The following is a 563,852-nucleotide window of genomic DNA, read 5'->3' as shown; positions in this document are numbered from 1 at the left end:
TTTCACCAACACCTGCTAGTTGAGTTCTAGAGCGCAGTGTCGTGTATCTAACAGCTTCGTGTTATCTGTGGGCTAGAATGACATCTGATTGGACCCCACAGGGTCGTTGACGTCGAGGCAGACCACGATGACAATGGAGGGACGAGCTAGACGTCTTACAAAACACCTGGCAGAACGATGCCCAGGGTTGGAAAGAGAAGGGGAAGGCATATGCCCACTGGGACATCAATTAGGCTACAAAAAAAAACAATTTCAGTATAATATTGGTTCAAATCCATACTATCTAATACTTCTATACTAATATTATAAAGAGGTAACCTGGCCTCCTATTACATGGGACTTAAACATAGCTGACGCGGAATGGGCATAAATACCTACTATACATTTCTATCTACCCCATTCGGGAGTACAGGCGTGGTATAATGCTATGTATATTCATACTAAGTATCTATTTAATATCTTTAAAGAGTATATTAAAAAAAATACAATAAAATTAAAGACTAAGTACCTATTGGTAATGATTCCAGTACGCACCATATAATTTTATTTTAAGTTATACCTGTCATTTTCTTATCCGCCGAAAAGGAAAGGGACGGGTTATCGACAAGCATAAAAATGGAACACGTCAATTTTATGCAGATATTTAAACAACCTTCTCAAAATTTTACATTGTGCAATAGGCCGACAGAATAACGTTGATATCACACGTCACGGGATTCACATCAGCGAAATGCCTATTTGATTCACCTGGGTTATTCATTGATTCACTCATTCATTTCAGAATTACCTTCTGTCAATTACCTGTCACTTTTCTTTTCGGCGGATAAGAAAATGCCAGGTATAACTTATCATTAAAATAGGAGGTGTCTGCAGGAATCGGGGCCACTGTCTATGGCCTTACTTAATTGTCTCTACACGAGTGGAACTTGGGAAAATCGATAGCATTTATCTACTAATAGGTAATCAATATGGAATTGCTTTGGTATAATGAGTTTTGTGACATGCTACGAATATATTATTGTGTTATAATACGTATTATTAATGAGGATAGAACGCAGTAGGGTCCTTAATAGTATTTAGAACGCACTGTAATATTTTCTCCAGTATAACGTTACGTATGATCATAAATCAAGCTAAAATCTCCTCTATTAACGTTACAAAACAAATAAACCTTTTTATACTGTGCTAAATTTCCACCCCCGACTCTATCCACGGGTAATTCGATTATCAAATGCTCGCCTTCACATAAAAAGCACGTCATATTGGGGTAGTCAGAGAGGTACGGTCACGAACATTAATATGTATACACTTTGTTACCATGTCACATTAACTTTTTTGACAAATTGAACTGTAAGTCTCACTAAATGTCAAAATGTTAGTGCGACAGAGTCCTAAAGTGGGTACATTATATTGCTCATGACTGTACATCCATCGCAAGAACTAAGTGCCCACACCTCACCGAGCTTTCTGTTAGACCTGTGATAGGTTTACTACCAGGTATCGCGGTCTATAATGGTCGAGCAAACTATGTTAGTGAAAACTGTACAAACAAAACCTCGCAATATTACCTATGGATTAGTTTCAATCCAGAAAAAAAAACGAGATTTTTTAACAACAAACACATGCGAATGTGTTCTTTTGTTTTTTTTTTTATCAAAAAAAAAAACGCTTACGTAATGTCCACTATAAGGCAACGATATCAGAATTCATATGTTCGTTGAATTCGAATTTCGAATGTTCTAGATAATTAGAATAAACTAGATAGTGCAATAAAAGTGAAGATACGCTTATCATGCACGATCAATTCAAGTCAACAAACAAACAACAACACAGCCATTTAAATAGCACACGTCCGTAGTTATAGTGACGTAATCGGTGTCGATGAAGATTGTCGATAAAGGCATATCTGGACGTGTCGGAATTTGAGCAAACATGCAAGCATCCACCGCTAGACACAGTCCAGCGAGCTGAAGATCGTGAGATGCGCCGTCACGCGCCTAGCGACGCTAGTGATGGGCACATGTTAATATCGATAAAGACAAGAGACGGATGATAAAAAGCGGTTATTAAAAAAAGGTATCATGGCTACATTCGTGGGATTGGCGGGAACGCATTGAGCTTTCACCTTAGGGACTTATGAATAGTTAGTCAGTTAGGGGCTTATGCTGAGTGAGGTCCAATTATCCATGAGAACGTGTGCCACCGCCATATAACTATTTAGACCAACATCATATTTTTTTGTTCTTTTTATGTTTCTGTTACGTTATTTTGTGTTATTTTTTTTTATATTATTGTGTTTTAACTGAGGTGATAATAATTCTGTCCTGTAATAATAAATATTTTTCTTTCTTGTTTTTTCAAAAATCAAATCAAATCAAATCAAATATACTTTATTGCACAGAACTAGAATTTCAACAATCAGACATAACACATGAATACAGTACAATTTGGGCGGCCTTATTGCTCTAGAGCAATTTCTTCCAGGCAACCAACAAAAGGAAACAAACATTTACAACTTGGATGCCATATATTTTTTGTTGTCATTTTTTGTTGTCATATAGCGTGCAAGTAACATAGATTTATTGTAAATATTCTTGTTAAAAGGCCACATCAAAGCAAATCATCTAAACATTTTTATATGCGCAAATGTCAAATTACAATATTATTTCTTAGGTGAATTGTTTCTATGTAGCTTTTTTAACCCTCCTGTACAAGGACGAAAGTAAGATTCATATCTAACACCATAATACGTAGCGAGTAGCGACATGCGAAGCGATAGTCCCTATACTAAAATGGCACTTTCAAATATAATTACGTAAGGAATCTATGAAATTAAAGGTTTCACTTGTAATTATTGTGCTAATTGATTTCATCACAAACAGATGATCGTTATTTTCCCACGCTTCTAATGAATAGTCTTTGTTTATATAAACTCTATAGCCTCATATTTCAATCTATAATCTTTACAAAAAGAATGGTAATTTGTCATAAGGAAGTGATGTCTCTTTAGGAATTTTAAACATACTTAAACTTTTCAAACACAGTTGGAATGTAAACTGAAATCCTTTTGTAATTAGGTATATTTATTAATAATATCCTGTATTGTATTGAATTATCTCATTCATGTATTCTACGTTTCTGTCGTTATAATTTATTAAAATGGAATTTATTATTTCCTAGTCAATTGTTACGTTATTGAAATATGACGTAAAAGCGTTTTTTTATGGATAAATTTCGGACCATTACATATACTTATAACTACTAATAGTATTTAAGTGTTTGACAGCCAAGCAAAATTGAATCCAATAATCAAATAATTAGATTGAAATATGTTTCAGCAGTAAGGCGGTAAATCTTCTTCTAAATTCAAAATAGTGATCAGACACCCCAAAATAAGAAAATCACACCTATCTATTTTCCAGACAGATATTTCCATTAAAAAACAAAACAGTAACTATCGACACTGCCCGGGCGCAGCACTGCAAACTACCGTGCTAAGAGGTCAGCGACCCTAGGGCGCTAGTTTTTGCCGCCCTGCTTCCTGTCTTCTAATGAGATGCGACATCAGACGTCTTTATACGATGAGCCTTTGACGGTGTAACTGATATACGAATAGCTTCATGATGGTGATCAAGTTTGTTTTGATTCGAATTTCAAATACGTATCATGTGCTGTGACGTGCCGTTCCCGGAAAAGTTCCCGTTGTAAAAAGTTTTTAATGGTAAGGGCACTGGCTGCTTTTCTTTTTCATATTATTATTTTTTGTATTCTGGTTCTATAAATAGAATTTTGCGCCTTTTTAACTGCTTTTTACGACACTTCAGTGATGATGTGTTGTGCCGTAGCAGCGACGACTTCGTTACATCCCGTACAGTCATGAGCATTATAATGTACCCACTTTAGGACTCTGTCGCACTAACATATTTGACATTTAGTGAGACTTACAGTTCAATTTGTCAAAAAAGTTAATGTGACTTGGTACCAAAGTGTATACATATTAATGCCCGTGACCGTACATTCAACAACCTTAGTCTAAACCGGCATGCATGAAGTGTTTGATGAGAGTGGAAGAAGCGAAAGTGATGTGTCAGGATCGTAGTACGTGGAATACCGTGGTGTCTACCTAACCCAACGGGAAAAAGGCGTGATCTTATTACAGGTAGCCATACAAGTTGATAGGGTGTTAGTGACATCGTAACAAACACTAAGGAGGATGATTGAAGTGGAATTTTTCGTCGCAAAATTCATGACTTTTTTAGTTTTTTTTAGCGTGACGTCACAGCCTATAACCACCGGAAAATCAAGACGCTTCCGGTGACACCTCATTTGTTAAATTCTGACAGGTGGTTTAGAAGTTAGGTGGGAACAGACGTGCATACACACATACATACATAGCGGTTAAACACATAACCCTCCTTTTTGCTTCGCCGCAGTCGAATAAAAAGATCAGTGAGTTATAAAATCGTAGGAAAAACAGGAAATCGATTAGCAATATTTTCCAATCGGCTAAAAGCTTTAAAGGCCAATAAAAACGTGGGATAAATCGTTTTATGTGATTCCGTACCCTCTCGACGGACATTGGGAGAGGTCTCTGTCAGGGATAGAATTTTTATTTTCCGATATCAAGCGGTTTGTTTTTGCGAGAACCGATTGGAGTAGAAATGAAAAATCTTTCTGTCTACCTCCTCCTACCTGTAGCATTTTTATGAATAGAATACTGTGGAACGTTTAAAGGTTGTGGCTGAATAGAGTATTTGACTGGGTCAAAGTTAAAGTATAAAATCATCATCATCACTAATTTAAGAGCCACGCTCTTGTCGGTGTAGCATTCTCCATTCTTGTCTATCAAAGACCAATTCCTCTACCTCCTTATAAGACACAACTTTCGCCTTCTCTTTAATCTGTGTTCCATGTAAGCTCTTCTTGGTCTTCCCCTTCCTCTCTTTCCTTGTAGCTTCCCTTCTGTGATGTTTTTAATAAATTCGTCGTGTCTAATTAAGTGTCCAATCAGTGTCAGAGCAAACCCATCAAAGGTAAAAAAAAAACCTCTTGATATTACGAGTGCATCATCCCAAGGGCAACATAGCGTGATGTAGAGTCGTAACACCAATGACAATCAAATCTCGCAACATTGTCATTCCTTGCGTTATTATACAATTCCTTTGTAGTCTATTGCGAAAGTTAAGTTACCAACTCTCGTTTTGTTTTGTCTAAGATACGGCCAATTGTCTACTTTGATGCAGATGACACAAATGTATGGAGAATACACGTTTTGATTACGTTTGGTAATGTACCACGTAGGTCTATCTATCACGTTACTCTAACAGAAATCCCGGTGAGGTGTGGGTACTTACTCAGTTCATCTTCTGTAATACCTCTGACCACCCTAATGAGGGACATCTAGGCTACGTTGCTCAAAAATAATATAGATAGCGAATAAAAATAATCGAGATTTAACCTATTTACCTACTTTCTCATTACTCGGGTACATAATTATTTTTCAATAATTTAAAAAGCAGAGGAAGACCTAGACGGACGTATATTGACCAAATTGCAGATGTCCTTGGAAAAGGTTTTTTTTTTTACTAGTACCCCTGCCGCACAGGATAGGCAGGGACCTTATCAATCACATACATTATGTTAACAATCTATCTCTTATGTCTATTCTGCCCGCAATGGGCCCTACGCTACGCAAAGGTTTAGGTTTGGAAAAGGTTTAGTACGATCTCCTCTGAACCGGCGTGCGTGTGTGAAACGATTGATGAATGTGGAAGCAAGAGAAGTGTGTCAGGATCGAAGGAAATTTGAATTCATTTATGTATGATGTGTGTATGGAGAGCCGAGCAGTTGGTAGAACGCTTGACTCTCACTTTGAGGTCGCTCGTTCGAATCCCAGCATAGGCTTAACCCAACGATTTTCGAATTCATGTTTGGATCATAAACGATCATCACGTGCTCAGCGGTGAAGGAAAACATCGTGAGGAAACCCACATTCCCGAAAAATGCATTTTCGGAGGTAGGTAACCTACCTAACATAATACTGGGCTGGTTTATCCTTCGCGGGTTGAATGGTGAGACAGGCAGTCGCTTCTGTAAAAAACTGGACCTGTCAAATCTTCAGGATAGGTAAGCGGACCCAGAGTGGAGGGAGATGATGATTATGTATGTATGTAACAGTACCCATAAAGTATACCTCACACGTCGCCACATTCCTCCGCGTTTACTCCCGACGTTTATGACTCTATACCACAAACAATACTGCTCGGATGGGCCATTACTGTATTTTTGGACCCATGAAATTCTATTATACCAAACATTATGGTTTGGGCATTTTAGTTAATGTTTTGAAAGCAAAGTAAGGTAAATGAAATGAAAAAATAAATAGGAAAAATAATGATAAATAAATTTAAATAAACATCTCACCTAAAAGACCGAAGCTCACGACTATATCTTGGGATATAGTTTTTGTCAAAATGTAAATTCTAAAGAAATTCTCTAATATTTGTTTTCCCTTACTCATCAATATTTAGTTTCATATGTACATAGATAATAAACATGAGAGCTAGATATGCTAGTAATAAGTAATATAAAAAAATCATGGAACTCTATTTACGACATTAATAGACTATAGAGAACGCTTGACTATACATTGTTTTCATATCCCTGATTGATGATGATGATGTGATCCAGCCGATTTCGGGTACGGCGACTGCTTCAACTCTGACGTTCCCTTTTAACGCGGTCAGAACCCGATTTTATGTGTTATAATTACACTTGACTATATTACCAATTGGAATAGTCAGAGATACATCCATCATATGGCCTAAGTACCCACGTCTCACCGAGCTCTTTGATCTGAAAGACCCATATTCAAAGATAGAAAGATCCATACACATATTATATATATATATATATATATATATATATATATATATATGTGTAATATCATCATCAGCCGTATGACGCCCACTACTGGGCATAGGCCTCCCCCAAGGATCTCCACGACGATCGGTCCTGCGCTGCCCGCATCCAGCGGCTTCCCGCGACCTTCACCAGATCGTCGGTCCACCTTGTAGCGGGCCTACCCACTGAGCGTCGTCCGACGCGTGGTCGCCATACCAAAACCTTTCCGCCCCATCGGCCATCGGTTCTCCTCGCTATGTGTCCTGCCCACTGCCACTTCAGCTTTGCAATTCTTCGAGCTATGTCGGTGACTTTAGTTCTCCTGCGGATCTCCTCATTTCTGATTCGATCGAGCAGGGAAATACCGAGCATAGCTCTCTCCATTGCCCGCTGAGCGACACCGAGCCTCCTCACGAGACCCATAGTAAGCGGCCACGTCTCACTGCCGTAGGTCATCACTGGCAACACGCACTGGTCAAAGACTATGACTGATGTAATATAACTATTACGAAATACGTAAATGAATATGAGTATATGAAATTGAATATATGGGCGACGGTAATTGCTCACGCAGCAGTGGTAGTTATTTTTGACATGATTTATTGTAGATTTGCCGCAGATGGCATTAACTACTAGCGCTGAGGGCTCTCACACGGTACAAAATTTAAGACAACAGGTCTGAGGGTGCCCAGTTGAGCGCGAACCTCGGCTCAGGGCGTCGCCTGAGATGATTATATTTGAAAGAATTAATCGACCCTAGTGGGACGATAGCGATAAGCGCTGAATTAGGGAAAACGTCTCCCACGCCGGCGTGGACGGTATCAATGTCCTGAAGTGTATGTTGTCGCGAGCTGATTGGCCGCCTCTATGGCTGGAGTAATCGGGTCGTCAGGATCGTATATTACATCCTTATCCGTCTGCTCGTTTGTTCCCTGCATTTTAAAAAATCCGGTCAAGTCAGAGTCCGACTTGCGCTCCGAGAGTTCAAGCAATTAATAGTTTAATCACAACACATAAACTCACGCCTATTTCCCACCGGGGTAAGCAGAGACTATAGAATTCCATTTGCTTCGATCCTGACACACTTCTCTTGCTTCCTCCACATTCATCAATCGCTTCATACACGCACGCCGGTTCGGAGTAAACCGTACTATACATTTTCCAAGGACATCTCCATTTTGGTCAATGTAAGTCCTTCTAGGTCTTCCTCTGCCAGCCCTACTATCAACTTTCGCTTTATATACCGCTTTCGCAATTCGGTTATTATTAGTAATAGTTTAAAAAATATAGATATAAACAAAACATAAAACCTAAGCGTGTTAACCTCCATTGTTTGTGGTTTGCGGTTATCGATACACATATTGAGTGTAAAATTACAAATATTTCGTTTCATTCATATTTATGAATAGTTAGAATTTTATATTGGCTCGAATGTTTAATTTATAAAAGGTAATCAGCAGCCTAGCAGTAATACGTTCATCTCTTCAGCGTTATCTCGTGTACACAGGGTCCGCTTACCTTACCTGAAGATTTGACAGGTCCGGTTTTTTTTTACAGAATCGGCTACCTGACCTTCTAATGTTAAAATATAAATTCTTCTGTTAATTTTGAAATGAACGAACGAATCGAATAATAACCCGGATGAATCAAATCGCGCAGGCATGCAGTCCGTTTGACGCGTGTGTGCTATCAACTGAATTTCGTCGGGTTATTTGCCAATGTAAATTTTGAATCCAATGAGGATAGAAACTAGAAGCTCAAATGTACGCGGCAGCACTGTTGTTGATGTCCAGCTAAAATACGTGATAAATTGCTTCAAAATGTGGAGCAACGTGAAATGTATCCCGTCTGAAGGATGAGTTACGAAAAAGAAAAGCAGGCAGTTGAAAAAAGGCGTTTTCCATTGAATTTTTTTTTCTAAGTTTTCTTCTTTCTGATCTTCAGGGAATAAATATAACACTATGATTTTGCATTTAAACGCTGCGCAAAGGGTAATAGTGTATAAATATAACCAAATCAATATGTTCGTTTACTCAAATAGTATGGGGAACTGTCAAAATTTAAGAACGCTCAACAGTAGCGACACCTGATGTTAGAAATAGGTAGTTTTTATCCTAATTGCCAATGGAAATTATATTTTTTTCCCCCTACAATTCACCCCACTCCAGTTAAAGTCCACAATAGGGATACAATTTATCACGAGACGTCAACGGAATCGCGGGGTCATCGATTCATTCATCGCTTTCTCGACTATCGAATTACCAATCAAGGAAAGTAGGTTCGATTCCGGGCGAGGCGCTTTCTTTGGTTCTGAGGAAATTATGGTTTGTGTGTTTGTGCTTTGTGGTTTTCTTGCGATGTGTTGGGATATAGTAAACTTGACACCGAGATTGATCACGCCGGTTATTGATCTCACATCACAACCCTGAAGAGAAAACAAGATCGCCCATATATGGTTCCCATTGATTTTACAATAAGGTTCCCATTGACATTCAGAATTTGCCTTTCAACTGTTTTAAGACAGTAGTTAAACAGAAACTTTACAAAAAAGGTTATTATAAAGTTAGTTATTATTTAGAAGATATGAATGCATGGGATTAACTGTCTGAGAACTGATATTAGGCAGTTAAATTACTCAATTGTATAACCATATTTTTAAAGAACGTCTATGCGAAATTCTTTCTATTCGATCTATGTATCGTCATTAAGCCGACGCGAAAAAAAATCGCTCATTTAAACGTTCGAAAGGACAATTCGATTGTAAATTTTGCATTCCCGAGAATCAGGGTCTTAGGGACATCGAGGTATCGAGCATCGAGCCAACGTCATTCGAAGTTGAATACGATTCCCCTTGCAAGACCGACGGACGGACAACAAAGCGATCCATAAGATTCGTTTTTCAAATCACTCATACTATTGTACTCATTCTATTTCTCTTTTGTTTTGTATTTTGTTTTTTCCTGTTTGTGCAATAAAGTATTTGTTATGTTATGTTATCTTCAGGTGAGGTAAGCGGTCCCTGTGATGAAAAACGGGATGTTGCTAGGGAGATGATGACAAAGTAAAATATTAAGTTTTAATATTAAAAAAAAATATAAAGAAATAATAAGTTTAAATAACAATAAATATATAAGAATATTAAGAATATATAAAAACAAATATATATATATATATATTGTGAATATTAATTTTTGTACAGTGACATCTAGTGGCAAGTTACGGGACTAATAATATAACGAAATAAGGTAGCACATCCACTGTGTCACCCCTAAAGAAGCTAAGTACAGCAAGAAATTGAGATTAGTCTAGTTATGTTAGCTCATTTAGTAGACACCTGCGCATGCGTGGGAATATGGCGGCAATGGCATTGCTTTGATGTGTGACACCGAACATGTCTCCCGTGTCAACTGATTGTTGAATGGACTTTCCTATGTCCGTTGTAAATGAGGAGTATTTTACGACTTGAATGAGTATTTTAATAACAATAATCTTTACAATTGACTCGGTGCGGAGGAGCTCGGTGGCGCAGCGGTAAACGCGCTTGGTCTGCGATTGTTGAAGTTAAGCAACTTTCGCAAAGGCCGGTCATAGGATGGGTGACCACAAAAAAAAAGTTTTCATCTCGAGCTGCTCCGTGCTTCAGAAGGCACGTTAAGCCTCTCTCGTGGATACCCTTTTAACACTCTCGTTAACAACGGAAAGCCGATATTTCTTGGATTTTTTTAACTATTAGGTATTTAAGGAGCCTTAATGAGAGGTTAATCCGTAACCTTCTAAATTCCGTGTACACAATTTGATTCAATCTTATATTCAGACCTTTTTTTTTAATTCGGGCTAATATGCGCAACGTAATAATATTATCGATCGATTCAATAAATTTTGTCGAATTCGATAAGTTTGTTTTTTTCATAACACATGATTTTGTTCGTATTTTGACAGAACGACATGACTTCGGAAGGCACGTTAAGCCGCTGGTCCCGGCTACATTATCAGTCGTTAATAACCACCAATCCGCACTGGGCCCGCGTGGTAGTTTAAGGCCCGATTTCCCTATCCATCCAAAGGGAAGACCCGTGCCCCAGCAGTGGGGACGTTAATGGGCTTGTGATGATAATTGACTATTATTACCTATACGACGACCAAAAACAAGACGCCCATCTTGTCGTGGTCAAGAAGGACCTGTGCATGTGCAATGCCTCCGAGAGCGACACGTCCGATAGAGCGAAGTGGAAGAGAAGTACGAAGAAGGCAGACCCCACCATCAGAGGGGAATTACAAAAAGAGAGAGAGACTATTATTACCTACCTATACTTAATTTTGATAGTGAAAATATTTCGTTTATGCCATCCGTTGTTATATTGTACGTCCATGGACAAATTGTTGGAACAAAAAATATATACAGCGTGTTAGTGACATCGTAACGAATACTAGTAGTAGTAATAGGATTGTTCATTCATGTCTTATGCGATTGTTCATGAGGAATGGTGACCAACACCAGGCATATTTTCCTTATTTTTGTTTGTTTCCTACTTCGATCATAATATACATATATCGAAGGTTTTCTATGTATAATTGTAAACTAAGCAATACCTATACGTTTCATATGTAACCTGGGCTAATTTATAATTGGCTTTCTTTTTACTTAAAATATTATATCACTACTATGTATACTATATAAGCTTCACTTTTTTTTCTTATTCTTACGCTTCATTTTCACAGCCATAAGTATCTGCTGACGATATACTTAATTAATAAACTCACTTTAAAACGACCAGACTATCCCCAATAATGCACTCATTTGACGTACCTGAAACATAAAAAAAATATATAAATATTAAATAAAATACTTATATAATAGTAACACCTGTGGGCTCTGCACAGTACCCACGCCGCGCGCGCCTCGAATTATATCGAGGCCTTCGACCAATAGCCGTTTGACGTCCATCTACGTAGATAGCATTCGTATCGTTTATTGGCCGAAACGCTCAATATTATGACCCGGCTGTTTATGTGACTATATACTAAACTCACGCCTAGTTCCCACCGAAATAATCAGAGACTATGGAAATCCAAATCCTTCGATCCTAACACAATACTCTTGCTTCCTCCACATTCATCAATCGTTTCTTACACGCACGTCAGCAGAGTAGATCGTACTGAACCTTTCTTAAGGACATCCCGAATTTCGTCAATATACAATCTTCTTTCTTAGTTTGTGATAAATAACCCTATAATAATACAAGTAAATAACATAATCTTCCGAAAACGGTGTCATAAATCGCCTATTAAAATGATATAAGATAAAATAGTAATTATAAGCCTATTAAGTATATAAATTAACACTTTATAAAGGATTAGGGGCTACGAAAATGTGATTTGTAGGCAGTAATGTGTTTGTAATCTTGTTTGTTTTGATAAACGACACTTAAATTAGCTGAAGTTTGAACCGTTTCTCCGTAACGCAATAACAGAGGTTACTTTATAAGTGAGAGTATTAGAACAGCTTTAAATAAAATAATAAATAGTTGGTCTTAACAGTACACGTTAACGTTGGTCCCGGTTACTACTTACTGGGCCGCTCAATAATAACCCTGACACCAGGGTAGTACAGAGTGCTCCATTATGATCCCTGGTTGATTGAGAGGAATGTGCCCAGCAGTGGAACATATAGCCTACATATTTGTACAATAAAAGTATAAATACAATGCAAAAGAGTATTTCACTCATACAGTATAATAAAACCTTGCTAAAATTCCGAACTTACTTAAAAAGTAAAAACCACTTGTACCAAATGAATTATTTGCAATTTGTAAATATTTTATAGCTTCTGGGTAAAGTAAAACATTCACCTCTTACAGGGGCGCAAAACCTTCTTAATCTTGAGTCGTAACAGGATGAAATTGTGAGAATTTCAGGTAATTTCCCTTCGTTAGCTCCCGCTAACATTTACCAGAGGGACGGGTGTTTTATTTCAGGACAACTTTACGAAGTGACTACTTTCGTCAAGTTAAAAATATTACTGACAGGCTGATATAGCTCACGTCCATTATCCATATAGGGGTGGGCAGATCTGCGTAGTACTATACAATGTTAAGAGACACCGTACCGAATACAATACAAAACAAATACGCTTTATTGCACCAAAATAAAAATAAATAATTACAAAAAGTCTCTTAACTAAGTACATAGCAATTGGCGGCCTTATCGCTTAAAGCGATTTCTTCCAGACAACCATAAGGTGAGGAAAAATGTAAGAAAAATATTGAAAGATTGCGGGTACAAACTATAAGTACAACTTACCAATAAATACATGCAAATAAATATATAACATACTTACAAATATATATATACCTAACCTATATACATAACCTAACATATATACCTACTTTATAAATAGTACACACAAAATACCGAGGGAAAATAATACTGAGGGGTATGATTCAGCTCATGATTCCGAGTTAATAACATGAACAAATCAGGTTTTTTTTTCAGTTCCAAACTTTTGCGACGGAAAATTCCACTTGATATTGACTCAGAATTATGAGCTGAATCATCCCCCTCAGTATTCAGTTCGATGTCACTAACGCTCTGTATAAATTCCCCTTCATCAGAAGCGCAATACTTAGATATAAAAACTTTCATTACAGTAGTTAGATCAATCGTTAATGAAACGCTCGTCCAATAAACTCAACTCGATGACATAAAATGATTGAGTTGTTTATTGTTTGTTACTAACCTCTATGGATCATGACCGAAATAAACCCTTTTATTTATTTATAAAAACAACAAAATCAATCGGTTCTACGCCAATGCCAAATCATTCCCGCTTTTGATTTTATCTTTGCTGTCAATGAACTGGTTTAATCTAGTTACAAAGGCGCGATTAAGTTGTTTTTGGATATCCGATTTCACGGGTCTTTCGGACTTCTTGGGGCCTAAAAAGGCCACTTTTGATGAATCATAATAGGTTCCTATTATGAATTGAATTGAAAATCGTAAAATGGCCACTTATAGATTTTCATATTTCAATTCATATTACGATTCATAATATGAATTGCCCATTTTGACAGTTCTCTATGGAAAGTCGTAAAATGGCCAACTTTAAGATGAATTGCAAACGTCAAATAGCTGAATTCTTAGAAGTTAGTCAAGAGCATCTTTTTTCAATTCATCTTGTAAAACGCGGGAAAGTGTTTCTAAAAAATTCAATAAATAATTTAATTACGGCGGATTTAGGCTTGATATGGCATGTTAATGAGTGAATAAGAACCCTATCTGCCAGTGTCTCGGTGTGATATAAGCCCTATTTCAAAGGTAAGTGAAAAGATTCGATATTAAAATTGTACCTAAGTGCTTACTTATTTATAGGTACCTACCTATTAAGTACACTTGAGTTTTTATGCCTATGGCTTATACTAGAGATGTTTCCATGCATTAGGCCAGTGTGTTAAACTGCATAAGAGTGGCGACTCTGGCCTTAAACAACAAGCATACACTGATACATTGCTACTACTACACTGTTAGTACAAAGTGTTTTAATAGAAAATGGTAACATTCTATCAACGCTCCAAAAGTGAGCACATCACTTAATTGTTTTATATCTAAATAGCCATTTCATACAGAAATAAAACAATGTGTTTATATTAATAGTTTATTTAATTAGTTCCTTATTATATAGCTAAGTACTAAAACTATTTAATTTCAGGTGTGTGATGCGGAGTACAATCTTTTAAATGTTTTGGATGGCCATGGTCGGGGAGGTCATGACTCCTTTGTGTGGAACAACCACATACTTCTTCCACATACGTCTTGAAACCCACTTCAAGCTGCTACACGAAACTGAAACGGAAACGGTGTGGTTATTAAGTTATCTGTGACGTACTACAACCTACTGTTATAACTCCAATCATAGAAACTGAGCCCGACTGCCTCCTGTGGAGTTATATGAAGAGAAACGCAAAGGAGAAACCTTTTAACGACTGAATGACAATTAATAAAAAAGCAAGTCAAGAGATAATAGTTTATTTTTTTTCTATGACTGATTATCACCGGCTATTAGCCGTAAAAATACCTCCACCAACCCGCATTGGAGTAGCGTGGTGGAGTATGCCCCTTCCAGTTGATAGAGGGGAGGCCTGTGTCCAGCAGTGGGACGTATATATTTATTTATTATTATTAAGCCTTAAGTAACACTAGTAGCCTATACTATACTATTTATACTATTTATGTTTTATGTTATGTATGATTATTACCTATCTCAGCTATTTATATCGAATAATTTTCAATACTGAACCCAACTTTTTATTGGACGCGAGTTACGTATACTTTAACGAAAAAATACGTACAATATGCACTCACAACAAATGATTCTCCTATGAAGTATCATAGATATACTGATAAATATTGTTTTACATATTCGTATAGGAAACAGTATGTATAATTAATAGGATACTTACTTTTAAATACAAGTTGAATTCCATCAACTTGTACTATATGGTTTGAATATTGTTTATGTAAACAACATTTGAAATGCCGCCACTCCATGAAATTCTTCTGTGTTCATTTTACAACCGTTACATTTATTCTTGATTTGGTATTAAAACATAGCCGCTTAGAACGTAAAAACCTAAAAATTACGTACATGGAAAGTGAAACATTTTGTTGTTGACATTGACTTGCCGGTGCCGCCATATTTGACAACCATTTTTTAAAAATGTAATAAAATTATTGCCATTTAAAGAAAAAGAATAAAAATAATGTATTCAGTCTCTTTCGAGTATCCTGTTTTAATCCATAATTACGTTTGTTTTGATTAACATTAGTATCTTTTATTGTAAATTATGTTTTTTTAATGCTTTTTAACACATTTTTGATGTACACCTTGTTCAAATAATCTAAAAAAATAAAATAAAATTTACCGGTAAAATTCCGGTAAAGTTACGGTTTTATTTTATTCGTATGGCAATAAATGCGTGCAATCGAATTCAGCAGATGAATCAAAGATGAAATGAATTGTTGCAGATCCTCTAAAGAATGCGACCATTTTACCAAAAATAGCAGAATTGCTTCAATATTGCTCGCAATTCAGGAAATGATTTGGATTTAGATGAATTGTTAAAGTGGCCATTTTAGCCCCCCTTGTCTAGTGTGGATTGTGTCTGTAGCCGATCTCATCAACCCATCTAAGCCGCTAAAGGCTTGTCTTAGCTCATGTACCAACTACACACTTAAGCAAATAGTACCTAGTCAGTAAAAGCGGCCCTCAGTAGTATGGTACCCTGGTACACTGGCTTGCTTCTCAAACGGTACCGAACTTGCACAAATAAATTATTAATTTATCTTAAGTGTAGTTTTCATTAACTGGCTCGACCATTATAGAAGGCGATACGGCTCACCACCTATCACGTTGGTCTGAGCTCGGTGAGGTGTGGGTACTTAGTTCATCCATCAATCAATAAATAAATATTTATTGCACAAAACCTAATATACACAGGACACATACATGCGAATAAAAATAAACACAATAGGCGGCCTTATTGATAAACAGCAATTTCTGCCAGGCAACCTTAGGGTGAAAGAAGTTTATGCATATTCGATTCACTTGTTGATCTTGCGATGGCTATCCCAATTGGGTTATAGTCGTGATCTTATGTTTATGTAAAGAGGCAAAACTACACCAAGAAAGCTTATTTAAAGTCCGCATACACTTTACATAGACCGACATAACGTCAGCAGTTCAAATTTCAGCCAATTTATGAGTTAACAGTTAACAAGTTTAGTAAGCGGAGCGCGGGCCCGGAATAGAATTATGTTCCTACCTAGTTGTTTTGCCGGGTAATGGATTGCATGTCAAGGGTCTAAGGAATCTTTATGTATGTCATACATACATAACATGCCTATTTGCCATTGGGGTAGGCAGATACCAAGGAATTCTATTTGCACTAACTACGATTCTGACACGCCACTTTCGCTCCACTCTCATGAAACACACATACTTACATACATATTAAGTTACTGTAAAAGCAAGGGTACGGTAAATCTTAAGAATTACCAAGTGATGGTAAAAGTCTGAAATCTTCTTCTTATGGTAAAAGTCTGAAATGTTTGCTTCCGTTTGCTTTGATCTTGACATACTTCTCTTGCTTCCTTCACATTCATCAATCGTTTCATACACGCACGCCGGTTTAAGGATGTCTCCCATTTGGTCATTGTACGTCCTTGTAGGTCTTCCACTGCCAGCCCTACTATAAATTTTTCGCCATTAATTTCAATTCCTAACACAACATAAACACTGTATATACGTCCCATTGCTGAGCACAGGCCTCCCCTCAACGCACCGGAGGGGGCATGGTGATTTAGATTTGTAATAAAAAAAACTCAAAATGCCTAGAAAGTTACAAGGTTACAACACTAATAGCTTTTCTAGAACGTGAACATCCCGTAGCTATAAATACTTAGCAACTGCCACAAGCCTATTTCCAACGAACTAATGCTCCAGGCATTGTAGTGTGACCATGTTACTTGTAACCCTGGGATATTTGCACATTTCAGGGTTCCGAACCTCAAAAGGAAAAACGGAACTCTTACTTTGTATTTTTTGTAGTTTCTAATTATATTTTATTTTTATATTAAATAACGACATAATAATATTGAAATAAGATACTTAGTTTGCCTTAAAAAAACCAAATTTAGACAAAAAAAATACTCATAATAAGTAACGGGTCGGTCGAGGCCTCTCGGGAATGGCGTAGAATGCAACTAACGTCATAGAATAAATAAATAGCACTAAGTATAGAAAGGACACTACCATTAATTCGCAATTCGGTACTAAGCTAGATTTATCTCACCACGTGATGATGAAAGTAGACTTACAAAAAATATATATGATGCGGGTGTAAGTGGTACAGTCGGAGAAGGAAGGCCTAGGCGTACATACAGCGATCAGATCCAGGATGTTTTAAAGAAAAGACAGGTCAAGAGTACTTTAAACCGGTGAGCATGCATCAAGTTTTTGATGAGTCTGTCAGGCTAGTAGTATGTAAAATTCCGTCGTTTCTCCCCAAACGAAAATAGGCGTGTTATATAATAAAATTTATCTCAACCCCCGTCAGTAGTTTAGCCCATCCCCTTCATAATTCCAGCCAGCTAAATAAATTATGTACTAAAGGAATGTCCGAAAGAGCACCCCAACGCATAGTCAAGCTAGTCGTCTCTCCCGGCGCAACTAATGCAATAATAAAGCAATTTCAGTGGCGGTACTCGACAACCAGTTGCTAAATATACTATACACTGTATTCTACGGTCACATCTAGGAATATTGACCTACTAGACTCCCTAGAATAAGATAGTCGACTCTTTTCCTTTCGTAAATTTAATCGCGTGAAAATGGTAAAGATTAATCTAAAATCCGTTCTTCAATTCCATATTTAAAATTCAAATAATTAATTTCAGAAAATAGAATTCTATAATTGTTAGCAATGAGATTTATTCTATGTTAGTCACATTAAATGTGACGTCACGAGTTCCAAATGTCATTTTAACTCCTTGACTTCGTATAGCTGTAACTATTTCATTTTCTAACGAATTTATAATTCTGTTTTCTTTGGCTATAATTGGAACACATACGTATTCATAAACTCCCGTCTATTTCTATATTTATAAATGGAACTTTGATGAAAAACGTTCTTGATACTTGTCAAGTATGCATTTTTTTCAGTCAGGCATCCCTCTTTGAGTTTTTTTTCTTCTTTTTTTGCCTGTTTGGAAGTTTGATTAAGTAATCAGAGTACGTAAATAATCGCTGATGGAAAGGTCAGACAGACAGTGTGTGCGTCAAGCTAGCGGCCTCAAAAAAAAAATGGGCACGAAAAAATAATTTGACCATACCAAAAAATAGTACTCTTATTGAAAAAAATAGTACCTGTTGTAAAAAAATTAGTACCATCACGGTTCTGGATTTATAGCCATGTTTTATTGCACTTGCTAGCTTGACGGTGAGCGAAATTTGGCGAGAGTTAACGACAAGGTCTTTCGCTATGATTTAAACGCCAAAAAATAGTACCGAAATAGTACTCACCCCCTGCAAAATACCGAAATGAGTACTTCAACGGTTCCAAAGTTATAAAGGCAGTTCTTTGATCCCGCTAGCTTGACGTTTTGAAAATACCTATTATCTAGGGAACGCTTGCATACTTCAGTTTGTAACTAATGTCAATAAACTCGTATGAAATAGTACTCCCTACCATCATAATTTGGACCTGATTCTCTTTGTAGAAATGTGTCAAAAAGTCATTATAACCTATGTCATACATTTATCAAGACAGGTACAGTCTCGAACAAAATTATTACACATGCTCAAGAAGAATGTTGTCAGATTTTAGTATTTTTTCCCCATTTTTGGGTAAAAATTGGTGAAGTGCCAGGGTTGTCAGATGAAAGTAATATCATTGTTGAAACTCTTTGAGTTATTCTACAAATACTGCAAATTGTTTATTAACAAACACTTCGATCCGTAACAAATTGAACATGAAGGTATAAATTATAAAATAAAACAGCAGATTAAAAATGTATTATGATGTATTAAAATCACAGATTGTTTTCAATAAGAACTAGACCCATGCAGCCATTTTTTTTTTAAATTATTGCATATGGGTGTATGCAATAGCAATTTTTTGTAATAGCAACACTCTGAAGTGCAAAGAAATGGTAGGGTAGACCTCCAAAATGGCAATACTGGCGATGGCAATACTTACGAATAAATTGTGAGGTTATGTAATTGTCTACGTGACTGTATCAACAACAAATGTATGGCATAGGTTATGATGATTTTTTAACATATTTTTACAAAGAGAATCGGATCAAAATTATGATGGTAGGAAGTACTATTTCATACGAGTTTATTGACATTAGTTACATACTGAAGTATGCAAGCGTTCCCCAGATAATAGGTATTTTCAAAACGTCAAGCCAGCGGGATCAAAGAACTGCCTTTATAACTTTGGAACCGTTGAAGTACTCATTTCGGTATTTTGCAGGGGGTGAGTACTATTTCGGTACTATTTTTTGGCGTTTAAATCAAAGCGAAAGACCTTGTCGTTAACTCTCGCCAAATTTCGCTCACCGTCAAGCTAGCAAGTGCAATAAAACATGGCTATAAATCCAGAACCGTGATGGTACTAATTTTTTTACAACAGGTACTATTTTTTTCAATAAGAGTACTATTTTTTGGTATGGTCAAATTATTTTTTCGTGCCCATTTTTTTTTTGAGGCCGCTAGCTTGACGCACACCAGACAGTCGCTTCTGTAAAAAACCGGACCTGTCAAATCTTCAAGTTAGGTAAGCGGACCCTGTGAAAAACGGAATAATGCTAGGGAGATGATATCGGTTATGAAGTTTGTCCGAAATAGACGTTTTATTTTTTATTTATTTTACATCGAGCAATTAGCAGTTTTTATTAATTATGTTCCAATTGGTTCATCGGAGAACTAATTGCTCCAAAAGTATTTTAATTATGATTCGAGATACACAGTTGATTGGTTTCATTGTAATTCGAAGTTTCAGGTAAATTGGATGTTGAAGTGGGTTTTACCAAAAACCTGTCAAGTGCGAGTCGCAGCGAGGATTCCGTAGTATTTCAGTTCAGATTATAAGTATTCCGTATATTTCAGTTTGAACTAACGATATCAAGTTTATGTCACTGGTTGTACCTAGCCGTGGTAGTCCAGTTGGTGGAACGCTTGCCTCTCTCTTTCAGGTCGCAAGTTCGAATCCAACACAGGCCTAAGCCAATGATTGTCGCAAAGTTACTGTTAATATAGCGACGTTGACAGTCTTTACCTCAGTGCGCGATTAGGCACCGAACTGGCAACACGGGGAAGTACGTGGTAAAAACTTGCAAATATAGAAGCTCAAAGCGAAAAAAGAAGGATAGAACATCAAATTTCTAATAAGTAATGATTTTGTGCATGTTATTATAAATATTAACATTTTAATTTTCGGAAATGTACGGTCACGAGCAAAAACATATACACTTTGGTACCATGTCACATTAACTTTTTTGACAAATTGAACTGTAAGTCTCACTAAATGTCAAATATGTTAGTGCGACAGAGTCCTAAAGTGGGTACATTATATTGCTCATGACTGTACGGAACCCTTAAAATGGCAACATTTTAGCCGTACCTCAAATTGAGGTATTCTGCCTGTGACACGGGGTTGTGCCCTATTTTAAGGTCACGTGCCTGTCATCCATTATTTCGGACGTAGAGGCTTTTATTTGCATTACCATTGCCAGTCGCCACTTTTGTTTCCATTTCTGGAGCGTTTGTATGTGTTAATTGTTTCGCTATTTTGAGTAAACATGGAACTTTGAACTTCAAGGAAGATATTTTGTTGCTTGAATGTTAGTTGTAAATAGAACTTCAGACTTTATGATCATTTATTATGTTAAATTGTCTATTATAATCGATCTCACGTGGTTTCCAGGGTTTGTGCCCGGTTAATGACGATAGGTTTGCCCCCAAGGGACTTAAATATAGCCAGCGAGGAGTAGGTTCTTCTTCTATCGTGTGGGTTATGAGATGGATTATCAACCTCGTCAACCCTGGTGTCAGGGTTACTATTGAGCCGCCAAAGGCCCCTGACATGACTCATGTGACGACTACTTACTTACATCAGTAAGTAGTAACCGGAACCAACGGCTTTACGTGCCTTCCGAAGCACGGATCATTTTACTTTTTGGAATATCTAGTGATCAGTTTGTAATGTCCTAACCAAACTAGGAATCACAAAGTGATTTTTGTGATATATCCCCACCGGGATTGGAACCCGGGACCTCCGGATCGTGAGCCCAACGCTGGACCACGGAGGCGGTCGAGGTGTGGGTGTATTTACTATACACCTCTGCCTGACCCTTCAGAGATACAGGCGTGATGCTGGTATGTTAGGTCGATTGAGGGAGGCTTATTCCTAGCAGTAGGAGATGTACCTATCTAGAAATGTTTATGAAATAATTGTCAATTCTAGCCGTTTACTATTATTAATACGTTTTTTTTTCAGTATTTCGAAAATAGACGTCGAAACCTCAAATTATGAATATAACAAGGTAGTTTCCAACTAGTCAAATCAGTTACTTTTTTACTAAACGTCAAAACACGAAATTACCATAGAATTTGTATGAAAGAGCACACTGTGACGTCATAGAAAAGCGTGATAAAATTTCGTATTTTTTATTACGATTTTCTTAATTAAAATTCATAAATAAGTGAAATAGAGAAAAATAAAATGATTTTCGTTAGTTTTAGAACTGTCTTTATTGAGTAATCAGAATTTCATAATTTATTTTGAACCCAGTAATTGGCATAATTGATATGCTAAGCCTCTTAAATCCTTTGCAGATTAAAATCTCGTGGAAATACCCTTTTAACACTCTCATTAACAACGGAAAGCCGAGATTTCTTGGAATTTTTATAATTATTAGGTATTTAAGGAGCCTTAATGAGAGGTTAATACCATCTTATAAATTTCGTGTACAGAAAGGGGCTTTATCTTTGAATTTGATTTAATCTTAAATTCAGACCTTACACGAAGACACCTGGATAGTGATAACGCAATGAGGGACTTTCAAGACCACTTTCCCCAAAAAAATATAGATGGCGCTGTCTAGCTCGGGTACATAACATAACATTACATAAATAGCCTATATACCTCCCACAGGCACAGGCATAGGCCTCCCCTCGATCAAGCGGGGTATGGAGCATACTCCACCACGCTGCTCCACAAGACAAGGCGAATGTCGTGTCTTCATCATCATCAGCCGTACGACGCCCACTGCTGGGCATAGGCCTCCCCCAAGGCTCTCCACGACGATCGGTCCCGCGCTACCCGCATCCAACGGCTTCCCGCGACCTTTACCAGATCGTCGGTCCACCTTGTAGCGGGCCTACCCACTGAGCGTCGTCCGACACGTGGTCGCCATTCCAGAACCCTTCCGCCCCAGCGGCCATCGGTTCTCCTCGCTATGTGTCCTGCCCACTGCCACTTCAGCTTTGCAATTCTCCGAGCTATGTCGGTGACTTTAGTTCTCCTGCGGATCTCCTCATTTCTGATTTCTGATTTGCGGATCTCCTCATTTCTGATCATATAAGGAAGTGAAGGAATTGGCTTCTAACAAAGACAAGAATGAAGAATGCTACACCGAAAAAGCGTAGCTCTTAATTTAGTGTGTGTGGCCTGGGAAGTAACCTCGGTTATGTGGAGTTTCGATTGTAAAGTATTTTTTGCCTTTTTGTGAAAAATAAAGACATATTCTATATTGTTTGTTCATGTTAAGATCATAAAAGATAATACCGTGCTCAGCGAAGAAGGAAAACATTGTGAGGAAACTCACATTCCCGTGAAATGAGTTTCGGATATATGTGACAACCATCTAAATCTAAGCATACTTTTGTCAATCATCACTACATCTTCTTTCACACCTCGACACACTTACCGTAAATTCAAAATTGATCCAATCTCTGGAACTCTACAGGACGAATTTTTAGACGGATCAGTTTCCGAATCCCAGAATCACTTGCAAGTTTCTACCCAAAATCCAATTTGTGGCCAAACGCAATCACCGCAAAACCGCAAATTCGGTGTTGACAAATGAAAATCGAGCAACGGCCTCTGAAAATCGGGTTGCCATCAGACGCGTTGGGGCAATATGACAGCCTACTCTCGACCCATTTCCAGTGCAGCGACCTACAGGCGTAATATGTGGTATAACGTGACTCAACGGAACGAGCCTACATAAAAGTTTCCGTTGCTAGGCCGGATAAACTTTTAACGATGCATGCCTTCGGAGTCTGAGATGGAAGTGTAGGTATAAGGCACCTGATCCACTGCCGGCGGGATAGCTTTGTATGGTTATGTTTAACTTATACGTAACCATAGACTAAAGAATAATAAATACTACGTATAGAACAGTATCTCCCCCCTCCCCGCGCGTCAATTCGTATCGGACGGATTTAAATCAGGCCCGCTGGATCTTACTTAGTCGTAAGCCGCTAAGAACTTAAGGAGTAACGAGTAGAGCGCGAACTGTCTATCTCGCTCACACTAACGCCTTAGGCAGCATACTAGTGCTTATACCTAACATACAAGTCACGCCTGTTGTCGTGAACCATACATAATCATGTAAGGTCACGAATTATCTGAATTCTGAATCACATTCCAAAACTGAAGTGTGTCATAGTTATATGAAATACCTATGGGGCAAAATACCCACAAATGGGCAACGTGCCCATAGCTGTCTAAATATAGGGTAAAAAGCCAACGATGTTAGAATATGTGATTAGAATGTTTCATAGTTATATGAATACCTATGGGGCAAAATACCCACAAATGGACAACGTGCCCATAGCCGTCTGAATATAGGGTAAAAAGCCCACGATGTTTGAATATGGGGTGAAACCCCGCGAATGGCCTCCAACCGCCCCTTACAGCCATCCCTGTCCACCTGATTGCCTTGATAAATTCATCTGATTACCTGATAAATCACCACAACGATATTACCTACTGCAATGTTTTACTGTTTGTTTTACTAGTATTATATGATCTGTGGTTTTACTATCCGTTTTACTGTTTACTGTCTGTTGTTCTCTTTATCGATTTGTATCGGATAATACAAATATAGCATAACTGATATCTAAGTAATTAGGAAAATATATAAGTATTATAAGACTTAACTGAATATTCTTCCTGCACATCGACAGGAAGTCTAATAAAACTGTTGTTGATTGTTATACCTGAAAACACACTGTTTCTTCTCTAATCTGTTTCTGAATAATCTGAATATTCTTTGATTTCTGTTCTCTCCTCTTAATGCAATTTCATTTGTTCCTTTGTCGATTTATACCAAATAATACAAGTACCTATAGCATAACTGATATCTAAGTGATTAGGAAAATATATAAGTATTATTAGACTTAACTTGGGGGAGACCTATGCCCAGCAGTGGGCGTCGTACGGCTGATGATGATGATAAGACTTAACTGAATATTCTTCCTGCGCATCGACAGGAAGTCTGATAAAACTGTTGTTGATTGTTATATCTGAAAATACACTGTTATTTCTGCTCTGATCTGTTTCTGAATAATCTGAATGTTCACTGATTTCTGTTCTCTGTTCTAATGCACCTTCTTTTGTTCTCTGAAAATTATTTAGTTTTTTCGTAATGACAGCCCGCCAAAAAGCATCAACTTTTTTCTGGCCAGTGTTATTATGACATATATAACCTACAAATCGATTACTCACTCGAGTAAAAATAAAATCGATATGATGCATTTTAATATTATTATGAATTTGATTATTTAAATTCGAGAACTGATTACAGTTCGAGACACTGCCCCGACGCAAGAATTATGAAATACACATGTGTTATGATTAAGTTCAGCATTCTAAACCCTGCTGTAGATTTTGAGTAGACTGTTCAATTTGCTGCAGTATGTTCTGAACAGCTTGATAAGCAGTTTGTTGACTTAGACTCAAACTCTGTTTCATTGCTATGTCCTGTTAATTTAGCTGAAGCTGTTGTTGATTATGAAACAACGCACTGAATCAAAATTTTGCTGATGTTTTCAATAAACGTAAGCAGATACGTCTATTCTGGATAACTGAAAAGTATCAGTAATATAACAACTTAATATATCTAATATCACAACTTTCTCCAGATGATGTTAGCATGTTTGGTTTGTGCTGACAAATAACGACTGAAAAAGGACTAAAAATTTGAGCTATTCCAATTTGTTGCTACTGGAGGTACAGCTTAATAGAGGGCAATTAGGCTCTCACCTGAATATCCTGATCTGCGACTGAAGAGGTCGAGGCTGCTGATATCATCGACAGCTCCCTGATATGCGTCAGCGTATAGTTTACCTCTTTGAACTCTTGATTAATGTTCTCCAACTCCCGAAGCTCGTCAACAAGGAAGAACTCTTAATTGTACTGAATAATAACCTGGAAGGCATCCACTAGCTGTGGATAATGACGCCTGGATTGCTTCTGCGCCACTGATAGCACGATTGTTGATTTATGTTCTATAACTGTTGCATATGAATTGGTTAATATACGATATTTATTTGAAAACTTGGTCTTAACTTTTAGCAAATGGTTGGTATTCATTCTAATAACAATACTTACTGACTATTTCGAATATGTTTACACTGAATTTTTACAATATAAATTGAAGTAAAACATAATAAAATTTGTACCCCAAAAACATAAAATCAATGAATTAATACTTTTCGAAACTCTTAAATGAACTGACTTACAACAAACTTAACAACTCAATTCAACTGATCTGATTTCTGATTTGTTGATAACTGGTATAGTCAATCTGATTTAATGTTGATAACTGGTATACTCAATCTGATTTAATGTTGATAACTGGTATAGTCAATCTGATTTAATGTTGATAACTGGTATACTCAATCTGATTTAATGTTGATAACTGGTATAGTCGATCTGATTTAATGTTGATAACTAACATGGTCAATCCAATTTGATGTTCATAACTGTTATGGTCAACAGTTACATGGTCTATCCGATTTGATGTCGATAACATTAACAACTGGCTTCGTCCTTCTGATTTATCAACTGATTTGGTTGATCTGATTCGCAAATAATCTGGTCAATCTGCTTTGACAACTGATTTGGTCCATCTCATTTAACTACTTATTATTGGCCCATCTGATTTGAGTCAACTGATTTAACAACTGTTATTGGCCCATCTGATTTAAGTCAACATTATTGGCCCATCTGATTTGAGTCAATTGATTTAACAACTGAATTGGTCCATCTAATTAGGTCCATCTGATTTGATGTCAACTATTCTGTATCTACTGATTTCGTACTGAGTATCATAACACTAAATTACATGTTCAAGATATCCCAGCATCTCCACCATGTCGTGAACCATACATAATCATGTAAGGTCACGAATTATCTGAATTCTGAATCACATTCCAAAACTGAAGTGTGTCATAGTTATATGAAATACCTATGGGGCAAAATACCCACAAATGGGCAACGTGCCCATAGCTGTCTAAATATAGGGTAAAAAGCCAACGATGTTAGAATATGTGATTAGAATGTTTCATAGTTATATGAATACCTATGGGGCAAAATACCCACAAATGGACAACGTGCCCATAGCCGTCTGAATATAGGGTAAAAAGCCCACGATGTTTGAATATGGGGTGAAACCCCGCGAATGGCCTCCAACCGCCCCTTACAGCCATCCCTGTCCACCTGATTGCCTTGATAAATTCATCTGATTACCTGATAAATCACCACAACGATATTACCTACTGCAATGTTTTACTGTTTGTTTTACTAGTATTATATGATCTGTGGTTTTACTATCCGTTTTACTGTTTACTGTCTGTTGTTCTCTTTATCGATTTGTATCGGATAATACAAATATAGCATAACTGATATCTAAGTAATTAGGAAAATATATAAGTATTATAAGACTTAACTGAATATTCTTCCTGCACATCGACAGGAAGTCTAATAAAACTGTTGTTGATTGTTATACCTGAAAACACACTGTTTCTTCTCTAATCTGTTTCTGAATAATCTGAATATTCTTTGATTTCTGTTCTCTCCTCTTAATGCAATTTCATTTGTTCCTTTGTCGATTTATACCAAATAATACAAGTACCTATAGCATAACTGATATCTAAGTGATTAGGAAAATATATAAGTATTATTAGACTTAACTTGGGGGAGACCTATGCCCAGCAGTGGGCGTCGTACGGCTGATGATGATGATAAGACTTAACTGAATATTCTTCCTGCGCATCGACAGGAAGTCTGATAAAACTGTTGTTGATTGTTATATCTGAAAATACACTGTTATTTCTGCTCTGATCTGTTTCTGAATAATCTGAATGTTCACTGATTTCTGTTCTCTGTTCTAATGCACCTTCTTTTGTTCTCTGAAAATTATTTAGTTTTTTCGTAATGACAGCCCGCCAAAAAGCATCAACTTTTTTCTGGCCAGTGTTATTATGACATATATAACCTACAAATCGATTACTCACTCGAGTAAAAATAAAATCGATATGATGCATTTTAATATTATTATGAATTTGATTATTTAAATTCGAGAACTGATTACAGTTCGAGACACCTGTAATCCCTACAATAAGCACAGGCACAAATCATCAACATTGATGTTTGTTCTTCATTCGTTAGATAGTACATGGTTTAGCTGACGCCCATAAGAATGAAGACTTAAATAAGAGGGGGGGGGGGGGGGGGGGGTGTAAGAGAGGTAAACGTAGCTCAGCCGCTGGTGGGGAGCGGAGAATTGCCATCCTGTACAGTCATGAGCAATATAATGTACCCACTTTAGGACTCTGTCGCACTAACATATTTGACATTTAGTGAGACTTACAGTTCAAATTGTCAAAAAAGTTAATGTGACATGGTACCAAAGTGTATACATATTAATGCTCGTGACCGTACGTAGTATTACCCATTCTTTAGTCTTTGCTACGAGCGGATTACATTATGTCATTCTATTAGTATATGGAGTATCTATATAATATAAGGTACCAGTCAGTACATCAAAACTACAAAACCTTCTACAACAATAATATTGAAATAGACTTTTCCTTGTTATCGCGTCACATAGCTAGCTGGAGACAGTAGAACAAGACCCTATTTCACGTACTAGACAAGTGACACAAAATAGAAACGTAACAGTTCCTAGTACTATGATGTAGCAGCTTTCTTTGAAGCTGTTACATTTTACTTTGTAAACAATGTGGCGATTTGACACATCTGGCACGACTATAGATAAAAGGGGAAAGAACATAAGCCAATTTACTGTACAATTATACATCATTGTTGTAAATCGGTACATCGAATAGCTACTTTGCAACTTTTGCAAATTCATAGGATATTAGGTACAATGTCAAGGATACACACAAAAAAATATGTCAAGGAACAATAAATTAATGTCTACAGACATTTTTCTTCCTATTTTATTTTTGACGTGTCTATATGGCCGGACAAATAGGGAGCGCTGAGGGTTCTCATTTGGTACAGAATTAAGACAACAGGTCTGAGGGTGCCCAGTGGGCGATGCTCGGTTAAGGGAGGCTGAGAGAATTATATTTGAAAGAATGAATCGACCCTTATGGGCTAAACGATAAGCGTTGAATGAGGGAAATCGTTGACCACGCCGGCCGTTTATTGCCGCGAGCCGATTCGTTAGTCTTCTCTATGGCTACTTTTCTTCTTATAATAGGTATGTATACATTATTTTTAAAAAAATACGAGACTTTAAACACCCGTCGCGCCCGTATTTCTATCGGGATGGGTACAAAGCCTCAAATCGTCAATAAGATGACACGCGTCCAGTTCTCTTATGCATTCAAAGATCTTATAAAGAAAAATTATCAAAATATCAATCTTTTTGTATATATCTACTAAAGTAAACATGCATTAAAGTGATAAACAATCAAGTAGTACCGTTTAGACATTTCAGTTCCACCCAAGACTCGTTTAATACAATTTTTGCAATAAAATTTTATGCCCTGACTTTGAAGACATAATCAGTGATACGAGTAACCACCTGGTTATCGCCGTATCCGTTAGCTTCGCTTACATAGCGGTAATTAGATACGCTTCTATGCGCTTGCGTTAGTATATTTTGTGTTGGTGGTGTTTTAGCCTGTTGTGGGCGATAAGGCGACAGACGAATGTCTCTAAAATTGATTTTGTATAGTGAGAGGTTATTTTCTGAAGCTGGTATCATTACGCCTAAAAGCGTAATCGTTTGCTAACAAATACTGAAAGTCTTTATAGGTACCTAACACACTGTATACATCACAACTTACCACAGATCAATTCAAATCAAATTGTGATAAATGTTTTCTTGCCACTGGTTGCCTGGAAAAAAATGCTACTTAGCAATAAGGCCGCCAGATTGTCTGTGCTATTCGTCCACGTGTGTAAAACTTGTTTTGTATGTTGTGTGCAATAAAGTAATATGTGTATTTATATCAATTTTACTTATTAAAATATTGTAATTTGGTAATGAATACATATTTAGCTTGGTAATGAATAGATATTAAACAAAATTTTGCATATGACCATGATAGAACATATTATGGACGATGTTCTGATCACCTGCCACGGTACATCTGTCTTCTTCTATGTTGGATACAAATGTTTTAAGGTACTGCTGTAACAGCAAAGCTAGTATTATTTTTAAGTCTAAACACATACAAAAAAGTCTTAGTCTTTTATTTATTTTAAATGCTTCTGCCTGTACGAACGTCATTCAAGAGTTGATATCAAGTTGAATTTCCTGTCGGAAAATTCATAAAAGTTTTAGTGTTTTGTTCAGTTCTATTCTTTTGCGACGGAAAATTCCACTTAATATCAACTCAGAATCATGGTCTGAATCATCCCCCTCAGTATTCGTTACGATGTCACCGACACACTGTAAGTATTCTACGCAAGAAACAAGCAAAATATATTTTTTGCTCAAGAAACCAACGCTGCGGTAAAGTCCCCGTTATGCAAATTCTCCAACTTAGGCCTCATTTACCAGTTCACATGTCACGACACGACTAATCTTCTTTTAATACTTGTCTACAATTTTCCATGTTTAGCGGTAACCCGTGGGATATAAGGCGGTCCGTTATAATGCTAGTGTGAAATCGACTGTTTCTTGGTAAAGAAGCATAATTTCGCTATGTACAAGTTTAAGAGCGAGAGTAGTGATAACAATAAACTGAAAAAAGGTTATACTGAGAGGTTGAATATGTAATACCTATTATTTATCAATTCAAAAGAAAAATGCTGAAACTTATCCCACACCACTAATAATTTTATGTAATTTTATAATTTTATGTACTTACCTACCTATTTCTAAGTTTTTTTTGCAAGAGTTTTAGTTTTCTTTTTTTCATATCTTTTAAACGTTGTTAATAAAGCCGCCTATTCTCTTTCTATTTCTCTTTTGTTTTGTATTTCTTATCTTATCTTATCTAGCCTAAAGTGTCCCACTGCTGGGCAAAAGCCTCCCTCCATTTCTTCCAGGACTCTCTCTCCAGTGCTTCCTTCGGCCAGCCTTCCAGGAAAGCATCCAAGTCGTCGCGCCATCTCCGCCTCGGTCTGCCACGCCTGCGCCTGTCTCTATTCGGAGACCATTCTGTGGTGATCTTAGCCCACAGGTCGTTAGGCATCCGGCAGACGTGACCTGCCCAATCCCACTTCAACTTGGCGCCTGCGTGGACCACAATCGCGGGGCACGTGTTTTGTATTTATGCGTAATAATATGCTTTCAAATTTTTAACATTGTGTTACAGACTTTTTTCTTTCTCTATCAGGAAGCATCGACTTCGACTAATCTGTAGGTGATCGACCTCTTTTAACCCCAACACATTTTCCTTTCATCGCACAGAGCAGTTTTGTTCTACCACAACCATTGTCGGTTATTCGAGCACAATAGCATTATTATGTGCTATTATCTGAACTTAAGCCGTGATAGCGATGACTTTCTTCCATGTAACATTAGCTTTACACCGCTTTCTAGGCGCTAGTTCTAGAGTGTTAGTTTTCAAGTTGATCAATAGTTGTTGAGTTGGGTTGTTGTTGGTTGGTTGTTGTTGTTGGTTAGTTGTTGTTGGCTGTTGTTGTTGTTGAGTTGGTTGATTTTATCGTACTTTTATGAGTTTTGCAAGTACGTACGGAGTTTGATAATACTTATCTCAAGACGTCCATCACCACCTTAAGATCATTCTATTGAACATCCTTAATAGTTAATGTGTTGTTTTTGTGTGTGGCGTTCTTTTTATAATGAACAATTTCTATTCTATTCTATACGTATGATAGAAGTAGGGAAAGGAGTTCGTGGTTCAGTTGCACTTGTCGATTTGAATAGACAATCGACAAAATTAAACTCAAAAACAAAAATATCTTTATTGAGTTGGAAACAGAGTTACACTTTGAGTCGTATTTTTTTATACACATTTCTTGTCTAAAACTACCGCAGGTTCTCAACCTGTATAGGAAAAGAAAGAAAAACCTCGGCACAAAAACTGTTGACCGGGTATGCTCATCCGGTAGGCCTTAAAGTACCGAAAGATTGAGTTCATTTGAGGACAAAAGATGAAACGAGATGATTATAGTATTTTATGCAACAGTTGTATAAGGGTCAAAAAATGCGAGTGGCGTGAGTTGCGAAGTGAGCCTTGGCGAACATCGCAATAAGAGACGCCACGAGCATTTTTTGACCTAGTTATACAACGTTGCATACAATACTTTTTCTACGACGACGTAATTTTAAATGAAACAAAAATTTTCCAATTTATTTTCCAACGCGCGGGAAAATGGCGGCAAATGTATACTTTTTTTATAGTATATCTATGGCACCAAACAAAGTAAAGGTGCCAGTTTCCAGGTCAAAAAAAAAAAAAACAACAACAATGAAATCGAACATCTCGCTGAGCTGATGTCCCTTTTTAGAGATAAGGTTTTAATTCACTATTTTGTTCATTTTTCTATTGTGTGTACCACTTGTTTCTAAAATAAATGTTTTCTTTCTTTCTTTCTTTCTTTCAATGCTTTTTTGGCGACATTATAGTACAGTTACACTTTGTAAACAATGCTTTTATAGGCCATAGAGCGTACACTTTTTCAAAGAGTTTAATTATGTATGTACTTATATTAGACTTTTTGGTTATTTAAATGCCAGATTAAAGTAGAGGAGTAGAAAAAATCCATAACGCTCCTATACGTCCCACTGTCGAGTGGATATAGGCAGCTCGAGACTCTGTTACGTAATGAATAAAGATATTTTTATGAGTTTGAAAAAACAGTCAAAGTCAGTCAGTCAAGTTTGATTTTTTTCCCCCTTATTATATGTTACTTTTTGCGCGCTACACTGCAGCTGTACAAGTGTACTATATCCTCTGCCGAAGGTTGTCTGGAAGAGATCGCTCTTAGCAGGCCGCCTTTGCCCACCTTAGAATAAGTTTATCCTGTAATTTTTTTGTGAATTTGTGTGCAATAAAGTGTTTTTATTATTATGTTTGTCATTTCCATATCGCGGGACTATGGAGTCCCGGACTTTTGGAAGGCGTGCGTGGGGCCGAAGCCAACATTATTATTATTAACAGTCTCTAATGTGTGCTGACTCTAGAGTAGAACAGAAAAGGCCTAGAGTCGCTTTCATTTCACTTCTTACAGCACTTACGAAGTGTACCATACAGTGCATAATAAACGTCGCCCATAGAAAACTATACCCACTCTCACCGTTGTACCATACCCGGAATCGCATGGTAATTACAGGGCACGCGATCGATTCTCTGCTCGGTCATTATTGAAATTGGTGGATATGCTGAGTATGAAATAATTGATATTCAATGCGCGATCGCTCAATCTATGAGTGATTGGAGGCTTGGAACAAATTATATACATATGATTTTCTTTGTTCTTTATGAGTTTGAGTTCATATAAAATAACACGTAAAAGGCACTTTATGAACAAAACAAATATACAGGGTGTTAGTGACATCGTAACGAAGACTGAAATTATCAAATGAAATTGTCCGTCGCAAAAAAAATACTAATATGTTTACGTTATTTCCGACAAGAAATTCAACTTGATATCAACTCAGGATCATGGTCTGAATCATCCCCCTCTGTATTCGTTACGGTGTCACTAATACCCATACGTACTTCTATGGCTGCCTGTACGTACTTGTACGGGGTTTAAGTGACATCGTAAAGAATACTGAGGGGGATGATTCAGCTCATTATTCTGAGTTAATATCAAGTGTAATTTTACATCGCAAAAGTAAAGAATTAAAAATAATTCAAAAACTATAAAAAAGATGCATTTCGCGACGGAAAATTCCACTTGATATTAACTTAGAATATTGAGCTGAATCATCCCCCTCAGTATTCGTTACGGTGTCACTAATGCCCATACGTACTTGTATATTATCTTATATCTACCAGTTTATCTTATATATTATCTTATATCTACGGTATCCAGGATTTATGCCCAGTTAATGACAAGGAGTGGGTGAATTACTATACACCTCTGCCAACTGCTGGGTACAGTCATGAGCAATATAATGTACCCACTTTAGGACTCTGTCACATTTGACATTTAGTGAGACTTACAGTTCAATTTGTCAAAAAAGCTAATGTGACATGGTACCAAAGTGTATTATTAATGCTCGTGACCGTACAAGTGTGAAACTGTGTTGTAGACATGTTATTGTAGTACAGCAATCATCATCATCAGCCCATTAACGTCCCCACTGCTGGGGCACGGGCCTTCCCTATGGATGGATAGGGAGCAATATTTTTTGTTACTTTTTGTTTGTTTTTTTTTTTTCAATTTGCTATCTGCGAGGAACTATAATTGGCTTTCTGTTTTTACCATAAGTTGCTACTAAATTAATTATAGCTGTTGTTTCTCCGAACATTAAATAAATAAATAAATAAATAAATATACACAAAACAGACACAGTATATATACAGCACTATTGCATTGCATTGTCTATTCCATTTCATTCTCAGTCTATTCAGTCTTCACTTATCACATCCCCAACAAGACATTTCGAAAGACGAAACACATCTATCCACTTTTGTTTTCCGACTGTTTCTTCGCTTCGTGCGAGGCGAAATATGGGTCTCATGAATATAACATTGCGATTGCAATGAAAAATATTCACCCTTACTTGATGATAAGCGGTATCGCATATTCTTTGGGAGAACTGTGAATGGGATACTCGTATTCGTTGGTTTGCAAAATATTGTGATTCAGGTAAAACTCATCGAAGATGAAGACGGATATATTTTTGTTACTTCGTGGCTTTACTTTGGGGAATCGTCCGCTTGGATTTTTATTTTTATTACTGGATATATTGATGTATAATATGTAACTAATACCACCATCGTCATTAAGCCGACGCCGTTTTCAACTTATCATAAATATGACACTTTAGTTATTTTAAAATGTTTTTTCTTTTCTTTGTGAGTTTCCCTAAGCACAGGTAAGTGCTACAAATGTTCCTATCTGGATATATCAGAATTTCTTGTCGTTTTGTTTAACTTTATGAAAAAAACAACAATAAAGTACTTAATTCTAAATTCAAATTCTGACACAAGATAAATCAAATAATTGAACAACGAAATTAGCATTCGTTTGTATTATGAAATGCGATGATTGCAGAGGGACATAAAGTAAATAGAAGCACTGGGAACTAAAAAGGCACCAATGAATCAATTCATCTAAAAAAGGAATTTTGCTATTTGTCATTTGTTGACTTACTTTATATGCGGACATGTCAAATAGCAATATTGCTTTTTACAGGTGAATTTCTTCGATGTGGACTTTTTAACCCCCCTGTAATGTGTAATGATGACAGGTTACCAGCCTATCCCATAAAGATAGTGCATCATTGCAGATACATTTAATATACAATTTTAAGGAATGACATCCTTGCTATGCCTTATTAAGGCGAATATTACGCAACAAACCGTTAGTCAACCCTCCTGAAAATATTAACAATATCAGCATACGAGTCACGCACGAAACAAACGCACGGTAATAATACCGACATCTTATATTTGGAGCAACGAAACGTTTTCATTACCTTATTTTTGGCTGTAAGTACAATATTAGGCCTTATTTCTACAACAAATATTTTTTTATCTTTACATACATAGTTACATTACAGTGGTAAATGTGGTAAATAAAATAGCTTAAACTCACAAAACGACTTATTTACCACATTTACAGTGGTAAATGTGGTAAATAAAATAGCTTAAACTCACAAAACGACTTTAACATTAACATAAACAAAACGAGAATACAATAATTTATACGCGGATTTAATTCGTTTAGTAGACAGATAATAAATCTGAAACACAAGCGTAAAGCAAACAGAGTGGAAAAATACGGATTTAATATTCAACAGTACATTACTTATTTTATATAAACAAAATATATATACGTATATTTCTAGCTCGATTTTTCGTGTAGGTATAATAATTTATATCTTTACACTTCTTATAGGGGAGACAAAAATAATTAGGGACTAGGCTGCCTAGATTGTCGAGATTTAACGTGATAGTTACCCATTTTATAATTACTCGGGTTAAACATAATTCAATTATAAATGGCAGAGGCATATAAAATAAATGTTGCTTGATATTTCGATCACATCATATAAAGAATTATGTTGCTACCTATATTGCTTCTCTTTATTTTGATCAGAATAATAATGGGTGGAAGTTGTAATTGTGTCTGGGTTTAAGGATCATCATATATAACCAAAAACAAAGATAAAAGATGTATATGTCTGTTACCCATGAAATTAGAACGTTAAACGAAGGAAAATCTTACGAGTACATCGCCAGCTATATTGTTTTTGATGAACGGCTTGGAAAGTCAATTAATTAATATAATAAATAAATAAATAGTGTATTGCCCGTAACAACAACAAAAACAGTAACAGTCTTACATATTTGTGGAAACAATTACAAAAATCTAAGAAATTAAGGTTATATTTATATTAAATAAACAATGTGTGTGTGTGCGCGTGTGTTATATTATTATATTAGACTTATTCTTAAAGTTAAAGAATTCGTTGATGCTATAAAAACACATAATAATATAATAACCATTTAGTTAATTCACGCTTAAATTCTTTTATATTTATTTTCATTAAATTCTCTGGTGATCCTATAGTTTTCTCTAAGAACCCAAAGTGTTACTCAATATCTTTGGACGAAATCTACTTCACTTGAAAACAATTTCACTTCCACTGGTCTTTATAAAACAAAGTGTAATAATGAATAGATATTTATTACCATAGTCTTTACCGGCGCTACGCTTTCTGAATCTGCGCAACTATCTATCTACGGTAGCTAGCTTACTAGTTTAAAATTCAAATGGTTTCTTAACAATTTGTCCGTCGGAACGCAGATCCCGACCAGACTCAAGACGAACGGTAAGTACCCACAACTCACCGAGCCTTCTGTTAGACCAACGTGATGGCTGAACCGTATCGCCGTCTATTAGAACTATCATGCGCATCGTTATAAAATTTTGTCACGGTCATTTTATCGATTCTGACGATATAATTATGTCGTTTTGTCCATGGTTTGTCGATTACTGCTAATATATGTGGGATATAGAAATAACACGGGATATTTTAAATGTCTTTACTTCTTATATTTTACACAAATCATTGCACCATTGACTCGCCTCTCTTACATACATACACATACATAAACTCACGCCCGTAATCCCTAATGGGGTGGGCAGAGCCACAAGTAATCAAAGACAACTTGCAGCCACTGTTGATACGATGTCGTAAGCTGGATATGATGAACCTTATGGTGATAAGGGATCAGCCTATCGCCCATAACATTAGTCCATCATGTTAGAGGACACAATACCTCTGTCGGTTTTTACGACATGCACGGGAAGACAAGCAGCTGAACGTTTTCGCCTCTCTTAATTAAAAAAAAAAACTGCCTTACGTCCCATTCGTTAACCATCCTCCTTTCATACCATAAACAGTCAAATTCCCATTCATTATCCTTCCATAGTATTCTCAATTTCCTACATATATGAACCCAAATAAGCCATGTCGTTCTGTCAAAATACTGTGTTAAGGAAGAAAACAAGTTTATCGATGTCGACAAAATGTATTGAATCGATCGATAATTTTATCACGCTGCGCATGCTAGCCCTGTATAACTGCGTTAGTGGAAATTGCGCTTCAGATAAATTAATAACGCATTGGTCCGGGGTTCCAGAAAAGTGAATTGCCGTTCCCGGGAATGTTTTCACTTTGGAAACGTTCCCGTAAAAAGAGCTTTAGTACCTACACACATACATACGTAAACAGCCTATATACGTCCCACTGCTGGGCACAGGCCTCCCCTCAATCAACCGGAGGGGGTATGCAGCATACTTCACCACGCTGCTCCAATGCGGGTTGGTGGACGCGTTTTTACGGCTAATAGCCGGGACCAACGGCTTAACGTGCCTTTAGGGAGATAAAATTATAGAGCACAAAAAAGACCAATTTTGGAAAAGGACAGCCTATCACATGGGTCAACAGAAAGCTCGGTGAGGCGTGAGAACTTACTTCATCTTGTGATGGATGTAGCTCTGACTACCCCCATTGGGATATAGTCGTGAGCTTATGTTATACAATACAAAAACTCTTTATTGCATTTAAATCACATTAAAAATACATTAGTATTATAAATTGGTAGTACAACAGGCGCCCTTATTGCTAAGGTAGCAATCTCTTCCAGGCAACCTTTAGGTATAGGATATGAATTTAATGAAAAGTGTAGCGGGATAGACAGTGCAAAATAAAAAATAAAATGTTGAAAGATAATTCAAAATTCAAAAATATCTTTATTCAGTAGGTAACATAGTTACACTTTGAATCGTCAATTTTACATAACGAACGTCTCATCCGCCTAAAACTACTGCAGCTTCTCACAACCTGTATAGCCGGGGAAAAGAAGCTGCAAGAAAAACCTCGGCACAGGGCCCTAGACGTTCTTTAAAAAAATAAAAATAAACATAAAATATTGGTATACAATTGAGTAATTTAGCTGCCTAATATCAGTTCTCAGACAGTTAATCCCATGCATTCATATCTTCTAAATAATCATTAACTTTATAATAACCTTTTTTGTAAAGTTTTTGTTTAACTACTGTCTTAAAACAGTTGATAATATATGATTAACAAATCACACATATTAAACGAACATTTTAAATACAGTAAATTTTCTTCTATCGTGTGAGTTGTGAGGTGGATCACCAACATTAGCAACTCTGGTGTCAGGGTTATTATTGAACCGCCGAAGGCCCATTAAATGCAGTATAATTAAAATATTTATATTTCATATTAATCATATTTTATTGAATCAACATCCAATTAGTGAAGTCATTCCGATCTTATCGAGTCGAACTGAAGTCATCACTCGAATCGTCGATTTCTCAACTCGATTAATGCAAATAGTTGCATCACTAACCTGATCCGATTTTCAATTCGTCTTTCCATTCCAAGTACGGTTGATTTTCCTATAAAACATTTCGAGGGGTGGCCTATGGACAATACGGGGTGTAGTAACCCTAACCTTCACGGGAAAATCGATACACACCCCTACGCACCCTCAACATTAGTGATTTATTCAATAGAAACTATGTTCCGCTATCTGAGGGTAACTTGGGCCAGGTATGCATATTTCGGGTAAGAATATTTAAAAAATATATTTAACACCTATTTTTGTTTTTTATTTTGTGAATGTTCAGTTCTGTAAGTGGTAATCTTCTTCTATCGTGTGGGTTGTGAGGTGGATTGCCAACCCCATTAACCCTGGTGTCAGGGTTATTATTGAGCCGCCAAAGGCCCCCGACACAACTCGTGTAACGACTACGTACTTACATCAGTAAGTAGTAACCGGGACCAACGGCTTAACGTGCCTTCCTAAGCACGGATCATCTTACTTTTGATACAAACTGTTAATGCTGCTGACACTTCAAAATCGGTTTCCAGCGTCATTTTGCGTAAAAATAATTACATTTTCTTACATTTCACTCAACTTCGTAACTCCGACAAAAAAGTGTTCTAGAACAAAAAAGCGACTCTGACAAGTTTTAATTAAAAGTGATAATACCCTTTACGAGTTTGACTTGTTTTTTGGATCCGCAGATGAAAGGGATAAACCTTACCATAAAAATTGCGTTACACTTTGTATCGAAATGTTTTATATAATACTTGAATATTTACGTATATATTTTGTTGAACGTCTCATTGGCCTAAAACGACTGCAGTTTCTCAACCTGTTTTGCCGAGGAAAACTAGCTGCAAGAAAAGCCAGAGCGTTAATTATTCGCAACAAATGTATACAGTAGCTAGTTTAGCACAAAATGTACATGTTTGATTGTCAATATTTTTACAGAACCCTATTATTATTGTGTATGGCAGACAAGAATAAAATATCGTGCAAAAAGAAATCAAAATTCAAAACTATTTTTATTTATTATTTTGCGTGGATCATATATCCAGCTTAAGCTTTTTATTACTACTACAGAACCCTCTTCAACTAAGACAGTCTTAGCCCAGTTTTATTATGGAATTGACAAAAAGCGTTCGTAAACCGGTCGTGCAGTCCGGATGCGCAAAAACTAGTTGTGTTTGTATTCGGACAATTAACTGTTACATGACACACGCAATCGCCGATAACTGTACCTCGGCGAGAAACTGCGAATTGGGGAGTTTACTGAAGATTATAAAAGTTTAAAAAGTATGCCCTCGACTTGTTCTCTTGTGTGGGTTGTGACGTGGATCACCGGTTGGTGATCCCAACCAACCCCAGAGTTGGTTTGACACCAGTCTTCTTCTTATCGTGTGGTTTGTGAGGTGAAATACCAGCCTCATCAACCCTGGTGTCAGTCATTATTGAGCCGCCAAAGACACCGGAACCAACGGCTTAACGTGCCTTCCGAAGCACGGATTATCTTACTTTCGGCCTATCAGGTGATTGAGTGAACTATCAAACCACTGGGCCACGGAGGCCGTTGTTACGGGCATCAAAATGTATGTACAGGGTGTTAGTGACATCGTAACGAAAAAAAAAATGGAACGCCTATTTTATTGTACTAAAAATGATGGTGGGTGTTTTTCTTGTCGCAAATGTTTAATTAAGATTTTCAATTTTTACTGTGCCGCAATGTAAGTCAAACAACGCGCCACACAGACGCTAAACTTACGCGCGGCTACGTTACGCGTGCGTGATACGATGTTGATATCTAGGTAGGAGTTTTCATTCTCTTGTATTTAGATGCTTAGTGGTTCAACGTTTAAAAATGTTGTTTGTTGAAGTAGAACACCTACTGCCACGATTTTTCACGCACGGTACCTACCTACCAGTTATTAAAACGTTCCTAACTTATTAACAATAAAAACCCTACTCTTGCCTTACCTTAATTGTTATTCCTTCGGATGAAGTACCTAGGTAGGTACCCTAGAACATGTCACGTCACGTAGGTATGCAACATCGCGTTTCCTCCGCGGTAGGTAGGTATCACACGCACTCACAAACACAACACCTTGCTCTTTAATAAACATCAACAATCTTCCATACTTTTGCGCAGTAAATGGTCTATGATCTATCATCATAGTCGACACTACTCATTTACAGAATGAAACAAACACTCACAAACACGAAAAAAATATCCTCGAAAAACATCACGCGATTCGGGTCAAGCTTAGTATTCGACTGAGCGGAAGCGCGCGGCGGCGTTAGCGCAAAGCATCAAAGGCGCCGACTAAGGGCGCCGACGACGCACCGGCCGCGGCCGAGTCGAGCCGACGACTAGAGAGAGAGAGAGAAGTATGTTTATGGTGCAAGTGACAGAGAAAGAAATAGTATCTGTTCGTATGCCTACTTTATTGGCGAGCGTTGCCCTTGACCCGTGCGCCGGCTATTCACCTGCGCATAGCTGAAGTTGTAGATACGTTATTATTATTATTGATGACATTGATAAAATTTAATAATTAGTAATTTTTATTTGTTTATTTTAAATGTGCGTTCTATGCAGCTTAAAACACAATATGGGACTGAAAAAAATCTAATTTTTTTATGAATTTGGCGACAGGAAACTTCACTTGATACCTATCAACTCAAAGAAATACCAAGTATCTGTTCGTAATGCCTACTTTATTGGCGCGCGTTGCCCTTGATCCGTGAGGCTATTCACGTCCGAGTATCCATCAAGACAGATCAAACAAGCCCTAACTCGGAGGTCTTGCGTCCCAGGATCCTTTAATTATGTCTTAGAACCTTCTTGGCCTATGTGGTCCAGTGGTTGAGCGATGGGATGCGGAGGGTCCGGGTTCGTATTCCGGTGGGGACATATCACAAAAATCTGTTTATAAGGCCTTTGGTTGGGATGTTACAGGCTGATCACCTGATTGTCCGAAAGTAAAATGATCCGTGCTTCGGAAGGTACGTTAAGTCGTTGCTCCCGTCTACTAGGTACTTATGTAAGCACGTAGCCGTTACATGAATATTGTACACAGAACAGGATAGGTTTAATTAGTTCTTTACTGATGATTTAACAATGAGATTTAAAACACGAATAACTTAGTATGTACTGAGTACCTCGGTACCAACATGTAACAAGAAAAATAAGATCACTCCTCTCGGACAATTTTTTTCTTTGAACATGCCGACATTGCCTACGCGGCGGAGTTGCCGAACTATCGATAGGTAGATTATCAATTGTTGAACTTGAAAATTGTCTAAACTATCGAAAGTAGTGATAGTACATTTAGATCGATACTAGCGATAGTACCGATAGGTCTTGCTTTGTAATAATAATGGGTATTGATCTAAAAGATCTATCGATAGGTACCTACTATTGGTTTTTTTTAACTAGGTATCGATAGAATATCGATAGGCAACACTCTGGCGGAGTGTCCGCCCAATTCTAGACGCGATCTCGCTCGATTTTTGTGTAGCGAGGTTTTGCGTAGGTACTTACATACTAAGTTGGTGGATGGTTGACATAGTAGGTAACTAATTACCTAATCTGTGGTGGTTGTGTTAGTTGGTTGTTAGTTATTCTAATGACAACAAAGAATACAATTATTTACTGTTTCAACTGTTTTAGGTAGATAATGGCCCCGATTCCTATGAGTAAATGAATGAATAACCCGGTCGAATCAAAAAGGTATCTCGCTGGTATGCAAACCGTTTGACGTGTGCTGTCAACTTAATTCTGTCGGTTGTTTTAGATTTCTGCTTAAAATTGACGTGTATTCCATAAATTTTATGCCTGTTGATTATCCGTCCATTTAAGAATAAGAATAAAATAAATTTATAAATTTACGATAGACAGAGAAAGAAATAGGATCGGTTCGTAGTGCCTACTTTGTAGGCCGCGCCGCCGCCGCGCCGCCGCCGGCGTGCGGCGCGGGGCGCGCGGAGCGGGGCGTGCGGAGCGGGGCGCGCGGCTCGGTGCGTGTGGCCGTTGACCCGTTCGAGCAGCTGTTGTCTCCATTACATCGAAAATTTTCGATAATTTATCATTATTGTTTTTTTTATTGAAATTTGGGTTCTATGCAGCTAAAAACACAATATGGAATTGAAAATAATTAAAAACAAAACTCAAAATTTCATGAATTTTGCGACGGAAAATTCCACTAGATATTAACTCAGAATCATGGTCTGAATCATCCCTCTCAGTATTCGTTACAATGTCACTAACACCCGGTATATTCTGTGACGTGCGATGTATAAGAGAGGCAAATGCAATAGTGCATTGTGTGGCAGACAGACAGTGCGGCGGCCCAGTTGGAACCGGTAGCCAAGTAGGTCCGCAGGTTCTGAGTTCTCACTTGGTATACTATTGGGGACGAACTGTGTTACTGTGCCTATAGCATACAAAAAGGAATAATACTACGTATAGAATACAACTCCGCTCCGTTTATACCAGCGGCTGAACATAATACCGAACATCCCACACCAATAAAACGCATTTGGACACTATTCACTATTCTATTGTTTTTTATTCTAAAATTCAAATTCAAAAATATTTTTTCTTCTAAATTGGCTTACATAGTTAGCGAGTTTTGAACGTCAAAAATTAAATGACATTGGTGCTAATTCCTGTAAATACCATCTAATTTTATTAAAAAAAACCTTTCCTTTTCGGCGGATAAGAAAATGACAGGTATAACTTAAAGTAAAATTAGGAGGTGTGTGCAAGAATCGGGGCCATTATGTCACTAGCTGTAAAACTACTACCACATCGGAAGTTGTATCGCTGAGGGAAAGATCGGATGCTGCATCGGAAAACACGTGGCCAGAAAACCACCCAGCACAGGGCACTACTCCTACTGTTTCATGTTTTCCTTTCTTAAGTCCAGTTTCTATTTTTATTCACTATTAAAATACAATACAAATATACTTTATTGCATACGACATACAAAACAAGTTTTACGTAAAAAATACAGTACAATCTGGCGACCTTATTGCTAAGCAGCAATTTCTTCCAGGCAACCAGTGGTGAAAAAGAAACATTTATCATAATTTGGTGAGGGACGCTGCAACATCTAGTAGAAAATAAATACACTATTCTGTTTATTTTCATTCAAAGCACCCTACATGGGTCCTACAAAAGTCAATTGTTACGTGACCCAAATGTCAAGTGTGAGGTCATTGTTACCTTGACCTTAGCCTATTATGAACAGAAACCTTGGTGCAATAAAAAGAAAAAGCTTTTAGAAACCACGAACTCTTGGATTAATGATTATAAGCACCCATCAGATTTTTGAGTTTGATTCCCGTAGGAACAAACTTTTGTATCATGTTGGATTTTAGTGATAATTCAAATAAAATATATTATTAAGCGCAAAGAACAAATATTCTTATCGTCGCGCGCGTCGCCATATAGAAAACCACGTAATTGCGCCTCTTTGAAAAATCACATTCTGAACGTCGATTGAAACTAGCCTGCCTATTGCGAGGTTTTGTTAACAAAAATCCCATCTGTTTTCAAAAAGGCACCACCTGGTTTTGGATTGGTCTCAGAATGTCTAGATAGCAATATGATTTTCGCAATAAAATTATCTTATCTTATTCATCATCTCTCTAGCGCTATCCCGTTTTCACGGGGTCCGCTTACCTAACCTGAAGATTAGACAGGTCCGGTTTTTTACAGAAGCGACTACCTGTCTCACATACCTCCGAAAAATAATTTCTTGGGAATGAATTTCACGAGGTTTTCCTTCACCGCTGAGCACGTGATAATCATTTATGATCCAAACATGAATTCGAAAACAAATAGCAATATGATCATTAAAGGCTATATCGCAAAGCGACTAGATATCATTTTACCTGGTTGATGGTTGCGATGATTGCGAGTATGGAGTATCACCACAAACTATGGCTCACATTTTGTGCTGTCCTAAGTGCCCTGACATCTGCACTATTAAAGACCTTCACGAAGCCACTGACAATGCCGTAAGCGTGGCCAATTATTGGTCAGCAAAAATTTTGAATCGATCGCCATCGACTTGCAAAGAAGAAGACCTAGATCTTATATTGACCTCATCGTAAAATGACTACAGTTCGTCTAGTTTAAGTGACGTCATAGAAAATAGTTTTTCTTGTTTTTCGTCAGTTTTGGATCTGTCTTTATTTAGTAATCAGAATACCCTAGTATCCTAAGTCAAATACTAGGATACTATCAAATTTATTTCAAGTAAGTAACGGAAGCAGTAATAACTTGTATACCTTTCAATACTAATTATTAAGTCTCGGCAACTCTTTACCAACAGCAACATTCAAATTAACAGTTACTTTACATAACAGGTTTTTGAAAAATATTTAACTTTATCCAATCCTTATCAAAAATACCAAATTATAAAGTCCAAAATGTCACGCAATGATAACATGTAATATGACTTAATTTTACTCACGTTTCGTTAAGCGGATTGCAAACCAGATTGCAACGTGAAATAATTAGCACTTTAATAATTTGCATGTATTAAAAGGAATTACTGTAATTTAAAAATATATTTTTGTATCAATCCTCCCTGTCTTGAGCATCGTTCTGCCAAGTGTTCTGGAAGGCTAAGGAGCTAGACAGCTCGTCCTTCCTCCGTCGTCGCGGTCTGACTCGACGTCGACGATCTTGTGGGGTCCAACATAGAGGTGATATTTCTGAAGTTGAACAAGTTTACCTAGAATCGAGCACAGCTGAAGTAATCAGTCAACATCCATCTTAATACCATCGCCTTAAACTTTACCGAGAATCTTGGAAATTTTTACCCAAGTGCCTGACTTCGAATTTGAAACTTGTGTAATTTATGCACAAAAGTTCGAAGATTCGTCGATATATTTTTAATAACAACGTATACAGGGTGTTAGTAACGTCGTAATGAATACTGAAGGGGATGATTCAGACAATGATTCTGAGTTGATATCAAGTGAAATTTCCTGTTGGAAAATTCATGAAAGTTATAATGCTTTTTTAATTATTTACAGTTCCATACATTTGCGACGAAAAATTTCACATGATATCAACTCAGAATCATCCCTCAAAGTTTTCGTTACGGTATCACTAACACCCTGTATACGTTGTTATTAAAATACTACGTATAGAACGGCAACTCTCCGCTCCCCACCAGCGGCTGAGCTAGGTTCTCCTCAAGCATTTGACCACAATCGCACCTGATCGTAAATATGACGACGTGTCCGTGGAAGAAACATACTTACCTATAAAGTGCCTATTCACTGTTGAATAGAATAGAATAACTTTATTCCCAGAACAGTGAAGGTTACAAAAGTATTTACATAAAGTCATCACTAATTTAAGACCCACGCTCTTGTCGGTGTAGCATTCCTATCCATGCTACTTTTTAGGTAAAAATAAGGCAGTGGTTTCCCTCTTGCTTTCTGCCCATAAAGTAAGATTAACAAATTATGACTAGTAGCTAACACTGCAAAGGGAAATGGGAGTGACTCTGCATATTGTTGCTAAGATTATGGTACGAGTACCCACTCTCAGCAATACTGATATTCTGCCAGTACCCAAATTACGCTTATCAATTGGTTATAAATGTAGAATTGAAGCCCAGATTGTAGTTTTCGGAAAACAGACTTGGTAGAAGAAAAACTTTAACACAAATAAATAACAGTTTCAATAAGCCTCAACGTTTATTCCTGTCGGGTTGTGGAGTAATGTAGTTAAAACAAGTAATCCGTAAAATCGCACGAAATTGCAACGCAACCGAGCACTGATTAACCCTTGAAACTCGGACGCGGAACGGTACATTTTTTACTAAACCATCACTGACTTGTTGTGGTATAATGTAGTTCCCATACATTGTAGTCTGCTATAACATAACTTAGATGTTGACTGTTGGCAACATCCAACAAATATTTTTTTACTTCTTAATGCATAAAGTGGCAATACTTTTTTACTTCCTTCTTCTACGATCAACCAACTGTAAGAAACGTGTAATTGTGTGTGGCTAATTAATTAATAATATAACGTGGTCAACTCAAAGTCGCTGTATTCCTTACTAAGGCAGACTTTTAAGGTTCCGTAACAAGACGGGACGCCAATACAAAACATACGATGTAAAAAAAATTTTCAAAGGTATCTATCTACACAATAAATACATTAATTTTCAAAATAAAAAATCATTTAATTACAAATAAATTCCATTTCATTTCGATAGTTTGAAAGAAGAAACAAACATGATTTATTTCTATTAAGGACATATCTGGGCGAAGACTATGTGCAGAATAACGATAAACTGGCTACTACTGGCTGGTTAAAATATTATATTTCTTTACGTTAATAAAAAAAAATAAGACACTCCATATTTGAAAGCGTTCGTTCAACTAATTAAAACCGACGTGCAATTATATTCTTCAAAAAGCGAACAAAACGCATAGTAAGTGGAAGTGTGTAACCCGAGCGGAGTTGTACTTGAAATAGAGCGGAAAGTCTGCGCGTACGCCGGTCGGTTATATGTACTTCAACTTCAAACCGAGTATTGTTAAGGGCCATATGCTGGGAATATGAAAGTACAATAAAAAATATTTTAGTAGATTGGTATTCGTGTGTGTGTGTGTGTGTGTGTGTGTGTGTGCGACCTTACTTACTTACGACCATTTAAGACTAAAGTAAGGCCTGGGGGGGGGGGGGGGGGGGGGTCGATGAGGTTTATTGTTTTATAGCACTCACCCGTGCCGAAAATTAAATCGAAAAAAATTCTGTCTCGGACGGGACGACCGTGTTAACCATTGCACCACCTGTCCATGCAAAATTCTTTTGATTTAATTTTCTCTTTGTGAGCTTACGAAATACATTCATGCCTTCAAAAGTTTTGTTTTTTGGTTTTAAAAAGTTCTTTATTGATAAAAATAATTTAAATGTTAACTCGCAAAACATAGACAGGGAGAAATAAAACATCAATTAAAAATAAAACGTTTTCAGGCTGCGTAGCCTTTAAAAAAACTTATAAAAGAAAAAACATTATACATTGTTACATCTCTACACTATCTATACACTCCCTGTATAACTCATTATAGCACTTTATAATTTTCTTTTTTTTGGGTTGCTACTGTAACACTGCATTGATAACAATTTATCGCGTTAACGGTCTCTTGGATCTGTTTTGTATAGTGGTGTAAAATAGCTGTAAGAACTTGTAATAATAAATAAATACATAAATAATCAACTTGGACGAGGTAATTAAAAAAAAGCTTCAAAAGTAAGAAAACAAAGACCTAAGAAGAGGAAGACCAAGAAGGTCTTACATTGACCAAATTGGAGATGTCCTTAGAAAAGGTTTAGTACGATCTACTCTGGACCGGCGTACGTGTATGAAGCGATTGATGAATGTGGAGGAAGCAAGAGAAGTGTGTCAGGATCGAAGCAAATGGAATTCTATAGTCTCTGCTTACACCGGTGGGAAATAGGCGTGAGTTTACGTATGTTCAAAAGTAAGGCGAAAAGAATTGGATCAATTTTCTACTCAGACAGTGTAATTGGTGGTGGTGGATAATGGATGTTCGAAACAACTGAACGATCAAGAACAACAGGTTACCATTCAATATACTCGACAGCCGGCAATTGAGACTTACCAGTAGTTTCTGTAAGCCTATTACACGCTTTATTTATTGTTTTAATTGTCTTGCAAAACCTTGGTACAACATAGCACAATTACATAACCCACGAGACAGGTAGAGGAGTATACCCACCCCACCCACTCCTCATCAACTTTGTTAAAGTCCCGTTGTTGGCAACATCAACTAAATATTTAATTTTTAGGCTGCGTTTCAATTGACGCGGAGCTGTGCGGAGATGAACAGAGATATGCAGGAATCGACCAATCACCGCGAGGGAGAGAGTGACAGAGCGTCTTCGTTTTTCGCTCTCTCGAACGCTGTGATTGGTCAAAGCCGCACATCTCCGCTCTTCTCCGTCCATCTACGCGTCAGTGGAAACCTGGCCTTACTTAACGTGGCAACAATTTTTGTAATCTCTCTTCCTGTGCAACAAGAATAGTGTGCATCGTTTATATAGTTAAATAACCTTAGCAAGTGCCTCCCTCAAGACCTTACACTATTACGACTCGCTCTATGGTCATGGTCGCTCAACGCTCACCCATATAGTAGGGGGCAGGCTATTGACATTTACCGAGCACAAATCCTGAACACCACATTAGTGGATGAAGGATAATAGGATTACGAACGCGGTGGGACTCGCAGAGGAAGACCTAGAAGGACGTACATTAACCAAATTGAAGATGTCCTTAAAAAGGTTCAGCACGATCCACTCTGAACTGGCGTGCGTGTGTGAAACGATTGATGAATGTGGAGGAAGCAAGAGAAGTGTGTCAGGATCGAAGCAAATGGAATTCCATAGACTCTATTTACCCCTTGGAAATAGACGTGAGTATATGAATGTATTATAATAGTGACGATATTTATAATCAATATTCTGACCGAGTTCAACTTTGTATTTAATTAATTAATATACTTTGACTTTTTATGGCCGTATTATAACTTCATAGTGCTTTGAATGAATATTTCATTAAACTTGACTTCTAAATAACTTCATTCCTAGCTTTTTAATAATCTTACGACGACCACATACAAATAGGTATGATGAAGCAATAACATAAACAGCATTATATTCGTCCCACTGCTGGGCACAGGCGTCCCCTCAATCAACCGGAGGGGGTATGGAGCATACTCTGCCACGCAACTCCACTACGGGTTGGTGGAGGTGTTTTACGGCTAATAGACATGGCCACCGGCTTAACGTGCTCCCCGAAGCACGGAATCAGGTGATTCAAGCCCACAATGTCTTTTCCATACAAAGGACAGTGTCACAAAGTGCTTTCGACAATTATCCGATCGGGAATCAAACCCGGACATCCAGATCGTGAGCCTAACGCTCTAACCACTAGAACACGGAGGCCACGTAGGATGAAGTAATGAACAAAAATAACACTTTTCTGACATCATCAGGATATGTCTTACATATTTATATTTTTTAAATTAACATGTTGGCATGCTGAATAAAGAATTTAATTAAGAAAAAACGTAGAACATAATAAGATTTGATGAATACTGTTTTTAGCCAATTTATTGTACAAAAAATGTTTAAGATTGCATTTAGATTTTGAACATTCGATTTTTTTTTTTGGGGTTACGTTTTTAGAATAAAATACCAGATAATATTTTGTAATTTAAAACTCATGTGAAGCTTACTTTATAAAAAAAAAACTTATTATAACATTAATGATTTCCTAAATGATAAAAATGCATAGTATTAATTGTGTTCCTCTAGTTATTAAATAACTTTTAATGTACCTGCATTGATTTAAAAGATGTGTTGCTGTTGCAGTTTCTTGTCATTTCTTCTCCTCAGCCATAACACCTACTTGTGAAATGACAGATTAAAAAATGATAAATTGACCTTTAACAAGTTTATCCATGATAATTACATTGACTAAATGATTCTGATTTCTGATTGATTGTGCAAAAACTATACATTTTATTGGTTTGGTTGCTAATTTTAGTCCAATGTATTATGTAATATAAACTGATAATGAGCATGTGAAGATAATAACTTATGTTTTATGAGGTCAAAAAAGTTAAAATGTTTTTATGTGTGAATAATAATAACAATAAAAGTCGTGAGTTTGGGTAAGTACCCAAAAATATACTGTAAAATATATTTTTAAACATAATAAATTATATACAAGAATGAACTAATATACCAATAGTGGTAGTTATAGGCTGAAATAAACATCAACTTAGAAACAGACTGAAGAGAAGCCACATTGTATAAAGTGGGAGGCTGTGACACTGGTTTGTAGCTCCACTTATCCACACAACAAAACTGTTTATAGTCTATTGGACTGATTGTAGTTTAAACCAAGAAAAAAAAATCAGAAACAGACATATCCAGATTTCCAGAGACAAGTTTTAAGTTTTTATTTTAATAATAATAAAATTAATTCCCACAAACAGCCAGTTTAAAAATGGAATTTGGATTTCAAAAAGCCTTTAGAGCTTAAGTATGTCATTCTAATACTATGCAATTAACATATCAAACTGAATATGCATGCACACATGCGATGGCATGTGTGGCCTTTTTCATTAATGCAGATTCAACAAGAATAGCAAGTGGCGATGAGCAGATAACATGTCTTCTTGCATTGTAATAGCAACTTAAATGAGTGAATATTTATTGTGAACATGTTTCTAGATCTTATTGGTGAGTTAGGTATAGTTTTTTATTAATGCAATACCTGCTTGTGGTGATGGGTTATTAGTATTAAAGGATTTATCAGAAAGATGGTAGGTATGCAAATATTTAATGAGTGCAGTAGGTAATAGGATTCTTCATCAACTTTATAGCTGTGGCACCTACGTACTTCCAGTAGTTTATCGTAAAGGACTTTTTCCAGGGGTGGATCCAGGGGGGAGGGCCCACAGGTTAGGTCATGGGCCACTGCAATAGTATCTTTTTCTCTACAGAGATAGGTTGTTTGTAACCTGGTGACCCCTAAAAGCTGGATCCACTCCTGCTTTGTTCTTCTTTCAAATCAGGAGCACATCAAATCAGCCATTGGTGAAATTCATATTTAGATAATACGCTAAATTCCTTAATTTAATTTTGTAGTAGGTATTTTAGTAGAATACAGAATATATTTAGTTTACTTAACAAAACAGTATTTGTCTTAAATTGTACCTAGGTATGTAATGTAGGAACAAAGTTTTCCAATAGAGAAACAATTCACAATTCAATTAATATTCTATTAATTATTCAGAAAGATTAAAATTCTATCAATCTCGAGTTTGGTGTCAGTTGATCCGGATTGGTTTCATTGTTGCAGAAACATGGTGCCTTGTTCTATAAATTATTTGATATTTCGCGATTATTCCGAGGAGATATCGCACGAAACTTCCCATGCACTGATAAAGACGATAATTCGTTCAAAACGAGCGGTTTAGCGGGTCGATTTCATATAAAGTGGAACGACGTACATTGCAGGCACTCGCCACCATGCCAAGATGAAATCTGATGACCTACCTTCATATCCGATACGATCTGCTGGTACAGGCTCCACAGCGGCGAGCAATCCTTCTCAGTAGTCCCCTCCATTGTCAAAAACCAATAGAAACCACCAACAAACACGACAAACTCGAGCCACAATCACTTCACCGAACGCGCCATTTTTCACATCTGTTGCTTTTCTCAATTTCCAATATGACTATACACGTTTTATCTTTACCTACATTTCAATACACGTTTGAAGGCACAATAGGAAAGCCAGAAACATGATATGCAACCAATCAATATTATATTATAAACACGAATACCCTCCATCCATTAGTTCCCACAAGGGGGAGATTAGATGCCGTACTAACACTGAATTTTACTAGAAGAATTAGTATAAATCAGCTAGTATGATACACAGAGCCAATATCTGACACATTCATTCAAGAAAACTTAAATTTCATCACATTTTCATTCACAAACACACGATATAACATTTTTAAAGACGCGCTACACAGCGGAGCGACACGCTCATCACTTGAGCCGGAATCGGTTTGTTTGGCGTTTTGCTTTTGGTGCGTGCGATTCGTCAATTTTATGTCTGGGTTGCCAGTTTCTAAAGATATAAAACAAAATATGTTAATTCGTTACGATTCGTTACTTAAATAACTAACTTGAAGATGTTATCCCTTTTAAAATACAATTTGAAACACTCATCATTGTTTTCATTTCAAACACTCCTACCGTCTTGTTTTTTAATTAATCCCGTTATTACAATTGTTTAAAAACCAGTAAGCAAATTTGTTAGTTGATCACTGTGATCTTGTGCGTCACCGGCTCACTTTTCAAACAAGAAACGCTGGTTTAATCCGCAGTACCGAACTTGCACAAATAAGTTAACTATTTATCTTTAGGTAAATCGTGAAAGAGATCACTATGACGACATCACGTTCGTTTAAAATGTTTGGTGAAGCGAAAGATAACTTAAACTTATGTTAAATCGTTATGCAATGTTTTTATTGTTTAAGTATAGAATAATAACGTTATATTTTTTAAATGGAAACACTAACTAAATATTTTTTATTTAGTGTTGTTCGAAGAGTAGCCAACGTTATCGATATCGTTGTATTATAACGGTAGAAAATAATACTAGTTTTACTATCGTTAAATTGTGAGTTAAAATTTTCGATTATTAATTATGACCTCAGATTATGACAGTCGTATACGTATTTTATAATATATTTATTTCAAACATATAAAAGAATAACAAAACAACGTCACTAATTTAAATGCTGAAATAAGAGAGTACAATAAACATCTAATTATAATCAGTTAGTAAGTGAAATAAACTGCCAGAATCTATGTTTAGTGCTCCTTCAGTGAATAGTTTCATAAATAGACTTGATAAATATATAAACATGTTAATATATTTTTATCACTGTTACCTTAATAAATATATGACATTTTGTCGGTAGTTAATAAATGTAACGTGGTAGCATTATTACAAACATAGACACAAGTGAACTGATAGGCACGCATCAGCACTAATTGGGTTTATTGGTCAGCAAAAATTTAGTATTGATCGTCATCGACTCGCAAAGAAGAATTGGGCTTTCTAAATAATAAGTAAACTGTTCAATTATTAATAACTACTCATTTTAAACGAACGTAATATGAAGCAGCAGTAAGTATGCATGTTTTCCCGTTTTGTATGGTTAAATTATAGACGAAATTATTAGTGAATCCTAGATCTAATCCATATTGCTTATTTGCCTATATATTTTTGTATAAACAGTTCTACGTATTCGGGAAGAACAAATCAAAATAAAATTTTTAGAATCACCTACTTATATTCAAAACTGCCGAAAAACTTTTCCAGACAACTTGCTTAATGATGCGGTATTGTTCTATTATGATGCAATGCAACAAGTATGATGTTTAAATAACGACGTGACAAAAAGTTCATTTTTTATTACTATCCAACATTACAACGGGAAGGCATTCGAATTCTAACAATTTTAAAATACTTAATTTATATGCGTTCATAATCGGTCTGCTCCATCATGTTTGTAATAAAACATCGGCCTTACCAAAAATATACATTAGTTTCATTATTAACTTTAAAAAACAGACACTAGACTATAGACTTTGATTATAATAATATCAAACCCATCATAAGCAAAAAAAATATATATTATAATAAATACCTATGTAATAAATGACTGACAGACAATGTTTGATATTGACGATACATGAAAATAACGTTATAAATCTTAGCACAACCCTATCAACTCAACTGTCATTGTCATTTATTCTCGTTTTTTGCGCGAATGGTTGTGTTTTGCTTGCTGCCTGTATTTCGTTTTTGAACAATCGTGTAATTGTTGAATAATGATGGTTTATTTACTGTGAGATTTGTTTAAAAGTGAAATATGTCTAAAATAGTTAACGACAGGGGCATCAAGCCCGGCTGCATATACCGTATTGCTCTCCAAAACTTTATGTAAGTGCCGACTAATTTCATACGCGCGCCTTTTCTGCTTGGCAAATTTTGAATTGTTATTCTTATTTATTTTGTTGATAGAACATACAAGCAAGTGGAATTATACCCTGGGCCTTCCTTGAATATGATAATAGGCCCTAATGGAACGGGAAAATCTACCTTTGTGTGTGCAATCATATTGGGGCTCTGTGGCAAGACCAGCGTAATTGGTAGAGCGAAGAAGGTGAGTGATTATGGAACTATCTTTATGGTTAAATCTTAAAATTAATTCACTTCACACTATTTGTAGTAAAGGCTCAGAAAGATTGCATTATTTTTATTTATTTTTATTAGTTATATCTGTCTGTTACTGTTAAGTTTCTGTCCACTCAAATACCTGTATTTGATTGATCACATATAGTTTCATCATATCCATCTTAGGATTTAAATTGTCTCTGTTACTGTGGCTCATCATTTGTACCTTTTCTGTGTTGAATAAAGTGTTTGTTCATTCATTCATCTGCCTAAATATCTGCTTACCTAAGAATCAATAGTTTAAGGCAGAATGAATGAACAAACACTTCAATGCACAAAAAAAAAACAATGAAAAAGTACAAGGAATGACTAAAAGTGAGCAGGTAGCCTCATCAGAAATAGCAATCTCTTACATACAGATGAGACATTAGAGAAAAAAGGTAATTCAAAGTGTAATTTTATTACCAACTGAATAAAGAATGTTAGGGGTTGCAGTAACATGAATTAATGTAAGTATGTTTCATAAGTTTTATTTTTTAAATTCATGATTTTTATCTGGGAGGTTAAAAAGCCACATCAAAGCAATTTAAACTAATCCTTTTCCGTGTCCTTTCCATTAATTTTATATCCATGTTTCACTAACGTTGATCATTGGCTAAATGCGAAGGTGTAGCCATTCAAGAGAGAAAAATAATCAAAGTGATTCATCTAAAAAACCAATATTGCAATTACACATTTGTACATATAAAAGTAAGTGCTCAATGCAAACAAATGTCAAATAGCAATATTGCTTTTTTAGATGAATTGCTTTGCTTTGTCCTCTTTAACCCCCCTCTTCTTTAGAATATAATTAGCTTTTAAGTAGTGTATCCTTATAATATAATTTCATCATCATCATCAGCCCATTAACGTCTCCACTGCTGGGGCACGGGCCTTCCCTATGGATGGATAGGGAGATCGGGCCTTAAACCATCATGCGGTCCCAGTGTGGATTGATGGTTATTAACGACTGCTAATGCAGCCAGGACCAACGGCTTAACGTGCCTTCTGAAGCACAGAGGAGCTAGGGGTGAAAACTTTTTTGTGGTCACCCATCCTATGACCGGCCTCTGCGAAAGTTGCTTTACTTCAACAATCGCGGACCGAGCGCGTTAACCGCTGCGCCGCCGAGCTCCTCAATCATCACAGGAGTCATAAGGTTATAATATTTAAGTATAATTGCATTACATAGTTGAGGGATTGCCTGTAATGTCTATGTAAATTGTGAATAAATTCTGGTAAAGAAGGCGTATTATAGTGTGTCAGAGTTTTTAAATGATACCAGTTTATGAAAAGAAGACAAATCATAAAATATGCAATGAAGATTATATTTACTTGTTTATTGATTTTTTGATAAGGTATTATTGTTTTGTTTTTTTTTATATGTGTTTTTTTTTTATTGGTTTCTTTTAATTATTAATTGAAATTAATGATTGATATTATATTTTATTCTGCATGACATTTAGGAATTATTATTATTGAGTTTAAATTTCAATTATATTATTTAATTATTGTCAAATTCAATTTTAAATTCGTATGCCAATTCTTGGCTGAATGTGCTGAGACCGATGACAACACTGTAATATCTTGTAACACGTAACATTCACGAATAAATATTTTTGTATTTTGTATTTGTAAAATAAATTGCGGCCAGGGTGAACCAGTCTTGATTGATTTTAGCGACCCCCCCCCTTTTTTTTTTTCGGCGCTCGGTGCGGGGCACCCCTCGCACCTCCCTAGGGCCGCCACTGGGTTTGATCATTAAATACTGTCAATTACCAGGCAGGCATAACCACCAAGAGTGGTTCAAGCCTCAATAAAAATTAGACATAAAAAAAATTGCTATTGCAGATATCTGAATACGTCCGCAGCGGTTGCCAAGAAGCCACAATAGAGATTGAACTATACCAACAAGAAGGACAGAGGAACGTCATCATCACAAGGACGTTCAACCTGAAAGATGCCTCGTCCTGGCGGATAGACCACAAGACCGTCAGAGAGAAACAAGTTCAAGAACTGATTGCTTCTTTGAATATACAGGTATTCTTTTTTTACCTATGATGGGATTCCTCTTGGCCCCAGACTTGCCCGAAGGCATTAACGCCCAGAAGGTACCTGTGTACCCTAGCCTTGAAAGCACCCGGGTTATACACCAGTCGGAAATACAGAAGACGGCAGAGAATTCTGCTCCTGTGATCATGCCAGCCATAGGTGCTTTCATGTACCTATCCTTCAGGCAAAGGATTGGTCAACCAGAAACTAATAGTAGGGGCAAAAAACCTTACATGATAGTGGCTTTGCCAACCAGCAATTTTAACTTCTCTGCTGCCAAGGCGATTTACACCATGAGAGTGTAAAACACTTCTCAGATCTGAATTCCGGGCACACTCAAAAATATAGCTTCTATGCTGTTTTGACAGCGAATAAAAGAACAGGGTTTTGTGTAAGAGTAATTTGCGAAAAAATATGCAGTAATCGAGACACGATGCGCGACGAACCTTTTCTGTCTGTCTAGCGCTACTACTAGGTTCTGACTCGTACCAAGGGGCAGGTAAGAACTCTTATTTTAATAAGGGTTTTGGTCACAATAAATCTCGCAGTGGCCATTCAGGCTGCATCAGTTCGAGCCCCACACACGCGTCCAAAGGTCCGGGACTCCACAGTCCCGAGATATAGAATGAACATAACAATAATAATAACCTCTACTAATGTCTCCTATTAAAAGTTTTTCATGATGATATAACTGGCTAGAGTCCTGAGCATTTGAGCTTCCACGCCTGAACAATACGCTAGTTTCCAAATAGTCAAATCAGTTACTTTTTACTAAGCGACAAAACACGAAACCACTATGGAATTTATTTGAAAAGCGTGACGTCATAGAAAAACGTGATAAAATGTCGGACTAAAACCCTTTGCAGGTGGACAACCTCTGCCAATTGCTACCGCAAGACCGAGTGCAAGACTTCTCCAAGATGGACGCTCAGCAGTTGCTCCGTAGCACGCTGTCCGCAGTAGGAGGCCAGGAGAGTGTTGCACAGTTAGAAGAGCTCATACAATGTAGGAACGAACAGAAATCCTCATCGACAAGGCTGCAGAGTAACACGCAGAATTTGGAAGAACAAATTCGACTTAATGAGAGGTAACAAATTGACAAATCATTTACACATACACACATACATAAACTCTACGGGCGTGAGAGATTAAATGATTTGTGACAGTGGCTGCAAGTTGTCTTTGATTACTTGTGGCTCTGCCCACCCCATTTGGGATTACGGGCGTGAGTTTATGTATGTGTATGTATGTATTCATTCTAACAAAAAACAAACATTTTTTTTCTTTTTTTTGTTGTTTTTTAGCTTTAACTTAATATTTAGAAAAAAAACATAAACTCACGCCTATTTCCCACCGGGGTAAGCAGAGACTATAGAATTCCATTTGCTTCGATCCTGACACACTTAGAAAAAAAAATTAATTATAAAAATGTTATTTATCTTCTTCGTCCATTTGTCTTTTGACAAAGACCTCCAGCTCTTTCCATAAGGGTAAGGAGTATGGATAAAACATCTCCTAACATTAGTAGTGCGTTAGCTAGTTCTACGGCCACTTCGGATCCGTCATTAGTTACTCACAAAATCTTGTTATTACTGTGTATCGACTTACTCCGTGTGTGTGAGCGAGACAGCAGCTAGATTAGCTAGATTAAGGTCTGCGTATTATCCAAGTATTTGGAAAGTCTCGCAGATAACAATGATTCCAAAACCTGGAAAGCCGCCACATCTGACGTCCTCATATCGACCCATAAGTCTTCTTCCGGTTCTGTCGAAGGTGTTTGAGAGAATCTTGGCAACACGACTGAATGAATGTCTCATGGAAGGGTCGCTCATTCCAGAACATCAATTCGGGTTTCGGAGGCATCACTCAACTATTGAGCAGGTGCATAGAGTGTGTGAGCACGTTAGAAAATCCCTCGAACACAAGAAATACTGTTCAGGAGTGTTCCTCGACGTGCAACAGGCCTTTGACAAGGTCTGGCACGATGGCCTAAAGTACAAGCTCAAAAAAACGCTACCACATAATATGTACCTTCTCTTAGAATCCTACCTAGAGAGCCGCATTTTCTATGTTAAAATCAACGACGCAGTTTCAGACTTCTATGACATCAAGGCTGGAGTCCCCCAGGGATCAGTGCTCGGACCATTGTTATACCTCGTATTCACGGCTGACGTACCTGAGTCAGACAGTGTGATGACGGCTACATTCGCGGATGATACTGCTATCCTGTCATCGGACATTAACGCTGCGACTGCTTCAAGTAATCTGCAGATACATCTAGACAAGGTCCACACCTGGATGAAAGCCTGGCGTATCAAGGCTAGCGCAACAAAGTCCAACCACATAACTTTTACCTTGAGGAAAGAAGACTGCCCACCCGTGAAACTTGGCCAAGAGACCATGCCACACAATACAACAGTAAAATATCTCGGCTTTCATCTAGACCGGAAGCAAACTTGGAAAACACATATCCAAAAGAAACGTGATGAATGTAACCACCGATTTAGGACATTGAAGTGGCTCCTGGGCAGAAGATCACGGCTCTCCGTCGAAAATAAAATACTGGTGTACAAAGCGGTACTGAAACCAGTATGGACTTACGGCATTCAGTTGTGGGGTGCTGCAAAAACATCAAATATGGAAATACTACAACGCTTCCAAAACGGAGTGCTCAAATCAATAGCGCAAGCACCTTGGTTCACTCGCATGGACGAACTACACGAGTACCTTGGAATGAGGACAGTTAAGCAAGAAATTGCCACAACTACAAGGCTATACAGAGATCGAATTACTCATCACCAAAACAAACTGGCCCGGAGTTTAAGTGACAACCACTATATGAGACGCCTCAAAAGGACGCACATATGGGATAGCATACAGTAGCACCTTAATGAAGGCAGCCTTCTAATGAGGGGGCCTGTCCTGCATGTTAATAAAACCAAACCATCAAAACTGCTTATGGTCAGTCGACCGATCGCATGTTTGGGCACAAAAATGAAAAAAAGCTAGATTAGCTGCAGTAGTTTTAGGATGTGACGAAAGTGTAACTATGTTACCTACTGAATAAAGATATTTTTGAATTTGAATTGAATTAGCATTTTATAATTTATTGTTGGCTCATTTAAATATCCAAATAATAATAATAAAATAGTTTATTTAGGTAAAACCTACGACACACATACATTTACAACAAAAACACACACATACACACACATTATATACATTTATAATAATCCTCGAATTACTTTTCAGGATAAAAATCCAAATTGACGCGATGAAGGAGAGAAAAGAAATCGAAAAGAAAATAGAGATTTGCGAGAGGAAGAAACTGTGGTTGGACTACAAAGACTTGAGGGAGAAAGTGGTAGAATACGGCAACGACAAGAAGAAAGCAGAGAATGTTGTGAAGACACACAAGAGTAAGGTTGACCCACTTGAGAGGGAGATACAACAAGCGAAGAGTGGGATCAGTAGATTGGAACAACAGAAGTTGAATGCTGTGAGTGTTTTATATTGTATTACTTATTTTATATTGTTTTATATTGTATAACACACACACACACACACACACACACACACACACACACACACGCACGCTCGCACGCACGCACGCACGCACGTACGCACTCACCCACCCACGCACGCACGCACCCACGCACGCACGCACACGTACACACGCATACTGCAAACTGTAGGTATAAAACTCGCTTAGTACCTTAGCCTTATTGCGGCGTCTATGTGAAACTTTGTACCCCTTAAATTGAAACTAAAAGTTACACTTATGATACATCTTGATTTGTAAACACGACGTACTTAGTTTTACTTACTCTAGCCTAGTTAAATAATAACGTAAATCTAGTTATAGAAAAGTGGAGTTTCCTATCACAAGCAAATCTTTGCTTAAATGGAGTCTCCGTGCACCTGATAATGTAAAAGTAACAAAGATAAAGAAATAAACATTTTTATTTTTTATTTATTTATTTACTTAACAACCGCAGACCATTGGGCTCACGATCTGAAGGTCCGGGTTCGATTCACAATGGGGACTTTGCCGAAATCACTTTATGAGACTGTCCTATGTTTGGCTTGGACATTGCAGGCTGAATCACCCGATTGTCCAAACAGTATTCGTTATTTTTAAATTTCAGAATCGCCAAATCCACACTATAAAAGACAGAGTGAAAGAGACGATGGATTCGATCCGACAACAAGAATACAACATTAAAGATATCGAGAACTCTTTTCTGGAGAAACTAGAGAGACATAAGAACAGAGAGAGGGAGTTAGGAGAAGCCAAAGCGAAACTAGACAAACTTAACACTGATAAGGCTAGATTGGTGGAGAAAGTAGGAGATGGTAAGTAATGGGATAGTATCCACTGACATACATTTCTTAGGTTCAAAATTATTTACCTAATCGATATAGAAAATTGTACAATTACATCGATTACATGAGTCATGATTATCGTAGTCGTTACATGAGTCATGTCCCTTGGCGGCTCAATAGTAACCCTGCCACTAGGGTTGATGAGGCTGGTATTCCACCTCACAACCCACACGATAGAAGAAGATCGATTCATCGATTATAATATCAATCAAGTTTTAAATATAATCGACACCAGCAGCGCCACTACCGGTGGATAATGTTGCTAATTTTACGATATGAGTGCCAACGTTCGGCCATATCATGAAGTAATCATGCGTTTAGTTGCTCATATCGTTAAACGTTTTGTGTTTATTAATCTGCCCAAACTACATCATGATGTGGCCAACGAATGATATTCTATTTGAAATGTTCACATTTCATGAAATGATCGAGCACATCGTGAATTCAATTCTAAGATCTGGCCACGACATATACATTAAGTTATGTAGATAGTATAAGTTATTGCCTTCAAATGAAGATGTTATGGTTGTTCAAACAAAGTGTAATATCGGTTGTACAGTCATGAGCAATATAATGTACCCACTTTAGGACTCTGTCGCACTAATATATTTGTCATTTAGTGAGACTTACAGTTCAATTTTTCAAAAAAGTTAATGTGACATGGTACCAAAGTGTATACATATTAATGCTCGTGACCGTACAGTCATGAGTAATATCATATACCCTCTAATATCATATATTGGTGTCCGATTAATGGCAATAGAGTCGCCCCCTATTATATGGAACTTAAACATATCTGGCGAGGAATGGATATACACCCATTCCTATACTCTACTCTCTCTACTCCTCCGAGAATGCAGGTTTGATGCTACTTTATGTTATGTTTCATAAATTTCAGAGACAAAAGTAAAATTGGACCTGGCTGAACTACAGAAGCCGATAGCGAAGACCAACGCCGCCATTGACACTCTCAAGAAACAGAAGTTACAAGTGCAATACGACCTTCAGAACAACACGATGCCACAGATTAGACTTTATGAGAACAAGTAAGTAGAAATATCTGGCGAATATATCCTCCTAAGACCGAATGTTCTTTATAAATCCAAACCCCATTGTTTAACTATTGTGTCTGGAAATCTCGGTCTTAAGAGGATATCTATAGCTTAACCTCACGAACAGAGGTCCCGGGTTCGAATCCCGGTGGGATAATGTCGCATAAGTTTGTGAGGTCGCAAGGACCAAAGTGATTTATTTTGTTTACCGAATTCATGTTTGGATCTTAAATGTTTATTACGTGCGGCGAAGGAAAACATCGTGAGGAAACGCACATTCCTTAGAAAGGCGTTTCGGAGCTGTCACCTAACCTGTATTGCGCTGGTTTTCCCTTCGCGGGTTGGACAGGCAGTCGCTTCTGGAAAAGCCGGATCTGACAAAATCTTCAGGTTAGGTTAGCGGACCCTCTCAAAACGGGATAACGATGATGACATTGAAAATAAACCGTTATTATTTGTTGTTTTCACGCTTGCCTCTCACTTTGAGGTCGCAGGTTCGAATCCAGCACAGGCCTAAACCAATGATTGTCGAATTTGTTTTCGAATTCATGTTTGCATTTTAAATGTTTATCACGTGCGGCGAAAGAAAATGTCCTCAAGAAATCCACATTCCCGAGAAAGGCGTTTCGGTGGTATGTGACCTAACCTGTATTGCGCTGGTTTTGCCTTCGCGTATTGGAAGGCCAGACAGGAAAACGGGATAATAATAGGGAGATAATGATTTGTTGTTTTCACGAAATACTATTATAATATTCGCTAACAGAGTTGGCTTGGCCATTATAGACGATACTGGTCACCTATCACGTCATATCAATAAAATCTGTAAAGCGTGGGTAGGTACTCAGTTCATCATGCGTTTAGCAGTTGTACAGTTGTGAGCTTATGTTGTTTTTATACATATTTGTTCACAGGATCCGAAACCTTCAAGACGTAGACCAGAAACGTCTAGAGGTGCTGCGTGGTTACAGTGAGGACGCTTATAAAGCTGTTCTGTGGCTCAGAGAGAACCGGGATTTGTTCCAGCATGATGTATACGAACCCATGATGCTTGAGGTTAGTGTCAATCTTCTTCTATCGTGTGGGTTGTGAGGTGGATTACCAACCTCATCAACCACCAAGGTTCACTATTGAGCCGCCAAAGACCCCTGACATGACGCATATAACGACTACGTACTTACACCAGTAAATAGTAATCTTCTGTCATATGGGTAGTGAGATGGATTGGCTTCAGCAACCCTAGTGCGTTAATAGTGGGTTATTATTGAGCCGCCAATGGCTCATTTTACAACTAGTTCAGTACAATTAGTGATTATATTTCAATATAGATAAAGTTTTACAACAGCTTCAATGCGCGGTATGAGTTAGATCCTGTCAAAGTACAGAAGCCAGTGTTGTGACTTTCATAATCATAGTGATGTATCAGTCGAGATAAGAACGATCGATTCTGTTCTTTCTAATAGTACGTACATCAGTAAGTCTTCTTCTATGCAACCCTAGTAACCCTGGTGTCAGGGTTATTATTGAGACGCCATGGACCCTTGACGTGGCTCATGTATCAGTGAGCAGTAACCAGGACCAAAGGTTTAACATGCCTTCCGAAGCACGGATCTTTTTACTTTTTCGACAATCAGGTGATCATGCTGTAATTTCCTAACCAAACTAAGGATCACGAAGTGATTTTTCACATAATATCAGTTCCTTTGGTTTATCCCCACAGATAAACTTCACCGATCCGAAGTTCGCCCGCTACCTGGAGTCCACGGTGGCGGCGCGTGACCTGGTCGCTTTCACGTTCGCCAGCAGCCAGGACATGAGCCTGTTCCTGCGGCGCGTGCGTCAGGAGGAGGGCCTCAAGCGGGTCAACGCTGTACAGGCGCCGCAGGCGTTCCAGCTGCCGACGACTAATATACAGCCGCTGAGGTTAGTTCTTATATTTGTGTCTGTACTATACAGTCCCATGACCCCGCTAAACACCATCTTAGTGCCCCATCCTTGTAGCGATCCATTCCTCTAACGATCCATCCCTCTAGCGGCTCATCCGTCTAGTGATCCATTCCTCTAGCGGCCCATCCGTATAGCGATCCATTCCTCTAGCGGCCCATCCGTCTAGCGACCCATTCGTCTAGCGACCCATCCGTCTAGCGACCTATCCTTCTAGTGGCCCATCCGTCTAGCGATCCATTGCTCTAGCGATCCATCCCTCTAGCGGACCATCCCTCTAGCGGTCCATCCGTCTAGTGATCCATTGCTCTAGCGATTCATCCCTCTAGCGGACCATCCGTCTAGCGATCCATCCCTCTAGCGACCTATCCCTCTAAAGAAAAGTTTTATCTCATTGTTTAAGTCCCGTGTAATAGCAGGCCAGCCTCTTGCCATTAACCGGGCATAAATCTTGGAAACAAAAATAAAAATATTACTGTTAAAAAATATTATATTGTTTCAGCTACCTCGGTTTCTACACGTACCTAGTGGACACGATATCAGCGCCGGACGCCATTATAGGGTACCTTTGTAAACAGTATAATATACACAAGATTCCTATTGGCAATGATCACACTTACAACAACAGTGGGAAAGTGCCAGCCAATATCAATTATTTCTTCACTGGTGAGTCACATTTTATTAATTAACTTCTAAAAAGAAAAGCTTTTCGATTCACATGTGTATATTTAACATAACAAAACATGTCATTACCCCATATCTCTTCCTGGAATATTGTTCGGAAGTAATTGTCAACGAGTAGAGAACCTTAAATAGAAATTATAGCAGCTGAACTTCACAGTGCAGCAGTTTAATGGTTCGGTGTTTATGTGAGTAAACAGTCAAGTCGTATATGGTTCGGTGTTTATGTGAGTAAACAGTCAAGTCGTATACAGGGTGTTAGTGACATAGTAACGAATACTGAGGGGGATGATTACATTGGTTCTCTATTTTTACGCATATTTTTTTTATGTAATAATGTACCATGGCATAATGTTACTTGTCCTATTATTAGTTACGCATAGTATTAATTTGTCATAACTTTTTAAAACTCATAATTTTGAAACTCATAACTACCATAAGCATAATAATTAATGACAATAATGACATATAAGCATAAGTATTATAAGCATAAAAACTATACTCCGAATAAGAAAAGTTTTGGCACAACTTTGAACATTTCCGAAACTTACTTTTTCCTTGGCTGCATTTGGTTCATGATTGTGACTTTTTATATTTTTTGACTCTATTTCATGCTGTTGGTGATCATTAATAGTATACTTTTCGTGTTTAAGATAAACATGCTGGCGGCGCAGGGGTGGCCCCAGGGCCACCCCCGCCTCACCCTAACCTACTGATATGCTTTGTAAAAATTATGACAAAACAATATTATTCTAAAAAAGAATTATGGATACCTATTTATATGCGAATAAAATTTATACCAACAAATATTAGTTCAAAAATAAGTTATACCTAACAAACCAGTATTCTTAGATGTTATTATGGGAAAGTACTATTATGCTTAAAAACGTTATGCGAAAAGGATTATGATAATTAAAATTATGACAAAACCATTTATGCATTTTAAGAGAATCCCGATTACATTACACACACACACACACACACACATGGTCACATTTTTTTGGCTTTTGGTTACATTTTCTCGAAATCGATAAGTTTGTGTTTTTCCCTAAGGTGCGTGTCACCAAATCAAATCAATTTATTTGCGAGAACACATAACATACAAAAAGGTGGTAAAATTATTCAGATAACAATGTTGTGATGTGTTCGGTCTGCTTGCTGGCGTACAAATATATGTACATTAAAAACGCACGTCACGTGATTTTGTTCGTATTTTGACGGAACGACGTGACTTATTTGGATTCACATATTAACACCAATGGACAAAACGTCAGAAGCGATAAAAGGACAGTGACAAGTATTATTACGTTGCCCTACTGACCATACTACAGTTGACGACAGGTCGACATGGCAATCGGGGCATGAGGTGAGCCGCGGAGGCGGGGTCGCCCCGCACACCCGCACAGTCCCCGCGGCGTCTTAGTCTTAGTGTCGCACGAGTCCGTATCGACCGCGTTTCTCGATTATAATCTCGCTCACATAATTTATTACTATTGTGTTTTAAAAATGGCTACGGTTGCATCTTCGTCGCGTGTTCAAGCAAAAAAAAACCAATAATTCACTCTAAAGCTCGAGAACTAGCTAGAAAAGTGTTAGAAAATTGTGACATTGAACGGAAAAATAATTGTTGACGAAGATTCTTTAAGTTTTTGTAGCGATACGTTAGATGATTCAGATGAATAAATATTAACTTAAATGAAAATGTGGTATTATTTTATTCACATTTTGTTACATACATAATAAAAATATATCGATATTGAAAACGTCACGTCACTAGAGAATTGCCATGTCGACCTGTCGTCTACAGTAGATTCCACAAAGTTGTATACGCCCAACACTTTAACACAACCATCAAATGTGTTTCCCTGCAGAGAACCACAGGTTCATAGTCCGCGTATCTGCGTACAGCCGCGCCAAGTCGAGCTCCACAATAGAGATCAGACCAGCGAGACTGCTAGCCAACACCGTTGACGTCGACCAGCTCGACAACTACAATCAGCAGTGAGTATTGCGTTACTGCTAACTTGATATGACAAACCAGCCCAATACAGGTTAGGTCACATACCTCCTCGTATGTGGCTTCTCGGGTATGTGGGTTTCCTCACGATTTTTTCCTTGACCGCTGAGCACACAGGACCACAGTGACTTCTCTAATATAAAATTGTATTCTTCTTCTATCGTGTGGATTGTGAGGTGAATTACCAACCCCACCAACCCTGGTGTCAGGGTTATTACTGAGCCGCCATAGGCCCCTGACATGACTCATGTAACGACTACGTACTTACATCAGTAAGTAGTAACCGGGACCAACGGCTTAACGTGCCTTCCGAAGCACGGATCTTTTTACTTTTTCGACAATCAGGTGATTAGCCTGTAATGTCCTAACCAAACTAGGGATCACAAAGTGATTTTTGTGATTTGTCCCCACCGGGATTCGAACCCGGGACCTCCGGATCGTGAGCACAACGCTCAACCGTTGGACCACGGAGGCTGTTGTATTTAGTATCAACATCAAAGGAGGCTTATGGCTTATCCCATTTCTTTGTTTTGCTTATCAGGCTAAACAATTTCAACCAAACCGCTCAAAGCCATAGAGCAAAGATTCAAGATATAGACAGCAAACTGACAAGATTGGAAGCTGATTTGGACGGCCTGAATACTCGGAGGAAAAAGATTAACGAGGGGGTTGAAAGGGTATGTACATAAGCAGCCTATATACGTCCCACTGCTGGGCACAGGCCTCCCCTCAATCAACCGGAGGGGGATGGAGCATACTCCACCACGCTGCTCCACTGCGGGTTGTTAAAGGTATTTTTACGGCTATTAGCCGGGACCAATAGCTTAACGTGCCGTCCAAAGCACGGAATCATCTTACTTTTTCAGACAATCAGGTGAAACAAGCCTGAAATCGACCTCCAGATCGTGAGCCTGACGCTCTAACCACTAGACCACGGAGGATTAAATAATTTAAAAATAAAAACACGCTGTTCTTTTGGGGTGAGCAGAGCCGCATCGGTTCTTTGTATAACATAAGCTCACAACTATATACTAAGTACCCACACCTCACCCAGCTAGAACGGTAACTCCCCGCTCCGCACCTCACCCCCTCTGGGTCTTACTTTAGTCTAAGGTAAGCGTAAGGAGTAAGGAGAGCGCGCGGACTGTTGGTCTCTCTCTCTTTATTTAAGAGCTGCGCTCTTGTCGGTGGAGTAATCGCCTTCATTACTCCATAGATAGGGCGTGTAGAACGGTGGTTGCCCCAATCGCCTTCCGTTCCGCAGCACACCGACCAATTTCTCAATCGGTGATGTTCTAGCTAGAGCCCTACCAGAATCCAATTCCTCGGCCAACCAGTACTGATACTGCTGCAGCCCGGCATCAGGGGTGCGCTTTTGAAGAAGCGGCGTCTACTCGCTACGTCACAAGATCGTCATAGAACCTAAGTAACATTTTATAGGTTAGCCCGTCCCAGTGAGCTACCCACTACGTTCTGCTAATCCTGTCGCTGTTTGGTCGGGGACTGCTTATTTTTATATTCGCAGCTAACCATCATATCTGATGGCCGTTCCACTAACCGCCACCTGTGGACCCCGTAGATGGCCTACAGCTCAGCCTACTACACTGTATGTCTCGCTCGCATAAAAAAAATAATGTGGGAAGAAGAACATTCCAGCTAGCCACACATCGTTCTTACCGGTTTGTGATATAATTAATTAAAATTCCAGGTGAGAACAATAATAGTCCAAATCCGCATGCAGACAAAGAAAGTACAAGAAATAGAGAGTGAGAACTCCCTCGACATACAGCAAGAGAAGAGGAGATGTAGGAAGAAGCAGAAAGAGTGTGTCGTTAAACAGTGTAGACTTCATTCGGAGTTGCAAGAGCTGATGAGTACGCTGCAGAGCCAGATATTGAGCGGAGATACGTGGAAGGTAGGTATTGTTAATATTTGTAGTTATTTCATCGTTTCATCCTCTTAGGCCGGTCACATACATTCGGAATTCCGTTTCGGAATTTCGATTCGAAATATCGATTCGTAATATCGAACGCATTAAATCCATACAACATCTATGAATCAACCACATACTTACAGTTTTTTTCCGTTCGAAATTTAATCTGATTGGGAATTCCGTATGATGGCCTATGCATGGCCCAGTAACGGCGACGTATTTTTTTTTCCTTGATAGGTATAGCAACAGTGCTATCGCGATAAGAAAATCGTCGTCCATAATGCCAAATGTCTGAACTCAAGTTCTAGCGTCGCTCAACTGAGCCTTGTTATTCCGAACGGAAATAAACGTATGTGTGTGATATATTAACGGAATCCCGAAACAGTATTTCGAATCGAAATTCCGAAACGGAGTTCCGAATGTATGTGACCGGTTTTATACAACACACCATACATATTATACACATGCACACACACACACTAATATAGATCTTATAATAAGTTTATACACATACCCACTTGTTTTTAACGTTCCTCTTTTTTGTATTAATATTTTTATGTATTAATAGATAATTACCGATCTATCTTTATTATTTTTTTATGCTTTTTTTATTGACCAGGCCAAACTAGACTTCAGCAGAAACATGATAATGAGTCGAGAATCCGAGCTTCGAGAACTGAGGAACGATTTGCAAACAGTGCAGGTTGGTAACCTATTTTTTTTTAATATAAATATAAACAACCTATAAGTATGTCCCACTGTCGGTCGCAGACCTCCATTAAAAAAATATAATAGTAAATAAAAAAAAATAAAAGCGTTTATTCCAGACGATGCCCATAAAAGAAAAACAATAGCGAATTAACTACTACTAGACCTCGACTTTACTTATGAAACGATCAATGTCCACGATACAAATAAATAAATGAATCAATATAAAATGTTTCGGAGGTCCGTGTTGCTCTATGGTCGGTATTTACGAATGTCTATGGGTTATCATAGCAACGCCTGGCGTGGATTTGCTGATGTAGTGAATGCAGTTCTATCGGAATCTATACAAGCAAGAAACCCTAACGATTCGTCCGCTCGGAAAAAATAAATAACAAAATTATAGACCGCCGATTATAAACATTCTGTATCAGTGTGTTTTCTTATGTTTACAATTGTGGCTCTGCTATGGGCACCATCTTAGAGATCCCAACAAAAACATTTTCGAAACGAAATCATATTGCTCTCAACGTCAAAAGTTTACAGATCTCATGTAGAGCCAAGATTATAACTCTAGACGCCCTAACTATACAAACCCTAAGTTCCCAAACTCTACATGTTAGCCCTAACCCCCCCTTAAAAGCTGAATCCGCTCCTGCAATAATGACTGTGTTTTGTTCTACAGACAACCCTAGAAAACATAGAAGGCCTGCTCAGCCGCGCGAAGTCCAACGCTAAAGAGAAATTAATGGAAGCGAAGCGTTGTTCGCATAACAAGTTGCCTGACGACCCCGAGTTCCCTGATAAGAGGGAGTTCAACGCGCTTCCAGCGGACCTAGATCAGTTGCAGGCGCATTGCATCGAGCTACAGACGAGGATCGATTGTATGGACACCCACGATGAAAGGGTAAGGCCTTTTTGCCTGTTGAAAACATTATAAAAAAAATGTAAAACTTTTTTTTACTATGGATACATTTTAAATTTTAATACACATTCGTTCACAAATCGTAAGTCATACGTAATTCGCAAGTCACTGGGGTCATGGTTTAACAAAACCAGGGACGCTCAATCCTATGAGAAGCCGCCATTGCTAGCCCTTGATGACGTAAGTGTTAACATTAAATTGGTATCTCCAACATTCGAAGGACGTAAATTGTATTATTGGAAATTAAGTGAATTACTGACTAATGTATAATTACTTGTCACATTATATAAAAATCATAAAAACTGTAAGTAAATCTTTTACTAAAAGTTCAAATTCCTGCAAAGTAAATTAAAAATATTGGTCGTGGGTAATTTATTATTTGCGAAATGGCAACGCAGGGTGGGATGACGTCAGCTGGGCTAACCTTGAAATGTTAGCTGTCACTTTTGAGCTTATCTGCGGCTTTCTTATACCATGGCTGGGGTCATGTGGTACATCGGCTTGCTTCCACCGCGTTCCACCTATAACGTTGGTCTAACAGAAAACTCGGTGTGGTGTGGACTTAGTTTATGTTGTGATGGATGTGCCGCTGATGGCCCCGATTCCTGCTCTCCTAATTTTATTTTAAGTTATACCTGTCATTTACAACACATAATAACGGATTCTTACCACGTTTAAAATAGGGATATGAGACTCCCGATATTTCGACACTGTTGTATATCTCCTAATTTTATTTTAAGTTATACCTGTCATTTTCTTATCTGCCGAAAAGGAAAGGGACGGATGATTGACGAATGTTAATTTTAAAATGATCGAATAACCCGAGCGAATGAAATAGGCATCTCGCCCACATGTGATCCGTTTGACGTGTGCTGTCAACTTAATTCTGTCGGGTTATTGGTCAATATAAAACTGGAAGGGTTTTTTTATACTTCTGCCTAAAATTGACGTGTGTTCCATAAGTTTTATGCCTGTCGCTTACCCGTCCCTTTCCTTTTCGGCGGTTAAGAAAAGGACAGGTTTTAAAATAAAATTATATGGTGTGTACTGGAATTTTATTTCTGTTAACTTATTCTTTTCCATAAGAAAATTAATTTTTTTATTCTTTTTTTTGCGTGGTGGAGTATGTTTTTTATTTCTCTTTTGTTTTGTATTTTGTTTTTTTCCTGTTTGTGCAATAAAGTATTTGTTATGTTATGTTATGCTCCATCACCTCTCCGGTTGATTGAGGGGAGGCCTGTGCCCAGCAGCAGTGGGACGTATATAGGCTGTTTATGTTATGTTATGTATTCTTTTCCACAGATAATAAGAGAATACGAAGAGAGAGAGAAGGTGATAGCCACTCTGCGTTCCGAGGTGAACGACAGTAGTAACAAGAGTAAACAGCTCGAGAATAGGATGACACAACTAAGGTACTGTTACCGTTTAATTCCGTATTTTATTTATGTATAGAACTTGTGAGGTAACCTTTATTGGGCTGGTTTTCCCTTCGCCGTTTGGAAGGTCAGACAGGCAGTCGCTTTTGTAAAAAACCGGACCTGTCAAATCTTCAGGTTAGGTTAGCGGACCCTGTGAAAAACCGAAGCACCGATCATCTTACTTTTTGACAATCAGGTAATCATCCTGTAATGTCCTAAACTAAGGATCACAAAGTGATTTTTGTCATATGTCCTTTCCGGGATTCGAAACCGGGACCTCCGGATCGTGAGCACAGCGCTCAACCACTGGACCACGGAGGCCGTCATGTTATAAATACTTTAATATGACTTTATCTTTCTGCATAGCGTCATTCAGTCACGGTATAATGCAGTTTGCTCAGTGCGTTTTTAATCATAAAGAGACTTCCCTTATTAATTTTGTATTAATACGTGCGTACAATTATCAGATCACAATGGCTGCCGCCGCTAGAGCAGCTGCTCCGCGACATCGACCGCCAGTTCGGCGCCATGTTCGCCAAGCTCGACTGTGCGGGGGAGATCAAGCTCGAGAAGGGAGGGGGTGACGTGAGTAAACCTTTGATTGATAAATATTCCATAGTCTAACTTGTCATTGCATAGTATCCTAGGTGCACTCTAGATACTATATAAAAACCCTCATCTGGGTGTGTGACCGGAGAGTAGCGAGCGGAGAGTTGCCGTTCTATACGTAGTATTATTTCTTATTCTTTGGTTTTGTTGAAGCAAATCGATATGTATGTATGGTTAGGATGTGTATGTGTGTGTTTGTGCGTCTTGCGAATGGATGACAGCAGATTGCCAAAAGCAGTTTTCTATTCCAAGCTCTCTAGCGGGAACCGAAAATATTGTGGGCAATATCTGCGTTACAAAGACGTGCTTAAACGCAATCTTGCGGCATGTGAGATACCAGCTATTAGTTCGGAGGATCGTGCTCGTCTTAGATCGGAATGGCGGCGCACCTTTCACAAGAGCGTGGATTTATATTAAGAGAAGCGTTTACATGATCTCGACGCAAGGCGCCAAATACGGAAGACTCGACCGAAACTCTTCTACAACTACACACTTAATTCGTCAGGCCAGCTTTACTGTGTGCCATGTGACCGGACCTTCAAGTCGAAGTTCTGTTCGCCAGCCACGTCAGAGCCCACTACCAACATCCGGGATAAATATTTAGGAGTCGCCGTCGGCGGATACGGTTTGGACAATATGATAATGAGGATGTCTATGCTTCGACGTCATTCATAAATTCTGTTCGCATCACAGGACGACTACGACAAGTACGGCATAGCGATCCTGGTCCGCTTCCGGCAGTCGGAGCAGCTGCAGCAGCTGACGCGCCACACGCAGTCGGGCGGCGAGCGCGCGCTGTCCACCGCGCTCTACCTCATGGCGCTGCAGAGGCTCACCACCGTGCCCTTCAGGTGACACTCACTTCATACGACCATTACCATCATCCCCCTAGCGTTATCCCGTTTTTCACAGGGCCCGCTTACCTAACCTGAAGATTTGACAGGTCCGGTTTTTTACAAAAGCGACTGCCTGTATGACCTTCCAATCCGCGAAGGGAAAACCAGCCCAATACAGGTTAGGTCACATACCTCCAAAAATGCATTTCTCGGGAATGTGGGTTTCCTCACGATGTTTTCTTTCATCGCTGAGCACGTGATAATCATTTATGATCCAGACATGAATTCGAAAACAAATCATTGGTTTAGGTCAATGCTGTGGGTTATTACTTCGGTATATTCTAAAATTCCCCACACACGTAAGCAGCCTATATACGTCCCACTGCTGGACAAAGGCCTCCCGTCACTCAACCGGAAGGGGTATGGAGCATACTCTACCACGCTGCTCCACTGCGGGTTGGTGGAGGTGTTTTACGGCTAATAGCCGGGACCCTCCGAAGCATGGAATCATCTTACTTTTGCGGACAATCAGGTGATTCAAGCCTGCAATGTCTTTACCAAAGTCCAGTCTCACAAAGTGATATAGATAATGTCTCCATCGGGAATCGAACCTGGACGTCCATATCGTGAGTCTAACGCTCTAGCCACCAGACCATGGAGGCTGCTCCACAGAATATTAAAAAAATATATATTTCCCCCTTGGCAGATGTGTGGATGAGATCAACCAAGGCATGGATCCAATCAATGAACGCAAGATGTTCCAGCTACTGGTCAAAGTGACCACTGAGACTGATAACGCTCAATACTTCCTACTCACTCCTAAGGTACGTCATTTTATACCTCTAAACCGGCGAGCATGCATGAAGTCTCTGATGAGAGTGGAAGAAGCGAAAGTTTGTCAGGATCATAGTGGTATAGGCTAGTTTCCAACTAGTCAAATAAGTTACTTTATATCGTGCCAACCCAAACGTCAAAACACGAAATTATTGTGGAATATGTATGAAAAAGCACAATGACGTCATAGAGAAACGTGATAAAATGACGGACTTATTATTGTGTTTTTTTCTTGATTAAAATTCATAAGTTAAATAGAAAAAAGAAAATTATTTTTGTTAGTTTTAGATCTGTCTTTGTTTAGTAATCCTAATCAGAATTTCATAATTTATCTTGAACCTAGTACTCGAACCAATTACGTGGTCTACCTACCCCAACGGGAAATAGGCGTGGTCTTACGTGTATTACCAATAACTTATTTTAATTTTGTCCACAGCTCCTATCGAACTTGGAGTACAACCCTCAAATAATGGTTCACACGATAATGAATGGTAAGAACATCATGAACTATAGAAAGTGGAAGTACCATGAATTTGTGCAGAAAGCTAGAGTATACGGTAGTAACCACTGAGAGAATGGTGGAATTTGTGCAGAAAGCTAGAGTATACGGTAATAACCACTGAGAGAATAGTGGAATTTGTGCAGAATAGAGTATACGGTAATAACCACTGAGAGAATGGTGGAATTTGTGCAGAATAGAGTATACGGTAGTAACCACTGAGAAAATGGTGGCTATTCGGGCGGACGTAACAACCTAATGAGGGATTTTCCAGGTGAAGTTGTTTGAAAATTACATAGATGGCATTGTTTAGTTTAGAATGCTAACGGTACAGCTAGCTGACTAAAGTAAAAAAAAACTATGAAGTGTTGATATTCTCTTTGGCCATATAGTATTTGTTTTTTTTATGGACTTTGAAGTTTTAAACTGTATATTTATTTAAACTGTATATTATAACAAACAAAATGTATATTTATAAACGAATATGCGATTGAATTTATAAATATAGATTTTGTTTGTTTGTTTAAACCGCTCTAAATGAAGATGTGGCTGCTACAAACTCGTTTATTTTACTAAGATTCATTTCTAGGCTATACCTATGGTTAAGCTGTATGGGATATGATGCCTTTGCCTGTCGGACAGACACAAAAACAAAAAAATGGCTATGGTTTACAACAATACAACTTCCTGAACTGAACAACGCCATCTGTGTGATTTTTAAAGAAAGTCCCTCATTTTAACCTGACAGCTCTTATAGTAGTGCCGTCCTTCACTTACAATAAGTGTAAGAAAGTGACAGAGCTAGTTTTACTCCTGTCAAATTTAGTTATTAAGTGTGCCATTATTATTACTTAAAATGTTGAGGAACGTATAACGGTATAACCCGGGTGCTTTCAAGGCCAGAGTGAACAGGCACCTTCTGGGCGAGCTCGCTCCATCTTAGGCCTCGTCAATGCCTTCGGGCAAGTCTGGGGCCAAAAGCAAACACATAAAAGGTAAAAAAAAAACTCAATAAGACTTTTAAGGTCTATTGCGAGGTTTTGTTAACAAAAATCACATTCGAAGGTAATTTTTCAAAATATTTAAGGCAATGATATGTGGCTTTGACAACAATTTACAGTCATGACCAATATCATGTACCCACTTTAGAACCCTGTCACACTATCATATTTAACATTTAATGAGACTTAGTTTAATTTGTCAAAAAAGTTAATGTGACATGGTGTCAAAGTGCATACATATTAGTACTCGTGACCGTACACAATACTATTTTGCATAATTATACCGGGTCTTATAGACTTGGATTCGTTTTAATTTTCTATGTTATTTTTTTTGCAATTCCCAAGCAAAATTAAGAAATATTCCGTTTTTAACCTAATTTAATTAATGTGTGTACATTCTATTGTTATTCGGTATAATTTTAATTTCAGTTACCGATGCGGTAACTTGCATTTCAGATATGGTGTATTTATAGTTATAATTAATTTAGTTTTTACCAATGCCAAATATGTTTCCATTTTTTTATGCATATTTTAGTTTTAAAACTGTTATAAAAAGTAAAATAAGTCACAATAATTACAAAAATGTCGATTTGAAATAAATGATTTGATTAGTTTTTAATGTATGAATAATAATTGATAAACCAGTTGTTTTTAAATAATATTTTTATTATCAATAAATATTATTGAGACAATACAAGGCAGTTTTAATTGTTACATAATTATTTTAAGCACAAGTGAGGTTTTTGTGACGCAAGGGTGTCATAGCAAAATCTAAGATTTTTGTTTTGGACTTTGTAATCCTATATTAGTATGTCATGTGAGCTTCTTCTTTTATCGTGTGGTTTGTGAGGTGGATTACTAACCCAATCAACTCTGGTGTCAGGGTTACTATTGAGCCGCCAAAGGCCCCTGACATGGCTCATGTAACGACTACTTACATCGGTAAGTAGTAACCGGGACCAACAGCTTAACGTGCCTTCCGAAGTCATGTGAGCTTCCGAATAAGATGAGGGTTCCTAGTACATTTGAATGCACATGGTATAAGAAAACCAGGTATGCTCAATCCTATGACAAGCCGCCATTGATGATGTAAGTGTTACCACTAAATTGGTATCTCCAACACTTCAAGGACGTTAATTTTATTAAAGTTTTAGACGAGCGCGCGCGTCATGAATATTTTTCTTAGTTATTTTCATTATTTTATCTTTTTATTGTGTAACCCAGGGTTGACGAGTTTGGTACTCCACCTCACAACCCACGCGATAAGATTGTGTATATGTTTATAGTGTGGCGTGTATCATAGAAATTTGGATCTACCTACTCCACTCCAATCTCATCAGTCATCCTGCGATCATGGTGTTTTCAACAGTGTCGAAATATCGGGAGTCTCATATCGCTGATTTAAACGCGGCAAGAACCCGTTATTATGTGTTTTAATTATAGAAATTTGTTTTTTATTTCTCTGTATAAAGCGAGTTATTGTTGGATCTGCACGCCCTTCCCGGTCCACTGCTCGTCCAACTTGACGTCACAGTCCAGGTCCCTCAGCGCCGACTTGATGTCAAACCCGAAGTCCGCACTGAACTTATCGTACGCTGAGTTGAGCAACGCCTGTATTCCCAGCTCGTGGAACACCGCGTTGTGGGTGCGGCAGCGCGCCACCATGTTGCGGATGGCCCAACATGCGTTTTTCTAGGAGAAACAAGCACATAAGTTCCATAATATTATCATAATGACGCTGACACAGAAAGAGAGAGACTCGAGGCCTTTGAAATGTGGTGTTGGAGGAGGATGGAAAGAATAAGTTGGACTGAAAAAGTTACTAATGAGGAAGTGCTGGTAAGAGTAAGGGAAAAGATGTAAATATTGAGAGTTATTGAGGACAGAAGAGACAAGATGATTGGACACTTAATAAGACACGACGAATTTATTAAAAACATCATAGAAGAAAATCTAAAAGGAAAGAGAAGAAGGGGAAGATCAAGAAGAGCTTACTTGGAACAGATCAATGAGAAGGTGAACATCGTGTCTTATAAGGAAGTGAAGGAAATGGCCTTTGATAGACAAGAGTGGAGAATGCTACACCGACAAGAGAGTGGCTCTTAAATTAGTGATGATAAGAAGACCGAGATTTGAACCCGGGACCCAACGCTCCCACTGGACTACGGGCACCGCAAGTGTGTTGAAGAATATTTACCTGTACAGTAGCATTATCCGGGTGTTGCTTCATACACTCAACGATGGCCTCTGGGACTCCGTTCTCTAGGAACAGCTGACTATGCGCCGGCTCGCGGAGAGTCAACGCCGCTATGCACTTGAGGCAGTAGGCTGACGCTGATGCGTTGTTCTGAAAATCCATGATTTGTATGATGTAATCTCACTCAGCTCACGACTATGTTGAGAAAAGACTGATACAACCCAAAACAAATAATTATAATGGTGAAAGATTGTCGTCATATTTAGTGCCAAAAATATTTAATTAAATAAGCTTGTTAAGACAAAATAATAAGTTAAGTAAAAATCTGTTAAAATTAAAACTAAGAAGTGTATTTTCTTTCTTTCTTTCTTTCTTTCTTTCTTCTATTGCTCGATAGCTGTAAGTAATATTATTTGTATTAACAATTACTGTCGGTAGGTAAATTAAGATATAAGCATGTGAGCGCTACTCGCCATCAAACTTCATAAGTTTGGCGGGGATGATTTGTAAATCTACCGTTTAAGTTTTTCATTTAAAAGAAAGGTAGTAAGGGTGGGGGGCGGGAGAATGCAGCTTCTTTTCCCCGGCTATACAGGTTGTGAGAAGCTGCAGTAGTTTTAGGCGGATGAGACGTTCGTTATGTAAAAATTGACGATTCAAAGTGTAACTATGTTACCTACTGAATAAAGATATTTTTGAAATTTAATTTGAATGAACTAAGTACTACCCACGCCGAGCTTTCTGTTAGACTAACGTGATAGGTGGTGAGCCGTTTTGCTCAAATATATTTCAAGTGCAACCATTTTAGCCGGTGATACGGCCACAAAAGATCAAACACAGATATAGATGTGCTTATTTAGAGCCCGCAGAATACCAGCGTCGTGGCTCACGCCGCGACTTATGCTGAGCGAGGTCCTTTTATTCCGGACGCCACCGCAGATGATCGGGCCGTCACGTCAGTGCGTTGCATTTAGAATACTTAGTTTTATTATTATTTTTATGATTTTGGTTTGCTTTTCTTCTTTTTTTTTGTTAATGATTTTTGATCTTGGTTTTCTTTTTGTTTTGTTTTTTTTTTTATCTTGTTTTTCTGTGTATTGATTTCCGTGTGGTTTCTGTCCTGTGTTGAATGTAATGTACCTGTCTGTCTGTGTCTGTGGTGTCCGGAAGTAATAAATGTTTCTTTCTTCCTTTCTTTATTTTATTTATTTTTTGGCAATTAAAAATTTATTGTTTGAAATGAAATGAATGAATGAATGAAAAATGTTTTTATTACCAGAAAACAATACAAATCAGGCACATAAAATAGGATGAGTACTTATATTAAAAATATATCCAGATGAACAGAGGTTCCCAAACTAGGCGGAGCCTGTATCTTGGGAAACCGTAAAAAAATGGGTACATGTGATGTTGGCGCATAGTTTGCCAAAGGAAACTTGGTGTTTGATTGAATAATCGATATAGAAGGGCCGCAGCGCCGCTTCCCTTGAAAATAATGTAGAGAAATAGTGTTTCAGAACTAACTGCTGTTTTGCTCGGGCAGATAAAGTACCCTCGCTGTCTCACCACACACATCTACAGTCCACTAGGAGTACCCAACGACAGTCTAGTTTCCAACTAGTCAAATCAGTTACTTTTTACTAAACGTCAAAACACGAAATGACTACGGAAACACCACACTGTGACGTCATAGAAAAACGTGATAAAATGTCGGACTTATTATTACGTTTTTCCTGATTAAAATTCATAAATAAGTTAAATAGAAAAAAGGAAATGTTTTTCGTTAGTTTTAACTTAGTAAATTTTTCAAATCAAATATACTTTATTGCACACAACATACAAAACTTTACACAATTGGATGATAGATACAGTACATTCTGGCGGCCTTATTGCTAAGCAGCAATTTCTTCCAGGCAACCAGATCAAAAAAGAAAGGAAAAGATCTGTCTCTTACAGATCTTAAGATCTGTCTCTATTTAGTAAAATCAGAATTTCATAATTTATTTTGAACCTAGGACACGACCCAATTATTTTATTAGTTTATTGTATGTACGGTCACGAGCATTAATATGTATACACTTTGGTACCATGTCACATTAACTTTTTTGACAAATTGAACTGTAAGTCTCACTAGATGTCAAATATGTTAGTGCGACAGAGTCCTAAAGTGGGTACATTATATTGCTCATTTTTTATTTATTTATTATTTATTTATTTCAAAAATTAAGTACAGACAGTGATTAAACTAACTAGCATCGTTAAACCATGGTTTGTGTCATGACTGTACATAGTACGTAAATTACGTCGTGTGTCGTGCCTCCTTTGCCTCGCTCAGTTAGGTAAAAATACGCCCTCTGTTGTAAAAATAAAGATACTTACAGAATGTCTAGTGAGAATGGATATAATGACGGGAACTATTCCGCTTCTGACGAGATCCCTCTTCACGTCATCGTTGCCAGCCAGAGCAGTTATTCTGAAATGGAAAAAATGAAATTATTTACATCAAATTAAAAACCTGAAAAATAACAGTATTTCTCCACTATTTAATGGGTGTTATACATATAAACCTTCCTCTTGAATCACTCTATCTATTAAAAAAAAACCGCATCAAAATCCGTTGTGTAGTTTTAAAGATTTAAGCGTACATAGGGATATAGGGACAGAAAAAGCGACTTTGTGTATACTATGTAGTGATAATTTCTATGAGTCATAATCACTAATTTAAGACCCTCGCATTCTCAATTCTTGTCTATTAAAAGACAAGGTAATTTCTATGAGTAGAAAGTAAAACACCAACCTGCAGTGGAGCAGTGTGATGTTCTATAACCCCTCCGGTTGATTGAGGGAAGGCCTGTGCGTAGCAGTGGGACATGAGACGTCTAAAGGCTGTTTATGTAAGTAGACAGAACCTAAATATGGTTAAAATATAATGAACTATTTGTTTCAGTGATGGCATAGAATAAATAATACTATAGAACGTCAACTCCCCCCCCCCCACCCGCACCAATACGTAACAGGCGCCGAGCTAGATTTACCTCACCCCCTCTGGGTCTTACTTTGGTATAAAGTTTAGTTTTTTGTATGGATTGTCCTGGGTGTGGTTTGGTTACGTTTCCGGCCAAGTAGTTAATGCCATTTGCGGCAAATATACAATATGTCACGTCAAAAAAGAAAAAGGTTTGGTTACGGGCTGATACCTGTCACCGTAGGGTTTGTCATTATCTGTATCGGAATTAATATCAGAAGTTGTTCTTGGTTACCACCCCAATAGGGACAGGATACGGTGGGACTATTTGTACTTACGTAAAAATCGTTAGGTACAAAATGTAGGATTGTTTTTGCATAATTACATTTAAAAAATATCACTAAACAGGGGGTTAGGGTGTCGTAAAAGGGGTCCCAACACTTAGAAAAATTTCACTTCAATTTTGTATGAACCATCGACTTAGCCGAATTTTCGAATGAAATTACTATGGAAGCTGGACTTGTAAAATTTTCAAAAGTTGATTCTACGTAGTGTCGCAAAAAGGGTCCGAGACTTAGAATAATTTTGGTCGTTTTTGTATGAGCCACGGACATAGCCGATTTTCGAGGGAAATTACTATGAAAGCTGGACTTAAAAAATTTTTCATTTTTTTTTGAAAAAGTAAGTTTTTTTTATTTTAATATATGCGGAAGAGGTGGGTTAGGGGTCTCTAAAAGGGGGCAATTTTTTGTTATTTTTGCGCTACGACGCACCGTTTTCGAGATATTTAAAAAAATACGTTTTATGTAATTTTAAAATATATCTTTAATTTTTTTCTATGGAGCTCCGCGAAACACGTCCACGCTTGGTGTCCGCCACGCGTAATTTCTTTTTACAGGTATCCTTTTGTCACGGGTGCGAGCGAAGCGAGCACGGAAATTCGCGGCACCCCGACACTGTAGATATAGGTTACGAAGGCTGTATGGCAGGGGGCGAGCAAAGCGAGCCCCCTGCCATATAGCCGAGTGGGTTAGGTTACTTGTGACCATCGAGGCCCGAAGGGCCGAGAGGCGGCGGTGAAGATTTGTTTCGATATGACAGCAGTCACGGGTGCGAGCGAAGCGAGCACGGAAATTCGCGGCACCCCGACACTGTAGATATAGGTTACGAAGGCTGTATGGCAGGGGGCGAGCAAAGCGAGCCCCCTGCCATATAGCCGAGTGGGTTAGGTTACTTGTGACCATCGAGGCCCGAAGGGCCGAGAGGTGGCGGTGAAGACCTTTAAAGGTCACTGACTTTGAAGGTTTACTACACAAAGTTGATATAATGCGAATATTTTTGATTTTGGATAAGTGACCTTGACCTTTAAGGTCAATGATCTTGGTGACCTTGACCTTTGAGGTCACTGAAATCGAAAGTTTACTGTATAAAGTTGATATAATGGTAATATTTCTAATTTTGGATAAGTGACCTTGACCTTTAAGGTCAATGACCTTGACCTTTGATGTGTCTGACCTACACTATATTTGTGAAGAATAAGGGAATAAGGTCATGACCTTGACTTTAAGGTCAGTGACCTCCCAAGGTCATCTAAGGTCACCCGTGGTTTCCCCCCACCCTAATACTCCCACATCCCCCCGGATCCCGAATGTTACTTTTGGCGATTTTTGTGAAAAATTTTCTAAGTCTTAATTTTGTATGGGACCCTTTTTGCGACACCCCGACCCAGGGTCAAACAAACAGGGTCATTTCTATAGTAACACATTGTGTTAGTCCCATATGATAGTCCTGAAAGGATTATTGATCAAATGTAATACAAAAAATAGTCGCTATAGTAACAAGGACATCAAAAATACACAATTTGATCAATACTTAGACAAACTTCTTTCGATTACTGTACCGTTGCTCTCTTTATTTCAACTTACTTTATAAAAGTTGTCTGTTCAAAATGAACCAACGAACAACGGTTGCAAATGGAGATTATTTATCGTTTGGGACAAGAAACTACTCACTATCGGCAATGCCAGAATGGCACGATCACAACCAAAGGGTGCTTAAAGGAGACATCATCGGGATAACAGACAAAAACACTTCCATAACCAAAAACTGCATCGTCAAAGTCAACCAAACGTCCTGCAAAGATTTCGCCGACAGTACTGATCAGTTGCAACACAGGGCAAGACATATCAACTACTGGAAAGATGAACTAGAAAGAGCTATACGAGACATCGATGCGGAAATCCAGGTTTTGGAAGCACAAAGACAACAAGTAAAGAATGCAATGGACGTCTTGAAAATACCTGAGTACATAACAGAAGAATGTCTCGACATACGAAACCTGAGAATGCAGTCAGATTTAGTCTATGACGAGCCGCAAGAAGCATTGTTTTCTGAATCAGCTCTTATAGATAACGTCAAGAAAATTCACACAGAAATGTTAAGAGATATAGAATACCAAATGGATATAAATATAACGGCTAAAAACGCTCTAGAAAGCGATTGGAGTAATAAATACTTGGCATACAAGTATGAGACGCAAAATTCACAGTTGCGTTTTAAATCTGAAAATGTTAAAGACACGGCCGGTGCTACAAGGCTGTCTGAAGGGCAATCAGACGTGCAATCTTGGGAACATTACACTGTCAGCACTTTACAACAGTTCAAAACTGCTTTAGAACGGTCTAAGCAACTAAGAGCTAAGGTGGAAGCTACATTGATAAACACAGCGAGAGATCTGAGGTCCCAGGACATAAAGGTGAACAAAGCTTTGGCTGAACGTATAGCCAGAACTGACCAAGTAAAGATAGACTTGGAACATCAGCTGACAGTGATACTGACGAAGATTGCTGAGACTGAGAATATCTTGGAGACTCTACACGAGGAGAAATTGAAAGTGTCACAAAGACTGCAAGTGGCGCAAACGAGATTGAATACTAAAAACTGTCGTCCAAATATAGAGAACTGTAGAGAAGGTTCCTTAGTAGGATTGATAGAAGAAGTAAGGGATTTGAATGAAAGCATGAGTCTGCTAGAGAAGAGGTATATACAGACGGAGAAAGTAAGGGCAGAATTGATACATGAGAGAGCTAAGTTGGAGAACGAGATTATAGTGAAGAAGAAAACTATATATCTCGATGATCAAAGATGTTTGTTCTTGAGATCCCATTACCAGTCGGCTGAAAAGATGGGTGGGTATTAAACTGTAGATTTCAACAAAGGTTGAAATAAGATTTTGATGTCACTTTTACAACACATACATACATAACTTCACGCCCGTAATCCCTAATGGGGTGGGCAGATCAACAAGTAATCAAAGACAACTTGCAGCCACTGGTGATACCATGTCCCAAGATGGACGTTCTTTACAAACTTTTAAATATACGTATTTACACTTTTCAATTATTCGTAGTTGTAAATTTTATATGAAATATATACTCATTTGTGTGTGCTGTGCAGTAGTCAAAATAAAGAATTTAAAACATATTACAGTTTTGATTTAACCTGGTTCTTTACATTGGGTCAGTATTCAGAACGTAGTCAAAACAGTATTCAGAAATTAACAAATCATCACCCTAGCATAGTCCCGTTTTTCATAGGGTCCGCTTACCTAACCTGAAGATGTGGCAGGTCCGGATTTTTACAGATGCGACTGCCTGTCTGACCTTCCAACCCGCGAAGGGAAATTCAGCCCAATACAACCTGTATTGGGCTGTCGCGTACCTCCGAATATGCATAAAGCAGTAGTTGTAAAAAATACTTACAGCTTATTAGCCTGTGTAGCAACAGCGACATTGTCATAATTATCTGCTAGAACAGTGAAGAGTATATCCACTCCACAGTCCGCTACCATCTTACAGAGCTCATTTCGCACCAATAATGTGGCCATTGTCAGCATCAACTCTGATACTAGAGGAGGCTTTGTGTTCTCTGTTGAAAATCAAATTTATCGAGGTTAATATAGATGGCGCTGTACAGATTTTCCTTCGTTTAACCTTCTAATTTCATGGATAACAGACATATCTTTTATATTTGTTTTTGGGTATAAATGATGACCCTTTTTATTACACCAGGGCACAATTATAGCAATATAATGTACCCACTTTAGGACTCTGTCGCACTAACATATTTGACATTTAGTAAGATTTACAGTTCAATTTGTCAAAAAAGTTAATGTGACATGGTACCACAGTGTATACATATTAATGCTCGTGACCGTACAACGCTGCCTTCGTTTAATCTTCTAGTTTCATGGATAACAGACATAATGCATCTTTTATCTTTGTTTTGGGTAGAAATTATGACCCTTGTTATTACGCCCAGGCACAACACATCTTCCACCCATTATTATTCTGATCAAAATAAAGAGAAGCAATATAGGTAGCAACGTAATTCTATACATAGTGTAATCCAAATATATGCTTCTGCCATTGTAATTTGGAATAATTATGTACCCGATTAATGAGAAAATAGGTAATTATCACAATGCCATCCGTATTGTTTTTGATGAACTTAGCCTGGAAAGTACCTCATTTCAGTTTAATGAAACTATTTTGTCGCCTTATATTGAAAGTAAGCGCCATTTTGAAAAATCATATTCAGATGTTATTTTTATTAACAAAACCTCGCAATAGACAAACCAGTTCTAATTCAGATCTTATCGTGTGGGTTGTGAAGTGGAATACCAGCCTCATCAACGCTGGTGTCAGGGTTATGATTGAGCCGCCAAAGGCCCCTGACTTGGCTCATGTAACGACTACTCACTTACATCAGTAAATAGTAACCGGGACCAACGGCTTAACGTGTCTTCCGAAGCACGGATTATCTTACTAATTAAGATTAAAAATTTTAGTGTACATTTTTACTCGGATTGAAATTAATTGGGGCGGAAGGCAAGACCAAAACCACTGTATATTTCTCCCCAAAAAGTAGCATGGAGAATGCTACACTGATAACAGTGTGGCTCTTAAATTAGGATGATGATGTTAATTGAAAAAAATCGAGGTTTTATTTAAGAAAACCACATTAGAATGAAAATTTTCAAATAGGCGCTTACATAGTTTTCTATGCGAAGATTTACCCTTATCCCTTCAATGCTCTGCTAATCTGCTAATTATTTCCAATAGTCGCACTCATAAAAAAAAGAAAAAAAAAGTTTTATTTCTGTAAATCTATGACAAACAAGTTACAGGGGCTTTCCTAAACGTAGTCAGATGATATTTGTGATAGGAATGCCTCGCTCTTCTAACGCAATCAGTACAAAAGTAAAAGAAGACAAGAACCTTCTATATCAGACGATTCTATTTGTTCTTTGGACATCGCTTCTCCCGCCTCATCTCCAGGGAATACTGGCTCATAGCCGTCATAAGCCGTTGGTGGCATATCTACAGTATTTAGTAATTTAGTTGTTATCAACTAGATTTACATATTTAATACGAAAAAAAAAGCAAAGGCCTAACAAGATGATTCCGAGCCGCCAAGCTACCGTCGTTTTTTCTCAGGCGAGTCCCACTTAAGGAGTACAATCCCGACTCGAGATCGAAAAAAATGTAAAGTTAATACAGCTGAAAACGATGAAAACTGCTTGTTTGTAATAGTGAGGTTAATTAAAACAAAGTATATTTTTTTAATACGATATACAGTATTCATTCTACACATAAATGTTGTAGTCGTATTTTTACAGATATCCGACAGATCGAAAAAAATTTTTTTTTTTTTAATTTTCAATTGGGTTTTAGTGACACTGTACCCAATACTGAGGGGGATGATTCAGCTCATGAATCTGAGTGAATATCAAGTGGAATTTAGAATAATTTAAAAAGCCTAGAAAGGACTTTTTTAAATTTTACTCTGAGATGGAAAAAAAACGTAATGGTGTAGAGGTTTTTGCAATCATGATGGAAAGCTTTCAATCTACTTAAATAGTAAACAGAAAATAAATCAAAATGACTTCTAAAACTTACCTTTCAATAGATTTGTAAGGGGTTCCAATAACAATATACCAAAGTCTCTGGAATGTTCGTGTGTTTTACCAAATTCAACTCTAACGTCGTCATCTAAAGTAAACTTTCGTATGACTTGCAGACACTCACTTAGTACCTGAAAGATATGTTTTAAGACTATAACTTTAAGCAGGTTCTGCACGGAAACCGCATCGTGAACGTTGCGAGTTATTTCTAACTTCGAGCAATAAACGCAGCGAATGCTCTCTACATAGATAGACGTCGTACGGTTATTGGTCGAAGCCTTCGATATAATTGGGTCGTGTACTAGGATCAAGATAAATTATGAAATTGTGTTTACCAAATAAAGACAGATCTAAAACTAACGAAAAACGCTTTCTTTTTTCTGTTTAACTTATGTAAAAAAAAAGTCATACATTTCATCATATTTTTCATGCCGCAAGAGCCGATAGACTGTTTTATGTGAAAGATGCGGAACAACACCAACCCACAGTGGAGCAATGTATAAAGAATGCTCTGTACTACTTTGACCAATGACTATTTACTGTTTATCTTATACAGGGTACTTGTGACACCATATCATATACTGTGGGGAATGGTTCAGACAATGATTCTGAGTTAATATACGTGGATTTTTCCGTTGCAAAAGTATGGAACCGAAAACCTTTTAAAATGTACAGTACGGTGTCACATAACATAACATAACAAATACTTTACTGCACAAACAGGAAAAAACAAAATACAAAACAAAAGAGAAATAGAATGAGTACAATAGGCGGCCTTATTGCTAAGTAGCAATCTCTTCCAGGCAACCTTTGAGTATAGGAGATATTGAATGTCACTAACGAGACAGATAAAAATTAAAAATCTTTACTTATGGTTGGAAAATATAATCTCATGTAAAATATTGAAAATATTAATGTGCTTGGGAAAAGAAAATTAAGGGGATTTTGCAACATTCTAATTCTATAGTCTTTAGGGACAATCTTTATTAAGTGGTCATAAGAAATAACGATAATTTTTACCTTAGGGTTCTTTCTACTGAGAATAATACCTTTGAGACTTTCGCCTATATTCTTAGCAAAGAGTTTTTGTCTGTTCATCTCATGTTTGACACAGCAATTAGTTGTCCATTTTAGAGTTGCCGTTAAAATATCTTCATTTTCCATATTGTCCAGTATACTGTAAAAGAATACATATTATTCCAAATCCAAAAGTTAATATAAACTATTTTCTTCATTACGTGGTTCTGGCAGGATTTTGAGCACATAAAAGCCCATAATAACGGGTTCTTACCGCGTTTAAATGGGGATATGAGACTCCCGATATTTCGACACTGTTGCAAGTGCCATGATCAGGGGATGACAGGAGAGAGTCGGGAGTCTCATATCCCCATTTAAACGCGGTAAGAACCCGTTATTATGGGCTTTAATTATGGTAATGACCGCGTAAACTTAAAACAACACATAAAAGCCGTTAATAAAGAATTTAATTGAATTAATTCAAACCCAAAGTTGTTTTTAGTGGATTAACATATTTTAAATGCAAGACTAATTTCTATCAAAACCGTACCTCTTAATCAGATCAATGCCTCGGTCGTCCAGCAGGTCAGGCTGCATGTCCATTAGAGCCACTAAGCAGTTCAATACTTGTAACATCACTTTCTCATTGTCTTTATTAGCATCTTTTAATAATCTCTTGTGTCTAGTGTCTAGCAGATCTATTAACACTTTGTAAGCGCCATCTTTACCCGCTTTTACTCTATGGGCGATGTCTTTGCTACACTCTGACTGTTAAAAAAAATAAATTGGTAAGTTCATACTTTTTTACGTGTAATTTTTTTGTTGCTGTTTATAAGGAAAGTGATGAGTTTGACTGTGAATGGATATAGATGGACGAATCAAGAAATGTGGATGGATTGTGTGAATAGGAATATGTGTGTGAAAGGTGTGAGTATTGAGATGATGACTATTAGATGCACATTAGAGTAGTATAAGTGCAGAGAGAGTGAGTAAATGAGTGTGTGTGCGTGCGTGCGTGCGTGCGTGCGTGCGTGCGTGCGTGTGTGTGTGTGTGTGTGTGAGTGTAGTGTAAGTGTGTTGTAGTAGTAGTGCAGGAGGATGATGATAATTTTACTATGTTTATTTATGACATAGTTCATCATCAATACCATACAATTATACTCAATTATTTATTGCATTCCATGCAGTACAATGGGGTGGTAGATAGTCATAGGAATTAAAACATGGACAACAGGGCACAGCAACATTGAAGGGTAGAGAGGAAATTAAGTATTTTGTTTTGACATTTAGTAAGAAGTATCTCAATAGACTAGGTTGTTAGAATTATACCTAAAGAGGGGCTTTCCAGGCTCCAATCCCCAAAAGAAATATTGATGGCGCTGTATAGTGTTGCCTTCATTTAAACTTCTATTTTCAAAGATAACATATATCCAATTGACATTGAATTTCAGAGTAAATAATAACTATGAATATAAAAAAAATACCTTCATTATGTCTAATTCCTTCATGATAGCATCATCACTGTCATCAAGACATATTTGCTGTAGTTTCTCCACTGCAGTGGACACTAGATGATCACCTCCAGCCAGAGCCACGTCTTTTATAATATTTGACAGATCTACACCCTGAAATACCATACTCATATTATTATAATATGTGTGAAATATAGTATGTGAACCAAGTCATAGTAACTGCTCATGGTCAGTCAACCAATTGCATGTTTAGGCTCAAAAAAAGACAATAATAATAATATACTAGTATTATACAAGCAAATGTACTCACTCAAATGCTTCTTCACACATAAATCTTTGGACCGATTTTTACATAAGGTACTTTACAGGGACTTGGCTTAAAGGTTGTGCCACCAGGCCATTTAATTCCAAAAAAAAATCTCTTATCGAAGTCCAGCAAAGAAAATGTACTGAAGACTAGGCAGCATGGTCTTACGATCTTAGCCTCACCCTTAAATGGGCAAAAGGAAAAAAAGGAGCGATACGAGAAGTTCGAAAACTAATAAGAAATTTTAAAAATCTTACTGAGGCATTCGGTATGTCCTGGTCAAATGCAGTACTTTACAATGTCCCGAATCGATATATAAATAAATGCAATAATTACCTGTGCCTCAAATTGAGCTATAGCTTCTCTAATAGCTTCTTCTGGAGTCATATCAAATTCTTCCATATTCTCTTTGACTATCTCATCGTAGGTTTCTTGCGTCACAACACGAACCATCTTTAAGGCTTCTTGCTCTTGTTAAACAGAAATTAGAGTAAGTAATTAAAGAATATTCAGAGAAAATCAAATAAATAGCCGCATACGGTTTATGATTCACACACATGAAACAAAACACAGATGACTACAAGTCAAACGTCAAAAAGGCGTGTTCTAAAGCTGGAATGACGATGTGAAAGTGGTATTACATGTTGTTTTTACACGGTTCCAATAACTTGGTAATGAGTTAACTTATTGTGTTATTTTTAATATAAAAAGGTAGAAATTTGCAGATATTGAATGATATTTGTCATTCTTATATAATAAATATTGATTGTTGTTTAAAAAGAGAAATATGAAAAGTTTTTAACGTTTTGAATGAATCGTAAGTTTACCAAATTCCATAGGTCATGATCAGCTGAATCGAACTCATATAATTTATATCAAATATAATTATTACTCCGTAAAATAGCCGCCTTATATTTTGACAGGAAACAGCTTGAAGCGCATTCAAAAACGAATATTCTCCTTTTCTTTTCAACTATATCAATAAGAAATTAAATAAATATAAGATAATATTTACTTATGACATAGTACCAAACTTTTGTACTCTTTTATTATAGAAATTTAAACAAGATTATATCATATGAGACGCTTTTATTTTCATTTGTTGATAGGAAATTATTTATAACAAACTTAACCATCATTGTTTTGAACAGACATCAGATGACGCATCGTCCCGTAAAAAGACGTGAATAAATGTTGAATTTGTTCTTGATTTAGGCGTAATTAGTGTTTTTTCTTGTGATTGGTGTGGTTTTTATAGCATTTAGTAGATTTTAGGACACCACAATGAGTTTTCTAGGCAAGATTTTCGGTGGGAAAAAAGAAGAAAAGGGTCCATCGACTCATGATGCAATACAGAAATTACGTGAAACTGAGGAGTTATTGCTAAAGAAACAAGAGTTTTTGGAGAAGAAAATCGATTTAGAAATTCAGACTGCAAAGAAAAATGGCACTAAGAATAAGAGAGGTAATTTTTTACATAGGTTTTTATTCAATCTACTCTTATATGTCTTATAGACACAACAATTCTTTTGTTGGTATAATTGTGGCTATTTGTGACCTTGTGGTCAATGATTCGTGGTATATTTGTTTAGATCTTCCTGTGTACTGTCAGGACTATAAATATACCTGTTGTTTACAAAAGAAATGCAGGATTTAAGGTGATGCATTTCAGTCAGCTAGGTAACGCTGCGTCAGCAGATGGCGTTACTTCTGCAGTTTTCGTATTTTTTTCCATTTATTCGTTTAGTGTTGAGTTCTGACCCAGTGAAATGTTAGGTGGCGAAATCTTACATACATTATCTTTAAGTTAAGCTACAATTTTAAAGTATTTACTGCAGATATCATATTAAAACATTGCATCAAAAGTTGGTGTCATTTCAATTTGTGTACAAACACGAAGCTGTCACACACACATGCGAACTAGGTTAGCTATTAAAAGAGATGCATAATTTGAAGTCTACTTCTAACTTCTAAATGGCGCATTTGGTAAAGCAGTCGCCGCCATTCTTAAGTTTCACGGTTCAAACCCAAGTGCATGTTTTAATTGTTTTTACTTTTTGTATTTTTTTTTACAATTGAATTTGGCGAACCCGTCTATTTGTTACGGAATTTTCAAAAAGTATCACTTTTACCAATAATATTATAATTATACAATAATGTACTTTGCACTAAAGTACCTTCCGTAATTTCCGTATTTTTTATTTTGTAAATTTCTAACAGGCATTAATCGCATCAGTGAACATGCGGCTAACTAAAAAACTACTGAACCGATTTTCATACGGTTTTCACCAATGAGTAGAGTGATTCATGGGCGTGCTTTAGGGTATATAATTTATACAAGTATTTTTTTTTTGTATAAAATGGTTCAAAAATGATGATGAATGTCAAACATAATTATCGTTACAAATATAGCCGACTTGGAGCTTTCGGCGAAAACGCTGCCTGAGCCCATTGAGATATAACAAAACAATGTATGATTGAACCTTATCACCATAAGGTTCATCATATCCATCTTTGGAATTCGTATCAACAGTGGCTGCAAGTTGTCTTTGATTACTTGTGGCTCTGCCCACCCCATTAGGGATTACGGGCGTGAGTTTATGTATGTATGTATGTATGTATGATTGAATTGTTCCTTTTTTGTAGGTCTACCGAAAAGCCCACAATATGTCATAATAATTATATTGTGTATAAAGAATTGTGTATATGTATTGTATGATTTTACAAATAACGATCACAGTACAGTAATAATAAGGTAGATTTTTCCTAAATTGCGTCGGTTCAAACTTTGTCGCATCGCGTTTGAAAGATGTAATAGCGCTTCAGGACGTCCCGCAAGCACGGCGCTGATGTCGCAGTATCCGCATATAATTATTATGATTTGTCATTTAGTTCCAATAAAATCCGCGGGACTTCATACGTATGTCAGTGACAGCTGGTGATAGCATGCGGGACACTTAGCAGCTAATCGAATTCTATGTTGTTTTCGCGCCCAGTCCAGACGACTTGCAGCGCATTTCTGGACTTATATTTACGCATGGTGTTTATTGTTAGGTTCGTTAGTTCAAGTTAGGACGTCTTTTTTTAACGAGGACGTTAAAAAAAGACAAGGCTGGGACGTATTGAAGTAGTATTTCCATATATACGCGGCCTGAAATGGGCTGTTTCGGGGACCTGAACTGGTTGCTGTCGAACTTATTATCACGTTTTCTTGATTAAAACTCATAAATAAGTCAAATAGAAAAAAGAAAAGAGATTTTCGTTAGTTTTAGATCTGTCATGATGTCTGTGATGTTTGTTTATACATAAGAATTTCAAAATTTATCTTATTTTTTTTCCCAAAGGGCAAGGCAAAGGGAACTATGCCCATACAGCCATGTCTTGTGTTTTTTTTCTTGATGATGATTAATGAAATGATGAAACCTAAGCCCCCACCCTCGGAGCAGACTCCTACTCCGAACCCCAAACGAAGTAAGCGGCTTAGGTTAGGTACACTTTGTTTATTGAATATTCCGATTTAATAATACTATCGGGAATGTTTTCCGACTAACTTAATGTGATCATTAACCACAAAACACCACTTCGTATTGATTATTTAGATTATTCAACGAAGAAATCAACCTTCCCGTTCCCGTTTCCACCAAAAAGTCCGCGGCAAAGAGAATATAAATAAATCTGTATGTTGGATGGAAAAACAATTAATTAAAAATGACTAGGTACTATTTAGGCCGGCAAATGCAACAACTTTCTTTTTGATTTGGTTTTCCCCGAAGGGTAAGGCAAAGGGAACTATGCCCATACAGCCATTTCATTTTATGTATTGATTTTTTATTACAATATATGTCCTCTTTTAAAACACGGTACTTACCCATTATTTAAAAATGTTTAAGTAATATGCATTAAAACAAAAATATTTGTCCAATATTCCTTTTCTCAGATTTTAGTATTTTTAGTTTTTTATTTATTCTCTTCATACAAAATCTCTTTATAAATTGTCACTGACATTCTATTACACTTGTCAAGTAGTCAAAGCCTTTAGAGAAATAAAAAACTATCACGCACACAAACTAACATTGACACCTCTACACGCTCAGCAAATACACTGTCATCTGCACCACTACAAATGTAGAATTGATCAAAATTGAGGGTCTGAAATATGGTACTTCTCGTATTCGGACCCTAAATTTTTGTTAGTTTGCGAAAATAATACACCAAAATATTACTATTTATCGGTTTTATAACAATATTCCTCTATCTGTTTTCCTGTAGCACTGCATCAACTTTTGTATGGAAAACGAATCACCTTAAATGCAAATTTCGGCTGTATTGCAGGCTCTTTTCTCAATAACAGTATTGCCTGAGTCATAATGTTTGTATGTCATTGCCTTGATAGAAAGTTCAAGAAATAAAAATATAATTGTTTAATGCTATATTTCTTCTGTGCTTTCACACACACTTTACTGTTTTGACAAAATCTACATATTTCCAAATAGATACCTTATGTTTATTTACTTTACATTATGGTAAAAAATAACCTATGTTTACATGGTTAATTTAAATGAAATTAAATTGTCGCATGTTTAGAGTGTGACGTGTGAATGGTAAGTGATATATGTATTTGCCTAATTACATAATAACCATTGCAAGAATGATATAATGACTAATTTCTTTTTTTACCAAACCATCAAAACTGCTTATGGTCAGTCGACCGATCGCATGTTTGGGCACAAAAATGAAAAAAAAAAAAAACTAATTTCTTTAGTCTGCATGGGGTCTTTTGTATGTTTGTTTGAAAGTTTACAGGATAAAATTGAAACTCTGACTACAAACATAGAGCAGGAACTCGTAGAACGGGAATCATTCGAGAATGGCTTCTTTGTGTATTGTATTGTAATAATCATAAAAGTGTAATAGGTAACTTTTTAAAAAGAAATACATACTTAATGTGCAACTATTTACTGTCATGATTCATAGAAAAGATAATTCTACTTTAATGATATAAGTGTCCGTTTTGTAATGGCATCTTAATCTGATTGTATGTAATAGGCAGACAAGATTGAAAATATGATTGATGTCTTCTTCTATCATGTGGCTTATAAGGTGAATAGTAACCTGAGCAACCCTAGTGTCAGGTTATTATTGAGCAGCCAAAGCCCCTGACATGGATTGTAACTATGTATTTACATCAGTAGGTAGTAACCACACCCAACATGCCTTTCGAAGCACGGATCATCTTACTTTCGGACAATCGGGTGATCAGTCTTTAATGTCTTAACCAAATCAGGACTCTTGCTTGGTTCTTATACAACAGGTTGTTTATGAAGGATTAACTTCTCGAAGATTTCTTGTAATGTTGATGTGGCGGACTCAACTAATTGACCAGCTGGTTCCGCCCATAACCAACAGATGGCGTGCTCATCATTCAATGCAGGCCTAGAACGCACTAACGAAGTTTGCACAGTGCGATACACATATACAACTTCTAACATAAAACACCGTAGGAGCGTTGGTCCTTAGTCACACTATCGACTTGTGGCTAGCAGGGGATAGTACCCCTGAAAACATTCTTTGGCGGTAGAACACCCTCACCGCTAAACTGGTGACTCTGATCCCAAAGATTCTTATCTATATATTCAATTTGCACTATTCCAGCCGCTATCGCAGCCCTGAAACGCAAGAAGCGATATGAAAAGCAACTGACCCAAATTGACGGCACGCTCACGCAGATCGACGCACAGAGGGAAGCCCTGGAGGGAGCCAACACCAACGCTCAAGTACTCAATACCATGCGCGAAGCTGCCAAAGCGATGAAACTTGCGCACAAGGATATGTTAGTACACTTCATACTGGATTGCTTCTGTGTATTCCACAGTTTATGCACAGGACATTACATACAGACTTACATCATAGTCTCATGGGTGTGAATCCCAGCTTGTGCTCTATTCCATTGGATTCGACTTGTGAGTTTGAATTCACGTTAGGATCGTAGATAATTGATATCACATGGTTTCCAGGTCTTTAAGTAATGTCCTGTGTATAATGTACTTGTGCCTTCAGTGTGGCCAACATCACCACTTTCTCCTAACATATTCTCTCTCTTTATTTAAGAGCTGCGCTCTTGTCGGTGGAGTAATCGCCTTCAATACTCCATAGATAATGCGTGTAGAACGGTGGTTGCTCCAATCGCCTTCTGTTCCACAGTACACCGACCAATTTTTTAATCGGTGATGTTCTAGCTAGAGCCCTGCCAGAATCCATTTCTGCGGCCTCCAACCAGTACCGATACCGCTGCTCAACATATTATGTTATGTAAATTGTATTTCGCATCTTTGCAGCGACGTAGACAAGGTGCACGACATAATGGACGACATAGCGGAGCAGCACGACATATCCCGCGAGATCACGGACGCCATCTCCAACAACGTGGCCTTCCCCAACGACATCGACGAAGACGAGCTCGAGAAGGAGCTCGAGGAACTCGAACAGGTACGACCCTTCATTGGCCCCGATTCCTGCAGACACCTCCTAATTTTACTTTAAGTTATACCTGTCATTTTCTTATCCGCCGAAAAGGAAAGAGACGGATGATTGACAGCACTTCATTTTAGGAAGAATGAATGAATAACCCGGGCGAATCAAAAAAGTATCTCGCTGGTATGCAAACCGTTTGACGTGTGCTGTCAACATAATTCTGTCGGGTTATTGGCCAATGTAAAATTTTTAGACGGTTGTTTTAGATTTGTGCTTAAAATTGACGTGTGTTCCATAAATTTTATGCTTGTCGATTACCCGTCCCTTCCCTTTTCGGCGGATAAGAAATTGACAGGTATAACTTTAGCCGTGCTCCTGATCTCAAGCGCGATTAAGAATGAAAGATCAATGACCCGTGGTGATCCATGAAAGTGTTAAACCTCCAATGTCAGTTTCCAAGTCAATTGTCTTTTTGCTTCGCAGGAGGACCTGGACAAGGAGATGCTTGGCATCAACGTGCCGACAGACAAGCTGCCGGACGTGCCCTCCGGCGAGCTGGTGCACGACAAGCCCAAGCCCAGCAAGTCCAAAGCTAACGGTCAGTATTGGATTATATTTAAACTTGGAACAAGGCTGTATGCGAATCTGCTTCTTCATTAATGTTGTTTAAAAATGTAAGATTTTTTTTTTAATGTCACCGAGATACGACTGAAATTTATGTTTCTCTTTGAAGTTTTTATTAAAACTTAAATTGCTTCCGCAGAAATCATGTTTAGTATTTAAAATATGAGTAGCCATTAGTCAGGCTGTTTTAAATAATAAACATGATTTCTGCGGAAACTATATACGTTTTAATAGTAGCCATTATAGTTAGTAGCCCTTATCACCAATTTTATCTTAACATGAACGGCTCATCTCTGTCAGTCGTCTTCTCCGTACTTCTCCGTACACCATTCACAGAACCCCGATACCGAACCCGCCATCGTGGTCGACGATTTCCCTCATTCAACGCTTATCGCTATCGACCCAGTAGAGTCGATTATTTTTTTCAAATATTTTCCTCTCAGACCCGAGCCGAGGTTCACGCCCAACTGGGCTTCGTCAGGCCTGTTGTTTTAAATTTTGTACCGGGTGAGAGATCTCAGCGCCCCCATTTTTTCGGCCAGGTAGTTAATGCCAGTTGCGGCATACCTACAATAAGTCACGGCAAAAAAAAAAAACACCATTGACCCCCCCCACACCTAACTCTATATCCATCCACATACATACTCATCACTTTCCTCGTAAATGCTTCTTCTATCGTGTGGGTTGTGAGGTGAATTACCAACCTCATTGCCAACAGACGCCAAAGGCCCCTGACATGGCTCATGTAACGACTACTTACATCAGTGAGTAGTAACCGGGACCAACGGCTTAACGTGCCTTCCTAAGCACGTATCATCTTACTTTCGGACAATCACGCGATCAGCCTGTAATGTCGTAACCAAACTAGGGATCACAATGTGATTTTTGTGATATGTTCCCCGGATCGTGAGCCCAGCGCTTAACCAATGGACCACGGAGGCCGTTCTAATATGCTTAAATTGCGTGTTATTTTATATACTCGATTTATCTTTTTCTCTTTCAGATGACGATGAAGAGTTCGCCAAGTTGGAGTCGTGGGCCACATAGGCACCCACAGAATATAAGTTGTATGTTTGTGATATTTTACAAGTTAGATTGCCCCGTTCGTATTTTGCCCAAGGAACAGCAAAAAGAGGAGTTTGCGTATGATTTCAACCACACACAGAGTTTTAGTGACATCGTAACGAAAACTTTAAGGAGTGATTCGGACCATGATTCTGAGTTGATATCAAGTGGAATTTTTCGTCGCAGAGATATGGAACTGAAAATAATAAAAAAAAAAATCCACTTGATATGAACGTCATCAAAAATCATGAGAATCATGAGCTGAATCATCCCCCTCAGTATTCCGTACGGTGTCACTAACACCCTATATAGTCATATAAGAACAAATCCCCCAAAAAACGAAATTCCCTAGCGTTATCCCGTTTTTACAGGGTCCGCTTACCTAACCTGAAGATATAACAGGTCTGGTATTTTACAGAAACGACTGCCAGTGTGACCTTCCGACTCACAGGGAAAACCAGCCCAATATAGATTAGGTCACACACCTCCGAAACAAAAAAGCAAAAGCGAAAAAAAAAACGTAGCATGGAGAGTATTTTAGACTGGAATGGAAAATGCTACACCGACAAAAGCGTGGCTCTTAAATTGACGATAATGATCTCCGAAACGCATTTCTCGGGAATGTGAGTTTCGTCAGAATGTTTTTCGTCACCGCTGAGCAAAGTGATAATAATTTATATATGATCTAAACGCGAATTCGAAAACAATTTCGAAAATCGTTGGTTGGAAACGGGAACTCCTCTTTGATATTGCGCCGTGTTTATGATACACTAAACATACAGACAAAAATAGCACAAAATATGCAGACCGGCAAAAAAGAGTAAAAAGTGAATTTGTTTTTGGCTCTGGCAATATTTCTTGCAGCTTTTTCTTATTGGTCAGACTTTGGTTGTGAATTCAATAAACTGTGCGACATAAAACTAGTGTTGCTATAAAAACAATATAATTTAATTTCTACTCTTTTATGCTTAATTATTTTGAGGTAAATAGGTTATTTCGTATAGAAATATTATTGCAAAAATGCTCTGAATAAAAATAAATGCAGAAAAAATATCAGATCTAAATCGGACGGGGCATGTGTAAAGAATTGTTTTTTGTGTGAAGGTTTAAAAATATCTCACAGATCTGTCGTAGGAATTATACATTATAATTACGCAGGGTAACACCACCTTTTAATAACATTTTAGTAAGTATAGCTAACTATTCTATAACTACACAATTCTATAATTCGGCCAATGGCAGACGTTGAATATGACGTAACAATTTATGTGCAATCTTCCTGATTGGGCCGTTGGCATTATGTCGTGATAAATAAAGCTTCTGATTGGTCCGTTGTTGTACGACGTGATAAGGTATGTAAGTGATTGGTCCATTAAACTTTCACACAAAATGTTTGTATAAATATGTATGTAACGGTTTCAACGGTAGTTTTCGCTTGTACCTCGAGAAAATAATCTGCCTTAATAATGTTCATATTTATAGTCCAAATATTGATAGATATGAAGTTGGCGGCAAGACTTATGTATGTACATTTTCTGTTTTGTAAAATATATTTTTTTAATTATGCTAAAATGGGGATATGTATGTTACTATGAAAAATTGTACGATATTGAATCATTTGCCTTCGTTTTAAATAAAAACTACGTAGAAAATATAGTTCGGCTCACGAAAGAAGTCCACGGATTTTACTGGAACAAATTGACGAGTTATAATAATTCTATGTAGAATTCGCGACACTAGCGCCGCAGGCGACGGGACTTGTTTCGTGACGCGGACTATATTTTAAACCTGGTGTTATAATTTGTCTTTGTTTTGTAAAAAGACAGATAAGTACTTTTTATTTTTTTTAGGTTTAAAGTCATCTCTCAATTTGTACACTAAAAAAAATATCATCATGCTATCAGTAACTTACATTAAAGTGCTATAGAAATCTTTTATTTTTATTAAATTTTTATTTTTTGTTCTCATTTTTTCATAGGAAATGTTAAGGGTTGCACTTAATGATAATTAATTAGGGATTCGGATAATTTAGACAACATTCTAGATCAACTTTTTTGGTCTAAAATTTTGTCTAAATCGGCGATTCAGAAACAGTTATTTTAATAGCTACTGCGTTAGAAATTAATAAAAAACGTACATTTTTTAAGCTGTAACATTAAATTGTGCATATGTTTCAATAATTATATTTTATTCATAAGATATTTGGTGTTTTTATTAATTCCAATTCAAATTATATATTAAGTGTAGGTTTGAAGTTAAAACCAGTTTTAATAGGTTTAGGTTAGTAAGGATCCGTGGTAGCCCAGTTGGTAGAACGCTTGCGTCTCACTTTGAGGTCGCGGGTTCGAATCCAGCACAGGCCTAAACCAATAGTAATAAATGATTATCACGTTCTCAGCGGTGAAGGAAAACATCGCGAGGAAACCCATGTTCCCGAGAAATGCATTTTCGGAGAAATGTGACCTAACCAGTATTGGGCTGGTTTACCCTTCGCGGGTTGGAAGGTCAGATAGGCAGTCGCTTCTGTAAAAAACCGGATCTGTCAAATCTTCAGGTTAGGTGAGCGGACCCTGTGAAAAACGGGATAATGTTATCCCAGATGATTGGTTTAGGCATGTGCTGGATTCGAACCTGCGACTTCTTATACAGTTGTTTACTTGTCCTAATCACATTTTGAATTCTCCACACCCACCAGCATGTCCTTGAACGGTATGTTACCGTGTAGTTACATCACAATAGTACCGGGTACTAAATAAATCTTTGTAAATTGTGATGCTAACAGTGAAGCGACTTGTGTTCTGCATTTCGATAAATTTGGCCCGATTCGGTGACACCATACTTTCCCCTACGTGACTATTGTGGTTGGTCAGACGTGGTAAGGATAGGTCGTTGCGATATGTATACGATATTGTTAAAGAACTTCTAGAAACATACGTTCATGAATATATTCCTAATTGAACTAGTCAGATACAGAGAAACAGTGTGATAGGAGAGAGATGTGGTGTAAAAGACGATACACTATTGTGTGTGTGTCTATTGGCGAGTGACTATTGGCGATATACCAATCTCTAGGTCATCTGGAACTGGGTTAGAGTTTTGATCTATAGGTCAGTCAGTCAGTCAATGATAAAAATGAGGATTTTTGGACATTAATATTTAAATAACCGTTTGAGATAACCTTATGAAATTTAAAACACATATGTATCTCGCAAGTCTCAATATATGAGCCAAATTTGATACGTTTATGTGAAATAGTTTTTGATTTATGAGGGGGTCAAAAATGGCTCCAAATGGTTCGTGTAATATTACACACGGTGCGGCTCGCCAGTTCTGTTTCCTGAACTTGGCTTGACACGCGACCGCGTGTCTAGATAATAAAAACGGTTCTCGTGCAAACTGAAATATTGATGATTATTTTACAAGAAGCACAAAAGGCCAAAATTCATTAAAAAATCAAATCAATCAATCAAAAAAATAAAAAAAATATCAAAAGCAAAGACAATAAAATAATAAAAAAAACTATATAAAACAAGTAAAATTCTATAAAAAGATGTGGCTATCTTGCGAAAGTGACTGAGATTGAGAAGGGAATGTTAAGTTGGTTTGGACACGTAGAGCGGATGAAGGATTATAGCATTACGAAAGCAGTATCTAAGCGAAGGTTGTGGCAGGGCTGGCAGAGGAACACTCAGAAGGATGTACATTGATATGTCCTTAGAAAAGACAATCAGCTCTGAACCGGCGTGAGTGTAGATTGATGAATGTGGAGGAAGCAAGAGAAGAGTGTGTCAGGATCGAAGCAAATGGAATTCAATAGTCTCTGCTTACCCCGGTGGGAACTAGGCGTGAGTTTATGTATGAATGTGAAATAGTCATCAAGTCATATTCCGGTAGCAAAGTCCGTGTTAACAGGCTGGTTACTCACCCTGGACTATTCCACTACTGAAGACCTCGTAAAATAATTTTTCTACTTACCTCTTCCTCAATTTATTTATACCTATGCTACACTTTATTTTGTAATGCTTATCTTTGTTTTCTTTTGTTTTTTGTTATAATTTTAGGCTAGTTTCTAATAAAAAATAAAAAAATATCTGGTTCCCCAAGATTCAGGCATTGCCTAGTTTGGGGACCCCTGTACAACTCCTGAAAACTAATTAGATTATAAGCACACCTTTAGTTTTAAGTAAACATTTAATTTTGTAATTCTCCTATTTTGTGCAATAAAGTTCTTATATTATTATTAAGTTATCTGTTAGACCAACGTGATATTTGTATATGGACGCTGTCTGAAATACTTTTTTTAAACCACACCATAGAAGAAGATTGGCGACAGCATACAACTGGCCCGTAATAGTAAACATGCGGAATATGTATCCAGAATAGGCCGCCCGAATAGCAAAGCACTGCCCCATGCATCACTTTATATTAAGTGGACAACTCGTACGCACGTTCAGTCGTTAATCGTTACTGGTGACAATAACCGTGCAACATGAGACCTTTGACTCTGGTATGTAAGGTGATTTTACTTTTAATTAAGTACCGTAATTAACGACCTCCGTGGTCCAGTGGTTGAGCGTTGGGCTCACGATCCGGAGGTCCCTGATTCTTATCCCAGTGGGGACATATCACAAAAAATACTTTGTGGCCCCTAGTTTGGTCAGGCCATTACTGGCTGATCACCAGATTGTCCGAAAGTAAGATGATCCGTGCTTCGGAAGGCACGTTAAGCCGTTGGTCCCGGTTACTACTTACTGATGTAAGTAAGTATGCGTTACGTGAGCCATGTCAGGGGTCTTTGGAGGCTCAATAGTAACCCTGACTCCAGGGTTGATGAGGTTGGTTCTCCACCTCATAACCCACACGTAAAAGATTGTAATGCGGTCCCCATTTCGTTTTGAAAAAAGTTGTCGGTAAGTTTGTTAATGGCAACTCGGGCGTAATAGAAGCACCAAATGGTAAATGATTTCGATTCGTAGGTATTCTAAGAGATGCCTATATCTCGTTTGAATACAGCCACCTAAAAAGTTTGATGAATCTCGGTGTTAATTGGGGAAGTAATTACATTATAGACCTTCTTAGAATTTATATTAGCTCATCTATAAGCAATGGAGCTAATAAACAGGTTAGAATTATTGCCTGAACCTACCTAGTAGAATCGTTTCTCCAACAATCAAAATGCCAGTAGCTATTCCATATTGGAAGTAGCTAATTCGTTTCCAATTATAAATGTTAAACGCCTTATCCACTTCCAGATATTGCTCCTCTTCGCTCTCCATGCTGCTAAGGCCACGCTAGACTTGCAGGCTTTGAAGGAGAACGCTGCAGCCAACTTCAAGGAATTCGTCGACAGCATTGACTTCGACAAAGTCAAACAATTAGACGTCTTAGACATACTGCCCAAGGTTCAGAAGAAGGTCGAATTCGGAAAGAAGATTTACGAACAGAAAAAACAGCTCGGACAGACGATTTTGGACTACAAGAAACAGAAGTTCAACGATAAACTACAAGGTCTACAGAAACTTGCTCAAGTGAAGCAGCAAGCGTTGCAAGGCATTGTGGAGAAGAAGACAAAGATAGCCCAAGATCTCTTTGCACAAAAGCAAAAGATAGTCCACGCCTTGGTTGATGAAAAACAGAAGTTTGTTCACGACTTGCTTCATGAAAAGGAGAAACTAGTGCACAGTTTAGTCGACGAGAAGAAGAAGAAGATACATGTGTTCCTGGACGCGCCTCCGAAGAAAGTCATCTACTTAGATCATCCTCCACACCCTGAGGTATATTACGAGCATCCTCCTCACGAACCGCACAAATTAGTGAAAGTTATTGAACACAGACCATGGCCTATTAAAAGAGTGATCATTCACACCAAGATATATGACTGAGTAAAAAGATACAATGGTTTATATGCCTGAAACACTTTAAGTACAAAACCAAACAGCATTATGAAGGAATCTTTTCCAAAAGAATTGTCATAAAAGCCTGTGTCGTGCTTAAGACTGTTATAATGTAGTCAGTATAAGATTCAATTTTGTTAACACGTACCGTAACATATGAGTTTATAATGAATTTGTGGAACTCGCTATGCCAGGATCGAAGCTACCATTTTTAAAACCCTTGTGGATTTGCCATATTGGTGCTGAATCCAGTACACATCATCTAAGTTTATTTTAAAATATACCTGTCATTTTCTTATCCGCCGAAAAGGAAAGGGACGGGTAATCGCCAGGCATAAAATTTATGCAACTCACGCCAATTTTAGGCAGAAAAAAACCCTCCCAAAATTTTATATTGGCCAATAACCCGACAGAATTAAGTTCACAGCACACGTCGGTTGGATTGAATAGGAGCGAGATGCCTATGTTGTTTGCCTGGGCTATCTTTACATTTTAAAATTAACGGTTGTCAATCATCCGTCCCTTTTCTTTTCGTCGAATAAGAACACGACAGGTATAACTTAAAATAAAATTAGGAGGTGTCTGCAGGAATCGGGGCCATTGTATCGTACTTATCACACAATGCGCACTATTTATTTTGGCAATTACTTAGTAAGTATTAGTGTGTTAAATTGTTTATTTTGTAATTAACGCATGTAAGTTGTTACGTTTGTGAAAGTTTTGTTTGTGTGTGAAAAAAATGTGGACAACATCATCGTCAGATTTATCAAGTTAAAAAACACTTGTAATTATAATTATTAAGGGTCTGTTTCGCTACTTTCTTATAATTAAGTGTCTGATAGCTTACCCGGAACTTATCTGACAGATAATAGTACACATAAGCTCACGGCTAGTCATAATTCGCTATTGCCAACAGGGTGGTTAAAATGGCCACATCAAAGCAATTAAAGAAAGCAATATTGCACTTTGACATTTGCACATATAAAAGTGCGCAATGCAAACAACTGTCAAATAGCAATACTGCCTCCTTAGATGCTTCGATGTGGCTATTTTAACCCCCCTGGTTATTCATAGGTACATCTATCGCAAGATGAACTGAGTACCCAGACGCTTCTGCTTTCTGTTAGATCGGCGAGATAGGTGGTTAATTAGTAACTCCTTGGTGTAAGTCTGGCACCGGGTTCGAACCGGCATTCTCCGTTTGGGAAGCAAGCCGGTGACCCTTTACTACCCGTAGTCCATCTTCGGTGTTTCCACCTATTTCTACCAAAGTATTCCTCCCAAGGGAAATCTATTACCATTCATTTCTACTACTCTAATACAACATGCTTTATAATGTCAATGTAGTATAATCTCAAACAAAAGTATTTATATAAATAAATATTCATTTTTAAATAAACTAAAAATGAATTCCTTTCATAACTTAAAAACTACAAGAGAAACAGAGTAAATAGTTATTAATATAATTGTCGTGATGATGGTAAGTACATAACTAAATAGGATGTTCTGACAATGTAGTAGAAATGAATGTAAAATCTATTTCCCTTGGGAAAAATACTTTGGTAGAAATAGGTGGAAGCACCGTCCACCTCATAGGGTCGCCGTGACAATAAGAAGTCCCATATTTCTCTTTCATAAATTACTGTTTGAAACATGGGTATGCAGGTAGAACACGGGGAAAAAAATACCCGTGGTTCGCCTGGGTGGACTACCAGGTGACACACAGGATCACTGTGAATTATACACATATAAAAAGCACTACTATCAGACACTTATTCTATCTATAGAATACCAGACAGTTTATCAGCGAGTGGTGAAACATGATCTGTTAAAAAGTTATCAAAACAATTAATCTAAAAAGCAATATTGCTATTCGTCATTTTGTGTGCATTGCGCACTTACTTTTACACGAGCAAATATCACATTGCAATATTGCTTTTTAGATAAATTAATTCGATGTGGCCTTTTTAACCCTCTGATCACTATACAAAATGGGTACTTACCTAAGTTTATGTTTGATGTCAAAGTATGTTTTTCCGAATGTCTGTAAACATAGTGGTAAGAGAGCAATAAAACTTTTTATACAATAACAATACAACTTTATTTATACAAATAATTATAAAAGCCGTGGTAGCCCAGTTGGTAGAACGCTTGCCTCTCACGTTGTGGTCGCTGCATCGAACCCCAGCACAGGCCTAAACCAATGTATGTCGAATTTGCTTTTGAATTCATGTTTGGATCATAAATGATTACCACGTGGTCAGCGGTAAAGGAAAACATCGCGAGGAAATCCACATTTCCAAGAAGCATTTTCGGAGGTATGTGACCTAACGTGTATTGGGCTGGTTTTCCCTTCGCGGGTTGGAAGGTCAGACAGGCAGTCGCTTCTGTACACAGACCAAGTAGAGATGCTTCTGTAAAAAACCGGTCCTGTCAAATCTTTTTTTTTTTTTAAAGAACGTCTAGGGCCCTGTGCCGAGGTTTTTCTTGCAGCTTCTTTTCCCCAGCTATACAGGTTGTGAGAAGCTGCAGTAGTTTTAGGCGGATGAGACGTTCGTTATGTAAAATTGACGATTCAAAGTGTAACTATGTTACCTATTGAATAAAGATATTTTTGAATTTTGAATTTGAATTTGAATCTTCAGGTTAGGTAAGCGGACCCTGTGAAAAACGGGACAATGCTAGGGAGATGACGCGTTTTATTTATACAAATCACGTAATAATACACAAAACTTAATTCGCAATGTTTAAATCACTCAGTAACTTAGCAAACACGTCGTCTGCATCACTGTTATTTTTTAAATCACCGCCATTTTGGAATTCACCAAAATCGTCAACAGCGTTTGTGTCGGCTAAACCGAGTTCTGTCAAAAGTGACAGGTTATCTGTCAAGTTTTCGTCGTTTTTGACGTTGCTGTCAATGTTGCCGGCGGTGTCGAACCCTGGCAGCAATTGCTGTGACGAGTCGCTGTCGTCCTTGTCTTTGTTCTGACGTCGGTTTAAAGGTTTTGGTTCTTTGGTCTCCGAGTCACATATATCGTGGTATTCTTGTATTTCTTTCGCGTACTCTATATCTTCTTCGTCTTCTTGGTTATCCTGTGAAAATTAGGGGATGTAATTTCCGGTAATATGCTAGTTTCCGACTAGTCAAATCAGTTATTTATTACTAAACGTCAAAACACGAAATTACTATGGAATTCGTATGATGCACACTGTGACGTCATAGAACATCGTGATAAAATGTCGGACTTATTATAACGATTTTCTTGATCAAAATTCATAAATAAGTTAAATAGAAAAAAGAAAATGTTTTTCGTTAGTTTTAGATCTGTCTTTATTTAATAATCGGAATTTCATAATCTATCTTGAACACGACCCAAATTATGACCGGTTAACGGCAGTAGGCCGCATATTAGTGACTTAAACATAGGTGACGAGGAGTGGGTGTATTATATACTATACACCTCTGCCTACCCCTTCGGGGATAAAGGCGTGATGCTATATTATGTATTACAGCCTCCGTGGTCCAGTGGTTGAGCGTTGTGCTCACGATCCAGAGGTCCCGGGTTCAAATCCCGGTGGGAACAAATCACAAAAATTACTTTGTGATCCCTAGTTTAGTTAGTACGTTACAGGCTGATCACCTGATTGTTCAAAAAGTAAAATGATCCGTGCTTCGGAAGGCACGTGAAGCCGTTGGTTCCGGTTACTACTTACTGATGTGAGTACGTAGTCGTTTCATGAGTCATGTCAGGGGCCTATGGCAGCTCAATAATAACCCCGACACCAGGGTTGATGGGGTTGGTAATCCACCTCACAACCCACACGATAGAAGAAGATGTATTAAGGTCCCTAATTAAAAATTCATTGTACAACCTTGCCCTTGTTGGGACTAAAATAAGTACTTTCTAATGAAAGCACGAATTGTCTTGCATAACATAGACACTTTGTCGTCATAATTCGTGTTTAAGCATAATAATTAGTGAAAACAAACATATCGCATATGATAGGACGCGCGTTTTGCATTGAATGTTATTATAATTTGAAGGAATATTTTCAACATAAAAATAATTAAATTTTGTAATAAGTACTTAAATAATAATTTTCAATTACTAATCTTCTTTTCAATGTACTTTATTTGTTTTTTAAATATTTGTACGCCTGCATACAGGCCGAACACATCACATCATTCTAATGTAAATTATTTTACCACCTTTTTGTATTTTATGTGTTGGTTGATTTTTACCGACTTCAAAAAAGAAGGTTATCAATTTGACCCGTATGTACTTACCGATGCAAATGGACCGGTCGATTTGTATTGGAAGGCGTTCTGTGATAGGTCCACTTCGACGGGGAACAGAGAAGCGTTCTCTTTCAAATGTTCTATTGTTTCACTGAAAAGAAATATTCCAATAAACGTCTAGTCTAACGTTTAGAACCTAAGGTTGCCTGGAAGAAACTGCTGTTTAGCAATAAGGCCGTTGATTGTACCTCTTCCGTCTCTAATTTATTTGTCCTATTTGTTATGTTTATCTTTCTGCAATAAAGTGTTTAGTGTTAGTAGAACGTTCGGTTCTCGATCTGAAGGGCTTGGTTCGATGCTCTGTAAGGGACATTGTCAATGATCAGTCTGTGATACTACCCCTCAATTGAAGACTCAGTCACCTGACTACCCAAAGGTGACGTTTCAGGTTGGAAAATCAGATCTTGGAATATTGGCAAAGCAATAACTCTTCAGTTTTGGTAATCGGACCCTGGAATATAAAACCGGATTCGTCGGATATGACTTACTCATGATTAACAGTCAGTCCTTGTATGAATCTCCGCAGCTGATAGGCGACGTCCTAAGGCTTTTATTGTCCAGCAGTTCCAATCTGACCAGAACATCTGACCGTGTAAACGCTATGGAGATGACATAATATACTCATGATAAAGAACCAATCCTCGTATGAACCTTACCCGGTGGTAGCAACCACAACCAATTTCTGGAGACCTTCTGCGAACAACTACAACCGCGAAAGAGGGTCATAGTATTTGGCGACACTAATACAGATCTTCTGAAAGCTAACCGCGAAACACGGCTGTACAAAGAAACACTCAATGAAAACGGATACAAGATACTTAACAAAGTGGGTAAACATTTCTGCACAAGGAAAACCTCCAAAACGGAAACAATCATTGACCATGTCAGCACAAATCTTAAAGGAAACCACTTCCATATGGCTATAATAGATTCAAAAATTTCGGATCACCGACAAATTTTTCTGCAACTAAAAAAGTTTAAACCGCCTCCAAAAAAGCGAGTAACTTATGAAGCGGTCGACTATACAAAGCTCCATGCAACAGTTGAACAATCTCTACAGAGCGAAGACTCAGATTTCGACTTTGGAAGTACAGAAGCATTAATTAAATTTCACGTAAATAAAAGCAAACTGATCAAGACGAAAATCATGAACCCTCCCCAAAAAGATTGGATAAACAAAGAAATATTACAGTCAATCAAGCAGAGAAATGGTCTTTGGGCACTTTATCAAGAAGATCCAGCTAATAAGATGAACCAAGAAAATTACGAGGCTATTAAATACAAAACGGAAAAATTAATCAAGGAAACAAAGGACACATACTACTACAAAGAATTTAAAAAGCATTCTAAAAATCCGAAGAAAACATGGAACTTACTAAACACTTTTTCCAATAATAATAATAATGTAAAAGGTTGCGCTCCTCCAAAGCTAATAGTTGACCAAAATATTATAACCAACCCCAATGATGTCTGTGAATATTTCAATAAATATTTTTGTGCTATCGGAAAAACACTGGCGAATAAAATACCACTCATATTTCATAGTAACTCTTTAGACACAACGGCCGTCAATCCTATAAATGACAATATTTCCACATTTAGACCATGCACTGTAGACGAAATAATTAAAATTATAAATAATTTAGACCCGAATACAAGTACAGGGCTAGACGGAATAAGCAGCAAAAGTATGAAATGCATTGGGAAACTAGTTGCTCCCAGATTGGCAATGTGCTTTAATGACCTCATGAACCAAGGTGTCTTTCCTGATACTTTGAAAATGGCAAAAGTTACACCTATATTTAAATCAGGTTCCAAAACAGATCCCAATAATTATCGGCCCATTTCTGTTCTGCCTGTAGTATCCAAGATCTTCGAGAAAATTTTATACAATCGGCTATTGGAGTACCTCGATTCTAATAATTTTCTGTTTGAGAAACAGTACGGGTTTAGAGCCAAGTCTAACACACTTTCAGCTACTGTAGACCTAATTACAAAAATTAAACTAACTATCGACAAAAGGCAGATTGTATTGGGTATATTTATCGATTTGAAAAAAGCTTTCGATACGGTTAGCCACGAAATTTTATTAAAAAAGCTAGAAAACATAGGTATCTCCGGAAGCGTATTCAAAATTTTTCGTTCCTATCTATCAAATAGAATTCAAATTGTTAAGCTTAATGAGTATCATAGCGGACCCCAAGGAATTGATTGTGGAATACCACAAGGTTCAATACTTGGACCGTTACTTTTTCTCATTTACGTGAACGCTATCAAAGATATTGGGCTACAAGGTGAGATTACTCTGTACGCGGACGATACTTGCTTATTTTATTACGGATCTTCAATTACTGACCTTATTTCCCAAGCACAAATAGACCTGAATGTCCTAAATGAATGGTTCCAATATAATTTTTTGACAATTAACATTTCAAAAACTTCATATGTAATATTTCACGCTAAAAACAAAGTCATTCCGCCTCATGATCATCTAACTATCAACGGCGAAGTACTAAGCGAAAAAACCCATGGAAAATACCTCGGTCTTAAACTAGATAAATACTTAAATTGGAATATACATACACAACACGTAACATCAAAACTTTCATCCCTTCTGGGCATTCTCCGAAATATTGTTCGCTGCTTACCTCGACAAGTTCGCCTTAACATTTACAATTCATTGGTAAAATCACATTTACTTTATCTTATCGAGGTATGGGGTAATGCACCAAAAACGAATTTAAGATATTTACAAATAGCACAAAATAAAATAATTAAGATGTTATTTCACTTTCCGTACCGAGCATCAACAAAAAAAGTATACGAAAAAACAAATATTATGAACATTACACAATTATATACTTATACAACCTGCGTACTAGTACGGAAAATTATGAGCAAATCAATACATACAGAGATAACATTTACAAAACAGGAACAAATATTTAAATATGGTCATCGACGAAAAAGTCATCTTATATTACCTAAAATAAGAACCAACTACGGCAGGAAAACTGTACGTTTTGAGGGAGCTCATCTTTATAATAAGTTGCCATCCTACATAAAAAATACTACATCGCTAAATATCTTCAAATCCCAGCTGCGTAAACATATCATGTGTACCATAGAATAATCTTGTAAAACTTTAAGTAAGTAACTAAATGAACAACCTGTATCTGTGAACGCCAATCCCTTCCTTTAACTAGTTTTTCGATGAGCGATAGGTAGTCATACTTCACTCACACTTGTAAACAACGTATCAAAGCGATGTATTTCTTGTTTTTGGTAAATTTTATATGCATACCCTCTCTGCCTGCTCAACGGCACTTTATCTATCTTTTGTAAAAACATTTAGTTCTCATGTTAAGTGACTATGTATAGTTTTTTATGAGAATAAAGTTCTTTAAACTGAACCTTCTAAGCTGGTAGGCGACGTCTTGAGTCGTACGCGCCGTCCTGAGTCTTTTTATTGTCCAGCAGTTCCAGTTTGACCAGAACATCTGACGGGATAAACGCTATGGAGATGACATAACTCACTCGTGATAAACAGCCAGTCCTTGTATGAACCTTCTGAGCTGGTAGGCGACGTCTTGTGTCTTCTTATTGTCCAAGAGTTCCAGTTTGACCAAAACATCTGATCTGAGACGAGCGAAACGAGCTCTTGCTTCTTGTCGACAACGGAGAATCAGTCTGAAACCGTAATAAGTATTATAATGTAGTTATTAATCCCTGATACATACGCACGTAATCTTTAATGGCGTGGACAAAGCTACTTTTGATACAAGATCCTAAGTTGGAAAAATAGATAGGCGGTCGCAGATGATCTAAATGGTTCAAGATGCTAGAAAGGATACAAATCACAATTCCTCTGTAAAGTGTTTAAGAAATGATCGAAAATAAGCAGCCGAATGTGTTCTGTGTTTTTTATTCACTTCCGATCTAACATTGGAACTTACGTATCAATAAATTCATGCTAATACATAATTATACCTAATGTAACAATCCGATTTTTTCCCTCTTCACGCCTATGGCTCTGCACCGATTTGGACGAAAATTGCTAGTATTATGTAATTAATAGTATTGCTAGTATGGTACAATTAAAAAAAAAATTGGCAAGAGGTAAACCACTTGCCCCTTTTAAAAAAAGTAGCATGGTGAATGCTACACCGACAAGAGCGTGACTCTGAAATTACTGGTGGTGGTGGATACGATTTCAAAAAACTTGAAAAAATCTTACCTATATTCGTAGTTCCCAGTCTCAACTCTGTACAAGGGTTCCTGTAAAGCATTATATCCGTACTCCTCATCATCCATCTCTTTGACCTTTAGACAGTAGGACAGGTATTCAAACTTAGTATCGGCATACTTGCGAATAGTCAACTTTGTGTCCGGAATAGCTTTGTTTAAGTATGTGCCCATGTCTGCTAAGATCTGTAAAAAGAAATGTGAATGTAGAAACGGTGTTAAGTACCTTCCTATTTGCTGGGTTGTCTGCTTGGTCAAATTAAATAACTCCAAAAATAAGTCTTCGAAACGATTATAATTAACTCTTGACAATACAAAACAATGGTTACAGGGACACTGGATGGCAACTGGCCATGTAGGGAACTAGCTCAGATCTTCTATCGTTTGGGTTGTGAGCTGGATGACCTGAACAACCCCAGCAACCCTGGTTATTCATGATGAGTCAGGGTTATAAATTAGCCACCAAACGGACCTGACATGGCTCATGTAACGACTACGTACTTACATCAGTAAGTAAGTATTAACTGGTACCAACGGCTTTCAATCCACTTGGAATGGAAGTGTAGAATTTCTTGAATGTCTCGTTTCGATGCACATAAAGATTGCAGCTCTAGTCAAGCCTTTAAATGATCTTTTTGTTACTTGACTGGTAATTACACGACCACGATTCATCCTCTCCACGGGAATTTTTCGATTTCTAAACGACATTATGCCGATGTCATGGCACCATCTATCCGAAACATTGCTACGAACTGATGGAGTCGTGGCCGAGTTAGAGTATTACGGGTTTGGAGAGTTCGTGAAAATATTTTTCTTTATTCGTATTGATCACGCCTATTTCCCATTGGGGTAGACAGATACCACCAATAAGCCAACGATAGGTACCTAATTAATATTCTTCTGATGGACTTAATGTGAGTATGATGAAATCAGACTTCTACTGATGGGCTTGAAAATGAGAAGTATAAAAATACTTACAGGTTTCAAAGCCTTTAGCATCTTAATTCCGTCTCTCTCCAACAATCTGTGGTACTGTCCAAACTTGGTGAAAGCTTCCGACGCCCTGGCCTGAGGCTCCCTGACTCCTATAGATGCAAAGATGTCGCCCAAAGATTTATACGTTTGGAGTAGATCGAAGTAGGATTTTAGCATTCTGAAAGTGAAAGATATATTTTGAGGGTTTTGACATTTCTCTACGGGTTTTATATACATAATCACGTTCATATTATTAACAACTTGAGAAAATTGATAGGGTCACATGGGTTAAATTGTTTGCATTGCGCACTTACTTTTATATGCGCAAATGTCAAATTGCAATATTGTTTTTTTTAAATGAATTGCTTTCATTTGACCTTTCCCCCCAGTTTTTAACGAGAAGCTACAAAACGTTTCTGTATGTACAGTCATAAGCAATATCATGTACTTACCCACTTTAGAACCGAGTCGCGTTAATATATTTGGTATTTAGCAAGACTTACAGTTCAATGCTCCCGGTTACTACATACTGATTAAGTACGTATTCGTTACATGAGCCATGTCAGGGGCCTTTGGCGGCTCAATAGTAACCCTGACACCAGGGGTGATGAGGAATCCACCTCACAACTCACGCGATAGAAGAAGATTAATAACTCATTGGTCAGTCCGGTGAGTTCGGAGTTCAGCGTTTGAGAAGCAAGTCGGTGATCAGGACCACAATGACTATTAAAAATAAAGAACAAATACGATGCTGCCAGATCAAAAACCTCCACCTACCTTTTGGCATGCTCAACAAGTCTTTTATAAGTGGTTTCAGTATCCCTTAGCTCGTTCAGTTTAGCAACCAATGTGTCGTTACACAGTATAGCCCGAGACAGTCCTAGGGCGTCAGCGGCCCCTGAAGACATGTTCTCCACCAGTCTATGTTTGATCTTCTTCATGATAATGTCTAGAGATTTGCCCTGTTTAGGGTCTGCGTGGAGTTTGTTGTAGTTTATCGTTACTTCGTCCTGTAAGTGAAGGCAAGACACAAGAAGATAGGTCAGACGCAGCACGGGTAGTTTTTATGTTTTCAACAGTGTACGGTCACGAGCATTAATATGTATACACTTTGGTACCATGTCACATTAACTTTTTGACAAATTGAACTGTAAGTCTCACTAAATGTCAAATATGTTATTGCGACAGAGTCCTAAAGTGGGTAATTATATTGCTCATGACTGTACATAACGTTATTACAATAAAAATATATACATACACCCTCAATCAACCAGAGGAGATATGGAGCATACTCTACCCAGCTGCTCCAATGCGGGTTGGTGGATGTGTTTTTACGGCTAATAGCCAGGACCAACGGCTTAACGTGCCCTCCGAAGCACGGAATCATCTTACTTTTTCGGACAATCAGGTGAGTCAAACCTGGAAGTCCTAACCAAACAAAGGGCAGAATCACAAAGTGATTTCGACAATGTCCCCATCGGGAATCGAACCCGGACCTCCAGATCGAGAGCCTAACGCTCTAAACACTAGACCACGGATGCTGTTAAAAAAATATATATTTTGTGTAAAAAGTACATGACATAATATGGTTGGAAGGTCAGACAGGCAGTCGCTTCTGTATAAAATCGGACCTGTCAAATCTTCAGGTTAGGTAAGCGGATCCCGTGAAAAACTGGATAACGCTAGGGAGATGGTGATGATGATGAGTTTGAGCCAACGCGGACGCTTACCTTAGCTGACTGAATCATCTTAGCAACTTCCACTTTGGTCTTCCCCTTTACTGATTGACCATTTACTCCAACCAACTCGTCTCCGCTCTGCAATGTACCATCTTTGGACGCAGGCGTGTTGTCAAATATCTGAAACGAAAAGTTTTTGGTGACAATTGGGTACTTAACTACTTGGTCGGACAAATGGGGAGCGCTATAATATATTTGAATAAATACTTATTATTATTTTTAAGAAAATAAAATAATCAATATTTCGTTGAAGTCTTATAGGGACAATGTTCATAAATATACATACCTACAGGATGTTAGTGACACCGTAACGAATACAAAGGGGGATGGTTCAGACCATGATTCTGAGTTGATATCAAGTGGGTTTTTCAGTTGGAAAATTCATTATTTTTATTACCTGTACAATATAAAGGCATGGACAGAGTGGAGCGCCTCCACCGATACTGATTCCGATCAGGTTCTTCTCATCTTTGCTGAGAACCACACTCCCTGAAGTCACCGTCATACCCCTGAAATATTAATAACATTAACGTAAAAAATACAACTGTTTAAAAAATATATACAGTGTACCGAATAGAGACAATGTACCGAATTCTGGGGGGATAATTCATGATACTTTTGCGATGGAAAATTCCACTTGATATTAACTCCGAATCATGAGCTGAATCTTCTCCCTCAGTATTCGTTACTGTCACTAACAACCATACGTACTTGTAAGACTACCTGTACATACTTGTACGGGGTGAAAGTGACATCGTAACGTGTACTGAGGGGGATGATTCAGCTCATTACTCTGAGTTAATGACTATGTTAATGTCTATTGAAATTTTCCATCGCAAACGTACAGATATAAAAATAATTAAAAAAAAAACATGAATTTTGCGATGGAAAAGTGAGGTGGATGACCAACTCCGGTGTCAAAGTTATTATTGAGCCGCCAGAGCTCCTGACATGGCTCACGTAACGACTACGTACCACCAACGGCATAACGTGACTTTCAGATTGTCGGGTAAGTATTTAGGGCTCATTTAGGGTGTGGGTATTTGGACATAGGATAATAAATAAGTCACACAATTTACTTACGTGCTGATTAATTCCTAGAATGAATGTTAATGTCTGAATTTGATTATTTACTCTATGCTACGCTATGGCGATTTTTATGTTTTATAAACATAAAAAGTATCTAGCGATAGCCAATCTTACTCAAAAACGAATTCGTAAGCGACCTAAGTCAGAAACCAGCAATGGTTTACAAATTACGGAATACTTGTACAGTCATGAGCAATATAATGTCCCCACTTTAGGACTCTATCACACTAACATATTTGACATTTAGTGAGACTTACAGTTCAATTTGTCAAAAAAGTTAATGTGACATGGTACCAAAGTGTATACATATATTATATATTATTAATGCTCGTGACCGTACGTTGTAGATGTGGCTTTTTAACCCCCCTGTTCACAGGGCGCTTACAAAACCTCAAAACGGGGTAACGCATTATAAATAAAACAATATTTATAAATAAAATAGGTATTTATTTTTTTATACAGCTAATATTTTACAATGTGTTTTAGCATTTCTCTAGCTTTTCTCTGGTGCTAATTCCTGTAAATACCATCTAATTTTATTTTAAGTTATATCTGTCATTTTCTTATCCGCCGAGAAGGAAAGGGATGGGTAATCAACAAGCATAAAATTTATGGATACACGTCAATTTTAAGCACAAATCTAAACCAACCGTCTAAAAATTTTACATCCGTCAATAACCCGACACCGTTAAGTAGACAGCACGTCAAACGGATTGCATACCAGCGACGTACCTTTTGATTCGCCCGGGTTATTCATTCATTTACTCATTCTTCCTAAAATTAAGAGCTGTGAATCATCCGTCCCTTTCCTTTTCGACGGATATGAAAATGACGGATATAACTTAAAATAAAATTAGGCGATGTCTGCAGGAATCGGGGCCTCTATGTTACATGCTCTAGCGTCTTCTACCAAATGTTATCTGCAAAAAAGTCACACTTTATATAGATATTTATTCATGGTGTTAGTGGCACCGTATCGAATAATGAGGGGGATGATTGAGCTTAATGATTCTGAGTTAATATTAAGGCGAATTCATCGTCGGAAATTAAAAAAAAACTAAAAATTTCACTTGATATTCATTCAGAATCATGATCTGAATCATCCCTCAAAGTTTTCGTTACGATGTCACTAACACCCTGTATAAAAGTCAAACTAATAAACAACACAGAGGATATTATATGGTGCTGCTACTGACTCAATCTGAGAAGTAAACTAATACTTAAGTAGGTACGGTATGTGTTAATATTATACTTGCGCAAGAGCATAACACTTACATCAAATCCTGGTGTTGAATCATGAATCTCTCTTTCCTCAAGTCATTGAATATACAATCTGTTACTTCAGCTTCCAGGGTCGGCATGTCTTGCTTGTCTCTGAACAGAAATACCAAAATGAAAATGCGACTCTGAAGTGGTGTAAGTTGCAATCGTTTCGATCAGATGAATCCCCCGTTTCCGTCTACTCCTACTGGGCGCTTCTGGCTCCTACTATATCCTCATTCTCCTACTAAATAAGTCCTCGTTCTTCTACCATATTCTCAGATGAAACGTTTACAACGTGATTATCCCTCCCTCATCATCATCATCAGCCCATTAACGTCCCCACTGCTGGGGCACGGGCCTTCCCTATGGATGGATAGGGAGATCGGGCCTTAAAACCATCGCGCGGGCCCAGTGCGGTATCCCTCCCTATCTGTCTATAATATAATGTAATTTGTTATTTAATAATTCTTTTGCAAAAAAATAGGATTTTCAGACGTTCTGAACCGTCTATCTCTTTGTGTGTTATCTTTCCATATAAGTAGATAGACAGATACAATAAATTCTTAAATCAATCAACATATAAGTATCTACTTTAGCGGGAAGAAAACTGTCTTCAAATGTAAGCAAACTTATTTAATTACTCTCTCTCTCTCTCTCTCTTTATTTAAGAGCTGCGCTCTTGTCGGTGGAGTAATCGCCTCCATTTTCATTACTCCATAGATAGGGCGTGTAGACCGGTGGTGGTGGTGGTGGTGGTTTAATTACTACCCCTCCCAAATGTCCTAACGTATTTTTTATAATTAATAATAACAAAACAGATAAATAGTACTTACTCTTCAAATATTTTGATGTCACTATCATTAGCCACTGGTTGTGTGTTAGAAGCGCTAAAGAAAATAAATAATTTTGTATACTTAAAAAAAAAAAAACTAATTTTATTTAAATGAGAAATGTTAGACGTCTTTGTAAATACTTACCTTTCTGTATCAGTAATGTTAACCAACAATTTAGATTTACCGGATTTCTTATCCAAAAGCATGCTAAATAAAACATAAAAATAAATACGAAATAAATACAGATAAATAATGTACTTAAAGTATAAGAAGTCATTAATAAAGAAGAGCAACGGTAGTTATGTAAGTCTACTTAAATTTATTGTTTATATTTTTATTGTATTACTAGCTTTTGCCCGCGACTCCGTTATAAAAGAAGATCTTTGTGTGTGTGGGAGAAAGGTTAAAAAATGCTTAATTTTATTATTTTTAAATGAAGTTATAGTATAAGTAGCTCAGTTAAATAATGAATTGTTATTAATTTCTAGATTATTAGTTTATGATTTGGTTTGATATTTTATAAAAACAATTACTGATTGCATTTTTGGCATCAGTATCGATCACTAATCACCCCCTGATAGTTATTTTGAAAATATATTTAATGTACAGAATTGACCTCTCTACTGTATAGATTATTTTTTGTCTTTATATTAGTAAGTATAATGGTTCTTGTAATTTCATAAGATTTGTACGCGTATGTAGGTATGTCTATCTGTAGTATTATACACTGCATGTTTCCTTATCACGTACGTCAGCTGGAAGAAATCTCTTTTTTAGAGATAAGCTTACCTGTACTGTCTGATTTCTTTGTGTGTTTCTTTCTGTGTTCTATTGTGTACGAATAAATAACTAAACGGTAGGCAGCTATATTCAGAGCCACGCACTTGTCGGTGTAGCGTTCTCCATTCTTGTCTATCAAAGGCCTATTCTTTCACTTCCTTATAAGTCACGACGTTCACCATTTCCCTAATCTGTTCCATGTAAGCTCTTGTAAGGCAGGTAAGAACCCATTAATAAGGCCACGACCACGTGACGACTTTTTAATTAGGAAATTAGTCACACTCATTGATGTGCCGTTCCCGGGAAAATTACCGTTGTAAAAACTCTTTAGGACATTGCTTACTTTTCTTTTTCAAATTGTTCTTGTTTGTACTCTGGTCTTATCTGCCTAAGTGATAGGTAATAAAGCTCCGTTTACATAAGTTTTGCGCATTTTTACTGCCCCGGTAACCAGTACAGCCTACGAATAAATAATAAGTCTGACTTGACTGTATAAGTATGACTTATTATTTATTCGTAGAGTACAGCACATCACTGGGCACACTAAACCATAGAATAAGGAATAATGACAAACAAAAGAACACGTACAATATACATTCTATAATAATAATAAAAAAAACATTGCACTACGTACCTATTTTATGAGATTTTACGATTAAATACGCATTTATACGAGTAAATACTCCTTATAAATACTTGTACGAGTATTAATACTAATTAAATTAAGCCGGTCGACTAGACATCCTACTAATGACATACATTTACTTCTTATAGGTACGTTTATTTTCTACAAAAAGGACTAATAATGAAAGCAAGAAGTAATTAAACAAAAATAACTTTACATTTTATCTTCGAACATGCTTTGAGTCCACCACGGTCCCTGTAACTGGTACAAACGGGGATCGTTGAACGTATACTGATTGTATTGCCACATCCCTTGCAATAATGCACAAAAACCAACAAAAACACGTCAGAATTCACAAAACTATCGAATCCAAATAAAGATAACCATTCTGCAACATAGAGGAAGGAAGTTGAATGTCATTGATAACGCGAAAAGATAAAACTATTCTAGTTTTCGTACACAAATAACCAAGGTTTGGGCTACGTACATTTTGTCCTCCTCGAAAAAGAAATCATCGTCGTATTCTTGCATCATTTTTCCAAGTAAATCCTATAAAATAAGTGAAAAGAAGTATTGTTTTGAAAACGTCACTCACTTGTGGAAATTATTGATTTTTCCACGTTCGTATTTAGGTGGGAAGCCGGTCGGTAAAACAGTTCGCTCCGTACGGAGCTTGCGCCAATCGGGATAGAGGGTGGAAATGGCGGGAGAATGTTTTATTTTAATTAGTTGTGCAAAGGGGAGTGATTTTCAAGTGGTTTTATTTTTTCTATTTTGGGCGATGATTAAGAGGACGCTGTGTACCTATATACTCATATAGGCTTTTGTTTTAGCAATGAAATAAGCGCCAAAATTTTATTAAAATTTCGCATGTTTTCGCATGTTGATGTGAATTATAGCGAAGGTAAGGATCTAAATTAAATAAACATAAAAAATGTGAACAGCCAACTTAATATTTCTTAACGCATCAATATTCATAATTATTGTTACTTCTACAGAAATACGTTGGAACAATTGCGTAAACTGAAGGTCGAAATTAATTTTAAACTGACAAAATAAAAAAGAAGATGGCGTAATGTTCTTTGAATGCAGATTGTTTGTAGCCTGGCTCCAGGTGATGCAAGATATTACCATTACGGCTCGGTAATAGCCGGGGTGATTAAGTAAGCAAACCTGAACTGCTTTAGAATGCAAGTCGCAACAGTCGAGGAGGTAGTTCTCCATGTATAACTAGTATAGTAAAATCTACCACGCGCGTCGGTCTACCCTTTGTCTTAGCAATGAATAAGTTAATTGTGAGTCTTTTTATTTACTTTTCGTAAATTTTCAACGCGTGCTGTTGTGTACAATGAAGTTTTTACAACATATTTTACTTTTTAATTACCTAAATAAATAAAATACAATACACTTTGTATTGTTTTTAAGAAATACAAAATTAGTGATTGTTTGTGATTAATGTGTCGTAATTTGACAATGAAATAGACTTTATTATATACTTAACCATAGTTTTGTGTCAATTAAACTAATGACAAAGTTATGTGACTTGATTAGAAATTTCGGTGGATTTCGGCTTGATTGTCGGGATTGCAATTTCTAGAAATGTTAATTGTGCCAAAACATATCTCAACGGATTTATTTGTTATTATTGGGAACTTCCATATTTCTGTTAGCAATAGCGTAGTCACAGTAACAGGTTTCCTTTTGCCTTCACCCTAAAGGGCAAAGATAAAATATAAACACACACAGTTTCCCCCCAAAACGTGACATTGACATTATACTTTTTAAATTCCAGCTGTTTTCTGTGGTGCTGCTTTATCGACAAGTGATGTGCGCCGATCCGATTGGACCCATAGCTAGTTTCGTTCGGACAAATCTTATCGGATTCCCGGTAATACACGACCAACAAACGTGGATTTTCAACCCTGACCTGGCTTTGAAAAGACGAAGACAGTTTATAGAGCTTCATGGTGACAAAGGAGACAAACTGATAGAAAGACTTGGTCTTGGCATCGATGGAAATGATGAGGCGAGACTGAAAGAACAACGAGCAAGAGACGAAGGGCATTTAGGAGGGTTAAATGCCTTTTTACCTTAGCCTATGGTGTAATTTAAGTAGAGAATCTTTTTAAATATTTTTTTAGGTTTTGGAATACTGGTGTTAAAGTTGATACTTTATGTAAATAAAATATTATCCTAATGGATAAGGATTGTGAGGTAAAGAATGACATTTTTAGTTAAGTAGCAGTTGCAGTTTTAAAAATATTTTTGTTTAAAATAGGACCAACCTATCAAAGCATAGGTATCTATATTGTGCCCAATATTTACTACCAAAACATACTAGCAATAAGTTATTTATAATTTGACTGATACTGATCTATCTCTGTAAAATTAATTATTTTAATCAAAAAATTATTACCTTTATTCTTATGGTTAGCAACTTTCTCATGAACTTTAATCTCCCCTATATATCTATCGATCTATCTGTAAGGAAAGGTCACATTAAAGCGATTCATTTAAAAAAGAATAGTAAGTTGCTATTTCACATTTGGTTGTCATTGCGCACTTATTTTTATAGGCGCAAATGACAAATTGTTATATATTTTAGGTGATGCTTTTTTGATGAAATCTTCAATGTTTTTATATACAGGGTGTCCCAGAATGAGTAAATCAAATTGCTATGTCACTTGGGAGACAAAAAATGTACAAAAAAACAGGTTTTTTTTGGTTTTTAGAAAAAATGACATTGTGTAAAGGCTGTGTATTTAAAAAAAAAACATTTAGGATATTAGCACCGCTATCTCCCATCTATAGCAATTTGATTTACTCATTTTGGGACATCCTGTATATAAAAAAAATGTTAGTTCTGCCCACCTCATAAGGGTCTATGGGAGTGAACTTTGTCTGTTTGCACTACTTAAATATATATATATATATATATATAATATATTAGTAATATTAACCGTACAATAGCAACTTGAAGGCCACAGTGACCTTACAATTCGTTCAAATTCCTTTTTTCGCAATTTCCGATTGGTCATTCCGACCACATGTGGAATGGAAAGTTGCATTATTCATAACTGTTATCAAGGTAACTATAACTCGTTATGTTATACGGAGTTATAAAATACATTCAATCACAAGTTGCGAAAAATACCAAAAATATGTTTTTTTTTTTACATTACAAAAGCAAGCCTTTAGCATAATCTTTTCTTTCATCATCATCGTCTCCCTAGCATTGTCCCACTTTTCACAGGGTCCACTTGCCTAACCTGAAGATGTGACAGGTCCGGTTTTTTACAGAAGCGACTGCCTGTCTGACTTTCCAACCCGCGAAGAGAAAACCAGCCCAATACAGGTTAGGCCACATACCTCTGAAAATGCATTTCTCGGGAATGTGGGTTTCACGATGTTTTCCATCACCGCTGAGCACGCGATAATAATCACGCGATTAGCATATTCTTTTCTTTGTTTTATTATAATTCGTCAGAGCAACTGTGTCCTTTTTAAGATGATGGGCGTTATGAGCGGTAGGCTGATCCCTTATCGACTTCGTATCAACAGCGACTGCAACTGTCTTTGTTTACTCTTACATGTGGCTCTGCCCGTCCCATTAGGAAGTACGCGCGTGCGTAAAATTCTGTATTTACAACAAAGAACCTAATGGAAGTTGGCTATGGAAAACGTAAGTGAAGTAAAAAGAAGCTATATGTTTTCCAGAAAAGTAAACGTTTTTGCTCGACTTGGCGAGGGCACTTTCGTGCCCCCACATGTATATTAGTTGCTTTATTATATTGTGACTCTATCAATATAGAGGCTTGAAGACGAAGGGTGGGCCTTTGCAGTGATGTGTAGTGAGATACACCACGAACTACTCAACATACGTATTTGACTGAGTCAAAAATAAATTATAAAATGCTAATCTAGGACTAGAAGCCGGTCTAAGATGATCAAAAATCAATCTCATTTTACTTTTCTATATTTTTCGAATTTTATTTATGAATTTAGTAACGATGAGTTTTGACCGCTTTTATTGATGATGCCACAGGACTTATTCCATTCAGATATTTCCATATAAACTCCAAAGAAAACTTTCATTTTGGCGTTTCATAAAAAGTACCTCATTTGACTTGTCAATAGAACTGAAACTTGAAAACTTTTGAGAAGTTTTCATGATGTTTACAACGCCGTCTGGTTAAGTTTGTAAGAACTAAGAACTGTGGCGCCATCTAGTAATTTTTAGAAGAATCATTATGAATTGCTATGCAAGTTACGTGGTTTTATAAAGAATTAATAGATGGCGCTAGTTAAATAATATTGTTTTGTAGAGTTCGAATGTAGAGCCGTACTTTTATTAGACGTTTTCTTTTATTAGAGTCTGATACTCTGATAGCAGAGCTGTCATCATTGATGTATAATTAAGTTGCTAATTATTGGCTGTCCTAATGGACTTTTTACGTGTTTTTTCATTTATATTTTTACTCTTTGGCCCCGATTCCTGCAGACACCGCCTAATTTTATTTTAAGTTATATCCGTCATTTTCATATCCGTCGAAAAGGAAAGGGACGGATGATTCACAGCTCTTAATTTTAGGAAGAATGAGTAAATTAATGTGTCGGGTTATTGACTGACGTAAAATTTTTAGACGGTTGGTTTAGATTTGTGCTTAAAATTGACGTGTGTTCCATAAATTTTATGCTTGTCGATTACCCGTCCCTTTCCTTTTCGGCGGATAAGAAAATGACAGATATAACTTAAAATAAAATTAGATGGTATTTACAGGAATTAGCACCTTTATAGCTTATTAGCTGTAGAACTTCCTTTTTTAATCCTAATGTTCGCAGATTTTTCTTTATAGTACGTTAAACTATAGTGATTATGAATATTATGATTTATCCAGTCACCTTTACATTCATTATATTAGGTAGGTATTAAATTAGACAATAAGTACTCCCACTGCTGGGTATAGGCTTCATGTCAATCAATCGGAGGATTCTACCACGCTGCTCCACTGCGGGTTGGTGGACGTGTTTGGGCTTAGTAGTCGGGTTCAACGGCTTTCCGGCGCATATAATACAATTTTTTTAATTATTTAGTCACAGGGATTGTAACCTGGAACCTGACAGAGGGCAGCAGTAACTGTCAGTACTATTCAGAGGCGGAGGACAGGACTCCTATTATGGCTTTGTAAAAGACTACTCTGGGCGCCATCGCACTTGCATCAGGCAGAGTACTGCAAGGCGGAAGGCAAGAGGAAAACCACTGCCCTATTTTTCCCTAAAAAGTAGCATGGAAAATGCTACACCTACAAGAGTGTGGCTCTTAAATTGATGATGATGATGATGATGATGAGTATTATTTAACGTCAATGAATAACACAAATAAAGTTTTATTTCGTTTATTTATTTCGTAAGAATTACAATATCAATCGAGAGGCTTGACAATTGAAACGAACTTATTAACTAATGACAAATATTAATAAAAACTATATTCTAGGAATTACGGAAAATTAGGATACCTAGCTATGTCTTAATAACATTCAGAATTGTATTTGGAATACAAAATAGTATAAGAGTAAATCGGTAGTTCTTCGCACACCGGTAGTAAAACGGAAAAATATCCTAGAGTGTTTTGTCTTTTGCAAATATCCAGTTAGAACCGCCTACTTACGTTTTCTGACTAGATATTTGCGAACAGTAGGCCTAGCACACTACTACACCCCGGACACTTCATACAAACAACCTCGTTTTACACAGACACCACACATTGACGTTAACGTACACACGCATCTGAATGTGTCGTCTGACGCCATACGATTTAAGTCTAAACTATGTTAGAGGAGGGTAGGGGAGGGGGTGAGGTAATCCTAGCTCAGACGCTGGTGGGGAGCGGAGATTTGTCGTTCTATACGTAGTATTATTATTCCTTATTCTATAACAAGGAATAATAATACTGCGTATAGCAAGCGACTAGCGGAGTCACAATAAATTCTGAAAATGAATAAAAATATTTTGACATAGGTGTTTTAATTTATTATTGAATACATTTTTAAAACACATAATAACGGGTTCTTACCGCGTTTAAAATAGGGATATGAGACGGGATGACTGATGAGACATGCAACAGTGGCACTTGCAACAGTGTCGAAATATCGGGAGTCTCATATCCCTATTTTAAACGCGGTAAGAACCCGTTATTATGTGTGTTAATTATGGTAATAACCGCATAAACTTAAAACAATGAATATTTTTTTTTATTTCTTGGCTCTTCTGTAAGTATTCGCTTGTATGCAGGTCATTATTTTATTCCGCGTCGCGTTTAACGTAGTGTGCTAGGCCTGCTGTTTGCAAATATCCAGTCGGAACTTACATAAGTACAATAAGTAGGCAGTTATAACTGGATATTTCCAAAAGACTAAAGGCTATATTGCGTAAGTGCTAATGAGATTAACCACTGGTGTTCGTAGATCTATCAACATAATGTTTGCGATAAATTTGTTGAAGTATCAAAATACCAAAATTGTTTTCCGCTAAACTTTGAAACTCCAAGAAAGTTATCTTTCAAAAAGAATTGTAGGTTGGAATAATTAACTAAAATGAACTGCAGTTTTAAATGTAAAATTAAAATATTTTTAGTGACGTCAGTCCTTGCGGCACGGCATACGAGCTGCACGCGGCGTGATTTATAATCGAGCTTTGACCAATAGCCATACGACATTTATCCACGTAGACAGCTTACGCTGCGTCTATTGGTGCAAACCCTCGATATAATTCGCACCGCGCGCTACGCCTTTGCCGTGCATAGCCTGCTGAGTGTTGTAATTGAACACTACTCGTCAATGAGGAAATTTCCAATCGACGTTCCCCAAACACACGATAGATGGCGTTGTTCACTTTTAACGTGATAATTACCTATTTTCTCATTGCTGGGATACAAAATTGTTTAAAAATGTAATATAATGGTAGTAGCATTATAAAAAACAAATTGTTGTTTGATATTTGGATCACATTATGTGTGTGTGTATGTGATTCTATTTCTCTTTTGTTTTGTATTTTGTTTTTTCCTGTTTGTGCAATAAAGTATTTGTTATGTTATGTTATGTTAGAATGATGTCACTACCTATAATGCTGCTCATTATTTTGATCAGAATAATAATGGGTGGAAGTTGTAATTGTACCTTGGTGTAATAAAAAGGGTCATAATTTATACCCAAAAACAAAGATAAAAGATGCATAATATGTCTGTTATCCATGAAATTAGAAGTTTAAACCAAGAAAATACTTAACAACTCCATCTATCGTGTTTTTGGGGAACGCCGATTGGAAAGTCCTTCAATACAAAGATTGATCCCTCGTACGTGAGCTTTCTCACGACACAATCAATATTGCATGGACAATCCATCGGGGCCGATGCAAAGATATAAAAATAGCGAAATTGTTACCCCGCCAAAGATCGTGGCTTGGGTAGTGTAATAAGCTCTTTAGGGTTAGACGTTTATCGACATGATAAGACATAATTTTCATCTTTTTATAAAAGTTTAATATACATGTTTCGACAAAAGTATACATATATATATATTTTATACATTTAAAACTACAGATAACTTCTTTGATGTAGATTAAAACAAAGAAAAATTGTCTACGACTGTAAAGTAAAAAATATAAATGCATATGAAAAGGTCTTTATTCTATTATTCTAACTAAAATCATATCAAAGATATTTGTGACTATTCCCTTAATTAGATACTTTTCTATTATAATGTGAAATTAAAATGTATTTTTGAACAAAAGTCGTTTTTTTTTTTTAATACATAGTAAGGCACCTCACTTATTTGGTTCTAATTTCGGAAAATTTAAAGATATTTTTAATTAACTACAAGTGATTGAAATCTGACGATACTTAGCATAATTCTATGTTCTGTGTACCTGCTAATAACTGACAAGTATCGAAAATACGCGATTTTCAATGTTGGTCTAAATAGTCATAATTTAAATTCGTTCCAAAATCAAAACAGTTTAAACATCCGAAATCAGACAGTTTGAAAGAAATGCCGACTGCCGTCAACTGATTAACCGACTCGTTGTAATCTGGGAGTCTTCAAGGTTAGAGTGAATAGGCATTTGTTAGGTAAGCGTGATCCTAGACCACATCGTCACTTACCATCAGATTGAGGCCAAACGCGAGCTTATATTATTAAACAAAAAAAAAATTGTCACTGTGGTCCTGTGGTATACCGGCTTGCTTCTCATACGGGGAGCGCCAGTGCGAACCCCGGTCCGGACTTGCATCAATGGCCCCGATTCCTGCAGACACCTCCTAATTTTACTTTAAGTTATACCTGTCATTTTCTTATCCGCCGAAAAGGAAAGGGACGGATGATTGACAGCTCCTAATTTTAGGAAGAATAAGTAAATGAATGAATAACCCGGGCGAATCAAAAAGATATCTCGCTGGTATGTAATCCGTTTGACGTGCTGTCTACTTAACTCTGTCGGGTTATTGGCCGATGTAAAATGTTTAGACGGTTGTTTTAGATATCTGCTTATAATTGATGTGTATTCCATAAATTTTATGCCTGTCGATTACTCGTCCCTTTCTTTTTCAACGGATAAGAAAATGACAGGTATAACTTAAAATAAAATTAGATAGCGTCTGCAGGAATTAGTTCCAATGAGTTATTAATTTATCTCAAGTACAGTTTTCACTAACACAGTTGGCTCGACAATTGTAGACGGCGATACGGTTCTCGTTGTTCTAACAGAAAGCTGTGTCGTGGGTACTTGGTTCATCTTGCAATCGATGTACCTCTGACTACCCTATTTGAACATAGACGTGAGCTTTTTTGACGTTAACAGGTATCATCATCATCTCAGGCCTTTACATCTTTATCAGATGGTTCAAACTGCGTTTCTGTGGCAGCTTTTAAAATGGCTGTAATGTCCGATGCGAAAGCGACAGTAGCGGCCGCACGACTAACAGGTATCATCATCATCATCAGCCCATTAACGCCGCCCACTGCTGGGGCACGGGCCTTCCCTATGGATGGATAGGGAGAACGGGCCTTAAACCATCACGCGGGCCCAGTGCGGATTGAAAATGCAGCAGACTAACAGGTATACGAACAAAGAAATTGGGCTAAGATAAATCTTACTCTATAAATACAAACACTGAATAATAATTACAGCGTAATATGGCATTAAAATCATAAATAACGATTAATTATTCATAATAAGAGATCAAAAAGTTTCTTTTACTTAATTATTCGGACTTTTGGTAAAAAAAGTTTTTTTTTTTAATTTCTGGATTTTTTTAACACAATTTTGTTCAAAATAATCTCATTTCGTTTTTTCTTTTCCTTTCAAATGTGGAATGTTTTGATTACAATTCACGTCCATTTAATATGATTCGATTTCTAATATTAAAATGTTTTTTCTTCATTCTGAATTTCTCTGGTTCGTTTCGGTTTCTTCTAGTTTCTTCAGTTGCACTTTCTTCATGAGCTTCATTTTCTTCTTCGTTCTGTTGTTGAGTTCCTGAAAAGTGAAGAGAAAAGAAATGGTTAGTAATTACAAGAAATTTTACATTGAAATATTAACATAACATAATCTAAGGGCTATAATCCTAAACAGGGACTTTCCAGGCTACGTTTCTCAAAAATAATATAGATGGCGCTGTACAGATTTTCCTTCGTTTAATCTTCTAATTTCATGGATAACAGACATAAAACATAAACATAACATAAATAGCCTATATACGTCCCACTGCTGGGCACAGGCCTCCCCTCAATCAACCCGAGGGGGTATGGAGCATACTCCACCACGCTGCTCTAATGCGGGTTGCTGGAGGTGTTTTTACGGCTAATAGCCGGGACCAACGGCTTAACGTGCCCTCCGAAGCACGGAATCATCTTACTTTTTCGGACAATCAGGTGATTCAAGCCCGAAATGTCCTCACCAAACAAAGGACAGTCTCACAAAGTGATTTCGACAATGTCACCATCGGGAATCGAACCCGGACATACATAACAGACATATGCATCTTTTATCTTTTTTTTTTGGGTATAAATGATGATCCTTTTTATTACACCATCTTCGTATAATTATGATAGAACGAACACGTCCGAGTAAGTTCGTTTAATCACTAATTATTCTGATCAAAATAAAGAGAAGCAATATAGGTAGGAACATAATTATATTTAAAATGATCTCTTAACACCACATTGACCAAATTGGACATGTCCTTAGAAAAGGTTTAGTACGATCTACTCTGAACCGGCGTGCGTGTTTGCGGCGAGGAAGCAAGAGAAGTGTGTCAGAATCGAAGCGAAGTCTCTGCTTATCCCGGTGGGAAATAGGCGTGAGTCTATGTATGTATGTGTTATCTTTTAAAAAGATGATTACTTATAGATTAAAAGCCGACATTATGCAATGACTAGCCAGTTTTGATGAGGCCTTGCCGCCAAATGAGGAAGGAATACAAGATGAACGGATCTAAATGATGTAAAAAATATGTTAGTCATGGTTATTGAACTTGAAGACTTGGTATTTTCTGTAGCTTTGAATACCTAGGTGAGTTTGAATTCATGTTTAGATCATAGAGATTTTTTTTTACCTTTGATGGGTTTACTCTTGCCCCCAGACTCGCCCGAAGGCATTGACGAGGCCTAAGATGGAGCGAGCTCGCCCAGAAGGTGCCTGTTCACTTTGGCCTTGAAAGCACCCGGGTTATATGCATTTGGAATTAAAGAAGACGGAAGATAATTCAATTTCACAGCAGAAAGATGATTCATAATATATGGTTTCCAGGATTTCATCATCTCCCTAGCATTATCCGGTTTTTCACGGGGTCCGCTTACCTAACCTGAAGGTTCGCACCTGCATGTCTGACCTTCGAACCCACGAAGGGAAAACCAGCCCAATACAGGTTAGGTCACATACCTCTAAAAATGCATTTCTCGGGAATGTGGGTTTCCTCACGATGTTTTCCTTCATCGCTGAGCACGTGATAATCATTTATGATCCAAACATGAATTCGAAAACAAATGCGACAATCATTGGTTTAGGCCTATGTTGGACTCGAACCTGCGACCTCAAAGTAAGAGGCAAGCGTTCTACCAACTGGGCTACCATGGCTCCATGGTTTCCAGGATTTGTGGCCGGTTATTCAAATTGAGAAATATCTTTATTCTTTAGGTAACATAGTTACACTTTGAATCGTCAATTTTTACATAACGAACGTCTCATCCGCCTAAAACTACTACAGTTTCTCACAACCTGTATAGCCGGGGAAAAGAAGCTGCAAGAAAAACCTCGACACATTATTTTTTTTTTAAATAAAAGTAATATTGTTATAGAATTGATTAATTTAGCTGCTTAATATCAGTTCTCAGACAGTTAATCCCATGCATTCATATCTTCTAAATAATCACTAACTTTATAATAACGTTTTTTGGAAATAAGTATTAGATAACAATAAAGTAAAACGTCAAGTAATTTTCAATAATTAATATTAATAAAACCAATGTTATGTACCTATTTAAATTTGATTATCATGGATAACTTGTTGAAGGTTAATGTAACATTTTTGAATTTACGTAATTTCGGAAGGTGTTATGGCTGAGGAGAAGAAATGACAAGAAACTGCAATAGCAACACATCTTTTATATCAATGAGGGTATATTACAAGTTATTTAACTAACTAGAGGAACACATTCAATACCAGACATTTTTATCATTTAGGTAATCATTAATCTTATTTTTTACATAAAGTAAGCTTCACGTGAGCTTTAAATTTAATCTCTGACAAATTTAAGATATTATCTGGTATTTTATTGGAAAAACGTATACATAACCCCAAAAAAGATGAATTTAATTTACTTAATCTAGAATCACCAATCACCAACAGGAATATCCAGTTTATTAACATCACTTCACAAAGAAATTATAACGATGCATAGATATAAGATACAGTGAAGAATATATGTAGTATTATTCTATATTGTATGCTCTAATCTTAATCTCATCAAAACCCGATTGCGCTCGTAAAACCCATGGAGATGTTTACAAAAATCTATTTGTGTCTGTTAAAACATCATGAGAAAGCACTTTCTTACAAGCCTTAAAAGGAAATGAATAGAGCGAACCGTTAAGTTTACGAAATTGTAGGACTAAGATGTGTCCGCCTGTTACAATGTAGCGTTTTTTTTCTCTTCTCCAAACCGAAAACACGATCCGAAAACCTAAGACGGTCTGGCTGAACAAAAATAATAGGAGAACCTACCTTACCTAAAGTGAGAAGGGGAACAGAAAAAGAAGAAGACTTGTTGTCCTTCGTATGGCATTAACTACTTGGCCGGACAAATGGGGAGCGCCTCAGCGCTGTCATATGCGAATACAATAAGTTACTACAAAAAGTGGCTTAATTATCAGTATTTTCTAATCTAATCTATTATTCGAGCCCTATATCCCAACAGGAGATAAAAGTATTAGAAGAAGGGAAGAGAAGAATTGTCAGAATTTGTGAGTAATAAAATTGTTTATGTAATATATTTCTTGCGTGTTCAATAAAGAGTTATTGCATTGCATTAGTACCAAAGGTTGCCTGGATTGCAATTTAGAATTAAGGCCGCATATTACATACGTTTTGACTATGACTATTTGGTTATTCATTCACTCACTCATTCATTTTAAAATTACCAGCTGTTAATCATCCGTCCCTATCCTTTTAGGTGGATAAGAAAATGACAGGTATACTTTAAAATAAACTTTGAAGGTGTCTACGGGAATCCGGGCTATTAAGTAAAACTTTAGGAATAGAATAAGGAATAACACTTCGTTTAGAATGGCAACTCTCCGCTCCCCACCATCGGCTGAGCTAGGTTTACCTCACCCCCTCCAACATAATTTAGACTTGAATCGTATGGAGTTAGACGTTACACACAGATGCGCGTGTACGATGACGTGAATGTGTGGTGTCTGTGTAAAACGAGGTTGTTTGTATGAAGTATCCGGGGTGTGGGTTATGTTATGTTATGCTTAGGGCAGGGGACGACCCAAGAAAGTGTGGATGGATTGTGTGTGAAAAGTGTAAGTACAGAGATGATGACTGACAGAAATGAATGGAAGAGGAATACATGTTGTGTAATACATACATGAGATAAGGGCAGGAGGATGATGATTATGCTATGTTATGTATTATGGGACTAAATAAATATTATTATTATTGTATGTCTTTTTCATATCTCGGGCCTATGGAGGCCCGGACTTTTGGAAGACGTGCGTGGGGCCGAAGCCAACACGTAGAGGCCCCTTAAGACAGTTTAATCTAAATGTGGTGTGACACCAACCGGCGATTATCCCTGTATGCACTATGGGAGTGCACCCAAAGACAATCCCCAGTTCGTGTAGGACTATTGCAAAATATGGGAACAAAGGGAACTGGGCTATTGGGTTGGGGGTTATTATTATATGCGCGTGTACGATGACGTCAATGTGTGGTGTCTGTGTAAAACGAGGTTGTTTGTATGAAGTATCCGGGGTGTGGGTTATGTTATGTTATGCTTAGGGCAGGGGACGACCCAAGAAAGTGTGGATGGATTGTGTGTGAAAAGTGTAAGTACAGAGATGATGACTGACAGAAATGAATGGAAGAGGAATACATGTTGTGCTGTTCGCACCTAGAGTGAGATAAGGGCAGGAGGATGATGATTATGCTATGTTATGTATTATGGGAATAAATAAATATTATTATTATTATTCTTTTCTATATTTAAATTCATAAATAGGTAAAATAAATAATAAATTCACATAATTAAATCCACCACAGGCTTCGTCAAAAAGGAACTAAAAACAAGAATAAACCATAAATCCACAAAAGTTTCGTCAAAATACAAACCGAAATCAGCAACAAGCTTCGTCATCATTCGAAAAGCCCGCCCCGGATCATTCCTGGCTCAAACGTACCCATCAAACTGGCAGCATTCCCGCGCTGAATTGCCAGAGAGATACGCTGAACCAGAAATGAACCGGAGCGAGGGTCTTGCCCCCTTTCCCGCAGACGCTTCCCAAGTTCCCTAATAAAAGACAAAGCCTCATGTCCCCAAGGATCCGCAGTTATTATTCTTTATATTATTATTATTTTTATTATTCTTTTTTTTTGTTATGTTGGTATCATTATATGTTTATTGCACTAGCCCGTGCTCCAATGAAGAATCTCCTTTCACCCTAAGGTTGCCTGGCAGAAATTGCTGTTTAGCAATAAGGCCGCCTATTGTGCTTATGTTTTATTCGTATGTTTATGTCCTTTGTATTATGTTGTTGTGCAATAAAGTATTATTGATTGATTGATTGATAACTGCCAACAAAATAAGTTTCAATGTAAAATTAAGTGGCGTGTGCCTATATTTGAGTAAATAAACTAGTATGGAAATTGAATCACCTTAAAAATGTATCTTTCCTTCCGAGAAATTGTTAAAGTCATACTTACAATACAAGGAATAAAAATAAAATTGCTATTCAAAATTCTAAATTAAGAAAATTAAATTCATCTTTTTTGGGGTTATGTATACGTTTTTACAATAATATACCAGATAATAATTTTTAATTTGTCAGAAAATACATTTAAAGCTCATGTGAAGCTTACTTTATGTAAAAAAGCTTATTATAAGATTAATGATTACTTAAATGATAAAAATGGCTGGTATTAATGTCTCTAGTCATTAAATAACTTGTAATGTATACCTCATTGATTTAAAAGATGTGTTGCTGTTGCAGTTTCTTGCCTTTTCTTCTCCTCGGTCATAACACGTTGCGAAATGACGTAAATTCAAAAATGTTCCATTGACCTTTCATAAGTTTATCCATGATAATTACGTTGAATAAATGATTCTGATTGATTGCTTGTGGATACGCTGCGGTGTAATTACTGAAAAGTATCGGCGTCCGAAGGACGTAATATACGATCCCGACGACCCGATTACTCTAGCCATAGAGGCAGCCAATCAGCTCGCGACACCAAACACTTCAGGACCCCGATACCGACCCCGCCGGCGTGGTCGACGATTTCCCTCATTCAGCGCTTATCGCTATCGACCCACTAGGGTCGATTAATTCTTTCAAATATTTTTCCTCTCAGACGACGCCCTGAGCCGAGGTTCGCGCCCAACTGCGTTGTACCGGGTGAGAGCCTTCAGCGCTCCCCATTTGTCCGGCCAAGTAGTTAATGCCAGCTGCGGCAAATCTACAATAAGTCACGTCAAAAAAAAAAAAAAAAAAAAAAAAAAAAAAAAAAAAAAAAAAAAAAAAAAAAAAAAAAAAAAAAAAAAAAGCTGCGGTGTAACAGGCGGTCACCTAAATTGACTCTAGCCCAGTACATATATGGTATTGTAGGAAAAAACTTTACAACCTCATGTAGAGTTAAAGAATGTCGAAACTGTTAACTTGTGACTTAATCTAGTACAATAATGGTCCCTAATGGGGTAGGTAGAGCTAGAAGAATTCAAAGACAGCCACTGTTTGCAGCCACTGTTAATTCGAAGAACTAATTATAAAATTTGAATTTGAATTTTTATTTGAATTTGATATTATTATGATGAACCTTATGGTGACAAGAATTCAGCCTATCATCATCAATTTAAGAGCCACGCTCTTGTCGGTGTAGCATTTTCCATTCCAGTCTATCAAAGGCCAATTCCTTGACTTCCCTATAAGACACGACGTTAACCTTTTCTTTAATCTGTTCCATGTAGGCTCTTCTTGGTCTTCCCCTTCCTCTCTTTCCTTCTAGCTTTCCTTCTATGATGTTTTTAATAAATTCGTCGTGTCTTATTAGGTGTCTAATCATCTTGCCTCTTCTGTCCTCAATAATTCTCAGTATTTGAGAATATTATATCAGCTTATAGCCCATAAAATTGTGTAGTTGGGTTGGTTGGTTGGGGTTGGGTTGTTTTTTCCTGTTTGTGCAATAAAGTATTTGTTATGTTATGTTAGTTTCCTAGGTCAAAGATAATTAAGGAATTCTGATTAAGTACTAAATAAAGACAGAACTAAAGGTGACAAAAAACGTTTATTTTTCTATTTAATTTATTTATGATTATTAATAAAGAAAAATGTAATAATAAGCGCGAAACTTTGTCGCGTTTTTCTATGACGTCACAGGTAACTTTTTCATACAAATTCCGTAGTAATTTCGTGTTTTGACGTTTAGTAAAAAGTAACTGATTTGACTAGTTGGAAACTACCCTATTGTCTATCATTTTAGAAAGGACACAGTTCCTCTGTGTTAATCACACATAATCTCACGACTATATCCCAATTGGGGTAGTCAGAGGTACATCCAAGGTGTACTAAGAATCCACACGTCGCCGAGCTTTCTGTTAGACCAACGTTTTCTACAAACGTACCTACCTGTCTAGAAGTCCTCAGCCAGCAATACCATGTGCCTAACAAAAGTAGTTAACCATGCTTGCCCTCCGAGACGGAATGTTTCTTTTCACTTTTTTTTTCCTTGTTTTATTTTGTTGTTATTTAGTAATTAACCACTTTTTAGCATTTAACTGCAACTAACCTCACGTTACAAAATTTCCTAACCATGCCGTGTATACACGTTTTGGGTTTCAATCTAGTTATTACCCACATCTGTAACCTTTTATTTTCGCATGTCATGATTGTTACCTGTTGTGTGTACCTTTTAAATAAATAAAATAAAAATAAATAGATAGGTGGTGAGCCGTATCGCCGTATATAATGGTCGAGCCAATGGTGTGTTAAACACATCTTATTAAATATTAGTTTTATGAAGTTTATCAAAAATAGGCAGCTAACAGCTAACAGCCTCCGTGGTCTAGTGGTTAGAGCGTTAGGCTCAAGATCTGGAGGTTCGATTCCCGATGGGGACATTGTCGAAATCACTTTGTGAGACTGTCCTTTGTTTGGTAAGGACTTTTCAGGCTTGAATCACCTGATTGTCCGAAAAAGTAAGATGAGATGCTTCGGAGGGCACGTTAAGCCGTTGGTCCCGGCTATTAGCCGTAAAAAATCACCTCCACCAACCCGCAGTGGAGCAGCGTGGTGGAGTATGCTCCATACCCCCTCCGGTTGATTGAGGGGAGGCCTGTGCCCAGCAGTGGGACATATATAGGCAGTTTATGTTATGTATATGAAGTTTATCAAAAATAGGCAGCTAGCAGCAGCTGCCTTCAGTTACTTATAGCTCTGACCACCCTATTAGGGATTACATACTTGTATGTTTTGTTTGCATAATGTATTTAATAGTTTGACGAAGATAAAGCAACTTAGACTTTAAGCAATTTCCCTAAGGTATTAATTTGTATCAGCATCATTTATCTACACGCAAGCCTATCATCGTCCTATCTGGTAACTGTCTCTGTTTCTGCGAAATTGCATTTTAATAACACTATTAATTAAGGTGCAATTTAGTTTGATAAATGGTTGGTAGTAATGTTTTTAAATTATTTTTTTTTATAAGACAAAGGAAAACTTATAAAAAGGTCCTTTTTTAGACTGTCATTTGTTTGGCTAGGACATTGCAGGCTAAATAGGCTAGTTTCCAACTAGTCAAATCAGTTACTTTTTACCAAACGTCAAAACACGAAATTACTATGGAAGTATGAAAAAGCACACTGTGACGTCATAAATAAACTTAAAAAAATGTCGGACTTATTTTTACGTTTTTATTGATTAAAATTCATAAATAAGTTAAATAGAAAAAATAAAATGTTTTTCGTTAGTTTTAGATGTGTCTTTATCTAGTAATCGGAATTTCATAATTTATCTTTGACCTAGAAAACTACCCAATTGTTATAGGCTGATACCTTGTCACCATAAGGTTCTTCATATCCATTTTAGAATTAGAACTTCGAATCAATAGTAGCTGCAAGTTGTCAGAAAATTCATTGAATAAGTTAAATTGAAAAAAGTAAATGTTTTTCGTTAGTTTTTACCGACTTCAAAAAAGAAGGAGGTTCTCAATTCGACCATATAGATATTTTTGTTTTTTTTTACATCTGTCTTTGTTTAGTAATCAGAATTTCATAATTTATCTTGAACCTAGTACGGTCACGAACATTAATATGTATACACTTTGGTACCAAAGTCTCATTAAATGTCAAATATGTTAGTGCGACAGAGTCCTAAAGTGGGTACATTATATTGCTCATGACTGTACACTACCCAATTACCTGTTAGTCTGAAAAATTACGATGATTCCCTACTTCAGAGGGCACGTTGATATCTATACAAAAATCACGCCTATATCCCTTTGGGGTAGGCAGAGCCCACGAAAGTACATTTACTACGACCCTGACACACCATGTCTGGAACATGAACCTATATTTTTCTATAGAATTAAATAAAGATCAGTAATATACCACAAGTGGGAGCCCTCAGGGCTCCTCATTTGTCCGGCCAAGTAGAATGCCATCCAAGGCAAACCTTCAACACGTTACGTTAAAAAACAAAGAATAGTCCAGTTTGCACTATTATTTGAAGGTTCAATGAGTAGTATCTATTAAGTAATGTTTAAAAAAAACCTCATGCTTGAAACCTCTTTAAAGTTTAATTCGACTCATAAAAACAAAAGAAAAAAGAAAACATTTCACAAACGGAAACTTTGACGTATCCACAGAGTATAAAATTCAAACTTTTTTCAAGGCAACCTTTCTAGGCAGAGGCGTTTGCCCTATTCAGCCATTGAGCTTATACATTATTCAAAGTATATTTATAACCTAGCTTAGACTGGACTAGACCTGAACTAAGAACTAGATTGGCTATTTTTTTTGTATTCAACTTGTTGTTTCTTATCCTGAAGGTATTAATATTAAAAATGCATTATACGGCGTGTGTGTTTTTTACTCTATAATGAGATCCTGTGTAATATACAGGATGGTAGACATTAAATTATGTTAGTTGTTTAAACATACATAGGATCACGCCTGGCATAAGACCACGTTAGGCTCACGATCTGGAGGTCCGGGTTCGATTCCCGATGGGGACATTGTCGAAATCACTTTGTGAGACTATCCTTTGTTTGGTAAGGACTTTTCAGGCTTGAATCACCTGATTGTCCGAAAAAGTAAGTTGACTCCGTGCTTCGGAGGGCACGTTAAGCCGTTGGTCCTGGCTATTAGCCGTAAAAACACCTCCACCAACCCGCAGTGGAGCAGCGTGGTGGAGTATGCTCCATACCCTCTCCGGTTGATTGAGAGGAGGCCTGTGCCCAGCAGTGGGACGTATATAGGCTATTTATGTATGTATGTATGTATGTATGTAAGATCACGCCTATTTCCCGTTGGGGTAGGCAGGGACCACGGAATTACAATAACGACGATCCTGACACACAATATGAAGAGGATTGTATTGTTTCTTCACAATAAAAATACGGCGAATCCACTTGAATAAATTTAATTGCAAAAGAGCACACGTATGTATCAGTGTTGCAGAAAGAAGAGATTTTTTACGGCCGAGTTGCCATACATAAAAAATATAATTTCCAACATGCTGGGGGGCCTAGCTGTTAAAATGTGTGTGGATTGATTATTTCACCACTCGCAGACTGTGTTAAAGGAAACGCTGATTGTTTTGCCACTTCGTATATAATTCGGTTTTAGTAGAAATTATAAAGGTTACAAACACGTCCGACAATAAGAGAAAATCGATGAATACAAAATTAATTTAAAAATAGTAAAGAATTAATATATTTTTTTATAACCTTTTTTTTAAAAGGTACTTTTATGTTGCAATTGTCAACACTAGCAAAGAAACAATAATAAGTATACAGAACTTTTCGCACTCTCATCAAAGAATTCATGCAGGCTCGCCGGTTTAGAGAACTCTTGACCTCTCCTTTCTTAAAAACATCCTGGATCTGTAGGGTCTGCATGACAACAACGTCATGTCATTTGTATCTAGTCCTTCGACCAATAGCCGTTTGACGTCCATCTACGTAGATAGCATTCGTATCGTTTATTCTTCTTCTATCGTGTGGGTTGTGAGGTGGATTACCAACCCCATCAAACCTGGTGTCAGGTTTACGATTGAACCGCCAAAGGCCCCTGACATGGCTCATGTAACGACTACTAACTTGCATCAGTAAGTAGTAACCGGGACCAACGGCTTAACGTGCCTTCCGAAGCTCGGATCATCTTACTTTCGGACAATCAGACTGTAATGTCCAAAGCAAACTAGGGATCACAAAGTGATTTTCGTGATAACTTATGGATGCCATTCACCACTTGGCCGTACAAATGGGGTATTAATATTGCCTGTTTATAACATTTAAAATATAATTCTATTACCAAACTACGAAGTACATGAAAACTCATGATCATAATTCCTTGCGAATAAAAATAACGACGGGAGTGGTACACTGTCGTGCAAAAACAGGGCGCAGCGGCGCACCTACCCATTAGGGAGTTTGTGGGCACTTAATTTGCCAGCAAGCTTACTACGGTATAAAGCTTCTAATGAATATGTTGTGAAATCGCATGGCTTCAACCAATTTGTGTGGAATTAAGACAATCAAAATGGGAAATGGAATAAGGGAAAATTTTGTGTGTTATTGTATTTGTGTTCGTCAGAAAGGTATTAGCGAGTTTCCATTATAACGATGAAATAAAGTTATAATGTCACTTTATACGTTTACAGTGAAAACTAACGACCTCCGTGGTTCAGTGGTTGAGCGTTGGCCTCACGATCCGGAGGTCCCGGGTTCGATTCCCGGTGGGGATATATCACAAAAATGACTTTGTGGTCCCTAGTTTGGTTAGGACATTACTGGCTGGTCACCAGATTATCCGAAAGTAAGATGATCCGTGCTTCGGAAGGCACGTTAAGCCGTTGGTCCCGGTTACTACTTACTGATGTAAGTATGTAGTCGTTACATGAGCCATGTCAGGGGCCTTTGGCGGCTCAATAGTTACCCCGCCACCAGAGTGGATGAGATTGGTACTCCACCTCACAGCCCACACGATAGAAGAAGTGAAAATTACATAAGCGTCTTTTTAAAAAATTACACGTCTAGGTCAGATAATCTAAATCAACTTGTATAAACACTCGAAAGCATACGAGAGGTCCGTAAACAGCCGAGCGGCGTCTGCGCATAGGATCAAGGTGATATCGAATAATGTCATGGCGCTTCCTGTCAAATGTCTAAAATTATACACTATGCACTATAAGTCATATCACAGTATGATTGGTTAGTTTTAACTATGATAATAATGTGTTTAGAAGTTTAGACCAAGTTGTTATACTTATTCGAATATTCAAATATATATTTATTCAGTAGATAACATAGTAAAGTTACAGTTTGAATCCTCAGTAGCAATCAGGTGATCAGCCTGTAATGTCCTAACCAAACTAGGGATCACAAAGGGATTCGAACCCGGGACCTCCGGATCATAAGCCCAACGCTCAACCACTGGACCACGGAGGTCATTTCGTATATTTTTTCGGTCAAATCCAAATATTTATTCAAACTCGATTAAACCAACTGTCAGTTAAGTTTAAAACACTCCTCAATAAGAGGTTATTGCAAATGTTACAAGATGCAATGCACCAAAGAAAATAAAACGAAACAGACAGGACACGCGGAAATACCTACCAGGTCAATGGTATTTTTTTGTAAGTGGGATTAAATATCATTGAATCAAGATTTTTAACGATTTTATAGACAATAATAAACATATCACTACATAGTATAAAACAAAGTCGCTTTTTCTGTCCCTATATCCCTATGTACGCTTAAATCTTTAAAACTACGCAACGAATTTTGATGCGGTTTTTTTAATATATAGAGTGATTCAAGAGGAAGGTTTGTATGTATAATAACATCCATTAAATAGTGGAGAAATACTGTTATTTTTGAGGTTTTCAATGTGATGTCGTAAATGTAATCGTACCTATATGTAAATGTGTCAATTATTTTTGTATTTTATTTTACTCTTTTGCGCGCTTCACTGCAGCAGTACAAGTGTACTATATCCTCCGCCGAAGGTTATCTGGAAGAGATTGCACTTAGCGATAAGCCCACCTTAGAATAAGTTTATACTGTAAATGTCTTGTAAAGTGTGCACATAACGTGTTTTATTATTATTGTTGTAATATCTATTAGTTTTTCTACTCTATGGCCGGTAGTTTGCAAACATATTCCCTTCATAAATGTCAGACTTTCCTCTTGCCAATCGTTACTTGTTGTATTAGAGTTGTAAAATACCGATGTATCGTTAAGGTATTCATAGGTTAACGATATTAGCTTCAGGCATTATATAGGCACTATTCAGGCTTTATGTCTTCCACGGTAGTTAAGTAAAGGTATTACTACATACTGTTAGATGGAGCGAAATCGATCGACTAGGAAACACATCACTAATGCTAATATCTACAACTATAGAATAAAGTTTTAGTTTTAGTTATTAATTTAATTTTAAGTCTAGTTTAACTAAAACTGATTCAACCGTTTTTACTTTATTTTCACTTTTTTTCCTTTTTTCTCAATTTTCACCATAGTATATGTTTCTTTTTGTAACCTTAGAGTCATCATTAATATCCAAGGCGCGGGGCCTGGTTACTTGTAGCACAGGCGTAAAGCCTTTAACAAGAACCAGCTCCCACAAAATTTTATGTTCTAAGCCAAGACAGCACGAAGTTGTACATTTTTGTGGTGAGAGTAATAAACATTTTTATTTATTTATTAAAGAATAATACTACTTATAGAACGGTCACTCTCCGTCCCGCACCAACTCGTATCGGACGCCGAGCTAGATTTACCTCACCCCCTCTGGGTCTTACGTTAGTCTAAATGGCCTTAAACCGGTGAGGAGTAAGGGAGAGAGCATGTGTAGATACTGTGTCTCGCTCGCACTTACGATAAGGCGGTACCCGGTAAGATTTTTGTATGGAGTGTCTAAGGCGTGGTTACAAGTCATAAATCATAATTCTTAGCATCTTTGATAGTTCGAGCTTTATCGTTTGTCACGTTCGATATGTCACCGTAAAATTGTAAATAACGTTAGATTATAATCTATCTCGCGAACTGTCGAAAAATTGTGAAACGTAATATACTGCTTACAATTTAACGTATTATTATTCGTCAGATTATAATCTATCGAAGTGAAACCGTCAAATTGTGATACGAAACGCACCTCGCGTGCTATACCATAGAGTTACAAAACTATTAGAGTGAGCATAATGTTAATTTGGGATTCTCTTAAAATGCATAAATGATTCAAATCGATAGATTATAATCTAACGTTATTTACAATTTTACGGTGACAGATATAAGTTGAAAATGATTATTTATCAGAGCCAGATACTTATGACTAGATTTTTAAAACATAGATAGAAATGTTTTGTATTTTAAACAATAAAGACTTCTTTTCTTCTTATCGTGTAGGTTGTGAGATGGAACACCAACCTCAGCAACCCTGGTGTCAGCGTTATGATTGAGTCGCCAAAGGCCCCTGACATGGCTCATGTAACGATTACTCACTTACATCAGTAAATAGTAACAGAAACAGCTTAACGTGCCGCCCGAAGCACGGATCGTCTTACTTTCAGACAATCAGGTGATCAGCCTGTAATGTCCTAACCAAACTAGGGATCACAAAGTGATTTTTGTGATATCTCCCCATCGGGATTCGTACCCGGGGCCTCCGGATTGTGAGTCCAACGCTTAACCGCTGGACCACAGAGGCCGTTTCCATGTTTCAACCGGCTTAAATATACAATTTAATCTTAAAAAAAAAACTAATTCCCTATTCAAATCTGCGAATCTTTTTTACAACATTCAAATTAGTACTTAGGTAACAAACAGTGAGTTAAAGTAGCGTAAAATATTATCTAGATTGGAATGTTTTTTGCTAGCTACGTGTCAACGAACTTCGTACAGGATATGGTAATTTAGATATACAACTCAATTTATATAATTTACTACCGGGAAGGATGTAGTAAAATTATTTATATTATGTGTAATGTGTATATTGTTGCTTTATAGAGAAAACACGTAAGCGCGTTTAAAAAAAAACACAATTTCACATAGGATTTTTTTAACAAAAGCTCACAATATACAAGCTAGGTTCAATCTAAGTAAAAAGTCATCATCATCTGCCTGGCATTATCTCGTTTTCCACAGGGTCCGCCTAACCTAACTTGAAGACTTGACAGGTCCGGTTTTTTTACAGAAGCGACTGCCTGTCTGACACAGTTTAGGTCACATACCTCCGAAAATGCATTTCTCGGGAATGTGGGTTTCCTCATTTATGATCCAAATATTAATTTGAAAACAAATTCGACAATCATTGGTTTAGGCCTGTGCTGGATTGAAACTACGACCTCAAAGTGAGAAGCAAACGTTCTACGAACTGAGCTACCACGGAACCGAGGTAAAAAAATGTGGTTTCAATAAGGAACTTTTCAGGTTATATACCCCAAAAAAATATACACGGCGCTGTACAGTCATGAGCAATATAATGTACCCACTTTAGGACTCTGTCGCACTAACATATTTGATATTTAGTGAGATTTACAGTTCAATTTGTCAAAAAAGTTAATGTGACATGGAACCAAAGTGTATACATATTAATGCTCGTGACCGTACAACGGTGCCTTCGTTTAATCTTCTAATATCATGGATTACAGACAGAATGCATCTTTTATCTTTGTTTTGGGTAGAAATTATTGCCCTTGTTATTACGCCCAGGCACAACTCATCTTCCACTCATAATTATTTTGATCAAAATAAAGAGAACCAATATAGGTAGCGACATAATTCTATACATATCTTATCCAAATATCACACAATTATCTAAATATATAAAAGGAGAAACTGACTGACTCACTGACTGACATATCAACGCACATCCTAAACGGCTAAACGTAGGCACTTGAGGAAGGGACGTAGCTCAGGTATCGTAGAGGTGCACTAAGAAAGGAATTCCCGAAAATCTCACGGGAACGGGAATTAGCGGGAAAATCCTTTTGTATGAAAAATCTAGTGTGTCAGGATAGAAGCATATGGAATTCTATAGGCTCTGCTTACCCCGGTGGGAAATAGGCGTGAGTTTATGTATGTATGTATGTATGAAAAATCTAAACCACTAAAGTTAGATGCTTGAAATTTGGCATGCAGGTACCTTAGTAAACTTAAAGCTTAGTTGCAACAGGATATTGCAAAATTCCCACGGGAACGGAAGTTAGCGGGAAAAAAATGTTGTATGAAAAGATCTAAACAGCCTAAGTTAGATGCATGCAATTTGACACGCCACGCGGACGAAGTCGCGGGCAAAAGCCAGTTTATTATATTCTATTTTTGAATACTTATTACGCTAAAGGGATAAAGCGCCATCTATATTTCTTAGGTTTCTACTCGGATTGAAAATAATTGGAAGAAATAGAGCTTTGAGGCGTGAGTTTACGTTTGTAAATGCAAGCTAAAATGTATCCCAACGTCGACCCATCTTCTGATGTTTTGCAAGTCGCCAGTTACATTGCTTACTTCGTGATATGTCAAATTACATGTCCTGCATACCTATTTGTGTTTGTAGATGCATATTACTGCTAGTGGTTTAAATACCTACAGACTTAGTATGGTTATGGCATAGAATAAGGAATTATTTGCGTCAGTTATTTGCATTCCAACAAAAAGAAAGAAAGAAAGAAGAAAGAAAAATATCTATTCGGCAAAAAAACCTAATTACGTATACATTACATACATTAGTGCTAATTACTGTAAACACCACCTAATTTTATTTTAAGTTATATCTGTCATTTTCTTATCCGCCGAAAAGGAAAGGGACGGGTAATCGACAAGTATAAAATTTACGGAACACACGTCAATTTTAAGCACAAAAACAACCGTATAAAAATCTTACATTGGCCATAACCCGATAGAATTATGTTGACAGCACACGTCGAACGGTTTGCATACCAGCGAGATTCGGTGGATAATAAAATGACAGGTATAACTTAAAGTAAAATTAGGAGGTGTCTGCAGGAATCGGGGCCAATGTTTAGTAATTAACAATTGAATTATAAATAATGCCGAAGCGACTGCAGCTCAGCAAAAGCCATAGCTGTAGCTACAATATGGTCATAGAATAAGGAATAACACTACTTATGTATAGAACGGTAACTCTCCGCTCCGCACCAGCGGCTGAGCTAGGTTTACCTCACCCCCCGGTCTTGCTTTAGTCTTTAATCGTATGGGCGTTAGACGTCACACACACCGATGCGCGTGTACGATAACGTCAATGTGTAGTGTCTGTGTAAAACGAGGTGTTTTGTATGAAGTGTCCGGGGTGTAGCAATGGGCACAAGCCTAGGGCATGAACTAACTGTATACTAGAGGAATCTCAATCGTCATAGTACGCTATGATTCTCTGTGGTCGAGTGGTTAAGCGTCGGGCTCGTAATCAGAAGGTTCCGGGTTCGAATCCCGGTGGGACTATGGTCAATATGGTTATGGTTATCTATGGTTTGGTGGTATGGTGGGTTATGGTATGATAGTCAGAGTTGCAATACAACTATGACTATGCCAATTGGGATATAAAGGCGGCGATATCGAAAAAAATGCAATATACATAGATCACTCACCTGTAATTTAGAGGTACAATGTTGGTACCCGCTTCTGCGCTCCCAAAGACAGTTTGTTCCCAATCTTCTTGTAGCTTTCGTTTTTAGACCTAGATTTTGGTTTCTCAGTCGTCTCGACAGGACACCCTTTCAGCTCCCAAACCAGATTCGTCAAGGATTTAGGCCTGCTTAGTTTCCTAGACCGTTTCTCGGGTAACTTCGGCCCGTTCCCGGAATCGCCCGAAGTCCGACCCCCTGAATGACTCGAGTCCAACGTCCCATCCAGTTCCATTGCTTGGTGGATATTTGATAAGCTCTTATAGCGAATGTTGAAGATCGGGGAATCGCCTTTAGTTAAAGGCCTGACAGGACTAGCGATCGGACTAGGTGCCTCCTTGGTAGGAGAATGACTTTTTTGACGGAAAACCATCCGACTCTTATTGTTATTCACACTATTCTTAATGTACAATTTGGGAAGATTCGCTGCTGGAGCTATGGAGCACTTCTCTTTGTAAACAGTGACTGGCACTTCCTTCGCCGTCAAAGTTGATTTGCGTGTTCTTTTTTCGGCTTTTTGGATGTTGAGCGGCTTTTTTGTCGGTATGGTTTCTATAGGGGGTGGTTCTGGCTTGATTTCTGTTATTAAAGGCATGTGGATTGGGGTCGGGGCGGGGGATGATGGCGCTGATTCGTGTCTCGGAGCGGGTTCGTTAGAGTAAGACGCCTTCAAGTTCTTCGGAAGCGGTGCGAAGCCTCGAACGTAGTCGTAGATCTGATCGATCTCGTCGTATTCATCAGGGGCACTGTTCTCATCTCTATGGCTGCTGTAGATGTGACTGTGGCGGGATAAATGCTTGTGCTGGTTGGCTGTGTCGGTTGAAGCGCTTCGCCTCAAGAAGTAACCAGTTTTGACTAACTGAGGCGCATGTAACGGAGCACTCAACAGCCTCTTAGGGTCACCCAACTTGCCATCAAGTACGTGTATCCTGTCGACTACATCTACAAGCAAACGATTGCACTTTTCCACTAGTCTAGAGAATTCCATGAAGTTCTTAATTTGCTCCTCGTTTTTGCATCTTTGCATCTTTAACGGTGCAGCTAAAGGCAAAGCGATTAAGGCGTTCCCTTCTTTCTGTAATGGCAAAGCGAAAACATGTTCCTCTTCGAACATGGATAGCAGTCTTAGTTCTGGCACGAAGTGGCTTGCACTCTTCAGGCCTCTTGGAGTGGTGCCGTGGACCAATCTGACGGTAATAGGCAACCGCTTAGTAAGAAGAGTCTTTGCTGTATGTACACCACTGATGTTTTCCTCTTTGGCGACAGCAGAAAACTTACCTCTCTGGTCTAGACTTAGCAGTATCGTATCTCCTTTTGTGTCAGTGCATTTGAGATACTTATTTTTACCTAAAAATGTTTCTCCTTTTGGCATTATAACTTCTCCTGCTGGTAGATTTCTCGCACCATCAGCGGTTATATTGCCATCTTGATCTGTTTTAGCGCAGATGACCCTAACTGGTTCTCTTACTAAGCACCCATTGTCGAGCTTTCTTCTAGCCAGTTCTGATACGGACTCTATGCATCTGACTGCTCTGCCTTCTTCGCTTAATAGCTCGAAATAGCCACTATAAGTGTCAGGAATGGCGATTCTTGGTCCGATGCTGACCATGCGTCGTCCTTCTTTAAGTTTAATGGCTTGGGCGATGATTTTCTTTCTCTTGCCAGCTGATATAAGAAGGGCGGTGCTTTGAAGCCCTGGGCTTGGTAGGGTGGGGACGCCAAGGCCTCCATACTGGCCTTTGATGATCTTGGCGACGTTTGGTAGGCGGTTCTTGGCGGCGAACTCGCGGAGGTAGTGACCCTCGTCGGACCAGCGCGCTGCCGCGACCACGACTTGGCCGTCAGTGGCTGCCATAGCTTCACATCTGGAACAATAGAAATACAATTTAAGTTATTCAGTACTTTGATTTCAGGTCACTTGACTGTCACTGTGAGGTCGCAGGTTCCAAATACGGATCTAAACCAATGACTTTCGATATTTTTTATAGAATTCATGTTGGGATCTTAAATGTTTATCACGTGGTCAGTGGCATTCAGTGGTGTTCTTCCGACTGAGATACCACACTACACGGCATAGGTAAGTACCTACTTATATTGAACATATTTCTTTATTTGAGATAATTTATTCGGCTGCGGTAGAAGATAATGTTTGCCAGATATTGGCTACCGGAGCGAGATACGAACCGTTATACCACAAATGTGTAGTGCGGCCGCTAAACACTAAAAAGTTTATACGCACCGCGGGTTACGGTCGAAACACACCGAGTGCGATAAGGAATTGATCTTCTTTTTTTTACCTTTGATGGGTTTACTCTTGGCTCCAGACTCGCCTAAGATGAAGCGAGCTCGCCCAGAAGGTGCCTGTTCACTCTGGCCTTGAAAGCACCCGGGTTATATGCATTCGGAAATACAGAAGACGGCAGAGAATTCTACTCCTTAGCAGTACGCATATGAAGGACGATGCGAAGCGCTTTGTGCGAATAGTTGGGATATCCAACAAATAGGGATGGAACCCGGCCGTTCGTCTGGAAGTCCGAAGATAAAAGGGGGATGGTGGAATGGGCTCATCTAGATCTCTCTCGTGTTGGTTATAAGGTGGATTATCAACCACAACAACACTGGTATCAGGGTTATTATTGAGCCGCCGAAGGCCCCTGGCTCATGTAACGAGTACTTGCTGATGTAAGGAATTGATTTATGATACGAGTATTTATTGTTAAGGTGTAGTAGTTTTTCCCCATGCGTTTATATTATTTATTTTACTCTATTCTTTATTTAGTTTATATAATTTTAAATTGAAGGTGGATTACTAACCTCATTAACCCTGGTATCAGGGTTACTATTGAGCCGCCAAAGGCCCCTGACATGGGTCATGTAACGACTTACTTACATCAGTAAGTAGTAACCGGTAACAGCTTAGCTCTCATGCTTTCGGACAATATAATAGAAGAAGAAGCCTATGTTGCTGTGTTATTATGTTATGCTACTTTCTTATCGGCACTCCATCTCTCGGTGTACCACCAGCGCTTACCAGCCGTGACGTAGGTTATTCGGTATCACATCAGAACCATTGTTCGTGTACAATGACCTTAACTTTAAAACAAGCAACGAATGTTATGTAACTGTTTGATCTATGTTGGACTGGATGTAACAAAAAAAAAATGCATTCAGCTGCTTATCATTTATCAGTTTTCTTTCGAGGCTTATACTCTAAATGTGTGATGAAGATGATACATGCTCATGTACTGCTGCAAGTAAATAATCGTCTTCGGTTGACACCCTCGCATAATTGGAATCAAACATCACTTTACAGGTAAGTTCGTTTGAGTCCTAATCATACCCTCGAATCCGTGATACTTTCGGAGAACGTGTGACTTACATCGTTGTGTCTCGGGTTCGATTCTCGGCTTGGGCTCTAAATCGAAACCACTGAATTGAATAATCCCAATTGGGCTAGTCAGAGGTACATCCATCGCAAAATGAACTAAGCACCCACACCTTTCTATTAGACCAACGTGATAGGTGGTGAGCCGTATCGCCGTATATAAATGGTCGTGCCAACTAAGTTAGGTTGCCTGGAAGAGATCGCTACTTAGCAATAAGACCACCTATTGTACTCTTTCTATTTTTTTTTGTTTTGTATTTTCCTGTTTGTTCAATAAATGATTTGATTTTGATTATTTGTTATGTTAAGTTAAAATTGCAATTTTGAATCGGCCCAATCAAGAATTAAACCCTGAACCACAGACTTAACCCTCTACATTCCTATCCACTACACAAAACGACGTAACTATTAATAAATCCAATCCGTAACATTAAATAAGACTTTGGCCGTTACAAATCTTAGTACCGAACAATTATAAGACGGGACATAAATATGACAACACCAAATTAGGGTTCCTCAGGACAAATCAAGTTGTAATAAATCAGACGTTTCATGGGAACCCTGGATAGCGGTCCGTCAGACCGTTCGCGGGATAAGTGGCCACGAGAACGGAGGTTAGCGGGATTGCAAATGGCCGACTGTGAAATAGGCGCTCGCCACACCAGCCACGGCGCACTAGACCGTTGATCTGCGTTGCGGAACTTGATACATTTTGTATGACGATTTGTCGCAAGGCCATCACTTCCAATGCAGTTGGACACCATATATACTTTAATGTACGTACTATGCACTTAGTGTTCGTGAATAGTATTTTATGCAACAGTTGTATAAGAAGGGTCAAAAAATGCGAGTGGCGTGAGTTGCGATGTGAGCCTTGGCGAACATCGCAATAAGAGACGCCACGAGCATTTTTTGACCTAGTTATACAACGTTGCATACAATACTTTTTCTACGACGACGTAATTTTAAATGAAACAAAAATTATACAAAGAAAAATTTTATTTATAAAAATGAAGATGTAAATTTTGAATGGTATTGTGTGACATGGTAATATTGGGTACATTGGTCGTGTTGATATGTAGATCGGTATTTTGTCCAATTTATTTTCCAACGCGCGGGAAAATGGCGGCAAATGTATACTTTTTTTTATAGTATATCTATGGCACCAAACAAAGTAAAGGTGCCAGTTTCCAGGTCAAAAAAAAAAAAAAAAAACAACAACAATGCTTTTTTGGCGACATTATAGTACAGTTACACTTTGTAAACAATGCTTTTATAGGCCATAGAGCGTACACTTTTTCAAAGAGTTTAATTATGTGTGTACTTATATTAGACTTTTTGGTTATTTAAATGCCAGATTAAAGTAGAGGAGTAGAAAAAAGAATTTATATGTACGTGCTATAGTAAGAAAGAAAATAACGAATTAAAGTGACTCCGCTACAGAGCATACTATTGGAGCCACCCAGTACGGAGAATTCCCGGTACTCACCAGTGGGGCCACCTATTACGCACAATTCCCGGTATTCTCTGTTTCTAATTATACGTATTGATTGATGTACGTACTACGTACATAGTGTACTTAAAACATATTTATGTGTACGTGCTATAGTACAGTTTAGGTAATAGTTACACGAAGTTATAGAGTCGCATACTTTTTCAAATTCAAATTCATTTTTTTTTATTAGTATTAAATAGGGTTTTACAGATGTTATGTTATTAATAGTCGCTTTTAACCTATTTAGCTTAAAATCTATAGCATGCAAAATATAGTTGTAATACATTTTGATTAATATTATCAAATTCATTTCTATTTATTTCCTATTATAAATTATGTGACTTAAGTGTTATTTTTTGGATTCAATGAATTTTTCAATTGAATAAAACATATTTTCGAGCAGCCAATTTTGTAATTTCTTTTTAAATTGTAGGAAGGGTAGCTGTTTTATGTGCTCAGGTAGTGCATTAAATATTTTTATGCACATTACGTAACATTTTTTTGGAAACGTGTTTTCGATGTTTTCTGTCTCTAATTTCAACACAGATCGATGATAAGAGTACTAGTCTCTCTCTTTATTTAAGAGCTGCGCTCTTGTCGGTGGAGTAATCGCCATTCCTCTCTTCTTCCCGCCAAAAACTACTACTTGGGAAAATAATGTTTATTTTTTATTCGCTGTCAGAAAACGCGGATTCCATAGCCCGACCAAGTTTCCTTATTTGTCTACTAGCGATCGGGTACAGTTACCCGCAATATTATCTCCCTACAATAGGTTTAATCGTGCGATGAGGTCGTGATGTACACTCAGCCACGGATAGATGAGTTAAGACATTTTGTTCTTTCGCAACGTTAAGTTTTTTGGAAAGAATGTTACTCAATAACGGGGTATTGAGTCTCGGAGGAATATTTGGTATAATATTTATGTTATTTGGTTCTTGTCAATGAAGGTCTTTCCAGGCTACGTTCCTTAAAAACAATAGATGGCGCTGTAAAGATTTTCCTTCGTTTAACCTTCTAATCATCATGGATAACAGACATACTCATAAATTCAAAATTCAAAAATTCAAAATTATTTATTTGCTCATAAAACATATGCATCTTTTATCTTTGTTTTTGGGTATATAATGATGATTCTTTTTATTTTATTTTTTTAAAAAAAGGTACACCAACAGGTTATATAATAAAACATTAAATAAAATAAAAGTTACATCAGGAATTAGACTGTTACATAAGCCAATTATAGGTGCACACAACATTTGCAGTGTAAGACAACGTAATCGTTTAGTAGATAACTAAATTATACAAATATTTTTTAATTAACTAAATTATTCAAATAATTATAATTTGTATTAAAATTAAAAAAAAACAGATAATTAAAAAAATACATAAAAAAGTAAAATATGTATTATGCTGGAGGACATAAATATTTATAAATTTTATCGTTATACTGCCTAAGAGAATGGAAAAATAGGTAAAGATCAGACATTGCGGCACTTAGTTAAACACAACACTAAAAAAACAATTACAAAAGTGACAAGAGAAGAACAATCGGTATGCACTTTTTGTATGAACTTCTTCTATCGTGTTGGTTGTGAGGTGGAGTACCAACCTCATCAACCCTGGTGTCAGGGATATTATTGAGCCGCCAATGGCCCCTGACATGGCTCATGTAACGACTACTTACTTACATCAGTAAGTAGCAACAGAGACCCGTTGGTCTCGGTTGTCGTTAAGCCGTTGCTTAACGTGCCTTCCGAAGCACGGATCATCCTACTTTCGGACAATCAGGTGATCAGCCTGTAATGTCCTAACCAAACTAGAGACCACAAAGTAATTTTTGTGATATGTCCATATCGGGAATCGAACTTACGACCTCCGGATCGTGAGCCCAACGCTCAACTACTGAACCACGGAGGTCGTTATATGAACTGATTTACACCTTTTGGAAATGTCAATAAGACATTTTAGCAAAAAAATACACATACTTCGGTTAGAAAAGTCACGAAATATTGGACGCTGCTGAGGGCTCTCATCCGGTTGCCAGTTAGGTTTTGGATATGGTACTTTCTAGACAGCAGTAGCAGTAGGATTCCTGGTCGAGTTAATGCAGTTTAATACTCCATTAAATATGTCTTCTTTTTCGCATGAGTTGTAACGGCCTCCGTAGTCCAGTAGTTGATGTTGGGTTTGAATCCCAGTGAGGACGTACGGTCACGAGCATTAATATGTACACTTCGGTACCATGTCACATTAACTTTTTTGACAAATTGAACTGTAAGTCTCACTACATGTCAAATATGTTAGTGCAACAGAGTCCTAAAGTGGGTACATTATATTGCTCGTGACTGTATGTCAAAAATCACTTTCTGATGCATATTTTTTTTTGTCCGAAATTAAGATAAGTTATGCATTCGGTCCCGCAGTCATAAAAATATGGAAAATCCCGGTTACAGTAAAATACGGTTCTCTACAAATTCGTTATCAGTGACTAACAAATTGTATTTTTTAAACTAACTTCGTGATTTTCAAGTGAATGGTTCCCTTGTTAGTTTATCTTGATAGCAATATGAAATGCTTTGTAGTTTTTATACCGCTTTCATGACTCCGCTAATTTTGTTTCGACGACTAATATTTCTTTGTAAACAGTGATGGATCTGACGTTCTTAGGAATGGTCCTGTTGTAAAAAAAATTGTTTTTTCTTCTGGCATCCGCGACTAGCGATGTGCCAATGACAAATCTTGAGAGTGATCTTAGAAAAAAAAATATTAGTAAGGACACTGGTTTCTTTTTTTCAAATTTTTCTTTCTTGTTGTTGGCAGATCAGATCAGATCTGGCAAACCCCGTTGCCTAGGTATTGTTTATTATATGGCGCATAGCAACGGGGGTGTAAAGTTGTAAATTTCGGGGAAGGGCCTGATGTCCTATATTACAAGTTTAGTACTTAGTTTAGGCATCAGCCATCCACAAAAAAAATAGCTTGTAGCTATTAGATAAGTAAGTTAAGTTAGTTACATAGCGCTCAAACACATAACCCTTTTTTAAATAAATAAGTATACTTATTTAAATATATAAGAATTTTCCTTTACTTTACGAAATAACCTAACTAAAAGCTACGAAGCTGACGCACATATTTAGCTGAATAACATTACCAAACATATTACCGTAATCACGCCTTATGACCTAACGGTAATATCGGTATAACAATACGGTAATAATTAACATTTTTGGCGAGTTTTTGCGTGGATTACCGCAATAAACACTGCCCGGTGGCGTGTAGGATAATTTGTCTTCGGCTTTAATTAGTGGAATCTGCTTTTGCTATTTTAGGCTGTAGTTACACTAGGGCCTTAGCCAAGTTACAAACGATTTATTTATTTATTTAGATAGGTATACCAACAGTACATATATAACGATCTTCTTCTTCTTATCGTGTCGGTTGTGAGGTGGAATACCAACTTCGTCAACCCTACTGTCAGGGTTATGATTGAGCCGCCAAAGGCCCCTGACATGGCTCATGTAACGATTATTCACTTAAATCAGTAAATAGTAACCGGGATCAACTTAAGGGGGTAACCGGGCTTAATCCGACAATCAGGTGATCAGCCTGTAATGTCCTAACCAAACTAGGGATCACAAAGTGATTTTTTATGATATGTCCCCACCGGGATTCGAACCCGGGGCCTCCGGATCGTGAGTCCAACGCTCAACCACTGGACCATGGAGGCAGTTGCAAACGATTATGAGAATCGACATTGACAATGTATAGGACACGAAATAGAAGAAATAAGTTGGAAGGCGCGAATGGCTATTGCAAAAGCTGTTTTATTCTCTGGACGAATTTTTGAAGACAGCAATGTTTGATTCACGAGGATAGTATACTCAATGGCTTAACCGAATCACTCAATAACGGGATGACGCCAGGGTGATGGTTCACATAAGCAAGCAATGCTGGTTAGACAAATAAAAAGCAGTGGAAAATAACTGACTGTTATTTTTTCTTTTCTTTTTTTTGCAAGATTTCATTCTGTGTAGTGTGTACACAACTTTACAAAGACCATGTGTCCAATTATCCCAAGACAGCGGTACTACAGTTTAATTGAATATTTCTCCGCTTTCATTAACATTCATATTTAAAGGTCCGACATTTCTTTTATTTTTTACAAACTCAACAACTCAGCAGATGTGGATATCTCTCGATCTTCTCAGAATTGCCAATTTGGTTTTTAGGGTCTGCGGAGTTTGGTAGGTAAGTACATAATTTAATTCAGAATATTACAGTGTACATTGGTTTAAAGTTTTATTTAAATGTAATTAATACGGGCTCAATTATTTCGATGAATTTTATCCAGTTATACGAGTAAGTTATAAGTCCATATTAAAAGAGCTCAAGATCACGACGCGGCTCTCCTCAATATGCCGGAATCGTGCCCTAAGCTTCTTCGGACATATTATGCGGTCTCCGAAGCACAGTCTGGAGAAGCAGATCATCGTTGGGAAAATGGATGGCAAACGTGCGCGAAAAAGGGCACCTACGAGGTGGTCTGCCATCCTGTAGAAGACGGTAGGCGACAGCATATAGAGAGCGGTCCACGCAGCATATAGCCGTACCGAGTTGAAAACCATAACCTGTAATAGCGACCCTCAGCTGTGAGGGAACGACGAAGAAGAAGTAGTAAAGTTATGAATCAATAATTTTAATGTACAATACATTGTTTTAAGTTTCTCTCTCTCTATTTAAGAGCTGCGCTCTTGTCGGTGGAGTAATCGCCATTCCATCATTCATTTTTTTTTCATTTCATTTTAAGTTTACGCGGTTATTATCATAATTAAAACACACAATAACGGGTTCTTACCGCGTTTAAAGTAGGGATATGAGACTCCCGATATTTCGACACTGTTGCGAGTGCCATGATCACGGGATGACTTATGAGATTAGACCTACCTATCTACCTACTCTACCTATCCCGTGAACATGGCACTTGCAACAGTGTCGAAATATCGGGAGTCTCATATCCCTACTTTAAACGCGGTAAGAACCCGTTATTATGTGTTTTAATGTACAATGCTTAAAGGGGGCGGTACAAAGGGACCTGGCGACGCTCGATTGACCGAGAGGTGAAAACTCATGGGAACAAGCTACAGAGGCTGAAGAAGATCGCGAGGAGTGGAAATCAGGAAATCATTATTCGAGCCTTACATCCCAGCAGGAGATAAAAGGATTAGAAGAAGAGAGAGACAGTGCTTCTATTTTCTTTATGTCACTAATTGCTAATTTTGCGACAGAAATTCTATGATATTAACTCAGAGTTATGGTCTCAATCATCCCCTTCAGTATTCATTACGATATCACTAATACCCTATATAATATGAGTTCGCAACTATATCCCAAATAAGGTAGTCAGACGTACGTCGCAATGAACTAAGTACCCACACCTCACAGAGCTTTCTGTTAGACTAACGTGATAGGTGGTGAGCCGTATCGCCGTCTATAATCATCGAGCGAATTGCGTTACTGAAATTTGCACTTGTGAGATACTATTGTATCACTGACTAATAATTAAGTATGTTGTCCTCTCTACCAGTTGCAGTGCCCTTACCGGGTCCATGATGATTGCGGCTTCCGAGTACATTCCGCTTAGGGACGGTACTGAAAAGTATCGGCGTCCGAAGGACGTAATATACGATCCCGACGACCCGATCACTCTAGCCATAGAGGCAGCCAATCAGCTCGCGACACCGCAACACTTCAGGTCCCCGATACCGACCCCGCCGGCGTGGTCGACGATTTCCCTCATTCAGCGCTTATCGCTATCGACCCAGTAGGGTCGATTAATTCTTTCAAATATTTTTCCTCTCAGACGACGCCCTGAGCCGAGGTTCGCGCCCAACTGGGCACCCTCAGGCCTGTTGTCTTAAACGTTGTACCGGGTGAGAGCCTTCAGCGCTCCCCATTTGTCCGGCCAAGTAGTTAATGCCATCTGCGGCAAATCTACAATAAGTCAAAAAAAAAAAAAAAAAAAAAAAAAAAAAAAAAGGGTCCATGATGATACTATAATACTTACTTCTGTATTTTTATAACACCACAATTTGTACGAACACATGCTCGCAATAAAACATTTCTATTTCTAACGTGATAGGTGGTGAGGCGTATCGCCGTCTATAATCGTCGAGCGAATTGTGTTAGTAGTTTGCACTTAAGATATAATTTAATAACTCATTGGTGCAAGCCACGTGTCGGACGACGCTCAGTGGGTAGGCCCGCTACAAGGTGGACCGACGATCTGGTGAAGGTCGCGGGAAGCCGCTGGATGCGGGCAGCGCAGGACCGATCGTCGTGGAGATCCTTGGGGGAGGCCTATGCCCAGCAGTGGGCGTCATACGGCTGATGATGATGATGATGATTGGTGCAAGTCCGGTACTGGGGTTCAAGTTGGCGCTCCTCTTTTGAGAATCAAACCGGTGTACCACAGAAGCATGGTGACTTTTTTGTCCAATTTGATTAGGCATTTATTTAATCCTTACTTCCTAATCCTTCATAACTACAAGCTTCATTACACATACCCGCCCGTGACATTGTCTGAGAAACAGACCGCGTCTAATTCTACCATTCATCCATTTTACTTGTACCACTTTGTTTTTAAATTCTTTACAGTAATTTTCAACTCTAGTACTAGAGCTTAAGATTTTTGATATTTGTATGGAGCGGAAAAGTTAAGGCTGTGAAAAAACAATTGTGCTTTTTTTCGTTAAATTAAAAGAATAATTAAAGAAAGGCGAGAATAATCGACAAAGGTGTTCCAAATTTGAATGATTTAAATCACAATTGAGAATTTAACGGAATATTTCGTTTGATAGTGGTCAGGTGGGTCTGGGTCTGGCATGGAAAATTGGGGTCGGGGGTTTGACACCCGTTCTGAGGTAATGTAGGATTGGAACGCTTGGGTCTCAACGTGAGGTAACAGGATCTCGGCTCGGTCTCTAAATCGCTGAATATTCGGATTCATATTCGGATCATAGATGACTATTATAACATAGTTTCCAGGAACCGTGCTTGGTTTATGGAAACAGGCTCGTTTATGGAAATGTAGCTGTAAATTATCCAAAGGAGCTACTTTAAAAAACAAAAAAAAAAAAAATTTTGTATGGCGGCCATCTTGTTTTTCCGCCATTTTGTTTATTTTCATGGGCGATTGGATTTAACCAAGATTTAAATACGTTTTGTGAAAGAAAAATTGCTCCAAAACAAACATAAAAAAATATGCGGTCGAATTGACCTCCTCCTTTTTTGAAGTCGGTAAAAAATCGAGCCACTTTTAGCCTTATTTTCAAAACCTTATATCTTTTTGTTAAATTGTTCTGTTTAAATATGTAATAAATTGTATTAAGTACCTACTAGTTAAGGTTCGATGGAGCTGGCGGCATGTTTTATGAACAAAAGTTCCTAAAAAAATAAAGAGAGAAAAAATGTGTTTTTGCGATTACAAACCAATTTGCAGTTGGTAAACGAATTGCGACCTATGTCGATGTATGGAGAAAATAGTTTATCAACGGCAAAAACGGAACGTTCTTTAGATTATCTTTGCGATGTGATGAGCTGGAGGAGATTTTTAAATTATTATTATTATTTTTAAATTGTTTTTAACATTTTGTGTTGTTACAACTGTGGGAGCCGTGGTATCCCAGTTGCTAGAATGCTTGCCTCTCACTTTGAGGTCGCAGGTCACATCCAGCACAGGCCTAAACCAATGATTGTCGAATTTGTTTTCGAATTCATGTTTGGATCATAAATGATTATCACGTGCTCTGCGGTGAAGGAAAACATCGTGAGGAAACCCACATTCCCGAGAAATGCATTTTCGGAGGTATATGACCCTAACCTCGGGTTAAAAACTGAAGTCCGACAAACTGTTATCCGACAAGATTTTACTTCGGCAATATGAAAATCCGACACTTCTTTATTCCGACAATACATAATACATTTTTGTGATATGTCTCTACCGGGATTCGAACCCGGGATCTCGGGATCATGAGCCCAACGCTCAACCACTGGACCAGGGAGGCCGTTAGAAGAAGATTTGTGTCTAATAAACAATTATGAACAAGACAGACAACATCCGTAGTAATTGATATTTTAACAACAGCTTCGAGTTTCCGTGGGAAGGGAAGACGGTTTTTTTCTCGACAGGAAGGTAGCACCGGTTGGCCCGTTACACAGCTACGTAAACCAGGGACATCTGTACTTTAGCAGTGGAAACAGGAAATTTTAAAAGCCTTGCAGTTACACTTACATAAACTCACGCCCGTAAATTGGAATGGAGTGGGCAGATCCACAAACAAAAGACTTGCAAATGAATTGTAAGGTGACAAATCGGGTCTGACTTTGCTATCTGACGTATCTGACTTTGTATCTCGAATCTATATAAGTTAAGACTATTCGCGAAACCCACTGAACCAATTTGCATGTGCTCTTTACTCTTACAATCTGTATTGCTCCAAGTCTATACACAAGACTATAGGGTAAAAATGTACCCAGACGAAGCCGGTTTGCAGTCTATAATTATATTAATATATAGAACTTCAAAATAACCATGTGGTACGACCCGTTATACGGAGATGCGTCCATATTTTATGCGCGCACGCACACGGCCGCGCGGGCTCGCTACACCGATCTCAATAAAACTTTATTGTGGTTAAGTGCAAACATGCAGGGATGGCAATTTTGTTTTATTTATTTAACACAGTGGGTATTTATTTAACTGAATTGACGACTGATGTTTACTGTGGTATGGTTACCATAGTCGCGCCACCAACAAATTGTACGCAGTTGTATAAACGCTAGCACACTTCGAATGGTGAACTGCATAGACATAAACGTAATTTTATTAATAAAAATACCACATTTTAAAAATAAATACAGATATTTATTATTAGAGGATGCCACAGTATCATTCCAAAAACATTTTAAAAAAACTAGCACAAAATGACCTAACTGAAATATATAAAGAACAAAAAAGTGCTACGATATTCAATTCAATTCATTTATTCAATTTTATAACCTGACAACACATAAACCAAATCGTTATAAAACAAGTAAATATTATTATAAGTAATTCTAATATTAAAAAAATAATTTTGAAAGTGTCAGAATACATGTGTGACAAAATTAGAAATGATTAATATTACTGGAATTATGCGGGTTCATTTTACACATCTTCTTACATAAGCAGTCAATGAGTAGGTATACCTACGTAGCAAATTAATAGGTATTTTACATAATGGTAATGTTGTCATTGTTAATAAATAATATCTACATACGTTTTTTTGGTGGCATGACTGTGGTAGCGTTACCATGGAGTCCTAGTGAGATAGGATCTTTAGCGCAATCCGGACACTTCATACAAAACACCTCGCTTTACACAGACACTACACATTGACGTTATCGTATACGCGCATCTGTGTGTGAGACGTCTGACGCCCATATGAAGACTAAAGTAAGACCGAGGGGGGTGAGGTAAACCTAGCTCAGCCGGTGGGGAGCGGAGAGTTGCCGTTCTATGCGTAGTATTATTCCTTACTCTATGCCTAACCAAACTAGCTTGAGGAGCTCGGTGGCGCAGCGGTAAACGCGCTCGGTCTGCGATTGCTGAAGTTAAGCAACTTTCGCAAAGGCCATAGGATGGGTGACCACAAAAAAAAGTTTTCATCTCGAGCTCCCCCGTGCTAAGCCGTTGGTCCCGGCTGGATTAGCAGTCGTTAATAATCACCAATCCGCACTGGGCCCGCGTGGTGGTTTAAGGCCCGAGGCTAGAAAACAAAGCCCATATGAAGATTAAAGTAAGACCGAGGGGGTGAGGTAAACCTAGTTCAGCCGGTGGGGAGCGGAGAGTTGCCGTTCTATACGTAGTATTATTCGTTATTCTATGCCTTTAATTAAAATTGAGGCTGTATTGGAAGACAGAATACAACGACATAGTCTCAGAACCGTATAATGTCCGTTTTATTTGGTTTTCGATTACCTACATCTTAAGTATGGAAGATATTAGAGACATTAAAATGTAATCTTGTGTGAAACGATAGGCTATAAAACGCAAATGCAAATTTCTTGATTTTATCTTCTACGTCCTTTAAGTTAGTGACATACCCCACGATGTATTCTGCAATTCAACTGCAACGGAACCGATTTTGCTGTTGGATTGCAGTCAGGACAGTGGGGATAAAATGGCCACATCGAAGCAAGTCATCTAAGAAAGCAATATTGCTATTTGACATTTAATTTTGTTTGCATTGCGCACTTACTTTTATATGCGCAAATGTGGCCATTTTAACCTCCCTGATTTATATGGATAAAAGTAAGTGCGCAATGAAATCAACTGTCAAATAGCAATATTGCTTTCTTAGATGAATCGTTTCGATGTGGTCATTTTAACCCCCCATCATCATCATCAGCCGTATGACGCCCACTGCTGGGCATAGGCCTCCCCCAAGGATCTCCACGACGATCGGCCCTGCGCTGCCCGCATCCAGCGGCTTCCCGCGATCTTCACCAGATCGTCGGTCCACCTTGTAGCGGGCCTACCCACTGAGCGTCGTCCGACACGTGGTCGCCACTCCAGAACCTTTTAACCCCCCAGTTCACTGAATATAATATGATATATTATGATAGACTCGCCCTGTCTATCCTGGAAACCACGTGATATCAATTATCCAAACATAAGTTCAAAATCACAGACTAATCCAGTGGTTTAGCGCCCGGACGGGATTCAAACCCGTGACACTGACATGTAAATCACGCGTTCACCGAACTGGGCTATCGCAGATTGAAATGTATTCGCTATATTTAAGGCTTTTCGGCTCGGGTGAATGTCCTGAGCCGAGACCTAATTCTGGCTACTGATGCATTATGTATGAGGGTTTCGGCTTAATCGCAGATTTGTGTTCTGGGCTTGTAGGTCAGTGGTCCTTTGTATTCGCCGCCGTTACTCACTGACTGACAAAGAAGAAGAAATGGCTTTCCAGGCTACGTTTGTCAAAAACAATATACTTAGATGGCGCTGTAAAGATTTTCCTTTGGTTAATCTTTTAGTTTCACGGATACAGACATATGCATCTTTTATATATATTCAATATTTTATCTTTTGTATTTGGGTATAAATGTATGTTTAAGTAGTGATATTTATTTAAAAAAAATAAATAAAAAAAAAAATAGTTTATTTCTTAACCTGTTACACTTTAACAAATATTTTTTTGGTTACTCCTTTTAAGTAAAAAATATACCTGTAGTAGGAGTATCCGCTCTTCCAACAGACATTATTTAATACCAGATTTGACAAAATGAAAAATGAAAAATAAAAAAAAGAGAGAAATACCCACTTAGATTAACACAAGTCATTTTTGTGTGTCACTCTTGTGTGTCACTCTCTCTTCCTATTTTGTATGGATGTGTGTGTGTGTGTGTGTGTATGTGTATTTATTTATTATAACAATTATAATTATGTGTATTATTATTATGTAGTTTATGTAGTCGAAAGTGTATTTTTATATGTACACGTATTCCCATGCTGCGCTATCCCGCTATATCACATAATATTCAATATCTCCTATACTTAAAGGTTGCCTGGAAGAGATTGCTACTTAGCAATAAGGCCGCCTATTGTACTAATTCTATTTTTCTTTTGTTTTGTATTTTGTTTTTTCCTGTTTGTGCAATAAAGTATTTGTTATGTTATGTTACGTATGATTACCCTTTTTATTACACCCAGACACAATTACATCTTCTAGCTATTAGCAATAATAATTATAATATATTAAAACACTCATTGGTCTCAGGGTTTAACAATTCATTTGTGCAATCATGTGTTAACCCAAATTGTGCAAATCAATTTATAAATAAATAAATAATAATAATTATTATATTATCAATAATGTGATCCAAATATCAAGTAACAATTATTTTTATATCACGTTGGTCTAACATAAAGTTCGGTGAGGTGTGGTTTCTTTATCTTGCGATGGATGTACATCTGACTACCTCAATTGGGATAAAGTCATATTAAGGATTTAATTTTGCAAAATTCCATCTCAGTGAGCACCTACGACCTAAAAGGGACCCCACTGTAAATTTGAGACCCCTAGCACTTGCAGTTTCTGGGATTTTGAAATGAGTTAGTCAGTGTCGTTTCGCTTTTATATTCAGGGTGTTAATGACATCGTAACGAAAACTTTGAGGGATAATTCACGCTATGATCCTGAGTTGATATCAAGAGGAATTTTCCGTCGCAAAAGTATTGAACGGAAAATAATAAAAAAAAAACACTAAAATTTTAATGAATTTTGCGGCGGAAAATTACATTTGTCTTAGAATCATGAATCATTCCCCTCAGTATTCGTTACAATGTCGCTATCCAAATAACAGTTTGTAGGCCAAAACGCAAATAGTGACCACACGACGAACAATTAAAAGCTGGAGCGCTGCCTAGACCGTTACCACCCACAATTAACTCGAATTAGTCCCTCATCTCAATCAATTCCGGGTAATTCTAGCCAAGGTTCAAGTTATAAGCGTAGGGAGATATTTTACACAACTAATTTTCATGTGATTTTTATTTTTATAGCACAAACCCGTGCTTAGGGAAATTATCTCTCTTTGTTTAAAGAGCTTCGCTCTTGTCGGTTGAGTAATCGGAATTCCTCTATTCTTCCCTTCTTCTACTTTCTGACGTAGGTATGTCAAAGTTAGTATAGCGCGTTGGGCTCGCGATCCGGAGGTCCCAGGTTCGAATTCCGGTGGGGACATATCACAAAAATCACTTGGTGATCCCTAGTTTGGTTAGGACATTAAAGGCTGATCTCCTGATCGTCCCAAAAGTAAGATGATCCGTGCTTCGGTAGGCACTTTAAGCCGTTGGTCCCGGTTACTGCTTACTGATGTAAGCGAGTAGTCGTTACATGAGCCATGTCAGGGGCCTTTGGCGGCTCAATAATAACCCTGACACCAGGGTTGATGAGTTTGGTAATTCGAGGTGAAAACAAGCCACACGATAGAAGAAGTATAGCCACCAAAAGCGGAATCGTTACACAAGCAATCCCAGGATAATAGTATACTCGTAAGAAACAGTGAAGTGGATATTTAATTCAAATTCTTTTTAACACTTTTATGGATACTGGCCACTAGTCATTGAACTTTCATAGCTAATATTAGGATAATTGGGATCGTGATATTGCATGTAGACGTTCTGTCCGTGAACTTGTTAATGTTGTTATGACAACAGTAAAGAAGCGTATGCCTTACACCAAACACCTTCCAATCCAGGAAGAAATTAAGTCGTGGCAGGTTATGTCGAGATACATCAGGCAGGATGCGTGCTGCTGCCCAGTTAAGTGGTCCAACAAACTTTTTATGAGATCTCAATAAGAACCACTGGACACGCAACTACATGTTATACTATCTACCAAACGACAGTAGTAGTTAATAGGAGGCTGAGCTGTAGTAGTAGGTTGAGCTGTAGGCCATCTACGGGGTCCACAGGTGGCGGATAATGGAACGGCCGTCAGATATGATGGTTAGCTGCGAATATAAAAATAAGCAGTCCCCGACCAAACAGCGACAGTATTAGCAGAACGTAGTGGGTAGCTCACTGGGACGGGCTAACCTATAAAATGCTACTTAGGTTCTATGACGATCTTGTGACGTAGCGAGTAGGCGCCGCTACTTCAAAAGCGCACTCCTGATGCCGGGCAGCAGCGGTATCAGTGCTGGTTGGAGGCCGAGGAAATGGATTCTCGTAGGGCTCTAGCTAGAAAATCGCCGATTAAGAAATTGGTCGGTGTACTGCGGAACAAAAGGCGATTGGGGCAACCACCGTTCTACACGCCCTATTTATGGAGTAATGAAAATGGAGGCGATTACTCCACCGACAAGAGCGCAGCTCTTAAATAAAGAGAGAGAGACCACACGACAGCTGGATAGTTTGACATGAACATAATTTAATCGCTGATAGGCAGGTCCATCTCTTTTTATAATCCGCACTAAACGTTTTGCCTCTTCCTTTGCGCGAACAGTAAAGGACTGGAACTGTTATAATCTGGGAGTCTTCAAAGCTAGAGTGAATAGGTATTTGTTAAGTCCAGGTCGTGTTCTATCAGGAGGTGAAGAATTTGACGAAGAGAAGAGAGGAATGGCGATTACTCCACCTAACCTAACTAAGAGCACAGCTCTTAATTAATGCGAGATATTATTATTTTGTATACTTTTTACGCGTTATTTTATTAAGTCTCAACTCAGCAAAGAATGGTACCTTTACCTTTGTATTTCATTTCAATTAACACAAAAGGTGTCTGCACACAGCCTTAATGGCATGTTAAACACATTACAGTAATTATAGTAATGATAGTCGACCTCCAACCAAGGTAACGCAAAGAAAGTTACACAATAACTGTAAAACCAATGTGAATTAACACTTAAGGCGAACGCTCACCTAGACGAGTCGTAGGAGCCGCACGCACCTACCGAAGTCACCGCTATTTATTTATTTATTTAATTAATCACAATTTTCTTTTTTTATAATTTTCTCGTTTTTCACAGGGTTCACTGACCTAACCAAAAGATTTGATAATTCCGGTTTTTTACAAAAGCGACTGCCTGTCTGACCTTCTAACTCAACCGGTACGACGTTTCAGACAACAGGCCTGAGGGTGCCTAGTTGAGCGCGAACTTTGGCTTAGGGCGTTGTCTGAGAGGAAAAATATTTGAAAGAATTAATCGACCCTAGTGGGTCGATAGCGATAAGCGCTGATTGAGGGAAGTTGAGGGTCGGTATCGGGGTATGCATAACATCGCAATGTTATGTTTTGTTAGATTTGTATGCGTCGCGCGCCTGTCTACGTTGCATAGTGCGGTTCGTGCGGTAAGAATTGGTGCGCGTTCACCTTTAGGCGGTTATGACACTTGAGCTTTGAAGGTTATATATATTGGCGGGTTATGTTGTCAATAGTATGTATACGATAATACATAAACAGCTATCTTAAATACGGTCCACTGCTGGGCATAGGGCTCGCGTCATCCATTGGGAGTGGTAAGGAGCTTTGGCTTTTTTCATACATTTGGCAACGTCGTGACTTTCTGAAATCTAAATGTTTAGGCTTCAATTTAGAAACGTAGAAAGGAACGTGACAAAGAATACTGAAATAACCCAACTACAAAATATGTTCTTTGCGGTGACTATATTTATAAATGTGCAGTTTTAAGTTTTTGTTCCTTTCACTAATCTTTTCTTAATCCTTATCTTCTACCACAGACTAACTAAGAAGATTGTAGAGAAAGAGAATTCATGTGAAGATAGCATCTATGACTGTCTCGAGCTCCTCCGTGTTTCGGAAGGCAAGTTAAGCCGTTGGTCCCGGCTGCATTAGCAGTCATTAATAACCATCAATCCGCACTGGGCCCGCGTGATGGTTTAAGGCCCGATCTCCCTATCCATCCATAGGGAAGGCCCGTGCCCCAGCAGTGGGGACGTTAATGGGCTGGTGATGATGATGATGTCATATGGTTTAACGATTTTGTATTCGGTTAATGGCAATAGGCTCGCTCCCTATTACACGAAACTTTATTATGTAAAAAACAATGACCTTATTAATTATGAATCGACCCGTTAAAAAAACACCTTTAACTATGTGAATTTTACTGTTAAGTAAGAATATACATACATAAACATAAACAGCCTATATAAGTCCCACTGCTGGGCACAGGCCTCCCCTCAATCAACCGGAGGGGGTATGGAGCATACTCCACCACGCTGCTCCAATGCGGGTTGGTGGAGGTGTTTTTACGGCTAATACCCGGGACCAACGGCTTAACGTGCCCTCCGAAGCACGGAATCATCTTACTTTTTCGGACAACCAGGTGATTTAAGCCTGAAAAGTCCTTACCAAACAAAGGACAGTCTCACAAAGTGATTTCGACAATGTCCCCATCGGGAATCGAACCCGGACCTCCAGATCGTGAGCCTAACGCTCTAACCACTAGACCACAGAGCCTGTCTGATCTGTTAAGTAAGAATAATAATTAATATTCTTTTACCTTATAAGCCGATGCCCTATGAAAGCGTCCAGCTAGGATCTGAAACAAAACAATTTATAATAATTACTTAGTTTTAATATCGAAATAGTGGGCACCCATTCACTTCATTTATTACTTTGTAACATACAAATGCTGTATTATGACTGTCTGTTAGACAAAATAAAATAACTAATTAAAAATAATAAAGGAATGTGCCGCCATCATTGCCCTCTGGTTCGCCCGGGGTTCTTTTCTACAGCCTTGTTTGTCCTGGCTAAAAATGTGACAAAATACAGTGGGGGATTAAAATCGACTCAAGATTTGATGCTCAATAACTAAATCTACATAGTCAGGACAAACACGGGCGTAGAAAAAGAACCCCGGGACAGAATTTGATAGAACTTTCCCAGAATCACAGGGTAAGCATAAGCTTTCATTGCATATAAGTCTCATCAGTGGAGGTTCTTGGACCAGTTTCGTCCATTCTCCTTTTATTTTTCATTTCTAAACCAAATATCATCACGCCTGTATCCCCGAAGAGGTAGACAGAGGTGTGTAGTAAAACACCCATTCCTCGAAAGCCATGTTTAAGTCCTATGTAATAGGCAGAGCCTATTGCCATTAACCGGGCTCAAATCATTCAATAATTCAAACCTGAATTCAATGTTATGTTGTGAAGGAAATAAATATTTTTATTATTGTATGTCTTTTTCATATCTCGGGCCAATGGAGGCCCGGACTTTTGGAAGGCGTGCGTGGGGCCGAAGCCAACACGTAGAGGCCCCTTAAGACAGTTTAATCTAAATGTGGTGTGACACCAACCATTATTAATGAAAAATGTATGAATGCACTATTAAATTATCTGATGACTTTATTAATGTATCAAACTTCTGTAAATATTAAATAAATTATCTTTTCAATTTGAAAACTTAATAGTGGTTATTAACCAGTTCTAAATATTATATTATGTAGTTTTGTTTAGTAAAATAAAATATTTTTTTTAACATAAATAATATAACATAAGCTCGCGACTATACTCCAATGGGGGTAGTCAGAGGTACATCTATCGTAAGAAGAACTAAGTGCCCACACTTCACCGGGCTTTCTGTCAATATTTGTTTAAATGTTATTTATTGACAAGTGGACAAACATAAGTATGCACATATAAGTTGGTTACCATAACGTAACACCGTGAGGCATTACATAAACAAACACATTAACAAGGCCTTTGACCTAACTGTGTGGTCCAAGATGTTCTATAGGAGCGGGTAATCAAATCAAAATATACTTTATTACTTTAAGAGTCATCATTAATTTAATCACTTCGTGATCCCTAGTTTGGTTAGGTCTTAGGACATTACAGACTGATCACCTGATTGTCCAAAAGTAAGATGTTCCGTGCTTCGGAATGCACGTCAAGCCGTCGGGCCCGGTTACTCTTTTTTTTTTACTTTGAATAATACAATTGGGTCGTGTACTAGGTTCAAATTAATTTATGAAATTCTGATTACTAAATATAGACAGATATAAAACTAACGAAAAACATTTTCTTTTTTCTATTTGATTTATTTTTGAATTTCGATCTAGAAAATCGTAATAATAAGTTTGACATTTTGTCACATTTTTCTATGACGTCACGGTGTGCTTTTTCACATAAATTCCAAAGTAATTTCGTGTTTTGACGTTTAGTAAAAAGTAACTGATTTGACTAGTAGGAAACTATTACTCTTTCTTACACTCAAAAGAAACACATAACATAAACAATTACTTACAAATAATTGCTAAAAAAGGCGGCCTAATTGCTAAGATAGTAATTTCTTCCCGGCATCCTTTAGTAGTGGGATATAATTTCAGTAAATGCGTATCTGAAGACGAGGTCTATAGGCAATAATAGGACAGTGTAGCGTATAGGCTATAACTACTCCCCAGCAGCCTATAAAAGCCTATAAGCCTATAATTTGGCCCAGCAATGACTGACCCACCGTTAATGAGATACTGCCCGATATGTGGGCCAAAGGTCAGCTCTTGACTTTGCTTCGGGTGATAGTGCTGTGCCGTTATGGCTAACTGACTCGCGTAAGCCACTCAAGGCGTTTGAGTCGACTCGAGATTTATTTATATAACTTGTTCTTCTGTTTAGAACATCTATTTTTTTGACGTAACTTATTGTAGATTTGCCGCAGATGGCATTAACTACTTGGCCGGAACGTATTTACAATAGCACATAACATTGTCTCCCTAACATTATCCCGTTTCTCACAGAGTCCACTTACCTAACCTGAAAATTTGACAGGTCCGGTTTTTTTACAGGAGCGACTGCTACCTTGACCTTCTAACCAGCGAAGGGAAAGCCAGCCCAATACAGGTTAGGTATATTCAAGCTCATACTCAATATTCCTTATTTGCATACCATGATGGTGTACAAGTTTGTAAGTTACATATGAGTTTCACATCACAGACCCTTTCGGGCACAACAAAATAGAAGTTTAAAAGAGAGAAGGAAGCTTTTCAAATACTTAGTAACATCAGTATCGTTAAGGTATTTACTAGTGTTGTAGTAATATTGTCAATTCATAAAGTCGGATTTAGCGGTTTAGATTCCAAGCAGACATTGGCCCCGATTCCTGCAGACACCTCCTAATTTTATTTTAAGTTATACCCGTCACTTTCTTATCCGCCGAAAAGGAGAGGGACAGATGATTGGCAACAAGTTAATTTTAAAATGAATGAATAACCCGTGCGAATAAAATAGGCATTTCGCTGGTATGGAATCCGTTTGACGTGTTGTCTACTTAATTATGTCCGGTTATTGGCCGATGTAAAATTTATAGACGGTTGTTTTAGATTTCTGCTTAAAATTGACGTGTGTTCCATAAATTTTATGCCTGTCGATTACCCGTCCCTTTCGTTTTCAACGGATAAGAAAATAACAGGTATAACTTAAAATAAAATTAGATGGCGTCTGCAGGAATTAGCACCAATATTTAATTAAAAATTCTATTTAAAAGGTTTTCTAACCTAGTGACTACTGTTTACTAGTCTCATTTTACAACTTTTCTATATTTTTATTTTAGTCTTCATATGAACTGTCGCACAAATTGGAGATGTCCTTAGGAAAGGTTTAGTACGGTCTTCTCTGAGCCGGCGTGCGTGTATGAAACGATTGATGAATGTGGAGGAAGCAAGAGAAGTGTGTCAGGAACGAAGCAAATGGAATTCCATGGTCTCTGCTTGCCCCGGTGGGTTTAGGTATGTATGTTAACAGTCGAAACTATGAATTATAAAACTGAGTCAACTCGGCCTCACTCAATTGACACACAATTCCCCTCCCTACAGCAGGGTGATTCTAACAGTACGTACAGAACAGGGTGATTGCAATAATTCTAAGATAGTTTGGCCGTTGTCTGAGAATCAGTTCGTATGTTCGTTACTAGCGGAATTATCTTATTATGTTTAGTGGATTGAAGTCAACTATGGTATTGTAACCGGTCATTGTTTTAGTAGTTAGTGCCGTACCCGAGAATGTTCCCAAAGTCGGAATGTTCCTGTTGAAAACTCTTTAATAAATTCAAATTCAAAAATATCTTTATTCAGTAGGTAACATAGTTACACTTTGAATCGTCAATTTTACATAACGAACGTCTCATCCGCCTAAAACTACTGCAGCTTCTCACAACCTGTATAGCCGGGGAAAAGAAGCTGCAAGAAAAACCTCGGCACAGGGCCCTAGACGTTCTTTAAAAAAATAAAAATAAACATAAAACATAAAATATTGGTATACAATTGAGTAATTTAGCTGCCTAATATCAGTTCTCAGACAATTAATCCCATGCATTCATATCTTCTAAATAATCACTAACTTTATATTAACCTTTTTTGTAAAGTTTTTGTTTAACTACTGTCTTAAAACAGTTGAAAGTATAATAGTAACTGGCTGCTTTTTATTCAAATTGTTTTTTTCTTGAAAACTGATCCTGTCTGCGTAAAGGCTAGGTAATAAAGTTCTTTTTATATAGCTCATGCGCCATTTTACTGCTGGGAATGTTCCCAAATTAGGAATATTCTCGGAACGTTGGTTAAATACAGGTATTAGGTATTATTAACCTGTATTGGGCTGGTTTTCAGACCCCGATACCGACCCCGCCGGCGTGGTTGACGATTTCCTTCAACCAGCGCTTATCGCTATCGACCCACTAAGGTCGATTCATTCTTTCAAATATATTTCCTCTCAGACGACGCCCTAAGCCGAAGTTCGCACCCAACTGGGCACCCACAGGCCTGTTCTCTTAGCGCTCCCCATTTGTCCGGCCAAGTAGTTAATGCCATCTGCGGCAAATCTACAATAAGTTACGTCAAAAAAAAAGCTGGTTTTCAGTCGCTTCTGTAAATAACCGGACCTGTCAAATTACAGGTTCAGGTTAGGTTAGGCGGACTCTGTAAAAAAACCGGAGATGATAATAGCCGGTTCGCACCACGGTCCGAACCGCTTTCGGTCCAAAACGACTAAGGATCCGCAAAATGAGGACAACAGGTCTGAGGGTACCCAGATGAACAGGAAGATGTCTTTACAACCACCGATTAATCTTCCTAACGTTTATACTAGCAATTTGATTGATTCGGTGATAAAATGGCGTTGGTAAAACTTTATCTGCCATCTGTTGAGTGTAACATTGTCAAGTCCGCTGGAAGAACATACTATATTATATTATTAAATTTATTATTATTATTTTATTTTTATATTATTTGGAGAACTTACAGACTAATTATACATTAAATGAACTAAATATGCATGAGATGATGCCAATAACAAGTTCCCGCCAATAGAAGACTGTCATTACAATACAATACAAAAATAAATTCTAGATTAAGTAAATTAAATTCATCTTTTTTGGGGTTATGTATACGTTTTTACAATAAAATACCAGATAATATTTAAAATTTGTCAGAGAATAAATTTAAAGCTCACGTGAAGCTTACTTTATGTAAAAAAGCTTCATCATCATCATCATCAGCCGTACGACGCCCACTGCTGGGCATAGGCCTCCCCCAAGCATCTCCAAGACGAGATAAGATTAATGATTGATTGATTGTACAGAAATAAAAATATAAAACAATGATAAAAATATACATTAAGGAAAGACATAGATATAATACATACATAATTGGTATAATAAGTCACTAATTAAGTAAGTTAAGATAAGGAAGAGCCAAGCCTCCTAACACAGACTTTCCCAGTTTAAAGGGGGGCTTGGGTCAACTAGCATTTAAAAGAAAATATTGTCTAAAACGAATAAAGATTTTATTTTATTTTATTTATTTATTTATTTATGATTACTTAAATGATAAAAATGTCTGGTATTGAATGTGTTCCTCTAGTTATTAAATTACTTGTAATGTGTACCATTGGTTTTTAAAAGATGTGTTGCTGTTGCAGTTTCTTGCCATTTCTTCTCCTCAGCCATAACACCTTGCGAAATGACGTAATTTCAAAAATGTTACATTGACCTTCAACAAGTTTATCCATGATAATTACGTTGAACAAATGATTCTGATTTCTGATACAAAAACACTCTTTTGCATTTAAATCATATTAAAATACATTAGGAATTATAATTAGATAGGTAGTACAACAGGTGGCCTTATTGCAGAAGTAGCAATCTCTTCCAGACAACCTTTAGACAGTGCAAAATAAAAGCATACCTAGATAAACTATATAGAGGTAGAATTGATCATTTCACGACGTGCTCGGTCATTTCATGAAATGGTCATATTTCATGAAATTAGAGCACACGTTGGTCACATCATGATGTAGGTTGGCCAAATCAATGAACACAAAACATTTAACGATGTGTAATTAGGTTTTTCTGCCAAATACATATTCTTCTTTCTTCTTCCCTTCTCTCTTTTGGAAAATGCAAATAAATTACGCAAATAATTGACACCTCAGTGTTTTTTTTTCACGTGACTTGTTGTAGATTTTAAGAGATGGCGTGACGACTTGGACGCTTGCCGGAGGGACTGGCCGGAGTACGCACAGGACCGCGAAAAATGGAAGAGGAGGGGGAGGCCTTTGTCCAGCAGTGGGATCTTGTAGGCTAGATTAGATTAGATTAGATTATTGTAGATTTGCCGCAAATGGCATTGACTACATGGCTGGATACTCAATTGACAGCTTAATCGTCTCAATAATACCATATTATGATTATCTATCAATCCTTTCAAAGTATAACTTGACGCCTTCAGAGTCAGCTTTAAGAATTTTGCAAAGATACACAAAGTCACAAATGCTCATTGTCAGTTGTGACGAAACATCGAACAATCGGCGCTAAATGTGACGAAAGTGACAACTGGCGGCGATGGGGCAACGCTATTCATTTGTTGTATAAAACGACGACTTCATTCACGGCGCTCTGGTGCGAAAAATTAAAAAAAAATCTAGCAAGAAAAGTAAATTGACTGAAATATTGTCCCATTAATTAAATTATTTTATCAGGTTGTTTTCTGTGACTTGTACTTTACCTACCGCATTGTCTGTTTACAAAAAGTGAATTGGATAATGACATAACATAACCATGGCATCACGCGCCCAAGAGGTGTATAGTACATCTACTATTCGCCAGCTATGTTTAAGTTCCATGTAATGGGGGGTGAGCCGATTGAATAGACACAAAAAAAGACAAAACATCATATCAAATTTCCACTGAACAATTACAAAATAGCAAGACGGATGTTTGCCGAAATGATTATAAGGCGGTGGTGGACGTCCTGAGATAAAAGGGCCTCACTCAGCACAAGTCGCGGCGTGAACCACGACGCTGATATTATGTGGACTCTGTTGGATGATGCACGAACATCGTGCCATTAACCGAACACAAATTCGTTAAACCATATGATATGAAATGATAAAAAAATGTATAGATGGCATAGAATTCTTTTTCTCTACAAAAGTTTTTAGTTAGTCTGTGGTAAACGAAAATTAAGATTAACAAAAGATTAGTGAAAGGAAGAAAAACTTAAAACGGCAGATTTATAATAGTTACCGCATAGAATATATTTGTAATTGGGTTATTTCAGTATTCTTTGTCACGTTCCTTTCTACGTTTTTAAATTGAAGCCTAAACATTTGGATTTCAGGAAGTCACGACGTTGCCAAATTAGTTTATTTTGTGTAAAAATACATCGAGCCTTTCTATAATTTGAGCCAGTTTGAACTAGTCGAAGGCAGTTATTTGAATACATTATCGTTTGTAAAATTATTTCTTTTTAATGACTGATGAGAAATAACTACCTCATCATCTCCCTAGCCCTTTTTTCATTATCCCGGTTTTCACAGGGTCCACTTACTTAACATGAAGATTTGACAGGTTAGGTTTTTTACTACTGCCTGTCTAACCTTCCAACCCGCGAAAGGAAAACCAGCCCAATACAGGTTAGGTCACATACATCCGAATATGCATAACCACATATAGAAATAACTACCTATAAAGCTTCTTCTTCTTCTTTTCAACCACAAGATCGTGATTTTTCTGAAACGTACGCGCCAACTGAATGTTAATAGATTACTTTGAGGTTCTGAGTGCGTCAGGAGATCTTGTCAACATTCGTTGGTTTATGAGATATTGGCGTACAGTTATGAGCAATATAATGTACCCACTTTAGGACTCTGTCGCACTAACATATTTGACATTTAGTGAGACTTACAGTTCAATTTGTCAAAAAAGTTAATGTGACATGGTACCAAAGTGTATACATATTAATGCTCGTGACCGTACATAATCTTATCCAAATATCAAGCACACAATTATATAAAATTTTTAATAATTATGTACCCGAGCAATGAGAAAATAAGTAATTATCGGCCATCTTTTTTTTTGGGAAACGAAGCGTGGAAAGTCCCACCTTGCAATCGCTCACGTCGATATGTAAACAATCGTATCTTGTAGAGCTCGATTTGAAGTAGACAAGTAATACAAATAAAGAGTATAGACCTTAGTAATTTTCGGCTAGTTTGCTGAGGTCAAAAGTTGAATAGAATATTTTTAGTAAAAAATGAATGATTGTGAATAAGTTTTTCGTTACTATACGTGATGGTGTTGTTTGCAAAAGTTTTTTTTTAATGAAAGTTTGTTTTCGTAATAAGTATGTTTCTTAAAGAAATAAATTGCATTTTTTTTGTTTACGTTTGTCTAGAAAGTTTATACTGAAGTTTAAACTTGTTAAGGAACTATTAGGGACATTTTCACAATGCCATAAATATACCTCTATAGATATCTACTAATTAAATTTATTCATTTTTAAATATTACAGAAGCACGGCATTGTAGCAGATTATTGCATGAGACGGTGGAGACATATCACAAAAATCACTTTGTGATCCCTAGTTTGGTTAGGACATTACAGGCTGATCACCTGACTGTACGAAAGTAAGATCCGTGCAGGCACGTTAAGTTGTTGGTCCCGGTTACTACTTACTGATGTAAGTAGTCGTTACATGAGCCACGTCAGGGGGCTTTGGCGGGTCAATAGTAACGCTGACACCAGGGTTGATGAGGTTGGTAGTCCACCTCACAACCCACACGATAGAAGATTGCATGAGAATTAAAATATGACAACAGAACGTAGTTGTAACATGGTCCCGCGGTACAGTCGCAGACCGCGATGAGGTTATCTCCGAATAGCAAATGTTTTCTTAACTGTAGTCATGCCCTTAAGGCACTAGTGTGAACATAGTAACAGTCCTTTCAACATCCCGTTAAGCCCTGTCTTTGTAGATGACCTGAAGTTAGCTACGTCTGTGATTGCTAACGAATTTGGGTTCGTAAGGTCAAACGCGCCTTCAGGGATTGCTTAAGAATTTCGCGTTGTATGTTCGATGTATGTACTGTACATATAGGATCGACCGAACGGCCTCTGTGGTCTAGTGGTTGAGCGTTGGGCTCACGATTCGGAGGTCCCGGGTACGAATCCCGGTGGGGATGTACCACAAAAATTACTTTGTGATCCCTAGTTTGGTTAGGACATTACAGGCTGATCACCTGATTGTCCGAAAGTAAGATGATCCGTGCTTCGGAAGGCACGTTAAGCCGTTGGTCCCGGTTACTACTTACTGATGTAAGTACGTAGTCATACGAGCCATGTCAGGGGCCTTTGGCGGCTCAATAGTAACCCTGACACCAGGGTTGATGAGGTTGATAATCCACCTCACAACCCACACGAGAGAAGAAGCTGGTAATTGACATAATAGTAGGATGTAATTCTCGTGTGTTTTGTATAAAGTATGTTTGACTGATTGATTGTCTTATCAAAAGTGGCTGCACGTTGTTTACTAATTACTTATTAATACTTATGTCTTCCACTTTGGGAATTACATTCTTTTTGACGCGATTTATCATAGATTTGCATTAACTACTTGGCCGGACAAATGGGCTGATGACTCTCAGGCGAGGTGGGTTCATGTATTACCTTACCTCGAGTTGTTGATGACCTGACCTACAGTTAAGACACGTTTGTTGATTGCTAACATATTTGGGTTCCGCGGGTTAAACGTATCCCCGGGCGGTCGGCGTGCCTGGTCCTCTAATGGTAGGCCTTAGGAATACGTGAATGAATGTTTATGTTACTTGAGTAATCAGTTTTGTGTTTTTGAGTCTGATGTGTGTGTATTATTATTATGTTTGTCATTTCCATATCTCGGGACTATGGAGTCCCGGAATTTTGGAAGATTATTTATTATTATTAAGGCTTTAAATAACACTGGGATAAATGCAAATTGCATAAGCAATTTGACTGCAGGGTCAGTGTCTCACTAAAACATGGTTAAATTATAAAAAATAAGAAATAGGGGTTCTTTGCCCGTGGTCCTACTGCGTAGTCCTACTAGTAGTACCACAAACTAACACTGAATTTACTGTTTTCGAAACGGGCCCTGGGACCTCAGAACCAGTAACCACGGGCAAAGAATGCATTTCATAATATTGGTGACGATTAGTAGGACCATTGCCCATACAAAATAATAATATTTATATTACAGTCCTACTGATAGAACCACGGGCAAAAAAAAATCCCCATGGTACTACTAGTAGGACTACGCAGTAGGACCACGGGCAAAGAATGGAAATAGGTAAGTAACTGCTAAATTAAATCTATTAAATATTTTTTTAACATTAACTACAGCCACAGCCACAGCTGCCGTGGTCTAGTGGTTATAGCGTCGGGCTCACAATCTGGAGGTCCGGGGTCGAAATCACTTTGAAAGACTGTCCTTTGTTTGGTAAGGACATTGCAGGCTTGAATCACCTGAACGTCCGAAAAAGTAAGATAATTTAAGCCGTTGGTCCCGGGCTACTAGCCCAAACACCTCCACCATCCCGCAGTGGAGCAGCGTGGTGGAATATGCGCCATACCCTCTCCAGTTGATAAAGAGGAGGCCTGTGCCCAGCAGTGGGACGTATATATGAGTGACGTGCCGGGGATGATAATACGAATGCAAAATGAGTCTACGAAATGTACAGAACCTTTTCATTACCCGATTCACACTTACCTTGTTTATTTTTTTCAGTTTGACCACTATGTGTCATCGTTAGGCAGAATGCGGTTATAACATTGTTGCGTGAGGTCGTATTAAAAAGTTAGTCACGCGCGTTCGAAATTTGAATACAAGTAGCCATCTTGTCAGGAAATAGCGGTCAGTATTTGTTTTAGTACCTAACTGTAGCTTTGTGTCACTGGCTTTTGCCAAGTAGTTAATGCCATTTGCGGCAAATCTACAATGAGTTACATAAAAAAAAGTGTCACTTTTTTTTTCGTCGGTTCCATCCAGCGCTCTAAGGATCATCAGGTCCTGACGACCCGATTACTTTAGCCATAGAGGCGGCCAATCAGCTTGCGACAACAAACACTCCAGGCCCCCATACCGACCCCGCCGGCTATCAGGCAGGGCCCGCAGAATACCAGCGTCGTGGCTCACGCCGCGACTTATTCTGAGCGAGGTCCTTTTACTCCGGACGCCACCGCAGATGATCGGGCCGTCAGTTGCAGTTTTAAATACTTATTCTTACAACTTGAAACATGTTAAAAGTTTATAAAAATAATTTAGTTTTAAGTTATTGTTAAGATAATTATTGTTTGTATATCAAGATAACGCTCTCTCACATAATTACTACTTTTGCGGTGCCCTTACAGGGCATATGTTATTACATATGTTTGTACATATGTTATTTATTTTTAAAAACTGTAATACCATGTGACATGCAATAAATAAATAAATATATTTTTTTATGATTTTGCTTTGTTTTGTTTTAATTGTTTTCATATTTTTTATACTATTTTCCGTGTAGTTCCTGTCCTGTGTTAGATGTAATGTCTGTCTGTCTGTGGTGTCCGAGAATAATAAATATTTCTTTCTTTCTTTTAACAATTTTCCCACGTTTAGTGCGTATCAATCGGCCTACTAGGGTCATGCACCCATTCGCCAAAAATCGTTTTTGTATGCACATTGTATCACTCATCATTTTACCAGACCATATAAGTCATCCGATCACACATTTCAAGTGGTTACCTTTGTTAAAATGCCAATATCCCATGAACTGCTGACATTACCAATGTTTTTGCTAGTGTATAGCAAATATAACGGATCAGAAACATTTAGAGGACATTCCAAAGAAGCTGATATGACGTGGTTTCCAGGATTAGTGTCCGGTTAATGGCAATAGGCTCGCCCCCTGTCACATGGGACTTAAACATAGCCGGTGAGGAGCGTGTGTAAGTATTATTATTTTATTTTTAAATTATATATAGCGATATATAATATAAAAATAAAATTTATTAACATTTTACAATTCACAATTTAATTATAAAAAATATAATAAAATATATTTTTATTTCTTTTTATTTTATTTTAAAAATAAATAAATATTCTTTTTTGGTTGGAACGGAAGGCGATTGGGGCAACCCACGTTTTACACGCTCGGCGCTCTATCTATGGAGTCATGAAAATGGAAGAGCGTCGCTCTCCCGGAAGGAGCGTCGGAGGGTAAAAAGACCTTCCGGTAAGTATGGGAAACCTTCCAGATCTTGAACAACTGCTCCGCATCAAGGAGACACCCTAAGGTCTGGCGCAACTATTATATCTGGATCAATTTTTTTTCACACAATGTATTTATATCTTGGTCAATTCCAATCACAGAAAAAATACTATACCCTCTGCTTACCCTTTCGGGAATACAGGCATCATGCTACGTTATGCTATGTAATTTATTTCCAAGATTTTGTCTCGCCAGGAAACGAATCGAAGACCTTTCTAGTATCTAACAACTGCGCATTACGAACATCAATATCGGCATTCGATACTCAGAACAAAACAAGCACAAAACATAATCGTCTCGTTACACCGACATATCACGTTCGAATCGATACTAAATTTGGAATCGATTCTAATGAGCATCAGGAATCGAGCGGTACGATTCACCGTTAACACGGTAAACGTAATTATTGAGATTTGGGGTTCCTTGCTTGTTAATGAATTTATTCAATGATTATTTACTATTATATAATATAAAAAATAAAAAAAAAGTATTAAAAATTATAAAGTAATAAAAAAGAATAAAATATAAAAATAAATAATATAAATTTTATTTTATTTTTTATTTCATTTCATTTATAAGGATATTTTTATTTTATTTTAATTTTATTATCATTATGTGACAGTGTATATTTTTACTTTACATGCCTATTCTGGCGAAACATGCTGCACCTAGATGTAATATTGTGAACTTTACCACCATGTTTCCGTAAATAAGTTATTGTTTGTTTGGGACTCTTAATTTATTTTTAATTTAGTGTTTCATAGTTATTATCAAATCAAATCAAATATACTTTATTGCACAGAACTAAATTTCAAAAATCAGTCATAACACATGAATGCAGTACAATTTGGACGGCCTTATTGCTCTAGAGAAATTTCTTCCAGGCAACCACTAAAAGGAAACAAACATTTACAAACAACTTGGATGCGGGATGGTGCCACAAGAAATAAATACCTAAAAGCTTAAGGCATGTCGTAATTATGTATTGTCGGAATAAAGAAGTGTCGGATTTTCATATTGCCGAAGTAAAATCTTGTCGGTTAACAGTTTGTCCCAATAAATACTTTATCCCGTTTTCACAATTAAGTTAATGATAATTAATTACGATTTTATTACCCAATTTCGCGGCTCTTAATGCTTTTGATTTAATTTGCATAAAATCTACTGTTAGATAAGCGCTTCCTAGGGAAAATGATTGCTAATTAGTCATTAATATCATGGCGAGCTTCCTGAATAGCGGAGTCGGTGAGTTTATGATGGAATTAATGGACTGGCGCCGTTAAATTGGATGGATTTTGTTTTTATAAGTTTATAACACTCACCCATACTTAGGGAAACTGACAAAGAGAATATAAAATCGAACAAAACAAAAAATATAATAAAAAAGAGCTAAGGTGTCGAATTGATATCTTTACGATAAGTTGAAATCTCATCATCAGCCCATTAACGTCCCCACTGCTGGGGCACGGGCCTTCCCTATGGATGGATAGGGAGATCGGGCCTTAAACCATCACGCGGGCTCAGTGCGGATTGATGGTTATTAACGACTGCTAATGCAGCCCGGACCAACGGCTTAACGTATCTTCCGAAGCACGGAAGAGCTCGAGATGAAAACTTTTTTTTTGTGGTCACCCATCCTATGACCGGCCTTTGCGAAAGTTGCTTAACTTCAACAATCGCAGACCGATAGTTGAAATCTACATGTAACTAAACTTATCGGTCTAAGAAATATTAGTAAGTACTCAATATTTTAGATAGATGGCGCCGGAGTCGGCTTAATGACATAGATCGAAAGAATTTCGCATGGACAGGAGGAGGACCCGGTGGTGTATTGGGAAAAAAAAATAAATAAAAAAATAAATAAAAAAAGTGGTATAATGGTTAACACGCTCGTCCCGGCTTGACAAGAGCTTCAAGGCCCTTACGAGTAAGATTTTTTTTTTCGATTTAATTTTCATTAAATTGGAAGTTAATAAGATACCTAAGGATTTGTGAGGCGAGAGTGTATCTCTACCTACCCCTTCAGTGATACAGGCGTGATGCAATGTTATGTTTGTTGCTGTTAGTGCAAATTTGAGGTCCTGTCTACTAGGAACTGCTAACTTGAGTTACGAGTAAATATTAAAACCAATACAAATAAATTCTACATCAAATCGGATACAGAAACAGGTTTCTTGAGAAACATTTTTTTATAAATAAAAATTATCGTCGATACCGAAAAAGGATCGGTTTTGTAAGTTTTTTTTATGTATTTTTATATTCTGTACCGTTATTGAGTTTCATTTATGGTAGAGTACATAAAAATTCTGGATGTTTTTAACTTTTTCTACGGTCAAATGTTCTGGATTAATGTATTGTCATCATCATCACCAGCCCATTAACGTCCCCACTGCTGGGGCACGGGCCTTCCCTATGGATGGATAGGGAGATCGGGCCTTAAACTACCACGCGGGCCCAGTGCGGATTGATGGTTATTAACGACTGCTAATGCAGCCGGGACCAACGGCTTAACGTGCCTTCCGAAGCACGGAGGAGCTCGAGATGAAAACTTTTTTTTGTGGTCACCCATCCTATGACCGGCCTTTGTGAAAGTTGCTTAACTTCAACAATCGCAGACCGAGCGCGTTTACCGCTGCGCCACCGAGCACCTCAATGTATTGTCACTGGTATGTAATAATGTAACATTCTGTAAAAAAATTGGGTAAACACAAGTCACTCTTGCGCACAGATGGTTCCGTACAGGGTCCTACTACAACTGCGCATTATCCAAAGCATTGGATGGGTTACCGTTTAGTAGCTTTCTTCCGAGCCTTTGAAAATTTTCTCTCACCTACACGAAACCACACCCCGGACACTTCATACAAACAACCTCGTTTTACACAGACACTACACATTGACGTGACCGTACACGCACATCTGTGTATGTGACGACTGACGCCATATTATTCAAGTTTAGACTATGTTCGAAGGGGGTGAGGTAATCCTAGCTTAGCCGCTGGCGGGGAGCGGAGTGTTGCCGTTCTATATGTAGTAATATTGCTTATTCTATGCTAAGGAGAACGCGTATTAAAAAACAATTTTTCTTCTGATTTCTGATTGCTCTTTGCTCACTCCATAAGGGAGTACTATCACCTTGTTGCCTTATTAAAAAAGAAACCTTCACGCCACGTACTTAGCAGGTAAGACAGCTAACGGAGGGAGCGTTAATTATAGTGATTACTTCAAAACTGTGGCTAGTTAACATAATTATACTCTAGTGCGGTTATCTTAGTCCCATGTAAGTTAATACCATTAAATAAGTGGACACTTGCTTTTTCTCTTTGTTTTTAGGGTTCCGTAGGCATGAATACATAAACCCTCGTGTTTTGCAGCATTACGGTGAGTTGGCTAGAAATACATAAGTATATACATACATTCATAAACTTACCTATTTCCTACCGGGGAAAGTAGAGACTATGAATTCAATTAGCTTAGATCCTGACACACTTCTCTTGCTTCCTCCACATTCATCAATCGTTTTATACACGCACGCCGGTTCAGAGTAGATCGTACTGAACCTCACGCCAGTTTAGAAATGATCTTACTGAGAATTTCTAAGGACGTCTCCAATTTGGTCAGTGTACGTCCTTCTAGGTCTTCCTCTGCGAGTCCTACCACCAACCTTCGCTTTATATACCGCCTCTTGCCCCTTTTTGGCCAGAAATCTGATCACCCAAAAGCTTTTAAATGTATGTTTTTTTGCGTTCAATAAATGTCGCTGTCATCATCATCATCAGCCGTACGACGCCCACTGCTGGGCATAGGCCTCCCCCAAGGATCTCCACGACGATCGGTCCTGCGTTGCCCGCATCCAGCGGCTTCCCGCGACCTTCACCAGATCGTCGGTCCACCTTGTAGTGGGCCTACCCACTGAGCGTCGTCCGACACGTGGTCGCCACTCCAGAACCCTTCCGCCCCAGCGGCCATCGGTTCTCCTCGCTATGTGTCCAGCCCACTGCCACTTCAGCTTTGCAATTCTCCGAGCTGTGTTTTCATGATTTCCACAATATTGTATACCTACTGATGCAACTGGCACAACCCACACGACAGAAGAAGAATAAATATGTAAATGAATGTGCAGTATAAAAAGTTACACCACGTTTATTTGTAAGATTAGTGATCGATGAAAAGAGGTCTATTTATGGCGCTCTTCTTCCCGAAACATTTTGTATATCGAATAATTTACTTTCCTTAAAACCTACGGAATCTTGCGTCTCATTGCGAAAGTTACACTTAGAAAATAATTTTTTTAAAACACGTCGTGGGAAGCTTGTAACTCGATCAGACGAGTCCTGTGCGTCAAGTAAACCTGAAATGGCATGGATAAAAAAAAAACAGTAGCCACCGCTGCAACGTGTATGTATGATGTATTCTTAGACTTCGTGTTGGTATTTGTTTTGTGTTCACACTGACTTTTTTTTAATGTTTCTACTGTGAATGTCGTCAGTGTTATAAGTAGAATCTTTAGTAGTCTGTTTTATAGAAGCCTCTTTCTAGGGAGTTATAAAATCATTGTACATTAATAAGCATTAATTGTTTTGAAATTTTCGTGAGCCGTGGTAGCCTACTTGGAAGCGGCTTCTGTGGTCCAGTGGTTGAGCGTTGGGCTCACGATCCGGAGTTGCCGGGTTCGAATCCCGGTGCAGATTAATCACCCGATTGTCCAAATGCACGATGATCCGTGCTTCGGAAGGCACGTGAAGCCGTTTGAACGTCAAAAAATTAAATTACATATTATGTTACTAGCTGTAAAACTACTACCACATCGGAATCTGTAACGCTGAGGGAAAGACGTGGCCAGAAAACCTCCCAGCACAGGGCCCTAGTCCAATGTACGATGTCAATATTACCCTGCAAATTGTTTTTATACCTCAACTTCTATCTGTTGCACCTTTATAAGTCTTCGTAATCTGGCTATTCCATTGAAATGCACATTTCATAACATAATCGCTTTTTTATTTAAATTTTGGCTTCATAAATAGATATTTACCAGAAAAACAAACAAAATTAACATAATTATTTATTCAATGTCAAGTTCGAAGACATAATTTCTATTTTACGAATGAATTTAAACGCCGAACTGACCATTAGATGACTTAAAATTAAATATGTGCACAGCTGCTTTTTATCTGCGTCTTAAAAGCTTTTAAGGTATTGTGTCAATCTTGTCAAATAGGCCTTTGATAGAGAAGAATGGAGTGACTAAGATTCTTTATTATTAGTAGCAGAATCGGTCCTGCGCTGCCCACATCCAGCGGCTTCCCGCGACCTTCACCAGATCGTCGGTCCACCTTGTAGCGGGCCTACCCACTGTGCGTCGTCCGACACTTGGTCGCCATTCGAGAACCTTTCCGCCCTGATCATCGTGGAGATCCTTGGGGGAGGCCTATGGCCAGCAGTGGGCGTCGTACGGCTGATACCTAATGATGACGATGACTAAAAGAAACAGATACGGCTGATTCAGATGACTGAATGAGAAACTTGCCAGACCACGTTCCCTAAAAAATATGAGAAAATTACGTATAGATAACATGACATGAAGCTCACGAGTATGTCTCGATTGGGGTAGTCAGAGGTACATCCATCGCAACTAAATAGTACCCACACCTCTACCTACCAATAGATCTTCTTATCGTGTGGTGTTAGGGTTGTTATTGAGCCGCCAAAGGCCCCTGACATGGCTCATGTAACGACTACATACTTACATCAGTAAAAAGTAACCGGGACCAACGGCTTAACGTGCCTTCCGAAGTATGGATAGTCTTACTTTCGGACAAACAGGTGATCAGCCTATAATGTCCTAACCAAACTAGGGATCACAATGTGATTTTTGTGATTTATGTCCCCACTGGGATTCGAACCCGGGGCCTCCGGATCGTGAGCCCAACGCTCAACCACTGGACCACGAAGGCCGTTAGACCAATAGATATTATTGTGTAATAACAATTTCGGATGATACATTTAAAATAAATTGAAGATATGTCCACACATACTTTCGACGATCTGGTGAAGGTCGCGGGAAACCGCTGGATGCGGGCAACGCAGGACCGATCGTCGTGGAGATCCTTGGGGGAGGCCTATACCCAGCAGTGGGCGTCGTACGGCTGATGATGATGATGTCCACACAATTAAATAAAAAAAAACCCGACTGTGGGCCAAATCACATTGCCGGCTGATACGTCTTTCAAACCGAATAATGACTAAGAAAAGAATTACCATCAAATTACCCAGCGCATTTACATATGATCAACCCAACCCATATGTATTCCAAACGTGATGTTCTGACATCGATAAAATTATATCGATAAATAATATCACTAAGACCTCACGGCGTTTATAAAATATTTCCCCATTTTAATAGAAATGTCAGAAGTAAAGTGTTAAAGCTGGTTTTCTAGTTATTAAGTATCGATTTAAACGGTGGGGTTTGAAAATTTTATTAGTTTATTTAATGGGATGTTCGAAATCGAAGTTTCGATTATTGAAATTGTACATCCATCGCAAGATGAACTAAGTACCCACACCTCACCGATAATACTTTTACTAAATTATTATTATGTATGTTATTTCCATATCTCGGGCCTATGGAGTCCCAGACTTTTGGAAGGCGTGCGTGGGGCCGGAGCCAACTAGTAGAGGCCCCATTTAGATAATGTAATCTTTAATAATCAATAAAAAAATAATGAAATAAAAATAAATAAATTAATATTTATATTACATATTTTTTTATTTACTTAATCTAAATAATAAAACATAAAAAAAATATTATTAATTTATTATTTAATTTTTTAATATTATGTTATTAAGTAAGTTTTTTTATATAAGTACATTTGACATTGTTGTATTGTAGCTGTGGCGTTTTCTAATATTAAATATTTTCTTTATACTATCGACAAGCCCTATCGACTGCGGCCATCACTAGACATTAGCGCGACACATCGCTAACAACATGATTGCTCCTACGCGGATTCCTATCGCACTGTCATACTCTCGATAACCTTGCATTGGCCTGAATACACTAGACATGTAGACTAAACAGGCGCAGACGAGACACTCGATACGATTTTGCTAGACACAAAATTACATTTACAAAACTCTTTATTAGATTTTTTTATGTTTGTGAGAGTGGGTACTCGTACCATACTCTTAGCAACAATATGCAGAGTCAGTCCCATTTCCCTGGGCAGTGTTATTATACTTAAAACAAACATTACAATAAACAATTACGAAAAACGGAACCCATATATAATCAGCTATGATGTCTAACCGTCTGTGTCTCTTGTCAAGACCTTTTTCTCGGGAAAGTGTGGAGGTATCAAGTTGAAATTAACATCTAAAACTTATGTCGGACGTCCCTTGAAGTTGTAAAAAAATTAAGCTCTGGACGAATTTTTAGGAGACAGCAATGCCTAATTCTCTTCGCGTCAGACGCAGACGTAGGCATAATGTAATTCTTGGTTTTGTCGCTTCTGCAAAAAGTCTTAATTTAATCTAGGGTCAACGTTATGCATAGGTCGACAGTCGCAACCTTTAAGTTTTATAGTATGTTATTGAAAGATTTGTAGGAAATATGTGTTTGTATTGCAAAATTTATCGTTTAGGTTATACTGTGGTCTCTAAAGACGTAAAGACTATAAATATGTCTGGTAATAAATCAATTACCTACATTAAGGTTATTTATTGATAACTGTAAAGTTGTCAGGAAGCCGTGGTAGCCCAGATGCGAGAATGCTTGCCTCTCACTTTGAGGTCCCAGGTTCGAATCCAGCACAGGCCTAAACTAATTGTCGAATTTGTTTTCGAATTCATGTTTTAAGGAAACCCACATTCCCGAGAAATGCATTTTCGGAGGTATGTGACCTAACCTGTGGCTGGTTTTCCCTTCGCGGGTTGGAAGGTCAGACGTTTAGTAAAGTTTAGCTACAAAGTAAGGACCACCGCTGTTAGGGAACTTTCTATGGTCGTCTCTTTTCATAAGCAAGTACTTTTTGGACATGATTTGTTGTAGTTGTGAAGGAAAACATCGTGAGGAAACCTAGATTCCCGAGAAATGCATTTTCGGAGGTATGTGACCTAACCTGTATTGGGCTGGTTTTCCCTTCGCGGGTTGGAAAGGCAGACAGGCAGTTGCTTCTGTAAAAAACCGGACCTGTCAAATCTTTAGGTTAGGTAAGCGGACCTTGTAAAAAACGGGATAGGGCTAGGGAGATGATGATATTGATAACTGTAAAGACATACGTCAAAGGTACAAAAGGTAAAGGTGTCATACATACATACACATACATAAACTCACGCCCGTAATCCCTAATGGGGTGGGCAGAGCCACAAGTAATCAAAGACAACTTGCAGCCACTGTTGATACGATGTCGTAAGCTGGATATGATGAACCTTATGGTGATAAGGGATCAGCCTATCGCCCATAACATTAGTCCATCATGTTAGAGGACACAATCCCTCTGTCGGTTTTTACGACATGCCCGGGAAGACAAGCAGCTGAACGTTTTCTATGTTTTTTATCTGCTCCCAGAACAGCATAGAAGCAAACAGGTCATACAGTTATTTAACACCATACGATACCACCGCTTTATCACAGAGTCGTGGGAGTCTAGTAGAAAGAACTCTTGTCTCTCATTGTGAGGTTGCAAGTTCAAATCCACCCCACCTTTAAACCAATTAGTTTTTAATTTGTCGTATAACAGTTTGTCGAAATTCAATGAACGATTATGACAATCGACAGTGACTCCTAACTAGGGACCACAAAGTAATCTTTGTGGTATGTCCCCACCGGGATTCGAACCCGGGACCTTCGGATCGTGAGCCCAAGGCTTAACTACTGGACCGCGGAGGCCGTTAACGGCTAGGTAAGAGAAGGTAAATGTATTCGAAAACCATAAAAAGTAATGCAATTTTTATAGTCAGTTATTTTACATTTTAGTCTCTATAACTTAGGCCGTAGCGTTTTTAAACTTTTAAAAAAGATCAATTTGCAACTTTGTACTTTTTAATAAGAAAGATATTTCCAGAATAGTATATTTTTATAGCAATTTTATACTGAATATGGATCATTAGGTCTGCCTTATACTTGTATTTATTTTTGCGGTACTTTTTAAGGGCAACATTATTGAGTGGTATCAAATGGTTATTTTTAGAAAAAAAATAGTAAACGAGAAATCCATTTGGTATGTATATGTCGTGGTCAGATCTTAAAATTGTTCATTTCATGAAATAGTTATATTTCGAGAATCTGTGATAACATATCATAAAATATTAAACAATGGCCCCGATTCCTGCAGACACATCCTAATTTTACTTTAAGAAAAGGAAAGGGACGGACGATTGATAGCTGTTAATTTTAGGAAGAATGAGTAAACTAATGAATAACGCGGGCGAATCAAAAAGGTATCTCGCTGGTATGCTAACCGTTTGACGTGTGCTGTCAATTTAATCCTGTCGGGTTATTAGTCAATGCAAAGTTTTTATAGGGTTGTTTTTGATTTGTGCTTAAAATTGACGTGTGTTCCATAAATTTTATGCTTGTCGATTACCCGTCCCTTTCCTTTTCGACGGATAAGAAAATGACAGATAAAACTTAAAATAAAATGTGATGGTGTTTACAGGAATTAGCACCATTATTACCGACTTCAAAAAAAGGAGGAGGTTCTCAATTCGACCGTATATTTTTTTTTTATGTTTTGAATATATTTAGAGCGTGTTATGATCCAACATCTGAAGATTTTTTATAAGTACTTATTATGATTATTAATATAAAAAAGTGAATATTTGATAACTTCACTTACTTTCATAAGATATCATTATCTTACCAGTATTCATCCCGAACCCTCAATGCACAAATAGGACCCGCACTTGACTGTTATTTTTTTTTCTGCCACTAGACTAACCTGTCCATAAAGTGGAGGATTATATCTCCTGATGAGGCTGTCAGTCCAGTTGGACCTGTTGAGGCAAACACTGGAGGCTTAGCTAGTCATAGCGATACTGTTACTTGCATATCTTCACGGCGGTACGCTTGAGAGGGTGGGGAGAGCCATCCCACCCATCGAACTGACTACTACGGCCAGTCGTTTACTGTGCAAGCTATGCGTTTATGGAACTCCTTACCTGCTTCCATCAGAATCGCTAACTCTCTTCAGAGCTTCAAAGCGAGTTACGAGCTCATTTTGAATCCTTATACGAATATTCTTAGGAGATTTCTATTATGTATGTTGTATTTTATTTGTTTCCATATGTTTTTTTGTATATGTGTGAATGGTGTACCTATTATTAATTATTAAACTTTAGATTATGGTTAGGTATATCTTTAGTAAATATGTATTATATTATATAGAATATTAATATTAACTTTAGTTTACTTTTAGGTATTTATTTCTTATTGCACCATCCCGCATCCAAGTTTTTTGTAAATGTTTGTTTCCTGGTGGTGGTTGCCTGGAAGAAATTGCTCCAGAACAATAAGGCCGCCCAAATTGTTCTGTATTCATGTATTATCTGTATTGTCTGATTTTTGAAATTTAGTTCTGTGCAATAAAGTATATTTGATTTGATTTTGAGAGTTGATAAAAATAGAAGATATTAATCTAGGTTTAAAATTATAATTATAAAGTAGTTGTCGGATTTTAATTAAACCAATGAGCGACTTTCTAGGCTACGCTCCCTCAAAAAAAACGTGTTTAAATTATTTCAATTTTAAATATAATAATATTTATATAAAATATTTAATTCATTTTGTAAACAAACCATAAAAAAGGGTTCAGTACGATCTATTTTGAACCCGCATGCGTGCATGAAACGATTGATGAACGTGGAGGAAGCAAGAGAAGTGTGTAAGGATCGAAGTAAATGGAATTCCATAGTCTCTGCTTATCCCAGTGGGAAATAGACATATATGCATGTATGTATGTAAATAAATAAATTGGTTTAGGCTTTGAATGGCCTACTGAAAACTGTAGTTGTGACCGACGGACTATGGTAAAATACACCGCATTACCTTCAAATCAAACTGCTGCCAAATCTGTGAACAAAAAAAATAAAACATTAAAGTTTGGACTAATTTATATTAGGTAGTTATAGACAATCAATACAATACAAAAACGCTTTATTGCACATGTGTTTATACATGTGAGGTTGAGGTTGGGAACCCTAAAAATATTCATAAAATATTAATTTACGCTACATTCAGCGACGCATGCTTCGAAAATAAATTAAAACATTATTTGGTTCATAAAGCCTATTATGACTTAACAGTTTCTCAATAACATAAAATTAGGATGACGACAATATAGTGATGTAATTTGTATATTGTTATGATTTTATTGTGATGTAATATTGAAATATTGTAAAGTAATCTATATAATGTGTACCTGTACCTACTCATCGAAATATTTGTTGACGTGTAATATTTATTATGAATAAAGAATTGAATTGAATTCGCCGCAAAGTCGGTTAACATGCAATTTCGATCAAGTTCAGTGTCATTGCACTCAACATTATGACTTAAGTCATACGTTCGTTTTAACTATACTACGTTACGCTTTGATAACCACCCTATGCAAAAAAGTAATCATTCTATACTACTTCTTATTACTTTTAACTGAAGGCTTTATTTCTTTTGACAGTAAGACATTTTAAAAGACTGGTTATTTTAAAAAACCTGTTTTATTTTGCCGATTGTCGCTTATGACGTTATATTTTTTGTACCATTAAATATACATATTGTAGGTAATTGATATGTCGTAAGCGACAGTTAAGTGGAAAATCAGCGCATGGTAGCGTATCGGCCAAGTTCACGGAAATATAATCTGTATGGCTACAATGCAGTGCACAGAATTGTATTGCAAGTGAACTTTATGATAAACATAAAAAGTAGTTATTTAAGTTCATCCTGTAATTTTTTTGTAAATTTGTGTGCAATAAAGTGTTTTATTATTATTATTTACTCAAAAATAATTGGGGCTTAATATTATAACTAGTATGTTAGAATTGTATTAGACATATACATTAACTCAGTATTTTTGATAGAAAAAAAAAGCAAAACACACAATAAAATAAATAGGGAAATACACATAATACATCATAATAGTAAATACACTAAGAAACAAATAAGATAGGAGATAATTTATTTCAGTACAATACACATATAAAAAAAAACTATTCAGTAGATCAAAAGACTAGCGAGAGAACTTGGCTGTATGTATACACATTCCAGTGTTCAGTGGAAACTTCTCCCTATAGAACATAACAAAAGCGACAGGTTAAATTATAACCCTTCCTGGACAGGTAAAAAGGTCTCTAATACCAGTATTTTATGCCGTTTAGTGTCTTGAAATAAATTGATACTTTCATTGGTAGTGCTCACATAATTGCCTGCATAGTATTGCGGATATATATACTATAATAATTGCATTTTGCTTCTGCACTTAGGCAGGTAATAAAGTATTGAAAACACATACATACATACATACATAAACTCACGGCTATTTCCCACCGGGGTAAGCAGACTATGAAATTCCATTTGCTTCGATCCTGACATACTTCTCTCTTCTATTTCTTTCACTATGTAACAGTAATAGCTAGTATTTATGATATCTGCTACCTTAATACTAGTTCCATATTATATTTTGGACACTGGCAACACTGTGAGCATTAGTATGACGGTTAATCATGGCGCGAAGGGCATAAAAGGCGCTCATCCATCCCAGAACGGGCATTCTATCGTTATCGCTAGCTGGAGTATAGACCTAAGTCGAATCTATGCTGGTCGAGTGTACCACTAGTTGTAATACTATATTGTGAAAGTTACTAAGTGTATTTACAAATAAACGGTCGAGTTGTAAACTGATCTTGAGTCTTCGCACTGTCCCTACTGAAGGTTTCAACTACATACTTCTTATTCTTTTACTTATTGTAAAATATGTCATGATATTCTTTCGCAACCTTGATTCATTTAATATGTAACATTAGCTTTTGCCCGCGACTTCGTCCGAGTGGCGTGTTATAAAAGAGAGATCTATGTGTGTGTGTGTGAATGCATATAAAATTTCAAGCATCTAACTTAGGCAGTTTAGATTTTTTCATTTTTCAAAATACAGCCATAGCTAAACTTTATATTTACTAAGGTATGCATGCATGCTAGATTGAAAACATCTATCTTACGCGGTTTCGATTTTTTCATACAAATGTTTTTTCCCGCTAACTCCCGTTTCCGTGGGAATTTTGCAATATCCTGTTGCAACTAAGCTTTAAGTTAACTAAGGTATCTGCATGTCAAATTTCAAGCGTCTAACTTAAGCGGTTTAGATTTTTCATACAAAAGGATTTTCCCGCTAATTCCCGTTCCCGTGGGGATTCCGGAAATTCCTTTCTTAGTGCATCTCTACGGTACCTAAGCTACGTCCCTTTCAAATTTCAAGTGCCTACGTTTAGCCGTTTAGGCTGTGCGTTGATATGTCAGTCCGTCAGTTTCTCTTTTTATATATTTATAAGAAGATAACATAGCGCTTCGTCCAGTAGAAAAGGCGCAACGTGATTAAATTTTGTCACGCTAATTTTATCGATTACGACGATATTATAATTATGTCGTTTTGCCGATTGTTGCTAATATGTGAACCCAAATAAGCCATGTCGTTCTGTCTAAATACGAACGGATCATAAATGATTATCACGTTTTCAGCGGTGAAGGAAACATTGTGAGGAAACCCGCATTCCCGAGAAATGCATTTTCGGAGGTATGTGACCTAACCTGTATCGGGCTGGTTTTCCCTTCGCGGGTTGGAAGGTCGCTCGAAGACAGGCAGTCGCTTCTGTAAAAAACCGGACCTGTCAAAATCTTCAGGTTAGGTAAGCGGACCCTGTGAGAAACGGGATAATGCTAGGGAGATGATGATAATGTTTTGTAAAAAGTAACTGCTTCTATGCTGTTCTGGGAGCAAATAAAAAACATAGAACACGTTCAGCTGCTTGTCTTCCCGGGCATGTCGTAAAAACCGACAGAGGGATTGTGTCCTCTAACATGATGGACTAATGTTATGGGCGATAGGCTGATCCCTTATCACCATAAGGTTCATCATATCCATCTTAGGACTTCGTATCAACAGTGGCTGCAAGTTGTCTTTGATTACTTGTGGCTCTGCCCACCCCATTTGGGATTACGGGCGTGAGTTTATGTATGTATGTATGTATGTAAAAAGTAACTGATTTGACTAATGGGAACCTAGCCTATTTGATAACATTCATGTGATTTACCTTTCTATTGATTGCTTTTTTAAATTAGAAGTCTTTCCAGCTGTTGGCTGACATAACAGGAAGTGCTCTGAATATCTGGGCAGTGGACAGGTCATGGCTTGTCATTGTTACGACATCGGCAGACATCGGCTTTTGTCCGAATGGTACAATTTGTAGTAAGAAAGCCCTTTTGCGCTGTTTGCTACAGTAACGGTCTTCTTCTATCGTGTGTTCTTGTAAAAAAAACCGGACCTGTCAAATCTTCAGGTTAGGTAAGCGGATCATGTGAAAAACGGGATAATGCTATCATCATCTTGATTGATTTCATCTTTGGATCGCAGATATGGTTGCCAGAATTTGTGCCCGATTAATGGCAATAGGCATACCCTCTGTTACACATCACTAATTTAAGAGCCACGCTCTTGTCGGTGTAGCATTCTCCATTCGTCTCTATCAAAGACCAATTCCTTCACCTCCTTATAAGACACGACGTTCGCCTTCTCTTTAATCTGTTCCATGTAAGCTCTTCTTGGTCTTCCCCTTCCTCTCTTTCCTTGTAGCTTCCTTTCTATGATGTTTTTAATAAATTCGTGTACGAAGTATTCGTTTATGAGGAAGTGCTAGTAAGAGTAAGGGAAAAGTGGCAAATATTGAGAGTTATTGAGGATGATTGGACACTTAATAAGACCCCCTATTACACGGGTCTTAATTTCTAAAACATAGCTGGCGAGGAGTAGCTGTACTATTCATCTCTGCCTACCTCTTCGGGGACACAGGCGCGATGCTATAGTATATTGTGTTATTTTTTTCAAAATCGCTTGTCAGTTATCAATCGCACCAAACACAGGGTATTGTGCAAGTTTATGACTAAGCCGAATTCCTGTCTGTAGTTACGAACTGAGCACAGATTAAAAAGATAACTATCAGTAATAAGGGTTTCTACTATTACAACCATTGTCTACCTAGGTATTGTAATAAATAGGTTTAGGTTTAGATTATTCTCAGCCTAATCATACCATTATTAGGGTCAAAAATGTTTATGTCTTACAGGGTGCTAGTGACATCGAAACGAAAACTTTGAGGGATGATTCAGACCATGATTCTGAATTAATATCAAGTGGATTTTTCAATCGCAAAAGCGTGGAACGGATAATATTGAAAAAATAAACCACTAAACTTTTCATGAGTTTTCCAACAGGAAATTCCACTTGATATCAACTCAGAATCATAGCCTGAATCATCCGCATCAGTTTTACTGCCTATGTAGCTACCTTTGTCTGTGTAAGTGACATCGTAACGATTACTGAGGGGGATGATTTAGCTGATTATTCTGAGTTAATATCGAGTGAAATTTTCCATCGCAGAATTATAGAATTGCAAATGATTAAAAAAAAAACCAAAAAAAACCATGAATTTTGCGATTCGTTACGATGCCACTAACACCCTGTTTATGTGGTACACAGATTTCTAAGTATATTATTATAGAAATAAGTATATTGTTTACATATGTCGCAATAGCATGTACCTGTAATGACTATGTGTGTTGAATTCTTTAGATAATAAATAAATAAATCGAAATTAGGATTGAAACATTTACTTGGGTATAGTAATAGATGTGATAGATCATTCAATAAAACAGATAACTCAGAAAAATAACCATAATAGAATAGTTTCTAACTAGTTAAATCAGTTCTTTTTACTAAACGTCAAAACACGAAATTACTGTGTATGAAAAAGCACCTTGTGACGTCACAGAACAACGCGAAAAAAGTCGCACTTATTATTACATTTTTCTTTATTAAAATTCATTGAAAAAAAAAAAATAAGTTAAATAGGAAAAAGAAAACATTTTTTGGCACCTTTAGATCTGTTTTTATTTAGTAATTAGAATTTTATAATTTTTCCTTGACCTTCTACTAAAGCCTACAACATAGAAAGCAGTAATCGTTCATAATAGCTTACACAATTTCACTGGCTTTATGATAATGTAGGTCGTAGAAAACCACTTTCTATGTTATTGTTTTTTTTCCACAACACAGATGTTTAATGGAAGCGACACTGAGACAATTGAGCTCGGCATTTAGTTTCTATTCTGTTGAGAAAGAACTTTGTAAACAAGAAAATTAAATGTTGTGAACAGTCATGTACGGTTTCCGAGAATGCTCCCGTTGTAAAAACTCTTTAATAGTAAAGAACAGTGGCTTCTTCTCTTTTTGAAATAGTTATTTTGCCGAACTTCAATATGACGTCACGAATCGGGGATCAATCGCGAATCTAATAGGTATCTCGCTGGTATGCAAACCGTTTGACGTGTACTGTCAACTTAATTCTGTCAGGTTAAAATACACTTTACACTCATACACAACCAGTGATGTCCTGTTCCGGGAAATGTTTCCACTTTGGGAATGTTCTTGACAGTAAAAAGGTACAAAACTTATGTAAGAGTTTTATTATCTAACTTTTTGATATATAAGTACTCATATATATTATACGCTTCATCGAATAAGGTAACTAATAAAATCCGTTGGAGATGCATAATAATAGTTATGCCTAGATAAAACCGTGCAAAACATAGCACCAATCGTAAGCAGACCTTGAAAACGGCAAATTACGAGTTATGCGTGATTGTATCCATTAGTTTCAGTGCTTGATTCTTGATTTTATTGGAGTTTTATGATAATTTAATTGAGAACAGTTAATTACTCTAAGTAATTCAAATTTAAAATTACCTTTCAGTAAGTAGTTTGAATCGTCATTTTTTACTTAACGAACGTCTCATCTGCTTAAAACTATTGCAGCTTCTCACAATCTGTATTGTCGTGGAAAAGAAGCTGCAAGAAAAACCTCGGCACAGGGCCCTAGTTCTTTAAAAAAGGGACATAAAATACTGTTGTACAATTTAGTAATAAGGCTGTCTAATATCAGTTCCTAGACAGGTAATCCCAAGCATTCACATCTTCTAGATAACAAAGAAGATACTTATACGTATAGGGAAACATACTACATATATACTTATAAAGTGTTATATAGTTTATTTCTGTGCAATAAAGTATATTTGATTTGATTTTGATTTAATTTGAAACGCTCACGACTATGTCCCAAATGGGGTAGCCAGTGGTACAGTCACGAGCATTAATATGTATACACTTTGGTACCATGTCACATTAACCGTTTTGACAAATTGAACTGTAAGTCTCACTAAATGTCAAATATGTTAGTGCGACAGAGTCCTAAAGTGGGTATATTATATTGCTCATGACTGTACGTCTATCGCAAGATGAAGTAAGTACCAACACCTCATCTCTTTGTTTGACCAACGCGATAGGTGAGCCGTATCGCCGTCTATAATGGTCGAACCAACTGTGTATGGAGCATACTCCAGCACGCTGCTCCACTGCGAGTTGGTGGAGGTGTTTTTAAATCACAACCGGGACCATAGGCTTAATGTTCCCTCCGAGGCACGGAATCATCTTACTTTTTTGGATATTCAAATGATTCAAGCCTGCAATGTCCTTACCAAACATAGGACAGTCTCACAAAGTGATTTCGACTATGTCCCTATTGGGAATCGAACCTGGACCTCCAGATCGTGAGCCTATAGCTCTAACTTCAATAACGGAGGCTGTTATCAAAAAGGCGGTTACTACTTTTCACTATGTGTCGAATATTGATCTAGGCCCGACGATCCAACTTACCTACACTCACCCGCATACAAATACGCAGGTGTGTATTACGCATGCGGCGAAGTATAATGTTCATAATTTACATGACGAGCAGTACATGCAGTCGTGTTTGTAAAGGGTGCTGTTTTTAACGAGATCCTTACTATAGGGGCTTGTTGCCTTCTTCTCTCGTTTGTGAGGTCAATGGCCTACCTCATCAACCATGGTGTCAGGGTTACCATTGAGCTAAAGGCCCCCAATAAGGTTCTTGTAACGACATACTTACTTAAGTAAATAGTACTTAACGTAGGGCATGTTAAGGGATTCGAACCCGGGCCCTCCGGTCAGTTAGCCCAACGGAAATAGGCACGTTGACCAAGCAGTCGGTCCCGGATATTATTTACTTAAGTAAATATTTAGTCGTTACATGAGCCATGTCAGGGGTCATTAACTTTGGCAATTAATCTAAAAAGCGTTATTTTTATTTGCTTTTATATGCACAAATGTCAAATTGTATTATTGCTTTTTAGATGAATTGATCCAATGTCCCTCCCTGGTCACTTATCTCAAACTACACACGAGGGAAAAAGCAGTAAAAATAGGTAACTCAGCGTACACAAATTGGGTCGCGTCCTAGGTTCGAGATAAATTATAAAATTGTGATGACTAAATATTAGACAGATCTAAAACTAATGAAGAAAATTTTCTTTTTTTTTATTTATTTTATTTACTTATGAATTTCAATCAAGAAAAACGTAATAATAAGTCCGACATTTTATCACGATTTTCTATGATGTCACAGTGTGCTTTTTCATACAAATTCGTTGGTAATTTCGTGTTTCGACATTTAGGAAAAAGCAACTGATTTCACTAGTTAGAACCTATTTAATTTATTTATTTATTCACAATTTACATAGGCATCACTAAAAACTGCAAAGTGGACAGAATATTCGGATTGTGAATTATTCCCCTTCTTCTTATCGTGTGGGTTGTGAGGTGGAATACCAGCCTCATCAACCCTGGTGTCAGGGTTATGATTGAGCCGCCAAAGGCCCCTGACATAGCTCATGTAACAATTACTCACTTACATCAGTAAATAGTAACCGGGACCAACAGCTTAACGTGCCTTCCGAAGCACGGGTCATCTTACTTTCGGACAATCAGGTGATCAGCCTGTAATGTCCTAGCCAAACTAGAGATGACAAAGTGATTTTTGTGATATGTCCCCACCGGTATTCGAACCTGGGGTCTCCGGATCGTGAGTCCAACGCTTAACCACTGGACCACAGAGGCCGTATTCCTCTGAACGCTTTATACTAGCCTATTTTCTCTCCAATCGAATCGAAGGTTAATCGAAGGTTGTGAGAAGCTGCAGTAGTTTTAGGCGGATGCGACGTTCGTTATGTAAAAATTGACGATTCAAAGTGTTACTATATTACCTACTGAACAAAGATATTTTTGAATTTGAATTTGAATTATACCTATGAGTAGTTTTAGGCGGATGAGACGTTCGTTATGTAAAAATTGACGATTCAAAGTGTTACTATTACCTACTGAATAAAGATATTTTTGAATTTGAATTTGAATTATACCTATGAAACTTTTCCTACCTAACGTAAAAGTTATTTCTTCAGCTGCCTGTATACTAGGAAGTTGGACAATATTTTAGGCTAAGCCTTCCTGATCGTAAATAATTGGAGCCCGTTGACTGTGGGAGTCGACCATAAATAACCGTTTTAACCTCTCCACCATGGAGTTACTTTGTTATGTTTGTGTTAAGCCGTACAGTGGTGATAATTTGCATGCTTAGTTTTCTTTGAAAGTACATTTATCCTTTTGTTTTTGTTTGGACATAAGCGCTCATACAATATTTATTTATTTATTTTTAAAAAAAAAAAAAAAAAAAAAAAAAAAAAAAAAAAAAAAATATTTATTTCCTTCACAACATATCATGATACAAAGTGTACATAAACATCTTAGACAATAGGGTTAAACATAACGGGTGATCATGTGTAAAGGCTGGAACCTAGACTAGGATGCCCTGTATTATAGGATTCCAGGCCTCCACCTCCAGATCAGCAGTCTTAATGGGTAGCCATAATTACAACTTAGAAAGAAACAAACGACTACAAAAATAAAAGAAATAAGGATAAAAATTAAAAAACTAATCAATCAATCAATAGGGAATTAAGTAGAACAACTATTTGTGTCAAAATATGTGATGGTGTGATTTGGTGTGCATGGTGTGTAAATGAAAGTATTGTGTGTGTGTGTGTGTGTAAAAATGGGTGACCATAAAATGGGAGTTAAAAGTCCATTTTAAGATTCCGAGATTTAGGCAAATCAAAATCGAAACAAAATATAAGAAATAAAAATAGAAATGATGCACCTAAGAAATTACGCTGAGGAGGTCTTCAGTCTCATCATATGTTAGTGTAAGTAACCAGTTTGTTACAGATTTCTTACACTTATAAATATTTAGGTTGTAAATATTACACCGTCTGTTTATTTTATTATAAATATATGCACCGAGAAAGAAGAAGAACCTACGAGCAAATGAGGTCTTGCAAGGTTTGGAGGGGCAAACAATATCCGACCGTCTCTTCGAAGCCACAAGATTCGGATCATAGGTCAGACTCACATGCATTTTCATTATAATTGAGAGAATAAAGAGCTTACGGATCGACAGAACCTGCCAGTCTTGGTAAAGTGCAATTGTCGGGAAGAGGTACGGACGGAAGGCCGCAACCTTCAATACTGCTCTCTGGGCAACCTCAAGCTTCATCAAATTAGACTTTGATGCACCGCCCCAGGACGTAATGCAGTATGTAAGAATTGATTTACAAATAGCAAAGTACACTGTTTTAATCAAGTCAAAATTTACACAAATACACAAATGTATAAAAGAGTAATAATTATTTACTAAATAAAAATACATAAACAAGTACAAGTAAGTTAGCATAAGTATGTATTTTTAATTCAAAAATTCAAAATTCAACAATATCTTTATTCAGTAGGTAACATAGTTACACTTTGAATCGTCAATTTTCACAACGAACGTCTCATCCGCCTAAAACTACTGCAGCTTCTCACAACCTGTATAGCTGTATAGCCGGGTATATTGTGATTTAAGTGCAATAAAGAGTTTTTGTATTGTATAGTAAGTACATTCCATTCAACTGCAACTGTAACAACACATATTTATTAAAAACAAAATATAAAATAAGAATAAAAAGCTATAAATAAAAAATGTCCTCCAGCTCACCACATCGAGGCAAAGTCCCCAGAATACTGGCCACGAACGGTCACGAACATTAATATGTATACACTTTGGTACCATGTCTCATTAACTTTTTTGACAAATTGAACTGTAAGTCTCAGTAAATGTCAAATATGTTAGTGCGACAGAGTCCTAAAGTGGGTACATTATACCTATAGCTCATGACTGTACAAAATAATGTATTTGATGTCTGCATTTTGGTCTTCAAACCGTTGGTTATCAATCCAGTATATTGAATCTTGCGTCTTCCACACGAATCCTCTTGGACAGTCAGGTGTACTACTCTAACGGCCTTCGTGGTCCAGTGGTTGAGCGTTGGGCTCACGATCCGGAGGTCCCGGGTTTGAATCCCGGTGGGGACATATCACAAAAAATATTTTGTGATCCCTAGTTTGGTAAGGACATTACAGGCTGATCACCTGATTGACCAAAAAGAAAGATGATCCGTGCTTCGGAAGGCGCGTTAAGCCGTTGGTTCCGGTTACTACTTACTGATGTAAGTGAGTAGTTGTTACATAAGCCATGTCAGGGGCCTTTGGCGGCTTAATAGTAAAACTGATACCAGGGTTGATGGGGTCGGTAATCCACCTCAGAACCCACACGACAGAAAAAGACAAGAGTTTTGAAAATATCATAAAGGTGACAATGGTACACTCATCGTATGATGAATGTAGAATTAAATTCAAAATTCATACTGTCAGTCAGATTGACCGTGACGAAAAAAATTAATTCTTAAATTCACGCCTGTATCCTAATAATTGAGGAGCTCGGTGGCGCAGCGGTTAACGCGCTCGGTATACGATTGTTGCACAGCAGTTAAGCAACTTTCGCAAAGGCCGGTCTTAGGATGGATGACCACAAAAAAAAGTTTTCGTCTCGAGGTCCTCCGTGCTTCGGAAGGCACGTTAAGCCGCTGGTCCCGGCTGCATTAGCAGTCGTTAATAACTATCAATCCGCACTGGGCCCGCGTGATGGTTTAAGGCCCGATCTCCCTGTCCATCCATAGGGAAGGCCCGTGCCTCAGCAGTGGGGACGTTAATGGGCTGATGATGATGATGATGCTAATAATAGTACAACTTGCTGCTTTGTAAAGATAAAAGCCCTCATATGCGATCATTTTCACAGTCCACCGCCCAAGTCACGCAGCGTGAAGAAAGTTACTGTTGTTATAGGACATCATATATGAGTTGTCTGGACGACCACGTAATAGCATGGCGTTAAATGAGCTAATATTTTAAGCTTTGCCGGCCAATTCGCATAGCTGCTTTGTTATGGTACACTTTGTGTCTTGTCCATTGCTGAGTTTAGCTTACCGGGTAAGAACCCTTAATGCTCTTCTCAGTTGTCAGGCCAAATAGTGAATACCTTTTCAAGCAAGTTACGTCGACATAAAAACTGGGCTTTAGCGTCTGTATGCGTCTGAGTTGTAAGAGTAGTTTTAGCTATCAGCCAACGGAATTAAAGAGTATTTATAAGATATGACATTTTTTTTACTTCCGATGGTAATTAATACTTGGCCGGACAAATGGGGAGCGGTGAGGACACGCACCCGGTACATTAATTTAATACAACAAGTCTGAGAATACCTAGTTGGGCTCGAACCTCGGTTCAGGGCTTGGATTTGATGGTTCACTGGACAGAGTAAAAATATGTTTTTGGAGTACGTACGAATCTAATCGGCTGCTCCATGGATTCATGTTATCCATTCTACTTCTATCGTATGGATTGTGTGGTTTATTACCAGCCTCATCAATTCTTCTCTCGTTTGTGAGGTCAATGACTGACCTTATCAACCATGGTATCAGGGTTACTATTCAGCCACCAATGGTCCTTGACATGGCTCATGTAACTACGTACTTATATCAGTAAGTAGTAATCAAGCAAAGTAATAATGAACCATCTTACTTTCGGACAATCAGGTGATTAGGCTGTAATGTTGTATCCAAACTAGGGATTATAAACTGATTTGTGTGATAAGTCCTCACCTGAATTAGAACCCAGGGCCTCCGGATCATGAGCTCAACGATCAACAACTGGGGCGGTATGTTATCCATTAATAAGACTATTGTATTGAAACAAATTGTTTTGCTACGAATAATACAAAAAAAAGCTGTTAAGGTGGCTATCGATGGCTATCTATTTACTGTGTACAAAAACACTTTTTTATCTGTACGTAAGACACGTAGCTTACAAGAACACCATAACAAGGCCGATTCTAAATTGATTTTTTATAGCTCTGTGGTGTGATCATTTGGATGATAGAGGAGAGATCTTTACCAAGTAGCTGGATGAACCATAGACTGTTTATGTACATAAATTTGGGTAATTTGTCTGTAGGACTTCTTCTTTATGGTACGCGTTGTGAGGTCAATGACCCGCTTCATCAACCCTGCAGGGTCTGCACCGAAACTGCGCGAATTATATCGTTGGCTTTGACCGATAGCCGTACGTCTATCTAGATAAAATCCTCTGCGTTTATTAGTCGACGACCTTGATATAAATCGCGCCGCGTGAGGTTCGGTTGCCGTGTAGACCCTGATGGTGTCAGAGTTATTAGTCGCCATGCATTCCATTCTATGGTATCCCATTCCATTCTATGCTTCTCTATTCACTGAATTTCTATTTTGAATTCACTGATATTCGTGTAATAAACAAGCAATTTATGCAATACAAAATGCAGATGAGAATCGGCAGTCGGGACGGTAATTTAGCATTTAAATGCGACTTGTAATGAGTATGGGTTCACATCCCGGGACAGGCATAATTGTCTGCCTGGAAATCGCTAATTAATGACAGACATTTTATATTAAACTGGCGATTATTCTAGACTTGTCCAAGTAGACTACCTCTAAGTAAATGTACGCCTATCTGCCCTCCCTTACTTTTTAAGTTTATCTCTTTCCTGGTGTGCTTCTTCTTATCGTGTGGGTTGTGGCCTCATCAACCCTGGTGTCAAGGTTACTATTGAGTCGCCAAAGGCCCCTGAGATCTCGTAATGACTACTAACTTGCATCAGTAAGTAGTTACCAGCACCAAAACGGCTTAATGTACCTTCCGAAGCACGGATCATTTTACTTTCGGGCAATCGGATGATCAGCCTGCAATGTCCTAAACAAACCAAGGCTCACAAGTGATTTTTTGTGATATGTTACCACCGGGATTCGAACCTTTTCGTGGAAAAATTGTGCCACCAAAATTATAATTATAGGTAGACACTTTGAAAAATGTACCACTTATGTTTGGGTCCATTTTGAAACATAGTGATATTTTTTATAACATTCTGTCGGCAACACTGACATAAAATATTTTTATAGTATATATGGCAACTTTTGGTTAATCTCTCTGCAGGCTTAGCACCGTAAGCGCGCGACTCTTTCTCACCTCGACATACGTCACCCGTCACTCTCTCACAGTACATCACAGAAAGAGACAGATGATTTCGAGTCGCGTGCTTACGGTGCTAAGCTCGCTGTTAGGCCGGGTTTCAACTGACGCGGAGATGGGCGGAGAAGAGCGGAGATGTGCGGATTTGACCAATCACAGCGATCGAAAGAGCAAAAACGAAGACGTTCTGTCACTCTCTCCTTCACGGTGATTGGTCGATTCCTGCACATCTCAGAAGAAACGCTGGGACTTTTAGGTGGTGCTAATTAGACGACATGTTTACCAGTGGTAGGACAACAGAAAACGAGGAAAAAGAGAATGAGAGGAGAAAGAGTTTTAACAACGGGAACATTCTCACTCTGGGTACTTCGCCCCACACCCTACTCACTCTACTCTTCACACCTCAAAACTAGAATGAATAGGCATTTACAGGAAACCACCTTATATGCCACATCTTCACATATAATCAATGAGATTGTGGTCATAGGCAAATATTTTTCTGATTAGAGTATGTCGAAATAGTTTCATGTCAGTGAAGCATTACTGTCGAGGTAGAATGTCATCGTATTCGCATGGTTTCTTATTAAAGTCATGTCCAAAAAACGTTTTGTCGGAGTAGAGTAGTATCGAAGTTATCACATGTCGTAATTATGTATTAAAGAAGTGTCGGATTTTCATATTGCCGAAGTAAAATCTTGCCGGATAACAGTTTGTCGGACTTTAGTTTTTAACCCATACATAATAACTGTCGGGCAAAGAAATAAATAGTGTCTTCTCATATTGGGTTCGTATCAAAAGACAAAAGTTTGCACTAAAACAACATAGCGCATTTACTTGTGCGGTATACAAAGTTGTAAAATTTAAAATTACGCCAATAATTTCTATGGGGAAAACAAAAATAATATTAATACTAAAACTTATCTATTAATAATACGAACACTTTTACAACCTGTACTAGGAATAAGTTACAATATTTACAACATCAGTTAAGATTAAACCAGCTTTTGCATACATTTTAATGCGGCTATATTTTATTATGTTGTGTGTATGGTCGGGGAGAAGAAAAAAAGAAAAACTTACGCACTAACTCACACACAATCCCTTATCACGTTGGTCTAACATAAGCTCGGTGAGGTGTGGGTACTTAGTTCATCTTGCGATGGATATACCCCTGACTACCCCAATTGAAATATAGTCGTTAGCTTATGTAATCCTTTATAAGGTAGGCAGAATAGAAAGTTATGATTCAAAGTTAGAATAGAAAGATATGATAAACTTTATGGCGACATTTCCAGACCATAATTATTACGAGTCAAACAGTTTTGTGCGAGTTGAACAGCCTCCGTGGTCTAGTAGTTAGAGCGTTAGGCTCACGATCTGGAGGTCTGGGTTCGGTTCCCGCCGGGATTCGAACCTGGGACCTCTATGAACTGGGCTATGGAGGCCGTTAGCCTATTACAATGGCTCAACGTGTTGGAAAGGGATAATCAGTTTGTCGGTTTTAACGACATGACAGACAAGCAGCTGAACGTTATACAGACAATTTCCCAGAAATTATTTATCATTTGCCAGAAGACATTACGTAATGGAATTCCAGACGTTGCAAATTTTCCCGCGTTTCACCATTTCGCCGCCATATTGGAATTAAAACAAAATGGCGGGCGTATAAAGGTATTTAGTGACGTGATCGTGCATAGTAAGCGATGGTAGTATTGTCTGGGATACTACGATTGCATATTAATTAGGGGACAGTGCATTTCTTTGAACCTGCTCCTTGTTTAGGAAGGAAGGCAGGGGTTAGTAACCTTTTGGGTGTTTTTTACATTTTTGATTAGAGATAGAAAGACAAACAGAACACATAGGTACATATATAATCATCTCCCTAGCATCGTCCCTTTTTTGACAGGGTCCACTAACCTAACCGGTTTTTTACAGAAGCGACTGCCTGTCTGACTTTCCTGCGGAGGGAAAACCAGCCCAATACAGGTTAGGTCACATACCTCCGAAAATGCATTTCTCGGGAATGTGGATTTCCTCACAATGTCTTCCTTCACCGCTGGGCACGTGATAATCATTTACGATCCAAACATGAATTCGAAAACAAATTCGACAATCATTGGTTTAGGCTGGATTCGAACCTGCGACCTCAAAGTGAAAGGCAAGCGTTTCCTTGTAGCTTTCCTTCTATGATGTTTTTAATATATTCGTCGTGTCTTATTAAGTGTCCAATCACCTTGCTTCTTCTGTCCTCAATAACTCTCAATATTTGCCTCTTTTCCCTTACTCTTACTAGCACTTCCTCATTAGTAACTCGTTCAGTCCAACTTATTCTTTTCATCTTTTTTTGTTAAATTGTCTATAGGTACTCTATAATGCAAATATTTTTATCATGAGGTGACAATCTTTTCCCAATATATTTCCTTCTCAAGCTTAAACCTTAGAAATCGAAGGAAAGAAGTATTAGAAAACAGATCTCCGATAACCGCAGGTGCTATAAACTCACATCCGATTAAGGAGCGACTCACACCGAGATTTATAGCCGTTGATTTGACGCGTTTCCTTCGTTTACTGTGCGCATGAGTGGATCCTTTGAATACAAAGTTAAAGAGAAGAAAATAGTAACCCTAGAGTCTCATATAAAGACCAGGGGGGTTAAAATGGCCACATCGAAACAATTCATCTAAGAAAGCAATATTGCAATTTGACATTTGCGCATATAAAAGTAAGTGCGCAATGCAAACAAAATATCAAATAGCAATATTGCCTTCTTAGATGAATTGCTTCGATGTGGCCATTTTAACCCCCCAGTAAGTAGTGACTGGGACCAACGGCTTAACGTGATTCATCTTGCTTTCGGAAATCAGGTGATCAGCTTGCAATGTTTTAGTCAAGCAAAGGGCAGTCTCCATCGGGAATCGAACCCGGACCTCCAGATCGTGAGCCCGGTACAAAATGTCTGTTAATTTAACCATTAATATGTGCAGACTATTAGCATCCTTTAAAGGACAACACACATTCACCGGACATCCTGCTATCAGACTGAACATACGTAATATTAATTTATAGAAAAAAATGTTGAGTACCTACCGTGGGAAAAACTTGTTAATTAAAGTCAAGTTGAGTTTTTTATTACGAAATCTTTCATCCCTTTTTCTTTCTAACAAAAAGCTCGGTGAGGTGTGGGTACTTAGTTCATCTTGCGATGGATGTAGCTTTGACTAATCGGGACAGTCGTGAGCTTACTTTATGTTACGTTCATTCACCTTAATATTTAAAAAAAATATATTTTTGACAAAAAGCCTTTTTTCCAATTCCGTAACACATGCATTTTAAAATTGTCTGTTACTAAAATAGTTTTGTAAGTCTTTTGTACTAACAGTATATGGGCCTTAAGGTCTGAAATAAAGATTTTCTTTTTTTATAATATATTTTTATTTCCAATCAAAAATGGACTAAAGTTGTCTGAAAATAAACAATTTAATTTTTTTTTACGCCAACCTGGAATCGACGTATGACTTTGTGCCGTTTGCCGTCGAAACGGCGGGGACTTGGGGTTCTGAAGCGAAGCGCTTTATCATAGAGGTGGGTAAGCGGCTAAGGGAGCAGGGGGGCGACTCCCGGTCCGGGCATTACTTAGCGCAGCATATTTCTCTCGCCATCCAACGGGGCAACGCTGCGAGCGTGATGGGCACATTCGGTCGAGAGGTGATAAAAGGGAGCATTTTTAATTGAGCTTTTTAATTTAGTTTTAGTAGTATAGTTTTAATCCTTATTTTTGCGTTTATTACCTATTCTTATTTTTTGTAAACTTGTTTATTACTGTTTTTTATTATTGATTCTTAAATTGTTGTAATAACAAATTATTGACAAAATTTATTTGTACATACATAAGTAATAAAAAAAAAAAAAATTTTTTTTAAAGTAACCTACCTATATGCTTATAGCCAGACTTACACGCACGAAGTAATGAATTTATAAACTTAATCCTCTTTAGAATATAATTTGATCTATAATCGTTTTGATTGACATATCTATAAGCTGAACGTTCTAAGCTAATACTTTATAAGTACCAATTTATTGGATGGTGAGAGTAAAGTCGGATGCAAACATTGATAGATAGATAGATAAAATACTTCAGTGAACACAATGGAGACAAAATACAGATATAAAAGCAAAAGGTTTCCCGAAAAATAAATAAATACAGAAAAAAATAACAACATTGCGTCATCGTACATCATCACAAACTATACTTAAGTAGCTAAGTTTAAAATTGTTTTGTATCTATGCGTAATTACAAGTCATTGTGATTCTGTGGGTCACTGGCTTGCTTGATTGCTTCTCAAACGGGGAGCAGACTTGCTCCAATGAGTTATTAATTTACCTCTATCCCCAGTTGAACTACTAGGAATTTCCTTCCCAATAGACTCACTGGTAAGACCACTGGGAATATAAGTGCAGTTTTCACTAACACATTTGACTCGACCATTATAGATGGCGATACGGTTCACCACCTATCACATCGGTCTTAGACAGAAAGCTCGGTGAGTTGTGGGTACTCAGTTACTTAGACCACCCCAATTGGGCCATAGTCTCACGACTATGTTATGTGATTATAAAACAAAAAAATCCTAACCTAAAGGTGTTGATAGACTTGAGCATTCACTTGTAACAGAACATCGAGCATTCGCCGTTTTTATATTTGTCAAACTGAACAATGAGCCGAGCCAGGCATAGAGTCAAACATTGTTATGAATGAACGTTTTCATGAGCAAGAACGCTCGATAGAATGCTCGCTAAAATGTTCTTGTATTGTTTTCGTAGTGTAACATTCGCACAAATGCTCATAACAAGTGAATGCTCAAGTTTATAAGCACCTTAACGTGGGCTATGTGCAGTAATAAATACTTAGTTAATTGAGCAATCGTCACTTTACCGAATCGCAACCGAATTCCAGACTACCTAGGCATAAACCAGACTTGTCAAATATCTAGTCTTGCGACAAGTAGGCTTTTGTACAACTAAATATTTCAACACTAATAATGAATCACGGATATAAGTTGCTAAGATTACCGCCGATTTATGGTAAACTACGCCATACCATCAGTCAATTCGTTCAATCAGTCAATCAGTCAAGCAGCGCCATTTTGAAAAATCACATTCGGATGTGATTTTTCAAAATGGCGCTTTTTTATAAATTAATTATTTTTATTTTATGCAGAATCTGCGACACTAGCGCCACAGTCGCGTGATTTTTTTCGTGGCGCGGACTATATTTAAACCTCAAACCAATTCAAATGAATACACGCAACTAGGGTTAGAAATCTGCCATAAAATATGGAAGTAAAGTATCTAGGGTTAAATGTGTATTTTATGTGCAACCCCTCACATACGAATGAGTAGAACACAAATACTTTATTTTATTTGTTGCTGACACGCAAGGTACCTACTGTTTCGATAGAAAATAATCGATCGACCTAATCTCGACTACATCACTATGCTAATGAACGTCACAACACTAGTTCACGTACTTTGACAGATCTAATCCTTACCGCGCATCGAGATTATTGTAAAATGTTATCTTATTGAAATATAATCACATTATTTTACTGAATCATTCTGTTTAATATTACATAGAGTGGCTGGAAAACATTTAAAATTGACACATCCATTTTCCCATTAAATTTTTACATACATTTTTCGCAATATTTTTCTTATTATCACGATGTGTGTAATAGTCGTCTCGAAACGTGTTATGTATTATATTTTAGAAGAAACAAACAGTGATAAAAATATATGGGATTGACATAAGGTGACATGTCAATCTCATACATTTTTATCACTGTCACTGTCAATTGTCATACTCGCTTGCAATTTAGTTAACCCCTTGTAGTAGGGAGCTCGGTGGCGCAGCGGTTAACGCGCTCGGTCTGCGATTGTTGAAGTAAAGCAACTTTCGCAGAGGCCGGTCATAGGATGGGTGACCACAAAAAAAAGTTTTCATCGCTCCTCCGTGCTTCGGAAGGCACGTTAAGCCGTTGGTCCCGGCTGCATTAGCAGTCGTTAATAACCATCAATCCGCACTGGGCCCGCGTGATGGTTTAAGGCCCGATCTCCCTATCCATAAGGCCCGTGCCCCAGTAGTGGGGACGTTAATGGGCTGATGATGATGAGTAGGTAAGGTACTTTGATTTAAAACTATCTACTAAGTTTAAATGAATTTTATGAACACTTTATTTCCCATACATTTACAAGGAAAAAACTTCAACAAAGTGGGAAAAGTATAAAGTATTTTAAATGACTTTTTATGGCAAATGTCAAATGTCACTAAGTGATACGTCATTCAAAAACAGCCCCGTAAAGATTAACAGACATGATTGCATAAAGGCATGCAATGTCTTTCGAGGCTACAAGTTGGTATATTATTGTTTATTTACATCGATATTTTAGACGCTAAAGCCTGGGTTACTTGGATACTTACTGTAGATTTGCCGTAAATGGTATTAACTACTTGGTTAGGTTAACAAAAGCGGAACCCTGAGGGTTCTCACAGGGTAAAAATTTGGAGCCAATAATACAATGCGCGAATATCTACGGCTACTTTTTAAAGTCTGAGTGTTAGAGCAGTGTGTCTTGCCCGTGTCACATTATGTGAGTCAAGTGCTACAAATCCTTCAACAATTTGGCAGGGTCAGGGTTATTATCAGAGTTGATGAGGTTGGTAATCTACCTCACAGCCCAGAAGATAGAGAGACAACAACTTGATACCCCCATGAAGTTTGTATAACATAACAGTTTACTTAGGTACCTAAAATATTAAAGATAAAATACTACAGAAAGGTTATGTTACTCGGTAATACATAGTAGTTAGCCATTCTGTTTTTATCCGACTACGGCAAAGCAAAAGGAGGGTTATGTAAACTATAGCGACAAGACACAGAATAACATACTAGAAATAAAATAGAGTATTTATTTATCAAAACTTAAAACTATCATTACAGAACCATCCTAATCCGATAGAACAGCACTTATATCTACTTATGACAAATAACAATACATACAAGGTAGCTTTTTCAAATTCGCTCAGACTACAAACAAATAAGTCGATCCTGGTTGTAACCTCATTGAGTGTATGCAGTGCGCGGATAAAAGGCAATTTGTTAAGCAGTATGATGTAATAATATCAGAATCTCATAGTTTATGAATTTTGAAATATTGTATTAAAATTTTTATACGAGTAAATTACGTTGTAAGTGTATTTCTTATCTTACCAGTTACGAAACACCTTTCAGTTGACATACCTGAAAAATAAAAATAAAAGAATTACTATACAGTTTATAATTATTGTATTAATGTACTTTATTTAATAGTAGATAAGTTTTCAAAAAATATTAACGAAAAACAAGACAATAATATACATAATGAAGCTGATTCCGGCAGGCACCTCCTAATAGGTTACATGACAACCTAGTCAAATGACTACTTTTTACGGAACGTTAAAACGAAATTTTTCTTAGGAGTTTGTATGGAAATACTACCCTGTGACGACATTAATAAAAGCGGTTAAAAGACGTACTCGTTATCACTTTATTCACAAATAAACTTCGAAAATAAGTCGAAAAGTAAAATGATATTGATTTTTGATCATCTAGACTGACTTCTAATTCTAGATTAGGATTTTTATAATTTATCTTAGATATAGTCAAATGCTATTTTATTTTAAGTTACAACTGTCATTCACATATTCGGTGAAAAGGAAAGCAATGGATGATCGACAGATGTTAATTTTAAAATGACAGAATGAATAACCCGCATAAATCAAATAGGCATCTCGTTGGTACGGAATCCGTTTGACGAGTAGTGTCAAGCTAATTCGATCGGATTACATGCCACCGTTTCTAAATATAAAATTGTGGAAGAGTAGTTTAAGAATTCTGTTTATTTACTTAAATTTTTAGTGTATCGATTACCTGTCCTTTTCGTTTTCGGCGGATAAGAATATGCTAGGTATAACTTAAAATAAAATTAGGAGGTGTCTGCAGGAATCAGTATAAATGTATGTGTAAAATTAGAGCAAATGGCGGACTTATGTACGTAATAATCTATACAATTATATTTGTATTCAAAACAGACAAAGAAAGATCCCGCAACAGTACCTATTCGTAACGTTGAATGTGCCAAGTGTATCGTAATAAAAGTAAATAAACTCACTACAGAATTCAAAGAATACACTTATCTTTGCACAAGACTTGTACATGCTTCGTTTTAAAATCTCTCGTGGAAAAATTATATAATTGATCAACTGATCAATCTGGGCATTTTTTGCCGAGTAAAGGATTTGTGTCCATTCCATTACCATCATCTCTCTAGTATTATCCCGTTTTATTTCATTGGCGCCAAAAAGTCTACTTTTATGCGACGATTGATTTTTATTTGCTAATTACGTTTGAAAAATGGAAAAAAACTGAAGTTCGGGCCGTTATTAAGTTCTACGTTTTGAAGGGAAAAATAGCAAGTCAGATTAAAGCCAAGCTGGATGCCATATTAGGTGACTCTTCTACTGCGATGAGTACAGTTCACACCTGGGTTCTCGCAGGGTTTGCTTACCTGAGAAGAAGATTTGACAGTTCCGGTTTATTATAGAAACGACTGCCTGTCTGATCCGCTAAGTGAAAACCAGCCTAATATAAGTTAGGTCACATACACCACGTTATGCACCACGTGATAATAATTACGATCCAAATATGATTTCGGAAATCATAGGTTTAGACCCGTGTTGGGATTCAAGCCTGATGCCCACTTAGACAAAGTCACACGTGCTTAAAAGTTTAAAAATAATAATACTAAGGAGTCATTGACACTGGCCGTTGAAATATGTTATACATATTAATGATCAATATCATCCTACAGACATTTTTTGCGTCGTTTCTTGAGGACTATGATTCATTCTGCCGAAGGCCAGGTTTAGCTAGGTGGGCTTGTAAGATCAAACTTAAATATATGTAACATTTTTTCCAAGCCTCGGCCGTGAATCATGGAATTTTTTGAATTTAGAATGCTTTTAATTACATAAATGATATAAAACAGTAGCAATAAGTTGCAAATGATAGTGACAGTCTACAGTGACAGTCGTAAAGATGTATGAGATTGACATAAGGTGACATGTCAACTCCATACATTTTTATCACTGTCACTGTGGATTGTCATAATCGTTTGTAACTTAGATAAGACCTCTTGTATAGATAAGTTGTCTCGTATCTCCACTGCAACAGTACCGCGGTTATTATATCGAGGGCTTAGACGAACAGCGGTACGTCTATCTACGTAGACCTGCGATACAAGCTGAGCTTAGTGCAGGGACCGCCGCATATCTAGAGTAATTGGTCTTATTATAGTTGTCTATATTTTTATTAATGTAAAATTGTAAGCCTATGTTCAATAAAGATTATTATTATTATTATATTATTATTTAGATAGCTTCGCTGATGAACGTACATAAAACCTCTCATTATTAACACCAGAAAAGAAAAAAACTTTTATCGTCGACTAGATATCAGTAACTCAAGTATTTTATTTTATGACTAAAACTTTGATTGGAAGTAATAAATTTGGTGTTTTAGTGTTTTCTAACCTAACCGCTTATAAGAATGCAGTAAAAGTTGGTTCCGTGGGCGTATTTGAACGATAATAGTGTGAAAATAAATGTGTAAAGGAGACACTTTGATAATAATAAACTATCAATCCAGAATCTGTGATAGCCCTCGCTCGAAACCCGGTTTGGGCTCTAAAAAAATTCTGTCGTGTGGGTTGTGAGATGGATTACCAACCCCAACAACCCTGGTGTCAAGGATATTATTGAGTCACCAAAGACCCCTGACATGGCTCATCACTAGATTCAAAATTATGAGTACGAATTCATTGTTATTCTTCTTCTGTCGTGTGGGTAATGAGGTGGATTACCAACCCCACTCACCCTCATGTAACGACTACTAACTTACATCAGTAAGCAGTAACCGGGACCAACGGTTTAACGTGCCTTCCGAAGCACGGATCATCTTATTTTCGGACAATCAGGTGATCAGCCAGTAATGTCTTAACCAAACTAGAGATCACAAAATTATTTTTGTGATATGTCCCCACCGGGATCTGAACCCGGGACCTCCGGATCGTGAGCTCAACGCTTAAACCACTGGACCACGGAGGCCATGTTTGTGTTTGTTTAATTCATCATCAGGATTTGTGCCCGGTTAATGGAAATGCTCGCCCTCTATTACATGGGACTTAAACATAACGGCGAGGAGTCAAATCACATTCGAATGTAAATTATAAAAAGGTCGGTGTCATAGTCCACGTTTCACTTCTATTCCAAATGTAGGATTTAATAAACCGTTTCCTGATTTGTAATGAAACTAGCGACCCGCTCCGGCTTCGCTCGGGTGCAATCCTGAGGAAAAATGAAATTGATATCACATTAAAAACCTCAAAAATAACAGTATTTCTCCACTATTTAATGAATGTTATTATATATATAAACCTTCCTCTTGAATCACTCTATCTATTAAAAAAACACATCGAAATCCATTGCGTAGTTTTAAAGATTTAAGCGTACATAAGTATATAGGGACAGAAAAAGGGACTTTGTTTTATACTATGTAGTGATACACCGGAAAAAATACCTTGTTGGTCTCTGTTGAAAGTTAAAAGTATTTATGTTGCCATGGCAACTGTTTTAGAGGGGTTCCTCCATAAATAACGAGGTACTTACCATCATAAACTATGGACAGCAAACAATATATCTTTGCGAACAATAAAACTTAGTTGGAGTTAATTTTCCTATAGGGTTTTAAAATGGCGCTTTAAATCCTTATTGCGTTTTTATGAACGGTTTGTTTGTTCAATATTGTCATAGTTGTCGCTCTGCTCATCCCATTAGGAATTACGAGCGTGAGTTTATTTATGTAAGTGCAGCAGAGAAGGAAATTACTTGAAGAGTCGAGTGCTCTGTCGACTACCTATAATACAGATGACGGACATATTGTGTATTTAAGGCGTTAGTGACATCGTAAGGAAAACTTTGGGATGATTCAGACCATGATTCAAAGGTTGCCTGGAGGAGATTGCTATTTAGCAATAAGGCCCCCTATTATACTCTTTCTATTTCTCTTTTGTATTTTCCTGCTTGTACAATAAAGTATTTGTTATGTTATGATTCTGAGTTAATATCAAGTGGAATTTTCCGTCGCAAAAGTATGGAACTGAAAATACTTATTAAAAAAAAATCAAGAACTTTCCATCAGTTTTAAACTCAGAATCATGAGCTGAATCATCTCCCACGTTATTCGGTACGGTATCACTAACAAAATTGTGGGATATAGAAATAACACGGGATATTTTAAATATCTTTACTCCTTATATTTTAACAAAAACCTCTAACCCGACCGACATCGCACCATAGACTCCCCTTCTTACTTTTTAAAACTGCTTTACGTCCAAAATACAGAGATAAGGACAACATATACAGAAAAGCACAACAGGCGGCCTTATTGCTCATGCAGCAATTTCTTCCAGGCAACCTTTGGGTACAGGAAAATTTTGTACCAGTATAATAATAGCGGGTTAGTGCATTCTAACAAAATAAATAATAGTTACATCACCGTCATCATTATCAACCAACATTACAACACTTAACGTAAACCCCTTTCGAAGCTTAAAATCACCTCTTAAAGTACACCTAGGTAATCACCATTTATCTGTTCATCACTCAGGTTCAGTATTCAGTAATAAATCCATGTCTATATCTTGTAGGTTGCCATTTTGTTCTCTGCTCTGTGGAGAGCGTTTATTTTGAAATATATTTTTATTTATTTATTATGGTGCGTCAACAGCAGTACATACACAAACACACAAAATAAAATAAACATAAGAAAAGTAACTTTTAGGTACTTAATTTAAACCTTTTTTTATATGTATTTCATTTCAAAAAATATTTATTCAAATCTATATGTTTAGATAAATAGATGGATAAAATACTTTATTGAGCACAATAGACACAAAATACAGAGACAAGGACAACATTTACACAGAAAAGCACAACAGGCGGCCTTAAAAGATACTAGAAACTAGAGGCTTTTTAGAATAAAATTATATTTATTTATTTAAATTTATTTCTTTTATTTTATTTTTTATTTTTCATTTTGTATCACGGATAATTGATATTACGTGGTTTCCAGGATTTGTGCCCTATTGATGGTAACAGACTCGCCCCTTATTACATGGGATTTAACCTCGTAAGGCAGAGATTTCCCGGTATATTTGTTAAACAATATTAAATTAAAAAAAAAACACATTTGGTCTTTGCACTTTGATCATATCTGGCCAGGAGCGGGTGTGCATACCATATCTCTGCCTTTCCCTTCAGTGAAACAGGCGTGATGCTATGCAAGGAGCCTCTTCACATCTGCCTACCCCTTTGCGGTTAATATTTTTAGAATAATTATAAAAGTGGACAGTTTGTTCAAAAAATATTAGATCGAATTTTGTGTTACCAAAGTAGACTAATTCGGTCTATCCATGAGTAGAATACTAAAGTAGAGTAACATTTTACCTGCGTCCGCGCACGCTGCAGCGTCGCGTGATCTGTCATAACAGCGCATGCGCCGTGCCGCTGTATATTGTACCATTGGTTGGGTATAGCTTACTGGCGGCGATAAGCGGTAAGAAAGTAATCGAATTACTTCTCAGGATTTTATATCAAAATCGGCTGCAATTCCTCCCGTCTCTTTTAACCTCAATAGAAAATAGGTGTGTTATTTGCATATTATTTATTAATATATGTAAGTACGTATAGAGTACTTATTATATTAACTTTAGTTTACTTTTAGGAGTTAGTGACATCGTAACGAAAACTTTGAGAGATGATTCAGACCATGATTCTGAGTTGATATCAAGTGTAATTTTCCGTCGCAAAAGTATAGATCTGAAAATAATTAAAAATAACACAAAAAATTTCATGAATTTTCCGACAGGAAATTCCAATTGTTATCAACTCAGAGTCATGCTCTGAATCATCCCCCTCAGTATTAGTTACGGTGTCACTAAAACCCATACCTACTTGTATGGCTATTCTATTCTACATAATATATAAAATCATAAATACTACATAAACTCACGCACGTTATTCGTAATGCTGTGTGCAGAGCCACAAGTAATGAATAATAGAACATTTTTGTACGAATTCCTATAACGGATATGATGAACCGTATGGTGATTAGTGACTCCATTGCACATAAAGGTAAGAAGGGTCACAATCCTATCAAAAACTCTTACTTTCGTAATTTGCCTAATCGCTACTCGCCTACACTCGGCTGAGACTAAATACATATTTACCATCTTTTTCGTTTTGCTTAAGCTAAATGCGCCATTTTAGCGTTCCATTTTGTTATTTGTCGGAGTAATGCGAATAGTTCGAAATATAGTTATTAAAAGTATTTTCGCTGGAGAGGTTTTATTAAGTGCTGGTACTTTAGGTGTTCTTTTATTTTATTTTTGTCTTGCATTTCAGGAGTTGATCCGGGAACACAACTTTATAAAATAATACTTCCATACACACATACATTAGCGATGAGTGTACTTATTTATACAAGGTGTTAGTGACATCGTAACGAAAACTTTGAGGGATGATTCAGATAATGATTCTGAGTTAATATCAAGTGGAATTTTCCGTCGCAAAATTCACGATCTTTTTAATATCTTTTGAATAATTTTCAATACTGTACTTTTGCGATAGAAAATTCCACTTGATATTAACTCAGAATAATTAGCTGAATCATCTCTCTCAGTATTTGTTACGATGTCACTAACACCCTGTCTAAGTTTAAAAATAAAAATCTTTTTATGTACTATAATAATAATGAAATAAATTAACTTTATTTTATGGTTTAATTAGTTATTAAATTAGTTACGATAACCTTTATATTTATGATCTAAGTACAGCAAATTCTTTTTTTCTTGAATCCTGCATGAAACTTATTAAATATTTTATGACTCCTTTTATATTAATATAATTGTGGAGTCACTGGGGTCCTGTGGTTCACTGGTTTGCTTCTCAAACCCTGATACTGGACTTGCAGTAATGAGTTATTTATTATTTATATTCTTTTCTTCTTCTATCGTGTGGGTTTTACTTTATCGACCCTGGTGTCAGGGTTATTATTGAGCCGTCAAAGGCCCCTGATATGGCTCATGTAACGACTACTTACAACAGTGAGTAGTAACCGGGACCAGCGGCTTAACTGATCATCTTATTTCGGACTTATTAATTAATTTATTTATTAAGTACTACTACATCATATATATAAAACATTAAAATCTAAGACAATTACTGAAATTAAGACTTATATATATGGCAATTACAGTGTACATAGCATCTACAAATTAGTAATTAAATTAACAAACCAGTCTCAACAAGCAGACTTACTTTCAACTGATAATGTATATTAAGTGCTGTTTGTACTAACACAGTTGACTCGACGGCGATACCGCTCACCACCTATCACAAAACTGGTGGCGTCCGAAGCACGGAACCAAATTCCTATCCTAACCACAATAAAAAAGTCTCACACGGTCAATTTGTGACGTATCCTCGTCGGGAATTGAACATAAAACTTCCTGACTGCCACTTTATGAGAGTTTATATTATGTCTAAAACTGGTCTTGCTCTTTATGAAGTATAGATATTGTTTTTTATTGTTTGAATATATAGGTGAGTAGTAAAGTTGTGGTCGGTAACTGCGCCTCTGTTTGTTCAGTGGCTACTTCACTTGTTGTTTTTATGCCCTAGTGATGGGACACATTCGGTTCATAGTTATCGATATTATGTATTACTTTTGTTAAAAAAGAAAACGCATTCAAAAATGTTCAGCTGCTTGTCATCTATTCAAAGTCGTAAAAACTAATTATAAAGTCTTATTTAGCGTGACAGACTAACTAAATCAGCGATGCACCAATCTCCGCGGTCCAGTGGTTGAGCGTTGGCCTCACGATCCGGAGGCCCCGGCTTCGAATCCCGGTGGGGACATATCTCAAAAATCACTTTGTGAACGCTAGTTTGGTTGGGATATTATGGGCTGGTCACCTGAATGTCCGGAAGTAAGATGATCCGTGCCGCGGAAGGTAGGTTAAGCTGATGTGAGTTGTCGTTACATGAGCCACGTTAGGGGCCTTTGGCGGCTCAATAGTAACCCTAACACCAGGATGATGACGTTGGTAAACCACCTTAAAACCACAAGATAGAAGAACGGGAGCGCTTAAGGCTCTCACCCGGTACAACGTTTAAGTCAACAGGAAACCTCGGCTTAGGGCGTCGCCTGAGAGGAAAAATATTTGAAAGAATTATTCGACCCTAGCGGGTCGATAGCGATAAGCGGTGATTAAGGGAAATCGGTCGACGATTGCCTGCGGGGTCGGTATCGGGGTCCTGAAGTGTTTGGTGTCGCGAGCTGATTGGCTGTCTCTATAGCTAGAGCAATCGGGTCGTCGGGATCGTATATTACGAATCGGTTCTTCATTTAGCATGCATTCGGGAGCATTTTCAGTCAGTCAGTAAAATCGATACCTATCGACATTATATTCTCCCAACACTAGTAACTATTACTACCAGTACACTTCTTGTATTGTAAAATCGAGATGGATTTTTAATACATCGGAGGGATGGGAACAAAATTGACTATAGGGCATCAAGTCAACAATTTTTCAATTTCAGTCTAGTGAAAAAAGAAATTGCTTATCGATATTCTATGTTGCCTTTTTGGTCGCGAAAAAAGTGAACATGAAATGGGTTGCTATATTTTAAGTTGGCTTACTGCTGCTCGTGTCTTGGTATTTTTTTTAATTTAGTTTTTTGTATGGAGAGAAGGATAAATTTTAATGTATTTTTATGTGCATGGCATTATTATGGTCAGCGGCGAAAAGAAAAAAACCTACATTTTTACATGTCAGAAATTATCGTGTTTTTTAATGAAAGATAGGTATATATCTTATCAAAGGTGGTACCCGCTTAAATAGTAGTGTAGGTACTAGTTAGCCTAATCACTGTAATGAGGGTACGGTCACGAGCATTAATATGTATACACTTTGGTACCATGTCACATTAACTTTTTTGACAAATTGAACTTCTCATCTCTCTGTCGTCTCATTAAATGTCAAATATGTTAATGCGACAGAGTCCTAAAGTGGGTACATTATATTGTTCATGACTGTACGTTCCTCAAAAATAATATAAATGGATTTTCCTTCGTTTATCCTTCTAATTTTATGGATAACAGACATATATGTATCTTTTTTTTTGGGTATAAATGATGAATGACCCTTGTTATAACACCCAAGCACAACACATCTTCCACCCATTGTTTTTCTGATTAAAATAAAGAGAGAAACATATTTGTATACGGTCACGAGCACTAATATGTATACACTTTGATACCATGTCATATTAACTTTTTTGACAAATGAAACCGTAAGTCTCATTAAATGTCAAATATGATAGCGCGACAGGGTTCTAAAGTGGGTACATGTGATATTGCTCATGACTGTATCTGATCTAAATGTCAAGCAACAATTATTTTTCTATATGACTCTGCCGTTAGATTATATTTTTGAATAATTATATACCCTGAGGAATGAGACAATAGGTAATTATCACATTAAATTTGAATAGCGCCATCTACACCAAAAAGACATGAATTTTGCGACGGAAAATTCTACCTGATATTAACTCAGAATCATAGTTTGAATCATCCCCTCAGTACCTATTTGTTAAGATGTCTTTTTTTCTTTTCTTTTTTGACGTGACTTATTGTAGATTTGCCGCAGATGGCATTAACTACTTGGCCGGAAAAATGAGGAGCGCTGAAGGCTCTCACCCGGTACAACGTTTAAGACAACAGGCCTGAGGGCGTTAAGATGTCACTAGCATTCTGTATATTATCCCAGAATATGACAGATAGAAGTGTGTCAGGATCGAAGCAAATGGAATTCTATAGTCTCTGCTTACCCCGGTGGGAAATAGGCGTGAGTTTATGTATGTATGTATGTATGTATGACAGATAGATAATGGAGATGCCAAGCCACTAGATGACTAATATGACCTTTTGTATTACAATGTAAAATTAATTCTTATGTAATATTAAATGAGTACGCGTTTAATTTAAATACTTTGCGTAATTGCTTTTGAGATTGGACGAATAAAATGAATTCTAATCTGTATGTAATTAAATTCAATACATACTTATACGAAAATTCACACTCGAAGTCCCTAATAGGGTGGGCAGAGTTACGTTATTATACGATGTCCTAAAATGGAAAGGGAAGGTGAACGGTCACGACCATTAATATAACACTATACTATAAATACCTAACCTTTAGGCAGATAAGACCAGAGAACCTTTTTCTTCTATTCCGTGGGTAAAATAAATCCTCAGGTTCCGTATTCCATGGTCTAATAAAGGATGCTGGAGATTATCAGAGGCTAATGTAAATATGGGCAGTAATAATCTAGAAGCGAGTAGAAGGGTGCCTTTTATGCGATACCTTCTTATTAGTCGACTACTGTAAGTGCATTGGACGAGGAGGTGAGAGGGGTCTAGAGGAGCGAGTATTGTTGATAATTTAAGGATTTAAATGGACAAAAATGTACTAAATGTATATATAATGATAATTAGGATTGTTGACGTCCTTAAAGGTACAGTGGAGGGCACAGGCCTCCCCTCAATCAACCAGAGGGGGTATGGAGCATACTCCACCACGCTGCTCCAAAGCGGGTTGGTGGAGGTGTTTTTCGGCTAATAGCCGGAACCAACGGTTAACGTGCCCTCCGAAGCACGGAATCATCTTACTTTTTCGGACAATCAGGTGATTCAAGCCTGAAAAGTCCTTACCAAACAAAGGATAGTCTCACAAAGTGATTTTGACAATGTCCCCATCGGGAATCGACCCCGGGCCTCTAGATCGTGAGCCTGACGCTCTAACCACTAGACCACAGAGGCTGTTATATATATTCAAATGGCTGTTAAATAAATTCTCATGCACATAATCCTTATACGCAACATTGTACACTCACTCCTCTACATGTTATCAGCTCCAAGAAAACCAGTAGCCACGCTCTGCGAGTTGCATACTTAATGACTGGCTATCGAGAGATCGATTTTAAGAATTGCCCCTCGACAATAGAGCCTTATTAAAAGCTCCATCTCGAGGACACTGGATAGTTCCGATGGAAATCGTGAGAAGGCGGTCTTGGATGTTGTACCTAGTTCTTGTGAAAATAGTTTACATATCACGGTACTAATCCCCAATGGGGTCGGCAGAACCACAAATAAAGCATTTTTTGAATGAGTAGGTGATTTATTAGCCTGTCTTTTTCTTCTATCGTGTGGGTTGTGAGGTGGATTACCAACCTCATCAACCCTGGTGTCAGGATTACTATTGAGCCGCCAAAGGCCCCTGACATGACTCATATAACGACTACGTACTTACATCAGTAAGTAGAAACCGGGACCAACGGCTTAACGTGCCTTCCCAAGCACGGATCTTATTACTTTCGGACAATCAGGTGATCAGCCTGTAATGTCCTAACCAAACTAGGGATCACAATGTGATTTTTGTGATATGTCCCCACCGGGATTCGAAGCCGGGACCTCCGGCTCGTGAGCCTAACGCTCAACCACTGGACCACGGAGGCCATTATAACCTGTAATATAGGACTTTAAAGTCGTAAGACCGAATGTTCTTTTAAAATCTGAAACCCATTGTTTAACTATTGTGTCTGGAAATCTCGGTGTTAAGAGGATATATAATATATATCCTATATATAATATATATCCTCTTAACGCCATGATGTATATCTCAGATATTCAAAGGTTGCACGATCTCGCGAGATCTCATGTAATTTTTCGGGATGAATCCCGAAAAATTACACGAGATGCTTCTATGCTGTTCTGGGAGCATATAAAAAACATAGAACACGTTCAGCTGCTTCTCTTCCCGGGCATGTCGTAAAAACCGACAGAGGGATTGTGTCCTCTAACATGATGGACTAATGTTATGGGCGATAGGCTGATCCCTTATCACCATAAGGTTCATCATATCCATCTTTGGAATTCGTATCAACAGTGGCTGCAAGTTGTCTTTGATTACTTGTGGCTCTGCCCACCCCATTAGGGATTACGGGCGTGAGTTTATGTATGTATGTATGTATCAATCCCGAAGCATCCCATTCGAGATTGACGGGATTGGGCGCTCCTGGATTTGTACTTTTTGTTTTGATTGCTGATGACTAAAGAAAACTTAATTATTTAGTTAGTAATATTGAAGAATAAAGGTTTTTCAAATTAACTTTTGTTTCAATTAACCTCACTATCACAGACAAGCAGTTTTCATCGTTTTCAGCCATCCCAACTTTACATATTTTTATGAACTAGTCGTGGATTGTTATTTCCAATCCCGCGGGATCTCGAATTTACGATTTCGAGACGGGATTGCATTCCCTACTAGCTACCCACCAGTGGGTTGACTGACCCACAGTTTGGGAAACCCTGCTGTAGACCATGCATTGATTATGTTAAACGTATCGTGGAAGTAACAGGGAAACCAACCAGATAGAGTATTTGACAGGGTCAATAGATAAATGATAAAATTGTAATCTAGAAATAAAAGACAGTCTAAAACAATAAAAAAACAATCTCATTTTTCTTTTTGACTTATTTTCGATTTTTAATTTTGTATTAAGTAACATGTGTACGCCGTTTGACCGCTTTTAGTAATGACGTCACAGGACCGTATCATTCAAATTCCCTAAAATAAAGAAGAAATTAACAATATGACGTCAAAGAATACAGTTTAACACCTAAATTCTGAATTCGAAATTGAAATATTAACGGTTACAAAGTCTTTTGTTTTTCAAATTTCATTCTCTGCCCGTCAAAATTGACAGCCAGTAATGTGACAAGGAACAAAAAAAATTGTCGCTTAAAGTTGAGTGACCGGTGTGGCCAGAATAGTTAATTAAGTAAAGAAAAAAGACGTTGTTTGATTATTAATGGCCTGTTCAATAATAATTTGTTTAAGAAGGTTCTATACGTAATACAGGAGGTCTTAAGATCTTTGTCTTTTTTTTAAAGAATTAATTATTAATGATGGCAACGACTGAATAGATGAGAAGAAACAAGTGTGCTGTTTTTGTTAGGTGAGCATAACATTACTCCATGCGTTCTCTGTTCGACTGGAAGTAAAAAAAAAATAACGTGTTCCATAGGCTTATTTAGTCAGTCGGAGAACAACTGGGATCTGTTAAAAATCAAAATAAATTTTCTTTTCTTCTATAATTACAAACTGGTCGGTCAAGTTTAGAATAAAAAACAACAAAAAAAAATATTGTTATGTCATTTTGTGAAGTTAAAATATTTTTGTTTTATTAAATAAAATAATAGTTTATAAATGGAACGCAGTCACTAAAAAACGCTCGCTTCTGTAAAAAAACCGGACCTGTCAAATCTTCAGGTTAGGTAAGCGGACCCTGTGAAAAACGTGATGATGGGAATGAGCCACTAAAAATACACTCTTACCCCATTAACGGATTATTCAATCACTATCGGATTCAATGTGTCAACTTTTGTATAATCCATTTGATTCGCATCACTACTGACAGTATTTGCCTATTGACAACGAACAATGGTCTACGATTTCACACTTTACAACGACATAACATTTGAATCGCATTACGATTATCTTACAACGCCATTGTGTTTATGCAGGCGAAAGGGCGGGGAAAGTAGGAGCGTTTAATTATTTTTTTTGGCGCGATAGTAAAAGTGTTGACGTAATGAGGAAGTTTCCAGGCTTCGTTCACCGAAAACATTATTTATTTATTTCATCATCAACATCATCAGCCCATTAACGTCACCACTGCTGAGGCACGGGCCTTCCCTATGGATGGATAGGGAGATCGAGCCTTAAACCATCACGCGGACCCAGTGCGGATTGATGGTTATTAACGATTAATGCAGCCGGAACCAACGGCTTAACGTGCCTTCCGAAGCACGGAGGAGGTCGAGATGAAAACTTCCCATCCTATGACCGGCCTTTGCGAAAGTTGCTTAACTTCAACAATCGCAGACTGAGCGCGTTTATCGCTGCGCCGCCGAGCTCCTGCCCTCCTCGAGATTTATTTATTTATTCATAAAAATATATTTTAACATTACAGTACTTGATAAAATCACACCCCGGACAGTTCATACAAACAACCTCGTTTTACACAGACACCAGACATTGACATTATCGTGCACGCGCATCTGTGTGTGTGACGTCTGACGCCATACGATTCAAGTCTAAACTATGCCCGAGGGGGTGAGGTAAACCTAGTTCAGACTCTGGTGGGGAGCGGAGAGTTGCCGTTCATCATTATACATAGTAAAACATAACAATACATACATCACATAAACAAATTATATACGACCCACAGTTGGGCACAGACGTCCCCTCAATCAACCGGAGGGGGTATGGAGCATACTCCACTACGCTGCTCCACTGCGGTTTGGTGGAGGTATTTTAACGGCTAAAAGCCGTTGGGACTTAACGTGCCCACCGAAGCACGGAATCGGGTGATTCAAGCCTGTAAAGTCATTACCAAACAAAGGACAGTCTCACAAAGTGATTTCGAAAATGTCCACATCGGAAATCGAACTCGGACCTCCAGATCGTGAGCCTAACGCTCTAACCACTAGACCACGGAGGCTGTTATACGTAGTAACTATTATTATTCTTTATTATGTGGTATAACTTAAACTTGGTTTAACTAACATTGACATCTGAATCTGAACGTAAAGACATTGGCACCAATGGTATTTGTTTTTTTTTTTTCAATTCGTGACAGAGACGTCTGTCAAATTCGACAGCTAAGTTACGAAACAAGGTTCAGTGTCAAAGTTCTTTTGTAAGGAATGTGCTATTTGACAGCATTCTTTTTTATCCGTACTAAGATTATGATCAGTTGGATCGCGCTTGTCTTTTTTTTTCTGTGGTGTACACCACAATAATGAGTCTAGAAAATTAATGACAATCGAGACTTTCAGTTCGTGATTCATTGTAGTTTATCACGATCATATATTTTTTTAAATCTGATATACATACATACATAAACTCACGCCCGTAATCCCTAATAGGGTGGGCAGAGCCACAAGTAATCAAAGACAACTTGCAGCCACTGTTGATACGAAGTCCAAAGATGGATATGATGAACCTTATGGTGATAAGGGATCAGCCTATCGCCCATAACATTAGTCCATCATGTTAGAGGACACAATCCCTCTGTCGGTTTTTACGACATGCCCGGGAAGAGAAGCAGCTGAACGTTCAATCTGATATGTAAAGCCGTATTTAAGGTAAATTCCTATTACGAGAAATATGCGTTTTGGAGGTATATGACCTAATCTGTAGTGGACTGCTTTTTCCGTCACGTGTTGGAAGGTCAGACAGGCAGTCATCATCTCCCTAGCATTATCCCGTTTTTCACAGGGTCCGCTTACCTAACCTGAAGATTTGACAGGTCCGGTTTTTTACAAAAGCGACTTCCTGTCAGACCTTCCAACCTGCGAAGGGAAAACCAGCCCAATACAGATTAGGTCACATACCTCCGAAAGTGCATTTCTCGGGAATGTGGGTTTCCTCACGATGTTTTCCTTCACCGATGAGCAAACATGAATTTGAAAACAAATTCCATAATCCTTGGTTTATTGGTTTAGGTCAGACAAGCAGTCGCTTCTATAAAAAACTGGACCTGTCAAATCTTCAGGTTAGGTAAGCGGACCCTGTGTAAATTATTTTCGGTTTTTATTTTTATGACGGTTGACTATGTAAACTATGAATTTATTTGTGTAATGATCTAACTATGAACCTTTCTTGCAACGTTATGATAATCATCGCACGGAGCGTCGTGGCAGTTGCGTCTGCGCCGCCTTCATTCAACACCGCGCTGGCTGATACAGGTTGCATTGGTATTTTTGTTACATATTTCATTAGTTTCATTTCTTATTTTTGACGGAATATATTACAGATTTTCTTTTTCTGCGGATGTCATTTACCACTTAACCGAATAAATTGGGAGAAACGGGAGCTAGGCTCCCGCCCCGCGCAAAAAAATAATATAAATAAAATAAAAAATATTTATGATCAGAACGACTCCATAGCTTTGTTAGTATGATTGACTTACATGCTATGTTAATAACAAACTGAGTGAGTAGGCAACAAGAACATTAAAAGCAATTCATCTAAAAAAAAACAATATTGCAACACGCGCAAATAAAAGTAAGTGCGCAATGCAAACAAATGTCAAATAGCAATATTGCTTTCAGCAGGTCTGTAGCACAGCCCGGATATTCCATAGTTAAATTTTCTTCTTAATTAAGTACTTTACTGCAAAGCAGAGTCAACAACTCTTTATAATGACATTAATTTAATTTATTTATTTTTAGCTCTCTCCTACAAAACAAGGAAAACCACATCAGCAAGTACCTACTTTATTTACTAAAAAATAAAGCAATATTAATTTAAAGTGTCATATTTTTCTTTTTCCCTTAATTTTTCCTTGAATGTTGTAGTTTATTACTTCAGGACCCCGATACCGACCCCGCCGGCGTGGTCGACGATTTCCCTCATTCAGCTCTTATCGCTATCGACCCACTACGGTCGATTAATTCTTTCAAATATTTTTCCTCTCAGACGAAGCCCTGAGCCGAGGTTCGCCTGTTATCTTAAACGTTGTACCGGGTGAGAGCCTTCAGCGCTCTCCATTTGTCCGGCCAAGTAGTTAATGCCATCTTTGGAAAATCTACAATAAGTCACGTCAAAAATTACTTTTTTTTTACTTGGTCGACTGTACCTGAACATATTTGATACTTGTACAATCATAGTGTGAAGACAACGTTCTCTCGACACCATTGTAAGCAAATTTCGATCCGAGACCGAAAGGCTTGATTGACTTTGAATGTTGCAATTATTACAATAATACTTTATAGAAAGTATGCTCTATTCCCCTCCAGTTGAATGAGGGGAGGCTTGTGCCCAGCAGTGGGAAGTATATAGGCGTTGATGTGGTTTATAGAAGGCAATGTTACTTTCTGCGGCCTACTATTGTTTTTTTTGCCTTTGATGGGTTTGCTCTTGGCCCCAAAATTGCCCGAAGGCATTGACGAGGCCTAATATGGAGCGAGCTCGCCCAGAAGATGCCTGTTCACTCAGGCCTTGAAAGCACCCGGGTTATATGCATAAAATACAGAAGACGGCAGAGAATTCCAGTCCTTTGGTGTCATAGAATAAGGACGTATATGAGTAGAACGGCAACTCTCCGCTCCCCACCAACGGCTGAGCTTTACCTCCCCCTCGGTCTTACTTTAGTCTTCAATCGTATGGCGTCAGACGTCATACATATATGCGCGTGTACGATAACATCAATGCGTATTAGTGTTTGTGTAAAACGTGTTTTTTTGTCACGGAATATTTATATTCATTTATTCATTGCAAAGTCACAAGCAACGTAGATAGCAAACAAATATGATGATTAACTTACCTTAGTTGAGGACTTTTGAAATCTGTAACAATTAAGATAAAATTAGTGAATAAATATTATTGGTTAGTTTTAGCTATGTCAGGGGACTGTGGTGGCTCAATTATAACCCTGACACCTTGGTTGATGAGGCTGGTATTCCACCAAAACAACCCACATGATAAGAAGAAGTGAAAAAATAAAGAATATTCGTGAAACCTAGAAAACGTACATTGACCAAATTGGAGATGTTCTTAGAAAAGAACTCTGAACCGGCGTGCGTGTATGAAACTATTGATGAATGTGGAAGAAGCATGAGTGTAGAAGAAGAACGCTCCAGGTTCATGTAACGACTACAGACATGAGCAATATAATGTACCCACTTTAGGACTCTGTCGCACTAACGTATTTGACATTTAGTGAGACTTACGTACAGTTCAATTTGTCAAAAAGTTAATGTGACATGGTACCAAAGTGTATACATACATATTAATGGTCGTGACCGTACATACCTACATCAGTAAGTTGGTAATATTATTATCAAATGAATTATTCTCTCTCTCTATTTAAGAGCTGCGCTCTTGTCGGTGGAGTAACCGCCATTTCTCTCTTCTTCCCGCCAAAACCTTCACCTCCCGATACGACACGACCTGCACCTTCTCTTTTATTTGTTTCATAAATGTTATCCTAGGTCTACCCCTTCCTCTCTTCCCTTCAATTTTTCCTTCTATAATGTTTGTTATAAATGAATCGTGTCGTATCAGGTGGCCAATCATATTTCCTCTCCGGTTCTCTATAGTCTTCAATATGGTTCTCTTTCTCGAATTATTAGAATTATAAAATTATTATTATGCATTGTTTTTAAGTTTACGCGGTTATTATCATAATATTGGGAGTCTCATATCCCTATTTTAAACGCGGTAAGAACCCGTTATTATGTGTTTTAATTATTATTATGGTCTGAACCTTCCCCTTTAGTATTCGTTACGATGTCACTAACATCCTGTATAGGCGGTTCTGACGTTCTCAACTTTTCTAGTCCGCAACCTGTTTTAGCCCCCAACATCGTCTTACACAATGAAACACCTTACAAAACACGAAACAAAATTAAGTTATTAAAATAATTACGTTGTAACACTTCTACGTAATAGGTTTACGTAACAATACTACGTTAATAACCACAATTCCGGTTGTGTGTCATTTTGACACCTTATTAGATTTTCTCTTCATAGAGACCATGAAAGAAGTCCCGCGGATTTTAATAGAACTAATTGACAAGTCGTAATAATTCTATGCCGTCTTTCGTGCTTCGGAAGAAACGTTAAGCCGTTGGTCCCGGTTGCATTAGCAGTCGTTAATAACCATCAATCCGCACTGGGGACGCGTGATGGTTTAAGGCCCGATCTCCCTATCCATCCGTAGGGAAGGCCCGTGCCCCAGCAGTGGGGACGTTAATGGGCTGGTGATGAATGATTCTATGCGGCAGATACTGCGATACTAGCGCCGCCACGGGACTTCTTTCGTGCCGCGAACTCTACATTTTAGGTCATAACTAATTTTATGGACATTTTTAATTTTCAGACAGCAAGATCCATTTTCTTCTTCTTCTTCTTCTTCTAATCCTTTTATCTCCTATTGGGATGTAGGGCTGGATTATCAGATTTCCACTCCTCGCGATCTTTTGCAGTCTCTGTAGTTTGCTCCCATGCCGAGAGTTTTTAACTCTATACGTTTACATTACGTCTTTATCTCTTTTGTCTGTTTTTAGATCCATCATCATCATCACCAGCCCGTTAACGTCCCCACTGCTGGGGCACGGGCCTTCCCTACGGATGGATAGGGAGATCGGGCCTTAAACCATCACGCGGGCCCAGTGCGGATTGGTGGCTATTAACGACTGCTAATGCAGCCAGGACCAACGGCTTAACGTGCCTTCCGAAGCACGGACGAGCTCGAGATGAAAACTTTTTTTTTTGTGGTCACCCATCCTATGACCGGCCTTTGCAAAAGTTGCTTAACTTCAACAATCGCAGACCGAGCACGTTTACCGCTGCGCCACCGAGCTCCTTTTTAGATCCATTTTTAAGTAAAAAATAAATAAATTAAAATCTAGGTCTTTTATTAAAAAAAAGGTTAGTACTTACTTTAAAACTACAAGAACTTCGTATAACCATTGCGGTGATCGATAATCGGACAATCCTGTTACTGCGCACTCTGCCTAATAAGGAGTCCGCTGTCATGAAAATGTTATTTATTTTTTGCAGTTGGTATTATAAGGTTTTAAATTCTAAATATAAAATGTTCCAAATTCAAAATTTAAAATTAAATGTGTCTTGTGTTTTTTGAACGTTTTTTTATTAGAAGTAGGCATAGCTACTTACATACAGCCGCATAGAGCCTTCGCTCTTATACCTTAAGCTAAGCTTAGCCAATCTACGTGTAATTTAACAAAGTTACCCAAATTAACTATAAATAATTTAATAAAATAATAATAATAAATATAATTACTTAAACATAAATGTAATGCTATGTATGTTTAATCCAAACATATTTATATAAAGCAAGCTATGTTTGTATGGAACATATATGAACTGGTCTCTTGGGCACAATTCAGACTAGACGGACGAAACGGAACAGAGCAAGCAACACAACGGTTATAATTTTGTGATTCCATTCTTTGCAATTAATTCAAATAAAAGCTATGAATTTAAATATATCTGTGGGATATCTCAGCGAACTTCTGCCAAACCTACAATAAATCATGATAAAAAAAAAACTCAATAAGGATCACCTATCACGTAAGCCTAGGCGTATTAAAAATAAGGTACAAAAGGTGGACTTAAAAATATACATAGTATAAATAATCCTGTACTAAAATAATATACATAATACTATACATTAGGCAATGTGTGATAGATAATGCTCTTTTAATTTAGCTTTGAAAGAACCAACTGATGGACGTTCTCTAAAATCCGCTGGAAGTTTATTCTACAACTGACCAGCATGGACGGAGAAGGAATTAAAAAGGAAACGGGTATTAGTATTGGGAACATTTTTTATTTTATTTTTGATGTGACTTATTGTAGATTTGCCGCAGATGGCATTAACTACTTGGCCGGACAAATGGGGAGCGCTGAAGGCTCTCACCCGGTACAACGTTTAAGACAACAGGCCTGAGGGTGCCCAGTTGGGCGCGAACCTCGGCTCAGGGGCGTCGTCTGAGAGGAAAAATATTTGAAAGAAATAATCGACCCTAGTGGGTCGATAGCGATAAGCGCTGAATGAGGGAAATCGTCGACCACGCCGGCGGGGTCGGTATCGGGGTCCTGAAGTGTTTGGTGTTGCGAGCTGATTGGCTGCCTCTATGGCTAGAGTAATCGGGTCGTCGGGATCGTATATTACGTCCTTCGGGCGCCGATACTTTTCAGTACCGTCCCTAAGCGGAATGTACTCGGAAGCCGCAACTACCAGGGGATTTGGGTGGTGCGGAGCAGAATCGAAAAAAGTATTGGGAACAGAGAGGGCTTTTGTGATACACGCTCTCTTAAAGCGAGCACACGGGGGAAGGAGATGGATACGATTACGAAGGTGTTATGTTAATAAGGATCATAGGCGTTATTTCGTGTCAAAATTATATCCCTCATTTTATCGTTTGCGTTTCGTCCGTCTGGTTTGACACGTGCCTTAAAGTACACCTGCATGTAGAATGCTTTTTAATTAAAGTAATAAATTAGCTTCTTATAACTAGTTGTAAGTCGTTCTACTGACTTAACAACGTACTTATTAACATTCGGTACATACAGGTTTTAACTCACATTATGAGATACGCACTACATAGGTACAGTCATGAGCTATATCATGTATCCACTTTAGAACCCTGTCGCACTATCATATTTGACATTTTAATAAGACTTACCGTTGAATTTGTAAAAAAAGTTAATGTGACATGGTTTTAAAGTGTACGCATATTAGTACTCGTGACCGTACTAGATATAACCCGTGTAAGCCCAGTACGGAGAATGCATGACTTCCATCGTAGAGTCACGGGTTTGAATCCTGGATTGGGCTCTAAATCACTGAATTCGAGTTTCCATCCTCCTGCCTTTATCCCAGTCTAGGTGTGGGCACATTGGCCCCGATTCTTGCAGACACCTCCTAATTTTACTTTTAGTTATACCTGTCATTTTCTTCTCCGCCGAAAAGGAAAAGTACTGATGATTGACAACTCTTAATTTTAGGAAGAATGAGTACACACATACATACATTTACATTTATTTATTTTGCCCGGGTTATCCCGGGCGAATCAAATAGATGTGTCGCTATTATGCAAACCGTTAGACGTGTGCTGTCAACATAATTCTGGCGGGTTAGTAGCCAATGTTAAATTTTTAGACGGTTGTTTTAGATTTGTGCTTAAAATCGACGTGTGTTCCATAAATTTTATGCTTGTCGATTACCCCTCCCTTTCCTTTTCGGCGGATAAGAAAATGACAGATATAACTTAAAATAAAATTGGATGGTGTTTACAGGAATTAGCACCCATGAGTATTCCACTTCCATTCATTTCTGTCATCGTCATCTCAGTACTCACACCTTTCCCGACGACCCGATTACTCTAGCCATAGAGGCAGCCAATCAGCTCGCGACACCAAACACTTCAGAACCCCGATACCGACCCCGCCGGCGTGGTCGACGATTTCCCTCATTCAGCGCTTATCGCTATCGACCCATTAGGGTCGATTAATTCTATCAAATATTTTTCCTCTCAGACGACGCCCTGAGCCGAGGTTCGCGCCCAACTGGGCACCCTCAGGCCTGTTGTCTTAAACGTTGTACCGGGTGAGAGAGAGCCTTCAGCGCTCCCCATTTGTCCGGCCAAGTAGTTAATGCCATCTGCGGCAAATCTACAATAAGTCACGTCAAAAAAAAAAAACACCTTTCACATACATATCCTTCTTTACACAATCCGTCCACACTTTCTTCTTCCACTTACTCACTTCACTTTTTTTCTTCTTTTTTTTCTTAGGTCGTCTCCTACCTATAAAGGTAAACTCCAATTCAGTATATAGATACTGAATTGGAGTTTATGAGTTCGAATTCAAAGGATCATAGAGAATTCATATCACTCATTATTTATTACCACAATTTATAAGATGCAATACAATAGTTAAATACATATATATAAGTATAAGAAATATGTATAAGTTAAATAAATCTGTCATAGTGCAGAAGCCAGTGATGTGACGTTCATTAGTATATTTATTTATTTATGTAATACAAACATTTGATTATTGATTTATCAGTGAAGAATCGGTCGATCGATTCTGTTCTATCCGATAGTTTGTACCCTATTAAAATACAGGGTGTTAATGACATCGAAACGAAAACTTTGAGTGATGATTCAGACCACGATTCTTAGTTTATATCAAGTGGCACTTTCCGTCGCAAAAGTATGGACCAAAAAAATAAAACACTAAAATGTTCATGAAGTTTCCGACAGGAAATTCCACTTGATATCAACTTAGAATCATGGCCCGAATCATCCCCCTCAGTATTTGTTACGGTGTCACTAACGCCCATACCTACTTGTATGGCTACCGTATGTAATCATACTTGTACACTCGTAAGTGACATCGTAACGAATACTGAGGGGGATGATTTAGCTGATTATTCTGAGTTAATATCAAGTGGAATTTTCCATCGCAAAAGTTTAGAATTTAAAATAATTTAAAAAAACTAAAAAAGAATCATGAATTTTGCGACGGAAAATTCCACTTGATATTAACTCAGAATCATGGTCTGAATCATCCCCCTGAGTATTTGTTACAAAGCCCCTAACACCCGCTATATCAACAGCAATGCAGTAATTCATTTAATTACTTATTTTTATTTTCCTTTAGGGTCTATACTATTTTTATAACATTATAACATCACACATTCTCACATACAATTTCGACATTGGAAGACATATTATGTATGAGTTTATTGTTCTGTTCAAGTGCGATTGTGAACTCAATAGGTCATTCGGTCGCGTACGCCCACTGCTAATGTAAGGAGAACACACAAATGAGAACGAGATTAGACTGGTCGTAGTTGGGATATATATTATTACATACATACATTGATAAGATCACGCCTATGTCCCGTTGGGGTAGGCAGAGACCACGGAATTCCACTTATTATGACGCCGACACCACTTTCGCTTCCTCCACTCTCATCAAAGACTTCATACACGCTCGCCAATATACAAGGGTGTTAGTGAAATCGTAACGAAAACTTCGAGGAATGATTCAGACCATGTTTCTGAGTTGATATCAAGTGGAATTCTCCGTCGCAAACTGAAACTGCCGTGGAACTGAAAATAATTGTACAAAACACATAAATGTTCATGAATTTTCCGTAAGGAAATTCCACTTGGTATCAACTTAGAATCATCCCCCTCAGTATTTGTTACGATACTACTAACATTCTGTTGTAGGGGTAATATTACTAGTTAAGTATAGACGGGACATTTCGCCCCGTACCGCTACGAGCTTGATTACCTCACCCCCTCTGCGGGTCATTTAGCAAAGAATAAAGAATAATATTATATTTAGAACGGACACTCCCTATTACGCGTCGAACGGACGCTCCATCAATAAAATAGTATAAATAATAATAAATAAATATTTTCTTAATTATTCAATGCATTAATTCAAAATTGTTCATACTTTTTTTTAAAGGAGGAATTAACAATCATTATTTTAAATTGATATCGCAGTTTAGTTAGATAACTGAATGCTTTATAATTATTATGATTAAGTATAAATTGAGGCAAATAAGATTGTGGTTTGTGAATGAATCATCGTTAAACATTATCTTATCAAGGAAGTTTATATAGGCAGTTAGTTTATTTGTAAAAAATGATATAGTTTGATAGGGTAATGGGCCGTGGAATATTAATGATATTATTTATTATTTTTCTTATACACGTGTATTTAAATACATTATTACGGCCGTGAGCCCTTCAACGCACACACACACACACACACACACACACACACACACACACACACACACTTTTTGGGCTATATGCTGGCAGCATTCAAGGTGCTAAAAAAGAACTTGTTAGAGACTTCGTTTCCTCTATTGTTTAGATATTTCTATTTTTAAGGTTTTTTCCATATGGTCTTAGAAATGTATATGGCTTTTAGATGTTAAGTTAGTATGTAACTTTGTAAATTTAGCTGTAAGCTCCCCAAATAAAAAAAATAAATAAAAAAAATATATATATACATATGTGTCATACCTATCACGGCACACAGAGATCACGATCACACATCACATTTAATATCCATCTGATATCCATCTTACATAACATAAAATAAGCTCACGGTAATATGGGCCCGGTTCAAGTCCCGTCCGAGTCACATTTTTTTTCGGTTTTCAGAAATCAGAAACGTTTATTCAACGTAATTATCATGGATAAACTTGTTGAAGGTCAATGTAACATTTTTGAATTTACGCCATTTCGCAAGGTGTTATGGCTGAGGAGAAGAAATGACAAGAAACTGCAACAGCAACACATCTTATAAAAACCAATGAGGGTATACATTACAAGTTATTTAATAACTAGAGGAACACATTCAATACCAGACATTTTTATCATTTAGGTAGTCATTAATCTCATAATAAGTTTTATTTTCTCTTTGTGAGTTTCCCTAGAGGAGCTCGGTGAGGCGCAGTGGTAAACGCGCTCGGTCTGCGATAAGTTAAGCAACTTTCGCAAAGGCCGGTCATAGGATGGGTGACCACAAAAAGAGCTCGAGCTCCTCCGTGCTTCAGAAGGCACGTTAAGCCGTTGGTCCCGGCTGCATTAGTAGTCGTTAATAACCATCCATCCGCACTGGGCCCGCGTGATGGTTTAAGGCCCGTTCTCCCTACACGTATCCATCTATAGGGAAGGCCCGTGTCTCTGCAGTGGGGACGTTAATGGGCTGATGATGATGAGTTTTCCTAAAGGTAAGTAGTGCTATAAAACAAAAACCATTAAAGATGAGTAGATAGATGATATACTTGTCTATGAATATACATTGTTTTAAGTTTACGCGGTTATTATCATAATTAAAACACATACTAACGGGTTCTTACCGCGTTTAAATGGGGATATGAGACTCCCGATATTTCGACACTGTCATCCCGTGATCATGGCACTTGCAACAGTGTCGAAATATCGGGAGTCTCATATCCCCATTTAAACGCGGTAAGAACCCGTTACTATGTGTTTTAATCTTGTCTATGAATTACTTAAAAACAATAATACAAACAAACACGACATAAGAATGAATTCTTGATTTCTACGCACTTATAGCCTTACAAATCCCTATAAACAGTGTTATAAACTAGTCCACCCACATACAGCGATATAAGGACTGTTGATATAAATACTATAACACACATAGTACTAAAACCGGCCAAGTGCGAGTTGGGTTCGTGGACGAAGGGTTCCGTACCATTGGCTAGGTAAAAAAGGGCCAAGAATCGCGTTTGTTGTATAAGAGCTTGTGAGCGGCAACAAAAATATTTATAATGATTTATGAAAATTTCAACAGGAATACATTATTTATAATCATAATCATTTATTCGCAATAAAAATGGTATTACAATGGTAATCCATTGTATTACAATGGTAATCCATTGTAATACCATTTTTATTGCGAATAAATGATTATGATTTACCATTAGGTAATGGTATTATTTATGAAAATTTCAACTGTCCAGCTGTCGATTTTTTTAGTGTTTTTGGGGCACAGCTGAAAATCATCGTTGTGGCACTCCCTCAATGTCGGAGTGTCACAACACATTGCTGAGCTGACGTCCCTTTTTAGAAATAAGGTTTAATTACTATGTTCACTTACTGTGTACCAATACGGTCTAATTATATCTAAAATAAATGATTTCTATTCTATTATATTCTAAAATACAGCCTGGTGAGAGACATACGGACAGACACAGCGAAGTCACTAAACAGGGTCCCGGTTTTATCCTTTGGGTGCGGAACCCTGACAACAAGGGTCATGGCTATAGAATCGTACAGTTCCGCCTCGTGACAATGTGTTCAATTCTATGGTACAATAATTGTATTATATGGAAAGTCAGGGTTTTAACAAAATTAGGCCAAACACACGCGTGATAGTGCAAAGGGTAAATGCCACTCTTTAATTAAATGGTACTAGCTTATGCCCGCGACTTCGTCCACGTGGCGTGTTATAAAAGAGACATCTTTGAGTGTGTGGGAGTGCATATCATCAAGCGTCTAACTTAAACGGTTTAGATTTTTCATACAAAAGGATTTTCCCGCTAATTCCCGTTCCCGTGGGAATTCCGGGAACTCCTTTCTTAGTGCACCTCTACTGTACCTAAGCTACGTCCCTTCCAAATTTCAAGTGCCTACGTTTAGCCGTTTAGGCTGTGCGTTGATATGTCAGTCAGTCAGTTTCTCCTTTTATATATTTAGATGAAGGTTGAATATATCGGGAAAATGCGTGACTTGTATCTTAGAGATAGAGGTTCGAATCCTGGCACGAGATTTAAACCACTGAATTTGACTTTATGACTTTGAATTCATGCACGTGGTTTTCAGTTGAGCCCAGTTAATGACAATAGGCACGCCCCCTATTAAATGTTACTTCTTCTATCGTGTGGATTGTGAGGTGAATTACCAACCCCATCAATCCTGGTGTCAGGGTTATTACTGAGCCGCCATAGGCCCCTGACATGTCTCATGTAACGACTACGTACTTACATCAGTAAGTAATAACCGGGACCAACGGCTTAACGTGCCTTGCGAAGCACGGATCTTTCTACTTTTTGGACAATTAGGTGATCAGCTTGTGATGTCCTAACCAAACTAGGGATCACAAAGTGATTTTTGTGATTTATCCCCACCGGGATTCGAAACCGGGACCTCCGGATCGTGAGCACAACGCTCACCCACTGGACCACGGAGGCCGTGTTACATGTTACTTAAGTACAGTATAGAGTATGTTACAGACTTCTGGCTACCCTCAGGAGGTACAAGCATGATGCTTCATGTTATATAACAGTCAGATAAAGATTTATTCTTACCCGACATAGTAAACATTAAACTTACATTCCGATATGAAATATTTGTACAGCATTGCAACATATTACTGATAAAATCAAGATTTGGATTAGATTGATTGGTGGAGAAATTGTTTTCGATTCTTGATAGGCCGGATGGATGATATGCATTGTTGAGATTGAAATCTAATAATGATCAAAATTTGTTTATTTATTTTATTTTTACAGTTTTACATTCAGCTATTACAGTAAAAACCAATTCGATTGAAACAAACACATATTAGACAAAATTATTATTTTTTCAAATTAAAAGGTTAAAACAAGTTAAAGGGTAATGAAAAGCTTTAGTGCGATCTACTCTGAACCGGCGTGTGTGTATGAAGCGATTGATGAATGTGGAGGAAGCAAGAGAAGTGTGTCAGGATCGAAGCAAATGGAATTCTATAGTCTGCTTACCCCGGTGGGAATTAGGCGTAAGTTTATGCATGTATGTAGTTTTTAAATTGAATTATTCTTTATCTTAAGTGCCGTTTTCACTAACACAGTTGGCACGACTATTATAGACGACGATCCTTGGTCATACAGAAATATGGGTACTTATAGGTTCTTATAGAGCTGCAAAAGCCCAATCAGTTTCTTGCAAAGTAACAAATTAACTGGTAGCACTTAAGACCTCCTGGTTACATGACGTTTCTGTAATAGACCAAAAACACCTACAAAAACATAGATTTTATAATTATGACAACTAGGTTCTTAATTTCATCACTCTTTACATATAATTCGCTGGGCTCAGTGACTGAATTTTTGCTCTTTGATTGTACCTCTGATTAACCCAATAGCTTATGTTATGTTTCGAAAAAGGCAGAGCTTTTAGAACTACCAAACAAAAATAAAATCATGTTTTCAGTTGTGATATAAAACTGACCCAGAAACAGTTAGCAGCTATTGTCAACCGTAAAAAAATAACTATTACATAACATAAACAGTCTATATACGTCCCACTGCTGGGCACAGGCCTCCCCTCAATCAACCGGAGGGGGTGTGGAGCATACTTCACCACCAGTGCGGGTTGGTGGAGGTGTTTTTTACGGCTAATGGCCGGGACCAACGGCTTAACGTGCCCTCCGAAGCACGGAATCATCTTACTTTTTCGGACAATCAGATGATCCAAGCCTGAAAAGTCCTTACCAAACAAAGGACAGTCTCACAAAGTGATTTCGACAATGTCCCCATCGGGACCTCCAGATCGAGAGCCTAACGCTCTAACCACCAGACCACGGAGGCTGTTAAAAAAATAACTATTACGAAAGTTTAAAAAGTGACTCCCAAAATAAGGTAGACTTATCTTCATAAATACATCTTTTGAAACCTGGTTGACACTAGGCCGCGGACCAGTTGTTATTAATCCAGATAATAATCTTAGTTATTGAGTCTTGATAGTTAAATAAATCAATTGTTTTAAAATCTATTGTTTAAACCGGTCTATAGCGAGCGGAATCTAATCGAAAGTAGGGCTGTCTACTGAGTAGGTACAAAAAAATTAAAAACTATTCTTTATCCTTAAAGATAATCGTGCTGATTCCAATACATACCATCTAATTTTATTTTAAGTTATACCTGTCATTTTTTTTCCGCCGAAAAGGAAAGGGACGGGGAATCGACAGGCATAATCACACGTTAAATACACACGTCAAATTTATTCAGAAAAAATAACTCTCCCAAAATGTTATATTAGCCAATAACCCTATTTTATTCGCCCATGTTATTCATTCATTCATGTTAAAATCATTTAAAATCCTTTCCTTTTCGGCGGATAAGAAAATGACGGGTATAACTTAAAATAAAATTAAAAGGTGTCAACAAGAATCGGAGCCCATGATTCTGAGTTGATGTCAAGTGAAATTTTCCGTCGCAAAAGTATGGAACTGAAAATAATAAAAAATAAACACTAAAATTTTCATGATTTTTTTGATATCAACTCATAATCATGGTCTCAATCATACCCCTCAGTATTCGTCACTAGCACCCTGTATATTACTGTATATGTACAAATTATGTGACAACCCTAACCACTGTCACAGTCGGCGGTTGTCAAAGGTGACCAACTGGCCACCTCTCTAACGACGAAGCGTGATGATATCGCCCTTGAGCGAAGAAAAAGTTGGTTGACATTATTAAATACTTGTCTACTACTTTTCAATATAATAACCTAGTATTACACATGCTACACAAATGTATGAAGCATAGAATAAGGAATACTACGTATAGAACGGCAACTCTCCGCTCCCCACCAGCGGCTGAGCTAGGTTCACCTCACCCCCTCGGTCTTACTTTAGTCTTCAATCGTATGGGCGTCAGACGTCACGCACACAAATGTACGATGACGTCAATATGCTGTGTCTGTGTAAAACGAGGTGTTTTAGGTTATTCATTCATTCATATTATAATCGTTCCGTTTCGGCAGATAAGCCAATGCTGTTGGGCCACTGGATGCGTTTACAAACTTGTACACCATCATAGTATGCAAATAAATAATATTGAATATTGACTTGCAAATACCGTTGACCAGGCGGTGGGAACCTGCTTATTAGTAATATGTTGTGTTAATGTGTACTTTTTCTCGTTATTTGTAATTTTTGAGCCGCGTCGTGTGTAAATGTATTTTTTTTAATTGTTCTATTACTAACACTAGATTAAGTTGTCTTGCTTGTTACTAACATCTATGGAACAAATCCGAAAAAAACTCTTTTTTTAAATTTTATTTAAGTTAATGACGGGTATACTTAAAATAAAATTAGGAGGTGTTTGCAGGAATAGGGGCCAGTGCTATGCTAATATCCAATAAAGTTAAATTATTTACATAACATTCAACGTGTGTTCTAAAGCACAGGCTACTCACATCTAAACCATAATTATAACGGTGTATGATAAAACTTTAAAACACCGTTAACTGTATCACAACAAATCCATACTAATATTATAAATGGGAAAGTGTATGTGTGTGTCTGTCTGTTTGTGTGTCCGTCTTTTGTCTCTTTCTAAACCCCCACTTCCCTAAAGTAGGGAGTGGAAGTTAGTATGGAGCATTCCGCAATTTTCAAGGTATATATAAATAGCTAATAATATGGAATTAACAAAAAAAAACCGTGCATATTTTTTTTGAAATCTCCCCTTCAAAGAGCGGGTCAAATTTTATATGGGACTTTTTGTAGTTTTTAACGTAGGAAGCTAAAAATTGGTACATTAGGAAAAGGAGAAACGTGTTACCTCGAATGTGACGCGAGCGAAGCCGCGGGCCAAAGCTAGTATTTTACAATATAACTTAGGTAACTTCACTTACCCGGTCAGTAAGTAAACCATCGATCAGAAGTTATCGTTGCTGATTAATACCGCTTGAAACTGTCGCCTTTAAGATGTATTGGTTAATATAAGACAGCTTAAGCTGAATAAGCTTAGGTAACTATGAGGTAAGTGGTCTTATAACTTCTTCGTCATCTCCCTAGCATTATCCCGTTCCCGTTAACATCGACCTGGGATAGACATTTAGGAGTCGCCTCCGCCGGACACGGCTTGGATGATGATGATGGTGATGATTATCCCGTTCTTCACAAGGGTCCGCTTACCTAACCTGAAGATTTGACAGGATTGTTTTTTTACAGAACCGACTGCCTGTCTGACCTTATAAACCGCGAAGGGAAAACCAGCCCAATACAGGTTAGGTTACATACCTCCGAAAATGCATTTCTCGGGAATATGGGTTTCTTCACGATGTTTTCCTTCACCGCTGAGCACGTGATAATCATTTATGATTCAAACATAAATTTGAACAAGGCCAACCTTATAACTTACTAATAAAATACTCTAACCCTCTGAATTCGACTTTACGAGTTTGAATTTATGTTTGGATGATAGATAATTGATATCACGTGGTTTCGAGTTGTGTGCGGTTGATGGCAATAGTTTCGCCTTCTATTATAATGGGACTTGAATATACTTGGCTAGCAGTAACTTTAACACGTTCACTGTGTAAATGAAAATTAGATATCAACCCCTCACGTGCAATGTTATGTTTCGATAAACACATTGGAATTTATGTACATAGACACACTAAGGCAAGCAACACTGTAGACCACATATGTGCCATGTACGTATGTAATTCAAATTTATTGTCCCATATGTGGTTCATACACAGTAGACTTGAAAATTATAAGAAAATTGGTCTTCAACACATTATTTTTTTCTAAAAAAGAAAACCTCTCATTGACAATTCCAAGGACGATATTTTGGTGACAACCAACTTGCCAGAGGTACCGAACCTTTTCTGTGGTCACACCGCGAGTAACTAGTAAGGTACTAGTTACAAAATATTACGTAATCTAATCCCTTCATGACAACTTTTACCAAAAAACAAGTTTAAAATAAATAGACCATAATAATTGTAACACTTTCACAATAATTGGTAAAATGTGCATTGAAAAGATGTTGACCCTGATTTGACTTGAACTAAGTAAAAGTATGAATTAATTAGTTTAGTAAATGAAGTAAGTACTTACCTAATAAATAGTTTAGATAGTAATCCTGCAGTTATTTTTTTCCAAAGGTTGATGAAGATAAGTTTAATCGCTTTAATATCCAAATTAGGAAGACTTATGTCATAAAAATTGCATAATAATAAGCCGTAAAAAACCATCTACTACCGTAAACATATAGAAAAAAAACATATTTTTTATGTTTATGAAGTAATTTACTTGTATTTCCTACCAAATGATTATGAAATCGTGAGTTATAGAAGTCAAGTGACGTTTTACACGAAGCCAATTACGGTGCGGTGAGACCACTAAAACTATGGAAGAGGAAATCTTGCAAAGGAACAGTGGATGTTTTTGAATACATACACTGTGGGCATAGTCACAAGAAATCATAAAACTCAGTCAATTTTTTTAATACGAAGTCCCAAAACAATAAATTATTTTGAAGATGCTTACAATTATGTATGTTTACCCTTAGACTTATTAATACATAATAAATAATGTTGGTCCGTTGACGACCTCCGTGGTCCAGCGGTTGAGCGTTGGGCTCACGATCCGGAAGTCCTGGGTTCGATTCCCAGTGGGGACATATCACAAAAATTACTTTGTGGTCACTAGTTTGGTTAGGACATTACAGGCTGATCGCCTGAATCTCCGAAAGTAAAATGATCCGTGCTTCGGAAGGCACGTTAAGCCGTTGGTCCCGGTTACTACTTACTGATGTAAGTAAGTACTTAGTCGTTACTCAATAGTAACCCTGACACCAGGGTTGACGATGTTGGTACTCCACCTCAAAACCCACACGATAGAAGAAGAAGAATGTTGGTCTAACAGATAGCTCGGTGAAGTGTTGGTACTTAGATCATGTTGCGATGGCTGTACTTCTGCCTACCCTTAATGGGATATAGCCGTGAGTTTTTTGTTGTTAGAGTTGCCATTAGAACTAAACTTACATTTTTCTCATGCCTGTATCTATCGGATCATGTGATACTTAGAACATAAAACCTACCAACTTGACAAAACCATGAATCTGAATGAATCACTTTACGAATAGAATGAATTTATTTTTGTATGTATGTATTTATAAATGCATTTATTGAAACCACAACAAAAATGATGAATGACTTGATTTTGAAACAAAAGAATATAGCCGACGCAACTCCATAGCATTCGTAAGCCCAAATGATCCGTGACGCCCCTAACCTTAACCGTGGTTTAAAAAAAAAACAACGCATGACTAATGTTATTATCAGACATAGGAAGCATCGCCAGCGCATCATCTCATGACGTCATAATTGACTAGTTTAGCTCAGGGTAAACGGGCGTTTTTCACGCCATTTTTAAGTAAGCTAAGCATTGCGGCTAAATGATTAGCAATTTGGGTAATTTGAGTTTTTTTATGTTCAACATAAGTTCAAGACTAATTTCTAATTGACGTACTCTAGATTATGCAGTAGGTAGGTACTCTAGATTATGCGGTAGGTATCCTAGATTATGCAGACGTTTCGTATCCTGACTTGTCGGTCGAACTTCTAAACAAGCTCGATCGTCTGCAGAATCTTTGCATACGGTTTATTTATGGTCTGCGTAAATTTGACCATGTTTCTGTTTATCGCTCCCAGCTCAAATGGCTACCTATTCACCGTCGTAGGGACTGTCATATCTTGTCCCTCCTTTACTCAATCCTATTTAATCCCAATACTCCCCCCTACCTCAAAGACCGATTTGTGTTTCACTCCTGTACCCTCAACCGTAACCTTCGTTCCTCTTTCAACCTCTCCCTTAATATTCCCTCCCATTCCACTAATTTCTATGCAAAGTCGTTTACGGTGCAAGCTGTTCGGTTATGGAATTCTTTGCCTGAATCCATTCGAAGGGCACCGTCGTTGGATGCTTTCAAAGGGCAAGTCAAGCAGCACTTTCTCAGCTCTCTCTCCTCTTTCTAACGCTTTTTTTTTCTACTCCATTCGTCTTACATCTTCTTCTTTATAAGGTAGGTAGTACTGTCATGGTTTCCTTTCTTCCATAATAATGTATGTATGTATTTATGTATGTATGTATGTATTACGTATTTATATAATTATTATAATCATTATTTATTGTCTTCTATGTATTGTTTTTAATATAGTCTATCTAGTTATATAAGTACTTATATTTTTCAACATTTTTTTTTGTTCTTCTTATTTTGCACTGTCTATCCCGCTACACTTTTCATTAAATTCATATCCTATACCTAAAGGTTGCCTGGAAGAGATTGCTACCTTAGCAATAAGGCCGCCTGTTGTACTACAAAATTTAATTATAATACTATTTTAATTTTTTTTTATGTGATTTAAGTGCAATAAAGAGTTTTTGTATTGTATTGTATTGTATTGTACTCAGACTACCCGAGTTAGGATAGGCATACAGGGTGTTAGTAATATCGTAACGAAAACTTTGAGGGATGATTCAGACTTTCATTCTGAGTAGTTATCAAGTGGAATTTTCCGTCGCAAAAGTATAGTAACTGAAATTAATTAAAAAACACTACACAATACCATTTGGGCGGGACGGAGAGTTACCATTCTGTATTTTATGCTCTCAGTCCAGGGGTTCCCAATCTTTTTCAACCTGCGGCGCAGTTACAAGTTTAGTACTGCCCTAGATAAGTTGTTAGGTTAGGTTATTCATGAATTCTCTGACAGGAAATTCCACTTGATATCAACACAAATTCATGTTAAATCATCCCCCTCAGTATTCGTTACGGTGCCACTAACACCCATACCTACTTGTATGGCTACCTGCATGTACTTGTTCGGGGTGTAAGTGACATCGTAACGAATACAGAGAGGGATGATTCAGCTCATTATTCTGAGTTAATATCAAGTGGGATTTTCGATCGCAAAAGTAAAAGTAATAAAAAAAAAAACAAAAAAAACATGAATTTCACGACAGAAAATTCCACTTGATATTAACTCAGAATCGTGGTCGGAATCATCCCCTATCGTATTCATTACGATGTCACTAACACCTTGTATTCGTGAGTTATGTGTTATTTTGTTATAAAAGTGACATACCTCCAAAACGCATTTATGAAGCGTAATTATTATAAGTAAACAAACATAATAAAAGCATAATACAATACTCGTGCCAAACGTGTTTTTGCAAAAATCTATTGTACAATGAAAACAATTAGTGGTTTACAAAATCGACAATGGACGGAGGATTGGCAAAAAAAAACACAAAAAGTTTTTTGTATAAGTACAAAAACTAAAGGTTTCCTATGAATGTTTTGTAATAGGTGTAATCAGTCATATAAAATAATTTTTGTATTGACTACTATATTATCAAAAACACCCGGAACTGTCAAAATGGAAAAAAATAGGATAAAATTACAGTGATATTGACGTTTAAAACTTCAATTTTAATCTTCCCTTTTTAGGTTTTTTTTTTAATATACTGACCTCTATCATGTTTCTGACTAGACACCTTAATTAAGTGGTTCAAGTTCAATTTTCTGGCGGGCCAGTTTAGGAAAAAACCTTTTTATTTTTAAAATGGGCTCTGCCCATCCCATTAGGGATTACGGGCGTTAGTTTATGTATGTAATATGTATGGATTTAGAAAATTTTGTTTCTTAAATTGACGCAATTCGGAATCGAACCTGGATCTTCTGGTGATCGATGTCTATATAGGACTCTGAAGAGGTTGTCTGTATTTCATATTATTATTCTAAATTTCTGTCTTTATACTTTGCAAGATATCCAGTTAACACTAATACTCACCTCTTGGCCGCAGTCGGGTAAACACAAACGCCTTCACAGACAATTAATAACCTCAAGAGAACCCTAAGCTATAATTAGCTGAACAATGAATATCCACGCTTAAATAAACAATTTGAATTGAATAAAGGAATACCTTATCAATAGCCCTTTTGAATCATAAAAAAATTGCATAACCCTCAAATTATTCTTCTTAGAAGAAACTGTTCAATGCACAATGGCTGAGAATGGTAAAAAATGCAATCTTTTTGGGAAAATCGTGTTGTGTTTGAGAGTTAAAACGAGCACACATTTACAATAATAATTGTGAAATGACTTATTAATTGACAGACAGGTAGGCACAATTCACGCCTGCAATCCCTTTCGGGGTGGGCAGTATAACAAGAAACTGATGACAATTTACAGTCTTAGAGCGGACCGTGACAGATCCTACGTCATTGACTACCACGATGGGACCAGTTTATAGTTGTAACTGTTTGAATAGGCTTTCGAAAAAAATAGGGTTGCCTCACCCAATTCTGGAGTGTTTTGTGTGGGATGCAATTATATGTGACACGGACCGCCCTCGTACATAATATTTAAAGGTATCTATGGTATTTATATCCTATTATATCATCCTCGTTTTGTAGTAAAAACTACATAAGCTGGTTTGGGAAAAATCACCTTCAGATGTGACTTGTCATAGAATAAGGAATAATACTACGTATAGAACGGCAACTCTCCGCTCCCCACCAGCGGCTGAGCTAGGTTTACCTCACCCCCTCAGACATAGTTTAGTCTTCAATCGTATGGCAACAGACGTCAACCACACATACGCGTGTACGACAACGTCAATGTGTAGTGTCTGTGTAAAACGAGGTGTTTTGTATGAAGTGTCCGGGGTATGCTTTTGCTAACCAAACCGCACAACCGACACGCTAATTCCATTTCAGGCAAAATTGTGGTTTAAATTTTTGACCCGAATGAAATTCATTGTCAAAAATCCGTTCAGGAAATACCATTCCATTCCATTGAAGAGATTCAGGTTTTGATGGAGAGAGAAACCACAAAGATGCAGTTCATCCAAAAAAGCAATTTAACATTTGCGCATTTCTGTCTTTCAAATTTGGTAACAAGGAAAGAGACAGAAGACAATTTACTTCCAAAGAGATTTTGATATGCCATCGACAAAACAAAAAAATTACAAAACTTCTTTTTCATAAGTAATTAAATTTATTACTTCGTTGCTGTTGATATAATGGTAGCAATTTCAAAAGGGTACAAACTATCGGATAGAACAGAATCGAAAAGACAATTTACTTCCAAAGAGATTATAATATGCCATCGACAAAACGAAAACTAAAAAGCTACAAAACTTATTTTTCTTCAATATTAAATTCCATCCCGACTAAAATACTTCTGATTCGTTACACACAAAATTATCTTCCATCTTTCAACCTTTTAATACTGCTACATACCTACTTTTTCACGCACAATTTAACATAATACTCAACTTATACGAGTAAACTTATAAACACTAGTAAAACTGTTCTTAATTAAACGCAATAAAGCTTATAATAGAGATGAGAATTTCGAAACAGCAAAAATATTATTCAAATTTTGTAGTTACTGAAGTATAAAAAAACGTTTATCCAAGCCTTTAAAAAAACTGGATCGAACGTGCCGCCATTTTGATTGAACTTTTATAAAAAATACACCATTAATTGTGGGAAACTTCGTTTAGGAAATTAAATATTTAAATTAACATATTTTAATTCAATTGCGTGTTCGTGTTCATAAACTGCGTACCATCTTAAAATTACGATTTCAAAAACGTAGTTTAGTACAATGAAAAGGTGTTTTTTAGTTTGAACATATTTCATAAAGCTTAAAGCGCTTTTATGTTCTTTTGTTGTTATTATAATTTGCTCTTGACATTATTTCGCTTTCTTGGCAGAATTATTTTCCTGACGACAATTTACTTTATATTCGAGTTATTTATGATCAGTATATTATGTAGGTTGATCTTTTGTTTTAATAAGGCGGTTATTACATGAGGCGATCGCGGTAAAGTGGTCGGCAAGGTAGTATTGACTTGTATGTAAAACCGTCGATTCACACATGAGTAACGCTTTACCGCGCGGACGACCATGCTGATGGCACTAATGTCCATTCCACGGAATATTCATATAGTGGGAAAGTTCCTGTTTTAAAAACTTTTTTTAAATATTTTAGGCTCGCGTTTGACTACAATCTCACCTGATGGTAAGTAACGATGTGGTCTAGGGTGGATCACGCTTAGCAAATGCCTATTCACTCTAGCCTTGAAGACTCCCAGATTGTAACGAGTTGGAGAAACTGACTCTTTAGTAGTAATAACACTGGCTGCTGCTTTTTTATTTCAAATTGTTTTTTCTTGTACTCTGATCTTATCTGCCTAATGGTAGATGGGATATAGGAGGGTATTAAAAAGATCCCCAAGTTATGTAATTATTACATAAATGGAATGTTCCCAAAGTGGGAACAATTTCGGGAATATATATAATATACTGGTCGTGTGTTAACCGCCTTAGTGTCATTATTGCATTTTAAACGCATGCGTAATTAAGCTTATCGGAAGAAATTGTAATATAAAAGATAATTTTGTTTGCTGTGTGACTCACTTTATCCGCAAAAGAAAACAAAGGGTACTTGAGGGTTCAGGGCGGTTAAAAAGGCCATGCGTCGAAACAATTAATCTAAAAAGCAATATTGCTATTTGACTTTTGCGCATATAAAAATAAGTGCGCGATCTCAAACACAAATGTGAAACAGCAATATTGCTTATTTCGTATAATATAGGCTGTTTAAGTTGTGTTTTTTATGTACGTAGGTTTTGGCGGCTCAATAATAACCTTGACACCAAGGCTTAGCGTTGCAAATTATTAGGAATAACGACTGTGACACTTGACTTGATTGTCACCTTATGTCAATTCCATTAGTTATATTTGCAACTTGGCTAACCTCCATGACTGATGAGGTCGGTTTTTGACCCCACACGAGAGAAGAAGGAAAATACCGTAATCTTCCAGATGATCAATAGGGCGTGAATAGAATGATGGTCATACCTGTAACAAAATAGAGGGATAGTTATAGTAAATATGTCAGTTAATTTCTTGTTTGGGCGGAAGGCAAGATGGAAACCACTGCCCTATTTTTCCTTAAAAAGTAGCATTGAGAATGCTACACCGAAAGGAGTGTGGCTCTTAAATTAGTGATGATGAATTTCTTATTTGCTAACGCTAAAGGTGATAGTAAAGAACAGGCCTTCATAGAACGTGTCACGACCTTATTAATGAAAGAACATTACTGACCATGTCTTTGTGCAGCGATTGTGGTCATTAAAGTCGCAATTAAGACATAAGTAATTAAATTTATTACTTCGTTGCTGTTGATATATTTTAATAGCCATTTCAATAGGGTACAAACTATCGGGTTGAACAAAATCGATCGGCCGAATTTCCACTAATACATCACTATGCTAATCAACGTTACAGCACTAGCTTTTGCACTTTGACAGATCTAACTCGTACCGCGTATAGGAGCTATTGGTGCTAATTACAGTACACACCATTTAATTTTATTTTAAGTTATACCTGTCATTTTCTTACCCGGCCATAAGAAAAGGGACGGTTAATCGACAGGCATATTTTATGGAACAGACGTCAATTTTAGGCAGCAACCATCTAAAAGTTTTACATTGGCCAATAACCCTACATAATTAAGTTGACAGCACACGTCAAACGGAGTGTATATCCGCGTGATAACTATTTGATTTGCGCGGGTTATTCATTAATTTTAAAATTAACAGCTGTTAATCATCCGTCCCTTTCCTTTTTGGTGGATAAGAAAATGACAGGTATACTTTAAAATAAACTTAGAAGGTGTCTGCAGGAATCGGGGCCATTAAGTAAAACTTTAGTGTTGGAATAGAATAAGGAATAATACTACGGATAGAACGGCAACTCTCCGCTGCCCACCAGCGGCTGAGCTAGGTTTACCTCACCCCCCTCGGACATAGTTTAGACTTGAATCGTATGGCGTCAGACGTCACACACACAGGTGCGATTGTACGATAACGTCAAACTGTGGTGTCTGTGTAAAACGAGGTGTTTGTATGAAGTGTCCGAGGTGTGGTATAGGTAATAAAATCGTGTGTGTATGTATGAACGTGAAACCAAACAGACGAAATCGTCATCACAGATTACGTATAAACCCATTGACCCAATGAAAGAAATCATTAAATATACGTAAAATCGAAACGAAGAAAGTGGTAACCCCATTGTCTGTCCGTCTGTCATCGCAGTGAAGGTAAAAGTGAAACGGGGCTGGCACACTTTTGACGATGTTTTCCAATTTGGCTTAGCTTAGCTGTTTTGGTCAGAATATCTCCATAAATTTAACGGCCTCTGTAGCGTCCAGTGGGTCAGCTCAGGGTTACAAATATCATTTTGTGATCGCTAGTTTGGTTAGGACATTCTTCTTCTTCTTTTCGTGTCCATGGCAAATTCTTTTACTTCTTCTTCTATCGCGTGGGTTGTGAGGTGAATTTCCAACCTTATCAACCCCAATGTCAGGGTTATAATTGGGCCGCCAAAGGCCCCTGACATGGCTCATGTAACGACTACTTACTTACATCAGTAAGTAGTAACCGGGACCAACGGCTTGACGTGTCTTCCGAAGCATGGATCATCTTACTTTTTGGACAATCAGGTGATCAGCCTGTAATGTCCTAACCAAACTAGGAATCACAAAGTGATTTATGAAATGTCCCCACCGGGATTCGAACCCGGGACCTCCGGATCGTGAGCCCAACGCTCAACCACTGGACCACGGAGGCCGTTATCTTTTACTTAGATAGTTTTCTCCCAGTAGGCTACGGCAATGGCGTTGTCAGAGCCTGCATCAGGTAACCGGGACCAACGGCTTAACGTGCCTTCCGAAGCACGGATCATCTTACTTTCGGACAATCGGGTGATCAGCCTGTAATGTCCTAACCAAACTAGGGATCACAAAGTGATATTTGTGATTTGTCCCCACCGGGATTCGATTCATTTGATATCAATTGTCTGTGATCAAAACATGAATTTAAACTCATAAAGTCGAATTTAGTGAGACGTCATATGGTTCATCATAAGTCATAAGTAATAGGACTTCATACCAAAAGGGGCTGCAAGTTTTCTTCTGATTACTTGTGGCTCTGGCTACCCTATTTGGCATTAAGTGCGTGATATTTAGTTTAAGTTAGTGCGAAGACCACCACAGCGGATATATCGTGAAGTTATTTTTTAAACGTTAAACGCAGTTAACACCGTGACGTAAATTGTGTTTCTGACCTTAACCATACGTCGATTAACCGCATTAGTAACGGTTAACTGAACGATTAGTTAAACGATGTTTTTAACCTTAAGTTACGCTCTGTTGTGATGGCATTAAAGGTGTTAAGAGTTCAGTTTGTTTTATATATCAACAAGGCTTCACCAACTGGTAAACACTCTTCTCCTCAACTGGTAAACGGCCTCCGTGGTCCAGTGGTTGAGCGTTGGACTCACGATCCGGAGGTCCTGGGTTCGATTCCCAGTGGGGACATATCACAAAAATTACTTTGTAGTCCCTAGTTTGGTTAGGACATTACAGGCTGATCACCTGATTGTCCGAAAGTAAGACGATCCGTGCTTCGGAAGGCACGTTAAGCCGTTGGTCCCGGTTACTACTTACTGTGTAAGTACGTAGACGTTATAAATGAGTCATGTCAGGGGCCTTTGGCGGCTCAATAGTAACCCTGACACCAGGGTTGATGAGGTTAGTAATTCGCCTCAAAAACCCACACGATAGAAGAAGAACACTCTTCTATCCATATCCATACTCATCATCATCAGCCTATTAACGTCCCCACTGCAGGGGCACGGGCCTTCCCTATAGATGGATACGAGTAGGGAGAACGGGCCTTAAACCATCACGCGGGCCCAGTGCGGATTGATGGTTATTAACGACAGCTAATGCAGCCGGGACCAACGGCTTAACGTGCCTTTCGAAGCACGGAGGAGCTCGAGATGAAAACTTTTTTTTTGTGGTTACCCATCCTATGACCGGCCTTTGCGAAAGTTGCTTAACTTCAACAATCGCCGAGCTCCTCATACTCATCTCATATCCATACTCAACTATCTATATTCTTGAACCTACCAGGGGCCTGTTTAATAAAACTTACAATTGTAAATTACAACGACAATTTGATGTTCATTACGTAGCTAATATGAAACTGCAAAATTTTCGTGATCACACACTCCGCAATGTACATCAAATTGTCATTGTAATTTACAATTGTAAGTTTCATTAAACAGGCCCCAGTTGGTAGATAAATAAAAGGCAAAAGGCGATGGAGAAGGGGGGGGGAGGGGGTTGGAGGAAGGCAAGAGGGAAACCACTGCCTTATATTTCTTTAAAAGTAGCATGGAGAATGCTACAAGACCGTGGCTCTTATATTAGTGATGATCAGATAAAATAAACAGCCTTCGTGGTCTAGTGGTTAGAGCGTTAGGCTCACGATCTGGAGGTCCGGGTTCGATTCCCGATGGGGACATTGTCGAAATCACTTTGTGAGACTGTCCTTTGTTTGGTAAGGACTTTCTAGGCTTGAATCACCTGATTGTCCGAAAAAGTAAGATGATTCAGTGCTTCGGAGGGCACGTTAAGCCGTTGGTCCCGGCTATTAGCCGTAAAAACACCTCCACCAACCCGCATTGGAGCAGCGTGGTGGAGTATGCTCCATACCCCCCTCCGGTTGATTGAGGGGAGGCCTGTGCCCAGCAGTGGGACGTATATAGGCGCTTATTTCCCGTCTGCAAGTGCCATGATCACGGGATGTCACGGGATGATGATGCAGCGGTGTCGAAATATCGGGAGTCTCATATCCCCATTTTAAACGCGGTAAGAACCCGTTACTATGTGTTTTAATCCATGGTCTTTGCCTACCCCGACGGGAAATACGCGTGATCTTATGTATGCGTAAAGGCATCTCAAAAGTAAACCTTGATAGTTAACACAAGTTTAGATAAGCTTATAACGATGTTTACTTAACCCTTATTCAGAGGAATTGACACGCTAAGCACTCTCTTAATTCGAGATCAGCAAATATTTAAGTTAAGCCAACATTTCAAACGTTTGTACACTAATTTGAAGACCTAATGATAGAGGATTAAAAAGGTCGGAAGTGGTACGAAACGGGGCAAAGAAATATACACTTTTGATTGGACTTTGTCATTTTGAAATACTTTTAACTTAAAATAATGAGCTGAATCATACCACTCAATATTCGTTACGAAGTCACTAACACCCCTTACAGGTACGTACAGGTAGCTACATAAGTATAGGTACTGAGGCAGATGATTCAGGCCATGATTCTGAGTTGATATCAAGGGAAATTTTCTGTAAGAAAATTCATGATGATGTTTTTTTAAAATTATTTTCAGTTCTATACTTTTGCGACAGAAAATGCCACTTGATATCAACTCAGAATCATGGTCTGCAAATCCTTGAAAGTTTTCGTCACGATGTCACTAACACTCTGTACACATTTCTAGTTAATTGTTTTATGAAAGTACTTTTTGTTTTACAAACAGATGATGTTAACTTTACTACGAATCTCGCGTCATCTTCTTCTGTATTACTTGTTTGCTTTCATTCATAGTAAATAAGTACTAGTATAGAATTATGTAATGGATTACATAATCCATTTATCTACTATACTAAGAGTAATATGACCAATAAAACAATGAAGTGAGTAACGGTTCCATTTTTCCTTTTTTTACAGACTTGCCCGAAGGCATTGACGAGGCCTAAGATGAGCTCGCCCAGAAGGTGTCTGCTTACACTGGTTTTGAAAGCACCCGGGTTATATGCATTGGGAAATACAGAAGAAGGCAAAGAATTCCGCTCCTTTTGAGGAACGGAACCATAAATAATCACCATATCACTCTTCCACTTTGTGACCTTACCAAAAGTTACTCAACCCTTAACGAGACCTATCGGGAACCTCATCATTTATGTACTCTAACTTTTAAACAACAATTCAAAGGTAAGTAAGGGTTCCATTTATTCTAAATAATCTGGCTACATAATCACCATATCAATCATCCACTATCTGACCTTACCAAAATTTACTTAACCCTTAACAAGACCTATTGGAGACCTCACCACTAATGTACTCTAACCTTTAAACAAACGGCCTCCGTGGTCCAATGGTTGAGCGTTAGGCTCACGATCCGGAGGTCCCGTGTTCGAATCGCGGTGAGGAAATATCACAAAAATTACTTTATGATTCCTAGTTTGGTCAGGACATTACAGGCTGAGCACCTAATTATCCGAAAGTAGGATGATCCGCGCTTCGGTAGGCACGTTAAGCCGTTGGTCCCGGTTACTACTTACTGATGTAAGTAGCAGGGGCCTTTGGCGGCTCAATAGTAATCCTGACACCAGGGTTGATGAGGTTGGTAATCCATCTCACACCCCACACGAGAGAAGAAGAAGAAGACCTTTAAACAACAATTCAAAGGTAAGTAAGGGTTCCATTTATCCTAAGTAATCTAGCTAAATAATCATCATATATCACTCATCTATTTTCTGACCTTACCAAACGTTGCTTAACCCTTAACTGAACCTATCGAGGACCTCATCACTCACGTACTCTAACCTTTAAACAATAATTCAAAGGTAACATGCAACAAAACGATCCCATATCACTTATTGGCATCTGAACACGATCATAGACATGTGTAACTTTTTGTATTGACAAGGTGTTGTAATAACACTATTGTGTTGTGTGTCAGCATTTAAAAACCATACATACATAAAGTCACGCTATTAATCCCTAACGAGATGGGCAGGGCTACAAGTCGTGAATAAGGCAAGCCGATTCGTTGTCATCATCGTCAGCCCATTAACGTCCCCACTGCTGGGGCACGGGCCTTCCCTATGGATGGATAGGGAGATCGGGCCTTAAACCATCACGCGGGCCCAGTGCGGATTGATGGTTATTAACGACTGCTAATGCAGCCGGGACTGGCTTAACGTGCCTTCCGAAGCACGGAGGAGCTCGAGATGATAACTTTTTTGTGGTCACCCATCCTATGACCGGCCTTTGCGAAAGTTGCTTAACTTCAACAATCGCGGACCGAGCGCGTGAACCGCTGCGCCACCGAGCTCCTCCGATTCGTTGTCATCATCATCTTAATATCCCGTTTTTAACAGGGTTCGCTTACCTAGCCTGAAGACGTAGAATAAGGAATAATATACTACGTATAGAACGGCAACTCTCCGCTCCCCACCAGCGTCTAAGCTAGGTTCACCCCCCCTCGGACACAGTTTAGTCGTCAATCGTGTGGCGTCAAACGTCACACACACAGATGCGCATGTACGATAACGTCAATGTGTGGTGTCTGTGTAAAACGAGATATGATCGGAATTTTTTTCTCTACATTTATTACACTGTAACGAAAACGTTGCGGAATAATTCTTACTCTGATTCTGAGTTGATATCAAGTGGAATTTCCTTTCGGAGCATTAATGAAAACTTTAGTGCATTTTTAATAAAAAAAAATTGTTCTTAATTTCCACTTGATATAAACTCCGAGTTATAGTCGAAATCATCCCCCTCAGTATTCGGTACGGTGCCGCTAACAGCCTGTATAGTGGTGATTTATGTATATTATGTCATTCTTCTTCTCTATCATGGGTTGTGAGGTGAATTACCAATCTCATCAACCCTGGTGTCAGGGTTACTATTGAGCCGCCAAAGGCCCCTGACATGGCTCATGTAACGACTACTTACTTACATCAGTACGTAGTAACCGGGGCCAATGGCTTAACGTGCCTTACGAACCACGGATCGTCTTACTTTCGGACAATCAGGTGATCAGCCTGTAATGTCCTAACCAAACTAGGAACCACAAAGTAGTTTTACCATTTATATTTATTTATATTTTTTTTTATTTACTTTATTTATGTGATTGTTAAGCCTGTATACAGGTCTTAGCCAAATTCAACATTATCAAACCGATCAGTAATAAAAACTTTTCATCATTAATAAACGACTTGGAGGCCAAGTGAGATCATTTGAGAATCATCTATCATAATAAGTTTCTATACATCAATCAAATTTGTCTGTTCGTATGATTCTATGTATCCTTGATTTGGACCCTAACGCCCACAGAATGTTTGATATGTTTTTTATTTGTCTTAAATTAATTTGTGTGATTACACGCTTCGGTAACTTTAAAAAAAAACCCTCAGGTCTGTTGTCTTATTTTTTTACCGGGTGAGAGCCCTCAGCGCTCTCCATTAGTTAATGTCATCTGATGAGCCGCCAAAGGCCCCTGACATGGCTCAAGTAACGACTAACTAACTGAGTCTAAAGTAAGATCGAACGAAAAAAGACCAAAGATAAGTAAGTCTGAACGTGCCTTCCGAAGCAAGGATCATCTTACTTTTTGGACAATCAGGTGATCAACCTGTAATGTCCTAGCCAAACTAGGGTTCACGAAGTGATTTTTGTGATATATCCCCACCGGGATTCGAACCCGAGGCCTCCGGATCGTGAGCCCAACGCTCAACCACTGGACCACGGAAGCCGATATTCAGGAATGTAATATAATAATTATACTTATCAACTAGTCATACCTCTGCTAAATCCTGACCTTGTGCTAAATAAAGTATAAAACAAAAAGTTATTATATTATTAATTATATTATTAATTTGTGACATCACTCTATTAAATAAAATTAAATAAAAAATATTCGATGATGTCTAAACGCCTACGATGTAATGTTTTTATTAATGCAAACACTTTAAGTTGAAATGTCTTAGTTTGACCTTTAAGTCACAAACGCAATAGGTAAACACTGCCATTTAAGATTGGTTTATATTTTATCGAGAATTTATATGCTGTGCATAGTCTGATACTATGGACCTGTGGTGCACCGGCTGGCTTCTCAATCAGGGAGCGCAGTACTGCGGACTTGCACTAATGAATTATTTTTTCACTAACACAGTTGACTCGACCATTATAGACGGCGATATGGCTCACCACCTAACATTTTCGTCTATCAGAAAGTTCGGCGAAGTGTGGGTATTTACACGGTATAAGAAGACCAGGTACGGTCAATTCTATGACAAGCTGCCGGGTCTGCATGACAACCGCGCCGCGCGCGGCGCGAATTATACTGAAAGCTTCGACCAATAAACGATACGAATGCTATCTAAGTAGATGGACGTCAAACGGCTATTGGTCGAAGGCCTCGATATAATTAGCGCCGCGCGCGGCGCGGTTACCGTGCAGAGTCTACTGCCATTGCTAACCCTTGATGACTTAAGTGTTACCATTAAATTGGTATCTCCAACATTCGAAGGACGTAAATTTTATTATTGAAAATTAAATGAATTAATGACTAATGTACTCAATTATTATTACTTGTCACTTAATATATTAAAATCATTAAAACTGTAAGTACGTGAATCTTTTACTAAAAGTTCAAAATTTCCTTGCAAGGTATTTTAAAAATATTGGACGTCATTAATTTATTTTTACGAAATGGCAACGCAGGGTGGGATGATGTCAGCTGGGCTAACCTTGAAATGCTAGCTGTCACTTTTGAGCATACCTGGTTTTCTTATACTATGGGTATTTAGTTCATCTTGCGATGGATGTAGGTACTTCTGACTATTCCAATTGGGAAATAGTTCTGAGCTTATATTTTTTTTTGAGATTGCTACTTAGCAATAAGGCCGTCTATTGTACTCATTTTATTTCTCTTTTGTTTTGTATTTCGTTTTTTTCCTGTTTGTGCAATAAAGTATTTGTTATGTTATGTTATTTTACTTAAGTCTGTTGAAATGGAAATCTTAGATTAAATTAACTTTTTAAATATCGAATAATGCTTCTTTGCTGGCCTGGGCCAAAAAAAATATAGAACGCGTTCAGTGACTTACCTTCCCGGTCATGTCGTAAAATCCGACAGAAGATTGTGTTATTTCTAAGGTGGTGGACAATTGTTATGGGCGATAGGCTGATCCCTTATCACCATAAGGTTCATCCTATCCAGCTTACATTGTATTGCAACAGTGGCTGCAAATTGACGTTATTACGGGCGTTAGTTTATGTATGTATGTTGTATGATGATGATAGACAAACATAAACAAACAAAACATAGCTGGCGAGTCGTGGGTGTATATTCTATACACCTCTGCCTACCCCTTCAGGGATACAAGCGTGATGCTGTGTTATGTTGATGACTTCTAACTATCGCTATAACCTAGATAGGTGTTTATGCAGAGTTCTTCTATCATGTGGGTTGTGAGGTGGATTACCAACCCCATCAACCCGGTTATGTCATTTCTAACGTGGTGGACAATTGTTATGGGCGATAGGCTGATTATGTTCCCTTGGACTACAACGGCTTGATAATACTCCAACAATTTGACCTAAAATCACTGTGTTTTATGAATGCGGTCAAGTGTCCAAAATTAGGGCTTTCTCACATGCGAGGATACTGATAACCCAACACTTTTACTATCATTATTGATAGCTGATAAGTTGTGATAGGTGATAAGGATTCCAGGTTATCAGTTGACACAATTCTAAGTAATTGGGTATCATTAGAGATATTGATAATATAATGTTTTCATGGAATTGAGTATATTGAGTATTTGTTGAGTCAGTGGTTTTTTTTTTAAAGAATACGTTTAATTTTAAAGTATTCATTACTATTAACCAGATTCTGGTGAAGGTCGCGGGAAGCCGCTGGATGCGGGCAGCGCAGGACCGATCGTCGTGGAGATCCTTGGGGGAGGCCTATGCCCAGCAGTGGGCGTCGTACGGCTGATGATGAACCAGATTCTAGAGCCGTGGTACTCCAGTTAGTAGAACGTTTGCCTCTCACTTGGAGGTCGCAGGTTCGAATCCAGCACAGCAAACTTATGATTGTCGAATTTGTTTTCGAATTCATGTTTGGATCATAAATGATCACGTGTTCAGCGGTGAAGGAAAATATCGTGAGGAAACCCAAATTCCCGAGAAATGCATTTCGGTAGAGCGATGAGCAATGAAACTCGTAAAACAGCCGAGACGAGAGCGGCCAATGAGAGCTGGCTGAGCCTTGCCAAAGGTGACAGCGGTACAGTCATGAGCAATATAATGTACCCACTTTAGGACTCTGTCGCACTAACATATTTGACATTTAGTGAGATTTACAGTTCAATTTGTCAAAAAAGTTAATGTGACATGGTACCAAAGTGTATACATATTAATGCTCGTGACCGTACTCCATACAAGAACGAACCTGTAAAAATAACTTATAACTAGTATATGACTAAGACTTTGATAAAATCTCAAAACATCAACGTGTGTTTTCGAAACTCCTTTAAATGTACTTTTATGTACATTTACTGTTTGTTTCTTTAAATTTTTTGTACTTAAAATGTCATAACCATAACTCAAAGTCCTGCAACATAAATAAAAACGGCATAACCTAAACATCTGTTGTTTTTATTGCTTGTGATTATTTTCTAAGAATTTTTGAGTTAGCGGTTTTCATTTACGCCGTAAGTGTGTCAGTACGTGACGAAAGTCATCTTGTTAATTTCGATGACAGAATGTTTTTTAAGTTACTTTTTTTGGTCTAAAGCTAGTTTGAACGGTATAACTGTGTTATCGACGTGTTTGATTAATTTTAGTCTTGTTACCAAGGTAAGGTGCTCGGCGGTGAAGAAAAACATCGTGAAGAAACCCACATTCCCGAGAAATGCATTTTCGGAAGTATGTGACCTAACCTGTATTGGGCTGGTTTTCCCTTCGCGGGTTGGACGTCAGACAGGCAGTCGTTTCTGTAAAAAACCGGACCTGTCAAATCCAGGTTAGGTCATCATCATCATCATCAGCCCATTAACGTCCCCACTGCTGGGGCACGGGCCTTCCCTATGGATGGATAGAGAGATCGGGCCTTAAACCATCACGCGGGCCTAGTCCGGATTGATGGTTATTAACGACTGCTAATGCAGCCGGGACCAACGGCTTAACGTGCCTTCCGAAGCATGGAGGAGCTCGAGATGAAAACTTTTTTGTGGTCACCCATCCTATGACCGGCCTTTGCGAAAGTTGCTTAACTTCAACAATCGCAGACCGAGCGCGTTTACCGCTGCGCCACCGAGCTCCTCAATCTAAGAAAATATTTACATAGGGTCACTTACTACTAGAATTATGTGCTCATACAAACTAATAATATTAAAAATTGGACAGGGCTCCCCAAACTAGGCGGGTGCCTGTCTCTTGGGGAACCAGTTAACAATTAACTATATAGAATTATAATCAATATCGCAGAACAGATAAGGTCGACATTTGTTTTGTTTATTTATAATAATTCGGATGTCTACCCAGTGCGTTCGACAAGAGTCTCAAAATACTCCCCAATTGTCCGAACAATTAGTTAGACAAATCTGTCATCAGGTATCGGAGTTAAATATTTATGTCCTTCCATTACCACGTTTAAGAATAAAATGAAATCATTTGTCCTTAATATACAGCTTCAATATCCTGCCGAAAATATTCTCGTCTTCTAATTTAAATTGTTATCTTACCTCATACTTTTCATGCGCAATACCTATGTTACTTTAACAAATTTCATAATTTTATATAATCACAATTTTCCTACAGTAATTATCCTCATTAACATACGGACACATGTACATACACGACATACGTTTCACTCTCTATTCACTAATACGCACATGCACCCTTACACACTCTCACTTAATAAACACACACACTCACCCTCGAACTTAAATTAATTATAATCCGTCATATTTAGTGCCAAAAATATTTAATAAAATAAGCTTGTTAAGACAAAATAATAAGTTAAGTAAAAATCTGTTAAAATTAAAACTAAGAAGTGTATTGCTCGATAGCTGTAAGTAATATATTATTTGTATTAACAATTACTGTCGGTAGGTAAATTATGATATAAACATATGAGCGCTACTCGCCATCAAACTTCATAAGTTTGGCGGGGATGATTTTGTAAATCTACCGTTTAAGTTTTTCATTTAAATAAATTAATAAAAAAAAATGTATACATATTATTAACACAGTTAATTTGATTTGATTGTTTAGTTTTAAGCTTATTATTTTTAATATCTTTTGGGGTTCAGCTGAAAATCAGCGTTGTGGCACTCCCTCAATGTAGGAGTGTCACAACATCTTGCTGAGCTGACGTCCCTTTTTAGAGATAAGGTTTAAATTCATTATTTTGTTCATTTTTCTATTGTGTGTACCACCTACTTGTTTCTAAAATAAATGTTTTTCTTTCTTTCTTTCAATCCGGAGGGAAAACCACCGCAATACAGGTATACCTTCGAAACGCAATTCTCGCGAATGTGGGTTACCAATACAGGTTAAGTCATATACCTTCGAAACACATTTTTCGAGAATGTTCGTTTCCTCGTGTTCCCTCAGCGCTGAGCACGTGATAATCATTTATGATCCCAACAAGAATTCGGAAATAAATTCGAACACTATTGTTTGCGTTGGATCTTGTGACCTTAAAGTGAACGTCTAGCTTCCTTCCAAGTGAGATACTTGGGCTTTTAAAAACAAAATACCCACATAATAATTATTATTATTTATATTTTTTATTATTTATTTTTTATTTTGGTGCAATAAAGTGTATTTGTATTGTATTGTGTAATTTCGGATATTGACTCTATTGCACAGGCACATCCCTACGGCAGCAGATTAGTCGCAATTATCCTGTCTCTAAGAATTGATCAGTCTAGGTTCGAGCCGTTAGAAAATTACGAGAATACCCAAGTCTTCTATCATTTTGTCACGATCGTGAGGCATCTCGAACCATCGACGTTATGATCAGATAGACACCTACTCGCTTATTACAAACGAACATTGAATAATACCATACCTATTGTCGTATTTTTTCATGATGCATGTATAGACAATATCATCATCATCACCAGCCCAATAACGTCCCTACTGCTGGGGCACGGGCCTTCCCTATGGATGGATAGGGAGATCGGGCCTTAAACCACCACGCGGGCCCAGTGCGGATTGATGGTTATTAACGACTGCCAATGCAGCCGGGACCAACGGCTTAACGTGCCCTCCGAAGCACGGAAGAGCACGAGATGAAAACTTTTTTTTTTGTGGTCACTCATCCTATGCCTTTGCCTTTGCGAAAGTTGCTTAACTTCAACAATCGCAGGCCGAGCGCGTTAACCGCTGCGCCACCGAGCTCCTCAATATAGACAATATACTAGGTACTTAAATTTTGTGCGCCGCAAGGTGAAGAACCTATAATGTGAACACTGTCATCTGTATTTATATTACTCATGTTTAAGCAAATAAATTATCTTTATCTTCACCAGGGTTAAAATATATTCCGCGCCTCAAATGAAGTTCATAGATTTTCAAGTCACAAAAAATCTATGAAGAATCAATTGAGTACACTGGCGCCTGTGGATATCCGGTTGGGGCTATGAAAAAACAAATGATTCTAGGATATTTTTGCAACCACAAAAATGATAGTGACTTTCGGGAATTTCACCCTCACTCAACCAGTCAAACGTCGTGGCTAGCGACATCTTATACTTCGTTACTTATTTAAGAGCCACGCTCTTGTCGGTGTAGCATTCATTCTCCATGCTACTTTTTAGGGAAAAATAGGGCAGTGGTTTCCCTCTTGCCTTCTGCCCCCCAGTATTCTGTTTGATGCGAGTGGGCTGAGTGGCTTATCCAAACATGAATTCGAAAACAAATTCGACAATCATTGTTTTAGGCCTGCGCTGGAATCGAACCTGCGACATCAAAGTGACAAGCAAACGATCTACCAACTGGGTTACCATTTTTCCACAGTGGTGACAGTGGCTTATACTTATCTGACCTATATGTCAGATGTGTTGATAAAGCCCGTTCGTTAGTCTTCTTCTATCGTGTGGGTTGTGTGGTTAATTAACAACTTCATCAACCCTGGTGTCAGGGTTACTATTGAGCCGCCAAAGGCCCCTGATATAGCTCATGTAACGACTACTTACTTACATCAGTAAATAGTAACCGGGACAAACGGCAAAGGTGTTAGTCATAAGGAGTACAGACGTTCTATCGTCGATGTCTCGAGACTAAGTGCTCGGGAATGTGTTTCGGCCATAACTCTTTTTAAATGGCCACCAAAGAAGAACATACAAAGTTACGTTTAGTGAAGTTTAGCTACAAAGTAAGGACCACCGGCGTTAGGAAACTTTGTTTGGTCGTCTCTTTTCAGAAGCAAGTACTTTTTGGCCATGATTTGTTGCAATTTGTGAAGGAAAACATCGTGAAGAAATCCACATTTTCGTAAAATGCATTTTCGAAGGTATGTTACCTAACCTGTATTGGGCTGGTTTTCCCTTCGTGGGTTGGAAGGTCAGACAGGCAGTCGCGTCTGTAAAAAACTGGACCTGTCAAATCTTCAAGTTAGGTAAGCGGACCATGTGAAAAACGGGATAAAGCAACAGGATATGATGACTGACAGACTTGCCCGAAGGCATTGACGAGGCCTAACATGGAGCGAGCTCGCCCAGAAGGTGCCTGTTCACTTTGGCCTTGAAAGCACTAGGGTTATATGCATTCGGAAATACAGATTTGCTTATAAAGAAGATATCTTGTACTTTTCAGGATGGGAAACCGTAAAATGCGTCAGCTAGTTGTATTCGATTTCTGGATGGTAAATGTCAAATGTCACCTGATTTTCCTTAAAATAAGATGATTCTGTGCTTTGGAAGTTACATTCTGTTATTCTAATACAGGTATGTACGATAAAGTGCAAAAGTCCAATCAGTTTCTTGCAAAGTAATAAATTAACTGGTTGCTCTTAAGACCTCCTAGTTAGATGTCGTTTCTGTAAAACACCTACAAAAATATAAATTTTATAATTATGACAACTACCTAATGCTTCATAATTTCACCACTGTTTACAAATAATTCGCTGGGCTCAGTGACTGCACTTTTGCTCTTTGATTGTACTTTTATTATATACCTACTCAATAAAGAGACTATGGAACTTGATTTTAAATTTAAATGTGATGAGTGATGACGTCACGATGACACCGTGACGTCATCAAACGATCAGGAGGATTCTCTTGACCTCAAAATTCTCGACAAGAAATAAAATTGATCACGATTTGAACAATCATAGTTCTCATTAAAAACGTCATGCGTGACTGTTAGATGCAATCAGTGCCAATGACATCCATATAATAAACTGCCTATATACGTCCCACTGCTGGGCACAGGCCTCCCCTCAATCAACCGGAGGGGGTATGGAGCATACTCCACTACGCTGCTCCACTGCGGGTTGGTGGAGGTGTTTTTTACGGCTATTAGCCGGGACCAACGGATTAACGTGCCCTCCGAAGCACGGAATCATCTTACTTTTTCGGACAATCAGGTGATTCAAGCCTGAAAAGTCCTTACCAAACAAAGGACAGTCTCACAAAGTGATTTCGACAATGTCCCCATCGGGAATCGAACCCGGACCTCCAGATCGTGAGCCTAACGCTCTAACCACTAGACCACGGAGGCCAATGACATCCAGTCATTCATAAATATGTACATAATGGATTCATCATTTGAGAGTATCATCATCCTACCATTATCCCGTTCGAAAGTAAGATGATCCGTGCTTCGTATAGGGAGCGCTGGTAATTATAATAAAACCCCACACAAGTAATTGAATGAACTGTATTACTTTGGATATTATATTAAATTACAAGATCCAAACATTGAGACGCGTTGGTTCGCTCGCGCTAGAGATTTGACTGACCGTAAATGGTAGACTATTAAGGGGACATACCTAATAGTCTAGTTTGGTTAGGACATTACAGGCTGATCACCGGATCGTCCGAAAGAAAGATGATCCGTGATACGGAAGGCACGTTAAGCCGTTGGTCCCGGTTACTACTACTTACATCTACTTTAGACTACTTTCTTACATCAGTATGTAAGAAAGTAGTCGTTGCATGAGTCATGTCAGGGGCATTTGGCGGCTCAATAGTAACCCTGACCCCAGGGTTGATGAGGTTGGTGATCTACCTCACAACCCACACGAGAGAAGAGAAGAAGATTCCGTTTTTCACAGGGTCCACTTACCTAACCTGATTGAAGAGTGATGAAGTCTTTGATGAGAGTGAAAGAAGCGAAAGTGGTGTGTCAGGGAATTCAGTTGTCTCTGCCTACCCCAAACGGGCAACAGGCGTGATCTTATGTATGCACGTCTGTTTTTTATTTTATACACGACTGTGTTCAATAACACACGGATTTTATTGGAAATTCTTCTATGTTGAGTCATGAATGATTTCCTTTAAGACGCCATTTTGTTATCGAGGATGAAGTGCGATTTTTTTTCTTATCGAATCACGTTCCTTCGAAATTCAAATTAGTTTTTGTTTATCATGCAACATGAAATACAGGAGTATTCAGTTTTAATAAATTGGTATAGATAATAAAAATCGAAAGTTTGTGTGATAAACATAAACAAACACATACACAACAAACAAAACATAGATGGCGAGTATTGGGTGTATTATACTATACACCTCTGCCTACCCTTTCGGTGATAAAGGCGTGATGCTATGTTATTTTGATGACTTCTAACTTTCCCCATAAGAAAGGTGTTTATGCAGACTTCTTATTCTATCGTGAGGTGGAACCAACCTCATCAACCCTGGTATCAGGGTTATTATTGGCTCATGTAACGACTACTTACTTACATCGGTAAATAGTAACCGGGACCAACGGCTTAACGTGCCTTCCGTATCACGGATCATCTTACTTTCGAACAATCAGGTGATCAGCTTGTAATGTCCTAACCAAACTAGGGACCATAAAGTGATTTTTGTGATATGTCCTCACCTGGGTTTGAAACCGTTGGACTACGGAAGCTGTTATGCATTGGAATCAATAAACGTTTAACTTCTTATTTTGCTAGAGACAAGAAGGCTTTAGATAGTATAGGTAGCACCAATACCTAATTATATGCGAAATGATTTAAAACTTCAATAACAAATTTAAATTCTTCATTATTTACCATGACAGTCGAATTACTAGACAATTATTATAATCATAAATTGGACATAGAATTAGAAATTTAGATACGTTTCCGAAATTCCAATTATATACAAATAACCTTGCTCCATAAGTCTTTATGTCAATAGTTATCTAAAGAACTCGTTTTAACATTATCGCACCACTTGACCGGGCCAATGGCACAGCAGATTAGATAATTAGAAATTAACAAGTGCGTAATTTGCCGAATTTACGTTTAAATGAATCAGCGGCTTACCTACTATTAATGTTAATCGTTTTCTAAATATAATTTCAACTTGAACTAAATAAAATAAGCTTACGACTATATCCTAATTGGGGTGAACAGAGGTACATCCATCGCAAGATGAACTAAGTACCCACACATCACTGAAAGTATGGAAGGATACAATCCCTATGTCGGTTTTTACGAAACGCCCGGGAAGATAAGCAGCTGAACGCGTTCTGGGGTTAAAAAGGCCACATCGAAGCAGTTCATCTGAAAAGCAATATTGTTATTTGACATTTGCGGATATAAAAATAAGCGCGCAATGTCAACAAATGTCGAATAGCAATATTGCTTTTTGGAATATTTAACTCAACAGTTTTCACCCAGTCCAGTGAAGAAGCACTTAAAAAAAATGTCTTTTCATAGAAATAAAATAAGACATTAATGAAGTATCAACTAAAATAAAATAAAATTTTGTTTTTTAATATTCTTATGAATATATTTTTTTTTATAATCCTAACTAAGGAAACAAGTGTATATTAAAATAAATATATTTAATAACCCCCTAAAAAAATAAGTAAGTATAGTATTGTTTTGCCTTAAAAGGCAATAAGAATAAAATCATAAAGCAAACTTATCTACCGACAATAGAAAAATCCAGTCCAGTGCAAGACTCGCGTACTGAGGGTTCCGACGCTTTGCTTTTGCCGTTGAAAAACTATTGTCTCTATACATTGAAATAGGTCGCGATTAGTTTACTAACTGCAAATAAGTTTGTAATAGCAAAAATATATTACTTTTGTGATAGCAGTGCAGTGCAGAGGCGATGATGGGAGCCATCGGTATGGCAATGCAGGACGGAAGGGGCAAGTCACAGGGACTGTAACCTGGAACCTGACAGAGGGCAGCAGTAACTGTCAGTACTATTCAGAGGCGGAAGACAGGACTCCTAGTATGACTTCGAAATAGACTACTCTGGGTGCCATCCCACTCGCGACAGACAGAGTACTGCGGGGCAGAAGGTAAGAGGGAAACCACTGCCCTATTTCTCCCTAAAAAGTAGCATGGAGAGTTAGGAGAATGCTACACCGACAAGAGCGTGGCTCTTAAAAAATTAGTGATGATTCTATTCTGTATTTCCTATTGCCATTTCTTTCCAACACCCTGATTTCGGATGGCTGTAACTGTTATATTTTTTAATGTTATTTTGATTCTGTTTTTACATTCGACTATCAATTTATTTTAAATATGGATCCCAATGTGATGTTTGGGATATGTCCGTACCTGGATCGGAACCCGTAACTTCCAGACCATGAACCTAACTCTCAACTATTGGACTGCGGTGCCCGTTATTGTAATTATAATTTAATATCAATGATTTACAACTTGCAATTGAGAATAGATAAGAATCTCAATCATTGAACTAATTTCTTAGTGCGTTGTAATAATGTTGCTATATTGAAGAGTCCTTATGTAATATTACTATCGTACCATCGTCCATTTCGCTACGAGTGTGTTCGAAACAGTAATGAATGTAGTTTAATATGATAACGTCCTCCGTGGTCCAGTGGTTGAGCGTTGGACTCACGATCCGGAGGTCCTGGATTCGATTCCCGGTAGGGACATATAACAAATATTACTTTGTGGTCCCTAGTTTGGTTAGTATATTACAGGCTGATCACCTGATTGTCCGAAAGTAAGTTGATCCGTGCTTCGGAAGGCACGTTAAGCCGTTGGACCCGGTTACTACATACTGATATAAGTAGTCATTACATGAGCCATGTCAGGGGCCTTTGGCGGTTCAATAGTAACCCTGACACCAGGGTTGATGAGGTTGGACAGAAACCGGTGGAGGTAGATCATCCGCTCTAGGCGCAACCCTGATGCTGACCACGATCCTCAGATATGAGGGACCGACCCAAGAGAGAGAGAGAGAGACCATGCTCTATAGTCTTTGTTCTGTGATAGTAATTATACTTTAAACTGAAAATTCTGACAACGCGTTCAACCTTTACTTGGCTCTTATTTTCGTGCCTAATCACGAAAAAATAATACTCAATACTACTTCAAAACCCGTAAAGTACCATCAAAGAAGCCTATATACGATTTAAAACCCTCAGAAGCCTGCTTGAATCAAGGTTCGCCCCACTTGGGCACACTTGGGCCCACTTGGGCACACTTGGGCCATTGTTCTAATTTTATAACTACGGGAGAGCCCTTACAGCTCTTCACTTTGTCTGGGCCGAGTAGCCATAGCATAAGAGTGCTACAAATTATGCAAAAAAAGCAAGTCAAATAGTTGCCTCCAATCCCAGCACAGCTACATGTTATTAGAAGGTAAATTACAACCAGGCTTGGTATCGAATTACTAAGAAAAATATTCTGAATTGCACAAAGAATCAATCCGCACTGGGCCCGCGTGATGGTTTAAGGCCCGATCTCCCTATCCATCCATAGGGAAGGCCCGTGCCCCAGCAGTGGGGACGTTAATGGCAAGAGGGTTTGTGGGACAAAATTGTACTAAGATTTATGTGATGATGTTGTGAAAATCCATCATCAATCAAAAACCTAATTTTATCGTATTGTCGTTGTAAAAGGATTTGCTTATCTGGGTGGGGTGTTTTCGCAGATTGCCCAGTTACTTTTCGCAAGATACTGCTTAGAAAAATATTTTTTAAATAAATAGTTGATCATACTAATGTTTTAACTTTCTTATACCTAATAAGAATAAGATAAGGAGGGATATCTTTGCATGATAGTCGATATTTGAAGTTTTGCAGGTTATGATGCACAGGACGACCTTTTAATATACTATCGCAGAGCTGAATGAGTCGAGAAGTTGACGGACGAGTGGAGTGCAAAGTTGAAGTATGATCTATTTGTTCATACTTCATACTTGTATGGCGCGCGTTTTGAGTTGATTAGGTTGGTACTTGATCGCACAACCTACAAGAGGATATATTGCTCGGTTTAAATGGTTTCTTGGAAACAGCTGCCTTTTGACCTTCCAGCCCGAAAAGAAAATCCAACCAATTACATGCCAAATATAAAACTTATTCCCTTCATAAATAAGCGGGACGATTTCTAAGTAAATTGAAAAGTTGAGAACCTTGACTAAGCAGAAATAAGCATGTCAGTTTATTTAACAAATGCATTAAGCTATGCGCCTCCAAGGCTGTGTAATAAAGTTTAAAGTAAAATAATCTAAGTTTACATACATACATGTAGTGTAAGTGACATCGCACCGAATAGAAAGAAAGGAACATTTATTATTTAAGACACCACAGACACGGATTCAATAAACATATTAAGTATATAAAAAAAAAAAAAACATTTATTTCGGGTGTTTTTTCATAGCAATTGTTAGTAACAAAAGTCTTATATCAAAAAAATACAAATAATAATTATTAGTGTAATAATTATTAGTGTATTATTATTAATTATTAGTATCTATGTTAGTATTTGTTATTATTACATATATACAGTTTCTATTAAACATGGATTTAGATGATTTTATGTATGCTTACTCTGAGCTTTTAAAATAATTTGTTTACAATGCTGTTACTAACTTTAGCATTATTTACTAACTACATAATTTTAAAATAATTACTAATCCTTTAATATCTATTTTAAGTTTTTTTTTGTAATAAAATTACGTAATGTCTACCTACTGAATATGTATATTTATGTCATTGTTTTAAGACGAAATTTGTAGCTAACCCTATCACAGCCTTCGGTCTTTTTGGGTTGCTACTGTAACACTGCATTAAAAGCAATTTATCGCGTTAACACGCTCTTATGGGTCTGTTTTGGATAGTGGCGTAAATTAGCTATAAGAACTTGTAATAATAATAAATAAATCAATAAATATGTCGTGGCCAGATTGTAGAATTGGCCATTTCATGATGTGTTCGACCATTTCATGAAATGGTCATATTTCATGAAATAACCAACTTAAGTTGACCATATCGTTGAAACGTCAACGTTGAATGATATTTCAATCAACGTTTGGCCATATCGTTAATGTAGGCGGTATTATTAATAAAAATGCTGTACCTATTTGATATGGAACTATCCTTCAAGATCATGCTCAAATTCCTGTTTTTATATAAGAATTGTCGCATTGTTATGATCTTAAGAGCAGTCTCAAAGCTGAGATTAGTTTATTAATACCACCCTAAATACTATACTAAAAAAATCTAATGAAACTGTTTGCAACTTTAATTTCCTTACTCCTCCCAAACTACAAGCGATACGTTTATGTCTATTATCAGATCTTAATGGTAATTAATTTATCTTAAATTGGTACTTTGGATATTTAAAAATATAATGTAGTTTAAAAAAAACCGTTTTTCATATTGTGATGGATGTACCTCTGACTTTTTTTTGGTTTCTTTTTTTTTTTCTTTTTTTTCCTAGTATAGCTTTGTAATAGACTACTCTGGGCGCCATCCCACTTGCGTCAGACAGAGTACTGCGGGGCGGAAGGCAAGAGGGAAACCATTACCCTATTTTTCCCTAAAAAAGTAGCATGGAAAATGCTGCACCGACTAGAGCGTGGCTCTTAAATTGATGATGATGTACCTCTGACTACCCCAATTGGGATATAGTCGTGACCTTATGTTATGTTATCATAAGCAGTTTTCTCTATTCTCAGTCCAGCAAAGAAGTGTAACGACATAATCGAGTGCAAAATAAAACGAAAGTTAGCGTGTGTAGTGTTACATGTGAAATTATAGTGAAACTAATGGAAAATCTGCTATTATTTACATAATATTATAGAACTGTTAACAATTATGTCGTTGATATGAATCTACATTTGTTATAATAATGGAGTTTCATTAATTTTTGTACGCGTTGAGTCTAGCAGAAGAAACATGAAAGTTGGATTTGTGTATTTGAATTTGACATATCTGTCATATGTTACTCTATTTCAATCCCGTACATTTTTATGATTCATCTTCCTAGCATTATCCCGAAATTAACAAAATATAATTAAAATGGGTCCGATATGCGTGCGGGCTCTTTCTTGGTGCAAAGATTGTCCATCGCCACACAACGTGGTAATGCGACGAGTGTAATGGAGACCTTTGCGCCTGGAACAACTCGGGGAGGATTGTTTGACGATTAGACACGTAAGGTCTTGAATTGTTAATTTATAATTATATTAATTTTTAATTTGTAATTGTATTATAATAATTTTAATTTTATGTTATTTAAAAAATAATATATATTAAAATAAGTAACAAACGATATATCTCTGTAAATATTATACATCAATATTTTAAGAAATGTTTAGTAATTGTATAATTGTTAATAAAATAAATAAAATTAGGTAGATGCAAAAATTGTACTACCTAACTGATTATAATTGTTTATTTTAAATATTTATTTTAAGTGCAATAAAGAGTTTTGTATTGTATTGTATTGTACAATGCGTTTGATAGAAAAACACTAACAAACCTGAATCATCACTTTTACAGCAACGACGTGAGTTGTATAAAATAGATAGGTAGATATGTACCTAATTATATTTCTTATAATTGAATGATGTTGTGTGTTATTGTACGATTATTTATGTTTATAAAGAAAAATGCAGTCATAGGCAGTGATGTGCCCTACCTGGGAATGTTCCCAAAGTGAGAATGTTCCTGTTGTAAAAACTAATAAAAAAAAATCAAAAGAGTTTTATTGCAATTGTACAGTACAAAAATAAGATGTTATAGTTACATTATAAAAAGAAAAAATACAGTTAGTTAATGTGTAATAGTAAGGACACTGACCGCTTTTCTTTTTCAAATTGTTCTTTATTGTGCTCTTATTGTATCTGCCTAAATGTTAGGTAATACAGCTCTTTTTACAATAAGTCACGTTAAAAAAAAAAAACGTTCCTCAAACATCACTGGTCATAAGTCATAATAGCCTGTAAGCCCTATAGGCAGAGCCAAAGGTCTTTGGAAGACGTGTAGACATACGAGCTAAGGCATTGAAGTTCGAAGATGGAGGATGGAAACCTCCATCCTGGGTAACCCAGCTATGGCGCGAATCACCGAGCCTTATTATTAAAAATAATTTAATATAAAAAAGTAATATACCTACATACCTAGCGTACATACAAACCCCCACTGCGGTAAGCGCACACTATGAAATTCCATTAAAAAAACAAAAGAAAAAAGTAAAACAAAGAAATTAAAAAATAAATTGAAAATATATTTATAATTTTTATTATCATTATTTTTATAAAAATATTATTTATCGATTTTTATTATTATTATTTATTTATTTTTAATAATGTGTGTGTTGTTACAAGTGTAGTTGAATGGAATGTATTTGTTAATTTATACTGTGCTTTTTGTAATGCTTTTTCTATAAATTATAGGTATCAATATTACTTGAGTATAATGCAGGTATCTTGAAAGTAAGTAGGTAGGATCTGCACACCCCATTAAACATTACAAGAGTCGAATTATTTTATAAAACTCTCTAAATTCCAGTGGGTTTGGAGCATACTCCACAATGTTAGTCCAGTGTAGGTTGTTCTTGACTAACCTAGTTGTCTGAATTACCTAGCTGTCCGGGGTCTTTGACTTGCCAAAGCTATTATTATCCACGCAAACCTTACTAGAACCTTACCTAGACTATATTCCAACTAAAAAAAAAACAACAATTTAGCCCAAACAACTTATTCAAAACCGAAAACGTGTCTGAGGTAAAACGATATAAGTTCGTTTTTTCGCACTATCAAGTTTTTATGCAACGGTTCCGGTTTTTATCGCTTTTCAATTGAAACTATCTTTGCAGCTTGTAGATTTAAGTAATGTACTCTAGACTTACCTTAAAGTCAAAACTCCCAGCTCAAATCACAAGCACTGCACAGAACTAAAATTGTATTACACACACTGCATAGCTATTTGTCAATGCATAGAAACTTTCTACTGGAACTTTGAAGGAACACTAACTATTCTTTCGTTTTTGAACTCAAATAACCGAAATTAGGTAGCACATGAAGACATTTGTACGTGTTTTATTGAAAAACAAGTTTTTGTCCCGCTGGTTTTGGGTTACGGTAAAAGTTTTGTGGGGCGAGACGCGTGCGATAACGTTCGCGGTGTGAGAGCATCTGACAGCGTTCGAGTAGGAGCGAGCTAGTCTGACCTTCGTGTGAACGACGAGTGGTGAAGTTGGCACGACCGGTTTAGGCAAAAGTGGTCGCGTACTTTTTTTTTCACTTTTTCTCACTCACTCACTCACTCAACTTTGCGTCCGGCGATTTTTCTTTTGCAAAGAAAAAAATATCGGTAATGTTTTTGTGGTCTAAACATTTAGTTTTTTCGTGTAAGACTCATACGTAACGAAAAAAAAAACATTAATTTCAAATTCAATGGTAAAAAAAAAACAATAATTTGGCCTATTTTAATCTACTGATGGGCAAAGGGGTAATTTTTCGTGTCTAATTTTCTAATGTTACGTTATCTAAAATACTACTTATTGATATTTTTTTAGGTATAATATAAATTAGGTATGTGTAAATACCTGCATTGAAGGCGAAAATGGGTAAAGTTTTTTGTGCCCAAAAAAAATAAATAAATCAAAAACAAGCATGTTGAAAAAAATATATTAGTACTTTTTAATTTTATGCCAATTCTGTCATTAATATATTTATTGTTAAATTACTACATTTATATTACATTTCTTAAATCAAGTATTGAAAATTACATAACAATTTCTTACAAAACTTACGATAAATCAAACATTTATCCATTTATATAAATCGAAGATAAATCAACTTTGGGCGTAACTTAGCATCATGTTAAAACCAAGTAATTTATTTCTTCTGTCTGTGTTTAATTAAATTATGGCAGGCTGAATATCTTATTTCCTTTGCGTATCGATTTTTTCCGAGTAACTGAAATTTTAAAATACCTGGGTTATTTACTTTTCCTGGAAAAAGGTGTAAAATTAATAAAAATAAAATGTAAGCGTTCGATTTTTGATTCCGTTTATGTCTTTCTTTTTAGAACCTTAGGGTTCTAATGACTAGACAGATGCCACCAAGGTATAGAGCCAGTGCGGTAAATTCATTTTTTTTCTATTTTTTTTTCTTTTTTTTCACAGTATAACATCTTAGGAGAGTTAGTAGGTACTTATGCTTTATATCTGCCGTTACGACCTTGATCGATAAAGGAAAGCCTAAAAGTACACACAATATATAGACTATGTAACTATATTAATGTTTTTAAATAAAAAAGAAACTATATGAAAAAACAAGTTTTTTTGTTGTTGTTGTTTTAGTTTATTTTTATTTTATATATATTTTACATACAAGTATAACCCGATAAAAAATAGTAATGAACTCAAACATTCAACAGCAATTAAAAATAATGTTATCCCCCATCTGCCCGCATATTTGGCCAGAGGCGTCTTTTTAATTCGCGTTCACCCAAACCGTTTATCTGACTAATCGGAAAAGAAAAAAAAAACATTCGTTAGGTGCACAGCCTTAAATCAAGTTATCTGAAACACATACATTTAAACATTTAAAACTTTCATCTGACAGGCATTGGGATGCGAAAAAAAATACCAGAAAAAAGAAAAAAAAAAAGAGTTCTTAAAATTTTTGCTCACTGCTCTGTGTAATTAAATTTAAAAAAGAAACGGGTTTTAAATTGCTTTTTAAAAATGAAGTTTTAGGTAGACTGGTTATTAGCACCTAAATTCTTAAGTTTCATTAAGTATTTCTTTTTGACCTAACTTATTTTTCCTTGGTTGGTGATTACAATTTCTCAGGACTGCTCAAGTCTCTCAGTAGAGTATGTAAGAGTTGATATCGTATGGAAATTCAGTTTTATTTAGGCATTAAGAGGACTGGACGCCTTAAAAACGATCTTATCTCTTACATAATCTGGCCTAAAGTGTCTCACTGCTGAGCAAAGGCCTCCCTCCATTTCTTCCAGGACTTTCTCTCCAGTGCTCCAGCCAGATTTCCAGGAAAGCAACCAAGTCGTCGCGCTATCTCTGCCTCGGTCTGCCACTCCTGCGTCTGTCTCTATTCGGAGACCATTCTGTGGTGATCTTAGCCCACAGATCGTTAGGCGTCCGACAGAAGTAACCTGTCCAATCCCACTTCAACTTGGCGCCTGCGTGAACCACGTCCGATATTTGAGTCTTAGAACGCAGCACGGTATTTCTGACACGATCAATCAGTTTCTCACCCAACATGCTGCGCTCCATTACTCGCTGGCAGACCTGAAGATCAAATTAAAAAAAAAAAATATATATATATATTAAATTTTCAAAATTGGCTTACGAAGTTAGCGCTTTTTGAACGTCAAAAATTAAATTACATATAATGTAACTAGCTGTAAAACTACTACCACATCGGAATCTGTAACGCTGAGGGGAAGACAAAAGCAATCACATCAGGTTAATTAATAATCGTCTAATTAGAATTTCTTTTGTCTAGCTTATTTAAGCTTTAACAGGAGTCCAGGCCTTCAAAACTGGTCAGTAGTCGCGCTAATTAGAAAATTAATCGGATTGCTTAGCAACAGAAATCAGAATCATTTATTCAACGTAATTATCATGGATAAACTTGTTGAAGGTCAATGTAAAACTTTTGAATTTACATCATTTCGCAAGGTATTATGGCTGAGGAGAAGAAATGACAAGAAACTGCAACAGCAGCACATTTTTTAAATAGATGACTTAGATAACCCTAGTTCATTTACTAACTAATCCCGAGTAAGTAACTTGAATCTACGTTGGTAACTACACTTCCTGTATGCAAGCTGCCATCGAAGAGGCATGATTTCCTGTGGAACGTGTTCATAATAAAAATAGATGATACCATGGTGGCTTTATCCTATGCGGTGTTATTAGAAGCCTTTCCGCATAGTGATGGGTTGAGCACATATATCACAGTAAGCTAGTTGTCCGCCGTATAGTTATATCCCAATTGGAGGTGTCAGAGGTACATCCATCGCATGATGAACTAAGTACCCACACCTCACCGAGCTTTCTGTTAGACTAACGTGATGGTGAGCTGTATAGCCGTCTATAAGTGCTCATGCTCTGAAATAGGCTGCCGAGGGTAGTTCAGGAGAGTTCCTCTTACCTAATTTTTAAGAAGAGAGTCAAAGAGCACTTTTTATCCATAGAGTATTCGTAGTCTAAGTATATTGTTATATATATAATAGGTATGTATGTAGGTATAGTATATTTTATATGTGTATATGTATATTTATGGAGGCTTAGGCATATGTTTGTGTATATATATATATATATATATATTTAATCGGTTTTATATGTAGATATTATTATAATTATTATAATGTATTTAATATATTGCACCTCTTTTTATTCTTCCGCAGTTACTCTCATACTACCTCTGGGTTGGCTGGAAGAGATCTCTCTTAGAGATAAGTCCACCCTTGTAAACGTCCATTTCTTGTTTGTGATGTAACTAGTTGTTAAGTGCAATAAAGTATATAAGTATATGTAAATGGTCGAGACAACTATGATAGGATATTCTTTTTATTTTTTATTATGTACACTTTGTGCCTTCCCACTTTTATTGACCTCTCACACCATGCGAGGTTGTCTGGAAGAGATCTCTTTTAGAGATATCTTTTGGATCTCTTTTAGAAACTTTGCAAAAAAGGTTATTATAAGGTTAGTGATTATTTAGACGATATGAATGCATGGGATTGTCTGTCTGAGAACTGATATTAGGCAGCTAAATTACTCTAGGGCCCTGTGCCGAGGTTTTTCTTGCAGCTTCTTTTCCCCGGCTATACAGGTTGTGAGAAGCTGCAGTAGTTTTAGGCGGATGAGTCGTTCGAAATTGACGATTCAAAGTGTAACTATGTTACCTACTGATTACAGATATTTTTGAATTCTAATTTGAGGATAAGTCCACCGTTTGTACCTAAGTTTGATTTATTGTCATTAATTTAATTATTGTGTACAATAAAGAGTATTAATAATTATTAAATAATTATAAGTCCGGGACTCCATAATCCCGAGATATGGAAACGACATAGAATAATAATAACTCCATGGTACAAGTCCGGTACCAGGGTTCGAACTGGTGCTCCCCGTTTGAGAAGCAAGTCGGTGTACCACCACACCACAATTGGTGGGGGTGTTAATGTCACCATCTCCCTACCGTTATCCTTATTTCACAGGGTCCGCTTACCTAAGGATTTGACAGGTCCGATTTTTTACAGAAACGACTGCCTGCCGACCCTCCAAAGTGAGAGAAAACCAGCCCAATACAGGTTAGGTCGCATACCTCCGAAACGTATTTCTCGGGAATGTGGGTTTCCTCTCGACGTTTTCCTTCACCTCTGAGCATGTGGTAATCTTTTGTCCAAATATGAATTCGAAAAAAAAAAACGACTATCATTGATTTCCTATGCTGGGTTTCGAACCTGCGGCTTCACAGTGAGACTCAAGTGCTCTTCAAAATGGGCTATCATGGCATCCTTGAAAATAAAATAAAAAAACCGGAACGATCAACAAAACTATTGTGTTCTTATAATCACTTCCTTTACACATGAAGTAACCTTTAATCGACTTTAAACCGTATCATCACCGTATAATGGTGTTTAATTCTCCACATTAGAGCTTGTATACATTTTATGACCGTCGTAATATGACAAGGCAGAGTCGAGTTCAAAAACCTTTGCGTTTTAACTCTTTTAAAGTGTAAATTTATTCAAATTTCAAAAAACGACTCATGCGTCTGCTTCCTTTTTCTTGCACGCCAGTGGAGAGCGAGACAGACTTATCGAGAACGCTGTAGGAGAGAAAGAGATAACGATAGGTTTCTCGATTCGTCTTTGACACGCAGTCAACAATAGCTGAGGCGATGTGATGTGCATGTGCAACGGTTCTACGAAAAAAGCCTTTTTTTTTCTTTTTTTGTCGGAGATGTCGCGTGAGATTACAATATATTATGAAAGACTTCATAAAATGCTTAAAAATAATAAAACTAGATAACATAACATAGCATCACGCTTGGACCCTGGAGGGGTAGGCAGAGGTGCATACAGCCACTCCTTGGCAGCTACGATATGAGATGTGATAGGACCCTAACTGAAACAAATTCAACCTAAGGCGCGAAAGTTATGTAAAAGAGAGCGCTATTACCTAGCATTTAGGCGGATAGAATCAGAGTGTTTTTTTTTCGGTTGATTCTCCCTGAAGGGCAAGGCAAAGGGACCTATGCCCATACAGCCATGTCTGAAAAAATAATTTTTTTTCGAGCTTCTATACAGACTTAAAGGGTTGTAAGGTTTCTTCTTTTATGACTTAACTTTAAAATACATACATACATACACTCACGCCTATTTCCCACCGAGGCTATGGAATTCCATTTGCTTCCTCCAAATTCATCAACTGTTTCATACACGCACGCCGGTTCAGAGTAGATCCTAAAACCTACCACAAACTATAAACTTAGAAATGTCTATTAAGGTAAACCGACGTAAGTAGCTTTTTTATTTTTTCGTTTCTTTGCTACAGTGCGCATGTCTTGTACTTGAAAAAAAAAAAATTGCGCTTTACTAACTTTACTTTGTAATGCATAATAGGCTTCTTACGCCTTTAAACACTAAGGTAGTGGTGTACCGAGTTTAGGGAAAGCTAATGAGGCACTTTCCAGGCTATGTTTCTCAAAAACAATAATAGATGGCGCTGTACAGGCTTTCTTTCGTTAACCGTAAAACCCGCAAACCCGCAATCTTTCAATTTTTTTATTTTTTTTTACCTTTTTCCTCACCTTATGGTTGTCTGGAAGAAATCGCTTTAAGCGATAAGGCCGCCATTTGCCATGTACTTAGTTAAGAGACTTTTTGTAATTATTTCTTTTTATTTTGATGCAATAAAGTGTATTTGTATTGTATTGTATTGTACCGTCTAATTTCATGGATAACAGACATTTGCACCTTTTTTTTTTTGTTTTTGGATGGTGTAATCGTCCCAACAACTGAATCATAGTGGGCCCAGTTACCCACTATCAAATTAGAAAAGGGGAAACTCGTCCCTGGGCCCAGTTTAAGACTGGGACGAGATGTCCCCTAAGCCAAATTATGACCCTTTTTATTACTTCCAGACACAATTGCATCTTCCACCCATTTTGATTACATACATACATACATAAACTCACGCCCGTAATCCCAAATGGGGTGGGCAGAGCCACAAGTAATCAAAGACAACCATTTTGATCCCATTTTGATTCTGATTAGAATAAAGAGAAGCAATATAGGTAGCAACATAATTCAAAGTACCCATACATAATGTGATCTAAATATCAAACAACAATTATTTTTATATATATGCTTTTGCTATTATATTGTATTTTCGAATAATTATGTACCTACCCGAGTAGATAATGAAAATAATTGTGAAGTCTTAATATTTTTTTATACAAGGGGGGTTAAAATGGCCACATCGAAGCAATTCATCTAAGAAAGCGATATTGCAATTTGACATTTGCGCTAATAAAAGTAAGTGCGCAATGCAAACAAATGTCAAAAAGCAATATTTCATTCTCAGGGTGGTAGTAATAAACGAATCTCAGCCGAGACTGCCCTCAAAGTCATGCTCAAGTCTCTGTTTTTATATGGGTTGTACTTCAACTTCAACTTTATGGAGTAGAGACAAATTAATCTCAGCTTCGAGATTGCACTCAAGATCATGTCAATGTGACAGTTCTCATATAAAAACAGAGACTTGAGCATGACCCTAAGGGTGGTATTAATAAATGATTCTCAGCTGAGACTGCCCTCAAAGTCATGCTTAAGTCTCTGTTTTTGTATGGGTGGTATTAATAAACTAATCTCAGCTTCGAGTTTGCACTCAAGATCACGTCAATGTGACAGTTCTCGTATAAAAACAGAGACTTGAGCATGACCCGCTTTGCTCCGATGTGGCCATTTTAACCCCCCTGACCATTATTACTAGCGCCGCAGCCGCGAGACGTCTTTCGTGGCGCGAACTATATTTTTAACCTGGTATTATGTTTATTCTTCATTTATTATAAGGCGTTTAGAGTTTATTAGAGTCTATTGTATCCCTACCCTAAACAGCATTCTTAAAACATTTACAAAGTTCTTAGAAAACAAAAGTAAAACAAGGGTGGTGACTGTGACAGTATAAATCTCATAGAATTGTCGTCTTTGAAACTGCTTTGCTTTGGAAGCGAGAGAAGCGTGTCAGGACTGAAGCAAATGAAGATCCATATTCTCTGCTTACTTGTGAAAAATAGGCGCGACTTTATGTATGCGTGTATATTTGAAATTGCAAAAAATGCATAGCTGCTGTGTTATATAATGGAACAATTATATACATATATGTTTTCCTGATTCAGAATATAATACACACATGGTAATTTTTTTTAGCGTGTGGGTTGTGAGAATATCAACCCCGTCAACCCTGGTGTCAGGGTTATTATTGAACCACCATAGGCCCCGTATTGAGAAAGAAAAAATATTTATTCGGCATACTTAACACTAATTAACAAAACATACTAATTGGGTAGTTTCCTAGGTCAAAAATAAATTATGAAATTCTGATTAAGTACTAAATAAAGAAATACCTAAAGGTGACAAAAAACGTATTTTTTCTATTTAACTTATTTATGTAATAAAGAAAAATGAATAATAATTAGTGTGACCTTTTGTCACGTTTTTCTATGACGTCACAGGTTAATTTTTCGTACAAACTCCATAATAATACCGTGTAAAAATTAAATTAAAAATTAAAAAATACCCCGACCAAAAAAAAAGTACTTAATTATTATGACAAAAGGTTAAAAATGCAAAAAATAACTTATCCCACATATGCTTGCAAGCAAACTGAGCGTGTAACATTCCTGTCACACATAACAAACGACCTGATGACGTTGAAGACCTGAACAGATTTCCACCAAACATAGCTAAGAACACTCTCGACTGATATACCTTTCAAACAAAAAAAAGCGCATTAAAATCGGATCATCCGTTTGGGAGCTACGATGCCACAGACAGACACATACACATTTACACAGACACGTCAAACTTATAACACCCCGACGTTTTTGCGTCGGGGGTTAAAAATTAACTGATTTGACTAGTTGGAAACTATCCTATTGTTTGGAACTTAGCTACTTACCGTGGATAATAGAAAAAAAAAATCATTGCTATAATATTTTATTTATTCAATGTTAACAAAGATTTTTACATTTAATGTGATTTTTCCAATTAACCTGTAGCCTAATGAACACGTTAAAACGATGTAAGGCCAAAACTAGAAGTTTCCAAGGCTATGTAGTCATGTTAGACATTATCCCAGCCGCTAATTGAAGACACGACACGAAGGTGCTGTTGTCCACCACCATCGCCGATATAACCAAATAGATACCTGATGTTTGAAATTTAAAGAAAAGAAAAAAGAACAATTCAAAAACATCAGATTTAAGACTTTTATTACAAAGCGAAGACTAAAAATGAACTTAGTTTAAAATAATAATTCACGCCACGAAAGAAGTCGACGGATTTTCATGAAACTAATTGGCAAGTCATAATAATATTAGGCAGAAACTGCGACAGTAGCGCCGCGGCCGATGGACATTTTTCGTGGCGCGGACTTTATTTTGAACCTAGTTTAATTTTTAGTTTTGTAATGATGCTGATTCCAATACACACTATCTAATTTTATTTTAAGTTATATCTGTCATTTTCTTATCCGCCGAAAAGGAAAGGGACGGGTAATCGACAGACATAAAATTTATGGAACACACGTCAATTTTAGGCAGAAATTTTAAAACCCCCCCAAATTTTTATATTGGCGAATAACCCGACAGAATTAAGTTGACAGCACACGTCAAACGGGTTGCAACAATTCCTGCACACACGTCTTTATTTTATTTTAAGTTATACCTGTCATTTTCTTATTCGCTAAAAAAGAAAGGGACAAGTAATCACCAGGCCTAAAATTTATGTTACATACGTTAATTTTCGATATGAAATTGACATTATTAAAACCTCAAAACGAAAAATGAATTGTCATTTTATAATTTATCTTTCACCGAGTCATCTGCTGGAACTTGCTGATCTAATATTAGGAGTCTAGAGGTTGTATCGCCGATGGCGACACGACACGAAAGTGTTTCCACCACAAATGAGATGTCTACCCGTATTTTCGCTAAAACGTACTTACTCTGTTTTGCCATTAGACCGGAGATAACAAATGGAATGAGGAATTTTTAGTTATTTTTTTGTTTTATTCTGTTAGAGTGTTTGTTATGGCAGTATATTCGTATTGTTTTAGACGACCTCCGTATACTGGTTAGGCGTCCTGAGCAGTAGGTCGTGGGTTCGATTTCCAGTATGAGATTTTTGTTAAAAATACTTCGCAACAAACACGCTACTTTCAACCCAGATAAAAAATATAAACTGAACTTTTTTATATGGATTGATTTTGTGATTTTTAAAAAGATCTTTATACCGTCCTGACGACCCGATTACTCTACCCATAGAGGCGGCTAATCAGTTCACGACAACAAAACTTCAGGACCCCGATACCGACCACACCGCGCCGGCGTGGTAGACAATTTCCCTCATTCAGTGCTTATCGCTATCGACCCACTAGGGTCGATTAATTCTTTCAAATATAATCCTCTCTGACGACGCCCTGAGCCTCGCGCCTAACTGAGTACCCTCAGGCCTGATGTTTTAAATTTTGTACTAGGTGAAAGCCCTCAACGCTCCCCATTTGTTCGGCCAAGTAGTTAATACCATGTGGGACAAATGTACAATAAGTAAAAAAATCGACGAGCTTTATAGATATAACATTGCACATAGGTATACAGGGTGTTAGTGACGTAACGAATATGATAGGGATGATTCAGACCATGATTCTGAGTCGATATTCAAGTGGAATTACCTGTCGCAAAATTAATGAAAATATTGTTTTTTTGATAAGTATCTTATTCTTTATTTGCCATAAATGCAGTGTGACAGATGTTACAAAAAATAAAGTTTACCGTGCATTTAAATTACATAAATCATACAAAATTTAAAATATAAAAGTGTCAATTCATGCAAAGGTCCTAATAATGAAATTCATTGTTGTACAGATTTAAATAAATGTCATTAAATTTATTTAATAATTAAATTATTTTTAGTTACATAGGTACTTTTGCGACGGAAAATTTCACTTGATATCAACTCAGAATCATGGTCTGAATCATCCCTTAAAGTTATCGTTACGATGTCACTAATACACCATACTTTCATTTTACGACACAAACATCCAAATTGGCGAGGTGTTTTCGCGTGCTACAGTTTGCTATGACGTCAGGGCACACCTATAGTCACCACCACCCTTTACCATTTAATTGGATTTTGATTGTACAGTCCAGGGTTTGATGTCATGGTTGGGCAAACAATTTCCAACGTAGGGATAGGCGTGGTAGGAATGCTGAAGTCACTCGATAGATGATTTTTACTTACTCAACAACATAGCAGAGCATCACGCCCGTATCATAAAGGGGGAGAATGAGGCGACCACTTTTCGCCAGCTATGTTGGGGGGTGGGGGGGGGGGGTTAACAATAAAAAAAAATACAAAAAAAAAATACAAAAAAAAACGATGAAAAAATGTCTTTATCCAGTAGGTAACATAGTTATACACTTTGAATCGTCATTCTGTAAATAACTAACGTCTCATCCGCCTAAAACTGCTGCAGCTTCTTACAACCTGTACAGCTGGGTAAAAGAAGTTGCAAGAAAAACCTCGGCACAGGGCCCAAAACGTTCTCTTTTTAAAAAAAGAAACTGGTATACAATTTAGTAATTTGACTGCCTAATATCAGTTCCCAGACAGCTTATCCTATATGTATTCATATCTTAGATAATCATTAATCTTATTGCCACCAACTGGATACAAATCCTGGAAATTAGGTGATAGTCAGTATCTTTGATCTAAATATGAATTCAAAGTCATAATGTCAAATTCGGTGGTTAAAAACCCGAGCCGGGATTCGAAATAGGGATACTACGGTGTAAAGTCACGCGTTTTCTGAATGAAATCATGGATTCAATACCACCTTCATACCACCATAATAAGGTTCACCATGTCCACCTTACGACTTCGTATAAACAGGTGTAAGTTGTCTCCTGATTACTTGTGGCTCTGCCCACCCCGTAAGCGATTACGGGCGTGAGTTATTTACAAAATAAACTAATTTTCGTTAGCAGCTTTATCTACTCCATCCTTAGTTCGTACTCAGACAGGCAACATAATGTTGTGAAAAACATAAAAGCATGTCATCTACATGCGTCTGCGCCTCTTTGTTAGCGGTTTAGCAATTTTAAACGAGGGACTTTCCAGGCTACGTTCCCCAAAAAAACTGTAGATGGTGCTGTACAGTTTTGTCTTCGTCTAACCTTCTCATTTCATGGATAACAGACATCTTTGTTAATATCAAGATTTTTTAATTTTTTCCTTTTTTTTGCATCTTTTATCTTTGTTTTTGGGTATAATATAAATGATGACCCTTGTTATTACATCACGGCACAACACATCTTCCACCCATTATTATTCTGATCAAAATAAAGAGAAGAAATATAGGTAGCAACATAATTCTATACGTATCTGATCCAAATATCAGGAAATCAGAAATCAGAATCATTTATTCAACGTAATTATCATGGAAGTTGAAAGTTGAAGGTCAATGTAACATTTGTGTTATGGCTGAGGAGATGAAATGACAAGAAACTGCAACAGCAACACATATTTTAAAGCAATGAGGGTACATTACAAGTTATTTAATAACCAGAGGAACACATTCAATATCAGACATTTACGTCAAAAATTAAATTACATATTATGTAACTAGCTGTAAAACTACTACCACATCGGAATCTGTAACGCTGACAGACGTGGCCAGAAAACCTCCCAGCACAGGGCCCTAGTCCTACTTCATGTTTTCCTTTCTTTCTTTTTTAAAATCCAGTTTGTATTGCATAATTTATAAACTTAAATACAATGGTATGCCAATTGCAGTCGGTGGAAGGAAAGTGAAAAATAAAGAGTTTATGTGACTTTATCACAGAACCAGTGTTTTATGAGCTCCCTGACAGAAACAGGCCTGTCCACATACGCAGCACCCGAACACGAGTCGACGCGAAAGCCAGCCATCGCTCCCTTCGCACTCACAACCTACAGGAGAGAAGAAGCCCTATTTTATTGATACCTTATCCGCTTATAGCTTATAATAAGACCGAAACTCGAAACCCGCCAAAAACTGTGAATTCACGCCATTGCGTCATTCATTCATAGCCCTGCCTTTTATTTGAACATCTTCACCATTTTACACCGCATGCTCCACCAACCTTCTTCCAACACAATAAGGTTGAATTTTGTCTAGTTTGCGTGTAAATAATGAAGTTATGTCATGCCCTTGACAGTGTAAATCTGAAAATAGAAAGAAAAACAGTGAAAATATATGGAATGCCTATGAAACATGAAATTTTCTTCGTTAGATCGTCTCGGCACGCGATTTTGAGGTTCGCAACTTAAGCGCACTACTATAGTATAGCCAACTGGGGTAGTCAGAGTAACGGTCACGAGCATTCATATTGCACACTTTGGAACCATGTCACATTAACTTTTGTGATAAATTGAATTGTAAGTCTCAATAAATGTCAAATATGTCAGTGCGACAGGGTTCTAGGGTTATAGTATTGATCCCCTGTTCTCAGTGGTCCCCTAAAATTTATAAAATCTACTCGTGCCCTAACCTTTTATTTTGACCTTTTAAGTACACTCTACGAACTTGGAGTTTCCAATAAAAGTTAAACTTTTGTTCTGAAAGGTACCTAATTTGCCAACGCTTTTTATAAAAATATGGCTAATTGTCTATTAGGCAACCAATTTCCTGATAGGATACATAAGGCATTATCGCTATCGACCCGATAAATGTCGATTGATTCTATGAAAATATTATCCCTTCGCGACCAACTGGGCACCCTCAAGCCTGTTGTCTTGAATTTTGTACCAGGTGAGAATCTGAGACTCACCACTCCCCATTTAATTTTCTCTTGCCAATAAATTAATGCCATCTGCAGCATATAAGTCACGTCAAAAACAATGAACACCTGGGGAGGTGCAGAATCTATAACATAATCCAGGGGACGAGTGAGTACTTTAAAAATAAATAAATACTGATTGTCCTTCTAACGGGGGACCAATGAGTTTCTAAATAGGGGCCGCATCTACAACTAGGGGATGAAGTATAGGGGACAAGTGAGTACTGACTGACCTTATAAAATAAATAACGTAAATATACATACCTACATTTTCTAGACAGGTAACTTTATTTTTAAATTAGTGATTATTAGAAGACATGGCCCGGAATTAAAAAAAAAACACGTTCAAACTGTACTGTATTCATGTGTTATATTTCATTGTTGAAATTTATTTCTGTGCAATAAAGTATATTTGATATGATTTGATTTGATTAACTGTCTAGGAACTGAGGTTTTTCTTGCACCTTCGTTTCCCCGGCTATACAGGTTGTGAGAAGATGCAGTAGTTTTAGGCGGATGAGACGTTCGTTATGCAAAACGGACGATTCAAAGTGTAACTATGTTACCTATTGAATGAAGATATTTTTGAATTTGAATTATCATTAACACAAAGGCGTAACATTAAAAACTTTTTTCGACATAAACGATTCAATTTTTTACTCTAAAAGCATTTTTCATCCATTCAACAAAAGATAAAATTGCAAATAAGTATTACTCTTTTCTATTTAGAATCTAATTTTTTAACCTGTCATAATTTGGCTAAAACCTTAACACGGTCCATCCATCATTAAGATTAATGGTTTCTACTAAATGTCTGGATCTAGGTAAATTCTGTTCTGCATAGCATCATGCCAGTAATTCATATTGGGGTGGGCAGAGCTTCAGGTAATCAAATTGTAGGACATCACAGACCGACGCGTGACTTACATGTATTTATTACTTAGTTGTACTTATAGTTCTCCATCCTTACGGTTGTCTGGAAGAAATCGCTTTAAGGGATAAGGCCACTATTTGCCATGTATTTCGTTAAGGGTCTTTTGTAAATATCTACTTTTATTTTGGTGCAATAAAGTATATTTTGTAAGTACTTATTTGTGGTAGTGAATGTTGGGTATGGCAGAAGAAGCATGAAAGTAGGATTAATGCTGTAGGAATGAGGTCTTTGTGTAGCATCTGCGGTGTTAAGTTGAGTGATAGAGTGAGAAACAGTGTGATAAGACAGAGATGTGGTGTTAAAGACGATATAGATTGAGAAGGGAATGTTAAGTTGGTTTGGACACGTAGAGCGGATGAAGGATAATAATAGGTAATATAAAGGTTTTTTTCGTATTAGCGATTTGTACTTCTGCTCACTCCTCCTGTAGGGATTGCAAGCGAGAATTCTTCCTGTATTTAAAAGGGAAAAAAAAAAGAAATCGACCAAGGCCTTCTGGTTGCAATTCTTTGTGCGTTTTTATTATTTTTATGTTTCCTCGAAAACTGTAAAATAAAACGCAAACAAAAATTGGGTTCCAGAAAGAGATATTTTACGCGTGTTAATGATTTGGTTACATAGAGGAAGTTGATATTAATAATAAAAAAAATAATTGGTTAGTTAACAAGTACCTACATACAGACACATCCCAGTACCGGGTGAGAGCCCTCACCTCCCCATTTGTCCGGCCAAGTAGTTAATGCCATTTGCGGCAAATCTACAATAAGTCACGTCAATAAAAAGAAGTCACTCCTGTTAGTATCTAGAGGTGCAATTCATCTAAAAAGCAATTGCAATTTGACATTTTCACATATAAAAATAAATTTCACATATATACAGGGTGTTAGTGACATCGTAACGAAAACTTTGAGGGATGTTTCAGGCCATGATTGTGAGTTGATATCAAGTGGATTTTTCCGTCGCAAAAGTATAGAACGGAAAATAATTTAAAAAAACATAAAAAAAATCATAAATTTTCCGACAGGAAATTTCACTTAATATCTACTCAGAATCATGATCTGAATCATCCCCCTCTGTATTCGTTACGGTGTCACTAACACCCACACCTACTTGTATAGCTACCTGTAGTACTGGTAAGGGGTGTAAGTGACATCGTAACGAATACTGAGGGGCCTGATTTAGCTCAGTATTTTGAGTTAATATCAAGTTGAATTTTCGATCACAAAAGTATAGAATTAAAAATAATTAAAAAACTAAAAAAAAAACATGAATTTTGCGACGGAAAATTCCACTTGATATTAACTCAGAATCATGGTCTGAATCATCCCCCTCAGTATTCGTTACGATGTCACTAACAGCCTGTATTATGTCAACAAATGACAATTCTATACGTACCTAGTATGATTCCTTATTCTATACTTTAGTCTTAAATGGCCATAAATCGCTAAAGTGCTTGCTTTCCCTGCACGCGGGCTGTGTCTCGCTCGTACTTACAAGTTAGACGCTACTCTCTCTCACTCTCTCTCACTCTCTCTCTGTCTCTCTCTGTTTTAGTAAGGAGTGCCATATCAGGGTGACTAAGGGTGACAATTTATCTGAAAAGCAATATTGCAATTTGACATTTTCGCATGTAAAATTCAATTCTATACGTGGTGTTACCGCTGAACGCTATTATTCTATTCGTAGTAGTATTGTTATTAGTCGCTAAAGCGGGAGAGCACGCGGGCTGTGTCTCGCTCGTACTTACAAGTTAGACGGTACTCTCTCTCTCTCTCTCTTTCTCTCAAGTTAGACGGTACTCTCTCTCTTTTTGTATGGACTGCCCGCGATGTAAATAAATAAATAAATTAAAATATGTTTATTACTCTCACATCAACACAATAATTGGTAATTAACAATAAAACAAGATTAAGATACAGTTCTTGGTGAGAGAGACTGGGGTCTGTGAGAAGCGTTGGCTTGTAGTACAGTACCCCAGGCTCCCCCTTCGGGTGATTAGTGTCTATAGCTACTAGGGTCGACCCTCAACACCAATTATTTTATTAAACTGTGACATTACACCACCTGATTGACTAATTGTCCAAAAAAGTAAGATGATTCCGTGCTTCGGAGGGCACGTTAAGCCGTTGGTCCCGGCTATTAGCCGTAAAACACCTCCACCAACCCGCATTGGAGCAGCGTTGATATGCTCCATACGCCCTCTGGTTGATTGAGGAGAGGCTTGTGCCCAGCAGTGGGACGTATATAGGCTGTTTATGTATGTATGTATTACGCCACCATGTGACCCCAAGCTTATTTTTTATAGTCCCGTCTGTCTGTCAAAATTCGGTACGCACTAATATTTCGATCCGCCCCGTGCCAAATTTTCAAAATGTCTGCGTTTTTTTATTTTTAAAAAGATTAATGGTCTATAGTTTTTTGTTTGAAGTTCCGGCAGAGACTTCGTCTATTGTTGTGTTATTTTAGGACATAAAGGGATTCCTAGCATGCCTAAGTTATTGTCTCGACGTTAGCGTGTTTTGGGCTAAAGTTTTTGTAAAGAATAACATGGACTGCGAGTAGTAAAGAAAGTTTAGAATGTGTTCAACTACTTATCAACCAGGGAATTTCGTACAAACTGACAAACTGGAGGTGTTAGTGACATCGTAACGAAAACTTTTAGGGATGATTCAGACCTTCATTCTGAGTAGTTGTCAAGTGGAATTTTCTGTCGCAAAAGTATCGAGCTGAAAATATTTAAAAAAAACACTAAAATTTGTGGTGTCACTTACACTCATACGCACTTGTATGGCTAGAGTGGCTTCCCGTACAAACGGCTTAGGGGACATCTCGTCCCAGTCTTAAACTGAATCATAGTGGGCCCAGTTACCCATTATCAAATTAGAAAAGGGCAAACTCGTCGAACCCTAAGCCGTACAAACTTGTACGGAGTGGAAGTGACATCGTAACAAATACTGAGGGGGGGTGATTCAGCTCATTATTCTGAGATATCAAGTGGAATTTTCCATCGCAAAAGAATATAATTTGAAAAACACAAAGAATCATGAATAATTTGCGACCGAAAATTCCACTCAGGATTATGGTCTGAATCATCCCCCTCAGTGTTCGTTACGATGTCACTAACACCTTGTATACGCTGGTATCTTGTCACCGTGCTGTTCGTAATATGGCCCCAGGTCTTCAACGCCAAGTGTGACTGCAAGCTGTCTTGGTTACCTGACATAAAATGTTTCTTCCGATTATCACGGTCTTTTTCTCATAATCCGTTCATTAAATGTTTTATTCGTAAATTAAATACAATAAGTCACTTATAAATTAAAATTCATCATCATCATCACCAGCCCATTAACGTCCCCACTGCTGGGGCACGGGCCTTCCCTATGGATGAATAGGGAGATCGGGCCTTAAACCATCACGCGGGCCCAGTGCGGATTGATGGTTATTAACGACTGCTTATGCAGCCGGGACCAACGGCTTAACGTGCCTTCCGAAGCACGGAGGAGCTCGAGATGAAAACTTTTTTTTGTGGTCACCCATCCTATGACCGGCCTCTGCGAAAGTTGCTTTACTTCAACAATCGCAGACCGAGCGCGTTTACCGCTGCGCCACCGAGCTCCTCAAATTAAAATTACAATTAATTAAAACATTTTAAATTATAAATAATTACACACACAGACATTTTTCTTTCATAATTATCACTATTATTATTGATGGGCTTTTATCACTTTTGTTAATGGGCTTGTTGGCCTAAGACAATTTCGATCACCATCATCTTCCTAGCGTTAACCCTTTTCCACCTGGCCCGCTTACCTAATCTGAAGATTTGACAGCTCTGGATTAACTAAGTCTGACCAACCAGCCCAATACAGGTTAAGTCACATACTCCCGAAACGCATTTCTCGAAACCCACATAGGTTTTCACACTATGTTTTTCCTCACCGCTGAGCACGTGATAATCATTTTTATGATCAAACCATGATTTCGAAAAACGATTTCGAAAATCATAGATTTAGGCCCGTGCTGGATTCGAACCTGCGACTTTACAATGAGAGTCAAACGTTCTTTCAAATCGGCTACCACGGCTCAAAGACAATTTCGATCGTTTCATATATTAATGATATTAATATTATGTAAAATAACACGACCTGATTTGTATTGGCTTTTAAAACCCTTCCCTCCCCTGACGTATTCCTTATCACCCAAAATTTCAAGTTCATCTGCCAACCCCGCCTTAAAATACCATAAACGAACACGGAAGACTCAGTTAATGAATAATCCCACCAAAAACATAAAGATGTAAAAGAAGCCAAGTGCGTAGCAAATCAACATGCAAAGTAAGTAAGGTCGGATAATGATTTTATAAATATATTTTTTTATTGTAGATTATTTTGGATTTGCGGGACTGTTTGGTCCACAATATGGAAGTACTAACGGCTCTCATGGGGTATAAAATGTAAAACATTAGACTTGAGGGTGCCCAAGTGGGTACTAATAAAGAAGTGACATTTAGATCACTACTTAGTATATATATTTAATTAAGTTATATAAAATAAGTAAATAATAATAAATACCCAAATAAAATAAAATAAATAAATAAATAATAAAAGTTAAAAATAAGTTTCAAGATTTTTTGAAGTTTCTAATAGTACCTGTCAGGCATAACGAATTTCAGTTGTTTTGAAGAAGTTAATTTGTTCTTGCAACTCAATAGTGCGACTTGCCAAGTGTCCCTTAGTCATGTTTATCAATTTGCATGAAGGATTTTTTTATATTCTATTTAAGCTTTTATAAAGACTATCTATTTAACATATGAGTAGTTGAAAGTTAACGGAAATGAGTCGTAAATTAAAAGTCCCTTTTCGTTCCGCCTGTTTGCTTTACGAACTTGGCGGACATACTACCGTGCGCTCAGCTAAAAGTAATGATAGTGCTATAGCGTGACTAACGGATGCCTAAATACAGCATTTTGGCATTTGTAGACAATGTCACGGCAAAACCGTAGTCTTAATGGTAATGTTTGTAGTTTCGGGTAAATGAGGATCGAAGGTCTTTAGTATGTGGTGCGCCGAAGGTCGTAGATAAAAAGCTTCGTATTGATAACATTAAGTCACGACTATTTCGTTGGAAATAGCCTAAGTCCCTGTAGTCCTATGTACTACCACCGGCTTGTTCCGGCCAAGTAGTTAATGCCATCTGCGGCAAATCTTCTAAATATATAAAAGGAGAAACTGACTGACTGACATATCAACGCACAGCCTAAACGGCTAAACGTAAGCACTTGAAATTTGGAAGGGACGTAGCTTAGGTACCGTAGAGGTGCACTAAGGAAGGAATTCCCGGAATTCCCACGGGAACGGGAATTAGCGGGAAAATCCTTTTGTATGAAAAATCTAAACCACTTAAGATAGACGCTAAAAATCGAAACCGCGTAAGATAGATGTTTGCAATCTAGCATGCATGCATACCTTAGTAAATATAAAGTTTAGTTATGGGTGTATTTTGAAAAATGGGAGTTGTTTGAAAAAATCTATGAAAAAATCTAAACTGCATAAGTTAGATGCTTGAAATTTGATATGCACAAGGATAGGGTAAATGTGGGATAGACGCCTCAGTGGGATAGTTGCCTCAGTAAACACATAGCGACATGTATAAACATTAGACCCGTTGTGTTTTGTTTTAACGTAACCCTACCCCCGCCCGTCCTTAAGGCAGTGCCACGCACTTAGCTGGAATGGACGTGTCGCGAATTGTGAGACAATGAACATTTTTTGCGGTAATTAATTCGTGAATTTGGTTCGTCTGAAATATTGATAAGCTCGCAACTTTTGATTTTATGAGGTAAGTGTCTATATTTTTGTTTTATTTAAGTGTAGATGTCTTAAATAAAAGATTTTGTTTATTATTTACGTATGTTTTATCATTGAAGTAAACAATATTTTGCGCGGAGTCTATCCCCTCGAAAAAGGATAGATGCCTAGTTTTTTGTGAGTATAGATGCCCTTTGAGGCATGTATGAAACTTTAATCAATTTTTTATATTTTAGATATGCCTCGCAAGTACGTGCGCAAAGTAGGGGCAAGCCCTTGGGGCGAATGGACGGAAGATGCCCTAAGAGAAGCTTTTGAAGAAATGAGCCAGAATAAGCACGGCTTGAATGAAATATCTCGTCGATATGGAATTCCTGCCAGGACCCTGAAAAGACGTTTCGTGAAACAAGATACTAAGAAACTTATTTTAGGTACTTTGTCAATTAAATCATAATAAATAAATCTAAGACAATCTTTAATTATATGCATAGGGCATCTATCCCACAAGCCAAATCATTATTATGGCATCTAACCCACACTTTAGGCATCTATCCCCGATTATAATACTTTTTTATTACTTTTGTACAAAAAAAAATACAACTATTAATGTTAAAATACTTTAATTATTTATTTCATTAATAAGTACACAACACATCACAATCATTTAATTTTTATGAAAACTCATATTCTATCATTTATTTGCCTATTTCAAAAAGTGCGGCAACTATCCCACATTTACCCTATCTCTTTTATAACACGCCACGCGGACGAAGTCGCGGGCAAAAGCTAGTCTACAATAAGTCACGTCAAAAAAAAAAAAAACACCGGCTTGCTTCTCAAACGGAGATTGCCGGTTGGATTCCCGGTACCGGAGTTGTACCAAAATGCAATTTTCACTAACACAGTTGGCTCGACCATTATAGACGGCGATACGGCTCACCACCTATCACGTTAGTCTAACAGAAAGCTCGGTGAGCTGTGGGTGCATAGTTCATCTTACGATGGATGTACCTCTAACTAGTTCTATTTGGGAATATACTCGTATATTTTCAGCAAGTATAAGTTCAACTTATGTATATGATATTTCAATCAACGTTTGGCCATATCATTAATGTAGGCGGTGTCCAGTCATGAGCAATATAATGTACCCACTTTAGGACTCTGTCGCACTAACATATTTGACATTTAGTGAGACTTACAGTTCAATTTGTCAAAAAAGTTAATGTGACATGGTACCAAAGTGTATACATATTAATGCTCGTGATCGTCCATGCTGTGTGGTGTAATAAAAATGCGAATAGTTGATTAATTTCTTAGCTTAACATTTTTTACCTAATCAATTCTATCGATATCGAAAATTGTACAATTACATTGATTCATCGATTACAATATCGATCAAATTTTGAAAATAATCGACACCAGCGCCACTGCCGGTGGATAATGTTACTAGTTTTACGATATGATTGTCAACGTTTGGCCATATCATGAAGTAATCATGAATTTAATTGCTCATATCGTTAAACGTTTTGTGATCATTTGATCTGGCCGAACTACATCATGATGTGGCCAACCAGTGATATTCTATTTCATGAAATATGACCATTTCATGAAACAGTCGAACACATCACGAAATGATCAATTCTATGATCTGGCCACGACATATATGTATACTGTGTACTTAATACAATTCAATCCTTGCATTATACTTAAATTCGAGAGAATGTGTGAAATATGACCATTTATAATAAAAAATATTTCATGAAATGATCTAGCACATAATGCAATGATAGAGCACATAATGAAATGATCAATTGTAAGATTTAGCCACGACATTGTACATTATTTCTTGCACCCCAACATTAACTGAACTTAATTTGCAAATCAAACCACCCATGAACGTGACAACCACGAAGTGTCACGACCTACGGAACTCGTTAGAAGCTAAATATAATCTGAACGAACCTTAATAGTGTCTAAACACGGCATCAACTAATTAACTAAAACTAAAGGAAAATAATTCACAAAGTTTCTGTGCAATCAGAAAGTCAATTTTACAGCGTTCCAAGGAATGACGTCGTTTGAATTTATAATTTGTTTCGGTATGTCTTCGAGTCACCACAAAGGTATTCTTGTCGGTATATTGACGGTAGTACAGTATTTATAAATACACGCCAGTAATGGCTAATGGGATGGGCAGAGCCGCTAGTAATCAGAAAAACTGCAGCCACTTTTGGTACTAAGGCCGTAGGTGATTATGATTAATATTATGAACCGGTAGCAGGTGAGCAGCCTGCTATATAATAAACAGATAATAAAATTAATTAAACATAATACAATTTTGTAATAAGTATAATTTTCAACAACAATAAGTAGTTGTTGTTGAAAATTATACTTATTACAAAATTTAAGGGGGAGGCCTTTGCCCAGCAGTGGGACATTAATTAGGCTACAGAAAAAAAATTAGTAGTTATATTTTCAATGTACCATTTCTATATACGTCTCACTGCTGGGAATAGGCCTCTCCCCAATCAACCGGTGGGGGTATGGAGCATACTCCACCACGCTGCTCCACTGCGGATTGATGGAGGTATTTTTTATGTCTAATAGCCAGGATTAATGGAAACTATGTGATATTTATGATGGAATCAAACTAAGTCGTATTCAGTGTTTTTTGCACGAGCTTGGAATCGAACCAGCTAGTGGCGTTATGATGTAAATCACGCGTTCTTTGAACAAAGCTATTACGGATCGTTGTTTTCATTGTCCATTTTTTTCCCCCGAAAAATACTGAATGGACAAGACATTATAGGTAGGTAGTAGTTAGCCTACTGCCAACAAGTAGTTCTATCTATCTATAGTGTGGGTTGTGAGGTGGAGTACCAACCTCATCCACCCTGGTGTCAGGGTTATTATTGAGCCGCCAAAGGCCCTGACATGGCTCATGTAACGACTACATAATTACATCAGTAAATAGTAACCATCATCATCACCATCATCCACCATCAACCATCATCATCATCATAGTAGTCATCTTACTTTCGGATAATTTGGTGATCAGCCAGTAATGTCCTAGCCAAACTAGGGCCACAAAGTCATTTTTGTAATATGTCCCCACTGGGAATCGAACCCGGGACCTCCGGATCGTGAGCAACAACAAGCAGTTTACTTCAGTATTTAGACATTAAATCACGCCCATTTCCCTTTGGGGTAGGCATAAACCACGGAATTCCATTTACTACGACCCTCCCACTTTCGCTTCTTCCACTCTCATCAAAGACTTCATGCATGCTCGCCGGTTAAGAGTACTAATTGTGACCGTTATTTAAAACAGAATTTTAGATTTTTTTTCAGTCTTCTATCGTGTGAGTTGTGTGGTTGATTATCAACCTCATCAATTCTGGAGTTAGGGTTATTATTAAGCCGTCAAATGCCCCTGACATGGCTCATGTAACGACTACATACACCAGTAAGTAGGTAGTAACCGGGACCAACGACTTAACTAGTCTTCCGAAGCACGGATCATCTCTATTTCTTTTTCTTTTATGATTTTTATTATTGATTATTATTATCCGTTTTATTTCTTAGGGTTAACTGTGCATTCTTGTTATATTATTATAATATCTGTCTTATAACCGTGTATGCCTGCAAATTTTCATTTCATCTTACTTTCTGACAATCAGGTGATCAGCCTGTAATGTCATAACCAAACTAGGGATCCGAAAGTAATTTTTGTGGTATGTCCCCACCGAGAACCCTTTTCAGTATTTAGAGCCAAGTAAAATGTTTGCACATTTATTTAGCTAAGTTCACAACTTAACTACAGTGACACTAAAAATAATCGCACGCAACTGCAAGACTTTGAATGCACTTAGCACGTACCAGGAACGTAGAGTTACCTAGTTAAACATACCATTAAGTAAATGTTATATACGTATTCTTTATTTTTTTTTTAATTTTAAAAGTAACATAACATAACATAAGGTCACGACTACCTAAAAAAAAATATGAAAGGCTAGTGTTGTAAAACCGCTCGAGTCAGCGCTTAAACGCTGGAGTCGACGCTCGAGCAGATTGCTAATGCTCAAGTCGGGACTCGACTGAGGCGCTTGACGCTTGAGCAGTGGCTTGAGCGTTTAAGTGAAAAAGTCTATTCCGAGCGCCGGACTCAGCGCTCGGCTCAAGCTTGAGCGTGAGCGTCTAGATTGAATAGTAATTAATAAGAGGAATTGTTAAAAAAAGGTATTATATTATACGCGAAATAAAATGGTTTTAGATATATTTTTTATGATGAATGAATTAAATGAATGAAATATTAAAATATTAATACAAATCTCAGACGCTTGAGCGCGTGACTCGAGCGTAGAAGTCTGAGCCTTCAACCCCCGCAAGCCTTAAACACTCAAGCGGTTTACGCTCGAGTCTAAAACGCTCCAAAGCGTCGACTCAGCGCTAAACGCTCGACGCTCAGCGCTCATTTTTACTACACTATGAAAGACGCATGTCTGTTATCCACGAAGGTTAAACGTAGGAAAATCTTTACAGCGCCATCTATATTGTTTTTGAGAAACTTAGCCTGGAAAGTCCCTTATATTGCCGATCGAAACGAAGTCTATATTTAAAGACTGTAGGCAACGCGCATCAAACTGACATTTCGTGAGTAGAAACCAAAAAATAGTGTTGTACCCAGATGGATTCACTATAAAACATAGTTTCAATCTTTTGACTCAATCGATCGATTATGTCATTTAAAAAAAACACGTTTTTTATTATTGAATTGAGTTTCTATAATATATTACTTAAATTCCAAGTTTTGTGAGGTACCATAAGCTGTAAAACTCTTGCAAAGTAATACATGAACTGTTTGCACTTAAGACCTCCTGGTTACATGTCGTTTCTGTAAAAACACCTACAAAAACATCCATTTTATAATTATGACAACTAATGGTTCATAATTTTACCTTTTCTTTTTGACTTGACTTATTGTATATTTGCCGCAGGCGGCATAAACTAGTTGGCCGGACAAATGGGGAGCGCTGAAGGCTCTGACCCGGTAGAAAATTTAAGACAACAGGCCTGAGGGTGCCCAGTTTGGCGCGAACCTCGGCTCAGGGCGTCCGCGTCGTCTGAGAGGAAGAATTAATCGACCCTGGTGGGTCGATAGCGATAAGCGCATAATTTCACCAATGTTTACAAATAATTCGCTGGGCTCAGTGACTGAACTTTTGCTCTTTGATTGTACAGTACATCCATCAGAAGATGAACTGAGTACCCTGTATAACTGCGAAGTTTCAAATCAATCCAGGAATCATTCGCTTCCTCATTGCGTTCCCATCAATACGCTCCTAGTTTGCGGTTAACCAGGTAACAAGGATCATATTGGCTTAGAACTATAACTTGGAATGTGAGAAACAGTTCTGGATTGGTGGTCTTACTCCACGGTTTTGATTGGTTTATAAACTTGTCAAAGAATATCTGATCTACTTATCTACATACATAGGTAAGGTTCGAAAGTCGATACCGGACTTGCACCAATGAGTTATTTCCTCGACCATTATAGACGGCGATACGGCTCACCACCTATCACGTTGGTCTAACAGAAAGCTCGGTGATCCCACGTACTTAGTTAATCATGCGATTTTTTTAGATCCCGAGTTATTCAATCATTTATTTTATAGTGGACAGCTGTCAATAATCCGTCCCTTTCCTTTTCGGCGGATAAGAAATTGACAGGTACAACTCTATATCTATAAATTCTCAAATTCACAATCATAATGGCCCCGTTTCGTGCAGACATCTCCTAATTTTATTTTAAGTTATATCCGTCATTTTCTTATTCGCTGAAAAGGAAAGGGGCGGATGATTGACTACTGTTAACTTTAAAATGAAAGTACAAACCGGGCGAATGAAAAAGGCATCTCGCGCATATGCAATCCCTTTGACGTGTGCTGTCAACTTAATTCTGTCGGGTTATTGGCCAATATAAAATTTTGTAAGGGGTTTTTTAAATTTCTGCCTAAAATTGACGTGTGTTCTATAAATTGAAATATTACAAATGAAATCATTTATTGTATACATTTGGGTACATAATTTGGTCTTAATATTACTCTTATGGCTAAGTCCCACTAAACTCTATCGTTGCAGACATATTTTTTTATCCCTTTTGCGCGCAATCCATCACCTTTGGATAATAAGCACTTCTTGTGGTGTATAGGTATAATTTTAGGTAGGCGACCAGTGTCGCTTCCTATTTTGGGCCTAGTATACAAACACTATTTAAGTACATTCCTTTTCGGCGGATAAGAAAATGTCAGGTAAAACTTAAAATAAACTTAGATGTGTACAGGAATAGGCATCAATTGTACTTTAAAAAAAATAAAAAAATATACGGTCGAATTGAGAACCTCCTCCTTTTTTGAAGTCGGTAAAAACACATTTGCAGCTTTCTACTTCAAAGTTGAATAAAAACAATGACAAAACTTTACCAGGAACCGGCTGCGATTGTGCCTACTACAGTATTTTGCTGTGACCTACTGAAGTTTGTAACTAGTTAAGGAGGCTCGAGTTTTAATGGAGGGAATTTTGTGCACTACATTATGCATTTTTGGAGTTGTGATCTAACCTATAATGGACTGGTGAAAACATCGTGAGGAAACCCATTTTCCCGAGAAATGCATTTTGGGAGGTATATGACGTAACATGTATTGGGCTGGTTTTCTTTTCACAGGTTGGAAAGTCAGAGTCGCTTCAGTAAAAAACCGGACCTGTCAAATCTTCAGGTTCATAAGCGGACCTGCGGAATGTGGTTTCCGGGATTTGAAATGGGCTTGCCGCCTATTCTTCTTCTATCGTGTGGGTTGTGAGGTGGAGTATCAACCTCACCAACCCTGGTGTCAGGGTTACTATTGAGCCGCCAAAGGCCTCTAACATGGCTCATGTAACGACTACGTATTTACATCAGTAAGTAGTAACCGGGACCGACGGCTTAACGTGCCTTCCGAAGCACGGATCATCTTACTTTCGGACAATCAGGTGATCGGCCTATAATGTCCTAACCAAACTATGGATTACAAAGTGATATTTGTGATATGTCCCCACCGGGGTTCGAACCCGGGGCCTCTGGATCGTGAGCCCAACGCTCAACCACTGGACCACGGAAGCCGTTATGTTGTAAATTACCTTTTATCTTATTACTAGCGACCCGCCCCGGCTTCGCTCGTGTGCAATGCTGAGGAAAAAATGAAATTATTTACATCACATTAAAAACTTCAAAAATAACAGTACTTTTCCACTATTTCAAGGGTGTTAATATACACATAAACCTTCCTCTTAAATAACTCTATCTATTAAAAAAACCGCATCAAAATCCGTTGCGTAGTTTTAAAGATTTAAGCGTACATAGGGATATAGGGACAGAAAAAGCGACTTTATTTTATACTATGATAATTAGGACTTTATCCTATTATAGCACACTCCAATCAAATATTTATTCCACTGTTGGTCTAAGAGTACAGTTATTCGGAAGGATCGGTCGTAAAAACTAAATTAATTCCTATCACGTGCATTTGGACGTATTTGGACCTAAGGTTCTGTGCAACAACCGCACACGACGTCTGTGGGAACGATAGGAGAACTAACTACTAGACCAGAGTTACCAATTCTCATATCCGGTAAGAACCTGGTATTATGTGTTTTAATTTCGCACATACTTTTATATGCGCACATGTTAAATTACATGTAGTCTTTGGCGGCTCAATAGTAACCCTGACACCAGGGTTGATGAGGTTGATAATTTACCTCTTTTTTGCGTGACTTTTTGTAGATTTGCCGCAGATGGCATTAACTACTTGGTCGGACAAATGAGGAGCGCTGAAGGCTCTCACCCGGTAAAACGTTTAGATTAATTGTTTCCAATCTAACATTATTTATGTACATTGTTTTAAGTTTACGCGGTTATTATCATAATTAAAGCACATAATAACGGGTTCTTACCGCGTTTAAATGGGGATATGAGACTCCCGATATTTCGACACTGTTGCAAGTGCCATGATCACGGGATGACTGATGAGATTGGAGTGGAGTAGGTAGATCCATAATTTCAAAATCCATAATTTCGATTGTTTTTTTTTTGACGTGCCTTATTGTAGATTTGCCGCAGATGGCATTAACTACTTGGTCGGACAAATGAGGAGCGCTGAAGGCTCTCACCCGGTAAAACGTTTAGATTAATTGTTTCCAATGTAACATTATTTATGTAGTATGATTCTGGTGTCTAGTAGTGACCATGGTCGATGTTGGGAACGGCTATTGTCCTTGCAGTTTTTACCGTACGGCGGGGTTCACGATCGCATGTCGGGGATTCGATGCCGACTTCGAACTTTTAAAGTCTTCTTTGGCTCTGTATATGTACTATTATTTCTACATAACATAACATAAACATAAATAGCCTATATACGTCCCACTGCTGGGCACAGGCCTCCTCTCAATCAACCGGAGGGGGTATGGAGCATACTCCACCACGCTGCTCCACTGCGGGTTGGTGGAGGTGTTTTTACGGCTAATAGCCGGGACCAACGGCTTAACGTGCCCTCCGAAGCACAGAATCAACTTGCTTTTTCGGAAAATCAGGTGATCCAAGCCTGAAAAGTCCTTACCAAACAAAGGACAGTCTCACAAAGTGATTTCGACAATGTCCCCATCGGGAATCGAACCCGGACCTCCAGATCGTGAGCCTAACGCTCATACCACTAGACCACGGAGGCTGTTATTTCTACATACATAAAATAAACTCACGCTTCGTATTCCTAATGGAGTGGATAGAGTCATCAGAAGATACGCAGCCAGTAGGTAAAGTGTGTTGGACCTATTAATAGCCGGGACCCTATTATGTATTAAGTACAGGGGGGTTTAAAGGCCACATCAAAGTAATTCATCTATAAAAGCAATATTGATATTTGCGCATGTAAAAAATAAGTGCGCAATGCATACAAATGTCAAAGAGCAATATGGCTTCTATAGATGAATTGCTTTGATGTTGCCTTTTAAACCCCCCTGTACTAACCCCCCTAAACTTAACCCCCCAGACGTATAATAATTAATAATAATTTATTTATTTATTAACACTTTCAAGGACAGAACGTCTATGGACGTTCCGATTACAAGGTATCATACTAGCTATTATGAACCACCAATGACCCATGGTCTCTGTCCGTGAAAGGGTTAAAGACAACACAGATCCATTTATTTGTTAGTACAATTCACTTAACTTATGTTAGTACCTTAGAACTAGAGGGGATTTGACACGCTTTATGAGGTCCAATATCAGAGGACTGTCACACTTATTAGCAATTGCAGCCAGGATCACATTGCTACTGACCCGCATTCTGTTCAGCAGGGATGCGGTTTTTTTGCGCCAGACAGCGTCAAAACCATCCACACTCGCCTCCGCGAACATGGCCGACGCGCTGCAGTAGCGAGGCAGCAGCAATAGAGCCCTGAATGCATATGTTGGTATAGAAGTGAGGAGAGCACTAAAAGATTAATCATACAAAAGGTCACACTAAAAAAAAATAAAAAAAAAAACAATAAAATAAATAATAATTAATAAATTTCATTTCATTTCATTTCACTTATTTCGCGTTGGGGTTAGAGACCACGGAAGTCCAGTTACGATTCTAACACAAAACTTTCGCTTCTTTCACTAGAGCACCTTTATCGGTCTTCGTACATGCTCGCCGTCGCCGGTTTAGAATACTTACTTGCCTCTCCCCTTTCATTTCACCTCTGAGTCGGTCGCTCATATCTGAGGATCGTGGTCAGCATCAGGGTTGCACCTGGAGCGGATGATCTGCCTCCACCGGTTTCTGTCCAGCGCTTCCTTACTACTGTGTAGAACTTGGATGGCGACGAGACTTTCACTTGATCAGTCCATCTAGTTGGTGAACGACCACGCGATCTTTTGCCTTCAGTGTTCCCAACCACAATCAGTTTCTCTAAACTGTCAACACATCATCCAAATAAACGAAAAAAAAAAACCAGTATAACTTATAACAAACAGCCTATATTATGATGTTAGTGACATCGTAACGAATACTTAGAAGGATGGCTCAGACCACGATTCTGAGTTGATGTCAAGTGGAAATGCCTTTCGGAAAATTCATAACATTGTTTGTGTTTTTTTTTTATTATTTTCAGTACTTTTGCGACGGGAAAGTCCACATGATATCAACTCTTTTGAGTTAAACTTTGAGGGATGATTGAGCCCATGAAGAATCATGGGCACAAAGTTTTCGTTACGATGTCACTAACACTACATAATATCACATTTAAGATAATGAATAAGCTGATCGCATTTTATGTTTTTGTTTTTTATTTTTTAATCCAGCAGACAGAAATATCAAATTATTATTTTAACATTCCTCAACATCGGGATTTTTTAATGATTTGTTTTTATTTTCTTTTAAATATTGTGTATAGCACCATCTCTGTTGTACATCCCGAACTAATACAAATTCAAAAGACTTTAATGGCCTTGTACAACGTTAAAGCAGAAAGCTCACTGAGGGTCATAGCAGTACTGAGACTTTCTAATAGATGGCGCTGTATTCCTTTTATAATGTTTGAAAAGAAACATTTTTGCATGAAACGATTGATGAATGCGGAGAAAGCAAGAGAAGTATTTCAGGATCGAAGCAAATGGAACTCCATACCTGGTCTGCTGGGAAGTACCTATTTAGTTCATGTACCTATTTATTCAAATTAAAATTCCTAAATATCTTCATTCAGTTGGTAACATAGTTACATTATGAATAGTTAATTTTTACATAACGAACGTCTCATCCGCCTAAAACTATTGCAGCTTCTCACAACCTGTATAGCCGGAGAAAAGAAGCTGCAAGAAAAACCTCGGCACAGGGTCCTAGACGTTCTTTTTTTAAAATAAACATAAAATATTGTTATACAATGTTTGTTATACTTATAACAGTCCTTCGTAGAGGATTAAGTGAAGTGGTTTTACGAGAAAAAGTAATTCGAAAAATGTATGAAAACAAATAGAAACTCGATAAAGCTTAGGGTAAAGTAGGTAACTAACTTGTCGAAAATAAATGCGAATAAAATATGTTCATTTCATAACATCAAAACAAATGAAATACACTTTATTGAAGTACAACTTGGGCGGCCCTATTGATCTAGAGAAAATTCCAGGTATCCTCTACCTTGAAAATATAAATATTATTATAATAAATGTGAATAATATGTTTTCAGGGTCTTTCTGAGTACAACACAAGCGCGCTTACCTACACATACTCACATACACACAATTTACTGACCCTTACACACACACACACACACACACACACACACACACACACACACACACAATTAGATAGTTATATATATGATTGAGTAGCGCCTCCTACTACAAGAAAATTCTAGCTTTAAAAAGAAACCCCAGAACCCTTGTATTTTAAAAAGGAAATGAACATTTTTTGTCGAGAAATTTATTTACAAATATACCAATTCTTTATACAGGTACGTATACATCAACTAATATTTACACTGATTAATTAAACTGAGCTTTTTGCATAACAAATGCTACTACAAGAGTGCTACTTTTATGAACTCACTCAGAGCGCAGGTGAATAAATCCATGTTTTCCGCCGTGAGGTTAAGAGAGCAAATTAGCAAAACAATACTCTGGATTAAAAAGGTTTTTTTATAAGTGACGTTGTGGCCGAGGAAGGGAACTTAGCTAGAAATTGCATCGAAGCAATAAATTAATCTCATCATCATTAATTTCAGAGCCACGCTCTTGTCGGTGTAGCATTATCCATGCTACTTTTTAGGGAAAAATGGGGCAGTGGTTTCCCTCTTGCCTTCCGTCCCGCAGTACTCTGTCTGACGCGAGTGGGATGACGCCCAGAGTAGTCTATTTCAAAGCCGAACTAGGACTCCTGTCCTCCGCCTGTGAATAGTACTGACAGTTGCTGCTGCCCTCTGTCAGGTTCTAGGTTACAGTCCCTGTGAGGCACCCCTTCCGTCCTGGATTGCCATATCGATGGATCCCATCTCCGTCCAAATTAATCTAAAAATCAATATTTCCTTTTTAGCTAAAATTGCTTCCATGTGGACTTTTTAGACCACTTGCTGGTAAATATTCATCTAAAAACCATCCGAGAAATGTTTTATACTTACATTAAAATATTGTTTAAATGGTTTGCTTTTTTTGGTAATAAAATCATATTTCTCTTAGAAATATTACATTTATTCGAAATAAAATAATTATTTCCAGGTATAACATTTATGTACTTGATCAAAGGCCCAGTTAGTAGAACACTTGCCTCTCACTCTGAGGTCGCAGGTTCGAATCCATCACAGGCCTAAACCAATGATTATCGAATTTCTTTTCGAATTCATGTTTGCATCATAAATGATTATCACCTGCTCAGCCGTGGAGGAAAACATCGGGGAGGAACCCATATTCCCGAGAAATGCATTTTCGGAGGTATGTGACCTAACCTTTATTGGGCTGGTATTTGCGTGTTGGAAGGTCAGACTGGCAGTTGCTTCTGTATAAAACCGGACCTGTCAAATCTTCAGGTTAGGTAAGCGGACTCTGTGAAAAACGGGATAATGCTAGGGGGATGATGATTGGTGCAAGTCCGGTACTGGATATTGAACCGGCGCTCCCCGTTTGGAAAGCAAGCAGATATACCACAGGACCATAGTGACTGAGAAGAAAACATAAAAACATACAATAATTGAACAGCCTATATTCTATCTTCCACTGCAGGGCATAGGGCTCCTCTCAATCAACCGGAGGGTATGGAGCATACTCCACCAAGCTGTTCCACTGCGGATTGGTGGAGGTGTTTTACGGCTAATAGCCGGGACCAGCTTAACGGAGCACAGAATCATCTTCCTTTTTCGGACAATCAGATGATTCAATGCAATATCCTAGCCAAACAAAGGCTAATCACAAAGTCATTTTGAAAATGTCCCCATCGGGAATCGAGCCCGGACCTCCAGTTCGTGAGCTCAACGCTCTAACAGCCAAAAACAGGGCTGTTGATAGTGGAACGTAAAGTATTTCCTCAGCACGTTTGAAGGACTCGCGCTGAGAGTCACTTCTTACCAAATAAAAGGAACAGCGTTCATATAATATGGAGTTGGAAATCTGCGTTTTATTGCCGATGCGGGCCGCGTTGTGTTTTATGATCTCCTTGTGTCTTGTGGCCCTTTGTGGGCTAAGGCACAAGCGAGAAGACACAAATTGAAGAAAGTTACAATAAATTTTCATTTAATTTCGTTTCGTTTCGTTTCATTTCATTTCTTCAAATGAAAATCAAATACCTGTATTGGACACAAACAGAATATTTAAACTACCATAACATACGTTCATGACTAGATCCCAATTGGGGTAGTACGGTCACGAGCATTAATATGTACTTATATACTTTGGTACCATGTCACACTAACTTTTTGACAAATTGAACTGTAAGTCTCACTAAATGTCAAACATGTTAGTGCGACAGAGTCCTAAAGTGGGTAAATTGTATTGCTCGTGACTGTACATCCATCACAAGATGAATTAAGTACCCACACCTCGCGGAGCTTTCTGTTAGACCAACGTGATAGGTGGTGAGCCGTATCACCGTCTATAATGGTCGAATATACAAACATTCATAAATGAAATAAAAAAGTATAATTGAGCGGCCTTACTGCTCTAGGGGTCTTTCTCTTTAGTCTTAAAAGGACGTAAACTGCTAGGAGTAAGTGATGCGCCCGGTCACTTTTTTGCACAGATATTATTACTCTTTGACGTTATCGTACACGAGCATCTGTGTGTGTGACGTCTGACGCCATACGAATGAAGACTAAAGTAAGAGAGAGGGGATGAGGTAAACCTAGCTCAGCCGCTGGTGGGGAGCGGAGAGTTGCCGTTCTATACGTAGTATTCTTCATGCTATGGTCCGGGGTTTGCTAGTGGGCCACCGGGTGAGAGCCTTCAGCGCTCCCCATATGTCCGGCCAAGTAGTTAATGCCATCTGCGACAAATCTACTATAAGTCACGTCAAAAAAAAGCTAGTGGGGCGATAGCGATAAGCGCTGTACCTATTATACATACATACAGACAAAGCAGAAAAAAAGGAATTTCATTTGCTCGGATTCTGACACACTTCTCTTGCTTCCTCCACATTCATCAATCGTTTCATACACGCACACCGTTTCAGAGTGGATCATACTGAACCTTTTTTAAGGACATCTCCAATTTGGTCAACCACAACTCTGGTGGTGGTTCGCTGTACTACTAACCTAACACAGTTCGCTTATCCCTTGCACCACACATTGAAAGCACTCTCGTCTAGTCTCAATAAAAAGGGTTTATTCTCAAACTTGTAGCGCAGAATCCTCATCGTTGTGGTCATTTGCTAGGACCAGCCTCTCAGTTATGGGAACCTTGATTTGACGGAGTTGTACTTTTGATGTAAGTACTTACATAGATTCACATTTGTAATCCCAGTGGAGTTGGCAAAAAAAAAATCCGTTGCAAAATTCGTTTTCTTTTTAGTTTTTTTAATTATTTAAAATTTTACATGATTCTGAGTTGACATCAAGTGGAATTTCCTGTCGGAAAATTCTTGAAAATCTGTTTGTGTTTTTTTTATTATTTTACGTTCCATAGTTTTGCGACGCGGATGCGAATCTGTTTTCTTTTGTTATCTATATAAAGAAATTGTACCAAAATATTGAGTATTACAAAAATAACTGAGCGTCTGAACAAAAAATATATTTACTTACATAAACTGCCTATATACGTCCCACTGCTGGGCACAGGCCTCCCCTCAATCAACCGGAGGGGGTATGGAACATACTCCACCACGCTGCTCCACTGCGGGTTGGTGGAGATGTTTTTACGGCTAATAGCCGAGACCAACGGCTTAACGTGCCTTCGAAGCACGGAATCATCTTACTTTTTCGGACAATCAGGTGATTCAAGCCTGAAAAGTCCTTACCAAACAAAGGACAGTCTCACAAAGTGATTTCGACAATGTCCCCATCGGGAATCGAACCCGGACCTCCAGATCGTGAGCCTAACGCTCTAACCACTAGACCACGGAGGCACTCTATACATAATGTGATCCAAATATCAAGAAACAATTAGTTTTATTATATGCTTCTGTCATTACGTTACATTTTTTAATAATTATGTACCCCAGCAATGAGAAAATAGGTCATTATCACGTTAAAAGTGAACAACTCCGTTTTTTAATTGCTTATTTGTAAAACTTAAAGGTAACAAAACTTTCTTACCTATTTACTACCCTTTTGACGCACAATGACCAATGGTTTTTTTCGCAATATGACACATTCGCATATTGACCTATTAGCATTTCTACTAAAACGCAAAATGACGCGTACGTGAAAAGACGTATACGTATAATGACTAACGGAAAATTCGAATTTAGACATACACGCAAAACGTCCAAAACGCATAATGACGCATTAGCAAAACTAACAATACGCATAATGACCAATACCAAATCATTTATTGTCATTAAACACGAAACAACAAATACGCGGGGTCTCCTGGTACAGGCATTTGCTTAAAAGGAGGCTCCAGTAACTAGTTTAAGAAAAACATGTAAGAAAGGTAAATAAATAATTTTGATTTTTGAACGCCATCTATCGTGTGTTTGGGGAACGTCGATTGGAAAGTCACTCAATGGATAGAGTCGTGAGCTTATGTACTGTTGACGACAGGTCGACATGGCAATCGGGGCATGACGTGAGCCGCGGAGGCGGGGTCGCCCCGCACACCCGCACAGTCCCCGCGGCGTCTTAGTCTTAGTGTCGCACGAGTCCGTATCGACCGCGTTTATCGATTATAATCTCGCTCACATAATTTATTGAATTAGAAATTAACATTAACACAAAAGAAAAACAATAGATTTAAAAGAAATCTAATCTAAATATGTATGGTCAATCAAAATTATAAATATAGCAAGTATATTTTACATATAATTGAAAACTAAGAATAATATTTTAGAAATAAAATTAACGTTAGATGATTCAGCTGAATAAATATTAACTTAAATGAAAACGTGGTATTATTTTATTCACATTTTGTTACATACATAATAAAAATATATCGATATTGAAAACGTCACGTCACTAGAGAATTGCCATGTCGACCTGTCGTCTACTATACCTAGTAGTAGGGATATTCGTATATTTATAAAACAAAAAACGTGACAGGCGGTATTTCAAGAAGATTATTCCCGCAAAAATAACTTTATTTCCGCCAAATGCTAAAACAATCTTAATACCGGTTTGGTTCTATTTTTACTTTCAAATTCCGGCATGTTGTCCAAGTTATCGAAGTACCAAAAATAAATCACGTTAAATAAAAAATGTACTTCTAACTGCCGTTATTGAAATTTCTATTTAAAAAAACAAAATTTGTTTCTAAGCTCCTAAGTGCGAAATAAAATTTTAATATTTTTTTATCGACCAATTTTAAATTCCGAAAAGCTTTCCTTGATAATTTTTATGCTTCGGCCAATGAACAATTCCAAGTATTTTACTTATACATTAAAACCTCGACGATTTTATTAAGTGAAGGGTGGTAAAGTTTTAGGACGTACCATTTTAATTTCGAGCGGGCTTAGCAATTGTTTATGTTGCTAATAAAATGGTGAATTTTGCGAGAATTATATTGTTTTATTCGCCAACAAGCCTGCGATACCCGTGTCTGTCTGTGAGAGGAGAAAATTAAATTTTCTTGATGTAATTTCTTTCCTTACGTCTTTACCGATACCAGAGGTACCAACTGATTAGGGTTGCCAGATGATCGACTGCATCATCATAATTAAAGCACATAATAACGGGTTCTTACCGCGTTTCAATGGGGATTTGCGACTGCATCATTATCTCCCTAGCGTAATCCCGTTTTTCTTAGAATCTGCTTGACTTAACCTGAAGATTTGATCGCGGTCCCGTTTTTTTACAGAAGCGACTGCCTGTCTGACCTTCCAACCTGCAAAGGCCAACTTAAAAAATTGCCGAAATAAAAAATTTAATTGAATTAAAAATTGATTCGGGAAATTGCTGTTTAGCAATGGCTGCCTATTGTGCTTACGTTTTTATTCGTATGCTTATGTCCTTTGTATGTGTTGTTGTGCAATAAAGTATTATTGATTGATTGATTGATTGATTAACTGAAAACCAGCCCAATACAGGTTAGGTCACATACCTCCTAAAATGCATTTCTCGAGAATGTGTGAATGTGGATGAATAATCGATTATTTCTTAAGTCCCTAAATAAATGTCGAAAATGATGATTATATGAAATGTCGATTATCGATTCATCGATTATTTGGCAATACTGCCTCTGAGGTAGACCACGAAAAAGATGATGCTATGTTATGTTGTATAGACAAGCGGATAATATAAAATGTTATATAAATAAATTTTATAACCAAAAGACAATAATGTGATTGTTCTATTAATTTTTAACAACCCTTAAAGGGGGAAACGTCTAAATAGCTGTTAAGTTTACGATCTCGCTTTCCAATAAATGTTTATTGTATTGTATTGTTATTGTTTTATTTGTTTAAACAGATTTCCTGTTTTATTGCTTGTTGAAGGACTTTGTTATTCGATTTGTTTTTTAATTGGGAAAGGGTTTGTTGGGTTCTCAATTGTTATGTTATGTTCTTATACACGCGTTCTATGGTTATTGTGGTAGGTACCTTTCTCTATACAACGTAGGACTTCTCTCGAACCTTCTTCTATCGTGTGGGTTGTGAGGTGGAGTACCAACTTCATCAACCCTGGTGTCAGGGTTACTATTGAGCCGCCAAAGGCCCCTGACATGGCTCATGTAACGACCACTTACATCAGTAAGTACCAACCGGGACCAACGGCTTAACGTGCCTTCCGAAGCACGGATCATCTTATTATCGGACAATCTGAATGAATGAATGGTTTGTGAAGTCAACGACCAACCTCATCAACCTTGGCTTCAGGGGTACTACTGAGATGCCAAAGACCCTGACAACATGATTATTTTCTTTGTAACTGTACTGTGAATGTTTTGTTGAGGGTTATTTGTAGATTTGCGGAAAATGGCATTAATTACTTGGCCGCGAACAAATGGGGGGAGCTGAGAGCTCTCACCCGGTACAAAATTTAAGACAACAGGCCTAAGGTTGCGCATTTGGGCGCGAACCTCGGCTTACGGCGTCGTCTGAGAGGAATATATTAAAAGAATTAATAGACACAAGAGGGAAATCGTCGATCGCGCCGGCGGGGTTGGTATCGGGGTCCTGAAGTGTTTCTTGTCGCGAGCTGAAATGAAATGAAATAAAATTTATTCGCTCTACAGTGGTACAAAAGTCCTTAAATATATCATCACTAATTTACGAGCCACGCTCTTGTTGGTCTAGCATGATTGCTACATTATAAAAAAACAAAATGAAAAAATATATATATTATACATATACTTATATATACATACATACATATATATAAGGTCAGACAGGCAGTCGCTTCTGTAAAAAACCGGGCCTGTCAAATCTTCAGGTTAGGTAAGCGGACCCTGTGTTAATGCACCATAATAAATAAATACATAAATAAGCCGCGAATACCCTTCCCTTAGCGAACAATAAAGATAGGTACTAGGTATTTCCCAAATCTCAACCCCGATGTTCTAGGTGTACCATTTATCAAAAAAAAAAAATACAGAACGGAATGGTTTGATTAATGATTTGCAAAAGATATTACTCACGGGAAAAAATAATATTTTTCCCGTAAACTTCGGAATTAGCTGTCGACGCGAAAACAACTTCCTTCCGTTATTAGGGTACCTACTGCTTGTTTCTCAAATGGGACATCGGTTTGTCCTGGCATCGGACTTGCACCAATGAGTTATTGACACGTTCACTGCGTAGAACCACATATGAGGCAATGTATTTGAAACTCATACTTGCATGACCCATATATGGGGCAAAAAAATCCAATGTGAGTATCGAAAATTACCCCCTCCGGTTGATCGAGGGGAGGCCTGTGCCCAGTAGTGGGACGTATATAGGCTGTTTATGTTTTATGTGTATCGAAAACGTGCAATGTTATTTTTCAATAAACACATTGGAGTTTTTGACCCATATGTGGGCCATGCACGTATGAGTTTCAAATTCATTGTCTCATATGTGGTTCATACACAGTGAACGTGTTTATTTGTTTTTTTTTATCTTAAGTGCAGTTTTCCATTAGACACGGTGATACGGCTCACCACCTGAATAACATTTTTGAATGAAAAAAAAAAATTCTTTAATATTTTTTTATTTCTTTTCTCTTTCTTCATTATCATGGTCTCACAATAAATTCTTAATTTTACTTCCATAACAAAAGTGATTGCTATGTTACTTGTACATCTAATGTTATTTCATTGCTTGTGTGAAATGTGATATATGCCTAACTTTTAAGTGCCTTAATTTGTTTTTCATTGTACGGAACCTTACGCAAACATGAGAAGCTTGTTCTTACGAGATTTTTTTTTATTTAATTTTCTTTCCATTCGGCGGTGTAAAGTTAGTAATCAAATTATGGCGACTTCCATATTGGATAACGCCTGTTGATTAAATATTTACTTAGATACTCGTGTGTGCGTCGTTGCTATGTACAATATGGCAGGAACTTTTATAAAAAGTTTCCTTGTCTATAAAAACATAGTTAGAAATTAGATAAACTCACACGTGTTAACCCTAAAAGCGTGGGCACAGTAAGTAATTGAAAGACAACAAGTACCAACCTAAATAATTTCATCAAAGTCGCTCGAGTCTATTCAATAAGTTCGGAATTTGTCGTCAAAAGGTGTTAACTTTATTGTATCTCAAAGGTAACGTGACAGATGTCCACAATACATAATGTCTACGAAGTATGAATAAGGTATAGGAAATGTATTATCAACAGGCTGACTGAAGACATCAAACTCCGCAAGGGAACACAACAAGCATTTTCCTGCCTACATAAAAGACAAGCCAGATTAATCCGCTTTGAACAAAAGGTGTTTGTTTTGCCACGTGATTTATAGGGGTGGCAACGTCTAAAAAAATATTATGAATTAAAACTATTGTTGGGAGTGCATGAAATGAAAAGATCAACAGAACATGACAAGTTTTCATATTTAAAAACAAAACTTAGGACAACCAAGGAGACCGTCGTCACCGTCGTTAACAACTATATAAATATTAAATATTATGTCGCCATCATTTCCTTATTTGATTCAGATTAAAACAAAAATCTGATGGTTTGCATGTACGGTCACGAGCATTAAATATGTATACACTTTGGTGCCGTGTCACATTAACTTTTTTGACAAATTGAACTGTAAGTCTCACTAAATGTCAAATATGTTAGTGCGACAGAGTCCTAAAGTGGGTACATTATGTTGCTCATGACTGTAACTAAATAACGCATAGGACACCTTTTTTTTGACGTGACTTATTGTAGATTTGCCGCAGATGGCATTAACTACTTGGCCGGACAAATGGGGAGCGCTGAAGGCTCTCACCCGGTACAACGTTTAAGACAACAGGCCTGACGGTGCCCAGTTGGGCGCGAACCTCGGCTCAGGGCGTCGTCTGAGAGGAAAATATTTGAAAGAATTAATCGACCCTAGTGGGTCGATAGCGATAAGCGCTGAATGAGGGAAATCGTCGACCATACCGCCGGGGTCGGTATTGGGGACCTGAAGTGTTTGGTGTCGCGAGCTGATTGGCTGCCTCTATGGCTAGAGGCATAGGACACCGATACCGCTTTTTAACTATGTAATCGGTTCCGCTCCCAGGTCCAGTGGTTGAGCATTGGACTAACGATCAGGAGGTCCCAAGTTCGAATCCCGGTGGGAAATATCACAAAAATCAAATTGTGATCCTTAGTTTGCTTAGGGCATTACAAGCTGGTCACCTGATTGTCTGAAAGTTAGATTATCCGTGTTTTAAGGCAGTCGTTGACCAACCATGTCAGGGGCCTATGGCCACGGTTGATGAGGTTGGTTATCCACCTGACTGACACTATAGAACATAACATAACATAAACAGCCTATATACGTCCCACTGCTGGGCACAGGCCTCCCCTCAATCAACCGGAGGGGGTATGGAGCATACTCCCACCACGCTGCTCCACTGCGGGTTGGTGGAGGTGTTTTTACGGCTAATAGCCGGGACCAACAACGGCATAACGTGCCCTCCGAAGCACGGAATCATCTTACTTTTTCGGACAATCAGGTGATTCAAGCCTGAAAAGTCCTTACCAAACAAAGGACAGTCTCACAAAGTGATTTCGACAATGTCCCCATCGGGAATCGAACCCGGACCTCCAGATCGTGAGCCTAACGCTCTTACCACTAAACCACGGAGCGGAGGCTGTTGTGGAGACACTGTAGAAGAACTATGTAATTTTTGATTTAAGTACTTACCTTTTTCCGTGTATCTCCCAACCCTAATCTCGTCATAAAACGCATTATTCTTTCTTCGTCTTTTTGTTGCGACATCTCTTTTGATCTGACAAAGCGGGTCAGCGAATAAGATATGGGGCGTGCGTATGTACAGCCTATATTGACATTCTATCAATTTTAACACGCCTTACGTATATTTTAAGAAGCTTCGGCAAATGTGGTGTGTCGCTCTGTCGCGGGGCCACCATTTCTAATACAGTTGAAAACGATATAGTTTAATGTACGTACTACGTACATAGAGCCATAGAGGCAGCCAATCAGCTCGCGACATCAAACTCTTTAGGACCCCGATACCGACCCCGCCGGCGTGGTCGACGATTTCCCCTCAATCAGCGCTTATCGCTATCGACCCATTAGGGTTGATTAATTCCTTCAAAGATTTTTCCTCTCAGACGACGCTCTGAACCGAGGTTCGCGCCCAACTGGGCACCCTCAGGCGTGTTGTCTTAAGACTTAAACGTTGTACCGGGTGAGAGCCTTCAGCGCGTCCCATTTGTCCGGCCAAGTAGTTAATGCCATCTGCGGCATATCTCCAATAAGTCATGTCAAAAAATTAAAAAAAAAACTACGTACATAGTGTGTGTGTGTATTATTTCTTTTTATTTTGGTGCAATAAAGTGTATTTGTATTGTATTGTTTGTGCTTACATTTTGGAGTCATTATTTATAAGTACAAAATAGCCTCTTTTCGAGCGTTAGGCTCACGATCGGAAGGTCCGAGTTCGATTCCCGATGAGTCATCATCTCCCTAGCATTATTTTGTTTTCACAGGGTTCGCTTAACTAACCTAAAGATTTGACAGGTCTGGTTTTTTATAGAAGCGACTGAGGGTCGGACCTTTCAACCCGCGAAAGGAACACCAGACCAATACAGGTTAGATCACATACTGCTCTACTAACCAGCTCTGGAACAGCGTGGTAGAGTATGTGCCCAGAAATATGGTTTGAATGATCCCTCAAAGTATTCGTTACGACATCACTAACACCCTGTATGCTTATGTATAAAGTAAGTGAAAATCTTTAAAGAAAATTGTGTGATCAAAGATACCGTTGCATTGTACAGTTTATTCGCCATTACATTTCTAGTTTTCTCTGTAAAAGGAGGCTGCCCCCACTTTATATACCTAACCATGACTGTTACTGTAAATTGTACTGGGCGTTAAACAGATCCCATCTTTTTTCCCGGCAGGTCGGTTAAGCGGTCTATTCACTCGCTTAGCTTGGGTACTTTAAAAGACGGAACAGCACACTAGGGAAACGTGTGATTAACCACCTTAACGCCACATAGTTTAGAATCTATAAGCCACTGAATTCCGTTTCGGAGCTTTCGAAATTTCGAATGTGTTTCGGATTCAGGTTTGGACTAAATCCGAAAAACTTCGATCGAAACCTGACTTGAAATTGGGTAGGATTTCGCTTCAGGTTGGAAAGTCGGATTGGCAGTCGCTTCTGTAACCCAAACCTGTCACATCTTCAGGTAATGAAAATGGACTTTGTGAAAACGGCATAGCTTCAGGAGTATAAATGTTTACGAGCAGAATAAAACACCCCGGAAACTTCATACAAACACCTCGTTTAACACAGATACTACACATTGACGTTATCGTACACGCGCATCGGTGTGTGTGTCGTCTGACGCCCATACAATTGAAGACTAAAGTAAGACCGAGGGGGTGAGGTAAACCTAGCCCTGCCGCTGGTGGGGAGCGGAGAGTTGCCGTTCTATACGTAGTAGAATGTAGGTTTCCTCTTCTTTCACCGCTGAGCATGGGATAATCATTTATCCAAACATAAATTTGATCTAAACATGATTTCGAAAACAAATTCGGCTATCATTGGTTTAGGTTTGTGCTGGATTCGAACCTGCGACCTCAAAGTGAGAGGTAAGTTCTACCAACTGGACTACCACGGGTAGTAATTCTCTTGAAAAATTTGATATTTCAATTCATTTCCCAGTAATGATTGATAGGATGGATCCTTTTTTTGCTCTTCCGTACGGATTGATGTGGCCCTATCAAACCAATCTCCGGCGTTTAAAGATTACGCTTTTAATCAAAATTTTCATTCAACTTCCCGTTAAAAAAATGAATTTAAAGGAAAATGGGTTTATAGGGTGTTAGTGACATCGTAACGAAAACTTTGAGAGATAACTCAGTTTATGATTCTGAGTTGATTCTGAGTAACAGCCTCCGTGGTCTAGTGGTCCGGGTTCGATTTACGATGGGTATATTGTCGGAATCACTTTGTGAGACTGTCCTTTGTTTGGTAAGGACTTTTCAGGCTTGAATCACCTGATTGTCCGAAAAACTAAGATGATTCCGTGCTTCGGAGGGCACGTTAAGCCGTTGGTCCCGGCTATTAGTCGTAAAAACACCTCCACCAACCCGCAGTGGAGCAGTGTGATGGAGTATGCTCCATACCCCCTCCGGTTGATTGAGGGGCGGCCTGTGCCCAGCAGTGGGACGTATATAGGCAGTTTATGTAATATGATTCTGAGTTGATATCTAGTGTAATTTTCATTACAGAAGTATAGAATTCAAAATAATTAAAAAAAAACATAAATAATAATAATAGCTTGCCTGTACTATCTGTTTTCTTTGTATGTTTCTTGTGTCTGTTTTATTTTGTGTACAAATAAATAAATAGGTAAATAAATTTTGCGACGGAAATTTCCACTTGATATTAACTCAGAATCATGGTCTGAATCATCCCCCTCAGTATTCGTTACGATGTCACTAACACCCTTACGAACTTGTACGGCTACCTGTATATACTTGTACGGGGTGTAAGTGACATCGTAACAAATGCCGAGGGAATGATTCAGCTCATTATTCTGAGTTAATATCAAGTGGAATTTTCTGTCAAAGCAAAAGTGTAGAATTGAAAATAATTTACAAATAAAAACATTAATTTTGCGAGTTTCCCTCCTAAATATTCGTTACGATGTCACTAACACCCTGTATTTAACCTTCCCGGTCCAGTATAGAAAGAAAATAAAACGCTATTTCTTTATTCAAATGTGAAAGAACTTTACTATAACAATGTCTAAGTTTATCCCACTAGGTATTGCGTTTTATTGTAGGTCATAAATTGGCCTAGGTCTTATGCATTTGTATCTAGATTCTAGGTTCAACTGGAATAGATTGTAACGTTATCTTAGTTTGTTGAAAGTTCTTTTAGTACTGCATAAAATGAAACAATAAATTTAAAAATTATACGCCATTTGCGTTGAACGTCTGCCAATCACTTTGAGGTCTGCCACAAACTATTATCACGTGCTCAGCAGTGAAGAAAAACATTGTGAGGAAACCCACATTCCCGAGAAATGCATTTTCGGAGGTATGTGACCTAACATGTATTGGACTTGTTTTCACTTCGCGGGTTGGAAGGTCAGACAGGCAGTGGCTTCTGTACAAAACTGGATTTGTCAAATCTTCAGGTAAGGTAAGCGGACCCTATAAAAAACGGGATAATGGTACGCCATTTGGTTTATACTTTTGAAGAATTTAGGCTTAACCCGGTGACTACTTACTTACATCAGTAAGTAGTAACCGGGACCAACGGCTTAACTTGCTTTCCGAAGTACGGATCATCTTACTTTTTGGACAATCAGGTAATCAGCCTGTAATGTCCTAATCAAACTAGGTGATTTTTTTGATATGTCCCCACCGGGATTCGAACCCGGGACCTCCGGATCGTGAGCCATTGCATGACAATAAATAGTTTTTCAACTGCAATCAAAAGCCTGGGAATACTCTGTGCCCGTGTCACACTTGCACTTGACCGCTTTCTTTTAAATAGAATACAGATTGTATTATACAGCCTTCAGAACCCCGATACCGACCCCGCCGGCGTGGTCGACGATTTCCCTCATTCAGCGCTTATCGCTATCGACCCGCTAGGGTAGATTAATTTTTTCAATATTCTTCCTCTCAGACGACGCCCAGAGCCGAGGTTCGCGCCCAACTGGGCACCCTCAGGCGTGTTGTCTTAAACGTTGTACCGGGAGCCTTAGCGCTCCCTATTTGTCCGGCCAAGTAGTTAATGTCATCTGCGGCAAATCTACAATAAGTCACGTCAAAAAAAATGTAAATAAAATAAAATAAATAAATGTATTATACAGTGCAATAAACAAACTGTATTGTATCAGGTATCTTTAACGCGTAGCTTTGCATGCTAAGCCGTATTAACCGAGACAATAAAGGTGGTAATTAGGTAATCTCGAGTTAAAATCGCATCGGAACATAGTCGACAGCTTATAGCCGGACATCCCCTGCCGCCCCCAACCCCCTCTATTGGGGATTACTTGCGTGACTTTAAGTTACCCACTTTATTACACATATATATAAACAAAGTCTCCTTATGCAAACTTCTACAAAACACATATACAAATAAACACAATTTTCTACGTTTTTCCTTAACTCGGTTATCTCGAAGTTTCTCAATGTCTCAAGTGAAATATTTAAATTGGATCGTGGCGATAGACGATCGTTACCCACATTGCTTTAAACGACAAACGCTGTTATACAGGGTGTTAGTAACACCGTACCGAATACTGCGGGGAATGATTCAGCTCATAATTCTGAGTTGATATCAAGTGGAATTTTCCGTCTTCAAATTTATGTTCTTTTATTATATTGAATTCTATACCTTTGCGATGGAAAATTCTACGTGATATTATCTCAGAGTCATGAGCTGAATAATTCCCCTGAGTAATCGTTACGATGTCACTTACACCCCGTACAAGTACGTACAGCAAGTGAGATGAGAGATACGAGTATATGTAGGTGTTAGTGACACCGTGACGACTGATTCAAACCATGATTCTGAGTTGATATCAAGTCGAAATTCCTGTCAGAAAATTTAAATATTTTAAAATTAAATGGTGTATTTTTAATTATTTTCAGTTCCATACTTTTGCGACGGAAAATTCCACTTGATATCGATTCGGAGTCTTGGTCTGAATCGTCCCTCAGTTTTCGTTACGGTGTCACTACCATCCTGTATACGTTCTTAGAAATAGAACTCGAAGACGGAAGGATTATTTTACGTCGAATGAGTTTTAGAACAGCATTGGCAGGATTGTGTGCGAAAAATGTTATAATACGTTGCGGCAACCTCTACTGGGGTACTAGCAAATGCTAGAAACAGCGGTTTAAAAAGGCTACATAGAAGCAATTTATTTAAAACAGCTAAATTGCTTTTTGACAACACATCAACATAACATAAGCTCACAACGTCATCCCAATTGGGATAGTCTGAAGTACGTCCATCGCAAGATGAACTAACCACGGCTCACCTAGGTTATTGTTAGACATCTTCTCCCTAGCAGTATCCCGATTTTTCACATGGTGCGCATACCTAACGTGAAGACTTGACAGGTCCGGTTTTTCACAGAAGCGACTGCCTGTCTGACCTTTCAACCCGCGAAGGGAAAATCAGCCCAATACAGGTTGGGTCACATACCTCCGAAAATGCATTTCTCCGGAACGTGATATTCATTTATGATCCAAACATGAATTCTCAAATAAAAAAAATATATATTATAAATACATAATCTTGGGAAACGCAGTGGCAAGATGGCGGGACGACTTGCAGGCTGGAGGCTCCTGGATACGTAAAGCTAAGTATAGGTCTTTGTTGTCTTGGGAGAGGCCTATGTCCAGCAGTGGACAATGGGCTGATGATGATGACATAAGTACTTAAGACGACGCCTATTTCCCGTTGGTCTAGGCAGAAACCACGGAACTCCAAACAATAAATGGAGAGACTATACGCAGTAAAGGGGAATAACAATTTAATCCGGCCGTGGCGTTAGAAGCTACCCCCACATACAGTTTGTGAAGTCTCGTTACTTACACGATCCCTCCGCTGGTTTACAGGCTATCAAACTCTTACTCACACGCTGGTGCTCAAACTTGGAGAGCCTGGTAGCCCAGACGGAACACTTAACGCTCACTTTGAAGTCGCAGGTTCGAAAGCCTTTGATTTTCGAATTCATGTTTGGATTTAAAATGTTTGTTACATGCTTGAAGGAATTAGCACTGCTGGCGTGGAGTGGGTGCATATTCTTTACTTCTCTGCGTACTCCTTTAGGGATAAAGGCGTGATGCTATGTGATGTTATCTACGTACCTAATGTGGCGGACTTAACATACCTACTATGTTTTGTTCGGTATCCCGCTAGTCACAAGTCGGTAGTGTGACTAAGGATCGACGACCCAACGGTGTTTGTCTTTGAAGTTGTATATATGCGTCAAGCTGTGTAAACTTCGATAGCGCGTTTCAGGACTCTATTATTGAACGGTGGCGCCATCTGTTGCATGTGGGCGGAACTAGCTGGTCAACTAGTTAGATCTGCCACACTATCATAATATTTAAGTGTCCTAGTCTAGTTCCTATCCATTACGGATTCAATGTAAAACGTAAATAAATTAGTCTCTTTCTCATTTATCATTATTTTTGAGGCTTCATTTTATTTATGCCACAAGAGGTAAAATAATAATGTAATTTCTTTAAATTATTGATTAAAAATACATTCGCAGACAAAAGTATTTACTAAGTTTCAGTATTTTATGTAACAAATAAACGTAAGTAATCTTTTACGAACCTTTTTTTATGTAGTTTCTAATAATAAGTAAGTAATAAAAAGAACATTTAAATTGGAAGTTGTCAATCGGTTTAGACCCAGAGTAAAACTGAGGAAAATAGGAAGAGTTTATAATATTTTTTATTGTTCGTATGTTCTCTAGGTCTTCAAGTAGTGGCAAAAAGGTAGAGTTTAGTTTATCTATGACAAAAAAAATCCATCACCGAATGCTGTGGCTATATTTACGCCATCTATTGTCGTTTAATATGACGAGTATATAGGGGGGCGCCCAATACCCTTAATGATGGGTATCGTTAAAAGTTTGAGCACCTCTGCGTGTAGGTAATAGCTCAATACCAACGTTTACAGCTTGAGACTTGGCTACTTAAGTCGTAATGCTACTTTGTCGGCTTGAAAAGTTTGCTATACAGATGATATTCGTTTTATATTAGTGCTACCTCCTCTATCCTCTTAGTGTTACAAATTATTATAATTTCTGACTGTACTGTGCTAGCGTTATGCGGAGTACACGTTACTTATATCGAATCACTACCTGATTGTCCGAAAGAAGACACGTTAAGCCGTTGGTCCCGGTTACTACTTACTGATGCAAGGTAGAAATCAGAAATCAGAATCATTTATTCAACGTAATTATCATGGATAAACTTGTTGAAGGTCAATGTAACATTTTTGAATTTACGTCATTTCGCAAGGTGTTATAGCTGAGGAGAAGAAATAACAAGAAACTGCAACAGCAACAGCAACACATCTTTTAAATCAATGAGGGCACATTACAAGTTATTTAAAAACTAGAGGAACACATTTAATAGCCGACATTTTTATCATTAAGGTAATAATTAATCTTATTATAAGCTTTTCTACATAAAGTTTAAAATTTATTTTCTGACAAATTTAGATTATTATCTGGTATTTTATTGTAGAAACGTATACGTAACCCAAAAAAGATGAATTTAATTTCCTTAATCTAGAATTTTGAATAGCAACTTTATTTATATTCCTTGTATTGTAAGTGAGTATGCCTTTAGTAGTGGTTAGAGCCATGTCAGAGGCCTTTGGCAATTCAATAGTAACCCTGATACCAGGGTTGATGGGGTTGGTAATTCACCTCATGAGCAATATAATGTACCCCACTTTAGGACTCTGTCGCACTAACATATTTGACATTTAGTGAGACTTACAGTTCAATTTGTCAAAAAAGTTAATGTGACATGGCACCAAAGTGTATACATATTAATGCTCGTGACCGTACTATACATCTCTGCTTACACCTTTGGGTATACAGGCGTGTTGTTATGTAGGACGTATATCGACTGTTTTTGTTATGTTACGATTGATGACTTTTCTTTTTGTGAGTTTCCTTAAGAACGATTCTATTATAAACAAAAATTCCTTTATCAAAACAAATATTTCATTCCGCAGGTCCCGTGTTCGAACCCACGCTGGGGGCATATAACAAAAATTATTTATATCCCTAAATGTCAACTTAAAAATATAATTATTTAGACTGATCATCATCATCATCATCAGCCCATAATGTCACCACTGCTGGGGCACGGGCCTTCCCTATGGATGGATAGGGAGATCGGGCCTTAAACCACCACGCGGGCCAGTGCGGATTGATGGTTATTAACGACTGCTAATGCAGCCGGGACCAACGGCTTAGCCTTCCGAAGCACGGAGGAGCTCGAGATGAAAACTTTTTTTTGTGGTCACCCATCCTATGACCGGCCTTGGCGAAAGTTGCTTAACTTCAACAATCGCAGACCGAGCGCGTTTACCGCTGCGCCACCGAGCTCCTCCGACCACCGAGGTTAACACGCTCGTCCCGGACAAGAGCTGCGAGTTCAAGTCCCGTCCGAGTTAAATTTTTTTTAATTTAATTTTCTCTATGTGAGTTTCCCTAAGAAAGGATGAAAGAAAGAAAGAAAGAATCGTTTATTATAAAGGGATACCACAGTAACAAATATATAATTTAAAACACGGAGTAACACACAACTTACAGTCAAAAAAAACACATAATAAAAACAACATACACGAGAAATACAAATAATTGAGTGTATGGACTGGTCAACGATGGTGGTGGTGTCCTTTATAAAAGGGCCTCACTCAGCATAAGCCGCGGCGCGAGCCACGACGCTGGTATTCTGTGGACCCTGCTAAGTGAGGCACGGAAGCCGTGTCTCCCACAAATACAACTTGAATGGATACATAATAATATTTATTTATACTATGAAAACAAAGTAGTTTACAAAAACATATATTAAAAGCGTGTGTGTGCGCAGTGTATCTACAAATACATGAAAGAAATACAATAATACTTACAAAACAATACATATAAAATGATAAAATAAACAAATAAATAACGTTAGAAATGTTAGAATGTGTTTCAAGTTAGTGTGCGTGCGGATTTTACTCTGTCTAGAATATTAAATTTACTTACAATGTTAGCGGGATTGTCTACTTTCAAGAAATGTCTACGTACCAAGCTTGTTTGGTTTAGTTTAATATAAAAATGGGTTTACAAGTGCAGACCCACTTGTCTCTTGTAGATATAAACTTAGGCCGGTCAATAAAGGGGTTGTAGAGTGCGTGAGTGGCGGACCTAAGCGTTTCTTTCAGAAATGTGTTCAGAGTGTTTAGGGAGTTAACATATTACAATTCCCCACTTCTAGGATGGGAACCGGAGTGGGGTGAGGGGTGTGTGTGTGGGGGGGAAGGTTTACATAAACTGCCTATATACGTCCCACTGCTGGGCACAGGCCTCCCCTCATTCAACCGGAGGGGGTATGGAGCATACTCCACCACGCTGCTCCACTGCGGGTTGTTGTCGAAATGACTTTGTGAGACTGTCCTTTTGTCAACAGACAGCGCCATCTTTAGAGTAAAAATAGAACTTTACTAACGCCCTCTAGTCTCGTTGCGCTGTATTACTTGCTTAACAACTAGACGAGAAGGCAACCACCAACAACGCTGCGCATACGCACTCGTTAGCATATTAATACCTCATAATTCTGTAAGAGGGCGATATATTAGATTATAAGAAGAAATAAACCCGTTCAGAAGCAAGATCCCTTTGTCTAGACAATTTTTCCCCATTTCCCAGTATCAGTGAAAATACAACATTCATTTTGGTGACCCCGTGAACACGCCCATTGAAATAACTGGAGTCAACTGTGGGCACATCGATTCTTCAACGATACTTGAAGAAATACGACCATCGAAATACGGGACACGCCATCGACACGTGGCTTCTCGTATCTTCTCAAAAAAAATCCCGTCAATACCAAGGGAAAGTGGAAGATTGTGCATTAATCGACGATATTACTGCGAGACACATAATATCTCAGCGAGAAACCAACCGATATAAGATTTCTATAATATAGAAGAAATTATATCCAGAGACGTACCTACCAAGGATTTTGCAGGGCGGCGTTGGAGTAATCTGCACGAGTAGAAGGAAAGTCGACAGGTATTCGGCAGGTTACTATTACCAAGTAAGTGGCTGGTTTATTTATAAAGGGAATTTATAGTTATTTCTATTATAAAAACCTATTTGAGTTCGGTACATTCTCTAGTTAAGTTTCGATATAATTTACAAACATATCTATTTATCGTCATCAGATATGGATTCAGATAATGAAACCAGTTCTGGAACGATAGTTCAGAGTAATATGTTGAAAGATTTAATCAAGCGAAGGGGAATAGAAAAGGGCAAACTAACTTTATTCAAAAAACATTTCGTAAAACTTGATCCTAAGTTATTGTCAGCTGAACAATCATTAGATCTTGAATTACGCATAGAAAAAATAACATCAGTGTTTAATCAGTTTGAACAAATTCAGGATAGGATTGAGACCCTCAGTACTGACTTAGATAAGGAGCTTGAGGAGAGGGAGGCATTTCAAAATACCTATTACGAGTACATTTCCAAAGCAAAGGGTTATTTGAAAAAACATACTTCAGAGGCCAATTTGTATAATACTAATAATCAGCAATGCCATCCTCTTCCAGAGGCAAATGACTCAATAAAGTACCCAGACATTTCATTGCCGTCGTTTTCAGGTAACATCACCCAGTGGATTGAATTCAGAGATACTTTCGACGCACTTGTAAACCAAACCACTTTGAAATCAATCCAAAAGTTTAAATACTTACGTGGCTGTTTGAAAGGTAACGCTTTGGAGGTGATAAGTTCACTGGAATACTCAGAGGAAAGTTATTCAATAGCTTGGCAGCTTCTTTGCGAGCGTTACAATAATCCTAGAGTGCTTGTTTATAATCACCTAAAGGCGCTATTTCATATTGACAATGTTCCTAGCACTCCTACAGCATTACGAAGCCTAGCAGATAATATATCAAAACATTTACGTACCTTAAAGTCGCTTAACATATCCATTGAAGGCTGGGATCTGCTTGTCATCTTCTTTTTAGCAGCAAAACTCGAATTACCTATTCAACGTAAATGGGAAGAGAGGACTAACATGCGTGAACTACCAACATTACAGGAGTTTAAGTCATTCTTGCGGAGTCGGGCTGATCTCCAGGAAGCACTGGATCTGCCCAGGATCAGCTCCAGTGAAGAGGGGCTTGTGGCGCACGTTGCTACGCCTAGGAAGGCCTTGGTGATCACGTCCGCTCCTGGTTCCAGTTCCCGTTCCAAGGTAGAAAATTATAATACCTACCGTAGTCGATGCCCTAATTGCAAGGAAGGTCATTATATCAACCAATGCACTAAGTTTTTGGCTCTGAACACACAGTCACGCTTTCGATTAGTAAAAAGGCTGGGCCTTTGTGTGAACTGTTTAGGTTCTAATCATATCCTACCAAATTGTAAGGCTTCACGCTGCCGTACCTGTAAGGGCAAGCATCATACCTTGCTACATATCAATCAACAGAGAACCAATAATGATTCCCAAACAGCTACACCAACACTTAGTACTATGCATAACCCTGAAGCTATACAATCCTTTAATTCTGAGACAGGATCTCAAACTGTCAACTTATTAACCAATCAACAAGTAGAAACCGGTACGTTCGATAGTGTCGGCAATAATATACCTATACAACCAAAACCAGTTATTTTGTCGACGGCGCGTATTAATGTCCGTGACAGTAATGATCAATTACATTCGATGCGAGCTTTGTTAGACTCAGGCTCACAGTCTAACTACATTAGGCAAGGTGCTTACGATTTGTTAAAATTACCAACACAAGATATAAACATGGAAGTTATTGGATTTAACGAAAATGTTACCAAAATAAATAAGCTATGTAATCTAACGATACACTCGATGGATAATACTTTTTCTACCAATTTGTCTTGCTTCATTGTCCCGAGTATTTGTACAATACCTACTTACCCATCTAGTACCCAAATATTTAATATTCCACCACGATTTAATCTTGCAGATATTTCGTTTTACGATGGTGGCGAGGTAGATTTAATTATCGGTGCTGAATTATTTTACCAATTGCTTTGTATCGGTCAGCATCGGCTAGGAGATGGTTTACCTATTTTACAAAGAACCCGATTAGGTTGGGTGGTTTCGGGCTGCATGCCGGCAAATATACCTAAACAAGTGCGCTGTAATTTTATTGTTAACTCGAATAATATTTTATCTGGATGTAACGACTTGGAAAACATCACAATTCCAAATGATGATTTGATACAGTGTGAGAAAATATTCGCAAATCATACACGAACCTCCGATGGAAATTTCGTTGTCACATTACCTTTACAAGAACCCGTAGCTTCTCTTGGATTATCACGTCCTATTGTTTATAAACGATTCAAATCTCTAGAAACAAAATTCGAAAAAGATCCTTCGTATAAGAAAAAATACGTGGATTTTATGAACGACTTTAAACAGTCAGGGCACATGACAATAAAAAATACGTCAGAACCCTGTAACTACTTGCCGCACCATGCAGTCTTAACTCCACAAAAAACCACGACGCCCCTCAGGGTAGTTTTCGATGCGTCTTTTAAAACCGACACGGGAAAATCTTTAAATGATATCCAGTATAAGGGCGCAATTAACCAGGATAATTTGGAAAATATACTAATTCGCTTTCGAAAATACAAGTTCGTTGTCAGTGCAGATATCGAAAAAATGTATAGAAGAATATACATTAATCCTAAACAACAAAATCTACAGTGTATCTTGTGGCGCGAAAACCCCACAGATCCACTACTTACCTATAAACTTACCACACTTAGTTTTGGCCTGAAGTGCGCTCCTTATCTAGCGACTCGTTGTTTACAACAGCTCGCGGATGAGAACAAAGAATCGTTTCCGACCGCGGCTTCGGCAATATCAACCAGTTATTATATGGATGATATGTTGCATGGTGACGATTGTGAACAAAGATTGATCGAAACTATGGTACAAATAGATAAAATTCTAAAAAGCGCGAATTTTCACTTAAGAAAATGGAAGTCAAACTCAAGTATTATTTTAAACAAAATTACTAACTATCAAACACCAATTAACAACACACATACCCCATACAGTAGCACATTAACTGAGCTAGGACCAGGTACTCACAAGGTGTTAGGGCTCGCCTGGTCAAGTGACAGTGACACTATACATTACACATTACAGGAGGAATCAGTACCAAGTAATTTAACCAAACGAAAGGTTTTATCCGCAGCCGCCGCTATTTTCGATCCATTAGGACTGTTAGGTCCTATAATAGTGCTAGCCAAGTGTTTTATACAACGCTTGTGGAAATTGAAAATTAACTGGGATGAAACTCTTCCTCTCGAATTAAGTAACGAATGGAAAATATTTTACAACCAATTACATATGTTAAATAAACTAAGAATCCCAAGACATATACTAATTCAAAATTATAACACTATAGAAATTCATGGTTTCTGTGATAGTTCGCTTGCAGCATATGGAGCCGCTATTTATATGCGATCTATAGACAGTTACGGCAATATACTTGTCAATTTACTTTGTTCGAAGTCAAGAGTGGCACGCAATGAAACAATACCTAGACTAGAATTACGAGCATGTTTATTGTTAGCAAAATTGTACGAAAGGGTACGTTCCGCTCTCAAATGTAACATAACTACGAAATATTTGTGGTCAGACTCAAACGTAGCGTTGGCGTGGATCAAATCAGACTCGAATAAATTGATGACCTTTGTAAAAAATAGGGTTAACGAAATACGAAAAATAACAGAAAAAAAAGATTGGTACTGGGTTGCTTCCAGCGATAATTCGGCAGACTTGCTAACAAGGGGAGTACTCGCGGACAAGTTACTCACTTGCGGCCTTTGGTGGGGAGGGCCAACCTGGCTATCCAAACCAATAGACCAATGGCCGTCATGCCAATATACGAACAATAAAACAGAAAATACAAATTTAATTTTGTCAAGTGAAAGTCACTGTAATATTTCCATAAATGTAACAATTAATGAATTTATAACACATCTATTCCAACGTTGGTCAAGTTTAAAAAGATTGACACGTTGTTTTGCATTTATTTTGAGATTCATTCACAATTGTAAAAACCCAAATAACAAATTAACCGATGCCTTATCAGTTAAGGAGTTGAATGACTCACTGAATAACCTAATCAAGTATGCACAGATGCAGTCGTACTATAACCAATATAACTTACTAAGTAAGGGCAAGCAATTGCCTAAGTCTTCAAATCTATTGTCTCTAAATCCTATTATGGATAATGGAATCATGAAAGTAGGGGGTCGTTTAGAGTTATCAAACTTTACATATGACAAAAAACACCCTACAATATTACCACGTCATCACATACTTAGTGAAATGATAGTAGCTGATTATCATAAACGACTGATGCATGCGGGCCCACAACTGTTGTTATCAACACTACGTGAGAAATACTGGCCTATTCATGGTAAGCAGTTAGTAAACAAAGTCGTGCATCGATGTATGACTTGTTTCAGAGCCAAACCAAAGATTGATGTACCTGTCATGGGTAATTTACCATCATCAAGGGTAAATCCAACGCCTCCCTTCATTGTAACGAGCGTCGACTACGCAGGTCCTTTAACTGTTAGGGACAGGAGGGGACGCGGATTTAAGGCAAGCAAATGCTACATTGCTGTGTTTATTTGCTCGTCAACTAAGGCGGTACACGTAGAATTAGTTACAAGCTTAGAGACTTCTAATTTTTTATCCGCTTTCAGGCGATTCATAGCTCGGCGTGGAAAACCGAGAGAAATGTTAAGTGACAACGGCACAACATTTCAAGGAGCCAATAACGAAATCATAGAATTGTTTAACTTTCTAAATAATAACTCGAGTGAACTTATAACCTCATGCGCTCATGAGGGAATCATTTGGAAATTTTTGCCTCCCTACACACCACATATGGGTGGGTTGCATGAAGCGGCGGTAAAGTCTTTCAAATATCATTTGAAAAGGGTACTCGGAAATTCGTTATTGACTTACGAGGAACTCTCAACTGTACTCATACAAATAGAATCTATTCTCAACTCTCGCCCTCTATGCCCGATACCAAACTCAAATAGCGACGAAATTTTTTATCTGACACCAGCCCACTTCTTGTTAGGTAGGACCCCTGTTTCGATGCCTGATTATGACTATACAGATGTACCAATGAGCAGACTAACCCACTACCAGCTGTTACAGCAACTGCAGCAGGATTTTTGGAAGCGGTGGTCTAGAGACTATATAGGCCTCCTGCAAACACGTTCGAAATGGAGAAGCTCCAAGGGTCCAGGGCTGCGAGACGGCACCATCGTGCTAATAAAAGAAGACCGACTACCACCGAGCCAGTGGAGGATGGGAAAGATCATCGGGTGTTGCCCGGGAAGGGACAACACCATACGAGTAGCGGAAATTCAAACGGCAAGAGGAGTTATAAAACGTGCATTCAATAATATATGCCCGTTGCCTTTGGATGGACTGGATTAGTTATATTTACCGAGTTATATTTGTTATATTAATCTAGTTATTTACCTAGTTTTATTTAGTTACTTAAGTACTATTCAACTATGCGAACCATTTAATAAACTTTTATTGTATGTTGTTTCAATCATAAACACAATAGGTTAGATCATACCACAAGCCATAAACCTTGTCATTTACATAGGTACTTACTGATACATTTCCTTTAACTTTAATTTTCAACTTTTAACTTTTTTAATTTTTTAGTACCTAATAATTTGTATGTACCTAAATGTTTAGCTTTCATTTGAACTTAATAATTTCATAACAAGTTTGACAAACAAGCTTTCATTGGAACTTGATAATTTCATGACAAGCTTTGACAAACAAGCTTTCATTTGAACTTAATAATTTCATAACAAGTTTTGTAGTACCTAATTTAGTTTGCATACCAGATATCGTCTTAAATTATAAATATTATACATAAACATATGTGGTAAACTTGCAATATCTATGGTCAATAATGGCAATATTTAGAATCCAAGTACATATTTAAGTAGCATACCTATGTAACTACCTAGGTGGTGGCAGCATGTCAACAGACAGCGCCATCTTTAGAGTAAAAATAGAACTTTACTAACGCCCTCTAGTCTCGTTGCGCTGTATTACTTGCTTAACAACTAGACGAGAAGGCAACCACCAACAACGCTGCGCATACGCACTCGTTAGCATATTAATACCTCATAATTCTGTAAGAGGGCGAAATATTAGATTATAAGAAGAAATAAACCCGTTCAGAAGCAAGATCCCTTTGTCTAGACAATTTTTCCCCATTTCCCAGTATCAGTGAAAATACAACATTCACCTTTGTTTAGTAAGGACTTTTCAGGCTTGAATCACCTGATTGTCCGAAAAAGTAAGATGATTCCGTGCTTCGGAAGGCACGTTAAGCCGTTGGTCCCGGCTATTAGCCGTAAAATAATTTACTTTGATTAAAATGAGCTTTTATTGATAAAAATCTTAAAAATGTGGTTTCAAAACAAATCGGGCCACGCCCATAAAGTGCCTTTTTCTTTATTTGCCCATTCAGGCAAAGGGAATCTTGTTTAGAGTAGCACCCAGAAAATGTCTCAGTCTTCACTCTTCAGGTAAATTCCTTAGTTTTCAATTTTATAGCTTCATTTATATTCCGATAAATAATGTTTTTCGTCCATAAAGTGTCATGGATTGGCATCTGGCAGCTACTAAGTTGAATTTTCTGTCGAAAAATTTATGAAAATTTAAGTGTCATTTTTTAATAATTTTCAGTTCTATACTTTTGCGACGGAAAATTCCATTTGTTATTAACTAAGAAACATGGTCTGAATCACCTCTCAAAGTTTTCGTTGCAATGTCACTTATACCCCATACATGTAGCCATACAAGTAGGTATGGATGTTAGTGACACCGTAACGAATACTAAGCGGGATTGTTCACACCATGATTCTGAGTTGATATCAAGTGGAATTTTCTGTCGGAAAATTCATGCAAATTTTTGTATTTTTAAATTATTTTCGTATTCATACTTCTGCGACGGAAAAGCGAGGGTCGCCGTTCGGAGAGTCGCTGTCAACGCTACAATTCATTCCACTTGATATCAACCCAGAATCATCCCTCAAAGTTTTCGTTACGATGTCACTAACATCCTGTATATATGTGGGTATTGACAGTCAAGATTTCAAATAGCACACTTACGTACATAAAATAACAGATGTTCCGATTCGAAGTCTATCGGGAATTGATTGAAGCGAAAGAAGACACGCTTACATCTTTCACGCTACGTCCGTAGAGGGTTGGATATTGATGAGAGTACAAGCTTTAGACCGTTAAGAAAACACATTTCACAGAATATACGTATGGTATTAGCTTCTACGGGACCAACGGCTTAACGTACCTTCCGAAGCACGGATCATCTTACTTTCGGACAAGCAGGTGATCAGCCTTTAATATCCTAACCAAAGTAGGGATCACAAAGTGATTTTTGTGATTATGTCCCCACCGGGATTCGAATCCGGGACCTCCGGATCGTGAGCCCAATGCTCAACATCTAGACCTCAGAGGCCATTATTTCAAGGTGACAGGGCAAAGAAGGGAAGTGGGACGTTTAAAAGAGACAAAAAATAGCCTATGTCACTTGCCATCCTTTCAACTATCTCCACTTAAAAAATTACGTCAATTCGTCGCTCCGTATTGTCTTGAAAGACGGACACACAAACACTTACACACATACTCACTTACACACTAGACACATACACTACACTTACATACTAGACACATACACTTGCACTTACATACTAAAAAAAATAGTTTATTTTTCCAAATAAACATAACAATATGTGAATAAGTCTTCCCATTAAGTACTAAAAGCACTTGTGTCGGAAATGATTCGCTTGCTTTCATCCTTATTTATATAAATAAATGAATGATTTAGAAATTTACACTAATGAACTTAACCAGATGTAAACACTAGACACATACACTTACACTGGTCATATACAGTGCGGTGGTCTTCCGGAATGTTCCTCCCTTTCTGTTCTCTCAAGATATCCCCGGAATAAAATTGGTAGGTTATTTTACACGCCCTTTTGTAGAACAAATTTGGGCCGACAGTCACCAACTGTGAGGATGCTTAAGGAGTATAATAATATTAATGCTGGAATTGATGTGGATATATTTCATGACAAGTTACACAGTTTCAGGTCTAAAATTATTCGGCACTTTTTGAGTTAATATTCTAAATCTATCACCAAAGTTTATTTGTATGTTTCGATTTAGTTTAATTAAGTTTAATTAACCTATTTGCTACTGTTGAATTTGTAAATTAGTTTATTGATTGCGAGTGCTATGTACACCGTTATTGTTACACATATCAGTCAGAATACCTAGTTAAGTTGTGGAATAAGCTCAATATGTGTGATGTGGTTGTAATCTTTTTAAAAAATAAAATAAAATAAAAATACACTTACACACAAACACTTACACACTAAACACAAACACTTACACTTACACACTAGACACATACACTTACACACTAGATACATACACTTTCACACTTATAATTATTAGTATAGATATTTCCTCGTCGGTGACACACCCATGGTGTCATAGTGAGATAGGGCCCTTAATGGCCGGACTATACCAGAATTTACGAGTTTTTTGGACTCCAACCGAAATGCGTTTCGGGCAAGCGACCTTTGTTCCATGGAATGGAAAATTGGAAAAGTTTCCTCGCCTGTCAAAACATTCAACTTTAATGTGACCAAACTTATTTTACTTTAAGTGCTATTTCAGATTGCTACAAGACTTCTGCGGGCTTAAATTTACATTTTATTGAGAGATTTATTACCCAAAGACGAATGTTAAGAAATGGAATGACAGAGAATTTAAGTGAATCCGTTGAATCGCTCTTCATTTATTAATCAAGAATAATAATATAAAACGACAGTCTTATAAGTTAATTCTTTCGACTTTTATCCAGCGATAAATGAGCCAATCTCTAATACTTAACACGTTCATTGTGTATGAACCACATATGAGACAATAAATTTATAACTCATACGTGCATGTCCCATATGTGGGGCACCCCTAAGCCAAGCCCCAGCGAGATGTCCTCTAAGCCGGCTGGCTTAGGGGCTCCTAAGCCACATTTTTTCCTGCCATAATATGTCTATGTAAATAAATTCGAATGTGTTTATAGAAAAAATAACATTGCACGTGAGGGGTTGATATCTAATTTTCAGTTACACAGTGATCGTGTTATTTTTTAGTTAAAAATACTGTTTGTGCGTTCGGCTTTGCCAGATTATACAATGGCCCCGATTCCTGCTTACACCTTTTAATTTTACTTTAAATTATATCTGTCATTTTCTTATCCGCAAAAAGGAAAGAGAAAGGGACGGATGATTGACAGCTCTTAATTTTAGGAAGAATGAGTAAATGAATGAATAACTCGGGCGAATCAAAAAGGTATCTCGCTGGTATGCAAACTGTTTGGCATGTGCTGTCAACATAATTATGTCGGGTTATTAGCCAATGTTTTTTTTTTTTTATAGGGTTGTTTTACATTTGTGCTTAAAATTGAATTGTGTTCCATTTTTATGCTTGTTGATTACCTACCGGTTCCTTTCCTTGTCGGCGGATAAGAAAATGAAATGAATAATTAAAATAAAATTAGATGGTGTCTGCAGGGATTAGCACCAATAACTTTTTAAAAATTACAATCTAAGCAACTTTTTAGTTAACTGTCTTTATTAACTTAATTAAAGTATTTATTAGTATTAAGTACTTACCTAAATCAGTTATCTGCTTCTCTTCTATCAGCAAGTAGGCACGTTTCATTTTATTCATCATCATCATCATCACCAGCCCATTAACGTCCCCACTGCTGGGGCACGGGCCTTCTCTATGAATGGATAGGGAGATCGGGCCTTAAACCACCACGCGGGCCAAGTGCGGATTGGTGGTTATTAACGACTGCTAATGCAGCCGGGACAAACGGCTTAACGTGCCTTCCGAAGCACGGAGGAGCTCGAGATGAAAAATTTTTTTTGTGGTCACCCATCCTATGACCGGCCTTTGTGAAAGTTGCTTAACTTCAACAATCGCAGACCGAGCGCGTTTACCGCTGCGCCGCCGAGTCCTCAATTTCATTTTATTCATACATTATCCTTTTTCAATAAAAATAATAGCGAAAGCTATAGGTACTAACTAAACGGACTAATGCAATATGAGAGGCTAATACAATAGTCTGGGACCCAGAAATATATAATGAGATTGTGGCTTCAAAATATGCGAATAAGAGTTTTGGAGTCTCCAATTTGTCCTAAGAGTTAGCTTACCAAGGCATACGACCACGGCTGTTTCCTGATCGTCACTCTTCGGATTTGAGACTAAAATATTTTTATAATATTTTAAATCATTAAAATACTTTTCAATCATAGGCCCATTTCAAAATTCAAATTCAAAATTCAAAAATATCTTTATTCAGTAGGTAACATAGTTACACTTTGAATCGTCAATTTTACATAACGAACGTCTCATCCGCCTAAAACTACTGCAGCTTCTCACAACCTGTATAGCCGGGGAAAAGAAACTGCAAGAAAAACCTCGGCACAGGGCCCTAGACGTTCTTTAAAAAAATAAAAATAAACATAAAACATAAAATATTGGTATACAATTGAGTAATTTAGCTGCCTAATATCAGTATTATTTGCTTGGACGATAAAAGTGCAGGTAATTTATAGTCCATATAAATTCCATTGTTCCGCAACTTTTAACTTTAACCAAATTAATTTTATTCATGATAGGTATTGAGATAGTTACTTGCAGATAATGAAATTTATTTTAAAATATCCCCTAATCTTGTAATTTAATAATGCTATACTGTCTATCATTAACTAGGTCTATGTTTAAAAAAAAATTACATAGTAAAACTAATGGGGAAAGCGAAGTCTTACTATTCAGTAAGTTAGGAAAGAAATTCCCAGTAGTTCAACTGGTAAGGCTACTCGGTAAGACTACTCGGAATAGGGATAAATGCGTACCTAATCATGAGATTTTCTTATTTCATACGCGATTTTTCCGTAGTCGGGTTTAGTTTTTAAATTCAGTATTTAAAAAAAAAAACGTTAGCAGATGGAGAAAAATCGTAGGAGAGAAAGTGATCCAGAAGAGATAAGGGCCAAACAAGCGATAAGGCCGCCATTTGCCATGTACTTAGTTAATAGTCTTTTTGTAATTATTTCTTTTTATTTTGGTGCAATAAAGTGTCATCATCATCAGCCCATTAACGTCCCCACTGCTGGGGCACGGGCCTTCCCTATGGATGGATAGGGAGGTCGGGCCTTAAACCACCACGCGGGCCCAGTGCGGATTGGTGGTTATTAACGACTGCTAATGCAGCCGAGACCAACGGCTTAACGTGCCTTCCGAAGCACGGAGGAGCTCGAGATGAAAACTTTTTTTTTTTGTGGTCACCCATCCTATGACCGGCCTTTGCGAAAGTTGCTTTACTTCAACAATCGCAGACCGAGCGCGGTTACCGCTGCGCCATCGAGCTCCTCAACAATATTAAAACATAAAAAATACAGAAATATCCATGTGAAAATAGAAATAATAAAAACAAACCATCATAATAAACCATCTTTTAGTCTTTCTTTTTCTTTTGTTATAACACTGGTATTTTTTTGAATAGGATTTTAAACTAGGAACATATTATACTTCACTATGAAGGTATTGATAAAGTTTTTCTTCACCGCTCTTTTCGCAGCCCCACCTAGATCCAATATTGACAGTCTCCAGACTAAAAATCTCTTGTCCGTCTGCTGAACAAACAGTATGCGCAAAATGGCGGTAATTCAGACGAAACAAACAATTTCCAAAATTGACAGCCAACGTGTATAGTTGACCCGATGAAAAAATTAAGAAGATTCTGGATATTTACTTTGTAAGTCAAAAGAAGAAGGATTTTATTAAAAGGAAAAAAGTGCAGTGTTTTTAATTCATCTAAGTAAGTATTTCTCCATGTCATGTTAAGTAAGTATTCATCCCGCAGTGGAGCAGCGTGGTGGAGTATGCTCCGTACCCCCTCCGGTTGATTGAGGGGAGGCCTGTGCCCAGCAGTGGGACGTATATAGGCAGTTTATGTAAGTATTTCTCCATGTTAGGTCAGTTGGAATGACGCTTGACTCTCATGGTGAGATCTCAGGCTCAAAATCAGCACGGGCCGAAACCATAGATTTTTTTCAAGAATGTCCAAGCCACACAAAGGACTTACAAGTTGATTCGGACAAAGTAAGAATAGGAATCAAGCCAGAACATCAAGTTCGTAATCCCAACGCTGTGCTAGAGCACGGAAGTTGATATACAGGGTGGCCCAGAAGTTCACGTTCAAAATGAAAAAATAGATAGAGGGACTAATTAGCTACCAGAAACACCCCCATGTATGTTCAGCGATTATTTACGGTTTAGGAGATATGACCCATTTTGTACCTTTTTCTAATTTTCTACCTTATTTCAGAAATCATCATTTTGTCGCTAATATAATATCTCCTAAACCGTAAATAATTGCTGACCATACATGGGGGTGTTTCTGGTAGCTAATGAGCTCCTCTATCTAATTGTTCATTTTGAACGTGAACTTCTGGGCCACCCTGTATAATTATATTTAAAAAAAAAAACTACCTTATTGTTAATGTTGTGTGGTTGATAGGCTGTATATTTTATTATTATACTATTTATTATTATTTATGTAATAGCCTCCGTGGTCTAGTGGTTAGAGCGTTAGGCTCACGATCTGGAGGTCCGGGTTCGATTCCCGATGGGGACATTGTCGAAATCACTTTGTGAGACTGTCCTTTGTTTGGTAAGGACTTTTCAGGCTTGAATCACCTGATTGTCCGAAAAAGTAAGATGATTCCGTGCTTCGGAGGGCACGTTAAGCCGGTCCCGGCTATTAGCCGTAAAAACACCTCCACCAACTCGCATTGGAGCAGCGCGCAGCGTGGTGGAGTATGCTCCATACCCCCTCCGGTTGATTGAGAGGAGGCCTGTGCCCAGCAGTGGGACGTATATAGGCTATTTATATGTGGGAGGGAGCGGGAAAATAAACACTCCCTAGCATTATCCCGTTATTTCTCAAGGTCCGCTTACTTAACCTGAATATTTGACTGTTCCGGTTTTTTACAGAAGCGACTGCCTTTGCGACCTTCCGACCCGCGAAGGGAAAACCAGCCCAATACAGGTTAGGTCACATACCTTCGAAAATAACAGCACAGAATATAATATTGCAATTAGAGAAAATGAAAAAAGTCTTTCAGTCATCTTCTCCCCCTTTTTTTCTTATACCTCTCGCTCTTCCACTCTGTTCAACCGAATACGTCTTCAATCATATCTTTTCTCTTTCACACACGTATCTTGCATCTCTGTCCCACGTACCTGTCTCTGATTTACTCGTTTATTTTGTATTATCTTACTCTTTTATCTACACTGTCATACATCCTACATTTATTATTAAACATCTATGATTCAGTCGGCAACTCTCCGTTCCCCACCAGCTAGGTTGACCTCAACCCCCCTCGGTCTTACTTTAGTCTTCAATCGTATGGCCTCAGACGTCACATACACAGATGCGCGTGTACAGTCATGAGCAATATGATGTACCCACTTTAGGACTCTGTCGCACTAACATATTTGACATTTAGTGAGACTTACAGTTCAATTTGTCAAAAAAGTTAATGTGACATGGCACCAAAGTGTATACATATTAATGCTCGTGACCGTACGATAACGTCTATACCTATATGGTGTCTGTGTAAAACGTTGATTGTATGGAGTGTCCAAGGTGTGGTAGCGATGCAAACGCGATTCAGTAACGCGGTTCTTCACTCACGCCTCCCTCCATTCTTCCTCCCATGTCGTCTGACATTGTCGCGCGTATGCATCGATACAGTCGCGATGCTGTAGCGCGTAGCAAATGCGACTAAAGCGCGTTATTCCCCAAAGCCCACAATGTACTAAACTATTTGTATTTCCTTCACTTTAATACTGCGTTTAGTGTACAACTAGATAGTGCAATCCAGTCCAGTATAACACTATTAACCTGAGAACACAATCTCTTATGATAAGATCCTGACACTAACACTATCTGCCGTGATTTGAACTGAATGCTAGCGTGCATGCTACGAGAGGGGCGAAATTATCTGAGCGTAAAGACCATGGTACACTTCTGAAAGCTGAAATATACGTAATAAAATGCACGAAGTGGTTAGTGTTGGGCTTAAGATCTGGGAGTCTTTCAAGCATGCAAAGTCCTTACCAAACAAAGAACAGTCTCACAAAGTGATTTCCATAATATCCCCTTTGGGAATGGAATCCGGACCTCCAGATCGTGAGGCTAACGCTCAAACCACTAGACCACGCAACAAAGATAGAAGGCTCGTTTCCAACTACTCAAATCAGTTACTTTTTTACTAAACGTCAAAAAATGAAATTACAACGGAATTTGTACGAAAAGCACACTGTGACGTCATAGCAAACGTGATAAAATGTCAGAATGATTATTACGTTTTTCTTGATTACAATTCACAAGTAAATTTAATAGATTTTCTTTTTGCTAGTTTTAGATCTGTCTTTATTTAGTAATCTGAATTTCATAATGTATTTTGAACCTAGTACGGTCACGAGTACTAATATGTATACACTTTGAAAGCATTTCATATGAACTTATTTGACAAATTAAACCGTAAGTCTCATTAAATGTCAAATATGATAGTGCGACAGGGTTCTAAAGTGGGTACATGATTTGGGTGTATAATGTACCCACTTTAGGACTCTGTCGCACAAACATATTTGACATTTAGTGAGACTTATAGTTCAATTTGTCAAAAAAGTTAATGTGACATGGTACCAAAGCGTATAAATATTAATGCTCGTGACCGTACATAACCCAATTAATTCCCCAACAATGTATATCCCTCCTTAGTTAGTTCCGTGCACGTCTCTATAATGACGTCACGTCCTTGACGACCAAGACCCGAACTTATGAAGGCCGATGTCCCATTTTGGTGCTCAACCAAATTTACTAGTGAATTTATATGAAAAATTCCCCTCTTCTTGCTTGAGACGTGTGGTGGATCCAGATTTTTTTTTGTTTTTTTTTTTTTTTATAGGTGTTGGCAGGGGTCTTATTTTGAATCGCATGCCTTCAACTCACGTTCGAAAAAGTATACCCATTTCACTTAGCTCATCAGAGTATGCATTTGCAAGATGAGACAGATATATATTCGCATGCTAGTTGAAGTCCCAGGTTTTTAGTTTGACAAGGCCCCGATTCCTGCAGACACCTCCTAATTTTACTTTAAGTTATACCTGTCATTTTCTTACCCGCCGAAAAGGAAAGGGACGGATGATTGACAGCTCTTAATTTTAGGAAGAATGAGTAAATGAATGAATAACCCGGGCGAATTAAAACGTATCTCGGTGTATGCAAACCGTTTGACGTGTGCTGTCAACTTAATGCTGTCGGGTTATTGGCCAATGTAAAATTTTTAGACGGTTGTTTTAGATTTGTGTTTAAAATTGACGTATGTTTCATAAAATTTATGCTTGTCGATTACCCGTCCCTTTCCTTTTCGGCGGATAAGAAAATGACAGATATAACTTAAAATAAAATTAGATGGTATTTACAGGAATTAGCACCATTTTGCTCGTTCTCTAGGGTACATTGATAAAATTTTGACACGGTCATTTTATCAATTTTGACGTTATAATTGTGTGGATTTGTCGATTGGTGCTAACATGTGAACCCAAATAAGTCATGTTGTTCTGTCAAAATTGTTAGGAAAAAAAAAAACAAATTATCAACAAAATTTATTGAATCGATCGATAATTTTATCAAGTTGTGCATGTTAGCTCTGCTTGTATGACTTTTTTTAAATGGACAGACAAGTAGACATGACAGAAGAAACTGGAGTCTAAAAAGGCCGTGGTTTCAATTAATTTTGAAATATTACAGGTGACATCGTAATGAATATTCATTATTCTGACTTAATATCAAGTGGAAATTTTCGATGGTAAAAGTATAGAAATTTAAATTGAAAATAATAAAAAAAAAATCATGAATTTTGCGACGGAAAATTCCACTTGATATTAACTCAGGATCATGGTCTGAATCACTCCCCCCAGTATTCGTTACGATGTCTCTAACACCCTGTATACTTACTAAGGTAAATAGTAGTTGAGACTGACTGCCACTTGCTCTCCGAAGCCCGGGTCATCTTACTTTCGGACAATCGAGTGATCAGCTTACTCCTGCTTGTTTGCTTACTGATGTAAGTTAGTAGTCGTTACATGAGTCACGTCAGGGGCCTTTGGCGGCTCAATCGTAACCCTCACACCAAGGTTGATGGGGTTGGTATTCCACCTCACAACTCACACGATTGAAGAAGAGAAGCTTGCTCCTTACCAAACTAGTGATCACAAGGTGATTTTTGTGGTGAAGTTCCTACTAAGATTCGAACTCGGGACTTCCGTTTCGTGAGCCCAACGCTCAACCATTGGACCATGGGGCCTTCACGATGTACGTTTAACCCATTTATGAATAATGAATATAGTCGTCAGCTGATGTTGTGGTTGTAGTACCTCTAGGATCCCTTTACAGCAATTTGTGTGGAGGTGTTCTGGAACCAATGTGAGGCTAACGAGTATGTATATTGCGCGGTCTCTGCTTCGGTAGCTCGCAGTTGGTTCACATGCGCCTTTTAGAATATATTCGTTAATTCAATTCAAATTCAGAATTCAAAAATATCTTTATCAGGTTTAAGAAATTTATTCTCATAAGAATTTTACAATTCACTTACATGAGAAACTTAAAAATATTTTTATTCAGTACGTTACACTTTGAATCGTCAATTTTTACATAACGAACGCCTCCTCCGCCTAAACCTTTTAGAGAGAACCTGTATAGCCGGGTAATTAAAGATAAAGATAATAATAATAAATAATAATAATTAATTAATGATAATTAATTCACATTATCTGAAGACAATTTGTAGGCGTTTTTGGTGATGAAGACTTGAGATGGATGTCGATTGGAAAGTCCCTCGTTAGACCAAGTTGTTGTATTAGAAAGATTTTTTACTAACCAGCCATAGACTAACAAAAAAACTACACAGTGTTGCTATACCTTAAAAATACTCATGTATGGTTGACATAGTCATATATACAGACGTCGTTTCAAGTTACGTGCGAGAGTGCCGAAATTAAGCTGGGTGGTAGCTCAAGAAGGACCTGGGGGGTTAAAATGGACACATCGAAGCAATTCGTCTATGAAAGCAATATTCCTATTCGACATTTGTTTGCATTGCGCACTAACTTTTATATGCGCCAATGTCAAATTGCAATATTGCTTTCTTAGATGAATTGCTTTGATGTGGCCATTTTACCCGCCTGTGCTTAAATCAGATGTTCGATAGTGCGAAGTGGAAGAGGAAAGAAGGGAGATCCCACCATTAGATGGGAATAGTAAATGTCTTTTTTACGTGTCTTATTATAGATTTACCGCAAACGGAATTAACTACTTGGCCGGACAAATTTCACCTGACGGCTTTCATCCGGTAGAAAAAATTAAAGCAACAGGCCTGAGGGTGCCCAGTTGGGTGCGAACCTCGGCTCAGGACATCGTCTGAGAGGATAGTATTAGAAAGAATTAATCGAACGCAGTAGAGCAGCGTGGTGGAGTATGCTCCATACCTCCTCCGGTTGATTGAGGGGAGGCCTGTGCCCAGCAGTGGGATGTATATAGGCTGTTTATGTAATCGAGCCTAGTGGGTTGTTGTCGTCCACGCCGGCGAGTTCGGTATCGGGATAATAAATGCCAAGGAGAATGTTCAGTGGAATCGTGTGACAAATCGATGTACAATTTAAAATCTGACGAATAAATAAATAATAAATTTAAACTTGATTTTCTATTATTTTATCTAACGCCATGTAAACTCAATCTTGGGCACCTCTGACCTCTGAGTCTTGCCTCGTCTGCCGTGTTCAAACTACCCACAAATTGACAATTTTCGTCGATTTTCTATGCATGTTAGTACACTGCACGTGTTCTACACATAATTATGTACATATATTATATCTTTGCGGGATTTTTAATGTTACTAATGTTAGATAGAAAATAATTAATCAGTCTTATGTCGACTGATACCATAGAATAAGGAGTAATATTACTTGTATTGTATGTGTATTTTAGACCGTGATGTATATTATTATGTAATAATTTTGTAAGTGTAAAATCATTTTGTTGCCTTTAACTTGTTTAATTCATAATTAACTATGTTACTTACTAATAATATTTTTTATAATGAAGCTGCTGTCACCTCTTACGTTGCTGTGCCCTTGCAGGGCGTCACATGTACCTAATACCATGTATGTAACACCTAACTGCTTGTGACTTTGCAATGAATCTTATTATTTATTCGTAGCAATGAATAAATGAATATGAATATGAAAGCTCTGCTGCTCAGCTGAGGATCTCGGTGGCGCAGCGGTAAACGCGCTCGGTCTGCGATTGTTGAAGTTAAGCAACTACTTTGTAAATAAAATAAAAACGAATAAAGTATTATATATTGTTTTAAGTTTACGCGGTTATTATCATATTTAAAGCACATAGTAACGGGTTCTTACCGCGTTTAAACGGAGATATGAGACTCCCGATATTTCGACACTGTTGCAAGTTACGGGATGACATCGGGATGTGATGGGATGATGATGATGACGGGTGTCTCATATCTCCATTTAAATGCGGTAAGAACCCGTTACTATGTGCTTTAATTATAATAAAGTATTATATACCGCTAGTAGATATCGCAGTCTATGATTTTTTATCTAAGTAAATACTATAATTATATTGTTTTTTATGGGCAAATGTGTTAATTTTGGTAGGCATTTCGCTGTTATTTATTTTATTAAGAGAATCAAAGGTGTGGTATTTAAATAAAAACATCATTATACAATCAATCAAATTTATTAAAAATGAAAAACAGGTAAGTACTTAATTAAAATAGGTATGACAATATTTACAATTTCCACATCAAATATAATCTAACCTAACCTACAAGTCTAATTAACAAGCCATGAGTTACAACTTATTTGATTATGTAGTTATGTTAAATGCTGGATTTTACACTTTATATTTTAGAAATCAAACAGTTGAACATTATTAAAGGCACTCAAAATAATAAATAGGTATAGGTAGGTACATTGCTGGTTTCAATGCTCGGATTCGACGATAACCAATGAACCAAGTCAGCCCATATACAAGGTGTAAGTGACATCATAACGAATACTGAGGGGGATGATTCAGACCATGATTCTGAGTTAATATCAAGTGGAATTTTCCGTCGCAAAATTCATGATATTTTATTAGTCTTTTTAAATTATTTTCAATTTTATACTTTTGCGATGGAAAATTCCACTTGATATTAACTCAGAATAATGAGCTGAATCATCCCTCTCAGTATTCGTTACGATGTCACTTACACCCCATACGAGTACATACACATAGCCATACAAGTAGGTATGGGTGTTAATGACACCGTAACGAATACTGATGGGAATGGTTCAGACCATGATTCTGAGTTGATATCAAGTGGAATTTCGTATCGGAAAATTCATGAAAATATTTGTGTCTTTTTAAATTATTTTCAGTTCTATACTTTTGCGACGGAAAATTCCACTTGATATCAACTCAGAATCATGGTCTGAATCATCCCTCAAAGTTTTCGTTACGATGTCACTAACAAACTGTATTAGTTGAAAATACAGCTATCTTTCAAACTGAAAGATTTAAATAATCACTACACTTTTATACATCATCGATTTCTAAAGTTAAATTTTTGTACAATATAAAAAAAAAAACTTATATTATTCTCTATGTTTATATGCGAGTGTCACAAATTCTTGATCTATTCGAGTGAAAGAGAAAGTAAGACAAGTTGTAACAAAATACTAAAAAGTATGCTAATTATTACATTTAGTAACTACGTTATGTTCAACATTTTATGTTAATATTCATAATTATCATCTAAACTTAACTTGTAGCCTATGATATAACATTATAAATGATGAAAACATTTTCTTCATGATATCATTCAACAATTAATCCTTTAACAAGTCTCATCCCATTTACTCGTATCATAATCTTATCAGAAAATTACAACTAATCTCAGTAACAACGAAAGGTCCATTTATCAGTCTCTGACTTTTTCCCGTTTAGGTTTCCTGCCCCGCTTCTTTCCAGAAGTTGTTACTCCCGTCAGCACCATAGCAGTGTGCTTAGCGAGACACGACTTGCAGAACCAGTCCTCCGACGCGCCTGGCTCTTCCGTTATACCGACGCATACAAAGTGGTACCATCCATCGCAACCGTCGCAACCGATCATTGGCGAGCCATTATCGGGTCTGCCACAAGCCGGGCATACCCAAATTTTATTTCCATGTTCGTCCATGTAATAAGGAGTCGGAAGGGGCCCAATCGGCTTATCTGTAGTTGGAATAGGCTGTGAAGCAGCCGGTTCATCAGACATTGAAGCCATATCATCCTCAAAGTGTTCTTTTTTTGATAAGGGCTTAATTAGTATCCTCTTGTACTTGGAATGGCTAGAAGGACGGCGATTTTTTCGCGGCGGAGAACTTTCTGTGGGAGGTGAGAATGACTGAGTCTCAGTTTCTGTAATATGATTTTGTTTCAAATGTTTTCGCTTTGGTGGCCTAGTCACGAGAGCGGATATTTGCGCAAGTTCTGGTGAGCGAGTGTGTTCACGAGACAGTGGTTCATCTTTCATAGGTGAGCTTTCTTCTTCCTCCTTCTTAACTACTGGTTTTATATTTAACTTAAATACATCAGGCGAGCTAGGAGGCATAGGTGAATTCGAGTTTGATGAGCCCAGCTTTAATATCAGTTTGGGGACCAAAACATCACCAGACTTAATTTTTTTCTTTTTTTCTTTTATCTCTTTCATCTCGATTTTATCTTCCTTAACACGTTTCTTTTCAGACTTATCTTTATTTTTGTCCTTCTTTACTTTCTTCTTTTTAACTGTGATACCATCTTTATCTTTTTTATCTTTTTTGTGTGACTTATCTTTTTTCTTTTCTGGATGTTCATGTACTTTCTCTTGTGGCACTTGTGCCGGTGCAGGCATATCAATAGGTTCTGAGGCCAGTATAGGTTTCAGCTGAGGTTCGACAGGTTCGGGAGTGGGGGATCGTATTGGTATAGGTGGCTCTCTCGGTTGTTCCTGTCTAACAGGTTCCAATTTAGGAGGATTTAATTCAATTGTTGTACTGGACTTATGGTCCTTATGAGATTTGGACTTATGTTTTTGTAGAATATTTGGATTGGGAATACCAGCTCCTAGGTTCCCAGGCAAAAAACTGGACCCAGGAATTAATCCAGGACCACCTGCAGCCAATGAAAATGGATTTGAAAGTAAACTAGAAGATGGTAGACCTCTTAATGCTGGATTATTAACTAAACCTGCAAGGAATTCACTGCCAGGTATAAGATCAGGATTTGGTATTAATCCAGGGCCAGGCATTAAGTTTCTGCCTGAAGGCATTTCAGGGAAAAATGGGAATCCAGGTGGCATTTGGGGCACCTTAGATTCATTCTTTGGCCTACTTGTTTTTGTTGGTTTTGGACTTGGTTTTTCAGCTTGTGCCATTTCATAAGCAAGTTGCTGTTGTTGTTTTTTGAGCAATTTTGCCTCCAATTTTGCAGCTTTATCTTTTTTATCTTTATGTTTCTTTTCTTTTTTAATTTTTGGACTGACACTAGCAACATCTTTGGAATATGGTAATTGCAATGATTTATTAACTGATATACTTGGATGGTCTACAATCTCTGGTTTAGCTTGTAGGTGAGAATAGGTATCCATGGAGTCGTCATCAATGCTGATAACCTCATGAGCTCTCAAATTCATTTCCTTGGACAAATCTACAGCACTAGTATCATTATTATTAACAACTGTCTCTTCTGGTTTTATTCTAACATTTTCATTTGTTTTAGTTTCACTCGACATATCTGGTGTCGAGTTCTGTACCTTTGAGATCATAGAATCAGACTGTACCTTTTCTGAGACAACCTCTGGAGAACTTTTCTCTTCTTTGGATTTGTTCGATATCCGTTTGAATATATTTATCTTTGATCTATCAGGCTGAGAAGCCAATTTTTCTTCTTCATCAGTTATTTCTTGTTTATTTTCTGTTTCTAATATCAGAGAACTTGGTGAAAATTTATTCACTGGCGAAGGATTAGAAACCAATGAAGATTTTGAGACTGGTATTTTCCTTGGTACAGGAATAGCTTCTTCACCAGGAACCAAGTTTTTTGCAACTTGCAGTGGTGGATCAAGAGGTCCCTGTTTAATGACTGGTCTAGCAGGTTCTGTTACTGTAGAAGCTGGTGGAGGGGGCATTGCTGTATTTGAAGGTGTTGGGGACACATTTGGTAACAATGGGTTAGCTGTGTGATCCTTAGATTTTGCCAGATATTCAGGAGGATGTTTGCTAGATTTGCTACTATCTTTAGATTTACTACTTTCGCCTTTGTGGCTGTTATCTTTCCTTTTACTTTTCATAATCTTGCCATTCAATAACTTATTATTTTTAAATTTCTTATCACTTTTCTCTAAAACTGGTGCTTTAGCAGGATTAGAATGATGTGAATTGGTTTTATGTTGTTCAGAATTTTTTTCTGTTATTATAGTTGGAGGTTGAGCTTCTGGCAATTTGCCTTCTCGAGCAGGTAACAGAAAACCAGACATAGTCATCATGACACTGCTGATTTCTCTCGTCCTTTCTTCCTCGTATAATCGTAACCTCTGCCTTTTGCTGTTTGGTAGTGAAACAGGATCAGTTGGTCGTTTGAACAAATCTATCGGTTTCTCAGGGCTTTCAGTTACAGATATTTCTGGACTTGTTGATGTCGATGCTGATGTAGATGTTGCATTATTAGTATCAACATTATCAATGCCATTCTCGCGAATTTCAACTGTACCTGCAACTGCAGGTGTATCTCTTTCTTTTTCAGGATACATTGGAGGCAGATGTTCGTGCACATGCGTGGGCCTTGTAACAACTTCATGGCTGCCAGGATTCAAGAAGTTAAGATAAGATTCTTTTGGTTTTGGGAAATTTTCAATATGGACTGGCGATGGCACAGGCGGAACACTGCGTGTATATTCCACTAGTTCAGGTAACTGCACATGTAAATCACGAAACACTAATCCTAAGTCATGTAGATTTGGCTCAGTCCTGTTAAATTGTTCGGCATATCTGCTAGCTTGTGTCCCAAGTGTCCGGATGTACTTCTCCAGTATGTGCGCCATAACGTCATATGGTGTAGAGTTGATTCCATCCCATCCTATGGTTTGGCATATTTGCGCAACATTCCTTCGCAGTATCTCACGGGCGTACTGCTCTGACATTATGACACCAACAAAGTTATCTGAAACAAAAGAAAATTGAGTGAATAACTTGGAGCGATATGTGATATAATAATAATAATAAAAAATAATAAAAAAGTTTATTCAGGTAAAATCTACGACACACATATACACTGCAACATTATTAAACTATAAAACGCAGAATAACTAGAATTTGAGGAGTACAATTAGATGTAAAAACAGCAAATCTCATGATTTTATACCTGCAAGTGTCTGGTTGTACAGAGACGTCGGTACGAACAGGCGTAATCTTGCTTGATTACTATTTTATATGACGAAATTGGTGCATTCGTACATTGTATAGAAATAAATAAATTCAAATAATGACATGAATATTCAGAAAATACGAGTATAAAAAGTCATTGTGGTGTGCCTAAACTGTGTACCAAACATTCATTTTTTAAAACTATTACTAAGCGCGAAAAAAATTGCCATAACTAAAAAGTATTATAATAGTTATTGCATATTATCCAAAAGAATATCGTTATCGGCTTTCTTCTGATATCAATCAATGATCGGGATAAGTAGTGCAATTTAGGGTCAACGACCTCAAACATTATTATTAATTATATTAGTGTGGATACGCCCGGCGGGATTGCGGGATTTCGGATATTTTCTATCTATACTGAAATTATAAAAGAAAACCACGCGACATCTAGTTAGCATCTTGCTTGCGTGAGCGAGACAGTTGCGATAACCACGCGCGCACAGCCATTGAGTTTTGCTGTACTGAAGTCTGTACTCAAACGGCGGGGGAGAGGAGTTACGCTCGAACTAGTGCGGAGCGATTGTATTATATTCGGGAGAAACCGCTTTTTTTGTATTTCTAGGTAGTATATTTGCAGCCGTTTAAATTTCCATGACTGTTTGAACTATTTTCTTTGGCTTATCCATAGCAAATACTTTTCCATGCAATAAATGAAGCCAGTAGCAAACAGTAGCTAGATACATAGTTACGCTGAGCCACGTTACTTGTTACATGTAGATACCTACCTACTTAAAATATTTAACGATATGAAACATCATTCATTCATTTTAAGGATGCAAAATCATGCGATGTTGCCGCTTTGTGCGAATGCCAGTGGTCGACGCAAAAGCAAGCGACGTTGTCGCTTTGTGCGAACGCCAGTGGTCGACGCAAAAGCATGCGACGTTGCCACTTTGTGCGAACGCCATTGGTCGGCGCAAATCAAACAATTATATTTATGATGTTTTAATTAAATCTACTAATATTAACTATAATATCTACTATATATAAACAACATTCATTTTTATTGAAGATTCTCTGTTTCATTCACAGCGTATTTTATTTGTTTAAATAAAAAATACATATTTACAATCACAAAATACATTACATAAACTAGATAGAAACTCAAAGTAAGCAGATGTAATTAAAATACTGTAGGCGGCCAGCCCTATCCCACGTTTAGTTAACGTAGGTACCACGCGGCTGTAGGCATTTATTTCAAGGACACGGCCGAGTAAAAATACTATATAGATAACATTGCCGTTCCCGCGATATTCCGAGACTTCCGAGTCACCATAAAGTTTGCATCGAACTGTTGTACTTTTAAAAGTAAATTACGATGGCCTCTTAATTTTTCGAAGACTATAATATAATATATTTATCATTCGAAATATCTTTAAAAAAGCAACCTAACTATGCGCCAAATATTATTCAAATCCTATTAGCTTTTTTCTTTGTGGAGACCTTTAAGCATTTTAATATCCTAATCTTATTTAAAAATTTACAAGTCTTCACAGCTAAGTATTTTAAAAAAGGGCTCGGGATCAAACCTTGTTGCCTTTAATATTTTTAATACTCTTAAGTAATATTTTGAAACAATAGAGACAAATCAAGAGAACTTAAATATGATTCCAGTATAAAACCAATATTAACGAAGTAACATTGATAGACTAAAACTATTTTTAATTGTAATTTTCTAGGTTACAATCAAAAAAAACCTTACACATTTAAGTATGAATGTTAGTACTTACCGGTTTTCACCCAAAATAGTCCTTTTAATAAACAAATCCAATTCAGTCAAGCAAAAATCAGAAGTCCGGTATACAAGAACCAAATTATCACAAATGCAGAGGTTCGTCAGTCCATGAAACAAGCCAAGATGTCGTCAAGATAACCAAATAAGTAACTCGAACTCACAACGTGTGCACTCAATGAACCTAAGAACAGGAATGAACAAACACCGCCGTGTCACCTCATCATCCCTTTTGCAAAAAAGAGACAGAAATATGGGATTTATTGTCTCTTTCTCCCATTAACCCTTTATGTTAGTACTCTTATCAGTTGTTGCCTTTGTTAAGCAAAAACAATAATAAGTGCAGAACTTTCACTTTTTATTGTTTAGCGTATGCCGCCAACAAAAAGAAAGCGAAAAGCACTGCATTCATTTCAATTTGGCATCTTATAGTTACTCGTGCAATTCCTTTGCGTACGTACAATACATTTCCTAAAAATTTTAGTTAACTTTGAAATAAGGAAAAATATGGCGGTCAATTAAGTCGCGTTAAATTGCATAATAAATTAATGTAATATAACATTTTTAAACCCTAATAATCTTTATTGTGACCAGCTCGTATCGAAATAGTAATCCCGCGCGGTTGGTATGTCCATGTTAAGATTTCGTCACGCAATCCCGCCAAATCGCACTACCTATTCCGATCACTGGTAGTAAAATGTTGTGTGGATAGTAATAATATTATTATGACACGTTGTATTATGGAAAAATAATTTGAAATCCTATAATGTCAAGGGAGTAATAATATGTTAGCGAGGATTCTAGTTATTATTTTTATACTAAACTATATATAGCTACAAACTCACTGACTGACTCACTATCTCACTGACAGGGTAATTCTCCCAAAAGGAGCGTAGGGGGGGTGAAAATGATGTATGGGGGGTGTAATCGGGACTTCCCGGTGAGTATGGGAAACCTTCCAGATCTTGGAAAACTGCTCCGCATCAGGGAGACACCCTACGGACTGGCAAAACTATCGCACCTGGAACATTTTCTTTTCCACCAAACCTTTAAAATTATAGTCAATTTTATCGCAGGTAAAAAAAAATGGCCGAAAAACAAGATGGCCGCCATACACAGGACATGCGAGCTGCTTGCAGCGAGCGAACCACGCGACATCTAGTTAGCATCTTGCTTGTGTGAGCAAGACAGTTGCGATAACCGCGCGCGCACAGCCATTGAGTGTTGCTGCACTGAAGTCTGTACTCAAACGGCGGGGGAGAGGAGTTACGCTCGAACTAGTGCGGGGCGATTGTATTATATTCGGGAGAAACCGCTTTTTTGTATTTCTAGGTAGTATATTTGCAGCCGTTAAATTTCCATGACTGTTTGAACTATTCTCTTTGGCTTATCCATAGCAAATACTTTTCCATGCAAAAAATGAAGCCAGTAGCAAACAGTAGCTAGATATATAGTAACGCTGAGCCACGTTACTTGTTACATGTAGATACCTACCTACTTAAAAATATTTTACGATATGAAACATTCATTTTTAGGATGCAAAAGCATGCGATGTTGCCGCTTTGAGCGAATGCCAGTGGTCGAAGCAAAAGCATGCGACGTTGTCGCTTTGTGCGAAAGCCAGTGGTCGACGCAAAAGCATGCGACGTTGCCACTCTGTGCGAACGCCATTGGTCGGCGCAAATGAAACAATAATATTTATGATGTTTTAATTAAATCTACTAATATTAACTATAATATCTACTATATATAAACATTATTCATTTTTATTGAAGATTCTCTGTTTCATTCTCAGCGTATTTTATTTGTTTAAATAAAAAAATACATATTTACAATCACAAAATACATTAAATAAACTAGATAGAAACTAAAAGTAAGCAGATGTAATTAAAATACTGTAGGCGGTCAGCCCTATCCCACGTTTACCTACCACGCGGCTGTAGGCATTTATTTCAAGGACACGGCCGAGTTAAAATACTGTATAGATAACATTGCCATTCTCGCGATATTCCGAGACTTCCGAGTCACCATAAAGTTTGCATCGAACTGTTTGTACTTTTAAAAGTAACTATAATATATAATATATATTTAAATTTCAAAATATCTATAGAAAGCAACCTAACTATAAGCCATTTATTATTCAAATCCTATTAGCTTTTTTCTTTGTGGAGACATTTAAGCACCTAATCTTATTTAAAAAATTACAAGTCTTCAAATCTAAGTATTTTAAATAAGGGCTCGGGATCAAACCTTGTCGCCTATTATATTTTTAATACTCTTAAGTACTATTTTGAAACAATAGAGACAAATCAAGAGAACTTAAATATGATTCAAGTATAAAACCAATATTAATGAAGTGACATTGATAGACTAAAACTATTTTTAATTGTAATTTTCTAGGTTACAATCAAACAAAACCTTACACATTTAAATATGAATGTTAGTACTTACCGGTTGTCACCCAAAAATCGTCCTTTTCATAAACAAATCCAATTCAGTCAAGCAAAAATCAGAAGTCCGGTATACAAGAGCCAAATCACAAATGCAGAGGTTCCTCAGTCCATGAAACAAGCCAAGATGTCGTCAAGATAACCAAATAAGTAACTCGAACTCACAACGTGTGCACTCAATGAACCTAAGAACAGGAATGAACAAACACCGCCGTGTCACCTCATCATCCCGTTTGCAAAAATTTGAATTACTTCTCGATCTTCAAAAACTTCTCCGCATCGGGGAGACACCCTACGGCTTCGCAAAACTATCGCACCTGGGACATTTTTTTTCCACCAAACCTATTAAAATCTTAGTCAAATTTTATCGCAGGTGCAAAAAACAAAATGGCCGAAAAACAAGATGGCCGCCATACAAAGCTTTGAACTAATACAGGACACGCGAGCTGCTTGCAGCGAGCGAACCACGCGACATCTAGTTAGCATCTTGCTTGCGTAAGCGAGACAGTTGCGATAACCGCGCGCGCACAGCCATTGGGTTTTGCTGTACTGAAGTCTGTACTCAAACGGCGGGGGAGAGGAGTTACGCTCGAACTAGTGCGGGGCGATTGTATTATATTCGGAAGAAACCGCTTTTTTGTATTTCTAGGTAGTATATTCGCAGCTGTTTAAATTTCCATGACTGTTTGAACTATTCTCTTTGGCTTATCCATAGCAAATACTTTTCCATGCAATAAATGATGCCAGTAGCAAACAGTAGCTAGATACATAGTTAAGCTGAGCCACGTTACTTGTTACATGTAGAGACCTACCTACTTAAAATATTTTACGATATGGAACATACATTTTAAGGATGCAAAATCATGCGATGTTGCCGCTTTGTGCGAATGCCAGTGGTCGACGCAAATCAAACAATTATATTTATAATGTTTTAATTAAATCTACTAATATTTTCTATAATATCTACTATATATAAACAACATTCATTTTTATTGAAGATTCTTTGTTTCATTCACAGCGTGTTTTATTTCTTTAAATAAAAAATACATATTTACAATCACAAAATACATTAAATAAACTAGATAGAAACTCAAAGTAAGCAGATGTAATTAAAATACTGTAGGCGGTCAGCCCTATCCCACGTTTACCTACCATGCGGCTATAGGCATTTATTTCAAGGACACGGCGGAGTTAATATACTGTATAGATAACATTGCCGTTCTCGCGATTTTCCGAAACTTCCGAGTCACCATAAAGTTTGCATCGAACTATTTGTACTTTTAAAAGTAAATTACGATGGCCTCTTAATTTTTCGTTAGACTATAATATATATTTATCGTTCAAAATATCATTAAAATAGCTGCCTAACTATGAGCCATATACTATTCAAATCCTCTTAGCTTTTTTATTTGTGGAGAACTTTAAGCATTTTAATATCCTAAACTTTTTAAAAATTTACAAGTCTTTAAAGCTATATATTTTAAAAAAGGGCTCGGGATAAAACCTTGTTGCCTTTTATATTTTTAATACACTTAAGTTTTATTTTGAAACAATAGAGACAAATCAAGAGAACTTAAATATGATTCAAGTATAAAACCAATATTAACGAAGTAACATTGATAGACTAAAACTATTTTGAATTGAAATTTTTTAGGTTACAATCAAACAAAACCGTACACATTTAAATATGAATGTTAGTACTTACCGGTTTTCACCCAAAAAATGTCCTTTTCATAAACAAATCCAATTCAGTCAAGCAAAAATCAGAAGTCCGGATTACAAGAGCCAAATTATCACAAATGCAGAGGTTCGTCAGTCCATGAAACAAGCCAAGATGTCTTCAAGATAACCAAATAAGTAACTCGAACTCACAACGTGTGCACTCAATGAACCTAAGAACAGGAATGAACAAACACCTCCGTGTCACCTCAACATCCCTTTTGCAAAAAAGAGAAAGAAATATGGGATTTATTGTCTCTTTCTCCCATTAACCCTTTATGTTAGTGCTCTTATCAGTTGTTGCCTTTGTTAAACAAAAACGATTATAAGTACAGAAGTTTCACTCTTTTATTGTTTAGCGCATGCCGCTAACAAAAAAAAAACGTAGAGCACTGCATTCATTTCAAATTGGCATCTTATCGTTACTCGTGTAATTCCTTTGTGTACGTACAATACATTTTCAAAAAGAATTAGTTGAGTTTGAAATAAGGAAAAATATGGCGGTAATAATTTAATGTAATATAACATTTTTAAACCCTAATAATCTTTATTGTGACCAGCTCGTATCGAAATAGTAATCCCGCGCGTTTGGTATGTCCATGTTAAGATTTCGTCACGCAATCCCGCCAAATCGCACTACCTATTCCGATCACTGGTAGTAAAATGTTGTGTGGATAGTAATAATATTATTATGACACGTTGTATTATGGAAAAATAATTTGAAATCCTATAATGTCAAGGGAGTAATAAAATGTTAGCGAGGATTCTAGTTATTATTTTTATACTAACTATATATAGCTACAAACTCACTGACTGACTCACTATCTCACTGACAGGGTAATTCTCCCAAAAGGAGCGTAGGGGGGTGAAAATGATGTATGGGGGGTGTAATCGGGACTGCCTGGTGAGTATGGGAAACCTTCCAGATCTTGGAAAACTGCTCCGCATCAGGGAGACACCCTACGGACTGGCAAAACTATCGCACCTGGAACATTTTCTTTTCCACCAAACCTATAAAATTATAGTCAATTTTACCGCAGGTAAAAAAAAAATGGCCGAAAAACAAGATGGCCGCCATACACAGGACACGCGGGCTGCTTGCAGCGAGCGAACCACGCGACATCTAGTTAGCATCTTCCTTGCGGAAGCGAGACAGTTGCGATAACCGCGCGCGCACAGCCATTGAGTTTTTTTGTACTGAAGTTTGTACTCAAACGGCGGGGGAGAGGAGTTACGCTCGAACTAGTGCGGAGCGATTGTATTATATTCGGAAGAAACCGCTTTCTTGTATTTCTAGGTAGTATATTTGCAGCTGTTTAAATTTCCATGACTGTTTGAACTATTTTCTTTGGCTTATCCATAGCAAATACTTTTCCATGCAATAAATGAAGCCAGTAGCAAACAGTAGCTAGATATATAGTTACGCTGAGCCACGTTACTTGGTACATATAGATACCTACCTACTTAAAAATATTTTACGATATGAAACATTCATTTTAAGGATGCAAAAGCATGCGATGTTGCCGCTTTGTGCGAATGCCAGTGGTCGACGCAAAAGCATGCGACGTTGTCGCTTTGTGCGAACGCCAGTGGTCGACGCAAAAGCTTGTGACGTTGCCACTTTGTGCGAACGCCATTGGTCGGCGCAAATGAAACAATAATTTTTATGATGTTTTAATTAAATCTACTAATATTAACTATAATATCTACTATATATAAACAACATTCATTTTTATTGAAGATTCTCTGTTTCATTCACAGCGTATTTTATTTGTTTAAATAAAAAAATACATATTTACAATCACAAAATACATTAAATAAACTAGATAGAAACTCAAAGTAAGCAGATGTAATTAAAATACTGTAGGCGGTCAGCCCTATCCCACGTTTACCTACCACGCGGCTGTATGCATTTATTTCAAGGACAAGGTCGAGTTAAGATACTGTATAGATAACATTGCCATTCTCGCGATATTCCGAGACTTCCGAGTCACCATAAAGTTTGCATCGAACTGTTTGTACTTTTAAAAGTAACTATAATATATAATATATATTTATCATTCAAAATATCTTTAAAAAGCAACCTAACTATAAGCCATATATTATTCAAATCCTATTAGCTTTTTTCTTTGTGGAGACATTTAAGCATTTTAATATCCTAATCTTATTTAAAAATTTACAAGTCTTCACAGCTAAGTATTTTAAAAAAGGGCTCGGGATCAAACCTTGTTGCCTTTTATATTTTTAATACACTTAATTACTATTTTAAAACAATAGAGACAAATCAAGAGACCTTAAATATGATTCAAGTATAAAACCAATATTAACGAAGTAACACTGATAGACTAAAACTATTTTAATTGCAATTTTCTACGTTACAATCAAACAAAACCTTACACATTTAAATAATTATGAATGTTAGTACTTACCGGTTTTCTCCCAAAAATTGTCCTTTTCATAAACAAATCGAATTCAGTCAAGCAAAAATCAGAAGTCCGGTATACAAGAGAAAAATCACAAATGCAGAGGTTCCTTCCTCAGTCCATGAAACAAGCCAAGATGTCGTCAAGATAACCAAATAAGTAACTCGAACTCACAACGTGTGCACTCAATGAACCTAAGAACAGGAATGAACAAACACCGCCGTGTCACCTCATCATCCCGTTTGCCAAAAAGAGACAGAAATGTGGGATTTATTGTCTCTTTCTCCCATTAACCTTTATGTTAGTACTCTTATCAGTTGTTGCCTTTGTTAAGCAAAAACAATAATAAGTACAGAACTTTCACTCTTTTATTGTTTAGCGAATGCCGCCAACAAAAAAAAAAACGTCGAGCACTGCATTCATTTCAAATTGGCATCTTATCGTTACTCGTGCAATTCCTTTGTGTACGTACAATACATTTTCTAAGAATTTTAGTTGAGTTTGAAATAAGGAAATAAATGACGGTCAATTAAGTTAAGTCGCGTTAAATTGCATAATAAATTAATATAATATAACATTTTTAAACCCCAATAATCTTTATTGTGACCAGCTCTTATCGAAACAGTAATCCCGCGCGGTTGGTATGTCCATGTTAAGATTTAGTCACGCAATCCCGCCAAATTGCACTACCTATTCCGATCACTGGTATCATACAAATTTCTGTTTATAAATTATTATTATTACATTTATTTCAGATTGTACTTCATATTATTGTTAGTAAGAAAAAAGGCGCTTATAAACTATGTTAGTAAAGTAACACTAGGTAATATCTATTTTTCGTAGGCACCAGAATTAGGCAAAAATCCTACCTCAATAGTACCTTCATCCAGTGTACTAGGATAGGGCAGTCAACCCTCTCGGTTAACGCGCTCAGGTACATGTTGTCGCTGCCCCGCACCCTGCTCCTCAGGGAGAAGATCCGCTTGCGCACTATGGTCTCAAAACTATCCGTGCGTGCCTCAGCAAACATAAATGAAACACGATATCTTAGAAAATTTGTTTCAATTCTTCAAACAATCTAAATCATAGGTTCATAACATAACAAATATTTTATTGCACCAACAGAAAAATACAAAACAAAATAGAAATAGAATACTATATTTGTTGGCCTTTGCTGTACCTAAACGATAGCGAATTGTCGACAGTAAAATGTTGTGTGGATAGTATTAATATTATTATGACATGTGTGTAGTACACACTAAATTTATTTTATATTATGGCAACACCGAATTCCATTCTTTCTTCTACCCTTTAACTATCATGGCCATGGGTGTTGCATTTTCCATTTTTGTACATTTTAATTAATACAGTCCATTTCTAAATATTCAAGCATGTGTTTTTTATTCATATACAATACCAGCGACGCACAACATGTATTATGAAAAAATAATTTGAAATCCTATAATGTAAAGGGAGTAATAATAATACACTTCTCATCAAAAAAATCGAAACACCTTGCAAGTTTACGTTTTGTCAGGATTATCAGAAAAATGTGTACATTTAGGAATAAATGTTAAATGTCGTTTAATAGTGAGTAATATGAGCTTATCAAATCTTAATGTTAATGTTCTAAATTTAAATGAATTTTTCATAGGTTTCGTATTTTGTTAAATGAGTCATTTTTATTCCGTATGGAGTATAAAGGAAATGGATAAAACAACACACGTAAATGAAAAAAAAAGCTAAAAAACGTTTATTTAATAACTTGTATTCCCTCCCCGAGCTCTAATTACTGCTTCCATACGGTTCTTCATCGATCGGATGAGAGTCACGATCACATGCTGTGGTATATTGTCCCATTCCTCTTGGATTGCATCTTGCAGCTGGCTAAGTGTTTCTGGGGCAGGATCTCTTGCTCGAATTCGTCTCTTTAATTCATCCCACAGATGTTCAATGGGTTTCATGTCCGGGCTTCTTGCTGGCCATTCCATAATAGAGATATCGACTTCGTTAAGATAATCTCGTACGACGCCCGCGGTGTGAGCCCTAGCATTGTCGTGCATGAATATGAAGCCGTTGCCAATAAAATGTGCATAGGGCATCACATGAGGCTCGAGACACTCTTCGACGTACCGATGACAGTTTAGTGCAGGCAGACGTGGCCCAGACACGAAAGCAAGCTCTGTCTTACCGTCGGCGCTGATTCCTCCCCAAACCGTCCACGAACCGCCACCATAGCTGACCTTTTCTTCAATGCAGCATTGTGCATAGCGTTCTCCGTCTCTTCTGTAGACCTTGTTCCTTCCGTCGTTACCATACAGCATAATTTTACACTCATCAGAAAAGAGAACTTTGCTCCACTGTAGGTATGACCAATTTAGGTGCTCACGTGCAAAGTTAAGGCGCGCTCTTCGATGGTCTGCAGTTAATTTCGGCCCATTTGCTGGCTTATGCGGTACCAGTCCACGATCCTTCAACCTTCTTCTAATTGTAGAGTCACTTACAGCCACCCTTCGTACAACACGAAGCCGCTGCTGCAGTTGAAAAGCGTTAAGGCGTCGATTTCTTAAAGAAGTTGTTACAATAAATCGATCATCTCGCTCAGAAGTGACCCGATTCCTGCCAGATCCTGAACGGCGCGTGAACAAACCAGTCTCCCGATAACGTTTATAGACTCTATGAACAGATGACAGGCTTAGATGCAGTCTTGCAGCCACAACACGCTGACTAAGGCCAGAATCCAGCAATGCCACAACTTGGGCGGCTTCTGTGGGCGAAGTATCCATACGTTTTAGAAAAAAACCTTTTTTCAGACGTCCCAAAGTCACAGTATTGAAATAAAAAACAAAAAGTTCAAGGATAGGCGCCAATTTTTAGTTTTTAAACGCTAAATGTACTCCAACCCTAAACACACATTTGTCTCAAAACAGTGATTCATTTCGTTTATAAGATAAACAAATGAAATTCTAATTTTGAATTTAGAATTTTCGCTTATTACTGTAATGGCCAAACTGCCATCTATACATTTATGTATTTTTTTTCATCGTATGAATTCTTTTTTGTGTTAAATTCGGACAGAAACAATGAAAACGGAAGTGTTTCGATTTTTTTGATGAGAAGTGTATATTAGCGAGATTCTAGTTATTATTTTTATACTATATATAGCTACAAACCCATTGACTGACTGACTCAATGACTCACTGACAGGGTTGTTCTCCCAGAAGGAGCGTCGGGGGGTGGAAATGATGTATGGCAGGTGTGATCAAAACCTCCCGTTAAGTATGGGAAGCCTTCCAGATCTTGGAAAACTGCTCCGCATCAGAGAGACACCCTACGGTCTGGCAAAACTATCGCACCTGGAACGATTCTTTTTTCACAAAAGCTATTTAAACCCTGATCGAATCCAATCGCCGGTGAAAGAAAATCAAAATGGCGGAAAATCAAGATATGTTTTTGCAAAATGCAAAATATTGCAAAATATTGTTTTTCCAGAAAATGTCTCGAAGGTAAAATCTTTGTACGGGAGTGTAATCGGAACGTCTTGTTGAGTATGGAATTACTTCTCGATCTTCAAAGACTGCTCCGTATCAGGGAGACACCCTACGGCCTGGCAAAACTATCGCACCTGGAACATTTTTTTTCCACCAAACCTATTAAAATCTTAGTCAAATTTTATCGCAGGTGAAAAAAAACAAAATAGCCGAAAAACAAGATAGCCGCCATACAAAGCTTCTAACTAATACAGGACACGCGAGCTGCTTGCAGCGAGCGAACCACGCGACATCTAGTTAGCATCTTGCTTGCGTGAGCGAGACAGTTGCGATAACCACGCGCGCACAGTCATTGAGTTTTGCTGTACTGAAGTCTGTACTCAAACGGCGGGGAAGAGGAGTTACGCTCGAACTAGTGCAGAGCGAATGTATTATATTCGGGAGAAACCGCTTTTTTGTATTTCTAGGTAGTATATTTGCAGCTGTTTAAATTTCCATGACTGTTTGAACTATTTTCTTTGGCTTATCCATAGCAAATACTTTTCCATGCAATAAATGAAGCCAGTAGCAAACAGTAGCTAGATATGTAGTTACGCAGAGCCACCTTACTTGTAACATATAGATACCTACCTATTTAAAAATATTTTACGATATGAAACATTCATTTTAAGGATGCAAAAGCATGCGATGTTGCCGCTTTGTGCGAATGCCAGTGGTCGACGCAAAAGCTTGCGACGTTGTCGCTTTGTGCGAACACTAGTGGTCGACGCAAAAACATGCGACGTTGCCACTTTGTGCGAACGCCATTGGTCGGCGCAAATCAAACAATTATATTTATGTTGTTTTAATTTAATCTACTATTATTTTCTATAATATCTACTATATATAAACAACATTGATTTTTATTGACGATTCTGTTTCATTCACAGCGTATTTTATGTGTTTAAATAAAAAATACAAATTTAAAATCACAAAATACATTAAATAAACTAGATAGAAACTCAAAGTAAGCAGATGTAATTAAAATACTTTAGGCGGTCAGCCCTATCCCACGTTTACGTACCACGCGGCTGTAGGCATTTATTTCAAGGACAGGGCCGAGTTAAAATACTGTATAGATAACATTGCCGTTCCCGGGATATTCCGAGTCACCATAAAGTTTGCATCGAACTGCTTGTACCTTTAAAAGAAAATTACGATGGCCTCTTAATTTTTCGTAGACTATAATATATATTTATCATTCAAAATATCTTTAAAAAAGCAACCTTACTATGAGCCATATATTATTCAAATCCTATTAGCTTTTTTCTTTGTGAAGACCTTTAAGCATTTTAATATCCTAGTCTTATTTAAAAATTTACAAGTCTTCACAGCTAAGTATTTTAAGAAAGTGCTCGGGATCAAACCTTGTTGCCTTTAATTTTTTTAATACTCTTAAGTTTTATTTTGAAACAATAGAGACAAATCAAGAGAACTTAAATATGATTCAAGTATAAAACCAATATTAACGAAGTAACACTGATAGACTAAAACTATTTTTAATTGTAATTTTCTAGGTTACAATCAAACAAAACCTTACACATTTAAATATGAATGTTAGTACTTACCGGTTTTCACCCAAAAATAGTACTTTTCATAAACAAATCCAATTCAGTTTAGCAAAAATCAGAAGTTCGGTATACAAGAGCCAAATTATCACAAATGCAGAGGTTTGTCAGTCCATGAAACAAGCCAAGATGTCGTCAAATAACCAAATAAGTAACTCGAACTCACAACGTGTGCACTCAATGAACCGAAGAACAGGAGTGAACAAACACCGCCGTGTCACCTCATAATCCCTTTTGCAAAAAAGAGACAGAAATATGGGATTTATTGTCTCTTTCTCCCATTAACCCTTTATGTTAGTACTCTTATCAGTTGTTGCCTTTGTTAAGCAAAAACAATTTTATTATAAGTACAGAAGTTTCACTCTTTTATTGTTTAGCGCATGCCGCTAACAAAAAAAAAACGTAGAGCACTGCATTCATTTCGAATTGGCATCTTATCGTTACTCGTGCAATTCCTTTGTGTACGTACAATACATTTTCTAAAAATTTTAGTTGAGTTTGAAATAAGAAAATTATGGCGGTCAATTAAGTTAAGTCGCGTTAAATTGCATAATAATTTAATGTAATATAACATTTTTAAACCCTAATAATCTTTATTGTGACCAGCTCGTATCGAAATAGTAATCCCGCGCGGTTGGTATGTCCATGTTAAGATTTCATCACGCAATCCCGCCAAATCGCACTACCTATTCCGATTACTGGTAGTAAAATGTTGTGTGGATAGTAATAATATTATTATGACACGTTGTATTATGGAAAAATAATTTGAAATCCTATAATGTCAAGGGAGTAATAATAATATTATGTTAGCGAGATTCTAGTTATTATTTTTATTATACTATATATATAGCTACAAACCCATTGACTGACAGGGTTTTTCTCCCAGAAGGAGCGTCGGGGGGTGAAAATGTTGTATGGGAAGTGTGATCAGGACCTCCCGTTGAATATGGGAAACCTTCCAGATCTTGGAAAACTGCTCCGCATCAGGGAGACACCCTACGGTCTGGCAAAACTATCGCACCTGGAACGATTTTTGTTTTACAAAACCTATTTAAACCTTGGTCGAATCCAATCGCCGGTGAAATAAAATCAAAATGGCGGAAAAACAAGTTGGCCGCCATACAAAATATTGTTTTCCAGAAAATGTCTCGAGGGTAAAAATGATGAATAGAGGGTGTGATCGAAACATCAAGTTGAATATAGAAACATTTCTAGACCTTCAAAAACTGCTCCGCATTAGGGAGACACCCTACGGCCTGGGGCAACTATTATACCTGAGCCAATTTTTTTTTCGCAAAATATATTTAAATCTTGGTCGAATCCAATCGCAGGTGAAAAAAGAAATGGCGGAAGAACAAGATGGCCGCCATACAATCTTTGATTTTTGCAGAAAATGTCTCAAATCATGTCCAGGAGTGTGATCGGAACGTCATCTTGGTAAACTGCTCCGCATCAGGGAGACACCCTACGGCCTGGCAAAACTATAGCACCTAGAGCTTTTTTGATTTCACGAGACCTATGTCTTGGTCAAAGTCTATCGCGGTAAAAAAAGGGCGGGAAAACAAGATGGGCGCCATTCAAAGCTTCGAACTAATACAGGACTCGCGAGCAGCTTACTGCGAGCGAACCACGCGACATCTAGTTCATCTAAACTTATAACTCAACTTAAACTCACCTTATGTGAGGTATGTGAGTGAATATTGTTGGTACTGCATCACTATGTAATAATTTTGTTTGGTATCCTGCTCGATAGCAAGCAAGATACATCGAAATATAATGAGCACAGGTCATAATAAGGAGAAGGCGTCCTTCAGAAGAGAGAATCATCTCGTTTCATGGTCTGAATCCAATTGTTTTTTAATTTCTGGTTTCGTAAATTAGGATATTTAGGAAATCTGGAAAATACATTATCTAAAAGTAATCTTCATCCAAATCGGAAACAGATTGAAAAATAAATTAAAAATGAATAGAATAACACAACATGTAGATGTTACATTAAAACATAATATGTTATCGACATCAAAGGACAACACTACTTATAATACTTTGAGTACATGGTTTGTCAAAGCTGATTAACGTAATGTGTGAAATCAATTATTTGTACAAATGTGACGGCTTTGCTGAAAAATGCATCTGCATCGTATTTAGGGCTCAATAAACTTTACAAAAAACATACCATGTAATGTATTTCTTGCACACAAGCATGTATTATGTGGTCGATAACTTACCCATGGTGAGACATTATTTGATTGTTCTCCATTACAACACCCATTCTACTCTCACAATCAATGGCTACGCAAGCCATGGTTCATAACGAATAACTATTTCACAGATTTTTTTATATAAAAAGTTAAAATAACATCCGAAAACACCAAAAAACTAACACCAGGTTTGGTATCCAGCTGGCTACCACAACATTTCAAAACGGGAAACACTGACGTTCTAGACAGCGGTGTTTGTCTATGTTTCTTTTTTTTTCACAGAGAATGTTTCCATAGGGAAGAAAGAGAGCTGTGATAGTTTCATCGTCATTCTAAAATATTATCTGTCTATTCTATACTTGGTCTTTGCATGGAAGCTATTGTAAAATGTTACCTTCATCAAAATATAAACACTAATTGGGTATGTAAGGAACTTTTTTTATATTTTTAAACAAAACGTTATGCTTTCATGAAAAAGGAATTTGAGTATTTTTGCTTTTCATGCAGTTATTAATTTCTTACAATTAAAAAAAAAACTGTTAAATAACCTAGGCTGAATGACGTTTATACCTTTGAGTTTGCTTAGTTTGTATTAAAATTATAAATATTGACATTTCGTTAGGGTAAAACGTCCAAACCGTGGACGTTCCCTAAAAGTACTCGTGCCTATCTTGGGCCTGAGTACTTTTAGGGACCGCCCACAGTTAAAATAACATTTTGTTATATTTTCATTTCTTTAATAAGTGATTTTATTTTTAGATTTTCAATTTTTATCCTGGCTACCGGATGACGCTGAACTTAGTTAGTGCATGAAACGAAACGTTATATTATTCGTGTTTTTCTTTTTGAAATCATAAATCTGGCTGACAAAAATAAAATATCCTGCGTGGATCATTAAACAGTTTAAGCTCTCCTAACCAAGTTGCCGCATCCGTCACACAATGCAGCCCGGCTATGCCACCTGGAAACCGGTGCAGAGGGCACTCGTTCACTATGTGAGATATGGTATGATCCGGGTGACCAGATTCACGGTATGGCTCCTTTAAGCCCCAAATGTAGGTGATGGTTTGACTTTCCATGGTTGCTCATACACCGATTCAAGTCGGGTCCAGATTTTTCCTTTGGAGTCAAAGCCAGGGACATTGATTATGTTTTGAAATAAACAATTAATGAAGAAATTAAACAGAACCTTATAAGAATATCCCGAGAGAATGAAAAAAAAAGAAGACTTTGTCTCGTTTATTTATTTCCTAAATTAAATGAAAATTATTTTTTCTATCATCTTGGCCTTGGGTAAACAGGCTACTTTCAGAGGTGACATGCAGGTCAAATAAATTCCCGATCATTGCTAAAATAAACACTATCTATCCGACTGATTTGAGAGCTAAAAAAATAAAGCTAATCAAGACGAAATCTCGAAATGATTTTAGAATTAGCGTAACTTTTTTCCCTTAATACTGAATTGTACTGATTTAGTCATTCTATGTCACCATCTCCCTAGCTTTGTTCCGTTTTTCATAGGATGCTCTTACCTGTCCTGAAGATTTGACAGGTCCGGTTTTTTACAGAAGCGACTGCCTGTCTGACCTTCCAACCCGCGAAGGGAAAACCAGCCCAATACAGGTTAGGTCACATACCTCCGAAAGTGCATTTCTCATTTTTATGATCCAAACATGAATTTGAAAACAAATTCGACAATCATTGGTTTAGGCCTACTGGATTCGAACCTGCCACCTCAAAGTGAGAGGCAAGCGTTCTACCAACTGGGCTACCACGGCTCGGCCGATTTGGTCATTCTGTGTATAAAAGTAAAAAATACACGACCATATAACGACCGCACGCACGATATAACGACCTCAGTGGTCCAGTGGTTGAGCGTAGGGCTCACGATCCGGAGGTCCCGGGTTCGATTCCTGGTGGGGACATATCATAAAAATTACTTTGTGGTCCCTAGTTTGGTTAGCACATTACTGGCTGATCACCAGATTGTCCGAAAGTAAGATGATCCGTGCTTCGGAAGGCACGTTAAGCCGTTGGTCCCGATTACTACTTACTGATGTAAATCAGTAGTCGTTACCATGAGCCATGTCAGGGGCCTTTGGCGGCTCAATAGTAACCCTGATACCAGGGGTGATGAGGTTGGTACTCCACCTCACCCTCAGGCCTGTTGTCTTAAACGTTGTACCGGGTGAGAGCCTTCAGCGCTCCCCATTTGTCCGGCCAAGTAGTTAATGCCATGTGCGGAAAATCTACAATAAGTCACGTCAAAAAAAAACACCGTACCAATCGGGTCCAATCAACTGAGCAAGCTACTCTCATACAACTTAAACCATTGAAAGCTATCTACATCTCTAACCAATCTGAGTTCAAACATTATCCTTATCAACGCCTGTTATCGTAGAGTGAGCCTTAATTTGTTCGAAACTCAGTCTAAACTTCAGATAGCAACAGAAATAGATAAGTTTACTTGAGAGAAAGGCTCAAAAGTATAAAGAAGGTTCGATAGTTGTCAAAAGATAGTGGTAGTGGTTCTAAAAGGGTGGATTTATACACCTAAAAAAGGTGGACTCAAGCACTAATAAGGACCTTTTTTTTTGATGTGATTTATTGTAGATTTGCCGCAGATGGCATTAACTACTTGGCCGGACAAATGGGGAGCGGTGAAGGCTCTCACCCGGTACAACGTTCAAGAAAACAGGCCTGAGAGTGTCCAGTTGGCCGCGAACCTCGGCTCAGGATATCGTCTAAGAGGAAAAATATTTGAAACAATTTTCGACTCTAGTGAGTCTATAGCGATAAGCGCTGATTCAGGGAAATCGTCGACCACGCCGGCGGGGTCGGTATCGGGGTCTTGAAGTGTTTGGTGTCGCGAGTTGATTGGCCGCCTCTATGGCTAGAGTAATCGGGTCGTCGGGATCGTATATTACGTCCTTCGGACGCCGATACTTTTCAGTGCCGTCCCTAAGCGTCCCTAAGTACCGTACCTAAGCGGGATGTAATCGGAAGCCGCAACTACCATATTTGGGTGGTGCGGAGCAGAATCGAAAAAACGTTTTGAAGCTAATTTGAGCCATTGGGCTATGGTTGGCAGACTAACAAGGGCCTCTTTGGCATGGCACGAATGAAATTTCATGGTCTATGGGAATACACCATAGGTTTTGTTCTCCTACGACATGTATGAATGGTATCTTTGAATTGCGTTGATTTAGAAGCTTGATTTTTTTACAGCTTCCAGGGACGACAGGCGTTAGTCTTAGATGTTAATTTCAACTTGTTCACGCGTTCCCGGCGAATAGTGACGGACAGACATCAAACTGATCCTATATGTGTTCCATTTTCTTCTTTCGAGGTTCGAAACCCTAAAAGACTAACCCTAATACAGGCGTGATTTTATATAACGGGTGTTAGTGACATCGTAACGAATACTCAGGGGGATGATTCAGGTCATGATTCTGAGTTAATATCAAGTGGAATTTTTCGTCGCAAAATTCATGATTTTTTTTAGTTTTTTATAAATTATTTTCAATTCTATACTTTTGCGATGAAAAATTCCACTTGATATTAACTCAGAATAATCAGCTGAATCATCCCCCTCAGTATTCGTTACGATGTCACTTACACCCCACACAAGTACATACGGTAGCCATACAAGTAGGTATGGGTGTTAGTGACACCGTAACTAATACTGAGGGGGATGGTTCAGACCATGATTCTAAGTTGATATCAAGTGGAATTTTCAGTCTGAATATTTCTGAAAATTTTTGTGTTTTTTTTAATTATTTTCAATTCCATACTTTTGCGACGGAAAATTCCACTTTATATCATCTCAGAATCATGGCCTCAATCACCCCTCAAAGTTTTCGTTACGATGTCACTAATACCCTGTATATATGTCTTCTTTGCTGGTGTGAGTAAATTATATGCGTATTGTTTTTTTTTTCAGTCATAAAACCACAACCTGGCACTCCGTCTAAAGAAAAAATGAGCTCTAAAAACGTGTCTGTCTGATCAGGAAATTGTTTTGCAATGACAATCCAGGACAAAACTGCTTTGACCCCTGACAATTTCATGTACAGCTGAACCAAAAGTCATTTGGCTGGAACGTCAGAGATCTCTAGAGAATGGTCGGGAAGAATTTACGACCGCAGGCGAGTCGTAAATACCTTGAAGGGGTGGACATAAAAACCAGATACATGATTATGGAGGACTCTCTGTTTTAGTTTAAGCTGTGATTAACATTGACGATCTTAGACTTCGACTGGAAGTATAGAATAAAGAATAGTACTATTTCCTCGGCTACTCGCCCATTGACGAGCCGTAATTATGGTAGGTATGTCGATCTCTGCAATGCATCATACCTATGCCCGCGCGCTGTGAAGTCTACCTACCAATGTTAATGTTACATTTTGTTGCGATGATTGTTGGCATTCTATTGCTTATTACTTAATATTATTTATATTCTTAGCTGCTATAAATGAGAACGTACTGTACTCTCATATTACCATCTACATTCATATAAATTGTCGCTGTGTGATATAGGTTGGCTGTGTGGGTATTATTAATACTCCATTCCTGATTGATAATGCCAACATAGTTAACTTTTCAAAATAGTTCTCAATGTATGTGTCATAAATTTCCGTATGGCTTTATGGCCGGCGAAATATTTGTACTAAATTCATTCTTGTAAGTATTGTTAGACTGTGTCTGTAATAGGTACTGTAATCTATTAATGTGTAATAAAGACTTTTGAAATCAATCAAAATCACTACGTATAGCACGATAACTCTCCGCCCCGCACCAATACGTATCGGGTGCCGACCTCACCCCCTCTGGGTCTTCACTCTTAAATGGCCGTAAGCCGGATTTTGTAAAATTTACCTTTTTTTACTCAAGTATATTATTTTTCACACCCGACAGAGGGATTGCGTCCTCTAACATGATGGACTAATGTTATGGGCGATAGGCTGATCCCTTATCACCATAAGGTTCATCATATCCATCTTAGGACTTCGTATCAACAGTGGCTGCAAGTTGTCTTTGATTACTTGTGGCTCTGCCCACCCCATTTGGGATTACGGGCGTGAGTTTATGTATGTATGTATATTATTTTTAAAAAGCAGTATACCACTCGTTATGATTCTAAACTTTTTAGATTCCGCTCCGCAACACCAAAATCCCGTGGTAGTTGCGGCTTCCGAATACATCCCGCTTAGGGAGGGTACTGAAATAATCGGCGTCCAAACGACGTAATATACGATCGGCAGCCAATCAGCTCGCGACACCAAACACTTCAGAACCCCTATACCGACCCCGCCGGCGTGGTCGACGATTTCCTTCAATCAGCGCTTATCGCTATCGACCCACTAGGGTCGATCAATTCTTTCAAATATTTTTCCTCTCAGACGACGCCCTGAGCCGAGGTTCGCGCCCAACTGGGCACCCTCAGGCCTGTTGTCTTAAACGTTGTACCGGGTGAGAGCGTTCAGCGCTCCCCATTAGTCCGGCCAAGTAGTTAATGCCATCTGCGGCAAATCTACAATAAGTCACGTAAAAAAAAAATCTAAAGTTAAAAGTTAAAATCGTCAAAATCCAGCTTACGGCCATTTAAGACTGAAATTAGACACTGACACTGAGACTGAAGTGAGAGTGTTTTTTTTTTATTAGATTTAAGCTAGCTTAGCTTTGCTATATTGCATGCCGTTGTCGCCTATAATTAGGGTAACAATTACTTTCTCTCTTCTCTTCTTCTTTTTCTTTCTTTCTTTTTTTCTTTAATGTGGTGTTGGAGGAGGATGGAAAGAATAAGTTGGACAGAAAGGGTTACAAATGAGGAAGTGCTAGTAAGAGTAAGGGAAAAGAGACAAATACTGAGAATTATTGAGGACAGAAGAGGCAAGATGATTGGACACCTAATAAGACACGACGAATTCATTAAAAACATCATAGAAGGAAAGCTAGAAGGAAAGAGAGGAAGGGGAAGACCAAGAAGAGCTTACATGGAACAGATTAAAGAAAAGGTTAACGTCGTCTCTTATAGGGAAGTCAAGGAATTGGCCTTTGATAGACTGGAATGGAAAATGCTACACCGACAAGAGCGTGGCTCTTAAATTGATGATGATGAATTACTTTCTCATTTTGTGAAGATCTTTACAGTAAGAGACTTGTTGTTAACACTGTTGCTGACCTTTAATAAATAAATAAATAAGACTGAAATACGACCTAGACCTAGAATTGATGCGGGCGGAGAGTTATCGTGCTACACGTAGTACTATTCATTATTCTATTATAATCTGGAATATTCTGAATGTCTGTTTTCATCCTAGACCACACATGTCATGTAGGAAAGTGAGAATATAGTATATAAATATAGGATAATGAATGGGAATTTGATTGTTTATGGTAACAGCCTCCGTGGTCTAGTGGTTAGAGCGTTAGGCTCAAGATCTGGAGGTCCGGGTTCGATTCCCGATGGGGACATTGTCGAAATCACTTTGTGAGACTGTCCTTTGTTTGGTAAGGACTTTTCAGGCTTGAATCACCTGATTGTCCGAAAAAGTAAGATGATTCCGTGCTTCGGAAGGCACGTTAAGCCGTTGGTCCCGGCTATTAGCCGTAAAAACACCTCCACCAACCCGCAGTGGAGCAGCGTGGTGGAGTATGCTCCATACCCCCTCCGGTTGATTGAGGGGAGGCCTGTGCACAGCAGTGGGACGTATATAGGCAGTTTATGTTATGTATGGTATGAAAGGAGGATGGTTAATGAATGGGAAGTAAGGCAGTTTTAAAAAGTAAGGAAGGGGAGTCTTTGGTGCGATGTCGATCGGGAGAGAGGATTTGGTTTTAATATAAGGTGTGTGTTTTAATATTTAAAAATTATCCCGTGTTATTTCATTATTACACATACATGCAACATTAAGTCTCTCTTAGTCTAATACACGGACAACAGGAACCGCATAATATCCTCTACAATGCAATAATAAATGCATTGCACGCTGAGTGCAATACATTAAACAATATTTACTGCGGGCGACGATGTCTTCATACATAGATGTTACAGAGCACGGGAACAAATTATGCTCGATCACTGCTAGAGGCGACAGTAGTAACAATTATCTCTTTTGTTTTGCGCGGATCTCGTTTGTGTCTCACTTATAGGTAAATGAAAATGGGCTCTATCTTACTTTTTTGACGTGACTTATTGCAGATTTGCCGCAAATGGCACTAAATAATTTACTTAACTTGGCCGGACAAATGGGGAGCACTGACGGCTCTCACCCGGTAACCCTATCTTAGTGGAAAATCATGGTGACAACCAAAATATATGCAGTTGTTTAAACAGCGGTTGCAGTTGTTAATTGTTAACCTAAAGCTGCTATTATATATTTAATGTCCTTTAGCCCTGGTTGACAATTACTTCCGTACAATATCCCAGGAAGAGGAAACGACTGAAAACCAGCGTTGGATGGTGCCATAGCATGGCTCCGTCACAGCACAAGCTGAGCCATTTCCTTTTGCAAGTATTCGTAATATTCATAATTACCTAGTTTTTATAGATACATTAATTTAATTTACTTAATTTATATGACGTGGATTCCATGATTTGTGCTAGGTTAATAGCAATAGGCTCGCTCCCTATTTCATGGGACTTAATTATGTGGGACTAGTGAGGAGTTGGTGTATAGCACTACATACTATCTACACCTTCGGGGATACAGGCTTGATGTTTTGTTATGTATGAACTCTACCTATGCAAGCCTCGCTCGCACTTACCCGTATTTTATATGGAGATCTTTGGCTGTGTCCCAAGTCTAGATGTTTACTATTTAAAAAGCTATACACCCTGAAATTCTGTTTCTTCAAACAAACTAAATCTGCCGCCTCTAACAGTAGACGCGCGCGATTCCGTGCTCTGTGACACGAGTAAATGGGAGATAACTTCTTGCTACGTTTATTACCACTTCAAGGCAGTAGGAGATTTAAGACTACATCCAACAATTGAATGCAAATATGACAGTTAGTTGAAATATACTTATGGATGAAGTTCCTGGACTTTTAAATAATAAGACAATTGTTTAGGTTCTGGATTTAGATTCTGTTCCGATTTCTCTTCTGAGAGGAACCGTGTTAATCTAAATTTAACCCGAGCGAATCCGCTGGCAATAGCTAGTAACAAATAAAGAACGTCTAGGGCCCTGTGTGGAGGATTTTCTTGTACCTTCTTTTCCCCGGCTATACAGGTTGTGAGAAGCTGCACTAGTTTTAGGCGGATGAGACGTCAGTTATGTAATAATACGATTCAAAGTATAATTATGTTTTCTACTGAAGATATTTTTAAGATATTATAAGATATAAGATATTTATTGGCCCCGATGCCTGCAGACACCGCCTAATTTTATTTAAAGTTATATCCGTCATTTTCATATCCGTCGAAAAGGAAAGGGACGGATGATTCACAGCTCTTAATTTTAGGAAGAATGAGTGAATGAATGAATAACCCGGGCGAATCAAAAGGTACGTCGCTGGTATGCAATCCGTTTGACGTGCTGTCTACTTAACTGTGTCGGGTTATTGACGAATGTAAAATTTTTAGACGGTTGGTTTAGATTTGTGCTTAAAATTGACGTGTGTTCCATAAATTTTATGCTTGTCGATTACCCGTCCCTTTTCTTACGGCGGATAAGAAAATGACAGATATAATTAAAAATAAAATTAGATGGTATTTACAGGAATTAGCACCATTGTGTGTATAAATTTAGGTACAATATACTTGCAGTTACAGTAGCAATATTATAGTCTCACTAAATTCCACATTTTCAGGCTTTTACACAAGATTTTAATTTTAATTATTACTTTGATGGAAGCTGTACCGTGTGTATAGATGATAAATTCGTTTCTTGGACTTGGAGTTTCCTTCCGATCCCGAAACCCACTTCCGTAACAATATATTATACTGTATTCTGACTACCCACAGTTTTGTACCAGTTGCAATTGCGCATTTACATTCAGTTTTAAACAAAAAACACTAATGGTTTTAACGTAATTTGTTATTCAATGTGGCGATGGGGTTTAATGGAGCGAGTACAATGCGCGTTAAATGGCATTCATCCGTTCTTTTGTACCGCCAAGCACAGTAATGGATGTTGATATAAAAATGTTAAATTCAGACAGCTTTTCGACTTGCATTTTAATAGTTTTTTTTAAGAATATTTTTTTTTTGTTCAGGAACCGCGGTAGCCCAGTTGGTAGAACGCTTGCCTCGCGCTCCATTAGCGTGCAATGTTCATATTATATTATTAAATAATTGATAATTACAGATACTTATGCAATTCAATAACTGACCACGCAACCATACAATCACGAATAATCAAATACCAATTCGTATGAAATGTGACCGAAATGTACCATTATTTGGGACCTCTATAAACCTATTATCCGATCGGGTTTAACCACAAACCACAGTACCCTTAACTAATATTAATTGACCACAACTGGGTAAATTCTGTACCGTCGGTGAAAAGTAATACAAGTCCAAAATTCAAGTTTTGAGAAAATCGAGTTTAAAGTTAAAAATATTCTAGCTCGCGACTTATAAGGAATAATGGAACAGAAGTTAGATGTGTCGATAGGTGATGATGGAAGGTTTCTTTTTTAATATTTAGTTATATTTAGAACCTAAACAGAAATGGTAGAGGATCAAAATAAATTACATGTATCAGTTGACACCAACTTTTATATTGTGTAAATTGATACAAGTCTACTTATACCTTTTTACACACATAACTATAAAAAAGTCATCGTTGATATATCATATTTCAATTATTAATTTTACAGTCTTATTCTACAAAAAACAAAATGTCTTGGAAGAAAGTTTATTTCATAATGTTGTAGAAAGGCAAAATTCTATTTATTTTCTTTAAAAAGTAAAGAAACGTAACTTATATCAATTGACACAAACGATAAACTATAACGAATTTGTGTCAAGTGGTTTAACATGACTTATTTTTTCGGTTTTATTGTGTAAAATGATACATGTTTTTACGAATTTCTAATAATAAATACATATAAAGATGGTACACGTATATATAGTGTAAGGTGACGATAATAAGATATTTTTGTTATGATTTTACTCTCAAAACTCATAAATAACCGGTCAAAACCACCACTGCTGCCCACTACAAACACATTTTGTCCACTACCCTACGCCCCTAATCAAAACCACTTTTGGTTCATTTTTGCAGTCAAAATCTTACAAATTCAATTATGATAATATTTCCACCCCTAACAAATGAAGGTAAGAGGAATCATATTAAGACTAGTCATTAGGAATGTTTCGGGCTAGCCTGGCAGTATGGCCTGGAGATAAAGGTGATGTACCTACGTACTTTTAAACCAAAATCACACAAACCGGTAAGTGTTACTTCTTTCTTGCTGAAACTATTTAAAAGATCACAACTCATTCCACAATCAAAATCCCCTAAAGTAAAGTAAAATTCGATATTTCGAATTATCAAAATTCCCGGTCTAATGGTAGCCCGCAACATTGACAGAACGATAAACGGAGTCGAATCAATGTTGACGATGAGAATAGGTAGTGAAAATGAAGATCATTGGTTCACCTCCAAACCTATAGGTTACACAGGGCTATCCTCAGACCATGACCATGACCACCATGGACCATGATCTGTTATGGTTAAGCTAAATGAGCTCGTTTCCGCAAAACTCTACACGTAAGCACACGTGGGGGACTTTCCGCGTATCCTCGCGTATGGTGACACTATTGTGAAGTGGGAAAACTTCCCACTATATCATCATCATCCTCCTGCCCTTATCTCACTCTAGGTGGGGTCGGCACAACATGTATGGGCAAATGTCCCATCTTCTTCTTCTTCTATCGTGTGGATTGTGAGGTGAATTACCAACCCCATCAACCCTGGTGTCAGGGTTATAACTGAGCCGCCATAGGCCCCTGACTTGACTCAATGAATACTCGAATGTCCCATATGTAATGTTATTTTAATGGGCTCAGTTTTCCGCATAAACACAAGTGGTCCATTATGCGTGCTTTTATTGACTATGTAAGCCAACTAACTCCTTTCAGAAGCTCAAATACCTCCTGGGATTTTTACAAACTTTGTGACCTGGTTTAATTAAGGGGTTGTGCCCGTAGTGTCGCCAATTATTTATTCTAATCTAATCTATCCTACAAGATCCCACTGCTGGGCAAAGGCCTCCCCTTCCTCTTTCCATTTTTCACAGTCCTGTGCGTAATTCTCTCTTATGTAATCAAAATACAGAAAACAAATATTACTTATGGTGCTCAAGAGTTCAGAGCAGTTATTCCCTTTATAAAAATGAGGAAGCTCGACAAATTTACACCATTGAACGTGTTTGAGAAACTGGTAATCTTCTCTTGAGAAGATGTGGCAGATCCCGATGCTGCCGATGCCGAGCTGTCATCTACGGCTGTGTAGGTTCAAAAATACCACTACCGGCGCTTGCATAAAAGATCTAACCAGCGTGTATTGAATGGCTTGCATATTAATTGGAGCTCGATAATATTTGGAGCCATTATTTCACGTCTACAACCTCCTTAGCAATGAAGGCAGCGTTCAATCTGCCACCGCTTAACCTGCATGTAATCTAGAAAACTATGTAAAACAGCTATGCTTCGAGCTAAGGGAAGGAGACTAACGACAGTTATGACAAATCTCAAATACCTCTTGACTAACCCTGCCATGGTGATAACGACGCCATGATCAGGACCCACAACTTATTGAGGTACTGTAATTAAGTACTACAAGGTGGTTATAGCAGAAAGAGAAAAAACACGGTTTGGTCTGAAGTACTAACTTAACCTATACCCATTCGCAATGCGGATCAGATATGGTTTGCTGTGGTTCTAGACAAAATGTCTTCCCATAGACAGGTTTATGCGGAGGTCACCCTAGGATACACACTGGTGGCGCATGGAATCGAACTTGTATGTATCATTATACACGACACGTTATTGATATCTAAGATCGTATTTTCTGAAATATTTTGATATATATTAATTTATATTACTTTTCACGAAAAAATAAATTTGGTGTTTGATGTTACAACTAAAATTATATCATTAAACACGGACTGTGAGAATTCAAGGATTGCGTGTATTTTAATATATGTTGAGTTGCATTTACTTACACCAAAATATTTAGTGAAAATCTTCATTTCACTTTAATGCAAGTTAAGATGAATTATGTTACACGTGTTATAACAGCATGAATCCTTCACAAACAGTACTTATATCACTAGACACAAAAATTATCTCCGTATTTATAATAGCTACAGTTACGAGAATTAGACAGAAAGAAAGAGAATTTTTTGAACATGAAGTGTGTGCTAATAACTCAAAAGTGATACAACTCGAGTTGTATTACTTTTCACCGACGGTACAGAATTATGACATAAGTCTATATGCGGGAAAGGGACGGTGGATAGGTTGTGTGTTTAAGATAGACAAAGATGGTGTCCGCATACAAATTTATTAGAAGCAATTTGCCTTTATGCATGGATTGGGCGTTCGCTCTAAATTGTAGGTAATACAACGTGATATGAAAAACGTGAAGGTCGCGGGAAGCCGCTTGATGCGGGCAGCGCAGGACCGATCGTCGTGGAGATCCTTGGGGGAGGCCTATGCCCAGCAGTGGGCGTCGTACGGCTGATGATGAAAAACGTGTTGCGTGTGTTAGCAAACTCTACAATAAAACTTAAATGGGTGAATCTCAAAATTTCAAGTTTGGTGGCGAAATTTTATATCATTTTTTCGTGAAAAATTGGGTGCCGACATGAAAAAGATCCAAAAGGATCCTCGGTTCCGACATGAAAAAGGAATTTTTCAATTCCCAATTTTCCCAATTTCCCCAATTTTCACGAAAAATTTAAATGACAGTCGCCACCAAACTTGACACATTTTGATATTCACCCAAATAATAGTAACATACCCAGTTTTACTACCACAAATATAATTAAATATTAAATATCCAAACCACAAAATTAAATATCACTTTCATTACGAATACGAAATATCATTATTACAAATTATAGTAAGAAATATTAATAAAATCGAATACAGCAACTAGTCTTCCATTTTTCGCTTCTCTTGACAAAATCCGTCTTCACTTGTTTTTCTTCGTTGTCCCAGTCGGAATACCCGCCAAAACGTTTTTTTTTAAGTGACGTGACTTTTTTTTTTAAATTGCCAACACGTGAAGGGTTAATATTCCCAAAAAACTATGCGGCTGGATGGCTGGTTATGGAGTTCCGACATGCCGGCAGAGTAGTAACAGGAGAGTAGGATGAGTAGTAATAACTACTATGGGATCAGTTTCAGAAGTTAAACAACGTACTTGGTTTTTATCACACCGATTTATTCACTTCCACTATGACAATTTGCTTTAATATTATTTTAGGTCCACACCGCTAGGCTGCTCGTTTCATAATGCCGTCCTGGCCGTGTCGGTTGTCCCACCACCTCTCGGAATCCGCCCCTCCACTGCCGTAGTATGTCATTCTAACAATACATTAACTATACTCATGACTTTCCGGTTTCCGAGAGGTAGTTAAGCAACCATACTTTTACATGTGCTTTAAAAAAATAATACTTCGCGACAAATAACTAAATAGAATAAATAATAATACAATTAATATAATAAGCTAACACTACGAAAATAGTAACACCAACAGAAATACACTGTTTATTAATTAGAACTTCACAAACAAGAACTTAACGAAATTATCACGATGCTGGAAAATACAATGAAGAATTTATGATCACAATTAAAGTTAGTAGGCACGACCAGAGCTATGCAGAATAGATGTTGCTCTTGTCAAGGTCAGGAATGCAATGTCAGCGTAGAATAAAAGGAATTGTGAAATGGAATGAGAATTTCGAAATTTGAAATGATTGACGGTAAAGAAAGAAAGAAAGAAAAGAAAGAAACATTTATTACTTCCGGACACCACAGACACAGACAGACAGGTACATTAGTAAATAAATAAATAAATAAATAAAAAATTACATTAAAAAAAAAATACAGTAAAAAGGAATGGCCAGTATGTGCAGAGTTTGTACTCAGCTACAATTAGAAGCTGCTTAGTTCACTTAATTTACTGACTAAATACATTTTGATGCCGACCAAATCACGTTTCTTGCTGACCAATTTAGTTAATATTTCCTGACCGTAAGATGTGTTTTACTTAATTAGCTGCCAAAATATATTTTGGAACTGATATTTATGTATTATATTCATGCCGAAATATAGCTTCCTGATACTAAAAGTCTCTAAGTCGCAGAAAGACATACATATTAGCTACAGACAGACAAACGCACGGACGAATAGACATGGCGAAATTATAAGGGTTTCCTGTTTATTCATCATAATTAGTTTAAGAGCATGCTACTTCTTTAGGGAAAAATAGGTCAGTAGTTTCCCTCTTGTCTTCCGCTCCACAGTACTCTGTCTGGCCGCAAGCGTAGTCTATTTCAAAGCTGTACTAGGACTCCTGTCCTCCGCATCTGAATAGTGCTGACAGTTACTGCTGCCCTCTGTCAGGTTCGTCCGTCCGTCCTGCATTGCCGTGCCGATGGCTCCCCTCCGCCTCTACAACCGTTGAGGTCTTTACTCGTAGCCCTTGGCAAGGGTTCTACGTCATACCCCATAGGTTTGGATATTCTGTTTATTACGGAGCCCTAAAAATATGAGCAAGACCGAAAAGAAAACAATACGAATTCCCGTAATATTTCTAACATTCAATACATGAGGAAAGGAATACGGAGCATTTAAAATAAAATAAAATCAACATTGTTTTTATGTAGGTAAGTATCCAATGTTTTTCCTTATACATATCAATAGGAAATATAATACAGAGTGTTAGTGACATCGTAAGTAATACTGAGGGGATGATGCAGAGCATGATTCTCTTGATAATCTCAATGTTGTGTTAGTGTCAATGTGTTCATGTTGATAATGTCAATGTGTGGTGTCTGTGTAAAACGAGGTTGTTTGTATGAAGTGTCCGGGGAGTAACTTTACCTAACTTGTGGACTCATAACTATTTCAAAAGCGTCATAATGTCCGACCAAAGGTTTGACTACCGAACCGTGTCTTGAGACCTTACATATTTTAAGATGTTCACTTTAAACTATTTACTTCAGGTCCATTGGTTTGGAAATCTTACGACCCAAGGGAGGTTTAAAATAGTTTGTAAGAATTAAGGACTGAAAAGGGAAGGTGGTCATTCGAATGACTGGCAGAGACTTCTTCTTCTATCGTGTGGGTTGTGAGCTGAAATAATAAACCTTATTAACCCTGGTGTCAGGGTTATTATTGAGCCTCCAAAGTCCCTGACATGGCTCATGTAACGACTACATACTTACATCAGTAAGTAGTAACCGGGACCATCGGCTTAACGTGCCTTCCGTAGCACGGATCATCTTATTTCGGACAATCAGCCTGTAATGTCCTAACCAAACTAGGCATTACAAAGTGATATGTCCCCACCGGGGTATGAACCCGGGAAGAGACCTCACCTCACCTCCTAATTTTATTTTCAGTTGCTCGAAAGAGTTACATACGTCACCCGTCACTCTCTCATAGTACTGCACAGAAAGAGACAGACGATCTCTCTCGCGGCGAGAAAGAGTCGCGTGCCTACAGTGCTAGGCCCGCTAGTTTTCTTACACCATGCACGTAGCCAGTCGGCTGTCGTCGTGCAAACAGGTGCGTTGTATACGCTGCCGCAGACTTCGTGGCTGCCTAGTGCGTGGACTCCCACACAACGTCATATGTTTTACAGGCTGCCGCAGCCAGGCGCTGGGGGTCATAGGGATGTAGACATCCGCTAACAACGACTTAGAAACTTCACACCCCTAAACGTGTAAAACGGGGTTGGTCGGTGTGAAAGTCCTAAGTTTTCGTCACGTACGAAAACGCAGGCGATCGCTGGATCCTTTAAAATTTAAAGCGCGTCCGATGCGGAATTATTTTGATGTGCCAGCACCTTTAAACTAGAGCTTATTCTAATTAAGATGTATGCACGTCTAGTCTGAAATAAATCCTAGAAGATAATCGCCTCGGAGGAATCCCCTTGAGATGCTTTGACTTATCGTTTTAACTAGCGTACCTAGTCTTTGAAACTGGATAGTAAAACTTAAGTAGTTTAGCAGTTACTCTTAATTGAAATTAAGTTTCACGTTTTATATTTAAAGTTATATTTATAGTTTTTTTGACGTGACTTATTGTAGGTTAGCTTTAAATGGCATTAACTACTTGACCGCATAAATAGGGAGGGTTGAGAGCTGTCACTCAGAATAAAAAATTAAGACAACTGAGGGTGCCCAATTGGGCACGAACTGCGGCTCAGTAGGCTCTGCATGGTAACCTCGCCGCGCGCGGCGCGAGTTATATCAAGGCCTACTAATAGCCGTTTGACGTTCATCTAAGTAGATAGGATTCGTATCGTTTATTGGCCGACGCGCTCGATAGAATTCGCGCAACGCGCGGTGCGGTTGTCATGCAGACTCGGCTGGGCGTCGTCTGTGAGCATTGACCTCGTATATAAACAAATACACTACTAATCTCTTCGTAACGTAACGAACTTATATTATTTAAATAACAGAATGTATACATTATTTACATATTTTTAGATTTATATAATAGTTATTTTTAGAAAAAAATCCTTAGTGATTGTGAGTCAATTTGTTTGTAGTAAGTAATTATGTTAGTGTCTGTGAGGACTATATTTGACAAATCGGCCGGTAGCAATAAGCGCTGATCGGAAGATAGACGTAACCGACACAAATCTTCACCATTGCTGCGAACATTATTTAACTACGTACTTACTTCGCGCGAAACATCTAAGGACAAATGCGAGTTAGAGGTGTTGTAAGCGCGCGGGGACTGTTGCGGTATCTAGTTTTGGAGGGGGGAGGTGCGTGTCCGTGCTGTACAGTCATGAGCAATATCATGTACCCACTTTAGAACCCTGTCGCACTATCATATTTGACATTTAAAGAGACTTACGGTTTATTTGTCAAAAAAGTTAATGTGACATGGTTTCAAAGTGTATACATATTAGTACTCGTGACCGTACGTAGTAGGTAGTATATAGAGGAATTCTGTGACGGGTGAATCTCAAAAATTCGGTGGCGAAATTTCATATTGTTTTTTCGTGAAAAATTGGGTTCCGACATGAAAAAGATCCAAAAGGATCCTCGGTTCCGACATAAAAAAGGAATTTTTCAATTCCCAATTTTCCCAATTTCCCCAATTTTTCACGAAAAAATTGTATGACAGTTCGCCACCAAACTTGACACATTTTGATATTCACCCTGACACAGGGAAATGCCCGCTGATGTCTGGTTGATCTCAGGAATGGCGTAAGTGTTTTCAAATCACAAAATTAATGTTAAGTATGGTTTATATGTGAACAGAAAACGATCTAAATTTTAAAATGTACATTTTTACCCAGGGAGATTTTATCTAAGTTACAACTACCAGCTGCCATATTCTATAGCTTCCAGCAGAACCCAATTTCTGAAAGCGATAGCCATATTGCGATGAGTTTAAAATATAGAGTCTTTCAAATAAATAGGCGATGTAAACCGGATAGCAATAACGATGCCCGGGTAGAGATTGCTTGACCGGCTCTATACGCCGGGTACCCGGGTGGTGTGTGTGGAGATGGCTTATTTCTTATTCTTGATAATGGCCCCGATTCCTGCAGACACCTCCTAATTTTATTTTAAGTTATACCCGACATTTTCTTATCCGCCGAAAAAGAAAGGGACGGATGATTGTCAACAAGTTAATTTTAAAACTAATGAATAACCCGGGCGAATAAATTAGGCATCTCGCCGGTATGCAATTCGTTTGACGTGCTGTCTACTTAACTCTGTCGGGTTATTGCTCGATGAAAAATTTTTAGGCGGTTGTTTTAGATTTCTGCTTAAAATTGACATGTATATATTTAATTTTATGCGCATATATGTATTTTTTTTCATGGTGATTGTTCATGAAAACATGCTACAATCATTTGCAATAAAATTTAACCTAGGCTAAGTGCTTTATGTAAAAATTATGTGAATGCAATTTTTATTTTATTCTTATTCTCAAGTGTAAAGTCTATTTATTGCTATTGTGTTTCATTGTCTACAATTTTTAGTTTGTCGTTTGTGTGGTACACAAATATAAAAGCTTCTTTAGTAAGTATAACTACCTACTTAAGTAAGTAATGACGGTTAAATTAGGTTTTGTCATTGGCAGCCCTCAAACGTCACACACACAGTTGCGCGTGTACGATAACGTCAATGTGTGGTGTCTATGTAAAACGAGGTTGTTTGTATGAAGTGTCCAGGGTGTGCTCTGAGCCAAAAGCCGTCTCCGTATTTCGCAGCTAAATCTATCAATTCAAAGCTCAAAGCTTCTAGGGCCAGCAGAAATATTCAAATCACTGGAGATACAGCGAAGGGTATTTTATTAGTCTTCTACCGGTAAAATACTGTTTTTAGCTCTATCTGTACCGTTACGATCGGTATTTAAACGTAAATACCGGTTTAATTCAGCTAGTGATCCGAAATTGAATGGTTATCGAACGTTAAATATTTTCTTTTTTGGAAATGAAACTCAAGATACGATCGCTTTTAGATCTTAAAATGAAATGTTTTTGATGGGATTTTTGTTATTTTATAGTCTACGCCTAGTAAGATTTTTTTTTGTATTTCTTTTACTTATATAAGATGTTGCACTGTCCCGTACCAAATTGTAATAAATGTTTTCTTGCCACTGTTTGTCTGGATGAAATTGCTGCTGTGCCTATGCTATTTTATTCGTCTTTAAAAGACTTATTGATTAATTGATTGATATCAGTAAGTATACTCGTAGCAGGAGTGTCCAAGTTGTGATAGACCACAGCCATTTGAAATGTTTTTGAACTCATCAGCATATTCACCGCATTTAGAGACAATGCAAATTTTTGTGCATAGTAGGACAGCGAAACGGTGAGGCTTTGTAGGATGCACATTAGCGGCATAAAATCTTCTGAGTATTACATTCAGTGCAGCCATTACCAAAGACACGGATGAGGAAGAGAATGTGCTGGATGTACCTACTACCTGCTTTAGAGCAGCGTGGTGGAGTATAATAAAAATCAGTCTTATTATTGACCATTATTTTTTAAAAGGTACAGCTTATATAATAAAGCATTAAATAAAATAAAAGTTATTATTTAAGTATGTTTACTGTTTTGTGTGATAGTTACCTTTTAATTTTATACTTGTAATTTTTTGTGCTTTTTATGTTATTTATAGTACCTATTATTTTTGTTTCTTTTTCCATTCCTAATTTATTTTATATATTTTTTATAGTATAGTTTATAGTAATTTTTTTGTAGTATAGTTTTTTATAGTGTAGTTTTTATATTGATTTCTCGTAATGCGGCGCATTAGGTTACACTGTAATGTTGTATGTACCTTTATAAATAAGAAAATAATACACAAATTACGTTATCATGTTGGAAATGACAATGCCAATGTGCTCTTGTTTAATTTTCTTTTCTCCTATTTAGGGTTGTCAGAGGTACATCCATCGCAAGATGAATTAAGTACCCACACCTTACCGAGCTTTCTGTTAGACCAATTTCACAGGTGGTGAGCCGTACCGCCGTCTATAGTGGTCGATGCAACTGTGTTAGTGAAAACTGCACTTAGGATAAATTAATAACTCATTGGTGTATTAAAGAAAAACCTAGTTCATACACATTTATATCGACATCCAACATTCATTATACACTTACATTTGTTACGATAATCTATCAATTACCCGTACTTATTTAATACGACTAATATAATGAAATATCTGTTGTTCAACCTTCACCGAACTTTTGCTTTTGTTTTTTAGATTTGCCCATTCAGGCATTCCTTAGCCCATACAACGTTTGTGTTTGGTCGTCTTAATCTTTTTTTGGGAAGCACCCAGAAAATGTCTTCAGTCTTCACTCTTCAGGTAACGTCCTTAGTTTTCAATTTTATAGCTTCATGTATATTTCGATAAATAATGTCTTTAGTGATATCATTTTGCTTTTGTCATTTTTAAGTAGTAACGTCTTTAGTAGGTAATCTTCATTAACAATTCATTATAGTCTTCAGTTATTGATCCATTTCGCTTCCGATCGTCAACTGTCACTACTTTTTCTTGTTTTCTTCTTAAAAATGTCCGCCATTATGTTTGTTTTTAAAGGACTGGACCATAGAGTTTTGGCCAAAGGAATCTTTACTTCGTTTGTCGACAATAGGCGCTAGTCCGGTACCGTGGTTTGGATTCAGTTTCTTTCTTTATTTTTTTTTATTGGTCTTTTCCATAATATTTGGGTCTCGGTTCCGTGTTGCGGTCCCTCATTAGCCGCCTCTGTAATCGGTCCGCTTCTTTCCCGCTGTTGGCTTCCAATCTCGTTATTTATATCGCGGTTTCTTCTGTATAAAGTGGACTAGAAACCGTTTTTTTTTTACTTGTTAGTTCCTGACATTTCTCTGGTAGCATTAGAGGACTGAATTTTTTTGCAATTATTATCTTACAAAAAAAAATAACCAAAGCTAAAGTCTCGCGTACAATAAGGTTTCCAGTTGACATAATATTTTTTTTTGGACTTGACTTATTGTAGCTTTGCCACAGATGGCATAAACTACTTGGCCGGACGAATGGGGAGCGCTTAAGGCTCTCACCCGGTATAACGTTTAAGACAACAGGCCCGAAGGTGCCGAGTTGGGCGCGAACCTCGGCTCAGGGCGTCGTCTGAGAGGAAAAATATTTGAAAGAATTAATCGACCCTAGTGGATCGATAGCGATAAGCGGTGATTGAGGGAAATCGTCGACCACGCCGGCGGGTACCAGCGTCCTGAAGTCTTTGGTGTCGCGAGCTGTTTGGGTGCCTCTTAGGCTAGAGTAATCGGGTCGTCGGGATCGTATATTACGTCTTTCGGACGCCGATATTTCTCAGTACCGTCCCTAAATGGAATGTATTCGGAGCCGTAACTATCATGACATAACTGTAGGTATGTGATATCAGGCAGCTAAATTACTGAAATTGAAGCTTAGGGCGCAGTGTGGTTATTTATCCTGTGTGAAAAAGTAGCATGGAGAATGTAACACCGACAAGAGCGTGGCTTTTAAATTAATGATGATGAGGGCCCTGTATCGAGGTTTTCTTCAGCTTTTCTTCGGATATATTTTCTTAGATTGTGAGAAGCTACAGTAATGTTAGGCGCATGACAAGTTGGACAAAAAAATGGTAATACACCTCACAACCTCCACGATAGAAGGAGATGGTGTCAAGGTTATTATTTAGCTACTAAAGCTTAGTTATTCGTACTTAGAGCCGTTCTCCCAATTGGGCTACCTTGGTTCTCTTTGGGGGTCAACATCATCATCAGCCCATTAACGTCCCCACTGCTGGGGCACGGGCCTTCCCTATGGATGGATAGGGAGATCGGGCCTTAAACCATCACGCGGGCCCAGTGCGGATTGATGGTTATTAACGACTGCTAATGCAGCCGGGACCAACGGCTTAACGTGCCTTCCGAAGCACGGAGGAGCTCGAGATGAAAACCTTTTTTTTTGTGGTCACCCATCCTATGACCGGCCTTTGCGAAAGTTGCTTTACTTCAACAATCGCAGACCGAGCGTGTTAATCGCTGCGCCACCGAGCTATGGGGTATTTATCAATAAATAATAAAAAAGACTTAATAAGTACAGTATTTTCTTTGTTCCAGCAGAGAAGGAACAGCTTGAACTAAACATAAACATCCATTTAAGAATTGTTTTCATCATTCTGTGAAAATTATTATTTCATTCTCAAACCCCATTTTGCAATTTTTCTTTTCAAAAAAGAACGTTATTATTTACCCGAGAAGCCTTTATTTAAGCTTGAGGAACAAAATTGATCTGCCAAATTTTTCCTTTGCCTCCCTCCGAGACACTACCATTTGTTTCTTAATTTTATTTCAAATGAAACGAAACGGCAAACCCCCATATGTATAGAGATTAATATTAAACAGATCTAGATATAACAGTGAAACGAGTTACATTTACAAACTAACAGCTAAAAGACACTACTTACATAGGTACATACATAAACACAACATAACATAATTTATTAATATTAATAAGATAATGGAGCTAATTGCCGTAAACACCATCTAATTTTATTTTAAAATATATCTGTCCATCTCATCCGTATAAAAGGAAAGGGACGGGTAGTCAACAAGGATAAAATTTATGGAACACACGTCATTTTTAAGCACAAATTTAAAACAAGCGTTTAAAAATTTTGCATTGGCCAATAACCCGACAGAATTATGTTGACAGCACACGTCAAACGGCTTGCATACCAGCGACATACCTTTTGATTCGCCCGGGTTATTCATTAATTTACTCATTCTTCCTAAAATTAAGAGCTGTCAATCATCCGTCCTTTTCCTTTTAGGCGGATAAGAAAATGACAGGTATAACTTAAAGTAAAATTAGGAAGTGTCTGCAGGAATCGGGGCTATTATTAATTTTATATTCATTTGCTAGTAAGAGTGAGCCACCCTAGACCACATTGTCACTTACCTACCATCAGGTGAGATTATGGTCAAAAGCGAGCTTATATTACAATACAATAGAAATATACTTTACTATACCAAAATAAATAATATAGTTACAAAAGACACTTAAATAGGCACATGGATAATAACTCGCTTAGAGTGATCTCTTACAGACAATTGTAAGGCGAGGAGATAGGTATGTAAAAATTAAAAAAAAAACAAAGAAGAAAAGTAGAAGGAAGAGAAGTAGCCAAAAAGAAGAAAAAGGAAAAGAAGAGGGTAGGGAGAGGGTTTTTATTATTATAAAAAGAAAACATAGAGGCTCACCTAGAAGTCCAGCCAACTCACTAGGGCCGCACACACTTATATACCCAAACATCGCTACACATTTTAACAATTGCTCGTCTTAGCTTAAAACATGCAGAGACAGTTGCATGCATAGCATGGCATAGGTGCAAATAAATAAAGGTTGTTAGTGAAACCGTAACGAAAACTTTGCGGAAAATTCCACTTCCTATCGTGTGATTTGTGAGGGGGAATACCAGCCTCATCAAACCTGCTGACAAGGTTATGATTGAGCCGCCAAAGGCCCTGACATGGGTCATGTAAATGGTTACTCACGTACCTACATCAGTAAATAGTAACCGGGACCAACAGCCTAACGTGCGTTCCGAAGCACGCCTCATCTTACTTTCGGACAATCAGGTGATCAGCCTGTAATGTCCTAACCAAACTAGGGATCACAAAATGATTTTTGTGATGTGTCCCCATCGGGATTCGAACCCGAGGCCTCCGGATCGTGAGTCCAACGCTCAACCACTGGACTACAGAGGCCACTTGATATTAACTCAAAATCATGAGCCGAATCATCCCCCTCAGTTATCGCAATTACTGAGGGGGATGATTCGGCTCATGATTACGGTGTCACAAATACCCATACCTATTTGTATGGCTACCTTTAGGTACATTGTTTTAAGTTTACGTGGTTATTATCATAATTAAAGCACATAATGGTGCTAATTCCTGTAAATACCATCTAATTTTATTTTAAGTTATATCTGTCATTTTTCTTATCCGCCGAAAAGGAAAGGGACGGGTAATCAACAAGCATAAAATTTATGGAACACACGTCAATTTTAAGCACAAATCTAAACCAACCGTCTAAAAATTTTACATCCGTCAATAACCCGACACAGTTAAGTAGACAGCACGTCAAACGGATTGCATACCAGCGACGAAACTTTTGATTCGCCCGGGTTATACATTCATTTACTCATTCTTCCTAAAATTAAGAGCTGTGAATCATCCGTCCCTTTCCTTTTCGACAAATATGAAAATGACGGATATAACTTAAAATAAAATTAGGCGTTGTCTGCAGGAATCGGGACCAATATCGGGAGTCTCATATCCCCATTTAAACGCGGTAAGAACCCGTTCTTAAGAACTTGGGAAAATATTTGTGTTTTTTTTTCCGTTCCATACTTTTGCGACGGAAAATTCCTCTTGATATAAACTCAGAATCTTGGTTGGAATACGATACTATACTACATGTATAGTGTAGTGTATTATAGTGTGTGTGTAGTGTAATTCTATTTCGAAACTCACGTCGAGTTTCAATCGAGTTATCCGCGTAGAAATACTGTACCTCTGCTCATCCCATGATAAAGTGTTGGGCATAAAACTTTCTCATAATGACTGTTCTGTCAAGTGCAAGTACCCCATCCATCCTAAGGGTACAGAGGAAAAATCCACCATTGTTTATTATGATATGATGGTTGTAATTTTTGAGCGCACCCTTAGCGTTATAAGTGGCTGGGTTTATATTAAGTATAGCGAGTGAAAAGCCAAGTGGTGGTAAAAATTGGACTGTTTTATTATTATTATTATTATTTTTTATTGGCGACAAAAAAACAACAGTAAGTACAGTCATGAGTAATATCATGTACCCACTTTAGAACCCTGTCGCAATATCATATTTGACATTTAATGAGACTTACCGTTTAGGCCCTGCGCAGACGACAGACTATCCGTGACGCACTTTTTAGTCTGTGAAAATATAACCTATGCAATTATATGCAGTAACGCGCCGGACTTTTTGCGCGTCGTGTGCGTTACTGCATATAATTGCATAGGTTATATTTTCACAGACTAAAAAGTGCGTCACGGATAGTCTGTCGTCTGCGCAGGGCCTTAATTTGTCAAAAAAGTTAATGTGACATGGTATCAATGTGTATACATATTAGTACTCGTGACCGCACATTATGTTTACACAGTAGTAGGTTGTTAATTTTTTTCGTAAATGTACTATCAATATTGTTGTCCGCGAATTACTGACTGTTGTGAAGTAAACTTTTCTTCTTCTTCTATCGTGTGGGTTGTGAAGTGAACCAACCTCATCAACCCTGGTGTCAGGGTTACTATTGAGCCGCCAAAGGCCCCTGACATGACTCATGTAACGACTACGTACTTACATCAGTAAGTAGTAACCGGGACCAACGGCTTAACATTTTAACACTGTGCCTTCCGAAGCACGGATCGTCTCACTTTCGGACAATCAGGAATCAGATCAGCCTGTAATGTCCTAATCAAACTAGGGATCACAAGGTCATTTCGGGACCTCTGGATCGTGAGTCCAACGCTCGACCACTGGACCACGGAGGGTGTTGGCATAGGCGCTGATTGAGGGAAATCGTCGACTAGTAAATGTACCGCTACCTACGTCTACTAGGCTTTTTGTACTAAATCCACTTAACATTATTGTTTGGTCTATGTGAGATGAAGTACACCGCACAGTTACAAGGTAAAAGACTTATTTAGAAAATCATTTTCCTAGCTTCTAAATAAAGAATATTTATGACGAGTGAATAGCATTTTTAATTATAAAAAAATAAAAATAATAATGTTAGTAAACAGCCTCCGTGGTCTAGTGGTAAGAGCGTTAGGCTCACGATCTGGAGGTCCGGGTTCGATTCCCGATGGGGACATTGTCGAAATCACTTTGTGAGACTGTCCTTTGTTTGGTAAGGACTTTTCAGGCTTGAATCACCTGATTGTCCGAAAAAGTAAGTTCATTCCGTGCTTCGGAGGGCACGTTAAGCCGTTGGTCCCGGCTATTAGCCGTAAAAACACCTCCACCGACCCGCAGTGGAGCAGCGTGGTGGAGTATGCTCCATACCCTCTCCGGTTGATTGAGAGGAGGCCTGTGCCCAGCAGTGGGACGTATATAGGCTATTTATGTTATGTTAGTAAACTGTTTAAAGGTTGCTAAAAACGTAGATGATGTCATGGGATCGAATCCCAGCACAGGCTTTTTATTTTATTTTTTTAACCACTAAATTCGTCTTGATGAGTTCCAATTCATGTTTTGATCAAAGATAATTGATATCACGTGGTTTCCAGGAATTGTTCCCGGTTAATGGCTATAGGCGCACCTTTATATGAAACTTAAACATAGCTGGCAAAGAGTGGGTGTATATACTATACACCTCTGCCAACCCCTTTGGGGGCACAGGCGTGATAATATTTTTTTCTTATGTACATACATTACATACATACATAAACTCACGCCCGTAATCCCTAATGGGGTGGGCAGAGCCACAAGTAATCAAAGACAACTTGCAGCCACTGTTGATACGATGTCGTAAGCTGGATATGATGAAACTTATGGTGATAAGGGATCAACCTATCGCCATTAACATTAGTCCATCATGTTAGAGGACACAGTCCGTCTGTCGGTTTTTACGACATGTTGTTTATTTGCTCCCAGAACAGCATAGAAGCAATTTATTATGTAAGTTATATCAATTCCACCAATTGTCCTAGTAAATTTATGGTCCTAATTACAAAAATATATCTTTTCACAATACTAAATATATGAAGAAAATATATTTAAGCATTGTTTTATCCTTATTTGAAATAATTACGTCACTAATGAACCGTGACGTCATTTAATTTCTGTGTAATATGACTAGGTTCCATTAATCATGCATTAATGGATCGTCGAAGAATTTCGTCTCAATATCATAATTAATGGGAATTTCGTTACAGGAAAATGGAAGGCGATTAAAATTTTAATAATGATTATTATTTCCATTATCGTTCATTCGCAAAAAAAAACACATTTTTTTTGACGTGACTTATTGTAGATTTGCCGCAGATGGCATTAACTACTTGGCCGGACAAATGGGGAGCGCTGAAGGCTCTCACCCGGTACAACGTTTAAGACAACAGACCTGAGGGTGCCCAGTTGGCCGCGAACCTCGGCTCAGGGCGTCGTCTGAGAGGAAAAATATTTGAAAGAATTAATCGACCCTAGTGGGTCGATAGCGATAAGCGCTGAATGAGGGAAATCGTCGACCACGAGGGAAATCGTCGACCACAACAAAAAAAAACACACCTGCATAAACAGCCTACACATAATATACGTCCCACTGCTGGGCACAGGCCTCCTGTTAATCAACCAGAGGGGCTCTGGAGCATACTCCACTACGCTGCTTCGCTGCGAGTTGGTGGAGTTATCTGCGCTAGTAGCTTGTTAGCTATATGCGGCTTCTGAAGTAGGTACATGATCATTTCACTTTTTCGGACAACGTGGTAATTCAGCTTGAGCTCAAGGCATAAAATAACGAATAGTACTACGTATAGAACGGCAACTCTCCGCTCCCCACCAGCGGCTGAGCTAGGGTTACCTCACCCCCTCGTTACGATGTCACTAACACCCGTTATGTCTAATTATGTGTGTCCGTGAACTTGTGTGTGTATGAGTACACAGCTGATATAGTCCTTCTGCCAGTAGGCGAGCAATATTTGAAAAGTGAATATTTTTTTTAACAGTACTTACTTACAAGTTATCTGGCTCTGTCTTTGAGAATTTGAGACAAGTTTTTATTTTTGAAAAATATTAAGATAATTAAATAATATATTTGTATAAATTAAAAAATGTCAAAGTTATAAAAAACATATATTATGTAAAAACTTAACAAATTATAATTATGAACAAATTTTATTTTTTCTCAAATAATAAATTTCATTAGTCGAGTGCAAATCGAGTAATTTGAATATTCATAATCTAGTAAGAATTTCATTAATCTGTGGTGACACCCAGACGGACAACGAACTCAATGTGCTGTTAAATTATTAAATTTCTGTTTTAATGGGAGGTAAAAAAATAGTAAGTAAAATCACATAAAATCATATTCGAATGCGGTTTAAAATAAATTAAAAATCACATAAAATCATATTCGGATTTGATTTAAAAAATAAAATTAAAAGATTACATTCGGATACGATTAAAAAAGAAAACATATATAATCACATTCGAATGCGATTTTTCGTAACAAAATCTCACAATAGTTGCAATAGACAAGCTAGTTTTAATCCAAGTAAAAATTGTGGTCTCAATTCGGATAAAACCAGATTGATATTAATTGAATTTTGATTATTTTAATCTGTTATTCGGGACCTACATCCCAACAGAGGATAAAAGGATTAGAAGAAGAAGACTCTTTTAGGGCAAGATTGAAGGCGCTTTTCCTGCAGGTATAACTTGGAAGTGTTATTCTTATTCTCCGTATATATTATATTGTATAGGCTATTTGTATGTATGTGTGTGTAACTATATGTGTGTATTTATGTATGTGTATATACATATGTGTGTATATTTATATATATTTTTATTGCACCATCCCGTGCTCCAAGGCATAAACTTCTTTCACCCTATTCGTATGTTTATGTCCTTTATATATGTCGTTGTGCAATAAAGTATTACTGATTGATTGGAGAAGATATTAATTGATAGAAAGGCGAGGTTTTGTTGAAGAAAATCACATTAGTATGTGAAGTTTCAAAAAGCGCTTATTATGTTTTCAATATTACTTGACTTAGGCTAACCATCATATTATTCCGAATGCTGGTTACAATCCGTTAGTTTGTTTAAAGGTAACATTTTGTAAATTTACCGCTAACGGCATTTAACTACTTGGCCGGACAAATGGGGAGCGCTGAGGATTCTCATCTGGGTTTATAATTTGATAACAGTAACGTGGATATTGACCTCTTTAGCACAAGCACAACCACTGTGAAAAGACTACTGACACAAGGCTATTTTAACACCATCACTTAGTGAATTGCATAGATAAAATGAGTAAACTGGCACTGTTTGTGATTGTTATTGTCTCTTTTATGAACGCATGTTTGAAATTTATTTTATTAACGTTCTTTTTATGTTAATTTCATTAGCCTACTTTATAGAATAACTATATTGAAACCTATAGGTGGAGATTTGTAATTAGCATATAGTTACTAATGATTATATTTACTGTACTATTCAGCTGTTAATCTTCCTAAAAGTAAATAAATAAATAAATAAATAAATAAATAAATAAATAAATAAATAAATAAATAAATAAATAAATAAATAAATAAATAAATAAATAAATAAATAAATAAATAAATAAATAAATAAATAAATAACATTAGGCTATCTTATTCCCAGAACAGTCGCAAGACGCTAGGGCAGTGACATCTCAATCGGGTATCGATTATCGACTGTGCGATTAGTGCTGTCAGCTGCAAGATTTACCTAATTCAGAGCAAGTGTTGCTTGTCACGCCAATACTGTGACGTGAGAGGTTTCTGAGACGGGTCTCGTCACACTGTTGCGTAATTTGTAGTTAATATTTTCTGTATCTTTCTTACTATTTTTGTCTTACACTAACAATCCCGAATCCCGACGATCCGACTCTAGCCATTTGTCCGGCCAATTAGTTCACTAAAAAAAAGTCTTTCACTAACACACAGTAACACACTCGACCATTATAGACGGCGATACGGCTCACCACGTGTCTCGTTGGTCTAACAGAAAGTTCGGTGAGGTGTGAGTACTTAGTTCATCTTGCGATGGATGTACTTCTGATTACCTCATTTGGTATATGGTCGTAAGCTTATGTTATGTTATGTTTTATTATATTGTTTGATGTGACTTGTTAGTTTTGCCACATACGGCATTAAACTATCTGAACTAATGGGGAGCGCTGAGAACTTTCACCCGGCACCAAATTTAAGATAACGTACAGGCCAGAGGGTACCCAGTTGGGCGTAAATCTCGACTCAGGGTGTCATCTGAGAGTATTACCTATATTCGAAAGAATTTATCGGTCCAGCTGATAGCGATAAGCGCTGGATGGTTAGTCACGCTGACGGGATCGGTATCGGAGTTTTAAGTGTTTGTTATCGCGAGCTTATTTGCTGCCTTTATGGTTTGAGTAAACCCGTATGGCCACTTACCGTCAGATCTGTTCAAACCTGGTCTGCAAGTTATCTTCTGACTACTTGTGGGTTTCAGCCTAAGGTTGTTGGTAAGGCTGGCAGAGGAAGAACTAGAACGTACATAACATAACATAAACTGCCTACATACGTCCCACTGCTGGGCACAGGCCTCCCCTCAATCAACCGGAGGGGGCCTCCGTGGTCTAGTGGTTAGAGCGTTAGGCTTACGATCTGGAGGTCCGGGTTCGATTCCCGATGGGGACATTGTCGAAATCACTTTGTGAGACTGTCCTTTGTTTGGTAAGGACTTGTCAGGCTTGAATCACCTGATTGTCTGAAAAAGTAAGATGATTCCGTGCTTCGGAGGGCACGTTAAGCCGTTGGTCCCGGCTATTAGCCGTAAAAACACCTCCACCAACCCGCACTGGAGCAGCGTGGGGGAGTATGCTCCAGAAAAACGTACATTGACCAAATTAGGGATGTCCTGAGAAACGCTTTGGTACGATCTATTCTGAACCAGCGAGCGTGTATGAAACAATTGATGAATGTGGAGAAAGCAAGAGAAGTGTCCGGGGTGCAACGGTGTAAATGCAACCCGACCACAACTCCCAATTTGATGTACACCGTACAAGCGTCTGGCAAGCGTGATTGTATCGATACGACACGCTATCGTATAACCAGGGATTAGACGTATGCATTACTTAGAGATTATGGCCTGTCTTGATGGACGTGTTTGGCGAGACGCATGTACCTACCTGTGCATATGCTGCTAAGCGTCTTCTGTGGTCCAGCGGTTCAGCATTGGGTTTCCGATCTGGAGGTTCTTCGTCATTTATCTTTGGCCCCGTCAAATACCCTATATTATACATCAATGGGTTAATGCTGACAATATATATTATTTATGAAAACATTATGTATGTACGTAAAAATGTATCTCTCCTTCCAAGAAACTGTGAAAGGCATACTTACAATATAAGAAATAAAAATAAAATTGCTTTTGACTATATCACTCAAAGTTATTATTAAGATTTTATTTTCAAATTAACAGCTTATGATAATAAAAAAAGGTCTATAAATACAAATAAATAAATAATTGCTATTCAAAATTCTAGATTGCTTAAGTAAATTAAATTCATCTTTTTTTGTGGTTATGTATACGTTTTTACAATAAAATACCAGATAATATTTTTTATTTGTGAATTGATTTTTTCATTTGAGCTTACTTTATGTAAAAAAGCTTATTATAAGTTAACTACCTAAATAATAGCAATGTTTGGTATTGAATGTGTTCCTCTAGTTATTAAATAACTTGTAATGTATACCCTCATTGATTTAAAAGTGATGTGTTGCTGTTGCAGTTTCTTGTCATTTCTTCTCCTCAGGCATAACACCTTGCGAAATGACGATTCAAAAATGTTACATTGACCTTCAACAAGTTTATCCATGATGATTACGTTGAATAAATGATTTTTAGTCGTTTTCTATGAGTTGTCCATTATGATAAGCAATATAACTTGTCCACAACATTTTGTTTTGACGACCTTAGACGGCATTTACAAGTCATTAGGATCTAAAACTGGTTAATTATCGATTTTGACAATAAAATCAACTAATTTTATACTAAAATTTTGAACTTTATTATAATGGGATAGGCGTTACATCAGATGCGGTGTAACTAAGTATAATATAATATACATATATGTATTTTGTTGACATAGGTCATTCCCATCAACCGGTTATCCTTGTTTTTATGTCGCAGTCAATGAGAGCATTCCGAAAATATTACTAAGGGAAAAATAACTTCACTTCTCTGCCAGTAAGTATATAAATAAGAATAAGAATAAAATAAATTTATTGCTAGTAACAATTTACAAAAAGTAGCATGGAAAATGGTGCACCGACAAGAGCGTGGCTCTTAAATTGTTGATGATGAACAATTTACATTATTCTATAAGAACTAGGTAATTGTATATGAGATCTGTGATGGCCCAGTTCGGAGAACGTGTGACTTGCATCCTAGTGTCACAGGTTCAAATCCCGACTTGGGCTCTAAACAATTGAATTAGACTTTATGAGTTTGAATTCCGGCTATTAATTAAAAATTAGGATGTGTCTGATTCCTGCAGACATCTTTCATTATAATTTCTTGTAAGTTTTTGCATGCCATACACTTGGGGATCATGAGATCCTTATACATAAAATTATTATGACCGTATTGTAACAATCATGTATCCAATCAAATAAAATTATTCTATTCTATTATTCTATTTTATTTTAAGTTTTACTTGTCATATTCTTATCCGGCGAAAAGGAAAAGAAAGGACGAATGATCATGGCAACGGGTCGTTTAATCTTACAACCATATCTGCCAGTGTCGAAGTGATCAGAATAGGTCATTATGTTCCCATCTTTATACAGTTCACTTTTCAACTTTGCATGCAACATACGTCGTTATTCTCATTATCATTCTGCAGCTATACTCAGTACAAACCGTGTTTTAGTGGAAACATAACCTTAAATTTGTGTATTTGTATTATTATCTATAGTTTTGTAAAATTTTTGTGTTGTATTTATGAGGAAATCTGACAAGGTAGGCGTGTTCTATCTTAAACCCCGATTTGGCTTACCTTCAGGTGATATTGTGGCAAAAACAAGCTTAAAAACACATAATCCTCCTTTATGTTTTCTTTGTAAGAAATATCATCTCCACTAAGTAACAAAATTTGAATTTAGAAGTAGGTTATTTTATTATCTATTGTTTTGTTTCCGCGAGAATCAAAATAAAACAACAATAAAGTCGGTCCTTATTCAGTTCTGAATTCAAATTTTGAATTAGAATCATAGTATTTTTTTTTGTTTTGGTTTTCCCCGAAGGGTAAGGCAAAGGGAACTATGCCCATACAGCCATGTCTTACGTATTTTTTTCTTGATGATTAATGAAATGATGAAACCTAAGCCCCCACCCTCGGAGTAGACTTCTACTCCGAACCCCAAACGAATTAACTCAAAAGTCTGCATAAACTTTCGAGTTATAAAGCGGCTTCTTGGCATGAAGCGAAAATAGGCAGTTACACTTTGTTTATTGAATACTCCGATACAATAACACTCGCGAATGTCTTCCGACTAACTTAATGCGATCATTAACCACAAAACACCACTTCGTATTAATTATTTAGCTAATTCAATGAAGAAAGCAACTGTCCCGTTCCCGTTTCCCGCCAAAAAGCCCTAGAATCATAGTAATAAAATTCATGTTCTTTTTATGTTTTTTAAATTTATTTTCAATTCTATACTTTTGCGATGAAAATTCCACTTGACATTAACTCTGATAATGAGCTGAATCATCCCCCTTAGTATTTGTTACTATGTCACTTACACCCCGTACAAGTACAAGTACGTATCTACAGCAATCATGTTTTGCCAACCCATGAAGCATGAATTACTGAATAATTATGAATACATACACATACATAAACTCACGCCCGTAATCCCTAATAGGGTGGGCAGAGCCACAAGTAATCAAAGACAACTTGCAGCCACTGTTAATACGAAGTCCAAAGATGGATATGATGAACCTTATGGTGATAAGGGATCAGCCTATCGCCCATAACATTAGTCCATCATGTTAGAGGACACAATCCCTCTGTCGGTTTTTACGACATGCCCGGGAAGACAAGCAGCTGAACGTGTTCTATGTTGTGTTATGTTATGTTCGTGTGTTATGTAATAATTATGAATTACTGCATGAATAACTTGATTTGGTATAGACTTCAACCAATTTTTCCTTATTCGTGTTTGCATGAATAATTTAGTTCGGTGTTGAAAAAAAAAGTATGGTATTTTACCTGGAACTCAGTGACTGCCTAAGTTATTATTCGTATTTTTAGATTGACCAGGTATAATGTACCAGGTACAGTAAAATATATACTTTATACATGGTCTATACAAATATTTGTATGACTTCTTCTTATCTTTTCTGTTTTGTAAATATAAAAGAAGAGACAGATTGACTGAAATATCGTCATCAGCCGCCCACAGCCCGGACAGTCCATTAAAAAATAACGTTCTTATCCATTCGTGCAAGCGAGACAGACAATTCGCGCGCGCTCCCTTACTCGAGGTAAATGAAGCCCGCTTCAAGGCCGTATCGGTGGGGGGCGGGGAGTGTCCCTTCTATACGTAGTATTATTTTTTATTATGTAACATAATTTTAAATTAGCTTATTTTTTCAGTCATTAAACATCTCCCCCTCATTCCCTAGTTATTAAATAAATTGTAATGCCGAAATTAAGATGATCCGTGCGTGAAGGCACGTCAATCCGTTGGTTCCGGTTACTACTTAATGATTTAAGTGAGTAATCGTTACGTGAGTCATGTAAGGGGCCTTTGGCGGCTCAATAATAAACATGACACTAGTTTTGGTGAGGTTGGAAATTCACCTCACAACCCACATGATTGAAGAAGAGGACTGTAATGCGTTGCTGTTGCAGTTTCTTGTCATTTCTTCTCCTCAGCCATAACACCTTGCAAAATGATGTAGATTCAATAATATAAACTGAACTTTAACAAGTTTATCCTTGTTGATTACGTGGAAAAAACGATTCTGATTCTAATTAATTTACAAAATGTTTTATCTTTACACAGATTGTGTCCAGAACAGCTCAGAAAGAATCAGTCATGAGCGTCTAAGTCAAAGAAATATCAGAAAAAGAAAAGAAAAGGAAAGAATCCGACGAAAAGATAAGTGCTCAAGATAACGAACTTAAGAAAGATGTGGACGAAGAAAATATTGCTAATAATACTAGTTATAGAGACTAAAAATGCTGTGACTCAAGGGATAGTGGGGAATCCTTTACTACAAGCGCACCCGTGTACAGATAACGATAAAATCACCCTGTCATTTGAGCCAAATTTGCCACCGGAAGAAGAAAATCAATACCATGTGTACATAAGTATACCGATCTCATCGCATTCGAAAGTGTACCTTAAGTTCGATTCAGAAGCAACTGTCAGGCTGGTAAGTCACATGGGAAGAAATAAAGTAGTAAGGCTCGGCATGAGAAAATAGATTGAAAACGCTAATGAGGATAAAAACTAGAAGCTCAAATGTAGGTGGCAGCACTGTTGAGTCTCTCTCTCTCTCCTTGGCATTTATTATTCCCATCTGATGGTGGGGTCTGCCTTCTTCATACTTCTCTTCCACTTCGCTCTATCGGACGTGTCGTTCTCGGAGACATTGCACATGCACAGGTCCTTTTTGGACACATCCGCCCATTTGAGTGTTCCTAAACTTTAACAGTAATCCATACTGTCCAGCTAAAATTCGTGACAAACTGCTATAAAATGTGAAACAACGTGAAGTATATCCCGTCTGAAGGATGAGTTACGAAACAGAAAGCAGCCAGTTGGAAAAAGGGAGTTCTGATTGAAAATAAGTTTATATAACTTTTCTTTCTTCCGATACCTATTTAGGGAATAAATTATATAACACTATTTTATGTAAAAATATAACCAAAACAATGCGTTTGTTTACTCAAATAGTATGGGGAACTGTCAAAATTTAAGAACACTAAACAGCGACATCTGATGAGAGAAATAGGCAGTTTTTATCCTCATTCGGAAGAGAATCGAAAGGCGAAACGAGTGTCAAGAAATCGAACTCGACCTTATCTACTAAAAGAAAATTAATTACAAATAATTGAGTACAGTTTTCACAAACACAGTTGGCTCGACCGTTATAGACGGCGATATGGCTCACCATGTATCTCGTTGGCTAACAGAAAGCTCGGTGAAGTGTGGATACTTAGTTGATCTTGCAATAGATGTACAGTCATGAGTAATATCATGTACCCACTTTAGAACCCTGTCGCACAATCATATTTGAAGTTTAATTTGTCAAAAAAGTTAATGTGACATGGTATCAAAGTGTACATATTTTATTAGTACTCGTGACCGTACCAGCTCGTGTTATGTTATCATAATAATAGGAGATAAGGTTGAAGGAAGATAGGGAGTGACCAAGAGCAAACATGTAATTTATAATTTAATTCCGAAATTTCATTTTCAGTTTGATCCATCAGTTGCTCGGATAACTCCGGAAAACGCCCAATTTAGGATACATTTCTTTAAAAATGCCGATAATCTTAATTTCAACGTCAGAGGTCCTGTTAACGGGACCATTCCATATTTGACGAGTGTTAATATAAACGGGGTTGAGAACTGCAAGAATTATACGACGGTAAGTGATAAGTATGATGGCGGTGAAGGCTGGTGAGCTGGTAGCCCAGTTGGCAGAACACTTGCCTCTCACTTTGAGATCGCAGGTTCGAATCCAGCACATGCCTAAATCATTGATTGTCGAATTTGTTTTAGAATTCATGTTTAGATCATAAATGATTATCACGTGCTCAAAAACATTGTGAGGAAACCCACATTCCCAAGAAATGCATATTCGGAGGTATGTGACCCTGTATTAGGCTGGTTTTCCCTTCGCGGGCTGGAAGGTCAGACAGGCAGTCGCTTCTATAAAAAACCGGTCCTGTCAAATCTTCAGTTACATCGTATTTCTTTATCTTCATTTGGTCAGACAATATTTCTGATTTCAAAAGAGTTATTTTGAATAACCTTCTAGATAACCTTTTTTAGGAAGCTACTCAGGAGTTTTGCGGTACTTCTTCTTCTATCGTGTGGGTTGTGAGGTAGAGTACCAACCTCATCAACCCTGGTGTCAGGGTTACTATTGAGCCGCCAAAGGCCCCTGACATGGCTCATGTAACGACTACTTACTTACATCAGTAAGTAGTAACCGGGACCAACGGCTTAACGTGCCTTCCGAAGCACGGATCATCTTATTTTCGGACAATCTGGTGATCAGCCAGTAATGTCCTAACCAAACAAGGGACCACAAAGTATGCGATATGTCCCCACCGGGAATCGAACCCGGGACCTCCGGATCGTGAGCTTAACGCTCAACCACTGGGCCACGGAGGTCGTGCGGTACTCAAAAGACATGACACGTACAAACTTCGCATAACTTCTTTTTCAATAAAGTTTTTCATTGACGTCCTCGTGAATAGCATCAACGGATATTCTCCGTTCTTCTGAAATAGATTCGGGTAGACTTAGGAGAACATTTATGAAACAAATAAAAGAGAAGGTGCAGGTCGTGTTGTATCAGGAGGTGAAGGATTTGGCGGTAAGAAGTGAGGAATGGCAATTACTCCATCGACAAGAGCGCATCTCTTAAATAAAGAGAGAGAGGTACCAATCTCTCCTATACACAGTTGGCTCGACCATTATAGACGCCGATATCGCTCATCACCTATCACGTTGGTCTAACAGAAAGCTTGGTGACGTATGCATACTTAGTTCATGTTGCGATGGATGTACTTGCACCTGTGACTACCCCATTGGCTCTAAAGACGGGAGCATAATGTTATATTGTTATATTGTAAAGCTAATCAACTCCACTGTCTAGGGTTTCCTAGACTACTTGATTTCAGGATACCAAGACACAGCAGAAGTACACCTGACTGTCCCAGACGCTTCGTGTGGAAGACGCAAGATCCAATATACCGAATTGATAACCAACGGTTTGGAGACCAAACCTGGAGATTGGCCATGGCATGTGGCTCTTTACCGACTTGAGAATGCAGATATCAAATACATTTGTGGAGGAACGCTTATGTCCAAAACTTTTGTCATCACAGGTAAGGTACCTAACTGATATGTGAACGAATAGACACTATGGTGCTGTGGTTCAGCGGCTTGCTTTTCAAACGGGGAGCGCCGGTTCGAACACCGGTACGAGGTTTTTTTTAAAGAACGTCTAGGGCCCTGTGCCGAGGTTTTTCTTGCAGCTTCTTTTCCCCGGCTATACAGGTTGTGAGATGCTGCAGTAGTTTTAGGCGGATAAGACGTTCTTTATGTAAAAAGCAGTTACCTACTGAATAAAGATATTTTTGAATTTTGAATTTGGATTTGAACTTGATTGTGTGCAACTTCGTAAGTGCAGTTTTCACTGACACAGTTGGCTCAACCCTTCATTATAGACGGCGATACGGCTCACCACTTATCACGTTGGTCTAGTAGAAATCTCGGAGAGCTGTGGGTACCTAGTTCATCTTGCGATGGATGTACCTTTGCCTTTGACTGAGGAGCTCGGTGGTGCAGCGGTAAACGCGCTCGGTCTGCGATTGTTGAAGTTAAGCAACTTTCGCAAAGGCCGGTCATAGGATGGGTGACAACAAAAAAAAAAGTTTTCATCTCGAGCTCCTCCGTGCTTCGGAAGGCACGCTAAGCCGTTGGTCCCGGCTGCATTAGCAGTCGTTAATAACCATCGATCCGCACTGGGCCCGCCTGATGGTTTAAGGCCCGGTCTCCCTATCCATCCATAGGGAAGGCCCGTGCCCCAGCAGTGGGGACGTTAATGGGCTGATGATGATGATACCTTTGACTACCCTAATTGGCATATAGTTGTGAGCTTATGATATATTTGATATTTTGTGCTCAAATAACCCAAAAAAATCAATCAATAATATTCGTTCTTAAACCAAGATGTTTATCAGAAATGTACTGCAAAACATGGAATTAAAAAAAAAAATACAACACAAATATGCGCCAATTTAATTATGAGTAGGTAGTATCACAGGTCACAGATAAATTATTAAATTCTGATTAGGTAGGTAAATAAAGACAGATATAAATTGACGAAATACATTTGCTTTTTTCTATTTAATTTATTTATGAATTTTAATTTAGAAAAGCGTAATAACAAGTCCGGCATTTTGACAATGACGTCACAGTGTGATGTTTTATAATTCTAAAGTGATTTCGTGTTTTGACGTTTATTAAAAAGTAACTGATTTGACTAGTTCGAAACTAGCCTATTGCTTACGTAAAGAGGCACATCGTAAAATTCATCGTAGAACTTTATTTTTTTTTAGCTGCCCACTGCACAACAATAAGAGGATCGCCAGTATTACCAGAAACTTTAAGTGTGGTACTTGGAAAATACAATTTGATAGGTGGAGACATTTCCAGGCAAGAGAAAGAGGTGGGTTTATTTTACTTATTTTATATGAAGAAGTACTAATAATATGCCATCATCGTCTGTGGACTACCAGACTTTTTGGCGGGAACGGCATAGCTCGAAAGTTTATGCGGACTTTTGTTTGAGTCAATTCGTTTGGGATTTGGAGTAAGGTACTTCCGTTTCCCAACTGAACACCCTCTGAATCCAGTTATCTTAATTTTTTGTTTTTTTTTGAGCTTTCAGCGCTCCTCATTTTATAATAACCGGTACCGTGATTTAGCATAACATAATCATTGAAAAATGAATTAAAAAGAAATCCGAAAGTCAATGATTTACCGTTCTGGATTTGAGCTGCCAATGCGAGTCAAGCGTTATTCCAACTGAGCTACTACGGCTCTAATTTTTGAATAACCCAAAAATTTCAGGTCCATGAAGTGATAGTACATGAGGAGTTCACGGCAAAAAATTTGGACAACGACATCTCACTGCTAAAGCTGAAGACGGAAGTGCAGTTCAACGATTACATCCAGCCGGCGTGCCTGTGGTTTGGGGACCTGCAGAAGAAACTACCTAAGGGAGACATTTATGGAACAGTAAGTAACACACTCACACACACAGGTCGCACTACGACTTCGACTGTCTGACTGTCTGCGTATGACACGACGATATTATTAAAAACATCATAGAAGGAAAGCTAGAAGGAAAAAGAGGAAGGGGAAGACCAAGAAGAGCTTACATGGAACAAATTAAAGAAAAGGTTAACGTCGTGTCTTATAGGGAAGTCAAGGAATTGGCCTTTGATAGACTGGAATGGAAAATGCTGCACCGACAAGAGCATGGCTCTTAAATTGTTGATGGTGAAGTAATAGATGGCGATACGGCTTACCTATCCCGTTGATCTAACAGAAAGATCGGTGAGGTGTGGGTACTTAGTTCATCTTGCGATTGATATAGTCATGAGCTTATATTATGCAGTTAGTATAATATTGTAATTGATTATTGTTTTATAGCACTTACCTGTGCTAAGGGAAACTCACAAAGAGAAAATTTAAATCGAAAAAATATCTGATATTCTAGATAAATGGCGCCAGTATCGGCTTAATGAGGATACATAGATCGAAAGAATTTCGCATGGACAAGAGGAGGACCCGGTGTAATGGTTAACAGGCTCGTCCCGGCTTGACAAGATCTGCGGGTTCGTCTCATCCGAGTCGTAGCATACTTCACTAAGCGACTCCACTTCGAATTGGTGGAGGTGTTTTTAACGGCTAATAGCAGGGATACTCGGTTTATCGTGCTCTCTTACTTTTTTGGAAAACTGAGTGGTTCATTGGAAAAGAAATGAAAACGAAACGAAGCGAAACGAAGCGAAGCGAAGCGAAGCGAAGCGAAGCGAAACAAAACGAAACGAAACTTATTTATCATTTCTTTCAGGTTGTCGGCTGGGGTTTCGACCATACAGACCGACTGTCAAGTCAGCTGCGTCAAGCTACCATGCCCAAAGTGTCAGAGTCTACTTGCATCAAGAGCAATCCCGTATTCTTTGGAAAAGTGCTAAATAACCGCAAGTTTTGTGCCGGCACGCTAAATGGTAGGTTTCTATGAAATTTGAATGCTTATTAAAAATCTTATATGAATTGCTTCGATGTGGCCATTTTAACCCCCAGTTCTGTTTTGATCCCCTCTTTATGAAGACACACTCCACGATTCCAAAGTCACGAGCTTTTTTTTGCCGTGATTTATTGTAGATTTGCCGCAGATGGCATTAACTGTTTGGCCGGACAAATGAGGAGCGCTGAAGGCTCTCTTCCGGTACAATGTTTAAGACAACAGGCCTGAGGGTGCCCAGTTGGGCGCGAACCTCGGCTCAGGGAGTCGTCTGAGAGGATAAATATTTGAAAGAATTAATCTACCCTAGTGGGTCGGTATCGGGGTCCTGAAGTGTTTGGTGTCGCGAGCTGATTGGCCGCCTCTATGGCTAGAGTAATCGGGTCGTCAGGATCGTATATTACGTCAAAGTCACGAGCGGAAGCTTGTAAAGAATAACATTTGTGGGGCGTGACAGAATGGGACCATCAAAAATCAGTCTGCCACCTTAACAGAGTCCGTGAAAATAATAAAACAGACATTCAGTGGTTTGCAGCTGCCATTTCATGTAGCCATTAGAAGGTTTAACTTAACGACGACGTTTAACGACTCCCCTTTAATGACACCTTCGAAGCACGAACGAAATAAATGTGAACAACAGAACACTAAATCTTCTTCTTCTTCTTTTTTCTTTTCTTTTTTTTCTGTTGGTACTTTCGTCTATTTTTAAGAATAGCAGTAAATATCTTATCTTTTACTAAAGAGTTGTGGCACATGAAGCCGTTACATGAGCCATGTCAGGGGCCTTTGACGGCTCAATAGTAACCCTGACACCAGGGTTGATTGACACCGGTTCAGTCGGGTCCAGATTTTTCGTTTGGTGTCAAAGCCAGGGACCTTCCGCGTGGGATCCCGAATAAGGTCCGAATTTGTGCCGTCGAACATGTTCCACTCCAGGCTCCACTTATCTTCCACACTGAATTGACTTCTTATCGACATTCCAGATCGGTGACCTTGATGGAAGGCGTGCGCTGGTCATTGTGGTGACCCTTGGGGAAGGCTTAGTAGACGATTTCCGGTCGTTGGTGATGATGATTCAATAGTGATAACACAATTTCTTTCTTTCACAGGAACATCAGCCTGTAACGGCGACAGTGGCGGTGGATTCACAGTCTTCGTGCCTGATTCTACCTCCTCCAACACGGACGGCGCCTGGTACATTCGAGGCATCGTCTCTCTCAGTCTATCCCGCAAAGACATAGCCCTATGCGACCCCTCTTCCTATGTGGTATTCACCGATGTTGCGAAGTATAGAGGGTGGGTGAAGAAATACGTCAAGTAATTTATGTGACCCTGATACTCGCCTTATGGTTGTGAATGAAAATACTCGAATTAAAAACTTTTTTACACGATTTTTATTAATTTTTTTTTATTAGATTTGTCAAATCTTCAGGTTAGGTAAGCGGACCCTGTGAAAAACGGGATAATGCTCTTCGGAGATGATGATGATAAAAGTTAGATTTGTATTAAAGCACATAATAACGGGTTCTTACCGCGTTTAAATGGGGATATGAGACTCCCGATATCAGTCATCCCGTGATCATGGCACTTGCAACAGTGTCGAAATATCGGGAGTCTCATATCCCCATTTAAACGCGCGTTATTATGTGCTTTAATTATGATAATAACCTCGTAAACTTAAAACAATGTAGATTTGTATTGTCATTTGCGCTCTCTTTAGCCATTGCCAAATTGATTCCCAAGGACTTCTGTGATATTCCAGCAGTCTAGTTAGACCAGTGAAGTGCCGTTCCAAAGAATGTCTCCAAATTGGAAACAAAAAAAAAACAATAAGAGCAGCCTTTGTCCTTACTATTAAATGGTTTTTACAACGAAAACATTCCCAGTTTGGGAATATTTTCTGGAATCGACACATCTTTGAACCAGATAATTCCCTACGTGACAATTTCTGGAACTGAATATAAAATTAACTCAAACTTCCAAGGTTTATCATTTAGGCAAATTGAGTCAAGATAATTGTTAACAAGGTCCGACCCTAAACAAAGTTGTAACCCAATAACATCTATTTTGTGCCATTTGGAACATACTAGGAACTATATTTGTGCTACGCTCCAATTGAATATTCAAATAGAAAGTTTACAACTAGATAAACATACGTCCAGGTATGAAAACATTAAATACATTCAAATTCAAATTCAAAAATATATTTATTCAGTAGGTAACATAGTTACTATAATTAAAACACATAATACCGGGTTCTCATAAAAAGCACATAAAACACATAATCACGAATATGAGACTTCAGATATTTCAAAACTGTTGCAAGTGTCATTAGACTGATTAAAAAATTAATAATTAATTATCGATATACCTACTCCAACAACAGCCTCCGTGGTCTAGTGGTTAGAGCGTTGGCTCACGAACTGGAGGTCCGGGTTTGATTCCCGATGGGGATATTGTCGAAATCACTTTGTGAGACTGTCATTTGTTTGGTAAGAACTTTTCAGGCTTGAATCACTTGATTGTCCGAAAAAGTAAGATGATTCCGTTCTTCGGAGGGCACGTTAAGCCGTTGGTCCCGGCTATTAGCCGTAAAGAAACACCTCCACCAACCCGCATTGGAGCAGCGTGGTGGAGTATGCTCCATACCCCCTCCGGTTGATTGAGGGGAGGCCTGTGCACAGCAGTGGGACGTTTATAGGCTGCTTATGTATGTGTATGTATACCTATTTCACTCCAATTTCATCAGTCGTCCCGTGATCATGGCACTTGCAACAGTGTTGAAATATCGGGAGTCTCATATCCCTAAAAAAACGCGGTAAGAACCCGGTATTTTGTGTTTTAATTATGATAATAACCGCGTAAACCTCAAACAATGTAACATTAAAATCTTCATTTAATTTAGATAACGAACGTATCATCCGCCTAAAGCTACTGGAACTTCTCACAACCTGTATAGCTGGAGAAAAGAAGCTGTAAGAAAAACCTCGGCAAAGGGCCCTAGACGTTCTTAAAAAAAGAACATAACTAACATACGTTCCACCAATCCTTCATGGGTTGATGAAAGTATGAAGTTATAGCGCCATAAAATAAATAAAAATAAAATAAAATTCAGGACTGACTATTGAACTTGGCACGCATTTAGATATTACTTGTTTTGTCGTTGAAGTCACTAACCAAGGCGTAGGTAGGTATATCATAATATTGAACTTGGCTCTCATTTTAAATTTACCTTTTTGTTGGGATACTTTATCGCACAGAAGTTAATTTTCACACAAAAAATATTCTAAAGAATTGTTTTTAGTATCAATCGAGCAAATTGGAGATGTCCTTACAAAAGGTTTAATAAGATCTACTCTGAACCGGCGTGCGTGTATGAAGCGATTGATGAATGTGGAGGAAGCAAGAGAAGTGTGTCAGGATCGAAGCAAATGGAATTCTATAGTCTCTGCTTACCCCGATGGGAAATAGGCGTGAGTTTATGTATGTATGTATGTTAGTATCAATCGAATTGAATCAACAAGCGCCACTGGAACAGTTCCTAAAAATCTCACACGGCGCTTAACCCGTAAAACGTCGTGTGGCCATGTCGGCCGATTAGAAATGGTGTCCTAAAGGGCCCCAGGAGGCCCCGTACGACCGGACACTCGAAACTGTCCCACTTAATAGGCCCTAAGGGAAATCTACTCCCTTTTTTATTCCATTTCAGTTTAATCCGCGTTTTTGAGAGTGTCCTACTGGGTCTTATTGGCCGAGTAGGGTTTCGGGCGAAATTAATTGTCTTCGGTTCCGGGTTGGGTTTGAATTCGTTGTTATAGGATTTTAATTGGTATTTGTACGAATATTGTTTCTGAAGTTGTGCTTATAAGTATCTAATTTGGGTACTTAATTTACATAGCATAGCATCACGCCTGTATCCCCAAAGGGGTAGGTAGGGGTGTATAGTAATACAGACTCCTCTCCAGCTATGTTTAAGTCAAATCCAAATACAAATCTTAATTTCTAACTTAAGCTACATGTCAATAGTACAGACGATGGTGAGTACATTAATTAGGTGAATTATGTTACTGTAAAAGCTCGAACTACAACTGCTCGAAAATTCGACTTGATATTAACTCTTCCTTGTCCTGTGTCCTTGGTCCAGTGGTTGAGCATTGTGCTCATAATCCGGAGGTCCCGGGTTCGAATCCCGATGGGGACTAATCACAAAAATCACTTTGTGATCCCTAGTTTGGTTAAGATATTACAGGCTAATCACCTGATTGTCCAAAAGTAAGATGATCTGTGCTTCGGAAGGCACGTTAAGCCGTTGGTCCCGGTTACTACTTACTGAAGTACGTAGTCGTTACACGAGTGTAAGCTATGTCAGGGACTATATCGGCTCAATAATAACCCTGACATCAGGGTTGATGGGGTTGGTAATCCACCTCACAACCCACACGATAGAAGAAGGAGATTGCTTGTGGCTAGCCTACATCCCATTAGGACTAGCGGGTATGAGGTTATCAATGGTCCATAGTGTGTCAATTGTGGATAGAAAAGCAGCTGAACTAAGTACCTACATCTCACCGAGCTTTCTGTTAGACCAGCGTATCGCCGTCTATAATGGTCGACCCAACGAATGTAGTATCAAGGTCTTTTCTCTAGTTTTTTCTTTTCTAAAAATCCGCATTACAACTGCTAACTATAATACTATCATGAGCATATGCGTACTCGTTACGGTGTCCCTTACACCCTCTATTATCCACAACCAATGCACTAATCTAACAATCTTGATTGAATCATCTGGTGACCATTGCACCGTGAAGCAGACATTGCACAGATTAGTCGGATTACCACATCAATAATAGATTTGTAGCAATCTGCTCAGACAGCAACGTATCGATATTAATTAGTTTACTGAGGGGTTAAAAAGGCCATATCGACACAATTCATTCAAAAAGCAATATGCATTGCGTTCTCTCGCGAAAATGTCTATCTAATCTAATCTAGCCTACAAGACCCCACTGCTGGGCAAAGGCCTCCCATTCCTCTTTCCATTTTTCGCGCTCCTGTGCGTATTCCGGCCAGTCCCTCCGGCAAGTGTCCAAGTCGTCACGCCATCTCTTTCGAGGTCTACCACGACGCCTGTATCCGTCATGAGGCACCCAATGCGTGACGATCCGTGCCCACCGCTCACATAAATGCTCGCGCAAATGTCAAATAGCAATAATGCTTTTTAGATGAATTGCTTTAGAGTGGCCTTTTTAACCCCCCTGAAATGTCCCCGGTACTGGACTTGTAACGATCAGTGTAATTTCCCCGGGTAACTTGCAACTCCCCAATTTTCACTAACACTGTTGGCTCGACCATTGTAGACAGCGATACGGCTTACCATGGTACAAGAAAACCAGGTATGCTAAATCCTATGATAAGCCGCCATTGCTAGCCCTTTGATGACGTAAGTGTTACCATTAAATTAGTATCTCCAACATTCTATAAGTTACAATGAGTTAGCCCTCAATGATTGAACTTTTTATTAGCACAGATTTACAGGACATTGGCTGGCTGTCTTCAATAATACTCAATTTGGGTAACAAAGACAGATACTTTACACTTTTGGAGATAAAATTACTTTTCAAATTAACTCGGTCTACATATTTCGCAAAGGGAAAGTAGAGAAGGGAAATGGTGCATACTAATTGATATTGAAACGCCTGAATGAAATTTTATAGCAAAAATACAAAAGTTTTGCTTTTAAATTTTACCAGGCGTTATATTAACTAAATTATGTTCAGAAAGTCTGCCTGCTGAAAATAACTTATTTATAATTTTATTTATTATTATTTGTGAGATAGTTTAATTAAATTAGTATGGTTACACACGACTATATTCCTATTTATTTATTTATTTATTTATTTATTATGGACAACTTACAAGCTATTTAGGGTAGGGTAGTCAAAGGTAAACTACAACCATTGCAAGATGCTGTACTTATGCCTCACCCCGGACACTTCATACAAAACACCTCGTTTTACCAGACACTACACAATGACGTTATCGTACACGCGCATAAAACACACTCATTTTTTTTAAAAAATGAGTGCGCCATCTAGCGCCGTGAGCGACAATCTCTTGTGAACTAATGATGTGACGTGATCAGTCCATTGTCAGTTCTGTTTTATTTGCTCGCAATCTGACATAAAACGGACACTTCATACAAGAATCGTAAGCATAAGTGTGAGCAAGACACAGGCATCATACTCTTACTCTTACTCATTATCGATATAGGGCTATTTAGTTTAAAGTAGGACCCCGAAGGGGGTGAGGTTGGCGCCCGGTATGAATCGGGGCAGGGCGGAGAATTACCGTTCTATACACAGAAGTAATTTTATCTTATGCTAGTAGCAACGTCTGCATTTAAGTATACGTATGTCGTATATGCAAAAAACTATCCTATCTTTCTATAAAAAGGCAAAGCCTGCAATCCCAAAGTTGCAGACCCTATGATCAGTGCCGCATTTAAGTACAGGATACATATGGGCCCCCACTACAAAGTGGCCCCCACTACAAAGAGGCCCGCACTACAAGAAGCCCCCATTACAAAGATGCCCCCACTACAAAGAGACCCCTACTACAAAGTGGCCCCCACTACAAAGACGCCCCCACTACAAAGTGGCCCCCACTACAAAGTGGCCCCCACTACAAAGTGGCCCCCACTACAAAGGGGCCCCCACTATAAACAGGGATACACAAACATACATGGTATACATAAGATCACGTCCGCGATTAGAGACTTTGACGAGAGTGGAAGAAGCGAAAGGGGCATGCCAGGATCGTGGTTAAGTCAAATACCCCAATCCCAACCCCAACGGGAAATAGGAATAACTTATTATTAAACGGTTATTTATTATAATAGTTGGACAACATCAAGGAGTGGACAAAGGTGGCGACAGTCGAAGAGCTATTCCGTTTGGCTAGGTACAGGCATACATTCCATGAGCTGATCGCAAACCTTCTGTAATGGAGAGGCACAACAAGACGAAGAAAGGGCAACATTCTGGAATAGAACACACAGTTTTTATAGAATAAGGAATAGTACTACGTATAGAACGGCAACTCTCCTCTCCCCACCAGCGGCTGAGCTAGGTTTACCTCACCCCTCTCGGTCTTACTTTAGTCTTCAATCGTATGGGCGTCAGACGTCAATGTGTAGTCTGTCTGTGTAAAAGAAGGTTGTCTGTATGAAATGTCCGAAGTGTGGTATGGTTGTGATTTCTTAAACCACCACATCAACCTCGATGATGATGTCAGGGTTGCTATTGTGCTGCCAAAGGCCGCTGACATGGCTCATGTAACGACTCGTACTTACTCAGGTAAATAGAACCCGGGACCGACTGCTTAACGTGCTCTCCAAAACGGATCATCTTTCGGAAAACCGGGCAGCCAGACCGCGATATGGTAACCAAGCTAGGGAGCATGAAGTGATTTTTTTTGTTATATGCCTTCAGCGGAACATACTCGCGACACCAAACACTTCAGAACCCCGATACCGACCCCGCCGGCGTGGTCGACTATTTCCCTCAATCAGCGCTTATCGCTATCGGCCCATTAGGGTCGATTAATTCTTTCAAATATTTTTTCTCTCAGACGACGCTCTGAGCCGCAGGCCTGTTGTCTTAAACATTGTACCGAGTGAGAGCCTTCAACGCTTCCCATTTGTCCGGCCAAGCAGTTAATGCCATCTGCGGCAAGTCTACAATAAGTCACGTCAAAAAAATGTAGCGGGCTTAAAACGGACCCCCACCACAGGTGTAACGTAAGGGCTACATACCCTGATTGCGGCGCTGCCCATGATAAGGCAGAAAAAGCACGGATTAGAACTTGGTAAGATTGCCCGCTAGAAACTTTCCGCCGGCTTTGCTCAGCTTATCCTTGTAACTTGATGACTGATAATGAGTTTCCAACTTTCTGCTTCCATATAATATGAGAGTACCTTTTTACTTATCCGATCGGTTTGAATTCTGAACCAATAACTTTTATAAAATCCGGTTTTTTTAGAAATTTTGCTGCTGAATAGAGATGGGATTAATGAAAAATTGCGGTCTTCTTCTTATCGTGTGGGTTGTGAGGTGGAATACCAACCTTACCAACCCTGGTGTTAGGGTTATTACTGAGCCGCCAAACGCATCTGACATGGCTCATGTAACGACTACTTACTTCAGTAAGTAGTAACCGGGACCAACGGCTTAACGTGCCTTCCGAAGCACGGATCATTTTACTTTCGGACAATCAGGTGACCAGCCTATAATGTCTTAACCAAACTAGGGATCACAAAGTGATTTTTGTGATTATGTCCCCACCGGTATTCGAACCCGGGACCTCTGGATCGTGAGCACAACGCTCAACCACTGGACCATGGAGGCCGTTAAGTACGTCAGTAAGTAGAAGTAGAGAATAAGGAATAATACTATGTTTAGAACGGCAACTCTCCGCTCCCCACCAGCGGCTGAGCTCGGTTAATTCGTATCTAATACATTCTCACCACAGCTGCTAACTATAATACTATCAGACCTACATCTTAACCAGAATTTGTTATATTACCACGTTCACTGTGTAACTAAAAATTTGATAACATCCCCTCTCGTGGACTGTTATTTTTCGATAAACACATTGGTATTTGTGTACCTACATAGACATAGACACTATGGCGAAAAAATGTGCCCCACACATGGTCCATGCACGTATGAATTTCAAATTTATTGCCCCATATGTGGTTCATACACAGTGAACGTGTTAAATCATATTAAGCAGGTATCTGAACAAAGTAACCTCGTTAAAAACGCCATGATCCCTGCAAGTTCTTGGTAAGCTCTTCTCATTTACATTTTAGTTTAATCCGCGTCGAGAGATGTTGAACTTTCGTCTTACCGGACTTTTGGTCTTAAGACTGAATTTAACTAGACTTTGAAAAGGATTCCCTGCAATTTCGCTATAAGATTCTCATTCTCTGAGGGTCGTGATGAGAATGACTAACCTCATTATTCCTCATGACCTCCTTACTATTTTTCACAGGGTCCGCTTAAATAACCTGAAGATTTTACAGGTCCGGTTTTTTACCTTTAACATTTATTTACCTATAACAACAGGCGTGGTAGCCCAATTGGTAGAACGCTTGCCTCTCACTTTGAGGTCACAGGTTCGAATCCAGCACAGGCCTAAACCAATGGTTGTTGAATTTGTTTTCGAATTCACGTTTGGATCATAAATGATTATCACATGTTCAGCGGTGAAGAAAAACATCGTGAAGGAACCCAAATTTCCGAGAAATTCATTTAGGTACGTGACCTAACCTGTATTGGGCTGGTTTTCCCTTCGCGGGTTGGAAGGTCAGACAGGCAGTCGCTTCTGTAAAACACCGGACCTGTCAAATCTTCAGGTTAGGCAAGCGGACCTTGTGAAAAACGGGCTAAAGCTAGGGAGATGATGATTTACTTATAACAACACAAAACACAAATCACAGAAACAAACAAACAAACAATCAAACAAACAATACAATATAATAAAATAAAAAATAATATAATATATATATATATTATCAATCAAACTTTATGTAACACCTTTTGTATACCTGTATTCACAAATAAAGATTTTGATTTGATTTGATTTTTGACAGCTAAAAAGTGTTTACAACTCAGCAAAAAACTCTCAGTACTCCTGATTATCAGTTGAACCCTAAATAATTTAAAAATAACCAGGGGCCTATGGCGGCTCAATAATAACCCTGACACCAGGGTTCATGGAGTTGGTAATCCATCTCATAACCCACACGATAGAAAAAAATATAACTCTAGAAAAGATACTGATAGAATACACAGATCATAGAATACCGATGGGAAGTGAAGTACCTATATAGCCCCAGTTTCTAGCTAACGCAACCAGATCAACCAAGCATGTAGCATAGAAACACGCAAACGTATTAGGAAACTATATTAGATGTACACTACTGCGTGAAGGGATATCGTAAAATAAATAGTTTTGACCGATGCTTTCGACAAGTATGCTATTGCTATTACAAAATCGTACCTTGTGGCAACCCATTTTAATGAAACATAAATGTGATATTACTGACAAGAGTTGTAAATATTAATAAATACGAATTTTACTTAATATTTACAACTAGTGAATTACTGTTTTCTTTTGAGGGCATGAAATTTCCATATGTACATAAATAACAAACTCACAACCGTGATTCTTAAAGGGGTGGTCAGAGCCGGAGTTACGAAAATTCAACTTGCAACCTCTTTAGATATGATGTCTTCAGATAAATATGATGAATCGTTATAATAGTGTCACACATTAATCTTCTTATATCGTGTGAGTTGTAAGGTGGATCACCAACCCCATCAACCCTGGGGTTAGGATTATTATTGAGTTGCCAAAATCTGACGTGATTCATGTAACGACTACGTACTTAAATCAGCAAGTAGTAGCCGGGACCAACGGCTTAACGCGCCTTCCGAAGCACGGATTGTCTTACATTTTGAAAGTCAGGTAATCATTGTGCAATGTCCTAACCAAATTAGGAATTATAAAGTGATTTTTGCGATTTGTCCTCATCGGGGTTCGAACCCGGGACCCCCGGATCGTAAGCATGACACTCAATCTCTGGCTACGGAGGCCAACACAGAGAAATAATGTCACATTAATTATCATCATCTTTTTAAATACTATAATGAACATTTTTTACAACAAAACGACTAATTAGTAGATTTAGTAGGTTAGCTTCGAAATGCAGGAAATACTTTAAATAATAAATCAGTGAAATTCATTTAAATAATATTCATAACAAACAGAAAAATCAACATGAAAAAAATACAAATTAAAAATGAACGTCAGTCAAGATTTTACACAAATCTTATCATTATTTCTTGCCAATGACAATAATAACAGGCTGTCCTTTGTATCATTAATTTTTTTATACGGTTTGTTATGTTTCTATTTTATGTTTTTTTCTTTTCACTAAAGTGTTATATTATTATTAATAAGATTATTTATACTTGCTAGAAGTTAGTTTAATGTACAATCAAAGAGCAAAAGTGCAGTCAGTGAACCTAGTCAATTATTTATAAACAGTGGTCAAATTTTCAAAACAGTTGTCATAATTATAAAACGTATGTTTTTGTACGTGTATTTGGTCTATTACAGAAATGACATGTAACCAGGTCTTAAGTGCAACAATAATACAATAATAGTACAATAATTTCCTTCATAGACGCACACATCTCTTATCTTTTTTCTAATAGAACACTATCCAAATGTACCTGCTTATTTTGTTTGTCGCTCTGCCTACCCCCTTGGGAGTAAGGGCGAGATTTTATGACGTCATTTATTATAGGTTTGCCGCAAATGGCATTAACTACTTACATACATACATAAACTCACGCCCGTAATCCCTAATGGGGTGGGCAGAGCCACAAGTAATCAAAGACAACTTGCAGCCACTGTTGATACGAAGTCCAAAGATGGATATGATGAACCTTATGGTGATAAGGGATCAGCCTATCGCCCATAACATTAGTCCATCATGTTAGAGGACACAATCCCTCTGTCGGTTTTTACGACATGCCCGGGAAGAGAAGCAGCTGAACGTGTTCTATGTTTTTTATATGCTCCCAGAACAGCATAGAAGCAACTTTAACTACTTGGCCAGACAAAAGTAAGGACGAGAGTTCAATCAATCAATCAATAATACTTTATTGCACAACGACGTATACAAAGGACATAAACATACGAATAAAAACATAAGTACAATAGGCGGCCTTATAGAGAGAGTTCATGTAAATGTATCAGACAAGAGCCGCCAAGATCCCTTACCACCAACTCTTGCTCGGTTGCCGATGGTTGTTGCATAACTGCCAGCTAGCCTTCCCCGATGCGATTTTCATTCAGTATACCAAGACAATGTTGTGGCTAGCAGTGCTCTGTGTGTTGAGTGTGGCTGCCGCTGAGAATACCACGGACCCTACAGAGGTCAAAGGTAACGTACCCCTTATATTTTTGTAATTTCCAAAATTTTGTCTTCATGAAAAGAGAGAAACGAAAATAACAAAAAAAGATTACTTTTTTAATTGATTTTTTTTTTGTGAAAGATAGGAGTCCTATGCCAGCAGTGGGTAGATACAGTCTTTATTCGATAGGTAACAATTAATCTATAAAGCAATATTGCATTTTGACATTGGCGCATATAAAGCTGCGTAGTGTCAACAAATAATGTCAAATAGCAATATCAGATGAATCGCTTAAAAGTAGTATTTTTAGCTCTCGTGTAGTCTATATACTTACTACAATTCTGTTTGTGTTGTCTATTTGTGTCCATTTGTAACCGCCTTAGGTCACAGGAAGAGCATTTTAGAAATCGAACGCGCATAAATATGTTTTTAAAAGTAAGTTCTAAAATTAAAAAAAGTCCAGATAAACTATAATACTTTTTATTCTGAATAAAATCTCACATTTAGTAAGTAGATATAAAGTAGAACATAAAATATATACAATACAAACAGTTTAATAAAATAAATGGTACAAAAGACGGTCTATTTTTATTTAATTGTCATTGGCAAAATTTATATTAAAGATTTTTGAAAAATTTCGACTGATGTTCGTTTACTTCTTCGTGTTTTTTTTTTTCATTTTATTTATAGGCACATCCACAATACAGGCACATTACATACAAAACATAAATTAAACAGCCTAGTACACGTCCCACAAGGTTATCCATGATTCGGACACGTTTACGTAATGTAAAGATGACAAAAATGTCATTCACTTCGCAAGATCCTAGAAATTTCTATAAACGCTAAGGGCTGTTGCAATCTAGGTATCCTACTTTAGACTAGCACTAACTGGTTTGTGAAGTCTAGAATTGCGTTTTCGCTCTCGTTATACATGTACTGGATAGATACATAATGTTTAAACATTGTTTATATTTACGCGGTTATTATCATAATTAAAACACATAATAACGGGTTCTTACCGCGTTCAAATCAAGGATATGAGACCCCTGATATTTCAACACTGTTGCAAGTACCGTGATTATAACGCGGTAAGAACCCGGTATTATGTGTTTTATTAAACTCTGTTTTGTACACAGTAATAAATTAACGAAGGTGGACTTATCTCTAAAAGGGAACGTAACATTTGTACGTACATTTTATTTACGTAATGTTTCATTATTATTGCTAAATAAGCTTCAGGCCGCTTTGGAAACTTTAATATTCTTTATGTGTTAGGTAATAATATGAGGGTGACATACCAGTGTGATAAAACCCTTAAATAAATAAAGATTAAAAAAAAGTCAAACAACTTCCGCGCAGAATACTCAATAATGTGAACATCAAAATAATTTATTTATTTATTTTATTTATTTATTTGTACACAATGAAACAGACACAAGAAACATACAAAGAAAACAGTACAGGCAAGCTTATTTCTAAACAAAGAGATTTCTTCCAGCTGACCTACGTGACAAGAGAGACTTTCAACGTATAATATTATATAGATAGACATACATACGTTTACAAATTATTTAGAAATTACTTATACTAATATAAGACTCAATATTAACCTAAACCTACAAACCACATTTAAATAACTTATAATATAATATATATTTCATAAATATATAAACATAATATATAAGTACTTTCTATATTGGTTTATAAAAATACACACTACATACAATATATATATACCTAAATAAATAAGTAAATGCATACTATAATCATATCTTTTCAACATGACGTTCATTCATTTATTTATTTGCAAAAAAATGAATTATTACAAAAAATAATAATTAATAAATATTAATTAATTATTATGAAAAAATAAAATTAATTAATAAAAAAATAAAGAAATTCCCTGCAAATTAATTATTAATTTATTTTATTTTTATTTATATTCGTTTTGTTGTTTTTTTGCATCATGAATTTAAATAAAAGGTCTTAAATTTAATAACAATATCAGTACATAACCCTAATAGGGCATCGCAAATTGACATCGTAATTGTATAAGTATTCATAAAAAAAGAGAAATGTTATTAAACATAATTAATTGTGCATTCTACAATTAATTATTTATAGCATTGTTAATATAAATGACCTTGTAGATTTGCCGTAAGTCTGTGGTATTTCAACCACTATAGCCAATAGCTAACCATTGCAAACCCTGTATTAATTCCAAAACCCATCTATTTAAAGTGTCTAGAACTTAGAAACTCAGTTTTGCAATCTTTCGGCCGGCCGGCGACTCAGATGGAATTTAGCCGGTTAATACATTGGTTCGTTGCATTTGTTGTGTACTACCGTCGCCGACACAGGTACCCTGGTTCAGTAGTTAGACTGATCGACTTTCGATCTGAACTCCTCGGTTTGATTCCCAGTGAATATTTTTTAAATGAATTCCACGTTACATAAAGGTAACTTATACTAAATAAGACGCCAAATAAACGGCCTCTGTGGTCCAGTGGTTCAGCGTTGTGCTCACGATCCGAAGGTCTCGGGTTTGAATCCCGGGTGTGGCGTTTCGGAGGTATGTGACCTATCCTGTATTGGGCTGGTTTTCCCTTCGCGGGTTGGAAGGTCAGACAGGCAGTCGCTTCTGTAAAAATTGTATCTGTCAAATCTTTAGGTTAGGTAAGCGGACTCTGTGAACACAGGATAATTCTAGGGAGATGATGAGGGAGCATAAACTCTTTTGCAAAACAAACAAAAACCAATTTAGTTTTTAAAACCGCAGTAATTATCACTTAAATGACTTTACCAACAAAATGCTATTACCCTTGCTTAACCGAAGGGCATCGTGAGAAATATCTATGTCACGGCCTTTTTGGGCCCTTCCACAGAGCGCGGAATCAAACTTCGCGCCGCTACTACTAGAGGCGCCTTCGTTATTACCTTTACATAAGTTGAAAAAATATAAACCGATCATGATTAATCTTCACGCTCTAAAAAGTATGCAGCAAGAAAATATTTTTTTTGGAAAATCTAAGGTCAGTACCCACACCTCACCCAGCTTTCTGATAGACCAATAAAGTTAAAAATAGTCGTGAAGTTTTGCTTCTATGCTGTTCTGAGAGCAAATAAAATACATAGAACACGTTCAGCTGCTTGTCTTCCCGGGCATGTCGTAAAAACCGACAGAGAGATTGTGTCTCCTCTAACATGATGGACTAATGTTACGGGCGACAGGCTGATCCCTTATCACCATAAGGTTTATCATATCCAGCTTACGACATCGCATCAACAGTGGCTGCAAGTTGTCTTTGATTACTTGTGGCTCTGCCCACCCCATTAGGGATTACGGGCGTGAGTTTATGTATGTATGTATGTGAAGTTTATAAACATTATTAAACTACTTATAACAATAAGGTCAATCACCTGTTGCGCCATGCTTGCACCGCGAAACTACGAGTACACCTTATTACCGTCAGCAAACAAAGCATTATCATTATTTAATAAAAAAAATACAAAAATATTTATTCAAAAGACGCGGTATAACAATGCTTATTACACTGCGATATCCACACTAGGCATGCCTGTGTCGTGGGTATCACTTCAGAAAAACTGTTTACTAGGACTATACCTGTCACAGAACTACATACAGTGGCGGATTTACCAGTAGGCTGAGTAGGCTGAAGCCTAGGGCGGCAGATTTTAGGGGGCGGCAAATTTGGCCTAAAATTTTTTTTTGTCTTACAGAAATAAAAAATACATTATTATATAAGTAAGTACATAAAGAAACAAGTGACAAGAATTTTTATATTTTAGTATAATGGACAGTGTACTGAACATTCTTACGTCTGTACGGGCTTCAACCGAACATTACGCTCTGCTTTTGGTAGCGCTGTGCACTCGATTATTATTAGTGTGAAACGCAGCGGCGGCGTAGCGTAGTGGAGGCGGCAGGGGCGGCCCGCCCCGGGCGGGTTTTTAGGGGGCGGCAAAATTTCACAATTTATAATCTATATAAAATTCTTCTTCTATCGTGTGGGTTGTGAGGTGGATTACCAACCTCATCAACCCAAAAAAAACCCGTATATAAAAATGAAATCCGTTTTCCGTTGTCACGACATAACATAGAAACGGCTTGACCGATTTGGTAAATTTTTTTTGTAGTTTTCTAATAATCTGTACAAGGTTCTTACGGAAAAAATATTAAGAAAAAATCTCAGAAGGATTGAAAAATATACATTTAATTTTTCATATTTTAAAAAACGCGCGTAACGAATATAGACATCATTAAATTTAAAACAAAAAATCTGTGGTCATTTGTAAATTGAAATATCTAAATGAAAGGGCGGCAAAATTGTCTTCCGCCCCGGAAGGCCGACACCCACGCTACGCCGCTGGTGAAACGGTCACTCAACGTAAACGATACCGTACTAGCCACGAGCGCAAATAAAGAAATAAACCTACTTAAACGAATCTTTGAGTTAACGATCAAATCCTACAACTACAACTGAAGGTGGAGCGCTGAAGCCGAAACCCAGCATTGGCCCTTATAACGTTTGGTCCTTCGAGCTACTATAGTGGAATGTTGTGTTAATGACTGTGATAGCGAATCGGTGCTTTTGGCCTGCCGCAAGCGGGTCTCACCAACTGCATTAAGAAAGCGCACATATCACTGTGTAACTAGCACGTTCTTCTTCCAGCGAAGCTTTAACAATTGACGCCACGATGGCAACTAACATAGATCAACTCCTCGAGAAACATCAAGCAAATCACCTCCAACTACGCCAAGGATACTGTTCAACAGAAGATTTTCAGTTATCTAGAAAAACGTCTAGAGGCTTTGGAGGCTCACTGGGCTGAGTTTAGCATGAATCACGGGAAACTTGCACCACTCGTGACGCCTGACATGGACTACGTCATTCAAGTAAACGGTAGCTTTATACGACAAAACACGACAGAAGATATTCAAGGAAAAACTATTTATATCTCTCATGTCACCACGCCCTACAACTGATGTCCAAATGAAAGATAACTAAACGGCAAGTTCATCTAAAGACAAGAATAAACTTAAGTGCTTTTGAAAAATCGGCTTCTAAAATTAACGTCGAGACACTAATCGCCAGAAAACAACGCCTAAAATTGATATACCCGAGTTTAACGGAAACTATAACAAGTGGGTGTCTTTTTGCGATTTTTATATGCTAACGAAGTCGTAAAAAGTGCAGCTACTGAAATTTAAACTGAGAGGTGAACCAGAAAAGCTCGTACAGCATTTGAATATCAGCGCCGACAATTACGACTCGTGCTGGGACATCTTTCGTAACCGGTATGAGAATGGACGACTCTTATGGTCATCATACATAAACACGGTTCTCAGTTTACCTGACATCCAAGCTGCATCGGCAATCAACTTATGCAGGACACTGTGAACGAGTGTATATAAACGGCCTTAACACAGAAGTTTTGCGTCGTGCTGGTCTATCCGGGATAGAAGCGCTCATCATAAAGCATCGACTGAGATGGTGCGGTTACGTCTTGCGAATGGATGACAGCAGACTACCGAAAGCAATTTTCTATTCCGAGCTCTCTAGCGGAAAGCGAAAACATGGTGGGCAATATCTGCGTTACAAAGACGTGCTTAAGCGCAATCTCGTGGCATGTGAGATACCAACAGTTAGTTGGGTGGATGGTGTTTGTCTTAGACCGGAATGACGCCGCGCCGTTCACAAGAGCGTCAATTTATTTGAAAAGAAGCGTTTACAAGATCTCGACGCAAAGCGCCAAATGTGGAAGACTCGATCAAAACCCACACACTCAATTCGTCAGGCCAGCTTTATTGTGTGCCGTATGACCGGATCTTCAAGTTGAAGTTCGGTTTCGCCAGCCACATCAGAGCCCACCACAACATCGATCCAGGATAGATATTCAGGAGTCACCGTCGCCGGATACGGTTTGGATGACATGAATTATGATAATTAGTACTTACATGCTGCTGTTTTAGCTCAACAGTATACACTTCACACTAAATCGACTACTGTAAAAAAATCTAGAAACTGACACAACTTACTTCACAATCATATTAATAACGGGAAAAAGCCGATGTAATGAGGACGATAGAATACAAATCCGAAAGTTGCAATTTTATTAACAGAATAAAAGTACTAATTAATTTGATTGTGAACTAAACTAGCGTATTGAATTTTAGAGGTCAGTAGGGGCGGCAAAAATTGAATAGCCTACTGGCGGCAAATTTGTAAATCCGCCACTGACTACATACAAATAAATAAACGAAAAGAATAAACAAGAGAGAACAAAAGGCACTTGCAATTTGGAAGGGACGTAGCTTAGGTACCGTAGAAGTGCACTAAGAAAGGAATTCCCGCGGGAACGGGAATAAGCGGGAAATCCTTTTGTATTAAAAATATAAACCGCTTAAGTTAGACGCTTGAAATTTGGCATGCAGGTACCTTAGTTAACTTAAAGCTTAGTTGCAACAGGATATTGCAAAATTCCCACGGAAACGGGAGTTAGCGGGAAAAAACATTTGTATGAAAAAATCGAAACCGCGTAAGATAGATGTTTTCCATCTAGCATGCATGCATACCTTAGTAAATATAAAGTTTAGTTATGGTTGTATTTTGATAAATGGGAGTTAGCGGAAAAACATTGTATGAAAAAATCTAAACTGCATAAGTTAGATGCGTGAAATTTGATATGCACTCCCACACACACACAAAGATCTCTCTTTTATAATACGCCACGCGGATGAACTCGCGGGCAAAAGCTAGTCGATTTATATGAAATCCGAATCTAAAAATATGGTAAGTATCTGAGGTATTTGACTTAACTTGAAATCGGGCTGGTTTTCCATTCAGGTTTCAAGGTCATTTAGGCAGTCGCTTCTGTAAAAAACGGACCTGTCAAATATTCAGGTTAGGTAAGCGGACCCTGTGATAAACAAGATGATGCTAGGAAGATGAATCCCGGTTCCGTTCGACCAAAGTCGCTTGCACCAGCTGAGAATTAAAAAAAAAACCCTTCTTCACAGATGACGAGGTCAAAGAAACAACTCTGGACTACTACTCGATGCCAGCTTTATCGGAGCTGGACGACTTCGACCTTTGTCTTCGAAGACCAAATTCCGTCTACTGCATCATTGATATGGAGCTGATGGAAGATGACACGCCTCTCTATCAGTTCATCAAGGTGAGCCTTTTTTTTACCTTTGATGGGTTTGCTTTTGCTCCCAGACTTGGCTGAAGGCATTGACGAGGCTTAAGATGAAGCGAGCTCGCCCAGAAGTTGCTTGTTCACTCTGACCTTGAAAGCACTTGGGTTATATGCATTCGGAAATACAGAAGACGGCAAAGAATTCCAGTCCTTAGCATCCATTATACATTTTCCTTAGCCTTTATAACGTACCACAAAATAGCATCACACTTGTTTTCCCCAAGGGATATGCATAGGTTTTTTGTTATGTGACTTATTGTAGATTTTCCTGGTAGGACAAATCGGGAGCACTTAGGGCTTTCATCCGGATAGAAATCATATTAACCACCCACCTCGTCAGACCTCTCTAGGGTCTCTGCTTGTGAGTCTTTCTGATTCCATTTAAAATTGATGCTTTACTATCCAAAGTCTAATATTCTGTTGGACTGAGAGGAAATCAAAGACATAATAGATATTCCTCTCTTGTGTGGGTTGTGAGATCATTGACCTATCCCATCAGTCCTGATGTCAAGGTTACAATTGAACATCCCAGATATGGCTCAAGTAACGACTATTATATTTACTAAGGAAAATAATATATGCGTGTAGCTTTTGTTTATTAAGCGGAGCATCAAAATAAAGTTAGATTTATGCGTATAATGCTATCACGGTAAATAGGTAGGTGTTTGACCAGATACTTTGAATGGACTGAAAAGTTAAAGCTCACGGCATCCTGTTGTAATGTCAACAGAACAAAAACATTTCATCTGAAAAGCAATAATGCAATTTGACATTTAAATTTGTGCTCATAAAAGTAAGTGCGCAATGTCGACAAATGTCAAATAGCAATATTGCTTTCGTAGATGATTCCCGATTCGGCTTCATTGTGGCCTTTTTAACCCCCAGGGTGCCCGTGCTTTTAGCCCGCAAAGTTTTTTATAGTCTTAACTTTGGCAGTTTCTCGTATGCGCTTGATTTTGAAGCTATTCTTACATTTTATGACGATAGCTAAAGTATCTACAAAGTTGAATATACATGTATCTGACCTCGCTGTCGTATGCTCACACAATCTTTATAGCCATCAAGCTAAAGTACTTGTTGAAAGCTGGTAGCAACGATCAATCTTCTAAGCTGGTAATCAACTTTTATTAACATACTTGCTGTTTAATGTTGGGCTCTCAACTACTGAATTCGACTTTATGAGTTTGAATTCATGTTTGTATCATAGATAATTGATATCACGTGGTTTTTAGTACTTCCGAATACATCCCGCTTAGGGACGGTACTTAGGGACGCTTAGGGACGGTACTGAAAAGTATCGGCGTCCGAAGGACGTAATATACGATCCCGACGACCCGATTACTCTAGCCATAGAGGCAGCCAATCAGCTCGCGACACCAAACACTTCAGGACCCCGATACCGACCCCGCCGGCGTGGTCGACGATTTCCCTCATTCAGCGCTTATCGCTATCGACCCACTAGGGTCGATTAATTCTTTTAAATATTTTTCCTCTCAGACGACGCCCTGAGCCGAGGTTCGCGCCCAACTGGGCACCCTCAGGCCTGTTGTCTTAAACGTTGTACCGGGTGAGAGCCTTCAGCGCTCCCCATTTGTCCGGCCAAGTAGTTAATGCAATCTGCGGCAAATCTACAATAAGTCACGTCAAAAAAAAAAAAGGTTTTTAGTAGCACACACCGGACACTTCATACAAACAAGCTCGTTTTACACAGACACCACACATTGACGTTATCGTACACGCGCATCTGTGTGTGTGACGTCTGACGCCATATGATTCAAGACTAAACTATGTTCGAGGGGAGTGAGACAAGCCTAGCTCAAACGCTGGTGGGGAGCGGAGAGTTGCCGTTCTATACGTAATCATCATCATCATCAGCCCATTAACGTCCCCACTGCTGGGGCACGGGCCTTCCCTATGGATGGATAGGGAGATCGGGTCTTAAACCATCACGCGGGCCCAGTGCGGATTGATTATTAACGACTGCTAATGCAGCCGGAACCAACGGCTTAACGTGCTTTCCGAAGCACGGAAGAGCTCGAGATGAAAACTTATTTTTGTGGTCACCCATCCTATGACCGGCCTTTGCGGAAGTTGCTTAACTTCAACAATCGCAGACCGAGCGCGTTTACCGCTGCGCCACCGAGCTCCTTCTATACGTAATATTAGTCCTTATTCTATGGCAATAGGTTCGCCTCCTGTTACATGGGACTTCAACATCGACAAGGAGTGGGCGTGTATGCTATACACTTCTGCCTACCCCTTTGAGGATAGAGGTGTGATGCTATGTTATGTGGTAACTCTTACGTAGCCCAATTGAAGACGCTTGACTCTTCCAATCTCGTTCGAACTCCAGCACCGGCCTAAATCAATGATTTTAGAAGTCATTGTCGAACTTATGTTTGGCATAGTGATTATCACGTGCTCAGCGGTTAACGAAAACATCGTGAGGAAACCCACATCCCCGGGAAATGCGTTTCAGAGGTATGTGGCTTTCCTTTCACGAGTTGGAAGGTTACTGTTTAATTTATTGTATCTATAAAAATTAAATGCTGTTATACAAATAAAGGGGAGTGACCAGAAAGGCCAACAAATTGCTGTGCAGTTTGACGGACGGTACCGATGTACACAACGACATTACATCATCTCCCTAGTATTGTCCCGTTTTTCACAGGATCCGCTTACCTAACCTGAAGATTTGACAAGTTTTTTTACAGACGCGATTGCCTGTCTGACCTTCCAACCCGCGAAGGGAAAACAAGCCCAATACAAGTGAGGTCATAAATCTCCGAAATCTCCGAAAATTGCATATCTCAGGAATATGGGTTTTCTCACGATGTTTTCCTTCACCGCTGAGCACATGATAATCATTTCTGATCCAAAGATAAATTCGAAAACAAATTCGACAATCATTAGTTTGGGCCTGTGCTGGATTGGAACCTGCGACCTCAAAGTGAGAGGCAAGCCTTCTGCCAACTGGGCTACCACGACTTCACACCAAGATTTATGAAATATATATATGTATATTTTATATCTCCACCAGAATTTCTCGACGTTCTCATACAAGAACTACAAGCACAGCAAGCTGCATCGCGGTGTGTGCGCAGATAAGCATTGCGGACTCAACATGACTCATGCCAACGCCAGTGAGGCCACTGCGCTGGCATTGAAAGAGTGCTTCAATGGAAGTATTCATCAGGGATATGGGTTACAGGTGAGAATTTTATTCAGTTGATATTTGAAGCTCTTGTTTGTGGAAGATTGTTTTTTTGACGTGACTTCCCACTTCCCACTACTTCACCGGTTGTTGTGGTAGAGGCGAAAATACTGTGATCAAATGCAGGATGAGAATTGATATCCAAAATACTAGATAGATTAAGAAAAAAATCAATTTTTAAATTTTTCCTTATATGGGGTTAAATATTAAATACAATTTTAAAGCTCATATAAAGTTAACATTATGTAAAAAAAGCTTATTACTTAATAATGATTCTCGAAATGATAAAAATGTCTGGCATTAAATTCCTCTTGTAATGTACTTATATCTACAAAAAATTTAAAGATGTATTGCTGTTGCAGTTTCTTGTCGTTTCTTTTCCTCAGCCATTATACATTCTGCGAAATGATGTAGATTAAGAAAATGTTTAATTGACCTTGAACATGACAATAAAGTTATTGATAGCTTTTAATGTTAAAACAATGCTAGATACTATAAAATGATACATAAAAAAATATATTTTCTTTATTTCACTTTTTTTTTTAGGTGCATATATCAAGATTTTTATGACAGAGAGAAAAATCAAATCAAATACACTTTATTGCACAGAACTTAGTATTAATAATCGGTTATGACACATGAATACTTACAACTTGGGCGGCCTTATTACTAGAGCAATTTCCTACAGGCTTTTACTAGCAGGAAAAAAACGTTTACTAGACTTATATGAAAAAAAGAAAAATCTTACTCATTAACTCATTTACATACAGAAACGGCCTATATACGTCCCACTGCTGGGCACAGGCCTCCCCTCAATCAACCGGAGGGGGTATGGAGCATACTCCACCACGCTGCTCCGATGCGGGTTGGTGGAGGTGTTTTTACGGCTAATAGTCGGAACCAACGGCTTAACGTGCCGTCCGAAGCACGGAATCATCTTACTTTTTCGGACAATCAGGTGATGCAAGCCTGAAAAATCCTTACCAAACAAAGGACAGTCTCACAAAGTGATTTCGACAATGTCCCCATCGGGAATCTACCTGCCTAACGCTCTAACCACTAGACCACGGAGGCTGTCATTAACTTTTTTACTTACACCAAATTCTGGAAAATGTGTCCATAAAGATAAGGTCAAGGTTACTCTAAACCGGTGATGCGTGAAGTCTTTGATGAGAGTAGAAGAAGCGAAAGTGGTGTGTCAGGAATGTTAGTCATCATCATCATCATCCAGCCCATTAATGTCCCCACTGCTGGGGCACGGGCCTTCCCTATGGATAGATAGGGAGATCGGGCCTTAAACCATTACGCGGGCCCAGTGCGGATTGATGGTTATTAACGACTGCTAATGCAGCCGGGACCAACGGCTTAACGTGCCTTCCGAAACACGGGGGAGCTCGAGACGAAAACTTTTTTTTGTGGTTAACCATCTTATGACCGGCTTTTGCGAGAGTTACTTAACTTCAACAATCGCAGACCGAGCGCGTTAACCGCTGCGCCACCGAGCTCCTCTGAGGAATGTTAGTAAAACTCCGTTTCTGCCTACCCCAATGGGAAATAGGCGTGATCTTATGTACGTATGTCAATGAAACTTTACAAAGAAACCCCTTTCAGGTGGAATCCCTATCAGTGCGTTACTGCAAGACACAAAACGACTACATACCACCAGATGCTCTGGACTACACCATCGGAGCACTGATCCTGCTTCTGTTGCTGGTCAACCTGGGCTGCTCAGCCCACTACTTCCTCTGGCCTCCCGAGAAGGGTGAAGGTAAGAAAAAAACCGGTCAAGTGCGGACTCGCGCACGAAGGGTTCCGGACCATTGACTAGGTAAAATAGGTACAGAACTTACTATTTACTGGTGTAAGTACGTAGTCGTTACATGAGCCATGTCAGGGGCTTTTAGCGGGTCGATAGTAAACCTGGTTCCAGGGGTTATGAGGTCGGTATTCCACCTCACAACCCACAGGACATAATAATAATAAAGTTTATTTAGGTAAAAGAAGAAGGTAGCGAAATCTTTGTCTTCCATTCAAAATATGGATTATATTGTTCACAGGTAACAAATTCATGTTAGCTTTCTGCGTCCAGAAGAATTGGAAAGCTTTGAAACATGGAGGTAGCGCTGAGGGTGGTCTCTTCAAGTGTTTCCAGGCTTTGAGGTAATGCATCTTTTTTTTGACTTAGTGTAGATTTTCCGCAGATGGCATTAACTACTTGGCCGGACAAATGGGTGGGCGTAATGACGAAACTATACAACCGATATTGTTCTTTATTTTACCAATACATACATACATAAACTCACGCCTATTTCCCACCGGGGTATGCAAATAAAGCAGAGACTATGGAATTCCATTTGCGTCGATCCTTACACACTTCTTTTGCTTCCTCCACATTCATCAATTGTTTCATACACGCTTGCCGGCTCAGAGTAGTTTGCAATGAACCTTTTCTAAGGACATCTCCAATTTGGTCAACGTCCTTCTAGGTCTTCCTCAGCCAGCCCTACTACTAACCTTCGTTTTGTATACCGCTTTCGTAATCCTAATATCCTTCGTCCGCTCTACGTGTCCAAACCAACTAAATATTTCCTTCTCAATCTTAATCACTATGTCGTCATTCACATTACATCTCTCTCCAACAATAACTTTTAATTTAAGAGAACGAACTTATACTATACATGACTTAATGTCTTTTTTTTGTATTTATTATTTATACAAACATATACAAAAACACATAAACAAACAAGTGTAACAAAAACCAGAAAGGTTTGTACTTACACCTAAGGAATCGTCATATACAACACAAACAACACATACAACACAACACATCATATACAACACAACACATACAACACATCACGTACAACACAACGCATATAACACAACACAACACGTACAACACGTTTACATATTTACAACACAGTTCGGACGTTTTTTTTTTTAGAAAATATTCTTAGATTACTCACTTCTTTAACTAATATAATCTTCACAGACGACGACGCCCTTAGCCGAGGTTCGTGTCCAACGTAGTACCCTCAGGCCTGTTGTCTTTCGCAGAAGTATGCTTCGGCGATTCCCGGGTCCTGGCACCACAGTGGACAAGTAGGAACACCGTTGGGTTTTAGTGGGTATACCGGGTGGCAACAACCGGGGAGTCCCACATAACCACGTCGCCCCCCCGGGTGGCGTGGTATGCGTAAAGCATTTCCCAACGCTAAAAAAGGCCTCTAGTCTTAAATTTTGTACAGTCATGAGCAATAAAATGTACCCACTTTAGGACTCTGTCGCACTAACATATTTGACATTTAGTGAGACTTACAGTTCAATTTGTCAAAAAAGTTAATGTGACATGGTACCAAAGTGTATATATGTTACCGGCCAAACCCGATTTTAGGCCAAACTAGTTTTGCCTAGGCTAAACTAGTTCATCCTATGTGCGATCGGATAAACCGGTACAGACTAGGCCAAACTGGTCTGTCCTAAGGGTGATAGGAGAAACTAGTTTATCCTAGGAGGAACTAGTTGAGCCTAATAAAAATAAGTTCACTTCAGGATAAACTAGTCTGGCCTAGTCTATACTAATATTTCCTAGTCAGAAATGTTTAAAGTCGGCGCCGTATTTACCTGGACTAGAATGACAGTTATGTTTTAAGCTAAAGTAGTCTTTACGAACGAGACACAAAGTGTATAATGCGTTGTGTTCATTGTCGAGCCATACTTATGGCAAAATAAGCTTTGATTGTTCGGTAGTAAAGTCAGGTAGTAAAGTACTTAATTTACAAATTACAAATGATAAATACATCTTGATTTTATAACTAGTATTTCTGGTATTTTATTATTCCCTGTTAGCATAAAATAGGCTAAGCTAACTACGAGGGGAGGTCAAAAAGTTCGCGGAATGGAGGGGTTGGAGGGGGTTGGTTTGCTCGTACAGGTAGCCGCTAGTTGCACACCTCATTAACAGTATATGTACCAAGTTTGAAGCAAATCGGGTCATTAACGTTTGAACTATCGACCAGCAAACAAGTGAATCGGGAAGAACTCAGCGAATATGGAGAAAATTGAACACCGCGCCGTCATTAAGTTCCTCACCAAGCAAGGAAAATCCGCTCAGACGATTTTTCAAGAGCTGTTAGCAGTTTACGCGGACTCTGCCCCTGGTAAAACCATGGTTTACAAGTGGCATAGTCTTTTCAAGCAAGGAAGAGAGTCGATTGAAGATGACCCCCGCTCCGGACGGCCCATTGAGGCCACCACACCGGAAATCATCGAAAAAGTAGAGAAACTTGTATTAAAAGATACCCGCTTGAAGAAGAAGCAGCTTGCAGCAATGGTCGGTGTATCCGAAACAAGTATTTTAAATATCCTACATCAACATCTTGGGATGACTAAGGTCAGCGCAAGATGGGTTCCAAGAATGCTCACGCCACTTCAAAAAAGCGAGCGTGTCGAGTGTTCTCGCCAGTTTTTAGAGCTCTGTGGAGAGAATAAGGAAGAAGTTATGGCCCGGATTGTTACTGGAGATGAAACCTGGGTTCACCACTATGAACCTGAGTCGAAGCAAGAGTCGATGCAGTGGCATAAAAAAGGCTCACCTCCTCCAAAGAAGTTTAAGGTGTCACAATCGGCCGGAAAGATCATGGCCACTATTTTTTGGGATACAGAAGGTATTTTGCTGATTGATTATAAAGATCGTGGTGTTACTATAACGGGACATTACTACGCTTCTTTACTGGATAGATCGAAAGAGGCTATCAAGGAAAAAAGAAGAGGAAAGCTGTCAAGAGGTGTGCTCCTTTTGCACGACAACGCACCCGTCCACACGTGCCATGTTGCGACGGCTGCCATTCACCGATGCGGGTTCGAAAAATTAAACCACCCGCCTTACAGTTCAGACTTGGCCCCCAGCGATTATTATTTGTTCCCAAAAATGAAAAAGGAACTGCGTGGACGAAAATTTGGCGATGATGAAGAAGTCAAGTCTGCAATTTCGGCCTATTTTGACAGCAAAGAGAAATCTTTTTTTTATGATGGAATAAACAAATTATTTGATAGATCCGGAAAATGTGTTAAGGTTAAGGGAGAATATATTGAAAAGGAAAAATAGTTTCGTGTTTAATTTCGACCCCCTTCCCCCTCATTCCGCGAACTTTTTGACCTCCCCTCGTAGCTTTCTTGACGTGTACCCATTCATAGAAGGCCCAACCAGTTTCTCCTAGGCCAGACTAGTTTATCCTGAAGTGAACTTATTTTTATTAGGCTCAACTAGTTCCTCCTAGGATAAACTAGTTCCTCCTATCACCCTTAGGACAGACCAGTTTGGCCTAGTCTGTACCGGTTTATCCGATCGCACATAGGATGAACTAGTTTAGCCTAGGCAAAACTAGTTTGGCCTAAAATCGGGTTTGGCCGGTAACATATATATTAATGCTCGTGACCGTACCGAGTGGCAGCCCACCGCGCTCCCTATTTGCCTGGTCAAGTAGTAAAAGAAAAATACCTAATAGGGTATGTTATGTAACTTTTTAATTCGCCAAGCCATTGTTTTTAAATCTTATCCAAAAACTTACTTTTAATTGGAGTATTAGGATCAGCTTGTTAGCGAACTAAAAGTTGTCCTAACTTCATTATTTTTGCAATATAATCTTTGTCTAAAGTCTAACTTCGTTAATAATTTTTAAGTATATAATTTGTGAAGTGAGAAGCTGTTAATTAATACTATGTAAATTAATACAAAATAGTGTAAGATTACCTAGTAATTGGAAAAGGACATGAATCATTTTGGGCCTTAAATGTATATATCGGAATTTACAATGTAAATAACATAATAAATATGTTTTCCAAATTTATACAGGATGTTAGTGACATCGTAATACTGAGGGGGGATGATTCAAGCCACGATTCTGAGTTGATTTCAAGGGAAATATTTTACCCGTCGCACAATTTATGCATTTTTAAAAACATTTTCAATTTTATACCTTTGCGATATAAAATTCCACTTGAAATTAACATACAATAATAAGTTGAATCATCCTTCTCAGTATTTATTACGATGTCACTTACACCCTGTATAAGTACACACAAGTAGTCCTAGCTATACAAGAAGCTACTGAATGGGATGATTCAGACCAATATCAAGTGGATTCCTGTCACAAAATTCATACAAATTTTAGTGCTTTTTTAAATTATTTTCCGTTCCATACTTTTGCGACAACTCAGAATCACGGCCTGTATCATCCCTCAATCTTATCGTTACGATGTGACTAATACTCTGTATAATAATATTTTATTTTTGGCGCAGGTTCTACACTATGGTGATGATCCTCGGTCTTCATTCGATGATATTCATCGGATACGGATACACCGCCAATCCGGAGTTTATTGAAAATGTAAGTAATGAAATAATGATAATAAAAAGTTTATTTCTCCACTTAAAAAAAATATTTAAGTAAGTTTTGTAAGTATATATATTTTTTTAATTTTTTAGCCATCAAAGAAAATACTTCTTTTTATTTATAAGGTTTAAGATACTTTATTTCTCAAAATAATACATTTGATTCGCTTACTGAGAAACAAACAATTTCATATAGTAGTTTTAAATAACATTGGAATTTGACTAAGGTGGGTAGGTACTTAAATAACATTCCGAGACTTACTATAGTAATTACAAATTAAAGAAACCTGCTTATTAGTTCTCTCTCTCTCTCTTTCTCTCTCTCTCTCTATTTAAGAGCTGCGCTCTTGTCGGTGGAGTAACCGCCATTCCTCTCTTCTTCCCGCCAAAACCTTCACCTCCCGATGCGACACGACCTGCACCTTCTCTTTTATTTGTTTCATAAATGTTATCCTAGGTCTACCCCTTCCTCTCTTCCCTTCAATTTTTCCTTCTATAATGTTAGTTATAAATAAATCGTGTCGTATCAGGTGGCCAATCATATTTCCTCTCCGGTTTTCTATAGTCTTCAATATGGTTCTCTTTTCTTCAACTCTTATTAGTTACACATCCCAATTGGATACATTATTATTTAAGTATACTTCATCTTGAGCAGACATGGAACCTTTTATTTTAAATAATATTCCCCGATTGCTCGAAGACGCCTATTTCAATTTGGAAATCAATAATTAATCACATTAAAGCTGAACAACACCATCTATAATTGTTTTTGGTGAACTTTTTTTTTTTTTAGACGTGACTTATTGTAGATTTGCCGCAGATGGCATTAACTACTTGGCCGGACAAATGGGGAGCGCTGAAGGCTCTCACCCGGTTTTTTGGTGAACGTAGCCTGGTCCGACATTGCTTCGATGTTGACTCTAGGCATAATAGTCTAAACAGGTAGATCCACAGATTAAGTAATATGCAACTGCCTAACGGATGTTGCGTACAATTTGTACTTTTAGTACTTATTTAGTACTTACCGTGGCGAGTATAATATATATCAATTTAACGCAGTTTCGTGATTTATCTTCACAATGTTGAGAAATGTAAGATTAACTTTAAGTGGGTAATTGCTGAGACTGTTACAAATGGTCATGTGATTATAAAAAAAGTAATTACCTACACCTTTGTAGAACAATTTGAAATGCTACAATAATAATAAATACTACTTTTTTATTTGAACAAAATTTTCCTGTACCCAATGGTGCCTGGAAGAAATTTCTGCCTGTGTATGTGTTGCCCTTATTTCTGTATCTTGTGGCCATTGTGCTCAATAAAGTTTTTATCTATCTATCTAAATGACTGTACTCATTTATAAGTGCAAAGGTAGAAATGCCAATGCACTCGTATATACTCTATCGAAAGTTGCCTGGAAAGATCTCTTTCAGCTAGAAGGCCGCGTTTTGCCCACTTATATTTTTTCCTTGTTCTATTTGTTATGTGGTTGTGTGTGCAATAAAGTTTTATTCGTTCATTCACACATAAACTCACGTTCGAATTCCCAATAGGGTGGGCAGAGCCGCAAGGAATCAAAGACAACTAAGATGTATTGTCTAAGTATGTTTTAACCCAATTAATGTGAAAATACATACGTACATAAACTCGCGCCTATTTCCCACCGGGGTAAGCAGAGACTATGGAATACCATTTGCCTCGATCCTGACACACTTCTAAAAGTAAAAATATGAACTTAGTTATTCTGATTCCAGCAATTACCTCCCAATTTTATTTTGCGTTATACTTAACTCTCTGTTTCATACGAAGAACGAAACATACGATCGTAACCACCCGATTTCTCTAGCCATAGAGTTAGGCTAATCAGCTCGCGACAACAAACAGTTCAGGACCCCGATACCGACCCCGCCGGCGTGGGGGACGTTTTCCCGAATTCAGCGCTTATCGCTATCGACCCAGTAAGGTTAATTAATTATTTCAAATAAAATCCTCTTAGACGACGCCCTGGGGCCTGTTTTATAAAACTTACAATTGTAAATTACAATGACAATTTGATGTACATTGCGGAGTGTGTGATCACAAATATTTTGCAGTTTCAAATTATCTACGTAATGAACACCAAATTGTCGTTGTAATTTACAATTGTAAGTTTTATAAAACTGGCCCCTGAAAGCCGAGGTTTGCGCCCAACTGGGCACCCTCAGGCCTGTTATAAATTGAAGTGGGTGAGAGCCCTCAGCACTCCCCATTTGTCCGGCCAAATAGTTAATACCATCTTCGGCAAATGTACAATAAGTCACGTCAAAATATAAAATTATTTTTCATATCCACCAAAAACAAAAATAATAAATGTTTTTTACGAAGCGAATCCATTTTATAGCTGTAATTGTGTAGGTAATTATAATTACAGTAATTCCAATTACAAATTGTTATTATGGGCCGGCAGTAAATTAGGAAATGAGTTTTAGAATTTTTTATAACAATTTTCCTCAATTGTTACATCAACATTCAATGTACTTGATGGTAACAAGCACACTTTAGATAATATCTTATACTTACAAGCATTATGCTCTAAATACATTGCTAATCTTCTTCTATCGTGTGGGCTATGAGGTAGAACACCAACTCATCAACCCTGGTGTCACGGTTATTATTGAGTGATTCAAGCCTGCAATGTCCTTACCTTACCAAAAAAGGTCAGTCTCACAAACTGATATCGACAATGTCCCCGTTTGGAATCGAACCCGGACCTTTAGATTGTGAGCCCAACGCTCTAACCACTGTCTAGTGGTTGGATATTAACTCAGAATCATGGTCTGAATCATCCCCCTCAGTATTCATTACGACGTCACTCTCTCTCTCTTTATTTAAGAGCTGCGCTCTTGTCGGTGGAATAACCGCCATTACTCCATAGATAGGGCGTGTAGAACGGTGGTTGCCCCAATCGCCTTCCGTTCCGCAGTACACCGACCAATTTCTCATTCGGTGATGTTCTAGCTAGAGTCCTACCAGAATTCATTTCCTCGGCCTCCAACCAGTACTGATACCGCTGCTGCCCGGCATCGCGCTTTTGAAGTAGCGGTGCTTACTAATACCCTGAATAATAACTGTTTCTTTATTTCTTTCAATGTTCTGATTAAACAACGGACTTACGAAGTGTTTTTTTTTTATAAGACGTGTCCCTGTCGAGTATGGAACCCGGGTCGTAAACCTAACCACTCGACCAAGGAGGTCGTTCATTTAACAGTTTGCCTTATAATTATACTATGATGGTAACATGTTATATTGTGTAATGATTCTTTAAATTCAACCTTGTTTAGGGTTTAATAATAACTCAGTTGCAGGGTAATTGCCTTAAAAATGACGTGAAGGTAAACTCAAGGAGATTTTAAAACAAATGTTTCGTGATGCAATTCGAAACGACCGTTCATATTATTAGTTATTTTAAGACAATTACATACATACAAAAACTCACGCCTATTTCCCACTAGGGTAAACGTGTGTAGACTATGTTATTCCATTTTCTTCGATCCTGATACACGAAGAATTTAATCACTAAGACAATTACGTAAGACAGAAAACACAAGAAAAATTGCTCTGTGAGGTATGGGTTCTTAGTTCATCTTACGATGAACCTCTGACTACCCCAATTGGGATTATAGTCATTAGAGAGCAACCTCGGTTGAAGAGCGTCGTCATTGATTTACCACTATCGTAGATACAGCTCATACAGCGCTTGATACAAAAATGCGGCGAAAACTTGGCGCTTGTTTAGCTATAAATTCGTGCACAGCGGTATATACAATACATTCAATAAGATCGCGTCAAATTAAGAAAGTGCGCATCGTCTTATTACGTATATTAGCGCGTGGTGCTTCGTAACGCGGTCGGGTTATACTGCGACTCGGATTGACCAAGTACTCCCAGTCCGTTACCGCGTTTCAGTGTATTTTAAAACTAAAAAATTATTTTGGTGTGTTTTTCTGCGAAAATCAAAATGTTTATACTTAAATTAAATATGATGTTCGATCCTTATTTTTTCGCTTTGAGCTTCTATTTTTGCAAGTTTTTACCACGCCCTTCCGTGTTGCCTGATCGGCGCCTAATCGTGCACTGAGGTAAAGTACTGTCAACGTTGCTATATTAACAGTAATTTTGCGTCCCACTTCTTGAGCGCTGATGTTCAATCTACGGTAGCAGTAAATCTATGAGCGTCGTCATTACACCCAATGTCGCTTAGGGACAAGATGCGCGGCGGATGCTTTTTTACAGACATTGGTAGTCTATTTGGTTATATACGAGGTCAATGGTATATACCTGGAATGTAACGATTATAATACCCCCTAAGCCTCCACACCTATCGCAAGACATTTTCGCCGAAATGTCTTTTCCAATATAATAAAATATGTGACGTCATCTGAATATTGTCACGTCATGTCGCTCACAAAATTCCCTTTCATTGAATACTGACATGCTTTATGCGTCTATACACATTAGTGTAGTGGTACACCGAGAGAAAGAGCGATTTATAAAAACATATAATTTTTAAAGTTTTTCGCTGGCTGAACACTTCAGTTTTTTTTTCAGGCACACGATTTTACTCGTTCAGGGCCTATCGCTGTCGTCTCGCTAGGGTTTTATTAATTTATTATTAATTTTATTAATTGAGACCCCGTTTAACATGGATAACTGTCGTCAAGAAAGACTTAGAGAAATCCAGCTTAGAACCAATGACGATCCAGAAAAGACCACTCTGGCAACGAAGGATTAGGAGAGCCGATCCCAAATAGAAATGGGAAAAGGCCGGAAGAAGAAGAAGAAAATATCAATGTGGCTTTTTAGACCCCCAGTTGCCGTTATACCGATCTTTCAAATATAATCCTCTCAAACGACGTCTTGAGCCGAGGTTCGCGCCCAACTGGGCACGCTTCGGCTTGTTTACTTAAATGTGCTGTAGTTGTCCGGACCAGTAGTAAAAGCCATATGCTATAAATCTACGAAAAGTCACGTCAAAAAAAATATATAAATACTAGACTGGAAACAAATCTTTGACGGGCCAAGTAGTTCATCATCGCTGATTTAAGAGCTACGCTCTCGTCGGCGTAGCATTCTCCATGCTACTTTTTTAGGGAAAGTAGGGCAGTGGTTTCCCTCTTGCCTTCCGCCCGATATTTTATTTAATAAAAAAAAAAACAGTGGATCATCACCGAAAAATGGCGAAACATTTTTTTATTACAACATGTATTACCTTTCGTGGTAAAAACCCCAGTAGTTAAAGCCCATCCCGTTTTTCACTGGGTCCACTTACCTAACCTGAAGATTTGACAGGTTCGATTTTTTACAGAAGCGACTGCCTGTCTGACCTTCCAACCTGTGAAGGGAAAAGCAGCCCAATACAAAAAAAATCCAAGTAGTTACAGCTGTAAAAAAATGGGTCATTTGGAAAGTTTATCATGCCAATCCAGCAGGGACCACAAAATTTAAAACTACAAGTACAATTTAATTCAAATAGCTCTTTTTTGCGACTTGTTTTGCTAAACATCATTTTTTACAAGCTAAAGCTGAAAGAATTTAACCGAAATTAATTGATTTTATCGCGAAAAGTGCGTTACCGTAGCGATTACAAATTCCGCAAACAACCGGTGTGACACTTACCTTACGCAATTATTCTCTCGCGACCTAGAAGTGTCATTGACACCGCGCGTCTCGGCTTATGTTTTTTTTTTATATTTGACATTGATATAACCAGTATTGATATAACCACAAATGTTTCTATACTGGGAATATTTTCGTTGTAAAAACTCTTTAGTAGTAAACACACTGGCTAATTTTCTCTTTCAAATTGTTCTTTCTTGTTCTCTGGTCTTATCTGCCTATAGGTTAGGTAATAAAGCTCTCTTTACATTAGTTTTCCCTTTTTTTACAGTCGGGAACTTTCCCTAAGTGGGAACATTCCCGAGAACGGCACATACATACATACATACATAAACTCACGCCCGTTATCCCTAATGGGGTGGGCAGAGCCACAAGTAATCAAAGAAAACTTGCAGCCACTGTTGATACGATGTCGTAAGCTGGATATGATGAACCTTATGGTGATAAGGGATCAGCCTATCGCCCATAACATTAGTCCATCATGTTAGAGGACACAATCCCTCTGTCGGTTTTTACGACATGCCCGGGAAGACAAGCAGCTGAACGTGTTCTATGTTTTTTATTTGCTCCCAGAACAGCATAGAAGCAACGACACATCATTGGATATAAGTGCTTGTTAGGTATTGTAGTTGGGTTGTATTGTTGCTTTTAAATATAATAATTATTTAATATTCAATATTCTTTATTTGCATACTCTTTCTCTTCTTCTTTCTTTTTCTTTATTCGTAGCTACTGTAAATATTATACTCTTCTCTATACCCCTCTCTTTTTTTTTGTCATTTCTTCTCCTCAGCCATAACACCTTGCGGAATGACGTACGTAAATTCAAAAATGTTACATTGATTTTCAACAAGTTAATCCACGATAATAACGTTGAATAAATGATACTGATATCTGATTTGTAATAATAATATGTTTATGAATTTTAATCAAGAAAATGTAATAAGCACGACATTTTATCACGTTTTTCTATGACGTCATAGTGTGTTTTTTCATACAAATTCCGTAGTAATGTCGTGTTTTGACGTTTAGTAAAAAGTAACTGATTTGACTAGTAGGAAACTTGCCTATTATTGGGTCTCAAGTGTAGTATAAGGGGGGCAGCGCGTAACCATGACAACCAGAGACGCGGACGACCGCCATATTTGTTCATCTTATACGCCGGCGGGATTAAGGACAGAAAAGTTGCTAAACTTTGTTTTATTTGATAATTGTTCAAATTTACGTTGATCTAATTATCGCACGATTAAACACTGTTCCAATAGTTGGAGTAAAAGTGAAATCGTCACGGTTGGCAGTTTATGCCGATTTCTAACGATTGCTAATCCTAATTGCGTTAACTGATGACTAACAGATTGCGTGAAGCGTGGTAGCTCAGTTGACAGAACGCGTGGTTTACATCGCAAGGTCACGGGTTCAAACTCAGCTCGGACTGTTAATTACTGAACTCGAATTTAATAACAAAGAGAAAATATAAATCGAAAAAAATATGCTGAGGCGGCGACCTACATTTACGCACCGCGCAATATTGCAAATTAGCTATAAGTCTTCTTCTATCGTGTGGATTGCTAACCTCATCAACCCTGGTGTCAGGGTTACTATTGAGTCGCCAAAAGCCCCTGACTACTAACTTACATCATTAAGTAGTAACCGGGACCAACGGCTTAACGTGCCTTCCGAAGCACGCATCTTACTTTCGGACAATCTGGTGATCAGGTAGTAATATCCTAACCAAACTAGGGACCACAAAGTATTTTTGTCCCCACCGGGAATCGAACTCGGGACCTCCGGATCGTGAGCCCAACGCTCTTCCACTGGCCGTTAAAATGCCGTATGAAATGGTCGAACACATCATGAAATGATCAATTTCAAGATCTGGCCACGACATAATAATGAACTAAGGGTAAGGAGAGAGCTGGCACTGGCTTCCTATATTTTTAAGATAATCAGAGGTAAAATTATGAACGCGGATATATTACGGCACGTTGCCCTATGTGTCCCGGACGGGTACGTGCGACGCCGCCGCCGGCCGCCACTGCTGGCCGTGCCCCGCGGCCGGACCAACCTCCTCAACAAGGCTCCATTAACGCGAGCACTCTGCACTCTGAACCACGTAGCGGAAAAAACTGATCTATTTGTTTGTGCTCTGAGTGAGTTCAAAAAAGTAGCACTACTGATTATTTGTTATGAGGTTTTTTGACTTAATTAATTAATAAGGTTTATTATTATTTTTTATTTTTTTTGTTATATACCTACTTAATAATAGTTTGTTTTTGACACCTGTATAACGCATTAGTATTTTACTGTAATGCTGTATTGTGTGTGGTAGTAGTAAATAAATAAATATACACTCACAACAGAATTACTTACCTACGTTCAGTAACAGTAGTTGATAATGTTAGGAAACTAGCCACTTACAAGTGTACTAGTTAAACAGTTACTTAGGTTCACTTACCTAACCGTTAGAGGAAACTTGCGATTGGATGTAATCATTTAAGTTAACTTTACACTTGATGGAAGATGGAAATCGTGACGTCATAGTCAAGAACGCGTGATTTGCATTAAAAGGCCTCATCATAGAATAGAAGTAATACTACGTACAGCTCTACGGAGGAGCTCGGTGTGCAGCGGTAAACGCGCTCGGCCTGCGATTGTTGAAGTTAAGCAACTTTCGCAAAGTGGGTGACCACAAAAAAAAAGTTTTCATCTCGAGTTCCTCCGTGTTTCGGAAGGCACGTTAAGCCGTTGGTCCCGGCTGCATTAGCATTCGTTAATAACTATCAATCCGCACTGGGCCCGCGTGATGGTTTAAGGCGCGATCTCCCTATCCATCCATAGGGAAGGCCCGTGCCATAGCAGTGGGGGATGATGACTACGTACAGAATATCAACTCTCGGCTCCCCACCAGCGGCTGAGCTAGGTATACCTCACCCCTCTCGGTCTTACTTTAGTCTTCGATCGTATGGGCGTGAAACGTCACACGCACAGATGCGCGTGTACGATAACGTCGATGTGTAGTGTCTGTGTAAAACGAGGTGTTTTTTATGAAGTGTTCGAGGTGTGTTGGGGATTTAGAGATGCGGTGTGGATGCGGTGAATTTAAACATACGACAGTGTATACAGGGTGTTAGTGACATCTTATACATATATAAAAGGAGAAACTGACTGACTGACATATCAACGCACAGCCTAAACGGCTACACGTAGGCACTTGAAATTTGGAAGGGACGTAGCTTAGGTACCGTAGAGGTGCACTAAGTAAGAAATACCCGGAATTCCCACGGGAACGGGATTTAGCGGGAAAATCCTTTTGTATGAAAAATCTAAACCGCTTAAGTTAGACGTTTGAAATTTGGCATGCAGGTACCTTAGTTAACTTAAAGCTTAGTTGCAACAGGATATTGCAAAATTCCCACGGAAACGGGAGTTAGCGGGAAAAAAACATTTGTATGAAAAAATCGAAACCGCGTAAGATAGATGTTTTAAATCTAGCATGCATGCATCCCTTAGTAAATATAAAGTTTAGTTATGGCTGTATTTTGAAAAATGGGAGTTAGCGGGAAAAAAAATTGTATGTAAAAATCTAAACTGCATAAGTTAGATGCTTGAAATTTGATATGTACTCCCACACACACAAAGATCTCTCTTTTATAACACGCCACGCGGGCGAAGTCGCGGGCAAAAGCTAGTCGATTATAAAATTAGAACGTCTACTTAATTGTACTAAAAACGATGGTAAGGGTTTTTCTCATCTGAAATGTTTAATTCCAACAAAAAAAAACATGTACAATGATGCCAAGACGAGATGATATCGATTACAATGTCAAAAAGTTATCAGATCTCATGTTGAGCCAAGCTTCTAAATCCATACGACGTAACTATACAAACACTAAGTTCAAGCAAAATATTCAAATTCAAATTCAAAAATATCTTTATTCAATAGGTAACAAAGTTACACTTTGAATCGTCAATTTTACATAACGAACGTCTCATCCGCCTAAAACTACTGCAGCTTCTCACAACCTGTATAGGCGGGGAAAAGAAGCTGCAAGAAAAACCTCGGCACAGGGCCCTAGACGTTCTTTAAAAAAATAAAAATAAACATAAAATATTGGTATACAATTGAGTAATTTAGCTGCCTAATATCAGTTCTCAGACAGTTAATCCCATGCATTCATATCTTCTAAATAATCACTAACTTTATAATAACCTTTTTTGTAAAGTTTTTGTTTAACTGCCGTCTTAAAACAGTTGAAAGGCAAATTCTGAATGTCAATGGGAATCTTATTGTAAAAACGTATACATTGCCTCTTAAAAGATTTAGTAATCTTATGTAATCGATATGTACCTCTGACTATCCCAATCGGGATGAAGTCGTGAGCTTATGTTGTTATGTAACCTAAACCGTTCTTCCGCAGTCATACAGCGACTTCTTCAAGTCACTTCTCTTCAATGCTCGTGTGATCGTCCAGATATTCTTCGTGATGGGAGGGTTCCTCATGGCTTATAAAATGCTGGTCTACGCTGAAACACATCCCTTTACATTGAAGACTGTGCCTATGGCTCTTGTCAATAGATGGTTTCGGTAAGTTGAATACTCTGCCTTGTGATGATTATGACTCTCGCAACACTTCTAGCTATACAATATTTTGAACTGTAGATCAGGGGAGTTAAAAAGGCCACATCAAAGCAATTCCTCTAAAACAGCAATATTGCTATTTGACATGCAAACATGCATTGCGCACTTACCTCCTTTTATATGCGCAAATGTCAAGTTGGAATATTCCTTTTTGCTGGCGCCAAAGAATGTTTTCGGGGTACCGAACAGATCTTAGTACTTACCCCGTTAGTCACGAGTTGATAGTGTGCCTAGGGATCGACAATCCAACGGTGTCATGTTGGAAGTTGTATATATGCGTCTTGCTGTGTAAACTTCGATATCGCGTTTCACGACTGTTTTAAGACTGCATTATTGAATGTGGCGCCATCTGTTGCATGTGGGCGGAACTAGCTGGCTAATTAGTTGGGTCCGCCACACTTTTTTAGATGAATTGCTTTGATGTGGCCTTTTCATCGCCCAGTCTTCTCTTATTGTCTCCTGTGGGTTGTAGGGTCGACCACATCGACGTTACAATTGTTATTATTGAGCCTCTATAAGCCCCTCACAAGGCTCATGTAGAAACTAAGAACTAATCGACTGATGAACCGGTAGCGATAAGCGGTGAATGAGGAAAATCGTCGACCACGCATAGTCAATATTGGGATCCTGAAGTGCTTGCTGTCGCGAGTTGAGCAACCGAGCAGTGTTTGGAGCATACTTCGAAGCACGGATCATCTTGCCTTAGGTCAATTGGGTGATCAACCTGCTATGTCCTAACCAGACTAGGGATCAAAAAGTCCCCACTGAGAGAAGAATAAACGAAATATCTACAAAATTCCTAAACCTAACAATAAAACTCTCTTCCAGATTAATGCCAGCAGTTTTAGTCGTGATGGGTCTGGCGATGACCTGGGTGCCCCATTTGGGTTCCGGACCGATGTGGGACGCGGTGGTCAAGCGTGAGCGTGACCTGTGTCGCAGCAACTGGTGGCAACTGGTTATTCTGATGCCCAACCTGTTTCCTTTCGAGCATCTCTGTTTACCTCAAGCTTGGTGAGTATGAATGCTAGCTGATTGTAAATTGAACTGTAAATAATTCTTTTTCTTTAGATATATTACAGAATGCTTTTGCGAATCAATTTCAACGTTGTGTACAGTGATTTGCCGTTTCTAGAAATGTTCCTTAAGCGCCAATGTTCCCGTTGTAAAAAAAATCTTTAATAGCTAGTTGTCGATTGGCTGCGCAAATATTTTGACTGCCACCATCCCTACTAATATTATAAATGCGAAAGTAACTCTGTCTGTCTGTCTGTTACGCTTTCCCGGTTAAACTTATCAACCGAATTTGATGAATTTAAACACAGACAAACTTTAGACCCTGAGAAAGGACATAGGCTAAAAAAGGGCCGAAGAGGTTGAAAGTTTGAATGGGATTTCTTAATTTTAAAAGATAAAACCATGAAACTTTATATTTAAGCACTTGATAAGAAATAATCCTACCCTACCCTACTCTCTTTTATCCAAATGCTATACCCAAATCTATACCGTTCCTTTAATATAATCCTTTATATTCAAATTAAAAGTAGGTACGCAGACGAAGTGGCGGGTACCAGCTATCATTCATAAACAAGTCACACAAATTTCGAAGTTACGCATTTGAAGAGCATTGCTCGTGATCCGGCAGAGTAAATGATATAAAGAAACGGTTGCAGACAGATTTTGTTATTATTATAAGTTTGTCAGCAACATTCGCCAGAAAGCACAATTTTGCGAGTCACACGATGTCTTCATAAAAAATAAAGTTACAAAACAATTGTACAAGGTTTATTTTCGTGCACACAAACGTAAAACGTGCATGTTTGTATTTCGTAATGACTCCCCACGTGTGGGTTTCCAATTTATAACATTTGTCTTTCAACATGTTTATGCTGACAAAACTCATCATCTTCCTAGAATTATTCCATTTTGCACAGGGTCCGCTTACCTAATCTGAAAATTTGACAGGTCCGGTTTTTCACAGAAGCGACTGCCTGTCTGACCTTCCAACCCGCGAAGGAAAAGCCAGCCCAATACGGGTTAAGTCACATACCTCCGAATGCATTTCTCGGGAATGTGGGTTTCCTTACGATGTTTTCTTTCACCACTGGGGACGTAGTAATCATTTATGATCCAATTATTCATAATGGCCTGTGCTGGATTCGAACCTGCGACCTAAAAGTGAGATGCAAGCATTCTACTAACTGGGCTACCATGGCTCTCGACGGGGATGGAAAGCATCTGAGGGATTAAAAAGTCCACATTGAAGCAATTCATCGAAAAAAGCAACACTTATTGCTTGTAGAGGAAGCAAGAGAAGTATGTCAGGATCAAAGCGAATGGAATTCCATAGTTTCTGCTTACCCGGTGGGAAATATGTTTGTAGATAAACAATGCAAATTGAGAGCCATTTGATAAAACCAGTTAAAATACACACTTAGTTGCGACGTAGCACAAATTCGCGAAAGACGCTAGAATTAAGATACCTACTTAGATAATGAAACAACTGGTACATATTTAGGTAAACACGAAAACCTGCAAAAAGTAATGCCGCTTAAAGGTTGTCTGGAAGAGATTGGCTTTTAGCGATATGATCTCTGCGTGAGTAAACCCACATCCCCGTGAAATGCATTTTCGGAGGTATGTGACCTAACCTGTATTGGTTTTCCTTTGCGGGTTGGAAGGTCAGGCAGGCAGTCGCTTCTGTAAAAAACAGGATATGGTCAAATCCTTCAGGTTAGGTAAGCGGACCCTGTAAAAAACGGGATAACTAGGGAGATGATGAAGGATTTCCATCCCCGGTCCGTCCGCTGCCAGTGTTTCATTATGGTTATGTATGAGACATGTAGATAATATCATATTAAAGTAAGCTTGCTTAAGAACTAAAAGCTTATGCAATATAGTTAGTTAAAAACAACGATTTAAGTAAACATTTTGTAATGTCATGGAACTTAAACTTTGCTTAAAATTACAAGTGCATTACTCAACTTAGGGCTAACATTTGAGTTAATGAAACATTTACCGTGATTATGTCAGTGTTAATAAAAATGAGTAAATAAGTCGTAAAAATCGAGTACTAAGTTTTTAAATATTGGTTTGAAAAAGTTATTACTCAACTAATGTGATGTTTTGACTAAGCTACATTTGAGAGACAGTGTGTTTTCTAACAAGTTAGATCATAATAATTATTGGCAGTGGGTTGATGAGCCTATCATTAATAACATTTATCAACATCATATCAACATATCATAATATATCATGTCAACATACCAAGAAATGTGTTTCGAAGATATGTGCACAGGCCTAAAACAATGATTTTCGAATTTGTTTTCGAATTCATGTTTGGATCATAAATTATTATCACGTGCTCGGCGGTGAAGAAAAACATCGTGAGGAACCCACATTACCGAGAAATGTATTTTCGGAGGTATGTGACCTTACCCTATATTGGGCTGGTTTTCCCTTCGCGGGTTGGAAGGTCAGACAGGCAGTCAAGTTAAGTATCTTCAGATTACCTCTGGCTCGCCCCTTTAGGGACTAATACCATAGAATAAGACATAATACTAGGTATAGAACGGCAACTTCCCCGCTCCCCACCAGCGGTTGAGCTAGGTTAACCTCACCCCCGGTCTTACTTTAGTCTTCAATCGTATGGTGTTAGACGTCACACAGATGCGCATGTACGGTCACGAGCATTAATATATAATATACACTTTGGTACCATGTCACATTAACTTTTTGACAAATTGAACTGTAAGTCTCACTAAATGTCAAATATGTTAGTGCGACAGAGTCCTAAAGTGGGTACATTATATTGTTCATGTTTATGTACGATAACGTCAATTTATAGTGTCTATGTACAGGTTTTGTGGCGGGAAACGGGAACGGGACAATTGCTTTCTTCATTGAATAATCTAAATAATTAATACGAAGTGGTGTTTTGTGGTTAATGCATTAAGTTAGTCGGAAGACGTTCGCGAGTGTTATTATATCGGAGTAGTAGTTTTCGCTTCGTGCCAAGAAGCCGCTTCATAACTCGAAACTTTATGCGGACTTTTGAGTTAATTCGTTTGGGGTTCGGAGTAGGAGTCTACTCCGGGGGTGGGAGCTTAGGTTTCATCATCATCACCTTCCATCATTTCATTAATCATCAAGAAAAAAAATACGTAAGACATGGCTGTATGGGCATAGTTCCCTTTGCCTTACCCTTCGGGGAAAACCAAAACAAAAAAAAATGTGTGCGTCAAGCTAGCGGCCTCAAAAAAAAAATGGGCACGAAAAAATAATTTGACCATACCAAAAAATTGTACTCTTATTGAAAAAAATAGTACCTGTTGTAAAAAAATTAGTACCATCACGGTTCTGGATTTATAGCCATGCTTTATTGCACTTGCTAGCTTGACGGTGAGCGAAATTTGGCGAGAGTTAACGACAAGGTCTTTCGCTTTGATTTAAACGCCAAAAAATAGTACCGAAATAGTACTCACCCCCTGCAAAATACCGAAAGTAGTACTTCAACAGTTCCAAAGTTATAAAGGCAGTTCTTTGATCCCGCTAGCTTGACGTTTTGAAAATACCTATTATCTGGGGAATGCTTGCATACTTCAGTTTGTAACTAATGTTAATAAACTCGTATGAAATAGTACTCCCTACCATCATAATTTGGACCTGATTCTCTTTGTAGAAATATGTCAAAAAGTCATTATAACCTATGTCATACATTTATCAAGACAAGTACAGTCGCGAACAAAATTATTACACATGGTCAAGAATGTTGTCAGATTTTAGTATTTTTCCCCATTTTTGGGTAAAAATTGGTGAAGTGTCAGGGTTGTCAGATGAAAGTAATATCATTGTTGAAACTCTTTGAGTTATTCTACAAATACTGCAAATTGTTTATTAACAAACACTTCGATCCGTAACAAATTCAACATAAAGGTATAAATTATAAAATAAAACAGCAGATTAAAAATGTATTATGATGTATTAAAATCACAGATTGTTTTCGATAAGAACTAGACCCATGCAGCCATTTTCTATTAAAATTAGTGCATATGGGTGTATGCAATAGGATTTTTTTGTAATAGCAGCACTCTGAAGTGCAAAGAAATGGTAGGGTAGACCTCCAAAATAGCAATACTTACGAATAAATTGTGAGGTTATGTAATTGTCTACGTGACTGTATCAACAACAAATGTATGGCATAGGTTATGATGATTTTTTAACATTTCTACAAAGAGAATCGGATCAAAATTATGATGGTAGGGAGTACTATTTCATACGAGTTTATTGACATTAGTTACATACTGCAGTATGCAAGCGTTCCCCAGATAATAGGTATTTTCAAAACGTCAAGCTAGCGGGATCAAAGAACTGCCTTTATAACTTTGGAACCGTTGAAGTACTACTTTCGGTATTTTGCAGGGGGTGAGTACTATTTCGGTACTATTTTTTGGCGTTTAAATCAAAGCGAAAGACCTTGTCGTTAACTCTCGCCAAATTTCGCTCACCGTCAAGCTAGCAAGTGCAATAAAACATGGCTATAAATCCAGAACCGTGATGGTACTATTTTTTTTACAACAGGTACTATTTTTTTCAATAAGAGTACTATTTTTTGGTATGGTCAAATTATTTTTTCGTGCCCATTTTTTTTTTGAGGCCGCTAGCTTGACGCACACAAAAAAATGTCTATATACAACGAGGTGTTTTGTAGGGGTGTGCTAACGGCCTGTAGGTATTTATGTAACATATTGTTATTGGAAGTATCATGACACACATGATCGCATGCCGGAAGCTTGTAATTAGAAGAGGATGCGACGTTGCCTCACAATCGTATCGCAACGCATCCCTAATTGACATAAATAGGGACTTCCTTTTGAAATTGCTAAGGTATTTCGTAGGTTATAGTGTTAAATGGTATTTATTCCTTATGAACGACACCAATATTACAAGATATCGGAGATACATAACCTCCAGGTCCCCACGGTCCTGCAGGAGATCGGACGTCGAGTAGACCAGCACAGGGCTCGTCTTCAGCACCACATTAATACCCTCGCAGCCCAGCTGACTAACAAGGAGCCGACAATGACACCAGGGGAGTTAAAATTACCACATCGAAGCAATTCATCTAAGAAAGCAATATTGCTATTTGACATTTGTTTGCATTGCGCACTTCAAATTGCAATATTGCTTTCTTAGATGAATTACTTCGATGTGGCCATTTTAACGCCCCAGATCCTACAATTGTGCAAAAGAGTGCCATTAATCCATCATTGTTAGAAAGGACACAATCTGTTGTAATCATTATCAATTTTTACGATATGGTCAGAAAGACAAGCAACTGAATATGTTTCTTTTCTTTGCATTTATTTTTATTTACTTATTTTATTTCTATTATTAGACGGTGATACGGTTCACCTCCTATCACGTTGGTCTAACAGAAAGCTCCGTGAGGTGTGGGTACTTAGTCCATCTTGCGATGGATATACCACTGAAATATAGTCCCCCAAATATCGTCGTAAACTTTATGTAATGTGATGCTTAATAAAACTTATTTATTTCGCTCTCATCAGGTACCTTGGCACAGACACGCAACTATTCCTCATAACCCTCGTCTTACTGCTTATCATCTGGCGATGGCCCAGGAGCGGGGTTCCAGTATTGTCCATCGTGATGGTTGTCAGTCTGCTCATCCCATTCTTGCAGAGCTACTTCATGGATCTCTTGCCAATTCGCGTTAGCATATTCCCCGAGTAAGTGACAGTCATCAGATTTTTTTTAGGTATTGAGAAGTCCGTGGTTCAATGGTGGAGTGTTGGGTTCACGATTTTAAGGATTTGTTGCACCTAGTTTGGTTACGACATTGCAGACTGATCGCTTGATTGTCCGAAAGTAAGATAATCCGTGCCTTAGTCGGCTTGTTAAGCAGGTCACGGCTATTATTTACCTCTACCAACCCGCAGTGGAGCAGCGTGGAGGCATATGCTCCATACGCTCTCCGGTTGATTGAGGGGAGGCTTGTGCCCAGCAGTCGGACATATTGCTGGCTGTTTATGATATGACTATTTTATTTAAATATATAGTCGTTACAAACGTGAGCCATGTGAGGAGCCTTCGGCGATTCACCACCAGGGTTGATGAGGTTATTCATTGACATTCACACCCCACACAAAAAATACCTGGAAGACGTATGTATCTACTATAAATCTATCATGGAGCTGTCGCTCATAACTTTCAAAACAGCCAACAGCATTCAAAACAAAATAAGACTACTAATATGTAACGACGGAAATCCAAAAAATCTTCATGGCGCTCAAATCCTTCATCATGATAATGTATGTCTTTTTGTCAGATCAATCCGAGACATATTTGGCTACAACGACACTTTCTACCACGCCTACGTGTCAGCTCAAGGCAACTGGGCGGGCTACCATCTTGGGGTGCTCACAGCATATTTTTACCATAAAGCGCAGACTAAGAAGTGGAACTTGGGTGAATCTATGGCAAGTTAACGTTCCTATTTCTTTTCTCCACTAAACACAGTGAAACAGCATATTGAAGTATCTTCAGAGGAGAGGCTTCTGTCCAGCATAGTGGTATATATTTTGTCCAAGTCCAAGAATTCATTTGAAATATATGTTGTGAAGGACGCGTGATTAACATCGTCGCGTCACTGATTTGAATTCTGGTCAGCATCATCATCACCGAATTTGACTTTGTGATGCTTGAATTCATGTTTCGATCATAGATAATTGCTAAATTGCCAAATAAAACCACACGATGATGTGGTTTCCAGAATTAGCGTCCGGTTAATTCCAAAACTTTGAGCTAACTTTTAATATTTGGAACCAATCATATCCACCATAACCATATCAACCATAGCTGGTGAGGAGAGGGTATATACCTGTTTCCATATTTTTCATAGTTCACTTTTTAAGCAGTCGTGTTTTTATTTTTTACTTTTCTTCCACAGCTTATGAAGCTCCTCTTCATCACGTCAGTTCCGGTGGCCATGGGCACTGTCCTGATGGGTTGGGACCTCCACCACAGAGAAGCATCAGCCTTCGAGTCTGCTGTTTTCAACGCCCTCAACCAGAACTTCTTCGCTCTGGCCATCTGTGTCTTCATCATCGGGTATTTCTACAGAGCCAATAGTAAGTGCTTTATGGTTTGCTGATTCTGAGATCGTTCAACCATTTCAATCATTATAATAATAGTGCCATAGGCCCCATAGCTCCAGTATCCGGTCCATTAACCCCCAACACATTAGCCCTGCTCCTTTTGTCCCTATAATCTGCAATAATTCTACACGAACCGGGGATTGTCTTTAGGTGCACTCTGGGACTCTATAGGCCCGAGATATGGAAACGACATACATAAGAATAAAACACATTTTTGCACACAAATTTACAAGAAATGTACAGGATAAACTTATTTTAAGGTGGGAAAAGGCGGCCTTATCGCTAAGAGTGATCTCTTCCAGACTACCTTCGATAGAATATAGTACACTTGTACAGCTGCCAATATATATAAAATAATTTACATACGTATATAATGTATTTATAGATTATACTGTAATGTGAAAGTGACTGTCTATTACATTTTCACACCCCTACGGGAACACGACGAATTGGACGAGTTACGACTCTTTATCTCGTTCTGGCAAATGACTATTCTGAGTGACAGAAAAGGATAGACGCATACGAAAGTGAACGTCTGCTGTGTTAACAAAACTTACAAGTCTACACGTTCACAAGCTACAAGTTACTTACAAGTACATGTAAATTACGTTTATAAAAAAAAAGTAGAGGGTTTGTAAAATATACTTTTGAAATTAATGTTGGCAGTTGTAACGTGTAATTTACAAGTGTAGTTTTGTTAAACAGGGCACTGGAAGTGTTTTCCAGATAGATGAAGTTGCCAATAATATAACTTATACTGGGTGTTAGTGACATCGTAACGAATACTGAGGGGGTTGATTCAGACCAAGATTCTGAGTTAAAATCAAGTGGAATTTTCCGTCGCAAAATTCATGATTTTTTTTTTGGTTTTTTTAAATTATTTTCAATTCTATACTTTTGCGATGGAAAATTCCACTTGATTTTAACTCAGAATCTTGGTCTGAATCAACCCTTAAAGTTTTCGTTACGATGTCACTAACACCCTGTATAGGGTATAATTTAACAAGAAAAATTTTCATGAATTTTTTGACACGAAATTCCACTTGATATCAACTCAGAATAATCAGATGAATCATCCCTCTCAGTATTTGTTACGATGACACTTACACCCCGTACAAGTACATACGGTAGCCATATAAGTAGGTATAGGTGTTAGTGACGCCGTAACGAATACTGAGGGGGATGGTTCAGACCATGATTCTGAGTTGATATCAAGTGGAATTTCGTGTCAAAAAATTCATGAAAATTTTTCTTTTCTTTTTAATTATTTTCCAATCCATACTTTTGCGACGGAAATTTCTACTTGATATCAACTCAGAATCATGGCCTGAACCACCCCTTAAAGTTTTCGTTACGATGTCACTAACACCCTGTATAGGGTATAATTTAACAAGAGAGGAACAATTTATTGGTCTTGTTTCCCATCAACAAAGTTTACACATGATGTTGTCAGTTATGACGTTTAGTAAAGATCTCGTTAATAATTGGATAGTTTCCTTTTATGTTATGAAATTCTGATTACTAAAACACATAATCCGGAGATCCGGGGTTCGAATCCCGGTAGAGACAAATCACAAAAATCATTTTGTGATCCTTAGTTTGGTTAAGACATTACAGGCTGATCACCTGATTGCCTAAAAGTAAGATGATCCGTGCTTCGTAAGGCACGTTAAGCCGTTGGTCCCGGTTACTACTTACTGATGTAAATACGTAGTCGTTACATGAGTCATGTCAGGGGCCTATGACGGCTCAATAATCAACCTGACACCAGGTAATTTTTAAACATATTAAGTTATATTTTCTAATGTAACTAAAATTTTGTTTAGAAATCTACGTTGGTTCCGTGGAATGGGGTCCCCTCCAGCCGCTAGGAAGGATGTCGTATTGCGCCATGCTGCTTCACGCCACCATTCTCAGGACATATGGTGGACAGATGAGAAGATCTTTCTATGCCACGGATTACACGGCTGTAAGTATTTATAATTAAAATAAGCTCACGACTTTAAGTCAAAGTAAGAGTATTTATTGCACACCGTACGGTAAACAGTTGTTATAAAAAAAATAGTGCCACATATGGACCCGGGGAATAGCAAAAAACAAGAAAAAATAACATAAGAAAAACTGAATTAAGACAGTAATACAAAAAAATAAATAATAATAATTAGTTAACTTAAAAAAATAAAATCAAAAATCATCATCACTAATTTTTAGCTATCTCCATTCTTGTCTATCAAAGACCTCAAAATTCCTCAAATTCCGTCACTTCCTTATAAGACGCGTCGTTCGCACGTCGTTAATCAAAAAATAAGAAAGAAAAATTTAAAAACTATAATCTAACAATATTTACAGCACTTAAAAGGCCGCAAAGGCAATAAGGCCACCCAAATTGTACTGTATTCATGTGTTATGTCTGATTGTTGAATTTAGTTCTGTGCAATAATGTATATTTGATTTGATTTGATTTGTATATTAGCCTTGACACATGGCATCCTCTAAACAAGCTCTGAAAGAGGAAATACTTCAACCTCGTCATTGCCGTAATATCAGGGTGAAGTTTGCTGTCACAAGCTGATTAGCTACCTCTGTGGCTATGATAAGATGTTGAAATCTAGACTTGTTTTGTTCTAAAGTATCCATGATGCGATAAAAAATTGCGAAAACTTTCTTTGCGACACAAGTAACTTATTAGCCCTAGTTTGAGAACGTCAAATGTTTGTACCTACCTTACTTAACCTGCTTTAACCTACTTTACTTAATTTCTTGATTTTGATGATTGTAAAAGGGTAAATGACTTAGCCACTATTAGGTGGAGACTTGTAATTAGCCTTTAGTTATTGTCTGGTTATTATTTTAGAAAATGTATATGGCCGTAAGTCTTCCTCAAAATAAATAAATAAATAAATAATCGGGTCGTCAAGAACGAATTTTCAATTAACCTCGATACAGTTTTTAATTTCAACAATTTCGTTAAACGATGCCTCTAGAAGAGCTTGCAAAGTATTCATTTCCTTAATGGAATTTATTCTTCTCTCTCTTGTTTCAGATAATGCTGTACGCTGGTATAGTTACGACGACGTATCTCTTCTCTCTGCCTCTCTACTTGTTTGTGGAAGCACCTTCTTGCCAGTTGCAGAAACTCCTCCTCGGACCCAAGAGGAGGAAGAAGGAGGAACATGATGCTAATGCTAACCAGGTAAGTTAGTGCTTATGACCAGCTAAGAAAAGAGACGGGTTTCTAAACGTAAGGTTTTCTTGGAGATTTTTAAGGTTTGACAGAATGTATCAATTGTTTTTTTATGTTATATTACTTACAATTGAAGGTTGTGAATGCCTTCAATAGTACCCAGTAACAACCTCCAGGTCCAGTGATTGAGCGTTGTGTTGTAAAATCACTTTGTGATCCCTAGTTTGATCAGGACACTACGGGCTGATTACTTGATTGTCCAAAAGTAAGATGATGCGTGCTTCGGAAGGCGCGTTAAATCGTTGGTCCTGGTTACTACTTACTGATGTAAGTACATAGTCGTTACATCAAGGGGCTATTATTGAGAATATGTGATAAATCACATATTTAGCCATATCTCAAATTCGTGAACTGGTTAATAACATTTATTTAACAGGAAGGCTTATATACGTATGTTGAATTAATTTATTTTCTATAATTGACGCTTGTTTTTTAAACTTATTTTTTTTCTATTCTGTCTCATTCAGTATTTCAAATACAATTCCTGTAATTGTATGCGAATAAATACTCATTGATTCATTTATTCAATTACTCGTTCATTCCTCTAACTAAACTATCCTTAGTAGAGCAGCTATATGTGGTATAACTGATATGTCCTAAAAGCTTTTTTTTTTAATTTCAGGTGAAACCTGGCATATCTACCGTGTCAGTATCAACGGTGTCTACTCATATATAAGTTTATTCGCTTATTATTATTGATGTGAAAAGTAATGAAGTAAAAAGTACTCTATTAGACTTCATTGAAATAGGTACTGATTTTATGCTCCTCGTCATAATTTCTTCTTGATACTAGTCTTTTTCTGTGAAACTTACTCTTATAAGCTAAACATTGATAGAGCGTTTTGTAAGATGAGCGCCATCTATTAACGTAGAGTTGAAACCTATAAAAATGTTACAATATTAAAGCGCGTTTTAAAAGATGAGTAGCGCCATCTATTGGTTTACTGTTGGAACTATTAAGTGAATGTCCTTACAACTTATGCAACCAATCTTTGGCAGTGAAACTATTTGACGTAAATAACGTATGATATAATTCGATAGCTTTACGGTGCGGCAAAACAACCCTGAGAAACCTGCAGATACTCATGAAGATATACGAAGCAGTTTGTGAAGTCCATCTTGGAGTATGATTCGCCCATCGACGATATAAACTCCTATTAACAGACAAAAGAGTTCTGTCAACACATCCGATAAAATTAACTAATAGATCATGTGACGTTTAGATACATAAAAAACAGCGACAGTCATTAATTTGTATATGTCAGCAAACTTTTTTTGTCGTCTATGTAGAGGTCATTTTATTCTGCATTCCGTCATATTCATATTTGCAAAAGCAAATATCGGCTGCGGTGCCTTCCGGCTTTCATAGTAGGTGGTGTGCGAAAAAAGCCGAATCCCGGAAGGCATGCGTGAGAATGCAACGTCCCTTAACCCCTTACCTCAGCTAGTTGACAGTATAATTTCTATGTCAAAAATCGAACATTAACAGTTTTTTTACAAAACGAAGACTAAAAGATAAAATAGCTTTAAAATATAGTTCGTGACACAAAAAAAGATCCGTGACCGCGTCGTTACTGGCGTAGATTCTGCATAGTATTATTTTGACTTGTCAATTAGTTTCGAATTTGAATCTGTCGACTTCTTTTGTTGCGTGAATTTATATTTTAAACCTAGTTGGTCTTTAGTCTTTGTTTTGTTATAACACTGTAAGCGTTTATTATTTGCTTGTATTGTCGATGGTCTCACACTCATTTTGGTAGTTGTTGGCGAATACATTTACAAACAATCCAGTCTAAAAGACGCGAGTCTTACTTCTTCGTCTTCTTCTTTGGTCTGCTCTCCTAATTTAACAGCGCCAAGACAGATTGGTCTTGGTGTAGTCGGGTCGAGTAGATTTTTAAAGAACTAATGAACTTGGACATTCTAGTCCACCAGGTCCTTTACATCTTTTGCCTTCAGGCGGGCATAAAGCATTTCTAACATGAATCTCGTCTCTTCGCATAATGTGGCCATACCATCTAAGACCATCAAAGAAAAGAAGACCTAAGAAAAAACAGGCGGGGTATACGATTTCCTTATTGCTACGTGTACTTGATGCCGTCCTAGCACCCCCGCCTTTCGCCCCATATGTTGTTACATCAGTATCCTTGCCGAAATCATCTATAGCGAACTCCTCATCCTTTATTGCTTCTTTGTCTTTACTTCCTGGGTAACCAGGTGTGTTGCCCTTATTTAAGTAATATTCGAGGGTTTTCTATATTGCTTGCTCTCTGATTGTGCTAATATAATATAATTGTATCTTTAAGAGAGTTCCCTACTGAATGCTCACTATTTTTTACAAGTCTAATATTAATACACTTAAAAATTACTATCCTATAGGTTTCAATATTGTGTTCTTTGAAAGTTTTCTATTTTATGCGGTGTTTATAGCTTAGGCGATCTCTGGCTTGCGATCTGGGGCCTTCGACAAGTGGCAATAGATTACGAAAAACGACATTGACAGTGATAAAAATATACGGAATAGACATACCATGTCAATACCATACATCTTATCACTGTCATTGTCGCTTTTTAAAATCGGTAATAAGTATACTATTTCGTTGTCCTTTTGATTTTGAAAGAAAACCTTCTTCGCACGGGTCCAATTTTCTCATATTTCCCTTTTTCCAATAATAATCCTTTCAAACCTTATCCTGACAATTACGAACACAGCAAAAAAGAAATCAAATAAATCAGTCGAGTTATTCTCAAGTGATGTTTGAAGCAATCCCCTTATTTATTCTTGTAAATTGTACCATTCAGTGGCTGATTGTAACAACTACAAATATATGTATTTGCTTTATTTTTTTACCAAAATAACTGACTTTATAGTCTTACTAACATAGATTTAAGCTTTTTAAACTAACACGATTGTGTTGTGCTCAATGGTCTTTCAAAGTTTTATGCTCATGATAAAGTTCATATACAAATCTTCAACATTTGTAATCATGACTAAGATGCCTGTTATAGCTAACAGTTAAATCTGCATCAGAATCAGGAAAATAAGTAATACATAAGTATTTCTTAAGTACTACTTAAGAATCTTTAAGTATTACTTTTAATAATATTATTAAGCGCCCGTACCACGGGTTTCGAATTATTTGGAGGGCTTCGAGTGTAATGTACTTTAAGTTTGAAGTTTCCAAGATAGAAGTGTATGTCGTAAGGATCAGATGACTCTCAACACGTTCACTGTGTAAGTGAAAATTAGATATCAACCCTCTACGTGCATGTTATTCTTCGATAAACACATTGGAATTTGTGTAAATAGACACACTATATGGCAAGAAAAAATGTGCCCCACATATGGGTCATGCACGTATGAGTTTCAAATTTATTGCCTCATATGTGGTTCATACACAGTGAACGTGTTAAAATCAAATTCAATTGTTAAACCTTACGAGTTTTATGTGTGTTTGTACCTTTATATTTCTAAACTTTGTGTACATTTTGTAAATAAAAATAAACTGAATAAATAAAAAAATATATAATTTTTTTTTTTCTCTTCATAGCATAATTCTATGTTTTTTCATTCACAGTGTGGAAGTGGACAAAAAACATAGAAAACGTTCAGCTGCTTTTCTTCCCGGGCATGCCGTAAAATCCGACAGAGGGATTGTGACCTTTCCAACATGATGGACAATAGGCTAGTTTCCAACTAGTCAAATCAGTTAGGTACTTTTTACTAAACGTCACAACACTTTACTATGGAATTTGTATGAAAAAGCACTGTGACGTCATAGAAAAAGTTGATAAAATGTCGGATTTATTATTACCTTTTTCTTTATTAAAATTCATAATATAAATTAAATAGAAAAATGAAAAGTTTTTCGTTATTTCTAGGTCTGTCTTTATTTATTTATTTTTTTATTAAATAAAAATAACAACCTTAATCTAATACAATTTACTGTCCACCAAAATGGAGGGCCATTTGAACGTGGACTAGCCATCATCACTGGCGTGACGTACAAAGAAGTATTATTATCCAAGATCAACAATTAGTTGATTATTTGGTAATCAGAATTTCATAATTTATCTTGAACCTAGTTCACGACCCAATGGTTATGAGACATAGGCTGACCCCTTGCCACCGTAAGGCTCATCATATCCATCTTAGGACTTCGTACCAAGTTGCTGCAAGTTGTCTTCTGATTGCTCTGTTCATCTCATTAAGGATAACCAGCGCGAGTTTATATTATGTATACTCCCAAATCTTACGGGTCCAATGACCTTTAACACTACAATCTGACATTATAGTACATTCCGCAGCTCCCAGGGTAAACACGGAAAAACAAATTTCCGTAAACTCCTGGGAAATACATCAAACCGTCCTGGTTGCGTGAATTAATTTATATTCCGGGATTCCGGATACTCCGGCTAATCCCTCAAGGTGAACAAAATCCCTGAACGTATAAATCTTGTGTGCGATTCAATAAGAGGTTGTTGTCTGAATTATATAAAAATGTTTAATCAGGTTTTGGGGTATGATGGGTGAATCGGTTTTGTTTAGTCAAATAATTTTGATATTTTAAAGAGAATTTAATGTTAACATTTTTGTATACAAAGGTACCCAGAGCAGATGAAATCAAATCAAATAAACACATTTATTGCACAGAACTACATTTAAACAATCAGACATAACACATGAATACAGTACAATTTGGGCGGCCTTATTGCTCTGGAGCAGATCTAACGAACGGAAACAAAACTTCCCGTTGGTCAGATAAGTCTGACCATCAATCTGACCAGTGGGAAAAACCGGTTTTGTCATTGACTACGGGACAATAAAAAAAAATGGGAAACGCTTTGGGATTACTTCGGTGTCCAAGTACCCCAAGAACCCCGTTCAGCTATTTTAAGTACCATATAATAGGGGGCGAAAAAAATTAAATTTTATTGGGAATAAAATAAATATAGCGTATACGTACCTATATCTGAAATTATAATCGTATTTTTTGTTCCCTAGAGGTTCAACGGCCTCCATGGTCCAGTGGTTTGAGCGTTGGGCTCATGACCCGGAGGTCCTGGGTTTAAATCCCGGTGGGGACACATCACAATAACCACTTTGCGATCCATAGTTTGGTTAGGACATTACAGGCTGATCAACTGATTGTCCGAAAGTATGATGATCCGTGCTTCGGAAGGCAAGTTAAGCCGTTGGTCCCGGTTACTACTTATAAATGTAAGTTAGTAGGTTACACAAGCCATGTCAGGGGCCTTTGGCGGCGCTATAGTAACCCTGACACCAGGGTTGATGGGGTTGGTAATCCACCTCCACAATCCACACGACAGAAGAAGAAGAAGTTGTCTTCGTAATATTGAGGATGAAATGGAAATATTTTTCTCACGATAATTAGGGTTTGGATTAATTTAATAAATTACATTCTACACTTTCAATATATAAGATGCATTCCGTTGAATTTAAATTCTAAATGAAATTCCGATACCGAAATATGGCCTCTCCTTGTGAAATAGTCATACTCAATTCGGGAAGACATAGTGTAACAAAATTCGTAGGAACACTCAATAAAACCACCGTGTCTTTGTTTAGATGTGAATACATACTTACACTGATAAACACAGAAAGTTCTTAGCTCTCTGAGAGTATTATAATATATATTATAATAATAAATGTTCAGGATGCTGCTTCGGCTGCCACAATTCTGCAGCGCATCAGGGATGTCCGTAGATGGCTTTGCTGCTATTATGAGAAAGAGAGTAGCATCCTTGATGTACAGGGTGCGTGTGTACGCACTTCATCTGCTATAAGCATGAAAAGCGAGACAAAGGAAGGTAATAAGGAAGATAAGGAGTGCAGTAAATGTTTGTTTTCTGGTAGTGGTGGCCTGGAAGAAATTGCTCTAGAGCCTGGTTTATTATTGAACGGCAACTCTCCGCTCCGCACCGTCTGAGCTTGGTTTACCTCGGAACCCCTATGATTTCACATTCAGAATCTATCTACTTTTATGTTATATAACCTCTTTTAGAAAATAAAATTATGTTTTTGACATTTGATCAGACAAAAAGATAGCAGAGTCGTAAAAGATAGCAGGATTGAACTGGCGACATAGGTTCTCATACAAAATGCATGGGTCTTTCCATCCTTTCCCCTTTTCCGTGGATTTTTATTCGCTCCTACTTCTGCATAGGAGTAATTATTTGTACTGGACACACTGCTTTATTTTGAATGTGACAAGAATCCGTTCTCAATTTCATACCGTACTAAGGAATTTCAATATCATTTTATTACATATCCTAGTGATATTTATAGATATAACGGTTCATTTTGAATATTTCCTAAGAAAAAAGAATGAAAAATTAAAGAGAAATGAATGTTTCTTCGAATGAAAGAAATTTTATTTATCTTATTTTTCTTCGGAAAACCAACAGCAAAAGAAATAATAGATTATGTTATATATAACTATACAATAAGCTAATGATAGGTTTTCGCAAATAACAAATTAATATTCTATATGAGATGAAAACAGCCCCACCATTTGGAACCCGCTTAGACTACTCAGAAAATCAAGTCCATGTTGCTGGTCGGAGTGTGTCCCTTCCATGCCTCGTAATGTGTGTATCCGGAAATAAAACGAATAAAAATTATAGAACGACAACTCTTCGCCCCGCATCTATTCGGATGGCTCGACCTTATCCCCAAAACACAAAAAATTTCGAAAGCGTTACGCCAGCCAGATTTTATCGAAAGTCACCGTTTTTCAAAGATAGATATATAAAGATAGAAATAGATAATTAATTGTTGTGCTGATTTTTAAATTTGTATTGCTTATGGATTTTTAGTTATTTGATAAAAACATATCTGGCTGGCGTAATGTTCCGCAGCCAGATGTTTTGTTAATTAAAGGGTTTATTTAAATTAATTTTAGGTAGATAATTAGTACTCTGAACGAGGCAAATGTTGCCACAAAATTTGAATTTGTATCGTGTAACCATAAGCAATACTGATTTAAAAATCAGCACAACAATTGAAGAAGCTCGACTTCTAATTATCTACTTTAAAAAAACGGTGACTTTCGACAAAATCTGGCTGGCGTAACGCTATCTATTATTTTCATGAATTTTGTGACGGAAAAATTCCACTTGATATTAACTCAGAGTCATGAGCTGAATCATCCCCCTCAGTGTTCGTTACGATGTCACTAACACTGTATAATCATCTGTCCGCTTACTCTTATGCTTTAATACTGAAAAATAAGCGAGAGATAAGCTCTCATCCGGCTTCTAACTTCCGACAGGGATGTTGACACGTTGATATGCATACGTGTAATACATTTTATATATACTTAGGTATATCAGGGTAGTTCATTCCACGCTTCTTCTGATATCTCAATAATAGTGTCATGGTTCATGCAATATGTGACAAAAGTATAATAAAAAGCGGCCAAGTGCGAGTCGGACTCGCCCATGAAGGGTTCCGTAACAGCAAGTAACATAATATAAAAGTAAATTACGGTTTACGATTTATGATGTATTAAAAAACAAACTACTTACTAGATCTGGTTCAAACCAATTTTCGTTGGTAGTTTGCATGCTAATCTACATCATATATATTTTTTAGTTTTATCCTCCTCTTATTTTAGAAGTTACAGGGGTGGGGGGGACACACATTTTACCACTTTGGAAGTGTCTCTCGCGCAAACTATTCAGTTTAGAAAAAAATAATATTAGAAACCTCAATACCATTTTGGAAGTCCTATCCATAGATACCACACACGTGTGGGTTTGATGAAAAAAAAAATTTTGAGTTTCAGTTTTATGTATGGGGACCCCATTTTCTATCGTTGCATAAAAATCTTAATGCGGTTCACAGAATACACATATTTATCAAGTTTCTACAGTACAGCTATTATAGTTTCGGAGAAAAGTGGCTGTGACATACGGACGGACATGACGAATCTATAAGGGTTCCGTTTTTTGCCATTAGGCTACGGAACCCTAAAAACTCCAAAAAAGTAAGGTGTAATACAGGAGTGGTAAAATCACAGGAATCTTTTCTATACAGGATGTCAGTGACATCGTAAGGAAAACTTTGAGGGATGATTCAGACCGTGGATCTGAGTTGATATAAAGTTGTATGTTATATCCACCGCAATAGTACGGGAATGAAAATAATTTAAAAATACACTAAAATTTTATGAATTTTCGAATGGAAATTCCTCTTGATATCAATGCAAAATCATCACCCTCAGTGTTCATTAAGGTACCCATGCGTATTTGTATGGCTATCTGTACGTACTTGTAAGAGAATTGTATAAACGTATAATTTTGCGACGGAAAATTCCACTTAATTCTCAGTATTAGTTATTATGTCACTAACATTCATAAAAGAACGGCAACCCTCCGCTCCCCACCAGCGGCTGAGCTATGTATAGATATCTCACCTCCCCTCGATTTTACTTTAGTCTTTAATCATATGGGCGTCAGACGTCACACACAGATGTGCGTGTACGATAATGACAATGTTTAATGTCTGTGTAAAACTAGGTGTTTTGTATGATGTGTCCATGGTATGACGAAACAAACGAACGTTCTAGATGTCCCCTAAATTCATTTTACATTCCAAAGTACCTGGCGTAATCGAGCTTTCTCATATGAATTTTCAGGAAATGTATTGTTCTCTTGGACGAATCCTAGGTTGTACTCTCGTTCTGACAATATATTGTATACTCTATATTGTCAGAACACATCGTGAAACTATTCTACATAATAGTAATATGAAGCTCGGTGTCGGTCGGAGGAGCTCTGTGGCGCAGCGGTAAACGCGCTCGGTCTGCGATTGTTACAGTAAAGCAACTTTCGCAAAGGCCGGTCATATGATGGGTGACCACAAAAAAAAAAGTTTTCATCTCGAGCTCCTCCGTGCTTCAGAAGGCAAGTTAAGCCGTTGGTCCCGGCTGCATTAGCAGTCGTTAATAACCACCAATCCGCACTGAGCCCGCGTGGTGGTTCAAGGCCCGTTCTCCCCCAGCAGTGAGGACGTTAATGGGCTGATGATGATGGTACCTGCCTAACAGTAAAAGCTGAATGACTTCTTCTGAAATGGGGAGTTTCCTAATTAGTTCTATCATAACACAGAGATGGCGTTAACATCACTTTTGGAAAATTTTGTATGGAATGATTTGTTCATTTTAAAATGAATGAGTGATTAATGAATAACCCGGGAAAATCAAATAGGCATCTCACTGATATGCAACCCAATTGACGTGTGCTCTAATTAATTCTCTCGGGTTATAGGCCAATGTGAAAAAGATGTGTTGCTGTTGCAGTTTCTTGTCATTTCTTCTCCTCAGCCATAAAACCTTGCGAAATAACGTAAATTCAAAAATGTTACATTGACCTTCAACAAGTTTATTCATGATAATTACGTTGAATAAATGATTCTGATTTCTGATTTGACAGGGTTGTTTCTTGTGCCTAAAATAGAAGTGTGTTCATTTTATCTTGATCAAGCAGCAATTTACTTCAGGCACAGGAAAATATACCTAATAAGTGCCCAAAAGAGCATTTCATGTAAACACACCTCATTGGGCTGGACATTGTGTCGACACTTGTTAGTTTTTGATGACAATCAAAAATATTGAATATTCAGAATTCCATCCCGAACTAACATTGACTTTGGAAATTAACATGTCCGGATTATTCCGATATAGAGTTTGAAAAAATGAATTGAGTCAGTAAGAACTTATCAAAGACGTACTTACTTAAATAAAATTAAAATATATTTTAAAGTTTACGTATGCTCGTCTGGTTATTATATCTATATTTATTTTATTCTAGGTTTGAAAAGTCTTGCAAATTCTGTCCGCGAGTTATATTTTTCGATCATTTACCTTCGTTTTTTGTTTATTTTATATATTTTTTTTTGTTTTATGTTAAGTAGTGTTTCAAAACTCCAGAAAAATAAAATAAAATATACTTTATTGCACAGAACTAAATTTCAACAATTAGACACAACACATGAATGCAGTACGATGTAGGCGGCCTTATTGCTCTAGAGCAATTTCTTCCAGGTAACCACTACCAGGAATCAAACGTTTACCAAACTACATACAATACACAATGGTATTCGGATTTAAAAAAAACACTCGGTCTTGCGACTGTAAATCAATGACTTGACTCACGACACTAGATCACAATAAAAGATGTTATATTAAAAATAAATCATTTTTTCACCTCTCTAAAGTCGTGTTTACTTGGGTTTCGTTAAAGTGTTAACTTTGTTACCTGTGATGGGACGTAGCCGGGGAAATATGGAAATTCAAATTTACGTAAAATTAAATTATAAATTTATTTCAGTGCCTTTGAATTACGAAGTGGATGTTTTAATATAATACGCGTAATATAGGAGAATAGAATAGAATAATTTATTTGCCAGAAAACAGTGTTTACAGATGTTATTGTATACAGTAGTCCGTGTATTCAGCTTACAAGTAGGTAAGCATGCAAATTTATGCTGTTGTGCTACACTTGCATCTACAATTACATAAGAATTACATAAACATAAACATAAACTGCCTATATACGTCCCACTGCTGGGCACAGGCCTCCCCTCAATCAACCGGAGGGGGTATGGAGCATACTCCACCACGCTGCTCCACTGCGGGTTGGTGGAGGTGTTTTTACGGCTAATAGCCGGGACCAACGGCTTAACGTGCCCTCCGAAGCACGGAATCATCTTACTTTTTCGGACAATCAGGTGATTCAAGCCTGAAAAGTCCTTACCAAACAAAGGACAGTCTCTCAAAGTGATTTCGACAATGTCCCCATCGGGAATCGAACCCGGACCTCCAGATCGTGAGCCTAGCGCTCTAACCACTAAACCACGGAGGCTGTAGACATAAGAATTATATAATACTAATCAATCATAAAATAAAATCAGTGTGGAAGATACGTGGAGGCTGGAGTGGAACATCTTCGACGGCACAAATTCGGACCTTATTCAGGATCCCTCGCGGAGGGTCCCTGGCATTGACTCCAAGCGAAAAATCTGGACACGACTGAACCGGTGCAGGACCGACTATGGAAAGTCAAACCATCACCTATGTAAATGGGGCTTAAAGGAGTCACCATACTGTGAATGTGGTCACCCGGACCAAACCATATCTCACATAGTGAACGAGTGCCCTCTGCACCGGTTCCCAGGTGGTATAGCCGAGCTGCATTGTGTGACGGATGCAGCAGAGACTTGGTTAAGGGAGCTTAAGCTGGATATTTGATCCAAGCAGGATATTTGTCTGCCATACGCAATAATAATAATGATAAAACTCAAAAAATTGAGAAATTGGTCGGTGTACTGCGGAACGGAAGGCGATTGGGGCAACCACCGTTCTACACGCCCTATCTATGGAGTAATGAAGGCGATTACTTCACCGACAAGAGCGCAGCTCTTAAATAAAGAGAGATATATATATATAAATCTGCATATCTAAGTACATAATAATAAATCTAATAAATATATATGAAGAAAATGGGATCGCTCCCTTCACATGTCGCATAGTACCAAATATCCGGTGAGCCATTAATTAATTTGTTTGATGGGGATTCCGTACGTTGAATTAAAAGTTTGATGGATGACTTAATTTTCTTATTTCCATATTATTTAAATGAAGTCAGGCCCGTATCCTTATTGGTTTAAGTAGTGATATTGTGATAGTTCCGATCATCACACATGAGGGGCCTTAGCCAACTTGCAAACAATTACGAAAAACGACAGTCTAGTCGAATAATATATAAGAACCTACTGTCAACTCCATAGATTTTTGTAATAGTTTGCAACTTGCCAATAAGGCGTCTGATATGTGGTGGGTTAAGAAGGGCAATTTATCTAAAAAAACAATATTGCAAATTGACATTTGCACGTATAAAAGTAAGTGATCAATGCACTTAATGTCAAATAGCAAAATTGCTTTTTGATTTGATCACCTATCACCATAACGTTCATCCTAGGATCTCGTATCAAAACTGATTGCAAGTTATTTTCTGATTATTTTTGTCTCTGTCTATTCCATTTTTTTATTTATTATGGTGCATCAACAACAGTAGCATACACAAACACACAAAATAAAATACACATAGGAAAAGTTCAGGAATGCCTGCTAATTATAGACGCATACAACATGACAAAACCGTAAATCGTAATAAAACGTAAACGTAGTCGTAAAATAAGACCTAAAGTTAAAAAATAAACAGAAAAATAATTGAATATAATAATATATTTAAACACAAATCATGTAAAATTTATTTAAATAAAATTTAAATGGTAGAAATAAAAACTAAATTGTGAAGTCCTTTTTCTGTCACTTGTAATTTTAAAATATGGGCCTGGTCCGAAATAAATAATTATATTTTTATTATTAGAATTATTTATTTATTTTTATTTACAACTATTATAAGAGATTATGGGCTTGAGGTTACGTGTAAAATTTTAGGAACTTTGAATATAATTAACCACGATACACCACTTGGTAAACTAAAACAATGTACGGCAACCAAACAGTCACAAAGGGTTTATCCCTTGGACACAAGGGCCCCTAAAACCTGTTAAAGCTATTCCCATAAGCGTCCCCCATGTTGTTTGGAATTAATTAAAGGGGGGGTTAAGGGGGATGCCATAATTGCTTAATAATAAGCCTGTGTACATTTTCTGTTTACGTTACATGCAGTTTGTTTTTGCTGTACTTTGGGGACACAGATTGGAAGTTTTATCTACGAGTATATTGTATTGTAATCCTTGTTTTTGTTTTGGTTTGTTCGTTATTGTTTCGTTGCGATATGGGGTATGGAGTCGCGGTACGAAAGTTGTTCTTTTGTCGAGAAACAGGATATGGAGCCGTGGACACTCTCACTGCGAGGTTGCAGGTTCGAATCCCAGTACGGGCTTATACCAATAATTTTCGAATTCATAGTTGTATCATTATGATTATAATTCATCATTATCAGCCGTACGACGCTCACTGCTGGGCATTGGCCTCCCTCAAGGATTTCCACGACGATCGGTCCTGCGCTGCCCGCATCCAGCGGCTTCCCGCGACCTTCACCAGATCGTCGGTCCACCTTGTAGTGGGCCTACCCACTGAGCTAAGTCCGACACGTGGTCGCCATTCGAGAACCTTTTCGCCCCAGTGGCCATCGGTTCTCCTCGCTATGTGTCCTGGCCACTGCCACTTCAGCTTGGCAATTCTCCGAGCTATGTCGGTGACGTTGACGATTCAAAGTGTAATTATTAATATAAGGTAACACGTCTAGATTGGTATGTCACCTTATATCAACCCCATATATTTTTATCACTGTCACCATCAATAGCCGTAATTGGTATAAGTTCTGTCACCTTATATTAACCCCAAACACTTTTATCACTGTCAGTGTCAATTGTCATAATTGATATAAAGTGACATGTCTGTGATTGTCATGTCACCTTATACCACCAACCTCATACATTTTTATCACTGTCACCGTCAATCATCATAATTGATATAAGATGACATGTATGTGATTGTCATATCACTAATAATTTTAAACCGGGTTTTATCTTTCCAATACATTACAATATAAAACAAACAAATAAACACAACATTAAAAGCAATTACAAAAGTGACAAGAGAAGCACAATCAGCGGCCTCATTGCTAAATAGCAATATCTTTAGGCTTCGTTTTGTAACAAGGCCATTAGTTTCCAAAAAGAAAAGAATTAGTCAAATCTCAATCAAAAGCCAATAAAGTTCCGAACGGCAATAAAGAAGGTATAAAAGTGCAAAGTAAGTAGAAATTAGGTTAAATCTGAGACGACGGGTCATGTAACAATCTCAGAAAGGGTCTCGATCATTCAAACTTTGCCAATTTTCTGTACTGTGGCTGGCCATTTATGAGGTACAGACTTGAAGAGAGATTTTTATTTTGGAGGTTATCCTCCAACAACACACACAACACAACACAACACAGCAGTTCTGTTTTTTTTTGTTTTAGTTGGTTTTATATTAATTTTATTTTTTGTTTCATATTTTTCAAATATTTTTGTTCTGTAACAGTTTTGTTTATGGTGTAAATAAAATTTTTATCTACACAGCATAATATAAGTCCACGACTATAATTATCCAAATTGGAAAAGCCAGTGGTATATTCATCGCAAGATGAACTTACCCACACCTCACAGAGCTTTCTGTTAGACCAACGTGATGAGCCGTATCGCCGTCTATAATGGTCAAGCCAACTGTGTTAGTGAAATCTGCACTTAAGATAAATGAGTAACTCATTGGTGCACACATCCGAGTTCAAACCGCCGCTCCCCGATTGAGAAGCAATCAGGTGTACCACAGGACTTCAGTAACTTGGTATTTCACTTATATAACATGAAACCCGCATTGAAAATAGTTGGCTGCTGTAACTCGTTCCTTACAGATTCATATTTAAATCTTGAAAGTTTAGTAATTAGCGGTAAGTAGATATTAAATTAATCTAGGAGATTGCGATAGCAAAACTAAGTTTCCATCTTTATTACTTAGGATAAATGCGCATAAAGGACATAACTCCTGTTTTCTTTGTATGCAACATGATATGTGGGCAAAAGTCGTCACGGAGTGGACACCTCTTGGACGCAGACGCAGAGGCAGACCCAGGAAACGATGGAGCGACGACCTGGACGCGTTTCAGACGGATTGGAGAGAGATTGCTCAGGACAGGCAGAAATGGAAGCTCAGAGGGGCCTTTGCCCAGCAGTGGGAAAATCAAGGCTAACTATGGCCGTAAGCCGCGAAAGAGTGAGGGAGAGAGTGTCTCGCTCGCACGCGACAGGCGGCTCACGGTAAGAATGAGATTTTAGATAGTATGCATGTCGAGGGTATAGTACAACGCTATTACAATACAATACAAAACAAATACACTTTATTGCACCAAAATAAAAAAAGAAATAATTACAAAAAGACTCTTAACTAAGTACATGGCAAATGGCGGCCTTATCACTTGAAGCAATTTCTTACAGACAACCATAAGGTAAGGAAAAATGTAAAAATTGAAAGATTATAAAATATAAGCTATTCATCATCATCTCTCTAGCGTTATCCCATTTTCACAGCGGCCGCTTATCTAACCTGAAGATGTGACAGGTCCGGTTTTTTACAGAAGCGACTGCCTGTCTGACCTTCCAACCCGCGAAGGAAAACCAGCCCAATACAGAATAGGTCACATATCCGAAACGCACTTTTTGGGTATGTGGGTTTCCTTACGATGTTTTCTGTCACCGCTGAGCACGTGATCATCAATTATGATCCAAACATGAATTTGGAAAACGATTTCGAAAATCATAGGTTTAGGCCCGTGCTGGATTCGAACCTGCGACCTTGTAGTGAGAGTCAAGCGTTCTTCCAGCCTGGGCTACCACGGAATCGAGGTAGCCTCGAATCGAGGTGGTAAATAGTTTCAATAAGGAACTTTTCAGGTTAAGTTCCCCAAAAAAGATACATGGCGTTGTACAAGGCTGCCTTCGTTTAATCTTCTAATTTCATGGATAACAGATATAACGCATCTTTTATCTTTGTTTTGAATAGAAATTATGACCCTTGTTATTACGCCCAGGCACAACACATCTTCCACCCATAATTATTTTTACCACGGCTATAGTGTTATTGTTTAGTGCTGTGACCAAAATCTCCCGTCTGCACCGCCAAATACCTTAAGGCTATGCGCGAAAGATGGCACATTTTATAACTGAAAAGGAAAAAAATTATAACCACTTGAAACTTTGGCCCCTTCCAAGATTCGGAATTGCCCTTTCTGTGATTATTTTATGCCCCAGACTTGTTTCCGAACGGCGGCGATTCCACAAACTTTATTTTTGATTTATTACAGAGTTGAACGAACTTATTCTTACACCGATTTTGGTATTACTTCACGACTTTTTTATTTAAATCCTCCATTTACATAGCTCGGGGTCTAAAAAATTTGAGTTCTGTGTGTGTGTCCGAGAAGGTGTAGGTAAGGGGAAGTGTTCCGTCGAGGGCTTCAAGTTTTTTTTACTAAAATACGCCCTGATCAGAGCACGGGCCCTAAACCACGGAATTCGACTTTTGCATGTGTGTCCTAGAAGGTGTAAGAGGTAGTGTTCTGTCGAGGGATCACCAGTTTGGCGGTCAGTTTTGCTGCAGAAGGATGTGATCGGGGTACCGAACAGAGCATAGTAACCCGCTAGTCACAGGGCAGTGTGACTAGGAATCGTCAAAAGAGTTTGAACTCAAGTTTGCATCATAGATACTTATTATGTCACGGATCATAGATATTGTGTTGTGTCACGTAGTTAATAGGCTGAGCTGTAGGCCATCTACGGGGTCCACAGGTGGCGGATAGTGGAACGGCCATCAGATATGATGGTTAGCTGCGAATATAAAATTAAGCAGTCCCCGACCAAACAGCGACAGGATTAGCAGAACGTAGTGGGTAGCTCACTGGGACGGGCTAACCTATAAAATGCTACTTAGGTTCTATGACGATCTTGTGACGTAGCGAGTAGGCGCCGCTACTTCAAAAGCGCACCCCTGATGCCGGGCAGCAGCGGTATCAGTACTGGTTGGAGGCCGAGGAAATGGATTCTGGTAGGGCTCTAGCTAGAACATCACCGATTGAGAAATTGGTCGGTGTACTGCGGAACGGAAGGCGATTGGGGCAACCACCGTTCTACACGCCCTATCTATGGAGTAATGGCGATTACTCCACCGACAAGAGCGCAGCTCTTAAATAAAGAGAGACGTAGTTAACATGGGACGTAGTACCTACCTCTACCCACGACTTCTGGGATACAGGCGTGAAACTATGTATATTCCTGTTACAGAAGCGACTGCTTGCAGGGGGGGGGGGGGCTTCCACGCGTTCCCGAGAAAAAGGGTCTTGACAGACAGGCAGTCGGAAAACAACATGATCCTAAAAGAGTTCCGTTTTTCCTTTTAGGGTCCGGAACCCTGAAATGATTCTGACATCGCATTGAAAGTTCGTAAACAATCGTCCCGCAATCTTTGAATTTTTACATATTCTTCTTCTATCGTGTGGATTGTGAGGTGAATTACAAACCCCATCAACCCTGATATCGGGGTTATTACTGAGCCGCCGTAGGCCCCTGACATGACTCATGTAACGACTACTAACTTACATCAGTAAGTAATAACCGGGACCAACGGCTTAACGTGCCTTCCGAAGCACGGATCTTTTTACTTTTTGGACAATCAGGTGATCAGCCTGTAATGTCCTAACCAAACTAGGGATCACAAAGTGATTTTTGTGATTGGTCCCCACCGGGATTCGAACCCGGGACCTCCGGATCGTGAGCACAACGCTCAACCACTGGACCACGGAGGCCGCATATTAATCATTTATTTGTCATTGAGAAGGGTACATTACATTGTTGGTTGTCATTAAAATTAGTTCCTCCTAGTCAGCTATTGACAAAAGCATGCAAATGTTTAAAATGTACACATAAAAAATATATCAAAATATCAAATATAACATGTTTAAATTATTATAAATACAGTGCAGCCTTATTATTATTAAATATACAGATTCTAAAATGTTAATTATTATCAAATATAACATGTTGAAATTATTGTAAATACACTGCAAATTATTATTACTTAATAGCTTCTAAAATATAAATTAATTTCAAATAAAACATATCAAAATCATACATATAAAGCAAGCCACGAAGCGAAAATAGATAGGTACACTTTGTTTATTGAATATTCCGATATAATAACACTATCGCGAATGTTTTTCGACTAACTAAATGCGATCATTAACCACAAAACACCACTTCGTATGAATTATTTAGATTATTCAATGAAGAAAGCAACCGTCCCGTTCCCGCCAAAAAGTCGTCTTATCATAAACCATGTCATGTGTGTGTCGTAAATTTTACCTAAATAATTTTTTTTTAACCATAAATACTTAATTATCCCATCAACTGTCTTCTTTATGATACAAAAAATTGACAGTACAATATCTGTACTGAAGATGCCAACTATGTAAGCATTTTGTAAATCAAGCAAGAGATAATTCCATGATTGACTTTGGAATCGTGTTGTATATGGTCATAACCAAGCGATAAGGCCGCCATTTGCCATGTATCTAGTTAAGTCTCTATTGTAACTATTTTCTTTTCATTTCGTGCGATAAGGTATATTAAATTTGTGTTAAAAGTATATTTTATTTATCTTCACTCCTTTTATTATCTGCTTTTTACAAAAAAACAAATGCACGTTTACACTTCGACCCTAATAATCATTGACAACCCTTTTTATTAAAAAAAAACTTTCTTCCGTCCCATTCATTAACCATTCTAAATTCAAACTATAATGAATCAAATCCCCATTCATTATCCTTCCATAGTTTTCTCTGTTACTTTTTTATCAATCTTACGTTCCGTTCTACTCACTTTCCTACAGTTGTATTGTATTGTATTATCCTATTGTACAATTGCTTTAGTAGTCGGTATTTTAATGTAATGGGACAAAACATGGTCATAAAGCCAAGTAGACTCGTACTAGGTTGGTCTCAACTTGAGTTTTAATCTAGCAAATTCGTCGGTTTTACTGAGTTCTTCTTTGTTATTCAAAATGCGAGAGCAAGCGATTTCATTTCTAACTACATACCGCGATCAGATCTAGTGTGTTTTAAAGAAAGGCCAGGTCAAGAATACTGTAAATACCTATTGTATGACAGAATATGACTGAATGTGCTGAACCATATTTACTTCTTTCACTTTAAATGACCACATTTACTGCAATTTTCATTTCATAAACCAGCCAGCGTACATGAAGTCATTGATGAAAGGATTATATATACAGGGTGTTAGTGACATTGTAACGAATACTGAGGGGAATGATTCAGACCATGACCCTGAGTTAAAATCAAGTAGAATTTTCCGTCGCAAAATTCAAAATTTTTTTTTATTTTGTTTTTATTATTTTCAATTCTATACTTTTGCGACGGAAAATTCCACTTGATATCAACTCAGAATCATGGCCTGAATCATCCCTAAAAGTTTTCGTTATGATGTCACTAACACCCTGTATGATATGGAAATCCATTTGACGAGTTATAATTAACTTATTGTGATACCGTGTTTCGGAGGGCATGTTAAGTCCTTTTGTCTGCGAATGCAATGATTTTATCTGGATTGAAACTAGCTAGTAAGTTTTATTGCGAGGTTTTCTTAAATGTGATCCGAATGTGAATTGCCGTGTCTGTAAAGTACTGTATGTGTTTTGTGCTCCTGACCGAATGCATGCAAAATTTCATGGTATACGGTTGAGCAATTGAGGCGTGAAAGCGTAAAAACAAAAAAGCTGGCTTGCTCGCTCGCTAGCTAGCTTGCTTGCTTGCTCGCTTGCTAAGTTACACATAATTATAAGTTATATACATAAAGTTTAAAACTTTACAGACACGGCAGTTCACATTTGGATCACATTTAAGAAAAACCTCGCAATATGCTAGCTAGTTTCAATCCAGTATATTTATTTATTATTGTTATGAATATTAATATAATTTATGTTGTTATGTTATAGAAAATTCTTCAGATCTTACATTGTCTAAATGAGTCATATTAATTTGACCTTGAAATTCCTGTACACATTTATAAAAATCTAGCACCTTAAACCCTATAACTTAAAAACATGTATAAAAATCTAGCACCTTAAACCCTATAACTTAAACCAGATCCGAAACCGGAGGCTCACTAAGCCAAGGCTCACATAACAATGGGTATTTGACAGCAACGACCAAACTTTGACCATTACAACAGATTACGGCCCAGTTAAAATACTTCACAAACTTACAGATGAAAAACGTTAAAAATTAACCCTTGGTCCAGAAGAGAAAGTTATTAAACCCTGATTGATTTCGGATTGAAATTGAAATGCCTGAAGGATTTTTTATAGCAATTTTTGGTTTGAGCGCTTTTTCTTTGATTACGTAGACAGGAAAAACGGGTTCGGTTTCTTAACACGTTCACTGTGCAACTGAAAATTAGATATCAATCAACCTCTCACCTGCAATGTTATTTTTCGATAAACACATTGGAATTTATTTTTTTTTTTTTTTGGAATTTATGTACTTACATAAATACAATATGCCTCACATATAAGACATGCACGTATAAGTTACAAAATTGCCTCAACTATGGTTTATACACAGTGAACGTGGTAATACAACGTATTTATAGATTTTTACGATAATGTTGTTTTGTTGATTGGTGCTAACGGCAAACCAAAAAAGTCACGAGAGAAAGTGACAGAATAAAAATTAATCCACAAAAAAATATATATTTTAGTTGGTGTTGCCAACACAGTAGTATCTCTATTCATAATTTTCTATGTTAATTAATAATATTGTTATAACGAAGCTGCTGTCACCTCTTACGTTGATGTGCCCTTGCAGGGCATCACATGTACCTAATAACATTATATGGAACACCTAACCGCTTTTGACTTTGCAATGAATAAATGAATATGTCTGTAAACACCAGTACTTAATAAAAGAAAAAAATATGATTTCCTTTTCCTTTTGTAAAAGATGTAGAAACAGTAAAATTATAAAGCGTTCAAGATTTTCTCTGTTCAGTTATTTCAGTTCGATTCAAACTTTCGGTTCGCCGATTCTTTTCAATAAAAGCAGTGCAAATGTAAAGGATTTGACTTGAAAATCTAACACAATATAGGTCGCATTGGTCGGGAGGGAAAAATGAAATATCTCTGCGTCAGACACCCAGTTAAAAAGGGTTACGTGGAGTACTTGCGACGAAATTACTTTGACAGCGAATTTCTTTTTTCTTTCTTCCTTTATTTATTTACTTAAGTGCATACAGGATGTTAGTGACATCGTAAGGAATACTTAAGGATGATTCAGACCATGATTCTGAATTAATATCAAATGGAATTTTCCGTCACAAAACTCATTATTTTTTAAAATTATTTTCAATTCTATACTTTTGCGATTGAAGATTCCACTTGATACTGACTCAGAGTAATGAGCTGAATCATCCCTCATATTTGTTACGATGTCACTTACACTCCGTACGAGTACAAGAACGTACACGTAGCCATACAAGTAAGTATGGGTGTTAGTGACACCGTAACGAATACTGAGGAGGATGATTCAGACCATGATTCTGAGTTGATATCAAGTGGAATTTCCTGACGGAAAATTCATGAAAATTTTAGTGTAAAATGATCTTCTTAAGTTTAGTCACTGTGGTCCTGTGGTACACTGGCTTGCTTCTCAAACGGAGAGCGCCGCCGGTTCGAACCCCGGTATGGGTACAATGAGTAATTTATTTATCATAAGTGCAGTTTTCATTAATACAGTCACGCCATCGGAGGGTCTCCCGCCTGGAAGTAATCTAGCGTGGCTCACATGGAAGTCTTTAAATAGGCTCCGGACACAGGTTGGCCGCTGCAAGGATAATCTCTGCAGGTGGGGATACCTGGTTGATGGTTGCGATGATTGCGAGTGTGGAGTATCACCGCAAACTATGGCTCACCTTTTGTGCTGTCCTAAGTGCCCTAACACCTGCACTATTAAATACCTGTACGAAGCCACTAACAATGCCGTAAGCGTGGCCAATTATTGGTCAGCAAAAATTTAGTTTCGATCGCCATCGACTCGCAAAGAAGAAGAAGATTAATACAGTTATGACAATGATATGGTTCACCACCTATCACGTTGTTCTAACAAATAGCTCGGTGAGTTGTTGGTTTGTTCATTTTGCAATAGTTGTACCTCTGACTACCCCAATTGGGATGTATTCGTGATGTTATGTAATAAATATACAAAGGCAATTATTTAACATTCCTTAAGTATGTATTTTAATACAAAAAGGAAAAAAATACCCAATACATGACAAAATGATATTCGTTTGTAATATTACTTCTTATAACTTCAATAAACCTAAACTGTAGCAATATTCCCAAAGAAATATGAAGAAAAACAATAAAAAAAAACCGCCCATCAATGCCTAGAAACATGGCAAAGACTTTCGAAAGGCTTAGGGGAATATCTCGAAATCAGCTTCGTAATAACTTGGAACTAACAACAAACATTCAATGAAAGACAACAGACGCAAAATGGCGTATGGAAAGGGATATGCAAATGTAGAAGTTCCATCTTAAATCAAGAATCATGTTACGAATAAGAAACTCGCCAGTCTCCATGGTCGCGGGTTGACTCTTGTCATTGGGCGACTGTATTTTTTTTTTTTCAAAACGAAGACTAAAGATTATTTAATAATAACAGACACACACACACACACACACACACACACACACACACACATACACGCTCGCACGCACGCACACACACACGCACATACAATATCTCTTATGTTTTTAAAATTGTTGTCTTATGTATCATCAAATCTCATCTCTTCTAATTTGTGTTATATGTATAAATATAATATAAGTAGCTATAGACACTAATCATCCGAGGGGGGTGCCTGAGGTTCTGTACTACAAGCCAACGCTTCTCACAGACCCAAGTCTCTCTCACCAACAACTGCACATTAATCTTGTTTAATTGTTAATTACCAATTATCGTGTTGATGTGAGAGTAATAAACATATTTTTCTTTAAAAAAAAAGAAAGAAAAAAGAACACGAAAAGGTCCACAGAGTGGGCATTTCTACGCGTAAATAAATAAATGTTTCTTTCTTTCTTTCTTAAATCCGAAGGTTTCCCATGATCACCAACCCACATACGACATCCGTTGTTTGTTCAGCTATAAAAATTGGGGTCCATCAGGGAATCAAAACAAGGGAACCAGGAACTAGGGGAACAATATAAATAGTTCTCCAATAGCCGGGAATAAACTTAGGATATGCTGGCGAAAGGGTTGAGTGGCACCAAAGAGAGGGTTAGAGGAAACAGAATAATAGGGTAAATACATACATACATAAACTCACGCCTATTTCCCACCGGGGTAAGCAGAGACTATGGAATTTCATTTGATCCTGACACACTTCCCTTGCTTCACATCGTACTAAACCTTAGGGTAGTTTCCGACTAGTCAAATCAGTTACTTTGTAATAATTTTTTTTTTTTTTGACGTGACTTATTGTAGATTTGCCGCAGATGGCATTAACTACTTGGCCGGACAAAACTTTGTAATAAACGAACACGAAATCACTATGGAATTTGTTTGAAAAAGCAACCTATGACGTCATAGAAAAACGTGACAAAATATCGCACTTATTATTACATTTTATTTTTCATTTAAATTTATTTAAGTTAAATAGAAAAAGGAAAAATTTTCGGTCTTTATTTAGTTATCAGAATTTAATAATTTATCTTTGACCTGGGAAACTACTCAATGGAGACGACAGCAAAATATGCAAAAATACTTAGACACATATTGAATCTAATGTTAATAATTTCAAAGTGTTTTAAAAGGTCACTATAAGAAATATATGTATTCCATTTTGGCTGCTACGACCCCTTGCTGTCGTTTAGCGGAATCAATGATTGAGCGGGAAGAAGATATAATAGAGCAGAGCAGACGTCTATTGACAACTGACTGTAATCTTTCGCTTCTTGTCAACAGATGGAGTTTCGGAATCATTTATCCATAATTGGAAAGAGATGCAACGAATACCCCGTTGGACTTTCGACGTAAAATGTATTCTATGACACTCCTGTGATCAAGAGGAATTTTATTCATAAATCTAATATAAAATAAAAGAGGTGGTAGCTGTTCACTCAAAAGTTATATACCTTGAACAGCTGATTGCTACGCTAGTGTTGTGCAAATTTGAATTTATTAGACGAATATCTGGAATTCAATTGTTCATAACTAATGCAAATATGAACTTAGGCGGCCAACACTCTTGCATGTGATTTGTAGATAGTGACAGAGTTGGCACACTTCAGGTTGATACCCCCGTTCCGTTACACCCAGTACATCAGAATTCATCAAGGCGTGTAGGCGACAGGAAGCCACAAAGAAACAGACATACTTACATACTACATACATCTTATCTAGCCTAAAGTGTCCCACTGCTGGGCAATGGACTCCCTCCATTCCTTCCCGGACTCTCCGGCCAGCCTTCCAGGAAAGCATCCAAGTCATCGCGCCATCTCCGCTGTCTGCCGTGCCTGCATCTGTCTCAATTCGGAGCTGCTGCTGCAGCCACCAGTCTGTGCTGATCATAGCCCACAGGTCGTTAGGTATCCGACAGACGTGACCTGCCCAATTATATTTCATTCAGGTACATTATGTACTCTCTCTTTATTTATGAGCTGCGCTCTTGTCGGTGGAGTAATTGCCTCCGTTTTCATTACTCCATAGATAGGGCGTATAGAACGGTGGTTGCCCCAATCGCCTTCCGTTCCGCAGTACACCGACCAATTTCTCAATCGGTGATGTTCTAGCTAGAGCCCTACCAGAATCCATTTCCTCGGCCTCCAACTGACCTCCGGTACTGATACCACTGCTGCCCGGCATTAGGGGTGCGCTTTTGAAGTAGCGGCGTCTACTCGCTACGTCACAAGATCGTCATAGAACCGAAGTAGCATTTTATAGGATAGCCCGTCCCAGTGAGCTACCCACTACATTCTGCAGCAGAACATTATGTACATACACTCGGAAAATCCTCGTTTGGTACTTGGGTAAAAACCATTACTCACCCCCTTTGGCAGTCGGGTAAAAAATAGAATGCACACTAAAATTCCAATACTATCTCCCAAAGTGCACTTCCTTTGTTGTAGCGGGACCTTTTCTTTGCTGATTCGGTAAGTAAGACGAATATACGGAATGATTCCGTCGAACCTTTTAAAGTGAAATAAACTTTATTTGTCCCTTTTTAAAGCGAATTCTTAGTACTGGTTGCTTCGTTTGATCAACCAATAATTCTTTATTGCACAAAAACGTGATACTTAGGACATGTTAATATGGATCAATTGTACAAATGGATTACTCAATTTAATAACAATATTTTATGTTTATTTTTTTTTAAAGAACGTCTAACGTCTAATCGGCCCTGTGCCGAGTTTTTTCTTGCAGCTTTTTTTCCCCGGCTATACAGGTTGTAAGAAGCTGCAGTAGTTTTAGGCGGATGAGACGTTAGTTATGTAAAAATTGACGATTCAAAGTGTAACTATGTTACCTACTGAAAAAAACATATAGGATTATTTGCAAAAAATAGCGATCGGCACATTGTTAATACCCGGAATAAAAATAAACTTGCTTTACAAGTCAGTCGATTACATAAGATTACTAAATCTTTTAAGGGGCAATGTATACGTTTTTACAATAAGATTCCCATTGATATTCAGAATTTGCCTTTCAACTGCTTTAAGACAGTAGTTAAACAAAAACTTTACAAAAAAGGTTATTATAAAGTTAGTGATTATTTAGAAGATATGAATGCATTGGATTAACTGTCTGAGATCTGATATTAGGCAGCTAAATTACTCAATTATTATTGTATATCAATATTTTATGTTTATTTTTATTTTTTTAAAGAACGTCTAGGGCCCTGTGCTGAGGTTTTTCTTGCAGCTTCTTTTCCCCGGCTATACAGGTTGTAAGAAGATGCAGTAGTTTTAGGCGGATGATACGTTCGTTATGTAAAAATTGACGATTCAAAGTGTAACTATGTTACCTACTGAATAAAGATATTTCACACAATGCAACGGCTGGTCTTAGCCGAGTTGCAAACGATTATGACAATCTTTGTATTTTAAATTCGTTTCATCCTGGACTTTAGTAAAGATGAACTTTCCAGACTTCGTTCCCCAAAAACATGAAGATGGCGCTGTTGAGAATTTTACCTGATTGTTTTTGAGGTTTATGAGGTTCGCGGTTTCGTGCCCAAGAGGGCACCGGCAGGCCATCTAAATTTTCTCTGGGGAGCCCTCACCGCTCCCCATTTGTCTGGCCAAGTAATTAATGCCATTTGCGGAAAATCTAAAACAGCCTCCGTGGTCTAGTGGTTAGAGCGTTAGGCTCACGATCTGGAGGTCCGGGTTCGATTCCCGATGGGGACATTGTCGAAATCACTTTGTGAGACTGTCCTTTGTTTGGTAAGGACTTTTCAGGCTTGAATCACCTGATTGTCCGAAAAAGTAAGATAATTCCGTGCTTCGGAGGGCACGTTAAGCCGTTGGTCCCGGCTATTAGCCGTAAAAACACCTCCACCAACCCGCAGTGGAGCAGCGTGGTGGAGTATGCTCCATACCCCCTCCGGTTGATTGAGGGGAGGCCTGTGCCCAGCAGTGGGACGTATATCTGTTTATGTTATGTATGTATGCGGCAAATCTACAATACCATTTGGCCGGAAAGAAGGGGAGCGCTGAGGACTCTCACTCGGTATAAAATTTGAGACGACAGGCCTGAGGGTGCCCTGTTGGACACGAAGCTGCGAACTTCGGCTCAGGATGTCGTACATACATAAACTCACGCTCGTAATCCCTATTGGGGTGGGCAGAGCCACAACTAATCAAAGACAACTTGCAGCCGCTGTTGATACGATGTCGTAAGCTGGATATGATAAACCTTATGGTGATAAGGGATCAGCCTATCGCCCATAACATTAGTCCATCATGTTAGAGGACACAATCATTTGTCGGTTTTTACGACATGCCCGGGAAGACAAGCAGCTGAACGTGTTCTATGTTTTTTTTATTTGCTCCCAGAACAGCATAGAAGTCCCAGGATGTCATCTGAGAGGATAATGTGTGAAAGAATTAATCGACCCTAGGGTCAATAGCGATAAGCGCTGAATGAGGGAAATCGTCGACCACGCCGGCGGGGTCGGTATCGGGGTTTTGAAGTGTTTTTTTGTCACGAGCTGATTGGCCGCCTCTATAGCTAGAGTAATGGGGTCGTGGAAAACGTTATTATGGTTAATTTGGCAACTAGGTACTTAATTAAGTTTGCAAGTTTATTAGCCTTTTCATTTGAACGACATTGACAAAGTACGTATAACTCCGGAACGAATTGAAATTATTGATTTTCCAATCTCGGCATTAACCGAGAATACTTCAAAAGAGGGTCTAGTTTACAATGGCTCATTTGTCAGCTTCGACGTCTATAGAGCTTGGGGTAATAAACACTCACAATCGCTAAGGACAGGCCTGCTTCTGTCAGGGAGCTCATAAAACACTGTTTCTGTGAAAAAGTCACAGAAACTGTCTTATTTTTCACCTTCCACCGTATGTTTGTATAATATAAATGCGAAAAGTTACATCTTCTACCGTGTGGGTTGTGAGGTGGATTACCAACCCCATCAACCTTGGTGTCTTGATATTGAGCCGCCGAAGGCCCCTAACATGGCTTATGTAACGACTACTAACGTGCATAACTAAGTTATAACAGGGACCAACAGCTTAACGTGCCTTCCAAAGCACGGATCATCTTCCTTTCGGACAATTAGGTGATCAGCCTGTAATGTCCTAACCAAACTAGGGATCACAAAGTGATTTTTGTGACATGTCTCCACCGGGATTCGAACCCGGGGCCTCCGGCTCGTGAGTCCAACGCTCAACCACTGGACCGCAGAGGCCGTTCCTCGTACACGCATCGACTTGCTCGCGACTTGAATATGATAATTTCTGAACCAGGAAATAATACCTGTTACCCCTATAAGGATTACGGGCTTCAATTATATCCTATGAAACACAAGAACTAGGTGGGTTAATAACCATCCAAACCTGTCTCTTTGTCCTTAAATAGTTCTCGGCACACCCCAAGAACTCCGGACAAATTCTTGGCTCATTCCATCCTATGTCTACACGACTGTCACACATGTTTCTCACATATTTCTCACTCTAGGCCAAAAGGTCGTTAACGACACAAAGCGGCAAAATCCGATAGTAAACGGAGCATGACTTGCAACTTTTCGTGCTATTAAACTCTCCTTCACAAGTTTAGAAATTATTTTGGTGACAGGGATAAATTAACGTAACCCAAACTTTGTTTAAACGATGCCAGTTCACAGTGTAATTTGCTTTGGTAACATATTGATCATGGTGTCGCCATCTTGCGGTGGAGTAGGGATCCCAATTGCTATTCGAAATTCAAGATTAAGTAAATTCATCTTTTTTGGGGTTACCTATGTGTAAGTTTTTACAATGAAAAAACAGATCAGAAAATAAATTTTAATTTATGTGAAACTTACTTTGTATAAAAAGCTTATTTGAGATTAATGATTATCTAAATAATAGAAATGCCTGGTATTAAAATGACTGTGTTCCTCATCCTATTAAATAACTTGTAATGTATCCTTACATTAATTTAAAAGATTCATATTTCAAATTTAAATCATTTATTGTGAAGATGTGTTGCTGTTGCAGTGTCTTGACCGCGTAAACCTCACACAAAATCAAAGTTTATACTAGGATTGACATTGATTGAAAAAAAAACAAATATTTTTACAAGAAATTTTAGAAGAATTTGTCCAGCACACATCCGTGCGCTTAGATTTCTTCATTTTCCTGTCAGGTAGCGGTGAGGATATAACGCAAAGATTCAATTTGAGATATCAATTGTGATCCTTCCGTGATGCAAGACGGCAGTTTCCGCTTGAGAGTGACGTCAATATTTTCCGTTCGTATTTCGCGATTATGTTGTTACAGTGTTGCATAGCTAGGAAACTTCATACAAAAATCTCATTCTTAATGTAAGCTACCTAACGCTTAGGTGCGAGCGAGATACAGTCCGCGCGCTCTCTCCCTTACTCCTTAGCGTTTAACGGCCATTTGAAATTAAGTAAGACAAAGAGGGGGTTAGGTCAACGCCCGGAACGGAATTGGTGCAGGGCGGAGACTTACCGTTCTAGACGTAGTATTTTACAAAGAATAATTGAAGTAATGATAGTAGTGATTTTATTTTGAGTTCTGTTTATTTTTTTTTTATTTTTTTTTAATTTTATTTTTGTTTTGTTTCATATTTTTTCTAATATTTTTGTTCTGTAACTGTTTTGTTTATGGTGTATTAAAGTAAAATAGTCAGGGACATACCTAATAATACTATACTATATAATAATAATACTAGTATAAGTAGGTAGTAACATACATAACATACATAAACTGCCTATATACGTCCCACTGCTGGGCACAGGCCTCCCCTCAATCAACCGGAGGGGGTATGGAGCATACTCCACCACGCTGCTCCAATGCGGGTTGATGGAGGTGATTTTACGGCTAATAGCCGGGACCAACGGCTTAACGTGCCCTCCGAAGCACGGAATCATCTTACTTTTTCGGACAATCAGGTGATTCAAGCCTGAAAAGTCCTTGCCAAACAAAGGACAGTCTCACAAAGTGATTTCGACAATGTCCCCATCGGGAATCGAACCCGGACCTCCAGATCGTGAGCCTAACGCTCTAACCACTAGACCACGGAGGCTGTTAGGAGGTTGTGTGGAGGCAAGTAGGTAGTATAGGTATATAATTTCTAAATTAAGTAAGTATAGTTATATAAGAATAAAGAGTGTCATTCCATAATTATAATTTAGGTATATAAAATGTTTAGAGTTTATAAAAATAATTTAGTAAGTTATTGTTGAATTGCTTTTGCGGTGCCCTTACAGGGTGTCACATGTTTGTACATATTTACTTATAACAACTGTAATACCATGTGACATGCAATAAATAAATAAATGAATAAAAACCAGGACACCAAAGTGACGCTGCGACGGTTGCTTCACTAACTAAATGTGAGTTTATACATATTTCATACCCGGGGCCTCAGTCAAGTTGCAAACGACAATGACAATGATAAAAATATAATGGAATTGACAAGACACCATAAGTCCCTTTATGTCACCTTGTGTCACCTTATGTCACCTTATGCCCCACCTTATGTCACTTTATGTCACCTTTCGTCACCTTATATCACCTTAACTTTATGTCACTTTGTGTCACCTTTCGTCACCTTATCCCTATACCCTATATAGAGTATAGGGCCTTAAAAGTTTACTTGTTATGTTTATCTATTGCGCTGAGTAAAGTATAATTTTGTTGACTTTAGCAGTTTCGGCAATTACTCTATGACAGTCGAGATAGTTAACGATGACTGAAAGGCCTTTGGGAGTTTCGCATAACTAATAGTTTCATGGGATTGATTTACATAAATTTCCTTGTTTAAGTAGTTGTTTAGATATTTAAATTTTATTGCCTTAGCAATAAGGACGAAATGTGTGAAACTATAATTTTTATTTCATGTTTATTTTTTTTATTTTTTTAATCCATAATAAATAAATAAAATAATAAAAAAGGTAATGGTTTAATAAAATACATCATTAAATCCACCACAGGCTTCGTCAAAATACAATAATTATAATTTTAATTACTTTTACTACCATATATGTACCACATTTGTTTTTTCAATAAACGAATTTGAATTTGGCGCCTTTTATTTGATACAATACAAATATACTTTTTATTGTACTAAAATAAAATAAAATATTTAATACACTTAACTAAGTGCTATTAAACAGAACGACCAGTTCAGTACAATTATTGATTTTATTTTAATAAGAAAACATTTTATTTATTTATTTATTTTACAATCGTCTCAATGCGCGGTAAAAATTAGATCTGTCAAAGTACGTAAGCTAGTGTCGTGACGTTTATGAGCTTAGTCACGTGTCAGTCGATATTAGGTCCATCGATTCTTTTCTATCTAACAGTACATCACAAATGGCGGCCTTATCGCTACAAGCGATGTCTTCCAGACAATGAAAAGGCGAAGAAATATGTAACAATTTAAGATTTGAAATTGATTCGCAAGTTCTACCGTCCCCCCGTCCCCAATTCAACGCAATCCAAAGATACTTTTAGCCTTATTTTGTAACATCAAAACCTATGGGGTACTTTCCATAGACCAACAATGATGAAATTTTGCCTTTTTTTTTGACGTGACTTATTGTAGATTTGCCGCAGATGGCATTAACTACTCACCCGGTAGGAAATTTTGCAAGAACTTAGGAAACATTTCCAAAATAGTTGTTACTTTACAATAGCTTTTCATTGCCAAACCAAAGCCCTTAGATTCATCATCATAATCTCCCTAGCATTATCCAGTTTTTCACAGGGTCCGCTTTCCCTTAGATTATCTTTGTTAATAAAATGCCAGTACGGAACTCTCGGTGCGCAAGTAGGACTCATAGACGACCGGCTTTTTTACGTGCGATCCGTTTCACGAAAGAGTACATACCCATAATGTTGAGACGAGTTCTTACGAGAGCAAGCTGCTTCTTGCTCTGTGGTCTCAGTATAACGATCTCTTCAAACACGAGTCGAGCTTGAGGGCAGTATTCAACTTTATACTGAGTCTAGTGCTTGCTTAACTATTTGAACCGCTTGTTCTGTGGATCTCTACATGAATAATTGGACTAATCTTGGCTCTCTGCTCCTGTTTGTTTGGGTTCTCGTGTACTTTCCACTTGCTTTTGCTTTGCAAGTTTTATTCTTTCGTGTTTCTTGTTGTTATAATTTAGAGAGAAATCTTGAGCCTTCTATGGAGAACGCTTGACTCACATTTTTAGTCTGTGTGTTCTCTGTTTCTTTACTATACAAGGTGTTAGTGACATCGTAACGAATACTGAAGATGATACTGAAGCTGCAGTAGTTTTAGGCGGATGAGAAGTTCGTTATGTAAAATTGACGATTCAAAGTTTAACTATGTTACCTATTGAATAAAGATATTTTTGAATTTGAATTTGAATTCAGAGTTCATAAAAGTGGATTTTTTTATTAACTGTCTGTACTTTTAAGAGGCGGAGAACAGGAGTCCTAGTACGGCTTTGAAATAGACTACTCTGAGCGCCATCACACTCGCGTCAGACAGAGTACTGCGGGGCGGAAGGCAAGAGGGAAACCACTGCCCCATTTTTCACTAAAAAGTAGCATGGAGAATGCTACGCCGACAAGAGCGTGGCTCATGAATTAGTGATGAACTATTGTTACATATAAAGCATAGGCAAGCTTATCCTTAATTGGGATTTCTTCCAGCTAACCTTGGACTATTTGAAAGAAACCGGGTAAAGTGGGTGGGTGGGTGTTATAATATATTCTTTTTGTGCAATAAAAAATTGACTATTGTATTGTAAACCGGTGAATTCCATTTCATGAGTATGGTTTCAAGTTTAGATCATTGATAATTGATATCTCATGGTTTCCAGGACTTGTGCCCGGTAAATTGAAACAGGCTCGCCTCTTATTATACGGGAATTAAACATCGCTGGCACAAAGTGAAGTGCATACCGTAGGGTCACGAGCATTAATATGTATACACTTTGGTACCATGCCATACATACATAAATACATAAACTCACGCCCGTAATCCCTAATGGGATGGGCAGAGCCACAAGTAATCAAATACAACTTGCAGCCACTGTTGATACGATGTCGTAAGCTGGATATGATGAACCTTATGGTGATAAGGGATCAGCCTATCGCCCATAACATTAGTCCATCATGTTAGAGGACACAATCCCTCTGTCGATTTTTACGACATGCCCGGGAAGACAAGCAGCTGAACGTTTTCTATGTTTTTTATTTGCTCCCAGAACAGCATAGAAGCAATTTGGTACCATGCCACATTAACTTTTTTGACAAATTGAACTGTAAGTCTCACTAAATGTCAAACATGTTAGTGCGACAGTCTTAAAGTGGGTACATTATATTACTCATGACTGTACACCTCAGCCTACCCCTCTGGAGATACATAATAATAAGAGCTGTATTATGTTTTTTTTGTGTTTTGTGTAGGAAATTACTACGAAATAGAAATTACTTAGGTATGTCTTTTTTAAACATAAAAAAGATTGCAATGTAGCTCAAAATAAAACTCGATGACAATAGTCGGCTTAGACGTTTAAATATTTTAATAATAACGAATTCATTATTTAACCAAAGCGCAAAGGGAGAACATTCGTATCAAATCTAAACGTGTCATATATCGCATGTGTTACATTATGTGCACAATATCTCAACTGTTCCAAATAAGGTCTTAAATCTGTAAACACTAGAACACTTTCTCTTTTTCTCTGCATCGCAAAACATCCAATTCCTACAAGCAGTCCATTTTGGAACAAAGGTGACCCTGATTGTATACCAGGGTAGTCATCAACGTTCCTAATACAAATGAAGTGCCCCCAGCTCTTGGGTACCCATTCATCGCAATCTTCAAGCACTAACTCCTTATCTCTGTCAAAAATGCTTAGCATAACATTCTCCCTAACATGTTCCTGGTCTAAAAACCCAAATCCAGCATACATGACCTTATCTACATCAAGCTTAAAGTTTGGAGCAGCAAGTTTGACCATATGTGGAAACCTGTAAGGGACGTTATTCAATGCAGCCACTTGAGTCAGATTATAAGCAGAGTTTTCAACAGCAATAACATACAGATCGTGGGCAGGAGAATTGTCTCTAGAGAATCCTTGGCGAACCCAAAATTTAGAGCCCTTTCTTCCTTTCGGGCTTGTGTGATAAGGAAGCATAATACAATTGACGTTCAGTTCCTTAGTAACGTTAAAGCTGCCGTTGATAACGTGGATTTTAATGCGCTTTATTTGGTCTTTTAGAACGTAGTCTTCTAAAGGATTTGCGGATGTGAGAATGAGGAATGGTCGGATGAAAACGCCAACCCCGACAGGTGTGTTGTTGAAAGATATCCCAACGACGCAGTCCAAACGATTGTCATCGAGTAACCATTTGAACTGGACAGCGTATGTAGTGATGAGTAAAACAATGATTATTAACAAGTACCTGTTAACAAACGTAAAAAAAGTTTAAAAACTAAAATGCGACTCCGGAAAAATCACGCTCTAAAAAGTATGAAACAAAAAAACAGGTAAATTTTTCAAGATGTTTAGAAGATAGCCGTGGTCATATGACGTGGTAAGCAAACTTTTAGGACAAATTGGCAGTCTTCTTGTTTCATACTTTTTAGAGTCAGGACATAACATAAGCTCACGGCTATATCCTGATTGGAATAGTCACAGGTCTATCGCTAGATAAAAAATAAGTACCCACACCTCATCGAGCTTTCTGTTAGACCAACGTGATAGGAAGTAAGCCATATCGCCGTCTATAATGGTCAAGCCAACTGTGTTAGTGAAAACTGCACTTGAGATAAATTAATAACTCATTGCAAGTGCTGTATCGGGTTTCGAACCGGAACTCCCCGTTTGAGAAACGAGGCGGTATCACCGTCTTTAGTGATTTTTTTTGACGGGACTTATTGTAGATTTGCCACAGATGGCATTAACTTCTTGGTCGGACAAATGGGGAGCTCTGAAAGTTCTCCAGGTACCAGGTACAACGTTTAAGACAACAGGCCTGAGGGTGCCCAGTTGGGCGCGAACCTCGGTTCAGGGCGTCGTCTTTAGTGAGCGAGTTAACTGTGTTAGTGATTTTAATTATTTACTTACCCAATAAAAACCCGGTATTATGACATCTGTTTTAATGATAAACTGATCCCATCAAAAACATTTTCATGTAAAATGACGCCGAGACGATATCATATAGATCGCAATGTCAAAAACTTATCAGATCTCATATAGAGCTAAGCTTAAAATTCTATACGCTCTAACTATACAAACCCTAAGTTGCCAACAACTTAGGGTTTGTATAGTTACAGTTAGTATAGTAAGTTGGGTTAGGTTGGGTTATAGGGCCATGGTTGGCAGCAAGAGAGCCTGGGACGCGATGGTCTTCTTCTGCGAGGACGTGGTGGCGCAGAAGGAGGCAGCGGAGCGGACAAGAGAGGACGACCCCCTCTCTGCTCCTATCCGACGCAGAAGAACTGGGCGGAGAAGGGGGGTATTTGCTCGCCAACTCTTGCCCGGTTAGCCCTTGGGCGACGGGAGCGGGGAAATCCCGTCGCTCAACCCATCAAGGGCTGTGGAGGCTGTGGTCTGCCGTGTGTTCCCGGCAGATCACATAATATCGGAGATCAGGATGGACTGCTCCTCCCATCCTGAACCCAGGGAGAGTCCGAATCGGACGGCGCCGACGGGTGCACGGAAGAGTGTGCTAACGTCCCCGGACACCCGCCAATTGGCGAACGGAGTGGAACACCGAGGAATTTTAGTGAGTAGGAGTCTCACATAACCCAGTCGCTTTCCGCGGGCGACTGGGTATCCATGATGGATTTCTCCTCGTAAAAAAAAAAGGTTGGGTTATAGGGGTTATAGGTACTTAGTTGGGTTTGTGGAATACTGTACAAGGTAAGGCCAAAATACGGGATAATGATAACAAAGGTGCGTCCTAAAATGTAAAGAGTAGATCGTAAAATTTTGGTAATCTAAGTTTAACGACCTCCGTGGTCCAGTGGTTGAGCGTTGGACTCTCGATCCGGAGGTCCCGGGTTCGAATCCCGGTGGGGACTTAGCACAAAAAATTCCTTAAGATCCCTAGTTTGGTTAGGATATTACAGGCTGATCACCTGATTTTCCGAAAGTAAGATGATCCGTGCTATGATGGCGCTAAGCCGTTGGTCCCGGTTACTACTTACTGATGTAACTACGTAGTCGTTATAAAAGCCTTTGCGGCTCAATAATGACCCTGACACCAGGGTTGATGAGGTTGGTAATCCACTTCACAACCCACACGTTACAAGAAAAAGAAAAACTTAAGCAAAAAACTACATACTTATACATCAGATTAAATACTATAATGAACCCACTTTATACACATTTTCTGTTACTAACTGCGCAAACAACAATCGCTTCTTACTGAATAAGATCAATCAGATGAAAAATGTAGTATTTATATAAAATCTCCATTTATTTATAATAATAATATTTAGCTTCCTAACCACTGCTTTGTAATAATAAACATATTGGTTTGTTTATTTTATGAATGTGTCTGTTATGTCCGTAATGATGATTTTATTATCTGAATAACAGAGATAATTTTGTTTTTATTTATGAATTCTCATTTTGTTAAGGCCAACACTATTCATCATAATTATCACAAAAATGTTTATGCCAGGAGTCGTTTCAAGATTTTTTTAATGTTACTAGATTTACCGCAAATGGCATTAGAAAAAGAAATATAAATACTCTTTATTTGCCTGTAACATTAACTACTTAGCCGGACAAATGGGGAGCGCTGAGTGCTCTCACTTTGTATTTGGTTACGAGAGTGATAGGTGTTCTAAAAACTAACAATCGAGTTACTCGAACGATCCCTTACATGGTATTCGAAAAGTCATTCCTTTTGTGGTGAACTGGAGTAAGATAGGAAACGCGTTTAAATCTTTTAATAAAAAAATATATATAATAATATATAATCTAGCTAGGTTAATCTGCATTAAAAATGTGATAGAATCGATTTACAACCTCGCGTGATGTATTGCTATAGGATTTCAAAGCACAAAGTAGGCATTTAACTTATCCTGTTTGGGAAATTGTATCAGACACCTATCTAGCAGATAGTATTTTTGCTATCGGACACTTATCTAGCAGATAGTATTATTGTCATTAGACTCCACTGCTCTATACTTCCTTTGCTGTCGGACACCTATCTAGCAGATAGTATTATATATATCGGACACTTATCTATGAGATAGTAATATTTCTTTTGGACAATTATGTAGCAGATAGTATTTTTGCTATCGGACAGTTGTCTAGCAGATATTATTTATATCTGTCACACATTTATCCAGTAGATAGCATAAATATAACATATTATTGATATCCAACACGTATCTAGAAGATAGTATTATTGCTATCAGACATTTCTCGTCTTCTCAGGTCCGGACGATAATGACGTATACTATTAGATTCCCGGACCTGAGAAGACGAGGAATGCCTGAGGTATATAGACACATATACCTGAGATATATACCTACGTAGCCGGTCTCAAGAGAAGTTACCTTGTGCACAAGTTAGTAACTCCGATAATTATAAGGTAGTTAAACATATTTGAAACCTATTCCCGTATACATTAACGCGTGACCCAATTTTGATGTGGGTCAAAGTTAACTTTGCACAATGACATTACGAGTATCTCCTAAGAATTTGAGATGCGTTATAAGTTTGTCGCTTTATTTCTAAGTACGTGAGCATTATTTATTGACAAATTTATAAAGAATAAAATTCATCTTCTATCGTGTGGGTTGTGAGGTGGATTATCAACCTCGTCTACCCTGGTGTCAGGGTTGATTGAGCCGCCAAAGACTACTTAGATCAGTAAGTAGTAACCGGGATCAACGACTTAACATGCCTTTCGATGCACGGATTATTTTACTTTCGGACAATCAGTTGACCAGCCTGTAATGTTCTAACTAAACTAGGTACGACAAGGTGATTTTTCTGATATGTCCCCTGGATTCGAAGTTGGGACCTCCGGATCATGAGCCCAACGCTCTACCACTGACACCAGGGTTGATGAGGTTGGTAATTCACCTCACAACCCACACCATAGAAGAAGTGCAGTTTACGCTTGCACAGTTTGCTCGACCTTTTTAGACGGCGATACGGTTCACCATTTTTTTTTATTTTTTTTTATGACGTGACTTATTGTAGATTTGCCGCAGATGGCATTAACTACTTGGCCGGACAAATGGGGAGCGCTGAAGGCTCTCACCCGGATACGGCTCACCATCTATCACGTTGGTCTAACTGAAAACTCGGTTAGTACTTAAGTACCTCTGACAACCATAATTGGGAAATAATTGTGAGCTTATGCTATGTTATTTATGGTACTTACAGTTTGACGTGTGGGTTGTAAAGTCAACGACCGACCTCATCAACCCTGGTGTCAGCAATTGAGCCACCAAAGGCTCTTAGACTTCAAATAAGTGGAAGGAATTTACTGAAGTTTGAATTAAGGCTGAATGCCATCTGTAGAGCAGAATGTAATTTATTTGTAACATAAATCAATAGTTTGACCCGTGTCAAGTTCATCGGTATTATTGTAAGGCCCTAAAATTGAGATAACAGGTATACAGGGTGTTAGTGACATCGTAACGAATACTGAGAGGGATGATTCAGACCATGATTCTGAGTTAATATCACGTCGAATTTTCCGTCGGAAAATTCATGAAAATTTTTGTATTTTTTTTTAATTATTTTCAGTTTCATATCTTTGCGACTTGCTATCATCTTGATTTTCACTTGATATCAACTCAGAATCATGGTCTGAATCATCGCTCAAAGTTTTCCTTACGATGCCTGTATAATATCTACGTGTAACTTCATATTATGTGTGGTGGCCAGGGCGGTTTAAAAGGCCACATAGCAGCAATAGGCTAGTTTCCAACTAGTCAAATCAGTAACTTTTTCTTAAACGTCAAAACACAAAATTACTTTGCAATTTGTATGAAAAAGCACACTGTGACGTCATAGAAAAATGTGATTAATATCGAACTTATTATTACGTTTTTCTTGATTAAAATTCATAAAAAAATAAATATAATACAGAAAATGTTTTTCGTTAGTTTTAGATCTGTATTTATTTAGTAATCCGAATTCATAATTTATCTTGAACGCGACCCAATTCATCTAAAATCAGATGAATTGCTTTAAATAGGGCCTTTTTAACCCCCCCCCCCCCCAGATCTTGGAATTAATCATTTCATGATGTGTTCGACCATTGAATGGCCATATCTTTAATGTAGGCGGTGTCCATGCTATGTCGTGTAATAAAAATACGAATAGTCGATTAATTTCTTAGGTTAATTCAGTTACAATAAGTTACAATATTATGAAGTTACAATAAAGACATAAAAACTTAAATAAAACCGTAATTTACTTTCCGAACTTAATAAATGTATTCAGTCTGGATAACTTTTAAAAGGTTCAACTTTTTCATAAATTCAAAGCGAATACTTTTTTTATTGAATATGAATGAAAAGTTTCAGTAAAAGCTATCTAAATAAAACAATACAAAAACACGATCTACTGTGATTTTTATAACACATAATCATCTTCTCCCTAGCGTTATCCAGTTTTTCACAGGGTCCGCTTATCCAACCTGAAGATGTGACAGGTCCGGTTTTTTGCAGGAGCTACTGTTTTCTGACTTTCGAACCTGCCCCTCGAATGGAACACCGCCCTAACTTCCAAAACACATTTTTCGGCAATGTGGGTTTCCTCACCATGTTTTCCTTCACCGTTAAGCACGTGATAAATATGACTTCTAAAATCATTGGTTTAAGCCCATGTTCGGATTTGAACCTGCGACCTCACAGGGAGAGTCAAGCGTTTTTCCGACTGGGATACCACGGACTCAAAATACATAAGTAATAACTTATACAGATTGTTAGTGACTTCGTAACGAATATGCTATTCATATTCCACAAAAATCTAATTTTGCGTTTTTTTTTTTTATTATTTTCAATTCTATATTTTTGTGACGGAAAATTCCCACTGAATCATACGAGTGTTAGTGACACCGTAACGTATACTGAGGGGGATGATTCAGACATGATTCTGACTTGATATCAATTGGTATTTCAGTCATTTTTATTTAAATTACACTACTTTTTAAATTAATTTTCAGGTCCATACTTTTGCGAATGAATTATCCTTCAAACTTTTCTTTACGATGTTACTAACAATCTGTATACTGCGCAGGATGAAGAAACGACCATTGCTAAGGAAAATAAATGGGTATAGAAAAACAAAACATAAACATTATCATAAAAATAAGGAGCATATGTCATGGTGTGAATACAACTTGGTATTGGCGATATCTGAGAATGCACAGATGAGTCCGGTGGAATTCCCTGTAAGGTTGGTTCATTCAATGTTCTATTCCTTTCATCGTGTTTTTTATTTGTCCCTCATTTTTTTTTACCTTTGATGGGTTGGCTCTTGGCCCCAGACTTGCCCGAAGGCATTGACGAGGCGAAGATGGAGCGAGTTCGCCCAGAAGGTGCCTGTTTACTCTGGCCTTGAAAGCATTCGGAAATACAGAAGACGGCAAAGAATTTCACTCTCTCTCCAAGTAAAAGACCTGCAAAAATATGTCTAAATAAAATAATGTCGCATTTTCTTTGACGACTTTTTGTTGATTTGCCTCTGATGGTATTCACTAATTGGTCGGACAAATGGACAGAGCTAAGGGTTCTGTAAAGGTAAAAATGTTATATAAATTGTGCCTGTATGTGCTCTCAATTTCATTTCATCTGTATGTATTGTAAATGTAAATTTTAATGTAATCTGTATATCTGTATTACTACCATCCTTCACTTAAAGAATATTCCTATTTGAACTGATAAACTGAAAAAAAAAATTAAAGGGTTTACCAGACCAGGGTCGTAAGATAAATAACTTATGAAGAATTTATTCGGGAGTGAATGCGGTAACCTTAAAGTAAATACAGACCAATAGGGCTGTCATAACTTCGTTCCGTCGTAAGTTGGTGAAAAGGTTCAAGTTTGTTTTTATTTTTTTTTTCACCTAAAGGAGAAAAAGTTGGGTAGATTGCCAGTATCCTGTATGGTATATAGTGCATAACCTTATTGGGTATCGCCATGGTGGATTTGGAAGATCTGCAACCGCGCCGCTTATTTCTTATCTGGGTAAACAAATTCCCGTGCATCAATTGGTCGATATAAATAGTGTCCCGCCGCCAGTTGTTGCGAATGCCGGGGGGGGGGGGGGTGTTGGGGGGGGGGCTAGGGGGGGGAATAAAAAATCCGTATTGATGTAATTAGAAACTTTCCAGGCTCCGTTCTATAATACAGATGGCGTTGGACAGATTGGAGATTTGCAGAGACTAATATATACCGAAATGATTGACGCTTGATATTTGGATCACATTATTCATTTATAATTCAAACATTAAAACGAAATAAAAAAATACAAAATATTTTTTTTGTAGAAAACCAATACACTATTATAAGTAGGTGATTGGAGCCTCCTTTTAAGCGTAGCGCCTGACACCGCTCTTCCCGATAAAACTCATTGTAGGTACTACAAATAAGTAAAATAAGTAAAACAAACAACCAGAAGTAACTTACATACTATCTATAGGTAACAAATTATAGGTGTTTGTGTATGTGTGTGTGTGTGGGTGTGTGTGTGTGTATGCTTGAAATAATCCTACCCTTTTATTCTATTATTTTTAAGAAAGCCTCTATCTGTTCGTAATTTTTAGATTTAAGCCATTTAGAAATAATGATTTTACTTTCTTTATATATTTTATCATGTATATACACTTCTTTATTAATTTTATTATACAAGTATGCCGATCTGACATAAAATTGTCTCCGCGCAAAACAAGTTTTAACTCTTGGAACATTAACGATAACGTCTTTTCTACGTTTATTTTGTATTAAAGGGTTGTAAGTTATACTATTATGTATCTTCAAAATACAATGCAAAATGTACAACTGCCGAATAGTAAGAAGGTTACATTCTTTATATAAAGATTCTGTAGAAAATCTCTTTTGCTTAAAATACATGATTTTGAAATAAAAAATCTAAAATCATTGGTTTCGCCTTGTGCTTGGATTCGAATCTGCAACATTACAATGAGAGTCAAGCGTTCGTCCAACTAAACTATCACGGGTTTCGGCAACGGAGAAGTAACTACTACTCCACTGCTCTCTATTTACTCTACTTTGCCTTCTACTGTTTATTATTATTAGCAAGAATTATTACATAAAGCTTTTTCTGCACTTTACAGATAAGCAGTGCCTTTAAAAGCACAGCTTTAACAAGCGGAGCTAAGTTTCCGAAAGCTTTCTGGAAGTGTATAAGCTCGTAATTACGCAGAGAGGAATCCGAGAGAATATTTTGAAGATTGTCTCACTCTGAAAGTTTTGCCTTGGACCTCTGGGGTAGGGTGACCAAAAACTACGGAGCGTTATTCACTTTTTTACCAGCTTATCTAACAAAAAAAACTTTATAAAAAAATTATTAAGACCGTCGGAAATGAAAAAACATGGAAGAGCCCTTCGTCCAAAACAAGATATGAATTTAGGCTGATATAGATAGATTGTTTAAAAAATAAAAAAAAGAACTAATAAAGTAACTTAAAATATAACTTTATTTTTATTGAAAAGTGCTTTTTTGAGACGCGATTGCAGATCTTTCAATACTCCAATACGAATGACTATATCAATAGGACACCATGGTGGCAACAGCACAGTTTATCGCCCAAATTGTTACTTAATAAATTAAGACCTATCTGAAAGATCATGATTTCTTATCTTATCATGAGGTTGGTAATTCGCCTCACAACCCACACGATAGAAGAAGAAGAAGATAAGAAACAACCAAAAAGGGTCTAATAACTGTGTCAAATATAATACTTATAATAATGCTAATCTGGAAATGGACCAAAAATCAGTCTAATTTTTAAGAATAGGTATTAATTATTAGTTACTTAAAAAAGAACAGGACGAGACGTAAAACGACGTTTATTGATGACGTAATACTTGGGTATTTAGTATAATGTATCATTTTGACGTTTCCTACAATTCTCTTTTGATTGGGTTGCCTTGAACAGGCAAGAGCCTATTCTGATGATTTTTTTTCCGAAGTTGGTTTTCTGTTTATCCATTTAGAAAGAGAAAATATAATTTAACTCAGTTGTCTTTGTGAGTTTCTTGAGAACAGGTGAGTGCTAAAACAATAAATAAAAAATATCCATATTAATTTTAGACTCATGGTCACCTTACAAGAGACCACCACTTCCTGCCGCGAACTTTACACAACAACGCACAAGTTCCCACCGAAACTTCTTTACAATTTTATTTTTACGCAAAAGAGAAGTTCGATATAGCCTATTTTAATTTGGTAAAATTTTAAGGTTGCCAGAGGAAAAATTAGAACGTTTCGCAAAAATTAAAAAACTTTGAGTAATGACGTCATTGGAAACCTTTACAATGAAAGGCAATTATAATTGTTTGTTTATTACATACCGCAATATACGACATCATGCCTTCATCCTCGAAGGGGCAGGCAGAATTGTGTAGTACGTTTAATAATAATAACAAAAACACTTTATTGCACACAAATTCACAAAACATTTACAGGATAAACTTATTCTAAGGTATATATAATGTCATTATTACAGGGCGTTAGTGACGGCGTAACGAAAACTTTGAGGTATGATTCAGATCGTCTGAGTTGATATCAAGTGGAATATCCTGCCGGAAAATTCATGAAAAAGTTTGTGTTTTTTTTTATTATTCTCAGTTCTCATGTGATTTTTCTTTAAAAAACACTCGGATTTCTTTCAATGAAATAGGCTACTTTACAACCTAGTCAAATAAGACACTTTTTACGAAACGTCCAAACGATAGTGTTCTATGGAGTTTGTATGGAAATACTGTCCTGTGTCTGTGCTGTGTGTACTATACTGGCCGGTCATAGGATGGGTGACCACAAAAAAATAAAAAGTTCTCACCTCGTGCTTCGGAAGGCACGTTAAGCCCTTGGTCCCGGCTGCATTAGCAGTCGTTAATAACTATCAATCCGCACTGGGCCCGCGTGATGGTTTAAGGCCCGATCTCCCTATCCATCTATAGCGGAGGCCCGTGCCCCAGCAGTGGGGACGTTAATGGGCTGATGATGATGTATACAATCCTTCGTGCATTCCACCCAGGTCTGTCCTATTTTCCCCTAAAAGTAGCACGGAGAATGCTACACCGACAAGAGTTCTTTAGTGATGTGATGGACTGGAATCAGCAACATAATTTCATCTAGAACTTATAATGACTTCGTCGCAATTAGATCGCAAAATAATTATAATAATATTAATAATAAAAAAAGACAACATAAAGAGCTTTATTTATAAATCTGCTCTATTTTATTCAGAGAAAATGTAATAAAAATTTTGTATGATAGTATAAATACGTCTTAACGACACTACTTGGACAGAATCCAAGTGGTGAGAGCTATTGCTATTGTGGCTGTTTCAGTTGAAATTAGTGGTGAGGATAAAGTTAGCACGGGTTACGAATCTCTGCTTATCTGCAAAACGGTGTAAAAGATGTTTTTCTTTGAAACAGCGGACAATTTACAGCAGAAAGGAAAAGAATATTTCGTCGAATAGTATGTGGCTTTACCAACAAAAAAAATACTTAATAGTTTGTGGTTTGTGGTAGCCCAGTTTATAAATGCTTGCCTCTCACTTTGAGATCGCAGGTTCGAATCTAGCACAGGCATAAACAAATGATTGTCGAATTTTTTTTCGAATCCATATTTGGATCATAAATGATTATCATGTGCTCAGCGGTGAAGGAAAACCTGGCGAGGAAATCTACATTCCCGAGAAATGAATTTTCGGAGGTATGTGACCTAACCTGTATTGGGCTGGTTTTCCCTTCGCGGGCGGGAAGGTCAGACAGGCAGTCGCTTCTGTAAAAAACTGGACCTGTCAGATCTTCAGGTTAGGTAGGCGGATCCTGTGAAAAACGGGTTAACGCTAGGGAGATGATGATGGGTCGGCTCTACATAAAGTTGAGTTTGGCTATAAATATTAGTGGAGTTTTAAGGTTACTCTTCTTATTTTTCAGTTGTAAAGTATCAGCGTAATTGCTCGATTACTTCTTCTAGGCGTTTAGTACTATTTTTATTTAGATCCAGGAATCCAGGTGGGAACATATCACAAAAAATCACTTTGTGATCCCTAGTTTGGTGAGGACATCACGCTGATTACCAGACTGTCCAAAAAGTAAGATGATCCGCGCTTCAGAAGGCACGTTAACCCGTTGGTCCCGGTTACTACTTACTGATGTAGTAAGCCGTCGTTACATGAGCCTTGTCAGGGGTCTTCAATAATAATGGCGGTTCAATAATAATCCTGACATCGGGGTTGATGAGGTTGGTAATTCACACCACCCACACGATATGAGAGATTCGTCTCTTTGTGATAAATCTCGTTTTGAACAGACGTGTTTCCTTCTTCCGGAAGTTATTCTGCAGGTTCCTGGATTCCTGGTACCTTATAGGGACAAATATTAATACCAGGGACATGTCAGATTTTGATGACTTTCTCTTTTGTAGCGGAAGTTTTTTGTATCATATCAAAACCATATTGAAAGTAAGTATATAATAATATTTTTATATTGAAGGAGACAGCCTAGAAAAAACACCGATTCAACGCAATAAAGTTATATTTTTACCAAGTACACGTAAATATAACAAATATCTTCCATTTAGCGCCAAAGCAAAAGTAGAATTGAAAGTGACGTTTGATGGTAGACCACGTGACCTCCAGTCGGTGCCGTCAGTATTGCCAGCGCTCGAAATTCGTTTTCCTTACAATATATTAATGGAATATATACTATATTGGCCCCGATTCCTGCAGACACCGCGTAATTTTATTTTAAGTTATATCCGTCATTTTCATATCCGTCGAAAAGGAAAGGGACGGATGATTCACAGCTCTTAATTTTAGGAAGAATGAGTAAATGAATGAATAACCCGGGCGAATCAAAAGGTACGTCGCTGGTATGCAATTCGTTTGACGTGCTGTCTACTTAACTGTGTCGGGTTATTGACGGATGTAAAATTTTTAGACGGTTGGTTTAGATTTGTGCTTAAAATTGACGTGTGTTCCATAAATTTTATGCTTGTCGGTTATCCGTCCCTTTCCTTTTCAGGGGATAAGAAAAGAACAGATATAACTTAAAATAAAATTAGGTGGTATTTACAGGAATTAGCACCAACATATAAGTAAAATTTATTTAAATTTGGTTTATAGGTTTAGGTTTATATTTTGTTTTATTTTAGAATAGGTAATTTCTAAATAATTTGTAAGCGTATATATCTATATATCCATCTATATAGTAATATTATACGTTGAATATATCTCTCGTCACGTAGGTCAGCTGGAAGAAATCTCTTTGTTTAGAGATAAGCTTACCTGTACTATCTGTTTTCTTTGCATGTTTCTTGTGTCTGTGTTATTATTATACAAATGAATAAATAAAATAAATCATACGATTTGTCCGGACAAATAGGTGAACATACTCATATGAAAAAATAAATAAAAATACGAATACTCTCAAAGTGAGTGCGCTCGGACGCTATTTGTAACGAGTAAACACATGTCATGATTCGGACCCTTATTTTTAAATCGCTCGCTTTCAACTCGCATTCGAAAATGATGCTATTTCATGTAGACACCATGTTTTTTTATTTTAAGTTATACCTGTCATTTTCATATTCATTATTTTAATCTACATTACTCCAACGCTTTGCCAGACTCACCGACCCCTAATATACAGGTTTTTACCTAGTTCAGGGGACAGCGAATCACATCCTTGTATTTTAAGTACAACAATTGTAAACTTCATTGTAACAGTTATTTTTTTTTTTAAATATATTATATTTTTTTCTTATCCGCCGAAATAAATATATGCATTGATTAGACTAAAATAATATCGTGGAGCACAACAAATATATCAAAGGGTGAAAATTCAATTACTAAATTTGACTCAAGAATAAAATAAACTGGTCAAGGTCAATAAAACCGTTTAAAAAGAAAACCAAACTCAAAATGTCTTATAAGCAGGTACTACGAGAAATTATTTGCTCTAATTTTGACTTTAACTTTGCTTAACACGCTTTCCTGAAACTATCGAGGCCAAGAGGCCCCGTCGTCGACTGTAACGACTTTCCGATGAGGGGCTATCAGTCAAAACAGGCCAAAAATCGCGCCACCTGCGCCGGCCCTACGTACTTCTGCGAACAAAGAGTGGGATGGAGAAGGCATTTTTTTATTCCTTAGGCTCAACGGCCTCCGTGATCCAGTAGATGAGCGTTATGATCACGATCCGGAGTTTGAATCCCGGTGGCGAGATACCACAAAAATCTTTTTCTGAGCCCATGGAAGCTATTCATCTAAAAAAGAAAATGTTTTTCGTCAGTTTTAGGTCTATCTTTATTTAGTGATTAGAAATTCATAATTTATTTTCAAACTAGTATTTATTTTTCACCATGAACCATCACTTTGAAACCATGTCACATTAACTTTTTTTAGAAATTAAACCGTAAGTCTTATTAAAATGTCAAATATGATGCGACAGGATTCTTAAGTGGGTACATGATATTGCTATGACTGTACACGACCCAATATATACGCCTGTGAAATTTGGCACACGTGTTTAGAAGCCCATATAAATTAACATATATACAAATATTATGCAATTCCAAAAATATTATATACGGGTCGAATTCTTCTTCTATCGTGTGGGTTGTGAGGTGGATTACCAACCTCATCAACCTTGGTGGTAAAGGTCCTATGGCTGTGAACACACGGGCACTTTAATACGGGTCAAGGACTTACAAGCCCAACTTTTTTATTATTATTATACCTATTTTGTGCAATTCCAACATCTTACATACATACCGGCGAAATTGATAAACTCCTTCTTTTTTGAAGTCGGTTAAAAACCTCGCACCCAATTCCGAACAAAAATGACCCAAAATTATAAACTAAAAAACTTTACCCTATCATGTCTACTTGTCAGTAACATCCACATTTTCTTCTCACCTCCCGTGACCTACTCAGGAATCGAACCCACTATTAATCTACGTCGGACCCACATATTTGCATACTTCGATTTTGCGCACTGATGCCATATTTCACAGGAATTTTACTTCATGATTGAGGTTCTAACATTTTTTTACTTCAGCTATATATATTGGTAGTCAGTAGAAAGTGAATGTTAACTGTTTTGATTTATGTTTCATACATTTAACATTTTTGAATCTACGTCATTTCAGGTGTTATGGCCGAGAAGAAGAAATGACAAGAAACTGCAACAGCAACACATCTTTTAAATCAATGTAAGTATACATTACAAGTTATTTAATAACTAGAGAAACACATTCAATACTAGGCATTTTTATTATTTAGGTAATCATTAATTTTATAATAAGGTTTTTTACATAAAGTAAGTTTAACATTGTCATGAGCTATAATTTATTTATTTTATTGTAAAAATGTATACTATACATAATCCCAAAAAAGATGAAGAAATTCACAATGAACACCAAATTTTGAGCACCAAATCGCCTACGATTGACTAGTATTTCACACGCTCATCCGAGTACAACCCATCGTAATCTAGAAAACCCTTTAAGTTCCTTACCGTTTCCATTTTGGACAAAGTATAAGTACCAGATATAAAGATAAACGTGCCATAATATAATATTATTTCCTCCATAAAATACCAAGTGTTGAAAGAGTCATAAAGGTCTTACGAGAATGCAAACTTGATAGTCGGATTTAGGAAGTTAAGCAGTTATAGACACTAAAGCATAGAATGAAGAATAATACTTAGAACGGACACTCTGTTCCGGACCCCATTGGGTCGTGTACGGTCACGAGCATTAATATGTATACACTTTGGTACCATGTCACATTAACTTTTTTGATATGCAAAAAGCATTTGATTTTGTTCCACATGGTCTTTTCCTGCGTAAATTAGAAAATTACGGCATTAGAGGTTTAGCGCTAAGTTGGTTATCTTCCTATCTCCAGAACCGTAAACAGTGTGTTGAGATAGTCAATATTAATACCGAAAATATCCTCCTACAGATCTTCACAAATGGTCAACGCGTATGGAGTCCCACAGGGCAGTGTCCTAGGACCATTATTGTTCTTACTATTTATCAATGACCTCCCCGATATCACTAAGAACGAATGTACATTGTTTGCTGATGACATTTCAGTCGCCATAACTTCCAGTAAAAAGAATAGCGTTAGTGATTACATAAATGAAGTAAATAGTACTTTAAATTCTATAATAAATTGGTTACAACATAATAATTTGACCTGTAATATGACAAAAACTAACTTTATTCAATTTTGTAAATATAATGAGGCAGTACAACACTTAAATATAACTTATAATGGACAGAATATACAAGAATGTAACAAAACACAATTTTTAGGATTAACCATTGATCAATATTGTAACTGGAAAGCTCATATAGATAAGGTGTGTAGTAAAGTAAACAGCTATAGATATGTCTTAAGTAAACTTCGTAAAGTAGTTTCAACTGAAACTTTGCTCACTGCATACTACGGATATGTAAACTCTACACTAAAATACGGACTATTAATTTGGGGGAACAGTACTGATTCTTGTAAAGCGTTTGTAGAACAAAAGAAATGTATTAGAGCCATGTGTGCTGTAGCACCAGATGAACCCTGTCGGCCTCTCTTTGCTAAATTAGGAATCCTGACGCTTCCTTCAATGTACATATATGAACTGGCTCTCTTTGCACACACACACACAAAGATTTGTTTAAGACATCAGGGGAGATCCATGGGCTAAATCTTAGAAATCCAAATAAACTAAGACAGGAGTTTACTCCTAGAACTACAGTTTATTATAAAAATTGTCATTCTATGTGTGTGAGAACATATAACGCCATTCCGTCCTATATTAAAGAGCTACCCCATCTAAAGTTTAGATCCCAACTCAAAAAGTGGTTAAAGGGGAAGCAGTTTTATAGCATAAGTGAGTTTTTCAGTGTATAAATAGGTTTTTTCTTTTTTTTTTTCTTTTCTTTTCTTTCTTTTTTTTATATAGATAAGTGTTTTTGTAATATTTTTTAGTAGTTATTATTGTATGTCACAACATGACTAAATGTGCTGAGCGCTATAAGCTTTACTTCCATCGATATACTTTCCACATTTATGACAATAAATTTCATTTCATTTCATTTCATTTCATTTCATTTCATTTCATTTCATTTCATTTCATTTCATTTCATTTCATTTCATTTCATTTCATTTCATTTCATTTCATTTCATTTCATTTCATTTCATTTCATTTCATTTCATTTCATTTCATTTCATTTCATTTCATTTCATTTCATTTCATTTCATTTCATTTCATTTCATTTCATTTCATTTCATTTCATTTCATTTCATTTCATTTCATTTCATTTCATTTCATTTCATTTCATTTCATTTCATTTCATTTCATTTCATTTCATTTCATTTCATTTCATTTCATTTCATTTCATTTCATTTCATTTCATTTCATTTCATTTCATTTCATTTCATTTCATTTCATTTCATTTCATTTCATTTCATTTCATTTCATTTCATTTCATTTCATTTCATTTCATTTCATTTCATTTCATTTCATTTCATTTCATTTCATTTCATTTCATTTCATTTCATTTCATTTCATTTCATTTCATTTCATTTCATTTCATTTCATTTCATTTCATTTCATTTCATTTCATTTCATTTCATTTCATTTCATTTCATTTCATTTCATTTCATTTCATTTCACTGAACTGTAAGGCTCACTAAATGTCAAATATGTTAGTGCGACAGAGTCCTAAAGTGGGTATATTATATTTCTCATGACTGTACTAGGTTCAAGATAAATTATGTAATTGTGATTACAAAAAAAAAATCCTTTATTTCAGACATAATGGTCCATATTACATTAATTAATTACACACTTAAAAAAATAAAATAAAATAAAAATTAAAACCAAAGACAAAACAGATCACGAACCAAGACAGATCTAAAACATTTAATATATTTATGAATTTTAATCAAGAAAAACGTAATATTAAGTCCTACATTTTTAACCCTTAACTACCTAGCACCTATTATTGTCACACTACCACCTGACATACGTCTGTAAGACCCCGGAGCAATTTTATTCTCGTTTGTCCAATATTGTGAGGTAAGTTTTAGATTTTTAATAAAAGTTAGTTTATGACTGTATAAACCTATTTGTTAGAATAAGAAAAGAACATGAAAATCAACATTTTGGTTTTAAATTTCAATTAAATAATCAACACTTCTTATTTTTCACTTAAAAACTAACATATTTGGATAATGAGATCCTTTAAAATAATCACATGATCTAGGTACTGTTTTGTACTTTTTTAAAAATATTTAGTAATCATATAATCTAGAAAAAAAACAAAATACTCAATAAAAACAAAATTTAAATAAAATTGCAAGGCTTAAACTTACAATTTTTCACGGCTGTGAAAACACATTTTATTTTAGCATTCCAGGCAAATAGGAGCTTTGCATTCAAAACAAATGTATTGTGTTTTGCGTTATTTTTTTTTGAGTCGCAAATGGAACAGTTTTTTCGCACTGGTAACCTTTCTTAAGCGCTACTGCTAGTTGTAACTGCTGATGGAGGGATTTCCCTGTCACTATCCAGGATGCGTCGAATAGCCATTCGAACATCTCGTTGCAATTTCAAATTATTTGCACGACGCTTCATGTGTGGTCTAGTCAGAAGTTTAGCTAGACTCTTCATAAATAAAAATCTGGTTTCAGTCTTTTGACCTTGGGGCTGGGTAGACAATCTCACGACATAGCAAGTCACGTAACCACCTAACAGGGGTATCTCAGGCCCCTAGCCACACCTTTTTACTTACCACAGACAAACGCACGCACGTCTGACTGCGACTAGCTGTTGTGCGGCAATGAGGTCCGCTGGGAAAAGGTATAGGAACGGACAAGCTTATACAACGCTCAGGCGCAACAAAATTCACGATTTTATATTTATCGGGATCTGTGAGACGTATGCTAGGTGGTTAAGGGTTAACAAGTTAACTTCGTGTTTTGACGTTTAGTAAAAATGGTCGATTTCAACCCTTTTTTAAATAAATCATAGCAAAAACTTTCACGTGCCTAGGACGACCTCACTTTGAAACGGTTTTTTTGGTGAATCCTGATTATTTAAATACACAGTGTAGGCAGTAGCAAAAAATGTAGGATTGTGCAGTACCTATCAAAAATAGTATAAAAAATATAACAGTATAGACACATAACAGAGCGGTTTAGAAAAGCAGATTTGTATTCCTATTTACCCCGTTTTACGCTAACTGATTTGACTAGTTGGAAACAAGCCTATTCTTAGCCATATTCTTCTATCTTGGAGGTTTTGAGATGGATTACTAACCTCAACGCCATTTCAGCGTTTGTTACAGGGTTACTATTCTATTTATAGTCGCTAAAGGCCCTGACACGGCTCAAGTAACAACTGATTGATTGATTTCAAAAGTCTTTATTATACACTAGAGAAATACAGTATTACAGACACAGTCTAACAATTCAATGAATTTAGTACCTACAAACACTTCGCCAGCTATGAAACCATACGGAAATTTATGACACATACATTGAGAACTGTCAAAATGGGAAATTCATATTATGAATTGTAATATGAAAATCCATAATCCATTTTACGATTTGAAATTCAATTCATAATAGGAACATAATATTATTATGATTCATCAAAAGTGGCCTATTTAGCCCCCCTGTTTTAAAAGTTACAACTGTACAAGTAACAATTAGTTATTATTAATATCGGTGTAAAGTTTTATATACCGTAAGCCTTTAAGGAGTAAGGACTATCCATCTCGCTCGCACTTACGCAGTAAGCGGCACACGGTTAGAAAGAGATTATTGTATGGAGTGTCTGGGCTGCGACTAAACTTAAATTGTTTAATCTTTGTTTTGTGACTTAGACTGTTACTTCTACACTTAGACTATCTTCTAAGTGCAAGCGGCAAAGCGATAAAAATAACTTTTATGTGCGCATAACCTGGTTCCGTTTGTCGATTGGAACGCACAGACATACATACGAACACGTCTTGTTATTTAGAATGTTCAGTAGGAAGCACGTTTGGCCGTGCTTTGGCAAAGATGCCATTGCAATGTAAACTGTTTGGCGGCGTTGCCATAGATGTGGCCTATTGGCGTCTTCTTAAGTTATGACATTATTTGTTATTATATCAAGAATTAGTTTCTATTGTATCTAAGATTTTGTAACAAAAAATTTAAAAGTTAGTTTGAATGTTCAGTAGGAAAACATATTTGGCCACGCTTTGGCAAAGAAGCCATTGCAATGTAAACTGTTTGGCGGCGTTGCCATAGATGTGGCCTATTGGCGTCTTGTTAAGTTATGACATTAAATACCACAGTATCACGACTGTATCCTCTTCAGCCCCACTCTTCGCCAGCTATGTTTAAAGAAGGAATAATACTGCGTATAGAACGGCAACTCTCCGTCCCCCACTAGCGGGTGAGCTAGGTTTACCTCACCCCCTCGAACATAGTTTAGACTTGAATCGTATGGCGTCAGACGTCACATACAAACGCGCGTGTACGTTAACGTCAATGTGTGGTGTCTGTGTAAAACGAGGTTGTTTGTATGAAGTATCTGGGATGTGGTTTATGTTCCATGTGATATGTGGCGTGTCCATTACCATTCTTCTTCTTTTTCTATCGTGTGGGTTGTAAGGTGAATTACCAACCTCATCAACCCTGGTGTCAGGGTTACTATTGAGCCGCCAAAGGCCCCTGATATGACTCATGTAACGACTACGCACATACATCAGTAAGTATTAACCGGGATCACGGATCGTCTTACTTTCGGACAATCATCTGATCAGCCTGTACTGTCCTAAACAAATTAGGGATCACAAAGTGATTTTTGTGTTATGTCTCCACTGGGATTCGAACTCAGGATCTCCGGATCGTGAGCCCAATTATCAACCACTGGACTACGGAGACCGTTGCCCACTGCCATTAACTGAGCACAAATCCTGGAAACTACGTGATATCAATACTTTGTGTAAAGAAAGTACGGTCACGAGCATTAATATGTATACACTTTGGTACCATGTCACATTAACATTTTTGACAAATTGAACTGTAAGTCTCACTAAATATCAAAAATGTTAGTGCGACAGAGTCCTAAAGTGGGTAAATTATATTGCTCATGACTGTACACTATCGCTCCTCGCTCCCATTGAGGCTAGTACCTTACACCGTTACTATGATAGTAAAGCGGGTAGTTACCCATTTAATTAATTAGATGGAACGTGCATACAAATAAGTATTAACTTTATTACTTACACCTATTAAACAAATTAATGTTTTATGTTCCATAAATCCTACTGCTACTATACATATTTAGCTGCAATTACACTTAGGGAAAATTTTGCTATTGCTACTTATTAAGATTTTGGGCCCATACCCGGTTTACGTTTTGGTAAGAAATAAGTACAGAGAAAGAATGCCTTTAATAACGTTTAGGGCACTGAACCGATGTTTTCTTGCAGCTTCTTCTTAGGCTATACAGATTTTGAGAAGCTGCAGTAGCTTTATACGGATAAGACGTTCGTTATGTAAAAATTGGGTGAAGAATCAAAGTGTAACTGTTTTACCGACCGGATAAAGATAGTTTTGGATTTACATACATACATAAACTCACTATACTAGACTATAGAATTCCATTTGCATTTTTCCATTTATTTTTGAATTTGAATTTCGAATTTAGGAGACAAGACGATGGACCGTATGGTGCCAATTCAGTAGCCTAAGTAAAGTTCCATCACGTTGGAGAAGAGTTTTTACGATATTCCTGGGACTTATTCGAGCAGCTAAACGAATTACTTATTTTCATCCGTTTGCAGTCCAGCATAGAAAACATTTAGATATAAAGATATAAATGTAAACAATAGAAAACTTTGCGCAACTACGGAATCACTACAAACTTAGCTTATCACTGAAATCCCTTATAGCCTATACCAGGGATTCTCAAACTTGAGACTTGGAGTTTGTCATTTCTGTGCAAAATCCTATTTGGCCAAATTGTACTTACCGGTACACAACTGCAGAAAAGCGTGGTTCGCACAGTATCGACTCGTGGTCCAAGGGCTATCACTCATTTAGATGCTACAGCCACGTTGCCGTTGATCGCCGCCAAACAATTAATAATTGAATCGACGCTTTGGTTACTTGGCGACGGTTTGACAACGAGGCCATTATAAAATGTTTGCCGGCGTTGCCAACGACGTAGTTCGAGCTTATGATTACGATGCAAGTGACACGTTTTCTTGAGAAAATTCAAGCAGTGTGTTTTTTTGTTATGCGGTAGATGAAAACATCGTGAGGAGACCCACATTCTCTAGAAACACTTTTTGGAGGTATTTGAACTGTATTGGGCTGGTTTTCCCTTTGCTTTGAAGGTCGGATAGGCAGTCGCTTCTGTAAAAAACCGGACCTGTTTAATATTCAGGTTAGGTAAAGCGTACCCTGTGAGAAACGGGATAACGTTAGGGGGATGATGATGATTCAGTGTTCTTCTTCAGACGAAGTAACATAGCAGTAACGCACAGTTTGGGAAGCTTAGGCCTACACAATAATGATTGTTATTGTTTCACTAGATAAGATCTTAGACGTTAGGCTAACAACTTTAGTTGAGTTCAGCATTGCTTCATCAACCCGGTATTCCACTTCGTACAGTTAGTGATGGGAATTTTCCTAGTATTAGTTGCAGATCCTAGTATTAAGTACTTTTAGGAATATGTCACATTACGTGATATCAATAACAATTAATAATACATACATACATAAACTCACGGCTATTTCCCACCGGAGTAAGCAGAGACTATGGAATTCCATTTGCTTCGATCCTGACACACTTCTCTTGCATCCTCCACATTCATCAATTGTTTCATGACAGTACGTTTGCTTGTGACGTGGATCTAAATACGACCATGTCCCACCACTAAATGTTTACGAGTAAGCTCATACGCACACAAACTATTCCAAGTTTCAACTTCAATGTTATGGTCTGGACAGAAATGAGAACAATTCAACTATGAAAGTTTTGAATGCTTCGTCATTATTCTGCATAATTTTGGAGGCCTCTTTAGGGTTAGTGAGGGAGTGGAAATCTTTGCCGTCTTCTGTATTTCCAAATGCCCGGGTGCTTTCAAGGCCTTTTTTTTCTTTATTTAAGGAGTTTTATCTTACAAAAAGATAATGTCACTCCGTAGTGACTTCTTTCGATTCTACAACTTACACAAACTAAAAACAACTTAAACTAATGCAATAATGTATAGGCTTAAAACAAACTGTTCATCCCCTTCTCTTCAAGCCCACCATTACAGTTTTGTACAGTGCCATTGCTTCTCCCGACAATGGGAAAGACCTTTCAAGGCCTGAGTGAACAGGCACTTTCTGGGCGAGCTCCATATGCCTTCGGGCAAGTCTGGGGCCAAGAACAAACCCACCAAAGGTAAAAAAAACATGTGTTATGCTAATAAAAAAACCGGTGAAGCGTGTGACGTATATTTTACATTTACATTTATTATTATTTATTTATTTATTAAAAATAAGTACAGCCCAGGTAGCACAAAATTGCTGCATAAGCGCTGAACAAGTGCTGGTTAAGAATATCAATGCTGTATGATGGTATTTAAATTGGCTGTATTAAAGCTGAAAAAGCGCTTTTTCAGCCAAAAAGGGCCCCAAATTAACCAGCCTTTGGTATTATAATGGCTGAAAATAGGCTGTGGTTTACGTTAATAAAGGCTTAATTAAAGCTGCAATAAACACTTTCGAAACGTTTCATTCTGTTTAAGATTACCATATCCAGCGCTTGCGCAGCTTTTGACGTACCCGGTATCCAATTGAAACGTTCTTTTCAGCTTTCCATATAAAAATATTTAATATTTTTAAATTTTTAACGACAGAAGAATAAGTTTCTATTCAACAGCGACAGGGCATCCATTTTTAATTAAAATATTACTGCTTCGAGTTACGGTAACTTGAACCAGTGATTATTATAATAAGTTCAGATTGCGAGTGCAACTTTATCGTGTAGTATATACTAATTTATAACTAATAATTGATGCGCCCTTAGAATTATTTAATTATATTGAAAGAAATGTGTAGATAAGTTTCGAGTGAAAAAGCTTTTGGTAAAATTTTACTTGTAATCATATATAATACCCTTTTATGAACGTACTTTAAGTTGAAACATAGTTATTATGTGAAATAAATGTGTAGTTTTGAAGAATTTAGGATTTAAAATTTGATACAAACTGTATTTTTGAGGTTAGTTATGGCGTCCATAAGGTATCAGCTTAAGTCGTTGAAAAAATATCTTGTGATTCTATTTGCTGAAAAGAATACCAATAATCAGCCACAGGCTGCTTATGTTCTGCATAAGATACTTTCAATTACACTTTTAGTTTTTACAAGGTTTTGGGGTACGCAGTTCTAATGACTAATGAGGTATATCGTATTTCAGCAACTACTTTATGCAGCATATTAGGGCTCCTTTGGCAAATAATAAAAACCGTTAAACCGGTATTATCTATCTATATATAATATAATATATAAAATCCTTTGTCCTGAATGGCGGATCACAGCCCAAACCTGAGTCATCAAGAGCAACAAGTTCTATAAGGGTTTGCCGGAATGTGATAATCTTTATAAAAGTACGCATAAATGACACTACGTTTCTACAAGAATTATAAGCCACTTGTAAAATTACACAAAACAGCTTTGCAATCCAAGCTGTTAAAATATACGACTCGATACACTTTTACAGCTTCAGGAGTAATTAAATTATACTTTAACGTATTTTAAGCAGCTGCAGGCTGTTTAAAGTATTTATTTTACAGCTTTAACCAGAAGTCTGTTTATTGGTTTCAAAATAGACCACAAGTAGTGTAAAAGCTTGATAAAAGATGCCTTCACCAGCTTTAAGCGTTAGAACACCACTGGGCCGTACCATTAACCAGCTGCGGTTATAAAAGAATATTTTTCAGCCATTCAACAGCAAAAAACGTTATAAAACACTAACTATGAACTCGTATGCAGTCCACAGCTTAATTACGTATTTTAGATGTACCTTTTACCAACCATTGATTAACTAACTTATTTCAAAGTTTCATAACAGCCTATGGAAGCTAAAAAAACCATTAAACATCTTATATAACACTTTTACACTTAAATAAGAGGCAGGTTCGACATTTAATCAGCCAGTGTGCTACCTGGGAGTACTTAATACATTTTTTTTCCAATTCTTCACATTTACATTATACAATAAATGGTATCATTACAGGATTCAATCCCAAATCGATATCATTGCATTTAAGACAATTAAGACAACATAATAACAAATAAATATTCAAAAATTCACCAATTACCTATAAATTTTGAAATAGATACATTAGTCAAAGTCAAATCAGTCTAAACAAATTGGATAATAAACATACTTAATATTAAATATATAAAATCACGCCTATTTCCCATTGGGGTAGGCAGAGACTACGGAATTCCGCATATTACGATCCTGACATACCATTTTCTGCGACGGAAAATTCCACTTGATATTAACTCAGAGTCATTTGAATCATTTCAGACCATGACTCTGAGTTAATATCAAGTGGAATTTTCCGTCGTTGAGGGGGATGACCCCCTCAGTATTCGATACGGTGTCACTGACACCCTGTATAACTGATACGGTAGACCATAGCTTCATGAATATTCATAAGAAGCGGGTTTCATTTTAATGTAAATAACTGTAGACTTCCATCAACTTGTTATTTGGTGGAATATGGACTTATAAGCGCAAAGTTTTGAGTTTGAATTCCCGTTCTTACTGGTGTAGACAGGTAACTTAAATCTTCATCATCATCATCATCAGCCCATTAACGTCCCCACTGCAGGGGCACGGGCCTTCCCTATGGATGGATAGGGAGATCGGGCCTTAAACCATCACGCGGGCCCAGTGCGGATTGATGGTTATTAACGACTGCTAATGCAGCCGGGACCATCGGCTTAACGTGCCTTCCGAAGCACGGAGGAGCTCGAGATGAAAACTTTTTTTTTTTTGTGGTCACCCATCCTATGACCGGCCTATGCGAAAGTTGCTTAACTTCAACAATCGCAAACCGAGCGCGTTTACCGCTGCGCCACCGAGCTCCTAAATCACTTAAATCATATCTAATTATAATAAAAATACAATATGAAAAGCAGCCTTAGTAGTCTAACGGTTAGAGCGCTGGGTTCATGATCCGGAGAACCGGGTTTGATTCCTGTTGGGGATATTGTCGAAATTGCTTTGCAAGATTGTTCTTTGGTTTGGTAAAGACACTGCCGGCTAGAAACCAGAAATCATAATAACTTATTCGTCGTAAGTATCATGGAGAAACTTTTTTTGAATCTACGTCATTTTGTAAGTTCGAAAAAATCACCTAATCAGGTGATTTTGCTGATGATTCGGTGCTTCGAAAGGCACGTTAAGCCGTTGTTCCCGGGTTGCTAGTCCAAATAGTTTTACCAACCTGCAGTGGAGCAGCGTGATGGAGTCTGCTCCATACCCCCTCCCGTTGATTGAGGCGAGGTGTATGCAGTGGGAAGTATATAGGTTGTTTATATATTTTTTATTACAGAGAATAAAAACTGCCTACTTCTCTCAGCAGGTGTCGCAATTGTTGAATGTTCTTTTTTGACAGTTCCTCATACTATTTGAATAAACAACAACGGCGTGGTCGACGATTTCCCTCATTCAGCGCTTATCGCTATCGACCCACTAGGGTCGATTAATTCTTTCAAATATTTTTCCTCTCAGACGACGTCCTGAGCCGAGGTTCGCGCCCAACTGGGCACCCTCAGGCCTGTTGTCTTAAACGTTGTACCGGGTGAGAGCCTACAGCGCTCCCCATTTGTCCGGCCAAGTAGTTAATGCTATCTGCGGCAAATCTACAATAAGTCACGTCAAAAAAAAAAAAGAATAAACAAACATATTTTTTTGGTCATATTTTTACAGTATAATCCTTTGTGCAGCGTTTAACTGCAACATCATAATGTTATATTTATTCCATTATTTTCAATCAAAACTGCCTTTTTCATTTGGCTGCTTTTCTTTTTCGTAACTCATCCTTCAGACGGGATACACTCCACGTTGCTCCAAATTTTATAGCAATTTATACGAATTTTAGCTGGACAGTATGGAGAACTTAATATTACGGTTTAGGTACGTAATTATTTGCTTAGACTTTAGAGCCCAGTTCTTTTTGTTTTACTGTATTTTGATTCCCCAACCGGCTGCAGCTGAAAATCAGCGTCATAGTCTTGCTACAGCTAGGCCGTGACATTTGCTGAGCTGAAGCCGTTTCGGCACTATGTATAATTATTATTATTTTTTTTGTTAATTAGTGTTAAGTATGCCGAATAAATATTTTCTTTCTTTCTTTCTTTCTTTCTTCTTTCTTTAACTGTCAAAATTTAGGAACACTCAATCACTCAACAGCCACCTACATTTGAGCATCTAGTATTTATCCTCATTAAGAAATAAACTACGACCAAATTCAACTTTTGTCATTTAAGGCAGTAACAACTCTTGCGTCCCGAGTTCTAGCGATAATCTCGAAATTTATTTCGACCACGTTTCAGTTTAAAAGATAAGATTAATTGAAAAGTTAACTAGAGTTTCTGCGGTGCGTGGAGTGGGGTGCCAGTGTTGGCGAGGAATCTTAATGTAGGAACAATTCATGACAAAATTGTCTTGTTTTGTTTCTGTTCCGGGTAAATGATGCCGTTGGTATTAAGAACTGTTACTGTGGTCCTGTTACTGTGAGGAGCTCGGTGGCGCAGCGGTAAACGCGCTCGGTCTGCGATTGTTGAAGTTAAGCGACTTTCGCTAAGGCCGGTCATAGGATGGGTGACCACAAAAAAAAAATCATCTCGAGCTCCTCCGTGCTTCGGATGGCACGTTAAGCCGTTGGTCCCGGCTGCATTAGCAGTCGTTAATAACCATCAATCCGCACTGGGCCCACGTGATGGTTTAAGGCCCGATCTCCCTATCCATCCATAGGGAAGGCCCGTGCCCCAGCAGTGGGGACGTTAATGGACTGATGATGATGATTGTGGTCCTGTGGTACACAGCTTGCTTCTCAAACGGGGAGCGCCAATTCGAACCCTGGTACCGGACTTGCACCAATGACTTATCAATTTATCTTAACACGCTCACTGTGTAACTGAAAATTAGATATCAACCCCTCACATGCACTGTAATTTTTCGATTAACACATTGGAATTTATGTGCATAGACACTATGGCAAGAAAAAATGTGCTTCACATATGGGACATGCACGTATGAGTTTCAAATTTAATGCCTCTTATGTGGTTTATAAACAGTAAACGTGTTAAGTGCAGTTTTCACTAACACAGTTAGCTCTTCCAATAAAGATGCCGATATGGCTTACTACCTATAACGTTGGTGTAACAGAAAGCTAGATGAGGTATAGGTTCTCAATTCATCTTGCGATGGATGTGCCTCTAATTACCCCAAAGGGATATTGTCGTGAGCGGTGTTGACTTTGGCATAACATTGTAACGATTTGATCGATACAATCGACTTTGAACACTCTACAATTATACCAATTACAATCAATTATTTGAATGATTGATTCCTTAAATCTTTATTTTCATAAAAAAAAATATAGACGATAAGTCAAAACGTCCTCATCCACCAACAGATTTGAAACATATCTCGTTCGAAGCGTCTTAACAGGTTGACATTTTTGATTTATGGCATCGAAATACGCAGGGCTTAGCCAAAATTCGAGTTTTTGAGTATGATTTTCGGTACCTCCTGTTACATCATTGTTTTACCAATTATGTAACCAAAACACGGGGCAGTACGTTCTTATATAAACTAATAAGTGTTACATTTAATTGATTATATCGATACTGTCGATTGTAAAATAATTACAATATAATTCGCGGCGGATTTGTGGGTTTTTCGCAGCGAATTATGTTCGTTATTTAAATATTTCTAACGCATTTCAAATTCCCGCCCTTTTCCTTTGACATTTAACAAGGACACAAGGACGACGCACGTACCTCGCATCGAGTATTAAAGAAAACCTCAAAATCTCTGTGAAACCTAAGTGAAATGCGTTCCCGACGACTGTGAGTGTTTGTGAAGTGAAAACAATATTGGATTTATCCTAAGTTTTTTCCTAATTTCTTCCACTGTCGCAACCCATCCAAGCCCTCCATTATATTTAATATATTTTGATTAAGTTGATTGTATACCGGAGAAAATAGAAGTTAGTTTAAGTATGTATGTTTGTATGAATCAATTTCGAGTACCAAAACTTGTTATAACTTTTCATTTAACGACGAGGAATTGTTTCGCTAACCATAAAACAATTTTGGTTTTACATAACTACATAATGGAACTTCTATTCCGAGAATTCAATTAATTAATTATTTCAGTTTCATAAAATACTTTAGTATCGATATTTTAAGATGACTATTTCAACAGACTGGCAGGACAAAGAAAGTTTCAAGATCATTGATCTTTACAAGCTTTTTAATAATGGAGAGGTAAACTTAATGTTTCAACGAAACATCAATACATAGGTACACTAGCTATCAAGACCGAGTTAGAGTTAGAGGAAGACCGAGAAGGACTTACGATGATCAAATTGGAGATGTCCTTAGAAAAGGTTCAATACGATCTACTCTGAACCGGCGTGCGTGTATGAAGCGATTGATGAATGTGGAGGAAGCAAGAGAAGTGTGTCAGGATCGAAGCAAATGGAATTCTATAGTCTCTGCTTACCCCGGTGGGAAATAGGCGTGAGTTTATGTATGTATGTATGTATGTACTAGCTATCAACCGCAACGTTGTTACAACAATATCATTGCTTCAATATCTGTATTGAACAGTTCACAATTCTTTTATGATTGTAGTAACAATGGTATACATTAAATTGTAACAAAGTATACGACATTATGATTGCATTGTCTGCGACTGCGCCGAGAAGTCAAATATTTAACCATTGACCTTTTTAGGGTTCTGCAATGAAAATACGCGCATACTTCGGTCACGAACATCAATATGCATACCCTTTGGTGTGACATGGTAACGTCACCTGATGTTTTTTTGACAAGTTGCAGAGTAAGTCAAATATGTCAAATATGTTAGTGCGACAGACTCCTAAAGTGGGAGTTCCTTATATTCCATACAATTAAAACACCTGTTTTCAAAATATTTAACAGACTTGCCAAAACGTCAATTCACATAACAAAAAGAAAGTAAATATAATATGAAAGCATATACCATTACTTGTCATAATTATAAAAATCCATAATTTTTGTTTTTCGCTTTTATGAAGCGATTGATGAATGTGGAGGAAGAAAAAGAAGTGTGTCAGGACCGAAGCAAATGGAATTCTATAGTCTTTGCTTACCCCGGTGGGAAATTGACGTGAGTTTATGTATGTGTGTATAACTAGAAAATCCCATAATTTAAAAATAAGTATCTGATGTTAACGTTGTATTGCTTTAAGCGATAAGGCCGCCATTTGCCATGTACGGTCACAAGCATTAATATGTATACACTTTGGTACCATGTCACATTAATTGTTTTGACAAATTGAACTCTCACTAAATGTCAAATACGTTATTGCGACAGAGTCCTAAAGTGGGTACATTATATTGCTCATAACTGTACCTAGTTAAGAGTCTTTTTGTAAGTATTTATTTTTATTTTGGTGCAATATAGTATATTTGTATTGTATTGTTAACAATGGCGGTAACGGGTGCAAGCGAAGCGAGAACGGAATTTCGCGGCACCCCGACTCTGTTGATATAGGTTACGAAGGTTGTATGGCAGGGGCGAACAAAGGCAGCCCCCTGCCATATAGCCGAGTGGGTTAGGTTGCTTGTGACCATCGAGGCCTGACGGGCCGAGAGGCGGCGCGGCGGTGCAGACTTGCTTTTATGCTAATAATTTTAACTTACGTTAAGTTTTATTAAGTTACAATAACATTATACATGTCACCTTGGTTTTGTTTGACTAACGCCCCTGGCGATACTTATATTATGAGCGACAATGACCATCTCCCATTATACAGTGTTCGTGACAACGTACTGAATACTGAGAAGAATGATTCAGCTCATAATTCTGAATCACTTTGTGTATATTTGCCATATTTTTTTATCCCTTTTTTTTTCAAAACGATTGCACTGCACTGTTTATCATATGGGAAATTCTAAGTCATCTCGCTCTCTCTGGTATACCTTTTTTCCTTGCCGCCGTATGGCGGGGATACGGGGACGCAATTGCACACAACCGCGTCCCCGCCGGCGGATGCCCTTGCGGGCCCAGCGCCCATGAGAGCGCGTCAAGCGCCTCCCCCTCCGCCGAGGGCTGCCCGGCTGACTGGGGAGCCCTACGGCACGCCTCTCTGGTATACCTAACTCTACCCCAAAAAGGCAAAAAAAAAACAAATTGATAATTGAAGAACCCTAGTAAAACAGGAATTTCTCGCTTGCCGTTTTTTCACGAGTCTGGTTTTAACAATGCCACTTTTCATAGATCTAGATTTATAAACATTGAAATACAAAAAATTAGACTTAAAATTCTATTCGAAAAATACTCTGCTCTGCGCAAATGATTATTTGCCTTGTTTTCTTTTATTTTTTGACTTAGGATACATTTATCTTTTATACATTTCTGTCATTTTTGCAATAGCGAGAGTTTTCGGAGAGCTTTGGTTCACACCAAAGTTCATGACTTTGCCATCAACGGCGATTAGAACCAAGCGCGATGAATTGAAAGCCCGACCACCTGCGGCGATCAATTATACATATTTAAATTTCGTGTTCACATGACCGCTATGTGGGAGGATGTTTTCCAATAAGATTGGCTACGTAAGCTACATGCGAGCACATGAACGTCGGAGTTGAAGCAGTCGCTGTAATCTAAATCAGCTGGATCACATTAGATCGTCATCATTAGATTTATTGCATAATAGTAATTAGTTTTTAACCGACTTCAAAATAAGGAGGAGTAATTGTAATAACGTTATTTGCAAGTAAAGATAGCTGGTTGCGCGTTTTAGAATTTAGATCGTATTCAACAAAACGTTATGTCTTACTTTTTGTACTTTAAACGTTTAATCTTGTATAAATTAAAAATAATACAAGTCCATTCCATTCAACTACAATTGTAACAACACACATATTAGTAAAAACAAAATTTTAAAATAAGAATAAAAAGCTACTTTTTGTTAGACAGACTTTGAAGTCGGTTTATATATTTATTTTATAACTTTTCGTAGACAGTTATAAATACGTGGCAATAGAAATTGAGCCGACTTTTTGTCCTACAGTGTAGATGAAAATATTCGTCTTTTGTGTTTTAAATGAGATTTTGTGGGTATGAATTAGGTACTTACCTATTTTTAAGTTATACCGAAATAATTTAATTCTTGTGAACATGTTATTATTTAGAAGGACGTATGTATATTGACCAAATTGAAGATGTCCTTAAAAATGGTTCCGTACGATCTACTCTGAACCGGCAAGCGTGTATGAAACGATTGATGAATGTGGATGAAGCAAGAGAAGTGTGCCAGGATCGAAGCAATTGGAATTCCATAGTCTCTGCTTACCCCGGTGGGAAATAGGCGTGAGTTCATGTATGTACTATCGACTCGGGTGCAATACTGAGGAAAAAATGAAATTAATTACGATATCACATTAAAAACCTCAAAAGTAACAGTATTTTTCCACTATTTAATGGATATTATTATACATGTAAACCTTTCTGTTGAATCACACTATCTATTAATGAAAACCGCATCAATGTCCGTTGCGTAGTTTTAAAGATTTAAGCGTACGTAGGGATATAGGGACAGAAAAAGCGACTTTGTTTTATACTATGTAGTGATGTATTAATAGGCAGAGGCCGAGAAAATACTCAGAATAATTGGTGTACAATATAGGCTTTGGTATTTAGTGTAAAAGCGAAAATTTAATACATTTTCGTATTTATTAATGAATTTGATGCGGCATTTTAAAGCCTTTAAGGAGTGGAGGCTTATGCGGTAGTATCCCGGACTCATTATTGGTCTCATGGCTGTAATCCTATTTAATACAGACGGCTTTGCATTTGAACACATACAAAGTGACCTATGAAGCTTTTACACGACTGTGTAGCCATAATTGACAACATTTCAAATTTTTAAGCCGTGGTTTTTTTGTGCTATTTCGAAAGTACTTGTTTAAATAGAAGACACGTATTTTTTCTTTTCAAGATTTTTCCACTAGAAGTTACAAAAAATATTTTTTGAAAATTGGATTCTGCCATTGATAGAATGAAGGCAGTATAATGTAATGTACCTTTGCATGCGTATTTAAAACAAGTCGCAAACAAAGTGTCATGTTATGTATGACATTTACTTTTTTTATAATTTTTATGTAAGGGTCTGAACTTATTATGCCTTCCTCTTCTGACCTCGTGGATTTTTCAATATATTTCTATTATTACTGAATTAAAAAATCTGAAAAAATGTGTTTTGTGTAAATCATAGAAATATCTCGAAATGGTTTTCGATTTAAGGCACCTTAGTAAAAATGAAATGTTGTCAATTATTGATAATAATATAATAAATAAAAATATGTTTATTACTCTCACATCAACACGATAACTGGTAATTAACAATAAAACAAGATTATGATACAGTGGTTGGTGAGAGAGACTGGGGTCTGTGAGAAGCGTTAGCTTGTAGTACAGAACCCCAGGCTCCCCCCTCGGATGATTAGTGTCTATAGCTACTTATTTTATGTTTATATAACACAAATTAGCAGAGATGAGATTTGATGATACATAAGACAAAATTATTTTTTTAAATTGTTTGTGAGTGTATGCGCGTGCGTGCGTGCGTGCGTGCGTGCGTGTGTGTGTGTGTGTGTGTGTGTGTGTGTGTGTGTGTGTGTGTGTGTGTGTGTGTGTGTGTGTGTGTGTGTGCGCGTGCGTGATCTGAATAATCATAGCGTTATCCCGTTATCACAGAGTCCGCTTACCTAACTTGAAGATTTGACAGGTCCGGTTTTTCAGTTCGGTGTTGACTGTTTATTTATTTGTAATTTCTCGTGTGAGTTGTTTTTATTCCGTGTTTTGTTTTATATTTATTACTGTGAAGTTTCTTGTCCGATACCGACCCCGCCGGCGTGGTCGACGATTTCCCTCATTCAGCGCTTATCGCTATCGACCCACTAAGGTCGATTAATTCTTTCAAATATGTTTCCTATCAGACGACGCCCTGAGCCGAGGTTCGCGCCCAACTGGGCACCCTCAGGCCTGTTGTCTTAAACGTTGTACTGAGTGAGAGCCTTCAGCGCTCACCATTTGTCCGGCCAAGTAGTTAATGCCATCTGCGGCAAATCTTCTGATCTGAATTATAATAAACGTATCTTTCTTTCTTTCTTTCTTTCTTTCAAATCTATAATAAGTCAAGTCAAGAAAAAACTATATAAACGTTTCTTTATTTGTTTATTTTTTTACAGATGCGAGAAGTGCTAGCCATGCTGTGATGCTTTCATTCACGACAGTTAAGTGTTAATAAAGTGTAAATCAAATTAATTTTAAGCATATTGACATCTATATTGACTCACCTTATCATATAATTTTGACATTGTATTTAGTTAAGCGTACCTAATGAAATTATTTTTAATCAAATTCACATTTATATTAACTCACATTATTTTAATATCTAATTGAAATTGTAATTTAAATATATTAGAATTAAAATTGTACACCTAGACTGGTATGCTGCAGTGGATGTATGTAATATTGTTTAAGACCTTCTTGACCTGTAGCAATGCAATAAATACATTTGAATTTGAATTTGAAATTTGAATTTAAAATTTGAATTTGAATTCAGTTTAACATCTTAGGCTGTTAAGGTTGTAGGGGGAGGGGGCTGAAAAAATGTTTTTTTATTAGTAAAGTGACGGCCTCCGTGGCCCAGTGGTTGAGCATTAGGCTCACGAACCGGAGGGCCTAGGTTCGATTCCCGGTGGGGACAAATCACTTGTGATCCCTAGTTTAGTAAGTACAGTCGGATCAAAAGGTACTTCGGAAGGCTAAGCTGTCGATCCCGGTTATTACTGATTTAAGTAGTTGTTACATAAGTCATGGCAGGGTTCTTTGGCGGCTGATGGGTTGATAAGGCTGGTAATCCACCTCACAACCCACACGATAGAAGAAGATCAGTTTTAGACAGTCTTGATTGATGGGGCTGGCATTACAAACTTTGTTAGAAGCCCTTAAATAACAAAAAAGACGTAAGTGAGACGGGATTTTGCGAATTCAACCCCTAAGGGGGTGGGGTAAAAATGGGTGGTAAAGTTTGTATGAAACTTCTATAAGTACTAAGTTTTAATACTAAGGTTTCAAGGGATCAAGTCGCGGGTAACAACTAGTAAATACACTCACGTTCTTAATCCGAAATGCGGTGGGCATAGTCTATAGAGTCTAAATGGCTAAAACGTTACATAAAATAGCATCACACCTTGAAGGGGTAGGCAGAGGTAGTAATATACAGGGTGCTAGTGACATCGTAACGAATACACAGAATAACCGCGTAAACTTATAATAATGAATACTCAAGGGGATGATTCAGACCATGATTCTGAGTTAATATCGAGTGTAACTTTTCGTCGCGAAATTCATGATTTGTTTTAGTTTTCTTTAATTATTTTCAATTCTATACTTTTGCGGAGGAAAATTCCACTTGATATTAACTCTGAATAATCAGCTGAATCATCTCCCTGACTATTTGTTACGATGTCACTTACATCCCGCACAAGTACATAAGGTAGCCATACAAGTAGGTATGGGTGTTAGTGACATCGTAACGAATACTGAGGGGGATGCTTGAGGCCATGATTCTGAGTTGAGATATCGGAATATTCATGAAATTTTTTGTGCTTTTTTAATTATTTTCTTTTCCATACTTTTGCGACGGAAAATTCCACTTGATATCAACTCAGAATCATGGCCTCAATCACCCCTCAAACTAACGATATCACCAACATCCTGTATAACATAATATTCAGCCACTACTCGCCAACTATGCTTAAGTCCCATGTAATACGTATTTACGCCTAACTGGAAACGCGTCAAAAGCCGCTGCAATTTGTCTTTTGATTACTTGTGTCTCTGTCTACCCCATAAGAGATCATGGGTGATGGAAGTATAAGTAACAAAGGACAACTTCCCAATGTTATTCACCATCTGTCATAAACCAGAATGTCTATTTGCAATTCTGAAATAATAACGACCTTAAAACTTTTCTCCTCAGGTAGATACTTACATAAATAATGTATTCCTTCAGTTTCCATTGACATCCAATCAACAAATAGACTCACATTCACTAAAGGGTTATTATAAAAAACCTTCGGACCTTTGTTATAAGTACGCGTACATTAAATTATGTAAAAAGTTTAACTCGTTCACCGTGTATGAACCACATATGAGCCTATAAATATTAAACTCATACATTTTTTCTTGCCAAAGTTTGTCTATGTAAATAAATTCCAATGTGTTTATCGAAAAATAACATTGCACGTGAGGGGTTGATATCTAATTTCAGTTACACAGTGAACGTGTTAAGTTCATTCCCTCAAATAAAGTACATTATCGGTTGTACAGTATATTGAGACGTGTCGCTTGTGACAAGAAGCGCCGCGGACACTTTTATACAGAGATTGGTAGTCTATTTTTTATACGAGGTCTATGAGTTTTTCAGTTATTTTCATTCAAGTTAGGTTCATCAGTCAAAATTTCAACTTCGCGCGAACTTTTCGAAACTTTCTCGCTCTTTAGTGTAGTTGTTTAAACATCCCTGGAAACGTAGAGCTAAGAATAATAAAGAATATCCAATTATATTACAAAAAGACATTATTTTCGTTACGGAATTTCTGGATTCGGTCTCCACGCTCAAGCTGGTTTGGCACGACCTCTTTAGATGTACCTCTAACTACACATAGTGTAGATAATATTTTGAACTTGACAGAAAATAATTTTAAAGCTCTACGCATATTTTATGTAAAATAAGCTTATAAGATAACTTAGCTTTAGTTGTCTTTGATTACTTGTGGCTCTGCCCACCCCATTAGGGATTACGGGCGTGAGTTTATGTATGTATGTGTAAGCTTATAAGATTAATGATTGATTGACTGGAAGATAGCTGGTACTTATAGCACAGGTTGTATCTATTGTAAGTGCCAGCAGTGCTTTAAAATTGTTAATCTTTTAGCAATATCATATTATTTTTTTATTTATTATTATTAAGGCTTAAGTAACACTAGTATAAATGTACCTATTAGTTTTTAAGTTGTTTGGAACAATAAATACATTTTATTATTATTATTATGATATTAAATTTGTTCCTTTAGTTATTAAATAACTTGATTTTGAAGAGAATATGATTTAAAACATGTGTTTCTGTTGCAGTTTCTTGTCATTATTCTTACCTATAAGACCTTGCGAAAATAAAAAAACAAAAAAAAAATGTTTATGAATAAATAAATAAATAATAAATAAATAATAAAATAGATTAAGTGTAGATTCAAAAATGTTAAATTGACCTTCAACTTGTTTTTCCATGATAATTACGTTGAATAAATGATATTGTCTTTAGTGACCTGTCTTGTTTTTGTCTTTAGCATATCACTTTAAAGAAGTGGGGTAAAAAGGGTCTGTTTTCTTATGTACCCCTACCTACCCGAATACAGCGTGTAACTGATACTTTCCTCGAATATCTCTCCCTGGGTACGTCATTAAACCCGATCTATGGTTCTTGGCGTCCCTTTACTGTACCTTGTTATGTAGATTGTCGTTTCATTTAACCACAGGGTGTAATACATTACGTCAGTTTAAAATTTCGGCCTCATTGGTAAGAGCCTTCGGCAATAGAATAAGGACTAATACTACGTATAGAACGGCAACTTTCTGCTCCCCTCAGCGTCTGAGCTAGGTTTACCTCACCCCCTCGAACCTCGAACACACACATATGCGCGTGTACGATAATATCAATGTGTTGTGTGTAACGGCCTCTGTGATCCAGTGGTTGAGCGTTGGACTCACGATCCGGAGGCCCCGGGTTCGAATCCCGGTACGAACATAATCATGAAACAAATAAGGTTACTCTACACTTTCTTAACCGGTAGTCCGAAATATTGTTTTGTAAATACCAAGTGATTTATGCTGTAAATAAGTAATTAACTGTCTTGACTTCTGCAACTTTGCAACAAGACACATTTTACTATGAAAGAGATATTGTTTTAAACAAAACAAGAATGAAACAAGATACGACACTTGGAATGTTTATGATATTGCTGTTTGTGGAAACGTGAATATTACAATAGAAATATTGGTACTTCAATCCGGACGGAACCAGTGAGTTATTAGGGCAGTTTTCATTAACAAAGTTGGCTCGGCCATTTGAGAAGGCGATACGGCTCACCACCTTAAAGCTGACCTCTTCTTTTACCTTCGATGGGTTTGCTCGTGGCCCTAGACTTGCCCGAAGGCATTGACGACGCCTGATGGAGCTGTTCACTCTGGCCTTGAAAGCACCCGGGTTATATGCATACGGAAATACAGAAGACGGCAAAGAATTCCACTTCCTAGCAGTGCGCATAATGAAGGACGATGCGAAGCGCTTTGCGCGAATAGTTGGGATATCCACCAAATAGGGATGGAACCCGGCCGTACGTCTGGAAGTCCGAAGATAAAAGGGGGATGGTGGAATGAGCTCGCTATATCGTATCGTATTTAATCAGAGCTCCATCCATCGCAATAGGAACTAAGTACAAACACGTCATCGTACTTTCTGCTAGACCAACGTGATAGGTGGTGGTCTACGAGTATAATGGTCGAGCCAACTGTGTTAGTGAAAGCTGCCCTTAAGATAAGAGTCACTCATTGGTACAAATCCAGTACCGGGAATCGAACCGGCGCTCCTTGTTTCAGAAGCAAGACGGATTGTACTTAAATTCATCATCAGCCTCTAGGATTATCCCGTTTTTCACAAGCTTACCCAACCTGAAAATTGTACAGGTCCGGTTTTTTACAGAAGCGACTGCCTGTGAATGGTGAACCAGTCCAATACAGGTTAGGTCACATACCTCCGAAAATGCATTTCTCCGGAATGTGGGTTTTCTCACATGTTTTCCTTCACCGCTGAGCACGTGATGATCATTTATGATCCAAACATGAAATTAGAAAACATATTCGATAATCAACGGTTTAGGTTTATGCTGCATTCGAACTTGCGACCTCAAAGTGAGAGGCAAGCGTTCTACCAACTGGGCTACCACGGTTTTGTACTTAAATTCATAAAATACCTAAAAGACTAAGAGTGCGTGCGATGCGGTACAATTTTGAAATGCTTAACACCTTAAGATTTCATTTTCAAGTTCTTGCACGGAACGTAACGACGTTATTATAAAAAAGTAGTTTGAGAAAGGTCTTATCTAAATAAGTAGGTATTTGCATATAGCACCTAAATACGCAATTTTGCCTTTCTCCCGGAATGAAGTCTACCGTAGATACCGTTGAAGATAAATGACGAATCTGAGTTACATAGTGTAAGAAAAACAGCAGGTCCACGTCCGGTCACGAGTACTAATATGTATACACTTTGAAACCATGTCACATTAACTTTTTTGACAAATTAAACCGTAAGTCTCATTAAATGTCAAATATGATAGTGCGGCAGGGTTCTAAAGTGGGTACATGATATTGCTCATGATTGTCCATAGGAGCGTAAGAACCGTATATTTAAATCCTTCGTTTTCTATTCGCGCGCGAAAGTATATACCCATTTCACGTAACACATCAGAACAAGCCATTTGCAAGATGAGACAGGTATACATTTACGCACGTGAGTTGGGGACATTCGATTAAAAAATACGAGCGAAGTTAGGTACGCTATTCGAACGATGAAATTACGATACATTACGATAATTATTATAATTATGATGTAGTACAGACATGAATCTACTCAACATCATGAATCTAGACTTTTAACATGAACATGTTGGACAATTGGGTCGTGTACTAGGTTCAAGATAAATTATGAAATTCTAATTACTAAAAAAAGACAGATTTAAAATTGACGAACAACATTTCCTTTTTCTATTTAACTTATTTATGAATTTTAATCAAGAAAAACGTAATAATGAGTCTGACATTTTACCACGTTTTTTTATAAAGTTACGTGCTGTTGTATCTCGCTTTTTTTGAACGCCACACGATGATTGTATGAAGTTCACAACAGAAGAAGAAGTTAACAGGGTCTACATAATATCAGCGTCGTAGTTCACGCCGCGACTTGTGCTGAGTGAGGCCCTTTTTTCTCAGGACGTCCACCACCACCTTATAATCATTTCGACGAACATCCGTTTTGCTTTTTTGTAAATTGTTTTGTGAACATTTTAAATGATGTTTTATTGTCTAGTTTTTGTGTGTGGCATCCTTTTGTAATAAAGTATTTCTATTCTATTCTATTCTTTGAAGTTGAACAACTGTTGTATGTTTACTAGGCATGCGAGTAGAGAAAGCAACCATTTTGCCACGTCAGCATCCCCACTTGTGGGGCGTTCGTCCGAAAACCGGATAAATCCACACTAATCTGAATCTTTATGAGATACGTTGTATTATGCTGAGTTTCTTAGTGGGAGGATGGTGAGTTTGGAATCTTCTTTGATAGGTCTCTGTATTCTCTATCTAAATCTTCTATATTGTAGATTGTTAGCTGGATGGCCAACCTCTTTAACCCTGGCGTCATGGGCACTACTAAGACGTTAAAGGCCCCTGACACGCCTCATGTAACGACTACGTACTTACATCAATAAGTAATAACCGTCCGAAACACGGATTATCTTACATTTCGACAATCGGGTGATCAGCCTGTAATATTCTAATCAAACTACGGACAGGAAAATGTTTTTTGTGATATGTTCTCGCCGAGATTTGAAACCAGGACCTCCGGATCGTGAGCATAATGCTCAACTCAGTGACCCAGTGACCACAGAGGTCGTTCTATCTAAATAAAAAAATAGGTAGCAGAATTTAAGGCGCGTCACTCGTTACCAATTTATCATTTCTTTTCGTATATAGAAATTATCACGTGCTCAGCGATGAAGGAAAACATCGTGAGGATACCCACTTTTCCGGGAAATGCGTTTCGCAGGTATGTTCGTGGTAAGTCAGACAGGCAGCTCGCATCTATAAAAAACTTTTCCAAACGTGACTTTGAAAACAAATTCGACATACATTCGTTTGGGCCTGTGCTGGGTTCGAATAGGACCCCGATACCGACCCCGTCGGCGTGGTCGACGATTTCCCTCATTCAGCGCTTATCGCTATCGACCCACTAGGGTCGATTAATTCTTTCAAATATTTTTCCTCTCAGACGACGCCCTGAGCCGAGGTTCGCGCCCAACTGGGCACCCTCAGGCCTGTTGTCTTAAACTTTGTACCGGGTGAGAGCCTTCAGCGCTCCCCATTTGTCCGGCCAAGTAGTTAATGCCATCTGCGGCAAATCTACATTAAGTCACGTCAAAAAAAAAAAACAATGTAAGTCAGACAGGTAGCTCGCATCTATAAAAAACTTTTCCAAACGTGAATTTGAAAACAAATTCGACATACATTGGTTTAGGCCTGTGCTGGGTTCGAAACTGCGACCTCAAAGTTAAAGGCAAGCGTTCTACCAACTGGGCTACCACGGCTCTCGCTCCTAGCGAAACAGACCCGGATAAATCTTCAGTAATCAGATCCTAGCGCTGCTTTTACACTGATGTCATCCAAAATTGTAAATGTTACGTAAGACCATGGACGCGGTAAGAAATGGAAGAACCATGTCCTTTGTTATTGAGGAAACGAATGAATAGTTTATATGTTACGTCGAGATAGATAAGGGTCTGCGCAAAGTTCTGTGACTCTTGACTGGGTAACATCGGATTTGTTAATACAAAAAAGTCACATGTGTGTCGTAGATTTTACCTAAATAAACTTTTTTATGATTATTTTTTAAACTATAGTTTATCTCCTCTTTCGGAGGGTATTTACCAGAGACACGTGTCACAGACTAAGTGCCAGTGGAAGGAGGGTATAATAATTATGTATCTGTGCGTTCAGTCATGATGTCAATGTCGGAGGATAGGAATTTGCCTACAATCCGATATGTGTTAAGTGTGACTGCTTTCTGCATAGTATTATTATTACGCGGCCTTATTGCTCTGAAGCATTTTTTACAGGCAACCACTACCAGGGATCAGCCACAAAAAACTTGAATGCGGGACGGTGCAACAACAACGGGTAAAAATTCCAGATAATATTTATACAAATGCAATATATAGAATACATAATAAATAATACATTTTAATATACAGGGTGTTAGTGACATCGTTACGAAATGTTTGAGGGATGATTGAGACCATGATTCTGAGATGATATGAAGTAGAATTTTCCGTCGCAAAAGTATGGAACAGAAAATAATAAAAAAAACAAAAATTTTCATGAATTTTCCGACGGAAAATTCCACTTGATATCAACTCAGAATCATGGTCTGAATCATCCCCCTCAGTATTCGTTATGGTGTCACTAACACCCATACCTACTTGTATGGGTACAGTATGTACTTGTGCGGGGTGTAAGTAACATCGTAACGAATACTGAGGGGGATGAAACAGCTGATTATTCTGAGTTAATATAAAGTGGAATTTTTCATCGCAAAAGTATAGTATTGAAAATAATTAAAAAAAACTAAAAACAATCATGAATTTTGCGACGGAAAATTCCACTTGATATCAACTCAGAATCATCCCCCTCAGTATTCGTTACGATGTCACTTACACCCCGTATATAATATATACTAACCTAGTAATACCTAATAATAAGCTCTATCATGTTGAAAAAATTAAATAACACTTCTGTTAAATAAGTCAAAAAGAAAGCTGAGCTTGATTTTTAATCTTAGATCAATCTTATACCATTATAATATCGTTTTGAAGACCTCAACATTTGTAGAGGCGGAGATGGGAGCCATCAGTTCGGCAATGCAGGGCGGAAGGGGCAAGTCACAGGGACTGTAACCTGGATCCTGAGAGACGGTAACTATCAGTACTATTCAGAGGCGGAGGACAGGAGTCCTAGTACGGCTTTGAAATATACTACTCTAAGCGTCATCCCACTGGCGTCAGACAGAGTACTGCGGGGCGGAAGGCAAGAGGGAAACCACTGCCTTATTTTTCCCTAAAAAAGTAGCATAGAGAATGCTACACCGACAAGAGTGTGGCTCTTAAATTAGTGATGATAAATAATATATTCTTATCGTGTCGATGGCAAACTAAATAGTATCGCCCCAATATATTTATAATAAAATAATAATATTTTTTTATTAATATTATTTTTGTTAATATATTTGTTATTTACACAGTATATTTGTCACAGTATCGGTAAAAGGATTGGCTTCAACTTCCTAAGCGATTCGGGGATGTTCTAATTAGAGTCACCAGAAATAGCGCAATTTAATTAAAAGTTTAATTTAGGTTTAGAATTTCGAGAAATTATTATATTACAAATTTAAATTGATTTAAATATAAGTAACTAAATTAAATACTAGCAAATTGGAAGCGAAATTTACATCTGGATAGATCGTAATTTAAAAATAGAATTAACAAAGTTAAATTGATTTATTATTATAAATATGATTTGCAACTTAAAAATATTTTTTACGGAATATTATCGTTTAAAAACTTATTAAAGTGTAAATGAACTCCTAAAGTTCCTAATTAGAAAGTTAAAACAGAAATGTACAAACAATATTACTTAAATTAGTTTGTATAATAATTTAATTAATCTGCCGAAGACCAAAAGTGATCAAAGTTTAATAAATCATTTTGTTAAGCTGGAAATATTATTCTGCGTTGAATTGGGAGTAAGTATATAGAAACATGTTATAATAGTATACCAGTAGGTACACAAATTTAATATTGCCTCCGTGTTCCCATTATTGATATCGTAAACATAACCTTCTTTTTTCAAGTCGGTTAAAAAGGGCAAAAAGTCTCGTTTGTTGTTTGGGCACTCACTAATTTAAGAGCCGCTCTCTTGTCGGTGTAGCATTCTCAATGCTACTTTTTTAAGGAAAATTGGGGCAGTGTTTACCCTCTTGCCTTCCGCCAGTACTCTGTCTGCCGCGAAGTTGATTTTATGAAGTCAAAATTGCTGGTTACCAAAACAAACTGCAATAATATTTGAAAAGGAAAACATGAAACAGTAGGAGTAAGGCCCTGTGCTGGGAAGTTTTCTGGCCACGTCTTTCCCTCAGCGATACAGCTTCCGATGTGGTAGTAGTTTTATATCCAGTTACTTAATGGCCCCGATTCCTGCAGACACCTCCTAATTTTAAGTTATACCCGTCATTTTATTATCCGTTGGAAAAGAAAGGGACGGGTAATCGACTGGCATAAAATTTATGGAATACACGTCAATTTTACGCAGAAATCTAAAACAACCGTCTAAAAATTCTACATCAGCCAATAACTCGACAGATTTAAGTAGACAGCAAGTCAAACGGATTACAATACCAGCGATCTCGCCTATTTTATTCGCCCGGGTTATTCATTCGTTTTAAAATTAACTTATTGACAATCATTCGTCTCTTTCCTTTTCGGTGGATAAGAAAATGACGGGTATAACTTAAAATAAAATTAGGAGGTGTCTGCAGGAATCCGGGCCATTATGTCATTTATTTTTTGACGTTCAAAAAGCCAAATTGGAAATATTTTTTTTGTTTTTTTTTTGACGTGACTTATTGTAGATTTGCCGCAGCTGACATTAACTACTTGACCGGACAAAAAATTTTGAATTGAATTTACAAGATTTTAGGCATTTCCAGCAATCCTATACAAATTGTAAGCAATGGGAACCAGGTCACGCGCCACTCTAATGTCTTTCTCATTAAACGATGTTAAGGGTGCCATCGCTCGTGCCACGCACCCTTAATCCATATTAACTGTTGCCTTTTGTTACCAATCGTGATTTCGTGGTATCGACGGTACGACCAAATAGACACCTACACCTTAAAAAACAAAGAATAAAGACAATACAATCCCTCGCGGCACGGCAATGAGGGCTTCTTCTTCTATCGTGTGGGTTGTGAGGTGGATTACCAATCCCATACACAGAAAAGAGGAATGAACACAATAATAAAAAACCTTATCTCTAAAAGGAACATCAGAGGAGTTAACAAGGCTACATCGAAGCAATTCATCTAAGAAAGCAATATTTAAATTTGACATTTGCGCATCATCATCAGCCCATTAACGTCCACACTGCTGGGGCACGGGCCTTCTCTACGGATGGATAGGGAGATCGGGCATTAAACCACCACGCGGGCCCAGTGCGGATTGGTGGTTATTAACGACTGCTAATGCATCCGGGACCAACGGCTTAACGTGCCTTCCGAAGCACAGAAGAGCCCGAGATGAAATCTTTTTTTTTTTGTGGTCACCCATCCTATGACCGGCCTCTGCGAAAGTTGCTTTACTTCAACAATCGCAGACCGAGCGCGTTGACCGCTGCGCCACCGAGCTCCTCAGACATTTGCGCATATAAAAGTCAAAAAGCAATATTGCTTTTTTAGATGAATTGCTTCGATGTGACCCTTTTAACCTCCCAGTTCAGCAAAATATTGTGACACTCCGACTATCTTACTTTCGGACAATCGGGTTATCAGCTTGTAATGTCCTAACTCGGTAGGAGCTCGGTGGCGCAGCGGTTAACGCGCTCGGTCTGCGATTGTTGAAGTAAAGCAACTTTCGCAAAGGCCGGTCTTAGGATGGGTGACCACAAAAAAAAAATCATCTAGAGCTCCCCCGTGCTTCGGAAGGCACGTTAAGCCGTTGGTCCCGGCTGCATTAGCAGTCGTTAATAACCATCAATCCGCACTGGGCCCGCGTGATGGTTTAAGGCCCGATCTCCCTATCCATCCATAGGGAAGGCCCGTGCCCCAGCAATGGGGACGTTAATGGGCTGATGATGATGATGAATGTCCTAATCAAACGCGGGATCACAAAATGTCCAAAAATGTTCGTCTGTTTTTAGTAGTCTAGAGGTCCTATCGTCGATGCATTTTATAGGAATAACTGGTTGAGAGCTAGAATTGCTAAGTCTTCTTCTATTGTATGGGCTGTGAGCTAGATTGCTAACCTCATCAAACCTGGTGTCAGGGTTGCGCCGCCAAAGGCCCCTGACATGTCTCATGTAACGACTACGTACATACATCAGTAAGTAGTAACCGGGACCAACGACTCAACGTGCCTTCCGGAGCACGGATCGTCTTACTTTCGGACAATCAGGTGATCAGCCTGTAATTGCTAAGTGAGAGAGTTTGTATGTTGTTTTTCGAATATACGGTGTTTGTCGTATTTCGAAACTTTTCTGTTACTAACATATAATATGGACTAGTTTCCGATAAATAAATATTTTGAATTTGAATTTGCTCGCCTGCATGCAGGCCGAACACATCACAACACTATTATGTACTTAAATTATTTTACCACCTCTTTGTATTTTAAATGTGTTCTCGCAAATAAATTGATTTGATTCATGTTCCAGCATTTCAAACTAAGAATGCAAAACACAAATTCAAATTCAAATTCAAAAATATCTTTATTCAGTAGGTAACATAGTTACACTTTGAATCGTCAATTTTTACATAACGAACGTCTCATCCGCCTTTTTAGGCGGCACTTTTTAGGCGCCTTTTTAGGGGGGTACTGCAGCTTCTCACAACCTGTATAGCCGGGGAAAAGAAGCTGCAAGAAAAACCTCGGCACAGGGCCCTAGACGTTCTTTAAAAAAATAAAAATAAACATAAAATATTGGTATACAATTGAGTAATTTAGCTGCCTAATATCAGTTCTCAGACAGTTAATCCCATGCATTCATATCTTCTAAATAATCACTAACTTTATAATAACCTTTTTTGGAAAGTTTTTGTTTAACTACTGTCTTAAAGCAGTTGAAAGGCAAATTCTGAATGTCAATGGGAATCTTATTGTAAAAACGTATACATTGCCCCTTAAAAGATAGACAAATGTTGATTATCGTCAGCACGACAAACGCACGTAACTAAAACAAGCATAACGTTTCTAAATTTAAACTTTACCTAAATTTCGTGCTCTGATTGTGTATGCGAGCACGGAAGCACGTACCCAACATATCTCAACCACGCTTCTCCCGAGAGAACGCATATGTTTCTGTGTTACGACGAATCTGCGATTCTAACCGAAATTACGATTATGATGGTACTTTGTGTCATCTCCAGAATGTTTTTTGGAGGAATTATGATGAAATTTGGGGTTTAGCGATATAGAATGTAGGGTAGGTTTTATTTATGCTGTGCTTTTTTGTTTGGGTTATAGATAATTGATATCGCGTGGTTTCCAGGACTTGTGCCCGGTTGGAAAATAATGTTTATTATAAAGAGACACCATAGTAACAAATGTGAAACAATAATTAAAACACATAATAACGGGTTCATACCGCGTTCAAAGTGGGGATATGAGACTCCCGATATTAAGAACCCGTTATTATGTGTTTTAATTGTGATAATAACCGCGTAAACTTAAAACAATCGATAAATTTTAATATGAAACAAAGCAAGGAATAACACATAAGTTACAATCAAAACAACTTAGACAAGAGAGTACAGAAAAATAGACAGTAAACTTTGAGGCAAATTGTAATTGAGTGTATGGAATGGTCAACAATGGTGGTGGTGTCTTTTATGGGGCATAACGTTGGTATTCTGCGCCATGATGCCATCTTTTTCTATCGTGTTGGTTGTGAGGTGAATTAGCAACCTAGTTTCGCACTTATTATTTCATTCTTCTTTAATAAAATTCATAAATAATTCAAATAGAAAACGGAGAACTTTATTGATACCTTTAATTATATCTTTATTTAAAGTAATCAGAATTTCATAATTTATCTTTGACCTAGGAAGCTACTACTAATTTTTATATAAAAAAAACAAATATTATTATATACGTCCTACAGCTGGGCATAGGGACGCCTGTACTCCCCTCAATCAACTGGAGGAGGTATGGAGCACACTTTACCACGCTGCTCCAGTGCGGGTTGGTGGAGCATTGGCCAGGGACATACGGTATAACGTGCTGTTCACGGAATCATCTTAATTTTTCAGACAACCTTGTGATCCAAGCTTGCAATATCCTTGCAGGATTTCGACAATGTCCCAATCGGAACCTGGACCTCCAGATCGTGAGCCCGACGCTCTAACCACTAGACCATACAGGCTGTTATAATATTATTATTAGTTAGTTAAAGGCATAAAAAGCCCAAACTTATTGCAATATAGTGATATACAGAGTAACAGCCTCCTTGGTCTAGTGGTTAGAGCGTTACGCTCACGATCTGGAGGTCCGGGTTCGATTCCCGATGGGGACATTGGCGAAATCACTGTGTGAGACTGTCCTTTGTTTGGTAAGACTTTTCAGGCTTGAGTCACCTGATTGTCCGAAAAAGTAAGATGATTCCGTGCTTCGGAGGGCACGTTAAGCCGTTGGTCCCGACTATTGGCCGTAAAAACACCTCCACCAAACCGCACTGGAGCAGCGTGGTGGAGTATGCTCCATACCCCCTCCGGTTGATTGAGGGGAGGCCTGTGCCCAGCAGTGGGACGTATATAGGCAGTTTATGTTTATATTATTTATGATATACAGAGTGTTAGTTGCATCGTAACGAAAACTTTCAATGATTCAGACTATGATTCTGAGTTGATATCATGTGGAATTTTCCGTTGCAAAAGTATGGAACTGAAAATAATTATAGAATAATTAAAAAAAAAACACAAAAAAAATAATGAATTTTCCGACATGAAATTCTACTTTTTTCGTTACGACGCGACGTCACTAACACCCATATGTACTTGTATGGTTATCGGTGCGTACTTGTCCGGGGTGTAAGTGATAACGTAATGTATACTGAGAGAGATGATTCAGCTCATTATTCTGAGTTAATATCAAGTGGAGTTTTCCGTCGCAAAAGTGTAGAATTCAAAATAATTTAAGAAAATTAAAAAGATAACATTAATTTTACTACTGAAAATTCTACTTGATATTAACTCAGAATCATGGTCTGCATAATCCCTCTCAGTATTCGTTACGATGTTATTAACACCCTGTATACATGTTGGTTTAAGGCTTAACGTTTCTTCCGAAGCGAGAAATCATCTTACTTTTTTCATTCATTTCATTCAATGCTGATTCACCTTATTTTATATTTGTCTGAAAAATGTAAAATAAAATGAAGTTTAAATATACCTTTATAATGAACTGCAATTGTTTGAATCGAATCGACTTATAATTTAAAAAATTAGAATCATCATTAAAAGCCCGATTCTTTTTAATTTTTTCAGAGTCAAACGTTAAGAATTGAATTGATAATTTTCGTGAGCGGATCAAAAAAAAAAGAATTCGACTGCAAAATTTGCTGAGTATTTTCAATTCAATTATTACCTTACTCTACTCTTTTGAACTCTGCGAAACTCCTAACAGTACAAACGATGTAAAGTTTACGAATTGATTCTGAATTTTATGAGAATCGATATTTCGTAATTTATGCTGAGTGAGGCTAACTTTAGTTTCTATCATAAAACATGCAATTTATAACTTTACAATATGTGTACTGTTGGTATACCTATTTAAATAAATAAATAAATAGCACTTACCCGTGCTTAGGGAAACTCACAAAGAGAAAATTGAAATCGAAAATCGAAAAATCTGACTCGGACGGAACTTGAACCCGCGGCCCTTGTCAAGCCGGGACGAGCGTGTTAACTATTACACCACCCAATCCTCCTCCTGTTCATGCGAAATTCTTTCAATCTTTTTTTTTGACGTGATTTGTAGATTTGTCGCAGATGGCATTAACTACTTCGCTGGACAACTCACCCGGTACAACGTTTAAGACAACAGGCCTGAGGGTGCCCAGTTGGGCGCGAACCTCGGCTCAGTGCGTCGTCTGAGAGGAAGAATATTTGAAAGGATTAATAGACCCTAGTGGGTCGATAGCGATAAGTGCTGAATCAGAATCTATGTATCATTATTAATGTAAGTAAAAAATAAAGTAAGTAAAATGTTTATTTTTCATAACGATACAAAAAATATTGCTACAATAAAAACCCCACAAAACCAATTCCTCGGTTTGTCTGTGGGAGTGGATTTCGCTTTAAATTATTATGTTTTAAAATACTTGCAGTTAACTTAAAGCTGATCTTTTGCATAAGATTTTTGTATATTTATATATTTATTTTTTTATTGTAGACTAGTTCTAAACCTGTTTCGAGTTATGTCATACCTATGTGTATTGTTTACAATGTGTCTGTGTACCTTTTTAATAATAAAAAATAAAAATAGAGAGTTACTAAATTTACAGCGATCAATTATACATATTTAAATGGGGTGCTCACATGCCCGCTATGTGCGAGGATCTTTTCTAATAAGATTGGCTACGTAAGCCACATGCGAGCATATGAACGTCGGAGATCTAGCCGAAATCGGCTGGATCACATCATCATCACTACATTTATTTCTTTTGCACTCATGACGTATCTATGTCGAACGGCAGCATGTTGTACAGATGCGGTACTCGTTTAAGGAGTGTTCCGTCACCGAAGTAGTTGGTAACTCGTGGTACAACAAGCCCGTCGAGTGCTATAAAAACAAAAATCATCCCCAATTTGATTCTCAATGGTGGATTGAGCTATAAAAAAATAAAAACTATGCCCAATTCGTTTTTCGAAGGCGGATTCTCGCTTTCAGTCGCACGAAAGCACGTTCTAATTTTAGAATATTGATGATAAAAGCCAACGAAATTTAGTTTCACAAAATTGATTTGCATTTTAACCCAAAATTGAACCCTGGCATAATATTTATTGTACCGAACTAGCAATCAAAATTCATAATTAGTACCCTCTCTCACATAACTGTTAAAATCCGTATTGTCAACACTGTTGGTGGTAAACGCAATTAAAACTTTGAGGTACTACTCTAATGTAGAAGCTGAAGCGTCATAGAATAACACACGCAGGGTCAAGACTACATCTCAATTGAAGTAGTTAGAGGTACAGCCATGAGCAATTAATGTACCCACTTTAGGCATCTGTCGCACTAACATATTTGTCATTTTGTGAGACTTAGGGTGCCTTTCCACCAGAGATGAGCGTGTGTCCCTTATGGTGGTATTAATAAACTAGTCTCAGCTTCGAGACTGTCCTCAAGATCATGTCAATGTGACAGTTCTCATATAAAAACAGAGACTTGAGCATGATCTTGAGGGCAATCTAAGCTGATTTTTTTTTTGGTTATTTTGTCCATAGGACAGGCAAAGGGATCATAGCCCATACAGCCAAGTCATGTGTTATATGAATTTTATAACTAAAAATAAACAATCTAAGCTGAGATTTGTTTATTAATACCACCCTTAGAGTGCAATTTGTCAAGAAACATTATATGAAATGGTACCAAAGAGTATTTATACAGGGTGTTAGTGACATCGTAACGAAAACTTTGAGGGATGATTCAGGCCATAATTCTGAGTTGATATCAAGTGGAATTTTCCGTCGCTAAAGTATGGAACGGAAAATAATTTAAATAAGCTCTAAAATTTTCATGACTTTTCCGACAGGAAATTACAATTGATATCGACTCAGAATCATGGTCTGAATCATCCCCTTCAGTATTTGTTACAGTGTCACTAACACCCATACCTACTTGTATGGCTACTGTATGTACTTGTATGGGGTGTAAGTGACATCGTAACGAATTCTGAGAGGGATGATTCAGCTGATTATTCTGAGTTAATATCAAGTGGAATTTTCTATCGCAAAAGTATAGAATTGAAAATAATTTAAAAAAAAACTAAAAAAAATAACATGAATTTTGCGACGGAAAATTCCACTTGATATTAACTCAGAATCATGGTCTGAATCATCCCTCTGAGTATTCGTTACGATGTCACTAACACCCTGTATAATTATTTATTTTCATTTATATGGTTCCATGACACGTTTTCGATGCCTCCCATTAAGTTTTTTAAAAGTCTGTTCCATAATAGTTTAATTTAGCGAAATAGTTTTTTCACCTTAAGCTCATGTGACGGTAGCGAAATTCAGCTCGCCGATTTCCCTCAATCAGCGCTTATCGCTATCGACCCACTACATAACATACATACATCATACATCATCAACTAAGTACGCGCATCTCACCGAGCTGTCTGTTGTTTCGCTGATCTTCACTTATTTTAGTACATACTGTATTTGTTTTAAATTAAATGGATTTGTTTTTTTTTTTTTTGCTTCTATGCTGTTCTGGGAGCATATAAAAAACATAGAACACGTTCAGCTGCTTCTCTTCCCGGGCATGTCGTAAAAACCGACAGAGGGATTGTGTTCTCTAACATGATGGACTAATGTTATGGGCGATAGGCTGATCCCTTATCACCATAAGGTTCATCATATCCATCTTTGGACTTCGTATCAACAGTGGCTGCAAGTTGTCTTTGATTACTTGTGGCTCTGCCCACCCCATTAGGGATTACGGGCGTGAGTTTATGTATGTATGTATGTATGTATTTTTAATTGAATTTTTATTTAGAGAAGCACACGGTTACACGAGAAGGAAGAGAAAGTGTTGCCATAGATAAAAATATTGATTATATATTTACTACACCAAAGCGAGATACTACTCCAATAAAGACTTTTACAAGTTCGTTTGTGTGTTGAAAGTAATCTCTTGAACTTCTCTCGTGTGGGTTATAAGGTAAATGACCAACCTTATCGACGCTGGTGTCAGGCTTACTACTGAGCCGCGAAAGGCCCCTGAAATGGCTCATGTAACGACTACATGCTTACTTAAGTAAATAATAACCTAGACCAAATGATCAACGTCTCTTCTGAGCCACGGATCATCTTAGGTTCAGACATGTGATCTATATCCTAACCAAACCAGGGATTACAAAGTGATTTTTGTGATATGTCCTCACCGGGATTTGAACGCAACGCGGGACCTTCTGAGCTTAATATTCAACCGCTGGACCACGGCGGCTTCTATGCTGTTCTGGGAGCAAATAAAAAACATAGAAAACGTTCAGCTGCTTGTCTTCCCGGGCATGTCGTAAAAACCGACAGAGGGATTGTGTCATCTAACATGATGGACTAATGTTATGGGCGATAAGCTGATCCCTTATCACCATAAGGTTCATCATATCCAGCTTACGACATCGTATCAACAGTGGCTGCAAGTTGTCTTTGATTACTTGTGGCTCTGCCCACCCCAATAGGGATTACGGGCGTGAGTTTATGTATGTATGTATGTATGGACCACGGCGGCCGTTGATCGTTCTTCTTCTTCAGGTTCCTCTCCAACTAGTGGAGGTTGGCCATCAGCTCTGAAAATTTATCCTTATCTCTGACCGCACTCGTGATCCCGGTTCACTCACTGATATTACGCAACCAGGACTTCCTCCTCCGACCCACTCTTCTTTTTCCTGCGACTTTGCCCATCATTATGAGTTGCAGCAGCTGGTGCCTTTCGTGTCTTAGCACATGCCCTAAATATGCAACTTTTCTCTTTTTGACGGTCTGCAAAAGTTTGTGTTTTCTTTGAAACTGCCGCAGAACTTCCTCATTGGTAAACCGTTTAGTCCAGTTGAACTACTGAATTTATTTTCGAAAGTCTTACCAGTAGTAAACAACCCTATTCCTGACATTCGATACCAAATTTAGAGAATTTCACTCCTATTCGCGTTAGTTCTCTAACTTAATCCACAAGGAACAGCCTCAAATTACCAACTTGCCAAACCCACACTTAGACCACTAAAGACAATTACAATGCTGATCAAGAAATATATCTTATTAGATGAGAATTGGCTAAGTACATGACAGTTGTAACAATAAAATATGAATTATGTCGGATATTATTCAAAATAATAATTTTGGTGGGTTTATCGTTTAACGGTAATTATTATCCTATAGTTTTTTTATTAAGAACATTTTTAAATATTTAATTTTTACAAAATAAGAATGCGTTATTTATTATCTGTGTATTACAAGACCCGAAATACGGGCGGCCATGATTGAGCTTCGTGTGACGTCACATTTCACAAACTAAACAAAAACTATCTGTCAGGTTTCAAGTTATACTGTTTGACAGTTTCTTTGTTGAAATGTGATGTCCCTGGGTGAAGTGTCACGTGACCAACCGTTTTCGCGCGAAATTTGAAATAATTGAAGAAATGAAAAGAAATTTCAAGTGTGTGTGTGTGTGTAGCTATACTACATGAGTCCGCACGTCGCCTGTTAATTCACGTCAGCGTGTGCACACCAATATATTCCTGGCTGGACCGCGATATCGAATTACCCGCCGTTCACTCAGGAACGAGAGCAGCCATCAAACACACCAGACTATTGTAAGGTTCCGCCGGGTATGAGGATATACACATCATCAGGACGGTCAAGTGTAAGATTTGATTTAATTTTAGTTTATTACACTGGCCACTGGCTTTACTGCCTGGTATTTATTAAAACATTATAGAAGGAAAGCTACAAGGAAAGAAAGGAAGGGGAAGACCAAGAAGAGCTTACATTGTACAGATCAAAGAGAAGGTGAGTTTGGTAAATGTTTGTTTCCTGGTAGTGGTTGCCTGGAAGAAATTGTTCTACAGCAATAAGACCGCCCAAATTGTGCTGTACTCATGTGTTATGCCTGATTGTTGTAATGTAGTTTTGTGCAATAAAGTGTATTTGAAGGTGAACGTCGTGTCTTATAAGGAAGTTAAAGAATTAGCCTTTGATAGACAAGAATAGAGAATGCAACACCGACAGGAAGTGGCTCTTAAATTAGTGATTATACTGACCACACTGTATAAATTATTAAAGTTAAATATAATGAAGCTAGGCTTAAGTGGAGATGCTGTGATATAGGTTGACAGGACATTCTATTATAACATGTATTTGTTGTTTCATCCGTCCAACACTATGGACTACCAAAAAGGAATGCAGTCACGCTAAGGTCAGTTGGTAAAACGGCCTCTCACTTTGAGGTCGTAGGTTTGAATCCAGCACAGCCCTAACCCAATGATTGTCGAATTCGTTTTCGAATTTATGTTTGGATCATAAATTTTTATTACGTGCTCAGTGGTGAAGGAAATCCCATATTCCTGAGAAATGCATTTTTGAAGGTATGTGATCTAACCTGTATTGGACTGGTTTTCCCTTCGCGGGTTGGAAGGTCAGACAGGCAGTCGTTTCTGTAAAAAACCGGACCTGTCAAATCTTCAGGATAGGTAAGCGGATCCTGTGAAAAACGAGATAATTCTAGGGAGATAAACCATATTTTTTGGCGTAACTTTTTATAGGTTCACCTCAGATGGCATTAATGGGAGAATTAACCATAAAACTACTATAAAATGTACTGTGCAAATCGCAACTGGCAACTCCAGAGCCAAAAGCTAGCAGCTTACTAAGCAGCTATGAAAGTGCATTAATATTCCTGACACAACTAGCTGGTACAAACCAGTTTCAGGCAAACTGGGGAAGCCTTGTTTTATGTTGGAATAGCCTATTCTAGGCAGCTAACAAAATTAGGGACAATCTGTTAGCGGCGTAACTTATTTAAAAGCATTCCGTGTCGCTGTGATCTTGTGGTTCACCGAGTTGCTGCTCAGTCGGGGATCACCGGTTCGAACGCCGATACCGGACTTATCAATGAGTTATTTCTTACCCGACTGCGGCGTAGCAAAAAGGAGGTGTTTTTCCGCTACATATGTATGTATCTCACACAGCCTCCGTGGTCTAGTGGTTAGAGCGTTAGGCTCACGATCTGGAGGTCCGGGTTCGATTCCCGATGGGGACATTGTCGAAATCACTTTGTGAGACTGTCCTTTGTTTGGTAAGGACTTTTCAGGCTTGAATCACCTGATTGTCCGAAAAAGTAAGATGATTCCGTGCTTCGGAGGGCACGTTAAGCCGTTGGTCCCGGCTATTAGCCGTAAAAACACCTCCACCAACCCGCATTGGAGCAGCGTGGTGGAGTATGCTCCATACCCCCTCCGGTTGATTGAGGGGAGGCCTGTGCCCAGCAGTGGGACGTATATAGGCTGTTTATGTTTTTATGTTTATATGTATGCATCTATGTGTGAGCACGTCTGTTTTAACGTAACTTCTAAACCACCTGTCAGAACTTGACAAATGAGGTGTCACTAGAAGCGTCTTGACTCTCCGGTGGTGGTTATAGGCTCTGTAATGTCACGCTTAGTTCAATGTGGCGCTCTCTAAATGATTTATAAAATGAGGATATTTTTTTCCATCACCACACCACACCAAAATCAACACTGGTCTGACTAGTCCATCCTGGGCAGAGGTTTTGTATTTTGAGGAGCTGAGGGGCGCCACTTTGAGGTCGCGCACCACCTAAATATTTTGCTAAAGCCACCACTGCTGTATGTGAGTTGAAAGTGTGAAAAACGAAGCACACATACATTTCTGATTGCATAGTAACCCCTTACAGAAAACGAGATTAAAAGTAAGTACTTATTTGAAGTGTGTTTGAAACAAACTTTAAATTGGATTCGTGATAGCATCGATGAAATAGAACGGGAATTCACCGTGCATTTTGAACTAACGGCGAAAATCTTGTAGATCAATGCCCTGGGGCTTAAAAAGTTTAAAAAAAAAAATTTTGTATTGCGCACTTACTTTTATGTGCGCAAATGTCAAATAGCAATATTGTTTTCGCCATTTTAAACCCCCTGTTTAGCAAAACTTACAAGCCTTATATGACAAGAAATTTTCTTGTAAAAATTTTCATTATTTCAAGCATCTGTTTGTCAAAACTACGCTTGTAAATTACATATTACGTGTGTATTTTTTGTTAGTATTTTATAATTTTATACAAGGTGTTGCACTGTCCCGCACCAAATTGTAATAAATGTTTCCTTTCCACTGGTTGCCTTACCGGGTGAGAGCCTTCAGCGCTCCCCATTTGTCCGGCCAAGTAGTTAATGCCATCCGCGGCAAATCTACTATAAGTCACGTCAAAAAAAAAAGACTGGTTGCCTGGAAGAAATTGCTGTTTGCAATAAGGCCGCCAGATTGTGCTGTATCTATCGTCCATTTGAGTAAATTTGTTTTGTATGTTGTGTGCAATAAAGTATATCTGATTTGATTTGATGTTACAAGTGTCAATATTTATGTCACAATCCCTCAGTCCTCCAGTATATTTTACAATCCCTCTACTTTTATTGATGTACGTAATTTACACGTACTTTTGAATAACTTGTAGCTTCTGAACGTGTAAACTTGTAAGTTTTGATAAACACGGCCCAGGAGCGTTGTTCACAGAATGACGGCATTATGGCAACTACTTATGGTATGTTTTATAATAACTTTATCGGCAACAGTATACTCCTTTTTCATTGTTACTTACTGTTTTTTGACATATATTGTGCACGGATATTTTATAATCATTCATCATCATCAGCCCATTAACGTCCCCACTGCTAGGGCACGGGCATTCCCTATGGATGGATAGGGAGATCGGGCCTTAAACCATCACGCGGGCCCACTGCGGATTGATGGTTATTAATGAATGCTAATGCAGCCGGGATCAACGACTTAACGTGCCTTCCAAAGCACGGAGGAGCTCGAGATGATTTTTTTTTGTGGTCACCCATCCTATGACCGGCCTTTGCGAAAGTTGCTTAACTTCAACAATCGCAGACCGAGTGCGTTTACCGCTGCGCCACCGAGCTCCTCTGACAAAACTACTTATGGTATATTTTATAATAACTTTACGTACGTACGTAAACAGCCTATATACGTCCCACTGCTGGGCACAGGCCTCCCCTCAATCAACCGGAGGGGGTATGGAGCATACTCCACCACGCTGCTCCAATGCGGGTTGGTGGAGGTGTTTTTTACGGCTAATAGCCGGGACCAACGGCTTAACGTGCCCCCCGAAGCACGGAATCATCTTACTTTTTCGGACAATCAGGTGATTCAAGCCTGAAAAGTCCTTACCAAACAAAGGACAGTCTCACAAAGTGATTTCGACAATGTCCCCATCGGGAATCGAACCCGGACCTCCAGATCGTGAGCCTTACGCTCTAACCACTAGACCACGGAGGCTGTTATAATAACTTTATCGCCAACAAAATACTTCTTTTTCACTGTTACTTACTGTTTTACGACTTAGGTATATTGTGCACGGACATCTTATAATCATTATGGCATTTAAAATGCTTATTATAATGAGGGTGCAGTGTCGCGGCGGCGGGGTCGATGAATCGTCGCGGCATCGTACGGTCACGAGTATTAATATGTACCTATACACTTTGAAACCATGTCACATTAACATTTTTGACAAATTAAACCGTAAGTCTCATTAAATGTCAAATATTTCACAGCGACAGGGTTCTAAAGTGGTTACATGATATTGCTCATGACTGTACCAGCGTTGCGACGGCGTTGCGGTGGAATCGACGTTTTAAAGCTCACGTGAAGCTTACTTTAGGTTATAAAGGCTTATTATAAGATTAATGATTAAGTACTTAAATGATAAAAACGCCTGGTTGCAGTCACTTTGATATGAAGTTGTAAAATTGTCGTGATCTCGCGCGTATAACAGGTCTTCAACCCATCAACCATTATAATGTATCAACCATTAAGTTAATTAAATAAATCTTTTTTGGGGATATGTACTCGTACCTATATGTTTTTACAATATAACACCGGATAATATTATGAATTTGTCAGAAAATAAATTTAAAGCTCATTTGAAGCTTATTTTATGTAAAAAAGCTTATTATAAGATTAATGATTGCCTAAATGATAAAAATGTCTGGTATTAAATATGTTTCTCTAATTATAAAATATCTTGTAATGTAAAGCTTCATTGTTTTAAAAGATGTGTTGCGAAATGACGAAAATTCAAAAATGTTACATTGACCTTCAACAAGTTTATCTATGATAATTACGTTGAATAAATTTAAGATTCTAATTTCTGATTTCAGAATGGTCGATCAAAAACCCTCTGTCCGTTTTTAGGTACAACTTTTGCCCGGGATGAATTCAGTTCAATAATCTCACATATTATAATAAACGACCAATGATATTCTCGCTGAATACCGAACGAAAAATGAGCTCTATTCAAAACATGATTCCTCTAATACTCTCGCTTTAGTGTTCTGGCTTTAGTATAAAGCGGGTTTTATTCCGGATAATCCTTTCTTATTGGCGAATCTCTGCTCGATGGTACATCAATAAAGTATGGAAAGTTTTCTTTTGTGCTTGTGTACGCCCATATTATTTGTTCAGCCATGTAGTTGGTTTTTTAAACTGATTTGCAAAGACGTCGATCTCCTTTTGAAGGTTAAAAGACGGTGAAATTAATAAAGGCCCAGTCTATGAATGTAGAATTCATAATTTGAATATTTTTACCCCTCTCGGGGGGCACATCCGCTGACGTGACTATACCATAATTTAGTTAATTTCCCTGTAATCTGGCTGTACAACATAGTGTTAAGTTTATTATACCCTTTTTTGTGTGTACAATAAATAAATAAATAGTAACCGGGACCAACGGCTTAACGTGCCTTCCGAAGCACGGATCGTCTTACTTTCGGACAATCAAACTAGGGAGTCCTAACCAAACTAGGGATCAAACCTGTGACCTCCGGATCGTGAGCCTAACGCTCAATCACTGGACCACGGAGGTCGTTAAAAAAACCTAACCTTACTTGAAGATTTGACAGGTCCGGTTTTTTATAGAAGCAACTGCCTGTCTGACCTTCCAACCCGCGAGGGGAAAACCAGCCCAACATGTCTAGGCTAGGTCACATTCCTCCAAAAATTTATTTCTCGGGAATGTGGGTTTCCTCACGATGTTTTCCATCACCGCTGAGCACGTGATAATCATTTATGATCCAAAAATAAATTTGAAAACAAATTCGACATACATTGGCTTAGGCCTGCGATTCGAACCTGTGACCTCAAAGTGAGAGGCAAGCGTTCTACTAACTGGGCCACCACGGCTCGATAGTAAAATGACTGTACCTACACCAATAAATCCCTACTAATATAATAATGCTAAATTAACACTGTCTGTCGGTTTGTAACGCTTTTACGCCAATACTAATGAACCGATTTTGATGGAATTTCCCAAAGAGATAGATAAAACGTTGAGAAATAACATATTTAACCTCGTAAGGCCCGGATTTCCAGACACAATAGTTAAACAATGGGATTTGGATTTTAAAAGGACTTTAGGCCTTACGACCATTTGATAGTTTTTATATCATTTAAGGGTGAGATAAATATGCCGCGCGCGATAACTGAAAGCCACGCAGAAAGCTACTATCATACTAATCGAAAATTTTCATCAAAATTCAAGTCTTCAACCTCAAACTAAAAATAACAGCCAGCATTAATAAAACCAGCGATAATTTAATTCGAAACGAATTTCTTGATAATTCAGTGGGGAAGTGGTCGGTAAATTAAACTTGTGCAATTTATTAGCTACTGTGGGTCACCTGTTTGCTGACAGTTGGATTAATGGACATAATTACTTTACATGATGGTCGTGGCGAGAACAGAAGAGCAAGGTCTAGTAATTACAGCGTTGGGATCACGATCTGGAGGTCCGGGTTCGATTCCCATCGAACTTTGTCGAAATCACTTTGTGATACTGTTCTTTGTTTGGTAAGGACATTACAGGTTTGCATCTCCTGATTGTCTGAATAAATGATTCCGTTTAGATAATTCCGTGCTTCGGAAGGCACGTACTTATTGATGTAAGTGTAAGGCCTTTGGCGGCTCAATAACCCTGACACCAGGGTTGAAGAGGTTGGTAATCCACCTCATAACACAAATAAAAGAAGAGAAGACAATGCAATTTGTCTCATTACAAACGCCGCGCTCCTTGGTCAATTTCTGAACGCCGTGGACATAATATACAATACAGGTGTATTGTAATACCTGTATCCTCGAAGGGGTAGGCAGAGGTCTGCCTACCCCTTCGAGGATACAGGCGTGAAGCTATGATGGTGATAAACTACTACGTCAACCTAGGTAAGAGAGAAAACTTTGTGATCTCAAGTTTGAAGTTTTAAAGTTTGCAACAGGATGGATTCCTATAAAGTTTAAGTATATAAAGATAAGTTTTAATTAGATATTATGTTTCCCTTGTACTTTTACATCATACATAAAAAAAAAACACAAACACAAGCTCTCAACTATATCCCAATGGGGTAGTCAGAGGAAGCCACACCTCACTGAGCTTCCTGTTAGACTTTGAGGGATGATTCTGAGTCGATTCGAGCGGAATTTTCCGTCGCATAAGTAAAGATCTGAAAATATAAAAAAATAACACAATTTTTTTTATGAATTTCCCGAAAAAATGGAATTTTCCGTGATTCCTCTCAGTATTGGGTACGGTTATGAGCGTTAATAATAATGTATACACTTTGGTACCATGTCACATTAACTTTTTTGACAAATTGAACTGCAAGTCTCACTAAATTTCAAATATGTTAGTGCGACAGAGTCCTAAAGTGGGTACATTATATTGCTCATGACTGTACGGTGTTACTAACATCCTATACAAATAACAATAAAAGACATTTCAAGCTACGTTCCCAACAAAAAAAATAAAATTAAATGGCACTGTATAAATTTGCCTTCGTATATCCTTCTAATTTCATGAACAACACATGCACCTTTTATCTTTCTTTTTGGGTATAAAATGATATGACCCTTATTATTACACCTATTCACAACACATTTTCCACCCATAATCATATAATAATAACGCCATAGTCCCCCATAGTTCCAGTATCCCGATCCACTAACCCCCAACCCAATAGCCCAGTTCCTTTTGTTCCCATAATCTGCAATAGTCCTACACGAACCGGGGATTGTCTTTGGGTGCATTCCCATAGTGCATACAGGGATAATCGCCGGTTGGTGTCACACAACATTTAGATTAAATTGTCTTAAGGGGCCTCTACGTGTTGGCTTCGGCCCCACGCACGCCTTCCAAAGGTCCGGGCCTCCATAGGCCCGAGACATAGAAACGACATACAAATAATAATAATAGACATTTATTTCAGACACAATTTTCATCGAGTTAGAAACAAATAAATAATACAATACAATAATAAAAGATAAAGAATAATAAAGATAAGTAACAAAATTGCTTTACAATAAAATATAAATATTCTAAAATAAAAGAATCATTTGTAAATATAAATAATCAATTAATTATAGTCCGGCAATCTCGTGCGCGACCCTCCTGCGGGGCGACAGACGGTGGCGGGGACGGGGTAGCGCGTCATCATCTTGACATTCTAGAACACGGCTGCACACGTAGAGAAGTGTGCCAGGATAAATCTTGCAATAAGTTGTACTTACTTGTGAGTGAATAAAAAGATAGAACTATTTTATTTTATTTTTATTATTATGCTTGACGACCAATTATTAGGAAAACTTAAATATTAATAGATTGTTTTATTATAAATCAATTTCCATATCGCTTTCATTTTCACTCTCCGTTTGATATTCTTCGTCACTTCTCTTTGATTTCTCCGTGTTTTGCTCATTAATTATTTATGTACAACCTCCTTAAGTTGTCTTGAGATCGCCTCACTCATCCTCAGATATTAATCTCGTGTGCGTCGCCCTCAAAGTAGTACAGATTATCTAGCACGTGTTGCCGCTTCGGCTGCGCGGCCGAGACTGCCGTACTTGACGCGCAGATGCACGCGTTTCCCTTCCCCGCTACACCACCTGCTACCCGCTGACATCTTAGCTACCCCGTCCCCGCCACCGTCTGTCGCCCCGCAGGAGGGTCGCGCACGAGATTGCCGGACTATAAAATCAATTATTATTATCAAAATAATAGAAACAAATCTATACTTATAATAAATCTGTAGCGAGGTCAATTCTGTACATTAAATATATTTTCAAAATAACTATCAGGGGGTGATTAGTGATCGATACTGATGCCAAAAATGCAATCAGTAAAATTTTTGTCTGTCTGTCTGTCTGTCTGTCTGTATGTTCCTTATAGAAACAAAAACTACTGGACGGATTTTAATGAAACTTGGTACAATTATTCTTCATACTCCTGGGCAGGTTATAGTATACTTTTCATCACGCTACAATCAATAGGAGCAGAGTAGTGAAAGGAAATTTTGGGAAAACGGGAGAAGTTACTCCATTTTTTAAGCTTCCGTCGCATGAGCAGCCTTAATGGTTAAAGTTACATAGAAATCATGTATGACGGAAATATCTAAATATATAAAAGGAGAAACTGACTGACTGAATGACTGACATATCAACGCACAGCCTAAACGGCTAAACGTAGGCACTTGAAATTAGGAAGGGACGTAGCTTAGGTACCGTAGAGGTGCACTAAGAAAGGAATTCTCGAAATTTCCACGGGAACAGGAATTAGCGGGAAAACCCTTTTGTATAAAAATTCTAAACCGCTTAAGTTAGACGCTTCAAATTTGGCATGCAGGTACCATAGTTAACTTAAAGCTTAGTTGCAACTGGATATTGCAAAATTCCCACAAGAACGGGAGTTAGCGGGAAAAAATATTTGTAAGATAAAATCTAAAATGCGTAAGATTGATGTTTTCAATCTAGCATGCATGCTACGAATAAAAGCATGCATGCATACCTTAGTAAATATAAATTTTTAGTTATGGCTGTATTTTGAAAAATGCGAATTGGCGGGTAAAAAAAATTGTATGAAAAAATCTAAACTGCATAAGTTAGATGCTTGAAATTTGACATGCATATATTATATACCTTAGTGAATGCAAAGTTAAAAATTTCCCTGGGAACGGGACGCGAGTTAGAGGCTTGAAATTTATAACTCGCGGTAGTGGCAACCAAGAAACGTCGCGGCCGCGGCGGCGTTTGTAGGGCGGCGACAGCGGTGGCGAGGCGCGGAGGGGGGGCAGATACCCGAGTGAGCAACCGGAACGCGCCAGACGCGTGAGGGCAGACGTCGTTGATGGTCGTGTCAAATATTGAATTTTGCGGGCGAACTTTTCACTATTCTTGGATGGTTCAAATCTTTCGTAGGTAGTTTTCTGTTGAATTTTCCAGGCGGACGTTTCACGGCGTATTTCTGTTGTTATTTTTAAATTTTGTTTAAATTTTCGAAACTGATCGTATTTTCCTAAAATATCAAAACAAATCATAAACTAATAATCTAGAAATTAATAACAATTCATTATTTAACTGAGTTAATAAAATCATTTTTTAACCTTTCTCCCACACACACAAAGATCTTTCTTTTATAACACGCCACGCGGACGGAGTCGCGGGCAAAAGCTAGTAAATTAATAAATAAACAAACAAACATTATAGAAGGAAAAATTGAAGGGAAGAGAGGAAGGGGTAGACCTAGGATAACATTTATGAAACAAATAAAAGAGAAGGTGCAGGTCGTGTTGTATCGGGAGGTGAAGGTTTTGGCGGGAAGAAGACAGGAATAGCTATTACTCCACCGACAAGAGGGCAGCTCTTAAATAGAGAGAGAGAGAGATCAAAATAATGAGCAGCATATAGGTAGGAACATTATTATTATACATATATGATCCAAATATCAATCAACAATATTATTTTCCCGAGCAATGAGAAAATCTGTACAACGCCATCTATATTTTTTGTTGAGAATGTAGCCTAGAAAGTCCGTCATTAAAAAGCATAAATGTAACCTATGACTTCTGACATGGCTCATGTAACGACTACGTACAATAAAATAACAAAAGTTCAGTCACTGAGCCCAACGAATTAATCAAAATTATTTATATATATTTTCTTTTTTGAGTTATTTGAGCGAATTATTTGTAAACAGTGGTGAAATTATGGACCATAGTTGTCACAATTATAAAATTTATGTTTTTGTAGGTGTTTTTGGTCTATTACAGAAACGACAATGTAACCAGGTTTTTTTTTGACGTGACTTAGTGTAGGTTTGCCGCAGATGGCATTAACTACTTGGCCAGACAAATGGGGAGCGCTGAAGGCTCTCACCCGGTAGTGTAACCAGCGGTGGTTACATTACAGTTTGTTTTTCAAAAACACCTAAGTCTTGCAACTTACTGGTTGCAACATTTATTACTTTGCAAGAAACTGATTGGACTTTTGCATCTTAAACCGTAAAAACAAACTGTGGTGTATTTTTGGTGTAAAGTAAACAAATCACCAAGCATCCGATGTGGTTTTAGAAAAAAGTGTACTAAGGAATAAATATTGGTTGGAAAATGTATTGTAACCGGTTGAACGCTTGTCGATACTGGGATTATCCGAATTTAGGGCGTGACACTAACAAGGGTTACGTTTTCTGCACCACCACCAATGACCAGAGACGTATTTGGGGATCATTGGTCTTCTTCTATCGTGTGGGTTGTGAGGTGGGTAGTAAAACGAAGTTCTTAACACGTTCACTTTGTATGAACCACATATGAGGCAATGAAACGCAGGGCCCGCAGAATACCAGCGTCGCGGCTCATGCCGTGACTTATGCTGAGCGAGGTACTTTTATTCCGGACTCCACCGCAGATGGTCGGGCCGTCACGTCAGTGCGTTGCATTTAGAATACTTAGTTTTATTATTATTGTTTTTATGATTTTGGTTTGTTTTTCTTTTTGTTTTGGTATATTTTTTTTTGTCTATGTACTTATTGATTTCCGTGTGGTTTCTGTCCTGTGTTAAATGTAATGTACCTGTGTGGTGTCCGGAAGTAATAAAAGTAATAATAATAAAAGTAATAAATTTGAAATTCATACGTGCATGGCCCATATGTGGGGCACATTTTTGTTGCCCATTGTGTGTTCATGTAAGTACATAAATTCCAATGTGATTATCGAAAAATGAAAGTGCACGTGAGGGGTTGATATCTAATTTTCAGTTACACAGAGAACGTTTTAAGACGGATTAAAATATTAGGGCCTTAGGCGGCTGAATATCCCTGCTAGCAAAACTGTCTCTCTACCATCACGCCTGTATCCCCGAAGGGGTAGGCAGAAGTGTGTAGTTTTGTCCATGAGTCACTTGTACAGGAGCAGTAAATAAAATGTCTTATTTTTATTGTGTATGTGTGTGTATTGTGTATCTGTGTAATACTAATATTAGTGAGTAAGAAATCGTTGTTACTAACATCCTGGCTCCAAAAAAACGGTAATATATATATTTTAAATAAATAATGAATAAATAAATTGTTTATTTTCAAAAGATGTACAGCTTACTTAATATACACATTTACAATTTTACATGTTTTCTATCATCGTATCCTAAGTGTGTGTGCGCGCGTGCGTGCGTGCGTGGGTACGTGCGTGCGTGCGTGCGTGGGTACGTGCGTGCGTGCGTGCGTGCGTGCGTGCGTGCGTGTGTGTGTGTGCGCGCGTGCGTGCGTGCGCGCGTTTTTTTTATTGTATACCCACTACTCGCCAGCTATGTTAACGTCTCATGTAATAAATAAATTGGGGGGCATGCCTATTGCTTTTAATCGGGCACAAATCTTGGAAACCTTGTGATGTAAATTAATTATGAGCCAAACATGAATTCGAACTCAAAATGTCTAATGGTTTAGAGTACGGTTCGGGATTCGTACCCGTGACACTCTGATGTAAGTCACGCTTCCCGCGAACTGGGGGGTTAAAATGGCCCCATTGAAGCGATTCATCTCATCATCATCAATTTAAGAGCCACGCTCTTGTCGGTGCAGCATTTTCTATTCCAGTCTATCAAAGGCCAATTCCTTGACTTCCCTATAAGACACGACAAATTCATTAAAAACATCATAGAAGGAAAGCTAGAAGGAAAGAGAGGAAGGGGAAGACCAAGAAGAGCTATTCATCTAAGAAAGCAATATTGCAATTTGACATTTGCGAAAATAAGTGCGTAATGCAAACAAATGACAAATAGCAATATTGCTTTCTTAGATGAATTGCTTCCCCCAGGGCACACATACAGACTGGGCCTAAATTTCCTGAATACACCCGGGTTTTTGGGACAAAGGGGATCGACGCTCAGTCTTAGGGTTAATTGGACCCCTTCACTCAATATTTTAGGGCACATTTTTATGGACCTTTTCACTACAAAGTTTTTTTGGATACAATTTATTTTAATACGAGTAAATATTGTTAGAAAATGGCAATTAATTCCGGTAAGATGAATATATACCTGAGTCGTGTTTAGAAATAAAATCAATTGAGAAAATTAAACCATTAAACAATCATTCATACTCAATTGTACAGGGTGTTAGTGACATCGTAACAAATAATAAGGGAGGTGATTCAGACTATTATTCTGAGTTAATATCAAGTGGAATTATCCGTCGAAAAATTCATGTTTTTTTTTTAATTATTTTCCGTTCCATACGTTTGCGACAGAAAATTCCACTTTATGTCAATTCAGAATCATGGCCTGAATCATCCCTCAAAGTTTTGGTTACGATGTCACTAAAACCCTGTATAATGTACAAACTTCTATGTAGGTACGTACTACTTCTGAACTTTGTAGTGAGAACGACATCTGTCATCGACAACATCCGAACGACGATCCAGTGGTTGAGCGTTGGGCTCACGATCCGGAGGTTCAAACACCTCCACCAACCCGCAGTAGAGCAGCGTGGTGGAGTATGCTCCACAACCCCTCCGGTTGATTGAGTTGTGCTCAGCAGTGGGACAATACAATACAATACAAATACACTTTATTGCACAAAAATAAAAAGAAATAATTACAAAAAAAACTCTTAACTAAGTAAATGGCTCGCTTAAAGCGATTTCTTCCAGACAACCATAAGGACTGACAATAGACTTGTATAGGCTATTTATGTATGTATGATATGTTACCGTAACCGTGACCGTTTAACATTTCTAAAATCTTTCTAAAATCTACGAATGAAGGAAACATTTGAGAATTTTCTAGATCCCAAAACGCGGAAAAATGTTTAATATGGTAAAAAATCAAGGTAACTTTGCCTTTGAAGTTTAGCTTATCTTATAATGTTATTACGGAATGTTTTACCTTGAAACATCCGCCAAACTTATTACTATATAAAGTACCTACCTAAGTCTACTTACACATCCTATTCTTCTTCTCTCGTGTGGGTTGTGAGGTCAATGACCGTTCTCATCAACCCTGATCCGTCAAATGCCCCTGACAAATTTTAATTACATATTATTAGCTATTAAGGCAGTATAGAAGTAAAATACATTATTGTATAATTTAGCTTTCCGGTCCCCACATATCACAAGAATTACTTTGTGGTGTCTAATTTGGTTAGGACATTAGACATAGATCACCTGATTTCGGAAAGTAAGATGATCCTTGCTTCGGAAGGCACATTAAGCCGTTGGCCCCGGTTACTACTTACTGATGTAAGTAAGTAATCGTTACATGAGCCATGTCGGGGGCCTTTGGCGGCTCAATAGTAACCCACATACTTAAGGAATCATGATCTGAATCATCCTCTGTAGTATTCGTTACGACGTCACTAACACCCTGTATTTATATAAGACAATCATGAATCGTGATTTTTCAAAAAAGCGGTTTGGTGTTTTCATGAAAAGGTGACATACATTGTTTTAAGTTTCCGCGGTTATTATCATAATCAAAACACATAGTAACGGGTTATTACCGCGTTTAAATGCCGCGTTTTATGGATCTATCTACTTTAGTCCAATCACCAACCACTACTCTGACACCAGGGTTGATGGGGTTGGTAATTCACCTCACAATCCACACGATAGAAGAAGACTCCAATCTCATCAGTCATACCGTGATCATGGCACTTGCAACAGTGTCGAAATATCGGGAGTCTATGAGACTCCCTCCCTGCTTTAAACGCGGTAAAAACCCGTTATTATGTATTTTAAAAGGTGACATAATGTATTATATTACGGAAGGTAAATAGTATAGAACCAGAGAAGGACCGGAACCAGTTCCTATTCAGTTACCTCTTGATGTATATGTCGACAGCTTTGGGGCAAGGGTTGCGAAATCACTGAAAGATTTGGATATTATCGTACCGAATCTTTTTTATTTATTCACAAATTTAAATTCAAAAATATCTTTATTCAATTGGTAACATAGCTACACATTGAATCGTCAATTTTTACATAACTAACGTTTCATCCGCCTAAATCTACTGCAGCTTCTCTCTACCTTTAAAAAAAACACAGACTTAAACGTTCTTTAAAAAAAATAAACATAAATTAATGTTATACAATTATTGAGTAATTTAGCTGCCTAATATCAGTTCTCAGACAGTTAATCCCATGCATTTATAATCTTCTAAATAATCACTAATAATAACCTTTTTTGCAAAGTTTCTGTTTAACTACTGTCTTAAAACAGTTTGTACAGAGATGTGCTAGCAAAACAGATATAAAATAACTTTACCTCTCAGAATAGAATATTGAACGAAGCACTTTAAAAAGCCTATGAAGCTTGCTTCTGATACATTTTTGTAGCGAAATCTATCACATACTCAATAAGCTCACGATATACACCTCATTCCCAAAACAGAAACAGAAATTATAAAAAAGGCAGCCTTATGGCTAAGTATTAATATCTACCAGGCAACCTATAGATATTGAAAATAAAAAATGTTTTCATGTAACTTAGTTTCTATCTTGATAAAGAATATAAATTCTATTATGTTTCTGAACAATGGCCAATTTTTAACAACTCAAAATCATAGGCATTTTGATGGCGTAACAAACTGAAGTTCTCTAAATTTATTCAAAGCTAGCAACCCTGGCGCGAGCGAAACCGCGGCACTTAGTTGTCAAACTGTCTTGGAAACCTGCTGGAGCCGCAAATTGATACCGTCTGAGGTTTGTTACAGAAATTGTAGCTGAACAAGGACATTTATATAAAATACTATACATAAATTCAAACATAGCATATATAGAAAAAATCACTTTGTGATCCCTAGTTTGGTTAGGACATTACAGGATGATCACCTGATTGTCTTAACTACTTGACCGGACAAATGGGCAGCGCTGAAGGTACAACGTTTAAAACAACAGACCTGAGGGTGCCCAGTTGGGCGCGATCCTCAGCTTACGGCGTTTTCTGAGAGGAAAAATATTTGAAAGAATTAATTGACCGTAGCCGGTACCAACGGCTTAACGTGCCTTCCAAAGCACGGAGGAGCTCGAGATGAAAACTTTTTTTTTGTGGTCACCCATCCTATGACCGGCCTTTGCAAAAGTCGAAAGCCGTTGGTTCCGGCTGCATTAGCAGTCGTTAATAACCACCAATCCGCACTGGGCCCGCGTGATCGTTTAAGGCCCGATCTCCCTATCCATCCATAAGGAAGGCCCGTGCCCCAGCAGTGGGGACGTTAATGGGCTGGATGATGATGATTAATTGACCGTAGTGGGTCGATAGCAATAAGCGCTGATTGGTGGAAACCGTCGAGCACGTCGGTGGAGTAAGTATCGGGGTCCTGAAGTGTTTGGTGTCGCGAGCTGATTGGCTGCCTCTATGGCTGGAGTAAACGGGGTCGTGGAAAGTAAAGGCATGGTCCCGGTTTCAGTTACTAATGTAAGGCATATCAGTTGTGAAGATTAACTGGGAAAATACTGTGGAGGCTGATATCTGCACACGGAAACGGCGGTGGATTGGTCATGTTCGGTCACGAACATTAATATGATTGTATACACTTTGGTACCATGTCACATTAACTTTTTTTGACAAATTGAACTGTAAGACTGTCAAATATGTTAGTGCGAAAGAGTCCTAAAGTGGGTACATTATATTGCTCATGACTGTTCTTAGAAGACCTGTGGAACAGACATCCCGACAAGCCTTGACCTGGTGTGCGCGTGGAAAACGCAAAAAGGAGCTGCTTAACGAGACTTGGCGACGTTTGGTGGATCGGGAATTAAAAACCGGGGAAAAAAAACAAATTAAAAAACTACAAGCATGTTATGACAACAAGCAACAGAGGCTGTAAAAGATCGCGAGGAGTGGAATTCTGCTATTCGAGGATAAAAAGATTAGAAGAAGAAATAGATGTTTTATATTTGCCCCCTGTATAACAAATAACCATACCTACCTACATTTTGTTCCACAATATTACAATAACAATTCATTGTTTTAAATTTACGCGCTTATCATAGTGTCTGACCGTAGAAAATTGTGGATCTACCTACTCCACTCCAATCTCATCAGTCATCCCGTGATCATGGCACTTGCAACATTGTCGAAATATCGGGAGTCTCATATTTCCCTGATTTAAACGCGGTAAGGACCCGTTATTATATTGTTTTAATTATAATAACAATTCAATAGAAACAGTACAGTTGTTGTTGTTGTATTTTGTTTCCACAATATTATCTTTCTAAAGTTTTTTCAAAATATTCCATCTTTCGTTGAAGTATTTAAGTGACTTAATGTTTTCAGAATTCGTAATTTACATTTAGTAAGTAATGATGTCGAAATCCATCATTCGGCTCCAAGTTTATCCTAAAACGTATTATATTCTCAATTTCAAAGGATTTTCTTCTTATATCAAGATTTAGAAAGTCAAGACTTATGCGAGATTTAAGAGTTTTTTGACTTCTTAATCTGAAGATAGGCAGCGATTTTAGTTTTAAAGTGTTTGCTTATGTAGTATTCCGACAGCGAAGAGTGATTTTATTTTTAAAATATATCGTCCCTTTATAGTGAAAATCTCGTTACCGCCTTTTTGAATAACCACTATTAATTCGGATAAAAATTGAGACTACATTTTTTTACCTCCATTGAAAGAAGCTTGAATTTGCAATGTTTTATTGGCAAAATCCACTGCCTCTAACGGCCTCTCTGGTCCAGTGGTTGAGCGTTGAGCTCACGATCCGTAGGTCCCAACTTCGAATCCCGGTGGGAACATATCACAAAAATCACTTTGTGATCCCTAGTTTGGTTAGGACATTGCAGGCTGTTCACCTGATTGTCCGAAAGCAAGATGATCCGTGCCTCAGAAGGCACGTTAAGCCTGATGTAAGTCAGTAATTGTTACGTGAGCTATGTCAGGTGCTGTTGGCGGCTCAATAATAACCTTGACACCAGGGTTGCTGAGGTTGGTAATCCACCTCACAACCCATACGATAGATAGAAGAAGCAAAACCCACATACGAATGAATTTTTAGTAAGGCCTTTACGTGATTTTCACGACTATATTCAACTCTTACAAAAGAAAACTCGTAAGACGACTGCCAACAGTTCCGGTAAAGTGATTTAAGCCGCAATGCCACATCATCATCATCAGTCATTTAAGAGCCACGCTCTTGTCGGTGCAGAAATCTCCATGTTACTTTTTTAAAGAAAAATGGTGCAGTGGTTTCCCTCTCGTCTTTCGTCCGCAGTACTCTGTCTGACGCGAGTGGGATGGCGTCCAGAGTAGTATATTTCAAAGCCGTACTAGGATTCCTGTCTTCCGCCTCTGAATACTACAGTTACTGCTGCCCTCTGTCTGGTTCCAGGTTACAGTACCTGATATATTTTTTTATTTTCTGCCCGTTAATAAACGATTGTTGGGACGTGATTATCATCATCATCAGCCCATTAACGTCCCCACTGCTTCCCTATTGATAGGTAGGGAAATCGGGATGCTTATTAACGACTGCTAATGCAGCCGGGACCAACGGCTTATCGTGCCTTCCGAAGCACGAAGGAGCTCGATATGAAAACTTTTTTTGTGGTCACCCATCCTATGACCGCCCTTTGCGAAAGTGGATTTACTTCAACAATCGCAGACCGAGCGCGTTAACCGCTGCGCCACCGAGTTCCACCACGTGATATTGCTCCGTAATTAAGGACATTTTATCATCCTTAAGATTGCCTAAAATAAATCGTGTTTCTTTTAAGACTGTGATTTTATTCTAACCCTATATTATTTTTTTATAGAAGTTGAGATTCCTTTTGTAACTTTTTGCTTTTATAAAGCACTTTTCAAGTTAAATAGACCAGGGTGAAATATATATTCGTCTGCAGATGCCAAGTAATCTATGGGATGACATTACCACAGAATGGTTGTCGATTAAAAGCAGACGGTAGACAGATGCTCCATGCATTTCTACGGAACTTTGTTCTGGTAGAAACATTGGAAAGAATCCTGCAAGAAACTGCATGATTTTTACACATGCTAACATAATTAAAACACATAATAACGGGTTCTTACCGCGTTTAAAGCAGGGATTGGGAGTTTCATATCCCTGCTTTAAACGCGGTAAGAACCCGTTATTATGTGTTTTAATTATGATAATAACCGCGTAAACTTAAAACAAAATACTAACATAACTGATCCGTGAGGTGGTAGCCAAGTTGGAAGAACGCTTGATTCTCACTGTACAGTCGTAGGTTCGAATCCAGCACGAGCCTAAAAATCAATTATTTTCGAAATCGATTTTAGAATTCGTGTTTGGATCATCAATGCTTCAAGTGCTCAGCGGTAAAGGAAAACATCGTGAAGAAACCAACTCAGGTATGTACCTGAGAAGCACGTTTCAGAGGTATGAGACCTAACCTTCAATCACAGAACATGTAGGTATTCAATCCAAGAAGTACTTATGAAATCCGTTTGTGGTAATCAATGATATTCCTTGTAATAACTTGAAGCTAAAAAGGGCGACCATCAGTAAGTTGATGAAATACGGAACATCGTTTAGCAAATTGAGTACAAGGCCGGGCTTGATAGCATACCGATACTGGCGGCCATTTTGTATTTTATTACGTATTTGTTGTCGCTATTGCTATGAACCAACAATTTTTACCTCTAATAACAATTGATATAAAATAAATAATAAAAAAATAAAAAAAAAATTGAAATAATGTTTCCTATCCACTGGTTGCCTGGAAGAAATTGCTGCTTAGCAATAAGGCCGCCAGATTGTACTGTATCTATCATCATCTGTGTGAATTTGTTTTGTATGTTGTGTGCAATAAAGTATATTTGATTTGATTTTTGATTTGATATACCGTCACTTTTATATAAAAATATTTTAACTCTACATTGAGTATGAACCACATATGAGTCACTAAATTTGAAACTCATACGTGTATGGCCCATATGTGGGGCACATTTTTTTGCCATTGTGTGTCTATGTACATAAATTGTAATGTGTTTATCGAAAAATATGTGCACGTGAGGGGTTGATACCTTTTTAGTTACACAGTGGACGTGTTAATAATAATTATTGTAAATGTAAGTAATATCTCCCCGAATAAAACAAAATAAATCATTATCTGCCCGATATTAAGTTATGATTATATATGTATTGGTAACACCTTCTTTCCGGAAAATCCGGAGCCCTCCCATTCGAATCCCAGTGGGAAGATATCATAAAAATCACTTTGTGAGCCTTGGTTTGGTTACGACATTACAGGCTGATCACCCGATTATCCGAAAGTTAGATGATCCTTGCTTCGGAAGGCGCAGTATGTCCCGGTCACTACTTACTAATGTAATAAAAAAAATATGATCCATGTCTCAGGCTTTTGGCGGCTCAATAAAAACCCTGACACCAATGTTGCAGAAGTTGGTAATCCACCTCACCATCCACACGATAGAAGAATATTCAAATTCAAAATTCAAAAATATCTTTATTCAGTAGGTAACATAGTTACACTTTTTACATAAAGAACGTCTCATCCGCCTAAAACTACTGCAGCGTCTCACAACCTGTATAGTAGGGGAAAATAAGCTGCAAGAAAAACCTCGGCACAGGGCCCTAGACATTATTAAAAAAACAAAAATGAGTCGGTCATCGAGTGCTCATTTATTATTTATACCAAACCTAACTAATTTCTATCAATAATATGCGATACGTAATAAAACCCCTCGTCTCCACTTTCCTTCATCAGCTTTCAGAATAAATAACTGTATTTTCGCTTTGGCTCATTCTTTCCAAATATGTATAACCAAATAATTCAAAACTCATACTCTTTCATACCGTTAGAAAGGGGAATGAATTATTAATTCCGATTAAAACAATTAAAATATTTTTTATTAGACAGGCATTATGGCTGGTAATTATACCTATCTTCGATTATACTGTACCGATCGAGTTTGTGAGAAGTTGCAGTAGTTTTAGACGGATGAGACGTTTGTTATGTAA

At 37.7% G+C, this 563,852-nt stretch overlaps 10 protein-coding genes, 1 long non-coding RNA gene and 1 other non-coding gene across 13 annotated transcripts in view; 6 read left to right on the top strand and 6 right to left on the bottom strand.

Annotated features, from left to right (window-relative positions):
• LOC126377433 (protein MTSS 1) overlaps positions 1-52,635 on the bottom strand; it is a 225,663-nt gene extending 173,028 nt beyond the window's left edge. The window contains exon 1 of the mRNA XM_050025176.1: positions 52,098-52,635. Coding sequence (XP_049881133.1) covers positions 52,098-52,169 — 72 coding nt within the window. The 5' untranslated portion in view covers positions 52,170-52,635. The remainder of the gene's footprint in view (positions 1-52,097) is intronic.
• Positions 52,636-54,399: 1,764 nt separating this feature from the next.
• On the top strand, positions 54,400-74,930 carry LOC126377328 (structural maintenance of chromosomes protein 5). The gene is made up of 20 exons (XM_050025014.1): positions 54,400-54,567; positions 54,649-54,790; positions 56,692-56,880; positions 57,759-57,979; positions 60,145-60,391; positions 61,041-61,248; positions 62,177-62,324; positions 63,242-63,383; positions 64,048-64,250; positions 64,774-64,937; positions 66,824-66,953; positions 67,511-67,646; positions 68,678-68,884; positions 69,522-69,605; positions 70,293-70,514; positions 71,835-71,944; positions 72,418-72,535; positions 73,253-73,410; positions 74,102-74,219; positions 74,666-74,930. Exons 1-20 carry the CDS (start codon positions 54,497-54,499, stop codon positions 74,798-74,800), a joined length of 3,153 nt encoding a protein of 1,050 aa, XP_049880971.1. The 5' UTR covers positions 54,400-54,496; the 3' UTR covers positions 74,801-74,930.
• A 1,882-nt stretch (positions 74,931-76,812) lies between these two features.
• Positions 76,813-90,233, bottom strand: LOC126377360 (armadillo repeat-containing protein 6 homolog). The gene is made up of 9 exons (XM_050025081.1): positions 89,989-90,233; positions 89,358-89,498; positions 88,424-88,641; positions 87,877-88,033; positions 86,852-86,987; positions 84,653-84,818; positions 80,306-80,399; positions 77,927-78,076; positions 76,813-77,421 (listed from the first exon to the last, which is right to left on the bottom strand). The coding sequence occupies exons 1-9, from the start codon at positions 90,103-90,105 to the stop codon at positions 77,206-77,208; spliced, it is 1,395 nt and encodes a 464-aa protein (XP_049881038.1). The 5' UTR covers positions 90,106-90,233; the 3' UTR covers positions 76,813-77,205.
• Positions 90,234-90,792: 559 nt separating this feature from the next.
• Positions 90,793-100,013, top strand: LOC126377407 (charged multivesicular body protein 4b). Its single transcript, XM_050025142.1, has 5 exons — positions 90,793-91,117; positions 95,305-95,482; positions 95,988-96,138; positions 96,607-96,721; positions 97,751-100,013. The coding sequence occupies exons 1-5, from the start codon at positions 90,937-90,939 to the stop codon at positions 97,792-97,794; spliced, it is 669 nt and encodes a 222-aa protein (XP_049881099.1). The 5' UTR covers positions 90,793-90,936; the 3' UTR covers positions 97,795-100,013.
• Positions 100,014-100,148: 135 nt separating this feature from the next.
• LOC126377410 (uncharacterized) lies at positions 100,149-105,767 on the top strand. Its single transcript, XM_050025144.1, has 2 exons — positions 100,149-102,319; positions 103,065-105,767. The coding sequence occupies exons 1-2, from the start codon at positions 102,302-102,304 to the stop codon at positions 103,692-103,694; spliced, it is 648 nt and encodes a 215-aa protein (XP_049881101.1). The 5' UTR covers positions 100,149-102,301; the 3' UTR covers positions 103,695-105,767.
• A 69-nt stretch (positions 105,768-105,836) lies between these two features.
• Positions 105,837-120,170, bottom strand: LOC126377352 (PRKCA-binding protein). Of its 2 annotated transcripts, none has more exons than XM_050025073.1 (9): positions 120,046-120,170; positions 115,366-115,477; positions 114,960-115,088; positions 114,007-114,239; positions 113,233-113,407; positions 112,247-112,440; positions 111,547-111,699; positions 107,998-108,100; positions 105,837-106,802 (listed from the first exon to the last, which is right to left on the bottom strand). In XM_050025073.1, the coding sequence occupies exons 1-9, from the start codon at positions 120,090-120,092 to the stop codon at positions 106,440-106,442; spliced, it is 1,509 nt and encodes a 502-aa protein (XP_049881030.1). In that variant the 5' UTR covers positions 120,093-120,170; the 3' UTR covers positions 105,837-106,439. The 2 variants fall into 2 exon arrangements, with proteins under 2 accessions (XP_049881030.1, XP_049881028.1); XM_050025071.1 differs by lacking the exon at positions 120,046-120,170 and adding an exon at positions 119,776-119,946.
• A 4,768-nt stretch (positions 120,171-124,938) lies between these two features.
• On the bottom strand, positions 124,939-274,270 carry LOC126377342 (uncharacterized). Its single transcript, XM_050025047.1, has 6 exons — positions 273,973-274,270; positions 228,430-228,451; positions 190,258-190,281; positions 167,153-167,191; positions 146,160-148,060; positions 124,939-129,089 (listed from the first exon to the last, which is right to left on the bottom strand). Exon 5 carries the CDS (start codon positions 148,048-148,050, stop codon positions 146,167-146,169), a length of 1,884 nt encoding a protein of 627 aa, XP_049881004.1. The 5' UTR covers positions 148,051-148,060; positions 167,153-167,191; positions 190,258-190,281; positions 228,430-228,451; positions 273,973-274,270; the 3' UTR covers positions 124,939-129,089; positions 146,160-146,166.
• Positions 124,939-341,223, bottom strand: LOC126377438 (uncharacterized). Its single transcript, XR_007567853.1, has 2 exons — positions 340,893-341,223; positions 124,939-127,894 (listed from the first exon to the last, which is right to left on the bottom strand). It is a non-coding gene; the product is annotated as an uncharacterized LOC126377438 (long non-coding RNA).
• Positions 341,224-344,658: 3,435 nt separating this feature from the next.
• LOC126377432 (transcription initiation factor TFIID subunit 3-like) lies at positions 344,659-397,575 on the bottom strand. The gene is made up of 3 exons (XM_050025174.1): positions 397,436-397,575; positions 395,564-395,664; positions 344,659-349,032 (listed from the first exon to the last, which is right to left on the bottom strand). Exon 3 carries the CDS (start codon positions 349,010-349,012, stop codon positions 345,773-345,775), a length of 3,240 nt encoding a protein of 1,079 aa, XP_049881131.1. The 5' UTR covers positions 349,013-349,032; positions 395,564-395,664; positions 397,436-397,575; the 3' UTR covers positions 344,659-345,772.
• Positions 397,270-406,841, top strand: LOC126377364 (chymotrypsin-C-like). Its single transcript, XM_050025089.1, has 8 exons — positions 397,270-397,398; positions 399,453-399,825; positions 400,876-401,046; positions 402,286-402,517; positions 403,754-403,863; positions 404,268-404,435; positions 405,277-405,433; positions 406,560-406,841. Exons 2-8 carry the CDS (start codon positions 399,580-399,582, stop codon positions 406,769-406,771), a joined length of 1,296 nt encoding a protein of 431 aa, XP_049881046.1. The 5' UTR covers positions 397,270-397,398; positions 399,453-399,579; the 3' UTR covers positions 406,772-406,841.
• A 10,527-nt stretch (positions 406,842-417,368) lies between these two features.
• Positions 417,369-457,155, top strand: LOC126377340 (regulator of hypoxia-inducible factor 1-like). The gene is made up of 14 exons (XM_050025045.1): positions 417,369-417,469; positions 424,486-424,643; positions 427,708-427,878; positions 429,493-429,649; positions 429,939-430,041; positions 434,183-434,270; positions 444,349-444,515; positions 445,398-445,583; positions 451,139-451,318; positions 451,918-452,068; positions 452,539-452,719; positions 454,573-454,715; positions 455,790-455,939; positions 456,613-457,155. Exons 1-14 carry the CDS (start codon positions 417,394-417,396, stop codon positions 456,664-456,666), a joined length of 1,965 nt encoding a protein of 654 aa, XP_049881002.1. The 5' UTR covers positions 417,369-417,393; the 3' UTR covers positions 456,667-457,155.
• A 34,190-nt stretch (positions 457,156-491,345) lies between these two features.
• On the top strand, positions 491,346-491,417 carry Trnae-cuc (transfer RNA glutamic acid (anticodon CUC)). Its single transcript has one exon. It is a non-coding gene; the product is annotated as a tRNA-Glu (tRNA).
• Positions 491,418-563,852: the final 72,435 nt, after the last annotated feature.

Source organism: Pectinophora gossypiella, chromosome 23 (genome assembly GCF_024362695.1).
Source record: "Pectinophora gossypiella chromosome 23, ilPecGoss1.1, whole genome shotgun sequence".
In the NCBI taxonomy this organism is placed as follows: domain Eukaryota; kingdom Metazoa; phylum Arthropoda; class Insecta; order Lepidoptera; family Gelechiidae; genus Pectinophora; species Pectinophora gossypiella.
The sequence above is the reverse complement of the archived record's forward strand: the minus strand, read 5'-3'. Positions and strand labels throughout refer to the sequence as shown.

Excerpts from the sequence above, each read along its gene's own strand:
- LOC126377340 (XM_050025045.1), top strand. The coding sequence starts at position 417,394 with ATGTTGTGGCTAGCAGTGCTCTGTGTGTTGAGTGTGGCTGCCGCTGAG. Across the intron at positions 427,879-429,492 it reads ATCAGGGATATGGGTTACAG|GTGGAATCCCTATCAGTGCG; the intron begins GTGAGAATTTTA and ends AACCCCTTTCAG. Across the intron at positions 429,650-429,938 it reads GCCTCCCGAGAAGGGTGAAG|GTAACAAATTCATGTTAGCT; the intron begins GTAAGAAAAAAA and ends TATTGTTCACAG.
- LOC126377352 (XM_050025071.1), bottom strand. The coding sequence starts at position 119,867 with ATGTGGCAATACAATCAGTATACGTTCAACGATCCCCGTTTGTACCAG. Across the intron at positions 113,408-114,006 it reads CTTGTTGAGCATGCCAAAAG|AATGCTAAAATCCTACTTCG; the intron begins GTAGGTGGAGGT and ends TTTCACTTTCAG. Across the intron at positions 112,441-113,232 it reads TGCTAAAGGCTTTGAAACCT|ATCTTAGCAGACATGGGCAC; the intron begins GTAAGTATTTTT and ends TTCTTTTTACAG.
- LOC126377342 (XM_050025047.1), bottom strand. The coding sequence starts at position 148,050 with ATGGCAGCCACTGACGGCCAAGTCGTGGTCGCGGCAGCGCGCTGGTCC.
- LOC126377328 (XM_050025014.1), top strand. The coding sequence starts at position 54,497 with ATGTCTAAAATAGTTAACGACAGGGGCATCAAGCCCGGCTGCATATAC. Across the intron at positions 56,881-57,758 it reads TTGCTTCTTTGAATATACAG|GTGGACAACCTCTGCCAATT; the intron begins GTATTCTTTTTT and ends AACCCTTTGCAG. Across the intron at positions 64,938-66,823 it reads TATCAATTATTTCTTCACTG|AGAACCACAGGTTCATAGTC; the intron begins GTGAGTCACATT and ends GTTTCCCTGCAG.
- LOC126377432 (XM_050025174.1), bottom strand. The coding sequence starts at position 349,012 with ATGTCAGAGCAGTACGCCCGTGAGATACTGCGAAGGAATGTTGCGCAA.
- LOC126377360 (XM_050025081.1), bottom strand. The coding sequence starts at position 90,105 with ATGGTTCGTGTTGTGACGCAAGAAACCTACGATGAGATAGTCAAAGAG. Across the intron at positions 88,034-88,423 it reads GGCATTGATCTGATTAAGAG|TATACTGGACAATATGGAAA; the intron begins GTACGGTTTTGA and ends ATTCTTTTACAG. Across the intron at positions 77,422-77,926 it reads CGGATAATGCTACTGTACAG|AAAAACGCATGTTGGGCCAT; the intron begins GTAAATATTCTT and ends TGTTTCTCCTAG.
- LOC126377364 (XM_050025089.1), top strand. The coding sequence starts at position 399,580 with ATGTGGACGAAGAAAATATTGCTAATAATACTAGTTATAGAGACTAAA. Across the intron at positions 401,047-402,285 it reads ACTGCAAGAATTATACGACG|GGTTTCCTAGACTACTTGAT; the intron begins GTAAGTGATAAG and ends TCCACTGTCTAG. Across the intron at positions 405,434-406,559 it reads TTGTGCCGGCACGCTAAATG|GAACATCAGCCTGTAACGGC; the intron begins GTAGGTTTCTAT and ends TTTCTTTCACAG.
- LOC126377407 (XM_050025142.1), top strand. The coding sequence starts at position 90,937 with ATGAGTTTTCTAGGCAAGATTTTCGGTGGGAAAAAAGAAGAAAAGGGT. Across the intron at positions 96,139-96,606 it reads AGCTCGAGGAACTCGAACAG|GAGGACCTGGACAAGGAGAT; the intron begins GTACGACCCTTC and ends TTTGCTTCGCAG. Across the intron at positions 96,722-97,750 it reads CAGCAAGTCCAAAGCTAACG|ATGACGATGAAGAGTTCGCC; the intron begins GTCAGTATTGGA and ends TTTCTCTTTCAG.